Consider the following 501,021-nt stretch of genomic DNA (forward strand, 5'->3'; position numbering starts at 1 on the left):
CGCTTGGAATTTCGACAAGATCACCCGACTTTTGTGCGTGCAGGTTAGATCGGTGCTTATTTTTTTCAATTAATTCTTCCGATTTTTTGGGATTTATGTCTTGCATTTGTCATGAGTTGTTGCAGACCAATGGGGCGCAATCTGGCGCAATTGGCAAAAAACTTCATTTATCGAGATCTTTTTCTTATGATTGTACCATACTGACCAGATTCATATCTCAGATAGAATTTGTCGGGACGAACCCTGGCGAACCTACACCTGTATGATCAAATTATTTCGATCCTCTTAACTCTTCCCTTGGAACCTCCCAAGTGCGAGTCTTTTTTTCATCAGTGTACCTTTCCATTCTCCTCTATGTCCTTGTCGTCGCCGGAAAGTTCGACATTCACCACCTTCGAGTCTTCCCCTTCCCCAAATTCCTCAGCTACATCAGTGTCTAACGAGGAGGAACTTATACCACACATGCACTCTACAACAATCGTCGCAGAGGGCTCAGGCAGTGTATACGACTATGCTCAACTTGAACAGCAGCCTAACTTATTTTCGGGAACCGATGTCTGGAACTCAACTGGATCCAAGAAAACTTCGCTAAGCTCGCAGCTTCCACTTTCTATCTACATTCCACAAAACGCTGTTGCTGGTCAATCAACCACTCGACACGTTCAAGGGTCACACCCTATCCTCAGCCCTGACGACGAGGAATGGGCAAGGTCGCAAAACGCAACCCTCTCCACCACAGCAAGTATTTCAAGTCCTTTAGCGAATGCTGTCGACTGTAGGCAAGAGTATCCCGACTATTTCTCCGTGAGTACCAATTTCATACGATGACAGTTCGTTTTCAAATATTCATTACTAGAACAATCAGGACATGCATCAACAACCCGCGCAACACGCCCTCTCACATTCCCAGTCATTACCGCAAATGCATCCGTCGCGGTATCCAAACCAACCACTACGAAATTCTCTGTATCAATCTCCGTATAGTTCCAGCGCCGTACATTCTCCGTACCACTCTCCTCAACAGCACCCAGTGAATTCTGTGTATGCTCATCGCTCGTATACTGCCATTTCGTCCGCTCCTAGCGAGATCTCATCTACTGATTCCCCTTTACTCTCTCCATCCTTGCTCTCTCCATTCATTCCAAATGAACAGTACAGCTGCAATGGAAATATACAGCACTCAGGCTCGTCTTACGGTTCCTTCGGTCAGTCGATGAACATACTCACCCAGTACTCCTACACCACCGATGCACCCGAAGGAACCGGGCGCCTTCAATCCCGAGCTGTTCAGGGTGCCCTCTTCGATGATACCAAAAGGCATACTTCACCTTTCCAATACGAATACAGTATGCAGTACAAGCAAACAGCAGTTAGTCGTGTTGTATCTTTGGAAGAGCAGGAACAAGCGTGTGATCCGCGATTTGTGAGTGGCCATGAGGTTGGCGGGATGGAGGTTCAAGATGCAGACGTGAAGCCTTCGCAGGAGGAGGAGGCAGACGCCGATTCCGACATGAGCGGAAGAGATTTTACTGAAATGAAGAGGCACTCGCATCACGAAAGGTCATTGGCCGGCCGTTCGTCTCTCGGATTGACGTACCCTTCATCCTTCCCAAACACCGACTCTCACATTAGTTCCCAACACGACCGCCATTTAGACTCCTACCATAGGGGCAGCCAAGGTGGCCAAGACCTGTATTCCGAGGAAGAAGAGGACGGGGAAGTTGAGAGCGATGAATACGATTACGACGATCCAAGTGATGGCGAATATGTTTTCCGAGACCGGTCTCGCGCAGCTCAACCGATTCCTCCTCGCCAACTTGGGCATACAGCATCTTTCAGTACTGCGAGCGACAAAATGGGACTTGATAACATGCAAGGTGGAGCTACTGGAGATACAACAGCATCAGGGCGTAGGAGAGCTGCTACTGAGTCTGCTGGAAGTTCTGGTGCGAATTCTTACAGCTCGTTCTCGTCTAGTAATCATGCATCTGGGTCTTCTGCGTACGATTGGAATAATCATCCCAACCCGCCTTATGGCGTGAACCCTAACGCTACATCGTCGGTTGGTATGCGTACTCGTGCAGGTACGACGGTTGGTTATTCCACACTGGCCAATCGTTATTCACCTTACCCTCATGGCTCTAATTATGACGAATATCCTATGCACCATGGATCTTCTAGGTCCCGCAGGACTTCTTACTCTTCTGAGGCGTCTTCAGCGGGTCCTTTGCTTAGTGCAAACTCTCCTCCCACTTCTGGTATTCCTTTGTCACCCAGCATTTCGTCGAGTTCATCTATGTCAGCCGATACTGCGATGGGGACACCTCATGTGGGGTCGCCAAACTATAGCGGACCGGGAGGACGCAGGAAATCCAATTCACTTCCTGTGCCTATACCAATCCCGAACCTGACGAAGAAGTCTCGCGGGCGGAGAGTCCCAACCGCTTCAACTCTCGATAACAGTACACGTAAGAGCGTCGATTTGGATTACTCGTCCTCGGGTGGTCGAGGCGGGAAGGGTGTCCGAGTTCATACGTGCAAGGTCCCAGGGTGTGGAAAGTGTTTTGCTCGAGGCGAGCATTTGAAGAGACACGTCCGTAGCATACACACGTATGACAAACGTGAGTTGCTTATTGAAGCGCGTCAGATCTCAACCCACTGATTGACATCTTCGTTTTTCTTAGCACACAAATGTCCTTACCCTGGGTGTGGCAAAGATTTCAGTCGACATGATAACCTGGGTCAACACATGCGAGTTCACAAAGATTACCGCTCACCACGGTAAAGCGCCAAAAACGCCGCAGGACACTTGTCATCATATTATACGTAGTTCAGCCCAGTTTCAGCCTATTTCGCTTACCCGTAAAGCGGGAATCTCGTTCGGATGGATGCTGGATGGATGTCTCTAACTCTGCCTCTCTATTTTTCACATTTAACCCTCCTTCCCCGTTCGCTTTACCGCATTATTCTATATTGTTATGATGTCTCGGGAATTTCTTTAGTTATTGCTCCTCTCACTTCTGTTAAACCATCCACGTACGGACTCGATTCCATCCTGGTAGATATTGATTCTCCCACTATCTCTCTCTGCTTCCTTAAGCACACCTCCCACTACTCTTGCGCTCTATGATCAATTCCCACCGACGATTTTCCATTTCCGCCGGCTATTGCATCCTTACGAGGCTACGTCTCATTTCGCACCACTATATGCTTCTATACGTTCTTTCATTCAGAGTCAGCCATGCCCTTGGGACTTCAATTCCAGACGTGGAAGAGCTGGTCACAGATGCCAGGTATATCGGCATTATACTACCACACCCACACACCGTCCACACAGCTTTCAAATCGTATCATACACTTATTACCGCACACTACATAGTTCTACAATTACAAGATGTATATATATACCAATATCGTACATACAGACCTGCATATTGCCTGCATAGCACCAAAGCTTTTTTATCGGGAATCTGCATTTCGGCTCAACGGCTCAACGGCCCGTAACATTCGGTATAATATTTACACGCGTCCATTCGACGCTCTTTTTTTTTCACCTTACGACGTTCGAATGAGTGTTTCAGCTCAGAGCTTAGAAGATGCTGCTAACATAGCCACCGAATTCATTTACAGTCGGTCATCAATCAACGTCAACACCGACCTTTCACAATTTCTCATATTTTGATCTCAGGTCTTGACAATATACCTAATGAAATTAAGCATATTTTGGAAGAGATAACGCACAAAGATTCTCGGACCCAAGGTTAGGTTCTGGAACTCATAAGAATTACACTCAACGTTCTCTATAGAATTGCAACATCAAATAGACTCAGACAGTGCTCGATGGATTCGTTACTCGCTTCGCGGAGCCAGTGCCGGTGCAGGTTCCTCCCCTTCTTCGTTACTTTCTCCTTCGAAACCTATAGGACATCTTCCTGCAAAAATCAAGCAAGCTTACGCTGAAATTGAACAGCTCTCTACTGAAAAACTTGCTCTTGCAGAGCGCGTTGTCGATCTTATAACCCGGACTTATACGCGCCTGGGCGTAGATCTCAATCGTTCCCGTGTTCTTCAAGGGGAACTTCCGACAGATACTACTCGAAGCAGGAGCGTGTCTGCTGCTCCGTCACTGATCGGAAATGTACCAGCTGCTTATCATGCAACTGTCATTACTGACGGCCTGAAGCAGGCTCTGAATTCAAGTTGGGCGGCGGAAAATCGCCCAGCTGTAGTAAATACGCCTGCGTCCGCTCCACTTCCGAAAAGTATGTGATTCTACCTCTCTTTCCCCAGATCCTATCAATATTTGTACTATCAATAGAGCGTAAGGTTACTTCTTCTCCTTCGATTAAACTGCCCCCTAGTCGTTCGATATCGCCTGCGACTCCTGCGACAAAATCAGCATCTCACACGCGCTCACGTCTTTCAAGACAAACGTATCCCCCACCGCGCCACAACAAAATTGAGGAACCTGAGGAAGATGAAGATGATGAACCTGAGGCTGAGGGAGATGACGAAGATGACGACCACAAATTATATTGCTTCTGCCAAAAACCTAGCGCTGGAGATGTATGTATTTTCTATTGGTCAATTCTTCGTAAAATGTTCATAATTATTGCAGATGATTGCATGCGACAACAACTCCGGATGTCCTTATGAATGGGTATATTTCTTGCTCTCACTGAATGCATCTGCAAAGATCAATCAATTGTTACAGTTCCATCTTGAATGTGTTGGTATAACAGAACCTCCTCCGGACACAGCGAAGTGGTATTGTCCACACTGCATTGACAAAGTGACGGCTAGGAAGGGGAGGAAGAAAAGTGCAAGTTGATGATGTCACACAGATCATGACCGTCCTTCAATGCAACCTTGGATATTTTTTTCTTGTTATCTTGCCACCAGTAACTTAATAGAGCCAACTGCACCAAATCGGAACGAGAGGTCTGATGATATAATTTCGATGGTGGAACGTACGCTCGAGCCAGGTATCTGGCTGGCCTCTCATCACTTATGTAGTTGTTTGAGTTTGGAAGATAAGGTTTCCGATAAGTCATACGGACGAGGCACAGATGCTTGTAATTATGAAGCTACAAGTAAAGACAAGTACCAGTATAGTACCTCATAGTACATGACTTGCTGGAAATTTGGAAACGTGATAGAAAAGCACAGAAACTTATTAATTCATGGTCTATGAACAATGATGATAAATTTCCGGCCCCGGCGAACTAGTGCCATTGTAGACGCCACAAGCAGTGAGAAAGAGAGAGCCTGTATTGATTTGACCGCCGCAGGCCACCAATTCGGAGCCAAGAGCAGGGAAAACTATGTACCAAGTACACACAAGTGAAGCAGACTGCTAGCTAGAGTCCACAGATGTATAATTATGCTAAAATATCCCTTAAATACTTAACAACAATAATAATGCCAGCTTGCGCTACATAGTGACTAGCGCTACGAAATCCAGGCATTTGGAAAGTCCCTTAACGCGTCAGAGTCTAGAGAGCACGATTGTGTTTTTTAATCCGAGGATGCATGTGCATGATCATCCACATCCCGTGGACTTAACGTTGATGAAGACGGCAGAACCTGGATCTAAGGGAAAATTACTTGTTTCGTCACAGAGAAACTTCAGGAATTAGGATTGACCTACTAAGCAGGTCGTTTATGCCAAAAAGCCGAGGAAGTCGCAAGGAAGTCGTCAAAGCCTAAGGAACAAATGACGGACAGCTTTTTGACGGCTTGCCACTTGGTTTTTTAGATAAAAATATGTTGTACTGTATTTGAAGAGAATCTAGGTATGGGAATCGAGAGAGAAAGTTGGACTTCAATAATCAATACAATCATTCGACCATGGACCACATAGAGCATGGGTCCATGGTTTTTTCTAGTGACCGTGCTTGGCCCCGCTCCCTCCCACCCTTATTATGAAAACCAGTAATTAGACGACTAGGAAATGGATGGTCTTCATTCGATGTCAGATCAGCACCAGGGTTATCTGTTTGTTGGCACCATGTAGATTCCATGGTAAGCCACTCAGACTTACCTGGGATGGTTACGTTGAATGCCGCACGCTACTGCCAGTGCACGCCGGTGCAAATGAAACCTGACCTGCATGATTCGTGTCTACACTGCCGGCTTCGGATCTAGAAACAGAGTCACCTCACATTCTGCAAAGAAAAAACGCTCAGATCAAAGAAGAAAGGGATTAGATCGCGACGGAAGATCCTGCCTATATCGGAAATTTCATCATGCAGAGTACTGTGAGGTACTGACGCGTAGTGAATGTCTGATAGTCAAAGCCTGCCTAGATATTCAAGATTATCTTTGACTTATACAGGCCTTACTTTGGGTGCGGTAAAAGGAATAATCAATAATTATAACATTTGGTTTGACCGAGGTGCATGGATTCAACGTTATAGCTGACGGTTGTCCCTGCGCGGCGGGTAGTGGAATTTTGGTGACACGCAGAATGGTTGAAGATTACTGGCTCACTCTGGTTCGTCCGACTCGAAGTCCGTCTGTGGAGTAGGGCCTCATGTACATTGTATGTAGCCTGTGAAAACTTGAGGCGACAGCGAACAGTTGCGCTTCTCCACATGATGGCACGACAATGAAAATGATGATCTGCAGATGTTGACGCCATCTAGTGATGAAAGATTTAGTATTCAAGGCGCACCCTGCCTGCCCTGCGCAATGTTGGAGAGAAAGGAAACTGGATGGGACCAACTGGGACCCATCGCCCCGCAGCATGTATCTATATTCAGCAGGAGAGCCACAAGAACATGATACGTATATTCAAAATGTACATAGCTTGACTCCGAAATACTACCTAGAGTACATATGTAGTTAATTCCTACTGAGATTGTACAAATAACTGTCTTACGTACAATAAAATTAACCCCTCCCAAGACCGCACAAAGCCAATGCAGCTTTGAGCATATCCTCCTCAATGCCCGGGTAAACATTTTTCGCAGGGTCTACGTCATGGGCAACTTCCTGTTTTCTTCTTTCTCTGTTTTCCTCCCGGGTGTCTGATACGGCAGACAGTGTGCTCACATTGGAGTCTGATCTCGAAAGAACAGGCTTCTGAAAAGCGATCGTGATATCTTCTTCGTCATCCTCTGCAAGGCTATCACCTGATTTTGCTGCCAACCGCCTTCTGGCACATGCCCATTCCAAAGTTCGCGTCTGTGTAAGTTTTCCAAATTCGACGTAATCCTTCCCAGATGGACTTGTCATTGGGAACGGTGGTGAGGAAGGCATAGCTTCCCAAATGGGTCGCGCGGGGTCACGTTGACGAGTAGGAGTACGCGGGGTAGATTGTGGGAGCTCGGAGCGGGAAGCAATCCGGTCGAGAGACGGACGTGCAGTCAACGTTTGCCCCGTCGTCAGCACAAAGCTATACGGTGCTGACGACGGCGAGGAGTGACGAGGACACCGGACGGAGGAGTTCGGAGTGGAGCCTTTGCGTTCCATCTGCCGTTTGTTTTGGAACCAGACGGTCACTGATTTTATTTCCCTGCAAGAAACACGCGTAAATCGTTCCGTGCAGCTCACAGAACGTGACAAGAGCACGTACATGCTACCAGCTCTTGCTACAGTCTCACGCTCCTGCCTGGATGGATGGGAATTATGGTGAAAAAGATTCTCGAGCATCATGAGCTGAACGTTGCTAAAACGTTTTCTAGTACGTCGAGTACCAGTCACGCTCTCAGCATCGTGAGATGACTCAATACTAGTCATGGAAGAAGATCGGGAGAAAGAGTTAGAAGGCACATTTCGCATAATCGCAAAAGATAGAAAACAGGAAATGAGGAAGTAAAGTGTAAATTAGAAAACCTTGCGTTTTGATTCCGTTGAAACCAATAGGGTTAGGGGTTACGCGGTCGCGCTTATCACGTGCGTGGTGTTTCTTACGTTGCTTGCTTACTGCCATTAGTAATAGTTGTACGAGAGACTCCTTACGAGATGGCATTAAAAAAGCTAATAACTCAATCTCAGTCTATCGCTGTGTGTCCTGCCTTACCACTGCAAGCACAAATATGCTCTGACCGTTGGATCTGTCCCATGAGAGTACTTCCAGAATCCCAGCATACAACCGTAACCGTAATGTTCGGTAGATATTTCTTTTAACTCACTCACGCATGATAATAATCAGCAGGTTTACCTTCTAGGTCTCATTAGGTCTCATTGCTACGTTAGCCATATCTTCGACCGGAGCTCCCTTTCACTTCCGACCTTGTGCAACAGCCTGGATGTTCACCGGACGTTCATAATTTCCTGGGCAGGGGACAGTTATTCAAATAATGAAAAGAACACACGAAGCTTCTCCAGTTACTCCAAATGATTGCATTACTCGTAATGAATATCCTTTCGCACGTAGTGCTATCTGACTTTGTGGGTAGTCCTCATTCCTTGTGTTGAACCTAGCATGATTGAATTGTTTAGCTTCTGTGCTGGTATCACGCGGACAGAATCAGTGCCACTTTACCCCTTCCTTGACTATAAACGCCCCGTGAATAAGCCGACATTTCTTTTAAATCTGGACTCCTCGTTCCTAGGTGTATTCACTGTCGTCCGTGAAACAACTTGGGGCCAGAACTTGACCGTACGTGCGCAATACATGTATCCAAGTTTTGTGCCTTGACCTAAACTTCTAGATATGTTTTATCGATGTCAATTTCAGTCGTGTCTGCACATTTAAATCTGCCCTGCTCAGGAAGCATTGCTTTCTCTAGCCGTCTCTTTTTCCACTGGTTTGATCTTGTCTCTTACAAGATCCATGACTCCTCTACAATCAATTGGGCTTTTTCTGGTGGGCTGTGTCGCTGCTTGGGCCACTTTGTTCAAGCTTCCGGGAAGTTCTGCTCCTTTGGAGAATGCGGTAGTTTTAGGTACCGGAGAGCAGCAGTGGGACATCAACGTCCCACCATCCGAAAACATTACCGGGCATCTCATATTTCAAAGTGTGAGCTCACTACTACAGCATTGGCCTAATACGCGCTATCGAAATGGTCTGTCCATGACCCGTCCTTCAAACTTTGAGTTTATTTTATGTGTTTTTAAGACGCTCTTTTAATTGCAGGTCACACAATCGTACCAGGATGGGTACCCATAGGGACCATCCTCTACCACGGGCGGTCAGATCCGAACTATCCTAAAGGAGCAGAGTGGACTGCGACCGACCCAGAGCACTCGTTCCAGTTCTGCAAGCGCCCGTGCTGGCATCTGACCGTCGTCACCACTCGGCCATTGAAAGTCTTGTATTTCGACGGAAGTAGTGCGGTAAAGATGCATGGAGGGTCAATGGATAGTCAAGATATATTGCTTTGGGGAGGGAGGAAAGCGGAGATGGTGTTCAGTGAGGAGGAGCGGTTAAACCAACTCTGTAAGTGGGGAAGGGAGTTCGAAATGGATGGCTTCGTGAGGTACGGTGTTTATCCCAATTTCAAGAAAGGGTTCGTTCTTAAGCGATTACAACATAGGATGGAAATGAACTTGTATGTTTGTCCCGGAGCTTTTCTTGGTCTACTGTAACCGGTTCTCTCCTTATCTCAGTGAAGTGATGCTCTGCGATTTTGAATCTGGCGTCGAAACAGTTTCCTTTATCCATCTCGCAAATAGCTCTCCTTCGGATCCCAAACCTCCGTCGACAAACAACGAAGCGCTGTCAGACGGAGTGGAAATTGAGACTGACTCCGAAATGGACGTGTGGAGTGGTGGCGGTCTCAACCCTGCGGTTACCATTAGGAATTTTGAGCTCATGCATTCGAGCTCCCAGTATAACCAATATCCGGGAGACACCCGCATTAAACTTGACCTCACTCGACTGGTCAGTTTCTATGATCCGGAACTAGCGCCGTCGTTGATACGAATGCGGAATAGTTACAATGACAGCAGATGGTTGTACGATTTAGCCACAATCGCACCAGCGGACGTCTCCACCCTCCATCAGAAACTCCGTGCGGCATTAGAAGTCCAAGATAATTTGACGAGGGTCACCAGCGGCGTGGATTGGCAAACATTATTTCGGGTCGTTATCAACCGCTTCGGGTCGCGCTTACAGAATTTGCGTTACGTTGTTATAGGCTCTGCTCGTCACTCGGGGTCAACGATCTTGGACGATGAGGATCGGGTCCTGAAAGCCTTTGCACAGATCAATGTCATGCTCACTCCGTACGTCCATTACGACCTTAAACCGAATGTAGCTGCAGATCTCCGAGTCGCGGAACGTGTGGATCATATAACCTTAGCTTGGGCTTCACCCGCATATGAACTGTGCAGTACCATTCATACATCGTACATTGCAAAGAGTCTTTCAGGAAGAATGACACATTCGGAGAGGCTACTGTTGGGCGCAGTGCAAGATACAACCAAGGAGATTTGTAGAGTTTTAGTGAAGATGTGGGCTACCGGAGTAGAGGCTGGTTTGGATGCAAAGTATTGGGTGCGTCGACCAGGGCGGCAGGAAAAACGGGATCACCATGATGACAGGTTCAGTGCCCTGGCGAGACAGTGGTCCGTAGAGATAGAGCATTTGATGGACTGGCTCGACTGGCATGCGTGGGTGAGCTGTAGTCCAGCTTGTAGTGATGAGGTAAGTTGTGGTCCACATTAAATCAGTCCAATGGATGCTAAATCGTGGCTCGGGTAGGAAATGTGTTACATGCCGACTTGGCCTTTTTTCGGTGGTCCACCTCCCGGTCCTGCTATGAGTCCAGAATCAGGCACTTCTTTTGAGACGAATCCAGAAAGTAGCTCGGACAAGAGCAATGAGTGGGCAAGACCTATGCCAAAGTGTATTAGGAAAATAGCACCTTATTCATTCTAATATCTCGCGTTGAACGTGTGCCTCTCGCAGGTTCGCAATGCAACTAACGGGGCCTGGACATGACGCGGACGTCGGGCTTCTAAATGTTCAGAGAGGCTACTATTCTTCTGTTCGCTTGCTTTTTGCTGATTCCAGCGTTAACGCTGCTCATCGTCACACGTATGAGCTGCCAATGTCACTGAGCATAATAAATTCGTCCTTTTCTTGATTCTATCACCACCATTCGTGTTTTCTCCATCCGTTTGACATTCACCATGAAGTTTTCCCTCAGTTTTATTCTTTTGCTTTCGGCTGTAAAGACCTATGGATGGGGTATGAAAGGACATGAGGCAGTAGGGTATGCGGCTTCCGATGTACTACGCTATTCCTGAAAAGTCTATTGTTAATTCTTCTTACAGATTCATTAGGGTAGCGCTAAATTGGTTTGGAGGTGTTAATAACATGTTATTAACATTGGGCCCTCCAAACTGCAATTTAACATGAGTTAATAACATGATTTTAACATTCACACGAGTTTGTTATTAACAAGTTAAAACCCTCAATATTAACATGTTATCAACATATGTGAATGTTAAACTACCTTTTGCAATTCAAATAGCCTCCCAGTTGATATTTTCAGTCCCTAGCACACTCAAAACAGCAGCTTGTGCTGCTGGCTGTACCTCTGGCTCAAGAGAGGAGAAGCGGATCACCTCAGTGTGGCAGAAGGATAGATTGGCCTCATTTTTGACAAGCACTATCCCTTCCAGCTTGAATGAATTTGAGAAGAATTTTGGACTGCCTTTGTTAAATGACATTGTCATCCTCTGAGTCTGAATCAATGGCATTGCACAGGTCCACAAATTCATCACTGGACTTCAAAGAGGTCAAGGCAAGATGGGACATGTCACGGAAGCCAACTAAATTGTTTGGCCCACTGGTACATTACTGACTAGGTGCTAATATAATTCTAACATGGTCTAACATGGTATTTTTGGGATGATGTTAATAACCTGTTATTAACCTGTTATTAACCATGTTAATTAACATATGTTAGGAACTTTTGAAGTTTAGCGCTACCCTAAGATTCATCGCCATGAAGGTATGACCTCGCGTTTTTCATGAATCTTATCCCAGTGCCTTATCCGGGCCTTATCTCATGGTATAGTTTCTCGCACCTGAAGCATCTTCATTCGTCGAAACCTCTCTAAGTGGTCCCCAATATCATTCTTCTCTTGGACTTGCCGCTCCCGTTAGTCGTGTCCTGTTGCAATTTACCCGTTTTCTCAGTATACTTCGTGTATAGTGGGCTGACGAAGTCAGAAGGCAGAAAGGATACGCGTGGTATATGTCGCGTCATTACGGTTTCAGCTCAGAACTTTTGCTCAACTTTTACTCCCTCAGGTCTGCTCCGCTTCATTTCGTAGACGCCGAAGGTATGTGACGGCACCTTCCCCCTGCCGCGACTTCTTGGGTAAACATATGATGTTCAGACCAGCCGCCTACCGAGTGTTCTGTCAATCAGAAGCGCGATTGTGCCGGCAATGGATGGATTCGTGAGTCCTAGGATGCTGTATTGTTGTTCCTGTCTGCTCATTGTGGCGTTGTAGTGACTGCGATTGCCAACTACACTTCCCGTGTGGTTGACACCAGCTTGTCTGATTCTGACCGGCAGGAGGCTCTGAAATTTATTGGTGTGACCCTCCATCATTGTTGTGATTTCATACTGACTGATAGTCCTTCCTAGACCACGTAGGATCTTCATAAGTTACTCTTCATGTCAGCAAAACTCATGTGAAAACCTCCCTAGTTCATAGGCGATATCGGACAACCTCTTCACGTAGAAGGAATCGAGCGGGGCGGAAACGGTATTCATGTGCAATGCGCAGGGAAAAATAATAATTTACATTCTGTTCGTCTTTCTCATTATCTTATATCTGAGGCTTACCTGACACGTAGGTGTGGGGTCAGTTAATATTTCCAGCTCTGAGATCAAAAATGCCCACGTGCTTGAATCTGTTTTCTTTGCAGACGATGGAATTATAAACAAGTTACTCGATGATAAATACGACGGCTCTGTGATTCAATGGGTCAATAGTTTGACTGAACGCATTCAGGTCCGTGAAATCCCTTCCACCTTGAGCACGGTCCCAAGAATAATCGATTTCTATACGGGTGAATATCAAACTTCTGCTAGCAACTGGATTGTCTGCGAGCCTGGATCAAACTTCCATTGGGAGTCCGTCGACGCGCAGACTGTCCTCGAGCCGTCTTTGGACGACACTCTGAACTGCCCCCTCGTTTGGGCAAAGGAGTCCAATGCTTATGACTGTGTACGTCTCGATGCAAAACTTGTTCGTTCTCCTTTACTTATACTTATATATATATGCAGTCGTTTGTATGGACCTACGACTCCTATGAAGACCTCTGCTCTGATGACAACGATTATTACTCTGGTGCTGTTCCTATCATCGAATTGCAGATTGCCAAACAGGGTTATCCGTTGGCGGCTTGGTTGAACGTTCTTTTCGATGGAAAGACGAATTTGCCTTGATGTGCATCAAGGTGATATTTTCGTTGAAAATTTGCTCATGATCATGCTGTGTGTACAGTATAGCCTAACTAAGTTACCCAATCCCGTACCAGTTTTTCGTTTGCATTTTTTGTGAAACATTATGATTGTCAGTTAATAATGAAGCTTGAAGATTCAAACTATTTTAGATATCCTGGCTTAACTGCTTGTCCTGTTCAAGTTCGAACAGTTGCGCATGCGATTCTGCAGACAGTTCCTTCGTTCGAATACGTCCTTTCCTCTCGCAATTATTGTGCTTGAGATGGGCAATTTTTCATATACTACATCCTATCCTATCCTGCGAGACTGTACATATCCAACATGCACATACTTCTACAAGTTATTACTTCGAGTACAATAATAAAAATAGCGTGTGATACATATACAATGGAGCTCAGATTATGCAAGAGGTCGACGGAGAAAAGGAGAAAGATAAGAAATTCAAAATCCCAACTGCTCGACGAAACTCTGCCACGATGCGTCCAAAACTGGTGTTCCAGGCAATAGTTGTGCATTGGCCGGCGGATGCCCAAGGGTTGAGAATGTGCCTGTCGAGAATGAAGGTGACACCATAGAATGTCCAAACACATTAGCCCCTCCTCCCATGGTAGACAGGTCACCCATGTGAAGGCTCGTGTCCTCTCCTCCCATTGACATATAATCAAAAGCCATGCCAGACATTCCAGAGTAATGAGAAGAAGAGCTTGTTGCTATATCTTGGTTCTGTGATCCAGCTAGAGCCGTAGGATACCTCAGGCTTGCATTTCCAAGCTGAGACATGTCGTGGCCCCCTTGTTGCCCCAGAGAAAGCCCAAACGGCTGTTCGGTCTCTGTCCGATTGGCAGTAGGTGGATCTAAGAAATGAAGCTCAAATCCTCCGAAGTTCATATCAACATCCATCTCAATATTTCGAATGTCTTGGACAATGGTTGGGTGGAGATTCTGAACGGGGGCTGGCTGTTGTAGATGCTGCTGGGAGGAAGAGGCCAGACTTTCTCCATGAGCCCAAGATATAGACGTGGGGAGCGAAGCCTGACTCTCCGGGCTAGGATGAGCATCAGAACCAGTATCTGATGAACCGGGCGGAGATGCAGGTTTTTCCACTGGCGTTGAGGGCTTTGAGCTTTTACAAGACGAAATTAGATGTGTTCGTCCACCTAATCGGTCAAGCTCGAAGGTCGACAATGGGATGCCTTGTGCCTCTTTCAAGTCAGCCGTGCTGGTGAACGAAACGGCGCATGGTGGTGAACGAGTACTCGGCGAGTGATCTGATCCTGATTGTATAGAGGATGATTCAGCAGGACTACCACTATTATTACTTGTCCCATCTGGAGAAGCTGCGGTATCAATCACCTCCCGCGCTTTACGACGGAGATTCCGCATGGTATCCTGGTTTATTGTCAGAGAACACAATCAATACGAACAACGAAGACGTACTAAGATATTAGCAGCACTACGTGATGTCGGTGCTGCTTCCTCAAAGAGAGATGTCATCCCGTCCAGTTCTTCCACCGAAGACTTCGTCATTTTGGAATTTGGTGCTCGGGTGACTAGGATGCACATCACAATCTGTCATACGAGTAATGAACGACGCAATGGGATTAACTAAACGAACGAACCGCTGAGCTTAGCACCTGACTCCATGCCAGATGGTATCGCGCAAGGAGATGCGGGATGTGCATCCAGGCAATCTGCATCGCCTTACTGAGCCGCCACGCACTACGGTATGTCGCAATCACCGAGGCGACATATTTATGCGTTGTGAGGTCATCGGGAGAATCTTGCAGTGCTTGTGCAAAGTATGCACGATGGAGGTGCATTAGCACTAAGGCAGTATGAGTAGATACATGAGTATAAAGCTCTACACTTACTGTTCTCTTTATAACACATAACAATTAGCCTTTGCAGATATAAGTCTTGTCTAGTCTCCAAAACACCGCATTTCACTCTCAGATTGACAGGAATAGGAAAATCTCGAATTTTTCGATCAAAATCAATGATGTTGCTGTATGCAGGTCGACTGGAGCCGAAGGTCTCTTCCATAATGGCGTGTACGAAGGCGGTGAATTGCCAGCTCCAGTAGTGAACTGCGGAGCAGGTTATTTAGATGAAGTCGAAAATGAGCGTTATTGACACTTGCATCCTGGCTCGCGTTCTCCATCTGCACTGACAAACTCCTCTGTATCTTTTGGCAGCGGACAGTCAACGTAAGCCCGAGATAACGATGGAGGGCGACCATAATAGAAGCTCTGGTGAAAGACATCGCAAGTAAAAACGTGAACAGTAAAAGGCGGATAGAAGAACAACTCACCGACCATGTATCTGCAGTGAAGACAGTCCAGAAGAGACGATATTGCATCTGCTGAATTTCTTGCGGAAGGCTCCATCGAGAACTGTTGAGGTCTAACCAGGGTGAAAATCTTGGTATTCAACAGGAATGTAAATTCCTGGATCACTCACGAAATCCAATCTGGCAATGTATCTTATAAATGGGACAAGTAGTATAATACATGGAAAGAATGCTCACACTAGTACCCATCCTCACAACATGTCCAATATATGCCCAACCAGCAGTAGAGCCCATAGCTTCCCAGTCACTAAATTCGAGGAACTGTGCTATATGAAGCTACAGCCAGTACGGAGAGTAATAAATAAGGGGGAACATAAGAAATAAGGACACATACACACCATGCACCAGATGCTTTTGAACGTTGTATGACTAAACGGCGAATTAAAACTCAATGCAGCTTTTGATAAATAAAAATATTCTTGTGCTTGTACGGAGCAAGAGGGTAAACTGGGGTCGAAAAGAGAAGCTATAGCGAATATAATGAAGATTAGAGAGAGGGAGTGGTAGCATCTAACTGTATCAAATGAGCTATACCGAGAAAGAACGGACATGAATTCAGTAAATGAAGGCGAAGATAGAATTGACGCACTCTGAACGATAGATGCTGGCTAAAATTTCATCAAAAAGTTGGGTTCGAGGTAGCGGTGTATACCTGAGAAGCAGAAGAATCAAAATTGGTACTTCAAGCCACCCGCAGATATTCTTACTTACATGTATTTCCCATATTCTAGATAGACCTCACATAACCGTATCGCCTCCGAAAGTGGCGGAAGTAAGCCGAATACTTCTTGACCAAGTTCGTATGTGTCCCGCTCAGATGTAATTGAGCTACTATAATTAGGTTCGCTGTCGTCACGACAAAAATGAGCGCCGTTGATGATCTTTTGAGACAGACGGGTGCAAGATATGGGAATGGATGATTTTTGCGGTTTCGCAAGAGCACGAATGAGGTACTACGGGCAAATCAATAGATGTACAAAAAGAAGAATGAAAAGACTTACTTCTGAGCGAGCAGTTTGACCGAGAAATTGGGTCTCGCCATTTTCGCGGATAGAGAGAGTGCCTATATTGCAATGTAATGTCCCTTCAAGTGGACATTCAAAACGAGGGACTACTAACCAAATGCGTCAATTAGATTTTCATCTTCTGGATTCTTAGTTGAGGTCGAATCGTTCTGAGAAGGGGACGGATGAATGCCACTGGCTATTGAAGTGTCTGCTATTTGATGGTCGGGTTTGTTTTTCGGATACACAGTATGTGGAGACTTGAGTTGCAACAGTTCGGATCGAAGTAAAGGGTGCTCCTCTTCTGATAGCTGAGCTTGTGCACCACGAAGGGCGCTTTCGAGCTCGCGAATTCTTGAGCATAGCTGTTCAATACGGTCATGGAGTTGCTCTGTATTTGCAAGGACCAATCTGGTTGTATATATGAGCCACTATTTTAAGGAAAGACGAACAACATCAGGCACCTATTACCCTTTCCCGCCGTCAAGGAGCCTGAACGAATTCCAATCAAATGAGTACTCTTCCAGGTCGACTGCATAAGTGATTCATGGCTTACCATCAGGGCAGATTGCAGCTGATAACCCGCGTTAGTTCAGATAAACAGGCAAGTGGAGGAGGTTGCTTACCGCATCCTCTGGAAACACATTTTCCACATGGTACTTGTCGATCACATCTCAGCTGTATATCTACCATTAGTACCTGTAGATTATGGAGCTTGGAGTTTATTGACCTTGAGACGTCTACATTCAGCGCAGGAGGTTGCGCTATTATTTGTTTTAGAAAGTGATTTCGGAGACTAAATTTGGATACAGACGTTCTCCCAGGCCGTCGTTTTGTTGTACTCTTTTTTGCATCCGTCTGTTTCTCCTTCACGCTTGCACCCATATTCGATGAAAGATTTGAAGACCGGTGGATATTCGAACGCTCAGAGTGCTGATGTTCGACGCTGAGTAAGACTGATCATAGCAAAACCCGTTGGGATTTGTTTGGCAAAAGCTTTAATTGCCGTGTTGCCGTGATGCCGATCAGTGACTCTATCAGCTAATTCGTTCCCTAATTCTACTGAAAGAGCCCATTTCCGTGCTCAAATCTCTTCTTGAGACTTGGAGGTCATCGGACATCGGAATGTCGTACTCATCTATAGGTACAGCAAATCTAAGCGCGAATCAAGCTCACGGTGCTGATGGGCGACACGGCAACACGGCGACTAAATAAAGTTGCGATAGAAAGCGCTGCGCCCGTTCAGCCGACGGCAGCGTGTGCCGTTTATGTACATATGTAAGTAGGCCAATTCTCTCCTGTTACTTCGGAAAGTTGAAACCGTTCAATTAACTATATATACAGCAAACTACACCTTTAACAGCTTTACCACCACCTCACTTTCGCTATTTTGTTCTCTACGGGCTATCTCTACCAGTATACGCTCACTTAATTCAGACTGTCGTTTGAAACGACCAACCACTTCTCAACTTGTTTTACAGTAAAGGAATCGAACTGACGGTATGGCCGACAGCCTCGACTGCTTCTCACTATGTTTTTGCTGCTTTTGTTTCTGTAAGCTTTTTTCATTGTACAAGCAAGAAATCGATGCTCACTATTTTGGCCATCTTAACTTTTCTATCCTTCCCCGATCACCTTTATTCACAATTTACTCGGAACTATCTTGCAGCAATATGCGGCCAGAGCGAAACATCTTCTTGTAGATGGCGTGAGTCGTACTTTCCACTATCGCCTTTTCAACTTGGTAGACGGTGTAAATCACTACGGTTACCAACTTTGAATCTGAGGTCTTCCGTTGGGCATCAGACAGTGAATTAACTCTATTCCTCATCTAGTCTGTCCTTGCTGCCATTCACACAGAAGCAAATTTGATGACGATCCTGCTATGAACGACCCGGAGCTCGATGCTATCGTGGAAAGGCAGCTGTACGAACAACGTGCGGCTTGGGATGCTGCTAATCGTCAATCAAAGGGGCAACATCATCCATACGTGCCTCAGGTCCCCGCTCCAGCTGCTTTGCCTTCGGCCGAGAAGGCGATAGCACGGGAGCCGAGAGGCACGATGCAACTGCCGACTTCCTCATACTTATCTGCCAGCCAATTGAACGCGTCAATGGCCATACCTGAACCCATGCACGTGCAGCCCGGCAGCGGGCCTACTATGAGTGAAAAGACTCATTTGGACATCGAAGAAAGGAGGAGTTGAAGATTTGTGGATACTCAGCCCGCGCTGGGGATTCGTTCCGAACTCGAGGTTAAATCTGAACGTAGTGTTCTGGTATACTGTGCAGTCACCTTGCTTGGCTCGCCATCTTTAATTGATGCCCTTTTCGTTCCGTATCGCTAATATGCCACCCCACTCTTCCTGGCCTGGGTTTGTTTGGCATCTTTGTTTGCTTACTGCTAGTCAGTAGTGTGTAAGCACTGACGAGAGTCCATCAGCCACCTGCATCTCCTTGTTTTATGTTTGTGATTCAGGTAAGGTCATTGCCTTGGTACGAGGCACTTTCCCACTGGGCTTCACCTTTTCATCATTTCATGGTATATAGGCGATGATCTACTTACTCATTGGTTTTCCTTGAATATAAGAAGTCGAACAACTGATTGAATCTCGCTGTACTGTTGGCACACCTAGACATTCAAGCCCATGCTTCTAGCATTTATATACATACTTATCGCGAAATGTCGCTGTCTAATGAAGACAACATGTACAGATTTCCTGCTCATGTTTCTCTCTTCACAGAGAATGTGATTAACGGTAACCTTGCTGGTCAATTGCATCCTTTTGAACTGAATCCTTGTCTTTCTAGCTAGTATGAATCACTTGATCATTCCATGCTCGATACAGAGTTGATAGGTTGATTATCTGCTACCGAGCACTGGTAATTCTTCCATTCTTCAATTGACCTCAGGCTCCGAATCACCCACATCTTTCCAAGTGCTTCATCAAACTTCCGCTACAGCTTTTCGCTATCCTATCGAGTGTCGAGCAGGGCTCTCAGTTGGGCTAACTCGCACAGCCCTAACCTTTAAGTGTACTAGTGGAAGCCACAGACGTGAAGGATTCAGATCCTTTTCCAAACATCCTTTAGGTGTAATGGAAACCGCTGACATGGCGTGTCTAGACCCTGTTCTGAACTTCTTAATGCCCACCGGATGCTCACATTCGTGAGTGCATCTGATATACACCTTGGCCTGCCTTGGTAGTTAGAGGGTGAGAAGATCACTCTGTTATGATGTCCACGGTCTATACATACAGACGTTTGGACTGCCACTGACTGTTCTCATCATCATCATCTTTCCTCTAAACCACCATCACTTGGGGTGGACAGAGCCCAACGCCCTGGAGGTAATCCGCCTTTGAACTTGTCTGTGATCACTGTGGATCCCCCCCGCTCTTTTAACGTTTCCATTTTCGTCCTGTTTCTCATTTTGAGCAGGTCTCTCATCCTCCCGCCTCACAATCTCTTGGACTCAAAATCTTGAATTCACTTTCCGCTTCCTTTGTTCGAAACGCGTCTGCTTTGAATCGTCGCACGGCATGCTAACTCCGGATCTGTTGAGGGCCATCATTGCTTCGCTGGAGGGCTCAGAGATCGCTAGGATTGTAAACATTGCATGCCTTGCATTGTCAGGTGAGTTTGAACTCTTCGAAATTACACCAGCAGTCGTTCTTACATCTGTGTTTGATAGTCTATGAGGTGCGCAGTCTGCTCTGCTGGTCTGCCAAGCAAGGTTGTCGCTGATACTGCCCTGGAAGTGGTTAATTACGCTTGATCAAGAGGTATTTGCTTACCGTCAGATTGATGTGGAATGTTCTATTGACATTGGTCGTCAACTAGATAGAGTATTTCTGGACCGGAAAATGGACGATATCACGAATCTTATTCTTTTTGGTACGTAAGGCAGTCATTCCTCACGAAGGACGTGCTGATCATTTCGCTAGAATCGATACATCCCTCCTTTTTTGGTTATGTTCGCACCTCCACAATCTAGCACATCCGTCTAGGATAGCTGATTTCTTTCTAATTTCCTTATAACCAGGCTCGGGCTCATTGGTCAGTGTCCCAGCTTATAACATTTAAGTCGTAGACGATCTCATGTCTTGCAGAGTTCTCCATTCCAAATCCTTCAAATGAAGTGAGGCCGTCGATATCATCAACTGTATCAAGATTGCTGATACGCTCTGTCCCTTTTCCACGTCCATTCGCTATTCAAGTTGTACGTGGCACTTCCTGCTTCGACCTACGTTCCAATCACTCAATGTCGAAAATAGCTGCATCTCGGCTATCCGGTTCTCATTCGTCTCATCAATCCTCGCCTTGGGTACCATCCAAGGTTCGTATGATTATTTCCTACTTTTATTCCTGCTTGCCTCATCGAAATCTCATTTCAGCGATGCTCATTCTCCGTATATGGTACCTTTTCCCTCACAATAAGTTCATCCAATACGGGATGGTCATCCTGTGGGTCTTTTCAGTGGCAATTTCCCTGGCTTACACCAGCGTAGCTGCAATGGGTTTGAGGCTACTGAACACATCCCTTTTCATGCAAGGTGCTCCCGGGTGTCGCGTTGCCAGACCGGTAAAATTTTGGAGAATGTTCATGCCGTCGTTGGGTTTACATGTGAGTTCCACCTACGAGAACCGAAGAAGTGTTTAACCCGATCTGTGTAGACAATTCTATACATCATGACGGCTGTAAGAGCCTTGCGCAATCGTAGAATATTGAAGGACGCCCCGGTTTTGAAGCGTCTTCTCCGAGAGTACGTGTGTTACTACATCCTTTGCAGTTAGCGGTTTACCCGATATGGCACACATCAGCGGAGGACTTTTCTTTTTTGTAGTATTCGGTGAGGGTAGTCAACATTGTCAGGTCGCATTCGACTCTAAAATCTCTTTCAAAAAGTGTCTATCGGGTTCACAGCTATTGGTTCATTTCTGGAGAATGTTCCTCAGGTGCGCCTACGCTGAATGATACTAATCAATAATGTGCATTGACGTTGTCGGGATAGATTAACATACCGGTGATCTTTTCAAAGTATGTTTACCTTCCTTCAACTATCGCACTCATAATCCTTACGACGATCCCACGACTGGTACAAAGTTACTTGCTCGCAGTTACATCCATCGCGATGTCCCGAATTATGTTTAGCATCCATTCTCTGGCCTCTCATCTCGGTTCTGAGACCGGCTGGCTCTTGAGCAATGTCGAATTACGGAGAACCAACTGGAGGAAGGGTGCTACAGAAGGAGAACTCATTGTCGAGTGCAATAGTTATGATGACTACGACGATCGAGAATCCAACCTGCAGATTAACAACGGCTCCCTTCGTTCGTACAGAGCGTTGAAGGTGTCGAGGGTTGGTGTGTTCAATGATGACACGATGTGGCTTTAGTCAAACCCACACAATTTTCTAATGGATGGAATACTTCGAATGGAATATTGGGGAATGCTTTGTGCAATGAAGTCAAAAAACTTCGTCCATGATTTGTTTCTTTGTTATCTGTTGTACAGTATGTATTTTGTTAATAATAGATGTTCGTCTTGCTGGTCGGGAACGCTTCACTTTATACTAAAATTTTTCTTGGAAGGTTGTTCGCGTTGAAAAGCGCTAATATATAAGAACATACATGCAAATATAGTTACTCGTAAAGGCGAGGGTCACTGTGACTTCATTGAATAACTGTGGAAATTCGGAATTCAGGATAGAGGACATCTCCTGTATAGGTTCAGCATTTTGTCCGTGCATTCCAATGCCATTTGTCACTTCCATTGAGATACTTTACTCCCCAGCCGTCAATGTCATCCTCCCAACTCCGCCACATCCATCCTATATTCATGCTCTTGAAGTAGTCTTCACAAAAAGAGTCAAGTAAATTCCAGTAACCTTCGGAAGACGGCACTGAAGCAACGATATCCGGCGAGTTGGGCGCGAACTCGTCTTCGTTTGTCGGCCATCCAGTCTGAAATTGTTGAGAAACGTTGTAAAGGAAGGAGATACGTTCATGTTTATTTCTTACCTGAGTCACCAGAATCGGTCTTCCATTGGCAATACTCTGGAAATATTCAATGTCTTGTATAAAATCATTCCAACTGGAGCTCGCATTTCCACCAGTAGTTGCGTCAAAAGCGAAATACGGAAAATTGTTAACCATGAAGAAATCGACTGCATCTGCCACAGGTGTGATGTTTCCAGAACTCTGCCATCCGTACGCTAGATCCGATATTGAAAGCGGGATGTCGAGTCCTGCAATGCTGAGATTGCGACGAACTTGGTTGATGTATGATGCTAACGCTGCAGGTGAGCCGGCATCATCGTCATACAGTGGTTCATCGCCTATCTAAGAATAAAGAACGGATGATTCATGAAAGACAGTCCAGCCTACCAATGGCGATAGCGAGAACAGGTTCTGGATTGTTGATGACTGCCTACAGAAATGGGTCAATTTACTTCAGTTCGATGGCGATGTTGAGATGATTCACCTGTGTAACAGCTTCGATCCGTGGAACACTTTTAATCAGAAAAGTGTCGTTGGGACCATAAGACTGCCCTACTGCATGGATCGGAAGGGTCCAAGCCAGCGGGATGATACTGATTTCTGCATTTCCAGCAGCGGTAATAACATCTGAGCATAACGAGACCATAACGTCTACATTGATAGGAATGTGAGGGTTTTCAATGCGCACCATCGTAGTAACCAACATCAGCGCCGGTTCCACAAAACTCGAAGGTAATGACCACTCTAGCTCCGTGTGCCTTCATCTCGTTGAAATCTTGAGTCATTTCGTACGTGGATCGACATGACTGCATGCGGTCGACATTTAGGTAAGGTTAGCGTCGCTTCAGTCGTATATACCACTTAAGAGCACTCACCTCAATGTCATATACGAACCCTTCCCACGCATACATGCTCTCAATTTTCTCCAACCTGCTCAAGCCGGTACTATAGGAAGAATCAAGGGTATCACTTGCAAAGACAGCCCATCCATAAGCAATAGCTAGGGCTAGGATGTTGACCAGGACCATCGTCAAAGCCAACAGGGAACTCCGGGAAAATAATGACAATTGCGAGCATCATAAGGTACTCTGAGCTTCTGACCGAAGCCACATGATGCTGTAGTTGCATGTGCGGGACTAGCTAGCTAGTAGTTCGAAGAAGAGGGGAAACCCGTTAAAGGCACTGGCAATCAAAGGCAGTAGATGATGAGATTTCTGGGGCGCAACATCCAGGGATCAAGAAGCCTTGAGAGATATCAAAATAGCTGTATGAACTGGGGATCATCGGACTTGATGGTGTATGACTGAAAATCATGTACTTCGTAGACCAAGGGAGAGTATACTTCAAAGGATCCGGACCCGGGAAGGACATAACTCGGCCCGAAGTCAAATCACGACCACGTGAGCGTAACATGAAAATTCGTGTAATATTCAGCGTTCAACTCAGACCCCCATGTCATTACACCACCATCTCGCCATGTCAGAGAATATTCCTGTAGCCTACAATATACCACCAGCTTACAAAGCTCTCTACGCCCCCATCCTTCCCACCTTCAGAGTCAGACTCGCACGTCAACTTCCTCACGAAACGAACCTCATCAAGACAGCAATCTTACATGGAATGCTCAAACCAGAAGATGCTCCTACTCGGCTTGACTCTCTAATAGATGCCTTGATGGACGAATCTCAAGTCCCCAAAGACACGAATGATGAGTATCTTCAATACCTTCTCGGCCGTTCCAAGAAGAAGATTGACAAGGAAAAGCAAAAAATTGACAAGGGAAAAGGATTACTCAGGGGATGGGTCGAAGAGGATCAAGGTATTAGAGATTCGGATATCTGGGAGGATTTGCTGCAGGTATGTCAAAGCGATGTCATATTCCATTCCATCATTGTACTGACTCGCCTAAACAAAGGTAGTCAACCTGACATTAAAAGGCGACGACTTTGGTGACATCCTCTTTGGCGAGATTACGCCTGAGCTCCGCGCGAAAGCTCCCTGGCTGCCCTCGAAATCGAGTCAAATTCTTCCGACTGCATTAGCGCTTCCGAAGCAATGGAAAGATGTAGAGAAAGATGAAGAACCTGGCAAGCGGTGGGTAGCTCAGTATATCTTGGGACCTTTGAATGAGGCTCTGGAGCCTGTATGGAATGATATGGAGTTAGTGTTAGAAGATATCCTTCTGTTTTGGACTAGTCAACTCATGCATCACTTTCTCGTTCAGACTGGCTCCTCCACACCCTAGGCCTCCTGTCTTACCGATCATAACTCAACGTCAACGGCTTTCCCTCGTGCTGCAGAACCGATTGAACCAGTGAAACCGATAGAATTTAGAATGTTGTATTTGAAAGCTCGAGAAATCTATATACAGTATAGTGTTAAGTAGTGTTTGAATATAGTACGCACTTTCTTCTTGTGTTCCCTGGGCCCTTCACTTCAAGCTTCGACCGAACCACTATGTATAGTCTCGCATCAGGTCAGAATTCATAATGAGTGAAGAGACTTCGTCCACTCATCATCGTCCGTATCGATTTTCCCACACCGGCTCACCAATCAATTATTTAAACAAGGTCAACACGAGGGTGACCCACCAAAATTTGCACCAAGTATGGCTGATGTTCCTCCTCGGCGTGCTATTGCTCTTGACAGACGGTCTTTGCCACTAAGCAGAGGAGATCCGTCGCGAAAAGATGATAGGACAGGTAGAGCCGACAAAGACTCGTCTAAATGGGGGGAACGACGCAGATGGACGCCATCACCTTCCAGGAATTTTAGTAGAGAGCGAGGAAGACCGAGAAGATCGTCAAAGTCACCCCCGGGACTAGCATACACAGAAACCTATTACCGGTCTCCTTCAAGGCGCAGGTTTTCTCCTCCTCCGCCGAACCTCAGGTTTTCTCCTTTTCCTCGAAACTATGGACGTAGATCCCGTTCATGGTCGCCTCGCCGGTTTGAACGAAGGCCGACTCCGATTTCACCAATTCGTTCTCCGCATCCCAGACACACAAATGCATATTCTCCTTCCCCTCCTAGACATACACCCGAACGCAACCGATGCCGGTCTCGATCACGGGAATTGCGATATCGTTCTCGCACTCCTTTACGCAGCCAGGATTGTACTGGTATTGTTGGTAGACCTCTACCGGCAGAAAGAAGGTCGTGTAACAATCTGGTTTCGCAGATGGATAAAGGAGCTCCAAGTTCGGTCCGAGAACCTCGTTCAACTCCGGTACTCAAAGAACCCAAAATGGCTTTTTCAAGGAGCACACCAACATCCGTGCTTCCCTCTGCACAACCTGTTACTGAAAAGGATAGCAAATTAAAGTTACTTGTTCCGGAAGAGGCCTCACCCAGAGTGTCATCTGAAGGTGCCTCACGAGATGCGCCCAGCGCTCCGCTAAATCGTATACTTACGCAGGAATCTGCCGGACAGCTCCATTCACAAGAAACAAATGTAGCCCTTTCCGAAACATATGCACCTTTACCTTTACCTCTCCCGAGCTCTCAACCCGAACATCTACCTCATCCCAATGAACCTGATGAAACTCCAGGGTCTTTCGAACAACAACTACTCAAACTAGCTGATCAGGAACTCATTATTACCAATCTCATACGGGACGAGCAGGCGATGATGGCTCGATCCAGAACTTTATACGACGAGTACATTACCGCGCACCAACGTACCCACCAGCTAATCATAGACCACCTCAAGGCTGCCATGGAAGCCCGTCGCGCGCTGCGCGAGTACGAAAAAGCTAACACCGAGTTGAAGCATTTGCAACAACGACGGCAAGCTTTGCATAGACATCAGGAGCTTGCTAGGTTGGGCATGCTCGTCATGGATCCATGAGCAAGGGGGAATGGATTCAATGGAATCGCCACGCCGGATCGAGTGCTTGCTTCTGACTGTGTTCCATTTGCGCTCATACCGACCGCTTCAAATAGTATCTACTCATCCTTGTTATCGACATATATGTAACCAATCTTTCATGTACCAAAAAATACTGAAATACAGATAATTATACATAGTACAAGAGTGCGATAATCAAAACAATCAAACAGGTACGGGAGGACGCTTTCTTTGTTGCCTTCAATATTGTTTTCACATTTACAGGCCCTTTCCCGTCGGCTGAACAATCCTGCCACCCGCCCCAAACGACTTTCCACCTCCGTGGACATTATAATCCCTTGTAGGCATCGTTTCCTCCGTCTTCCTACTACTAGGATAACTCTCCGTTCCTCCTCCTACGTTAGAGCCATGCCCGTATTTCTGGTCTTTTCTTAGGTGCGGAATCTCCTCCCTATGCTCTTGATTCTCCTCATTCTGCGAATGACTCGTAGGCCGAGGGTAATCGTCAAAAGGGACTGGAGACGGTTCCGAGGCGGCGGCCTTGGTGCGGGATGGTTCAAAGTTGTTTACTGCAGAAGAATTCCTTTCATCTGATTCTTCACTGAAAAGAATTAATTGTATGAGTTGCAACAACAAACGATGGCCATGAAGTCTGATGATGCTCACGAAGTGGCTTGCGCACGATGGGTATGCGGTTTGGAGTTTATTGATAGACGTCTTCCTCCGACTTTGACTGAGAGCGAATTGAGCGGAAATAAGTAATGTGTCTGTGTGGAAACCCCGTAATACTCACCCGCAGGAGGATGTTGGGCTAATGCTGAAATTTCCGTCATTATCTGCTCTTCACAACTTTGGGTAAATGCAGGTACGGTTCAGTTCAGAGTCTCGTTTCATCATACGGCTCCGTTTATATACTCGATTTAAGACATAGATTGGGGTCTGCACATGTCCAGTCCCAGTCTAGTCTCATGACGAGTCAAGCTAAATATGTAGGTGAAGAAAAGAGCGGATCTCATTTGCAGTCACAACTTGCATGGCAACAGCGGCCACATCTATTCTTTCAAGTACATGCATTATATAGCTTGCCACCGATGAAGAATATTCCTAGAATCTCCACTTCCTGGTATGGAATCTTACATCCTCGGTTTCTCCATCCAGACTCTCAGCAACCTCTCGCAGATTTCCCTAATCTGCGGCAATGGCCTACACTCATTGATCGCATCTCTTACCTCATCTGGGAGGTCATAATCCGTCAATAACAGCAGGTTCCAAATGGGATGCAAAGGATCAGAGCAGAGAACAGTCAGCTCATAGCAACTGGACGGATGTGTTTTTCTTTGACGATAATCCGCTTCTAGCTTCACAATGAGGTCCGAGATAACCTGCGGGTGCTGCCCAGTAACGATAGCGTAGTGCAGATCATCAGGGAGGTAGTAGTTTGCCACTCGGAGGAGATTCCAAATCCTGTGGTCAGGCCGAAACTTGGGAGGCAGTAGCCTCGGTTGGGGGATGATGTTAGCCTCCTCAGAATCGGATGAGACAATATCACCAGCGGAGTTTTGACCTCGACGACCCGGACCCAATGATGGTAGAGAGAATGCAGGAGGGAGATGATTCGGGTCGTTGTAGTATCGATCTGCAAATGTCATCTGCATGAACTGAGTCATGGGCGGGAGCGTAACTTGACGAGGATGGACGCTGATCCGTTGTTGGTGTAGAGGAGGAAGGGTCAAAGGGATGTGTTTCGGTGGTCCTTTGAGTTCCGATTCAGGATTGTGTCTGTGAGACGATCGTGATTCGTTAATCTGGAATACGTTTGATAGGAATGCATTGACGAACCTGCCATCGTAAAGATATTTGGGCGGCTTATCAACATCTTTCTTCATTGTTGGTTTTCACTTTGGGAGATCGACAGCTGGGAAAAAATTCAGCCTTTGAGCTGGGAAGGGCAATTTGTAGAGACGACGGACCGAGAACGTTGGAAAGCTGAGTAGACTCATTGGGACCAGGTGTCAGTGTATTTATACAGCAGACAAAAAAAACAAGACCATGGAAATAATGGGTTTTGCTTCATGGTCAAATGCTTTGGTCGGACGATATATTGGTTCGAATTGACCCCAAGAATGTGGTTGATTTTCGGTTACGCATCAGTCATTGAAAGGGGAGTGGATATCAGGTCAAAGTTCGTAGACCCATTCATAAGTCTGGTCAAAGCTTAGCGACAAAGAGTGAACTCAAAGACAAACAATAGGCCAGCGATCTAAAAACTGGGCGGTGAATTGAAATAGTACATCGCTGGTACAACAGTTACATGAATGCAAAAATCCTTTCTGCTATTCTTCACGACATTGATTTGCAAGCTCAAAATCAGGGTCTGAGAGCTTCAGGGTACGGGATTCTTGCCATTTTTGCCGCAGACTTCAATAACACATTGAAATCAGTCCCGTCTCCCTGGACAAATCAGTCATTAAACTAAGTCATGTTTGGTTAATAAGTTGAGACTCACAATGAAGCTAGTAGGGAAGCCGACGTCGAAAGGAATGACACTCTCGAGCTCCTTGACATGCTTGTCTGAGAGAGAAATACTCAACGCCTCGAGGTTTTCTACGAGATTTTCGACCTTGCGTCCACCAATGATGGGGAAGACGTAGGGAGTCTTCTGCATGACATAGGCGATTGCAACTGACAAAAAAAATCGTCAATTAACCACTGATTGTCTACTTCAGCCTTCGAACGTACCAGCAGAGATACTCTTTGCTCCAATTTCTTTCGCCACCTTTACCAACGCATGACTCATCTTGACCTCTTTCTCGGTTCGTTCCCAGCTACCAGTGAGCATGCGCCCATTTTCACCAGTAGCACGTCGGCGTTCCTCTTCTTCATCCGTGCGCAGTTTTCCTCGGGCGAGAACACTCCAGGGTGCGAGTGCCATGCCTGTGCGGGGCCGAATTAGTTTGGAGATTTCGAATAAAGAGAGAAACGTACCCATTGAACGCGCCATCGGGATGATATCTCGTTCAAACGAACGGTCCATGATGTTCCATTGGCCTTGGTAAACCACAAAGGGAGTCTTTCCATGGTCAGATGCATATTGATTCGCTTGTGAGACGACCCAAGCGGGAGCATCAGAAATACCCTGATATAACCAAACAAAGCAAGGTCAATCCAAAGGAGCCACAGATTTATAGGGATCAAAGGAAAGCAATGTAACGCACCAGGTAGATCACTTTTCCTGAAGCAACTAGGTTATGCAAACTGTCCATGACTTCCTGGACACTAGTATCGAAGTCCCACCAGTGCAGGTAGAGGATGTCGATGTAGTCGGTGCGTAGCTTCTTTAAGCTTGCCTCGACGCTGACATGCAACGATTTCGCATTGTTTCCGGTGAAGTTGACTCGTTGTTTGACCTTAGGGTCGCCATGTTTGAAGTTGGACGTATACTGTCGATGTGCAAGCAGTTAAGTAGGAGGGTCGGGAACCAACGCGGTTTACTCCGCACCTTGGTAGCAATAACCAGTTGATCTCGAATTTGACGCTTTTCCACCCATTCTCCGATGAATTGCTCCGAAGTTTCGTCCTGGCTGCATCGGTAGTGGAAATATAAGCCACACGCGAGAAGAGGAAGAGATAAACTATACGTAACTAGTTGTTAGCGGTGTCGATGAAGTTTCCGCCCATGTCAAAATACGCATCAAGTAGCTTGAAGCTGGATTCCTTGTCCATTGAGCCCATGAGCTAACAAATGCGTCAGGTCATCAAAATAGTAAAAATGACGATACCAGATAGCTCACCGAGTTCCATTGATCTCCAATGCTCATTGCACCAAGGCATATCGGTGACACTCTCACTCCTACAATTCCAGCATTCAGACGATGCAGGGAGATAAATTCGCTCAGATGAATCGCACCTGCACGAGGAGAAAGGACACGGTAGACACCGAGCTTGGTAGGAGGGTCAGGAGCTGGCTGCCAGATAGACATTATCGACTGTTCTGTCAAAAGGTTTGTTTTAGAGGAAAGAGTCTTGAAAGAATCTTACTTACCAGAATGCGTTGTGAGTTACTCTTATAGAAAATCGTGCTCGCAGAATCCAACTTCTATGTCAAGTTCCATCGAGTACTCTCCCGTCGAACATCCGAATCAAAGAGACAAATCGTAATCCGGATTATATGAACAGTAGAGGCCGATGTGGACGCATTATTTGACGATCCCCCCAGGTTTGAGGATAAGGCTGAATAAGGGCTCCGAGTTGTTTCTTGCTATATGAATAAGGATTCATGGGAGAGAAATTGAGAGAAAGAGAAAAAGGCAAGTCCGTCAATGGCCGGCGTCGTGTAAGATAATTTAGCGCCGTAAGCTTGTATATTTTTCTTCACCGTCGAACTGCCGCAGCTGAACCTTCTACCTGACAATACAATGCCCACAAATTCATGTTCAGATTTAGTATCTATATCATTTTCATTATACCTGGCTGAGCTCATAAAATCACCCCATCGAAAAGCGAACTGATCAATTTCTGCTTTTCCCGCAGACTCGTACTCACAAATTTTCGTAAATCCGACTCCGATCCGACTCGAACACCGATCACTTCTCAGTTGAACTCTGGCTTGCGAGAAATGGCGTCGGTGAAGAATCAACTCAAGGAGCGTCGGTGTAAGATTTACGTCCAGAGACTCTGGAGTCTTTCAAACTCGTTTCGGAATTACTAGGGAGCCACGCGTTTTTTATCATTGATCTTTTCATCCCTACCTTGAAACCACACCAGAAAGGTAAGGGAGTTACTGCAGGTATTCACTGTTCGTTCCCTTTCATCAAAGGGAGCCAAATCACGTTCGCCAACCATGCTAGTTCCTCAACCACTAATCTACCGGTCACCGGTTTACCATTACTTCTAATGAGAGCAGACGTGCGTTTTCGTGCTTTCAGATAATCTACGGATCCATTTATCATCCCTGGCAGTTCTTGTTTCGCCATTCCACATGGATTCCAGTGTCAAGTATCGAAGCCACTCCCGAATTGGAGAAAGAATATCTCGAAACCTACTTTAGTGCTCTTTTACCATTTATCTTCCGGCTCTTCTTCGATAAGTATCTGTCCCTTGTATCCTCGTGCCTCAGAGTGCATCGTGCGCTATCTGCCTAGAAGCCGTGTAATTCACAAATCTGAAGGTACGTCATTCTCAGCAATCAGTTCAAGCAAAACACGTAGTATAAGATGAACTACTTTGGTCAGAACTCTCAGAATTTGCCAGCAAATCCTTCGCAATATGAGGTTGACAGTGACTTTGGCAGCTTGTTCGATCTTGGCTGCTCGTAGTGTTCGGGGATGGGGCGCAATTGGACATGAGACTGTTGGGTACTAGGCTCAGTCCAACCTTTTTTCTCTTGCGTTCCGAGTTGACGTTTTGTTTTCCCCTCTTTTTTCAGATACGTCGCTATGAAGGTACATAGGATATGTTCTTGCGTGAATGTAATTTCTCATGGCCATCTTCAGTTTCTTAGCCCAAAGGCATTAAGCTTTGTCCAGTCATCGCTGGGATCGGAGTACTCAGAATCTCTAGGTCCCGCTGCTCCGGTATCTATCTTCGAAGCCTAGTATTGTGTCATTTTTATTTACTCAAGTCGTATTATTATAGTGGGCAGACGATGTTCGTTTTGAGGCTGCATTCTCATGGTGCATGCCATCTCTGTTATTCATTTACAGAAGGCACCGCTGACATCGGATTCCTTTTCCGCAGGTCTGCTCCTTTCCACTTCGTTGATGCTGAAGGTATGTAACTCTACCATTACTATGGAACACTCAAAAACAGAGGTGTATGTTCATTCTAACAGACAATCCCCCGACATCGTGCTCTGTTGAGCAAATGAGGGACTGCAGTAGCGGTACCTGTATCTGTATGTTCGAAGATATTTGCTTCACAAAAAACTAATTGAGTCATGTAGTGTCTGCTATTGCAAATTATACCGCTCGTGTTGTCGATACTAGTCTTAGTACAGAACAACGTCAAGAGGCGTTGAAATTTATTGGTGAGAATCAACTTTATCAACTTGGTGCACTGTTTTTACCTGACGTTGGATTGCAGATCATGTACGCTGAAGTATTTACGGGTTAGAAATAATATACTCATTTTGGCATAGTTCATTGGTGATATTGGTCAACCACTGCACGTTGAAGCCGTTGAGGTTGGGGGCAATGATATCAACGCTGTCTGTAACGGAGAAAGGACTAATTTACATGCGGTAGACTCTATTCAATTCTGATGTCTACTTCATTTCTGAACTTCATAAAATAGGTTTGGGGTCAGTTTGCGCACGCTTGCAATGTCGACCAGTTTGAAAGTGTATAATAGATTCTGGTATCATCAACATCTTCCTCAAGGCTCAATACTCCAACTCTGCCATTGTCTGGGCTAATGCTCTGGCTCAGAGAATTCAGGTTAGTCAGCTTCTAGGTTTACTTGAATATTTTGGTTGATGGGGATGAATATCGTACTTACAGACTGGTGAATTCAAATCTCTCACATCAACTTGGCTATCTTGCTCCTCCACCACGGAACCTGTGAATAATCGACGCCGAAGTATCGAAGACGATATCAACGGCCTTGTCAGCGATGCTACAATTACACCGCTCGAATGTCCCCTCGTCTGGGCACGGGAGTCGAATGCTTATGACTGTGTATGCTGACTACCTTTCTTCATCCTACTGTTCCCCTCTAATAATGTCATTAACAGTCGTTTGTGTTCAGCTACACAGGATTTTCCGATCCTTGTACATCCTCGTATGCGACCGGAGCTCAGCCCATTATCGAGGAGCAGATTGCCAAGCAAGGATATCGTCTAGCGGCCTGGTTGAATGTCTTATTCGATGGCAGTACTGGCCTTTGAGTCGCGGGACAATTTTTGAACCCCATTATATAATATCCCAATGGCAATGGTGGATCGTTATATTGCGAGTAATAGTACTGAAGCTGTTGCACTATCTACATCCGATTGTTGCCGAGGCTGCGCCCACTGCATGACCGCTCAATATTCAAGTCAGAGAAGAATAGATCCCAGGGATTGACCAACCGGCTGATCAATTGAAGTGTGCGTATTTGAAAACAATTGTCAGGCCCATTCTACAACTGCACCTTCAGTAGCTACACCCATTCCGAAATCACTCGTTACACCCGCTTCGATATTCCCATTCTACGCTCCGCCTCATCAGCGGCCTCTTTCTTTTCCGGGGCCATCTTCCAGAGTCGATATGCACGCTAAGATTACGAGCATCCAATTTTTCCGCTTCCAGCTGATGCGTCCGAGGAAGAGGATAAACAGACCAGGGCACGTACTTTTCGCTAAGCCATAGTATAATTTAGGATTAAGGCTACTTGGGCCACCCATATGAACGAGATTCTGGCATGCAAAGGACACCGTTCCATTCACTGTCAGGTTATTTCTATTTTTCAGTCATTTCACTAGGCTTCTTGGCCTTCAAGGACTTTTGAATAGTATTATATGTCATTTATATCTATATGAAAGTCAACCCCTGTCATCAAGCTGACAATATAGATTATAGTAGAAGTACAAGATAAAAGTGCACATAGCGTCCATATAATGCACTCGAAAAATTGTGTACACATTATGTATGTACCTACGTACATACGTACCGATATATCACAAAGTTCATCGGCGTTCCTCTCCTGGAATGCTGTATGTGCTATACCGAGACCTGAGGGTAAAAGGAAAAGACACTAAAAAGCACCAAGGGGCACAGCAGAGAGCAGCAATAAAAACATATAACAGAAGTACAACGAGCAGAATTAGATACAGGCTGATGATGGTACAAAAGAAGATGGAGGTGTGTCCTACCGAGACGTCTAATTGATGCGAGAGGGTCAAGCGGCAGGAGGAAATATAGCATAAGTCAGATGTAAAAGATTTTTAAAAAAAATTGGGTAGATGGGCGAAGACGAAGCTCAAGTGAAATGGAGTAGGGCGATCGTGAAGCACAAACAATTGTTGCCCTTTTGGTTTGATATTTGGAAATTTCTTTGGGATGCAAATGGTCATAAAGTTCATGCGTGTATGAGAAGAGAACGTGTGTATCCAAGATCTGGGAACGACCCAGCTTTTGTTTTGCTTTTTTGTTTTTGAAATTATCGACTACAATGAATCAACACTTTCGAGCCATGCAAGAAGGATTGGAGGTGCTCACGTCTTCCTTCACATCACCTGCAACCTATTACGATTACGATTGGGAGTATGAGGCGAAGACTCAGAGACTGCAGGTGAACCGCTTCCTGTTCCAGCAAAACACCATTGCTGAACGAATGCACGGTATAGCGGGTCTGCATCAAGAGGTTTGTCTACTCCTACAGACGGGGAAGAGATACCGACACCAGATCCACGGCCTGTATTATCGAAAAATCCTGTCTGATCCTCGCCAATAGTATCGTCATTAGAAAGCCAGGCCGCTCTCACGTCATTAGGTACAGGCGTGAGGTCGAGTTTAGATTCGAGGCTTCCTCCCATGTTCAGTTGTGACAACGTCGATTCACCCGGAAAAAGCTCATCAATCATCTCGGCGTATTCTCCATCAGTCGACACAGAGCTCGAGGAGCTGCTTCGTTCAAGCAGTGGAACATCCATCAGAGAATCAATGGAATCAGTGCGAGAGATGCTGGATGCACTAGCCTCTGAAGGGAAACGCTCGCGTTCAGATTGACGTATTGGTGGCGCGAACGACGAAGACCCAGAGATAGGCACGGCGTTTGTAGAAAGTCGAACTGGAGGAGCCGCAGGTGGTAATACTGATAACACCTTCACTGTGGCAGACGCTGGCAAATTTCGATTTTCTCCGGCGTTGACATTCCGGTTTGTGCCGGGACTTGATTGACGCAACCTGGAAGCCTCCGAAACGAAATCCAACAGTGTAGGAGGCAATGAACCCGAGGAGTCGACTGAACCTGAAACAGACGAACTCGCCTTCGAAAACGACGAGGTTTGTGAGTCTGAACTCGATGTATTTCTCCAAGGCCAAAACAACCCTCCAAGGCCACTGAGTGAACCGAGTCCAGTGGGTCTAGGTGCACGTTCTTTGATTTCTTTGATTATCTCATGGGAGCCAGAAGTTTGCTGTTCGCTTTCATCTGGGGTAGAATCGATTTTTCCCGCTCTGCTTTCATTTGCTGGCGGGAGTGGAGAAGTTATACGAAGCGCTCCAAACAACTCCTTCACGTCAGCTTGGTTTTGGGATCTGGTTTCGACTGTGGGGACCGATGCCATGTCGATAGCAGAGACAGGCATAGAATCAGCGGCGAAATCGAGGTTCGAAATCGGTACATCGGAAGAGATAGGACTAAGCTCTGATATTCTTTCTTTTTCCGTATTTGGAGCAGGCACAGGAGCAGGAGCCGGCGAAGGTGGTAGTACTTCGAGGAGAACAGGTGCAGGTTTTGACACTAAAAGATAAGACTCATCAGCATCCAGATAGCAAGTAAATACCAAGGGGTAGTCCAACTAAATAAATGAACACACACCATTAATAATCTCCACTTCCTTAAACCCGATTCTCCAATTCTTCCCTCCACAATTATCCCACCACTCTCCACCAGCATTACCAACAGCGAACCTTGCAACGAACTCAACGATTCTTCCAGGCCCCACAGCAGGTGGGAGGTTGATCCTAAACGCAAAACGATCCCATTCGGAAGAATTTTCCTCCTCGAGTGGATAGTTCGCAAAAACGATAAGGTCTCCGAGCGTGCGAGGAACTGCAAGCCCGGCTGTGCTAGGATTAGATGCGGCTGCGGCGGCAGCGAGGGACATAATCCGAGATCTCCCACACGATCCCACCCATTTCCCTCGAACCTCATTAACCGTCGACCAATCATCTGTCGTGAACCGGACGGAGACGTGTTTCTCGAAAGCTACATTTCGCACGAGGAAGGTCCCTTCGAGAGATAGTACAGAGTCCGTGGAAATGGTACCTTGCGAAGAGGCCGAGGAAGAAGAAGAAGAAGAATCCAGATGGACCTCTTCCAAGAAAACGTTGGTCGAACCGGACAAAGCATCTCGTACTGACTCGGGTCGAGGAATGGGAGAGGGTACGTCGAGTTCGATCTTTGTCACCTTCTTCGCAGTCCCTTTCTCTACTTCTTCTTCCCTTCTCGCGAACCTAGGTCCAGTCCCGGTGTTTCGTATATGATGAATACGTCCTCCCGAACTAGAAGAGCTACTGCTGCTCTCACCAGCGTCGTCTTCATTATTACCTGCTACTCCTCCAGCACTGCGCATACGGCCTAGTCTGGGTAGACGCGGAAACGGATATGCCCCAGGAGCAGTAGCAGATTCAGTTGACGCCGCCTTGACTGAAGAAAACCCATTCGACCTGGACAAGGGAGCAGCAGCATCCCACAGACCCCGACCACCACCCCAATACCCAGCATTATACCCATACCCATACTCCCTATCAGTCTCAGTCTCAGTCTCAGTCTCCTCTCCACCGCTCTTCACATCGTTCCCGCTCCCTTCAGCACCTTCACCTCCATTCGAAAGAGTCTCCAAACCATGATTAAGATTATTGGCAATCTGATCCCGTTCCTTACGAGTCACCAAGAGACTTGACGGCCGCGCTTCCTTCCTGAACACACGAACCCGTTCAAGGTCAGATGGGAGGGAAGGAAAATGCACACTACGGGGTGAAAGAAGGGCATCAGGAGACATTAACTCGGAGAGACCAGGAGACGGAGGTGGCTCGGTCATAGGAGATAAGGGACCTGTCCAAGTTGATTCCAGAGCCGCCTCTATCCCTTGCCCGGGTGTCATAGGAGGAGAGGGAGCAGATTGTGCTCGGACATGCCCGCTAAAAGAAGGTGGCACCGATAATACATTTGCACTTGGGCCATTACTAACAAAGTTCGTGAACGATGCGAACGAGGGAGCAGCTGTTCCAGGGATCGTCGGACTCGTCACTGGGGAGGTCACAGCAGAGCTCGCCGTGGAATGAACTGGGGAATTTCTGACAGAGTTAACTGGAGAAACCGACGGAGAATTCGCAGCAGAACCCATTGGTGAACTTAACAAGGAAGATATACGAGAGCCTTTCAAAGAACTTCGCAGAGGCTTTCCATTCGAAAGAAGAATGACTGCTGGTGACAGTGCGCGGTTGATGGCAGCGGAAGAGGTCGTGTTCGGTGCTGTCTCGACCAATTCAGGCGAAGACGATGTACGCGTCGGCACTGATGACCTCGTCATCGCAACGCTCGCTGGATTAGGTATAGCCATGGGACCCATACGCACTGGGGAATCCGCCGAAGACTTCGGAAATGGTATACCTTCGGAAAACGACGGCAGAACCTGAACCTTCAATTTGAGCGGTGGAAGATTGCGGTCGGAATGATCGTCATTTCCATCGTCATCTTCGCTGCTGCTGCTCCCACGTCTGTCGCCGATGCGGAATTTGGACGTGTTAACACTACTGAGGGTGGGAGTGGAGGCACTAGAATGTCTTCGGGGTAGAGATCCAAGACCACCCCACGCGCCACGGATACCATTGTTGTTTCCGTTTCCACTGATGCTCTGTTCGTTGGTAAACCTCGCAGAATTTCTCCCAGATGAAGGAGGTGTGTCAATAACAGACGAATATGATGTTTGCAAGCTGGACCCGGACCCGTAGTGAGCCTGGCTCGAGTACGAACGTCTGTGTCCCGGACGACCAAGTGAATGGGTGGAAGGATTATTATTTTGGTTTTGGTATGAACGAGAATGATGAGAGCGAGAGGGTGAAGACGAACGAGGTGGCGATACCGGCTGTGAATACGGCATTGGAGCCTAGACGTTCGGTCGACTTTAAATCTGTGATATCCAAAATCCTACGGATAGGTATCTGTCAATGCAGAACAACGCAGTCAGGCATTGTCATCGCTTACCTGGAGAACCTCAGGAAAGAAAGAAAACTGCAATTGTATATGTATTGTCCTCAACGGGCCTCTCAGATGAGTCTTGGTATGACGGTGGTGTGACCTTGATGAATCTCAAACCAAATCGTTATCCACGACCTAAACTAATATAGACCAATGTCAGAGCGCAGTATCTACACTGGAGATTGTGCCGACGCACCCTGATGTTGTTCTGGGGAAGGTCGGCTTGTTCAAAAATGTCTAAGGACCTCGGAAGAAAAAGCTGTTGAACTCTCGAATGACTGCGAAGCCAGACAATCAATAATCTGCAAGAAATTGCATGAATGAAAACGATTGAATGTGAGAGTTGATAATAAAGGGCAATCCCGACTTGAAAGGAAGGTGAAGAGATAGAGGGATAGGAAAAAAGAGGGGAAAAAACGCGTGTGGGCACAACAAATAAACAAACAGCGTGTAGATATAGATAACAGCACGACGTGTTTAGCAAAAGCCCACCAAAACTCACCCTTGCAGTATTGATAACGACTCGGCTCCCAGGTCTGATGAGAAATTGAGATTCCCGAGGCTGGTTTGTACAAACTGTGGTCGAGAAGTTGTACAGAAGAAGCTGATACGATATTGATTGGTTCAAAGAAAGGCTGAATGAACTCGGACCGACAAAAGGAACCCAATAAATGGTAAATAGTTTAGCTCTAGAATACCGAAAAGAAAACTGACAGTGGCTCAATAAAAAACACTGCTGTAACGCAAAAGAAACTCACTGATAGTCAACAGAACCCCAAAACTAGTTCAAGGCGCTGACTGCCGGGACACTTGGTATCTGCTTTGTCAAAACAAAAGGAAAAACAAGGTCAGAAGAAAAATTTCTCCGCCATGAGCCAAGAAACGAATCAAGTTTTGCTAATGGGGAAAATCTAGTCCGTGTGTGAGAAAAACGCGTCTTTGATTACGTCATTGGCGCGTCATAATCTTTCAGCCCCTGTGCTGTGCTCCACAACACTTCGCTTTTCTCAGTTCTCAAGGTTCTTTCTTTTATGCCCCGCGCGACTACTCTGCTTCCCAATTCACTGCTCGACTTTCCAATGCAAAAGATGCCTGCCGGTTGGTTTTGGGGGGTTTAGTAATTGTCATTCGTGTTGAAGACTGCGCTGATATCTGCCAAAAGCTTGATTTTCCGAGCTACGCTGCTGATAGCCATATAATCTTCTGATTCAGAGTCTATTCAGGTTCACAACCGGTAACTTGCGCGCTAAAAATATAGGTAATATTACAGAGTTAAATCATTCATCGACTGTCATTGGCTGGTTTGATAAACAGCGGTAACAGACAGCAACGGAGACAGGAGCAACAGCTAACGTAGAGCTCGGGTTTCGGAAATGAAAGGATTTCTCATCGCAAGAGTCATACTGTGCCAATGATTTCGTGCTTAAAAGCACCTACCCCCACGATGAGTGAAGTAGTGTTTTGCTATGTTCAAACGTGCGCTGTGACACACAGCTATACAGACAAATGTGCAGCGCATACTTATCCAAAGGCTGAGATTGATACAATGATAGTGAGGGAAGCACGGTGATAAGCTCAAGTACATATTCCACTCGGAAATGAAACAACAAGGCACCAACAACACCGACCCGCTAACGAAAAAAAAACGGGTGAGGTGACGCAGGGTGACGCGAAGATCAATTCCTGTCTTCAATCTGCTTCATTCATTTGTTGAATCCGTAGGATGCGGACACATAAGGACACATAAACGTTTACATGGATGGATAGCGCGCAATGTTCGCGATTACCTTGCGAATTATTCCGCCTTGATCTGAATCAGCTGCCTAAGAGTTACGTCAACTGTATCAAACATACTCTAACTTCTAGTCGATGCCATCGTTGGATAATATATCCCTCCCTCCGTACGCATATAACATAACTTCAAAACCCAAGAGAGATAAGATTTAATTTTAATTACACAGGTCATTGTAAATTAACAACAGGACTCCGGACTACTACCTGGGTCTTCTCTAGTAAACCCGTTCAGAAAGCGATAAGAAAAAGCGCTGCAAAGACATATGCATGAGGGGACAGCGGGAGGACATCTGACTCGGAGGATTTGATCGGAAGTTCTCGGGAAAGGCCTTAGAAGGCCTTGAAGAGTCGAAAAGTACACTGGCCTCCGACTCTGTCGCTCTGTCAGAATCTTAAAAAGTACTTTAGGCAAGAGGTTACGCTTGGTAACGGCGAGGGATTCAAATAACATTCAAGTTGACCGTGAAGGCTATCTATTTTTCTTCGAGGGCGCTGGTTCAAATCCTACCAGCGTCGCACCAAAGGATTATTATCATTATTATTTCTCATATATTCGATTGAACCTGACTGAACGCGTTTTTTTGCTAAATGTTCCTGATCCTGATCCTTCTGATTGTCTAAGTTTGCATATATACACACACCATAGGGATCACTGATAGAGGAATTCGGCATTGATTCGGAGGGTAGCTTTAACTTGAAGCACATCTATCGCATACACATCTATCTGATACTATCTTAGTCTATGTATGTACGAGGCTAGGCTAGACAAAGACCAGGGGCGGACCTCCAAAATAGGTTTCCACAGATTTCCACCTGTTTTCATCTGTTTCCAGCCCCGCGCTCCAGACCCCAGACTCCAGACTTCAGACTCCAGAACTGCCAGTGCCATGGTGGAATTGCGTGGAATTGCGATTGGATTGCCAGGATTGGAATTTGGTGAGCTATTCGAGTCTCGAGTCTCGGGAGGAGGAGAAGGAGGGCGGACTTTTAAATATTCATAGGCTATGTGGAACAGAGAAGATGACTCGATGAGCCTGTTGGACAGGCGGCCAGACTGAGATGACTTGGGAAAAATAGAAGGATACCTAGTCTACTGTATGCATTCATATGTACATACCGCGAGCCATGCCATATTCCAGGTCGGATTCGAATAGCATGAGTCTAGGTGATGAACAGAAATCACTGAGGAAGACCAGAGACTTGAGAAGAGGAGGAGGGCGGACCTTCAAATATTCATATTTACACTCAGGCTGGCACTAGAAAAATAGAAGGGTTCTTTACTCTACATTCATATACATGCCATGCCATACCTCAGGTTGGATTCGAATGGTGGACCTCCAGGTAAATCGTGATGAACAGAAATCTTGAAGGAAGACCAGAGACTAAAGAATGGGATTGCGTGGAATTGCAATTGATTTCTTGAGCCATTCGAGAGGGAGGAGGAGGGCGGACCTTCAAATATTCATATGCACTGGAAAAATAGAAGGGTACTCTACTCTATATTCATAGATGCCATTAGTCTCCATTAGTACCTCAGGTCGGATTTGAATGGTGGACCTCCAGGCGATTCGTGATGAACAGAAATCAAGGAAGACCAGAGACCAAATAAGGGCTATATGTCAGAAGGTTATACATAAGTGTCGGTCGGAGACAATACGAAGACACAGGATTGTACGTAGAACAGTCACTGAAATTTTCTCTTTCAAGTCCCGACCTCAAAACTGGTCAGAAGCGCTAGCCGAGTCAGAAGCCGAGCGACTTGGAAGGTTGGTATTTGCTAGCTAAAATAATCTCGGTACCTGCTAATGAATTAATGGTTCCGAGGTGAGTGTTACTCATGTTTATCTGAATGAGAAAGTCGAGAAAATTACTAATACCTAGCTTGGTAGAAGCTATCACGAAAATATAACTCAGGCTTTTATAGACTTTTATGTCCTCCTATGTGAGTCGCGGCAGTGGGTGGCTTTCTGTAAGGATTATTGGACAGTCAGTAGAGAGGCATCCGGTCCTAATCCGGACTCCCTATGTAGATGGTTCTGCGCAGCGTATCAACTCTCCATCTGTCGCATCAGACCGGCTCGAGAATTATTTACCCAGATTATTGGGCCAAGACTTATGGGAACTTGGAGGTCATTCAGTCATTTTATTCGTCTGGTACTAGAGGGTACTAGCTGTACCTGCTCAGTAGTAAATTGTAAACATACTGTTTACTACGGACATGCATATAGTCACATCTGTGACACATCACACTATGTATATATACAGTACTACCCTCTTAGATAGCTCTCTCTCGCTTACTTCCATCTATTCAGATAGAGTACTCTCCTGTATCCGATATCTCTCTCATCTTTCCTCGCTCTCTCTCAATCATAGCCGATTCCTAGTATTTGGATCCTCTGTGAGTTCCGACCAGTGTTACCTGCGAGAGCAGGTTTCCATCAGTGCTTAAGTGCCGGTAACTACATAGACGGAACAAAAAAGGGGCATTCAGGTCTTCCGATCAAGCAAACCTTAGCGGGCCGTTCCTGAATAGGGTTCCAATCTCTTTCGTTCCCCGCGTTGTCCTCCCCAAATCCTCATTAAATTTGATGAATGAGCAGTTCAACAATCACTGTGACTGTCCTGATCTCCAATCACGACCAGGAAAGCTTCATTATGCAAGTCTGTATAAGTAGTCTGTGTCGCAACCCCCCCTTTAGTCTCCTTTCTGTTAAAGTTCCGACGGCCGATGTGAGTTAGAAATCGTACACAGGAGATCGTATGAGTATAGGGAGTATTTGATATCCTGTCCATACGAGGTACACACGGAACAAAATATTCGTCATCACCAGGACGCCAGGAGGCGCGATTTAAAACTGTGCACCCTGAATCGACTTTGACCGCTTCCCCCTTCACTCCTTACACCCATTCGCATTCCCGTCATGGTGGTGTCCGCAAGAGTGGATTATGCCGCTGCGTCTATCATGTTTCCTTCCAAAGGGATGCAAGCACTGAGTTTCCTGATTTACATTTTGGGTAAGCTTGATTTCCTCCCCCCCCATGTTCCGTGGTTGTAATTATGCTTTTTCACCGTAGGGGTATCGATCCTCTCACATTGCTTATCGCGCCGTTTGGCTGCGGAAGAATGGACATCTTGGAACTCAATTAAGGAGATGACCTGGGCGCGAGTCTGCATTCTACTCATTTTCCTCGACTCGTGGTTGTTCCTCTTCGCTAGTGAGTAATCAGGAGTAATCGCGTCCAACCATTATACACATTAATAAATTCATTTAAAGGCGGTATCCTCACATTCGGGGTGGGCTTGGAGAGTAAAGAGATCGTTTGCGAATTAGCCATCTATCTGTGTATCATCTTCTATGCGACGTCGAAACTCCTTATCTACTCTTTTTTGGGTTAGTGGGGTAAAATTTCTTGAAGCTGGGGATCACTACTGATTTTTTCGTTACTAGTCGAAAAAGTGTACCTTGTCTGGAGTCCGACAGTTTCCAGCCCCCAGAGATTGAAGTCTCCTATCTACTTGGGCTGTGTCGCCATGATTACGGTATACGCAGGAGTTATTGCCACGATGTTTGCAGGTTAGTTGGTTTCTTTGTTATTCTTAACATCCAACTCTCATCGGATGACAGGCAAGATCTTTTTCCTAAGAGAGTCCGATGGAGTCTGCATCATTGGTCTTCAACAATATTCCTCGCTCGCATTGGTGGTATATGATTTGTACGTTGACCTTACCGTTTAATACTACCTACTCATGACGATCACTATTCAGAATTATCAATATCGTTTTGACCCTCCTGTTCCTCTGGCCCGTGTTCAAGGTCAATTTGGTGAACCCTCGTCTCAAATCGGTGGCCACACGCACTATGTTGGCTTCAGCTGTCGCGCTCACGACGTCCACTGTAAGTTACCGTCGTTTATTGACGTTCAATTGAATTCCTTAGGCTGACACTTCCATAGGTCAACATGCTAGTTCTAGCACTGGTAAATACGGTCTCTTAGATGAAGTGATTGCCATTTTTACGCGTTCTACAGCTCAAAGGACATGAAAATGGATGGATCTGCTTAGGATCCTGTGGTGCCGACGTAAGCTGTATAACCTACCATCCGTTGACTCTCTAAACACACGATTTCTAGGTCATTTTCAATGCTCTAGCTATTTTCTGGGTAACAAAACGAAGGAGTCAAACCTATAATTACCCCAGCTCCATCGGACCAGGTGTCAACGCCGTTCGTGAAAGTAGACGTCCTCCAGAGGTCAAGATGCATGGCGAAACCCCGAATGATTTTGTGGTCAGTTCAGGGTCTCCACCGACACCTTGGCAAACTCCTACTTTCAACGTCGATGCCCACCAGACACCCACTGTCATCGGCCCAGCTCCCACTTCTCCAACGTCTCGCAAGCCCAAGTATAGTCTTGCGTTCACGGCTCCCAGAGAATCGCGTTTCGAGGACATTGAGATGCGTAACCAGAAGCCTTCATTGTTTCGGTCCATGACGGGAATGTTCCGCAACGAGCGCCATCCTTCAGAACACGCACTTCAGGTACTTAAATTCGTTGTATCAAATTCTGATCATTTGACTCATGAGTTTTTAAACAGGTTACAGTCACCACGATGATTACCGACGATGTTGAAGCTGGAAACGAGGTTAAACTTTCGTCTAATGAAGAATCCGAATCCCATGTTGACAGAAAATGAGATCGGATCCTTTGACGAGTTCCAGTTCTTCGACTTACGACGTTGCCACCAACTTGACGAGGTATATATTTGCTATCTATAACTATTGATTCTTTCTTTGTATACAGTCCGTTCCTTTCCGACCTGTTGTCTCAAAAGCCTGTTTGCACAATTCCCAGCAATAACTTCAACCATACTGTCTATGTAGCGGTAAAACCAAAGTGCGAAAACAATGTATGTAGGTAGATAAAAGCGAATCAAATTGAAGGTGTTTACATTGTGTACATGCCCATACATGCCCAAGATACGAGGAGAGATATAAGTTATAGAAATCTAGGTGAAATAAATGTTACAACAGCAGATTGTATACTGCAAGATGAGTATACACAAAGGTATACAAAATTACAGAATGAGAAGATGATGTCCAAATGTAGGAGACGATAGAGATATGATATGTATATGTTACTGCATGAAAATCAGCAGCGACATCAGTTACGCCCAACCCCACATACGAGGAGGGGTATTTTTTGGAAAACAAGAGAATGAGGGTGATAAAGAATAAACGAGGAATAAAAATGGCCGCTACTACCAACTAATCGACGTACTCGGATGCACACATGGGCTTACCCTCCAATCTCCAAGCCAAGATTGCCTTTGTGAATAACAGGAGGATGTTCGTCCCGTTTCCAATTTTGATCAGGAAGCCCAGACGAAGGCATCCCAGCAAAGCACCATTGCTGCACGAACCAATTATATAACGATTCCGAGTTCGCCTCAGCGGGAGGGTTAGAGATGCTCGACGGAGATGCAGATTTGGAATTGGGCGGAGATGCAGCAGAAGAAGGCGTTAGATCTGGTGGGGTCGTAACTATGGATAAATGGCCTCGAGGTGAGGGATGCGTGGGGGGTTGTGACCTGGCAGAAATGTTGGATCGTGTGTCTGGCATTGACGATGATCTCTGCAAGGCGCCAATTATTTCTTTCTCTTCGCTTTGACTAGGAGCGGTCGAGGATGTGGGAGCCCCAGGAGCAACATAATTTGATAAACTGAATCTTCTTAGTCTCTGAGCAGTTGCTTGCGCGATGGCTTCCGTTCGTGCCGGGGAAGGCGGATTGGCAATTGGAACAAGGGGAGCAGATGAGGGAGCAGTCGAGATAGAGTTCGTTAACGAAGTGGGTGATGACGCAGTAGCTTCAGTCAACGAAATCGCCGGAGGAGAAACGGTCGGAGAAGAGAGAACAGAATTTTGTGACAGTACGGCAGCGAACGCTATATTTGTCATTAAGAAAGGAAAAACCCACATAACTTCATTGAACGCACCTGCAGAAAGATCGGCTGGATTTTGAACATCTGGATCTGTATTGAGAAGCCGGAACTTCACCCGCCAATTCCGTCCTCCGCAGTTGTCCCAATGTTCTCCTCCAGGTACAGTGTACCTTCCGACAAAATAAATAACCTTGGAAGGAAGCGATGCCAAAGTATAGTCAGAGAGATTGATGCAAAACGTAAACCGATCCCAGGAATCGGTATCCCTCAATGACGAACGCTGAGTTAAAAACGGAGAAGAGAAGTTGGCAGCCCAATTAGCTTTGATTTCACTGACTGTGCTCCAATCGTCTACCGTAAACCTAACGGCAACATCCTTCTGATAATTTATATTGCGCACAATGAAGGCGCCCTGTAGGTGGAGCTTATCATCGGGTACAGATGCAGATAGCGAGATAGACTCTAAAAGGATATTGGTAAAGGGCGAAGGAGGAATGGAAGATGGGTCAGGAATTGGATATCCAGTCATATCTAACTCCAACTTTGTCGAACCCTTCCGGTACTCCGAGGCCCCGACTGCTGGCGTAGGAGGCCAAATAGAGCTGTTCGAGGATAGAGGAGAATTAGCCATCTTTGGAGAGGGAAAAGATCCATTAGAAGGTCGGGCCGTATTTCCTCGATATGCATATCCCCAGTCACTACCACGATCTGTCTCTGTCTCGGTTTCCGTTTCTTCCCCTTGGGCTCGCACGGTGAGCAAGGATGCGGGCTTCGCGGATTTATGAAAGATGCGCACACGCTCGAGATGTGTGGACAATGAAGGAAAATGCACAGTTTTTGGAGTAGTCGGCGAAACCGTTCCAGAGCCAGGGGCAGATGGATTAGATACTGAACTATTTGAAGATGAAGATGAATGATCGCCAACTAATTCGTGTCCCGGAGTAGTAGGCGCGGAACTTGCCCGCTGATGACTCGAGTGGATGCGGTGTGCATGATGAATCGCATGAACATGCGGGTGAAGATTAGACGCTGAAGAAGAAGATTTCAACGAGCTTTTTAGAGGCCGTCCGTTAGATATGTGTGGTGAGGATGTTGAACGTGTCGGCGATGGCCGTAAAGGAAGAGTGAAGGCAGTGCCGTCCTGTGGTGAATATTTGTAAGGCGAGTAAATAGGATTCGAAGCCGAGATGGGTAATTGGGGGGTGTTTGAATCGTTAGGGGAGAGGAGGAGACTTCCGGTTTCAGATATTGGGGAATTTAGTCCAAGAGGACTGAGAAGGCCACTTGGGACACGAGTTGGTGAAGGAAGTGGAGAACCGAGTACTGGAGAAGAAAGAGGCGAAGAGCGAGGGAATGGTACACCATTAAAAGATGGCGATCCAAGACGGTTGACCCGTAACTTTAAAGGAGGGATGGCATATGACCTATCGTCATCATGGTCGTCATGGTCGTTATCGCCGACGTTAGTTTTACGCGGTTGATTGAGGTTAGAAGGAGACTCTTTGCCGCGATATTCGTCGTCGTCGTCGTCGTCGTCAGATGAATCGCTCGAGGACACTTCGGGACTTGACTTGAAGTGAAATCGTTTTGCTGTTGCGCTGGTGGCACGCGGATTACCAATTAAACTAGGTCCTGAACTTCGTCGAGGTAAGCTGCCGAGGGGGGTAAACGCTCCTGGACCGATTTCGTTCGAAAATTTATACGAAGGCGCGGGATGAGAGGACAAGGACCTCGTATGGGTCGGAGGTGAAGTAACAGACAGGGAGGTAGGCGGTGGTGTTGGGACAGAGTAAGGCATTCAGACTAAGGTAAATGGTTAAAGAAAGCAAAGCAAAGTTGGAAGGATATAAAACGTACAAGGACCTTTATATATATAGACTACTTCCTTCGAACTGGACCGTAGATATTATTGTTCCCCACAAGAATAGTACCCGGCCAGTTGCGATGATGGAAAAAGGAGTGGGGGAGAAGGAGGTGGAGGAAGGAAGGAAGTAAAAAGACGTGAGACAGACCAGACCAGATCGTTTGTCTATTTATTGTGGTTTTGCAAAAATGAAATTTCCAAAGCCGTCGGACTTCAAAAGTCTGTGATGAAGGTTGATTCCTGTTGTTTCGGGGCCAGGCTCTATTTAAAACATAGCCTCTGATAGATATAGGCTTAATTGATTCACCGGTGCGAAAGTCCTGGAAGATGGCTCAAGCGGAAGAAAGATTAGGGAAGATCTCCACATTTTTTTTTTCAATTGGTGTGCATACCGAGATAAGAGATAAGGCCGACTCAACTGCATCTAGCCTCTATAAGTGACATCCCAGACTGCATCTAGAAACTTCGTCGTTGGAAGTCGGGGGTCGCTTTGAAGCGCCACCTCCAAATCGGAAGAATGAGGATAATTTGTGGAGTCAAACGTCAGTTGGGTGCTGGTTGACGAATCCTGAATTCTCTTCGACAGCTTCCATTGCATCTAGTGAATATAGGTATGAGCTCTCAATTTTGGTACTCACACCACTTATCTTTGTATGAAGTCAGGAACTAACCTCATGAGATTGTGAGAATCAACGTCGAAGAACTTGTTAAGAACTTGGCAAGGCCCTTTACCGCCTTCCATCTTCGAAAGACTTCCATCTTCCATCTTTCATCTGCCAATCCCTTCGTTACCGAGCGTGGGTACGAACGTTCTAATTGCAAAATCAGTATTACCCAAATTGCCGAACCGCGGTAAAAATAAATTTGCAGTATTGTTGAGTATCCCATAACATACACAGCCATCTGAATCAAGAGGCGAAGTCTTGTCTACTCCAAAGGCGCATTGGCAAAATGGCTAGAGATGATAAGAAGAACGGTGAAGAAAGTTCACTGCTCCACAGTACATCGAGCTTATTAGCCCTCAGGAGCCCTCTCTACGATACTTTGACAGTGTGCGCGGCGGGTTTTGAGTGCGTCCACGGAGGTGAGGAAATCTTTCATTAGCATCCAATCTTCCATGGATAAAATGCATCCTTTCGCCCATCAGTTGTGTAGTCCTTAATCTGGAAGGGTGATAAAAACACAAAGATGCTTTCAGATGGTATCATCAAGGCGACTTCTTCGCAGAACGATTGTGTGCATCGCAAGGGTCACTTGGTCTGCGCGGGATGCCCATGTCAATATTGAATATATCATAGACTTTTAAGCTTCACGAAATGGCGCAGAGGGAGTTGGACACAATATAAAGATTGATATTCGTGTATAAACTGTGCGTGTCTGTTAGTGGAGTTTCGAGCTCATAGTGACGTACCTCTTGGCTTAACAGAAATCCGCTAGAAAACAGTCCCGTTACTGAACGAAATATTGTTCGACACGTCTACAGCATTTTAAAGCCCCCGACTTTCGAAAACAGAAAAGGAAAAGATGGAATTATAGAGGAAGAGGAACGTGTGTGTCGGCGTGAATGCGTGAGAAATCCGGTAGCGGCCACTCGAGCTTCTTCGACTTCGGTTCTGAACTTCACCTCACTTCGATACACCATCTTACACCATCCAGCTAGGCCATTACCATCTAAAACGTGTTTGGAGATACTGAATTTGTAGTATAATAATAACGCGGTGCGCTTCGTGGTGGTGTTCTTCGTCAAGTTATCTTAGGCTAGCAGAAAAGCAAACTTACACGAATTCACTACATATCTATCGCTGCACATTCAACATATAATATACATCACACCAGTGCAACAACAAAAACCCACAAATCGATGACAGCCATGACATATCCGTAAACCATGACCGCATCACAAATTGACACACGCCTTTTGCAACAAACACAATGTCCTTACCCAAATTTCGAGTCGCTTTGAGAGGAGAAGCCCTTTTAGCTCATCCTCGCTTCAATAAAGGCACTGCATTTACTGCATCGGAGCGAAAGGCGTTTGGACTCACAGGAAAACTGCCTTATCGCATCAACTCACTCGATGAACAATGTCAACGAGCCTATGATCAGCTTCAATCTCAAACCACCGATATAGGGAAGAATTCTTTTCTGCAAAGTATGAAGGATCAGAATTGGGTCTTGTTCTATTCGCTATTAACGAGGCATTTGAGGGAGTTGATTCCCATTATCTATACCCCTACGGAGGTGTGTCGTTCGTAAATGTGGAGCCTGTTGTTCGATCTGACTTTTTTGCTGCTTTGCTAGGCTGAAGCAATCGCCAACTACTCCCATCTTTTCCGCCGAAGCGAGGGCCTCTACTTGACGTTCGCTAATCGTGACTCCATGGAAGAAGATTTCCTTGAGGCAACAAAAGGCAAGAGTATCGACTTATTCGTTTCTTCCGACGCAGAGGCGATCCTTGGGATTGGAGACCAGGGTGTTGGAGTGCGTTACCTACTTGCGAGTTTACTTTGATATGTCGTTCTGATGGTTGTGACTTTAACAGGGGATTGGTGTATGTCTCACGTCCAATGAGCTACCATCAAACTAAATCCGCTTCCTATAATAGATATCGGCTGCCAAATCTGTCATCTATTCGTATGTAGATGCCCTTTCATTCGAAAATATCTTATACGACCCGTTTGTGAACGTAGGCTTATCGGTGGAATCGACCCGTCTAAAGCGATTGCCGTTACCCTCGATGTCGGCACTAATAATGAAAGCCTTCTCAACGACCCCTTATACGTGGTATGACCACCTCCCTTCTTCGCATTCGACTAAATATCAATTGTTTCCGGAAGGGATGGCCCCACGAACGGATCCGTGGCAAGGAATACGATGATTTTGTCGACAAGTACGCGTTCCCAAAATCCATCCTTCTTTATCAACTTAGCACCTCTCTTCTTTCCAGATTTGTCCAGTTAGTCCGCAAGTACTTCCCGCACAGTCTTCTCCATTTTGAAGACTACGGTGTAACCAACGCGCAACGACTTTTGCAACGTTACCGAGATACGCATGCAGTATTCAACGACGACATGTCAGTTTCCTACTTCCCCTGTTCATATATGTCTTTTTTTGACCTCACCGTAGTCAAGGAACTGGTGCAGTCACTCTCTCCACGCTAATGGCTGCCATCGGCGTCACAAAATCCAAGCTCTGCGACCAACGTATCATCATATACGGTGCAGGCTCTGCAGGCCTAGGAATCGCTAAACAACTCCGAGACGCCATGGTCTCCATAAACAACATTCCCGTCGAGGAAGCCAACGCACACTTTTGGCTTATTGACAAACACGGATTGATCAGAGAGTCTCTACCAGATGTTCGCGATGACCTCAAGGAATATGTGCGGAAAGACGCTGAGTGGGAAGAGTTTCAGTCAAATGGTGATATAAAGTTACTGGACGTGGTAAAAAAAGTCAAACCGACAGTGATGATTGGTACCTCCACCCATGCTGGTGGTTTCACTAAAGAGGTCGTTGAGGCCATGGCGGCAGGATGTGACAGACCTATTATATTCCCTTTGTCGAATCCTAGTAGACTCGTGGAGGTGGACCCGAGAGATGCGAATGATTGGACGAAAGGGAAAGCGCTGTTGGCAACAGGAAGTCCATTCCCCCCTGCAAAGATGCCTAACGGGAAAGATTATATGTAGGTCTCTTCCGTCCTTCATTTAAAAACGATCTGACCCGCCGCTCGTTCCTCCTTCTCAGAATTGCTGAATGCAACAGTGCGTCCTTCGAGTCTTCACATTACTACTATAACCTAATGCACTAGTTTACAGACGCTCTCATCTATCCTGGTTTAGGCTTCGGCTCCATGATCAGCCAATCTCGTATCATGACGGACACTATGATCATCGCTGGGGCACGTCGGCTCGCGTCGTTGTCCCCCGCTCTCAAAGACCCCGATGACGCCCTGCTGCCTGATTTTGGCGACGCGCCTTCGGTCAACTTTGAAGTCGCTGTGGCGGTTGCTGAACAAGCCATCGAGGAAGGTAGTGCGGGGGTGGATTGGAAGAAGGAGGAAGTGAGGGAGAAGGCGAAGGAGAGGCTTTGGCAGCCTATTTACGGGGAGTATGTGTATGATGAGAACGGAGATAAGTGAGGAGGGAAAGGAACGATATTGACACATAAATACTTGTACTTTTACATGTAGGTCTATAGATGTTAACATGGGAAGGAAGATTCCTGGTATCTTTACATCATGCGCACGTACAGGACTCCTATAATCATTCCGTTATCCTTATCTATCGCTCTATCGCTCCCACTATCAACATGTCGTACTCCATCTTCTGCGTCGGACACCCATTAATTGACATGCAAGTTCGGGAAGCAGAAGATCTTCTAGCTAAATATAACTTGAATGCCAACGACGCTGTTCTTGCTGGCGTTGAACACGAGTCGATGTGAGCAACCTCGTGTGCTTGACTCACTACGACCGTGTTAATCGATAAATGGACAAAATGTCAGCTACGACGAGCTGGTACGAGAGCGTCAGGTCGTTTATGTGGCAGGCGGAGCGGCGCAGAATACAGCTAGAGGCGCAGCGGTGAGTGTGTAAGTAGATGTGGCAGATAGCAGAGCTAATTAAACTCTTTGCCACCAGTATATTCTTCCTCCGAATTCGGTGGCATTCGCTGGATGTGTCGGTGACGATAATTTAGCTGAACAGCTCAGAGCAGTGAACAGACATGATGGAGTATTAGACGTTTATCAAGTTAAGAAAGGGCAGAAAACGGGAGCGTGTGCTGTCTTGATAAGTAATGGGCACCATAGGTGTGGGGATCCCATAAAGTTTTCTGATAATTTCAAAACCGAATAACCTGAGTCAAGGTCTCTGGTCACTACTCGGCGCTCGTCGAATGATCTTGATGAAGAACACTTCTGGTCGCCGACCGTGGCGCCTTTGATCAACTCGGCCAAAGTCATTTATCTCGAAGGTTTTCTTCTCACATACAGACCAGAGGTTTCGATAAGTTTAGGCAAGAAGGTGTCTGAGGCTGGGAAGGTATGTTATACAAGATCATTGTCTATAGAGAATGGGCGTACCCATCGGTAACTTCTCTAGATCCTTGTGCTCAATCTATCTGCACCATATATACCTCGGTCATACAATGCTCAAATCCAAGAAATCGCGCCATATTGTGATATCATCATCTCCAATGAAGCAGAAGCGGAAGCATGGGCAGCCTCCAACGACCATCCAGATCCCACCAATATGCCGGCGGTCGCGAAAGCTATTGCATTACTCCCCAAAGCCAACGCTACTCCGCCCAGAATCGTAATCATTACCCACGGCGCCCACTCTACGACACTAGTATCTGCAGATACCCCTGATTCTCCGAAGACATATCCTGTGCATCCATTGAAGGAAGAAGAGATCGTAGATACGAATGCAGCTGGAGATGCGTTTTCCGGTGGATTTTTGGGTGCGTATGTGTCGGAGAAAAGTATAGATGTGTGTATAGAAACTGGCCATAGACTTGCTGCGATGTGCATTGGGCAGGTGGGTCCTTATTGCCTTTATGTAACACTGAGGAGGTAATCAGATTTTTTCAGGAGGGCCCGCAGTTCAAGTGGCCAAAGGTGAAGATTTTGTAGAGGAAAGCGATGAGAGATAGCAATGTTTCTAGTCGCTGAGAGCATCATTCCAGGTTGACTCGTCACTAGGGTGAAAGGTAGTACAAATCGAGTGACGCGTGGCAAATACTTTGGGAACCAGGGTTGTCTACAATTATTCCTTGTAATAAATGTTGTGTAAGTATAGCAATGTATGAACTGCGGTTGACGGAGGGGATCGAATATAGTGCAGGGTCACAATGTCACGAAATTGCACGTGTACATGTGACAAACGCGTTTGCTTGATTTTCTCCGCTCATTCAAATTTTCTACTTACATACATACATCTACAAGATGCCCAAGACCCGCAACGAAAGCTCCGGTCCACGAGGACCCTCGAAGAAACGCAAGGTTGACTCTGAAATCGATAAGCCCAAGAAGGCGAGCTCGCGTTTGAAGCAAACCGAAAGTTTTGTAGCGAGGACGACTCAGTCAAAGGCCAAACTATCGATGCTACCAACCCTGAACTTGGATATTCTTTTTGAAGTGCGTTGCGCCTCTGTTTATTTGTCTAGACTCTATGGCGCTAATCTTTTATCCGACTATGTAGATTTTCAGCCACCTTTTACCGATCGACCTCATCCATCTGGCACGAACGACCAAGGACTTTCGGCGTCTTTGTGAGTAGTACGCCTTCATCTGGACTTTATCACTGTGCTGAATGAGCTCTACCGATAGTGATGCAGAGAAACACTACCACAATCTGGAAGTCGGCGTTCGCTCAAATTCAAGAACTGCCCCAATGTCCTTCAGATATGTCCTACCCGGCATGGGCTCACTTGGCATTCGAACAAGTTTGCCATGTACGTGTCTCTTTCAAATGCATTTCAATCATGACCTTCACTTCGGTTTATCTAGAACTGCTTCACAACAAATATTCGCAATATCAGCTGGATTCTACGAACGCGTCTTTGTAACCGGTGTGCTAAGTCCTGGTATGCATTAATTTTGAAATCTTTCTTTTCGCTTTGTTCTAACGTGAATTCCTCGTAGCCTTGAGAACGTCGACAAGTTTGATGCTGAGAAAAACGAAGTTGATAAGGACATTTTGGAATGTGTACCGTTCGACGATGATTACTGTGGAAGTTAGTTTTTTCTAATTGAGGTCCCTCCACATCTTTTCTGATCACAGATTTTAGTGGAATGTTGTCTTAAATCCGATCGAAAGCGGTTTGTTGAGGAACTCGAAGCGCACAAACACGATCGAAAGGATTTCGTTGAGCAGAAGATGACAGAAATTCCAGTGAGGATTGACGTACGAGTTTTGCTTGGGAATCCGTCGTTTCGTGTGCTGACGAAACCAATGCACTTTAGCACGCTATTGATTGCGAAGACTGGTCGGAATCCTTGGCTAACGGCAGAGCGAACGAGTTGCAGCAAATAAGAACAGATAGGCGCAACGCGTGAGTTTCATTGCTTGATAATTCGTGATAGGGCTTGAGAAATTGACACAATACACTTCAGAATCTCAGCAAAACTCTTCGAGATGGGGTACGATAAAGAGCTTGATTTCTTGACAGCTGAAAGACTGGAGGATGTAGAACACTCGGACTACATCCCTTTCCACAAGCATCCCCTTGTTAAACAGCCAAAACCATTCAAAGATAAAAGTACGAGTCAGTGATCACCGAATTTTCTGATACTGACACTTACTCGTAGATTGGGACTCTATGAAGGATACTCTTAAGGACTACATGGAGATTGTCAGGGCTTACATCAAAAAGAAGGAACGCAAAGATTTGATTTGGAAGCGGAGAGAATACGCAGCCCTTGCGTGGTTCGACTACCGCATAGTTGAATGTGACCCAGGAACCTTCCTCCCAAACCAGATCGATATTTGGCTTTGGTCCCCGGTCAAGGATATTATCGAACAACCGTCCGAGATCGAGGTCACCAAAGACTCCTTCGAATATGCATTCAGGGGCCTACCTGCATTCACCAACGCCTGGCAAACAGACAAACTGGAACAACTTATTCGTGTTGCTAACAACAATCTCAAATGGCTGTCGTTTCCCGAAGCTAACGACCTAGAGCGCGCTACCTGCGTTTTTTCATGTTCGAATGACTTTCAGCATAACTTAATGGGATGCTACCAGGAAGACGAGTCATGCATTATGTGGTTTCCTGAATTTATTTATCATCGGTGTAACTCTTTGTCGCGCAGGCGTTGGGGGGATAAGGACGAGACGATAACAGATTTAGATTCGTGCCAATCGCTATCGGCCGAATCGGAAGCACCAGGGTTCCGACGTAGGCAATGGTCCACCCGATGGCTGTTTTTTGACGACAAGGCTTCCCGGACTGTTAAAAACATCCTGACCGCCTGCAGGATGCCCCTGTCGACAAAGGTTCAGCACCTCGATAGAGAGGACCCCAGACTGGTTTGCTTGAAGTGTAGCTTTGGAGCGAAGTGCGACGGGGAACGGTTGTTTTCTGTCATGACATGGCGAACTGCGGTGAGACGGCCCTCGAGGAAGGCAAACACCGCATTTCTGACTCTGAGTTTCAACATAGGTTCAGCACAATCTGAAGAAACACTTCGGGGATGGCCAGACGACCTTCCAGCGCATATCAAGTCTTGATGTTCTTGAGGTGAAGCGGCTAGAAGCTGCAGAACCAGCTAGGCGAATCTCAGCGCTCCCCAATCACCCGCAACAACCAATTGACAGGCCGTGGAGGTGTACTTTGTGCAGAGATCGATCAGTAGAGAAAGGGGCGCTCACCCTCGTTGAGATGAAAAAGCATTATACCAGATGGTGTGTATTTTATCCGCGTACGGTTGGCTGCCCCGAAGTTGAAGCTTTTCATTTAGTCACGGTGGAATGAAGGTCACGATAGAGGAGGGTGCAGATTATTATCGGTCCTACGACCGTGCACCTTCTCAGCCTTATCAAGTGCGAATGAAGCCGAGGGATCCAGACGTCGATCCTCAACCTGGTCCAATGTACATAGCTGCAATCTAGTAACCTACTTCTTGAAATATTAAGCGCCAGAGGTTAGGCGCTGTAGTAAATACTCGTACACAAATTACTCTTGCATCCACCACCATCAACAACCTGCTACCTTACGACTAAGATCAAACTACGATGTCTGTTCCCGCGGCACCACCCGACGCGATGGCAAATCCCATGATCCCTCCAGAGATGACCGCTATACAGGCGGCACCAGCGGCTCCAATAGAACCGGAGATCGTCTCGGAAACGCTCTATATCCAAAATCTGAATGAAAAAATCAAAATCGATGGTTAGATACTTCAGAAAGCTGTTTTACTGTTAGCTCTTTCTCATCTCCGTTTACAGTGATTAAGGCCTCGCTGCGTGGTCTTTTCAAGACCTATGGTGAAGTTTTGGACGTTGTTGCGCACGGTAACTTGCGCATGCGAGGTCAGGCGTTTGTATCTTTTTCGGATGCGGAAGTTGCGAAAAAAGCTATGAAGGAAGTCAGAGGGTTCCCATTATACTCAAAACCTATGGTGTGTGTCCCTCAATTCCATGGTGAAAACTATTAATTAATTCATATCCAGCAAATATCGTTCGCTCGTACAAGATCTGACGCCGTGGTCAAAAAGCTAGATAATGAGCACTTTGACGAGCATAAGGCACAAAGAACTGAGCATAAGCGTATGCCTTCATGATGACGAGCCCATCGTTCTATGCTGAAAGAACGATTAGGAAAAACACGGTACTCCAACCCATTGAAACAGAAATTCAAAGCTAAGCGGCTGGCTTCAGAAAGTGTGTCTGATATTAATTAGTCTCGGTCTTTTCTAAATTCATACTTCAGTGGACGGAGCAACCAGTGCTCCAGCGCCGAAACGTCCAAACGTTCAAATGCCGGACGAATATCTCCCTCCCAACAAGATTCTCTTTCTACAAAATCTCCCGGAATCGGTCACGAAGGACCAATTACTTGGGCTTTTCAACCAGTGCGTTATCTCATTCTTATCTTACCGACTGAAAATATAACGTATCCCAGGTATCCAAATCTACACGAAGTTCGTCTTATTCCAACGAAGAAGGACATCGCGTTCGTGGAATATACAGACGAGGCCAGCTCCACTGTGGCGAAGGATGCTTTGCACAACTACAAACTCGATGGAGAAAACAAGATCAAGGTATGTCATTTTCAATCAACTAGACAGGCCACTGACTTGTTTTTCATTCAGATCACTTTCGCAAGAAAGTGATTCTCGCCAGTTGTTCATATCCATCTTTCTGCATGTGTATCTGTATATTCATACTATTCATTGTGCTTGTACGTTGTCAATCAATTCTTCGTGACTTTTCCAATACTGCATCATCGATGGTCTTGTCATTGTCACCCTTCCTTGTGCTATATTGTCGGAATACATGCCAGGTGAGTCTTATTGTATCTCACCTGGGGATAATATTTAATATATGGCATGTGCGAAATAGTTTTCCGAACATTGCTTGGTCACTGAGTGGTATGAAAAAAAGTTCCAGAAGTTTGGAACGTAAATCGTATAACTCAAGAATTGCGTAGTTTCTTGTGTCAAAGCTGCTCTCCAGGTTTCAACACAAAAACTTCAAGTTCAGTCTCAGAAGCACTTTTTACATCGTCGTCACTCTTGCCTTCTTCCACTTTTGCTTCCCGTTGCCTTCTCGCTACGTCTCGAAGACTCTCCCATCTCTCGTTCCACCGTGCTTTTGGTCTCAATACCACTGTGTGAAATTCTTCCGATTGGGTACTTCCTTCGGTTTCGAACGGATTTTCGGGACCGGCCGTACTTGTAATGTTGCGTCTCAGCCCACAGACATCGATTTGGAAGTTCGAGCCCACATCCCAGGCAGCTTCCTCAACATCAAGAGCAGCAAGTGCCTGCGCTGGTGTAGATGCAAAGAGGGTCAACCTAGAGAGAGATGGAAATTTGTTTGTATTCATCTCAGCATCCAACAGCCCCGCGCTGGCTTCAACCGAGTTACGTGTTTCTTCTGTTGTCGATGGCTCTCTGAGCTCTGTATTCTCTTCTGCTCCTTCCTCGGGTATATATTCTGGGAATTGGTCATCGAGGATCTCGCTTGGTAAGGTTGAAGTGGAGTCGTTGCACACGACTGTCAATTCTTTCAACCGAGGACATGTGAGATTCGGCGAGACCGGGATAAATGTGGTAGATTCGGAACCAGTGAAGATTGTGTTGATTACCGGAGTGGGTTTGCTGGACATCCCCCACGGAAGGGCGTTTGAAGGTGGACACGCGTAAAACATCGTGTCAAGACAAGGGAAGAACAAGGGTGAATGCGGACCTGGACCCGTGAGCGATAGATACGCTAAGGGGTCCTTGATGTTCTCGATGGCTTGGAAACCAATTTCAAGCTCATACAAATCATTTCCAACACCTCGCAAAATCCTTGCAATGACTTCCAGCAACTTCCGCTCCAAACCTGTCTTGTAACAAAATTGCGATGTCGAAAGCGGTGATAATGCGGATGACGATCCGGTGGCGTACGAACCTTCAGATAGAAGTGAGATTGGATCCTGGGGAAGCTCGTCGGCGACTAGAGTCAAGTAGCGTACGCGACTGCGCGTTTGGAAGTTTGAGAGGATGCGTTCGAATGCAAGCATCTCGCGCCAGCCGTAAATCACTACGGCTCTATGTCGTACTGGGGCGGAAGCCGCGCGAACATACTTGCAGACAAGAGACAGGGCGATTCCAGTATAGAATGCAGTGTAGTACGATGGTCCGGCGGTACATTCCTTTGTCGAGTTTGGAGTGCAGGCCAACGTGAAGATGTGTGTATGAAGCTCGAGAGGTAAGGTGAAGAAAGCATGCTCACTGCCGGTCATGGCGTTGTATTCTTGCAGAGACGATTTCGTGAGAACTTCCTGAACAAAATTTTCTGCGTACTCGAAGCTGAATGCGTAGTTTTCGAGTCAGAGATTGTGCAGGTCCTCTTATACTGGGGTGTCCCTGTGTTCTAGTAGTTTTCTAGACGGCGGCTTTTATGGTTCTAGAAGTGCTCGAAACAGTTCTCCTTTGGGCTGTTCGAGTCTCCGAAACACGTACCTAGCCTCACGGTAGCTCAAGGGTCGTCATCGAATCTGATTATCATGAGAGAAAGTTGAACGCTGCTGGCCATGACAGGTACATATATTTGGATGAGATACAGAGCAGCCTGCATCTTCTTTTCCAAAGGTCAGATGGTAGATGTGTCCGGAGAGTTATTCTACCAGCTTCTTGCGTGGATTTCCCTTCAATTCCCCGGTCAGGTGAACGATGATTTAGAAGGTTAAAATTCAGAATAACCTACATCTAAGGGCTGATCCTAGCTGCCCTAGTTTCCTATATGCTCGCCGCACAATCCGAGCTCTTATCCCGCTCTTATCTGAAGGTTCAGTTGTTCAGATGCCGTTTTAGCTTCAAAGTATCAGACAAGAACTTGCTATCAGGAACAAAATTTAGCTTTCGAGGGGCAAAAGTACATAATAGCATGACGCAGAATAGTAAGAAAACAGAAGTTGTAACGAGCAGATGATTACTCTCCTCCGTACAACGACGACAAGCATTCCGGTGAGGTCTGATTCCCGAGCAGCCAGTGAACCATGTATCTTCTGCGATGCACGGAAGATTGAAATACATATGGCCTAATAGTACAGGGTAGTGATGCAGACTTCTCACAAATTAAAAGGCATCTTCAAATTTCAGGGAGCATGCAGAGCACTTGAAGGGGCATGCTCCGATTCTCCCAGCAAATCTCGAGCATTACATTCTATCTGGCGGTTAATGAAATCAGTGGCTACGATTTACAGCCGTTGATAAAGGCGAATAGATAAGAAGGTATTAAGTACCTACCGTGTATCGGAATAGTTGTTGGATTATCTCTGTTGTTCGTACTTGTGTGTAGGACAACAAGGCTGAAAGGGCGGGGTCCACTTGTAGTGTAGCGGTGATGATACCAATTACGAAGTGTGACCTATCGGAGGATTAATTTGAATAACGAGGGGCATCATAAAACTCACGTAGTAAGGACAGAATTAGAGTATCCTGTGTATACATAGTAAAAACTCTTTGATTATTTTCGCAAAGAAGTAGGACATACATCTAGAAATAGAGAAGTAAACCCCCAGGTAGACGAAGTTACTTGGCGTGGTCAACCCACTACGCTGACCGTCAGGATAACATAAAACGCAGGCGGTGGGACACGATTATACTTACGCACACAGCTGTGACAATGACCACCGCGCTGGAAGGAATTTCGGAAAATGGGCGAGCTCATTTCTGCATGGAGCTTCCAAGTGGTCAAAAAGATACTCATCGTGTGCATTGTGGGTCCTCATGATCCCCTAGATCGCGTGGTATGAAGAGGAAAGAGGAAAGGAAGATCAGGGAAGATCAGTTCAGAAAAAAGAAGGCGAGAAAGCTGAGCAGTGCTTTGGATTTAAGCATGTACATCGGCCCACAGATATTCATTACCATGCTTGCCAGCAGAACCCAAAATACAAAGAAGCCTATTTACTGCATCGGCATGCAAAGGTTGCACATTTTGCAATTTGCAATTCCAGGCATGCAAATACAAAGAAAAAGTAGAATACTTGTCATTAAGCCTGAGCCCAGTATTGCAATGGAATACGATATTTGGACATCTCTGGAAGGGATGTAGCCCACAACGGGTTGAATTGTCCTGTTGGACATGCTTTTATGGCAAAAGCAATGTGCAGTGCAAGTTCTATTGCAGTATGTTGTGAACGAAGGTGCGCAGGGAGGGTAGTGCTAAATGCAGTCCAGAATGATTGTTCGATCTCTTGAGAATTGGGACGTAGAGAGAAAGAGTTGGTGGGGGGATCTAAAATACACATCAACCAAAATATGGCTTCAGTATCATACCCCAGTGGTCTTATATCAATGTATTCCCAGTCAACGATTCCGGAAACTGTGTCATTCTGAATGATGATGTTGGTGGAACTGATATCGCCGTTAGATATGGTCAATGGAAGGTGCTTTAGCTCAGCGTCGGTACGGAGACTATGAAGAAGTGATGCAAACAAAGGTTTTAGATCTGAGAAAGACTTCACATCCGTCTGCGCTTGAATTGCGCGTTGGAGTTGTTCTTCTAGAAGGTTGAGCCCTTGGGCTTTCTCCCCGCCTTGCGAGCTAATCAGCCCAGCAAGTTCTGCCTCTGGGATAAGCGCTTTGGCTAAAATTGTCCCCAATGACCGAGCGATGGATGGCATGCTATCAGTCGCGTGGCTACCTAAAAATCGCATGTATGAGTCAAAGCTTCTCCCCGGGACTCGGGACATCGAGTAAAAGAGTAGCTGCCGATTTGGACCATCATCAGTGGACATCAAAAAAGAGCCTGAAGGAACGAGAGAGCCAAAGGTTGAACGGGCTGTATCCAAGTTAGACAGAAGTAAAGGCCGGTCGGATGGTCGAACTTGCACGACGATCGATGTCTGGTCACCTAATTGCACCGAATAAGTTGTACTAGAGAAGCCTTGTGTTTCGAATGGCTCGATAGATAATACCGTGGTATGCGCATGGGCCTGATTGACTGCACTACGCACGAGAAATTCGTAGTTGCCTTTGGCTCGCCTCGCAGCCATGGCGGTTGTGTTCAAGATTGCTTTGAAAGTCCGCCCGGATGTGACCCATTCTGAGCGCCCACAGGCCTATCTGGCCGACACTATGCACACCATTCGGCACTTCACCTTGCTTGGTTAGGTTTCTAAACTCTTGTCGTCTTTTTTTTAATTATTACGAATTCTGTCCAGCGAAATTTTTTTCTTTTTCCGGTTTGAAAGCACCACTGACAAAGGCTTCGAAGCCTTTCTACATAGCCAATGCCAAGGGTTAGCGAACGTAAGAGGAATCATGATAGGGAAACAATTTGTCACTCATCGTGAGTTTTGGGCGGGTCAGATGCGGGTATGTATATGGGCGGTGAGTTCGATCATGCGTATGAGGACAGGATATTGTATAAGGTATATGCAGTTTCCGATTCTACAACACCGTAGATACATACTGCATTCTGTTATGTATTCTTTGGCATCTCTCGAACACTTTGCAGCCAATCCTTGACTTCCGATCCCCAACCGCCCAATCGTCTCATCTTCTGCTCTTCCGGTGCCTTCGAACCTATTCCTAAGCCCCATATCTTCATGAGTGCCGAGTGCCGCTCAATAACAACACGATGCTGGTGGAGACACCACCATAGGATACCGGATTTGGAGAAGAATGCATCGCGCACGGATTCGGGGCATCCCGGACTACATGACGACTCCAATCCGACGAGACGGAGGACGGTTCGCAAGAGGAGGCGGGGAAAGTAGAGCAGAAGGGGAGGGTCAAGCCCTGAAGTGTGTGTGCAGGACATTCTCAGAGCAAAGAAGTGAAATACACTCGACTTACAGATAATATCAGTGGCATGTTCCTGTGCAACGGCAGCTCCCTTCCGAGCATATTCACCTTCAATTACCCAGCCATTTGACTTATTTGTTTGCATAAAAGCCACTATTTTGTCACGGAATACATCATAGGGTGTAGTTTTCCATCCGGGTTGCCAGTATAGCTCATCTAACGAGAGATATGGAATGTTAAGGATAGATGCCACTTGGCGACTGAGTGTGCTCTATTCAACCCAACGTTAAGCGCTTCGTGTTTGGTATCCGAAGTTATAGAGGCGCAATATAATCATAAAGCAGAAAATAGTAGCGTCACCTTTCCAGATCCTACACCAACAAAATGAGTTTTTAAATACAGTAATGAAAGAGCTATATGCTCATACCACTATTACCCAATACCCTTATCCTATAACTTCCTTGACCGTCTCCAAGCAGAGGAGGAATATCACGAAGCTGGGACGCTGCTACCCTTATGACCATGTTGCGTGGTCGTTGTACCAGTTGAAGTGAGGTACCGGTTACAGCCTCGGGTTACAGTAATCAATTTGAATTACATCAATTTACAATCACGACCTCAGAAACGTAAATGTACAAGTATCGTCGCAACAGAACGAGCACATACATGCAGAACATTGATCACAACCTGGAAAACCGAGTGAAAAATTGAAACACAAGCAGTAAAATAATTACATAGTATATACATACTCTAAGATCAACGCAACGCAATGAAACCATTAAAATTATCAATAATGAGCAGGAGTTTCGCGTACTGGTACATACGGGCTCGAATATGAAGACGGAGGAAGGGGATACATCGCCGGGTCAATGGTGCCCGTGTAATCGACATTGGAATATGGATACGTTGATACCGCGGGAAGAGGCACATGCGTACCGCTAGTACCAGTGTTCAAAACATACGGGCTGGGTGCATAGAGAGGAGGTTGATACGCGCTAGTATATGGACTAGGAGATTGCAATGTGTTGACATACGGGCTGTAGAGGTTTGCCGTGCCCGGCCAAGGTGAACCGGAAGTGGGTTCCCCTGAGACAAAGGGCAAAACATAAGATGACGATGAAGGTTCAGGTGAGAGGGAGTATGAGGGTTGCTGAGGAGACAAAGGAAGGTTCGGTGCGGATACGCTGTGTGGGCTGTATAAAGAGACGTGTCCACTGAGTGTCGCAGGTGAAGCATGGAGGTACGGCGAATTAGCTGTGTATGGGGACTGGATGCTGGGAAGAAGGGAATTTGCAGGCAAGGGTGTCGCGCGAGGAGAGTTTGATGGACTATTGTGTAGTCCCAGGGCAGTGAGCCTGGCTTTGAGGCTGAGAATGAGGTTGTCGTCGATGTCGCTTTCGTCCGAGTCGTTGTCATTGTCGTCATCCCGTTCCGGGTCATAGATATCGAACGGTGAAACCCCGGATCCCCCTGGAACATATCGATGAATTTCACCTCGGGAATTGGCTACAGGACCACTCCATGGCGATGCACGCTGGGACGTCTTGCGTGAAATCGATACCTTCTTCGAGTCATGTCTGTCAACTTGAGGAAGTCTAAATCGGGTCAGTTCTGTTGTCCTGATATTGATACGCCAATGGGAAGTCATTTACCCATGCCACGATGATTTCTTGTCGTCCATCAGAACGATTAATATCTCATCCTCGCCCGAATTCTTGTGTTTATCATGGTCACGTCCTGAGTTGGAACCGGATAAACTCTCCGTTGAGCTCGTCGGTGATTTTGAGGAATCCCGTTCGCGTTTCTCACTGGACGACGTTCGATGATGATCACCTCTTTGCCTGCGGTCAAGTTCGTGCTCTCCATGCCTGTGATGATGGGACTTCGAGTCAGAGTCACTAGAACAATCATTGTAAATGTCACATTTGGTTCATGTACACGGAACAGAACAGACACACTCACATATAGCTTTGTTTCAGACTCGTGTTAGACTGGACTGTTGAAAGGAATAATTTAGATGATCGATCGATTTAGATTGGGAACGTACACATACCATCATCGGTTTCTTCTTCCACGGCTGTGAGCACTTGCTTGAGAGGAGATTTGTCTGAATGAACTGTCAGATACGGCGATAAACACAGCATATTACCGATTAGGCGAACCTTTTGTTGGCTTGCTGCTGCTGCCCGCGGCTAGAGACGAACGCCGAGAATCTGGTTAAATGTGCCCAGGTTGGTATAAGAAGATGTATCGGATGATATAACAAACCTTGCCCAGAGGAGGAAGAACTGTGATAGTGTAAACATAAGTGAAACGTGGAAATAAATTAAGTTGTTGAATAACTCACGCATCCGGGTTGACAACGACTAATGGGACTAATGCAAAATGGTAAGGATATCGCAGAGTTGACTGAACGTGACCAAAATACTTACGTCGATCTCCTAGGTACGGCAGGGATACTGCGCTACCGTTGCTGTTGATTCTACCGTACGGAGGTCGTGGAGGTGCTAACGGATCTATTTAGTGACGATTAGTTCAATTTCATCCATTGCGGTGTATATTTGCGAACGGTACGTACCGTTCTCGTTTGAAGACGTGGTAGTTAATACCGCAGGCGCTGATTCAACTTGAATTACTGTAGGCCTCGTGGGTTCTACTGCCGCATTGACATTGTCGTCTACATTTGAGATGTCAGGAAGCGCTGAAGATGTACCAAACGTAGATGCTTTGGGTGTAGGAGGCTCTATATCAAAAGTGGACACCTTCGGTGTAGAAGGCTCTACAGAAATGAGGCCGCTGTACAATCGTGATCGTCAACACAAAAATCCCCAGAGGGTGTTATTTGATAGATTGACTGACGATAATCTTTTGACTTTCTTGCCGTATTCATCGAATGACTTGGCAAGGCTCTTGAATTCTCCGTCGAGAATATCAGTCCGTCGGCCGGTACCTAATTCACAACACCCATTCAGACCTGAACATCGATTGAGATGGATTGAGCTGAACCTTTCAACCGATGTGCTTTCTGCAAGAACCGCAACGTCAGATCAATGACTCCTGAGGATCTCAAACTAGCTACGCACTGGTGTTTTACCCTTCCAAGTCATGTAGTAATCTACGACCTTCCTTCCTGCTCGTATTCCGGGGTAGGCGAGAACGATTGGGCGTGATTCGAAATGTCGAGCGCCCCTTCTTTTGCTCGAGTCATGGGACAAGGAAGAAGCACGGTCATCCTCTCTGAACAGGTAAAATGAGCCAAAGAGAACGAGCTCGAGAACAAGAAGCTCACCGCAAAGTCTTCTCATAAACCCTCGTGGCTTCGGATCCGGTAATCACTTTGAACTTTGGTAGTCCGTCTTGGTCCAAATCCTTGGGCAGTCCGCCTTGTTTCGCGATCTGCTTGAGCAAGTCGGCGTTTATGTGCCTTGAGGAACGGACGCTTTGACGAGCGATGCGCTCGATGATTTCTTGTGACAATCTCGGAGCGTCGACAGAGTGAGAAGAATGGCGCCTAGACCTTCGTCTAGAAATCGAAGACGTCTCGGATTTGATATCAGGATCCCCACTAACTTCTCCGGCCTTTTCCTTGCTACTTTTTCGTCTCTGGACCGAAGAAGCCTGGACGTCTTGGACGTTGTGTTGAAAAGTCTGGTCCTCGCTTGTATACGACGGTGGTGAAGACGAAGACATAAATCAAGGACAATTAACTATGGGAAGAGCTTGAAACTGCAGTACTTTTCTAGTGCTTAAATATGACAGCCTCAGTCCTGTGTGTTGTCGGAAGCCGGAAGCGACGGAACAAACTGAAGAAAGAATAAAAGAACCGCTTCGAGACAAGTTGGGAAACGTGCTAACCTCGAGGTGAGTGAAAAACGGTTTCAGGATGGTCGGGGAAAGTGACAAAGGAAGAGCATAATCAAAATCTACGCCACATTTACTATTAGCACACTGTCTCCTCGGATTACGTCAAGTTGCTCCTCATATCGACCTCATACCGGCCGAGTCCGTTTCTCAATACTCAAAGCCATAGAAATCGATAGAATTAGGGAAAATCGTACAACCGACACGTCGATAAATGTTCACATCTGATTTCGATGCTCTTTGATTTATATCCTTGGAGTGAGACGCGTCTGAGCGCGTGTAAGACCAAAGGTTCAAACATAGGCCAGACATCGAGAAAAAAATACAAGTATTCAAGTAGAGTACTTCTGGATCCGAGTCTGATGGATGTAGAAAATCAATGGAAGAGCTAAATGAGGATAATAATCAATGTGGGCGTTGATAGATACAAGATCCGCTTCATAGGATCCACGACGGAAAGAACGAGGCTTAGGCGCTTGAGGGAAAAAGAAAGAAAAGACATAGGTTCGACAGTTCCAGCAAGTAACAGACCGTCTGAAATGAGGTCGAGCCAGTACAGATAATAGATCATGATAGATAATCGACACCGCATCGCTAGGAGTAGGGATGACCGAGGAGCAATAGGATATTTTATTCACGATACATACTTGCAGTACACTCGCATGTCGCTACTTCACAAAACAGAGAAATTGAACATCACGCAAAATTGCTTTTCTTCAGAAAGGACACTCACTAATCGACATCATCATCACCTCTCAAAAAGCGATCGCCGCAGCGTCCCATCATCCATCTGTCTTACGCCACTACATGAAGAAAACCCACTGGTATATTTCTGCCTCTGAAGAAGGCCGGGATGAGTAAGGAAGCGCAATACACCATCACCTTCATAGAAAGTATTGCGTTCTCCGTCCAGGTTTTCCCTACGGTCACGATGCAGAGGACGAATAATAAATACAGAACCCAGCTGGGTGTAGGAGTAGATGGACTGGATTCTAGAACATTTCTTTGAGGTTGAAGATCGCACCGAAGAGACGGAGTTACTTGGCGATGAACGACCAAAAGTTGCTATACACATCCAAATCTTCTCTACATCCAAAAGCAGATTTTCCGTACGAGTAGGTACCGATGCGGCATGTGAGCGGGTTCCGACTGCTCAAGAACAGATGCGCTTACCAGGTGCTTGCCAATTAACCCTCGCCCCAACTGAGTGGAACTTCAAGCAGGGCGACCCAAATTCCTGCCAGTGTCCAAAGTTGATTCGCCAGTCAATCCAGTCTTCATTCTTGACAAAGAGAGTGCCATTTGATGTATAATGTGGTACATCGATATACCTGAATTCGCAAAGGGACAAAGAGCCCTTGGTAGGGGTGTAAGCGTTACTACGGAACACGGAGTCAACAGCACCATTTACATAACCACGTGCTTTCCAATACACTTGATCAACGACGTCCACACTGTCCATGAAGATATCGATGGCGAACCATCTGTCAGTGTGCGGCTGATTCTACTATGAACTAGAGCGTCGTCTTCGCCGTCTGTATTGACAACCTCATGTGGAGAAAATCACTTCATTACAACTCAGGAATCTCTAGGAATCTCTTCATCATCCTCGATATAACACCACTCATAAGACTCTACTTGGAACATTTTGACTCCTCGTTATCACCCATTCCAATCTTGACAACACAAAATTGCATCTATCCATACAAAATTGTCACCGCGAAGACCCGGTCATGATACATACTGCTTTGGAACAGCGCCTTACGTTGTACAAAAACCAAGAAAACTCGAGCTCATCACACACTGGCAGTGTATCGGCTCTTACGCTGATTACAGGAGAAAATCACTGCCTTTTCATCAAAGTATGGTTGTCCATCTAGCATTCTGTTATGTCGAATCTCGTTCTTCTGCAAATGATTCGACTTTCAATCGAAACCAGCACTCTTCTAATTCAGACACCTCTACGTGAACTCCCAATTATACCATTCCTATCTATCTGTTCTCAACACTACACATTGTCATATACGGGTTGCTCCAACGAAACATCGTCGATGTATCTATCATGATGTTCTTGTTCCAAGAGAATATTGGTATCAGCATCTGGACCATTAAAGATTGACTTTTATGTGGAAGGAGGTCATTGGTCATTCAAAGCATATTTTTGAGGTTGGTGTTGAACTCACAGTACGGCCTAAGCAATTTTTGAAAGTAACTCATATGATTCAGGTATCACCAACTATCTCTAAATGCCGAAGGACTGAAGGAGTAAAATTCTATAGATGCACCTAATACATCAGAAGAGGATGGCATCACTACGTTTGTACCAAATTTCCTGCCGTTCCAACTAATAGATGTTCACATTTGCACCTGGTACCCCAAGTATAGTCTCAATTAGTGCTCCTGGAGTTTGGCTCCTGGTGAAGCGTATTGTTTGCCAGTGGCTCCTATATCCCCAGGTATTAGTTCCGCCATTAGCCGCAAGAGTAATCCAATTTTCATTTCCCCCATTACTCCAGTCTTGGCCACTTGCAGTGATACTGACATAGATATTTGAGGAGGTATTGTTGGTTACCTTGATATTGCTCATTCTGATACTGGAAGAGATAGGAAGGTTTATCAGTGGGTATGCTGCATTGTAGCAGATGCTTACTTGCAGATTGTCAATTGAAGATGAAATATGGTTTGGAATTTGTAACCTGTGATTGGATGTACTAGATCTTAAATGTGAGCAGTAGCACAGTGATTCAATCATGACCTGAACGGTGAAAGTACATACAGTGCAGACAAAACAAAGGTTGGTGATAGGAACAAGAGCCTCGAAATGCACTGGTAATCACAGTAAGAAAACAAGAAGTGGATGGGGAAGGCAGTCATACTTCAGCGTTTAAATAGCAGAACCATGAATATAGTAGGTTTGTGGGACTGAGGTGATATAAATTGTTACTCTGCTCTCAAAAAAGTCCTTGACAAACAACATGCTTGCAAGTGCTCCACAGGAAGGATGCATGTCTTACAATTCAACTTGGAGCCTTCCACTTACATCGAACTGAACGGACATTAAAAGGCGCCGATGGGCAGTAAGTTGAACATACTAATACTATTTTGAGGTGAGCACTTTGTGCGTTGCTCAAGGAAACTTGGTTATAATGGGAGCTCATACGAAGATTTACCTAGCTCCAATTGAAAGAATTATCTGGCCATTGGCTTTTTAGGCGTAAATTTTTTCAAAAATATAGACTCACTGGGTCTTGTGCAGAGATCTTAACTGACTTATCTGTTGAACGCGGCTATGCTGTTCACATGCCACTATTATGATCATGTGTTATAATATGTCATATGTAGTCATATCTAGTTATTTACTATATGCGGATTCCTCAGTACTTCCTTATGTAATACTGTCATACAGTTATGTATATAAACAGGCCATATCCTGTACTGGAATCCAACTCGCTTCTCTCTTACTTTTATTGCCTCACTGAGACACTAAGCTCTACTACCAGGTATGGTACTGGAGAGTGTTCCCACTACGCACTCCTTGCCTGCTCAACAGGTTATGGGCCCCGGATGAACGCTTTGCTGAGCTCTAAGCTCGCAGCGCTCTCTGGTCTACTGTTGTCATTGACGCATCTATTTGATTGCTGTCTCTGACACAGACCTTTACCTGGAACGTCGCCTCTGGTGCTGAAGTCAATATCGCACTTAACAGTGCTGATTATGACATCACCCAAGAGTGCTTGACACTGTAGATGACAGCTTGCTAGACATATGTCGCAGCTTGTCACTACTGGCAATAACATTCATGACATTTTGTTTCCATCTGTTGTCATTGAGCGTTTATGAATTGCATGCTGACATTTTCTGTTGATTTTATCCAGATCGCAATGTCCTCTGCACTGTTTACCGCTGTTACCACCACCCTCAAAGGTGATAACTACGACACCTGGGCCTCCGAAATGGAAGCCTTCCTTCAGGCTACAGGGCTTGAATCAGCAATTACGACTGACCAACCCAGTGAACCATCTCCACTTGTTGCTGCAAACGCCGCCAGTGTTGAAGCCTGGAAGAACTATGAGGTTGTTTTCAAAGCCTGGAAGGAGATCGACACCAAGGCTATTGGTAACATTCGCCTCCGTATCTCTCCCTCCATCCGCATCCTTGCCAAGGAATACAGCGACACAGCTAAGAAGCTTTGGAACTATCTAGCCAAGACTTACAATGTCAAGAGTCTGGGCGCAGTCTTTAATGACTTTGCTGCCGCTATGGCTATTAAAATTCCATACAAGCAAAATCCGCTGTCCTCTATGATGGAGATTGGCATGTACTTCACCCGTATGGATGAAGCTGGCATTGGTCTTGCTGACCACCTCGAAGCTTTGATTCTTTTATCTAAGCTCCCATCACGTTACTCTGTCGTTATCCAAACCATGTCTCAGCTTGAAACTGCAGAGCTCAAGAAATTGACCTTTGCTAAAGTTCGTATCGCAGTTATGAACGCTTTCAGCGGAGACACCATTGGCAACTCCCAACCGCAGAACGCGAACAAGTTTTCGAACGTTCATCGCAAGGGAAACGATCCCAAGTTCTCCCAACAGCAGCATGGTAACGGTAGTAACCAGCAGCAGAAGGGACAGAATGGGAACGATGACAACAAGAAGAAGCGTAAGCGTGGCAGTGGAAAGAACAAGAAGGCTAAGAAGAATGCAAACGCTGCCCAAGCTGATGCAGACTCTATGGACTTCAGTCCGATTGGCAGTACTGTTGACTTTGGTCCGGTACGTACTGATCTTACTCCTTCTGTTCAAGATGTGCGCAAGCACTCCATCCATCCTCCTTACAACCCTCCTCCTAATGCTACGTCCCTTCATCTTCATAAGAAGACAAGGATGGCCATCAAACGTGCCCGTGATATTGGCGTCCGTGCGACTGCCGAAGTCATTCGCACCCTTGAGCCAGCTGGGCATATTTCGGAGTTGGACAGTGATGATGAACTTGATCCTCCAACAAAGCGCACTCGTGCAATGTCTCCTGTGGATGATGTTGAGAATGGCAGTAAGGCTCCTACGCCGCCTCCTCCATCTCCTCCTATGGACTTTGAGGTCCCAGGAACTGCCTCTTTCGACCCTGATGAGTTGATGAACTTCGACTTGGATCGTGAAATTTTGGCAATCACTGGATTCATGGACACCATGGGGTCAGTACCCTCCTCTGATCTTGACCATATGGGATATACTAACACACCTTCATCGGTTGCAGTGGCGAAGACATGCAAGTCAGCCTTTGAGCCTGATCTCTTGTCCCGTTTGTATAATTACCGTATCGATGCCAAGTATATATCCAATGAACATTTTTGTGTACATGACGTTAACGAGCTTGCCTCGTTTTTGTGTGAAAGAGAAAGGAAGGAATCTAATGGGCACTCCAACCAACCAATCTAATACACAATATGCGAGTTCACTGCTATCAAATTTATTTAATAGCAAGGGGTAGCGTTGGCAAAGGTTCCGCAAAGCTTTGAGAGCTAAGTACGAAGCTTTGATCAATCAATTTGAATCTCGAAGGATTCGATATATTCCTTTGATCAAGGTAGATTCAGCACAATTTGTGCTTTGGTTTGTATTGATTTGGGTATATCAAGAATTGGGGTTTTGAATCAAAGTAAATTAAAACCGAAACACACAGACCCCTACAGAGGGCTAGAACTATGGGCTGGCACAACCACACAGCGTGATTTGCCCTTAAGACCAACGACTGATCCTAAGTTCGAAGAATACCCAACAACTGGATAGACTTCTCGCAGTCACAAGGAGCAGAACACGACGTTCCTATACTCACAAGTGCCGGGCCCGAATGGCTGCTAGCGAAGAGGTTTCAGTCTGGCGGGAGTGTGTCTTTCCTTTTTACGGATTAGCACTGCAACGTCGTCCCAAAATCACTTGTATTCCAGATACATCGGATCGCTATTTATACATACAGAATATAGAGTCGCATAGTACAATTAATTTAATACAATAAACGTTCGGAACCGCAAGGAAACTTCTACACTCAGTCAGATACCATTTAATTTGAATCTACATGTCCTTATTTGGTCCATATTGGTTCCAAGATTCTAGTATACCTCCAAACATAGGTAGGTACTTCAATATTCATTTAATTTAATTGTTTTTAGAGAATGACTCGAATGGTGTTCAACTGTCATTGCGGTTCAACACTTACTTCGATCGTTTGTCATCTCGTCCGGAGGCAAATCAGCTCTCCTCGATTCTAATCCTATCAATCTGATTCATCTGGATTAAACTAATTGCTTCTCTCTTTCAATAGACACCCATTGTGCCTATACTCAATCAAGGGAGTTACACATAGTATTCATTTAATTGCATTCTTCAATATTTTCTACGTCAGGACTCTTTGACATTCATTTGATATGTCTTCGGAGCCTCGCAGTACTTCGATCGTTCTTCTAGTCATTTTCCTCAACCATGCAACTTGATTGGTCTATTAGACTAAATCGCAGTCCTTTAGATTAATGCATGATCTTGTTCTAGAAGGAGTATTTGATAATTCCTGAGTTCTAGAAAGTCATTTCGAGTCAATCCTCGGTTCATGGTCACTTGAGTAAGTTCTTCCAAACTCCTGCCAGTGTAAGGTCCAATAAGAATACCCTTGGTATGTCATACGTGAATGGTCATCCTTCGGATGTAGTCCGAGTCTGGTATAATCCTGCTTGACAAACAGGTAGACTGCTATCCGTAGGTAGTATCGGGGATGGGTAAACTAACCAACTTGTGGTAGTATGGGTATATGGTCCCTTCAACTTATTAGACTGATTCAGTATTGACTTTGACTGTCAATCTGGGTCTCAATTACAGTCCTCTCGATACAAATCTATACGTGAAAATGTCACAATTCACAGCATAGATGTCTAGCCAAAATTTAGGCGTGTCAACGTTTCATACTCTGTGTGCAAGAAGTGTAAGGGTAAACAGAGAAATCAACCTAAATGGTGGATGAACGACTCTGGTTGTTCTGAACACACTACCTTTGACTTGAGTGACTTCATTGAGTATGAAGACCTTGAGGAAAAAGTGCTCATAGCAACTGCAACCACAACTGCCTACATTACTGGCGTTGGGACTGTCTTGATAAATTTCAAGGATGTTAGAGGTCGCATGCATTCGGCACGAATCGCTCCAGTATTCTATATGAAGGAGTTGAGTCATCGCCTTATAGCACAAGGACGCTTCCTACAAGATGGCAAAACTGTTCGCGGCAACGCAGACAAAGTTGACTTCTGGGACAAAGACGGTTTATTCCTGTCATTTGAACCACGAACTCACAGCGATACAATCTACATTCTCAAAGATTATTCGCCACAGCCTATGGCTGTAAACCTAGTGATCCACTCAGTGGATTACACTACCATGCATCGTCGCATGGGTCATCCATCGCGCGAAGCACTCACTCAACTGAGGAAACATGCAGAAGGTGTTCCCACCTTTAGCATTCCCCATGAGGAAGATCTGTGTGAAGGTTGTGCCAAAGGAAAGATGACTTTACGTCCTTTTCCGCCAACTAATCGTCGGGCATCACGTCCCTTCGAGATTATTCACTCAGACCTCAAAGAATGGCCTACCATTTCGTACCACAAGTACAAGTATACGATCTTCTTCATAGATGACTATACTTCGCATGGGTTCTACTGCCACTTAAAAAAGAAGAGCGGAGCTCTTCCGGTGATAAAGCAATTCATTGCCACAGTCAAAAATCTATACGAGACTAACGTCAAGGAATGGATGTCTGATGGTGGCGGAGAATTTAGATCCAATGCACTTGATGAGTTCTTTAAGAACGAAGGTATCAAAGCACAATGGTCATCTCCTCATATCCACCAGCAGAATGGAAGAGCCGAAAGGTTTATCCGGACTATTATTGAGAAAAGTGAACCACAGCGCTTTCAAGCCTGTATTCCTGATTCCTGGTGGGAATTCTCTGTTGCACACGCTGTGCATGTGTATAACCGCACTCCTATGCGTCGTCACAAATGGAAGACACCATATCAGATTTTGTACAACAAAGTTCCGCGCATAGATCACTTGCGTGTCTTTGGCTGTGGCGCGTATGTCTATCTTCATGAAGAAATACGGACAAACAAACAATCGCCTAGGTCAGAACTAATGACATATCTCGGAGTTTCTGACGGTGGACACGGAAATATCTACATGCGGTCGAACAATGCCATGTTCACTGCTACGCACGCTGTGTTTGACGAGAAATTATTTCCTCGTTGTAAATCCTCAGAGCGTCATCGCTCTACGCGACTACCAGATCGCAACCCAGATCCTAAAGATCCTATTCCTCCACCTGGTGATGATGATGTTCCCATCTTTCATCAACCTACCACTCCCCAAATGAGACAGGATCCGGAGCAAGACGTTGCACCGCCTGTGCCAGCTGAACAGCCAGCACGAGATCCTAGTCCGCTGCCACAACCCCGGAATGAACAACCTCCTGCTCAAGAACAGTTGAGACGTTCAGGTCGTGTGCGGAGACCACCTACTCGTCTTACCGGTGATCCTAGAAGCAGCACTAAGCTTCCTACGGAACAACAGGTAGAGAGACCAAAGAGGGATATTCAGAGACGCGCACCACAGCCAGGTAGCTCCTCGGCTGAGCAAGAACGTCCTGAGCCAGAACAGGTTCCCGGACCTAGTACTGAGCATCCTACTCCTGAAAATGGAGAACAACCCTCTGTCACTCCCGGTGACGAAGCTAATACCCTGATCAGACTATGTCGGGAAGGGGGAGCTGAATTAATATATTTTCTCATGGCTAAGGCCGTTCCCTTTGAGGGGGAGCTGAAAAGCTCTGAGAACGTCCGTGAATGGACTTACAAGGACATTACTCGCCTACCTAAGGCTGAGCGTGAGGAATGGCTTAAGGCCTGCCAAGAAGAGCTTGAAGCGCTCAAACGGCGTGGTACTTTTGAACTCATGGATCGTCCAGCAGACCGAAAGGTCATTAAGAACCGCTGGGTCTTCGACATCAAATCTGATGGTCGTAAGAAGGCACGCCTTGTTGTCAAAGGGTTCTCACAAATTGAAGGTCTTGATTATGACCAAGTCTTCTCTCCTGTAGTACGGTTTGAGACTGTTAGACTGTTGCTCGCCTTGACTGCGCTGAACAACTGGTATCTCACTGGACTCGATGTTCGAAATGCCTATCTATATGGCGTCTTACATGAGACTATCTACATGGAACAGCCTGAAGGTTTTCAAATCAAAGGCAAAGAGGATAAAGTCCTCTTACTGCGCAAAGCTCTGTATGGACTGAAACAAGCAGGTCTTGTCTGGTGGCGAACACTGGACTCATACATGAAAACACTCGGCTTCAAACGCCTGAGCTCTGATGCAGGTATTTTTATCCGACGAGGAAAAGATGGCTCTCTAGTCATCGCCATCATCTACGTTGATGACGCACTCTTCGCTGGACCTGACAAGAAACTCGTAGATTCCCTTAAAGGGAAATTCATGTCACACTGGGAATGCAGAGATCTTGGTGAAGCCAAAGAATTCCTTCGCATGCGGATTAATCGTCATGGCAAAAAGATCTATATTGATCAATGCGCCTACCTTGACAAAGTCCTTAAGCGTTGCGGTATGGAAAATGCTAAAATGGCTGATACACCACTTCCTGCAGGGTTCCAACCTGAACCCACCATAGGCCAATCAAATTCTGCTCTTCGTAGCAAGTTTCAAATGGTTATTGGTTCCCTTCTCTACCTTATGTTGGGTACACGTCCCGACATCTCCTTTGCTGTTACCAAGCTTGCACAACATGCAGCTAACCCATCTCAAGAGCACCTTAACAAGGCACTCTATATTTGCCGCTACCTCCTAGGTACTAGATCATATGCACTTTGCTATGATGGTGAATCGGGTATCGGTCTCAGCGCTTGGACTGATTCGGATTGGGCTTCCGATCCCTATACACGCCGGTCACAGACTGGATTTTTCATGAAGCTTGCCAATGGCATCTTCTCTTGGACCAGCCATGCGCAGAAGACAATTGCTCACTCGTCTACAGAGGCTGAGTATATGGCATTGTCTGATTGCAGCCGTCAAGTGGTTTGGATCCGTAATCTACTTGAAGAACTAGGCTATAAACTTGACGCTATTCCTATTGCTGGAGACAATCAAGGATCCATTTTCATGGCATCAAATCCTGTCACTAGCAAGCACTCGAAACACATTGACATCCGGTATCATTATATCCGTGAAGTTGTCGAACGTGGCCTTGTGCAAGTATTCTTCGTAGATGGCAGTAACAACCCTGCAGATCTTTTCACAAAGAATCTTGGGCGTATCAAATTTGAGCTGTTCCGCTCAATGCTTGGACTTGAGTTCTACTCGTCCACCAATCCTTAGGCTGTCTGCCCTGCCTGACGCCTACCGCTATTGCTTTGAGCAAAGTACTTTACTGTGCTGCTCAGCAAGGGGGTGTGTTGAACGCGGCTATGCTGTTCACATGCCACTATTATGATCATGTGTTATAATATGTCATATGTAGTCATATCTAGTTATTTACTATATGCGGATTCCTCAGTACTTCCTTATGTAATACTGTCATACAGTTATGTATATAAACAGGCCATATCCTGTACTGGAATCCAACTCGCTTCTCTCTTACTTTTATTGCCTCACTGAGACACTAAGCTCTACTACCAGGTATGGTACTGGAGAGTGTTCCCACTACGCACTCCTTGCCTGCTCAACATTATCTATAAGACTTCTCTTAGTACTACTACCTGGCACTGTGATCATTGCATTGCAGTAAATTTGAAGCTCTCTTCTCCAGCTTCATACATGAGCTCAGCCCCTGACTTTTCACCCAAATCAGTATATGATGTGCTGTCGGATACTACTTAGCTCCACCATCTCCACCCGGTTACAAGCTAATCCGACATGAATTTCAAGAGTCCTTGATGGAAAGCATGCATTTTGCAGGAAGCCACATGTACCGGCCTTAATTTTGTGCGATGCGAGCATAGCGCATGAACTCTATCTCCCAAACATGGAACAGAAAAAACAAGGTTTATATGATGAACTAAACATATATATCGACTATTCCCCAAATCTGTTTTACTTACGCCTCTACTGTGAAAATTCAACGGTAAAGCTACGGTCTACCTTTGTTTTTCTATTTTTTGAATCTGCATCTGGTAGTAAGACATCCAAGCTCTCTCCTGCTCAGCATAAACTGAACACTTTACTAGTTTTTGTGTCCAAATGATCATCCAAGTTGTGTCGATCAAGGATCCAAACAATAAGTATCTTTCTTGTAGGCCAAAAGATGGGAGTTTAGGGTTCGACCTGATAGATCTTGACCCCTCGTGCAAGTTCTTTATGGTCCCATGGGGTGCTGGAAGAACTTGTTTAAAAGGCCCTAATGGGAATTTCATTGACCTTCAAGAGAATATGTTCAGATGTGATGGCATCTACACAGGAGTCGGTTTCACCGTCTCCGACACGGCTCTTGTCACGAAGCGGCAGAGGCGGAGTGACTAGCGGAGCAGGGAAGCGGAGTGACTAAGCAAGGTGATGAGGCGGAGCGACTAAGCAAGGCGGTGAGGCGGAGCGACTGGTCCCAGATAATGACAGAGATATATTGAGTATCGTAGTCATAGGTAACAATAAGTAAGCACATACCTGGTCCCAGATAATGACAGAGAGGTCAAGATGAGGGACCAGGCTGTGAGGGGCTGGCTTTATATACATAATCCGATCTGCGAGAAATGACGATGTAATACTGTACAGTTTAGGAACAAGGAAGGTGGCGGAAGCCAGTAGAAGGAGAAGGGTAACAGGTGGATCAGTAATCGATGATGGGGATCAGGTGGGTCAGTAATCGATGGGATTTGACAGTGATGTAATCGTACAAGTAAGGGCGTCGAGACGGTGAGAAAAGGAAAATGATAGGGGCTACATACTTCATGACATTACCCCCCTTCTTACGACCATTGCCCTCGATGGTCAAGCTTTTGCTGCTGTGGGGTGCTTCTTGTGGAAGGCACGAACAATTTTTGGAGCTCGGCTCAGGTTGGGCGCTGGTTCCCAGGAGTTATGCCCTGCGTCGTATCCCTTCCACTTTACCAGGTATTCCAACCTCTTCCACCGGACCCGACTATCCAGGATTTCCTCTACTTCATACTCCGGTTCGTCTTCATCCTCTAGGTAGACCGGCTCTGGTGGTGGTGGTATTTCTCCATTGACAGTGTTACCTTTCCAGGGGTAGAGTTTGTCAACATGGAACACAGGATGAATGCGGTCAAGGGAGATAGGGAGGTCAAGGCGGTAGTCCAGGGGTCCAATCTTCTCCAAGATTCGGTAGGGTCCGAGCTGTCGATCTCCTAGCTTCTCGCTGGACAGTTGGAGGTTGATGTCTTCCGCACTGAGCCAGACAAAATCTCCGACTTTGAACTGGTGGGCTTTCCGTTTTCCTCGTTCGTATCCCTCTTTCTGCTGCTTCTTTCCTAAGTGCAAGGCGGCCCCTGCGTCCTGTCGGGCTTCTCGGAGTATCCGTATGCGGTCATCTACAGCTGGAATCCCACTGCGTTGTCCAACTGGGATGTTGAACAAGGGGAGATATCCGTAGGTTAGCTCAAATGGGGACATGCCTAATGCAGAATGGGTTCGTGAGTTGATTACGAATTCAGCCATTGGAAGGTGCTCTGCCCAGTCATCCTGCCGGCGACCTACATAGAGTCGAATGTATTTTTCTACTTCTTGGTTGGCGCGTTCAGTTTGACCATTAGACTGCGGGCGATACCCGGAAGTAAGATCTGATTTTATTCCCAGTCTGGCAAGTAGGGATCGCATGAGTTTGGCTGCAAACTGAGGCCCACGGTCAGACTTGAAGTGAAGAGGGAGCCCATGAAGACGGAAGATTTCTTTGTAGTAGATGTCAGCAACCCCTTCTGCAGTGATGGAGCTGGTACATGGGAGGGCATGAATTTGTTTCCCATAGAGGTCTGTGCAGACTAGGACTGCGTCGTATCCTTGGGAGTTAGGTAGTTGCGTTATCAGGTCCACCCCTACCTCTTCCCATAGACCCAAGGGTACGTCTAATGGTTGAGTTACAGCTCGTGGGTGTCTTTGGATTTTTTTGCGTGCGCACGTCTCGCATCCCTCTACGTACTTCTCCACAAAGGAGCGCAGTGTTGGCCACCAGAAATGGGTGCTAACTAGATCGAGTGTTCCGTGGAGCCCAGGGTGTCCAGCAGTGGGATGGTCATGACATTGACGTAGTACTTCGGTGCGCAGATCATTGTCTGCTGGCACGTACACTCGTCCTCGGTAGTAGACCAGACCGTTGTCCTCCTCCCATTCGGCGATTCCATTGGCCAAGCGCTGTAGTCCGTGCTCTTTGACCGTTTTGAGACCTTCCAATACCTGTGCTTCCCGCTGTGAGGCCTTCCGGATGCGATCCTCTAAGGGGTTCCGTAGGATAGAAGCTGCAATTTTGGTGAAATGGTTGGGCTTAAGGACTGTCTGCTGTCGATTATCCTCATTGTCTAGTACCTGGTGCGCTGCCATACGGGAAAGAGCATCAGCCTGAGTGTTTATTCTACCAGGGCGGTGGATCATGTGGAAGTCAAACCGTGAAAGGTATAGAGCCCAGCGAGCTTGGCGGCGGGTGAGGTCTTGAGCTGTGCGCCAAAATTCGAGGTTAGAGTGATCCGTGATGATGTCAAATGGCTGGGGTAGTCCCTCCAGGAAGTTCCTCCAGTCCTTCAACGCTTCTATGATGGCTAGCATTTCCCGGTCGTAGATCTCATAGTTTCGTTCTGCTGGTTGCATAGAGGCTGATCTGAAGGCGACGGGGTGCCATTGGCCATCATCTTGCTTCTGCATGAGGGCACCGCCGGTAGCAAAGCCTGAAGCGTCTACCTCGATTCGGGTTGGTCTGTCCGGTGTCCATAGGGCTAGGATGGGTGCAGAGATGAAGGCCTCTCGGAGAGTATCAAATGCTTGTTGCTGGGTGTCCATCCAGGTAAAGGATATATCTTTCCGAGTGAGGTCGTTCAGGGGCCTGGCTATCCTTGCAAAGTTCCGGATAAAGCGTCGGTAGAAGTTAGCAAATCCAAGGAACCCTCGTAGCTCTCGAAGATTAGTGGGGGCTGGCCAGTCGCGAACTGCAGCTACCTTTACCGGGTCCATCCTCACCTCCCCTTCTGATATAATGAGGCCTAGATATTCAATCTGTTGTTGTTCGAATTCACACTTCTCCGGTCGTAGGTATAGATCATGCTTCTCCAACCGGATTAGTACTTCCCGTACCACTCGTCGATGCTCCTGAAGATCACTGCTAAAGATGAGGATATCGTCTAGGTAAACCGCTACCTTTCCAGCTGCAATGAGGTCTGCAAATATGGCATTCATAAGTGCTTGAAACGTTGCAGGGGAGTTGGTGAGACCAAAGAACATAACCTTAGGCTCGAACAGCCCTCGTGTGGTTGCAAAGGCCCCTTTCCATTCATGGCCTTTCTTGATTCTGACATTGTTATAGCCCCAGCGTACATCAAACTTGGTGAAATATCGAGCCCCTTGAAGCCGACTAATTATGTCAGCCACCAATGGGAGGGGGTAGCGGTTCTTCACTGTGTACTCATTCAGTTTCCGGTAATCCTGTACAAAACGGAGTTTCCCATCCTTCTTCTTCACAAAGAAGACTGGGGACGAGATGGGTGATTTGGAGGGAACAATGTAGCCTTTCCGCAGATTCTCTTCCAAGAAGCGATCCAACTCCTCCTGCTCATTTAGGGACATGGGGTAAATCTTGGTGCGCATGGTCGCCGGTGCTCCAGGTATGAGATCGATTGCATGGTCCCAAGGTTGGTGGGCAGGTAATCGTTCGGAGGCAGATTCTGAGAAAACCTTTTTGAAATCACGGTACTGCTCAGGGACCATTTCTTCAAAGGTTTTAACGGGTTTGTCTCGGTTGGCTTCCTCTGCTAGCTGCTGGGAGTAAGTGAATCCTGCAGCGCACCAGACTTCCTCAGTCTGTTCCTCTAGGATTCCTGCTTTTACCCATGCCCGGCGAGTTTTATGATTGGCTCGGATTCGGTGTATTGGCGGTTCTTCCACCATTGCTGATTTGCTCTCTTCAAGGGTCGCTTCCAGTGGTACCTCAATCTGAGTGGGTTCGGTGGGAGGTTCCGGGTTCGGGAGTTCAGGGATTGGGCTTTCTGTGTTAGCGGCGGCTCGGTGAGAGTATGAGATCTCCTCGTCTGGGACTTCTTCTATAGTTACTCGAGGGGGTTTTACTGAAAGTCGTCCTTTCTCCCAATCGATCTCCGGATTTACCTTCCGTAGCCAGGGGAGTCCAAGGATGACGTCTTCGCCTCCTAGGTTGGTGATCAGAAAGTCCATCCACCGCTCTTGATTATCCACTGTGAGTGCTAGGCGTGCAAAATGGGTTATCCGTCCCGCTCGGTTAGGTGTTCCATCAATATTAAAGACGTCGATTGGTTTATGAAGGGGTGCACATCTTACATGGTTCCGGGTGGCAAAGTCTTGGTTCAAAAACAGGGCAGTAGCTCCACAGTCTACCATGGCTGCAGTTGTTATACTATGATTCCTTCCTCTTAGTCTCGCATGAATTCGGAAATGTGGGGAAGTGGAGTTTAATTCCCGGATCGACGATATTGTACATGATGGGTGCGAGTCATACGAAGAAGTAGCGAACATAACAAACTGATTACGGGGTACTCTCGGTGCAGCCGAGGCGGGTACCCTCTTTAAAAACCCTGTTGAAAGCCAGAGGACGAGGAAGACATAGCGTTAGCACGATCGAGTAATTCCCTTATTTGACCAATCTGGTTAGAAAAGTCCTGGTTAGGGGGGCTCGGAGTAGCAGGTACGGTTGCAGGGGCGGATGTTGGGGTCGAGGAAGCAATCTGGACGGATTCATTTGGGAATAGGGAGAATGGTGTGGGTCCCGTAGCGGATATCTGCTGGCGTCGAGGTTGCTGGCGTCGGCCTCGGTCTCGTCCGAGTCCCATGAACTTGTCTTGGCAGACTGCTTCCAGATGTCCTCGGCGTCCACAGTAACGGCAGGTAGTTTCTCGGTGTGGGCAGTTTTGCTTGACATGACCTTGGGCTCCACAGCCGAAGCATCGTCCTCGCATGCGAGCTAGGAATGCCTCCCTAGTATTCCCATTACTAGTGTGGGTTGCATCAATGTCCATAGCGTGGGGGTCAGCAGGGGTAGTGTGAGCAGCATGTGTGGGAGTGTGTCCAGAGTTCCGGCCAGTCATGGTGGGATCATGCATGTAGACGTCCACTGATATGGCTCGTTTGATTGCCTCCTTCAGAGTCGGAGCAAGTCCTTGGGCGATGTTTACAATGATGAGATTTTGTCTGATCTCCGGAAGTAGGGCAGTGAAGAAGCGTTCTCGTAAATCAATGTCAGACATTCCAGTCCGATCCCCAATATCCTTGAACTTCTGAGCAAATTCCGCGACTGTCTGACCTTTACTTTGCTTGAGATTTTTGATCTCGCTGCGAGCTTCCATACCTGGGTCTACTGACTCAAAGCGTTGACCAAACTCTTTCAGGAACTCCTCCCAATTTCCTCCAAAGGGGGGATGTTCCGCATTGAAATGTAGCAAATGCGGGGTTGCCCAGTCACCTGCACTTTCAGTGAAGAACCCTAGGGCTGACTTGATAAGCTTTGCCTGACTCTTGGTGAGATCAGGTTGTTCCGATGCCCAGTTCTGGAACTGAGCCATGAAGCGACGCGCTTCAGCGCTATCTTTTCCCTTGAATACCTCGGGTTTGTTCATGCTGGACTTGGAGGATGAGCGTTCCTCCATGGCTGTAGCAAGATTGGCTACTTGTTTAATCAGCTGAGTCATGAGATCTTCTGCAGAGGCGGGTGGGGCTGGTGTGGCAGGCGGAATAGGAGTCGACATGATAGGAGTAGGCAATCGGGGTTGGGGAATTGGCAAGAAGGTGATATTGCTCACAGTGAGTGGCTCTCGGATTGAGTTCGAAAGGGCGTTGGGGCAAGGTTGAGACTGGCAATCGCGCCAAGTATCGTCGTTGTTATGGGCGTGAGCTTGGTCTCTGGGGTCAAGTGCGTGCGGGAGTGCGGAGCAGTCTATACTGGCAACAGGTGTTTCAGAGTCGGGCGGAACTGGGGAAGACGTGGTGTCTATAGACCCTGCAAGGACAACCTTATCGGTAGGCTGTCAGTGCAGTAATGGATCTTGACCTAATGTCACGAAGCGGCAGAGGCGGAGTGACTAGCGGAGCAGGGAAGCGGAGTGACTAAGCAAGGTGATGAGGCGGAGCGACTAAGCAAGGCGGTGAGGCGGAGCGACTGGTCCCAGATAATGACAGAGATATATTGAGTATCGTAGTCATAGGTAACAATAAGTAAGCACATACCTGGTCCCAGATAATGACAGAGAGGTCAAGATGAGGGACCAGGCTGTGAGGGGCTGGCTTTATATACATAATCCGATCTGCGAGAAATGACGATGTAATACTGTACAGTTGTAAGACCTGGGTCAAAATAGGTCTTAGGGTAGGTTTTGGTATGTGGAGGTTTATGTTGTAGCGTGCTAGGAGCAGGCTGGAGCTCGAAGGGAGCTACGAGAACCGCGACCGAGGACGGGAATGACCTAGTAGTGGTTGGAACGACGAGATGGTGACCCTTGAGGGGTTCCTAGGAGGTCCAGGGAGGTCCCTAATGCGTAGGGAGGTTCGGGACGAGTGCGGGACCGTAAGATATTGCGTAGTAGGAGTTGTACTCGCTAGAACGTCAATATAGAGTCGAGTAGGTAGTTTATGCAACGGGGTCTCGAGGGTGTAAGCTCCCGAGAAGGGATATGCCAGGGAGGGTAGGTCCCTGGGGGCTAGGTTGGAGGATGGTCGTCCTCGAGTGTGGGAGGTGGTAACGGAGAAGCAGTACGTAGTTCGACGTGAGGGGTAGCTTCGACGTTACCTAGATCGAGGTCCCGAAGCTTACGAAGTAGCTAGGGAGCTCTGGGAGGTTTGGGGAAGAGTAGCTCACCAAGCGGGTAGGCGTTGGGGAGCTTTAGTAATGTTCGAGGGAGCTCGGGGACTCACTCGGAAGGCTTAGACTTGAAGTAAAAGCGTATATTCGATCGTACCGACGATCAGAGAGACAATAGACAGAAGTAGAGAGAAACAGAGGTAGAGAAATAGAGAGGAAAGAGAAATCCGTATGGTTAGCAGGTACAAAGGGACAGGGACTGGACCTATGCAAAAGGGTGTGTGTTCAAAATATACCAAGCTGGCGCTTGGAGACGTTACGGAGCTACTTAAATAGGTATGGGAAGTGAACAAGGGAACATCGGAACCTAGGGACATGAGGCAGTAGTCGAAGGAGACAGGTGATCGAGATTTGTACTTAATGGGGCTGGTGCTAAGGAGTTTCGTACGCGTGTCGGGAGGTTGTCAGGATAGTCTTGGGGAGGTGCGTATTACCCGTGGTCCTGTCTTGGGGAGGTGCGTAGTATCCGTGGTCCTGTCTTGGGGAGGTCGGATGTCTTGGGGAGGTGTAAGGAAGCATGTGGGATGGTGCTGGGACTGGTTGGTTGTGGTCAGGGCATGACATTACCCCCCTTCTAACCCCTTCGCGCCCTCGCGAGGGTTCGTCGCGTTTCCTGTAAGGTCACCTGACATTCACGTGGTACCCGAAAATTTTCTTGTTGAAGTCCGTCAGGTACCTGCTTTTCCCACTTCTTCCACCACGCCAGTTCTACGAGTTAAACTCCTTCAACTGTGATGTCTGCTCCCCTTCGTCGCTCCAGCTCCCGCACTCGCTCCCCTCAATTACCTATCCTTACTACTATTGGAGAGGTACCTTCCCCTGATCTTGAGTCTGATGGGGAGGCCGAACAGGACCAGCTGGCCTTCACCATCGAATTTCCGTCTCGTCCACAGTTGCAGTTGTTCGAGACGGTTTTTAACACTGGTAAGCCGCTATCGGGTTACTGTCAAGACGATCCTTTGTGGCCTCTCTTGGCGGAGGTAGCTTCCCCTTGCTCTAACTGTTCCAAATCTCCGGCTAAGTGCAAGGTTCTGCCAAATTCCCCTCGATGTACGAACTGCTCCGTGAAGAAGACTTGTAGTTTGGGCAAGATCCTTCGTTATCGGTACTTCGCTCGTCGCTGCAACCAGGATCTCGCATATAGTCGTAGGTTCTTGGAACTACACGGGACTCCTGCACACCAATCGACTTGGGGTATTCCTATGGTTACATGGCGTCAATATGACGCTGCCCTTCATGAACGTACTTCTTCGACCTCTACCCTCCTCGAGTTGAACATGCTTGACGATCAGGACGCTGCTGACGTCGACCAGCAGGAGTTGCGGGACTTCCTCGCTTTGCAACAGGAGGAGGCAGCCGTCGCTGCTAAGCGTAAGCGCGACCTTTCCCCTTTGCCTGTGGCTGGTCCCTCCAGCAAAAAGGTTCGGTCGAATGCTTCTAAAAAGCGTCCCCGTCGTAGGTCCCCTGTGCAGGAGACGGCTGAGGAGTCTCCTCGTCGCGTTCGACTGGTGGTCCCTCCAGTCCGTTCGCTGCCAGTTACCACTTCTACTCCCCTCCCTCCTCGCGCCTTTCCCTCCTCAATGGAGGTACCCGATGCTGATCTGTCGGTGCAGGGTCACAGCAATCTGGTTCGCTTGGCGGCTGTTGCTGGGGCTCAGTCCGGTTTGGTTCAGCAACCTGCCGTTTCTTCCTCTATAAAGGGTACAGGACAGGACCTACTTTCTTCCAATATGCCTCCTGTTCCTCGTCCCACCTTAGTACCTCGCGCCCTTGCTACTCATCCTTATCGTGCTGAAAATCAGCGCCTCGCTGCTCGGGTTCGATTGCTGGAGTCCCAATTATCTGACTCTCAGCGGGAGAATTCCTCCCTCACTTCTGCTCTTCGGGATACTTCCCATGCTCTCGAATCTCGGCAGCGGGAGGTAGAGCAGCTACGATCTTCTAGTCGTGAGGTACGCGAGCAACAAGTGGAGTACCGTCGTGTGTTGGACCAATTCCGTGCTTTGGATGAGGCCCTACCTGGACCTCCTGATCGAGTGCGTATTCTGTTTTCCCTCTAATTCTTTCCTTCTCGTTTAATTCTCCATTCAGAGTCTCTTGGAACGTTTTCAGAAGTTACAGGGGGGTCTTGAAGACGCCATTAGAGAGCGGAAGGTCGCCGAGGAAAAGTTGTCCACTTCTACTCGTAGGAACTCGCATTTGACGACCAGCCTGCTGTATCAACAAGGTGTTGTTGACGAGTCCAATGCTTTGGCGACACGTCAACGTCGTCTAGTAGAGGAGTTGCAAGAGGAGGTCCACCGCGCCCGCGGTCGTGCCGCATTTGTCGAACAAATGATCAAGGAGTACCCTGATGAGGGTTACTACGAAGTCGTCTTGCCCCCTCTCTCACAACTTGAAGGGGACCTTCATAAGGCTCGTGAAGACCTCCGTCGTGTCGCCACCTTCGCTCATCGTTTGTACCGCTCCGAACCTGCCACGGTTCTTCATCACCACTATCGTTATCTTGGGGCGATTATTGAAGCCGTGGTGGCCTTCCTTCGTCGCGGTCTCGACTCTGACGATCTCGACACTGTCGTTCACAACTTCCAGTTGGGTCTGGATTACATGCAGGCGGCTCGAGGTGTCCACGGTGACATGTACATGCGGTCCTTAAGCAGTATTCAATGGTTTTTTAACAATGCTGTCGATGAAGATGAGGGTCTTTATCGTATGGTCCTGGAGCATTCCCGATTCGACAACGACGGTCCCTTCCTGACGGCTGCTCAACACGCGGGTTTCGCTCCTCCTCCCGATAGCTCTTTGGAGCCCCCTCTTCACCGACGAATGTTCGCACTGTCGACGGCTCTTCCTCATAGTGATGGCGCTGGAAGGTGGGACGACATTGTTCCTGCCCTTCCCAGTATTGACCAGCTGACTGCTGACTGGGAGCAGTTGATGTTACAATACATCCATCATATCACCGATACCCCGTTGCCTGTTCCTGATCCTCCAGTCCCCATGTCGTCAATGGGGCCAGTTCCCGAGTCGTCAGGCGAGGCAAACGTCGAGCAGTCCCTCGAGGCGCCCATTGTCCAGGTGTCTTCTCCCTCTGCGGGTTCCCATCCCCCAGTCCCTCTGTTCCTGTCGGAGCAGGAGTCGCCGACCTCCCCTTCTCCTCCTCCTTGTTCCCCAGTTCCTCCCCTCCTTTTTGGGTCCGTCGCCAGCCTATCCATCGATCTAACTGGTGATGATGACGAGCTGTATGAGACGGAGGAGTCTTATGCCGGAAGGATTGCTGTGGCGAGGGAAGGTACCGAGTTGGCGGTGGGTCAGGGAATCGTCAAGGAGGAGTCATTGTAGCATTCATTTTGTAGTTTTATTGTCCTCTGTTAAATATTTTGCTTGCCTGTTCTTTTCTTTTTTGTTGAATAATCAAAACCTTCGTCGTATTGTGTGAAATGTGAAAACCAATGAGATTAAAATCGTCGTGCATTCAGGTCTCGTGAGCCCTCCAATGCAGTTGTCGTTAGAAAATCGTGAATATGGGGTTGTGGTCCCCGTCGTGTCCTCATTGTTGTCGTTCCCCCCTCTACTCCCTTCTACCTTCCCGATCCCTCCTCCTCGTCTTCCCGTGCTTCCCGTTCCAACGAGGCCCATTGCAGACGCGATGGCTGGCGTTTCCTCGGGTGGTGTTTGTGCCAGCTACGTAGGAGCTCGATCGAGCCCACCATACCTTCCCATCCTACCCAGGAGTTGAACTCATCATTATACCCTTCCCATTTTACGAGGTATTCCACTTCCTCCGGTCGTCCCTTCTTGGGTTTAGAGTCAAGGATGTCCTCGACGAAATGCTCCGTCTTCCCTTTTATGAAGATTGGGGGGGGCGGGGAGGTCTGGCGTTTGAATTTGTCATGGAAGTGGGGTTTCAGCCTGTCGACATGGAACACATTGTGAATCTTGTGGAGGTCTCCAGGGAGGTCCAGTCGGTAGGCATGACTTCCTACTTTCGACAAAACTGTATAGGGACCTGTCCACTTGTGGTCTAGCTTCTTCATGGGTCGTCTAGTCCTGACGTTCTCCATATTTAGCCAGACTTGATCACCCTCCTTCCAGTCCGGGGCCTCCTGGCGTTTTTGGTTCGCGTACTTCGCATAGACCTTGTTAGCTACCTCGATGCGTTCCTGGAGGTACGCATGTAGCTCCTTGAGGTTGGACGCATACTCATTGACCTCCGCTTCCTGCACCTGTTCCAGCGTAATGGACAACTTTGGATGATAACCCTTGTTGGCGAAGAATGGTGAGACACCTGTAGTCGTGTTTGGGGTATTGTTGTATACGAATTCGGCCATTGGTAGGAGGAGGTCCCAGTCGTCTTGGTCGTAGGAGCAATAGATTCGAAGGTACGCTTCCACGGATTGGTTTACTCGTTCCGTTTGTCCATCTGTCTGTGGGTGATACGCAGTTGATAGTCGAGACTCGATTCCTAATGCTCTACAGAGCTCCCTCCAGAATTGGGACACAAAGAGGGAGCCCCGGTCTGAAGTTATGTCGGAGGGCATCCCATGCTTTGAGAAGACGTATGTGATGAATAGATTGGCAAAGTCCTCCGCCTTATCCGTCGTATGACAAGGAACATATATGGCTTGTTTGGTGAGTCGGCAAACTACTACGAGGATGGCGTCGTATTTCTCTGGTCCCGCAGTGGCTGGGAGCTGGGTGATGTGATCTAGGGAGATTGAGGACCAAGGTCGTTGACCAATTGGTAACGGACGGAGGTTCCCGTAAGGTTTGGAGCGACTGGCTTTGGCTCTCAGACACGAGTGGCAGCTCCGCACGTAGTAGTTCACGTCTTTGGACAGTCCTTTCCAGAAGAACAGCTGGTTTACGAGCTTCTTGGTGCGTTTCTCCCCCGGATGTCCCCTTAGTTTGTGGTCGTGGTACGACTGTAGGACCTCCCTTCGTAGAGTCCCAACGTCTGGGACGTATATACGACCTCCCCTCTTTATCAGCTCATCCTCCCAAACGAAAGATTCCTCCTCGTTGCGTGCAATCCTTTTTAGTGCTTCAATTATAGTCGTGTCCTTTGGAGCTTCCCTTACTCGATTCACTAGGAGGTCCTCGTTCATAAGGATGGTAGCGTTCAGTCGTTCTGGAGGTATGAGTACCCTTTCCCTCCCTGCTAAGACCTGGTCCCTTGAAGCTCCCTTCTTTGGGTACACGTCTGATCTGCGGGTGAGCGCGTCCGGCTTGGCTCCCAACCTCCCTGGGCGATAGTTGATGACAAAATCGTATCCTGAAAGGAGCTCTGCCCACCGGGCTTGTCGTGCTGTTAACTGCTTCGTAGTGGTGAAGTACTGCAGATTGTTATGATCTGAGTATACTTGGATCTGGTGTCGGGATCCTTCGCAGTACGCCCTCCATTGTTTGAAGCAGTCCACGATAGCTAGGAGCTCCTTATCGTATATGTCGTAGTTTAGTTCCGCAGAGATCATTGACCGTGCATGGAAGGCGATAGGATGTATCTCCCCCGTTTCGGGATCCAGTTGTGATAGGATCCCTGCTATCGCCAAGTCGGAGGCATCGCATTCGAGGACTACCGGTAGGTCCGGGTTATAATGTCCCAGAACCGGGGCTTCGGAGAATGCTGACTTCAGAAGTTCGAAGGCACTACTACACTGTGGTGTCCAGTTCCACACTGAATCTTTTCGGAGGAGCTTCGTGAACACCTTGGTGATTCCCGAGTAGTTGTCTATGAACCTCCTATAGAAGTTTGCGAATCCGAGGAACGCTTGGAGTTCCTTCACCGTCCTTGGTTTTGGCCAGTCTATTACGGCCTTCACTTTCTCTGGGTCCATGGACACTCCCAATGGTGATATGATCACCCCCAAATACTCGACGGTGTCGACATGGAACGCACATTTTTCCGGCTTGGCGTGGAGGTGATTTGCCCGTAACCGTTCCAGGACCTTCCTGACGTGCTCCACATGGGACTCCTCGTCATCTGAGTAGATCAGTATGTCGTCCAGATAGATCACCACACAGACGTCCACCATATCGTGAAAGATCTCGTTCATGAAGAATTGAAACGCAGAGGGGGCATTCGTGAGCCCAAAGGGCATTACCAGGTACTCGAATGACCCATACCGAGTTCGGAATGCGGTCTTCCACTCGTGTCCCTGGGCTACCCTGACGTTATTGTATCCTGCGCGGAGGTCAATCTTTGTGAAGATCTTCGCCTTCCGTAGTTGATCCACTAAGGTGCCTATCAGGGGTAGAGGGTACCTATTCTTCTTTGTAATTTTGTTCAGGGCTCGATAGTCGACGCAGAGTCGTAGAGTACCATCCTTTTTCTTGGCAAACAAGACAGGAGCTCCCGCAGGGGAGCTGGAGGATCGTATGAACCCCTTGCCTAACATCTCATCGATGTACTCCTTGAGGGATTTCAACTCCTTCTCGGACATGTTGTAGAGCTTCCCTATGGGAGGTATCGCATCCCCTTCTGTCTCAATTTTGATATCGTAGGGTCGGTGAGGGGGTAGCGTTCTTGCTTCTCCAGGTGAGAACACGTCCAAGTAGTCCTGGTATTGGACGGGAATGGATTTCTTTAATTCCTCCGTCTCCTGACGCTTCGATTCTTCTTTGTCGAGCTCCTTGACGACCCCTCCTTGTTCCGAACTAGGGTCCCCACTCTCAGGATCCTTTGGTTGCTGCACTCCCTCCGTGGCACTGCTATCACTCGCCCGGAGCATTTCTTCAGTAGGGGACTCCTCCTTCGTAGGCGATATATGAAGGAAGTACGCTGGGGTTCCCTCCCTCAGTAGACGATCCATCCCAGCAGCTCCTATTAAGCTGATGGGCTTCCCTTGTATGGTTGGGTCCGATTTTCGTTCCACCACGTGGGTACCCGCTATGAGCTGCTTTCTCCGGAAGTTGTTGCGTCTTATTGAACCCTTGGGAGTCAGACCAGACCTTGAAGGAATCTTGGGTATGTTCAGGCTTTCGATGTCTAAGGTAGGGAGGTCGGGATAAGGTCCATGCTCCCTCCTTTTCTTCCTCCACCGGACTTTTTGCTTAGCTCCCGGCCAGGAGGAGGACCGTTCCGTGCCCCTACTCTTCCACTTTTGATATGCCTCCTCTGAATCCTTCGTTGGTTTCGGGGTTACTCTCTCTATAGCGGATCGCCCAGCCTCGAGGATTTCCTCCACCTCTTCTTCCGTACTTTCGCTCGCGAATGCTAGCCATTCGTTGATCCCCATAAGGATTGGGTCGTCTGGCCCTAGATCTTTGTCCGAGGGGAATAACTTGTGTGGGCCTGGTTGACTTGCTTCGTACTCTTCGTCCTTTACTTCCTCTAGTTTCACCCTCGTCCTTGGAGCTCTAAGGGGAGCTTCTGGAGGTTGTTGAGAAGCTTCTGGAGGTGGTTGTGGAGCTTCAGGAGGTCGTTGAGGAGCTTCAGGAGGTGATTGGAGAGTTCCTGCGTGTATTTCTTCGCTATTTACCCCCCTCCCTAGCTCCTCAGTACCTCCCTTGGCACCTGGTTGGACAATTTCCGACGCAAGGGCTGCTGAGATTCGAACGTTTCGGTCCTGGAACGTCAGACAAAGTTCCTTCCAGTCAATTACTGGGTTGTGCGTGCGTAGCCACGGCAATCCCAGCACAATTGGAGCCGTGGGGTGTAATCGAGTTACTAGGAACTCCACCTTGTGAATTGTTCCATCCGCAAAACTGATCTGGTCAGTGTAGGTCTGAGTTATCAATCCTGCGGAGGTAGGTTTCCCGTCGAACAGCTCCAAAGGGATACTGTCTGTTAGGTCAACCAAATTTTCTGGGTGTCGCATAGCGACAGTTTTGTCTATGAAGCATCTAGTTGCTCCACTATCCACTAGTGTGGCATATTCTTTGTCTTCATCGAGGTCGGAGAACGGAAAGCGTGTAAGGATGATGAAGGAATTGTAGGATCGGGATGTGAGACGAGCTGGCTGGCTCCCCGCGAGTGCAGCTCTTATTGTGGTAGGCGAAGGTGTTGCGGGGCTTCGCAGTTCGCCCTGATCTACCTCGAAGCCCCCTGCCCATTTCCCACTTCATCCGACAGTTCTTGTTCACCTCCCTTTGGTGAGTCTAAGATGTGGACGTTCCATAGATCGTCCATTCCTTCCCGTTCTTCCACCACGATCCCGGCGCGAATCCGTTCTAAAGGACGAGTTGAATCGTCCTTACGACCTCCCCCTTGGTTGGCCGTCCCTCTTCCTCGAGTTGAATCGGCCTTGGAAGCTCTTTCTGAGCTTCCTTGATCCTCCACTGGACGTTCTAACGATTCTGGGTTAGGGCAGTCCTTTGCCCAGTGTTCCTTTCGTCCACAACGCATGCAGAGCTCCTGCCTTCGTCTCCTCCACTTCTCCGCTCTTTCCTCAGGAGTCCATTTCCTCCCAGTGTCGGTAACTCCTGCTCGGAGGACCGCTTCAGTCCATTCTCCTCCATCCCTGCAGTGACAGCAGTCCTCGTCCTCCTCTCGGTTATCTCTATTGTAACTTTCTCCTTCCCCCCAAGCTGCAGACGCCCTTTGTCGTCCCTCTTTCCAGTTGGACCTGTTTGGGAACCTCCCTGTCGCTGCTGGTTTCGGATTGGAGGTCCAGACATCAGCTGGATCTCGTTCCCGACGCAAGGGGGACTTGTAAGGAGCTTCCGGTGCTAACTCCAATCCGGGGAAACGACTCAGCCATCCTTGCAGTGCTTTTTCACCGTGGAGGTTCCTCAAACTCTCCGCTTGCGCACGTACAGCCCCGTCCAACTTCGTGAACACTCGGGTCCACTCGTCGTAGGATCGAGGTTCCTCCCTTCCGGTAACAACCTGTAGAGGCAACCAAGGAGCTACCCCTTTCTTGAGGTATGTTACTAGAGCCTCGTCGTTAAATCCGGTCAGGGGAGCGTATTCGTTGAAGCGAATGAAGAAGTTGGCGAAGCTTTCCTCCGGCATCTGCTTCATCCAGGCCAATCTCCTCCTTGCCTCGTCCGCCTCGTCAATGGGTCCGAATTTGGAGCCGAATTCTCGTTTGAACTCTGTCCAGTCTTCGAGGCAGGTGTACTCCCCCCTCAGTCGTTGCCGATTCAACGTGTCGAAGTGGGAGAGTGCTGCACCAGTGAGATGACTAGCTGCGGAAGCGCACTTGTCCTTTTCCCGAGCATAAATGGTAGGACGCACTCCAAACATCCTTTCCAAACTGAGGACCCACGTCTTCCATGCAGACCGGTCGTCACCTGCGAAGCTTTCGATCTTACCGACGTCGAGCTTCGACTCAATGGTAATCCGATTTTTTTCTTCGTTGCTCTCCCACGTACTTCGTCCCTCGTTGGGAGGTCTAGGAGCTGCCTTACGATGCCAACCTTGTCTTGGATCGTAGTACCAGGGTTGGTCCGGGTCATAGCGTGTTGGAGGTACGTCAGGAGCTCCAGTGGGGAGCTCTCCTCTGTCTTCCTCTCTCCTTCCACCATTCCTACTCGATTGGTTCTGTTCCCCCTCGTTGGAACCTTCCGAATTACTATCACCCGGTCCCCCGGAAGGTGGTGGAGGAGGAGGAGGCGGAGGTGGTGCCCCTCCCCCGCTCCTTCCTCCCTGTTCTCTTTGACCCTGTCCCCCTTGACTCGGAGGTCGTTCTCGATCTCTCGATTGACTAGAAAAATGTGGGGGAGGTACTCTAGTAGGGGGGTTAAAACCGCCTTTGCCTTCTCCCTCATTTTCCAACGCGTACGCTCCTCCTTCTGGCCTCCCATACTCCCCTAGTTCAGCTCTTTGCACTCGGGCTCCCCACTCGTGAATACGTCGTCGGTCCACACTCGGAGTATCCGGGATCTGTCCTGCTTGTTCTACCTGGGGGTTTCCACCCCTAGCTCCTGTAGGAGTGTTTCGGTTAAAGGATATTGGTTCCGTAGCTTGCCAGCTCCTTGGCTGGGGAACTACAGGAGAAGGACCCCCCCTCGTATATTCTCTCATTACCCTAGGTGCTCGCCCGGATAATCCCGCCGTGTTTCCTGTTTTGGAAAGGGGTCCTCCAGTCGGTACTTCCCCCTCTGTGAATCCTTTCTTTACCTCACGGAGTTGTTCCTGGAGCGTCTCAATGACCCGAGCCTGTTGTTGGATCATTGCTACCGATTCCTGAGAGCGTGCCGACTCGAAAGCCATGCCAGGTCGGTTCATCTGAGCTCCCGTTACAAAGGGAGTTCCAAAAGGAGCTCCCTGCGGGGGTACCGCCTCTTCGTGAACTGCCAACGTTCTTCGTTGGTTCGGACCCCTTTGACTTTCCGTTCCCACTGCCTGAGATTGCATCGATACCGACCCTTGATACGGAATGACTGATGGATTGCTCAGTCTTGGAGGAACGTGTACAGGGTTGGGAGCCAGCCGAGCTGTCAGATCTTGTCCGGAGATCCGGGATGAATGTTGTGCGCCATCCATCCTCACCTCACCAAACTGGTATCGCTGCGTCGAGACTGGGGTTAAAGGTTTCGTTTGCAGGTTAACTCTGGGGGGAGGAGTCGCATTTTGAGCCAAGGCATGTACAGTGGGGGAGGTCCCGGAGCGTAGCTGGGGGCTCCTCGTGGCCGTGTTACCGGGGTTAAGGAGTTCCGGAACCTCGGTATTCCTGGGCGATGAATGTTTCTGTGCCAGGAAACGACCATCAGATCCATGGAGCTGCCCTTTCTGGTCAAATTGCTCCGGAGGGAACTCCCCTACGCTTTCGAGTTCGCATTGAACCATATACGAGGTTCCCCGATTATCCGCGACCAGTCTGCGACGGAATTCCAAAGCTCTTTCTAGATTCGATCCAGAAAGTTCCTCCGACAGCATCAGAGTGTCTGATTCCGCTAGTAGCGTCCGATGTCGGGTCTCCTGCGAACACAACATCGCTTCAGACTCCTCACTCCTCACCAGAAGCTGGTGCATATGCCTCATGGGCGTGTACGTGTATACCGTCTGTCCGTTACGGACCCGGACGGGACTATCCTGATCAGGCATTGACTCCACTGGGGCCAGGAGGTGAGCCGTGGTGTACCTCCTGCGTCTACGATTTTTTGCAGCGATTGCGTTAGCATCCTCGTTACTTTCCTCATCGATTTTAGCTGCTGCTTCCGCTAGGTTTGCGTTCCGAAGTATTTGGATCGCCTGGTAGTTCGGTATGTTCACCCTCGAAGGGGGAGGTTCAAACCGTACGGCTCCTGATCTGTAGTTAGAGGCTCGGTACAATATACGTAGCCCTGCTTCGCCACAGAATTCCTTCTCCCTTCCATGGGTATGAGGGAGGAGGGGAAGTATTCCCCTCGAGTTTCGGAACGATCGTCCGTAACGTGCCTCTGCCTCTAACAGTTCCAACATCCTCTCTGGGTCCAACAGGACGTTGTACAGCCAGAGAAAATCTGATCGATTCGCGGGGGTCATCAGCCACTGCTGGGCCTTCTCTGGGAGGTCTATCTCCAATTGAGTTCCCACTGTTAGGAACTGTACTCGTAGGTCTGAGAATTCGAGACCGTCTCCCAATACTTCGATCCCCATTGACTCCAATACCTCCCTTAGGACCATAGCTACATCTTCCGGGATACACTCCTGAATTCGAATGACGTCTTCCAGACGCAATGTCATTTCGGACAAGGGTTGTACGGGGAAGTTGGTCCTGCTATGGTGTATTGCGTGCGTACGCTCCCAGTTGGGCGTATTCATAGCTGGGCTCTTCAGGAGACTGGAGAGTGAACTTCCTCGTCTCGGGGGAGGAAGGTTCAGGGACTGTACTGGAGGTGTTGGTAACCTCCGGGATGACGTTCGAGATTGTTCGGATACGGCAGGGGATACCCTCCTCTCTGGAAGTTTCTCCTGTTGTCGTACTGTGAGAGGGTCAGTACTCCCCCCTTGTACCCTTTCGATAGCGGCTACTTGACCGCTGACTCTTCCACCCGCGTTCGAAGCTGACTCCATGTCTAGCTGCGGTATCGGTCCAGGGGGAGGTCCTCTCGTTCCCCAGGTAGGGGAGTATGCGAAACCTCCCATGGGACTACTGGCAGGTTGGGCGTAACCCATGGAGGTAAACCTCCGTTGTGGTGGTCCCATCCCAGGTTCCACTGGAGGGGGCCCCTGAACCTCCGGTTGACGTCCCTCTGGGGTCCGGATGTTGCTGGCGGTTTCATCCCCGAACGACTGTTCTGGGATGGACATCAGGTGTTGACCAGCTGCCACCGTGATGACAGTGGAGCTAGCAGCCGGGTTTGATTTTTGAGCTTGTGTCGTGTTTCCACGAGATAAGGCGCTCTTTTGTTTCTTTGATTCGGTCTTGGAAATAGAAGGTCGTTCCGTTGACGTCGCCGACATTTCGTCGCGACGAGTCCGTTCGGTGACGGGAGAGCTTGGTATAATGTAAGACCTGGGTCAAAATAGGTCTTAGGGTAGGTTTTGGTATGTGGAGGTTTATGTTGTAGCGTGCTAGGAGCAGGCTGGAGCTCGAAGGGAGCTACGAGAACCGCGACCGAGGACGGGAATGACCTAGTAGTGGTTGGAACGACGAGATGGTGACCCTTGAGGGGTTCCTAGGAGGTCCAGGGAGGTCCCTAATGCGTAGGGAGGTTCGGGACGAGTGCGGGACCGTAAGATATTGCGTAGTAGGAGTTGTACTCGCTAGAACGTCAATATAGAGTCGAGTAGGTAGTTTATGCAACGGGGTCTCGAGGGTGTAAGCTCCCGAGAAGGGATATGCCAGGGAGGGTAGGTCCCTGGGGGCTAGGTTGGAGGATGGTCGTCCTCGAGTGTGGGAGGTGGTAACGGAGAAGCAGTACGTAGTTCGACGTGAGGGGTAGCTTCGACGTTACCTAGATCGAGGTCCCGAAGCTTACGAAGTAGCTAGGGAGCTCTGGGAGGTTTGGGGAAGAGTAGCTCACCAAGCGGGTAGGCGTTGGGGAGCTTTAGTAATGTTCGAGGGAGCTCGGGGACTCACTCGGAAGGCTTAGACTTGAAGTAAAAGCGTATATTCGATCGTACCGACGATCAGAGAGACAATAGACAGAAGTAGAGAGAAACAGAGGTAGAGAAATAGAGAGGAAAGAGAAATCCGTATGGTTAGCAGGTACAAAGGGACAGGGACTGGACCTATGCAAAAGGGTGTGTGTTCAAAATATACCAAGCTGGCGCTTGGAGACGTTACGGAGCTACTTAAATAGGTATGGGAAGTGAACAAGGGAACATCGGAACCTAGGGACATGAGGCAGTAGTCGAAGGAGACAGGTGATCGAGATTTGTACTTAATGGGGCTGGTGCTAAGGAGTTTCGTACGCGTGTCGGGAGGTTGTCAGGATAGTCTTGGGGAGGTGCGTATTACCCGTGGTCCTGTCTTGGGGAGGTGCGTAGTACCCGTGGTCCTGTCTTGGGGAGGTCGGATGTCTTGGGGAGGTGTAAGGAAGCATGTGGGATGGTGCTGGGACTGGTTGGTTGTGGTCAGGGCATGACAACGTCGTTGTCCGTCCCCGCTATCATTTATGATAATGTGTCGATCGAGGACAACTACAGGCCAGGAAGGAATTACTTGGCTCTGAAAAATTACGGTGGAACCATTGATATTATCTTCTCTATTCCTTACTCCATGGATGGGGAAAGGAACGGAACTATGGAGTTGATTTTAAATCACATGAGGGAAGCTACTGGAGGCATCGTCGACATCAGTCTGAACAACCGATTGCTCTTTCCGAGATATTCCAATACCACAACCAAATTCGAGGCCCAGAATCTGGGTTCGTTGCACCTATCTTCATTGACAGGAGAGAACACGTTATCCATCTCACTGTCACTGGGAGAACAAGGGAATTACTATTTCTCTGATGCTGCTTTGGTTTTCAAAGATAACAATGGATACGTGAAACAGGAGAATTCTGTATATGCTGTCGGACTCTCTTCTGGTTCATCCTATAATGGTGGGAGCCTGGAGGATAGTCTCAGGAAGGGGAATCCATACCTCTCCATAGAGGGGGGTGCTTCTTGGTCCAAGATCATTTTCACAGTCAGGGAAGAGCTGTTAGGAATAGGAAATTGTATAATGAAGATTCAACACAGAAGGGAGTCTGGAACAACCATCGATGTCTTCCTTAATGGAAATCAGATTGAGGCAGGATATGACGATATACCAATCGGTTCATTTGGTACCTCCAGCTTCTATGTTCACAGTAGTGATTTAGAGAAGAGCAATGAGCTGGTCATCAAGCCAAACAATGGGAAGTACTACATTTCTGATGTTAATCTTGATGTGGTTTCACTCCTCCCAGACATTACTCAAAAAAACTTTGAAACCTATATCAAGGATTGGGTTCTCCACCACAGAAAAAACATAGGACAACTTAACAAGATTCCTCGAGAAGATCTTGCAGCCTGGAAGTTTGTTCATGAAGCACCTTACTGGTTCTTCATCCCATTTCTTCCCTGCTCACCAGAAGAGATCAGTGTGCTCTTTGACTACTACAACATGATGTTTGTTTCTGTGGCCTTCGAAATCAGGGATTTCAACAACAAGGCTAGGGACTTCCACAAGGAGCTTATAAGCACTGATCTCCCGAGAAAGAATGCTCTCAGGCATGCTTATTGGACAGCTATGTTGTCCAGGCGATTCGGCTTGTACTTTGCCTTGGATCTCTCGACAGCCCATGAAGAAGCCCATGTTGATTTGACTATCGAGGGTCCCTACGATCATGTCACCGACAAAATCAACAATGCCGTAGGCTCTCTTTTGGGATCGAGGACGTCTCGGTCTCAGGATCTCCAAGTTGTCATAGACGCAGCTTGGGCAAGCGGAGAGCTGGCGTATGCGAAGGACTTTAGAGAAACTTCAGCAGGACAGACGGCCAATGTGTCTTGGCAGAAACCGTTAGACATGATGGCGAAGAAGTACAATGTGAAACCAAAGTTCAGCCAGACAGAGAAGGACACCCTGGAGAAAATGAGAGTAAACGTTCCGAATGTTCCCGTCATCCACTAGGCACGCAGTCACTTGTCATTGCGGAATGCTAGAAAGCCTTCCTAAGCGTCGAATTGGAGTATATTCTGTCAACATACATACTGTTTCTTAAAATCTGCTGCTCGAAATGAAAGCTTTTATAGGGAATCAACAGTACGCACTGTACTGCTATAACCTAAGACGAATGAACAGAAAAATTGAACATCGAGCAGAACTTCTTTCAAGAAGAAGACCCACATCATTACATCCTTCCGCTACTCCCAACTGCACTCGCCACAGCACCCATCATCCATCTATTCAGCAGCACTAGATGCAAAATATTGTCATCCACCGAAAACAGTCTTCCATTCTCTATTGTCCCCAACGGTAAACCCGATATCCACGTCAAGGCATCAAGGATAGGCCAAAGTTCTGGCATATTTCGGACTCTGAATAGAATGGCGAGGGCGACGACGATCAAGGAAGCTGATAGTGTAGTATACGCCATGACCCTCGTAGGAAACATTGCATCCTCCGTCCACGTCTTCTCTCTGATGTACTGTAAGACCAACATCAATACAATGAAAGCGCTCGTCCCAACGCAGAGAGCGATTGAGGTATACACAACCCAGCTGGGGGTAGGAGTAAATGGACTGAAACCTAGAGCATCCCGTGTTTGAGATTGGAAAATCGCACCAAGAAGAGCGGCGGTGAGTCCAAGAATATTCAACAGAAACCCTTGGCGGAGTAACCCTTCCTTCGGTGATGAACGATCAAAAGTTGCTATACACATCCAATCTGTCTTCATATCCGGAACACGCAGTTTGAGCCCAGGTTGGCTTGAAGAGTCAGATTTTCCGAAATAGATACTATGCCAGTCGTGCAATTTTCCAGCATATAGCGAGTTTGCTAGGATGACACTAGTCCATACGCCTGCGCTTGTACCGACACTGAGGAAATAGCATATGATCATTTGTCCAATAAGTCCTGCAACAAGGAATGGCATGGCAGTACCACGAGAGATCCCACCGGCACCAGTAACAGTGGATTCAAATGCCGGTGTGTTGGCGACCGACTCCAACTGCGCAAGAACCGACTCCACACGCGTCAAGTATGCATGATCGGCAGACACTTTCCAGTTCGCTCTCGTCTCAGGGAGGTTAATAAAAGTCATTCGACCATTGTCTAAAACCGCACCTCCCAGTAGCGCGACCCATAGCGTTTGTCCAAAGTTGATTCTCGCAATATGGCCAGTCATATCACAATTATTGCGAGGAACATGCCGTCTGATATGCTGTGCTACCGCGTAATAGGAGTGAGCGAGTTCCCGAAGGGAAGCAGACACTTTCGAACGCTCTGGTGCGTAAGCGTGAAAATCGATAGAACAAATGGGCACGTCAAGATCAATAGCGTCAAGGTCGAGGAAAAAGTGTTCTGTTTGTGGATCCATGATTTCCCGGGCTCGAGCGCGGAGAGAACTTTGTCCATGTGGACGACGAACCATCTGTGCAGCTACGACTACTAGAGCGTCCTCTTCGCTGTCTACATTGACAACGGAATGGAATGGCATCCCATATGTAGAGAAAATATGTTCTTTGCGGCGTACTTCAACCACCCAGTGTTGAATTGCATGGTATTCGATAGCGGCGAATAGAAGGAAATCCCATGCGAGAGGAATCGATAGCGATGGAAGTTTAATATCAGGTGTGGATATAAGAGGTTTGGCGTTGGGACGAAATGCCACTTGGCTAGTGGGATAAATCAAGCCCTCCGGCGAGAGTTTCCAGATTTTGGTATCGAGTTTCAACTCCCGAACAGCCTCTGCTCTGATATCCCATGATACACACTGTAAAAGACTCAGAGCCTTTTGCAAAGCCTCTGCGCGCGCAGAAGCAGTAACATTTTCTGCCCGAATCCAGAAATTGGAAACTCCATTAGCAGAGCGTACACCTGGCACAAAATGACACGCATTTGATGCCCAGGTAACCCGTTGCATCAGGGGGATAGAAATTTTTGGTAAGCCGGAAAACAAGAAGATGCCAGAAGATGGCTCGATTTCCCATAATCGATCAGGGGAGGTTCCCAGCGCTGCATACAGGATACTGGCTAGGAGAAGTAGGCCCGAAGGCCAAGAGACAACATCGTTCACGGGTGCTTGGGCAAGAACTGTTTCAGCAGAGCTGAGAAACAACATGCCCATCGATGTGTAGACGATGAAAGAGAACGGCTTTGAGAAAGACCCGAGACCTTTCAGCTTTTACATAAATGAGGACCCCGGAAGCTCCTGCCAAACCCCACCCGCCCAGGCGGCCTCAAGTACGCTACGATTTTGGCCCCAAGCAGGCCTCAAGTACACTAATTCGGATAAGGAATGTCACGTGAAATCGTAAAAATTGCTCTGAAAATACCGAATTTTCTTCCCCAAGCCTGGAATCATCTTTCTGTCCATTTTTTTTGACTATTATCGCTGCATCCGGAGCTCTTCTGAGCTTCTTTACCCAAACTCTGGTGCCAGAGCTCCACCTACGTCCATTGGGCCACCAAGTCAGCCAATAGATACCCAAAGTACGCTATCTCGGACAGGGATTGAGCCTTCTGAGGCCTAAAGTACGCTAATTTCGGCCAAGGAAAATGGCAAAATTGGGTCCTAAAGTACGCTAATTCGGATGGGGTCTGGTAGGAGCTTCCGGGGTCCTCATAAATGACATGAAGATCCTTTGCTTTGCATGAGGATAAAACTCACACGGAAAATTCTTTATCATCTTCTCTCGTCGTAATCCTCGTTAAGGTAACGCAGAAGCTAAGGTTGAGTCGAGTGTGCGGAGCAAGCGAGTTGCGACCAACGAGTCCGCAAAGGTTTGAGCAACCGCAATATGTGCATTATAAACTAGTGCAGATTTTTGTCACTTATCCTGTCGCCTGCGCCAGTTGCTGCTGTCCGCGCTCATCGTTCGTGATCATTGAATGATCCAAGCCACATTGAATCTGTTGAAGCCTACACAGAATATAATCAACAAGCACGGGATTCTAGGGAATTCAAATGCCTGATTGAAGTGCTTGAGGCCGAGCTGGTCCTGCCGGAGTACTCGTAGGGTGACCGAATGAGCATTATATGGACCTTACAATGTTCCTATCCATAAAGGTTGTACTGTAATCATTGAGATCGAATTTCCCTAGCAGAAACGTATGATTGAAAATGGAAAATAAAGGAGCGCACTCATTAGCGCCCATGCATATTCGCCGCAACTCAGATGAAGATATAATGAATGATGATGATTGTGTATACGCGGCGAAAAAAGGTAAGATGACAGATATTATTATGGGTATCCGAGTCGTATCCGATGCATGTAGAAACGAAAGATAATTGTAGGTGAGGGATGTTCGTAAACTCAGGTTGAAAGTTAGACAGAATCAACAATCGAAGTCGGTCGAGCACTCGGGCAGTAGATACAAGGTCATCAAATCTGGAGACGAGAGCGCGCATAAGTACCAAAGACGACGATAAATGGTCAACGATCAGGTCATACCAGACTGAGCTCCAATGTCCAGACTCTACGGGCCCATAGCTTGATAATCCTACCCTCATCATTGCCAGAAGGCGGTAGCTCAATATCAAGACCATCCCACCAGCATTTCCGCTGCAGAGTGAAATGATTTTAAGTTATGTGTAAGATTACATCCAGGCAAACCAATGATACACACCGCGGGCTTCCTCCAGAACAAGAGAAGTTTTTGAGCGGTAGCCATTTGCTGATAGTCTACCTCAACGGCCTTCTCACCTCCAGGGTGATGCGTGATCCCAGTTTTCAGAAGGACTAGTGCTATTGAGGATATGCAACACCGTGAAGGTTCCAACGCTCTGAATCCCCATTCATCTTCGCGGTCGAACCCACTGTAAGAATATAACAATTACGGGAATCCCGGTCAGATCACTTCTTCAAATTTCCGATGAAATAATATAAAGCCCACCTCATGCAAAGCATATCAATCAAATGCTGCTCCGCCACATTATTCTCCTTGTTCACATTCCTCTGCAACGCCGTAAAGATACTCTTCTTCTCCATTAGATAATCTCCGCATCTCCGTTTAATATTAGCCAACGCCTCTCCCGCAAGTCCGTTCTGGTCAATCTTCACTGAGCCATCTTTTGGCGGAATCGAAAAGTACTCGAGCTCTTCGCGGAGAACGATGATTGCTTGTTTTGAAATCAGAGGGTTCTGCGACGGTGGTGGGTTGGAAAAGTCGTTTGGAGAGGCGTCGAGTAGGTGTTGTTGAGCCGCGAACAGGCCTGGGAAGGTGTCGGTGCCATAGAAGGTTTCTGAGGCAGTGCGGAAGAAGGAGAGAACGAATTGAAAGCAGTCTGGGTCAAACTGACAGGAAAAAAGATGTCTTCAGAGGTCAGCGGTCGCGGTCTTTACTTTGTACTCGGAGGCAACATACATCCACAGCATAGACATCCTCCTCGTCTTCATCACCTCCATCCAGGGCAGCACTCTGACGGCTCAGAACGAGTCCATTCGGGAACAAACAAAGCAAAACCGATTCGGGCAGGTTCATAATGGTCTCTCGATCGACTTCATAACGTTTTCCACGAAGGTCAAGCAACAGCCTCGTTAAAAGCTGTGGTTGATGAAGATTAACATGAGCTGGCGTCTGTGAAACCTGTGTGATTGGTGAAGAACTAGTCGCCATTGTCTGCAGAGGAGAGGAGAAAGCGCGTCTAACAAGAGTTGCACGAACCCTGATGAGTGTGTGAAAGTTACAATGATCGATTTTGGAAGCTTCAAGGTAAAGTCATGGCTTTACATTTTCCATGTACTTAAACTGAACTCGGTACATTTCATAGTGGCATTACAATATACGGTAATGTGAATTGAGACGGGAAGGAAGGGCGCCAGGTATCATAATTGTGAAGCATGCTTGAGAGCCAAAAAAGAGTTATCCAAAATCAAAAAAGAGTGTCTCTGAAAAGAATATGCCCCAACCCAAGGATACTCTCTGAAAAGTACGCTGATAAGAAGGGAAAACAAAATGATCATAACATAAATCAAGAATGTCAAAAAATAAGTCTATTGTCCGCAAAACTTGACACAAATTGAGGAAAACTAGATAACTCGACGTGGGTACTTGCATGCGAAGAAGGAAGAGACGAGAAAGATTGTCAAAGCTAGTCCGAAACTCATGTCATTAATTGAAACCTGTCGAACCACTATAATTTGGTTGAGGCGGCGCGGCACCTGGAGGTAGACTGAAGGCGGTCGAGTTCCTTGAATATCTATTCTGCGACTGCGGACGTCGACCCGACGGCCTCGCTACTCGCCGCACACCTTCCGGTCCAGGTACTGGTCCGCCATCCGTAAGCCGCACTCCAGCAGCTCGTCCACCTGGCCTACCGGGTGCATAGCCAGGAGAAACCATTTCCTCAGGTTCAGCAGTGTAGCCATGATCCGAAGAAACTGGTGATGCCGTTGAGAATGGATTGGATACGTCGCTGAAGCCCGTAGGACTTCTCAAGTTGTTCCGGGGTTGTGGTGATTCCATTGGACGAGCAACAGGAGAAGAGTAGCGTGACGGAGGTGCAATGCCTGAAGGTGGCGCATCATAATCGGTGTAATGTTGTTGGTCAGACTGAGATTGGAAGCTCGGGACCAAGCGAAGATTGGAGCTTGAAGTATTATCGTTGTATTGGTGATCTTCGCTGGACCGTGGACCTACAACAGATGAAGACGAAGAAGAAGCCATGGGTTGAGGTTGAGGTTGTCGATTGACTGATAAAGGCGCCGGGAGCATAAGAAGCGCATTGCTGTCATGACGTTGACGTGGAGAGGCATAAGACGCCGTTTCGATCGTACTCGAATCAAATCCGTTGTTCGAAGGTGGATGGAAAGTGTCCGAATCGGTAACCAAGGAGTAGCGGTTACTGTCGGCCCTATAACATGTCAGTACATCAAAACCCGAGTGAGTCGCAGTAAAAGCATACTTCTTCTCGTAGGAATTCGAATCCCTCGATTGAGTGCCACTCTTCCACCGACGCTCACGTTCAAACTCGGCCCATTTCTTCATCACGATATGTGTTGAATCAAACTCTCCCTCTTTATCACCATGATTACCACCCTTGTCGCCGGAAACCATACGAGTTTGACCCCATGAAAAGTCATCAAAGTGCCAGAAAGCATAAGCGGGGAGGAGACCGTTCCAGAGGGGCAATGTGAGGAGATACACCACCATCCATCCTACATACGCAACCTTGCGCGAAGTGACAACGATGAGAAGACCCGGAAGACCAAGAATGATGGCCAACAGAATTAGAGGTATGGTGGTGTTGGGGTGATTTGGGACGATAGACTCAATGATAAGGTACAATGTGAAACTGATAGCAGCCGGTAGCACCAGTGTACCAGCCAGATCCATACCAACGATGAACTGCATGGAGAAACAGAAAGTACCACACAGATCCCGAACCAATATCAATTCTGCCAAGTTGTGAACGGTCGAATTGATCCATCGACGACGCTGTGAAAGGAGCACGCGGAAAGTATCAGGGACGACAGTTTTACAAACGGCTTGAGGACAAAAAATGTTCTTCCGCTTGGGGAATGTTTTGAGCAACAAGGTGGTCAAATATCGATCCTCTCCGAGCAGTAGGAGGTTCTTTTTGTGCAGGGTATCCACGACGTTTTCGGAATAGTGCTCAACGATATCAGGATTGGCGAGAACAGGAACCCAATATCCAGAGTCGCCCTTGGGTGCTTTAATCCTATACATACTGAAACAACCGGGCAAACAAGTTACGCCTCCAAACATTGACTCGAAAGCCTTTGTCATGTGGTGGGAAATGTAGTATTCGAATACTTGACATGAAAATGAGCAATGAGTGTAGAGAGCAGCAGCGAGACAAACAAACCTTGCATCATAGTAACCCAAGTTTCTGCTTTGTTCGCAATCTTCGTTTCGCCACAAAGGCCCATAATTTCTTCATCGTGCACCATGCAGCTGACCATCCTTGTTAACGAGTCAGGGAAAACCTTGGTATCGGCATCGACACACAGGACGAGCTCATATCGATCTGGACTAACTCCCGTCACTCGCCATATCGAGTTGAAGAACTCGTACTCGAAAGTCGTCATCCGCTCGTCAAACATGACTTTCTGCAGGAATGCCATAAGAACAATTTGACTGTCACGTTTTCCTCTATTTCCGGGCTTTGCGTCGTTCGCCTCGAGGGGATTACCACACTTGGCAACGAGAACAATGGGGACACGCTGTTGCTTTGACCTCTCGGTAGTAGCATCGTCATACTTGTAGAATCCAGCATAGACCTTAGCCATATTATGCCTCTTATGACCGTCTGCGATGGCAACGTACGAATGCGCTTCAACTTCATGCGAAGGGATTATAAGGTCCGTCATCATCGTTAAACAGATATCCGGAGTAGTCATGTCATTCCCTGCACCCTTGACCATACCATCGGCGATGACTAATATGAACTTGTGGCTGTTTGGGTAGTCGGTCGTCGCCAGAGAGTCCAACGTGGTTCTGAGACCTTCTACAGACTCTGAATAAGCTGTGACAAGTGCTATGGTATGCGCGAGGGGGAAGTTGAAAGGCTCATAGTCAGGAGGGGGTTGTGGCACGACGTTGTTGAGAGGAAAGGGACATGGGCTATCGACAAAGCTACCTCGAGCGAAGCCATCATTGATAGATGAGAAACTCTTAGATTGCCTGTACCCGGGTGAATCAGGAGGGGTACCCTTCTTGTGTAATGAAGGAGCATAAACTGAGTTCTTCCAGCCTTTGGTTGAGGAAGAATCAAGCATCCCGTAAGCAGTCGACGGTCTGCCACTCTTCAGCAGATTATCAGACGGAGTGAACCGTGAAGTACTAGGCAAGAAAGACTTCCTAGCTTTGCCGAGTTTCATACCATTCTTAGTAACATTCGGCCGGTATTCACTGGGTGCTGGTCGGTAAATATCGTTCGTCCAGTTCTCGATCTGCTCTGAACGCTGCATTCGTTGTTCGTAGGTCTCTCTCGGGAAATTTCCAATTCGCCAGGAGTAAAACCACGAAAATAATAAGGCCATTCCGAAACGAATTGCCACGACACCGATGATGAAAATGAGGGAAAGATATAGGACCACATCGGAGGCCAAACAGCCAATACTCGTGCTGTCTACAAAACCAACTGTGATGATATCTTGGAGGCATGCACCGATGTTCCTTTGATTAGAACGGTAGAAGAGCATCGTAAGATCGTTTCCGTTATAAAGGCCGTCTGTGTTATGTCTTAAGTCGTCGAAAATAGAGGGATAGTCGACTTCGCTTGCGCTGAGCCAGTTCAGCAGTTCGAGATCCAGTACTTTGCTAGAAAGATGCGTATGAGTAGAGTGATTTTATTCTGTTATTCTGTTCATATAGACATACTCTTCATATACAGCCAAGCTCCGGTTACTTTGGTGCACATCGTCCCAGCTCAGCCAAACCTGACCTTGGGGAGACATATTGCTCAAATCGGTGCGAGCAGTTGACGAGGCGTGGCAGTTGGTGGAAGAGTCATAGCCGGTTGTGTTAGGATTCGACGTACCATATTGACTTCTGACATTACAAGGAAAATACCAGTCGAGATCGTTTCCGCTCCCTGTTATCAATGAATTGGAAGCTTTAGTAATGAGACCGAGGCACTTTTGATTGACGTTTTGGAACAAGAACGATGCGTCATTGCCCCCGAGGCCCCAATTTCCGGTAATCAGAGGATTAGTGCTGCCGTTAAATGTCGATCCGGCAGCAGGATGTTTGAAGTTGGAAAAATCATAGTCGTAACCATTGATGACCACGGATGAAGTTCCGATGCGATCATCACCTATGGCGCCACCATGAAAGCGATTGGCAGGAGTACCACAGACCACTTCAGTGAACCCAAAAGTGATGAAACCGACCATAGCCATGAGGGAGAGAATGATGCTGATGAGCCCCATTTTCTCTCGCCATGCACGTTGTTGTTCAGGAGTACGCATACCTAAAAAAGCATGAGCTAAACGGAGAAAACAGCGCAACACAATACTCACCGCACGCTCTCAGCATAAAAGGAGGAACCAAGACGGTGAGGAGATAGCAATACAACATCCAAGGGCCTTTGGGTCCAGGAGCATAATTCCCTAGACAGCTTCGATTCTTGGATTCAGATGAATCAGGAATCGGGGCCTGAGTAGAGGAGGAAGTTTGTTTGCGTCTAAGCGTATTCCCTCTCTTGAACAGAGCAAGACCGGACTCGGCGACATCTTCCTCTCTAGCGAGAATGGATTTTCCTCGCCTGAGGCCTTGAGGATAATTTCCGGTAGCTGCGATGACCATCAATGAGTGTTATTAGCCGAAGGAGATGTCCAAATACACACTTGAAGGCTGGACTCCGACACGAGCGCCTTCTTCTTCTGCCTGTGCGACGTGGGTTCGGTAATACCATTGCCGATGGCCAGGCTCAATCTTTTCACGATCAGGTCTGACCAAGCTCTTCTTTCTCCCTACTCTGGCAGGGTCAAGTCCACCGTACTCCACATCTTCATTCCCAGGTGAAAGCTGATTCTGATATAAAGCTCTTTGACGCTGTGCATCGAGTTGACCATGCCGGTCTCCACGTTCTTGATTTTGAAAAGATACGCCTCGAGAGCCATCATTACCGACAGTATATGAAGGACGATTAGAGTAATCCTGGTCTGCATAAAAAGCTGGGGGCTGCTGTTGTTGAGGTTGAGGTTGACCCGGGCGTGAGGCACGAGGAGGACGGCGTTCTTGGAAGTCCATGGTAGAAGACGTCCTGCGCCAGAATTAAGACGGAGTGACGCCGTGCAACGATGAATATGGAGGAAAGAACAGTGTGAACGTAGGGCGATGACGGAGAAAAGCAAGTTCGGTGGACAAAGCCAAATGACAAACTCATCCAAATTGGGAAATTATACCAAAAACAAGTTTATTTTTTTTTCCGAGATCCTGTTATGAACTCCGTTTCAAGTTTATTTTCCCCACTCATGGGTATTCACATACATTTTTATTCTTACAACCTCTCCCAAAGAACCACTGACGCACTAGTATCTTCATTGAAAGCCGAATTCCGACTCTGACTGACTCTGATCATAGTAATTCCAAATCCTATATGGCGCGTTGTTGCGTGTTCATTAATTGGCACTACTATCATTACTTGACCACTTCAATTTACGATCTTCAAACTTGAGAGAGTGTGTGTCAATGTCGTCGTCACAGACCACCATTTCGGAGCCAAGAGCAGGGAAAACTATGTGTTGTCTCGCCGAGCTTGATCTTTGGTGATATTCTTTACCCCCGTACATACCGGTTCCGATTACACAAATTCGTTAGGCCTTCTGAGCCCTTCGTGGACAGTTAATTAAAACTGAGGCCTGGGTCTCAAGTCAGATTAGCTAGATATGTATCCACGCTACAAGAGGCTACAAGACACTCGACCCACAACACTCTTTTCCATCTATTTTCCCACCTCGGATTGATTATTGGCAAGCAAGAGGTAACTTGCAATTGACCGCAAAAGTCAAACTAGTACAGTGCGTAAATTTAGAGTGTGGTTGGACGCATAAAAAAGTCCTGATTAATATGTAGTGACTCATGGACTAAGACCGCGGCCGGAAAGCCAACATTTCTGTTACTTACCTCCTGCTACCTCCCGCGATTTCGCGACCGCACTGTTGAGCGGACTGAACGTTGACGTTGGCAGAGTTTGAACGGCATCACATCTTGAGTGAACAAAGATCCTACGTTATTTCAATAATACTACACAGTTGTAGTTTATACTTGCAATTTGCCTTATAGTGTAGTTTCGAGATATGCAAAAGTACACAGGGTAGTATGAGTAAGAGAACGTAAATACTTGATGGACGAGCAACAGAAAGACTGATTCGAATTGCCACATTTTTGTAACGCGCAAACATAAGCTCAAGGAGGTATGAAAAAATATATATGGGGTACTAGAACTACAAGATTATATTTCCTGAGACGATCTCTATGCTATGAAAAGGAGCGAAGAAAAAAGGAAGAAGAAAAAAGAAATCATCGATTGGAGGATACAGCGTTGATCATGAATGGGTATATGTACTCCAAAACATTATCCTGTCCCCTGCTCAAGAAATATGAAGGTTCAAATGATTGATTGAATTACAAATGTGTATCAAAACAAGGTAAAGACAAAAAGTCAGAAAAATGAAAATGAAAACAAAGATAAGAATTCACCCTTGTTTTGTCAATACCTAATGTTTATGCATCGTTCAGTCTCCAACTTGAGGGAGGTGCCTTGCCAGCAGGACTGCCGGCATTACGAGTGCGGACAGGATTAGCAGGTTGACTGACCGTACGAGCTCTCGGATTCGCAGCTTGTCGATGTGCTATATTTTTGTTGTTCCCTTGAGGTGGCATAGGTGGCATAGGAGGGTAGTGGCCAGAATCACGAGTGTAAGACGATAATCGTCCTCTGTTAGCTGCACCAGCATTACGGGGGGAAGGAGAAGAGGGACCGAAAGACTCTCCGTAAACACTTCTCGAAGAATTCCAGCCTCCGCTTCTTGTACCGCCGCCATATTCACTCATGGCGCCACTCCCATACATGGGAGACCTTGAAGCAGAGGACGGAAAGAGAGTCGACCCAGTAGACCATCCATTTCCACCACCCATACCATAAGGAGAGCCCATGATAGACGATGTAGAGGGCGGCATGCCATACATGCTCTGACTGCTGCTGAATCCACCAACAGTTGAACCACGCTCCCATTCTTCCGCTGCTGCAGCCATGGCCTGCTGTGCGACAGCCATTTGATACGCTTGTTTGGCGTACATCATCGCCTGCTGATGAGCAGCGAAGAAGGTAGGGTCTGTGGGAGGCGGGACCATAAATTGGGCAGGTGAAAGCATTTGGCCAGGTGCTATTTGGGGCATCGATGGCATCGGCGTCCATCCCCACATTGGATTTCCAGTCATTTGAGGTGTTAGCATACCTGGCATACCTGGCATAGGTCCATTCATCATCATCGGACTCATTCCGTTCATCCTAGCCCCAGCAGTTTGACTAACAGGCAAATCTTCCTCTTCATCATCGTCAAGAACAGGACCTGGACCGTTAATAGTGTTCCCAAGCTCAAGGAGGACAATAGATTATTCATGGTGACAGAATTCGAAAATTTAGATTAACACACCTCAATTGCAGCACGAGCTTCACTTCTCCGCCTATCCTTACGTCTCGCCTCCTCATCCTCCGGTGTTTCCTTGCTTTTGTTCTTTCCCTTGCCCTCGTTCCCAGCATCCTCATCAAACGCTATACTTCTCTTCCGCCCATGTTTTGTGGCAAAGCTCAATCCGCTCACACCACTGCCCCATTGCTCTTCCTTTGATAGCGCATTGCCCATTCCATCTCCTATATCGCTTCCATCTCGAGGAGTTATTGGTGCGCCTCTTCCACTGCTTGAATCGCCTGTGGAGCTTGCGGGACTTTGCGACGCAAACGGCTTGGACGGTGCCGGAAAAGACGAAGCCATAGGAGGTGGAAGCTGGTTGGCGCTCATTGATCGAGGAGGTGGTTTTAATGCTGTTGGTCGCTGTTTAGTGACCTGCTGTCCGCGATTATGTGATAGGCCGGAATCATGACTGCTACTTGCATTCCTGTTTGTGCCTTTCCCGCTGTTATTCGTACTACTGCTGGAACTTGAGCTACTGCTAGCAATCGAACTACCAGGTATATGCAAGGTATTGGATGAAGGAGGTTTCGCTTTTCTACTGGTCGATGACCATGTTGACGAGATGGTTTTGCTTGGACTGACGGGTACGAGGGTGGAGCTTCTAGGTCGGGCAACACCCGCTGAGGGAGGACCCCGCGCTGGATTTTGTGTGGTAGTAGTCGTCGTGGTAGTTGCAGTAGTGATATTCCCAGTTGCAGTGTCCATGATAGTTCCTGAAGTGGACGTCGTGAGGATATTAATACTAGCACCTCTTGCATGCGGAGGCCTCGAAGTAACACTGAAAGATGATGCAGGAGGTCTTGTTTTGACTACGACCGGGGTGATACGATTTGGCGACGGTGGAGGATCATAAGCAAGGCGAACGATCGAGTCTACATCCTCTTTCTCCTCTGTGTCATGGCGCCCAAATGGCATGTCTTCATCCGACTGATCCTCACCATTGACACTGACTAATTTAATCCCAGCTCCCAGTAAATCGGCAAGATCTGCCATTGCCTCTGTGCTATCTTCACTCTTTCTAACCTGTACGCTCCTTTTGACGGGGGCATCCACCGGTTTCGGAGAAGAAGCCCGCACAACAGGCTCTTTAGGGAAATACGAATCAACGCCCGCTTCACCAGAGGACTTCCGATCAATGGCGGTGGGCATTTCAAAGGTGGGTGACGGCGAGGAAGTGAATGGGATGTCAAAATCACCAGAAGAAGTCGAACGAACGTTGCTCCCATATGTTGGAGCTTTCCCTCGTCGTAGAGGACCGGAAAGTGGATTCGGCGGTGGTTGGGAGACAGTCGGGGAAGAATTGACACTCTGCGCGACCACTTTCGATAACCTCTCGCTGAGCGGATCCTTTTTTCTACCGCCTGAACTACCATCGTTACTACTGCCTACAGTCGTGCTGCTCACTGTACTCGACGTATCAGGGTCATTTCTACCCATCGGGATTCTTCTCTGCACTAGTCCGGAAGGAGCCTGTGAAGGGGATCGTGGACTCGTGGACTCGGATCGAAGTTTTGGTGGATGATTGGAAACGGGAGAAGGGGGAGGGGATACAAAACGTCTGCCTGGAGGCGAGGTGGACGTAACGGAAGAAGGCACTGGTGACATAGCCATCATTGAAGAGGCGCCCTGGGTAGTTCCAGCAGAAAGCAATGTTGCTCCGCCAGTAAATCCGTCTTGACTCTTTAGTTTCCCAGCATCAATAGAACGTCTCTTTGGTGCAGTGAGTTCATTGATATCGATTAAGGGCTTTGGCATGGCATTCGAGTTGATTCTAGCCCTCATTCCTCCTGGTCTTCCAGCGGTATGTATAGAAGCCGCATCAGATTGCGGGTTCGAACGATTGGAAGCAGAGCTACCAGGACGTTTGGGCGGGACTAAAGTTGCCAAAGGTGCATTATCGGAATCGTCAGAATCCGAGTCACTCTGGGAAATAGCTTTAGATGGCGGGCGGGTACTGATAGCCGGCTTCACTTCACGAGGGTTTGACCTTTGCGGTGCTTCGAACGACGTCAGACCTAGAAAAACTTGTACTAATAAAAAAAAACACTTACTCCCACCGCCAGTTTCCGAGGCAACTGCACCTGTAGAGGTACTTGCTGGTACTATTGGCTGGTTTCCATAAACACCCCGACCGTAGATATCCGACCGTGACCGAGGAGCAGCAATTTTCGCAGCTGCATCTGGTCTCAGACTAGAATTCAGGTTGGAATTCAAGCCAGGGAAGGCGGAAGAAACGGTTTTGTATGAACTCGAATTGTGTCCAGCCTCGGACTTGGCTTTGGATTTGACTGTGTTCTTTTTCCCAGGACGTCCTCTCATCCGTTTACTGGTGTCCGAATCTTCTTCCTCCTCATTCTCCGAGGAATCATCTTCATCTGAAGAGTATCTCATACTCCCCAGAGCAACCAAAGAGGTTCTCCTCTGGCGAACATCATTTGCCTGGTTCAAGGGAGGTGAACGATTATGGACAGAGAGATTAGGCCCTGGACTAGGTGACCTTGGACTAGGAACAGGGGAACCTGCCAAACTGCGCCGAGCCTGTGCTTCTCGAAATGCCGCGACTGAGATACGCTGTTGCGACGCGGAAGGATCATTTATTGAGCTTAAGCTGGCATTTCGTGAACGACTGCCTGTTAATGGACCTGGAGGGACAAGTGAGGTAGAAGAGGAGTTGGCAGAATCGGGAATAGTAGAGTGACTGCGAACAGGGCGAGGAAGGAGTTCAGGTAGGGGAACAGGATCACCAAGATGTCGGAACGATTTCAGATTAAATGAAGAATCTTCGAGTGCAGTAGATATGTCCTCCGCTTTCAGGGGCGAAGATTTTGATTTGGCTTTAGCCTTAGTACTACTAGGCTGAGATTTCGACGACCAGGGAAAGAGAGGTCTCTTCGGCGCCGATGTTTGACTTTCCACGACTGTCTGGTTTGGCGGAACAGGTACTGGATATTCGTTTGGTAAGGACCTCGTGGAAGAAGCACTATGTGAATCCCCGTAAGCAGAAAAAATGGCTGAGCGACTAGGTGGCGGCCCTAATTTCCGTCGGAAAGAAGCTGCGTCAGACTCCGAGGCGGCACTCGTACTGAGGCGACCAGTAAACGGAGGATGGGGTGATGATGATGTAATATCCGAATCTTCGTCTCTGCCATTGTTTGAGGAAGATGATTTCGCGGCTCTTTTCCGACCAAAAGGAAGTCGCAGTTTACTGGATGAACTAGGAGGAGAAGCGGCTATGGATGGGTAGACACTACTCTTGGTAGACTTCGATGGTGACGTGAAGGCAGAATCTGGGTGAAGTGTACTCCGTCCATTTGGACTGGAAGGCAAAAGGGAGTCCGGCTTTATGTAGTCAGCGGTGGGCGAGTTCACTGTGGACTCTGTTGCAGTAGGACTGGCCGGAGCGTACTGGCCGACATCCGTACGCGATTTGTTCCTCTTGGAAAAAAGACCTCGTAGCGGCATGAGTCGAGCTTCTGACTATTCTGAGCCAAGACCGTTTGAAAGAAAATCCGAAAAATTTGGAGTTAAGAGAGGTGAGAGTAGAACTTGGAGCACATTAAGCACGTACAAGATGTGATGCTTCCGGTACCACACTCAGAGTGAAGCTATTCGTCAAGCGATTCTCCGAGCAAGATGTGGAACGTTGCAACGTTAATGTGATCAGATGGTGATGAACAAGGAATAATGAGTGAGGTAACAAGGTAAAGAACGAAAAGGTCGATGGGTCGATGGATCGAAACGACCGGAAGCAGGGCTTGAGCACGTGGCAAAAAACGTTTTAGTAAATGACTTCACCTAAACCCTCATACTGGCTGTCCAGTGTCGTCCCGTATATTGTCAGTTGTATGCACTGTATCCAGGTAACTCATGCGGTGTTTCTCAAGCTGTATTGAAGATCTCCACTTGATCTCCCCCACTTGAAAATACCAATACCCGGTCACAGACTATGTGCAGTTGAGTGCATCCTGAATCTTGAAGCTTGATCATGTACCTAACGAACCCTTTCTCTTATGTGTATTCAGCCTAAGCATGACGCCGCAGCGCAGGCTGCCATCCTCTGCCATCATGCCTTGATCATGCCATCCTTGACCCCGAAAGTACAAGTTTCTCGCGAGAAACCGCACAAGTAGCGACATCCAACACATATCTTCGAAACCAGTCCAATTGAATGTACTTCCCTTCTTCCTTCCCAAGGTAACGAGCACAGTCGAAATATGTCCAAAGTCCGCAGTTCACTGATTCGCCTCCGATTCATGGCCGAATCGTGAACACGATGGTATACATATACATATGCACTTACATGTGCTCAGATGATGGTGGGATAGGGTGAGATGTCCTCGAACCATGATATACTATTCTGAATTGTGAAGTTGACACCTCAACGATGTACCATGATTTGGAAAGTCACAGAAACTGGCACAGAACTCACAGTAAGGATGCATTTTAACAAAACTTTTACCTCACTGCAACCCCGCATTGCAACTTGAAAAAATGCATAGCGCCCTGTCCGATGTCTCATATGGGACAGCCGGAACGTCCTCTTCCTTCTCTTCGAAAGTCCTGCTCCTATGCTGCTAGGGACGCAGACGCACGAATCTATAGTTGGCAAAGAGTCCTTGATATAGTTCAAGTATCACCCTTTCGAAAGCGTTGGACATAGTCTCGCCATGCCAGAATTCGTGATGATGATGAACGGTGACAGTAACGGGCCGGAGTTGTGCGATCACATGTCTCTTATGTGTTTCCCGATTCGCAACCATATACGGCCGCATATCCAGCTCCTACCTTGATACATATGGCATCTTTACCTCTGGACGCTCCTACGGACGTGCCTTCGATCCATACGGCGATGGCGACGATCTTCGTGCATATCTGAACCCCTTCTTTGATCAATAAACAGGCTGAAGCTGCTTTCCTCAAGCACTTGGCCTCTGTTGACGCGAGCAAAGGCCCTGTCACTAAGGAAATTATCAAGTTCCATCTCGTTCCTGACATGAAGACGCGTTTTCACAAATTCGTCAAGGGATACGGCTGCACGTGGGTCGCGTCTTGTACCTTTTTGACTATCAATTAACATTTCCTCCTCACTACTTCGCGCAAATTGACGCGTGAAGAGCAAGACAAAATCAACAAGACGCGTAAATCTGTCTGTTCGCTATTTCTGCTTTATCCTATCTCGTACTGACCGCGATATCAATATCTAGCTTATGCTTTTTACCTCTGTCACTATCACCTCAGAACCCCAGAAGGCTTATGTAGACAAACAGGCTAGTAAGAAGGGCGGCCCGTCTACTAGCGCTTCTTCAACATCCACGTCCAACGTCTCACGACCTCTCTCTCCACAAAGTCCTATAACACTCTGAAGCGCACCGCCAATCAGGCGCTGGATGATTCAGGACCTTCCAAGCCTTCGAAGAAGACCAAGGCTTGAGACAGGTCTAAGCCACAGGACCCATTTCCTAATTTTCTTGTCAAATTTCTTTTCCTATAATCATAAACTATGTTTCTTGTTTTGTCTTTGCAAATAGTTTGACCGTATATTGCTGGTACATAATGCTTACGAACTGGAAAAGGGCCTCGTTCCGAGGCACTCACCTTCCTTGCTCAAGGCTATCTTATTTGGGACTGGAAGAGTCAATACATGATGAGATCATATATTTCTCAAGTCAAGAGTCTCGGAATTATTTCTCAAATCTTACTGGGTCTACTTACATAGCACTACTCATCTTCAGTAAAGTGTGCTAGGCTGCTATTTGGCATAATACAAATCTCCTCATTGAGCCTGAGATGGTAATTGGGTTGTTGAGAGGCCAAAAGCTGAAGCAGGTTATAGTGCACTTTTATTGTGGGAAAGTCACTGATTTGTTTGTACATATGTACAAAAGACACCAGAAACTGCTTCAATTGTCGGTGGCAGATAGACCTTGACAAGCAAGGTGATTCTTGCATATTGGTATCGTTTACAGCTATAATTGTGGTTTACTGTACTGTAGGTATATAATGAGAAATGAGTCTTCATGACCTGTGATATGTAGTTGTTACAGAAAAGGGTTTATGTGTACACCAACTTCACTCGATAATACTGGATTGTGAAGAGATTCTATCTGGAGCCAATCTGAAATGAACCTTTCGTTTTCAGTATCAGCGGTTGGCAGTGTCCAAATAATAGAAGATATGCAGTCTGGGGTTTCTTGAATCGCGCAAGAGGCCAAATATTGGTCTATAGCTTCAACAGTCCCAGTTCGATCAACCCACGAAAACCCGGCCAGGCTCAATCCATCTCGAAACCTACATAGATCATAATTGGTTTTATTGTCACCAACAACAGAAGGATGACACTCACCGTTCTAAAGCCCATGTTCGCTGGGCCGCACTGAGATCATTCACATCCGCATCTTCGAGCAAGAACCACGACCATTTTTTCAGGTCGTCAAAATTCATATGAGTCAGACGTGTAAGTGTAGGAACTTCTTCAAGTGATTCTGCGACTTCCAGAGCTGCTTGCGATGTCATACTTCGGACTCTCAGATATAACAAATCGAAACGACTGGATGGTCTACTCGACCCAGTGACGGGATCGACTTCTGTTAGACGTATAAGTTCTCGACGCCGCTTGAGTTCGTTGAAGACAAGCAGTACGAGAGAGCCCCACGCGTGGATAAGTGGATATGCACAAAATCGCATCTTCTGATACGTATCTTCATCGACTGTATCTCGAAGCCTGTGCATCTGTCCCACACCAGAAGCGACAGCGGAGTGGAGTAGGTCTAGGTTTTTGAGTTGGTCGCATAATTTGATCTCATTGAGGGAATGCCGACGAGCAAACGCTGATGTATATAACGATATCATCCTTAAGTAGTGTCGCTGAAATTCCATGATATCTTGACTCACCTCCTGTGAGCGTTTCGGAAATTTCTCGGGCTAAATGTATGACATGGATGCACACTATGGAAATAATTGTTTGTCAATTGGAAGGAGCAAGATAATTAAACGCACTAGGACGCAAGACAGCATAGATTGGCGTTGCCACAACCGAGTCAATAGACAGTACATTCAGGATCTGCTCCAATGAAGTTCTGTCTTCTCCGCACAACAAAAGTTCATCGTTATATGTACTGCGCCAAATTGGTTATTTAATTTGATGGAGCTTAGAACGTAGGCCTGGATCACACACAAAGGAATGGATTTTCCCGTAGTAGCTGCGCAAAGAGCTAGACCCATCTAGGAAACAACGTCAGTTCATAAGCAAATGGCAAGTAAAAACTACAGACAAGAAGGGCACTGTAGACAATAGTATTAGCCCCTACAAGTCCATCGTCGTGAATCGTATCTTCATGAATGGCATCTTCACTCAGTTCACGAAGGTGATGTATGTAAGCAGTAGAATAGATATTTGCCCCTTTCTCTGAGTCTTCTGAACTTGTTGTAAGCAAAACATTCAAGAGATGGGTTGAGAAGGACTCGCTGTATTCCAAAAACTCCAGCAGTGCCAGTGAAACAGCATTTGAAACACATATGTTATGCATCACACCTTCATACTGTGCTGACCGAACCGCTTCTGCTTTCAACTTCTCACAGATGTTCTCTCTACGTCGGCCAACCTCACGACAGTCCAGATATCGTGTTCTCAAAGGTGCAAGCATTGATATTTTAGGCAGATCATAACCTTCAAGGTTGACAAGGTGTGAACTCGTTGATATACGAGAACTGGTAGCGATGATGCACTGAGCTAGGACGCGATCCAGCGGCAACAGGGCGTGCAAGTTCCAAGAGCAATTGTTCAGTGAAGTTTCGAGATCGTTGAGTGGTAACAGTGGATAGTAGAACTGAGGTAGTAAGCGAAAATCTAGGCTCAAAATAGCTCAGTCTACATAATTTTTGTCTATGGTATTCTCACCTTGAAATAGTTCTCTTACTAGCGAAGGCGGAAGATCCAAACCTGGCGTTGCCATGTTAAGAGATATTATAGGATTTGAGTCCTTCGTAGATGTCCACTTCCATCTTTCAAGAGAATTAGATGACTGGTGGTTTGCTTTATTTGGAGAGCCGAATCCTTCTGCGGATTCGGAGGAGTTTCCTGGAGTGGTTACAACTCGTTCTTGTTCAAGCTGGGCTCTCGTTCTACGCTTTCGCCTGGTAGCAGGTGTTGTTACACATCTGAAGGAGATCCTAACTTCTGTATGGAGCTAAGAGAAAGGCACGACGCGAAACTCACACTACCCCTTTTTCTATACAACGAGGACAAGATGCACCCTGTTGAGGGTGACAAAGGACTCGTTTTGCTTTGCAGTAGTCACAGGCTGGAAGTTTTTTGTATTTCTTGAGCGAAGGCTTGTCGACCATCTTAAATTCGTAGTGAGAAAGTACTGCGCAGATAGATAAATAGACAGAGTAGTGTTTGAAGTGCCAAGCTGTTGAAAGCCCTGTTACTCAAGTCCACGTGCAAACGATATTCAATAATTTCAATTTCGCACTCGAGACTCGATTCACGAATGTGCGTCATGTAAACACTTCGATCTTCTCGACCCACATTGAAATAATTCTCAATTATGGTATTTCTGTCTTTCTATCGACTGCCTGAGGGGATATACTGCAGACATAAGTTTCGTCTTCCAATATGCTTTCCTTAGGATAAAATAAAAGAATGTAATTGCGTTATCTATTATCCTCTATTATCCTAGAATTCAGCAAGATGCTCATCAATAATTTCCACCAATCCGGCGGAGCGGTTTGCCCAAGAAAATCCGGCAATTTTCATCGCGTCGCGATAACTATATGGCAGTCCCAGAGAATCAGAAACAGTAGTTGTGACCAGCATTAGAGCAAGACGACAAACCATTGCAACGCCCTCAAACGATCACTTCGGTTGATTACCACTGTTCCAATTTCCCCCAATAGCAAATTAGCCCATTTTTCCAGTTCTTCAAAATGCAAATGGGTTACTCGGGAGATACAAGGCACGTCTTTCAACGCCTCAGAGATTCCTACTGCAACTCTCAAAGCCATTTGCCTCACGCGCGAAAAGTGAAGCCTGAGCCATTCCCTAGCATCGTAGTCTGTAGCGCTAGGAACTGCTGAATGAACCGTGAAGCTGAAATTGAAGTCGCGAAGGCTATTGTTGACACGGTGCAGGAGAAGTTCATAGAGGTTGAGAACTAAACAACCCCAGCTGATGTGCAGTGCATATGCACATGAGCGTATGAAATGTGACTCGGTGGGATCATCGACCACCCATAAAGCTCTGTCTCTTTCAGCAAGTAGTATTGAGTGCATGAGGTCAAGGGAGGCACAGTGGCTTGCAAGAAAGACCTCATCGAGGGGTTGGCGTCGAGCATATACTAAATTTGAGTCTGTCACTGTGCCGGACTGGTCATTCCGCAACAAAAATTACCTCCTGTCAACCTCTCCGAGCTTTCTCGAGCCAAACGAATAGTGTGAGAAGCAACTGAAATGTCAATGGAAATGGAAATGCGATGGGAGTTTTCGAGAGAGATCACTCACAGGCATTCATTGAGAGAAAAAGTTGCTTATTGCTGACATTCGACGAGAACTCCTGCAGCAACTGCTCCAAAGTTGTTGTACACGGACCACTTATCAAAAGCTCGTCCTGGAGTGAGCTATAATATGTCAGGTGGACCTCGGTCGAAAGTGAATTAAACGAGCTCACAAGGGAATTGACCTTCTACCAGTAATCGCGTAAACAGCGTCATGCATCTACGATAACAATAAACTGGAACATGTAGTGATGAACGCAGTCGCAGACCCACCATATACGCCCTATACAAAACAGAAGTTTCAGGACTATCAGCAGCACCACCAGGAATAGCACTGTCATTGGTCTCAGCGAGACGGCGGAGGTGGCTGTTGTACGCAGATGCATATGTAGACACTCCCTCGCCCGAAAATCCTTGGTAGATAAGTATCGGTGTCCGACTAAGTCCAGGAAAACGGCGTACGACATTCCAAAAAGTCCAGCAGCCAACAACACGCAGCAGTTTCTCTGGAAACGTGGGCAGTGATGCCCTGCTGGTGTGCTAACGATAGCGCTTCCGCCCATAGTTGATAACATACAGGCTTTCTACGCACGCCATATTCACGCAAATCGGGGACTACGAGTTCTTTCAGGGGAGCTTTTGATAAGGCGATACTTGTGACTTCGGGTCCGCAACCACCTGGACCTATAATAGCCGCGTTTGTAGAGAAAAACGAAGCAAGGGTTATGATGATTTGCACAAGTACTCTGAGTTGCGGAGGAAGAGATGCCAAACTCCATGATGCTAGTCGAAGAGAAGATTCTAGTTCGTCGAGAGGAATTATAGGATGGAGGGATTGGGGCAATATACGGAAGACTATTTGGGGAGGGTTGTGATTATCCTGTAACGAGAGAACGACGTGGATGGCGCGCACTTTGAATCAGCTCTGCGACTAACTCTGCTGAGAGGTTAACACTGGGCGGAATAGGATGTGGTGCCCCAAGATGTCTTGCTGGTCCTTCATTCGATTGAGTTGAAGATGTTTCTAATCCAGAGGTGCGCAACGTTAAATCAGCTTTCTTATTGGCTTTCTTCATACGTTCTTCCTGCATTTCAGCCTTTGTTCTCCGTCTTCGACGCGCTGCCGGTGCAGTAGTTGTGCATCTGATATATACCGTTCAACTGACATTGCTACTGCATTGCAAAGAAGACTCACGGTACGCTTTTCTCTACACAGCGAGGACAAGGCCCTTCTGATTGTGCATGACAAATAACTCGCCGCGCTTTGCAGTAATCGCATGCTGGCGGTTTCTTGCGTTTTGTCTGCTCATTTTCTGTCATTACTTGGAAGATAGTACAGTGGTTGCATGAAGAGAGTTTAGTTAGAGCGGTCAGAAAAGTAAGTGGTGGCTCGAAGTAGGTGTATCGTGATCGCTATTAAAAAAACTGCAAAGTTATGGCCGGAAGGTCTCCACGAGAGGGAAAAACATATTGAAGATCGGTATACAATGCAGTATGAGAGCCAAAAATAGTGATTGCAGATTCTGAGTTTATACCAGAAGAACAAATTAGTATAATATACGAGTGGGACACAGAGCAGCTTCGATGCGAGATAGAAAGATAGATGAGGGAAAGTAAAAAAACAAAATTATTTAACAAATACAGATTACTATCGTCCAGGGACCCGGAAAGAGGGTATAATGAAGGAAAGGAATAGGACCCGCTCTAAACGTTGAATGTAGATGAAGCAGATGTACGAGAATGTTACCGTAGACAGACTGGCAAAGTATACGACACAACATGAATTGGAACTCGGGGAAGACCAGGACCTCGACAAACAGAAGAAATTATCCAGCATTTGCCTGCGGTAGACGAGGTAACGGCCTTGCCGTCCTAGGTCTTGCACCACCAGGCCGTGACGCTGATGGTGTTGGAGGAGTCGGAGTTGACGAAAAAGGATGAGATATCTGTGTCACGCAAACCGAAACGTTAACAAGGATATGAGACTTAAGAGCAGTATATGAGCCTACAGGGGACGATAGTGCACTATCATATGCTGGGGCGGCGAAATCCGTCGAGAGCTGCCTCAATGCTCCAGTGTGTTGTTTTACTATGATCAAATCTGGAGGGATAGAAGAAAGGGAAATTGTGTGAGAGTTAGAACGGGAGTGGGAGCCAGAGTGGGAATTGGAATGGGTGTATGAGTGTGAATGTGAAACTGAGTGTTGCAGTTCATAGCTGGGAGGTGCATCTTGTAACCCTTCAAAATCTAGGTCCGTGGGCTCTGCAAGCTCGCCTGACTTGAGCTTCGACACAACATCGAGGAATAACTCTTTCCGAAGTTCATGAAGCTCCTTTTTACGATCCAACACAGTTTGTTCTGCATTTTGAACAGCAGCTTTAGCATCTGCAGTACGATCCGCGCATGCCCTTCGCTCAGATAATAACTACATGCAACAGCGTCAACAGATCGAGAGGAAACAGATTTGAAGAATTCGCACCTGTGAATATGTATTGCCGAGTTCCGCTGCTGCCGCCTTCAACACCTCTGCATAGAATATCTGTACAGCTCTTAAAGATGATCAAATCTATCACCCACCATGGAACTCTGTGTCATTCTCTTTACGGGTTGGCATCCTAGAACAGATAGATGTTTTGAACAAGCGTTGATATCAATGCAAGGCAAAACTCACTCTCTTGCTATACTCGGATATTCGAGCGTGCGTACATGTGTCGAAAATTGTTGAGCTTCTCGTACGAATCCTTGTGCTTTAAGTGCCAAGGAATGTGCTAGTCGTAGTGATGCGGTTTCCTTTGCCTCGGCCGTGCTATGTTACAAAAAGGTCAAGTATTGGGTACCGAACAACATTTCGGTTACATACCGTCCTCCTGCAAGCATAGCTACTTGACAACAGTTGCAAAGTTAATGAAAAGAGAACAAGCAGTTCGATACTTACAGGCAGTGGCCCAGTATATTGCGTCTTTCAATTTTGCCTGGCATTCTCTGAAGGTCCTCTCCGATCGAGAGAGAATCTCGAGTGCTTCGTTCTCCGAGTTGTATCCCGCCTTCGCACGTTCAACGACTGAATAGCTTGCTTGAACCAATTGTTCAAGCTCATCTTCCTTGGGAAAGCCTGAGGAGCGCGATCAACTAGGGAACGGATATCCAAAATCTGGGTACCTGCCTGGCGTTGGCCCATTGAAGATCAAGGTATATAGCGCATCTATCTTGGCCTTGATTGTGTCGTATTCTTGCATTTTATTCAAGAAATCTGTTTTCTAATCAAAAAAGAAATGAGAACTACAGTATGAAATGTGACTGGTGACTGACCGATGCTTGTGCCTTGGTTAAAGCTTGTTCAAGCGAAGCTCGTCTGTCTCTTTCTTTGGTTTCTTCTGCCATAGCCTCCGCAAATAATCTGAATGAAGGAATCAGTCTTGCTCCAAGCAGAACATATCCATCAGCACGAACCTCTTATTTCTTTCCTCGCGCTCTCTGTCCTTTTCCTTCTCTTTCCGTGAACGGAAGACTTGCGAGAACTTCAAGCCGCCCGAAATGATGCCTGGGTCAGCATTCCTCCTCTGACTCCTCGTATTCTCAAATAACCTTGCAACATTTGCCTCGCATTCCTCCAGCTCAGCTTGTAAATCATCCACCAATCTGGTTTGCTCCTTCAGCGATTCTGGTACGCTCTCGAGTTGTACTAGCGAATTGAGAAGTTCAGTGTGTCTAGAAGAATGTTCAGCGATAGCTTGTTGAAGGAATGTTGAAGACATGAAGGTACATGAAGAAGAGCCTGCTACAGAAACCAAAAACGGCGACTGATTATGGGCCGATGTTAGCGGCAACTCCGGTGCCTTATGATGGCAGGAAAAAGTTGAACTTCATTCAATGACAACAGTTAAACTTGGACAATTCGAAGCTCATTTAACATCCTTCATTCTTGCCAGCAGCCAAGGTCTCTCCTGCAGGCGACTGCGGTGGGAACGTTCTCTTTGATAAAATACAAGTTTCCCGTTAGAAGAGCCGTATTCGCCGTCCGGGAAAACGATGAAAGCCCCTGGCGGGGCGCCCGAAATCATCGAACTTCGGTGTTTATAGCACTCAACGTGATTGTTTCAACATAGTTTTAATAACCGGCAGTCGGAAGGTACACACTGAGGATAAATATGATCTCTGCAACGAAATGGAGCGAAAACTTGAGGATCAAAGCAACGTGAATAGCGCGAAATAGCGCTGTGTGTAACCATGTCACCACATGGTACCAACGTGGTACTATGGTTCACAGGGTACTTCCGCATTTTCGAAAATCTCATATTTTGAACGTTTTAGGTCGATAAATGCTCTCAGACTTTTTATGTAGTACTTTCTAGGTTCTCTATAAACATACTGTACTATATGAAATAGATTGTATTTAGGGGATGCATATGTACAAGACCAAAATACTGTAATATACAAGCGTGACTTTAGATTGAAGCCTCAGGAACCGTACAAAGAGCTGGTAGATAACTGTAAAAATGACATGGGCATTAAGTAGAGGTTCTCATTAGCTAGCATAGCAAATTTAAAAGCAATCCAATATGTTGTAGAGATTCGACAAGCAGATAAAGTGAAGAGGGTATGCGACGTGACAATATTTGATTCCAGCTTCATGCCGTAGCCTCGGCAAACCTCTGACACTCTCCAAAAGCTTGATCAACACAAGTACTTTGTATGACTTATTCCGCCTTATCTTCGGAGACGGCCGGACTAGTTGACAAATATAGGCAAGCGGCTATATTTGGGCTATATACAGATAGACGGACACAGAAGTCCACCTGGCTTACGTCAGGTGGCCATGGACCGGCCTCTCATCAGAGCTGTGCGGCAGGCACTCTGATATTGGCTTAATGGGGAGGGTGCCCCCCAGATCCATCACCCACACCAAAAACACCTACACATATGCCGTGGTCCCCGATGCTATGCCGATGTTGCAAATCGGATCGGGTAACCATGTGGACGGCACCACATGGCATACTCCACCCCGTGAATAGGGAGTCATGATCTATCATTGCAAAGTAGAACCGGCGGGTTAGGGCAGCGGTTAAGCCCTCTGATGAGCCCCTTCGCAAGGGCGAAACCCGCACAAAGTCCCTACCTTTCGGGTTCGAACCCCAAAGCTGCCTATCTGCCTCAACCCAGCATCAAATGGCCAAGTGTGCCAGAGTGCCGAGCAGCGGCATTGATGTGACTCAGTGTGACCCAAGATGCGGAAGTACCCTGTTTTTCCTCGGTCATGGTCCGACGCTCTGTTTATGCCTTATCTGCTTTAACATGTAAGACAAAAGACAAGCTTAACATGATTCTAAATAAGACTGTCTACTCAGCTTTTTATTTACTCAAAAATTTAAGATGTTATTCGCAATATTCAAGAAATCGGAAGTACCCTGTGAACCATAGTAGTACCAGGGTAGGACGCAGTTTAGACGATCAAATTATTGTGTTGAGCCGAGCCGCAACGCTAAATAAGTAAGATAAAAGTCTTGAACCTGTCTTGAACGAAGCCAGAATCAAACATGCAAGGGTGTCTGCTGATTCCTCTGATAAATTTGAGTAATCTTGGATGAGGGTAATGATTATTGGCACAAGAAAGAGCACACCGATGAAGAGATGATTAATTGTTATGAAGGATCGTTGACCTATGAGAGCCTATGAGATGGGATGACATTTTAAATTGAGAAGGCTTATTACATCCTCCTAACCGGGATGGCCAATGTTATCCGATTCCGCGAAAGATGACGGACGGGATTAGGATGGAACACACTTAAATTCAATAAGTACCTGGATGAAGAGAACGAAATAGCAATCGTTAGCTAGAATAATGGTTTGTCACAGACTCACACACCCGGAGAGCATGGCCAATCACAGACACATCTTCATCTCTGGATCCGTCCCAATAAAAATACTGAAGACCAAAAACCGGAGACGCACAATGTGTGATTAATTGGTACTGTCCCTCTATATTTAAGAGCGAACTCCGACATGGTCGCCCAATCACCAAGCTGTATTTTGCAGTAATGCAGATTTTACGTCGTCGAAACCTTTACACGCAGTGCGCGCATTGCTCTGAACCTTCGATGATAACGCAAATTCTTTGGCAAGGCAGGAAAAATGGTATTCCAGGCTTTGGATTGAAGGAGGACAGTGGGTCGGGTCACTGTATGAGGTGCGAACGTGGGAACTGACGGCGAAGCGTCCAGGAAGTCAAGTGTCTTGTCCGAGTCGCTTCGCTTCCTCGCTTCAACCTGTACAGAACCATATCAGTTTTTTCTGTAATTCTTGAACGACGCGATCCTCATTCACTGATCTAGAGTGCGATGGCGCATAGAGTTTTGTGGTGAACCATAATGGAGACTATCAGGCGGAGATGCGAACGTAGTACGGCTAAAAAAAAACTCTTTACACCTTTTATCAGCTCAATCTTTCGGTAGACTGGCCATCTTCTGGCTTTCCTGATCATCATTGCGATTGCATTGCGAGGGGGATATTTATCTCTCGTTTACGCACGTTTAGCGATGGCGCTTTGTTGCTTCGTAATTCGTGACGATTTACAATCAATTGTCAATATTCTGGATGGGGCAACGTTCCAACTACCAATCCATTTGCGCACCTGGTGCTATTCCTGTTTTGTTTCGCAGAGGAGGCATACCGCATTCGTCATTGGTTTAAGATGACTCTACATAGACACTGCAATGAATCACCCCTTATCATCCTTTTTCGGTTCCTGTGGGGCGGTCAGTGCTTATCTTATCTCAATTGGCCGTTGACTTATACGCCCATTCCTACTATCAAGCTATTTCTACTACTACCACCACCATCACTACTGCTCGTTCACAAACATCATGGCCCTTTCTTCCGCTATCAAGTCATTGACCCAGGCTGCTTTTCCTAAGAGACAAGCTACCCCTGCTCTTGCTACCCAGGTCACAGCTACACTCGACGCTGTCGACAGTGACCGGGAAGTCGATCCTACCAGTGACGCTGCCCTATCACTTTCCTCGTCGTTTCCCTCATTCGCTAGTTTCAAAGACCAGCGCGCCTTCGAACACGAACGCCAATGTGCCAAACGTACAGAAGAATATGCTAGGTCACAGGAAGCGAAGGCTTCCAAAGGTCTGTCTAAGTGGCGTCCTGCATCACCTGTGCATCAGAGGAGGACTACCAACGCGAGGAAGGTTAGACCTGTAGGCCTCGGCGGTTCGGAAGATGAAGTGAACACGCTAAATGTGTTGGAACGAGTCAGAAGCGCAGGCACAAGGCAGGAGTCGAGCCCTATTCAGAATTCTGAGGTGAAACTCGCAGACTTAATCAAGCCAGTCTCTGTACGCAAAGCTCGGAAGAACAAGGGTATGTATTATTCTGTTGTTAGTCTTCTTTTGTTCTCACTCTGTCATCTTTTACAGAAGCTGACTTTGAATTGATTCCTGCGGTGCGGCCCGTTATTGTTCTCGACGAGCTCGCTTTCATGCACGACGCGCCTGCTCCCCGCGATTTGGAGCAAGAATGGCAACATGTCTATCACAGCGATGGTGATGAATCCGACGCGTCACTCTCTATATCCACTCCTAGCTACGCTAATGTCGTTCTTGGCGGCCTGAACTGAACGCAGTTCCACGGTTCGGACCCCCTACTTGGTCGTGGTCTACTTTATTTTCTTATACTCATCTAACAAATCATACATCAATACCTTCGGATTACCCATTCATGTCTTCATTCCATGTCCTTTTATCCATGCTGTTGACGAACTATATTAGTGTTCTCTTACTATCTTTGCTATGTTGACCATGCGTACTTTCGTATCTTACTCCGAGGTTTTTTCCGTCCACGTATGGCCACTTTACAACCCGTTAATGATTTTTTGTAATTGTAAGGCTTGTACAGTAGATCTTTTAGAATAACAATTTACAATGGTGAGTAAAGCTGTTAGTGAGCGCTGGTTTCGTTGCGAAGGGGAAGGTAGGTCGTCAATTTTCTCGACAAGGCAAGTTACATGATCATGGTCAACGATTGTGATTATCGTCGATTATGTATGTATCTACGGTATGACATACTGTATTTCTACCCAGACATCTATAAGTTCGATGTAGACAACAGCGCCTCAGCAAGGCACCCATCCAATCTTAAATAACAAGTATCCGCGTTCATCTGCGCGTCCTACACCCTTCAACTTACCCAATTCAGACTTCTCTAAAATAGCCAGCTGCCAATCATCTGCTTGATCGCCAGCCGTCAAGGACGAAGACGCATCCGGGAATATATCCTCGACCGTATGAAACATTCCCTCGTGTCTACCACTAATGCGGAGCGCCATCATAAGCCAGAAAACACCTCCCGTACCGGTTGAGCTATTAGAGGGAGTGGGACGCAAGAGCAAACGCTCCACACAGGCTTTGATCCACTGAGCATGGTCGGGATGGTAGATAACGTCGGCACCGAGAATGAGATCGAACGGTTCATTCATTGGAGCAGAATATTGAGGACGTTCCCAATCCAACTGATGGACAGAGATCGGAGGAGGAGCAGAAGAAGGAAAATTAGTGGCAATGTTGGCGCAGAGGTTGAGGAGGACTTCGGGATGATAGTCGGTCGCAAAAATGGAAGCAGAAGCATGTAGGGATGAGAGCAACTTGCGAGCAATGATGCTCAACAGTCCTGTACCCGCGCCGAGTTCGAGGATGCGCAAAGGAGAACCGCTGGTGTTCGTAAAGCTTGATAACGAAAACCTTGCAGGATCTGCACAAATCCTTTCGGATAACACAACCGAGCTAGCCCAACTCTGCAGCCCGACACAGGTATGGTCTTCGTTCGAAAGGGGTGCATCGTTCAATTCGACTTTGACAAAAGTACCACCCTGAGTGGGGAATTGGAAGAAACGTGTGACGGAACAGTCTTCTTCTTCTTCCTGATCAACACCCAACAGTACTGAGAGGAGTCTGGACGCTGTTTCTACTGCTTCTGCCCGTCTATCTGCCTCTATCTCCTCGAGATCATCTGCAGAGGCCCATGCATCAGATCGAGCGATGAAGGCGGTGAGCCATTTGATTACGAACGCGCGCTCGAGAGGATCGGCTCGGAGAATCTCCAAGTCATCATCGTCGCAAGAACCTGCAACGACAATGTCGTCCACCTCGTAGTCACAGTCTTCTTCTTCTGCAGAGGCATAACCGGAGTCGGGAACGGAATTATCGTGGATGAGCTGGCGGTGTTTTCGAATGGGTAAAACAAGTTTTGAGGGCAAAGTCGGGGGCGGAGGAGCGTACAACTGTTGTATATTATGGAGCGGTTCACATATTGCAACAGATGAAAGAACAAGAAGTTTTGGAAGTGGTGGAAGACTGGCAGAAGGTGCACAGACACATGTATTGAACGATTGTTTTAAGGCCGAGTACATCGTGATTGAAATCTTCTATGGTTCCTCTATGTTGATTCTATAGTCTATCAGTAGCTCTAGTAGGAGACTGGTCGCACAGGGTGGAATTAGTTCCTCTAATCCCACCCTGTTAAGACCCGAATACAGGCATTTTCGTGGTGGTGGTGGTTAGAAGAAAGTCGGAATCACCGGACCGCTTGATAGCACTTCCTCGACCACCATCTATCCATCTATCTATCTGAGTTTCACATTGTATTGTATAATGGGATCCCGTTGTCAACTATAGTGTGATGGGCATAGCAAGAACTGTCCAGTATCTCGGAATCCCCTCACAGCCATTATGATTCATTGTGCATTAAAAGCTTGCCCTTCAACACCCATATTTTTGTATCAACATGTCCCTCTGTATATCACCAGCGCCAGTCGACTCAGACATTGTGCGTTCAGTGCTAGGACCTACCTTTGCGGGGTGCATGGTTGCTGTAGGGTGCGGGCTTAATTACCATGTTTAGCCTAACCCGACGAATTTCGCCTTCAGACTTTCAGCGGTTTTAGGGTTTCAGGTCTTTTTATACTTTCGCATATTTCCTTCCGACGCATTACGGTACAAGGTTTTGGTTCGTAGCCTTCCTATTATCTACGAGGCTGGGCTAACCTGATTCAACGGTCCCTTATGCCAGGTTGGATGGATTTGGTATGCGCAGAAAGTAAAGCATTGGCAAACACGCTTACAATGTCTCATAGGGTTCTTGATGTTGTGCATACTGTTCTGCTCTGTACTACGATGTGGCGGTATCTCATTGTCAACTTTGGTAATATGGCTGCTGTGAACGAACTTTTCCCGTACGTTCTTTATGTATGGTTTATGATATTCACGGCAACTGACTAGCTCAACCAACTGATAGGACTACTGCAGTACGTTATATCTGAGATCTTGGGAGAATTATTCTTACTGAGATGCTTCCCGAGGTTGAAATCTCAATAACCGCTATCACCACTCTGACTGTCAATGGGTAATATACTCCTTTTCTCTTCGAGCTCCTTCTTTGACGTATTATGTATGCAGTTTTTACAGTTGGAGGATCTACAAAAGTAGAGCATAAGGCTCCAAGCTCCAAATGCATATACTAACCAAAATTTCACAGTGAGCAAGCATAACTGGTGGCTGATTGGGCCTATTGTACGTAAGGTTTATTCTGTTGATTTCATCCACTCATGCCCGTGGGACACATTATAGGCTTTTCTTTCTGTTTCTCAAGTTGGTATGTCTACATATAATGTAACTCTCTTCCTGATTTGTTGTCAATGCTCATGTTATTCAGGGCTTTCATTGAGTAAGTCAATATTTTATGCAGTTTGCTCTGGAGTCTCATGGAGCTCTAATCTACCCATCTAAATGCAGCTTCAACAGTCGGATTGTAGGTCTCCTTATATGAGCACACATGCAACAAGCATGCTGATAAATACTCTAGTATTTCTGCAGGCGAAATAAGTGATATTCCACATAGAATCGGGGTAAGTGCAACCTCACCAACCCAAACATGTAGAGTCAAGTAAATGTTTTATGAATAAATTAGAATGTGTTCATAGCCAGTTTGGTTGTATCTGCAACCTCTGATGTTCTCATCTCCGTGGCACGCTACTATTATCTACGGAATCTTAAACAGGGACACTGGCCGTGCGTAGATTTTCTGTCTACATCGATTCGAATTTTGTTGAACGTTCAATAGGACTCAAGAAATCGTGGAAATCATGGATGCAACACTGGTGTTTACAATTAATGATGGGTTTCTATCATGGCAAGCCCTTCCAGTAAATTTAGAAAGGTTTTGATTGACCTCTGATATATTTTCACATTCAGTGTTGTTGCAATTGCTACAGTAGTATGTGTACGTCTTCTTCATCTGAATCTCTTCCAATTGTCTTCAACATCAATCTACCTCATACAGGACTTGGCAATGCACAACAATAATATTTACCTAGGCATCTATTTTACTATTTCCAAGTGTATGTCCAAGAACTCGAAAGGTGAAATACTCATTGTTTCTAAATTTCCAGCAGTTTATTCAAATTCCGTACTTGCCACGTACGTATAGATGTTTTGAATGTTCATATTATATGTGATCATTAACTCATCATGATATAATAGTCTTAATCTTCGCAATTGGTATCGACATCGATATGCCCATCCAGTTGGGCTCTCATTGATGCGCCCACTAACTATTGATGGGCAGACAGTACACCATAGTGGGCGTTCACCGCCACCCAATCATAGTAGTTCTCCAAGCAAACATGCTTATCCTAATAAGATCAATGACACGGTATGCAGTTTTTACTTTCATGTTTAGCTTTAAGGCCACACTGAAAGGATAAAACACCATCCCACAGGTAGTCGAAGTACACACGCAGCGTCAAGTCGAGTATGACATCTCCAATCTAATCACAAATGACGCCCAGGCGAATACAGAGAATTAGAGAATAGAGAAGCGCGTGATCATTGTGATTATCTAGGAGAAAAAAATACCAAAGATGTACTCTGTTTGCCTCATATAATCCACTATTCTCAACACCATCCGAGTCATGCTGGACATTTAGCATTCAAACATTCAGACTCAATCCGACATATGTCCTGTCATTTTACAGACATCGACTTGTCTCCCGATATATATAGTACCGTTCTCGGGTGGTGCATTTTTCCGGAGGTGAGTTCAAGCAGTTTTGGCGGAAATGGTAATAATACCCTTCCAGAGCTCCAAAGACAGATCCCGCAACTCCAGATAGAATCAGGGTAACTTGCAATAAACAGGATGCAAATGCAAATGCTCCACATAAGCTTTGATCCATCGTGGCATGCGTGGTTGTAATGACAGGGAAGGTCAGCGTCGGGGATGCAGAACCCTGGAATAGGTGGGACGTCCCCAATCCAACTGGTAGACAGGGATTGCGAGGGAGTGGAAAGGGAAAGTTGGTGACAAAACTGGCACACAGATTGAGCGGGATGTCAAAAGAATAGCTTGTAGCGAATGCGGAAGCAGAGATATGCGACAATTTCCACTTGACGTTCAACTTCGACGGCGGTACCACCCTGAGCTGCGGGATTGAAGGAACGTGGGACGAAAAATTCTTCTTGTTTTTCCTGATCAACACTCATGCATCCATCTCCTTGAGGTGGCCCAAATATCGGATCGAGTGATGAAGGCGGTGAGCCATTTAATTACAGATGCGCGCTCAAGAGGACTCAAGAGGATCGGTTCGAATACTCCCCAAGTCGTCATTGATCATCGCAAGACCCTGCAACGAAAACGTCTTCCTCCTCATACGTAGTCACCATTGTCTTCCTCAACGGAGGCGTAACCTCATCATGCATGAGCTGAGGGTGTTTTGAGAAGAGTGAAACGAGTTTAACTTCAAGAGCTGCGGTGATTGCCGGGGAACAAGCGTACAAGCGGTGGTGACGAAGTGCAAAAAATCCGGTCACCGGATCCGGACCAACTCTCGATTTCTAAGGCAAAAAATCAACAGATAACTGTGGAGACGCGAAGACAATTTGGGCCAACCAGAACATACGATCCCTGCTTCGTCAACTTTTTTTTTACTTCCCACTGCCAGCGGAGACCTGTGGAGGCACTGAATCTCACTGAATTGTTTGAACGGCGACTTTCAATCTCTTTCAATGTCTCCCATGATCTTCCATGTCTGCTACCATCTCCAACGTAAACAAAATTCCTATGCATGACTCATCAACCTGGATATATGTGGGTCAGTACTGGTCAAGTGGGTCAGAACTAATACACAGGCTACTGGTATGTTCGGCAAATTTTACTCACATACTTGTCTCAGGCTGGGGAAAATGTCGCCGCACTTTCACAAGAACCAATGGAGGGCACCACTGCAATTGTTCTGATCATGATCATCTGCATTAACTTACATGAATCTACTTCACTCTCCATCTCCAACATCCTTGCTTTATCAAAACCTGATACTTCTCCTCGATACGTCGGTGATTAGTATTCTTGCATTGGTACCAAGTGCTAAGCCCAGTCATTGATCTCATGATGACATCGAACAGTCCTGGTGCATACGGCCCTCACAGCCTTGACCATCAACGCTTCTTAAAAATTAAAATCCAGCCAAATAGACCTCTGAACTCTTCGCTACTATCCTTCAGTATCTTTCCCTAGGTCATGTCACTCGATATACGTTCAACTTTAGGAGCCACCTTCGCTGGATGCATGGTCGCTGTAGGGTGAGGTTGAACATTCTTCGATCACTGCATCAATGACTTACTAGCGCTTCTCCGTCTAACGCTAATCGCGAATCGTCTATTTGCAGACTTTCATCGGTGTTGGGCTTTCAGACTTTTCTGTATTTTCGCATTTTTGCCTCAGATTCACTGCGTTACAAAATCCTCGTTCGTCCTCTCATTATCTGATCGGAAAATTGACTGAGTTAGGGTTGTCCGCACTAGGTCGGATGGTTGTGGTATGTACAGCATGTGATCCGATACTGAAAGCGCCAATTTTCTCTGCTAGGGTCACCGACGCCGTACACACTATTCTCGTCTGTACCACGGTATGGCAGTATCTCATCGTCAATTTCGAAAATTCGGGCGTTGTGACAAAGATTTTTCCGTATGTGACATCTCGTTGGTACATTATCTGAACTTTAGCTTACTGTTAACATGATGGAAAAACAGAACTGTTGCGGTATATTTGCACTGACTCTCTGATGAAACTTTGGTTGAAATTTGGATGCTTCAGATTACAGTTGCAATGACGGCCGTCATTACTCTGAGTGTGAACAGGTACATATCCAATGCTGTAAATTTGTCTTCATATATCTCCCTGAACATCCTCTGATAAATCTAGTTTTTATGGATGGAGGATACACAAAAGTAAAGTCTTCTCTAGTACCCAAAGCACTTTCGCTCAATGAAAATTCCTAGTGAGCAAGCACAACTGGTGGCTAACTGGTCCCATCGTATGTCAGATTTATTCAGTATGGGTTACCCATGACATGAACATATTCTAGGCATTTTTGTCTGTTGCTCGAGTTGGTGTGTCCGTATCTCTCTTTCATCTCTCACCCTGCGTTGCTCACCTTACATAAATCTCATTGTATTCTGTCTAGGGCTTGCATTCAGTGAGTTGATACATCAATAAAAGAGCATTCATGACTCAGGTTTGGTTTTCTGAACTTGAAAAATAGCCACTACTGCTGAAATGTAAGCTTGGCCTTCCACCATTATTTCCAAATTTGTTTATTTCTCGATAGGATGATCACGAAGACATTTCCTGAGTTTGCCACAAAATTCAGAGTTAGTAGGAAACTCTCCACAGCATAGATATCAAAAAATTGAAGCTTATGCATTGATTCGAACCAGATCTTGTTCACATCTGGATTATTTGTGTCTGCCGTGACAGATGTTGTTGTCTCTGTGGCCCGCTACTACTATCTTCGTAATCTCAAGCAAGGTTACCTGCCGTGCGTTATTTGTCCAATTCACTTCCAGTGAAAACCCGCTAAGTTTGTGGCAGGACTCAAGAAGTCGTGGACGCCGTTGTGGTGTTCACAATCAATGATGGATTTCTGACTTGGTGGGGTCGCTTTCATAGTTCTTGCTATTTAAGCACTAACTTCAAATTTCTGTTCAGTGCTGTCGTGATCGCGTCAATTGCATGTGTATGCCTATAACTCGTACCCATCTAGTATCCGCGGCCCCTCAAATTTTTTCCATTTTTTTCTTGCTTAGTGGCTAGGAATGCCGCATAATTTCGTTTACTTGGGCATATATTTTACCATATCTAAGTGTGAGTCCTTTCAATGCTTTGCAGTTCGGACATTGGACTAATGTTGGACCAATGTTTGCAGTCTACTCAAACTCTGTGCTCGCAACGTGGGTTTACAGATACATATATGGGTATGCATTCTGATCTGACAATCTTTCGCAATAGCCTCAATCTCCGTAACTGGTATCGTCATCAATATACCTGGAATCGCCCACTCGGGCTCTCGATGATACGTGCAACAACTAGCGATGGGAGTAGAGTCCATGCTCATGAGCGTGCAAATACGATGTTGGCAAGTTCCGGTGGCTCCCCTAACAAGCATGCACACGCTAGGAGCATCGATGATGGGGTGCGTCTCTTCAGCTTGAGCTACCCTTCTCTGAAACATCAATTGATTTCAATAGCGAGTCGAAGTATATGTGGAGCATCAAGTAGAGTACAACGTCGGAGAACTCATTCCCGAGGATCTGGATGCCCTCGAAACCCACTCACATAAATCAGGAGAGATCCCATCCACCACGGGACTCAGGCTCTGACTTAAAGTACGGATCTTTTATCCAATCTTCTGCTTTCTTTGAGAGCCCATCATCACAAGTGCATCAAATTATGACTTCTTCAAATGATTAGTTTCAGTCTTAGTACACATTATGATGTAGCTTCATCTATGAACAGACCACCAGGTCAAATTTCAATTGATTCTGGGTTCAGACTGAATGTGTTTCCTTCATGTAGATGTATGAGTCTGGCAAATTCTCATCGGAAGAGGTCAAGGTGATTCGAACTGCGGGTTTCAATTATGTACAATTAGTGAAGGATGAAGGTGATTGGGACCTACTTCGACTAGATGATCATGATGCATACTTGGACATACTACTGAGGCAGTTGTGAGGCAGTTGGAACCAGCAGACAGAGACTGGGTCATCTGTTCTCATCGAATCGGGGTGGATGACTGGTACTGACCATCTTTATGGTATGTACGGTATATATAGTAGTTTTTTCCTCAAAATGATACCTATGGCTCTTGCAAACAATCATGCGTTCTTCGTTCTCCCTCCCGAACTTCACGCACACATCTTCATGTTGGCATGTAGTCCATCCTCGGCAACAGGATGTACCACTGCCTCTCATTATATCGCCTTTTTTACTGGAAACGCCCTTTCTTTAGTTTCCAAGTACTTCAATTTCACCTCTGCTCCCGCCCGACATCGAACCGTCGTCCTATACGGATGGCGGCAAATCTACGCCTTTGATCATATCCTGTCCAAGCAGAGGGTCGGTGCATGTGCTCATAGTCACACATGCTACTTGACACTCATTGCAGATGACTTGCCAAAGGATCCAGCTTTGCTTTTGCCTGAGGGTTCACTCTCACAAAGGGGTTTGGATAAGACAAGGGTAGAGCTGCTACTGCTAAATGTTGTCGCGACTATCCTAAAAACGGTCGACAATGATCTATATGAGCTAGAAATTGGATTCCAAGCCATTGAACACGTCAGAAACCCTCTGACGTATCTTTCGCTCAAGGGTCTGCTGTTCTTCCCCCGCCTGGAAATGATTTTTTTTACTTCCTTGTTTGGATCTGCGTGTCCAATCAGTGACGAGACTGTTTCGTCGACGCTAGCATATCTTTCATGTCCTCACATGAAGGAATTGACAATCAGTTGTAGTTCGGACTCACCTTTAAAAACTGAGGTTCCTCTTAGTCTCGATTTTGGTAGCCAGACACTTCAGGTCCATAGGATACAAGACTTAGAAATGACTGTTATCGATAATATTTCGCCCTCACAAGTGTTAGCATCCGAGAATTTCGAAGAAACACAATACACCCCCTACCCGAAATACTTTCCTTCCCTCACGAAACTGACCATCCTTGCGTCTACGCCCGCACAAGCCCTGGCAGCTCTCAATGCCAATGAATCTACATGGGATGTTGGCTGTGTCTTTGAAATTTATGGTGACAGCCTGTCTCAAGACTTGTCATTAAAAAGCCAAATGACGACTCACGTATGGCCACTGCGTGCGCGGAACCTCCGTACTGTTGTACTGATACCGAAGACGCGTTGGAATGAGAAATGGGAGAGTCTACGGGATGTCGCAAAGAGGCAACGGGAGACGAACAAAGCTGCCTGTTCCAAGCTAGATCTGTTCGTGTTGAGACCAGGAGAAAAACTCGAATGATTGACCAGTATTCGATATTCACGATTAGCTATTCAAGTACGACAATCTCATTGATTCCCACTGTTGATACAACTGAACGTTAGCTTATTAATCTGGAATCATTGTAATCCCAAATCATACCTGAGAGCAAACTGAAAGAGCGATCATAGCTGATCATAGGCGCCTTGATATTGTCCCAGGGTCGAATCAGACGCTGACTCTCTCATCTGAGCTGATATACGATCTAAGTCTAAACCGTGCTACCTACCTAATTCTCGATGGCTCAACAGACTGGAAATGAATGGCAAAGATGCTTCATCGGTGGCCACGTCGCGGCGCAATATCGACTCTATCTATCTGTCGAATGGATATGTGTACGTGTCTTTGTTTCGATTGGCCAATCTTACGGCTAATAAGCTCTAACAAACTGGCTTAGAGCTGCTGAGGGTTATGAGTATATTAGAAACGCCACTGGCAGCTCTCTCGATCTTGTATCATCAAGATCAGATATTTATCCTTGACCCCTGGGTTTGAGGTCTGAATCACCAACAGCCTTCGGAACAGGTATAGGTCGCGATTCAGATAGACAGTCGCAAGGCATTTCTGAACCAAAATATCCGACATCGCTTAGACACGCGCTGCCTCATAAAATTATCCTTGACCATCATTTTTCCGAATCTCCCAGCACCCACCTCATTTTCAAACTCACAATGCCCATTGACGTAGTTTCAACGGTTGGAGCTTCTTTTGCTGGATGTCTGGTGGCAGTAGGGTTGAACCTTCTACTTCTTATTCTCAAGTCAAAAATTCATCAACACTTGTTTTGACAGACTTTCAGCGGTCCTAGGCTTCCAGGTCTTTTTATATTATCGCATTTTTCCTTCCGATACCCTATCATACAAGATTCTGGTTCGTGGCCTCTCTACTTTTTCAGGATTTCAGCCAATCAGTCAATTGTTCAGGTTGGGTGGATATGGTGTGTACAATATGCGGTCACATTGTACTAGAGTAGATAAACTGACCCATACTCTCGAGGGCTACTGACGCCGTACACACTGTTCTATTATGTGCTACAATGTGGCAGTACCTCATTTTCAGCTTTGAGAAATTAGAAATCATGGTGGAAGTTCTCCCGTAAGCTTTGAACATTGTATCCTGGAATGTTCACGAGGCCCAACTGACTGCTTACAGGACAGTTGCAGTATGTATAGCTATTTTAACTCCCGGTAATCTAATTTCTGATTTGAATGTCTTCAGGTAACAGTTGCAATGACCGCCACTGCTGCTCTGAGTGTCAACGGGTACGTACTGTTTATCTCTTTCAAACATCCTTTCGACCTAGTAACATCTTCCCGTCCTAGTTTCTATGGATGGAGAATACATAAAAGTAGAGCCCAGTGTCGAATGAGTAACATTTTCTTACCATTAGTGTTCTAGTGAGCAAACAAAACTGGTGGTTGACTGGGCCCATTGTACGTTACGTCTAACTTTCCGAAGTATCTCATCAGGTCTTGACCATTTCATAGGCTTTCCTTTCTGTTGCTCAAGTGGGTATGTGATTTGTGCTCAAGTAACCGCTGATGTTACTGACAACTGTTCTCAGGGCTTGCGTTCAGTAAGATTTTTGCGAATGATCTGAATCTTGAGACCTATCACCTATCTCTGACATGTTTCTATTTCAACACAGCTAATGCTGCTGTACTGTACGTCTTACACTTTTTAGAAGAGTCATGCATGGTACTCACTTAGTGTTCGCTCCTTCCAGAATGAACACAAAGACGTTTTTCGATATTGCAAAAAAGTTTCAAGTAAGTTGGTTCAAAAATGATCCACCATGTCAATGAAGTGAACAATCTAGCCCAAAGATTATATTTGTAACCAATCTATTTGTGTCGGCAGTCACGGATATTATCATCGCTGTGGCTCGCTACTCACTGAGGGCGCAGCAAAATTTCCCACCCGTGAAAAAAGGGGGGAAATTTTTCGTAAAAAAAGCTGTTTATTGATTCGAAATATTACCCATTATTTGTCCGTAAAGCTATGAATATCCCAACTGATATTTGTCAGTTAATTTTGACCGAAAAAGGATTCCTTTTGCCTTTGATAATAGTATATATTTGCTTTGGCCATAAATAACCTTTGTCGCTCGATATAGATAATCTTTCACACTAGAGATAGATAATCTTTCGTGCCTAGATTAAAATGTCCTTTCACTACCGTCTTTTCTTTCTTTTTACGGTCGCGAAAGTGAATGCCCGGTTTTCCGGAAGCGCTGAGGTTTGATTTGTAAGCACACCAATCCAGAGTGGCCCGAAATAATGTAAATTGACTGGGTCACATTGACCATCAATGCACTGGACCAAGTATCAACTTGTAGATACTGTAGTTGCAGATGCATAAGTAGGGACATCTCACTTTCAAATAGAGTACATTTGAGCGCTTATGTACAAAAAACCGGGCATTCACTTTCGCGACCGTAAAAAGAAAGAAAAGACGGTAGTGAAAGGACATTTTAATCTAGGCGCGAAAGATTATCTATCTCTAGTGTGAAAGATTATCTATATCGAGCGACAAAGGTTATTTATGGCCAAAGCAAATATATACTATTATCAAAGGCAAAAGGAATCCTTTTTCGGTCAAAATTAACTGACAAATATCAGTTGGGATATTCATAGCTTTACGGACAAATAATGGGTAATATTTCGAATCAATAAACAGCTTTTTTTACGAAAAATTTCCCCCCCTTTTTTCACGGGTGGGAAATTTTGCTGCGCCCTCAGTGACTACTACTTACGGGATATCAAACGTCAAGGATACTTACCGTGCGTGGTTTTATCGATATACTTTAGTATCGATGCCTACATATCCTCCACGGGTCCTTCGGTCCTTTAAACAGTACCCAAGAAATTGTCGATGGCATTGTGGTATTCACCATCAACGATGGAGTAATGACCTGGTGAGTTTTCCCAAATTGAGATTCGCTGTACTACCAGTATTGAACCATCTCTAGTGCTGTTGCAATTGCTGCAGTTGTCTGTGTACGTTTAACTGTGCTCGCAATCTGCACTGAACTCCAGTTGTACTCATGACAAGCTGGCATTGGTAGTGTCTGGCGATGCCTAATAACTTCGTTTTCCTGGGCCTCTTTGTTATTAATTCCAAATGTATGTCTTCTCACACAGCTCACCAGCTTGACTTCCATTCCATTGATTCGCCTTAATCGCAGTTTACTCCAATTCCGTGCTCGCTACGTACGTTGTCGGCTACGGCATAATTTCTGTACTCATCACGATTTCAGTCTCAACCTTCGCAATTGGTATCGGCATCGATACGCTGCGGGACATCGCCCAGTTTTGATGATGCCTAGAGCAACGAGCGATGCATACAAGGTCCACGGTGAGACTGAGCAACGTTCAATCTCGATGCTACCCAACTTCGGCGGTTCTACTCGCAGGAGTTCAATTTATATTGATCATATCGGAGACGAGGTACGTGAATCTTTCTTTGTTGGGTGTTGTAGTTATATTGATAATAACCCGATAGAACGGTGTAGAGATGTACATGGAGCGTCAAGTCGATCTGGATACGCCTGAAAGTCATACTACCATGACGAAGCAAACGGTGGAGTTGTTTACGCCACGGAACCCTGATCTCCAACAGTAGTCACTACACCCCGCACCACCGACATCTGGTCCATCTTCATCTCTCTGAAGCACGTTCTTCCTGTTGTCTTTTCTGCTGTGTATCGGATCAAGAATCCTCAATTCATCGAGGGGAATTGAGAAGGCATACACTGCCCTCAGAATAAATACTATTATGTCTACCTTACTCTACATACACGGTCCTCAGTTACAGTCTGTTACAGATATGAAAACATATAACATCCGACGCGATAGATACTACTATGATACCTCAACGTAATAACACACAGTGCCCACTGACATCATTCAGAAATCTGTCGATTCTGCTTGTTCAAAAAGTGAAAAGCATTCAACGTCGACTGTACTTCCGACCAGCCAGCCCCTGGCCCATCTGCCCATTTGAGTCCAGGAAAGATCTGATACAGGTGCAACGCAACAACAGCAGGGCTCTTCACCTCATCATACAAGATGCATCTGAAATTCCTCAGCGCATGCATGGAAAGCGTTGGCGGCGGAGGCGGAGGTGGTTTGAGATCAACAACAACAAAGTTCACCCGAACGGGAAACTCGAGACTCTTCAACCGCGGGCAATGCTCCGCAAAGTGCCTCAAGGACTCGATAGGCGGTATTCCCTCGCCCCATGTCTCGGAAGTGAGCGAGAGTGTCTCGATGCGCGGCCAGGCGGCTGCCATTTCTGCAGCTCGTTGGTCGGTCAAGAATAAGGGTAACTCGTAGCCAAGTTTTTGAAGTTGAGGTAAGCGAAGGATCGGGGAGAATAGTAACCAAAGGAATTGTGCGTCGAATAGGTTCAAATCTATCTCACTGATAGATGACATCTCTAAGACGGTGAGGGAGGAGAATCGGTCAAGGCATCGGGTCAGGTCAGGCATTCCAGTCCTATTCTCCTCCCATACGGAATGCAGATTACAAGTCAACCGCAACTCGTCCAAAGTTGTAGTAGACATCAATTTCAAGATCTTGTGTATTTCACCGGGGGGACCTGCAATGCGCAAGGTTTTTACAGAGGAAAATCCGCTTGTGATACCAGAAACGTCGAAGGAGACGTTTTCCGGTAGAGTAAGGTTGAGGTAGGAGAGGTTTTGTAAAGATGCGATACCGTTGAGGAAATCCGAGTCGTAACGAGACATCTGAACGATCCTGAGGTTTCTTAGGTCGTGGAAGCAAGATATGGACGCAGCGAAACCTGAATATGGTGCATCGGATTCGAGATATAGGGTTTGGATACCGGGGGACTTCCATGCCAGTATGGATAGTGAAGGACCGAAATCTAACCCTTCATCTCCGTCTCCTATTGTCTGCGCGTGAGGGAGGAAAGCCGGCAAGGAAGCTGTGGATATTGTTCTCGATAGAAAGAACATCAAGGAATTTGAAGTAGATATCGAAGCAGCAGGATGGAACTCTTTCAGCGCGGGGAAGATTGGTTGCATTTGTCCAAGACGCGCATACACCGAAGTGTGTATACTCGATTCTTCCTCTTCTAACAGTATTCTCTGGTCGAATATGTGCACTCTGGACGTATAAAATCGTAATCTATCCCAGGATTTAGGTGCGATTTGCTTAACAAGCATCTACTCATTCTATATATCAGTAAGTCGTGTAAGTAAGAACCGCATTTAAGAGCTCACCTTTTTTCCTCCTATGATACTGGTTTCGGGGAGTACCGAAAGCAATGGTTCAACTGAGCTCAGTGTACGCCACAAGACATTCAGAGCCGGCTCCAGGAATGCCTTTGACGCTAACCCAAAGGATAAGAGACCTTGACGAGCAGCAAGGTGGTCCCTTGTGCGTAATTGCTGGTCAAGTGCCATGTACGTTTCGAATTGTAGTTCTTCGCATATCAGGGTGATAATATCAGTGTCCAGCACTTGTATTGGTTCGGGTTTGGGTATCGAAAATTCGGAGAAAGAGCTCGATTTGGAGCTCAAGCTCGATGAGGAGGCGAACTTGAACATGAAGTTTTGGGCAAGATTGGCTCAGGGATAATCATGAGGGATATTATTTTCAAGTATGGAGAGGGCCGAGAGGCCGACGCTCTGTTCAATGTTTCAACGGCGAACGCGGTGTTGTGCCTTTTTACTGATCCGGAAACACTGCCACTGTTGGCATCAGGTTGGCACGACAAAAATAAACACCTGGCTCCCGGCGTCGGGCGTCGACGACGACATTGGCAAGGGCAGATAAACTTGCTTTTACTCCCTGGACAACGACAAGTTGGCGCCTTTGCAATATTATATTACTCCTCGATGTCTAATAGGGTAAGATTTCTATTAGAAACTATATGTGGCATGCTCCAACGCTTTTGATTCTTTCAAGGCATTGAGCTAAAGTGCCGGTCATGGCTTTTCTCCATTACCGATCTACGTCGGAGGATCCTCTCCCGGTCAATTATAAAAGCAACTTGAATATCAGCTACAGCTACATCTTTCTCTATCACGATGAACACAACATCAACGACAACAACGAATACAACCCTGTGTTTTCCTCGACATTTGTCGTCCTCTGCACCATCTTCAAGTTCATCGAAATCCTTGATCGTCAGCAGTGTCATTCCAACATCCAAAGAGCTTCAAAAAGGCTCTATACTGCTCAAGATAGATAAATTCGGCTGGAGCGCGAATAATGTCACGTATCAAGCTTTAGGCGAGCATCCACACTTCAGGTGAGCATACGCACACGTTTAACAACTTCTTCCAGACGTCTTTTGACGCGTCATTTGCATTAGATATTACGATTTTCACCTTGCACCAGTGTCCTCGTCAGCCTCAGTATCACCTCAATCGCACGGGGTCGTTCCAGTATGGGGATTTGGTACTGTTGTTGCCTCGGCGCATTCTCAAGTAGCCATAGGCGAGCGGCTGTATGGGTATTTTGCCCCTGCGAAATATCTAGTGCTACCTATCGACGAAAGGGACGTGAACAAGTACTCGATGTATGTCCCGAGACCTCACCTGCCTGCTGGTCCGTGTTATTTTCTCGTTTCTTGCATGTGGGAAGGACTCAATAAATGGGTTATGGTCACAGATCGCAGGGTCTACAACCAGATCCAACGATGTTCCACTGATCTTTTATACTCTCGAGAGACGGAAGATCTCACGATGCTCTACCGACCACTGTTTTGGACTTCGTATTGGTGCGAAGACTGGTTAGCGAGTAGCGGGTACCGAGGTGGCTGCGAATATATCCTGATTTCGAGCGCCAGTAGCAAGACGGCATTCTGCTTTGCGTACTCCGTTCGGAAGAGGATCGAGAGGGGACTTCTGAAGGAGTCTACCTCCAACGTCAGAATCATCGGCCTAACATCGAAAGGCAATCTGCACTTCACGGAGAAACTCGGATTATATCATGAGGTGTACGATTACGACTCTTTTCTTTCCGCAAAACCGTTCCACACCAAAGATAAATCCAAACCTCAACCTAGATGGATATATATTGACGTTGCAGGGAACCAAACGCTCAACTCCAAGATCTACACACATTTCGCAAGTCCGTATTCTGTTTCGAAGCTGGTAGCCGCCGTGTCCCTGGGTATGACTAATTTAGCTCCCGGAGAGGCAAAGGCAGACACTATCGAATGGACCGCGAATCTGGAAAATACTTCAGAAAACGGTGGGGGTACTAAACCCATCTCTTCGTCCCCTTCTTTGGGCTTCTGGCCACGCACAGAACAGTTCTTCTTACCCGAATGGCTAGCAATTCGTCGGTTACAACTTACTCCGACCCAGATGTTTGACGCTCAAAAGGAAGCTTGGGGTGCTCTGATGCAGGATTGTCCCTCTTGGGTGAAGTTGGAGTACGTTTATGGCGGAGAACAGGTTCAGAAGGCCTACGAGGCGATGGCAAGCAGTTCTCGAGGACTGGGTCCGGATAAGGGTTGGATTTGGAGTATGTGGGATACAGAGGCGGAGCACGGGGTGATTAAAGCAAAATTGTAATTCCTTGGTACGACAGAGTACAGTAAGAGGAAGTATTTTGACGATTCCGAGTCAAGCCAAGAAGTATTTGCGGCGCAGATGATACACATTAAGAATATAATAACCACGAGTATGTACGAAGTCATAAGCGTTCTGTGCAGCCCTATTCGAGCGAGTCCCGCAGTTGTTATCTATATGAGCGGGTGGAACACAAAAAGCATTCTGCAAAACCAAAAAATTTAACAAGCCACGTTCATGAGCGACAACACAGCAACATTTACCAATCACCATCTTCAGTCTTTTCCACTCTCCTCTCTACGCAGGGATCAACAAATCTCCCCAGCTCCTAACAGCCAGAATGCCACCAACGAATAATCCTAGCCCCGTCACCATACTAATGTTTCCCGGGAGTTTTTCCGGCGCAAAGACTTCTTCCCTGAGGAACCGTGAAAACGCCGACTCATTCGGGTCTGTGAGTTGACCTCGTCGACCTGGTTGGGATTTCGACAAGAATGTGGGTGCAGGAGCGGTTGAGGGTGAGGTAGCTGCGCGACGAGCCATTTCGAGTTTTTTGACAAATAAGAACTGGTGTGTGGTTTTACAGAGCCGGAATTGCCGGAATTGCAGTCTCCACGTGATCTTGGTATTTGGATTCGATGGTGGTGACAAACAACGCGTATTTCCCCTCTGGCTCGTCGTACATACTTATCTTACACTTTATCATGCGATGTCGGTGTCAACACCAACCCTAATCCCAAGACCCCAGCTCTTCCCTCGTCTCTTACCCACCCCTCCGCATCCGCCTCAAACATATCCATTGCCAAAAAGCCACTCTTTCCCCGCGAATTCGGCGTCGTTATGGACTTCGGGAGGACAATCAAATGCTGGGGGAGACTTAACCAGTAGCTCGGGAAGAAGTTCGGTGGGAATACATGGTCATTTGAATGCTAAACGCAACTTGCAACGCGAGATGGACGATCTGAGTGAGGAGGAGAATGAGTTGGATGAATTGGTGAGTTTTTCGTTTGAATTTGCGCTGTTGTTGGGCTCCGAACTATATTTCTGCTGTGCGCTCTAAACTGACTCAATTAATATGATCTCTTTATAGAGCCTTGCAATACACCAACGAGGATTCTCATTTCTAGTGCCGATTGGGAAGACGCTCACAGTCTTAGAGGAGAAGAACGATGTACGTTTCATCACCCTCTGATTATATCGTCAGACATTTTCAATTCCGTGTTGCAGGCCGATGAAGATGAATCGGAAGACTCCGTCTCAGCAGCCTCAGCGTCTGGTGGTCCTCCTTCCGTTCTCGAGGACGATGGAGATGGAGAGAATGATTTAGACGCTAGTATGGAAGACATGGACGACAGCATGAACAACGAGGATGATGAAGATGATGAGGATAACGATGGAATGGATGATGAAGAGGATTTGGATGACGGGTAGTTATGGGATAGTGTGGATTACATAGGTATGGTTTCTCAACCCTTAATCCTGATACCTGTTAACGTCGAGTTTAGTTGTGAATTTCTCTTGTGCTGATCTGATTACTCGAGTTCAATGTATGAGGTTCAAGTGAAGACCGATTGCGAAACTGTTCATATCTGCCCCACAAAAGACTTTGTCAAGCTCTACATAGAATTCGGTGCATTCCGAGGTAACTCACGTGTATATCATCCCAATTGCCTCGTTGTGTCAGTCAGGTCAAGGATCTTGTTGTCTGTACATAGCCGCTGCGCGCTATGGACCCTCCTAACCCGAAGCCTCAGAAAGAAATGTCCATCGCGACTCCGATGTTCGAAAATGCCAAAGATTTCATGATAATGAACAGCGTCTTCAACAGCGTTGGCCGCGATCTGATATACAATATCAGCCATGCCGATCAATTCAAAGGTGCACAAATTATTTGAGGATTAATAGCCGTTCATTAGCTTTATGACATCTTTTGTTAGGCCTTTATCGACTGTACAAGTCGGCATCCACGTCTGCTATGTATAATTCAGAAACCCAATATCCACCTGCTAGGTGTCATGGAGGCACTCGTGAAGCGGTCCTCAGCAGACTGTCACAATGGATCGCTAATCCCAAACAGGAGTCACAGATATGCTGGCTATACGGCGGCGCTGGAGTCGGAAAGTCGTCCGTCGCTCAAACAGTAGCAGAACGATTTGCGCATGAAGGGAAATTGGCAGCTACCTTTTTCTTCTGGCGAGACGACCCTGCGCGTAATAGCATTCGGCGCTTAATTCCTAGTCTCGTTTTCCAATTAACCAATGCCATTCCGAGGCTACGCACAGCGATAAACGCTGTGGTTGAATCCAACATCATGATTCTAGATGCTCCTCTCGAAGAACAGTTCCGTGAACTGATCTTGCAGCCCTTTCAAGGCCTAAATAATTCCGAAGAGAGTTCTCCACTTCTGGTCATCCTAGATGGTCTGGATGAATGCATAGATGGTCGCAGCCAAGAACGCGTTCTCCTTTCTATTGCTAGGGGACTGGTATCTGGCGGGATACCTCTTATCTTTTTGGTGACTAGTCGACCAGAACCCCGGATCAAAAACGTTTTTGAAACACTTGCACACATCTGTACCCGGGTTGCGCTTGAAGATTCTGACGAAGATATTCGAAAATATCTCTCGGATGGGTTCGCGCAGATATATTCTCGTCGTTCGACTACTATGTATCAAGTTCATCAACCTTGGCCCACTTCGAAACAGTTAGATGAACTAGTCTACAAAGCATCAGGCCAATTCATCTTTGCCTCCACAGTGCTTCAGTTTGTGGATGACGATTACTCCCTTCCCTCTGAACGTCTGCGTATTGTTTTGGGTTTGACAGACCCTGAAGATGTACATAATATAGTGGGAGTACCGCTTTTTGATGAGCCAGAATATGCATCTTCCGATCGGCCATTTGGCGAATTGGATAAATTATACCAGGGTATACTGTCCGCCAATCCAAATTCCGAACAGCTTGTACGAATTATTGGAAGCATCGTAGTCTTTCATGACATCATGACGCCCACAACAAAGATGCTCGAGGAATTACTCGCCTTGCAACCAGGCGCAGTCTCCGCCACTCTTTCAGGAATGCATTCGCTACTAAAGACCACTCCTGACTTGACCCATGTAGCGCCTCATCTCCTCCCAATTGAATTCGCACATAAATCATTTTCCGACTTTTCACTCGATCCGAACCGCGCTGATAGATTTTTCATTGATCGTTCAGCCCATCACAACTACCTGGCGCGCCGTTGTTTGAAACTCATGCGGGAGAAAAGTCTCTCACCATCCTTTGCTGGAAGGATGCAAGCCTGGGGGTTGCGCCCGCTGGTCAGGCTTAAACCTTTCACATATGCTCTTGGTCAAGAATTGGTATATCACTGCAACTGGGCATATCATTGTACCTCTGCTATAACGACTCCAGAGTTGATGCATGAGCTACGGGCAACAGACATCTATGCTTATGCTAATCGTTTAGTTTTTCTCGGGCCACATCTCTACCATTCAGCTTGGAAATCGATTACGCAAGTGGGAACTTTCATTGGCGAAGTGAATCGTGTTAAACGTTGGGCTGAGGTGAGCACAAGCTCTCAATGTTTCCCTCATATCTTTCTACGATCTCATCATGAGATAGAATAAACAAAATCCTCCAAAAGATCTTGTTCAACGTTTTCATAAGTTTTCTCTCGGATTCTATGTCTCTGTTGTGGGAACCTGTCATGATTGGAACATGCAACTCGCTACCTTGGGGAACTTGTTGGCATTCAACGCTATAATTCCTGACGTTGACCTGGGGTTCGACCTCTACAATAGCGAGAAAGTCTTCTGCCAGATCATCGGCTGCGATGAATCACAACTTGCTGACTTGAGACACATTTGTCCGCTAAGGATTTCAGCTGAATCAGAATCATCTCCGCATTCAAGTGCCAACTACTCCAATGGTTTTGCATCCCCTGGTACACAAAGTATTCATACAGTATTTGTCGATTTGACCAACTGTCATGCCACACTTGCAGTGCGCTGCATGGAAACCCTTATAAACGACAACGATAACTTTCTATATGCCGAGAGATACTGGTGCAAGCATCTCGCTCGAGCGTGTCCGCGCCATGATCTTATGGTATCTCTGGAAGAGTACATACGCAACGGCCGATTGGACAACGATCTAGAGTCAGTAAATGAAGTATTCAAATGGTTGAAGGTGATTAAATCTGAATTTTTTGCTGACCACAGCTGGTAATTGAAAAGGTACCATGAACAGGAGCTTCCTGCAGGGGAACATTCTTCGACCTCAAGGATGCTACTGACCACCTTGGGTAACATTCTTCGTCCTGCGTCGCTAGAGATCCAGGGATCGCAATCTAAATCAAGCTCGGATTCAGATGTCGAGTCGAGCGAGGACGTATTTTTTGACTGTGACGCATATGAATAAACCGTTATTTGCGGTTTATGTGCTCCAGATGTGTTCCGTATTCTTAGGCCAATTTCTATCTTTGTCATAAACCGTTACGATGTAGTTTACAGGTCCGAATGACAAGGGCTGACTGATTCGGGGTGGAAGGGATTTGACATCGTTCCTCGTGTAGCATCAACGTACATGCTGTATTTGCTTTCGAGTCTTATCTGTACAGAAATAAGGCCCCTAGCAGCTATTTCCAGCGACGCAACTCTGAGGTTAGATTGACACGTAATTGCACCGGGTGGAGATGAAGCGGTTCAAGCTACTATGCCTTCCTAATTGAGCTCGCTCTCTCTGTAATTATGATCATGATTATCTTCGTTTTTCTGGTCAACCGTATTCCTGTCATCAGGAGCGTCATAGCGGCATATTTTCGGTGCCTCGACGGTCCCGCATCACCAGCGGCAAGTTTTCGGGTCGTCAAATGCTCCTCGTATGTAGGGCAAAAACCTAAAATTGGTGAGATAGCTCTGCTACTTGTATCGATCGTGATCATTCTCAAGGAACAACGCGTATACATCCTCTTATAGAAACATCTAACATCATGCGACAAGTCTGGAACTAGTGACTAAGGGAAGGTACTACGAACAATACGTTATTTATTGATCATGCATCTGCTGGCAAGGTTTGACGGCGGAGAACTCGGAAAACCTACTTATAGCTCAGGATAAAGAATGGTCAGATACTATTCTACATTTACAGATCTTCACCCTTCAAATATTCCTGCACTACCTCTACACATCTCCACCCAACATGCAGGTATGCGCAAATCGAGGTTGTAGACCGCCGTTTCGAAAAACTCATCATTGAACTCTCAGAATAGTTATAACCACATCGAGGCTTCGGAGCCGTCTGGAAGAAAACTGAGGAACGTAATGGCGCGAGCTTTGGGCAGTAAAGTAAGTGTTTCCTGCTCGTCATTGGAAGATCATGTCAACTCACTTGGGTGACTCGTAGAAGCAATCAACATACAGTGCCGAGGCTGAAGTTGCATTAATTGCACGTATATCGCCTACAAACCTTCAGTCGGAGTGCAATACTCTGGTATGTTCGTGTTGGCTTCTCGTTAAGGTACCAAGGATTGATTTTGTTCCAGGTCGATTTTGATATGAGTCAAGACGATGAAGACGACACAATCACTCTATGGGTAAGTTAAGGTTCAACTTTTTTGAAAAGATTTTCGGAAGATTTGAACGATTATTTCACCGATCAGGGGGGGAATGATTATCTGTCAAGCAGGGCACCATTGGAAGGTGGTCGTAGTGCAACTAATAGTCGACCCTCTCAGGCATTACGGACCCGAAAGGACAAAGGGCCCAGAATAATGGTTGACCGGAGCCAAATGCTGGATCCGGAAGATAGAACCTGGGATGCCCCTCGATACAAGCTCAGCTCAAAGCTCGGTTTCTCGTTCAGGAAAAATTCCCAGCCAACCAACAGCGCTAATAATAGTCAGCGAAGAGCCCGTTTCCCCGAGGTGTGTTGAGAATGTTGCATACTATACATAGCCAACTGACCAGACTCCCCCAGGCTGAAGTTTTGGACCCCGACGATTCGAGCTGGATGTGAATAGCTTAGCAGGAAGAAGCAAAGTCAGCCACCCCACTTCTGTGTACATATTTTATTTCGTCATTTAAGTGCCAGAGAAAATATTTCCTATTCATTGCATTATTACTGTCAGGTTTGGATATACATTCTACATAGAGTGTGATAAGTACCTTGAGATTGGATGGAGAATAAATGACAGCTGAACACGGTATCGAAGGAACGTTTGCCTGCCTTCGCAGTGAGAAATATCGAGAAGAGCCGTTTTGGCAGTCAGCCAAATCGTTCCCTTGCGAGCTTCTGAAACATGGCCATAGTAGCATCTTCCTTCTCCTTAAACGCGGACGCCCGTTCCCTAATCGTAGTCACTTTCTCTTCATTCTTTTGTTGGTATCGCTGACGAGCGGCGTCCCTTCGAGCAATTCTAAGATGACGTTAAGTGGAGATTCGAGGCTCGAGGACTGAATTCTCTGGGAATCGAGACTCACTGCTGTTTGAAGCTATCTCCACCGCCCATGAGCGTGGATTCATCCACTTCAAGTCCTTCATCCCCTCTGTCTCTGAACGCTCGGTCACTTTCCCTCTTGACCCTCTTTTTCTCCAACATTCCCTCACGGCCACCCTCTTTCGGCCCAACCATATCCTCAATCCGGTCCTTATCTTCCTTACGATCACGTTTTCGCTTCAGCCGGCGGTCATCTTCTTTGGACTCTGCAGCGTATTCCCGCGCGAGCTGCATATCTGAAGACGAAGGTAGGGTAGGTCCTTGAACGCGACTACTTTTGGATGGTCCTTCTAGGGATTCATCAAAATCACGATTCAAAGTTGCCGCGCTGACAGAGGCGCGTGCTCTTTTCAGGGCCTCATCGTCAGTACGCGACACTTTGGAGGCAAATGACCATTTGTATCCAGTTTGAGCTCGTGAAGGAATTGTGGAACTATCTATGCCAGCGTAAAGTGATTCTGATGGAAGATATATCTTTCGTACCGACAGGAATACAATAAGAGATATTTGCCACTCACTGGGAAGCTTGCCTCTATTCCAGTACTGTGCAGAGAAGTATAATTGTCACGCGTTAATAGCTTGGGAGTACCATATGTACAAAGTTCGGTACCTTGACGAACTTTTGGAAGTAGCTAGTTTGTAAAATGAACATTCAAATTTCACAGCTATATTCAGATTCAATGAGAATGCTCACCTTCTCGCCTTCTCACCGGAGAGTTCATCGAAATACTGTGCTTTCTTTCGATGAGGACGCCATCCTTGTATGGAAAAAGCCCTAACCGCACCTTTCCTTTCTCATCCTTCAGCCAAACCCTGAATTCATCGCTCTTCTGGAAGTAATCAGCCTTACTTATCGGTTTTGCGTTGTTCGGTAGTTGTATATCTTCCTCTGAGCGCTCTCGAGAACGCGACCGAGATCGAGAAGGCATTTTACATGAGAGAACTTCGAAACGATTACCCAGTTACTATTAGTCATCCGCTATTATCATTATACATCACGTGCATGTAGTGCTTGATGATTATGAGTTATATTAATGAGTGAATCCTCATACGCGAATTTTTAACGACAGGCAAGGACAGGCATTATTTAGTGGCAGAGCCCAAGATTTTCGTGTGCGAATTGTTGAACGGTATCACTCTTGAAGCTTTGAGTCTGAGTTGTGAAGGACGCGTAGGGGACCATAAGAAACAAAGGGATAGATAAAACAGCAGCATACACTCCCAACATTGTACGGATTCACCAGGAAGACAAGGAACGTGTCGGCGGGACCAGCTCTCGGCAACGAATACGCATAAGGACACCACAGAGCCAGTCCTGGACACTCAGAAGATTGTCGAAGCGCAACTAGCCTCAACAATTCCATCATGGTCCGCACGTTTTTGAAAAAAAAACCGACACTGAACTAGGTCCACCTCATCTAGTTACCCCATATCTCATGTCTGATCCAACAGCAAACAAAAAGCTCCTGTGGGGTCGACTTTGGAAACGTCCTCCGGCAATCCAGTTGAGTATTCAAATCACATCGGTTTCGCAGGTAACTGGGTCAATAACACCCCATAGCGTTTTTTCAAAGTGACACGATGTCTTGAGAATTTGTCGTCAGGAGAAAAGCGAGCTTGTTGAAGTTGGGCTTTAGAAATGCTACCAGAAAGGATCCCGGAGATGTGGGATACGCGAATACTTACCAGGATGAGCAGATTTAGTGATTTTGCCTGAGTCTGTTATTTTCTAGAGGAAGAGTTCGCATTAGTAATTGAATTAGGAGAAAGACATATGAGCGCGCACTTTGAGCGTGTATATTCTATTGCCCGACTCATCGAGGACGTACATCAAATGCATGGTGACAATGGCGCGGCGAACAAGTCCAACCCCCACGGCGCAAGAGCAAATTTCTGACAGCAGCTAAGGTTAGGGCTTCAAATTTCCACGTGATATGTCAAAGCTTGAGATATCCGAATCGTCATCGATTTCAGTTCCGAATCCAGCCGCAACCACTTTGCGTTCTACACTATCAAGATGGTCAAAGTCATTGAATCACAGCAAGAGTTTATGGAAATTGTAAATATATAACCTGCCTCCATCTAATTGTCATGAACTGAACTCACAATGTCTGGCATTGCCCATTGAAGATCAACGGCGATACGCCTGTAATCATCGACTTTTGGGCAACATGGTGTGGGCCTTGTAAACAGATATCACCCGTATTCGAGAAACTTTCTACGAAGCCCGACTTTGCTGGTGTCAAGTTCTTCAAAGTCGACACCGATGCACAGGAGGCTATTGCACAGGAAGTCGGCATTACTGCTGTACGTGTTTATTTTTGCATTCGTCTGTGATCAAGCTCGACCTGACTATTCACTGTTTGTCTATCCTTTCTAGATGCCCACCTTCATGGTCTTCCGCAATGGTGAGAAGATCGAAGAAACTAAAGGCGCACTTCCAGCTAATCTCACGGTAGATACCCGTCTCTTAATTGAAAGCTTTGAGCGTCATGTATTAATCGCTCTTCATTTAGAAACTTGTCGAGAAAGCTGCTAGCTTAGCCCCCGCCGCATAGAACGACTGCATGTAGTGGAGTAATTGATGAAAACAATCTGTATCCCCTCGAGAATGTAGAATTGTATTTCATCATCATGTTTGTAGAATCACTCTCCATAAATCAATCATCGTGGAAGAAACGACAATATACATTATCCGTGACCTTTTATTGTACAACATTGTGGATCTACTTCCCCCTCTACGCATAAGCTTCGACGTCCTCCTTCGTGGGACCAGAAGGGTCATCCGAAGCAGCGAGGTTACACTGATGGAAAGCACGGACCTGCTCCTTTGTGAACGCACCTACAACAGAGTGGAGAACTCCACGGTTATGAAAAAGGACAAGATCGTTCTCGCGCCAATCGTGTGGATACACAAGCTAATAGAATACTTGAGAGACAAGCAGCCAATAGGTGTATAAATGCTTACTTTTGGAGCGATAGCTGGTCGCTGCATCTTGTATAACAAATCCCGAACCTCCTTCAGATCAGTGATATGAGCTCCATCGGGATACAAGGCGCCGTCCCGACTCGCTCCCGCAGGCAGAGGGTCGACGATAAGCTCCGCAGCACCACAAGGATGAACTTGGAAGTGCAAATTGCCCGTTACAGGGTTCTTCCACACAACGGGAAGCACCTTCCGACGCTCCTCCTCCCATGGAGGAAGTTCATCCAATGGCAGCTCCAAACCCTCACTCTCGATGCCCAGTCCAGTGGACATGGCATGTGCAGGAGCCATCCACACATACGGGTGTGGCGCATATCGTACTCGGCTTCGTACAGCGAGACTCTTCAGGTCTTTAGGTAGGATATCGAACATGGTTTTCCCGCTAACAAATGCTGTAGTCCCCAAAGGCACGTCGAGTTCGTCACCAGTTCCATCGTCGTATCGACATGTCTGGTGGTTGCCTTTAGGGACATTGATGCCATAGAGAGTAGTGACTTTGGGCGGCGATAAATCGTATAAAGCAGCGTCGATGTGCCATCTGTAGAACCGAGTAATGCCCTTGGCTTCGTCTTCGGGAGTGACTCGGGTCTTATGGAAAGTACTGTGCGAAGGGTGTTTCAACATGGCTTCGGCGAGACCTTCGTGATTGTAAACGGTCCCATTTCCGATAAGTTGGACTTGTGGAACACGAGGAATGGTCTTCAAATCAGGATGCAGAATGGATTTCTTCGTGCCTTCGGTCTTGTTGTTTCCATGGCCATAGTTTTCCGACTGAGGATCGAAAGCCTATCGATAGATGTTAAACAAAGTTCTTATCGAGCCAGTGTGATTAATTATCTCATCACGACGCACCTTAGTGAGAGCATACTGTTGCTCTGGCGTGAGCTTCACATCGCGAAACAACAGCGCGTCGTGCTGTATAGTACACAGTCAAGAATATGGTAATCCATATGTCAGTGCGTGAATACCTTGTATAAAGCATCCTTGATTTGTTCAAACAACTCTGGGCTTAACGAGCCAGGATCTACGCCCCTAACTTCTCTTCCAAAGTCTATGAATTTTGATGCGTCTGCTGAAGCTGGCAAAGGTAGAGGAACGAATTCGACGGCCATTAGAATTCAGAGTATATGAGGTGATAGTGAAGGAAAGAAAGAAAGGGAAGAGCTCCAGCCGTCATGAGGCATTTACATATCTGTTCATACGATATCGGAGCTTGGCTCATACGTCCAGGTCCTGACATAATAATATGTATCAGTTCTGGACCGAGCAAAAAAGTCAATTGATTGTAATTAATACCGTATGTAAATACTGGATCGGTTTGGAATCCTTAGACAAGACAATACATACAGTAGATGACCAGCATATCTATCAACATCGCACACACTTCTAGACATCCAACTCAGGAAGATGGACAGCTGCCAACCACGCCAGAACAACCTCCACTCGTGGACCATGCAGGGGAATATTGAGTGGCATTGGAGAGTCTTGACCTCCTTTCCGCTTTCCTTTGGTCTTCTCCTTCTTCTTCTCCGCCGCCGCCGCTTCTGCACGCTCCCGTTGCCTAGCAATCACCGGAGCAAGAAGGATACGCAGACTGTCAAGAGCATCAGCGGCATCAGGTCTTGGAGAAACGTTTGAGGAGATTGTCGACGAAGCAAAAGTGTCCACTGAGGCCGAACTTGCAGTAGCAGTTGAAGCACTTGCGCTACAGCCGGGTTCAGAGGTAGAAGACCCGCCTTCACCGACGTCAGTGGCTGAGGACTCAGTACCAAGTACATCGTCATAAAGGTCTGTGGTCGTGGTAGTAGGACTCGAGGAGCCTGAGGTTGAAGCCGGACTATATATTGATGCAGCCCGACTGACGGGAAGCGATGAAGGAGGGGTCGTTGCGTTCCTTCCACGAAGTACCAGAGCATACTCATCTTCAAAGTGGCCCTTCTTCCAGCCGCCTGCCAGTCGTTCTAGGACTTCCACGAACTCTGCTTGAGCCATGGACCGGGGCGGTAAAAATACAGGATATCCTTCGAGTCCATCCACCAGAGAAGCAGTTCTGATGAAAGTAGGAAGAATTCGAGAAAAGTCTCCTAGCATAAGGAGCGCAAGCAGAATCGTGTAGTGAGACTCCACAACGAGTGGATGATAGGTCGTAAACATCGTAACAGGAGGAGGGATGTGGGTGGAATAGCCCGTGTAAGGAGAAGAAGAGCCAGAAGAAGTGGAGTAGTTACCTGGTCTAGTAGACTCTGATAACGTGAAAGCATACTGCGTCTGTTCCTTCAAATCCTCCCGCCCCGTACCACCTTTCCCTTTCTCATGACTGGGATCAGCCTCCAGCGTATCGAAATGGCTTAGAAAGCGTTCATGATCCCGTATACCTTTCTTAATGTACGACGTGATTTGTTCGCGAAACCCATCCGCTGCTAAGGCCTTTCGATAGGCTTTCAATTTCGGTCCGTCAGATGATCCTAAAGGACCTCCCGGGTTTCCGATCTCGACGCCACCATATAAGCTATCCTGTAAATAGCACAGACGCAACTCGGAGGTATCGAAGGCGTAGTGGTTAGGTGGGTTATTTTTGAAATAATGTTTGGATTTGAAAGTCACTTCTTTGGGTCTTGCGTTTTCGTCGAGGCCCTCGACGTCCAAAACAGTGAGTTCGATTAAGTGAACGGCTTTTTGTAGATATGCTGAGCCGCGCAGAAATAGGAGTTGAGGTTCAATGGGGTCAGGAGCGTCAGGGAGTGCAGAAGGGTGAAGCGGCGGTGGGAGGTCGCCAACATCACCCATCGCACTATCCCCTTCGCCACTGGCCTCCTCATCTCCATCTTCAGCGGCTGCACTAGTTCCATTGGGAGGAGCTTGCCCATTTGTTCGCCTTCTTCCACCGCCAGTATTCCTACCTTTCTTCTTCTTACCACTTGCACCTGCACCCCGACCACCTTTCTCCCGCATGTTGCCCTTCCCACCTGGGTTGTCGAAGTCTTTGTGATCGTGCCTCAGCATTTTAGCTCTACGGACTGCTCGCGCCTCCTTCAATGCATGTGTAAAGTCTTTGATTGCCTGAGTATATTCATCTCGGAAACAGTGAACGACGCCTCTGGTGCGGAAGAATTCGAGCCGCTGGGGATTTGCCGCAATTAATTCGTCTAGAATTTGTGTTGTTGTAGATTCGGCTAATTGCCTGATACAGTGATGTCAGAGAGGCGTACTAGCCTGAGGAACAGTACCAACCGGGAAGGTATCTTTTCATGGAAAAAGTGAACATATTTTGCATCAGCGTCATTTGGATCTGAAAATGGGATTTAGTATGTGGCGAAAGACACATGAACTACCGCACATCACGTACCAACTTTCAATACTTTCTCCGCGACGTCGTCAAAAACACTACCGCCCTGCATCACCATCACACTAGACGCAATCTCGTCTGCCTTGTACGCCTGTGCCAACTTCTGAACTGCAAGTGCTCTTAGTCTGTGAATTCTCATCGCACTCATCGCGACGTTTCTGCCACCATTTCCACCCAAAGGGTTGATTCCAAGTGTTTGGGCAGCGGCCCACGTACTTCCATTCAATGCATAACCGCTCATACCACCAAATACACCGGGGGAAGATAACTCTGCTGCAGAAAGTCCGGACGAGGCACGTACAGATAGTTCCGCGGCTTCGTCAATCAAACGACGGATTGAAGCTACATTTTTTAACACTCCAGGGTCTATAGGAGGGGGAGGAGCGGTACCTGGTTTAAGCAACGGTAAAGGAGATGGTGGTGGAAGCTGCGTTGTGGTAGTTAACATATAGTGTTCATGGTCAATGAATCGGCCTCCTCCGGGAGAGTCAAGCTCGGATCTGAGGCTTTCGAAGCCTCGGTCACGCAGCTTTAGATTTGTGGTACCGGTGATTGGAATCCTGGAACTACTGAATGGTTGAGGAATTGGTTCCGGAACTGTAAGAGTTGCTGGATCCAGATTTAATGCAAATAGGGACTCGAGCAATTCCACAGGCAATTGAAGCCATGGTCCCTGGTTAATCCGTGTAAGTAGATAAAACTTTGAGCAAGAAATTAAGCAGACGCACATGATACGAGCTGATATACTTCCAGTGTTTATTCCTACTGATGCACAGCACTGATGGACGCCCCTCTGCTTCTCCAGACTCAGCGGCCTTTTTGGCGGCTGTATCTTTCGCTTTGGCTGCTGCGGATTTCTTTGGCTTCTTCTTCTTCTTCTTCTGAGCAACAGAATCCGTGTGATCCGCTTCTGGCTCAAGTATTGGTTCGTTTTCGAGGGGACAGCAATTTTTAACAACAGAAGATGGCACTGGAACAGCTGCGGCTTTAGGGAGAGACGCCATGAGGGATTTGTGAAAAATCAAGATTGTATACTATATAGCAAGGATATAGCCGCAATAAACGGAATTGATTGAACTGGAAGTGTCAGAGAAATTATCTTCGCCGTTTTACGTTATAGACTCTCCTTGATGATTTCTCTCGCGGGTCAAAGCGTCATTTCTCAACTGCCGATTTGACCTGTCAAAGAGTTAACCAGTTCATAGAGCATGTCAGTGGCAACACATTGCAGCACATTGTTTCCTAATATCATATTCTCAGTTACCCTAATTTGCTACACGTGTTCGGCAATATGCATAGAACTCCTAGTGACAAGATCCGCAGGCATCTGCTGAACTCTGTCCTGAAAAGGCGGACACACTCTTGCCATCTTTAGTACCTGGTACATCCATGCTAGGATTTTTGTCAAAGAACGACTGAGGTTTGATAGCAATGTTCAAATGCTCGACAGGCATCCTAAATGAATGAAATCTCAATATCAATCATATGTAGAACAGGAAACCAATATGGAACATACACAGGCCAATCTTCCGGTCGTGGAATATGAGTGGTGCCTACAGTCAAAAACACCAACAGATCTTCGTCCTTTACAGGAAGCTTTCCAGCGACCCACGAACCGACCGAATCTTCCGGTTGGGCCCTTGTTTGTGGAACGTACTTCCCGGCTGGCCACATACGGCCTCCCTTCGGACCTTCAACGTCCTTGACAACCCAGATAGGATACTGGGTGAATCCAGCACGACGAAGAGCCCAACTGTCTGACCTCGCCATGATAGGTGTAATACCACCCTTCATCGAAATCGAGTACCCAACATCCTTCCCACTAGCATAGTGCTTTCTAGCTGAATTTGTTATTCTCCACCGTCTCTCCTTGGCGAAATCATACTCTCTTCCACCTTCTTTCTCTAGAACGGTCTCCGTCGTAGTGAACGCATTTCCGGCAAAGTTAAAGTCCTCTCCAGTAGCCGATTTTTCACCTCCGATAGGAATGACATCTTGTTCCACGACACTGTTTTTGATGCCATCCACCATGGGATCAATTCGGAAAGAGAACATGTGCTGATGATAATGCGCGTTGACGCCAGGTGCGACAGTCGTACCGAATGAATTTGGTTCGCCTTGTTGTTGGGCATAGACTTGCAGGATCCCCGTAAGGCGAGCCTCAATCTCGATCGAACCATCCTGATAAAAGAGATAGTTCCAAATGTACTCTGAATCGAAACCATCAGTCATCAAATAATATTAACGATCACTACTCACCGTAGTTAGCTAACGTACAGACCATGCTGACCACCAACCTCCTTCGCCTAGTGGTCTGAGTTCTTCCTCCAGGACGATAGTCGGTGTGTTTCCAGAGAACTCCGTTGTCCTCTTCATGGATGCAAATCACGTTCTTTATCACGATTGCAGCTCCAGAATGCGAAACATAAGCACCAGGCTAAACGATAATTGATGTTCAGCGTGCAGTGCATTACGATGTAGCATGGGCATACGAGATAGTGTATCTGACCAACGCAATCACACCCAAGCGACAATTCGTTAGCCATAGTCCCCATACCATATTCGCCACTAAGGAACCTTATTCAGAACATGATCGAACGAAATAAACGCTTCCGAACGCTCACGAATCAAAAGCGAATTTACGGGGATGAGGATACTCCGGTGCACCATAAGGAACAACCATCTCAGCGAGGGAAAGACGGTAGATAATGGGTCGAATTTCACCGTGGTCGTTGTACGTGATTGTCGAGAGGACTATACCCTCTCGGTGACTGAAAGCTACACAGATCAACATCAGCAATCAAGGTTTTTGTTCTAGGACACAATATGCTCGCCGATGTGCATTTTCCAGTTCTGCCATTCAAGCTCATTTCCGTTCATGCTAAAGCTCACACCCTCGGGTTGTAGGATGTGCAACGGCTTGATATCCTCTCTCGGCTTGAACTGCTTCTTTTCTTTAGCTTCAATACCAGCCGGACCAAGCACTTCCTCTGTCTTTGCCATGAGATCGGGAAGGAAATCGAACGCCTTCTTAGGAGGAGGGATGCGTTCACGATTCGAAATCTTAAAAGACTCCTCGGCACTCGAGAGAGGTGGGATTTCCGTCTTGGGCACTGAGAGTACGGGTCCATTGGCAGTGGATTTATAGTGTGGTGGGAAGTCGATCTGGAGAACCTCTTCGGTGTTGGCATCTATTACTACGACAAAGTCCTGTGACGGGTTCTCAACGATTATAGAGGGGAGATAAGAGGAAGAGATACCATAGGGTGTGCGTAGAGATTGTCATGTTCTGAAAACCGAGCAAAGAGCAGCGCTTGCTGAATTCTCCGCGCCTGAGGAAAACGGTCGTCATATCCGATCGACCAACCGTCGCAGTAGATTTGTTCGGGAAGTACACCTGGTAAGCACGGAGTAAGCATGAAGCGGAATTTTGAACAAAGCCATAGTCAATACATACCAACAGCCTTAGCGAGATCCTGTACATTCTGATCTGCCTTGACAATCTTTTCACATCGGATAAGTTCTTCGACTGAAATTTGAGGCTGGACACCATCTGGAAGTTTATCGAATGTGTCCACAACCCATTTTCCTTCCGAGTGAAGGGACAATATGACATTGTAGGAAAAACCGTTGACAACATCAAGGAACTGAAGCAGTCGAGGTCAGTCAATGGTTACAAGGGCATAGTGATACTCACATCGACCTCAGCCCTCCTAACGATCTGCGCAGGGGGTTCAGGTGCTGTTTCGGGAACCAGAGGGATACCAAGATAAGCTAAGACGGCTTTCTTCGGGGGAGGAAGCAGGTACGTGGTTATGAACTTGACAGCTTTGATCGAGTCGAGTTCTGAGTTGGATGTGATATAGTGGCGAACGGTAAAAGTGATAGCTGCAATCTGGTATAGGTATAGATGTAAGTAGCGGTAGCATTCAGATTCTGGAAAAAAAGTTACTTCATCAGCAGTCAAAGGATCCAACGGATGTTGAAATCCAGTTGGGACAACATGAGGCCTCTCCTGTGCTGTGGTAGCTGTTGCAGGTACTGAGACGGTACTCGACATGACGAAAGACACCAAGTAAATCTATTGAGGACGTTAGATGTAAGACAAGCTCGAAAATCATATATACTGACCTCGAATCGATAACGATCGGAGGGAGCAGGAGATAGATAACAGTCGTTGTGCCGTCAGATGAGGGCGGGAAGGAAAAGAAGAATTGGAAGCATGTGAGTGCCCTCCAGATTGCAGCCGCGGCAGGCTCCGATACTTCAATCAACGATACCAACTCCCGACCTGGTGTCCCGACTGTTAGCACACCAGGTAACGGTGTTCCGAATCCCGAATTCCGAATTCTGATAGTGTCAACCACGTAGCAAATAAAATGTCGAAATTGAAATTTGACTGGAAATTTGGATGTAATGCGAACCGCGTGCATGAATTTGCATGCACTCTCGATTTCTTGAACTTGTTTGCTCATAGGTTAATCAAACAGGGAATACAGAAAGTGTAAAAAGAGGATCTATGCTGTTCGTGACCACATAATTTCTGATTCGGCGGACATACCAATAGGCATGACGAATTCAACCTGACTCCGAGTTTTGGGCTTTCATAGTCACAGTCATTAGAAATTGAAGGGAGTGTTTATATGGAGGAGTAGGTTCGTGGTTAATGTTAAATAAGCTATAGTCAATGAAAGTTTAAGTATCTGACGAGTGTGCGGGGAGTTTTCGTGACACACCAGGACACAGCATCTCTTCTAAATTCACTCTCCACCTGAATAATTCTCATCCCATGCAGATTTGTTGGTAGTCCTGGAAATAATAGGCCTATAATCAGAATTCGGAAAATGCGAGTCATGGTAAAACTTGAGCTTCACTGCTGTCGAACAACTGGCAAATTCAATAATTCTGGAGGACCATGTGACCTAGATGTGTGAGCAATCCACGTCGTGCTTGGCGTTGTATATTTTTAGCACATTGTGTGCCTGGAGTACCACGGTGGTGAAGCAGCGGTGTTTCTGCTACGACCAGGTTACAACCTGTACAGTGTAAACTTAGCTACCCCGCATTCCTTTGTCTCTGGAGGAAAACTCGGAAGAAATCTTTGATTGATTGTCATTCTTCTTCTGCCAGACCTGCAGTAGTAGACGATTTTTCCTCTATTCATGATGAACTATTCCACAGTCATGTCTAAGCGCAACTCTTTGACTGGTAGTTCTTCCTCCATTTTGTGGGTAAGATTCTATCTCGAGAGCTGGCACGTGGACCCAGTTTCTCATATAGTTCATCCTTTTATTCTCATGCAATCCTGTACTTGCACGAGCTGATCCTATGTGCCTTGCCTGTGCGACTCTTTCCAATGCCAAATTTCTGCCAAGCTTTACCAACTTTCCGAAGCCACTTTCATGCCCATTTTGGTCACAATGAAGTTAGATTTCTGTCGGTTCTTTCAATTCATTCCGCCCGGGACTTGGTCGCTGTTCTCCTTCAAACCACTGTCGATATCTCACCTCTGGCTCATCAACATACTGGTGAAAGTCTTGGCCTAACAATCATCCAGGGGTAGCATTCTGTGCATGACAGGCGTTGTGCCCAATCCGAGTCTTTTGCTTATTGGCCGCTATGAAACGCAGTATGGATAACTTATCCAGCTCACGAAATGCCTCACGCGACGGGCTTCTTGAGCTATCTCGTCTTGCCTCTATTCAAGCTCACTGCTATTGGTGCATCCTTTACCTAGTGTTCCAACCCAAAAGCACGAGTATAAAAGCTGAATAGGTTGACACTCTAAAGCTCAGCACGTCTAGCCTGCTACTCCAATCCAAGATGAAGCTCCTCGTTTCTACTGTCTCTGCTGCTCTCCTAGCTCTTCCGGTATTCTCAAAGACCCTACCCATTACACTCGACATTGTGAATGCCCAGGGCGCACCTGATGGCTTCAGCCGAAGTAAATTTCAATATTTTCAAATGCTCTTTTTTGGTGATGCTCATCCGCTCTCAAGGCATGGTCACCGCAAATGGAACGTATCCCGGTCCTTTGATCACTGCAACCAAGGGTGATACTCTCGTTGTCACAATCAACAACAAGCTCGTACGTGCAAGCCCGACTCTAATATAATACAATGACACTAATCTTTTCGTGCTTTTGCAGGATGACGATACGATGCGTCGCAGTACTTCTCTGGTTATTACTAGTTGTCTTATAATCTCTTTATGGTGCTGATTTTCTGGGAACAGGACTTTGATGGAATATTCGTCAATACCCCAAACTCGTTCGATGAAGGAAGCTCCTTTGTGACAACTTGCCCTGTCGCACCTGATGCAAGCTATACATATACTATCCCTCTGGTAGACGGCCAAGCTGGAACATTCTGGTACCACAGGTGAAACTGATAGTCCTTCAAGCGTTCGATATCCTTGCGACTGATTTGACGACTTGACAGTCAACTAAGCGTACAATATGTTGATGTATGCGCTGAAATTCTGTAAATTTGTAACTGGGATTGATCTTTGCGTTTAACTTAGGGTCTACGCGGAGCACTTATTGTATATGGCGCGTATCGACGGCCCTTGTTTTGTTGGATAAAATCTCAATATTTCTTTGCAGACCCCGAGGATCCTCTTAAGCATCTATACGATGTTGATGACGAAAATACCGTCGGTATTCTTATTTGGCCTCGTCCATTTGGATCCCTAATTTGCCCATTAGATTTGGCAAGTTGGTGACTGGTGGCACAACACCACCCTCCCTCTGCTCGCTGGCTACGTTGCGACTGGTATTGTCCCAGTCTCCGACAGCGGAACATTCAACGGTGTTGGAAGATACAACGGCGGACCCGATGTCCCATTCCACGTCGTCAACGTCGTTCAAGGCACTCGATACCGATTCCGAATCATCAACACATCTGCGAGGAATGTATTCACAATTTCAATCGACAGTCACAACATGACTGTATGTATACTATCTTTTTAACCGCACCAATTGCTTACTCAAAACCTGCAGATCATTGAAACTGATGGTACCCCCACTCAACCCATGACCGTGAATTCTATCGATATGCTTGCTGGTCAACGCCACTCCATTGTCGTTGAAGCTAACCAGCCCGTAGCCAACTACTGGATCAACGCTCCTTACGTTGGCGGTGATCCGACCAGGAACTTGAACCGTGCGTGACTTCCTTATATCCTAGATTCAGCATTAGAATTCCGCTGCTGCAGAAAACGCCACTCTCTCCCGTGCTATCTTACGATACAAAGGTGCGCCTGCGGAAGATCCTTCTGCCCCGATGTCACTTGGCCCTGCTGGTGCCGCGTTGAATGCACTTGTGGAAGCCAATCTTCGTGTAAGCTTGCGATTCATCAAAGCAATATCTGTCTAATACTAAGGTTCAACACAAAGCCTTTGGTCGCTTCTCCTGCTCCTGAGGCCGACATAAATATCACCCTCAATCTCGTGGTTGTCAGTACACAATCATCATTGTATCACCTGATAAAGGTTATATTGACAATCACAATCAGACTGCTGGGAAAGCTCAATGGAACGTCAACAATGTCAGCTACCTCGCACCGGAAGTCCCTACCCTCGTCAAGATCCTTGAAGGCGCCAACAGTGCTGACGACTTCAACGTCACTGAAAACACCTTCGTTCTCCCTGCCAACAAGATTGTACAGGTCATTTTCCCGCCTAGCATTGACGACGAGGCGCATCGTGAGTTCTCTAGAGCCCTGAGTCTTAATGTGATCTCATTGACCTGTATTCTTTGTTAGCCTTCCACTTGCACGGTGTACGTCTCAGAGATTCTCGGCCTTCCTCATACTAATTTACTGCCTTTTGCACAGAACAACTTCTGGCTTATCAAGTCCAACAGTTCTGAAGAGATTAACACCCAAAATCCCATTAAACGTGATGTGAGTAGATCTTTCCTCCTGTAAGTGTAAGTAGTCGCTAATACGATACTTATCTTTTGAAGGTTGCTGGTGTCGGGTCTACGGGCACCATCATGCGATTCTCAACTGCTAATCCGGGTTAATCGATTTCTTCTTCGTGCACCGAAATTGTATTAAACTTGTTATCAAAAATAGGTCCCTGGTTCTTCCACTGCCACATTTTCTGGCATTTCCAAGCCGGGCTTGCGACTGTAATGGCGTCGGGTCTTGAAGAGACGCGCAAGGAAGTTAACCCAACAAAAGCTTGGGATGCGTTGTGTCCTGCGTACGACGCTCTTCCTGCTGACTTACAATAAATAGTCCTATTTGCCGCATGTAAATTTTACTTGGTGAAGATTGGGTTTTGGGTGTTTGGATGTTTGGGTCATACTTCCTGTTTCCTGACCATCTATATCTATGGTATTAAGATAAGAAAATTGTATTATAACTGCACTTCTAACGAATGAATGCGTTTACTACAAGTCCGAATAATAGTGAAGTCCAGTGCGCTCATCATAAAGAACCTGTAGACTGACTACCGTACTTATTGCTTTCAACTAGCGGTACTGAAGCAGGTGCATACCGACTTGCGGCATTTGCGTCATCCTGGTTAATGAACCGAGTGGGCCAGAAAAAGCAGTACGTCGTCATAACAATCCACAAAGGGAGAGCATCAAGCAAGAAAAAGTACCCTTCATGCGTTGCCAAGTAGCCGTTGTATCTGTAAATTGAATGAGTCAGCGCGCGGATTGACTGGTGTTATGCTGTTAGCGCTCACCCTCCAGCGAATTCAGCAATGCGAAAGGCCGATCGGGTCTAGGAGAAGCTTAATTATTTCGTTGGAGAAGAAACGTTAAACATACCAAAATGCCTGTGCATGTGAAACACATAGTGAAGTACAAAATTTTCCAGTTGGTAGTTGTAGACGTCTTAAAGGGGCCGGCAACTGATAGCACTGAAGATTGTACATCCCAAGCCTTTGGATACTTGGTGAGCCTTTCAAACAGAGCAGAATCAATATACCATTCGAATATTTGACGGAAAATCGGAACGTACACTCTGAATCCAAATGTGACCAAGAGAATAGTAAAGAGACCGAAGGAGACGAGTTGTAGGACCAGCCCTACCATTGAAACCTAATGGGACTTTAGTTGGAAATAGTGGAGATGATAAATTTGAAATGTACTTACTGTCGTTCCAATTGTTGCCATCTTTGCCGAAGCCGACATTCCTCCACCGAATGCTTGGACCCAAAAAGTGATAACATCGCTCCAGACAAAGATCTTAGTGATACGACGAGATGGAATCAACAAGCAGTCGTCCGCAATGTCGCGTCCCAAACTATTGGCTAATCGGGATAGAAGTATATAATCCGTGGCGAGAAAGGCACATGGCTGTATAAGTGTGCATTAATTTGAGTGAAACGTGAAGATGAGTGTACGATAGTACCGAAAGCAGAACAAGCTGTTCAAAAAATTCAAGTTGTCAGCAGTGCGTCAAAGCAGAATAAATAATATTCTGTACCATGTCTTCCAAGATGTAAAGTGCCAAAGAATACGGTGAATGGGAAACGGCAATTCGTAAAACCAACCCGATTGTCATACCTTTCAAATGGAAAGTCAGTCGAACTAGAGCTTAGCTGAGTGGGAAAAGAAACTGACATGTCATTCCAATCGTCAAGGTCAACATGTAGCGTTGGCCGACGCGGAAAAAATCTATGTATACGTAGTGGTAAGGCATATAGGCTCGATTTCGACCTGAACATTCAAAGCACTCACGGATCCAATGCAAGAGGCCGGAAACTCCGTACATGGCTGCCCCAATAACGGCGGGCCACACTTTCATTACAAAACCAGCACTGTTTTTCGTCAACCATAATATTAGTATTTTCGTCGAAGGAGTCAACTCCATGGACATACACTGGTCGCTCTGTGGTTGTGTCCCGTGTCTCAATGTCGTGAATACTCCGCTGACAGGCAAAATTATTAAGTGGGTTGAAAGGGCATACTCACGGTGAATGAGCCTACGGAATTTAGATTGGGGCTCTCAGAGCTCGCAACTACAAGGGCGACGCCATACAACATAGCTGATAGAAGGGAGATGCGGTTGAACATCGACATTATGAAAAAATGATGAAGGGGGAGAATTGGATTTTAGGCAAAGAAAATCTCAGTCGGTCGAAATATAATGCGTATATATCTATCTATCTATCTAATGAGCGAAAAGGAGCGAGGTTCTTGGATTAACATTGAACGCAGCATCATCCGAATAGCGAGGTGATTTGATCGAGATTTGGTTTGAATGTTGCCTCCGCATTGTAGGTTCTGGAATGAGGATAGAAATTCAAGGAGGCAGTGCTCAAGATCAAAATCCTGACATAATTTCGTCTTGGAAGCCATATTGATCGTTCGACGTTTCGTTCGCCATCATCTTAGGTAGGTCTTAGGATCCCGTCTCAGGATGCGTCTCAGACTATACCCATTACTGACCGGTACTGACCATGGTATCAAGGAATTAGACGTATTTCCCATTGTGGAGTCGATGGAGCAGCATCTTCAGTGTGGGTGGGTCAAGACTAAAGGCTGCCACTGAATGGTCAGGTACAGTCTCTACGTTAACAGCTTTTCTGCTTTTTGGGTAATATCCCAATACTGGAACTGTTGTGTCTCCTGTGCCCGGTGTAAAAAGCTGTCGAATCAATTAGGAGAACGATCAAGTTTACGCTCATCGTTGGAAATCCGCAGCTACGTCTGAAGAACCCAGAGGAACGTTGCACAGGATTTTGATCTTGCGCGTGTAGTACAGAGGTGTACAGCCCCTTATTTACCTTATTCCACCACGGATAGTAGGAATGCGTACGCGATGTTCAAACCACCTCGCTAACTTGCAGATCGCTGCGTCCATACGTTTCTCCAAAGACCTCGCTCTTTTTCTGCCATTATATTTTATTGAAAACTGGGATGCCTTTTACTACTAAACACCAATTCCCTCAATCGTCACTTGACATCAGAGAGATGTTCTGCAAGCAGGTTTCCCTTGTATTGGCGATGTTTTACGGTGCCGCACTTGTCGTCGCGAGCTCTGAGGGCTCAAATCTGAACTCTGTAAGTTCATCTATCGCTGCTCTTTCAGGAAACTCAATATTTTCCATGTGTGTAGCGGAGTATCAGCGACATCGAGACACGGGACTCGACCCGACCAATGTAAGTCCATGAACTTTGAGTTTTTGAGAATACATGGCCGACAAACTCGAAACAGTGCCGGTTTCATAATGAAAGTATGGCCTGCAGTTATTGGAGCAGCCTTGTATGGAATTTCTGGCCTCCTGCATTGGATCCGTGAGTGCTTCGATTTCCCAAGTCAAAATTGAGCTTAGTGTTTTGCCTTCATTCAACATAGATTTCTTTCGGGTTGGCCAGCGCTACATGTTGACTTTGACGATTGGAATGACATGTCAGTTCTTTTCGCCGACTTTGTACTACTCTAGTTGACTTTGAACCGAAAGTAATGACAATTGGGTTGGCTCTACGAATTGGTGTCTCCCATTCACCGTATTCTCTGACACTCTACATCGTGGAAGACCTGGTACATAATGTCATTTAATCTCTTCTCTAACGCGCTGCTCACAACCTCTTCTTGAATAGCTCGTCCTGCTTTCGGTACGATCGTGCATTCGTCTTTACGTTGCAGTCGCATTAAATCACAAATAGCCTTGCGCCTTCCTTGCCACAGATTATATACTTCTATCTCGATTGGCCAACAGTCTAGGACGCGACATTGCCGACGACTGTTTGTTAATACCTTCTCGTCGTATCACCAAAATATTCGTGTGGAGCGACGTTATCACCTTTTGGGTCCAGGCCTCTGGTGGAGGAATGTCAGCATCTGAAAGTCTGTCCTCGGCCGGAACGACAGTAAGCTGATTCCAAATTTATCATCTGTACTTTGTTTGGAACCCTAGTACCAATAGGTTGCAATGGTGGGACTAGTCCTACAACTCGTCTCTTTCGCCCTCTTTACTTGTCTATTGATCTCGTTCGGGTTCAGAGTGTACGTTCCAATGTTTTCCTTTGGGGTCTTAGAATGACGCACTGATTCTGCCCCCCTCATAAGACGCACAAAATATCCCGACGCTTGGGATGTACAATCTTCAGTGCTGTCAGTTGCTGGTCCCTTCAAGACGTCCACGACTACCAACTGGAAAATTCTGTACTACACCATGTGTCTCACATGCACAGGGATTTTGGTATGCTCAACGTTCCTTATACAAGCAAATAAGTAATACTTTTCCAGACCCGATGCGCCTTTCGTATTGCTGAATTTGCTGGCGGGTAAGCACTGACAGCAGTACCAGCCAATCCCGAGCTCACTCGTTTAATCTCCAGATACAATGGCTACTTGGCAACGCATGAAGGGTACTTTTTCTTGCTTGATACCCTGCCTTTGTGGATTGCTATGTCTCTCTACTGTTTCTTCTGGCCCTCCCGGTTCATCAATCAGGATGAAAAAAACGTCCAAGTCCGTGGTTCACCCTTTTCGTTGGTCGAAGCCAATAGAAACAATGATAATTATACGAGCTAGATACCTGCATAAAGGCTTTTTCTTTGTCGTTCTTTCTACTACTTTCCTTACTTCGTGACTTTTTTGAAATTGTGGACTCTATTGAGGACCACTTTTCGCCGTGGACTTTCGTTACTTACCTAGTACTTGCAAAAATACGAATCTACGTCCGACGTTTGTCAAGGAATCATCATATCGGCCGACAATTTCTCCCCAAACCTTCACAATGAGAATAGTGGGGGATCCATACATAAAGGCAATAGAAAAAATCAAAAAAAATAAAAATGAAAAAAGTATGGAAAGGAAACGATGTAATGTACTTGCTCTCTTTCTCTATCAATAGCACACTTTACGACAAAAACTGGATCGCAAGCAAAGAATGCGCACAGATAGCGGATACTATTGATAGATCTACAGGATGAATTTACAAAACATCAGATAACAGAGCAACAGTGATTAAGACTGTATGTAGAACGGCCGTAATGTAACCTCGGCCCTCAACCAGCACCCCATTCATGCAGTAACCGTCTGAGCATCGTTTGGCATCCGGAGTGATATCTCCTCAACTCTCTTTGCTACATCTTCTGCAGTTGGAGCCGTAGTTGTCAGTGATTCTACAGCAGTGGCCGGTGTTGAAGAAGTTGATTCTTTCTCCTCCTCCTCCTCCTCCCCGGTCTCTTTCCTTGGCTCCGAAGTAAGCTCATCCTCAAGTTCTTCACCATCGATCTCAGGTACTACCTCGTTTACACGGGTGCCGTCCGGAGCGATACCACAGGTTCTACATTATTCAACAATGGATAGATCAGTTGGGTAAAAAAGGTCACAACTAGGTATCCATTCGGAATGCCAACTCACTCGATTATTTGTTGCCAATAATGTTCATGCTCAAACTCGTACTCGTATTCGCCGCCGAATTCTGCTTCCAGTTGGGATGCTGGTATTAATTCGAGCAAGTTTGGATTGAATCGCATCTATGAGGGTGAGATGGATGAATAGTTCGATATAAAACGGAGCAGAATAGTTCCTTACTTTATCTCTGGTTACGGGGTCTAGGAAAGGAGATATACCCTTGTAGAAAAAATTCAAAAGCAGCGGAAGATTGGTAACGATTGCTCGACCAAGAGTCTCAACATAATGGTGCTGTAGGATTGTAAGAACCTATTGAGGATAAGTAAATCGGAAATTCAGGTCAAACTGGGTAACACAAACTTTGCTAGCAACCGAGATCGGAGGATTTGTTCGAAGGGTTGTGGTCTTATAGTCAACAATGATCACAAGAGATTCTTGCCCGGGAGGCATGAGGTCCTTGGCTCGCTCTCTAGTTGAAAAGATAGATAGTATGTTAAATTCGATAGCAATCAAGGAATAATTGCACTAACAGACACCACACTAAATGTTTTAGCTGTCTCGGACTCGTTTCCGTGTTCTGCCTTCCAGGACGCATGTAGATGATAGGCCGTCCGTTATTGTCAAAGCCATTGATGACACTGGTAATTTAATTTATGAAAAGTGGTTCAGCGCGTAGTACGACGCAAAAGCGGACAATTTCAATACGTACATCTTTCCGGATTCATCTTCAATCTTCACCTCGTCCGGAGTTATTAATTCTGGTTTGAATTCTCTTCGCCATTCCATTGTGTTTTTGATTCTTTTCTTTGCGTCATTTAAATGCCATTTTGAGGCTCTTGAATACCGAGGAATAGTGTCCGGCTTGTTCAACCATCTTCGTTCCCATTTGGCATAAGGATCCGAAGGGGCTAGAGATATTGACAATGCGTACTGTTATGGAAAGAAGTGAGTGTCTAACTCATGAGACGTTATGAGTTGCGGTACCTCTTTCACTTGCTTCATCATTTCGTTCTGCTTCTCATCATACTCGTGAATTGGTCCGATATCTGTTCCCGGCGCTGGCTTTGTGTGAATTTTCGTTGTTGTCTGGCTGAGAGTATCTTCTGAATGCGGCGATGCCGATCCCTTTATTACCTTAGAGCTTTTGGTGGAGAAGGTACTCTTTGTCGTGCCTGCAGTATTCGGCGGAGTTTCGTTGTTTTCTTTCTTGCTGTAACCAAAGAAACTCGACATGTTCCACACAAAAGCAGCCAGATATATTCAGCTAGGGGTAGCGAAGCTCTTTCGATAAAGCGCTCTCTAAAGACTAAGAAGCAAAAGTCTGAAAAGGACGACAGTGAAGGTTATTAACGAGTTCTTCGGTTCTGATGGTTAAACTTTAGTCAGCATCGGCGCTTGTTCACTAACAACATCTTGCCTTCAATCATCCGGGGCTCGATATGGACAATGAGTTTAAGCCTGCACTCATTATCGTGGATCTCCAAGAAGACTTTTGTCCACCTGCAAGTTTATTCATGCTTGCGCCATTCTTCAGGGTATCCTCTTATCGATTCGTAGAACGGCGCTCTAGCGGTGGCTGAAGGGCGGTCAATTGCACCCATAATCAACGATCTCCTTCGACTTCCTTTCGTCAAGAAGATAGCGACAAAAGACTTTCATCCACCAGACCATGTTTCATTTGCCTCCAATCATCCCGAACCACATAACAAACCTTTCACATCCTTCGTAACTATACCTAATCCCAATAATCCAAATGAAACTCACACCAGCCGATTGTGGCCCATACACTGTGTTCAGGGAACACCTGGTGCTGAACTAATACCTGAATTGGATACTTCCCTAGTCGACTTGGTAATAGAAAAGGGCCAAGATTCACGAGTGGAGATGTACTCTGCTTTTGAAGCACCGTTTCGGCACCCTATTGTCAAAGAAGCCAGTAGCAAACTGGCTCAGAGCTTGAGAGAGGCTGGTGTGACAGACGTATTCGTAGTCGGGTTAGCGATGGATTATTGTGTTCAAAGTACAGCGATAGACGCTGTCGCCGAGGGCTTCAAGACCTATGTTATCAGCGAGGCCACCAAAGCTGTTGATCCAACCGAACAGGGTTGGAAGAAGACCGAAAAAGAATGTGATAAGGCCGGGGTGAAATTCATAGCACTTGCTGGGGAGGAGCTTGCAAAGGTGAGATCGATGCAGGATGTATGAGGCGATGTAAGTAAGTACTAGACTACATTATAATGCATTCCTTCTTTTCCTTTTTCCCTCTACGTTGTTTGTAATCTTCTTTCTCCTGTTGCTTCTGTACTTCCTCTAACCGACGACGCTCCTTCTCGCGAGCATACCATTCACGTTCTCTCCGGGCACCTTCCTGTTCCTCAGCCTGAAGCTGTTGTGCCAACGCTAGACTAGGTAAGGATTAGTTGTTTCAATTGAAGAAAGGTAAATGGAGCCAGACATACTCCGCTGGATCTGATGGATAAAATTCTCCCTGCTCCATCTCCGCAGCTCTTAGTGCCTCCTCGGCTGTCTGTCCAGCAAAGTCCCCACCGGCAGGACTCGATTTGATGAACGAAGAATCAACAAAAGTCGACATGCTTCCCTGCACGTCTTCTATTCGTTCCCAGACGATTGACGGCTCGTTTAGAAAGATGTAGTCAGTAACCAGATTATATAATGAGGTGTCTTCCGGGGTATCGCGCTTGTATAAAACTGAAAGATGAAGGTTGCGGAAGAGCGCCATAAGAGCTCCGGGCTTGGTTGTAGAGGCTAGGTGAAAGAGACCATGATAGGTGAGCTGGGATTGTGTGCTGTCAAGAAAGCGACGTATGGAAGTAGCTATAGCACAGCTTAGGGAGCATTCGCAAATGGGGCAGCGCCATACACACCGTTTTCAATCTTCGCCCTCTCTTCATCTGAGTACACTGGTGATTTACTCGACTCGGCCTGTGGAATATCTGAATCATCCACGACAAACCGACCTTTCGTGACGTGATCTGCTTCTGCTATTAACATGACTGCACTGTCGTAGTCTTCTGTATGAGAAATGGCTTCCGCTTCTGGACTTTCTGGGTCGACAAGCCATCCGTGAATTAGGTCGATTCCGACTTGTTCAAAAAGTTTGAGTTCGCCACCAGTACCGTTTGGTCGAAAAGACTTGGCACCAGTGAATAGTGGATTTAAGTCCATACCCTCTTCATTCTAGAGCATCAGCCGCGTACGCAGGACCGGAGATCTTACTAACTTTGCGTACAGGGCATAATTTCAAGGGCGGCAGATATGTCCACGTCAGGACAGGTTATTAAGAGGTGTTCAGCTATTAATTGGGAAAGGAACTCGTATGACACAGTTTTCCGTTCAGGAGGCAGAATCTCTAAGGCGCCACGTAATATGAGGATATTGCCTGATTCCACGCGCGTCGTCAGCTGCGCGGTCTCTGAAAGGAAAGCCACGCACATATAGCAATGAATGAACACGGCCTATGATCAAAATTTAGCTAATTACCCAAATCAAAACGGAAATAAGAAACGGACCCATTGAAATTCTGCGTGATTATCTTGGTCGTCCTCCTCTTGTCGCCTTCTCCGAATTCTATCGTCTTGAGATACCAGACATCAGATACAGAGTTCTGGTAGTTGTCCACGGAAGCCTGAATTTGTTGTTGAGAAATTGTGTGTACGTTAGTTTCTTGCTGTGAGACAGGCTGGGATTGGGCGGTCATTGGATACAATGAGAGGCGTAATCCAGGACAATGCAAGAGTAGATAATGAAGACGAATATAATTATAAAAGGAGAAAAGGAATTGGGATGAGTGAAACTGCGCAACTTAGTGACTAGGAACCGGCCGGCATCTTACCTGGGTTTACTGACACTTAACTTGGTAAGATCTCATTCATTTTGGTCCACTGTTCCTACCTAATCTTTGAAACTGTGAAAGCAAGCTGTAACGCATCAATGATCCGGAGGAACCCTACACTAATTCCCATGAACGATAACGACGTTCAGGATATTCGGGACATCGTCAATAAAGGCAAGGTCGATCCTGAAGGAAACGAGGTCTTGGCAGCGAAGATGAAAAAACTGGCGGACAATCCAAACTTCACCAACGAGGACCAGAAAATGCTTGACAGTATGAGGATGTGGAAGGAAAGAGAAGATCATGAACGAACTGTCCTACCTGGTATGTTGCCGTTCTCTCCATCGCAGTGGCATGGAACTCATGCAAAACGAACAGCGGAAACGTCGGGCTCGGGCTCTGCGATGCGATTTTCATCTTAGATGAAACTGTATATTTTCGTGCTATTCCGAACTAAAAGAAGTTTTGAAACTTGATGTGGCACAGAATCGGAATTCGCAAAGCAGTCAAGCGACGTGCCCTAGTTTGACAATGACTAGAGTTTATCTAGCTAAGCTTTCATACCTTTGACCGTCAATTAAGATTTTACAGTCGATTGGATCCCTGAAAAGCTCGCACATTGGGTCGAATCGTCGTATGTATTCCCCATCTACTCCCGCACCATATACAACCTTCCCCTGTACGCCACTTACAGCGCGTCAGTCATGGTTAAGCAATTATTTATAATGCAGACAACTCTCGCTCTTTATTCTCCCTTCAAGTCATGCCTATATTTTCCTCTGCCAGCGACATCCAGTTCTACTACGCCGACAGCGGTGTACCTAGCATATCTGACTACACAACGTACTTTATCGTCCATGGTCATTCTTATCATGCAGGTCAGCAGTCCTTTACTGCCAATGCAAAATCTTATCGTTTGCTCGTAGGCATATTTCAAAGACTGCTTCCTGTTGCACGTCAACACTCCCACCGAATAATCGCAATCAATCGTCGCGAATACCCAAATTCTACTCCTTACACCTCAGCCGAGCTAAGTATCTTTGCTCAGGGGTCGAACGAAGAACGTTCTCGTCTACTACTCGGTGAAGGGACACACTTAGCCCTTCTTTTGGATGGACTCGTGCAGTCACTTTCCCTACCGCCTAACATAGTAATAATTGGTTGGTCGTTGGGGACTATATTCACCCTGTCTATGTTGGCCAGTATCACATCTCTCTCGCCATCTGTACAGGCAAGACTGAGAGGTTCCGTGAAAAAGATGATCATGTGGGGTCAGTGCTGCCTATCTTTCCTTAACTCATTCAAAGTAGTTGAAGTTTCGAAAAGAACCTCCTGCCCACTGTTTAGGCGTAAAGCTTCCACCGGCATATATCCCTTTGTTGGACGAGAACTTGGCACCTGATGTGAGACCTCTTGTATTCAGGAAGTGGGTTGCTTTGCACTTTCATCATGGGGACCTGTCACTTCGACATGACATGTCGCAAATTGACCAGGGAAATGACAATACCAGAAGGACAAGCCCATTTGATGCAACTTCCCCCGAAGAGCTGGCTACACTCACCGACTTGCGACCTGGAGCTCGATGCGATAACTATCTTATAGCGCCTACATTCATGGATGTCGAACGCAGTATCGTCTACAAGGCACTGTTCGATTCCACAACGCGTTCGACTTGGTCTGGTATGGATGTCTGGCATCTGGTTGGGGATAAGGCAACACATACCGTGCATATGGCAACTTGGTACTTAAAAGACCAGGTGGAGCTCGCTGGAACTCCCCATCCTGCTATTATATTTGCCGAAAATCCAGGAGCCAGTCATTTCGTACGTTTTGCAAAATCTCAACTGAGCTGCAACTCATTCATGTTGATTCTGCAGTATATGTGGGAGGACCCCGAAGGGGCCATGAAAAAACTAGAAGCACTCACTCGTCCGTTGACTTGTGATCCATAGCCGGAAATAATTACTCTCTTTGAAATGTTTGTTCTACACTTATCTCGTTTCCTGTCTCTGCGTGTTACGATAGATTTCATGCGGGAAAAGGTGCTTGAATTCCTGAAGACGTATACCAGAACTTGCGCCGGTCAAGATAATATGTTTCCGCCGTCAATCAGGCTTTAGGACATGAGGTTGGTGGCAATGGGGATAGCCAAATAATAATGAGAAAAGAGCCCTGCCCTCAAATATTCGAACGACGTTGGTACTTGAGCGAAAGAGGTACTGTGTGCAAAAAGGTGTCCGTACGCAGCCTTCACATATTTGGACAAAGTCCGGGGCAGGAAGTTCGTTTAATTAAACGGCCTAAAGGCCCCATCCGAAGGCGAGCGAGTATCCAAATGCAAAACGTTGTGGAGTGTTTATTAGTCGATTTTGCGAAACTTCGCGACGGATCCGATCGCTGCGTAAATATTTTCCGATATGCGATGAGTTTCTCCGATAACTCACTTGGAATATAAGTTTAAAAGGATAACGAACTTCATCATTCAACTGATTCCCATCCTAACTCATCTCTGAAGAATAATGTCTCCCACTCAACAAGCAATCGTGGTACGTTCGCTGCGCATAGGAAGTCTGAAACTTTGTCTTGAAATATTTTGATCTCAGGTAACCGGAGCCTCAGGATATGTTGGGTCCTACATCACATACCAGTTATTAGAAGACGGGTATAAGGTCAAAGGGTTAATAAGCCTTCTTCTCAATGGACGAACGACTAATTTCTCGATAGCGTCGCACGTGGAGAGAAAGTTTCGTTTTTGCAGAATGCGTTTGCGCGATATCCAGCATTTGAGGCAGTCGAGATTACAGATATTGCGTCTGGAGATTTCAGTTTTATGAAAGGTAGTAGGAATGATTCCCAAATAACTACATACAGATCGACTGACTTCAGGACAGGGATGGACGCAGTCATACATTGTGCCGCGCCGATGATATCTGATAAAGTTGACCAGGAGGCAGCGCTAAAGGTAATCCGGTCGGTCCAATTGCCAAACCATAAACTGACGTCTCAAACTTTCAAGGGGGCTATATGTGGCTCTTTGCACGTTTTGGAGCAAGCAAAAGACGCTGGGATACAGAAAGTTGTTGTAACTGGTTCCTTGGCTTCATTCCCAAGGTTCGGTCCTTATGGGCCAAATGGTAAGCCCAAAACGGAGCAAGAGCTCCATAAAAGCTTACTATTGAGAAATAGATTACTTCGCTGTCACTATTGAGGAAGCTAAGAGCTCGGGCAATCCCGGCGTGATTTACTCTGCAGAAAAAAAGTTTGCGGAAATCGCGGTTTTGGAATTCGCTGACAAGCACCCTGAAATGGACGTTACGATTAGTACGTTGCAGAATGCGAATGATATCTAAAAAGCTTCAGCTCACGAAATCCTAGTATGTCCTACATTTGTCGTCGGTCCAGTGGCCCCAGGCTTTGAGCATTTAGTCCCTACGGTCAACTTCCGTGCATTCAGCTCAACATTCTACCTTTATTCTTTGCTCAACGGGCCAAATCCACGTTTTCCAATGGCGGATAGTTTCATTGACATTCGAGACGTAGCTCGAGCTCACATACTTGCATTGAACAGCCAACCTAGCTCCGTTGTCGGCCGGAAGCGCTTTGCATTGAAGAATCCAAATCAGAGCGATTTTAGCCAAGCTATCGAGTTGCTCGCCGCAGAGCGTCCACTCTTGAAGGATCGTTTGTCCCCACTGCTTTCCGCTCCCAAATGGCCTGAAAGGAAGGCTGAGCCAATCGATTACGCCAGAATGGAAAGCGACCTAGGGCTCAAGCGGAAATCTTTGACGTCGTGGAAGGACACCGTACTGGACGGAATAGACAGCTTTATGGTAGTCGAGAATTCCTGGAAGGCGAAGGGCCTGGAGATAACTGCCCCCGTGGAAATGGTTTAATATGTAGAATAATTATAACGGACTAGTGATCAGTGATGACTCGTGACCGTTATGCCGTGGGAACTCCTCTACAGCTATAAAAGGAGCTATTTTTTCCTCTTCTTTCTTTACGAGATAATGCCACGCTGCTCGATGTTAGAACTCTCGACCGTCGATGACAGTGCCAGAGACTCATCTAGAGTCGCTGATATCTCAAGACCAACCAACAGTTTAGGAAGTGTCGTTTTGACAATCAGAGAAAACGGCATGTCGAAAATTTCGCTGATACATTACTTTTCCACTACACCTCGTATCATTTGTATTTTATCGTATTCTCAAATCAACTGCATGATACTATCTATTTATCTATCTATCTATCTAGTCTTACTCTCTCAGTCTCGCCGCGATCTATACCCATTGCTTGTAGACTCCAACTAGTTGCCTGAGTGAGCCCAGAGTGAGCCCATTCCAATATTTATTTTAAATCAGCTCAGTAACTAGAGACGGCACAGGGACAGTACTAACCTTCATGGGGATCTTTCTGTCCACAAGCTTCGGATGCCACAGGCAGGCCCTGTTCACTGAAAACTGCAAAGGACCCTAATGTAGCGTTAGAGGTACATCAAGCACACCGCACAAACTTTACTTGACATATTGCGTTGCCTAGCATTCAAGCCTATCATCCGCAGTACAATCTCAGAGCATGACTTTCGCAGCCGCACAAGCTCACAGGAGTTAATTGGCCATTCTGGTACGGTATAAAGACTTGCGCTTTTACAGGATTTTGTAACCATCCACCTCCAAGCCATACACCCAGCATCGAAATATTCATCAGATTCTAAAGCCATGTACGCTGTGAGTACACATTCATCTCATGAGTGGTCATCGTGCACTCACGCACCAATAGACCGAAACCATCACTCTCGTCAACAGTGCTTGTGGCTCAGAAGGCTGCAGCTGCTCGTCCACGTAAGCTCTGCTCTTGTCAAGTATGAACGTATGCTGACAATGAATCCTTATTAGTTGTGGATGCCAGCCTAACGCATGCAACTGCAAGAACTGAAGCACAACGATGGTGACTATCATCACACTCGTTCCGCACGGTGACAAACTTATCGAACAGTTGCAGGCACTAGCCCATTTATCACTTCCATGACCAATACACGTCGTCGAGGCCGAGTCTTTCATGTAGTTTTCAATGTAGTCTTCATCCCAGGAGCAATCTTGTTTTTCTTCAACCACTCAATATAAATTTACTGAACGTGATATGAACGACATGAAACCCAAGATAATTATGAAGATATGTATCCGCGTAAGATGAATGGCAAAGCAGTGAAAGCAAGTATATGTATATGTGAAGATAGCCTGGTGCAACCTGTAGGCTTGAGTAGTAAGGATAGCACGAATTGAAGATGTATGAGCCAAAGAATATTTGGTTTTAATATTAGAAATGTACTAAAAGCAATGTAGAAGAGATGCATGATATCGTGAATGAGTGTAGACATGGAAGAGATGGGGCAAGGGAAAGGAACTTGTGCGCAAAGTCAGATGGTTGCTCTTATCAGGCTTACAATCCCTTATAAGACTATAGATCACAAGTTCGTTCAGCCAATGAAGCGATCGACAGTAGACATAACCGACCTTGAGTGCTTTCTGGGACACCATTCTTTTCTGAATGTAATGCAGCATTCTTTTCAAGTCTGGCATCAAGAACATCGGGATAACGACTAGCATGACCGGTATAGCAATCTCCCAGAAACTGGTGAAATACATTACATTGAGCACGAGACGACGGAGAACTTGAAAACACATACAGGACATCGCTGTTTTCTTGTACGGACCACATAGCTTCGAAGTTCATACCCTGCGTAGATGTTATTATTACGATTTAGAAGCAGAACGAGACGACATACGAAATAACCAGTTAATAACGTCAACGGGAGGAAGACAATGGTGGCAAGAGTTAATCGTCGCCTGCACGAGGGGTCATTATCCAATATATCTATATCATCCGTATCAAGAAGATAACACCTACATGACTTCGTTCATTTCATACGATGACATCTAGAAATGGCAGAAGATGAAAACCAATGCAGTAAGGTAAAAAGGTGGGCGTACATTGAACGTATAGTTGATCAAGTTCTCCGTGATACCCGCAAACATTTCAATGCTGGTGAGGATGTACTCCATATGATCGTACACGTCGGCCTGAAGAGAATTAAAGACCAGAGATAAACATGAAACTGAGAGAGAGAGCTTACGAGGTAAATTTTTGACTTGTGGCTCATAAAACCAACGACTTTAGTATCTTTGTTGCCTGCGACGCTTGGATCCACTAACGCTGCAGCACGGTCGAGATCGTACCGCCTTAAGCCATAGACGACTGTCTTGATCGGCTCGAGCGTCCTTTTGTGCAGAATGAGATCTCCGGACAAGATGTGTACTAGGAAGAAACATTCATTGGATCAGCACAGGTAGGGAATGATACGACTAAATGAACTAAGAAGACACACAGTTGCGCACAGTCGTGACTTCGGGTTTAAGAAGGACCTGTCTCTCGAATTTCTTGATCTTAAGGTGATACTCGTCGATGACTTCCAAAGCTTTGTCGACGACTGAGAAAGAGGGGTAAGAAGATCAGGATACGAGCTATTAAGTCCAAAACGACAAAACCAGAACCCACTCAGATCAAGCAGACTCTGCACCAGTAAAGAGGGATCAGCAGATGTACGGAGCATCGTATCTCGTTGTTGAAGACGGCGAGTGATGGGTTGGGTAAGGCTAAGGTCGGAATTTGGATGCATCGAGATAACCGTGCCTACAGTGCATAAGAGGGTGAGTTGAGATTATGGATGCATCAGAGTAAACTTACCATCACGGAATAAGAAAATATGCATCGGTGAAACATCAACAGTAACCCGCGCGCCTTTCTTCAGGGCTGCAATACTGACTTCTTCCTCACGCCGTTGCTGCCGGGTCTCCGTCTACCAATGAGATTGGATATCAGGGCCAGATCATATCGATACAGGAGGAACTCACATTTTGGGTCAACGAAAACAACGAGGGGGCCTTCTTCAGAGATCCCTCCTCCAAATCCTTCTCCCTTTTCTTAATTCCCCCTCGTTGTCGGAGGGTCGACGATTTGCGTGATCCGAAGGGACTGCCGAACCATGCTTTGTCGTTTTTCTCCAACATTTCGTACCCTTCGCCATCTTCGAAAGGCAACGGTGATGATGAGCGTGGTGCATCCGTCAAAGTCGAGCCTAAAGCGGCAGAATCAACTGTTTTAGGTTCTGCATCAGGATCACCGAGTTCGTGACAGAGAATGCGAAGGAAAAGATGTTTGTTGTAGTAGTCTGCCTTTGAACGAGTCTGGCTACGCGTGTGGAAGACGTCCTCGAGAGCCAATGGGTGGATATCTGCATAAAATATTTAGTCATCATACAACCCAGGTAAAAGTAGACGGCACACCGTATTTCAAGGAGACAGCTTTGATAACATCCCAGCTCAACCCACCGATATTGATCCATCTGACCTTTGCCCAACTCTGGCGCGCGCTGGCATTCTTGTCGCCCAACATATTGACGAGCTCCTTGTTCGTCATACGACCGTAACTGATACTGGTGGACGAGTAGTCAATGAGCTCGATAACGCAATCCTGTTTGATTCCTCCATATTGAAGGTCTGCTGTTGCTCGACGAGGATCAACACCAGGCTCGGCCCCAATGTTGTTGTTCTGCAACAACGTGGTGCTCCGGCGCATGGCCATTACTTTTCGCACAGACGACCTGAATCGGTCTCGAGGGCCTAGCTCTGGACGGGTAGCCATTGGAAAAGAGGTAGTCGATGGTCCTGTGGCATCCTTCTTGCGAATTGAACTTGCTGAATGCGCAGAAATTTCTGTAGATTCCTTTGGTGCAGAGCTGAATGAAGGTTCTGCCAAAAGTTGGTCGCGAGGAATGGAATAGGTGGGTGAGGTTGGGGAAATGCCTCCTCCAGAGACCTCTTCGTCGAGGTCAGGGGTCAACGAGCGACCATCCGAGTCGCTGAAACTATTTTCTCGAGGCATTAGTTACCAGAAACAGCAAGCAGTGAATGACAATGGCGTTAAATGGTAGTGAAGGTTATTATTCTAGCTGCCGTGTCCTAGATGGTGTCTACCATGTAGTGTCTACGATATGTAAGAAGAGGAAACGTTCAGGGATATCGTACACAATATTATTATTGATGGAAACTGACAGCAAATATTTTCACTGGCTGATAATTTAGTAGCTGATTGGTTGCGCCTCGAGGCACTACTGAATTTATTCTTGAATACGATCGTTGTATTTACTTTTTTGTCTCGATGAATACCCCGTCCGGGCCAACCTTTCCAATGCATGGCTGCTTGGCAGTGCAAATCCCAACCCCTGAATAACTACAAGTGAATGTCTCATCCTGTGCAGCTCTAGATGTGCCTTTCCATTCATTTTGGAAAAAGATGCTGTCGAAACTATGGATACCCCACTTAGCAGCAAGCGCCTCTTCCATCCGTTCCATGATTGCGTTCGGCAAAGGGGTGCTCCCAAGCTTTGAGCTTGAGCCATAAATGTACGGTCGAGCCAATTTTGGACCTCCGAAAGTACCGGTGATCGTGACTTGCATTATTCTCGCTCGCCTTTCTAAATGGGACGTCGACCCAGGGTCCATATGGGGTTCAACGGAGGCAGCTTCAAAAGTAGTGGTCTATACACATCATTAGTAGTAGTGCTCATTTCATGAAATTAGGGACACACGTTCAAAGGTGCGGCATGCACAGCGGTAAGAAGAACTGCGAGGAGATAGATGGGGTCCACGAACATGTCGACGGATTGTCGGATAGTGAGTCGAGTGTATGATAACGTTGGCTAATGATAGAACAAGAACGCTGGATAGAACAACGATACGCGTAGTAGAGGGGACGGGCAGGAGGACTTTTTTTTTACAGCGGACGAAATGGAACAACTGGCCAGCAGTTTCTGGAAGATCGCCTCATTCATCGCTCTGGCTTTTATACGTCCATTTATAGTCAGTGATAAGCCTTGATAAGCCCCTCCAACCTCTCGGATGGCTGTGGACAAACCACGCGTTTACGCGCAACGCATGGTTGGTTCAGTCGGCAAACCTGCTTCGTTGCTATAAGTTCCCTGAGGGTTCCTTCTGTATGTTTCGTTAAAATTCGGCTGTGAAGTCTTGTAAATCAGTTCAATGTGTTCAAAATACCTCTCCTATATATATTACAGGAGCTCGGAGCATCACACAGTGCTACGAGGCAGTACGATGCCCTTCTTGATGGTGAAGAAATTCGTGCTTACACTTATCATCATGATGTTGCCAAGTAAATGTAGCGCGGCTACACGGCAGAGATTGGTTGCGAAGACCCCAGCAGACTGCAGACTCCAGCTGAGTTATTTCTGCACATCAAGAATGAATGGCCCTGGATCGATCACCACCAGTAGTAGCCAATACTGACGAGTGCTGGGTATCCTTTGGGCTGGATTTGTAGCAAAGCCATATAAGCTAGCAGTCCAGCGTCATTGAAGGCTGGTAGACTTGTAACCTGAAAATCATTTTGAATGGACAGTTCACTGCTGCGATTGCGGACAAGTCATGATAATCAGACATTCAGACTTGAAGAATTTATGCCGGCCGGCATTATTATCGATTTCCTCTCTTTTACCCAACCTTTGCCGCCATCTTCACTGATCCACCACTGATCCTTCGCAATGTCGTCGTACTCACTTTTCTGTATTGGGAATCCTCTGCTTGACATGCAGGTGACTAGTGGGGAGGAGCTCTTGAAAAAGTACGAGCTCAAGGCAAACGATGCCATCCTTGCGGAGGAAAAGCACGCCCCGATGTATGATTATCTTATAGCACGATTTTTCACCATCCTGATGATGTCCCAAGATATGAAGAGGTCGTCAAAAACTACCAAGTGACTTATGTTGCTGGAGGCGCGTCTCAGAACGCTGCCCGTGGTGCTGCAGTCAGTTTTTTCTTCACCTTAAATCAACATCGCTGAAATTTCACGGTTTCTGGTCCTAAAGTATGTCTTGCCGCCACATTCTGTCGTTTACACAGGATGTGTCGGCGACGATGAACTTGCCGAGCAGCTCAAAGCCGCCAACAAACGTGAGGGTTTACAGGACATGTACTATGTGAAAAAGGGCGAGCAGACGGGTGCTTGCGCCGTTGTCATTACTGGCCATAATCGGTATGGCCTTCCATTGGAATTTGTTTCTATATCACTTCCTAGGCTCAATCCCATCTTTCTCAAGGTCTCTCGTTACGACTCTCCGTGCTGCTGAGAAATTCGACAAGGCTCATTTGTCCTCGCCTGAGATTTCCGCTGTTCTTGAAAGCGCGAAGGCTTACTACATGGAAGGCTTTTTCCTCACCCACGGTCTAGAATCTGCCCTTGAATTAAGTCAGAAGGCATCCAAAGACGCAAAGGTGCGTGTGTGCCGATTGCTTTTGACTCACATTAATGTCCAGATTGATCCCAGGTTTTCGCAATTAACCTATCGGCACCTTTTATCCCACAATTCTTTGGCGCACAATTGCAGCAAATCATCCCTTTCACTGATATCGTTATCGCTAACGAATCCGAAGCCGAAGCATGGGCCACAGCTAATGGACACGCTACACCCACCGATTTGGCCGCCGTCGCCAAAGCTATCGCGATTCAGCCAAAGTCCAATGCTTCTCGTCCTCGCATCGTCGTCTTGACTCATGGTGCAGAGTCCACTGTCGTTGTCACGTCCGATGCCCCCGACGCACCCAAGATTTACTCTGTGCACGCATTGAAGTATGAGGATATCATCGATACGAATGGTGCGGGAGACGCGTTCGCAGGTGGATTCCTGGGTGCTTTCGTATCCGGTAAGAGTTTGGATGAGTGCGTCGAGGCTGGGCACAAGATGGGTGCAATGTGTGTTCAGCAGGTAAAATTTTTTTTCTGGACCCGCATGGCGCTGGTGACTGACCTGCTGAGTTTTAGGTCGGTCCTCAATTCAAGTGGCCCAAGATCGACATTTTGTAGATAATAAAGGATGAAAATGCTACTCCTGCTTTCATGGTGTTCTTTCCGATGTATTACTCACTCACATAAAACGTTCAACCTGTAGCTATATCTTCAGCCACTTTCAACAGTGGTTAACATACATACCGCATATCATCGCAATGTACTTCATATACTTGGCTATCCATACTTATCCATACATCGTTTCAGCAGATCAACGCGCAAAACATGAAACTTAAGTTGAGCGCTCGAGCGTCCGTTTCAGTGTGACTGCGCGGTCCTGCAAATAATAGCAACCTTCTGCAAACAGTCGGAAACTCGGAGCTTCCTGGAGTACTATCTCTCGACGTTTCGTACAATCTCGTTTACATACCGCTGTGAGGCTGAGGCATGCCAAATCACTGAATTCTTCTGATAAGAACAAGGGAAATGTCTCATTGTACTTTGTACTTTACACAATGTGATTATGATGCTCCGTATTCCATACAACTAGAACATGACGGAGATTCGAACTTGTCCGCTTCATCACTACATGCTTTATATCGATTAAGGACGAAGAGCTTTGGCATATGGTATCCTTTGCGTTTTAGCTGAAAATTTCAATAAAAACATGGGCTCTGATCCATCACCCTGTTGAGTAGGAAGCAAAGAGAAAGAATATCAGCAATATGGAGAGAGGATCAAACAGTTAGACTTACGATAAAGTCCGATGGGAAGCCAACATCGAATGGCAATACACTCTCGAGTTCCTTGATATGCTCGTCACTCAGAGAAATATCCAACGCTTCGAGGTTGGCAACGAGGTTCTCGACTTTTCGACCGCCGATGATAGGGAAAACGTATGGGGTTTTCTGCATGACATACGCGATGGCGACTAGAGCAATTTCCGATTAAAAAATATAGGTGAGGGCTAAAACGATTGAAAGACAGTTACCTGCAGTGATACTCTTCGCGCCAACGTCCTTGGCAACTTTCTCCAAAGCGCGAGACATCTTCACCTCGTTCTCGTTTCTCTCCCATCCGGCACCCATGTCACGTCCTTTTTCACCTGTCGCCTTACGTTGTTCTTCTTCAGCATCTGTGCGAAGTTTTCCGCTTCCGATGACTCCCCATGGGGCAAGAGCCATTCCTTGAGCACGAGCCATGGGGATAATATCCCGCTCAAAGGAACGGTCAAGTATGCTCCATTTGCCCTGTAAGCATGAACGCGGTGGATGATGAGTGTTCAGCGTTCGAAAAGAAATGGAGGGAGGGAAAGACGAACCTGGTAGACGACAAAAGGTGTCTTTCCGTGGTCTTTGGCATATTGATTGGCTTGCGAGACGATCCAAGCTGGGGTGTCAGAGACGCCCTATGATCGAATTCGAGATATGAGTTTATTGGTATTGAGACCATTGATTAAATGAAGTGCGTACCAAGTAAATTACTTTGCCAGATGCAACGAGATTGTGCAAGCTATCCATAACCTCCTCGATCGAGGTATCAAAGTCCCACCAGTGCAAATACAAGATATCGATGTAGCTCGTACGCAGTTTCTTCAAGCTAGCTTCAACACTGAGATGCAGAGATTTAGCATTGTTGCCAGTGTAGTTGACTCGCTGTTGAATGTTTTTGTCGGCAAGTTTGTAGTTTGTAGTGTACTAGATTGGGTATAATCAGAAAGTGGCGCATATAGTCATAGATGAAGGCGTACTTTGGTAGCGAGAACCAATTGATCACGGATCTGACGCTTTTCCATCCACTCTCCGATGAAGAGCTCTGAGGATTCATTTTGACTATCATTGACGATTGAGGTATAAGCTATGTGCAGGAGGATCAGAACGGGAAAGGACGCAACTAGTTGTTCGCGGTGTCGATGAAGTTTCCACCCATATCAAAATACGCGTCAAGCAGCTTGAAGCTGGCTTCTTTGTTCATCGAGCCCATGATCTGCGAAATGATCAGATAATGATTCATAAATTCAAAGAATATTTATTTACATCGTTCCACTGGTCTCCGATGCTCACTGAGATGAGGGACTGGTGTCAGCATATATTCTACACAAAATCGCAGACTCGATACTCACTTGCTCCAAGGCATATAGGACTGACCCTCACACCTGCGCGCGAGGAAAGAGTCCTGTAAACACCGAGCTTGGTAGGAGGATCAGGAGCTGGCTGCCAGATAGACATTGCGATTGTGCTTGTTCAGATACAACTGGAAGTGATAAAAGTGGGGAATAAAGGAAGACACTTTATCTGTGAAGATCTGAGGAACCTTTATATACGGGTTCTCGTGAAACTGGTCATTGTGATCGATTGCTGGGATTGAAGTATGAATAAGTTTTTTGTCATTGAATATTACTATGGCTGCCTCAGGAGTCAGGACGCGTTTGACTCTCCTCCGTTCTCCATCCGAGGCCAATTGATTCGGTCACGGTCAATGCTAATAGTTGTCAACGCGTCTTTGGCTATGAGATATAGCCATACCTACAGGAGAGTACCGGGCAATTATTAGCTTACTATGCAGAGAGAATCGCCGACACTGTCGGTTTTACACCAAGTTTTTCTTTACACAACCATATCGCCGATGTTTGTTCGTGTGGACAGTGGGCGCCTATTCCTTTCAATACCGAATTACGTCATTAGCCTATCTGGGCTTATCATCTCTCCCACTATCATTGATTCAATTTCCAGCAGGCTCCGGCTTACCGCTGCCCATTTACTCACAAATTCATCCGTTATGTCAAAGAAATCTCCTCGCTGGCAGTCCGCGATAAATAGTGCTTTAGAAAAGTACGAAAAATCTGTGGGTACGTTCGGTACAAGTATCACTTTCTTCGGTTCTTCTTTAATTTCACCGTGAAACTTACAAATTTATTCCAGTGATTCAACTCGCTTCTATAGATGCAACATCTCCCATACCACATGTTCGATCGCATATATTTCGTTCATTCCTTGATCCCAGATCGAACCCAGCTCTTCCTCTTATTCTCACTACAACCGACGTTCGTAGCCCAAAGACTGCTCAGATCATCGCCAATCCTCACGTGAACATTGCCTGGTGGATTGAAGGAACCCAAGAACAATTTCGCATCTCAGGCGTAGGCAGTATCATTCCTTCTCCCCAAGACCCTCTATACAAACAGTTTATCTACTCCACGACATCTTCTGCCATCTCATCGCCCAACACCGGTATGGCAGCTCTCAGTCGAGAGAACTTTGACTGGGAAGCGAAACGCAAAGAGGTTTTCAAAACCATGAGTGCGCATATGAAAGCAAGTTGGTGTCGACCTACGCCAGGTTCCCCTTTGATTGGTGGTCAGGAAGAAGCCAAGACGTGGCCGGAGAGGGTAGATGAGCCAAAGGACAGTGATGAATCAGACGAGTCCGAGGAGGAGAAGAAAAATCGGAAGAATTGGGATGTTGCTTTGCGGAACTTTGCACTCATATTGGTTGATCCAACGGAAGTGGATTATGTCGAATTGGGGGTGTTTCCAAATCGGCGTACGCTGTTTAATAAGTCTACGCAAGGTCTTTGGAAAGAGCAAGAACTTGTTCCTTGATTACCTCGATATAGACACTCAACTACTTGTCGCCTCAACTTTTCTGTACATGTAACGCTACACTGTATTACATGAGTTTTGTATTTTCTATTTGGCGCAAATAGGATTGCTGATGGCTTTGATGACATGAAGAAAATATCACTTCCAGTCACGGTATTTAGCAATAGTCAGAGCAATCGAAGGAATGATAAAATGTGGAGGCTTGGGACGAAACGAGAAATACGAGAGGTTAAAATGAGATTTCAAACTTGCAATAATTCCAGAAATAATGATAGAAATGTGTCCGACAGAGCATACTACGTAAAAGGAAGGGAGGATCATTTTGATGGAACAACAAAGGTGGGTAGAAACCACCAAGAAAAGTGATGATAGTACAGATATACATCCAAAGGACCAAGCGAAAATGCAACGATGATTTAGCGGGCGGAGAGCAATGCGAAAATAAAAAATAAAAAAATATACAGCCTGAGCGGTTTTAGGAGGGTGCTGGGGAAAGAGATTCATGCGAGGGCGTAGGACGTACATCGTCGGACAACGAGTCCGAACCGTCATAGAGTGCAACCCAGCCGACCTGCGTCAGAAGTTCCGCTTTACATACTGAGTGAGCACGATCATATAAGTCAAAGGTGGTAGAGCAAGTCACACCTGGATCCAACATCGGCTCTCCATTCTCAGTCATGATGGGTTCCAAAGGTTCAGGGCGTATCAGACGTGAGCCGTACCCATGCTCGCGCATAATATGACTGCCCTTAGACGCTGAAGGAGACCCGCTACTTGCTACTGAGGAAGACGAACTTGACGTCGACGTCGACGAAAACAGACTAGATTCTCCTCCACTCATATCAGCTTCATCGGACATACTCCACGTTCGGGCATGCTTCATTAAAGGGTTATGGAAGTAACCTTCTTGGCTGCATGGAGGTTCTGAAGAACTTGATCTGGTTACTTGAGTAGTATCGGCGTCCACGAGTAAGGGCTCTAATAGCTGCACTGGAGGCGGCAGTGGCGGAATTGATGCTAGGATCGAAGCAGATTTATATGAGAGCAAAAAGGGAGAAGCTGGTTCTTCAGCATCATTTTGGTGTGAATGGGAGCTAGAGGTTGATGGTGAAGATGAAGTGCCTGAGTGAGTATTCGCAGTGTCTGTCTCTGAATGAGTAGAGGTTCGTCTGTAGTCAGAGAAAAGACGCACCAGCATTGTCGTGCCGATAGAACGGCGGAGGAACATACATGTAGGCTGTTTGACTGAAGGGATGTGGAGGATTTCCATGAGGCCATCTTGGAAGAGAAATTCAGTGTTGTCCCGGATAAAGACGAGCGCATGGTTCATACTCAGTCCCAAATACAGTGCGAGGGGGTGAAGCATAAGCTGCAAGTCGAAACATAATTGAGGATGACTGATTTCATCACGGATAAATACGTACAGCCGGTAGTGGTAGACTCTCGATAATAGCTTGAATGTCCAGTAGCAGGCCCAGTAGCGCTAGGGGTCCCTTGTATCGTCTCAGGTACCACCGCGTCTCTTCCATTCTCTTTGGATGTAGAAATAACTGCGCCACCGTTCGGTGGATGTTCACCTGAATCCTCTGTTTCCATTGGATCGCACACAGAGCCATTGTGCCTTTAGATTAGTTTAGTAGTGCGATTCAGACCTTCTACGAAAGAACGCACCTTGACTTCTGGTGCCTCCTTAAAGCGTCGGTCTATATAATTGTTACAAAATGGATTGCTGTGTATCAACAACACATTGCTTACTCTTGTGAAGTTGGCTTCACATTGAGGACAGGCACTGTGAAATACCGTATATATAACGAATCGTACGGCACGACTTGATATTACAACTCACAATCCGGCTATGGAGTGCAACTTTGTGGTCCTTTGGTGCCTTTTCAGATCCGCCTCTCTTGCGAACTGCTTGTTACACCCATTCATTTCACAAGGCCATACCCCATTGTTTTGGTTTTTTGCCTTGGCTGCGACTTTCTTTTTGGTAGTTGTCGTTTCCTTTCTGGCACTCGACTGCGAACATATCCAAAGAGCGATCAATATCCGACGTTGTTAATTAGAGGAATACATGGACTTACCTCGCCTTCTGCGTTCAATCTCGCCATCGTAAATGAGAGGAAGCGAGCCTCAAGGATACTTGTATGATGACCGCAAAGGTCGACAAGTTATGAGTTCAGAATTGAATGTGGAATTCGCTCCGGGCGCTTCCCGACGAAGACGATGTTCTAGGCCCTGGTCTTCGACTTCTGGTTTGAACTCATGGATTACAGAGAAGCAGAGTATGTATACAAATTATTGTAGATAAGTATCGACGATTAGTTACAGTGACAGTGTCCCTCGCGTACTAGTAGCTGAGTTTGAATCTCAAGCAAAATTGCAACCGATAATCCGAACTGAAAGTAGAGGATAACCACTTGAACAGACTTAATGAAGAGTGAGCAAAAAGGATACTCACTGGTACCATCGCCTTCTCCAACACCACACAGCATCTCCGTAGGGTGAAAAACAAAGGAGGTGGCACGCGGAATGTATGGCGAAGGGTTAATCTTGATTGGAGCGGTAATGAGCCCAGAAGCCACATTATATTGCGATAAAGGCTCGTTATGCCCAGGCGCTAATGATTGGAAACAAAGCCGTTGGGAGCGATATCTGTTATTAGTTATAGCCGAGGATCTACAAGAATTGTGAGCGCGAGTCCCTTTGAGCACCAACTAGCAAAAAGTTCGGACCCAGCAACGACCTCTGCAGTAGCATGAACATCAAAGGCGGAAAGACCAACGTCTTGCATAAGGTTCCACGTCGTCACAGCCTGGTCGCTTCGGCCACGTAGGTCCCATAACTTAACTTCACCCTCCACGCTGCAAAAGGAGTCAGTGGTCGGTTACAATTCGCACACAGAGGACACACCTAGCAGACAGGAACTGGTAAATCATAGTAGGATGAGGCTTGACGTTTTGAACCCATGCATTGTGACCCCGATGTGTCTGTACGATGGCCTCATCCTCTTCAAAGCGACGATCGAATACCTTGATCCAACCATCTCCGAATCCTGCAACGAAAATTTGCGAAGAACCAGGATCTGATGCAATGGAAGTCACAGGAGCATCAGATGCGGTATCCATATCCTGAGAAGCTCAATTAGCAAGTAAGATCAGAAATTCTAAGCAGGATATCCACCAATCCCTGTATCTCAGTTTGAGCGTCCCAGGTCTTGATCGCCTTCGAATCTCCGCCTACTAACAAGATACCCGCAGACTGCTTCCAGTCCATGACAACACCAGAACCGTGACGCATGGGCACAATTTCGTTTAACCCTCTGAACGAGCTGACCATTTGAACTGGACCAGGATCTAGCAGAGGATCGTAATTGCGATACAGGCGAACCACACCATCAGCTACGACGAAGATTCAGTCAGTACATTGAGCGTTCGAAGTCAAACGAAACATACCTGAGCCTGTGGTGATGATTCCACCTACGTTTTGGTTAATGATATGGAGAGACGTTATGCTGGTTCCTTTGGGATTACCGTTCCGGAACGATCGTAAGCGCTTATTACGAGTCCAGTCCCAAACACTGAATCCTACGTTAGTGACCAAAAAAAATACAAACAGTCGATAACTGACGTTATGATATCAGTATCGTTTGACGCTACCAGGTGCTGGTCATAGGAATGAAAAGCCAGATTGAGTGGATGGGGTAGTCCATGGAAATGTGCGACTGTCCTATCCCAACGACGATCCGCTACAAGAGATCTCAACACCAATATCAAATGAAAAAAGAGATAGCGTACAAGCAACCTCCGCCTGTGACCGAGTCTCGTTATCGACTTGTTCATTGCGCTGCTGCCTCCAAATCTGATAGTTGTATTGGATACTTCCAGGTTCGTCTGCCTCCGCTTGCTGAAAGAAATTGTCAGGGAGACACAAAACGTAAGTGGTAATAAGACTTTACCCTCATCTGAGGCTCGGTAAAGTACTCTGAGCACCAATCGAAAAACGTGCTCTTTAAAGGCAAAACATCACGAATACCCATACCCGTCCCCAGGCCCAAAATGACGCTGCTGCCCGCAGAATCGACAGAGAATGTACTATTACTCGGACTTGGCACTGTACCGTACCCATTATTGTGATACTGCTGAGTATAACCATTCATCCCTCTTTTTAGCCTCTTTCGCGCACGCAGACGCTCCATGTCTTCCTCCATCAAAGCCTCCATGACATCTGAGGGACGGAAATCATGCACCTGTTGCGTGAATTCTTGCAAGGACGGAGAACGTGAAGATGAGGATGGATATGGTGAATACACTGCGTCACTTTGAGTAGGAGTGACAGGTCTGGAATACGGCGAAGCATATTGTGCTACGTTAAATGTTGGCGAGGGAGGTCGTGAAGCCTCCATCTGCTCTAGCGCGTCACCATTGAGATGATGTGAAGTGCCGTTGAGGTGAAAGTTGTACACGGATGGTGTGGGCGATGCAGTCCGTGTGTCTTCCATAGGAGGGAAGTTAATCCCTCCAGCTAAATTCTTTAGAGCGTTAGCGATTGACGACGTTCGCTTTACGGTACTAGTGACAGTATTGGATATTGTGCTCGTCATGGTGTCCGCGCGTGACAGACTCGGCCGGACAGGAGGAGCATCGCTTCGGATAGAGCTGGCACTAGGGGAGGGGGGTGCAATAACAGGGTGAGCAGGATAAGAGAGTGACGGAGATGATTGTTGAGAACCAGAACTTATACGAGATCGTGCGTCACGATTTTCGGGTCGGGAATCTGGGTGATTTGGGTTGATGTAGTTGATGGGTGCTAGTGGAGGGCTCCCTAGACTTGCCTCATCGAGTTTGGTGAAAGGGGACTCCAATAACAAGGCCATTATATAATCCACCACTGTCTGTGCTTGTGTTGCAACTTCGTTGTAAGGGTCTACAGAGAGGTCCAACAGCACAACGAATATGGTGTAGAACGACGAAAGCAGAACTCGAGATTCCTCGCGTAAACCAGCGTCTGGTATGGAGTCAAGCCATTCTCGGACGGCTTGCTCAGATACCTCATCCGCATTGGCAGAAACGTAAGGATAAACTGTAGCATGCCGACGCTTCCTTTCTTCCTCCCAATAAATCCAGGCACACACCACAAAATACCCCCGCCATTCCTTTACAAGACAACTTACTAGGACCACTAGCTCTTTCCGACACATGGGACTGGCATCCTCCCGGACGACGAGGGTTGCACCCGTGACTACAGCAACTTCCATCCGAAAATGTGTTCGTTCGTCACGATCATACATTCCGCCAGAACCTCCACCTCCTTTAGTCCCCTCAGTCTCCACCTTGGAACCGCTAGAACCCATGAAGGTGCCCAGGGCGTAGAGCGCAGCGCATCTTACTTCTGCTGAATCATCGGACATCAGATTGACCAGCTTATCCTGTGTTCCTCTTGTGACACCGAGCATCTTCCCTTGTTCAGAACCACACCACATCTGAGCTATGCAGAGACAGCTCCACTGCCTCAGAAGAAAGTCTGCCTCGTCAAGCAAATTGAAGCAAGCATCAAAAACATTTTCCTCCCAACATGCTTGTTGACCTTTTGAAAAGTCACGAGCAAGCGATGCGAGAATAAAGGTGCACATCGCGAGATGTTCAGAGGTATTTGGTAATGTCTGCACGACGTCGCGTCCAGATGTAGACGGATGCATGGTGAGGATTTTGGAAAAGTATTTATACCCTTGCGCGTTGTTGTATAGGTCAACCTGTATGCTTGGGTCTACAGCTAAAATACGTGCCCATATAAATATCAGTACAGGTCTCAAATCAGGCCCGGGAGCTTGCAAAAGCTTGGAAATATACGGGAAGATTCCCACTGTAAGGACGAGATTGACAGCCCATGGGCCAAGGTCGACAAACTGAGAAAGCAGGATAAGAGCTCTCAGTCGATGTGGCTGAGAGAGAAGGACTTGGAGAACAATTGGAAGTTGTGTAGGGGGCTTTCGGGGCACAAGGTGGGGAGTAGAACTCCAGGAAGCAGCGAGATTGGGAGAAAGAGGTGTAGTTTGTGCGGCTGTCAGAGCGACTTCATACTCGGTGCCAGAAGGGAGTGCCAGAGGGCCCCTACGAGTAAGTGCGGAACCCCCCCTTGATATCCACACTTCGAACGCAGTCAACTGGTCGGCAAAAAAGCTATTAGGGATATATTGGTACGGAGGAGACTTTTGGCCGTCATAATTCTGCTGGGCTTCATTAGCAGCGAGTAAATCGGGAAGTTGTCTGATGCAAGAATCCAGGGCAAGATCCCATGTAGCCCATAACGGATGAGTATTTGTAGAGGGTAAAGGAGGAGATGTGTGAGGAGTACAGTTGTAGCCTTTCATCAGCCGTTCTGCAAGGAGAAAGTTTCGGAATAGTGAGGCGATGAGCAAGTCGCTTCTGTATAACCGAGCGAACATTTCTGGGGTAAAGGTGGTCCATGCGATGGTGTCTGTAATGGCAGTGAAGATCCAATTAAGTTCTCCCAGAGGTGTGCGGCGATCCTTCAAGTTGCCAGGCATGTGAGCGGCTCCGTCGATATTGAGATCGATTTTATTCGTCAACATATGATGCCGAATCGCAATGTCAATGGGGGAGGTTAAACATGAAGTAAACATATCAGCTGGAAGGTCAGGACATGTAGGTAGAGTTTCATGAGCTTCACAAGCTGCAAGTTGTAGGCTCTGCGCGAAAGGAAGCATCCCTTCAGGAAACTGTCCGCCATGTTTACGTTTGATATCTTCATCTCGCCTTTTAGCGAATTCGTTGAAGTTATGTAAAAGATGGCCAGCCGCAGAACAATCCCAGATGTACACTCCCGGAGAGCCCAGCCAGTTTTGTATTTCCTGCAATGAGACCGGCAAGTACTGAGTGTAGGTCCGATTGAAACACCACAGCTCTCCGCTTGAAGTAGGCTTGGGCACCCCATGTCCATTGTAATGAAAAAGGACAGCGTCATCTTTGGCCTGCTTTCGTAGCTGCTGGCAAGCCTTGCGCAAGTCTTCAAATGACGGATCCAAGATCGGCTTGTACTGGATTTTCTGACTGAGGTTTTCGAATTGAGATTTCAAATTGGCACCGATGTGCTCGAGTGCTTTGATTGATGGCATAGAGCGTGGATCGACCCAGCATTCGAGCACCGCGCACGGAGATGTCTTCACGACATCTGGAGGGTCGACATCGATATTCAAGCAGAGAACCAAAGCGGCATTTGCGGTTTTCAATTTTGTTGGAAGTGAGGATGTGTGACGCCATGATATGGGTTTCGCTGACCATGGAGGAGCAGGAGTAGGATTGCCGCAAGATGAGTGTCGTTTGGCAGACCAATAGGAGATTGGAGGAGCCGAATCCAGTGAACCTTCGAGTGCAGCTGCGCTACGGGCTACGTCTTCTGTTGCATTTGGACTGTGAGATCTGCCATTCATATGACCTCGCTCAGAACGAGTACGAGAACGGGAGCCAAATTCCCTTTCTGTATCTGTGTCCGATGAACGACCTCTGTGCCATGGGCCAGCGCCTGGTGGCAAGACATTCAAGCAAGATATCATCAGAAATTATTTCGCTGAGAGAGAGCTCATAGTACCTGTAGCAAACTTGGGGCCGGTCCTTATATTATGATGGTGCTGCTCGTACATTCCATGGGCCGTTGGCGGGAGAGTTGAACAAACTAGGCTTCTGGATTCGGAAGCACGTGTGTGCAACGATGGCGTCAACATATTTTCCGCATTCCTGAACTTGCATTTAATCTTCTCTCATCTTTTCCTTCGCTATGGCTCCTTCAAAAAAGTCTGGAGAGTCTAAGACTAGGTCTTCTACCTCTTCTGCAAATATCTCTCTCAAGAGAGTCAAAGGAGAAAATTTTTACCGGAATGCAAAGCAAGCATCTCGCCTTAAAATGCTCAATGGGGGCAAGCCCGTCCGGGATAAAGACGGAAAGATCATCCAAGCTGCTGCTTTCCAGAAGGGTGAAGATGAGACTAAACCTGGCAGAGTGCAGCCTGACCGAAGGTGGTTCGGTTAGTACTGCTTCGACATCTCGCAAGTTGCTTCTGAATTTCTCATTCAGGCAACACCAGAGTCATCTCCCAAACTGCTCTTGATCACTTTCGTACGAGTCTTGCAACAAAGAAAGATGATCCTTATTCTGTGCTTCTGCGGCGAAACAAACTTCCTATGGCTCTGCTAGATGACGCTGCTAATCCTCATACTCAGAAGGTATTTCGAACTGGAATTACCCGAAGAAATATATTCTGACGAAATCATAGCGCTCTCACATCGTGGAAACAGAACCATTCTCTGATACATTTGGTCCCAAGGCTCAACGTAAACGGGCAAGGGTAGACGCTGCTGACTTTGAGGAACTCAGCAAACTTGGCGCAACAGCGTTTGAGGACGCAGATGAGGCTGCTACAGCTACTGGGAATGTCATAGGTGTGTGTGTTTTGTTATATCTAAGATCGTGGTCGTCATTAACGATTTTAGAACCACTGGCGTCCTCCATTGTCGAGCCTCAGACCCATGCTGATTACAATGAACCTATCTACGCCAAAGGAACGTCTAGACGCATTTATGGCGAACTATACAAAGTCATAGATTCTTCTGATGTTATCCTACACATTCTGGATGCCAGAGATCCCATGGGTACTCTCTGTGAATCCGTACTAGAATACATCAAGAAAGAAAAGGCACACAAACAAGTAGTACTCGTCATCAACAAGTGCGATCTGGTGCCGAATTGGGTTACAGTCAGTATCAGTAATTGGATCTATGTTCCGTGCTCAGGTAGCTGATCGTGAACTCTAGGCAAGATACATTCAACATTTGACACCACGTTACCCTACTATCGCGTTCCATGCATCGCCAAATCATTCCTTTGGGAAAGGTTCACTCATACAGCTGCTTAGACAGTTTTCACAGCTGCATTCCGATAAGAAACAAATTTCTGTTGGATTCGTGGGATACCCAAATGTTGGAAAAAGTAGTGTGATCAACACACTGAAAAGTGGCAAAGTTTGCCGAGTTGCCCCAGTTCCTGGAGAGACAAAGGTTTGTACGATGATATACACAATTGTCAATGTAATCTGAATCTCGTCCCTCATCAAGGTCTGGCAATACATTACGTTAACGCGCCGAATATACCTTATCGATTGTCCCGGCATCGTTCCAACCTCTGCGCACGATTCGCAGACATCTACCGTGCTCAAAGGGGTTGTACGTGTCGAAGCACTAGCCACGCCTTCCGAACACATTCCCGCCCTCATGGAACGCGTAAAACCTCTTTATATCTCACGAACATACGGCGTTCCCCTCCCCAATCCCGAGGACCCAACTCAAAGTTGGGAGCCCGAAGTCCTACTTGATAAGCTTGCACGGATGAAAGGGCGTCTACTGAAACACGGAGAACCCGACATGGACTCCGTCGCGAAGATCATCCTTAGTGATTGGGTCCGTGGACGGATACCTTTCTTCGTTCCACCACCTGAGCGTCCGGAGGCCCTGAACAAGGCAGAGGAAAAAGCAAAGAAAATTAAGGCAAAGAATGATACTAAAGGCAAAAGTAAGGTTGTTGATGAGACAGGGGAGGCAGAGGAGAATCGTCCCGGAGTTAAGCAGAACCTTGGGTCCATCATGCAGAAGAATAAGTTCTTGGCGGAAGATATCCAACCTCTTGAGGAGGAATTTGCTGGAGTGAGCGTGGACGATGAGGAGAAAGAGAGTGAGGATGACTCAGGGGATGAGGCAGGAGGTGTTGACGATGGAGAAGAGGAGGACCTTACCTGGAACGATGTGTTCGAAGGAATACATCATGATGAAACGCCTGAGGGGGCACAAGGTAGGCAGATTGTTTGTTTTTGCTTCTATTGCACTGTAAACTCAACTATGTCTACAGGTTCTACCTCTGGGAATGACGCAGAAGAGGATGAGGAAGGGGAGGAGGCAGCACCGGGTAAAGAACCGCGTATGCGCACCAACAAGGTTCATAACCAATCAGTTTTTTTTCAAGACTCAAGTTGGTCTGACTGACTCTTCACACGCAGCGCAAAGCCACGAACTTTTATTCGACCGCCAACGTGAAAAACAAAAATCGAGGTAAGGCCGCACATATGAAGAATTTACCCACTGGCAAAAAACAGAGACGGAGATAAGCTGTGGTTGACATGTACTTGGTGTCTATGCATATGGCTTGGACTGAGCAAGTTCTTTTCTTCGTTGCGGGACGAGTAAACATATACCATAGATTGCTGTTAGTCAGTGGTAGTGGCTAAGGCCTTCATCCCGAAACAGAGCTAGACCTTCAAGCTGCTAGTTTCTCGGTGCTTGCTTACCCCTGTGCTACTCCGTATCGGACTGTAACAATCTCTCACGCCGGGAATCTTCCCTTCACCAAGTGAAAACATATGCCTGTAGAGATTCATCTGAACTCTAAGATTTGAGGCCTTGAGGCCCCAATCGAAACTGCCACTAGATTACATCGAGACCCAGGGTGAGGCTGGATTCCAGGATTCGATTCGGTGTTGATAGAGCGTGGGAAATATAGCCGAGCCTTTAAGCAAGCGCAAATCGATTTCTTCCTCCCGAACCACCATTTTTTCGCTCCAGAATGTCTATCACTAAAATCCACGCTCGTCAGGTATAACCAGCCTTTCAATCAACACGTTCTTTGAGCACTGACGCTGCCGATGATCGTCGATAGATCTTTGACTCTCGCGGTAACCCTACTGTTGAGGTCGATCTGCACACCGCAAAAGGTGCGTTCGCGTTATTCTTTGTTTTTTTTGTCGATTGACTGTCGATATAGGCCGCTTCCGCGCCGCAGTGCCCTCTGGTGCATCAACCGGTATTCATGAAGCAGTTGAACTTCGCGACGGAGACAAATCTTCATATGTCGGTAAAGGTACGCGTTTTTACTACTTGGAATCTACTTTCCGGTATCTACCACACTTTTACAGGTGTCCTCAAAGCCGTCGCAAACGTGAACGACACCATCGCGCCCGAATTGATCAAGGCCGGTTTGTCCGTCACCTCGCAAAAAGAAATAGACGACTTCCTGATCAAGCTCGATGGCACTCCGAACAAGGGCAAGCTCGGCGCCAACGCCATCCTTGGTGTATCGATTGCCGTCGCTGAGGCTGCTGCTGCTGAGAAGGGAGTTCCTCTATACCAGCACCTCGCTGAGCTTGCGGGCGTCAAGCCCCCTTACGTCCTTCCTTGCCCTGCTTTCAATGTGATCAACGGTGGATCGCATGCAGGAAACAAGCTCGCTTTTCAGGAGTTCATGCTCCTTCCTACTGGCGCTACTTCCTTCAGCGAAGCCATGAAGATCGGTACTGAAACGTATCACACCCTGAAGAAAGTCATCAGCGCAAAATACGGCATCGATGGTACGTTGTCATTGACATCATATTTACGCCTCAAATTCGCTGACTGGTGATACAATATTGTAGCTGTAAATGTTGGCGACGAAGGAGGATTCGCTCCCAACGTTTCCGGTGCCGATGAATCCCTCGAACTTTTGTCCGAGGCCATCAAAAAGGCTGGGTACGAGGGCAAGGTCAAAATTGCTCTTGATGTCGCTTCATCTGAGTTCTACAAGGAGGGTAAATACGATCTAGATTTCAAGAACCCCAACTCCGACCCGACCAAATGGATCTCTGGCGTCGAACTCGCTGACCTCTATCTCGGCTACGTTAAGAAGTACCCTATCATCTCTATTGAGGACCCCTTCGACCAGGATGATTGGGAAGCGTGGACCCACTTCACCAAGAACAGCGGCATTCAAATTGTCGGTGATGACTTGACTGTAACAAACCCCCTGCGTATTAAGACTGCCATTGAGAAGAAGGCTTGCAACGGTCTTCTGCTCAAGGTTAACCAAATCGGCACAGTCTCCGAGTCCATCCAGGCGTATGTCCATCCTCTTAATCCAGGGTACCTACTCACTCTGACACATTCATTATAGTGCCCAGCTCTCCCAATCTGATGGCTGGGGTGTCATGGTTTCTCACCGTAGCGGAGAAACTGAGAACACTTTCATTGCTGACCTTGTCGTAGCTCTGGGTGTTGGCCAAATCAAGACGGGGGCACCTGCACGAAGTGAGCGTGTTGCCAAATACAATGCTCTGCTCCGGATCGAGTGCGTTCTTTCTAATTATCTTGATATTCTGCCGAACTTATCTTGTTGATCTCTCTAGGGAGGAGACTGCTGGCTCTGGTGCATTCTTTGCTGGCGACAAGGGGCTCTCGGCTGGTCATAATGCACCTGCCTTACTCAAGAAGTGAACTGCCAATTCAAACAAGTTATTGATATCAAAACAAAGGACTGTTGTACCATTCACTGATCATATATAATACCTGCTGTAACTGATCACAATAGATTTCATTCTTTGCTATAAACACCTAAGTGCATCAAACCGGCGGCTTCTTTCTTGACAAATGATTTTGTTGAAAACTTGGGTGTCGATATCGGTACCACATTACATTCTTTCAATTTGGTTTTCATATCAAGGTATCAATTTTTAAGAGCACAATGGGATTATGTATAGCCCAGATATATTAGGCAATCCCAGCCTCCACATCCTTCTTAAAACTCTCAACAATTGGAATCATACCGCCTTTATCAAGCGTGAACCCCAAACTCAACGCATACGTGTTGTCAAACCTCTGCGGCCACGAATCCACCAATCTCTTCGTGGTCGGATCATCCTCAAACTTGATTAATTTCAACGCGTCCTCCCCACCTACTTGCCGCAATGCGTCGATCTCGTCGCGGATAGTGGCCGTGAACCCAGGTGCGCATACAACTCGACTGTGCCTCGGAAAGGCAGAGCTTGAAATATGTTTAGCGTGGATTAAGTTGCGAACGACGGTTTGGGGGCTAGAAAGCCAGACGGGAAGGTCAAGTTCTGGAGAAGATATGTTGGTTCCCATAGGACATGTAGCTTCAATGCCTTTCAGCGGTTCACGAATGATTCCTAGGTTAGAGGGGACAAAAAATGTTGATATTTTTTCTTGAATACTTGTTAATGAATGACTCTTACCTGACAAGAATGAAGAAGCCGCAGCTGCTGGAGGGCCTGGCCGAACAACGATGGTGGGAAGCCGAAGTATACGTCCATCCACCAGTCCTCGTCTTGAAAATTCATTAATGAAGAGTTCCGACGACAATTTGGCCAGTCCGTATGCACCTTCGGGGGTGGCGATGGTTTCTGGTGTTATGATATCAGGCTACATGGAACAGGTTTTGGCTGAGTTGATGGTTAAAGTCAGGAAGAAAACCTACTAGTGGACCTCCATATACCGCACAAGAAGACGTGAATACGAATTTAATGAGCCGTCCTAGCTGTGCTCCGTATCGACGTGCGCATTGTAACAAGTCTCGTACGGAGTCAGCGTTCACCTACACGGTACGGATGGGCGCCAGCAGAAAAGCTTTCAAGGGAGATGTTGTGCACACCTTCAACCCGAGATCAAAGTTATCCTCTGATCCCCGAGACATGATTCCATGCATGCAATACACTGTATCCGGAATACCAAACGGTGTATTGAAGAGTGCGTCAATTTCTTTAGGATCTGTCAGATCGGCTTTGATGGTCGATACGTGCTCGGAATCGGTGGTACCACGTCCGGAGGGAATTTTAGGCTGAATAACATCGGTGAGGATCAAGCGGATATTTGGAGTCTGAGGGTCTTCGAGGAGTGCGCGGGCTACCTGTCAATATGAGATCAAAAAAGTGATGAACGAAGAAGCGACAAGGGGGCAGTACCAAGCTAGCGAGGAAACCTCCAGCGCCGGTGACGAGGACTACGTTCGTAATTGTCATTATGGTTGGAAGGAAGGAAAGGTTTCAGGCCGTGTAATTGTACCGGTAATTATCGATCCCGAAACACCTGATCATCGCGAATCATGGCAATCACCAAGTTGCATGTTACCATCAAAGTGCTATTGGCAGGGGTACTCTATGGCCACTGGATACTGTACTTCCTTCATCTTTTTCATCAAGATTTTCCAAGGTTGTTGGGAGCGGATGGGCTTATACTGGCAGAACGGGGAAGGGTCTTCTGACGATGATGTTGCAACATATCACTATTCATAGGCCATTCTTTAACTATCTAGGTCGCATGATCCGTGTGGGATCTGAGCTCGTTGTCGGGGTTGGGGTAAATTTGAAGACTAATACAGAAGGTGAGAGAGATTATGACAATATATTTGAACCCACGACAATAGACCACGATGTACTACTGGCTAGGTCATAAGCGTACCTATTTCATGAGGGTCAGAAATGTTGACTTCGAAAAAACCTGTAGGATGGAGACCCATTGGGTAAATATACGAGGCTGACACAACTGTCAGTCTTGACATCGGGAAGTTCTAAGAGAGCATACCTCGGGAAACTTCCTCCTAATCTGCTCGTGGAATTTACGAGCGAATTTCAAGTGGGTTGGATCAGTATGCATGTAACACACTGCAAATGAAGTATTGATATATTTTCCTTTTTTCAGCCGTCTTGAATCAGAACGCACCATGGAGATCCATTCCCTTTGTTCAACAAATTCGTCATGAGCCTTGCTATGTTTGTATTCTTGGCCAGGAATGAAGTTATCCAATGACCTTTCGTCCGAGGTGAAACCCATTGGCAGCGGTGGCGCATCTTCATAGCCTTCGAGAGAAAAAGAGTGAGGAACTGAACGCATCTTCATGTCAGGAGACACTCGTGCAAGATATGGTCCAAATCATAGCAGAAAGTGTGAGGCAGAAGTACAGCCCGCAGCAGCTGGCTATAAGTGGCGGGTAAATAAGTAAAAATTATTTCGGAAGTGTATTTGACGGTTGGAATCAGTTTAGAATGCCTCAAAGCCCCATAACTTGAAGCAAATAATTGTTCTTTGTGCGCGCGGCTTCCGAGACCAATGAGGATCGACTGCTGACTATCTTGTCACTTGTGTCACGTCTCTCTTGGTTTTAAATCCTATCATTTTGAGCATCTTTAGATTCTTTACCTGATTTTCATCGCTCCCGGCCTAATACTAGTACATAGTATCCTGACATTCAGAATTGATGGCATATGAGGGCATATGCCAATCCATGCCTCAGGAAAGAACCCGCATCATGGTCGTTGCGGTGGCAGAAAGCAGTGTGTTGAGGGAAATAATTTACAATGAGGGTAAGTAGTCGGAATCCAGATGGGCGGGTGAGCGGGAAAGACGGAGCGAAAGACGTAGTGATCTTGATCTCCTCGGCAATTTTAAGTTCTCCCACATGCGCACCATCTACATGTGGAGTTTCTTCTCAATGCGGTCGTGATGGTGTTCATTAAACCAGCTTGCTTCTTGATGTGAGTCCTCATACCAAGACGCTGCAACCCGGAGGTACACATAATTATAAAGTGGTCCTCGTTTCTGAGTCGTCGACCCCAATCTTATTTCTTCTAGATTTTTCCCGGGCTTGCATTATGGCTGTAACGACTGTGAAGGCTGAGCTGGGAGGAACCGTTATAGATTGCTTAGTATACGGTAAGTCGACCAAGTGCTTGCCCAGTCGTCAAATTAATCCACAATCATAGGACTCTTTCTTTCTATCTTCGCTCGCGCTATGCAAGTTCTGCTCAATCGAAAAATCTACGACCGGACCTCTCTCTTCCTCATGTCCACGACCGTTGCCTTGTTCTGTCTGATCACCTCTGTATGAATAGACGACTTGTGAAATACACTTACCCCTTCTAATAACCCGTAGCACCTGGCTTTGGACGTCGATCGTGCATTCCGTGCATTCACCAGCAACATTGGAACCCCGAACTATCCGAAGGACTACTTCAATATCCTTTCCGGCGCTGAAGCACTGGCGAAAAACTCGGCCTATGTGACCATTACGCTCATTGCCGACGCATTTTTGGTATTCATAGCTAGTCTCCTTTAACGTTCGTGCTAAATGATACGTATCGATCAATAGACATTTCGTTGCTGGGCTGCATTCGGGCAAAATTATCTAGTGATCATCATCCCATCCGCTTTGTATATCGGAAACCTTGGTCAGTATTAGTCTTTGTTCATAGCTGTTCATAGGTTATCCAACCACTGTCTGAACTTTGGGTATTCTAGCAACTGCATGTTGGGCACTCGTAACATTCAAAGAGGCTGAAGATCCAACCACTGGTGTGGTCATCGTGGCCGAGGTAAGTCAGTTTAGCCCATTTGTTTGTCTTCTCTCTCAAAATTTCCAGGTCATTTCCAGAGTCAAGTACATGTACATCACAACCCTCTGCCTCAATTTATACTGCAGTTGTACGTGTTAGACTAACGACTTCGAAATCTATGTTAATATACACGTTCTGCACAGTGGCCATCGCGACTCGAATATGGCTCGTTCAGAGGCAATCTACCGGTACTAGCGGGCACCTTCTGAGAAACACTATGACCATTATCACTGAATCAGGTAGGTAGGATTTCTTTAGAATCCCCAGTGCGACTCTGATTGTGTCATGAGCAACAGCTGCACTGTATTCAGTGTTCTTGATTATCCTCATCACAAGTGCCGCTCTCGAAAATCCGCTCATGTATGCCGTTCTCAACCCGGTGCGTTTTAACGATCACTCTATTCGAACTGTCTTCTAACACTTGTTGTGCCATAGATGCCAAGCATCATTGTAAGTTTATGTTCTTGTGCATTTCTTGATTGTCCCGCTGACTGTGTTCTGGGAATCGATAGGGCTTTGTGGTAAGCACCCTTCATGCTATGCTATTTACATCCATTCAATTTCCCATTTCCAGTTCTCATCCATTATAGTCCGCGTAGGCTCAGGACGTTCGTTCTCCACACAAAAGCCTACTCACAGCATTGGTGTTGATCACAACGGAGGTCTCCAAACGCGTTCACTCATTGAATCAGCCATGCGATTCGGTCGCCCCAGACGGGCGTATCACGGGGAGGAAAGCACTTTTGGCCTGGACACCACCACTGCAGGTGGAGACAGAACCACTTCGATTTTTCCAACAACCAGTGTTCATTTTTCTCCGGATTTTTCTCGTCAAACTCCTACGACCGCTGAGCTTTCGAGTTCCTCGGGTTCGAATTCGATACCGCATCGAAAGGATGAGGAAAAATTGGATGACTGAGCGTCCTATTGCTGCTAACTCAGTCGCTATATATACAATATATGTATCATACATCTCATACCTTAATCGATAAATGATAAAATGCAGGAGGAGGTTGTACTCTCGAAGATGAATTTCTACCTGTCTTCGACATTGATGGATACTAAGAAAAAACTTTCCAAAATTGATATGTTCTATGCCACTGGCTAGCGCCGGACTGACGCATCTCATACACAGCTTGTTACTTGACACGAAGCTTATCCAATAATTTCTGCAACTTGAAGTTCCCTCCCAACGTCTTCATTTCCTCGTCTATCCTCGTTTGCAACGTGCGCAACACCGCTAACGTATACTCAAACGACTTGGTTTCCTTCTCCATGTACGATAGAGCCTGTCTCTTCAATGTAGGAGATTTAGGGCGTTGTTTAATGATATCTGTGACAAATGATGAGACTCGGTGGAAGCCACTTCCTGAAGACTTACCTAGAAGCTGTGTGTTTGATGTATCAGCGCGTATGGCATGAACCAAGGGGAAGGAGAATTTTCCCTCGGTGAGATCTTCTGCGAAGCCTTTCGTATCGCTATACTAAATGGATTCAAGTCATCAGTTTCGAGTTACCGGCCAACTGATGAAAATGAAGTCGCAAGGAACAACCAGTGGCAGGAATGACCGGAACGAAAAAAAAAATATAAAAACGACAATCACGAATTTCAAGGTTAACAGAACCCTGTTGATTCAAGAAGGGAATTTGGTACTCACGCTGGCGTCTTGAAGATTACTGTAATCGTCGCGGATCTGGTACATCACCCCAATCAAATCTATGAGGGGGATATAATTTCTGGTGACGGCGAGTTGAAGATCAGTTTGATAGGATCAATGAATTGTGAAACAACATATACACGTACACATCTTTTTGTTTCGTTGCGCAAGCCATCATCAATCTTATTAGAATCCTGAAAAGACTGGCTGTTTCTGGAGACAAGATGTCAATGCAACGTGAGAAGAAGGAGATTGTATCAGATCCGTGTTCAACAACAGACTGATGTACGAGCAACATAAAAAGTGCAATAAAGGGAAAACGTACTGTTCTTGATCATCTCGATATATTCATCTTCAGTGGGACATTTTACATGATCCCGCCACAGGATATCCATTCCTTGGCCTCGATGAGCATTCAGAAGCTCCTCTGCACAGAAATGAAATGATCAGCAGGAGGAACAATGATCTACTCCGACAAGCTGTGTAACCTGTTATGATCTCCTCTGGGGTCGAACCAGCTTTGATCGAAGTATCATCTTTCATAATGCCACGGAGCTCTAAAGCATCCTTGTATACCTTGATAACGATATACGATGCTGCGTTGACGGTTTGCGGTACACCGTAAACCTTATTGGCAACTGTCATCGTATCAAGTGAATGCTAGTCCCCATATATAGATCGCCGAAACGCGGGAAACGCGATAAAGTTTGCTCACCTGGCTGTCCTCGACGAAGCTCAGAGCCATCTTCGATATCATCGAACCTGTAACGAATGATGAACCAAAAACAATCACTCCGTCACACAAATCAGGTCACTCCCTCAACCGATCAGGCAGGGTGGGGAAGTATTCTTCAGTGATACTCACAGTAAAGAGTCATTTTGCAGTGCTTGAGCAATTTTGACGATGAGCTCCAGCTGTGTGGATTCAACGTCGAGCCAATCATTAAGAGCATTAGCCAGATATCGCAGGGTTTCTTTACTGGGTGCGGAAGTCAGGTAGGTGTATGGGGCAAGGATAGCCTAATAATGGTACGAAAAACGCGTCGACATTCCGATCGCGACGCGAAATGCATTGATTTAGTGAGCTACGATTCGAATATAGTGTCGATCACAGCTTACCGACTCGTTTTCCTCGGTCCATAGGGAAGCATTTAGCGTCCCGGAAATAAGTCTGGAGTGATCTGCCATCTCATGAGGGAGTAGAGCGTAAAGGTTGTTCGGTCTGATTGGCGCTGAGAATTCGAGCGCTTCAGTACATTCTACACTGATATATGTTCAACGTTCAACATTCAGTAGGCATTTAACGAGTGCAAGAAATGTATTCAACTACTACAACAACAGAGGATACGAGATAGAAGAGTAAGTAGAGATAAAGATACGGTTGAGAAGTTCGCAGTTGAATGACGATGTCATCCATACTTTTATATATATCTGTAGCCTGAGCTTCTCGAAGAGATAAGAAGGAACAACTTTCTAAGTGCCTAGGCTTTGACTTTCTTCGTCTGGGCTCCTTCACTGTCATCATCATGTTCGCGGAGATCGCCAATCGAGCGCTTTTTTCCATTGGTTGTACTTGTAGTGGATGCGGGGGCGCTGAAAGTTCCGTCTGCGTCCTCGTCCTCGTCCTCATCGCCTTCATGATAGTCTTCCCCCTCGTCTTCGTCTTCGTCCTCTTCTGCATTAACCTCGGGGATGCCATTAGTGACACCGGACTAACGACGAAGAGATTGACATGGCGTGATTGGTTCATGAATCAGACCATGGAATCATACTATAAAAGGAAAAAAAAGACGAACGTTCCCCAGTAAGAGGGCGGTCAAACTTGATTTGTTGGGAGGTGCTCCGTGGCCCTCGTCGTCTTCTTCTTCGTCTTCAGAGCCATCTTGGTACTCCTATGACGGCGAATGTCAGAATTGAGAGCATTTTCTACCGTAAGAATGAAAGAAAAAGCAATGCGAGTCTAGCAGCAACGACTGCTTTCACAGAGCCAATTTGAGGAGGTCAGTACTAACCTCCTGGTCAAAATCATCATACGTATCGCTTTCTTCGCCTTCATCATCATCGTATGCTACGACTGGTTTGGAGGCGACAGCTCTAGCTGTTATCGTAGGAGAAGGGTTGTTCCCGCTTGTTGCTTTCTCAACATCAGCGGTCTCTTTGGAAGACATTGGGATAAACGGGATGACTGATAATTTTCCGGATAGGTTTACGAGTGAGATGAGACTGAGAAGAGAGCTAAAGAGAGAAAGCTATACGTTCGACGTCAAATGTTTATACCTTGATTGTCGCTTGCCAGTGTTTCCAGATTCGTATTTCAATGAAGGTACGAGGGAGGATGCTCGAGGATGAGTCAGAGAGGCACTAAGTGCCAGAGTTGCAGTGAAGGCAGGTAAAAGTGGGGGGATGTGAGGATATATACCCTCCTAGACGCGGATGGGAAGTTGCAGGTCATTTTGTGTCCGGAGAAGGTTCGGAGCGGGTGTCTCCGCACATGTCATGTGATCGTGTTACGTACAAGCAAACCAAATCCGGAAATTCCGACCCGTTGGCACTCCCTCTCGTTGCATACCCGCTCCCCTACCTCAATCACCCATCACGATTATCTCAGAACAGTAGGGAAGAGCAGATATTACTTTTCCGCAATGGCACAAAGAATCGTTGCGTGCCTTGGTCCTCAAAAGTTGCTGCATAGATGATAGAGGGAACTACCGGGATGATACTCATCAGTGCATCAGCACTCAATGATTTAACATGAAACGATCATCAATCAGTGGACTGCTGGGGTGGCGAAAAAGTATATAAGGGACTCTGCCCCCGGATGTGGTCGTTCCAAACCTACAAAATTTCCTTGCTGGTCGAGGAAGCCAGTGCATTGAGCTTGTCGACACATCTTTAACGACCGCCAGATTCTCGGTGCAAATTAGCCTCAGCCCTGTAAGTTATCTCACATTCGAGAAAAACTTCCTGACCTCCATTCTCGCATGCGCATTCTCCAGCATTACCTCATTGCGAAATAGACAGCTGCGACAATGCGTCTGAACTTCGTCTGTCTTGTTCTTGTTCTTGCCTCTGCTGCATACGCGGGCCCAATTTCGAATGGTTTAGTAAGTGGTTTCCCAAAATCATCTTGAGTCCGGCTTTGGCCAATCTTTCTATGTATAGTGCGCCTGGTTTCGCTCAAAATCGATGCCATACTCTTTTGCAGCCCATTCAGGCCACCTAGACAGCGGGAATGCAAACTACCAGGTACTGCTAGCAAAAGACAAGATTGCCAAAGAGCTTGTTCAAAAGCTCTTCAAAATCGGCGCTCATGTTGATACTTTCACGGAGCAATCCTTCATTGGTGCGACAACGGACATAACACAAGGGTTCGATTTTGAGGTCGGCCAAAACGTAATCCGAAAGCAAGATTCCGGTCCATATTACGGACGGGTGAAAGCAAACATCAATTTTGTGGGAGACAAAATGGTAATAGATGAGAATTCCATTGGGGGTTACCTGAAAGCAGCTGGAGGCAAATTTATATTTCAAGTCGGTAGTGGAAAGGCTACACAGGAAGTTGTTTTACGTTGCTCTTGACCAAAGTGAGTTGCTGCTTCTTTTCGAGGTGAGACCTAGTTATTAATGGTTACATACCAGCTCGGCTGGAATACATATCCGTATATCTCTCGTTTTCAAGTTGATCTTGTTGAATGATACAAATATCTTCCTCCATCATGCATCATGATTGGGCGAGTTGAGTGTTTACCGGTCATCAACAAATTTGGCCGCTCGAGTCTTTTTTCAAACCCTACAAGCTGGCAAGTCGTCTATTGAGTTTTGGCAGATATTTCCCTTCTGCCATGGAACAGGTTATACACAACTCCAGAATCGACACTATTCATGGCTACGACTAGCCGCCAACGGGCTTGAAGTTTGTCACATCCAAGATTTATCGCCTCCTCACTGGTTTCCGCATCCCGTCAGACTGTTCCGTGGCCGAGTCCGTTGCATACCGAGGCCTAAGAAGATTTACGATCAGATAAATCGTATAACAAGATATCCGCCGATCTGTTCGTAGAAACAAGTATATGCCCTCGTGCATTCTTACAGATTGTCCTATTCGGTATTGCCGTTTCTGCGTTCCTTACTCTGCATTTTGTGATGACTTGAGACTTGTTACTGAAAATCCGAATTTTCTTGTTGCTACTTTAGGTCCCTAACTTCTGTGATATCTTTTGTACAAATCTCTTTGTATTGTATAGTATGCAGGGAACAGTCTGGGGACAACCGAGGTTATCTCAGGCATTTAGGACATCATCGATCATCGACATCCTTCATCGACATCTTGTTGTGTTTCAACGGTATATTTGTCCTGAGTCACCGTTACGCGGTAAGTTCCGGATAAATTTCTGCTCACCAAAGTCTCAGCCCACCGGATGGAGGTGCGGGATGCCTCAGTGCTACAAGAAAAAGTTACAATTACATTGAATCCAAAAAATATTCACCGAACACTCACCGAACTGACTCGAGTGAGCCTCATATAGTAAAATAGACCATCCAAGGCATCTCCTGTCGATAGACTCTGTACAATTTCGATGTCGTCGTATGAATGGGACTAAATAAAGATTATCATTCCATACATCCGATTTGGGGGGCGTAGGAAAGTTCAGAACATTATTATCCCTAAAGTCACCGTCCAATATCTTTGCCTTTCACACCCACATTTCTTTTCTAATCATTCAAGTTTCTCAGTCTACACTCTTTTTTATCTCAACTTCAATTTGCTCAAGTAAATTGCTCGTGTGAGTCATGTTCCGTTGAACGCCTCGAGGCATCGGCGATCCCAGTTGGCTGACCCATTCCTCGTGGCTTTCCAGAAACAACGTCTCTTTCTCTACCAGACCGTCATATATCCTGCTTCACAAATATACCGGCAAGATAGCTCAAGTTCATGCCAAGTACTATCTTAGCCCGTCAATCAGGAAGCAGCAGTAGCCCGTTGCAGAAAGCTAACACACCTTTCGGCCGTCTTTCGACTGGCTCTCCAGGAGCATTGAACGCAGTTGCACCTCGTCGCACCTCTTCTCTGAAGAAAGTTAATAGTGGAAAGGGAAGAGGAAAAGGGAGGTCCAGTGGCTCAACATTGACTTTTGAAGAACCAGAGTCTACAGTTTTCATCGATCGAGAGATGCTCAAGAATCATCATATGGATACTGCACCGTCCCGGAGGGGTCCTGTGCGGATTGACCAGGATGGTCCATGGAGTGTCAGCATAGCAGAAAGTCCTCACGACTCTAGGTCGTATAGTCTTTACATAAAGAGTCAGTGGCGTGTTCTCGACTTTCTTCTTATTTCTTACATCTTCTCCAGCACCTACACACAATCTTACCCTCACCAGAACGGTCATGGAGATTGTCGAACTTGATCACAAGCTTCGCGACTCCATCGTTTCTACCTCCAAACTCCCTACTCTGCCTTTGGACCCAGCTTCGATTCCTGCTGTACCCAAACGCAAATCTGCGTTTCTAAACACTCTTTCTCGTTTAGCTTCACCGACATCTGCCAAGTCTGGTACTCGGCGGCCAGTCGTTAACGGCAATGTTTCTTCGACAACACCCTCCGGACTACCCACCCCAGCCGCGTCGCCATCTATTGAACAAAACGATCCCTTTGTTTCATTCACGGCCTCTAGTGCGTTGCTCAATGCTGCACTTCCCACTCCATCTGCCACCAGTACCGCCCTCGCTGCCTATTTCACTACGTTGTCCAACCTACAGCCAGTCCGCCAGGCCAGGGCCTGGAAACGCTTCGTCCGTGTAAGAACTGACGATCTTGAAAGTACCCGAGTCGAAAGGGCGATTAAGAGAGTCAGATCAGACTTAGCTGCGCATGTTGGTGGGACGAGAGATAAAACGGAGAGAGGCGGGAAGATGAACAAACTCATCGAAAGTCTAACCCTGGATTCCAAAACTGCCGAAAAGCGGGAGGAACTTGGTCACAATGAAGAGGAAAAGGCATTGCCAACGGAAAACCACGAGGTCAATGCCGAGGAAGAATCGGACGAGCTTAATAACGAGGAAGGTGGAGGGAAGGAATTACCTGACGTACCTGAAGCTAAACCCGAATCTGGATCCGGGTCCTCAGCTGAAGCTAGCAACAACCAAATTCTGACTTCGCCCGCTCCAGAGGATGCCGAACCTACCTCTCCAACTACCACAACCGAGCCAACATCTCCTACCGCCGCCACTTCCACCGCCGTCATAGACCTTAGCTCAACTCCTCGTGCTAGTGAAGAAGAGCCGCGCGCTCCAGTCACTTCTGCTCCCACTCCAGAACCTCCCTCTACTGCTACTAGTCGCGTGCCCCGCTCTCAATCGGCAGACCCTGACCGTCGAATATCGCGCGCCTATCACTCTTCAGTCCACGAAGGCAATCTTTCTTCTTCTCAGACCGAAACCGGCGACGAATCATCCAGCATCTCTACCGCTGCTCGGAGCATGAGCAAATCCGCGCGTAAGAAACGCAAGGAAATCAATTCTTCTGCTGCTGCTTCTCTAAGTGGAAGCCAGAAAGAGCTCACTAAGAAAAAGTCCCAACGAAAAGTGGTCGTGGATGATTTCGAAATGCTACGGGTCCTGGGTAAAGGCTGCGCTGGAAAAGTGTTGCTGGTGAGACACAAGGCCACCGCCGATTTATATGCGATGAAGGCAATCACCAAGAGGCATGTGCTAGCGCATCAAGAACTGCAGCATACCTTGACGGAACAGGCAGTTTTGAAGAGGATGGCTGCAGTTGATGGGAATGGGCAGCCTAATCCAAATGGAGTGGTGAAGGACCCATTCGTGGTGAAGTTATGGTGGAGTTTCCATGATAAGGAGAATCTTTTCCTGGTGATGGTAAGTTCGTTGATCTTTTGTATCTTCTTCGTTGCACTTATTCCTTTTTTCCAGGACTTCCACCCTGGTGGTGATTTAGCGACACAGTTGGCAAGATGGGGTCGTCTAGGCCGAGATCGTGCACGATTCTACGCTGCCGAAATCGTCGAGGGTGTTGAGGGCCTACATGCAGCTGGTGTAATCTACCGTGATTTGAAACCCGAAAATATCCTCATCGGTGCCGATGGTCACATCGTTCTCACCGATTTCGGTCTCTCAAAAGAGTTTCCCAGACGAAGAGATGCTGTCACTGCTCCGGCAACGCCGTCTGGCAAAGATTTTGTCGGCGCGCAACCCCCGTGGATGAAAGATACCGGCTCCGAGATTGGGAATGGTGTGCCAGTAGTAGACACAACCACCACCTTTTGTGGCACGGCAGAGTATCTCGCACCGGAAGTGATTCAAGCACTGCCATATAGCTATGAGATTGACTGGTGGAGCTTTGGGACGATGTTGTATGAGATGTTAACTGGAATAGTGAGTTTATTCTCTTTATCCTACATTCCCTTCTTCTTCGTCTATATCTAACATTCACTGCAGACACCGTTCTGGGCCAACAACCATTCGGACATGTATGTCCGGGTACTACAGGACGAATTACAGTTCCCAGATGAGAGATCTATGGATCAGGATACAAAGAGTCTGATTCGAGGAGTAAGTTCAGATAATAGTCAAACGTCGGTTGCTAACTGTCTATAGCTCCTTCAACGGAATCCCGCCCTCAGAATATGCGAGCCCCGAATAAAACGGCATCCATATTTTTCCATGATGTCAGCTGAACTGTCACTTCGCTCTTTCCTTTTCTACTTTCTGACAACCTACTTTGCAGAGACTGGTCTCATGTGTATTATAAACGCTACATCCGTAAGGAGCATCCTGGCTTTTGTACAGCGGATCCTAATCTCATAAATTCTCAGCTCCGTATATTCCACCCATCGATCCCTCGAACGCGAGCGATACCCAGAACTTCGATGACACTTTTCTAGATATGGAACCTGTTCTTGACGACTTCAATGACAACGAGAACGAGAATACCGATACTGATCTAGAGCATGAAAATACTGACACTGATCGCACAGACGGAGAGGAGACTAACACCACTCCCTCCCAATCCCGAAGCTCTTCCCTACATCCAATATCAAGGCAGAATGAGCAAGAGAATGATTCGGTTGATGTTTTTGATGGTTATTCATTCAAGGGCAGACATTCTGTCCTCATAGATGATGAGCAGGAGGATGGAGAAATATCCGAAGAGGAAGAGACTGACGAAGACGAGGACGAGGACGAGGATATCGCCAGTGGCTTGCTTGGCGATCTTGCACCTCCACTTTTGGGCGAGGCTACCACGGAGATACCCGAGGAAGAAGAAGAGGAGTCACCTGAGCCTAAAACACCCGAAGCTCGTCCTGTATCTCTTCCTGTCGACGAAGAGGGTGTCCCGCCGACTGCCACTCCTTCACGCGAACCTTCGAATGCATCTTTATCCGAGGTTCCGGCAGCCATCGTTGAGGCTAAGCCACGCAGAAGCAAGGAAGTGCCGGCAGAACCAGCACCTCCTCCTTCTCCACCCGCGGACAAACTCAAGCCTGCTCTCCCACCCAAAACACAGCCTCCGAAAGCCAGTCGTCCTGCTCGTCGCAAAGAGCGCTCAGGTGTGCACGCATTGGACCGTTATTTGTCCGACGGACCCGACGAAGCAGAGGCCACTTCGCGCGACGAGGATGACGATGAAGATTGGGACTTTATCGAAGCAGATGGTGGAGAAGATCGCAATGGAGCAAAAGGCGCCAGTTTGTTCGCCCGAGGGGTCGTCGATAGGTACCGCTTGGCTGTGTTCAGGAAAGCTTCGACTCCGAGTCGCAGTGGTACTATGTCCCGATCCGTATCTGGGCTATCGAAGACCTCAGATCTAGATGCAACTGCATCTCCAGAAGAGTCTCCTAGCCCCTCCATTCGTAGAGGTAGAAATCAAGGTCTTACATTCAGAAAGACTCCTCGACAGTTCCTCAGGCCTCGGTCCCCTCCGCCGTCGTCTTTCTCTTCAAAGTCTGCCAAAACGCTAAATCATTCCAATTCTGCTACAATGAGCTCATCATCGTCCAGTGGAGGGTTGTTCACACCTGCGCCCTCAGTTGGTGGGAGCACAGTACCGGTGTCGTCCCACTCATTAAAGTCGAAAGAGTCTGCAGCTTCAGTCGGTGCTCAAAGTTACTCTTCGGATACGTCTGCGACCGGCGATACACCGGCAGATCAAGTTGTGGAAGAGCCCGAGAAATATAAGAACAAGAAGCTCAAGAAATACAAAGAGAATGCGGAGAAAGTGTTTTCTATCTTCTCAAACTCACCTCGCCCCTCGAATCCTTCGTAAACGCAATAGACTGTGCGTGAAACGTGTTTCATCCGTAATAGTAATATGTCTTTCGCTTTCTTGCCATTATCCACCGCTCTGCTTTCTCCAGTCTTTGTTACGGAAATTCCTCAGAATAAAAAATGATCCTGTGTATGCATTCCTCTTTTCTTCCCTAAATTTTTATACCTTATGCACTTTCCAAATGGACTAGTCTCGTCTGCCCAATCTATAAACCGGTCGACATACCCACGTTCCCTTTTGAGTGATCCTCTCTTTCTCTTTGTGTTTCTCTTCAAGCTTTCAGGTCTCATGACAATATTAACTTCTAATGGAGATTGAAGAAGGCTTTGACTGCATTCACTGTGGTACTACTATCCACTCACACGTACTAAGCATTAATCCTTGACTAATAAAAGATATTCCTGCTCGACATTCTCTCTGCCGGAAGGTTGAGCTATATCAGTTCCATCTTAAAGCTTAAAGAGTTTGTTGCCTGTACGATAATAACTGGTTGACCTGTCCCAAAGTCGACATGGCATACAACAGTACTTCTCGAGCAGATTCTTCCACAGCGCACGTCACGGTTCCCGACTGATTTCTTGTCGTCCTTCGTCTCTCTTTCTAGGTACTTCCTGGTCGAAACATAACAAAAAAGGACTAAGTAATCATCGAGTGCTGGAGCCTCTAACTAGTTGACATCATTCGGAAGAGGAAGAGCAAATTCTTTGCCCAGCAAGTTTTTTTATCCTCCTTGGCATGACCGGTTCATTGGCATTCTGTGGCATATTTGCGATATTATTATGGAAGGAAGACTGTATCAATCAGATATGGAGAGAAACCTAGTCAAACAAGGTGATTGTGCAACAATTCCTTCACAACTCTTCATGAGTAACATTGAATTCTTCCCGATCAGAGTTCCTACAAGAACGGCAAAATCAGTATGGGTTTGCATGATCCCATGAATTGAAGACCAATCACCACCACCACTCTCGAGGCGTCTCTTTATTTAGCTCCTCTCCAATCTTCCACTCACCACCCCCTCCAAAAATATGCTCCTTGAAATTCAATATCGCTCTATCGAGCGGAAACACCCCGTCCCGTCCATATTTCACCCAATCACTTTGAACAGGCCAACTGAGATGAACATTGATATCTTGCATCGAGTCCAATCTGTGGAGGTCCTCATTATAGGCGACGCCGGACGTACCGCGAAACCCGGAATTCTCAAGCATGGGGGAAAAGCCCGGTTGGACTATCACAGTGAGGTCTTTTGGGAACGGCCTAGAACGATGTTGAGTAGTTTGCCACCGGTACCGCAATAAAAAAGGAAACATACCTGCACTTTTCTTCGTACGATACTCCCAAAAACTTACCCTTTATTTTTTTCCAGAGGGGACGTAACCACTCTTCTCCTAGTGAAACTCCCCTTATCAAAACTTCCACCATGCCCCGGAATCCCGCAGCATTGACATGACAAGGATTAAATTCATGGGGTAGGAGACGTTGATCAGTTAGTCGGAAATGAGAAAGATTCTCGAACTGGTCGCGATACGAAGACAGCGAACGCCTTTCGCAATCACAAGTGTCTTGGTTACCCATAATATGTAAATGAGTGACAGTGTCTAGCTGGGGAAACCCCTGCATCCTTCTCATCTGCCCATCCTCCAAATCATCGGGCACTTTCCGGCCGGCGTTGGCAGTATTACAAGTCCGCGCTAATGGTTTCCAAACACCACTAGCTTTCACTGTCAGATCCCTCAATCGTGGAAAATCACGATTGAAGAGGCGCAACTCCTTTGCAGCTTCCGGATTAAGTGGTCTTCTGCGGTTGTATCTGGGACAATTCTCAATGTACAGAAGATACGAAAATGTCTCCAGGGAAGTATGGGTGCGATTGAGGATCCGGTCCAGGACTGCTGGATGATCCCTCAGCGAACGCTTCCGTTTCCTCGACAGCTTCGTATTATGAGCGACCGCATCAGCTTCTTCATCCGGAATGTCCAAATCATCTTCGGGACCACCAAAAGCGGCCCAAACCGAATCTGTGAACACTGGTCGGCGAGGATAATATTTAGACGTGTTCAAGAATCCGTAATTGTTCTCAATATCCCAGACGCTAGAATCAGAAAGCAGGAGTTGCTTAACCACGATTTCTGGGTTTTCCTCTAGGTATTGCGCGAATTCAGTGGCCTGGATGAGTCCCGCCACTACGAATGCACCCGGAGGAAGAAAGTCAGTACTTTCGGGAGATAGACTCGATTTGAAGGGTTCTTCCGTGGCCATTGCATCACGGAAGTGATGAAATCCCAGGAGAGTGAGGTATATGGGTAGATGGAATGGTAACATTGATGAAGGTTTCTTTACGATTGCACCATTATAAGGCTACTACAGAAAGCTGTGAAGATGGAAGATGCGAATATAAAGGAGTACGCGTGAAAATATGTATTGGTCAACAGACATCAATTCATTGCCTGGCATATAACTACAAGCTGTAGATAGATAGATAGATAGATTGATACTCAGCTCCGTCCCTAGAGACGGGGTCCCGCATCGGAACAGCCGGTTACAGTACATGAACAATAGCGAGCTCAGTCTGCACAGAGGGAAGGGTAGACTACTGCTGATGTACTGCATACGAGTAAGAGTAATGTACGAGAAAGAGCGAGTGCGAGAGATTGAGAGTGCAAGAGATGTGAGAGTGCGAGAGAAATAGATGAGTAAGAGTAAATTAACGAGTACGAGCGACAAGAAGAGATACAAAAAGGTACGAGTGATGAAGATACAACGGCGCAAGAGAGTACGAAAGGAGGAATTGAAGGTATCGGAAGAAAGTCGTGTTGAGAGTGAAGTTGAACACAAGGAAGAAGAAAGAGGAAGAATGTCATTGCCTTGACAAGAAAGAGAGGAAAGGGTAGATGATGATCGATGATTGTCTAACCTTCGTCTTCCTCGCTCTCCTCTTCACAGGCTATGTGAAGTTGGCATAGTGAATTCCAACATACGACAGTAGCGTAGATGAAACGTGCTGTGCGAGTGATAAATGTGTTGTTGAAGATGAAGAGTTTGAGGTAGTGAAGAGCCTCGGCATTAGAAAATTGTTGGCTTCGAGGAAGGGGGATGAATGGCGATATGTCGAAGAGGAAGGTGGTTCGTAAGTCAGTGATGGTCTCGTCAGCTACACATTGAAGGAGGATATGCTGGGGAGATTCTGGATGAAATGGTGATTGGCATGACCGACATCCCTTTGTGTCTTGTTCTGCCTCGGATATGGGGTCCGTTCTTGCCGGAGAAGCGCGGAATATGAGAGGGACCATGTCACCACACAGCAATCTGGTGAGAGTCCACTGATGATCATGATTTCGGATTAGTATGAGGTAGTGGCGCAGCGTTCGAGTGACGTATTTGGCTGGTCCTTCTTTCTGTGGTTCCCGGCGGCTGTGTAACAATGCTAAGCGATGGCTGTTGTCAACTTCTGACTGGAGGTGGGCGTTCCGCTCGTGAGAGATAGATTTGATTAGTTGGAGGACGGATTGCTCCGAGAGCTAAGCCAGTGGGGGAAGGGAGAGTGTTGAGGATGGAAGGTGGGTGATGGCCCAATCGAGGTCCGAGAGCCAACATTTCTTGGCCTGAGTTCAAAGATTGTTGTTTTCCTGGAGTGCGAGATAGGCGTAATGGTCAGGTGGGAGTTTCAGAAGGTAAATGAGATATCGGAGAGCAAGAATGACTCGACGAACGCAGATGGGCATGATGCCAGTCTCAGTGAAGAGAGGAGCGACCATAGAGCGACGAGAGAGACCTAGCATCTACCGGAGGAAGAGAAGCTGCACCTGTTCAAGCATGGACAGCAGGTGTTTGTCGGTGTCGATCACAATTTCACAGCCATTGATGAGGTGACAGTCAATGAGTGCCGAGTAGAGTTGCTTTGCAATCAACGGGTCGAGACGACAGTGTCCAATGATGAGGTCGCAGCCGGCGATGCTGCCAGCAGCAGTGATTGCAGAGTCGCACTTCACCGTATAATGCGCAGCAAATAGATGTCGGTGTGTGAATTGGAGGTGGAGTCCGACATAGCATACAGAATCTCGGTAGGATAGTGCTTCGCCAGCAGGGTATAAGGTGGGCAGGGGTGAGGGTAGGCGGCCAAAGACCATAACCCAGGATTTCCCAGCGCTGATGGAGAGGTTATTTGCATGGCAGTAAGTTTCGAAGGCTTTTAGATGGGACTGCAAGCCATGTGATGAGCGTGAGATCAGGGCAATGTCATCAGCGTGTTCAAGATGAGATATGACAATGCTGAGTAGGTCGAGGTCGTTGGGGTCATGGATGAGATTGAAAGTGGACAAGAAGATGTTCCAGAGAGTTGGAGAGGAGGGGTTGCCCATCAAAACCCCACACATAGCTCGGAAACGATCAGAGATGTCACCATCATGGGCGATGATATAGGTCATCTGGTTGTAAAGGGAGCATAACCAGTCAAAGTATTTGCCTGTCAAATTGTAGTCAGCCAGCTTGTTCCATAAGCTGCTTTGGTTCGTTGAGGGAAAAGCATTTGAGATGTCTACAAAAGCCACGTAAAGAGTGTCATCCTGAGATTTAGCCTTTTCAATGAGGGTGCGGAGATGAGCGCATTGTTGTTTGTACGGTATCCCGCCCTAAATCCGTTCTGTGAGGCAGGTAGAATCTTAGCCTCTTCCAGTGCCTGGCTCAGCTTGAGGTGTAGTAGGAGTGAGGCGAATTTGAGGATACAGCTTTCCAAGGCAATCGCTCGGTAGTTGTTTGGGTCAGTTGCGTCCTTTCCTGGCTTAGGTACTGCCACAATCAGTGATGTGAGCCACGATGTAGGACATTCATTGTGCGTGAATGCGCGGTCAAAGAAGGAGGCCAACCGGTCGTTATCAATGTCCATGATAGTCGAATATGTGACAAGATCAACACCAGCCGAGTTTGAATGGGTGGTGCATTTAAGATAGCTCTTGATAGTGCCAATGTCGTCCTCGGATATTGAAGAGTTAAATGAGGGGATTGGTGAAGAAGGTGATGGGTTCGGGATAGCTTTAGCTCTGGAGCTTTCATGTTGGGGGATAGGGGATCAATGGAGGTAGTACGAGGATCGGGAGGGTTCATGCGAGGAATGAAACAGCTCGTTAGTTGCTCCAGTGTAACCTTAGGTAGGGGCTTGTCAGGATTGCGTAAGGATTTGTAAAACTTCCAGAAGGCAGCACCACCCGTGTCAGCAGCGAGCCGCAGGCGCGATAAGTTTGCATCCTCCATCTTCCGTCGGTGAGAGCGACCGCGATGGTCAACTGTAGAAGAGGTAGCAGGGATGCAGCGAGCCATAGGTGGTAGAGACTTTGGCAATGTTCGTATGTGATTGATGGATAAATGTAGTGTGCAATTAATTGAACAAAAGGCAATTCCGCCCGCAGCAGCCAGGCAAATGAAGATTTCTGGGGCAACAATTCAGAGAACTGGATTTACCAGGATTTACTGCTTACACATACGACACATGCGTTGAGCATGGACAAACCGGATAGCAATACCATGGCATTCTCATATTACTTCATGAACACAAGTGGGTTGTCTAATTTTTTATTCCTCCAATCAAAATACGGCTGATGATAAAGTAAAGATATAAAGAGCATAGCAATAAGTCTATGCAAGCGACATAACCCAGATGGTATAACCGTTGGCCTGGAGGAAAGCCACGTAAATCTATAACGTCTATCACATCCGACACCCTCACTCCCGAATTCAAAAAGCAGTTTAACCAGATCCTGGAAGAGAGAAAGACATGCCATAAGAAATGGGTGAAGAGGCCAAAGGCATAAGATAGACATACCACCAGAGTAGACCTTGCCGAACATGAGTTCCTGAGCCTTGTCGTAGAGCGAAAGGACACCAGCACCAGCGACAGCACCTAGACAGACAGTGAGACACACAATACAGCAACAAACCAAAAAAAGAACGTACGAAGGATGTTGGCACCAGCACCCTTGAACAATGAAGCAGTACCCTCCTTAGCAACAATCTGTCTTCCAGCGTCGAACATGGACGCGTATTTCTGACCAGTACCGGAGGTCATCATCATACGACGACGAATAGTGTCAAGAGGGTAGGAAGCAAGTCCAGCAGCGTTGGTGACAACCCATCCAAGAGCGAAAGCGGCGAGGAAAGAACCTTCGAAAGGACCGACGAGAACAACAGGCTCTGCGCAGAGGTGATTAAAAGGAAAACATGGCACGAAGTAAACAGGGGCATACTAAGAGAGTCGAAGAGACCAAAGTAAAGACCACGGTAGACAACGATACCGACGACTGAAGGAACGAATCCACGGTAGAGACCTGCAACACCATCAGAAGCAATGGTTTTGCGGTAAACATCCACCAGGCCGTTGAATTGACGTTCCCCTCCACCCTTGGCGGATTTTGCGTCGTTGGCGAGACGAGTACGGGCGTAGTCGAGGGAGTACACGAAAAGAAGGGATGAAGCACCAGCACCGGCACCGGAAGCAATGTTTCCAGCAAACCACTTCCAGTAACCCTCGTTCTTCTTGAAACCGAAGAGCGATTTGAAGTAGTCCTCTGCGAAAACGTCACGTCAATCACATGAAAACGCGGAAAGTTGATTCGAAACGCACTGAAAGCAAAGTTCAAGGCTTGGGTTGGGAAGTACCGAATGACATTGGCAGTGTTACCTCTCCATAGAGAAAGAACACCCTCGTCGGCGCTGGTACGTTTGAAGGCGTCGGAGATACCCTTATATGGGTGGGAGAGACGACCTTGCTTGATCTACAGAAGAAACTTAAGTCCAAAACTTGATCGGAAGTTGCCAGCAGAACGCACCATCTCATCCTGGTTCTGAATCAAGAGCTTTATACGCTCAATGGGAGCCGCAGCAGTCTTCGAGACAGCCTTTAAAGCAAATGTTCAACATACTAAACGTGAATAAAACGAGGAAAAACTCACAGCAGACACACCACCCATCATGAAGTCGACTATGAAAAATTTTCAACAAAATAGCTCATTGCCAATAAGCAAGCAAAAACTCACTGGCAAAATCCTGAGGAGTCTTTCCCTTCTTGACTGCAGCCATTTTTGAGGGAGAAAAGGAAGAATAAAAAGTGAGAGGGGAGTTTTGGGAAGGTGAACCGTAGAGGTAAAGAAACAAGTGTGTTGGCAAAAAAAATTCGCTTCTTATAGCCTCGCGATCAAAAATTCGGAAGACGCGGAACAATCCGGGTCAGTCTATGTCACGGCCCGGTCTTTGTTGTCGTCCGACGTCGTGTGCATCAACGACAAATCAACGAGGTACTAATGTTGCTGTGATATGCTGTGATATTGCTACCAGCGCAGAACTCTCTCAAAAAAGCATTAGCCTCATCAGATTTCAAATTATTTTCCTAATAGTGAAATGCCCTTTAGCCTCAACGGAAAGGCTCGAAAACATTTTTCAATATCTATGAAATTTGAACGTATGGCTCCCTACAGGCTCTTCAAAAAAGAACGATGTTCCTTCTGTATATCACCGATGATTCAACGATGGCCATTACACAAGCTTGGTCGATACGGTTAGGCCGAACAAACAAAACCGTACAAGAGCCATGTGCCTTCCCTCCCCGTTTCCACTATTATCTGTGTTATTTTTTAATTGTGGGTTCGACCGAGAAGATAAATGGGACTTTAGAGCGTTGGAACCTTCACGGTGTTGCATGTCCTCGGTGCTTTCGAAAACTGGGACCACAAATCATCTGCAATTGGCTACCGCTCGCAAACGTCTCTTGTTCCGGAGGAAGCCCGCGGTGCGTATCATTGGTTTGCTCGGATGTAATCTCACACATAAGTGAAATCATTTTACTAATACTGGTGGGACAGTTTCGAAATGGAATTCCGCCTTCTGGCGAAGATGAGGGTTCAAGTTATGGGCACGTAGAGTCTGGTCATTCTGGCCTGATTGTTGTCATCTGCGGTTCTTATTCGCGCTTCCGTCTGCAGATTTGATGACTTTGCATCTACTGCCTGACCAACCTCGATTGCGGATTGTGTGTAACCTTCAGCCCGAGCCTACGAATATCTTCTTTCATTACGCCTATTTATCTCTCGTTTATTCACGCATCGGATACCCATAATAATATCTGCTATCTTACATTTTTTAGTCGCGCAAACACGGTAGGAAGACTCGGTGGCCTCAGTCATGGGCGCTAATAAGTTGACCTCTTCTTTACTTTCGCTGCTTCAACTCGGCCTCAGCACTTCAATTATGCAAGGAATCAGGTATATTTGAATATCTTGGAATCCCGTTCTTGGGTTATATTTTGTGGAGGCTATCATTCATTGACCACAAACGATGAGCGCGGATAGCAATCTACAGCAACTAGTGCTGCATAAGGATATGGAAATCTGAAAGCCGACCAATCTAACGATCATTTTGCAGTTGCAAACCTTGGCAGACCTGTTGGTCGCGACTCAACTTGAACTTTTGCGTTACCTCAATGAGGGCTTCGATGAGAGTAAATGGCGGAGATTTTTCCTTGTGAGTCTTGTCCTCATCCAAAGGATCTCATTGTCACTTATGTAAATCTGAAAGGTCTTGTCTTTCTTCAAGTCGTTCTCTTTCATCGTCTACACACCGATGGGCATGTCATATCTCAGCTTTGCTCGAACAGTACTTGCTCAAGTACTCGTGAACGACGTGGTCTCTTGGCCCTTGGGTCTATTTCTCTTAGCCAGTATCCTGTACGCAGCGCTAGGAACCTCCCCTGACCGATTATGGGAAATAGATCTATCCTCTGGGATCTTCCGGGCAGGGAGTTTGCAAAAAGCTCTGAGTCTTTTATACTGTGTATTATGGGATATCAGAACGGAGACTGTTCGAGAATTGGAACTCGATACTGGGACCTGGGGGCTCTCACCGGAGCTCGGTCTATCTCACTAGTCAACTGGCATTCCTCCCAACGCCAAACCTCTTACATCTACCGCTATTGATTTCTCTTGGGAGATACTTCTATTCGCCGCTACGAATACCACTCAAAGTTCAACACCGGGTGGTTTACGCCATGAAAGACACATTTTCTCTGCGGCAGTGTTTGGTGAGATCTTTCAGTCTCAAACACGGGATTCTCTAGGATTCAGTCCATTCATTCCTACCCCCATCTAGGTCGTGTATACATAAGTAGCTCTATGCGTCGGGACAAGCGCTTTCACTATGCTGATGCTGGTCTTACAGTACGTCGCAAAACGGAGGATGTGATGTTTCCTACGAGGGTCATAATGTATACCACGCTATCAACTTGCTTAATTGTCGCTGCCCTTGCCATTTTCTTTAGAGTCAGAATTATGCAAGAGCTTTGGCCTATCCTTGATGCGTTGATGTGGATACCGGGTTTACCGTTGGGGACAATAGAGAACGGAAGAATACATGAATGGTAGATGATGGGTGGTGTGGCGAGTACTACTGGGAGTACCAGAAGGAGGCAATGATGAGTGTTCAATTTCTCTGTTCACTCCTTGCAAGCTATAGCAGTACCACGCAGTGTGTAAGTTTTTAGTCGAAGAAGAGGATACACACTGAGCGTTACTCGGTGTGCAATCCTATAATCGCTTTCATTTCGAGCAGCGGATTTCAAGAAACAGTATGTATGTTCACAGAATATACTCTAACTCGACGCAGGAAGGCTTTCTAGCATCCCGCAATAGCAAGTTACAGTATGAATGACTAGTGGATGACGGGAACATTTGGAACATTTACTCTCATTTTCTCCAGGGTGTCCTTCTCTGTCTGGCTAAACTTTGGTTTCACATTGTACTTCTTTGCCATCACGTCTAATGGTTTCTGCCAATACACATTGGCCGTCTGTCCTCCCGAAGTTTCTCTGAAGTCCTTCGCATATCCTAGCTCTCCGCTTGCCCAAGCTGCGTCTATGACACCTTGGAGATCCTTAGACCGAGGTGTCCTCGATCCCAACAGAGAGCCTACGGCATTATTGATTTTGTCGGTGACATGATCGTAGGGACCCTCGATAGTCAAATCAACATGGGCCTCTTCGTGGGCTGTCGAGAGATCCAAGGCAAAGTACAAGCCAAATCGTCTGGACAACATAGCTGTCCAATAAGCATGCCTGAGAGCATTCTTCCTCGGGAGATCAGTGCTTATAAGCTCCCTGTGGAAGTCCCTAGCCTTGTTGTTGAAATCCCTGATCTCGAAGGCCACAGAAACAAACATCATATTGTAGTAGTCAAAGAGAACACCGATCTCTTCTGGTGAGCAGGGAAGAAATGGGATGAAGAACCAGTAAGGTGCTTCATGAACAAATTTCCAAGCTGGAAGATCTTCTCGAGGGATCTTGTTAAGCTCTCCTATGTTTCTTCTGTGATGGAGAACCCAATCTTTGATATAAGTCTCAAAGTTTTTTTGAGTAACATCTGGGAGGAGTGAAACTACATCAAGGTTGATATCAGAGATGTAGTACTTCCCATTCTTTGGTCTGATGACCAACTCATTGCTCTTCTTCAAATCACTACTGTGGATATAGAAACTGGAGGTGCCAAATGAGTCAGTTGGTATGGTGTCATAGCCTGCCTCAATCTTATTTCCATTGAGGAATATGTCGATGGAGGTTCCAGACTCTCTTCTGTGTTGGATCTTCATTACACAGTTGCCTATTCCTAATAGCTCTTCCCTGACTGTGAAGGTGACCCTTGACCAAGAAGTGCTCCCTTCTATAGAAAGGTATGGATTCCCTTTCCTGAGACTATCCTCCAGGCTCCCACCATTATAGGACGAACCAGAAGAGAGTCCAATGGCATATACAGAATTCTCTTGTTTCACATATCCTTTGCTATCTTTGAAAACCAGAGCAGCATCAGAGAAGTAGTAATTCCCTAGATAGCCCTCAGCCAGGGAGATGGATAATGTGTTCTCTCCTGTCAATGAAGATAGTACCAATGAGCCCAAATTCTGTGCTTCGAATCTGGTCGTGGTGTGGGAATATCTCGGAAATAATGGTTGGTTGTTCAGATTGATGTCGATGATTCCTCCAGAAGCGTCCCTCATGTGATTTACAATCAACTCCACAGTTCCGTTCCTTTCCCCATCCATGGAGTAAGGAATAGAGAAGATAATATCAATAGTTCCGCTGTAATTCTTCAGAGCCAAGTAATTCCTTCCTGGCCTGTAGCGGTCCTCGACTGATACGTCGCTGTTGTAAGTAATGGCGGGGACAGACAACGACGTGCTGACATGGAAACTTTCGAATGATGTTGACTTTATGACCAAATGGGTAGCGGTATTGTTGGCCGTGATGGTATTGTTTTCAACAACATTACTGAGGTATTTTCCGCTATCCAGTTGGAAAGTGGTGTCAGAGACAATGAAGCCCGCTCCAGTGTAGATGCCATCACATCGGAATCTAATCCCGTGAAGGTCGACAAACCTCCCATTAGGGCCTTTCAAACAGGTCCTTCCAGCACCCCATGGAACCATGAAGAACTTGCATGAGGGATCAAGATCTAGTAGGTCAAACCCCAAGCTCCCGTCATTGGGCCTACATGAAAGGTACTTGTTGTTTGGACCCTTGATTGACACGGTTTGGATTATCATTATGTGTGGAGAGACTAGTCAAAATATTCAGTGTATGCACTAAGCCAATTGGATGTCTTCAAGATGTCTTACCTGGATATGAATTTTGAAAAATGAGAGAGCAAAGTGGGGCGTACTATTGAAGCTTTGAATATGTAGCTGATGAATGGTACTAGTCGATATATACTCCTTTTACCTATTCCTAGACCAGGCTTAGAGACAGAAATAAGTGCAACGTGCATGAGCACCGATGTTGTCTCTCAAGCTTTTGAAATTAAAATGTCAACCTGTTGTCAAGTAATAGAAGATGAGAGCTAAAGATCTTGTTACCTCTTACAATGCCCGAGGACAGAGCTACTACCAATATCTTGAGATTCCTTGTACTTGACACATAAATAGCATCCGCTCCCTTGCCTCCAACTCGTGGCCTACCATAAGTTATAATACAACTCCTTCTTTCTCTGAACACCCTAGGGTGACACAGAGAATAACTACTTTCCCCGAGAACCTTCATTCAAATTTCTGTAGTTATTAGTAGCACATGTCACGGTGCACAATATGCTCTGAAATTAGGTATGGGGATAAGTATTGTCCATCAAGGATGCCACTTTTCAAAAGTGGGGTGATATGATACTTTGACTTCTCGAAAAGCTTCATTCAAGTTCCGATACTTATTAGTAGCACATGTGCACAGTGTATCAGCAAAACGTGTATGGAGTGGAGGCAGTCAGGGCCTCCTGCCAGTGCTTGCTGGTACTAACAAGTGCCGAAGAAATAGTCAAGTGTCGAGGACTTTCAAGAATATTGTCTGTCAAGGATGACAGTTATGAAAAGCGGAGTAATAATTGCATTGGACATGTGTCCTTCTCTGTCGACTTCACTATTTTCCCCGAAGCCTGAGGATTTCATTCAAATATACTTATTAGTAGCGCATAGGCACAATGTACTGCGAAGTAGTTGGCGTATATTCAAGTTGTCTGTCAAGAATGCCGCTTCAGAAGTGGGGTGATGATTGTGTCTTACTGTTGAACGTTGAACTATTGAACATTGAACATGTGTCCTTCTCAGTCCTTCTGCATTGATACTTTGACTTCCTGTGAGCATACTGTTATCGAAAAACTTTCTTGAAAGCCAGTTGAACGTGCATCCTTACCTGCACTTACACTGTCGTACTAAAATTCATCATACAATGGGTCCGGGTTTTGCTATTTAAACATCGAAGTATATCTGTGTTCCCCCAAGGGTCTGTCTCTTATTTCTAGTGCTGCTGCTCTCATTGTATGCATTCTCGCACTTCAGGTTATGATTAAATTCAAACATTTGCTCACATTTGATCAGGTTCTAGGACTTCATACATTGCATCCTGACTCCATTGTCTACAAATTCTGAATTAACCAACTACTGGTAAGCATATTTGATCCTACAATGTGATGTACACATTGATAAAAATGCCCGATCTTGATTAGAAAGAAATGAGCACTCTCAGAGTAACAAACAATACCGCCCAGGATATCTATGTCAGTGTCACTGCAACTGGTGGAGACTTCGACAAAGGTGGGAATGAGAACTGGTTCACTCTCAAGGCTAATGGAGGGAGTGATACCTGGGGATCCCGAACTCAGTGGCAAGTGATACGCTTCACTAGAAGTCAAACCCCAGGTGCATTAGTTGAGACTATCCTTGGGGTTCCTGGTTCAACCGTGAACATATATTAGTCAGGATGGTAGGAAGTTTGGTATAAATGTAGTGATGCTTCCCTCTCATAAAGTGTTAGGTGTATCTGCACCTCGATAAATGATGATGAACTGGCAATAGCAGTTGATAAGATTACTTGATCAGATAGGCTGCAGCTGTAGCAGAAGGGTCAAACTTACTATTACTCATGGCGAATTGGAGATCTCTCAAGAGCGACCTACGAACAAATAAATGCGGATATTGGAGCAGATCGAGGACTAACATTTACTGACCGGCACCTGGTGAATACCAGCCAAATGTTATCTAGAATAGTATCTGCCTCGGTAAAGCCAGGGAGTCTTTCTTGCCTGGTTCCCTCTGAGTAGCAGACCGTCTACTGCTTACGGGATGCTCGATTTCTCCTCGACCAAAGGCTGTAAGAACTCAGTTTATATTCCTTCGTTACGCAAAAAGGGTACATTTCAAGACTCACCCGAGTACAGGCAATCTAAAAGTTTCTCATCTGTCAAATGATGGATTCGCTCGAGGTAGCTTCGTCTACAGCTCATGTCCTTCCCTCTCAACAACGTCGTGCCTTTGAACTTCCCCCCCTCCTGCACACCATAGCACTTGTCGCAGCTTATTCAGGGTCTGTAGAAGGTCTCAGAACCACATTGGATTCTCTGACGATGACCGACAAGCCAAACAGCCACACTTTCATGTTGGTCATGGCCGAAGGTATGGTCAAGGATGCAGGGAATGACATGATAACTCCGGATGCCTATCTGACGATGTTTGACGAGCGGATAACGACTTTCAAGCACAAGTTCTTCAATTCGAACATGATATGGCGAGCGACGGGAGTCAGTCCAAATCGATATGAGTTCGTCCTATGCCGATGTTTTCCCTGACTCGTTGACAAGAATGGTCAGTTGCATGGTAAAAGATGAAGAAATTATCGGCCTTTGTGGCGAACTTAACGAAAATTACGAACAAAGCACATTTTGTGTCCTCAAGCTATTCATAAAACTATCGTTCCCTGATACTTTCCGCGTGATCCTTTCTCAGCATCGTCGACTCTCGACCGTTCACAACCTAGCATGATTAATATTGGTTCGAGATCTATGTGGTACTTTCTGTTTCTCCATGCAGGTCGTCGACGGTCGTTGGTTTGGATTTGGCTGGTACGCTAGTGCTACCGGCTGCTATCCATTTCACATTGTACCTCATCGACATCATTGAGTCTATAATCCCAAATCACACGAACACCACGATACCTTCTAATTCTGCTGGCCATCATTCTTGGTCTACTAGGTCTTCTCATCGCCGTCACTTCGCGCAAGGTTGCGTATGTAAGTAGGATGTCTATCTCCTCGCATTGCCCCTCTGGAATGGTCTTCTTGAGTCTTCCTGCTTATGCGTTCTAGAACTTTGATTTCTTTTCATGAGGTCAAACTCGTACGGTTTTCGGCGACAAGGGTGGTAATCATGATCGTGGTGATAAAGAGAGAGTTTGATTCAATACATATCGTGATGAAAAATGTTTAATGGGCCGAATTTGAAACGTTGGTGGAAGAGTGGTACTCAATCGAGAATTCTTGTATGACTATATGGGTCCGGTATTCTATCTACAATTACATACTCAAAAACCTTGCGAGTCGTATGATTCTGAAGTGCTGCTTGGATGAGCGCCTAAGTGCCTATTTCCTCTTAATCAATGACCACCATCCGCTGAACAAGACGCAATGTCAGCTTCAAGCAGCAAACCCCGTACTTATAACGAGAAGTACATGGGAAGAAATGGATTCACAGAAAAGCCCACCACAAAGGCTCAGAAACTAGAAGTACATCAACATGCTCTCGATATCATCCGCCACTGCGGGGTACGACTACCAAGGCAAGTGCCCATTCTCATTCTCATTCTTCGGCCCCCTTCGTTCTTATTCCAACCTGTATCATCAAATATTTCCTCTGTGAGTAGCGTCGAAACAATAATGAACACTGATTGGACCAAACCCGCACCGGAGACATCGGCGAGTGTGCAGAAAGAGATTGACGAACTCCGGAAGAGGCATGGTGCTCTCCTTTCGAGACTATATGACTTGAATGCCTCAGCGTATCTTGATGATGTGGAAGATCGGTATCGAAGCCGCAATGAAGTGCTAGACGAGGATCCTAGAGAGTGGATGAAAAGAGAGTACAAGGATAACCCTAAAGCGTTAGACGTGAACTATAGCCAAGCCGAGGTCGATGTGATGATCCAGACATCGAATGCGCAAAAGGTATGTGCTGGATATGTCGTGCCAGGAATTCAAGAAAATCTCACCCTCGTCCCGGCAAATAGGAACTATACGCAAAAACTTTCCCGTACCCATTCTCCCCGACCGCGCCTACACCTGCCCACCTACCGTCCATCTCCCGACACAACTACGACTATTGCAAACAGCTCATCGACCTCCAACGGAAGCTTCTTAGTGTCAAGAAGGAAGAAGAAATCAAACTACAGCGTGAGCACGAGCGACTTCAGCAAGAAATGTACAACCGACAGCGCCGGGAGGAGGAAGCTCGGCGGCAAGCGCAGATTGAGAAGGACAGGCTCGAGAAAAAGTTTCCAACGACCGTCGAGGAATTTTATTCGAAGCCAATGGACTTTCGGAATCTTATTGCGAGGTTCTTGGATGCGGGGCCGTTGCAGGATAAACAACTCAGAGCGAATAACTGGACGCAAGAAGAAGTAGCGCCGCTGAAGAAGATTTACAATAAAGATGTATGGTGCTTGCTTGGTCGACTTGAGTCTCGTTCGCTCGTGCTGACATGTGTGGTGATTTCTAGGACAAGTTTCGTGGACAAATAATCGGAATGGTTATGACCATACCAAAGTCAATTAGCAGTGATCCTCGCCGAAAGCTCCCTTGAATATCAACAAAAATAAACCATTTCATTCTGGCAATATTATAATTGAATCCTTGTATTCATTCTACTCCTTTTTTTCAATCTCAGGTGAGTACACAGGCTCTATGTTACAAGAAGAGTGTTTGATTCGTGTGTTGTTTCTACAGTGTATATTACAGGTACATTATCGCATTAAATTCCCGATGTATATGAATCCAAGTAGATGAAATCATCAAATCAAGAGGTAACTTGTCCACGAAAATGACGGTGATGAGACTACTTGTTCAAGCCGAGAGTATCCTTGGTCTTGTCGAGTAGAGATTGCTGCAGGAAGTATCAGGATCAAGGAGCCATCACAAATAGAATAACTCACGTCGTTCTCATTCGAGTTGCTGCTGAACGTGTCACCAACCTTCTGCGTGGTGGATTTCTCGCTCTGGAAAAAGGATTAGCATAGGAATGCTCCAGCCTAAATGAAAGCCCTCGTACCTGGGGTTGAACAGTCGATGCTGCGGAGTCTGCCTTTCCCTTTACGGTGTCTTTAGCTTGCGTGGTACCACTCTTTTGGGAGTCAGGCTATAAATGTCGAAGTTAGAGCTTTCTGGTGTATATTTCCTGAACCGAAGAAGCAGTTACCACAATTGCAGCCTTGGTCTTGTCCTATAATAAACATCAGCACCGTCCATCGAACACGGGTAAGAACAGCAACTAACACCAAAAGATTCACGGGCTTTGTCAGACATGGTGTTCAAAAGAATTTACAGTAGTAGGAGTTGAAAGTGGGAATGTGTTTGTGTGGGTTGGTTAATGAAAAATTTAGAGCAAAGGACGTGTAGTTTATATATCTTTTCAAATCCACCCATTGGAATCGCGTTTGGCCTCTGACGCAGGTTCTGACGCGTCAAAGTGGTCACTGTGACGTTCACGTGCGGAGCTTGCAGGGAGCTTGGCGCGATTCGTCACAGTACATCGCCTCAACATGTCATATTGTGCCTGTCCATGCGGGTCTCCAGTACATTTTCTGAATTCTCTCGTTCAACTTGAAGTGAGCAGTTGGAATCTCTGGCTCTGACGCGTTCAATATTTTGAAGATATCATTGCTGCAAGTCGTAGCTCATGTATACTTACTACTTACTACAATCACCATCCAATCATGCGAATGTCATCAAGACAGGCGTTGGCATACCAGGTCTCTGCATGTTGAGCATCATTTGTCCTGTCATCCATCCTTGAGTGCGCTTTACACCTTCCCTAGTCAAGAGATTACGGTCCACATCCTTCACACGATCACTTGCCCTGCAATACGCGTCCAACTTGTGCGCGTACAGAAGCACCTTGTCGACATCGTGTAGAAAACAGTATATGTTGACTAACTGGTGTAAAGTCCTTCTGTATTCATCTGCTCTTTGAAGATTCTCCTCTTCTAGCTCTCGGAGCCTTGTGAGAGCAGGTTGAAACCATGCGTCGTCGCCAGGTTTAAACCCGCCGATAGGAGGAGTCAGAACGATGGGTTTCCTGAACCGTGCGCGACGCTCGTCAGAAATCTTGGATAGAGCTGGGTCACTGCAGGAAGGGCTGCAAGCGCATGATGAGATACCATAGGGAGCGAGACTCTGAGCTCGTTGGGCGGCAGAGTCAAGAACGGGGCAGTATTCGACTGTGATCTCTGCTCCGGCCGGGATATCGCGAACTGCACAGACGCGGATAGTAAACGTGTCGGTGTGCCAGTGGAAGATAGCGTTGGGGCAGCAGCTGTAGAACAAAAGTTGTATGTTAGTATAGGGTGCGTTGTCTCGAACAGCAAGATTTCACTTACCAATGATTGAGACGTGAAAATTCATTGCAGGTAGCGGAATATTGACCCAATTTACCGGTCGAACCTGACGAGTGACCAAAAAGACGCTGAATGTAGGGCGAAGAACATCTAGACGGCTTTTTAAAAGAACAAACCTTTGTCTCTCAATTTGTTAACATCGATTCCGGCTGCATTTGTCCTCGTTCGCCTGTAATGAACAACAATTTTTTCGAGCATCGCTAATTAGAGTGAATGCAAGGAAGTATTGAATGCGTACCCAATGTATTCACCGCTTCCGTCGTGGCTATGACTATTAAACAAATCCATAAACGCCTTTTGATTTTCGAGTGGCATCCGATCGAACGATTTCTTCACCCTCTTATCCATTTCGTGCAACGTGATCTGCCTTATTTGCTCGAGACTGTACTTTTGCAATTTTCGAATAAAGGCTTTATCGCGTAAGAACTCTGTGTTACTGTTCGGAGTCACGATAAGCGGTCTCTCGTCCATGATAAGCTCTCCAGCACGGATCATCCGCGTGGCGAAAACACCTAGTCCTTTATCACCAGCATCGGCAATGCGGTAGGGTTTTCCTCCCAAAGGTTGTAGAGGTAAAGAAGGGAACCCCGGTGTGTTTTCGATAACGCGTTTAACGTCACCGGAGACGCAACACTCTGTCCATCCTCCAGGATAATCCGCGAGAGTAGCACCTTTCTCCACTGGAGGCAAGGTGACGAAAAAGAATGCATCCGGATCGTTCGGATCAACAGGCTTGCTGTTGAAAGCCACTTTACTAGGGTCGTACCCTTTAGGAAGGCCTGCATCCGCAAATCAGAGGGTTGAGCGACTTGTGTAAGTTTGAGGACAACACGATTACTTACCGGCTTCATCAACAACACCATAACTAAAGTTTCTGGGTTCTGCGATTTCGTCAAGGTCACTGTACTTCACCAAGTTGGAGACTTGGGGTTGATTGGGAGAAAGGGCGGTTGGTTTCTGGGTGCTGTCCGACTTGGTACTCTTGTTATCGTTATCATCTTTGCCAAGTTGCTGCTTTGCTTTGGCGGTGGTGAGGAAACCTCGCTTCATGCTGGTGGTAAAACCTCTGAAAACTTTTGTGGGTCCCAGATCCTTCCACTGGTACATAGCATTCTTTTTTTAAATGAAACGCTAAACTAGGTATAAGCTTCTTTTGCCATTGTATCAGCGCAAATCAGTGCTGTAAAAGGAAAATCATTTTGACATGGCAACAAACGCCTTTGAAGTCTAGTTACTGCCATTTGCAGAACTTAGGGCGCCGTACACAAGGCTTCTCTTGGAGACAAAGGGAAACAAAGGACTTTTCAAAGAGACACCTCACACGCAAGACTAGGGCGGAAATCTAATGTCTATCTCAAATTCAACATTTTCCCTCTCTTCTGTCATATTTGGTGCACTGAAAGGGAATTGACCATCGTCAAATCGGAGAATAGAATAAAACTTACCGGATCCCCACTATCGGTTGAGGTAGGGTCAGGTGCCGAGGAAGATGTCGATGAACTTGCATCATGTTTCTCCGCATCCTCTGTTATGTGCTTCTTCCCCCAGTATCCAAGACCTATGGCTAAAGCTCCAACGGCAATTGCCCCAGCGCCGATTGCCATATTTTGGTTTATCCGCCGCTCCAGTGAGGACTGGACATTCGATTTCATGGGAGAGGTAGGACCTTCCGGTATAAAATGAGCTACAGACTAAGGTGCGGTGGAGAAATGGTCACCTTCATTACTCAATGCTGACGACCGCTCTTCAAGTGAGTTATCGTCGACGACGAAACCTCGGGCTTCGACAACGTCCGAGTCGAGTTCTCTGACGGATGCTTTACTGTTGTAAGTGTTTCCACTTGAAGAGTACGAGGTAGGAACAGCGTTCGCCGCGAATGTGAACGCAAGGGCGACGAACGGAATAAGAGTGCTGTAAGTTCGCATGGTCGATGGAATGTTCGAGTAGTACTAGAAATCGGATTAAGAAGGTTGACAGCACGAGCGAGTGTATGTGTTTGCCGGACCAGCCGGAAGACGACAAAAAGTGCGAGCGGGTGTTGGGTGAGAGCAGAAAGGATCTAACCACCAGGGATCAGACAAGTGAGGATGGGAGTATATATGTGATGTTCAACGAGATGGATGCATATCAGGATGATAACCATTGTGCAGAAGCGATTTAGCAGGATTTAGCCCTGAGATGGGTTCGGTTGACCCATCGGCTCCCGTCGGGCTATCAACTGTTATCGAAGGCTAAGGATAGGATAAAGTATCGACGAGAATTAGCAATGAGGATACTCTACATAGAACACATATTCACCTCATGACGCTCATCGAACTGCTCCCAGGGCCTCCCAGCACCAAGGGATGCTTCGAACAGCTTTGAACCTGGAGGGTGCCACATGATTAATGATTGCTCAATGCTGGACCTGCGCTGTCCTGCAGCTTCGGACAGCTTCCTACTTACATACACAGGGCTTCAAGTTCCTGGGGATGATAGAAATCTGGCGTCGGGACAGGGCCCATGGACGCTTCGAACAGATTCGAACCCGAAGAGTGCCACGGAAGATCGCAGGTCCTGCGCTACCCCCGCGACTTCCTGTGGATGATCATTACCTTGCTTGCAAGGTCTATTAGGGTCTATTTCACCTTGCTTGCAAGGTCTATTCCACCCCGGAATTGTACAGTTTTGATGTGCAGGCACATTTTGTGTCTGTCTGCCCCGCTTTGTATTTGCTTGTTTCGGCCTGCTTTTCACCCACTGCCCACGTCTGTACATACACCAAATATGTCATTCCCTTTGACGACTTATGTACTTAGATACCGAATATTCTATCTCTTCGATAATACTCTTTGATAATATATACACCACTGTCCCCTACAAACTCTGCCTTTTGCCTACATCCAATCTCCATTAACTCTTCCCACTAGGTGATCTATTCTCATCTGCAAAACATGGATGTTCGCCAGAGCAAGGATATTGGCTGGAGAGCGCTGTCCAGCACTGAAAGCACTCCCAGCAGTATTGATCAACTGCTGGGGGTGCTTTCCCAGCTGGACAGCGCTGTCAGCTGCTTTCCAGCTATTAGCCGAAAATCCAGGTTTTACAGATGCCTCTTGTCGGTTTGGAATGAATCATTTTCAAATGTTACTCACACAGTGTTCTTGTTTCTTGATACTTTGTTGGTCCTCTGGGGGCATCAATGAACACCATCATTAATCCAACACATCTATACCACAACACTCCTACACACACCTCCATGCTCTTCACCTCTTCTAACATGTTTTGACCTTCCTTCAGTTCAACAACAATCTGCCACTGCAGACAGAGCTGTCCTTTGTATGATGCCTCAAAATTCCATCATGTCTGTTGTATGTTCTTCTTAGTACCTCATACCTTTATGTCTCAACTAACTCACTGTTTGCACCTGTTCAAACCTTCCTCTCAATGCCACTAAGAACAAATCTCTTCTCCAAGTAATGTCAGGTTCCATATCTTTCCCAACTCCTGTGCCTACTCTTGTTCCAAAGATAGTGTTATGCCTCTCATTATTGTTGTATTCTCATCCTATAAGTGTTTCTGGACCCCCTCCTGAATGGTCTGTTTCCATATGTCAGCTTTTGTCCTTGATTCTCTCAACCATAACTTACAAACACTCCCAGTCCCTTGATGTCCACCCACCCCACGTGGTGCATCAATGAACATTATGAATAACACCACTCATCTTTCATACATTTGCCCCACACAGTCCTTCATCTTCTCAATCTCTGCTTGCAATTGATGCTTTTTACCCACTTCCACTTGCAAATTCCATTGAATCCACAATACCCCACTGCTTGTTGTAAAGTAGTTCCACACTACCTTCTCCATTTCATCAGCAACTTCCTCCAAATTCAACCACACACTTACTGTCTCAACTTTTGTGTACTTCCACTGAAGAGCAGCCAAAAAAAGTACTGCACTCTCGCCATCTTTTGCATGTGGGCTGTCCAGGTCTCCCATTCTAATATATTTTGTTTCTGAAATTGACGCAGGAGCCAATGTCCTCGTATCTTCACATTCTTGTTTGTGTAATGTATTTCACCACCACCATTGCCCATCCCAACATGGACCATATGAAAAGCAACTGTACCTTCATCGCACTGCTCCTGTTGTGTATTGCTGTCCAGTTCCATGGAATATGGCCTGTCCAATCCTGGTACAATATATTCTGTCTCTGCATTTGATGCTGCAGCCATTTCACCACCACCATTTCCCACGCCGACATGGAGCATATGAGGGGCAACTGTACCTTCACCGCAATGCTCCTGTGGTGTTTTTTTGCTGTCCAATTCGACACAAAAATTATGAAAATATCCCTATACGCCATCCATTGGCTCTACTGCCATGTCCATTGTTGTACTTTCAATGAAAGCATTTAGCTGCCCATGTACCTTTACATGGAGCATTATGTTCAATGTTTGTGTTTGTGTCAAAGGAGACTTACTCTTATTCATGGCATTATAGGCTAGGATATTGGACTTGGTGCGACAGAGTTTGCATCATCTGCAAAATCTCAGGTTGATCTACATACTGCACATTGATGCTTATGATTTAGATGTTGAACAGGCATTCAATGGCTTACATGACATTTGCCCGTCTTTGCGTGAAATTCAGTTCCATGATCAGAAATGGGTATTTGGCAGTGGAAGTTGGACCAAAACATACTTGTAGCATAATAGGTATAAATGTCAGCTAGTAAAATGAAGTGGTGTTGAGAACATGACCCAAGCAAGGTGTGGTCCACGGCAGTGGAGCCTAGTCTACCCTATTCTACCCCGGAATTGAACATTTTTGATGTGCAGGCACACTTTGAACTTGTTTTGTTTTGAAGCTTCCACAACAACTCGCCCATTGTCCATCTACATTAGGGTACCGTAACTAATTCTCAAACTATTACTTACATTTGTTTCTAACATTGAAGTTCTGAATCCATTAGTTACACGCGTAAGTAACAGTAACTAATTAGTGTAAGAAACAGTGTAACTAATATGATGTTACTATTTGTAACTTGAAGAATTCAAGTAACTAAGTGTAACTTATATTCCAAGGCTTTCCCAGTTGACTGGCACATCCCTTTGGTTCACCTCTTCACTGATCAGTAGTTGAGAAGAACCGGAGGCCATGGCTGACTCTGGGGTATCACAGAGAGTCTGCAACTCATCTGATGATATCATTGCCAGCAAAGCAGGAGATGCGAGGTTGATCTCATTTTCATCAACAATGATGCACGAAGCAGACAGAATGACTCGCTTTTTACAGCCTCGCTTCTTGGGCATCTGAGCCTCCTTCTCTCCTTCGGACTGTCCTTCTTCATCCTCTTCATTATCCTCGCTGTCATCAGAATTGTCACCAAGATTACATGTGGGATAAGGCTCGAACTGAAGCTTCTTCAAGTAAGTCTTGTCGAGGTTGGAAAACTTAACCACAGGATGTTTTCAAGGTGTTTCTTAGTGACATTCGTTACACTGAAAATCCTACACCCTCAACATGACATGTAAGTAAAATGTTAGTAACATGAATTAGTTACATTTGTAACTTGAATTTGAATAAGTTACGGAACCCTAAGATTCTACATGGCATTCAAAACATATGGAGGCCCTGTACCCACTCGCGGCGTGCCCTGTGCGCGCCGTGTTTTAGATCTACAATATTTACCAAGCAAGGTGTGGTCCACGACAGTGGAGCCTAGTGATATTTGCCGTCGGCGAATAAGGAATGCGAAATTGTGAATCTCCCTGGACACTCCCTGACACTCCCTGGACTCACCAGGAAAGACGGTTCTTAAAGCTTTCTCAGTATACATTCATCGATATCGGGCTTAACAGCGACGTATAACAGCGCCCAAAAATAAGTAGCAGATTATGGATGCACACACTTGCACACAGTGTCAGACATTATGATGTTTGGATAAGAGATCTAGCTATAGTAGCTAGAGATAAGTCTGCAAGAAATCATCGGCCCAGGTCTGCTTATAAAGTACGGGCTTTCGCCGCTTTGGCCGAAACGACGCACCATAGCTGGTCCGTGCGCTCTACTTCATATAACCTTGGACACAACATGCCCGACGACGGGCTAAGAAAACGCAAAACGGGCTCAAAGCCTGAGAAGGAGCCTCCGCAGAATGCCACTGTCAGCTCATCTCTTTCTTCCTTCGACCGTTTTTTGACCGTGATCCACGTATACAGGCCGACGAATCGGAATTTGACATAGACAGTGCTGCTTTACTGCAATATCTCAAAATTCTTTGGATACCTCTTCTTCTATGCTTTGGATTGTTCGTATACATTGTAAGCTTGCTTAAGCACTGGTTTGATTGAGTACTCACTAGCCGTTTAGAATCCTTCCACACTTTCGGATATAGCCAGCTTCTGGATTGAGTCGGACGACTGGCAAACTTCACCAGGATCGAGCACTAAAAGCTTTGTGGGACTCGGTGCAGATATAGAGAAAAGAGATGCGGTTGTAGAAGCTTTCAAAGTGCGCGTTCTGACGGGCCTTTTTGGACCGAAAGATATCTAATTTCCAAATCTAGCATGCGTGGCGCTCCTATGGTGTGTAAATTCCTTCAGACTTGTCGATGCACTTTTATACCTTTGAATTTGACATAGAAAGAGATGCAATGGGAGACGACGAGTATCATCCGATTAGCCACAAAGGCTCAAACTTGACTCAAGCCGGAGGCATTGGTTACACTGTTATCGACTCCATTGATACCATGTTGATCATGGGCCTTGAAGATGATTATGCCAGAGCGAGGAAATGGGTGGATACCAGACTATCATTTGACAGAGATGCAGAGTTCAATACTTTCGAAGTGAATTGAGAGTCTTTACTTCTAAATCGTATTCTAACAGCACACACAGACTACCATTCGTGTTCTTGGGGGTCTTCTCTCAGCTTACGAGCTGACTGACCACGATAAACTCTACCTGGACCGCGCAATTGAACTCGCAGACCGCATCTTGCCTGTTTTTGATACCCCTTCCGGGCTCCCGCTGCCCAACATTAATCTTGGTAAACGCGAAGGCGTTTCTGATCCATACCTCCCTCTACTCGTCAGCACCGCCGAAGTTGCTACGCTACAACTCGAATTCAGGTATCTCAGCTATCTGACAGACGAAGACATTTATTGGGAAAAAGTCGAATCTGTACGTTTTTAGTGGTTGGATTACTGTTTTGACAAACTGACGAGAACACGTAGGTTATGAGAACTATCAAGGAGAATCAAATGCCACACGGACTTGCTTCGATTTACATGCAGTATGATTTTTTCCTTGTTCGTTTACATTTTATTCGCTCATAGAAAATCAGTGTAGAGACAGGACAGTTTGTTCCTTCTGCTATTCGACTAGGGTCGCGCGGAGATTCGTACTATGAATATCTATTGTCAGTCTCATGCATTTCCTATATCCTGACCTTATTCATGTTTTCCCAGAAAGCAATACCTACAAACTGTAAGTTTTTCTGTATCTAAACCTCGAGCAACTTCTGACTATTATAATGGTCCTATCAGAACCAGACGGAAGATGTTTACCGACAGGTTAGTCGGAATAGTACCTCATGCGAAACAGAGGGAATTACTGTATTTTCACAGATGTACGATAACGCAATGTCCGCTGTCCACGAAAACCTCATCACGAAAAGTCCATACACGAGGATGACCTATACCTCAGAGCTCATTCCAGAGCGAAACTCTGGTGGACAACTGTTTGTATTCTCTCTATATTGGACCCGCGGATTTTAACTTTTTTCCTTAAAGCTCCTGGCGACTTACTCCAAAGCAAGACCACTTGGCGTGCTTCTTCGGGGGATCCCTCATGCTTGGTGCAACTATCACTGGCGCATCGACTCTTCCTGTGTCTATCCCACCTCGTCAGTCGGAATTCATGGATCACGGAAAGAGGGACTGGAAGGATGGGGTCGAGCTGATTAAGACTTGCGTGGATACACATGACACTCTGACGTATGTTTATCTCCTTGCTCAAAGGCTGACGAGGAATGTTCAATGAATTTGCAGCGGGCTTTCTCCTGAGATTGCACACTTTCGTATACCTTCAGATGGAATGATTGACGTATTGTCCAAATCTGGCGTTCCTGCTGATTGGTACATCAAAGGTGCAAGGTGGGTAACGGATTTCTAGACGACGTACAGACTTTAAGAACTCACTGTTTACACCGTAGCCCAGGTGCAGAAGCCCCATACGATGCCAGATACATGTTACGGTGTGTTTATTCCGTGCCCCGTTTATTTCTATGGGGTTATTTCTGAACATCACTGAACATCGCCGATGGGAACAGCCCAGAAACTGTCGAATCCTTATTTTTGGCTTTCCGTCTCACAGGAGATATTCGCTACCGTGACTGGGGCTGGGATATCTTCCAATCAATTGAGAAGCATTGCAAAGTTGAAACTGGTGGGTATGCGACTATCATGAATGTGGACGAAGTACCATCAAGGAAAGAGGATAAAATGGAGACGTTCCTCATGGTGAGATATGTGCTTCTTTGATTGTGACGTATACTCACGATTTTGCCTGTCACTTATTAGAGCGAGACGCTGAAGTACCTGTTCTTGCTATTTGAGGATGCGAGCGTGCTATCTTTGGACAGTTAGTATCATTCCAATGCTAGTCTATTCAATCAATGCTAACCGTCTTCCTTGGCAGAATATGTATTCAACACAGAGGTTCGTCCTCTTTGTTACACCTATGCCTCTCATCATACTAACACAACCTTCGTAGGCGCACCCTTTACCAATATTTTCCCCACACGTTCGGACAGGCTTTTCTTAATAGTACAATGTATGTGGTTCAGGTATCTAAATGCTGCATGTATGCTATCGTATCTATTCGACCATTCCTATTCTTCCTTCCCAGTGATTTCCCTTCTGGCAGCAGCAGCTATATCAGATAAGAATGCATTCGCATAAGGAGCCACTAGTATAGACACGAATATCGTCGGCAAAAGCACCCATAGGAAAGGTACAATTGAAGCCGGTATCAAACCAAAGTATAATGGTTCTAGAATGACCATGAAGGGTACTGGACGGACTTCAGTTACACCAGACAGAGGAGAAATGATGCCAGCGTCGACAACGCGGATACGGGCGAACTTGACACGCGTCCGGGCTGGTGGAGATATTGGTTTCCCTGCGAAGCGTGAAGCAGTTGTCTCTGGGTTGAAAATATTCATGCCGAAATCCGCAGGAGACTGTTATAATAAGAATTTAGGCTATATCTTTGTGACATTAGTATCAGAGACGCACTGAACCAGGCCATGATATTCGCAAAGTATACTTCGTATACGACTTCCAATCAGGATGATCCAAATCAAGCTTTATCCAAATTTCGTTCGAACAGTTGGGCGCTTTCGAGAGCAGCTCCTGCGGCGACGAGCAGACGACATTCATGCGCGTGCCAAATGGCGCAGGTTGAACATTGAAGGATTTTTCATTAGCTCCAGGGCTCAAGACATGCCTAGAAATTAAAATGTCAGCCAAGATATGTTTTGGCGAGACAGTAGGTGGCGCACCAGTTATGATCGTCAGATATGTGCACATCTATTTGATCTGAAGCTTCGAAGTTCACGATTTCTGTGTTGGCAAGGGCAAAAGACGCGAAACAAAGAAGGAAGAATAATTGTCGGTGGAAGAACAGCATCAAAATGCCGGCGGCAGACTTAAGCGCTTGCTTTCCTTTCCGCATTCCACACTATTCCACAGCGCGCAACGATTCCTTATTCATTTATCAAGATCTGCACACAGCATCTGAGTCGAGTCTAGTAGCGCCCGCCTCATGGCTGTAACGTATTTGTGTACGATTGCCGACATTCTTCACCTTCTCCCCTCAAGCTGGACAGCTTGCTTGGTACATACTTCTTCCAAAGAAGATCAGTTTACCTCAGACTAGTCCTTATAAACTAGCTTTGATAACCCACTCATTTATTGTGTCCCCATCCCCCCACTGATTTTGGACTCGTCATGTTCCTTCTCCTCGCCCTTTTCACGACGGTTTGGAGCACTTCACTGTGGTGGCATGTCAGATGTGAAGATCCGAGTCTCAACGTTCCTGCTTGTAGCTCGCAGTTTGATTACCAATGGGTAAGTGCCGACCAAATCTCTCATAGTTTGATTCGTCGATATGTCACTATAGTCGGTCAACTCCAAAGGGCAGAGTCCTTGCCAAGTCTCAGGCTATCTGGGTTCTGTATGTTTTGGTGGTGGTGAGTGTGCTACCTTCTCTGATATTTCTCGATAATTTATACGCCATCGTTGGGAAGCATTCAGCATACCGGCCGTCACACCCGGAGAATATTACTCTCTTGGCTCAGAGTTGCAGAATAATTGTACCTGCTCGACTGTATATTATAGTGCCCTGAGTGCCTGCGCGAGCTGTCAAGGAGTGAGCTATACAACGCAAGTCATTGTCAAAGTTGCATGTTTTCCCGCAAGGAACTTATCGACATTCCTCGACTAGATGGGCGGATTTTTCAACAAATTGCTCGACGGTCTTCCTCAGCGTGTATGACATAAACATTATGTCTCCCGAGCACACAATATAACGCTACTTGGATCTCACAGATATCCAGAAACAATTCCATCTGGTACGGCTGTCCCACATTGGGCATACCAGGCCATAACCGTACGTCTTTTTTTTAAGTCACATATACTGATGATGTCAGATCATCCATTTATAATACCCACAGGGCTCCGCTACATTTAACACCACCCTTGCTCAAGAAGCAGGAGGCAAGTTGGTCTATTTTTTCTTCTTTCAATCATATTTATCCAATTTAGATCTTCCCGAATCATCAACGGCTGCGACTTCTACCAGTTTAACCTCACCTTCAACAGCAATAATTTCCAGTACTCCCATAGCCACACCAAGCACCGCTTCATCCGACGACGCGCACAAGATCAATGCTGGCGCGATCGCTGGCGGCGTAGTCGGAGGACTGGCCTTCATTTGCATTGTAATCCTTGCATTTATATTCGGACATCCATGCCGCCGACGAAAGCCAGACGGATCTCGACCAGTGTCTCCCTTAGACGTTGATAATGATATGTCTTTGGCCATGCCTACACCATTTATGCTTCATCACACTAATACACCTTTGAAGCCATACGTGCGTTTCTATTATCATCTTCACAACGTATGCTTATGTATATCATCGCAGAACCCATCTGATCCGGAGACTTATTTCTCGGAAAATGCACGACCTGATTCACGAAATATACGCGAGCATTATCTGTCATGGTCTGGCACATCTGCGAGGTACTCTGGAATGGCAGAAATATAATGACCGGTCACGGTGTGTAGGATAGCCTGTTCATTCCCATACCTGTCAGTGTCTATGAGGGTGAGCTAGGAGGTCTAGGTGTCGGGAATGTAGAACATCACGATCAATTGCTTTGCGCTTCCAAAAGACTTCAAACGTCCTTGTATAGTATATGGTGCCTCACGATCATTATACTTAGACGCAAGTCGATCCAAGTTCAGAGCAAGTCGAGTTGGACCGTGGCCTGTTGCTCATTTCTCGAATTCAAATTGGTACATCTTAGAATTATTTCTTGTTCGCTATAGTATTAAATTACTACGACTCTACGAGATTACATTGAATATATATTTGCAGGTACACGAACATATCTGAACAGATCTGAACCTATTGGTTTTATAGACGCTGACTTTCTCTCTACTACGTTCATATTGTCTTCCCTCCAAGAGATTATATCGAGAGCAAAAATGACTGATCTCATTCGTTTCGTGACTTTGAATCCATGCAATAGCAGGTTGGGCACGGTGGGCCAAGGTAAACACAAATTAATGCACGTTCACGTTGAATGAACGCAATTTTCTCGCAATAACCGAAAGTCATGCGGGCTGCTCCCGAGCTTACATTGTATTCATTCGACCAAATGGTAATTCCCGAATCCTCGTCGATCGGACTTACTTCACAAACCTGTCTGAATGTACCTTGTCACGATCAAGAGCACGAGTATGAAGGGGCGAGGAGCTCACGAGGACCCCGGTCCTTACCTCAAGTACTTAAAACCATCTGGCGAGCGAGAGTTTTCACGACTGATCCTACCACCATGGTCCCTCAGGAAATATTCGACTTGTGCATTGACTGGCTCGAAGCATCCCAATGTTTTCTATCGCTGAAGACTTGCACCTTGGTCTGCAGCTCTTGGCTCCCTCGAGCTCGGTACCATATTTTTCGTCGTTTATCTATCGACTTTCGTTTTCGTTTTCGCGAATCACTGCCAGAGTTGATCTGCCAACTTCGAGCTGATATATTCGCGAAGCCTTCCATTGTATCTTATGTGCGGGTGATGTCTCTCCAACTTCAATACTCCTTGGACCACCAGGCAGGTCCTGAGAGTCCGTACGAGTGCCTGTCGGATATCCCATTCACCAATCTGGAGCAGCTTCATATCAACTTTGCCTACTCGCTTCTCACAGAAGATTATCCCTGGCGACTATCTCGTCTTATTCATCTCCTTCAAAACAATCCTCACTTGGAAAATCTATCCTTGCGGAATTTCGCCATCGATGCACAATCGATGCATACACTCCTTCTTAATCTGGCTACGTATTCACCGCACATCAAGACACTCGTCTTGGACGATATACGTAGCTTCAGGTGGTCCAAATCAGAAAGTGATTGGTCGCTTCCCCGACTCATCCCATTGGAGAGGTTATTGGTTTTTGAGGGACCAGGCTTTGATCTGATGGGTTTCATCTTTCGTCATGGTTTCTTCGATTGGAACACGCTAAAAACACTTGCACTTGTTGGAAGCCTCAACGAAGATGGGGTCAAAGCTCTGGTAGACTCGGGGTGTGGTCAAGTTACTTCTTTTCTAACGCTTGATCTCAGAAATTTGCGTGAGTATCCGGGTCTGGCTTTAACTTGTTACAACCACTAATATTAACCCCAATAGGCTCTGAAACCTTGTTAGAGACAGTCTTGGGTAATTTTCCCCAGCTTCGTCAGCTACAACTTCTTCCACCGGCTGTTGATAGCCACGGAATACTCTCACATACCCTCGAGCAGTTGGGGCGCCAGGCAAGCTTCAGCCGTCTAATGAGCCTGTACATATCGAATCCTATATTGGTCTTTCCACTGGATACACAACTAGTGGAGTTGACAAAAGCAATGCCGTCTTTGCGACATGTCAGTTTCAATTTTGGCAGCTGGCTTCAGGAGAATGCTATCGATTCGGAGGATATGAAGAATCGTCTGCCTCTAACGAGCAGGACAGGTGTTCTAGATTTCAAGTCAAATGAAATACATATATCGGCGTCCCAGGATACACCATACAATAGTGTACAATAGCAATAATGTGCATGTGTGCTGGAGACTGTCTTCACTGCTTCAAAACGAGAACTTCTCTTACTTTGTCAGTCGTCTCGGGCCCAACGTAACACCGAATTATCTAGGGATACAGCATGCATACTCCTCATGTGTATAAGAATACTAAAGAACCGGCATCACCAGCGGCGTGGGACCGGTCGGCGTGGGTGTCAAAGGGTCCTTCCCAGATATGAGCACGGGCAATGTCCTCTGAACATCAGCAATCAGCGGAGCACCAGAGGCTGGTGGATGAGGATTCTGCGTTCCGGGAGGCGTGATGTACTTATTGCCAGATTTTGCTTCCACAGCACGAGAGAGAGATGATTGGTTTGTCGAAGTTGAAGGTGTAGTTGTAGATGCCGCTTGTCCAGGCGCTCCCACAACTTCAGCATCTGCTGTAGAAGGTTCGGCTTCGTCGTGCAACTTTCCCTCTCGTGCCTCAATGGCACGGACGATCTCCTTGAAATCTTCTTCGCCAGTCCATCCACCAGCAATGCCAACCACTTCATCAAACGAACGCGATTTCACGATACTCTCCCTAACCCGCTTCTCGTCCGCCTTCCCATTTGGTTTCGTGTGTGAACTCTTGAATTGGGATAAACAGAATTTGGTCAAACTCCAATTATTGTCGAGATACTTGGACAAGCGGAGATACGCGGGAACGAGAGTTTCATGGATATCAGTGAGAGGAGTATTTGAGAAACAAGAAGGATTGCATTCAGCTGCTCGTGCAATCATCACAGAGTGTGCGCCTGTCGCTTCTCGAACGCGTTTTGCGTCCTCTGCACCAAGACAGTCTCCATTTTCGATAACGGCAACGTCCTTCCCCATTCCTTTGACGAACTCGACAATTTCCTTTAATCGTTCGATCATTGCTCTGTCCCTGTCCCTCATGTTTCTCGTCCGACAATGAACAGTCAAAGCGCTAACCCCAGTGTTTATTATTCGTTCAACGAGCTTTAGCGTGTCTTCTTGTGATGGTAAAAGACGAATTTTAGCCGTCACTGTGATTTCTGGTGGCATTGCTTCTCGGAGAGCGGTGAGGATGGAGCAGAGAAGGTCCGGATTAGTGAGCAAAGCTGCACCCATTCCTCCATGCGTAGAAAACGGTTTTGGGCATCCACAGTTAAGATCGAAACCAGATACATCCTGCATCACTGTCTTTGCAGCCTGTACAGCTAACTCAGGGTCTGCAGATCCAATTTGATAGATCAAGTAAGGCTTTTCGATAGGATGAGTTGTCCAGATAGCTCGGGATTTGCCATTATATGAAACGACGCCGGTAACCGCTGAAATTAGAGTTGAGCCTATGACAATAGCGACCATGAAAACTCACTTACGGTCAACAACTCGTTCGGAATGCAGAATCGCCTTGTCTATAGTTTCCGGAGCCCATACGAGGGACGCTCCGTGCTTTAAAGCGAACAACCGAGAAGGAACTAGTGGTTTACAGCAATTGAGAATCAGAAAGGATCACTGGATATTACACATACGAGCACCAGAACGAACCATAGGAGCGAGAACCACTCCATTCTTGAAGCTTTCCAATGTCAGTTGTTCCATCTTCGCTCTTTTGGCACTACGGGGAGGAGGAGATTCAGAGTGCACACGTCTGGACATAGTTTGTAGGAAATCAAAAAAGATTCTACGGCGAGATATGGCACATGAAATGTGCATAAGTTAGAAGGACAAGGTGATGAGTCAAAATTGCAAAGCGCGACAGTTGTTTGGCACATCCTTGTGATCTAAATAAAAATTCTGCAGCAGAAACGCGTCGCGTCTCGACTTCCTTATTCGCCACCATTATGCCAGACAATCGAAAGCCTGTCCCTCCAAATCCTCCAAGATGGCAACCAAATCCTGACCCATCCACCATTGAAATCCCAGGCCTCGATACGGCCGCTTCACCGCAGGACCAAATAGAACAGATCGAGCAATTGATTACTCTAAAGCTCCAGGTATCAGATTCGTGCCTTTTGCTCGAAATTACGCGTTGAAGATTCGATAGAACATTGATCAAAATTTCGCTAAAATCCATCATATCTTGTCTACCAGGATTCTTCCAGCTGTGAAAAGGTATTCGGTAGGAACTGAACCTGTGAGAGAAGCGGCGAAAGTGAGTGATGAATTCTTACCATCAGATACCTATAACCGGTGTGGATAGTTCTGGGTGTCTTTCTATGAGCAAGCTGCTCAAATTCGTATCCCAACTTACGAAGATTATGAGACTGTACATGAAGAGGGATCGTCGCAGCAGAAAGAATCCGAGCCATCGGAACCTAGTCCATCACAGGCTGCAACAAGTTCGATTTTATACGATGAGCAGGATGACAGTGGTCACAATCTAGCTTCCGCCGAGAGTTCCTTCGCTCCAGGTCAAGCAGCCTTCTCTTCGACACCTGCTGCCAATCGACTCGCGCATGCTGAATCCGATGATTCGTCCTGGTCTGCATCTTTAGAATCTCCGCTCGTCAGACTTGACAGAGAACTCAGAACCTTCTCCCAAGACGCCAACGAGACTGAGTCTAGCATCGTATCTAGTACGCCTACGCCTACGAAACCACCTTATGCACTCCGAGAACAGGAACGTAGCCAGCGTTCAATAAATAAAGGGAAATCTCGAGAGCAGTCAGAACCTCTTTTACGAAACCTCCTCCGTCAGAACATCCACAGTTCTGTCAATGCATCCGCTGTATCTGCTGAACCCGGGCCTTCTGTGTCTCCTCTCAGACCTAAAGGCAAAACACCTATTCTCAAGGATCTTAACCCATTCCTACCTCCAGGCTCGAATCCCTCAAAATGGAATGGTCTAGTTGATCTTCGCGATGCATCTGTAATGACACCGCAGCGTTCCAGACGATTCAGAGATCCACGTTCATCTCGAAAATCTCCTACTCCTGTAAAGGCGCCCGATTACGATTCGGACGACGATTCCTTCGATGGACTCCCACCTGGTATGTCACCACCAGTAATGATATCCCCTGCTCGACCAATGAGATCAAACGCGTCGATAAAACTTGGACAAACTCCCAGAAAGGACGCTGCTGCGCGCATCACAAAGGACATTGTCGCTGATGTTCAAGGTCATCTTGGAAAAAGCGGAAAACCTGGTCGAGGTCTTTTTCCGGATTCGAGTATGAGCACCATATCTTCGCCACCTTCGATGTCGAGGTATAACAACAGCACAAGTAGCGGAATGGTAACTCATGAAAGCTTGGAGAGTTTGATGAGACAGGTTGGGTTGAAGGACCCTATTCCAGGAAAATTACCTAGGCAGGATTCACGACAATACGAGTACTCAAGTGCCAACGAGTCTGATTCACCTCTGCAACTCCCGACGTCTGAGCCTAAGCCAGATCTCACTCAGATGGCTTCTAACCATCTCTACAACACCAACTTTGGCTTTCCAGCTCAGCAATTTAGCACGAACGATGATGAATTCTTGATGCCTCCGCCGCAACAATACCAGCACGATCCCTACTACGACGACGACGACGATGATGACGACGATATCGTCAACAATACTGCTCATCCATCCGCAGCTTTCCTCATGGCATCACAAAACAGGCATCCGATGGGCGATGACTCCTTTGACGACGACGACGACTCGATGGTTGATGGTGATGGTGATGGGTTTGGCCAAGACGCTCTTCTAACTGGCGAAGGCGATCCGAACATGATGATTCCTGTTCACCCCTTTGCAAGAGGCGTATCTATCGAGGACGACTCGTTTGACGATTCATTCGACAATGATCTAATGCAAGGTAATCCTATGTCAGAGGAGACATTGTTCGGTGTGCTTCCGGTACATAGGGAGCAACGTCTAGGGGGGGAGGGGCCTGGAGTTGGGGCTCTGATGATGCACGGGGGTGATTTGCTCGATACGGCACAGTTGACGGAAGAGCTTGCGAGGGCGGCAGACAGTCCGACACCAGCTGCATGGAATCGCCGATGATTTTTGAGATTGAGACGATAAACCTGCGGAACGTATGTACATATATATACATCAACCAGTATAGTATTCAAAAGTCCATATCATCTCTGTCGCTGCCACCAGTGTCTTTTCGTCCGTGTATCCTCTTCCAAGACTTTATTCTCTCTGATAACTTTCAAGAAAACACTCTCTAGACTGGCTTTCTCCACTGTATGCTCGGAAAAGTCCCTGCTACTTGAAAGAACATGGAAAAGCTGTGCTAACGATGTCCCATCTGCGGTCTGACTCGAACCATCATTTTGTGGACTTTGAATAGGCACTTCAAATCGTGTCGCGACGTCATCTGCTAAACGGGCACCAGGAATTTTTGACATTAATAGTTGGGCTTTTTCTACTTCTTCCCGGTTTCGGGTAGTGAAGTGGACTTCGTAGGTTGCATAGCGGGAAGAAAGGGATTCTGTCGTACCAACAGCTAGAGATGATGTTGGCAAGCGTGATACTATGTAACTGAGAAACCATTGCTCACCTAACATACGTCTGGCAAGGATTCCGACTTTAGTAGCAAGAGCTGATGCTTCTTCCATGGAGTCTGGGTATATTGGTGAGAAAAGTGAATTATACGGAAGAATGGTAATTGCGCACGAGTAGTTATGATCACTGATTTCCCGACGGCTACGTTCCTCAATGTCTTCCACATCTCTCGCTTCATTTTGGCGTCTATTCCAGTAGAGAATTCGTCGATGAGGACAACAGCAGGGTTTCCTGCGCAGCAGATATATTCGTCTAGATATTTCTCTGTATAAAAAGGCGAGTGTCTCACCGATCAATGCTATTGCCAACGAAAGTTTCCTCTGATTTCCACCGGAAAGTTTGCTCGCCAAACGATCAGCGTAAATCACGAGACCAGTGGCCTTGAGCAATACGGCTATGTCATTGGCTAAAACAGCACCTCTCGTTACACCCTTCAATTGTCCGTATATGAGCAGATGCTCTCGCACGGTCATTTGTGAATCGATAGCAGTAAATTGGGGGCAGACTCCTAGAGAGAATCGTGCTCTCTTGGGATTTCGGACGACACTAGCATCTGCGATGAAAATGTCCCCAGCGTCAGGAAGGATATCGCCCCCTACATAGCACATATGTGTTAATGACATTGTCAGCCAGAAATGATAAGGTAAGTACACTCACGAATCATATTGAACGTAGTAGTTTTCCCTGCACCATTCGGACCCAACAAAGCAAATATGGTGTCACGGGACACTCCAAGGCTGACGTTGTCCACAACTTTGTTTTTGCCAAACGTCTTCGAGACGTTCAAAACTCGTAGTAAATCATCCGAAGCCGAAGCATCCTTTGCCTCTTTCAACACGTCTTCTCCTGTATTCGGTGCCTCGACTTGCTTGCCTGATCCCCGGAAGAATCGCAACCATCCTTGAGTAGGTCGAAGAGACCCAGATGAATCGTACCAGACCAATATCGCCATAAGCACGAAGCAGTAGATGATAAGATATAGTATTGGTCCACCAAAGCGCAGAATGTCCCCAATTTGGGAAGTTGTGAAGTTATCTCCAAGACATAAAAGGGAGAACAGATTGACGGAAACGAAGGCGGCCCGAAGCTGTATCATTTGTTATGAGCAAGCAGATAGACAAAATTAGAGCAATACTTACAGTACTAGCAACAGGTGAGAGCACAGATAAGGTGAAATGTATGATAGTTATGATCGTGTTGGCGCTCGAAGTTTTGGCGTACGTCAAGGTGAGAAGATATCCAGCGAGATATAACTTGAAGTAGAAAGTGAGACGCTTCAAAAAAGTACACCAAGCATTTGTTTACTCACAACGAACATTATGACTTGGTAGCCGGCTACTGCCGCGAAAGCTGCTAATGGAGACGATACAAGCAGTGACATGGAGTATGCGAATAAGGTGCTGGCAATCCCATATAATACAAGGACGACCCACTATCGAGGAAGCGTCAATGGACTATAGCTAACAATTGGAAACAGATACTCACGAACAAGCCCAGCCCATGGAATTGATTGGATACAGCAGCAAAAATGATGATCGTGACGGTCGCAGAGATGATTGAGAATATCCAATCGAACATGAGATGTCCTAACCAAAGGCCAACAGTGTTAGATAACCCATTCGAGAATTGCATTGCCTGAACACCGGATCGCCGTTCTTTCGATACATAGATGGCAAAAAAGGCTGGATACACAGCCTGTAAGACAGATATCAGAATGAGTTCATATGAAATGTGGATATACTTACCATGGCTGCACCGAAAAACGCTACCCACTTCAAAGCAAACAGTGTTCCGGCTGCGACGGGGGGAAAATCTTCATAGTTTGCAAGTATTAGTGTCGGAGTGTCTGAGCTTTGACCTGAACTGTTCAAAGCCCTGTTATACAGAATGTTCGAGGCCAGGTTCAACATTGCAGGACCAGTAAGACCTGGCGCAGTTGCTTCCCAAGCTATCAAGGCTGCGTCCGAATCAACGTCTATGGACACACCGCCTAGGGATAAATTCCGGAAGTTCTGTTTGATATCGTCAACAAAGGTAGAGTTGTCCGGTACATCCCTAATTCGGAAAATAGTGGTTGTATTACCAAGAGTAGATGTGATCCCAGCTGGGGAATCGAGAACTCGAGAGGAGTCATCCAGGGAGAACGGATCGATAGACGATTCAGGTAGGTACAGGGGAATGTTGGTCGACGCAGCGAAAGTTTTAACGCAAGACGGTGACCTTCCGCGGATGAAGACCAAAGGGATAGTGGATGCTGCGACTGCTACCAACACTGCTAAGGCAAGTGCCAACCAGCTACGTCGGGCAATGAGTACTCGTTTATGGAAGATAGTCAACGCTTGCCGGAGTGGCGATATGGCACGACCACTGGTAAGCTTCAACGGAGCTGCGAATGAATCAGGTTGAACAGATTCCAATTCCGACGATACTTCACTAGCAGTGTTCTTCTCTGCCTCTCCAGAAATAATTGCTTTATTTGCTTCGTCTTTATGCATCAGGTCCAGGAATATATCTTCTATTGAAGTGCCAAGAACGTCATAAGAAGCTATCTTGAACGCATCTCTATTTTCGTTCAACATCGCCAATACACTCTCGACGACTACAGGGTCCTTGGACTTGAGGTGATATGATACTTGTCGAGGAGAAATAATGGAGAGTGACACATTTTCGGCATATCTGCGAATTTCCTGTAGAACCTCTCCTGATGCACCCAATCCCGAAGCAATCGGATTCTTTTCTGGCAGCATTTGAACGTCAAACGTTACTTGAACGGTGTAGCCTTCACCAAGATCATGTTTCAATGCTACCGGTGATCCACGAGCAGCCAGCCTTCCAGGTGCTGCAAGGATTGCGATGTGGTCGCCTAGAAGATCAGCTTCATCTAGAAACTAGCGACCGGATCATTAGGATTTGAAGTATCTAAAAAAAAGGAATAGCTCACATGGGTCGTGAAAACAATAGTCCGACTTTCCCTAAACGAAGTGAGAGTTCTCCATAAAGCTCGTCTTGACAGGGGATCGACACCCGAGGTACACTACACAGAAGTTCAGTACGAACGTGAGTAAGGAGGCCCGAGATCACGGTACCTCGTCAACGAGTACAACTGAGAAATGTACTATATCAGCATACAGGTCCGCGAGAGAATTCCGCGAGACATACTATTCGATCCCCCTACCAAACCTAGAATAGAGAAAGTTGAGTTTCGAGACGAAAGCTCGATGAAATAAGGCATACCGATAGCCAATTGCAGCTTCCTCTTCTGCCCTCCAGAAAGTGTATTCGCATTCGCATGAATCTTCGCGCCAAGATCACAATCTTTGAGGAGTTGATCGATGTCTTCATCGCCATCAGAGTACTTGGACCATTTGATTGCTTTCCAACTACAAGTGTGTTGTCAATATCAGCGAGAAGGTATACCTTTCTTTAGAACAGGACGCACACTCTCAGTGTCTGATAACAGCTAAGCTCTGGGAAGAGCACATTCTTTTGCGGAACAATTCCCATGGTTCCAGGCGGAGGCTTATCCGTCCAAACGCCATCGCCACCAGTGTTGAAACGAATGGAACCAGATGTCCGACCAGTCAAATTAGCTAGTACAGACAGTGTAGTGGATTTTCCTGCTCCATTAGAACCGAGAAGTACGAAGATGCCATATTTCGGGATTGTAAGCGTAAGATCTGCTACAGCGGTAACAAGGCCTTTCTTTGAGCGAAATAACGAAGTGTTGAATGTCTTGTTAAGGTTCTCGATGGAGATTGCCACATCTGATGGAAGGCGAGTCGTCGGTTCATTGGGGCTGTAATTTCGTCTGAATATCCGTGAGAACAATGTTCTTCGGTTGACTGGAGGGTTCCGAGCGTCATAAAGCCTATTTTCGAGTAAGACAGCGAGATAGGGCCACAGGAAGACGTCAATCTAAGAGTACATTAGTGAAACTGACTCGTTTTGGGATACCATCTCTTACAATTGCAGCAATCAACAACGGGAGCATCGCCAACCCCGAATCAGGATCACCCTTCAGCACGTTTGTGGCGAGCTGATGATTCTCCCATCCACATATTGCCCTGATTGCAAAAATATACCACCCGGGAGGGAAAATGATGGAAAAGATGAAAGCGGCTCCAGTGCTGGCACGAGAGAAGACCAGAGCGAGGAGGGCAAATACGATAGAAATAAATGTAGAAGCCACTGCCGCAAGCTGAGGACTCTTCCCAAATGGGGCGGCAACAAAGAAAGAGTAGCTTGCTAATATGAGTCCCAGGAGGATGTGAACGACAAAGATGAGACCGCCAGAGGTCTTGGTAAAGATACGGAAGTGCCAGATCAGGGAGACGATGGTCCATGCGGGGAGGTAAACCAAGCCAATGCTCGCGTACCAGGAGAGGACCTTGGCAGAGTCAAGGAGCCCCATTGCTTTCATGTGAGAGGTGACGAGATTAGCTCGTTCAGCAGTTACTGCACCTGGCAGTTGGTAGGCGATGCCGATATAACATATGAATCTATGGAAATGATTTAATCTTGTGAAAGATTGAGGGATGCAAGAGCTCACAAAGCCAATACCAGAAGCGTTCTCAAGCCACGTATGTAACTTAGACGTATATCAGTGCTTTGCTCTTCGTTTGTCTCTTGCGAAAACGGCCATTCCAGTGGAGTTGGTAATTGCACCCCAGTCTGTAACTCAACGATAGCCTAGTTTTTTTCTCAGTCAAAAATAGACTTCAAGACAGATCACCACATGCCTGATCTATAGCCCACTGCAAAGGAAGAATTCTCTCTTCAAAATCACTCGTATGCTTGACAACGTCTATATGCACCAGTCCCCCATCTGCTAGGATAGTATAGTTGATAGGCCCAGTGCCTGGCGAAGGGATATCATAGAATGCAACTGCTGCAAAACATTCCGAGAAAAGATTGAAGTTTTGAGGGCACTGTGACGGAATTTCGCTGGGACTTGCGACCTTGCGGATCGCATTTCGCTGTGCGTCGTTAAAGTCGCTGGAGATATGAGAGATGATAGCTGTGGGCGTTACTCCGCTCGTCGATGAGCTATTGGTTCCATCGGCCCACACAAGCGATATCGAGCCATCGAATCGATCTTGAAGCCGGTACACAGGAATTGGATTGCCAATGCCATACTAAAACCCGTTAGCATTCGATGTCAACTTCATCAAGCTGCCGTGAGCTCACGTTGTTAGGCTTGAACAAGAACAACTGGGCAACTGCAAGAAAAATTCCGTAGGCAACTGGGAGAACGAAGCATCTAATGATGTTAAGCTGTTGAAGGTTAGCCTGGAAATTTGAACAAGAGGTATGGACGCACGAAAGAATGCTTAGATAAAACTATCCAATTCTTCCAGAAAAGAGCCCTAAACTGGCGCCAAAAGGGCATTGTCAACTGTCAAGAGAGGATTTTTTGGCGTGAGCTGCGCATGAAACAGAGAAGAAAAGCCCGAGGACGACATGAGAATTGACAGCCTCAAGAAGAACTAAATGATAACGGCAAGGAGCGGCACTTCACTCGGTGACGGTCACTCGACACCGATTGACCTGCCCTCAACGACCATCATCCAACAGTTGGTTGACACCCGAGTTACACAGATCAATCGCTTCTACCACAACTGTTGCCATACAACTGCCAGCGGATACAGCTTTTCACTTTACACTTATGTATGCTGGGGTGATCTCTGCGTCTCTTTACTGTCCCTTTGATGGCCAGGTTTCAGCCTCGAGAACAACACACTGTGGGGATGAGCCAATGTCTTCGCGGTGAAAATCTAGAGAAAATGCAAGGATTTTTACCAAAATTCATCAAAAATCCTGGGCACGAATTTTAAAACTTTTCGTGTGGCGATTATTGTGAAGCTATCGTGAATTTGGCGGGGGGCCGTGCTTATTTTAAATTATCTTTTCATAATTTTACCATAACCTCAGCTCAATTCCTTCAAAATATCTGCTGCCATATTTTTGTACATAACCTCGAGATAAAACCCACATTTTCGCCTCGAGGAAATCGGCTCATCCCCACAGTGACAGCAAGAAAGGGTCAACAAAATTGAAGAGCGGCGTACTTTGAAGGACATGGCAAAAGATATATCCTGATGTACCATCCTTCGATCGCGTATCTCGGAGGGGGACACGGCAAGTAAGTTTTGAAGAATTCAAACAAAACAACACACTTCCTTAGTATGAAGGCCGGAATTTTCTGAATCAGATGTAGTTTAACAATCGATGTGGAGTACTAATATCCATTAAATTACATAAGATTCCTTTGAGATGCGATACTCTTATCGTTAAGTGAACTAATTGTCGTTCAAGAGTTCCTAAGAGGTACCAGCCAGATAAAATTGCCAGTGAGCGCCAAAGAAAAAGAAAAGAGTCAGGAAGGATGGATAATGTCTATGTACTTTTTTAAAAAAAAGTGTCGTGTCTTTATAATAATTATGGATAGGTGAAATAACTAACTTCTAGAAGACGTGGAGATGGGTGCAATTGCAGTAAATAGATGATAGATAAACGTTTGGATAGGTCATAGACGATAAGAAGCAGTGGAGACGTAAAGAGAACATTGTCCTCTATAAACAATGATAATGTACACTACATACACTAATACCCATTAAGCAGATCAGGTCTGAAGCAAGTAGGTGTAAGTAAAGTCTAAATGGGGACTAAATTAAAGCGATAGCCTTAGGCAGCCATAAGGGTTTGAGCAGTCGTCGTTGTTGATTTATCCATAGTGACACCAGGTGGAGCTTGTATAACGCGAGGAGGGATAGGGCTAGCATTAATAGTTTTCGCCTGAACCCCGGTGGAGGCTGAAGGAGGTGGTTGTATTGAAGGAAAAGATGTAACACCGATAGACGTGTCAATGTCTATTTCCTTCGAAGTTGTTTCCGATAGCAGTTCTGCGCCATCGACTTGCATCGCTGCCTCCTTCGTAGGCTCGGTCTGCGCATTATCCATATCGACATCGTCTACCACAGGAGTAGGAATAGACTTGGCAGGGATAACCTGTGGTCGTGAATCAACATCGGTCGCTTCATGTATACCGGGGATATTCCTATCACTAGGATCTCCAACGGCACTAGCAGGCAATCTCAGCGGTGCAAGCGTTATTGGGGGAGAACCAGGTCTGGACGTAGGCCTTGAGGGACCCCGACTTGTGAATCCAAACCCGAACCCGCCGCTGAGGATGGGAGGACTTCCTGGCCGAAGCGGGGGCGAATGGAGCGGAGAGGTATGCCGAGAATGCCCAGAGTGACTTGAGGGATGGGAACCAAGAGAGAGTTTACCAAGCACAGATGGGGAAGGAGATGTTACACTGGGTTTACTGGAGAAGGAACTACTAGAATGATGCGAGTTTGACGAAGAATGGAAGGCAGTTGCAGGGGGAGGATGAATTGGAGTCATTCCAAATGCCATTCTGACGGAGTGGGCTAGATGACTATGATGTTGAGACGGATGTGATTGATGTCTAAAAAAGAAACATTTGTCATCGTTACGCTGGATGAAATGTGTAAGCTTACCCATGATTATTGTAGGCAGCAGCACTTATGCTATTTCCAATAGGTGAAGCAGCTCTGGAGCTATCTCTGCTTCTTAATTCAGTTGAAGGCCGTGGATATGCGAGAGTTGGTCCGCCGTTCGTTCGATCCCGCTCTCTGTAATCCCGTACGTACTCTCGTTCCTTCGGTTCGTTCAAGCTGACTGCATCACGGTCCCATTCATGTAAAAGCGCCCCATGATGTCCGCGGGGGTCACGGTATGGGTGCCGACCATGGTTACTACTTCCACCTCCCCCTAACGACGAGAGTTCGTTATAACTCTTGTTCCGGGGACCCGTTGCACGATGTGAGGTAGGAGGGGAACTGGAAGGAGATAGAGCGACGACTTCGTCTCTGACACTAGAAATGGCGCTGGGCGGCATCAAAATGGGGCTTGGAGCTCTTGATGGATCGGTGGAATGCAGGTTCAATCCCCTCATGGGTCCGAGGAAGGGGGAACCACTGGGCGTGTAGGCAGGCGTATTAGTATTCGCCGCCATTGGACCCGATAGAAGATGAGATCCATGTTGTGCGTTGGAACCATGTATGTTCCCGTGGCTCGGATGTGTAATGTTCGATTGACCAAACTCAGCAACGTTTGAACGATATCTTTTTGGCGAGTGAGGCGCAGATAACGGTTCATGTTGAATCATCCTCTCTGCACTAACGACGTCCTGGTAGCTCTTTCTTCGCTTCATCTGTACCACGTCTCCGCCATCTTCGGAATCAGAAGACAACGGTGAATGTCTCTCGGATTCACGGTGAGCGTAGACATTATCTTGTGACTTTACGCGATTGAAACCGGAAAGACGCTTCTGAGATTGTAATTGGGAAGGGTGAGAGGCAGCCCTGAAATCGGGTGGCAGGGATGCGATAGACGCAGACGCCTTGAGCGTAGAGACGGAGGACGACGTGAATGGATAGTCACGATCTTGGCCTTCTGGAGCAATATACCACGCAGGTCCTGAAAGCCTTCTTTTGGATTTGATGTCCCGTGCATGTTGCGGTTCCCGGACGAGAGACTCTTTATCATCAAATTCGCGATTCAAATCATCATCCTCTGACGGATCGCCCCTCTCATTGCTCATGCCAAAATAACCTCTCTCCCCGTGCTTCTCCCAGGGCGTACCAACCGGACTGGTCGTAGCGCTCTTGCTCAAGCGAAACCCCGCGGCACCAGAATAAGGGTAGGGAGAAGTCGAGGTGGAGGTAGAGGTGGATGGAGACACAGTATAAGGAAAGGACGAAGAAGATTCAAAAGAAGACAATGAGCTGTGAGAGGAAGAGTGTGATGGAGGTTGAGGGTTAGTATACATCGAGTGAGGATGCGACGCAGAATGTAAAGAATGAGCAGAATAGGAGTCAAGGTATGGATGGTTGTGACGAAGGTGATGTTGGTCTCTGGGACGCGTGTGGTGAGAACCGCCACCATAATGTGCAGAACGAACACCGTGGAAGTCATAATATTCCTCATATCTATCCCGTTCACGTTCTCTTCGTTCCCATTCGCGTTCTTGATACTGTTGTCTTGTCTCCAGTTCCGCACGGCGGAGGGCCTCGGCGTGCCTGGCTTCGTATTCAGCTCTTCGGAGGGCTTCCTGCCGCTCAAGTGTATACAATTCATCCATAGCAACGGATGAAAGCGTGGTAAATGGGGTTTGAGGCTGTGATAGGGGAGCGTGGGGTAACGATAAGGAGTCTGGGGACAAAGAGGATGTAGACGTGGTCGGGACCGATGTTGACGTCTGGCTGCGCCGCGAGTGGGTCAGATCATATGAACCTATAGATGTAGGACGTGCATATGACGATGATTCATCCTGTACATAAAGAATAAAGAAGGAGTTATGAATTTCCGGAGAGACATGCGATAAGGAGCTCCGACGTACCTCATCATCACTATTAACTCTGCTCCTCGCCTTTTTCTTGATCCTGCCTGCGGCGACGATCTGTCTAACATCGCCGCCAGACATTTGATCATTGTAATCGGAGGGCGTGGAAGAGCCGGAACTATCCTTACTGGCCGCAGCAGCAGCAGCAGTAGACTTGACGGCCTTAGACTTTCCTCCACCTTTGACTACATTGGAAGAGTGGTCGTTATTGTGAATCCTGGAATGCCTTGTGAGCTCGTCCGAGCGAGAGAATTTCTTCTCGCAACCAGGAAAATTGCAGACAAAGGGTTTTTCTCCTGTATGGGTACGGATATGACGAGTCTATACGAAGCCACAGAAAGAAATCATGTCGTTAACCATAAATAATGAACTAACAGAAAGTCAATCGTACCTGGTGCTCAAGCCTGGAGAATGCGCGACCACAGAGAGGATAAGGACATTTGTACGGTCTTGGAATAGTCTTTTCAGCGGGGGTACTGCCGCACATCGCCAAAAGCGACGAGAGAGTTGGGGAAATTCACGACGCAGTTGATGAAGGTTAAGAAGTGAAAAAGTAAAAAAGGACCAAAGGACCAAAGGAGGTTTGGGTTTGTGATCGCCGAATTCGTTCCGGAGCAGGCAACAGCCCCTGCGTATGGGGTAATAGATCTAGAGCAAATTTCCCACGTGTAAAAAGTACATCTGTGAAATGCGCTCTTCACTGTGTGTGCCCCAAATAAATTTGGTCTTGCTTCTTTTGACCGAAGATCGTTGTGTACTTGAAACCGTGGCTTTCTGAAATCTTGGACTGGAGGTCTATTAAGGTCTAGCAAACCAATTTTTCTGAATTCAGGAACGGAAGATCGGTACCCCGCAGTATCTATCTACACTTCCCCGCATAACCATTTACTCGATTTCCGGTCCGGATTGCGTTATCAGATGTTTTCTCCCCCGTTACATACGTATGTCGAAGTTTATTCTTCAAGGCCTTCCGAGTCTCTCCGAATCTTAGCTTTCGACTTCGTTAAACTTTGAATGTTCGGCTATTACCAGGCAGCGACGCACAATGCAGCGGGTGGGCATAGCATAGCCTACATGGGCCTCCGTGTGTCATGCATGCAACTCGCGAGCATCGCCATTTGAATACAGCAAATTACACGCATGCCTATGTACATACGCGACGAGAATGGGGACCTGTCTGGACAATCGCTGGAAAAGGTTTGATATGGGGTCTGATGGTCCTATCTATTATGAGCACGTCAACTTGTGGTCGGGCCTTGTAAAAATGTTTTTGTAAACGTCTTATTCGGAAGTTGTTCCCTTGATATTACATCCAAAGCACAGAGCAGAATCTCCAGCTTTGATTATTACCCAGACTTACTTTTTGGGAAAGATGTACATAGCCGAACCAACGCAACATCCCGCTATCCCATTCAACGATCAGTGAAACGGACCCCACCCTATTCCAGAATATGTACCTCTTGACAATTTCGAGTCGATCCACCCAGGCAAAGGCTTTCGGACAGCTCGGGGCCACGATGCAGCTTACAAAGTTGCTATCACAGCGGTGCCAAGTGTGCCTCGAGGTTCTTCACAAGTTCGAGATTACGGAACCGAACACGCATCCGCTAAGCATTCTGCAGGTTTGAGTCGTCATGGGAGAACTGAGAACTTCCCCACCTCATCAGAAAAGGCCCCATGGGCAGCAGTATTCATAAATCATTCAATGCAGCTGTGATTAGCATTGCTCCGAGGTTAGAACGAAATGACTGCAACGGATGACACGCGTGAACTGACCACAAATACCGACGCATAGGATTTTACGCCTACTCCGCCAATGAGTTCGATCGATCCTAGGTGCCCGACGCGAGGATTTTCATCCAATCGAACTGAAATTAAGGGGAACTGCAAGAGTCATCCAACAAGATCAGTAAACTGATACTAGTAAGACCCATAGTGAAATCAAACCGAACAGGACGTGTGGAGAGGGCAGGGTTCAGGATGATGTCTTGTAAAACTTTGAGAGAGATCCCTGGTTCACTCCTGTTCACTCCTGGAACACCGGGTGGTTGAGGAGAACAAGTCAAGCGCTTAAATTAAGCGCTTGTCTAGCACTTCTCATGGAACCACGATCGGCAGAGCAATTCATCTCAGCCAACAAACATCACTTCGACTCCGAGCACGTTAGCCAAAAGCACGATGAACAGCCCTTGCACGCTGAAATGGCCAAAAGGTCAAAAAACCAACCGTATTCAATTCCATACCAATAATTACGACGCGTTTCTCCAAACAGAATTGGGAAAGCTTTACTAAAGGCATATCCATTTGATGATGAGAATACGACAGTGCTAGACTTTGCATGTGGAACAGGCCTGGATCTTTATTGTTTGATGAGAAAGGTGCTCAGTACTCATGATGTTTGGACCAGGCCTGAATTCCCGTGTTCTCGCCCCGTATGTTAAATCTATCGTTGGGGTCGACATCAGTCAGGAAATGGTCGACAGGTACAACAAGCGTGTAGAGAACCAGGGAATTCCCCGCGAGGAAATGCGCGCGATCTGCATTCCAGAGCAATTGCAGACCCACGCAAATGACCTTCGACTTGCGAAACTGCTTGGAGATATAGAATTCGATGTTGCTATAGTAAGATTTCTCTTCCTGCCCCTCCCTCGGCATCGTGTTCAAAATATATTCTAGTGCTGCATGTCTTATCACCACTTTCCCTCCATCTCTTCCATTACACGCACGCTCTCGTCACTTCTAAAACCTGGCGGACATCTATATATTGCGGATGTCGAATCTATCCCAATACAATCAACACCTCATGGACCCAGTAATAATAGTAAACAATCAGCAAGTGACCTCGAGGCCATCTTTCCGGATAGTGCTTGCGATGCAGGCGTTGTCATGCACAAATACGGATTTTCAAAACTGGAAATGAAGGATGTTTTTGTACAGGCAGGATTGGCTGACATAGACGCGGCTTCGGAAACGGGACATATTGGTAGTAGGTTCACTTATAGCATTGCGACTCGTGCCTTCAAGAAAGGGAAAGCAGTAAATATATTTCTCGCAAGGGGTGTGAAACCACAGAAACCAAAACCCTGAATTCAAAGTGGATAAATTCCATTCACAATACATGTGTTTCTTCACTGGATTCTGTAAACCTTGACTTCATGCCACGCATTGCGTCAACACCTCCTGAACATACTCAGCCATGATGGAGTGTGTCACTGCAGATGGGTTTCTAGACAGTCAAAGATGGGATGAGTGATGCTACAGAGGTAAGTTCTGTTGGAATGGCAATTACCCTGGAATCCAATAAAATGTATGTTCGGGGTCGTCACATTCCCCAGTCATTGACATGTCATTCGAAAGACATGCACCAGCATTGGTATATCCAAAGGCTTCGTATCTGCGCAAGTTAGGATCCCTATACTTACTCTGAAGTTAAAAGGTGACTAACCCCGGACTACCATTTAAGACTCCATCCCAAAGCGTTTTGAAATCAACAAATGCGAAACTAAAATCGTAATCCAGATCGTTAGATATCTCGTACAACTGCGTGAACAAGGACGTCTTGTATGCATCTCCGGCGTCAGATTCCGTTCCACGCCCATAGTTGTCTACTATTAAGAAATTTTTAGCGAACACGGGGTTCGAACTGAGCTCAAGGATGGAATAGATGATGTCGGAGGCGATAGTTGTGAGGCTTGTTGGTCCCTGGTATATTTCTAAGTGAAACATTAGAGAGGTAGGTCAGTTTGAATTCAGGGAAATTGCGAAAAAGTCCTACCGTTCCTTAATTCGTAGTCACTGAACGAGATAGTTAATTACATCGACTAGGACACTGTGACATGGAATGACTTACCCCATGCCCATGAAGATCACATATAATGTGTCGTCTACGACCGATGAAGGCCGCACCCCGATATAGTTTTGGACTATTTGTGCAATAAATCTGGGCGATGTAGTAGTCACCAAGGTCAAGAGCTCACCCTGCGTCATATAATCCGGTATACCCGTGAAATCGATGTCCAAATACATATTGTGGTCCACGACGGATCCATTCACCTATGCAAAATATTGATGAATTTGAATATGCTTCTTTACAGACGAACCCCCCGAAAAAACTCACTGCCCAATCCTGCAACGAAGCATTCGCCGCAGCAGCCAGATTCTCAACCCATAGTGCACCGTTCGTGATTCGACCCCCAGCATTGGGGTTTGGAGGAGATAAAACAGGTTGCACAAGGGCAGACCCATTGAACGTGCTTCCAGATGTATACGAATCCTAGATGAGTTATGTTTAGCATTCACAGTCGAAGATCTTGAAAGAGGCATACATACACCAAATGCCACAATCGTGTTGTAGCTGGTCAAAGGCTTCAGGCCATTGTTGACGTCTGCAGGAGGTCCTGAGAGACTCCCGCAATTGGGGGATACGGCCAAGTGAACATCTGTAGTAGCTTGTCGTCGGGAGACGGCGGCTGTTGCAGAAGCCCAAAGATGAGTGATTACGAATAGGGTAATGGCAAAGCAGACCATCGCAGTAGACTTGTCTTTGTGGCTCAAACCCTCGCCAGTAGCACCATTTATAGCTTCATAACTCGCTGAAGAACCACGAAGGTATTCAATCGTGCAAGGGGGCCAAAATGACACCCAAGTACCTTCCTAGTACCAGTCTAGTTCTCTATCGGATTATCCGTGGCCGCTAATTTACCGTTTCGATTCATTTCACGCATAAATTTGGGGCCAAAATCGTCATCATAAGATATCTATGGTGCGTACCGGCGTGGTTAGTTGTGATCTTTAGACGACCGTAAGACGCATGTGTTTGTCGTTGAGTGAAAACGTAGAACTTTAATCATGAGCTGTATGGCCTGAACGACGACGACGAATAATCTGGATTCAGGGAGCTGGTAGGCTGGCTGGCCGTAGAAAATATCTTTCTGTATCGGATGTGACTTCGCAAGGGGTTGTAATCCATCCCCGAAGTAATGGCAAAATATGCATGCACTTGTTTGTATTCGCCTATCGAATATGATACGAAAATAACTCTTACGACGGAACTTGCATTGAAGGTGGTGGTATCAGCTGTCTCTTGATAGTTCCTAAGGTACTGCAAGTCCAAAATCAAGAGAATCTTTGCATCAACCTCGGGTTATCGCAGATATCCAGCAGTTTCTGCACAAGATAGAGATGTTTTAGGTAAATTACTCACGAATGGAAGAACAATCATGCCAATGGCCGTGTAGAAAGCACTTGAAATTGGACCTGTCCGAGTCTCGAGTGTACCATACAAGTTCGAGACTAGAGGACCAGCACAATCTTTACTCCCTGGTTGTAATAAGTAACCCCATTTCGCGATGATCAACACATAAAAACTGGGTAGCTATATAATGACTTGTCAGTGAACGTCATTGACAGCTTTCAAGTTATTCTTCGATGCGTAAAGAAGCCACACACGAGTATTGGGTTTGGCATGCGCAATTGGAACAAAGTGAAAAAAAGGGAGGAAAGGGGGGCAGCTTTGAACCGAATTTCCATCGGAAACCAAAATCAATCCTGTACATATGTACTCATAGTTTATATTATAATTGTACCATCAGCGAGGCATTGGATGTCGAAGTTAGACTGTAGAGCGTAGAAGAATTAGAGAGGTTGCCCTTGCCCAGAATCTTTCGAAGGGCCGACATATTGGACAGGGCAGTGTACATACTAGCAAGCGTAATTCACCGAGTTATCGCAAGGAGAAGGATACAATGTATCGAATAAGTCTTAAGGCCGGTCATGTCCATCTTCAAAAAGTTTTGGAGGTTTTGCTGACGAAGGGCAAGGGCAGATGTTTGTTTACGGGCCGTCACGAAGCTGTTGCCAAGCTCGCTCAAAATCTTGTTTTCTTACAACGACTATCAGGCAATGACAAGTCGGTTTGAGGGCCAACCTCTTCCTTCCATCCGAGAGGCTACTCAACGTATACAGTTCACGTATGCTTGACGCCGTTAGTGCTTATCACGTCTGTCTCGACACTGAGTACTGAACGACGAGCTACAAATCAAAACCTGGAACTGGATGGAATTCGTGCGCGTGTCCTCCGATATCTCATCCTTGAAGCTTCTTCTATTCCTACTCCTGCCAAGATCGTCAAAGTAATTCACTCCTGTATGGTATCGTATGAGAAATCATGCAAACTGGGGCAATCCTTCATGGATTATTTCATTCTCGCTTGCAGGTTGTTTGTGTATGTAAAGTGCCCCTCTTATAATTCAAACTAAAGATCCTGCACATCTAGTTCGCAAATTCCAAGGTCAGACACCTCGTACCTCCTCCCAGTCCAGCCGCCCTTCCTTCGATAAAGACAATGAGAAGGTGAAGTCCGAGATAGAACAAGAACAAGCCCACGCAAGCTGGGTCACTACAAAACAAGCCGTCAGTGTCATTGCACTTATTCGAATATTGAATACCGAATATTTACACTTTGTGCTGGTCTTAGGCTTTAAGACGGGACAGCTATCGATGTATGGTGAAGAGTGTCATTGATTTCAATGCATTCACACTTTTTTGATACGGTGGTTCAGCACGAAGCGGGTGGTGGCTTTACGCATTGCGCCCATATTGTGCCGGACATTTCATATTTTTCTCCCGGCGATGGTAACGAGGTTCGTCACTGAAATCCAGTTCTGTTGCATTTGCGCTCACTTGAAAATTCCATGCTCTAGAAAGAGCATCGGTCCCTTGAAGTGTTGGTTTGAAGCTTCAATACGCATTTGCACACGGTCTGGAGTCTGCCGCAGCAAGTAACATTCAGGTCCTCTGACCCCGATAATCTTCCTCTCCCTTCTCCTGAACTTCTCGCACTCCATGCAGCCTGTGCGAAGGTTGCAAATTTATCTGGTGCAGCTGAACATGTTGACAATCTCAACCTGACAATCTCAGCCGAGAGACCGAAAGCTCAACTGTATTGGTCACTGATGGTGGATCAAGTGAACTGCTCAACTATGCAATAAAGCAGAGGATGCGTCTCATTCATATAGCTATCGCTTTAGTATCTCTACCTCTTCCTTCCCTTCCCTTCCCTTCCCTTCCCTTACGAATCCATCCTTCCATATGATGATTTTATAAAGAATTGCGTTCGTTCGACTCTTGCTCCTCTTCATTGCACAATGACTAGTAGGCCTACCAGAAAATTACAAAAGCTGTACGATAGACGACCCCACCGACAAAATTTTTCCTTCGGATGGATTTGGCTGGGTGTATGCTTACGTCCACGGGGGCAGCGAGTGGAAGATTAGCATGTCTAATGACATCGTGTAGTCTCAACGGGACTGGGACAAACAGTCTTCACGTTCAAAGTGGACGTAGGACGGGTACGTCCTCCTAACTCTCACTTCTAATCGAGCTTTTGACCGTTCACAGAATCAATTGCTCACATACCAGAGTGTATCGATACGGCCGCAGCTTTATATCGTCAGGCCAGCACTACAGAGGGTGGCAACTACTTGAAGGTACGCTTCACTTAGTGCATAACTTACGACCGACTTACGGGTAGTTTCATAGGAGGGAATTCGCGAATTCTTAGCTCTGATTCGTTGAATGTACCAAAATGTGCAATTTTATGGTGATCTTTCGATGACCGTATGACGCATGTGTTTGCCATTGAGCGAATGCATCACGAGCTGAACCCCGACGAATATAGGGAGTAAGTAGAATAGCTGGCCGTAGAACATATCTGTATCGGATGTGATTTCGCAGGAGTTGAGATCGATCCCCGAAGTAATGGCAAAATATACACGCGCTTGTTTGTATTCGCTATCGAACATGATACGAAAATAGGTCTTTCTTACGACGGAACTTGCATTGAAGTCAGCTGTCTCTTGATAGTTCCTAGCGTACTGGAAGTGAAAAATAAAGAAGGAGGGTCTTTATATCAAGGGACGGTTCTCGTTGAATTTGGAGGACTGACGATGGGCAAGGCAATCGAGATGTTCGTTGCCGGGCCGTGAAGTTGTTGGTTGAGTCTCGCTCGATAGTCAACGTTCAACTGTGGTCATGAGCAAGTCTTCAGCTTCTTTTGGGATGAAGCGCCAGGCATTGCCGCCGGCAATCTTGTTTCCTCTTCAAACTTGACGAAGCGCTAGGCTTTTCTCTTACCATTGCGTTCTTTTACAACAAAAAAAAAAACATCAGAAACTTCGAACGAGCATGCTTGAGGGTCATGGTTTTGCTCCTGAAGCGGCCCGCCGTTTTCTTTCGGTGCACGAGGACAGAAAAGATTGGTTCCTCACAAACTCTCCATCCTACAGCTCAAGCCCACCTGATTCTCGGAAGAATCATATCCTCATCAGTTTGTGAATTATGGACCATATGGATTTCATTATCCAGGATACGTGAGGTATATAAGAATTTAAGCGTTTTCAAAATTTTCAGTAGTCGCTCTCGAATTCGTATCGGACCACGTACGTCTTTTTCATTGTCAATGTTTTCCGCCTATCACTGATAAAATTCGCTTTGCAGAATGCCATCGACATTCCAACTCACATGTTGGCTGCTACTTCTTGCGCACTCCACTTTTGGGCAGAGCAACACTCTCGGTTTGAGTGATGGATTCCTTTCATTCAACACATCAACCTTTGCTGTCCAATTGGTCAAAGATTCTCAAACTTTGTACTCTCTGACGACCGTTGACGGAGGTTTCAACTTCATACCTTCTGACATGATGGCAGATCGCGCGAACAACGGGAACTACCATCTTGGGGATATCACCTTTCGCGCTCGAACTGTTGGATCAACTGCTTGGACCACCGGGGATACCTCTACGAGTCGTGTTAAACTTACGGCTTCGTCCGTATCGGGTAACACACGGGCAGCTGCCAATTTAGCCCCTACTCTACCTCGAGGTTCCCTGCTGAACATTACGCGTCGATGGGTTGTCGATGATAACGTACTCCAACTTCTTTTCGACGTCACCAACTCGCAGACTTCGGCGGTCGAAATTGGTTCATTGGGCGCACCTTTGGAGTTCAACAACGTGAGTAGAGGAAAACATATATGTATTGCTTTGATGGAAATACTCCGACAGATCTTCACGGACCGTACTGCAGCTCAAACAAATACCTTATGCAGTCTTTTCGATCCTTATATCGGGCAAGATGCGGGGTAAGGTTTTGATATTCTCAAAGCAGTATTGACGCTTACACGCTCGTTTCAGATACGTTCAAGTGACCCCACTTCTAGGAACCCTTCCTCCACTTGTAGTTCTTCCTGTAGGCCAATCGCCACTCGAAGGCTGGCGGTTCCTTCCTGAATCTACCGTCCTCACACCGTTCTATCAATCTCAAACCTTCGAAGGGTTGTATGAATGGGATTTCCACACCTTAGCGTATGCAGAGGACGAATGGGCTTCTACAACTCCCTGGAACGCTCCGACGTCTTTCGTGTTGCAGCCAGGCCAGACCCGAACTTACGGTCTTCAATTCCGAGTCGCACCGTCGATTCGAGAAATTGAATCGACAGTTGCATCTACTGGTCAACCCGTAGCCGTGACTATTCCTGGAACCATTCTTCCTGCTGATCAAATCGGGAAAGTCTTCCTAAATACGAACACCACTGTCGCAAATATCACTGTCAGTCCAGCTGGCGCATTGACCTGGGCTACTAACACTGATGCTCTAACGGCTGGCTGGCTTGGATACACTATCACCCCCCACACCTGGGGACGATCTCGTCTTTCCGTGACTTATTCAGACGGGAGGTTACAAACGATTCACTATTATGTCACTAAAGGTGCAACTGCGGCTCTCGACGATCTCGGTACTTTCCTTACTACGTCGCAGTGGTACACCAACACGTCGGACCCATTTCATCGTGCGCCGTCAGTCATTAGCTACGATCGTTCAGTTAATGCACAAGTGACCAACGATCCTAGGTAAGATGTCGCGTATTATTCCTTTTCTAAATCGGCAATCGATGCGATTTTCTCAGAGTTTGGATCGGTGGACTGGGAGATGAAGCAGGCTCTGGATCTTGGTTGGCTGCTGCCATGAAACAATTTGTACAACCCGATGCAGCTGAAGTCGCTAAATTGGAGCAGTTTGTCAACCAGACATTATGGGGAACTATACAGAACAGGAATAACGGTATGCTTTCACATTTTTCATCTCTAATTCCCATGTTAACACTACAATTTTTGTTTCGCAGCGACCGTTAAAATGGTAAGTGGGATCAAGAAAGATTTCATGTTCTGCTATCTCAATTTCATTTTATAGTCGGTATTCTTCTACCAACCTAATTTAGTTCCAAATTACGTGTATCCGTCGAACGAAGATTGGACTGTTTGGTGGTCCTGGAATCAAGCCTCTGCTTGGGCAACCGGAAGAGGATACGACTATGTACACGTCACAGCCGCATACTGGGCAATGTACCGCGTTGCTCGCAACTATCCCAGTCTCGTTTCAGTACACGATTGGCAATGGTATCTCAATCAAGCCGTCCTCACTGTCGCAACATTGACCGACGGACAGGTCGGGTATGCTGACGATGGGCTGATGGGGGAGACTGTCATCCACTATTTGCTGAATGATCTTCAGAGGGAGGGATTGACTGCGAACGCTACATTGGTTCAGAGTAAAATGAAATCTCGGTGGCAGATTTGGTCTACTGAAAGATATCCGTACGCGATTCTATTCAAGATTACCAACATTGCATTCTGCTTACTATGTCCAGATTCGGGTCTGAAATGGCTTGGGATTCTACCGGACAAGAAGGTGTCTACATATGGTCAACATTCTTTAATGATAGCGTCACCGCTCTCAACGCCCTCAACTCCATTATCGCATACCAGCCTGTGGTCGCACATTGGGGGTACAACGGCAATGCCCGTCGCTACTGGTGCGTCCTAGTAGGGTCATAGTCATATTTTTATAACAAAACCTGCAGGGACAATATCTACGGAGGAAAGCTTATGCGTATTGAGCGACAGATTCATCATTATGGTAGTGGCTTGAATGCGCTTCCCTTGATAGAATCATTTGAAGCCAATCCTACGGACTACTACCTTCTCCGAGCTGGATTCGGCGGTCTCAGCGGGCCTCTATCCAATATCGACGAAGAAGGATTCGCATCAGCCTCATTCCACTCCTTTGCAGATACCCTGGCCTGGGATGCTTACTCCGGAGATTATGGACCCAACTTCTCTGGTCATTCCATGGGCATGGGCACCTTCATCATCAACCACCCAGACTTTGGTTGGCAAGCATTCGGCGGTAACATAGTTGCTACATCCCCTGCTGTCCAAGTCCAGATCAAGGACTCCGTTCGCCGAAGAGTCTTCATTGCGCCTTTGGGTGCCCTGCTCTCTCTTGATTCCGGTGCCTTCTCTACGATCAGCTACAATCCAACTGCGAAGACGGTCACTGTGACGATTACACCGGTGGCAGATGGTACCACTGGTGCTGCCAGTGCTCCAGTGGGGAGATTAGTAATTGCTCAATCAGCGCCTGTTGCTGGTGTAGGACTTTTGAAGCCAACGAGTTCTTTGGCCACGGATGCGGGTGCATTTGTAATTCCCTTCACAAACGGTGTCGGCACGGTAACCCTTTCATAAACGAATCTGAAATAACAAAGTACAAGTATTTTCAAAAAAACAATTGATGGTCCGCATAAGTTACAAAGTACATCTTGCCATAGGCTGCTTTAAGGACAATAAAATTGCTGTGTTGAACCAAATGTATCGACGATTCAAATGTCAAATGAATTCATTGCGCTCCTTGGGCACTTGGCGACAACATTGTTGATGGGTTCAAGTCTCCTTATGGTTGGACAGCAACTTTGTACCTATTACTGAATACCTATTTGAACAAGGACACACCCCGCGTTTTTGTCTTTAAACAATGTGCATTATATTCTTTCTATGCTGCTTCTGTTCAGACAACGTTCATTTTATCCGCTAGCTCTATGTATAAAAAGTTCATACTTTGCTACCTCCCCTACACCGCTCAGTTGTTTTGCCACTCCCAGTATGTCCCTCACCGTCAAGTATTCCAAGTCTCTCGGTTGCTGAAATAAATTACAGACTGTTATGCTCACCATACAGAACCTCCCTGTCGAGCTGCTGACAAAAATTTTTCGCTCTAGTTGGCTGGAATCAGACTTCTCTGTGACTCTCAACAGTGTCAGAGGATTAGTTACTCAGACCAAAGAGATATCTGGTACATGCTCGACATGGCGCGCAATCGTATGCTCTGATCCGGTCTTTTGGTCTTCATTCGACTTGGACCTCTCATGTATGACAAGTGTTGAGCAGGCCATTCTTCTCAATTTGTTCCTTTCCCGCTCCGGTACCGCGGCAGGATTACGCCTGAATATTATCTATGCGTCTCCTAAATACCCCAACTCAAGTGAACTAGAGGGCGCACAACTCGCAGTGCTCGATCTCCTACTCGACCAGTCCAGTAGATGGCGAGATGTTCGTCTCGACATTGCACCCGAGGTGTTTGCTCATGTGGTCTCCCGACTGACTTTGCGTCCAAAACCTACTTATGGTTACTTTCCGAACCTTGAATTTCTGGATACCCAAGACCAAGAGAGCACTGCTGACGATTACGAAGAACCGGGCTCCAACGACAGCCTGTTCCACATCTTTCATCGCTGTCCTGCGTTGAAGCGCTTGTGTGCTCACGATGCATGGGCGGGAGATCCAATTGACTATTCCCACTTGACGAGCTTGGATCTTATCAGTTATCGGGGAAAGTCTCTTTCGTCACTTCTCTCGCGGTGCCCACACCTCCGACAATTTTCGATTGCATACTGTATCATACCGGATATAGGACATGAAGAGATTGGTCCATGGTCGGAGATCAACCCGTTTTATCACCTGAATCTCGTTTCGTTATCTCTTCCAATATATCACCAGTTCGGATGTGAGATATGGGAAGACGTGCGGTTCCCGTCTTTGCACACACTCAAGATCGACCAAGTTGAGCGGTCAGGGAACGAAATTCCAGAGCTTCTTGCGATGCTGAGAAAGTCAGGATGCTCCTTGCGGACGTTGGAACTGGGGGACATATCCTCGAATGTCTTTGAGAAACTCCTCTCAAATGCGCCCCACCTCCAATCTTTAACCTTGATGCCCCATTATACTACCTCCAACTTGCATATTCATCCGATGAAGTTTAAACCTTTGTTCGGAAAAGATTTTCGAGTTCCAGCCCCCATGCTTTCGTCCCTAACGCTGCAATTCAGGAATGCCAGTTTTACCACCATCGTTAAAATGGCTATGCATGTTCGTGATCTAGTAATCTCTCGACGTAAAAATCCGGAGACAACCTATGTCATTATCAAGGTCGAACTCATAAATAGAGGTCAAACTGAAATAATTGCAACGGTGGCTTCCTTTTATAAAGTCATTGTGTCTGTTTCAATTGTCTCTTCCTGGGATTGCTTTACTCTTGAACTAGACTTAGGAAAGGAAGACAAGAGAAGAGATACAATTAGAGACTGATTGGAGAAAGTGATAACTTGTTTTAACATTGTATTTGTGGTAGATGTGACAGTGAAACAATGCATCGTGAGTATAGAATTACATTCAAGAGTCATCCTTTTCTTTCTCGTTGCGTATTTCATGAGCTATGGCTTTTTCGTGTGCGCGCTGACCAAGAGTCGGGGTCCACGAGGTAGAATTCCAGGGCTTGACCCCAGATCTATACATCTCATCGACCTCCTCCAGAGTCAGACCTTTCGTTTCCGGAATAAAGAAAAACACGTAGATAAAGGCGACGACTAACATCCCGCAGAAAATGAGGAGGATGAGAGGGCCAATACTACAAGAATGAATGATAATAATCAGCAAGTTTCGTGGAAATTATGTCGTTCGACTCACTCCGCGGCGATCTTCGGTGCAAAGAAACTCAACAAGAAGTTCCAGACCCAGTTTGTTGCACTTCCAAGAGCGATGGCTTTTGGTCGAATACGCAGAGGGAAGGATTCACCGAGATAGACCCATCTGTTCAGGACGAAAGGTGTGAGTATAAAGATACGACCAATCCAAAGGGGAAGGCGTACGGAGTGGGTCCCCAGAACATGGAGAAACCGAACACATGCAGCACGGCAAATGCAATGAGCACATCTCCTCCTTGCTTATTGCGGGGAGTCAAATCGTTGAGGGGCGTATTTGCTGGGGCGAGCGTGAAGTGACCACTGAGTCCAGCCTAATGTGCCCGTAAATTGATTTGAGTTATGAGAGTTATAGGATATGCACTAACGATAAGGGCGCAAACAGCCTGCCATGCAGCGCCTATGAGCAGTAAGCGACGACGGCCGACCCTCTCGATAGCCCACTAATATGAAACTTCTGTGAATAAGATGTGAGAAGGCGAAGTCAAGCAACAGCTTACCAGTGCGGGAACTGTTCCTGCAACTGATACTGCACCGAGGATCACTTGAATCACATATGGAGACAGCTGCGTTCCAGCAGATTGGAAGAATGTATCACCATAGTAGTCTAAGAAAAGACAATAAATTACTGTCCATCTAAGCGTGACATTGATACTCACAGTAGAAATTTTGACCATTGAGCTGCTGTAGGAATTGAAGCATCATTCCATTCACGACTCGCTTCCACAATCCGTTCACGGGAGAGAAACACTCCAGCCACGTCGCCTTGCCGCCTTCATTCTCGGCACTGATAGCATATTGCAATTCATCAACAAGCTCGTCAACTAGGGGATCGTCAAGCGGGACACCGTTAAGTTGGGAGATGACCACGCAGGCTTCTTCCCGTTTTCCAATGCCGAGAAGATGTCGTCTAGTATCAAAATTAAGTATCCGTAGTGGAAGACGCTCTAATGCGACGTACGGTGATTCCGGGAGGAAGAAGATCCCAGAGAGAAGGATAGCACCCCAGACTAACTGAAGGCCCACCGGTATACGCCAAGAAGCAGCGCCTCCAAGCGCATGGGTACCAAGATCGAAAACATAACTCAAGAAGATACTAGTATAAGGATTAATGGAGGTTCGTTTATTTGAGCTGTCTTGAACATACCCCGTAATGATCTGGACCTGGTACAGCACGAGGAGCGTTCCTCTGAGAGCTTTGGGAGCAGTTTCTCCATTATAGAGTCTGGAACAAATTGATCTACAGCGTCAGATGAGACGCTCATGAGAATGAGTCCGGTTCACGCACGGCACAACAGCTAGTTGAATAAGACTATTATTAGCTTTCCTGGTCCAGATAACTGTAGAAAAGTCGACATACCGGACATCGCCCCAACCCCAAGACCAGCGATAAAACGACCGATTGTGATTTGCACTATGGAATCAATGGTGGCTGTTTGAATGGCGACGCCGATGGTGAAGATGGCTGCCCATATGAGGATAGTAGGTCGACGGCCGAAACGATCAGCTGTGAAAGCTTGTCCCAGGGCGCCACTACAATTATCTGAGCATTTACCCGTCGATCATACGGGATTCGAGGGGCTTACACGAAGGTACTAGGAGGTTATCAGGATATCAGAATCACCAATCCAGCTTTTTTAAAGTTATGACGTACCCAGCGGACAAAAGGGAGGTAATTATCGATTGACGAGAACTGGAAAGCGTAAATGATCCATCAGGATTCTCTTGACCGAATCGCTGTACGAAATCGGGCATGACCAGAAGTCCCTGGAAAACTGGTCAACAATATAGTTAATGTCACGAAAAACAGAAAACGTACTGATATGACACCAATATCATATCCGAAGAGAAAGCCTAAAGGGCATTGATCTCTCAGTATTCAACAAGATACTCATTATGGGGGATTATCTCACCGCCTGTGAACGCGACGACATTAGCTTAAGAAGTAGGACGAAAAATATTGAGTAAAATTCACCAAACGCGACGAAAAATGCGAGGACAATCGCCCTTCTGTTCGTTGGAACCGCCGCCATGGCTAGTTCAATTTCTCTTTGTCCCGAAAACGAAGGAGTGTTCTTGGGAAGAAGAATTGAGAACCACGAATGACGTGAGAAGTATCATAGTTGGGCTTTTAAAGGATTGCGAAGGGAGGCCGATTATTCATTCAATGCATCAACTCAGAAGCTGCAGGTGATGAAGAGTGGATTCCTGTAATCAATAGGCGGCCCGGGAAATATGAGAAGGAGTCGCTATGAGTATGATGCGACTGGGGAAAGAATACTATCAGATGTTACCTGGTGTTTAGTATGTTCAGGAACATTAAGGTGGAGAAGCTCGGAAGCCTCGCAGAATTTAGTAGAGAATTCTCAGCGGACCGGGCATTGATAAAAGAACACGATCCAGTTGCGATCCAGGCGAAATTGGAACAAGAATTGCGATTTCACACCAGAAGGAGAAAAAATTCCGCTCGACGGAATTACCAAAATTCAGTGTAACTGATATATCATGTGACCGGCGATATACCCGATATAGTTTATCCGCGGTCACATGATATATCAGTTACGCTGAATTGTTACGATTCCGTCGAGCGGAATTTTTTCTCTTTCCGGTGTGTTTTCCAGGATTCTCCCGTTAGTCGTTCGACAGGTCCGCTCGAAAGATAACTGGTGCAGTCCTGTCGCTTTCTATGTGAGTTGACCGATAACCACGTACAATGAAGCAAGCAGGCAGCAGAGGTAATTCTGATGGAGGTAGGTGTGAATGTGCGGGAAGAAAGGGAGCACATGGTTGTGCGCACCGTGTTTCCCGTTACTCCGCATTGGAAAGTGATTCCCCATACACTGTCTATATGGATTTTCATATTCCCCTCCTACGCTACAACGATCCTATCTAGCACAGCTTCTGCAACCTTCTACCATTCAGAACGAACCTACCTAAGTCAAAGCTGGTTATATCAAATCTAATTGATGAACAAAAATGACAGTGCATTTTCCGCATCGATCTTTCCCATACAGGCGCCTCAGTGTTGCCGCAGATTCAATGCTTGTGCAAGTCAGCGTGAAGCTTCGACAAAAGGTTGACTGTTTGGGAGCATGTCCGGGGCGGTAAGCCGGTTTTCTTCTGTCGCCGGCAGCGGTGACACTGACAGTGAGAAATTAAGCAATTGCGAGAACGATAAGGTGGTCCTGATTCATCGTGTTCATTCCTCTCAACAATGCCATTGTTAACGCTTATCAACCAAGCTAACCGACGGGCCTCCTATGTCAATGTCTGGACTGCGGTGTCGTCATGCTCTTATATAGGTCCAACGATTCCACACTGTTTTCGTTTATGACTCTGTCCTCTCTCACAGCTTTCTTCTTCGTTCTCGTATCCTGTTGTTTGGCAATCTCTCGTTTTCTGGGGCTTTTGTCCATACACCTTTGGCCATTGTGCATCGTCGTATCACCATTCAGGATATCCATTGGCAGCTTGCGACACTTGGCTGTTGGAGAAACACAGATTTCTTTCCACATTCCTCATCGAAAACGCCGAACATGGGCTTCTATATCGATGAAAAAGATCAATTATCGATCGGACGCTAGCCAACACTTTACTATTGCAGAGCTTGTACTCACATTCGTCTTTCCATTCTCCATTCTTGACGACACGATAGCTCGCCCCGCACCAATTTCATTATCGCTTCATGATTTCTGCTTGCGAATTCCCTCTTCGAAAAACACTCCATCGTGGATCGTGGCCTTGCGGCGGAACATTCTCTACACCATCCTGAATGAAGAGACTCAGCGGCTTGACGAGTTTCGGATGAAGACAATCTTCAGCACGTTGAAGTTGCGACAGCGTAACGCGGATGAAGGAGATAGTTTGGAGGACATCAAGGACGAGTCGCGGATCACTCATCACAGCTCTCAATGGCACATTTATAATCATACCACCTTTCGGCTTTACCGATTCGGCCGGCTTGCTGCTCAACTTCGTCGAATTTGGGAAGATGATACTGGTACCTTCACTCTAGTTGCGGAGGATAGTCATTGGGTCCATCAATCTCATTCCCAGGAGAATGATTTCCAGCCGCGTCGATTTAACCGTCTTTTTGTCAATACGTGCTCTACAATCTCTTTCATTATGCGAATCCCCACTACGCTCTACACGCTCTACAAATTTCCCTCATCCATCTACTGCCTCTCCTACCTCGTGGACATCCACATATCTCAGACAGACATTACATTCGATTCTTTTCATATTTCCGATGCGGAGCCTCTCCGTCATGGTGCTGAGCTTTTGCGTCATAATTTCGAGGATGGTATTGCGATAGGGACTGCATTACTGTCAAATCATTGGGTTTTAAATCTAATATCGGCCGCTATAATTTCATAGAGACCAATGCCACGCTATGTACACAATCAGGCTGTCTTTACAACTTACTCAACGACTACTGTTAATCCTGCTAATATCAAGATCCATCAGGCTCAGTCGTAGGCTCTGCAATGTGAAACATCCTCCCCTACTAGAAAACATTAATCTATGTCAGTATGTAACTTAGGGGATCGCAGGAGCTTCGACGATAGGATGCAACTGACTGAATGCACTGCCATGCAATGCCGATTTTAAATGTGTAATCTTTGAGTGGATACCATCGTACGAGTAGCGAGAAAAAAAAGTCGAAGTATTTGTACTGTCAGTGATATATGACTCTTCAAGCTTCATGACAGCCAGGGCTGTTTAGGAGTTCGGTCAGCGCTGTCAGCCTTGAGCTTGAGCTCAAGTACTAGCTTTGGTAGCCTGGAGTCCATCGGAATTCAAGTTGCAGAGTATAGAAATTGTTCAGGCTCTGCATCACCAGGACAGTCAAAACGCCATCCGAGCTAATCCGAGCCATTCGTTCTCATCGGGCGCCTGCCCATGACCAATATGTACCTGAAGTATTTATGCAGAAAGCCATCGTCCTCTAATCACACGAAGCGATAGTAGTCTTCATGAAAAATTACTTTCTGTTGCATCCACATCGAATGATCACCGTGACACGAGACGGTCAAAGCTGGTTTTCTTGAAGGGCCTGAATTTGAGTACCATTATGAAATTAGGTTAGTTTTTAAAGACTTCAAATCTCAGCTCCATATCCCAGGAGTTTCCGGAATCACGACATAGCATACATAGCCATACTCGCACTGACAGACGTACCACGATACCAGAGCCAGCTGCCAGCCTGAGATTCATTCAATAGGGAAATGTGTATAGCGAACTGCATTCCCAGAAATCGCCACAGCAATGTTAAACAGCGAATCCAAGGAATACTCGAAAGTCGAAAGTTGACAGCAAGACCAACCATGATGCTCATGGCCACGACGAAGAGATGTTGTGAATCATGTTGTTTGAACGCGTTCGTTTCCCTGGTAGCTTATCCGTCAGCGATGCCGCATCGCATCTTGTGCACACATACCTGTGCTGGTTCCTCTTGAAAGTAGTAAGATTTTATTTCCTTGCCAATTGGTGGTGATCAAGAGCGGAACTCTTTGCACTTAGACTAAGTACCACGGTACAGCGCCGATGGAAAAAATGAATGGCACGTCGGAGGAGGATCTGAGCATGAGATGATTCCAGCATTTCAAACAGAGATGAGATGATAGCGAGCAGGTCTTGAAGGGTCACTTTAAGCTCAGAGAACATTCAACGCTGTAAGGTGCATCGACCTGCGTCGACTCGTTTCAGCTTCTAAGGCACCGTTGCAACTTTGGGCGGGATGTAGGAATCGGATCAGAGGAAATATTGGGGCACGTGTCTTTCTTCATGTAAGTATAAACGCGACCGTGGAAGCTTTTTACTTCTTACTCTCATCTCCCTAATCGTCCCTTGGCCCTTCCCCCGCTTCCTTTACATTACGCTTGCCTCGAAGGTTCGACGCAATCAGCAACGCTAATGGTCAAAAGCCGGAGCGAGGATCTTGGCCGTCGTCGATCGCTCTCTGACTTTGACCCACTTGCTGCTGCTCTTCTCCCCCCGTCAAACGAGACCCCCGAAGAGAAGGAGCTACGCATAAGAGCAGAGAATGAAGCTAAAAAGATCAGTGATGGTATCGATGAAATGCTTAGGCAGGAACGGATAGAACGCAAGAAGACGCGCGCGGAGGTCCATGTCCTTCTACTTGGGCAATCAGAATCTGGGAAGAGTACAACCTTAAAACGTCAGTCTATCTTAATTCTGTGCTTTGAGGGATCATACTAGCTGCTGTGTGGCATTGTATGGGTGAGTGGGAACCGTATCTTTGAAAATCAGTGAACTAACCTCTAGTTAGAGTTCCTTTCCTTGTCGTCCTGTTTCCAATTGTGGTGACAATTAACTCACTGATTTCTCCCATTCTCAACAGAATTCCAATTGCTTCATACCCCCTCCGCTTTCCACGCAGAGCGTATCGCTTGGAGAGCTGTAATTTATTTAAATTTAGTGAGATCAGTCAGACGGTATGTATTTCTCATTCTAATACCCTGCATACGTTTGTAACTTTGTTCCCAGAATTCTTGATGCATTGTCACCGGAAGCAGACGTCGACGATCACGACGAGGACTCCAACGAAACAGCCAGCATCATTATTTCCTCCAATGGTCGTCCACCCTCTGCTTTATCAGCCACGAGGGTGCCAATGTACGATATGTACAAACAACGCCTGGAACCTCTTATAGAGTTGGAGGCGAAATTGACCCGTCTTCTCACTGCTCCGGACGAAGAAGAACCAACTCGTCTGTCACTTTCCTGGCAACACAGTGATGTTAATGGTTTTGCGACTACGTCTAACGGTCGACCAGCTCCTACAATCATGATACCTCAGAGCAGTTTATCATCACATTCACAATCACTCCCTGTTTCTCCAACCTCCCATCCATCTCCAACGCGTTCTAACGGTAACTCGGGTTCCTGGAAGAGTAAAGAGGTTGCGGTTCACACTTCAATGAATTGGAGGAAGGCCTTTGCTCTCGGAGGTAAATCCAAGAGTCCGAAGAGTGCGCATTCCGGCGAAATTGAAGGCTGGTGGGAAGATCCTGACGATCCCGTTCACGCTTTAAATGCTTGTGCCCCTGCTATCCAAGAACTTTGGAAGGACCACTACGTACGTCAACGACTACAAGAAAAGGGTATCAGATTAGAAGAAAGCGCGGGATTGTGTGCCTCTCTCTTCTTGGCCTTGCGGCGCTACTAACATTCTATACCTACATAGTTATCTCAACGAGATTCCTCGTATTACGGCTAAAAAATACATCCCAACAAATGGTACGTCCGAACCACGGAGTCATGATATTCATACTGACATGTGTGATAGATGACGTACTGAAAGCGAGACTCAAGACAGTGGGCGTAGTCGAACACTCCTTCATTATTCCTTCGGGAGCAAATCGTGGCGTACAGTGGAAAATTTACGACGTTGGAGGTGCTCGGAATCAACGTCATGCCTGGGCGCCGTATTTTTCAGATGGTGAGATTCCTGTTTCCGTACCTATCCGCGAGGTCCAACTACATAATTTGACAACCTTTATTTTTCCAAAAGTGAACGCTATCATATTTTTAGCACCGATATCGGCTTTTGATCAGGTATTGACTGAAGTAAGCAGTATATTGCAGGAGCAACCAAGTCTTTCTTTTTTACACTGTTCTCTAATACAATCGTAATTTTTCTCAGGACCACCGTGTTAACAGACTAGAGGACTCTTTTCTCCTTTGGAAAGGCGTAATATCAAACAAACTACTGGCAAATGTGAACGTCGTACTCTTTTTAAACAAATGTGACCTTCTACAGGTATGTATATAACTACCACAAACGTAAAGTTTGACACGCTATGATTTTGTCTTTAGGCTAAGCTCAGTGCCGGAGTACGGTTGAATGACCATATGGTATCATATGGAGACAGGCCCAATGATTATGATTCTGTGTCGAAGTGTACGTGAAGCTCATATCTCGTCATAAGTTTTGATATGGACATGCCCTTCGTGAAGATTTCCGCAACAGATTTGGTGCAATACACCAGGCAGCAACACCCAACAAAGAGCGGGAGTTGTACAGTAAGCTTTGCGCTCACTCTTTATTCAATGACCACAATTCATGATCTCCTCTAGTTCACTTAACCGCTGTCACGGATACCAGACGTACAGGAACCATAATTGCAGACGGTGTGTTCATCTTCTTAAATACTGTTAGCAGAACTCATGATTGTGTTTGCAGTACGGGACATTATCATCAGGGGCAATTTACGAACCCTCAAATTGGTATAGAATACCTTCGATTACGACCTTTTCCTTTCGCAGGTCTTATTTGCATTGGACTACTTCACTTATACACTAAGTATTATTACTTTCGTGCTTTAACTTATACAACGATATCTTCTGCTAATTCCTGATGTTTTTGCTCTATTCGGATGCTGTCTGTATCAATGCCGGTGTATACCCATTTCCGTTTTGCTTTCCTTGTGTAATAAACAAACCTTCCCTTCAACTTTCCCGATGTTTCTACTACATACTAGCATGCTTTCGTGTACAAAATACACCATTGTCCGGATAATGACCTCCTTGACAACTACTAAACGACACGTGGGTATGTTCTCGCGACGCGTTACTTATGATCAGGACGACCATTTCTTTAACCACCAGAACTAATCCTTGGATTTCGACCAACCATACGAGACGATTCGTCCCTCGCAGAATGTCCACTCATCCATCCCTGACTATTGTTTCAACCTCTGGTAAGCTAATGCTTTGAGTTGATAGGATTGCATATCTCAGAATATCGATTAGATGCACCCGGTGCGATTGGACCTTACTCTCAGGCGATCAAGGCCGGAGATTTGCTCTTCGTGTCTGGCTGCATCCCCATAGATCCTAAGTCTGGTGAAATTGTCGAAGGCATCGAGGAGCAGACAGCTCAAGCTTTGAAAAACCTGATTGCTGTCGTTAATGCTGGTGGATCAGAGCTGGGAAAAGTAGTGAAAACCACAGTACGTGCTCTCGTACAGACTCTCCGAGAGGTGCTAAATGTTACCACATGATAGGTCTTCTTGAAAAACATGAATGATTTTGTCACAGTGAACGGAATTTATGCGGCCGCGTTTGGTTCACATAAACCTGCGAGATCTGCAGTCGAGGTTGCTCGCCTTCCGAAGGATGTTTTGGTCGAGGTCGAGTGCATTGCAAGGTGTGTTTCCTCGAAGTCACTGCATAATAATGAATATAGTCTAATGCGTCTTTCTGCTTCGAGTAGCTTGAAATAAACCGGGCTTGACTGAGTTACAAAATGAGTCGATTAGTACTATGCCTGCCACGTACAATATCCAAGGCGTTCAAAAATGAAATCAATCAGGACACTCATGAAGCCTTGGGCCCCGTTGTTCCTAATTGGAACCATGCCGGTACCTCCTCCTCCTCCTCCTCCTTGAGGTTTGACGGGGGTTAATATTTATCTGAATTTGCGCACTTCCTACATCGCATGAATCGGAATTATCGACTTGACGACCATTGGACGACGATGACTTCCCGTATTTAAGGATTATTGGAGTCCATTTTTTCAGATCTTTTCTAACGTCCTCGAGCACGTCCGATTAACGGATTCTGATCAAAACTCGAGCAGAACCGTCTATCAGGGAGTGCTAAGGAGGCTCTCTGAGCCTCCCTATGTGGGTGGTTCTGCATTCGCTTACTAAGCTAAGCGAGCAGCGTACGTCTGTCGCATCAGACCGGCTGAAGCTGGCTCAAGAATTGTTTACTCAGATTGAGTATTCCACCCGCAGGCCCTCAAGTATCTAAATCTCGTGCTCGTTTGCTTCGTCCAAGTTTAGACTGAACCAGAAATGACCGTTTCATTATAATTTAGAACATGGATTGAAAAATCCAGTCCGAAAATCGACCGAGCAGATTTGTGGATCTTTCCCATACGTGGCATATTTTGTGCCACGAGGTACCAAAACTAACCTTAGGATTACCAGGCATACATATCACACAACTTGTTTCTCGCAGAATGTCCACTCATCCATCCTTGACTTCCATTTCTACCAGCGGTGAGCTAATAATCTGGGTGCGATTTGGATGACATATCTCAGAATATCGATTAGATGCATCCGGTGCGATTGGACCTTACTCTCAAGCGATCAAGGCCGGAGATTTGCTCTTCGTGTCTGGCTGTATCCCCATGGATCCTAAGACTGGTGAAATTGTCAAAGGTATCGAGGCGCAGACAACGCAAACTTTGAAGAACCTGATTGCCGTCGTTAATGCTGGTGGATCAGAGCTCGGAAAAGTAGTGAAAACTACAGTACGTATTGAGCGCTCTTGTGATACTATCGGATCTACTGAGAGGCGCTCGATGCTACCAACAGGTCTTCCTGAAAAACATGAACGATTTTGTCACAGTAAACGGGATTTACGCGGCCGCTTTTGGTTCACACAAACCTGCGAGATCTACAGTTGAGGTTGCCCGTCTTCCGAGGGATGTTTTGGTCGATATTGAGTGCATTGCAAGGTGTGTTCGTTTGAAACGACTCACAGTGAGTCTCATCTGATGCGTCTTTTTGCTATGAGTAGCTTGAAATGAAGTGTGCTTGACTAAGTTGCAAAATGATTCAATGTAGTATGCGTACGAGGGTTTACAGACTCACTTGAATTCAAGTTTGCATCACATCGCATGAATAGCCACACTAATAATACCCGGACTGTGCGGTGTTCAGATCTTGGACCAAGCCGTTCAATATTCCTTTCTTCCTTCCAGCATAAATCTGATGAAGCTATTGGCACTGCATTCGGTATACCATATCAATCTCCGAGTCTTACATTCACAAAAATCGATAGCGTAAGACGCTCACTCGCCATCTGGGCTCACTAGCATTATTTGAAGTTTGCACATGCCTCATAGATAGCACCCGAGTCTCCCCGCCCAAGTCAATCTGCATTATATACTATATCTCGTTCCCATCTTTCTCGTTCTCATCTTGTTTTTTGTTTGCTTTCCCTCCCTCGACTTTTTCCTGCCTCTATCTTCTATCACATCGCTGGCCGAGTCACAATTCTTTGCCGGTCAAACAACAAAATAGTACGTCGCTTGATTCGCCGCCTCTCGTGTAATGGTAATGACATTAGAATGACCCGTTTTTCAATTTTTGTGCTCGCCAAATCCCGCTAGCCTTTATTAGCTTTATTCGTCGTCTAGCATGCGCTTCAACTATTTCTTTGGAGTTCTTGGAGTTGCATCTGCTGTATGTGCTGCCCCGTCTCCGACTCGTGTAAGTTCAAATTCATTGCATCCTGTATATGTTTCTAATTAAGGACGTCTATCCAGCCAGATTCTCACACTGCTCGAGAACTTTTGAACGACTTGAGCGCACTGAGTACAACAGCAACAGCTTGGACTCCCGATTACACCACAGTCAAAAATTTTCCTCGCGAGGAGAAGCTCCAAATCGAAGTATTCTATGATTCCAATATAGATGAAGAGCATACATTAAAAAATCTGGATGAGAAAGTGAAAACAACCATTCAAGCTCTCGAAGCGGAGTCTAGGCTGTCGAAATATTCTCAAGTCGAATATAAGTTCAAAGGCAATCCACATTTTGGAGACAGACGATGCGGCTTCGTTTATCGTTTCGTGGGGGAAAAGAATTATTATCATGCACGTATACCGCTTGGACATATAAAGAAAGGAAAAAAAGACCAAGAAAGAGTTGTGCGTGTTTTGGTTGAGCGACCAGGCTGGGCGAAGCCTGAATGTGAGTGACATTTCGGAATTCTGCTTCATATTTCTGATGCATGAATATTAGGATGCTCCTGATGCTTGGGCTATGAATTCATCAAAAAAGTTGTTTAGTAGTCATAACTGTCTTAAAATTCCCCAATCTCCACAGTTCTGTTTTGCATTGTACTTCTTTCCAATGTCCCCATATCTTTGGGGGGGCAAAACCTGGCGAAGCCAGAGACAGATCTTACTGATCATGAGTCAAGCGTCAAATCAATGCACCACGTGGTTCTAACACCGTTCTTTTTTCCGTCAAGCTTCAGAAAATTCGAAGAACAATTGACGGTAGAAAGAAGGTTCAGCTTCGGTTTCGAGGATCCTTTTAGCCTGAAGAATATCTCATATTTCCCTTTGTTTCGTCCTTGTGGTCGAGGAGAGACGTGGTACCGGACGGCAATCATAGTTGTACGTCTCTTCCAAGAGCTTCTTTGACTTTCTTTGGAGTGATAGCAGTAATACGCTTCCTCAAAGCGCCACTATTAGGCGCTTTGTCTTGGTCTTGTGGCCTGTGTTTGCCTCGTTGCTCCGCAGTACACCTTCCTGCAGACAAAGCAACTGTGTTTCTAAACTTTGCCTCTACCACCATGAACATTCTACCCACCCAGATTCTTCCTGAGGCTCTTTTTTTGAGCTCTCGTATGACCTCCTTAGCAGCAGTGGAAGCAGCTTTGACTCAATTCGAAGCTCTTGTAAACGTCAATCATCAGCGACTAGGTATTCTCATCGCAGAGCTTTTACAAACTCAACAAAGTGCTTTGCCACTTGTCATCTCCTGTAGGTTCCCTGCAGTTTCAGACTTCTTGAGTTGACGTACCTCAGGTGTCCACGATGATGCTTTCAATCTTCTTCGAGCCCACATCTCCGACCTCTTTCAAGAACCAAAACTGTTTGGTGAATCTGTAGCACTTGAGTTGCTCCTGAATTTATCACATTTCTTGTATTTTCATGACATGCCACCTTCCATTCTGCAATCGCAGGATCTGATCAGGACCTATTATCCAACCGTTCAAAATGCTCCGGTTGTGCTGAAGTCACTTTCCATAGCAGAGTTCTCTGAAGAAAGTTCGATCCCTGAGGACGAGCAAGTCAGTTCCTTCGGTATCCGCGTTCGTCGTAAGCAAAAAGGCCAAAAACACACCCGAACAAAATCCAAAGCATTAGATCCGAAACCGTTCAAAAGTCTCGGCCTCGAAGTACCTTCGACTCGATTCGACGCGGAAAAGCTGACTCTCCAAGTCCTCAAAACATTGGAGAACATTTTCAATGTATGTCTCTTGACTTCAATTCCAAGTCAATCCTACTAAAGTCCACTCACCAGTTTTATCTGGACCTTGTTCGTGACACCAACATAGGGACTGCGATTAAAACAAGCTTCATCTCCCAGACTGCGGTTGATCCGACTACGTACCAAAACCTAACGTCAAGTGCCCGTCAGGAAGATCAAGCTCCTACAGAGGATGTTACTCAGCTAGCTTTTCCTAAAGTACAACCAATGAAATCGTGAGTTGTGCACGCCACAACTCAATTTGCCTCACACTCTCTTTAGAGCCCTTCATTTCGACAGCATCGATGGATTCGGAGAATGGTCTATCTTTATAAGCCAAAATGCTGATACTGAGTTGCGAATTAGACACAGAAGGGACAAGACTTCCTTTGATATCATAGTTAAAAAGATCAAGTACGTCCAGACATCCATAATCCATGCCTCGGTTCTAAATTCTGTTTTCTGTACTGAAGGGAACTTTCTAACGGGCATTTTTCTGCTGATAATCAGAAGCGGCTCAGCGGTCCTAACTCTGAGGTACCGGTTTTTGAAGCAAAAATGACTTCGGACCTCCGTTTGATCGTATGTCTAGTCAGCTTGGTTCCTTTTAATCGTTCTTACATGTACATGACCTCAGTATCAAATTGACATTGTCGTCAATGATGATGAGGTTCGAATGGGTTGCTATCTTGCTTCAATTTGTTCTTACCATATCGAATGGCATCATCCTCAGAGAGAACGACAAGGTAATTTGTGAAACATATTCCTTTGTCACGGCACGACCTAAGCAATCATTGTTCTTTCAGCTATCAAGATATTCGGTATATACACCCACGCGCAAATGGACAATCGGATGTGGGAATCAATCAGCAGGCAACTCGATCGAAAAGGGAAGGAGTATAGGGACCGGTATGTGTGTATCAATTCACCGTTGTACGCCTGTTCTGATTTTTTGTGCACATAAGATGTGCTATACGCATCAAAGCTGAACACGCTGCTGACAGAACCTTTGTTCCTGCTTTTTTTCCACCATTACCTGAGACAGAGGAAGATGAACCCTTTAATTGGTTAGCGGATGAAAACCCGGTGAGTTTGTGCCTCGTAGCTCTGCGCTTGATCTATCCGGTTGCTAATAATGTTGAGTGTTTATAGGTACATTCACGCTTTCTGTAAGGTTTTGTTGTACCGTATGCGGATCAATAACAGCTGAGGAATCACTTCAAAGGATGGATAAATATGTCGTCTTCTCGCAGGTTAGTCGCGTTCGGATTAATAAATACTATGACATAAGATTTCTGATCTATTCACACTGTAGCCTTTGCTTAACAGTGAGTCCTTATGCAACGCGATCCAACTATTATTAACATTACGTCCAGCTATGTTGGCCGATTTGGATGCCACTTTTCCTCATCTAGTATCGTGAGTGCATCAATGTTCAAATCCCCATTGCATGCTTATTGAGGTTTCATAGTGCGAAAGAAAAGCAAATCATCGAACATCCACAGTCATGTTATGTTATTGGACGGAGCGGGACTGGGTGCGCTACCGGGACGCCTTTCCCAGCGGTGCAGGACTGACTGCGTTATCACTTAGCAAAACAACAACTTTACTATTCAAAATGCTTCTAGTCGAAAGAACTCATCAAATGACAGGTGCCGATGCTCCCAAGCCACGCCAAATCTTCGTCACGCAATCCCGAATTCTGGCGAAGAAAGTAGAACAGTATTTTGTGACTCTTGGTCGTTCTTTGATTGCCAGCTCCCAATCACTGAGTAACTTGTGTGAAATTCGTGCTAGTCAGAGAGGCAATGTGCTAGATGACGAGGACGACATGATTCATGTAGATGATATTGTTGATTGGAGTGGTGATCTCCCCTCGAAATTCAGTGATCTTCGTGACGAGCACTTTCCTCTGTTCACGACGTTCAATGGTGTTTGTATATTTTCTCGACTGTGGTTTGATCAAAACTCATATTACTTAGCTTTGTGCCATGTTAGAAGCCGATATCGCCAATGCTGAGTCTAAAACCAAGAAACATCCTAAAGCTAGTATCCCTCTCAATGCGTCGGAGCGGGGTAGCCTTGCCGTGACATATGAAGTATTCTTGCGGGATTATTGGCCTCACTTTTCGCAGTCTATTGCGGGAAAGCTAGGTGAATTATTAGCATAATTGCCTGAATATGTGCCAAAGACTGACTTTCCTCCTAAGACCCTTCCCTTGTCTTCAGCGAATTGATAGGTAAATCTTATAGACATTCCTGGCTGCTCATCATTGAAGTATGGGCATGTCATAGGTGTTATAAAGGCATCAGAGGAAACACTCGAAGGCACCAAACACTTTCTGGATCGCGCTGCCTATCATAATCTTAGCACACGAAGCCAGTCAACCTTTGCGGAAAATCGGGAAGACCTTTACGAGCTCTTCATGGCATATCTTGCGAAAAAGAAAAGGTTGGGAGATGTCGATGGCGCAGATAGGTTTGTTTTCTACACAATGAGCTACCGACATAGGTTCAGTTCTATTTAGGGCCCACAAAATTCTAGACTTCTTCAAACTTCAAGGAATACCGGGGCAAAAGCTCGATCACCTGTAAAGTCAACTCTACTTGGTGACACATATCGACTCTAAATGTCCTCTCTCGATTCATTCCTTTTAGATATGTGGACGAAGTCCAAGATAACCTGCTAATCGACACGCTTAGTATATATCTTTCTTACATTGTCCACGCTAATATCTGATAGTGCCCCGTAGTTCTACGCTTGCTATGCCATGATGAGAATGGGTTGTTCTGGGCAGGCGATACAGCACAGACGATATCCGTGGGAAGCTCTTTCAGGTTCAATTCGCTGAAAGCTTTTCAATGGAGACTTGAGGTAAATTATGGATGCTTTCCATCTTCCACCATTTCAAATCACTCCCAAAGGAAAACCGCCGGTCAACTTCATCAAACTCGCAAGCAGCTATTGAGCCGCAGACATTCCAATTATCAGTTAATTATCGCTCCCATTCTGGAATCGTCGATTGCGCGCACTCTATCATTGAGCTTATAACACGTTTTTGGAAAGATTCAATTGATAGACTTGCGCCTGAAAAGGGAGTCGTCGCCGGACTGAAGCCGTTGTTTTTTGTTGGGTGGGACGAGGATACTGCAGGCCTTGACCATTTCGTCTTTGGGGATTCGGGAAACCGAATTGAATTTGGTGCACAACAATGTGAATATATCTCAAGTTAAAATTCTGTGTTTATCGTCTTATTGCTATTTAGGTATCCTGGTTCGAAATGAAGCTGCTCGAGATCGCCTCAAACTGAAATTAGGCGACGGTGTTGGTCTCATCATGTAAGGATGGCCATTTGGTTTTACTATCTGAAATCACGTCGAAATCATATATAGGACGATCTATGACAGCAAGGGTTTGGAATTCAACGACGTTGGTCCTATTCCTTGATCCTCGTTTTTTCGCTGATACCTATATTGTGAAGGTTCTACTCTACGACTTTTTTGGTGATTCACCTGCCAAGCTAGCGCAGTGGAGGCTCATCCTAAGTGCTCTCAACGATCGTTCGGTAGTGACTGCTCCTGAATTTGAGAGAAACAAGCAGCGTTATGCTAGTATTTGCACTGAAGTATGTCTGTCGCGAGCTTCACGTTACTTTGATTAATTACTGCCCAGCTTAAATTTCTCTATGTTGCGATCACAAGGGCCCGGGAGAATGTTTGGATCGTCGATTCTTCGGAGAGTAGCGAACCCATGAGGGTAGGCCGCCGACATGACCTGCCACCACTTCCTCACATTTGCTCTAGATGTACTGGACCGAACGAGACCTAGTTAGGAATATTGAACCTGGGACAAATGCTCCTAAACTTGCCACCTCCTCCTCGCCCGAGGATTGGGCACGACAAGGTGATCTTCTTTTTGAAAGGAAAAAATGGGCCGAAGCCAAACACTGCTTTGAGCGCGCTCTTCAGCCTAAGAAGGTTGCAATTGCCGAAGCTTATCGTCTTCGAGAAAAGGCTGAACGATCAAGTTTAGACAAGTCTAATGCCAAGTTACGGAACGCCCAATTCCATGAAGCTGCAGAAGCATTCTATCAATGCTCTCGATCTGCCAGGCGTAAAAGAATTTCAGATTTTGTCAGATTATCAGGGACTTGCTACGAGAAGGCCGGTGAATTTTTACTTGCAGCTAGAAATTACAATCTCGCTCGCCGGTTCAACGACTCCGTTCGATGCTACAGAAAAGCGGACCGGTACGACGAGGCAGTCAAGATTGTTCAAACGGAGACAGATGTAGAACCATCCCTTGTTGCTGATACTATTCGTGTTGCAAAGATGTTCTACTTCAATCAAGTGCAATCATTGCCCTCCTGTCTCGACCGCGACAAAAAGCTTCAGTGAGTTTGTTAATATATTCGTCCGAGTCGACAATCAACGTTCTGCAGGCAGGCGGGCTCCTTGTTCGATACAGTGGACGCTCAACTGGAATATCTTGAAGATAGAGACATGGATATAGCACGAGCCGTTTTGCTTGTTGCTCATGGCAGAACTCGCGAGGCTGCGGAGCTCCACTTGGCAGAAGGAAGAACTTTGGAAGCGATTGACTATTTCCTCCAAGATACTGACATCGATCATGAAAACTCTGCACGCAGAGCTACTGAGTGTATCCTGGATGGACTGTGGCGCAAATTAACATTCTCCGTGCCTCCAGACCAAATGACCGAAGATTTTGATTTTGTCAAGCTCTTTCAACTTGCCAAGAAAATTAACCAGTCATCATTAACACCAAATTCTCGCGACGAGGTGAGTATTGATAGGTTTCTCGTTCTAAAAACCTGTCTAATCCTTGTTAGTTGGCTATGTTTCAGGCTATTGTTAACAAGGATCAAAATACGCTTCGAAAACTTGGAATTATTTTTCTCAAAGCAAATAGTCTTCCCTCTGCACTCCTCTGCCTTGATCATTATTATAATCCTCCTTTACCTTTTGATAATCTTACAGTTTACCAGATGGCAGACGAGTTGGATCTCTTTCGCCGATATGCTCAACTTCTACTCGATCTCTTTACCAATCCTAGGCCGGCAGATCAGCTTGGATTGTGCAAACTGTTTGGAGTTCTCAAACTTTCGGACAGCCATATTCTCCTCTCTAGCGGAAGCTTCCTTCATAGGAACTATCCTAATGTCTCATCTGGTCACGATTTACAGCTGGACATGATGACTTTTATGCGTTATTTTCGATCACGTGTTTCCAATCGACTCCGCGAACTCGTCTTTGAACAGAACAGTATATGCAGAGGTTGTAGCACATTCACACCTTGCCTAACATATGCAGTCTTCGAGTATTGTCACCGGCAAACATCTTGTCACAATGCGCATCTCTCAGCAGCATCCTTCTCCAGCACCTTTTACAATACAAGGCTAAGAATTCATCTGCAACAAGTTTTGATTGTGCGGATTCTTCATCAAGTATATCAATACAGCTCTATTGCAATGGTCACCCAACGCAGGTTAGTCCGATGCATTTCCAATATGCCGTTACTCATTTCAAGACTGCAGTTTCTGGTTAAGTCGTCTCTATGACGCGTTGTTCCCGTCTAGTCATATAATCGGGACATTGGCAATAGCCCAATTCGAATCTATCGTGGAATACCCAGAAGCCCTGCAGACGTTACAGCAATGGATCCACAGTTTCATCTACTCACGCCCTTATCTTCCGGTAAATACTTTTCTATCTGACCTCACCCGTATCGGCACGCTTGCAATGGTTTTCGATAAACCGCATGCATTATCGACATCGCTACTCCGTCGAGGAAACTATACTCGCCTTCATCCCCCTCCGCTATTCCTTCGACGAGGTGGTGGTCATATTGTTTACGAACTGATTGGTTTCATTGAGGATCATCCTCAACCGAATCCGCAGTGTTTGGACGCCGCGGTTCTCACTCTGTGGTAAGCTCTGTTGCTTATACCTTGCGGTATATCCTAAAATTGTGTATATCATCTGCAGGCATATAATGGCAAATTCAGTTCCTATTGAGATTGGTCTTCTTTGTGACATATTGGAGAGACTTTGTCGGTCGTTGGTTTTGGCTAGCAGCTCTTCCCGGGACCTCAAACTCCACAACGTCACTCTACCACGCAGTTGGTTGATGAAACCTATTTGTGTTGAGGAAGAGAGAAGGAAACACTTTTCCCAGCTTCCCAATCTAATCATACCTATTGGGGACCTTCTTGCTCAGGTCTACACTGGCCGCTTTGCAGGTGCGGACAATATCATTGTTTCAGCTGCTCGCTCTCCTGAAATACCACTTTGCAGACCATCTAATGTATGAGAATCGAAACCTCACTTCGAATGTTCCGATCAGAGTTCGCACAATTTTCATATCCAGAATGTGAGTTACGTATTGCATTAGAGCTATCCTTGTTGACCTTTTGTTTTAGTTGCAGGGCAATATCTCTTCGTGGGTGTCAAAGTTTTTTAAATCCCTTATCTTACTTTTGACCTTCGTATCAGTTGGCTATAATTTCGGGGACAACGATTTTAGGTTGAGGATCTTAAACGAGATAACTTCACTTCGAACAGTGCGGCAAGCTGAAACACCGTTTCCATTTACATATCGATTGTATGTCAGCTATCAACTCCTTCACTGTGTTTTGCTTGAATATGCTCTAGCTACGTTGAAGCACGCCAATGGAGCGACATTGCACATGCAGTGCGGCACTCCACGAGAGGTTCGACAATGGACGAGATGATCAATGTCGTACACAAAGACAGATATAACAACACCCGATTTGCTCCATCTGGAGTTCGTATCGTAGTGTATGACAAGATTGAGTCTCTTCCTCAGCTGCTTGTTGAGGGAGTTCCGCCTGCAGCACCCTCCATCAATGACAATGCTCCGCGGGATGTTAGACTTAGAGCAACTGCAGCTCCATTCGAGTCGTCTCTCACGCAATTTACATCGGCGACAGTGCAAGCTGAGGCCACACCAGGACAAGGTGATTCCGATGATGTAACAATGGATCTAAATACAGAGCCGATCGAGCAAGTGGAGGATGTGGCTCAACAGACAATTCCTTCCTCAATAGATAATACACTCGACAATCCACTTGTTCAGGAACCCGAGATCCTTGAAGCGACAGAGGATGAGCATCAGAACGCTACGATTATTCAACAAGCATATAGACGGTATTCAACTCGAAAAGCGAAGGAAAGGACACAGCTTTCGGTATCTCGAGACAAATGGTTTGATGAATATTTGAAGATGAAAGGGGTTCCAGATGGTCGATATCGCAAGATGATGCTTGGACCTCTACCACATATCTTGGTCTTTATTGACCTTCTCCACATTGGCACCCAGGAATTGAAGAACAGCACGAAAAAGCGTCTTCGTTTACCCCTAAAATCAGAAGAGGCAGATTCATTAGACAAGCAGCTTACCCGAACGAAGTATGTATTTTTGTCCGACAATCGTCCACTGCAAAGTTTCTAATAATGTTTCCCCTGTAAAGTAATGTTATCAAGAAGAGTTTGAAGTGGAAGAAAACACTGGAGCCGCAATCAGATTTCCATTCCTGCCGCGATTGCCTCCAGCTCAGGGCTTTTGTCAAGGAGATAGAGGAATTGATTCAAAATGAGTTACCTGAACTGCCTATCAAGATGTCCCTCGATACAAGGTCAGAATTCGACTTGGGATATAAAGGTATTGCTCAAGAACCAGTTCCGCGTAAGGCTGTACCATCGAAGCCTCCGAAACCCGAGCTTAACACGGAGGATGTGCTCTGATCGACTGTGATCGATTTTCTGGTAGTTTATCTATATGACTAGGCTCCACTATTGTGTTCCACACCTCCTTGGTGGTGGCTGTATGTACTGGAACTGTAGATTAAAAATGCGGCGCGCATAGACGCCTCCATATGCTAAGTGAGGGATGTGAGTCGGGAATCTCGGAACAAAACAGGTTCAAAGTGTGGCATCAAAAAAATTGTCGAATTACATACGGGTAGAATAGACCTTGCAAGGTGACGAAACTTTTCAAGCTTCAAACTCCATTTCATTCTAAGGCTGGAGACTGGTCTTTGGCAACAAGACATTGAAACTCACAAACGATGAAGATGCTTGAATTGTCCGTCTGCGAATTGAGAAGTTACTCTTAGTATGCATAGCCTATGCGTCTATGTAAGGAGTTCCTACATAGATCGAGCTTGACCTGCGATGTCCGTCGCACGCGAAAGGCATCAAAATCTGGACAAATAAAAGCGCAAGAAATTGATTTCTTGAAAATCGGTTTGCGCAGAATCTTCTAAGCATGGTTTAGATGTGGTGCTCGCTTGGAAATTCTGGTTTTGAATGGTTATTTATACGCTCGCAATTTTGGAGAATCCGCGGAGGAACTGTTTACATTTGTTAGATCTACAAGTTTATCTCAGCGTCTTCGACCAACGCAGGATCCAGTGACCGGCAGTGACCACGAACATTGGTCCTTGAGGCGTCCTCGTTTAAGAGTCGTTGAAGAGTCTCCTTGCATTGGGATGTGAGCTCTGTGATACCGCATTCCACCATGATGAGCACTGAATTCAGTTACTATTCACAGTACCCAAGGACACTTTCTCGAAGATTGGCTTCAGCTTCCTTTGGCTTTTGGTCTCGGACAAGATCAAACAACTCAAACAAGAGCTCTACTTCCATCAATCTGGTCCGTGACCAGTCTCACGAGCGCGTCAAAATGGATTCCTCTTTACAACCTCCAACAACTAATGGTCATTCAGAAACCCCACCAGCTGAACCCACAGCTCCCTTCTTCGATCCAGAAATATTTCGCTCGTATCTCCTAGCACTTCTGCCACCAGTAATCGGTGCTCGGCCATCAGACCTTGAGAGAATTTTTGACACCGATTTTGACGAGCGCGTTTCGCGATTTTCCGGAGAAGGAGGCGATGTATTATATGTCGTGAAAGCCAAGGATGAGGTTGAAGGTAACCAGGTTTTTTATTGCACTACATTGTTTACTGAATAATTGACAGATGATTCCGAACAGACGTTCCATTACCAGCTCACTCAACATCTAACATATCACCCCTCACACGTCCTTACCCTCGCCCTCATCAAGCGTGGTGCCACTCTCGATCCCACAACTCCGCTAGCAACCCAGCTTCACTTTCTCAACCTATTCGGAGGCGAGGAAACTCCGTACGAAAGCTTACATGCTGTGGTGAGCTGCGGTGTCAAGCCCTGGTTTGATGCCTTCGTTGGCGCAAGAGGCGGCGGAAAGGATGGTGGAGATACGAAGATGGGGATTCCCATGACGAAGAAAAAGTTTGCGGAGCTGGAACTATCGCTTCTGCACTTGCAGCAAAATGTTGAAATACCGGAGACACATCTTACTATCCATCCGATTATCCAACGGGCGGTTGAACAGGTGTGTTGTTGAGTTGAACTTATTTTTTCATTCTAACGTTTAGTCACAGGCGCAAGCAGCAGGGACCCGGCCAAACTTATCGTATATACCTACCAAGACTCTAAACGATAGTACATTCCTCAACTCTCTCCACGCACAAGTCAATTCGTGGATCAAATCTATCCAAGCCGTCACTAAACTCACTCGAGATGTCGCTTCAGGGACAGCCTCGCAGGAGATCAACTTTTGGCTCAGTTTAGAACGAGCCCTCGAAGGTATCGAGGCTCAACTCCGGAGCGACGAAGTAACTATGGTCATGGACTGCCTACGGAATGCCAAACGATTCCATGCAACTGTCAGTTTCATTGCCGATACAGGTCTGAAAGATGCCACGGATCTTGTACATAAGTACAATCAACTCATGAAAGACTTCCCTCTCAATGAACTCCTCTCCGCTACCGACCTCGACAAGATCCAGGAATCATTAATATTGATATTTAGTCATATCAACCGAAAACTCCGACTTTCGCCGTACCCGATTCGACGTGCGCTTCCTCTAGTGGAAGCCATTTCACGAGACTTTAACGACCAATTACTCCGTATCCTCACCTCCCATCGACTTCCTTATACCCCTTACGACACCTTCGACCGTCTTCTCTCCCAGACCACGAGCATTTTCCGAACATGGGATGATCAAATCAAAGAATTCTACAATGTCGCTCGAGATGTGACGAGGAAACGTTCAGAACGATTTATACCCATCAAAGTAGTCCCGGCCCATGCCAAACTCCAAGAACGAACCCGCTATCTTCGAGATTGGAGAAAACAGCACGAGCAGCTAGCAATAATGACTGGTCCGACCAAGGGTCTTGGTTCGGTAGGGATGGAAGTCGGTGGAATGGATATGGAGGAGGAAGTCAAAGAGGCATATGAAGTCGTTAAGCGGATAGATGTGTTGGATGTTTCTGTGGAGGGTACGGAGATTTGGGTCGCAGCGGAAAACGCATACAACGAGCGGGTGTCGAGAGTCGAAAACCAGATTATTGCACGGTTAAGGGATCGGCTGGGCACTGCAAGAAACGCGAACGAGATGTTCAGGGTGTTCTCAAAGTTCAATGCGTTATTTGTCAGGCCGAAGGCAAGTACCTATGACTGAGAGTTTTTTCTTTGAATGAATTTTGCACAGATCCGTGGGGCTATCCAAGAATACCAGACACAATTGATCGACTCTGTCAAGGAAGATATCAAACATCTACATGACAAAGTATGGTCATTCCTACAGCTACATTCTCTTCATCTTGATCCTCATATTGCTCCAGTTCAAAACTCAATACCGCTACTCTGAAGCTTACCATATGTCGCAAATGCGGGACTTACCCCCCATCGCAGGCGCCATAATCTGGGCCCGCCAAATCGAACGCCAACTCCTCACTTACATGAAACGTGTTGAAGATGTCCTCGGAAAAGGCTGGGAACTTTATGCCGAAGGCCAAAAACTCCAATCTGAATCCAGCGCTTTCCGCAAAAAACTGGACACCCGTCCCGTTTACGAAGCATGGCTGCATGACATCAACCGCCGAAACATGGGCGTAGATGGACGACTATTCGAGATCGTGCGCTTACGTGGAGGTGGATTCCAACTTGCAGTGAACTTCGACCCGCAGATTATCACCTTGTTCAAGGAAGTGAGGAATTTGCTGTGGTTGGGCTTTCAAGTCCCGCATGCGATTACGAACATGGCGAAGGATGCGAAGAGGGTGTATCCGCATGCGGTTAGCTTGATGGAGACTGTAAGGACCTATGGGCAGACGTTGGATTTGGTAGAGAATAATAGGGGGATTGAGTGGTTAGTAGCGGAGTATAGGAATGAAAGCCAGAGGATGATTTCAAAAGGTAAGTGAAGTGATGCACAATTGACGAGGCTTATCCATACGCCTGTTAGGTGTTAACATTCGATGGGATCATTTCGTCAATCAATACGATACCGGAAGGTTTGTTTCTAGTGCGGACGGGAGAGATAACCGCCACATTCAGTTCGTTCGGGAATTTGCCAGTGTAGTATCTGTACTACAGGTGCGTTGTGTTATCCTGTTCTGAATCATTCTCTCAAGCCCCCGATATTTCTGAATATAGGACAAAACAAACAGTGTCATTGATTTGTATAAAGACATCCTCCGAGCGGTAGATGACCTCGCTACTTGTTCATACACGTCAGAGGCGTTTTCAGAACTTCTAGGAAAGATTCAGGCTGCCGTGCGTTGTTCTGCTCCTTTTCCTGTGGTATCTGTATTGACTGATGAGTTGTAGATTGACAGACTGAACTTGGAAGGTTACGCTAACCTTGATCACTGGGTAGCTGAATTGGACAAACGAATAGAGGTCATTTTACTTCAGCGGCTAACGCAAATCATCCAAGCATGGTGTACCGAGTTTGATCGAACAGACGATGAATCAAGGAGAGATACTGTACGAGAGAACAAGCGGAGAGGCGATAAGCGAATGAAAGAGGAGAAGGTGTGTTGTGTTCCTTTGGGTAGTATGTCTCACCGAGCTCCTGTTCAGTTCATGGAATCACATATGACAATCAAGCCTTTCGTCCATGAAATACGGATACAGAATCAGGTCATATTCTTGGACCCACCAATAGAGCATGCGAGAGCGGCTTGGATCAAACAGCTACACGACTGGATCGGTATTTTGTTTTCTGTTATTCCTTGGATACAGTTCTCTGACCTTTTACGTAAGGTGTGGTGTGTCGACTACGGCGTATTCAAAGCTCCCGGTATGAGATTGGGCTACAGATGCAAGGAGCTATCACCACTGAGACTACATATACCTCACTGGTGCATTCATATCTTTTCTCTATCTTGCCGTAACTGAAGCACCTTTCATCTCCCAGCTCACCCATTTCTCTGATGACACCCTCCGACGACCTTTCGCACTCATTGAGACCAAAGTCCAACAACTTCGCGAATACGTCGCGAAATGGTTTCAATTTCAATCATTATGGGATCTCGAAGCCGAATACGTCTTCAACCGTCTCGGTGACTCGCTCGCTCACTGGCAACAGTTACTCACCGAAATCAAGAAAGCCAGGGCGACCTTTGATACGTCTGAAACGCAGAAGTCTTTCGGTGTTTGCGCCATCGACTATGAGCAGGTTCAAGCACGGGTGAATGCCAAGTACGACGCGTGGCAGAGAGATATTCTTAGTCGGTTTGGGGTAAAACTGGGTAATGCAATGAAGGAGATGCATGCGAGTATCCTGAAAGCTAGGAATGATCTCGAGCACCAGTCCATCGAAGGGTTGGTTGGTGGATCTAGACGGTTTTGAAGTTCTGCCTGCCTTTTCTTTTCTTATACCTTGAATACATTCTTTTTTCATCTACTATATACCGCTGTAAGTTCCTTCAACGTTTTGTGCATTCCGATCTTCACTCTCATTATGTTTATGTTGTCGCAATCTTCTGCTCTTTGTCTTATGCATGCACTATAGTGGATTTTTACAATAATGAATTAATCGACATTACGAGATCTATCCAGAAAGATGGGGATCCGACAAGGGTAGTCGTCTTTATGTACAGACGAAGGGCGGGGCGGAGCGTAACGTGCATCGCTATACTGTTACAATGAATATGGCAACTGTCTTGACCATGATATGATATAAACTCTGAGTCACTCTTCTACCTCAAGGCCTTCACTTTTGGTTGGGATTCTGTTCGTCCAGCGTCTCGATTTATTAACGAGGCATTCACCCTGTGGAAGCATTTCACAAAGCAGGATTTAGATGGTGAGGAGGAGGAGGATGTAACTAGTGACGAGGAGGCCTGAGGGGGCGACCAATGTCGTATCTGGGCAGTTATTGATCTGTTGTACTAGGTTGTACTATTACTCTCACTCTACACTCTCATCTTTGTACCACATACCTCTGCCTTGTTGACCTGGCGGTAGTCTACCTTCTCCTTGCGGGTCAAGCTCGCTGCCGCCAGTGCCTCGAGACCGGCTGTTCCGCTTTTGGGACCACATCTTCGGATGGCGCCGCCGTGTATATATCTATCTATCTAAGCTGTATATAATGTGATATCATTTGCATAAAGATTCTCAGAGAATATAACCAGCTCCATGTCTGAGGCATTCAACTTACCCAGGATACCTTCAGCGGAGCCCTCGGTGTCCTATATCGACTTTGCTTCAACACCACTTGCTAAGTGGTATTCTGGCTCTTATGCACTCATCGTGGACAATCTCTTCTCTCACGATGAGTGCAAGAATCTTATTGCCCTAGCAGAATCTACCGAAACTGACGACGGGAAAGGCTGGCAGCCCGCAAAACTAAATATCGGTCCTCTACCCACCGACCAGATTCTGGATACCCGTTACAGATACAACGATAGAATCCTCCGATTTGACCATGATGTTGCGAGCCAAATTTATGATAGGGTGTTGCCACTCGTAGAAAAGGATATTGGTACGATAACAAATGGAAGTAGGTGGGGTAGGATTGTGAGTGGAGGAAACAGTGAACAGGTGCAAGGGACATGGAATCTGGTCGGGTTGGTTTTTCATCTCTATCCACAAGCTTTCTTCAGTTGAGCTACTTTATTCAGCCTTAACGAACGCCTCAGCTTCTTGCGTTATGGACCAGGTCATTTTTTCAAAGGTCACTTGGACGGTCGACTGGACCTTCCAGATGGACGAAAGTCTCGAGTCACCATTCAAATCTATCTCAATGGCTCAGATACAGGCATCCTTGAAGGTGGTGCCACACGTTTCTGCGGTCCAGGATATTGGAATCCAAAGGATTTGGGCGGCGACGTTCAATTTCAGCCCAAGATTCTGGATGTAGAGCCAAAAACAGGAAGGGCTCTGATATTTCAACAAAGGGGACTATACCATAGTGGTGAAACTGTGCATCGAGGGCTCAAGTACACTGTGCGAACAGATTTTATGTTCGAGCAGATACATACATGAAATCGTTCGCATAACTAATAATACACGACTCTGCTTGTAAATACCCTAAACGCGACTGTACATCGGTGTTATATTCATGCACGCGAACGGAAGTTCAGTTTACAGCTCAGGCCTACGGGAAACATTCCCTACAAGAAGATTTATGAGGCTGCGTCAACTAACACGATGGTGGTCACTCACGAAGAGCTCCATCATTTCCATCGACTCATCGTTTGTCTCTGGGAAAGGAAGAACGTCGAAATTGCGGAGGAGAGCAGCGAGAACAGTTTTGATAGCACCACGAGCCAGATGCTGCCCGATACAGATCCTAGTTCCCAGTCCGTAAGGTGCCCAGGCTTGAAGCATGGCGTCCTGGGGTTGGTCCGAGTCAAGCCATCGGAAGACATCAAATTCCTCAGGATCCTTGAATATCCCTCTATTTCTGTGCATTGACCATGACTGCGTACCAATGACGGTGCCTGCTGGAAGCTGGTAACCCAGCAGATCAAGAGGCCCACCTTTAGGTGCAAGACGTTCGAGGAAAGTAGGGATTGGACCGTGAAGCCGCAATCCTTCTTTGAAAAGCGCATCTAGAATTGGAAGATTGTGCAAAGTCTTCCAATCGGGAATCACTCCTGCATCAGGCATAGCACTATCAAGTTCGGCTTGGATCTTCTGCTTGACGCTGAGAGGTTGGCTTGCGAAGCGCCATAGAATGTAGGCAACTGCGACGGCACTAGCATCCACTCCTGCTAATCTGAAATTCAATCTGAGTATTAAAACAGTACGACGATGTATAATCAGCTGCCTTACAAGTGTGTCATTGACTCAGAAGTCATATCTTCGAATGACAATCGGTCCGCGGGCGCGCAAGTGGCGTTGTGAGCAAAGAATCGTTCAATCAGGGTAGGTTTATCACGCTCGTCCATACGTCCTGCATCTTTCTCCTTCTGCTGCTCCCGGACAAATTCAGCCATTGTCTACATAAAGTTCTAGCGATCAGCGGGTCAGCAGAGGTATGATAAAAAGTATGCTCACGTTGAAAAGCGTATCGCCGCTCGAACAAAATGTTTGCCACCTTTTGTTCGGGAATCTTCGCACAACGCCGAATAACCAATCTGGCACAATTCCTTGCTGGTATATGGTTGAGGAATAGACATGTCAAAGAAGGTAGTCAGAACTTACAATCAGGATGAGCCGTCCGTAGTCTTCAATAGCGGACATGATGATATCGTGGCTATGTTCCGACCAAGCTTCGAGCGCACCCTGGTCATGGCCAAAGGTGCTTTTTAGGATTAAATCGATCATCACAAGATGGATGCCAGGAAATATATCGAGAGGTCGATCCTTTGCTTCCAAAACTTTCTGAATTGGATGGAATACTAAGCAAAGTTGCGACATAGAAGTTTCATACGATTACCTGAACTAGGAGCTCTGCTGACGCTTTCATATCGGGGTGAAGCAAGGCAATGTTTCCGGGTGAGTAATGCGAGGAAAAGATCCGCCTATATTTCGCATGGACACTATGTTCAATTATAGCGACACTATGAGACTAGTCAGTAATCTGTCCACGTATAAGTCGAAATTTTTTGAAAGCATACGAGTGAAGATGGCCATTCCTAGCTTGGTAACCAAGCCCTCTACGAAAAATCAAAAGATTTGATTAAAGTTCGCCCGTGGGGCGGAACCTCGTTAGAGGGCTTGGAATATCTGAGTTTAAATTGGCGGGAACTGCGTTATCATTTGTAGAATCTTCTAGAATGCTTATTAATAGCCTTTTTTGGTAACTTACTTTCGGAGATATTCCATTCGGGGGAACGGCCACGTGATTACGCTGTAATGAGGTATTCGCACGTAAACTTCGGGCTATGAATCCGGTCAAGCGGTTTAACGAACGAAGAGAATTCTGAGTTGTCCGAGTATCTACTACTACTTTAAGTACAACTGTTCTTATCTATAGAATAACCAATTGACTACGGCGAAGTAATGTCCGGAGTCTTCTATCTAAAATATACACTGAGGATAAGTAATACGGAACCAGATAAGATACTACGGCAAGTAATCTGTGAACAGTAATGAGTCCGAAATCACTCCGGCTGACGAGAACCGGCTGATACAACACAACCCCCTCGTTAAACCTTTTTGCTCCTGCAAAACAGTCATATCGGCTCAGAGGAAGCTGGTGATAAATATATGAGAACTGAACAATCAGAAAGTAGGGATTTCGGAATATAAGTACAAGTCCGTTGAAATTGTTCGGGGATCAGCTTCTATGTTGATTGATGCCGAGTGCCGGTGATTACTAACGACACGTCAGCTGTTTGTTGATTTCTTTCCGCTGTTGCTCCTCAATCTTCTTCGTTCCTTCGCATCTCGTCGTTGTAAGTCAGCAGAGGCATACCAAAGGGTTGGATCAGAGGGTAGGGAGGAGGAGGAGGAATGAGAGTTGAGGTTGTAAGGCCGGAGCCGGAGGCCATTGTAGAGATGTCGTAGGACATATCCATTCCTGGTCATTAATTGGTAAGTATTTTTGTCCGTTGTATCGCGAATAATGAAAGGTCCATCCCAACGAGGATGAATCTTTGACTGACGTTCATTCTTTCGCAGAACCAAGTCTCCAATACCAAGTCCTCTTTCTGTATACCCATCTTCTCGCCTCGCCGCTTCTTCTTCAAGTCGTGCCAATGCTTGTGAGTTGGATTCCTTTCGGAATCGTTCCAAGTTTTTGACATGTTCAAGGCGTTTTTCTTGGAGGACTTGAATTTCGGTATCGGATGGGGGAACTCGCACAGTATCGAAGACTGTATCCTGAGGGAGTCGAGGTTCAAATCCATACATCATGTAAGCTGGAGAAGCTCCCGTACTAGGATTTCTGTGAGCTCGATAAGCAAGCAGTACATCAGGTACGTACTCATCCCATTGATCCTGTCGGTCAGGAGCACAGAAACGCGCTAACATTTGAACCAAGGTGTCATTGAATTTTTCAAGTCGTCCATTTGTTTGAGGGTGATATGGGGTAGTGTGTAGGTGTTTAATAGTCATTCGTTGAAGTAAGTTCTGGAATGCATATGACATGAATTCCTCACCGTTATCTGTTAGTACTGCCTTGGATTTGCCAAACATTGCGATAATGGACCGAAAGAGGTGAATTACAGCGTCAGCGGAACGTTGAACCAGAGGCTTGGCAAAGGTATAGTTTGTTCCCAACTCCATCGCTGTAAGTATATATTGATTTCCTCGTTTCGTCTTAGGTAACGGTCCTATAAAATCGAAGGCATATACGTCTCCTGCGCTGGTACGGGGTAACGGAAACAAGGGCTGTGATGGGGTTATGTCTCGTTTGGTGAATTGGCATTCATTGCAAGTACGTACAATATGTTCCACCATTTCTGAACCATAGGGGATCCAAACTCGACTTCGCAGTGCCTCAAGTACCGAATTCATACCAAGATGACCCAAGTCGATGTGGAGTGACTTGACAACCATTAGTGCTTCAGTGACCGAGGTCGGTACCAGTACGATTTGTGAATCTTCGTTATTGTTGGTGCTGATATCCTTGAATAGTTTTTGTCCATGTACTGAATATCTTTCTGTGTCTCCCGATACTTTCCCAGCGAGTAAGTCCTTCCGATATTTTTCCAAAGTATTGAAAATAGCTGAACGATCGTTTGGGTCCATATCAAGAGGGAAGCTGTAAAGTGGTTCGTAATCTTTATCGGGCACATCGGCATGACCTTCGCGTCGGGATAGGGCATCGGCAGCGATTTGAGATGTTCCAGGACGGTACAAGATCTTTACATCGAAGTGGGCAACATCATCATGGAACCGAGCAAGACGGCGACCGAGGTGCTTTTGCGTTAGGAAGTATTTTAATGATTCATGGTCAGTACGTACCAGCACTGGTGAACCTTCTGTGTATGCACGCCATTTCTTCAAGGCATGTACTACCGCTAGCATTTCTCGTTCCTGGGCTGAATATTTCTGTTCCGTAGGTGTCATCTTCCGAGATTCATATGCTATTGGCCGTAAGTCTTTTTCTTTGAACTCGAAACGACTTTCGGACTTACTATCATCCCTCCCTTTGTCAAGATCCTTGAATGGTGTGAGAGACTGTTGAAGAACAGCACCGAGGCAATTTCCCGATGCATCAGAGTCAATAACAAACACATGCCAAGGTGTTGGGTGAATTAAGATGTGAGTGTTAGTAAGTGCCCGTTTGAGATGTTTGAAGGCCGCGTCGCAATCGGTTGACCAGTTTATAGCAGATCCCTTTTTCGGAGAACCAGCAAGTAGATTAGTCAATGGTAAAGCAGTTTTTGCGAAACCACGTACAAAACGTCGATAATATCCAGCAAGGTTTAGGAAGCCACGAAGTTCAGTTATGTTTGACGGAGTAGGCCATTCAAGAACTGCACGAACCTTATCTGGGTTAACCTGTATACCATTTCCAGATACAATATGGCCTAGATACAGAAGTTCGTCTTCTGCCCATGTACACTTATCGAGGTTCAGCACAAGTTTTTCCTTATCCAAAGCTGTAAGTACCTGTTCCACATGATGTCCATGGTCCTCTTGATTCCTGGAGTAGATGACAATGTCATCAAGATAAACCATAACAAAGATGTCGATAAATTCGCGGAGAATATCGTTCATCATATGTTGAAATGTTGCAGGAGCATTGGTAAGTCCAAATGGCATGACTCGAAATTGGTAGTGACCATACCTGCAGGTGAAAGCTGTTTTCGGTTTCGCATCTTCGGAAAGTCGTACTTGCCAATAACCCGATTTCAGGTCTAAGGTTGTAAAGATAGTTGCATCGTGGAGGTTGACATAGCATTCATCAATGCGAGGTAAGGGGTAAGCATTTTTCCGAGTCAGATTATTAAGTGCTCGTAGATCAACACAAGGGCGCAACGTACCATCCTTCTTAGGGATAAGCAGAATTGGAGCTGACCATGGAGAATCGGAAGGCTCAATTACACCGTCCGCTTCTGCATTATCGAGAAATTTCTTGATTTCTTCATTCTCGCGGGGGGAATGTGGTCGACCGCGCACTTGGACAGGTTGTGCAGGGCCTGTATCGATTTCGTGTACCCATTTTCGAGCAGGTGGGTACCCAACCTTCTTCCGGAACAAACCCGGAAATTTATTAAGTGCAAAGTCTTTAAGTTTCTTACCAAATGTGGTTCTTGACTTCACCTCAGACTTACGTTCTTCTTGCTTCTCTTCAATTGTGTTATGCAGGTCCAAGTTCGAATTGGTAAGAGCGGGCGTAGAGGATATGGGAGATTTGATGGAAAGGGCTTGCATGGATTCCTGTTCGTCGATTACGGCTTCGATTGAGGCAACATCCTCGTCTTCGGTGTAAGTAAATTCTTCTGCAGGAAGAGGAGTATATCCAGCTGATCTACTTTCCGTATGGTATAACTCCCGTTTCTTTAGACCCGAAATTTGCTTAGGTTTGATGCGAACTGCCACACCAGTATTGGGAGCTACAATGGTCATGGAGTTGTCATCCCAGTTAAAAATGACATTGTGACTGGCGAGGAAACTTCGACCGAGAAGGAAGTCATGTCGAAATCCACTATCTGCCTCCAAGATGTACGCGCAAATTTCTTCTTTGATAGGTCCTATCCAGATCCAGAAACGACAGAAAGATTTCGTGACTGTATGGCCAGCACCGGCAATTGTCCGAGGTTCCACAAGATCAAAGATTTTTGCACGTACAAGTTCGGCACTCTTTCGAGTGATATAGTTCCAGTGAGCACCCGTGTCGCTTATACCAAAGGCCCTGAGAATAGCTTCATGTTTCCAAGGCTTATTAGGCAATCGAGGACCATAGAGCATTGCGAGATAGACAGGTAAGCCTATGTTCTGATCGTCGTCGAATGAGAAAGTGAAAACTTCATTCTGTGCAGGCTTTGAAATCAAGGGTTTCGACTCGGGCTTACAAGCTTGAAGGAATGAATCGACTTCCTGCAACGATGCCTTAGCTGGAGTTGCAGATTTCTCTGCAGTCCGTCGGATAAGCAGGGGCAGTTGGTAGGGATGAGTTTTCCTTGCAGCGCGATGAATTCCAGGTCGGAGGGGAAGTGATTCTCCCATAAAAAACATTGATTGGGGGGTTCGTCGGATCGGGCCTTGACTGTTGCCATTAAATCGCTCTTTCCGTCGATCCGGAAGCCGGCAGTCCTTGGAATAGTGACCAGGTTTGTTACAATTATAGCAACGGAACTTAAACTTATCATTCTTTGGCGCCATAGGACGAAGCGAGAATGTATCCAAGTCCATTGGAGTAGGATCGTTCGAGGACACATGAGATCTCGCAGGGGTTAATGTTGCTGATGAAGGATGATTCGAAGAGTTGGAAGTATGTGATGGATGATTACGGCGAGGGTCTGATGTTCGACCAGAGATACGATGATGACGCTCCCAAATACGAGCAGCCTCATACACCTCAGCCATAGAGGCTGGTTGGCTGTTTGCAATATGGAAGCAGAGATCATAGGGAATGGAACGAAAGAAGTTGAATTTCCGATCACCAAAGGTCATTTCGGTGGGTGGAAGCTGCATTTCTAACTTCTGGAATTGAGTGATAAAGTCGGATACGTTGTTCTTGTAGTTACACTTCACAAGCTTTGTTCGAATGTCATCCGTCCTTGACGGATTGTCGAATTGAGCTAAGAGGTCCTTCTCGAGCTTATCCCAGGTAAGTGGTTTGTCTCCGTTTTCCTGTTTCTTCGCCAAGTACCAGGTTAAGGCAGCATCACGGAAGCACCCACTAATGATTACGCCCCAGTCATCCAGTGAGATGTGGGTTGCTTGCAGAAGATCCTTCGCAATCGATGTAAAAGCACGGGCATTATCCTCAGGTCGGCCCCGAAAGATTGGTAATTCCGTACGAAGAGGTGCTCGAGCTGTCGCAGGGTGCACTTGCGGAGGAGGAACTGGTTGAACAGGAGGAGATGGATTGTGAGATAAGGCCTCACGGAATGATGCTGACAGCTGTTCCATAGAGATATGTCCCTGTTGGAGTTCAGCAACTCGGTTCTCAGATTCGGTGAGACGATGAGCAAGTCCTGTGAAGATAGGGGTGATAACTTCGAACATTTCTGGAGGGAGTACCGCTCGAAGCTGTTCTATAACTTCAGCCATCCTGACTGAGTAAGACGTGATAGTCCGGGAGTTTGGTCAAATTGAATTCGAAGTCGACTAGTTAATAGGTTTGTTCTCTATACAGAGAACAGTGAGCTCCTGTGTCCGTGAAAGATCTTTGAGTAAAACTTACAGTCGAGATCCCAGTCTCGAAGACGCGTAGAAAGAGTCCCGCACTTTCGAAAGTGAGGTATTCGCACGTAAACTTCGGGCTATGAATCCGGTCAAGCGGTTTAACGAACGAAGAGAATTCTGAGTTGTCCGAGTATCTACTACTACTTTAAGTACAACTGTTCTTATCTATAGAATAACCAATTGACTACGGCGAAGTAATGTCCGGAGTCTTCTATCTAAAATATACACTGAGGATAAGTAATACGGAACCAGATAAGATACTACGGCAAGTAATCTGTGAACAGTAATGAGTCCGAAATCACTCCGGCTGACGAGAACCGGCTGATACAACAGTAAACGAACGACGTTGCTTATTTTTGATCTCTTGCTAAAATACCTCCATGTTCTTGCATCCTCTACCCTAATGGTGTCTAATATTGCACTTACAGTCTTTACTCCTGAACTCTCTGTTCCAGAACTCTCTTTTTGGTTTGCCTACCAGACAGATTCAGCTGTCAAATCCTGGCTTAATTCTGCCTCCTTCTCGCAACTTAACTACCTTTTAAAACAGTTTCCACACATCTATCCGAGCCTTCCCCTCATTTTTCTTGATACTTTGGATGCAGGAGCTCATGCACAGTGCCTCCGATACATTTTTATGTGCTGGAAAGTGACAAACTGCAAACAAATTCCACATGAACTCCAGTTGAAGATTGCTCTTGCTGGTTCAAAGGGTAATGATGCTTTTGTTGTAGCTGGTACTGGCAGTGGTAAAACACTAGCTTCAGTCCTAAACCAACTACTTGTGGAATCAGATGAAGTCACTGTGATGCTCTCTCCATTGAAGAGGTTACAGCTATCTCATGTAGGTTGTAACTTCAATATACATAATATCTATTCTGCGCTTAAATTATTCAAGGTTGAAAGCATTCAAGCTCTGTATTCCATTGAAACAGTTGCTATTAATGAAGATACCACTAATGACAATATATTCTGGGAGGTAAGTCATTTTTTGGTGAGTTTCACAATCCTGTTATACCAATTTTTGTTCTTATAGGAGAAGGTTCATGATTTCCTGAACAAGCAACCAGGATCTGCACGACTATTTTTGGTAACACCTGAGCAGTGTTGGCGGAATTCTGCAGGTCATTTAACTAGATGGGGACATATGATTCGTCAACATCAGTTCAAGAAGCGTGTACGCTACCTGATTATTGATGAATCACATTCGATCCCTACCCAAGGCATTGCACAGTATGGACTTCCTGCATTCCGCCCTGCTTATGGGCGCCTTGATGAGCTACGTGTTCTCCTTGGTCCACATATAGTGTCTGTGGCACTTACTGCAACTGCTCCACCTCATATGTGTAAAGTCATTTGTGCAAAAGCACTCCGTCCTAATCATACTTCCATAATCACATCATCCAATCGGGCCAACACTATTTATGCCACTCATACAGTCATTGGTAGCATTGACAACCTCGAAAACTACAAATGTTTCATTCAGCAGCCTTTCGATCTTTCACTTCAGCCTCGTATTCTCATATTTCGAGAGCATATGGCTGCAACAGTTGACCTTGCTCAATATCTCACAAGCTGTCTTCCTCCTGAGTATCACCATCTTGGCATTATCAAGCATTACCATAGTGGGATGTCACCTACCTATCTCAAAGAGACTCATTATGAGTTTGCTAGAGCAGGTGGATCATGTCGTATCCTTGTAGCAACTTCTGCTGAGTCAACAGTTAGTTATTCTTTTTATTATTGTCCTTATAACTTATGCTAAACTCATTGGACAAGGGGATTGATCATAGGGGAATAAATATAGTCTGTGTTGCAGGCTTGTCAAAGACTACTGCTCTGTTATTACAGGAATATGGCCGTGTCATGAGGCAGCTTGGATGTTTTGGTCTTGCTGTTTTATTCTCAGAACAGTGGGTGCTTGATCTAGATCCTGAAGACTTCACTACCTGGGATTGTGAGGATCTTGACCGTCCCTGTGGCTATTTGAAACAGAATGCATCTGCCAAAGATCGTGCTCCCTTTTCACTTGTTGTTCTGGTTCAAACATCCATGTGTTTACGATTATTTTTTGCCACTTATCTTGGTGATGCATCTCCTGAAGGTAAGTTCTATATTCTCAAACTTTTACTTATACTTATTTCTAGTAGCATGTAACTATTCTGGTCCATTCTGTTGTGACCGACATCCTGGCAGTGGATTCACCTTACAGGCTTTTCTTCCTGGTCCACTGCTTACTGTTTCCGAGTCTGATGTTCCTTCAGCCGAAACTTCAGAAAAGCGAAAACACAAATCGGTTCGACCCTTGGCACAACGCAAAGCTCTCTATAGGACACTTCAGGAATGGCTGGAGAATGCTCATTGCAATGATCGATTATCAGCAATACGTCCCCGCTATTACATTCTGTCAGATGCAAATATCAAAACTCTTGCTAATGCAAAGGTTGGTGAACTCCAGTGTCACTCTGATGTCACCAATCGGATTGCGCAAACAGCAGAATGGGGTGTTAAATGGGCCACCAGCATTTCTCAAGTTATTGTGGACTTCGATAGTGCTATATTAGCCTCTCAGCACAGTGCTGCAAAGCGTGCTCACAAAAAGGCAAAAATTGGGGAGTCTTCATATCCTTCTGCTGAATTCATTGTTGACAGTGATGTTGATGATGATATAATGGAAGCATTTCTCCAAGATGAAAAGAGTAGTCGAAAAACCCAAGCTGATCTTCGCCGGGTTTTGCAAATCAAAACAAATTTTATTTAATTCTTCTAGTATATATTACATATGGTACTAAAAAGTTAGTTATCAAAACCTTCATCTAATTCATTATTGAATTCCATTACTGGCAGCATATCTTTTTCTTCCTCAAATGGCATACCTTCAATGAATGCCTTTATACGTTTATTGAATGTAGAAAGTGAAGAGGAAGCCAGCTGAGCATGTCCTTTAGCATGAAGGTCAGTTAATGGTTTGCAATTCAGATTTCCTTCACGATCAGGATTGATAGTTAGGATATCATACTCTGCTGCATGTTCCACTATTCTCCATACAAGCATTGTTGTATTTATTTTCTTTGATGTTTTGTTCTTGTATGATGTTTCCAAACTCCTTCCCACTTGATCTTTCAAAATCTGAATCTCCTTCAAACATGCAGACAGATGCCCAAATTTTTCCCAATCAGAATGTATTCCTTTGGCTGTAGCCAGTCTCTTGATTTCCTTGATTAAGTGTTCAATATTTGTATCAATTCCCATAAAATGACCATCTATTCCAGAAACATTGATAAGCATGTTGTCACGCATAATATTGGCAAATGCAGGAGTCCACATATTTTTGACTCGGTGTATCCAATGTAGTATTTCAGTAGAGTAGTTATTTGATCCAGCCCCTCTAAATATCCGGAGCATATCAGGAAACAAATCTTCAATCCGACCAAAATCTCCTGCCGATGTTGCCTGCACAATTTCTCGTACATATAGGAGATCACGGATAAGGAGTTGTACATTGCGCAACACTGGGTCAAATTCAGGTGAAACACTATCAGAGTCATTACTATCCTCACTGCCCTCATCCATTTCTTGCAATGGCTCCTCCATTGGACTTGCATATGCCTGAAGAATTCTTGCTGCAATTTTTAATAAACATTCTGGAGATGGTTGGGAAGTTGCAAATTGTGTCAAATTTGGAAACCCACACTGTTTTTGCCAAGCATGCAGCAGCAAGCCATCAAGAATCTGATCAAAAGCAGATAAAAGTGTGTAATAATCAGGTTTATCACCATCTAAACGTTTTTTTTCTAGCTTCACAAAGAAGTTTCTCAAACTCCCAATTTGCTGAACTTCACCTCTATATGTGTGTAGCACTACCCATACAAGATTCATAAGAAAATGTAGTATTCCCATTCCATTTTGATAGATCTCTCTCCTTGTCCATGGATTAGTGTCTAGTCGCCGTACATGCACACAACCTCGAGTTCGAACTAGAGTAAGCAAGTCTGCATACAAAGGCTTAGCATACAGGGCTAGTTTTGAATTGTCACCATCTTCTTGCTTCAATTGATTCAAATGAATATCATCCTGTACAAGCAAATTCCCATTGACTGAAGCCTCCTCATGTTGATTCAACCGGAGTGGATAAAAATCAGTTTTCAAACCACGTGGAAGAGGCCTTCTTTCCTTGTGTTGAAGGGTAGAGCTCCTTTTATATTTATCATTGTTGAAGCCCTCAATATACTTGGTAAGTGGCTCTATGATATTAATGCAGGCTTGATGCATATATGATTCAAGCTGATCTTCAGTAGGTGCAATATCTGCCTCCATGAGATTTGAAGAAGCTTTGAGCTTATCAGTCATTGGTTTCAATAGCATATCTTCCCAAGCAGCATTGTGCAACTTATATATCACTGGAAGTGTACCAGATTGCACTCTAGAGGGTGCATCTGGCCTTTGCTCAACAAATCCGGATGTTGACAAGTTCACATTATCCCAAGCATCTGCAGTAGGATATTCATTGGCAACTAGGATTGCTGTTTGTATTGATGTATTCCCTACATGTTCCCAGGTTTTCCCAATAGTTGTATATGATGGTGTCAAACTTGCACGGTGCATAACCTCTAAGAGAGACTTTGAAGCTCCAGTGGCCCATGCATACATGCCTAGACCTAGCTGAATTTTTGCACAAGCTTGTGAACGTGTATGTGCAACTTGAGCTGTAATTAATTGTCTGCTCTAAAATATAGTTATGGATTATTACAGTATAAAGAAGCAAAGGTTAATAGACCTACCATATTCCTCTGGTGAGATTTCAGTCCACCTGAATCCTGACTCTCCTTGGTTTCTGAGGCTGATCTCAAGATATGGGACCATACAGGTAAATGTGTCATTAACAATGGTTCCACTATTCTCTCCAAGCTCCAAGACTGCATATAGTTTGCTGAAACACTCTGAGAGTACATCTGCAAATGTGGCTTAACAGCTTCAAACTCTCTAGACACACATGCAGCACTATACTCTATAGCTGGTGTATGCATCCAACTTTTAAGAATGTTTTGGCCTCTAGGATCAGCCCATAAACTATCTAATAATTGATGCAAGTGCTTGTGGTTTCCATCTTCAAACAGCTTCTGTTTGTAGAAATCAAATTCCTGATACTTGGAATTGTAAAGGTTTGAAATAAACTCTGTTGGGGATAAATGTGCATCACGCAGAGAATGTAAGACAAGCTTGACTTTGTCTACCATTGAACGTTTTGGCCTGCGTTGTCTTGTGTCAAGATCAACAGTGTGATCATACTCGATACCTGACATTGTATCTGATCCATCAAATGCCTTGAAGCTGGATGCTTCCATAGAGGAGATTGTTGAAATATCTACAAGCACATAGCAATTGAGCAATGAGGAAGGAAATATACCATTCTGATAAGTACTTGAATACCTTGTATTGAAACAGCTTGGAAATCATCATGATCACTGATTTCCTCATTTATGAGAGCTGAAAACAGAGCAATATATCAATATTCATGCAATAAAACAAAACTTTGACTGGAAACAGATACCATTGACAGAGTGATTATGAATATTATCTGGAATTTCAGGTATTGTTGCTGAGGAGGATGTAATATGAGTGGTGGGAAGTTCACCAGGCCAAGCAATGCGGGGAGTGTACTGAGAAACTCTGGTGGCTGGTGTGTTAGCATTGAGATCAAATGTGTGGACATTTTCATCCCATTCATGTTGCTGAGGGTGCCGCCGTTGACTCGATGTTGATTGCTGTGTGGTTGTTTCCAATATTGGATCAGCAGATAATGAAGAATCTACAAATACTCTGAAGCTTCCTGAGCCTGGAAGAGTCCTCGCATATCCTCTGCGCCGTAATCCACTCATTGAACGAACGAAGAGTTGATTGTAGAAGAATAATGGCGATTTAATCGATGAATATATGTACTCGATATAGCACATGGCTATTCCCCAAATGGAATATCCCCGAAAGTCAGTTTCCAAAAAAGGCTATTAATAAGCATTCTCGAACATTCTAAGAATGATAACGCAGTTCCTGCCAATTTAAACTCAGATATTCCGGTCCCTCTATCGAGGTTTCGCCCTCATAGAGGGGCGGTTTCCGGTCTAGGCCATTCCTATATGAAAAGTAAAGGTCAGTCGTATATCATGCATCATGGTTTTAAAAGAACAGACGTACATATGGACCATGTCATACAGGGGACCCTTATCCAGCTTGAGAGCATTATATACCAGTCTGGTAGTTTGTTGCTCGTGATCTTTGTCGAGGAACGCGATAGTTGTCGGTGCAATCCTGACCACTGGTCCATAAGCCTTGAACAAATCGTCTATAGCTCGAACCTTTCGACATCGTAAAGTATGGACCAGGATCCATATTTCCGAGACAGCAGCATACCAAGGCCCAGGGATCGAGCTCAGAGGTGAGAAATACACATGGTAAATTCCCCGGAGAATGAGTAGAAAAAGAGGTACGATGATTGTTGAAGCTAGGATCGTAGGCACGGTAGCTGGGACCGCAATGGGCAGAAAGCTGCTCATGGTAGACAAGCCAGCTGACGTTTTACTATGTAAAAAAACTGCGTGAAAAACATCTTTTAACGGGTCCTTCTTGAATGCTTCGCGGCGGTCAGTGCAGTTGTCAAAGTCGATTGAATTCCAACGGTTCGGTTTTTGCCGAACGGCCGCAACGGCCGTACATACACTTCAACTATACTTCATCCACAATACATAGTAGTTACGGGCGGTGGATTCCCTTTATTTAGGATGAAACCGGTGGACGCGAAAGTTTCTGCCACTGGGCTACGACGACCTCAGCTATGGACATTCTATTCAGCCTGCTATCTCGTTTTTCTTTTCAAGCTTGGGCGGTCGTCGGTCTCGCTACATTTGCCTTGTTAAGCTTATCAAAAGCTTTCAGTAAAGGCCACTTAGGAAAACTACCCCCAGGTCCGCGTGGATGGCCTATCATAGGGAACGTTTTCGACATCCCAGACGAGTATCCATGGAAGGTTTATAGACGGTGGGGTCAAGAATTTGGTAGGTTCATCATTTCAACAGAATATCGTCAATTTAACAAGTGATCAGATTCAGAAATCATTACCTTGAAACTTCCTGGGCCCCCTCTACTTGTCTTGAACTCTGCCAAAGCCGCTGACGAACTTCTGATCAAGCGGTCTGCAATATATTCGGATAGGTGATCGCTCGGTTCTTATCTGAATTTTGATTCTGGGACGCTTATCTTGAATATAGGCCCAGGCTTGTTATGCTCAATGAGCTGTAGGTGGTTGAAAGTGATGAATCAATCTGGAGCTAAACAATATTTGTTATGATCATTCCAGTATTCGTGCCGACTGGAATATAGCGCTGATGCCCTACGGAGAGCGCTTCAAGGGTTCGCATCCCTATTGTGGCATAACGAAATAAATAAATAGTCAACGTTCATTCTTTTAGCTGCTCGCAAATTATTCAACAAACACATCGATATCCCTTACTGTCGCCCTCAAGCTGTTGTTGCTGTTCGTAAATGCCTCAAAGATCTTCTCGCTGCCACCAAACATCACGACCCAATCATTCGACTGTGAGTGGACGGTTTGTTTAGTATATATAGTTCAACGTGCGGTAGCTGACCTTCCTAGTATGACTGGACGATTCATCCTTGCCTCGGGATATGGTATCGACGTTGATTCTGCCAATGACCCATACATCGAAATTTCAGAGACTTTCATCAAGTCCATATCCCATGCTACGCAGCGTGGGGCGTTCCTCGGTAACTCAATTTTAGTAACGATTTTTAAGAGAGATTGATTGTTGGATAGTGGACGTGTTCCCCATTCTCAAATATTGGCCAAGCTCTTTTCCTGGAGCGGGATTCAAACATTTCGCTGCGAGACTCAGAAAATTAGCAGACGATGCCCGAACACTTCCATTCAAATTTACCCAGGATGAACTGGTGAGTCTTAGTCTGCTACTGTCACTGACTTTGCATTGTTTACGTTGGGGAGTTTGTCAGGCGAAAGGGACCGCAAAACGATCGTTCGCGGCGCGTTTCCTGGAGACTATGCGTGAAGACACACCTAGCAGTGAGATCAACGATGTAGAAGCTATAATCGGGAATATGTACATCGGTATGTTAGTATCTAATTGGATTATAAAGTGCTAATCATCGATCCACATTACAGCCGGCGCAGATACCGTACGTCAAGCGCACTCTCTTGATCGTTTCTATCCAAGAAACTTATCACTGATTAATTTAGACTGTTTTGGCAATGCGAACTTTTGTACTCGCCATGGCCCTTAACCCGACAATTCAGAAAAAGGCCCAACAAATAGTAGATGCCGCTCTAGGTGGCCGACTTCCAGATTTCAACGACTTTGGAAAGATCCCGTATATTGATGCTATAGTCAATGAAACCCTCCGCTGGAAACCCCCTCTCCCGATTTCCATCCCTCATGGTGCCACGGAAGACGATCATTACAATGGCTTCTATATCCCCAAAGGTTCCATTGTCGTTGCCAATATTTGTGCTATTCTCCAAGACGAGGAAGTGTATGGTCCAAATACAGATTTATTCAACCCGGAACGTTTCTTGAATGAGGCCGGAGAGTTCAACAAAAATCTGAGTACTGAAGCTGCATTTGGATATGGACGAAGGCAATGTCCGGGAAAAGGTACATAATGCATTCTTCATGATTCTCGTCTGTTGGTTGAAATTTCTTGGAAATCAGTCATGGCAAAAGAATTAATGTGGATGGCGATAACCTCAATCCTAGCTACGTTTGACATACATTCAGCCATAGACGAGCATGGTCAACCTTTGAAGCCTAATGTTGATTACGGACCAATAGGAAATCTCAAGTACGGTCTTTTTTGCTTGTCTTGAGTCTTATTTTCCATTGACGACTTTGTTATAATCACAAGCTATCCGCCACACTTTGAGTGTTCATTTGTGCCTCGCTCGAGCCGAACTCGTACATGGATAGAAGATTTCACAGAGGGAGACTTGTAAATAGGTTTATGTAGATACAATTGAAATCATAGCTTTTCCATGAGCCTACGGTGACGAACGAGTAAAACCAAAGAGTATATTGAACCTACCGATCTCGACGGCAACAGCACTCGACTTCTCTTCCCCAGCTTAAGGCTTACATGATCTTTCACGAGCACATCCCGGTTCTGAAGGTCGGATCCGTTCAGGACCCACTAGCCCTCCGCATCGAAGTTACCAACTTGAATAAAGGTTAGTCACTGCATTCCGATTGCTATATGGACTCGGAGTAAAAACGTGCAATCAGTCGGAGTGCTACGCATCGTTGTAGATATCGATCCCCCTTGGACTCCGTTACAATTTAAGCTACCAATTATCCCTGATAATCCATGTGTACTATAGCATGGGCCCCGGTTGTTCCTCAATGGGACCGTACCGGTCATCCTTTCCTTTCAATATTTTGAATGCAGACTCCGATTGACTCAAAGATCAACCTGAGTTGCAGTGCCACAGCGCTGATTAAGAACAAGCGGTGAAAACACCGTGTGGTAATTTGCTCGTTCCTGTGTATTCGCGAATCCCCAGGTAGTATAGACTACTATAGAGTAGGACAGACGGCCGCTACGGCCGCCAAGAATCAAGACCTAAAGCAACCAAAACGGGTGCCAATCCGGGCAAGGCATTCATCGCGGTATGTCAACAACTCGATTACATGCACATTAGTCTTCTGTATATCAAGCGTGAAACAAGAAGCAGAGCTGCTATTTTTCCTTTGCGATTGATACGATATGGTTGCGCTCAGTGCAGGTAAATCCCTTGATGTAGCAGCTGTAGAGAAGGTACTACATTTTTTCCGCTTCGTCTCCCGGTTTTTTTTTGTGCCCACCCCCTGACGACGATCATCGATAATAGTGCAGGAATGCGGTTCTGGAAACCATGCGGGTCTTGGAAATCGACCCGTTGACCATTGTTCCCTTCGAACAGACACCAACTTTCAAACCGTTCGTCGCAGAGTGTGTTGAAGCTGCTCGCCAACGCGGGTACCTCGTCGATGAACTCGCTTTCCAAGAAAAGCATGTTCATATCGGAGCAGCAGTCGGGCATTACACATACCTTCACCATAGAGGCACCAAGAGCCACGACATCGCCGTACTTTCCTCATTGCTAATGGCTTTCTACTACTGCATTGACGACTACTGCTTCAAAGCTCGGTCCCTCGCGGAGTACGGGGCCCGCGTTGCTTCAGGACGACCCCAGCTTGAAAAAGGACTAGACGATCTGGTATCGTTGAGCGCAGAGATTTCCGAAATGTACGATCCTATTACAGGCGACCTGCTTCGCATTTCTACCCAAGCATATGTCATGGGCAACCATTTAGAACGAGAAATGTGTGGTACCCGTTCACAGGTCAGTGACATACTGAATCCTGTGTTACGCTTGTGGAACTTACCATCCCATCGTTTTCAATAGTGGGAAGTAAACAAAGACGCACCATTTTTCCCTACGCTCATGAAAACCATTACATCTGCTGCCACATCGCTTTTCCTGTTATCTTTTCCTTGCGACGTACCAGGAATCGATTATATCCAGGCACTCCCCGACGGAATTTGGGTTCATGATATCACAGCGTAAGTCCACGGGTTGCCTAAGTTTCTCAATTATGGCCGACGTACTTACAACTCCTGTTGCAACAGAGACGTCATGTCATACTACAAAGAGGCTATCGAAGGCGAGTTCAATCGAGTAGAGCAGGCCGCCCAGTTGCATGGCTTATCAGGACCAGACATGCTTGGGGTGTTCGTTAAGCAGATGACACAAAGTCACGAAAGGGTTTCTCGCGTCCTCTCAACTTCTGACCCGTCAGGAAAACTCTTGTCGTGTTATATGAGCACCATTGTGGGCTTCATAATTTTCCAAGCGTTGCATCCTCGGTATAAAATGACGGACTTGTTGGGAGTGTCGACCTCGCCATCATTTGCATTTGGATTGCGAGCAAACTCAGCGAAGTCAAAACCACAGTTAATCACGCACCTTGCATCTGTTCCGGGGCGAAACCGAATATCAATCAATCATTTCATTTATCTATTTTTCATTATCTTATCGTCTTATCTTTCTGTGATCTGGTATCCAACTCTTCTTTCAAACATCCTTGTAAAATAGGTTTAGATAAATTTCTCTGTATGCCCAAGGACATTTTCAATTACAACTGCCAAGCCTAGTAGGTTAAGGCATTATGTCGTGATATAACGGGAAGAACCAGCTTCTGTTACAACAAGTCCTTGACTTCGAAGTATTTTCCAGAAAGGGGTTGCTTCATACCTCAATCAACAGAAGTTTATGCTTCTACATTCATAATATAAATACTCCTGACCTACATCGAAAGATAGCTGAAATCACAGTAGAATAACTATACAACACACGCATTAGCAAATTAATCGTAACGCAAGCATAAATAGTGGTCCTGTCCATAGGTGTCATTTAATAATCCTCTTCTTCTTCTTTAACCCCTCCAAACCCATTAACAGCCCACTTGCCTAACCTATGGTCATCAGTCCCGTCTATACTCGGGCGAGGTCTAAAGCTCTCCCTGTGTGCTCGCGAAGCCTTCTTCTCAGCTGCTCTGCTGCCGCTCGTATGGCGGGTGTCTGCGGTATAACCGGTCAATGTCGATGAAGCACTTCTAATACCCTTGGGGAATAACCCGTTCCCACTGTTTCCTCCACTGTAGGTGAAGACACCACTAGTAGGTACTCTCCCATGTCCGAGGGCATGATGTTGTGTTCCGGGTTTTGGCATCGGCATTGCTATTGGTCGCGGTAGCGACGTAGATGAGTGGAGTGAGGAAGGCAAACGACTCGATCGACTTCCAGGTATTTTCGCTGGCGATACATCCCTGGGCTTCTGTGATAACGAAGATGCTAGCGTGTTTCCACCCCTATGGGCACCGAGCGGCGCTCTCTGCCCACTACGAGAGGCTGAATCGTCTCCATATTTCATACGTTTATTTGGTGCTGAGTTGGCACCACCCGGAGCGGGACGTACAGCGGGAGTGACAGTACCTTTTGGCATGTAGCTGTGTCCAGCATGGTTGACGGGAGTAGTTGCACGCGGTGGCACCGAGCCTGCTCGCGGTGGTCGACGTTTGTTCTCTTGGTCGGCGGCGCTGACCAGTTCTTGTAGTATTCGAAGGATACTCTCACCGTGAATAAGAAACGTCCGACCCGTTTCTTGTTCCCACATAGGTATAGAAGCAAGTAGATCTTGCTCAAGCTAGGTTCATGAAGAAGGATAAGTCTTGAACACCGGAGAGATCAAAACACTTACCCTAGGCTTCTCCTTGCTGACTCTCTTTCTCATCTTCTCTTCTCGCAATAGTCTTCCCGGATCTCTAGCTCCTCTGCCAAGGAGTCGGGTCTGATCACTCGCTGCAACCGCAAGCTCCTTCTCCTCTTCGCAAATGTCGAAATACTTCTTGATGCTTGCCAAAAAAGGGGCCTTGATTCGTTTCTCTTCCTTCAGTTTACGAACTTCCTCTTCGTGTATCAAAAGAAGTTCTTCTGTATGTTCATCTACACAAGGAATCTCAAATTTCGGCCCAAGGGAAGGTATATATTCGTAGCACGTACCATCTACGAAAGGGCCAAATGCGCCTCGTTCCTCCTCACCTGTCATGAGTTCGTCCCAAAGATTTTGAATTTCCTCTCTGGCACTCCCGATAAACGCACCCATCCTCTCTCTCTTCAACTCTAACATCCTTTCGAGCTCTTCTTCATATGCTTGCACACATTCTTCTGTGCTCCCTCTATTCACATCGACGAACGCATCCATGTCTTCTTTGGCAACACCTAGTCTCCACCAAAGACCCTCCAATTGATCGTACATTGCTTGAATATGAGCCTCCCTACGGCGTTTCGTATCTTCCAGCGAGCTGCATAGAGCAGCTGCCCACGCAAGTAGAGAAGGTGTCGGATCCACAGAATTTAGACCTAATGGGGTCGACGAAGTAGGCAACACGGAACGACCTTCAGCATTTGCTTCTTCGACGCGAGCAACGAAGATAGCAAATATACGTTGATAAGCAACGTCTGATTGCTGTTCTTCGTCATCCGATAGTAAAAGTGGTGAATATGATTTCGAATGTCGAGGTGGGGGAGTGGGCGTTGAGATAGACACAGTAAACGGATCGGAAGGTGGATGGAGTTGCGAAGAGGATGCATAGAGAGAAGATGGAACAGAGTCAAGGTCCTCTAAGCTAGGGGAACAGATTCCTAGTTCGTTATACAGAAAGTCGATCTGCATAAATATTTCTGAAAGGTGATTTAGACGTTTGGTCTAGAGAAAAAATCAGTCACAGGAAGCTGTTCAAAGGTATTATAAACGTACAACTTCGGCTTTGCCTCTAGCAAGCTCTTTCTCGAGCTTAGAGAACCTTTCCGGAGTCACATCTCGGTGTACATTGGTGTCCGGACCTCCTTCAAACGCAGGAGTGGGATCAAGTATGTCTTGGGAATAAAAGTCAGAGCTGAGCGAACGAGCCATAGCATTCAGCCGGTGAGTAATATTTGTGAGCTGTTCGAGCTTTGTGTGGTAGAGCTGGAGGTCATTGAAGTTAGTTTTCTCTATCAACATATACAGACTACATCTGCTGCACTCACTTGTCGCAACTTCTCTTGATGTTCTCCGATCATCTCGAATCTCTTTGGAAGTTGTTGCACTTTCCTCAATTCTCCTATACTGCTCCCTGTCGCCTTCGTATTTCCTCCCAGTGCCTTTGCGTATTTCAGGCACTCGACTTCTGCCTCATTACAATTCTCTAACCATCGTTCAACCTCTTTGCGCCGCGAGTCGATCTGAGTTTCAACTCCTTCCATCAATGTACTCTGCAGTTTCTTCAAATCATCTTCCAGCGCTGTAGGTGGAAGCCCCAATTGAGCATGTAAAGTGGGTAGAAGTTCGGTCTGGGTTTGTAGGTGGGTATGGAGATTGTTGAGTAAGGCGGTGAGCAAAGATGTGGATGACATCTTCCCCAGAGCTGCAGAGGTGTCGTTATAATCGTTTAGGTGTCGTCGAAGATAGCGGAAAATAAACTCAAACGTTTGAGCTCAACAGTCTGATACAAAGTCAACAGGATACAACTTGAACCGAGTGGCACGCGATTCGTTACCATCATGTGATCGTCGAGTGTGATGAGTCACATTCTGCTTCTTACACGCGCTTGACCTCGTCAAAATTAATGCTGGTTCAGAATGGTCCTTTGCTCAAAATTCTATGAATACAGCAAGCAGATATGATATGTTCTTTTGTATCTATGTTAACTTTTTTGGATCACCAAATGTTCTAGAATTTGTACACCTGGAATAAGAGCCAAATTTGAACAAATGAAATATAAGGAAGCTGTGGAATTCAAGTACCTGGTCTTCAGTGTATCCGAGCTCTTTCAGGATCCCGCCCAATTCTCCTTGTTTCATACCCGCCTTCTTTCCAGCTACAGCGGCAACCTGGCCGGGAGGGCCTTCATACTCCAAGATAAGCTTTATTAATTCAAAGAATGCGTAGATACATACCGCAAACAAAGACTTTGACCCTCTCATTCAAGCTTGCGGGAGCGACATGCTGTTGAAGCACCTCTTTCGAGATATATCCCGATGGCCCAGTCCATCCCGCTGGAGGCTTATCTAACATATATACCAGATTGAACTTGGTCGGATATTTTTTCTGGAGTGCTTCCAGCTCAGATTTGAGGAGGATATCAACTTCCGTGACGTTGGAAAACAGCAGGGTGAATTTAGTGCGGTTGGATGCATTGGATAGGGCGTGGGTAACAATTTGGTAGAGGGGCGTGCTATCCGAATCCGTGAGATAAAACAGTTAGCCTTATGACAGAGGCTTACATTCCACTCCCACCGCCAATAAGTGCGACTTCCTCAAATTCATTCACTAAGGGAAAACGGCATTAGCTTCTAGTTCGCGGGAAATTAACTCACTCTACCTTTGTAGGGGAATTTTGGAATCGGACCTTTGATGGCGAGTGTGTCGCCCTCCTTTCATCAGTGTAAACAGACACAAATTACACAGAAAAACGGTCAGACCTTCAATCCGTGGATATGTTTGGAGGCATTCCCGTTATCATACTTCTTGATGAGCAGTGTGAGTTCACCTTGCTTCTCTGGAGGCGATATTGGCGTGTAAGGGCGGATTATAGGTTTGCCTTTCTCATCTTTAAGCGCTTCTGGGTCAGATGATTTGACGACAAGACATGAGGCAACTGGGAGCAATGAAGCCTCATTATTAGGTAGCTCAAAGATGAACCTAGCAAGATATGAAAAAATGGCAGCAAGGTGGACGCGAATTTGGACATACTCGGATGTATTGTGGTTGTATGGAACGATTTTCTTAAGTTTGAAGTCTTTGAAGTTTTCTGGGTCAAGAGGACTCTTCTCTTGCGTAATGACAGATTTCCCAGTCGAATTAAGATAAAAGTAACTTCCTAAACCTGCCACACCGGCACCCATGAGATATAGAGGCAGATTGCTGGGCTTTTTTGAAGTAGTTTCTGTGGCATAGCTGCGGCGAGTGGCACGAAGCAGCTGAGAGCGACCCTATATATTGGATGGTATTATTTAGTTAGCGAGAACGGAAGAAAGATGAAGGAAAACATACAACATGACGCGCTGAAGCAGCGAAAGACAACATGACAGTTCAGCAGAAAGGTACAACAGATTACAATTATCCATAACGTAAACTGTACAAATTGGGCGATGACGTTTATCATAAGCTCCAAACTGATGGACGCTTTTTGAAAAGATCGTTTATTCTTTTGAACTCCAACCACAATCACTGCTGACTGCTTTCAGTTGACTTTGCAAAAAGATCTTCTGCTGTAGTTGCCATCGTCAAATTTTCCTGCCAAATCGTATCATCGGGCTCGAGTCTTTGATCCAAACAATAATAAACCCCCGCCGTCTAGGCCGCCGCCGCTTCAATCGCCCTCTTTTCTCCTAATCACAACGACTAAGATCAACGAACACAAATGTCCTTCGTAAAGCTCTCAATTTTTGGTACCTCTTTTGAGGTGAGTCACGTCGCTTTACATGGAAGAAGACGATGCTGACGGATTATTCTTCAGGTTACGACTCGATACCTCGATCTACAACCTGTAGGAATGGGTGTGTATCTTTTCGGAACGATTTTCGTTTGGATTCTGATTGTTGTACTTACAAAGGTGCTTTCGGTCTCGTATGGTGCGTTTCTGTCGATGTTACAATCTCAAAATGTTCGACTCAAAGAGCAACTTTCGACTAGTTCTGCCAAAGATCAACTGACTGGATCCTCTGTGGCGATCAAAAAAATCATGAAACCGTTCAGCACCCCAGTGCTGAGCAAACGAACATACCGAGAGTTGAAATTGTTGAAGCATATACAACACGAAAATGTGCGTTTGCGGACATTTAATCTTCGATTAAAAAAACTTATGCTCCTACCTTCCTCCAACAGATCATTAGTCTTAGCGACGTTTTCATTTCGCCTCTAGAAGATTTGTACGGATGACCTTACTTGTGTAAATGGTCTCCTTTTTGACCTTATCGGCAGATACTTCGTCACGGAACTCCTGGGTACCGATTTACATCGATTGCTCACTTCGCGTCCGTTGGAGAAGCAATTCATCCAGTATTTCCTTTATCAAATCTTGGTACGTTGATCTGAAGATCGTCAGTTTGCATCGCACCTTCTTACACAAGCTCGACTTTAGCGAGGACTGAAATATGTGCACTCAGCGGGTGTCGTCCATCGTGACTTGGTACGTCGAATGCTAAGATCTTCTCTCCAGACCTCTTAAAACTTGCACGTTATAGAAACCCAGCAACATTCTCGTCAACGAGAATTGTGATTTGAAGGCATTACGATCTCACTCTGCTGAGAGTCATTGACTGATACAACCTTTCAGATTTGCGATTTTGGTCTTGCTCGAATACAAGATCCCCAAATGACTGGCTATGTATCAACACGTTACTATCGAGCACCGGAAATCATGCTCACCTGGCAGAAGTACGACGTCGCCGTGGATATATGGAGCACAGGATGTATTTTCGCTGAGATGTTGGAAGGAAAGCCTCTCTTTCCCGGAAAAGACCGTGCGTCTCACGCCTTCATATACTGTCGCTCATGCTCACTATCTGCTTCTATTGTAGACGTGGACCAGTTTTCTATCATCACCCAACTCCTCGGTACGCCTCCGGATGATGTCATCGAGACAATTGCTAGCGAAAATGTGCGTTTTTCTTGATATTCATCACATCGACCGTTGTTCACATCTGTCAACATAGACCCTCCGATTTGTACAGAGCTTGCCTAAGCGGGAACGAGTTCCATTCAGCCAGAAATTAAGGACGAACGATCCTCATGGTAAGTTTAGTGTCTAGAACGCCTATCGTTGCCGACTGACATTTATTTTTGCAGCACTTGACTTGCTCGAAAAGATGTTGGTTTTTGATCCTCGCAAACGGATAGATGCTACTCAATCGCTCGCACATGAGTATGTTGCACCCTATCACGACCCCACCGATGAGCCAGAGGCTGCGGAGAAGTTCGATTGGAGTTTCAACGATGCCGATTTGCCTGTTGATACGTGGAAGGTCATGATGTACAGTGAAATCTTAGGTGGGTTTATCAAGCGGAAGACTGTTCGCCACTCATTTGACGTCCCTTTTCAAAGACTTCCACCAAACTGGCGAGGCGGCTACTTCCTCCGTAGGCCTAACCGAAGGACCACTAGCAGGCGCAGACACGGTCGAGGCAGCACAAGTTCCCCAGCCTGTTGCTCCTTCCGCCGCCTAAATCCTGCCCCTTGCGACTGCGACATCATGATTAATCTTCTTCTGTGATTTTATCTTTGGTCCTCACCCAATTGCATCGGAACCGGCTCTTAGACAGCGTTTCCTGTTGTTCTTGTTGCCTGCTATGATCAGTCGTTCCACTCCTCATTCCAGTTCTTGTTCCACAGTTCAGTAATACACGGACTTCGAAACTCAAACATGCACACTTGTTTCTTTCTCCTCGACAAAACAATGCCTCTTATCTCATTAACGTTATCAAATCTCTCAATTCGATGTGTATTGCTATTCTCAGGCGTGCGTCCTTCTCGGCGTCCGCTAGTATCTGTTTCTTCCATCGTCAATGACTATTCTAACATACCTTTCTTCACATACTCCTCTATCTGTGCGTAACAGTGAATAGCAAAGTAAAAAAATCAGAACAAATTTCTATGTAAGGTTAGGCGTTGACTGAACAGTGGACATACACATTGTGATTGCACGTTGCTTGAGTAAAATGAGGGTCCGTGCGCGCACCGCGCGCTACCATGACATTGATTACTATTAGGTGACTGAGCTAGCTGCAGGGTCCCATCTCAACTTTTTTCTCTACCACAATTATCCACAAACATGCTTCATACATATTTCCATTAGGTTCACTCGCTTTCGCACTCTTAGTCGCAAACACGTCATTCGCAAGCTGTTGGTTTTCATTGGGTCTATCTGTGGCGGTTTCTTGTGGATTCCCTGACCTCTGATTCCGTATTTTTATTCTGACGAACGAGCTGCTCGGATCTCAAGAGGAACCCCTCGAACACGGATGGATCTTGAACATATCGTGGGCCGAGATTTTCAAAGTTCCACAGTGTGTTTTTACCTTGGATATAAGATCCTTCCGGTTACGAACAACTCGAGCTTGAACATTGGTTATTCCTCTGAAGAAATTGGACACCATAGATAAGGCCAGCTAGTACGTACGGCGATATCTATCAATGAAGATTAACCGAACTCTAGTATTTTTTCAGGTTGTTTTGGTTTAGTTGAACTCAAGAATTGCCGATTGCGTCCTATCGTGTCGTGCGTGTATATACATGACTTAACTGGGGTTCAAGAAGATTCTGAAGTTGACGGCCCCTAAAACCGGTTACTCGAGATGATGAAATGTAACGAAGTGTCGATCGGATCTAGTTAAACTTACCCCTGCTTTATATCGACCACTTTTTTATTTTAGACGTTTGATAATTTAGTTATCCTCTTTCCACCCGCAACTCATGGCCTCTCTGTTATCTTGGATTTTCTCTAGAGCAAGCGCAACGAGCCTCGCTGTTCACGACAATGAACCTTCTATCCTCTACAACCAGATTATTCGCGAAGGGAGCGAACATCACTTCGCAGGCCGTCTAGCTGAATTACTCACAAACAGTGGAAACGCCTGGCCCCCAAAAGCTACTCATGCGGAGACTTGGCCTTCCCCGTTACGAAAATACAACATCGTCTATCAGAGGATTGCTCCTTTCCTCCCTGTCCGCGAATCGTCTCTGGACGACGCTGAAAATCGCCGACTCATTGACAAGACCCGCGCGTTAATCAGAGCGCTCCTCGAGGAAGAAATTCCAATTCCCGCTGTATGTGAGACGTTGGAGGAATGCTCGAGGTATGACAATGACACTATGCCCATGAGTGGTTGGCTAGGATTCTACTCTTGTTTAGCATCATTGAGGCATGCTTATCGGTACGTCCACGAGTAGTTCTGAATATCGCCCTGCTAATTTTATGCAGATGGGGCGTATTACCTGTTGTACGTGAAGCACAGAATGAGAAATCACTTCAGTTCCCTCGCGAGCTCGATATACCTTGGCCGTATATCCAACGTCGAGTAGGAATCACTTCGCCTGGTGGCAGTCTATCCTCAAACTCTTACTACAACCTCGATGCCCGACGTGAGATAGTGTATAGTATAACCTCGGGCATGGGTGAAGAACACAACAGAACGGAACTTTGGAACGGACTCTTATTCGTCGAAGTGGAAGATAAAGTATTTCATTCCGTTTTCAACCGCCATAACGCTGCCGACTTACCGACGATTACTCTATGTAGGCTCTTCCAATGTATCGACACATATCCCAAGCCGCGCATTTTCTTGAAATTGAAGATTACCCGTCTACCATATCCACATTGGAGATTGCAAACGAGGAACTCAAAGTGGCGTTCAAACATTTTTACGACAACATGAATGATTACAACCTCGTGCCCTCCCTTTGGCTTCCATACTGTCAAGGGTTTCAAGGGTGGACCTTGGAAGGGATCAATGGAGTATCTGGTGGTCAGAATATTTTGATACGAACCCTTGACAGTTTTCTTGGTATTCGGCCATGGCCAACTGAGGAAGAAGAAGCCCTGCATCTACCATTAGCGCAACGAAATTGGCTCAATTGCCTACGGAATTTCGACATCCGCGCTGTAGCACAGAAAAAAGGAAATGAAGAGGTTATCAAACAACTGGATCATATGGTTACTCAACTTCGAGTAAGATTGACTCTTTCCTCTTACTACTGCATCACTAATCATTACCCCCATAAGCTATGGCGGATGGGGCATATGCGTCGGATGCAGCGATATCAAGTGCATCGACCGGAACGAAACAAAATGACCGCAGGCAAATCTCTTGTTCAAGACGACTCAGTTCAAACTTCGGACGAGAGCGTCATGGTCAACCATCTTAAGCAGATGCTTTCGGTGCGTCTGAAAGAGACAAAATGAGGCATTTGCTTTCCCCGTGTCTCCAAACATTGTCAGCGGATCGTCCACACTTAGATCTTCAACCTACCTCGAATTGTAAACACCTACTACTAGACATCATTCCTTATTTACCTTGATCTTGTGTCGCACGTACATACCAAAAATCGCAACGATCTTTCTCCAAATTCTTTTCTGAAAGGCAATGGGAATGGAACGTGTTTAAGCTAGCCAAAGGCGGCAAATATAAGCATTACATAAGCAGACAGGCCGCTTTTGCGAGCTGCTTAAGCCAATATATATATATAACTATCTATCTGTCCCTTTCTTGGAAATGTCGATCTTCATTTCATGGTACGCCACAAAAATGAAGGGCAAACTCGTAACATGTGTACCCTATGGCTTCAACTTGGTGTGCTCCAGGTGTGCTTTACTAACTAGAGAACAGTATAATCCCGGGCCGGCCATACATTGACGTGTCACCATCTACCACAACTTGATCAAGTACTTTAACATCAACCCTCATCTCCCGACACGTTCTTTTCTTCAACCTCGTCAAAATGGTGTGATTACTCCTCCAATAATGATTTAATTACTCATGATAGATTCCGTTTACAGCCCAGCGAATATGAAATGAGGAAAAGGAGCGAAAAGTTCGTTCAGGATGCGCGAGAGGGCAAAAAGCCAACACATATGTCGCGGCAAGAGAAACTTGCTAAACGGAGTCCGATAGGCTCGTGGGCATTAGGTGTTGTCTTATTTGTTGTACTAGGAGGAGGTACGTTTTCGGTGGATTACAGTTTGAATGCATATTGACTGGTAGTGGTGAATGGGTGACAGTGTTATTCGAATTGGCACGACTAGTATTCCTATAGTCGCCTCCACCTAGGAAGGGTCTTTGGATTTATCTTTTGTTCTCGGTCATTCCCCTTCTGTTATACCTACCTACACAGAGCGGAAAACTATTTGCGACTGGCATTGTACTACCACGTTTACCTTGCTTCCTAATTTATCTGCTTCCGAACTTCGATGTACCGACGTCCAAACGGCAAAACACGATGAAAAGAACTAACATTAAAGCAGGACGGATACAATTTCAGTCATCTGCACCTGAAGCGCTGACACTTGAGTTTGATTTAGAACCACTAGCGCCTGGCTCATTCGTAGCCTCAACACCTTCCATAGCATCGTCCTCCAACTCCTTTACGTCGATTTTGACTTGTTCTCCAGCCCATACACGCATAGTGGGCTGCCACACCATGACGACGTTGTCCTCCGACGCGCTGGCAGCTGTCCAGTTCTCCATTTCTTCTGGTGCCCAGCAAAAGTCGGTTGGTCGAGCGGTGTGTCCTACGCACACATTGGGGATTAGAGGGATGAGTAAAAAGGAGAAAACATCACACACCTCCGTGAACGAAAAGCAATTCCGGTGGTCCATCCTCTTGATCATCTGGTGTTTGTTCCTGTCCGATGAGCGACAAATCCCAAATGTTTATCCGGCGGTCACTCGATGCGGAGGCAAAGATGGTAGGATTGTGTGGTGACCAGGCAAGGTGGAGAACCTCGTCCGTATGTGATTCAAAAGAGTGCAGTTTTCTGTTGGGAGACCTCAGGTCGTGCAGTATTGCGGTCTGGACAAAGTCGTTTATGTCAGTATATGACTCGCGGCAGAGATTTACAGAGAACGAATCGACCTTGTCTGCGCTTCCTGTGACTAGAAGGTCTTCGCTTGCAGGACTGAATGCAACTGCAAGAATTTCTCGGTCATGGGCTTGCACCTTTGTCACTGGGCCTCCAGGAGATCTTGTATCCCAGCTTTGATAGAAACTCCATTAGTGTCTATGTCTGACAGTCTAAATAAATATTCAGCAGCGTACAGCATGAGCATCTTGTCGTCTCCAACACTTGCAAAAAAATAATCCTTCTTCGAGTGCCAATCAACATCACCCACAACCGAAGTATGTCCTATGAAGGTGTTTGTTGGTTGAATGGTTGAATTCTCTTTGCTGTAAGCTTGACAATCCCTGTGGCGGGTATTTCAGTGAGAAGAAAGAGAAGGCTACACACGGACGGACCAATGGCAAACAGTCATGTCTTCCGACGCGCCCAGTATGTGTCCAGCCTTGTTAGGGTTCCAAGCCAAGCCATAACTTGCAAATGTGTCAATATTGAACGCGAAAAACAACCATTATACAGGAAAAGAGGCGTACCCTTCTTTGCTTTGCCCAATCAATCTAATATTAGGCTTAGACCCACCACCCTGATCCGGCTCGCTGGGGTGCTTTGTTCTATCGAACACAAGCACCTCTCCAGATACCGCCTTGGTTGCGAGTAACTCGATATTTTGAGGCATGTATCGCGCACGATTGACTTCGCCAGGATGGGCAATTTTCTGGGTAATTTGAATCCGTGGCGAAGGCGGAATGGTATGCCCGCCTAGTTCTCCACGTTCTCCATCGTAGTTTTCCCGGTCAAGTTTATCGGAGTGAGGTGTGTTATCGCGGTTCGGAATAGAGACAGTGGCGATTTGAAGATAGTCTTGGGCTTGCCCGGAAGTGTGTGTACCGAGTAGAAGACGGTGGACGGTATAGTTTTTGCCGGGAGGTCTGGGAATATGTTTCAGTAGAGCAAAGTACACCTTTGTTCAGGGAAAACGAGCTGTACGTTTCTTTGTCCGGGAACCACTGACAGGTTAAACTTGGCCAGTCCAACGCATGAGTGATCACAAGATCGTAAAGGTATGGAGCATTTTTCTTCCTGTTACCGGAGTTGCAGGGTGAATTCGATGACGAAAAACGCGTACGAACCAAACTTTGTATTCCTAGAGATCAGTTGAAAATGAACAGCGCTTCAACCGCGTTTTGAATATTGAAGCGGTACCTCATTTATCAGCTTATTCTCCTCCTCAGCAGCGTAGTCGTCTTCGACTTCTTCAACTTGTGGCTTCATGTAATTCAAGATGGTGGTACGATGGAAAGGCGCGACAGACGCGACCAACGGTTCTCACGATTAGCGCATGACAGTAAAACTTCGGCCATTCATTTTGAGACTGTACTGTATACTGTATATAAGTATTCTACACCCAGCCTCATAAATAATGCAGTCTGTGAGCATAAGCGTAGGTGACAATCCGAAAGGCCGAATAGAATATGACAGGTCGTCGGAGTCTAATTTTCTTTTGCATGAGAGGTCCAATCATCTCTAGAGCCACAACGAAGGAAATGGGAGTGTGTATATTATGTTGCCTTTTCCCATTTAGCAATGAGTTTCTCTAGGTCGAATCGAGGGTCTTCTGGATCTGTGATAACTGAATGAAGGTAGAATATGAGGTCAAGAGAGCAGGGAGAAGGTATCAAGTACTCGCCGTCATCCGAAGGCCTCTCGGGAGCTTGCTTCTTTTTCCATGCCTCCTTCGCCTCAGCAATTAGGTGTTCTCTGTCGTGAGCGGCGTGCTGCACTTTATTCTCGTTGTGTGCTGCTTGTAATGTCCGGCGATGATAAAAACCATAGAGAACACCAGCGAAGAGAGCAGAGTAGCGGGCGACCTGCAAGAAGTGAATGATACGCCCAGTTCAATACCAGTTGGCGACCTATAGAGGCACAAAACAGCTCACGTTTACAGTCGGTGAAACCATGGCCGCAAGAAATCGTGAATTCAGCGGCGCGGTGATGATGGGGAGGATAGACCTCTAAAAGAAGACTATGGAGTTCGAGACATGCATTAGGTGATAAATGCTTTGCGCGACAGTGTACAGGAGTTACTTGCCAGACTTTACTGAGAAAAGTTATTAGTTAGTTGGAGGGAGGTTGTCCTGGGTCCGGAGAAATTCGGGCCTCGGCTACTTCCACATTCGGCTCTCGGAAGCCTTCGGCCCCCTCAGATCTCGGACGGCTCACAGGCTGGGCTCACATTTCGTTCGAAATTTTAGCTGCTCTAAGGTTTGAGTTGGTGCTGGCGCACCTCCATAATCGTGAGACACACGGCTTAACCATATTTTTTGTATCCCAATTACACCCTCTATGCGGTTACTATTGCTTGTAATACCTACTTTTATACCAAGTACCACTAGGTACCACTGTCAGTCATGAGGGGACACAGAAGGAATTCTGAGCATCTTTATGATATAGTCCGAGTAATGATTGAGGGAATGTCGACTGAGGTATGAGAGAAGATCCAGAACATACAAGTCAGAGTTCTTGCAGATTTTTTGACTGGTCGGATGACGCGATAAGGACCCAGTTTGTGGTGATTGAGTTTGTGGGATTGAAGAGGTTATGTTTTCAACCTCGTACAGTTATCAGTTTTTATTGATTATTTACTTTTACTTTGGTTTCGGTTCAACACCTTGTAGTCAGGCTGTAATTTGTTAGAACAGCTTTGATAATATATGTACAACTGCTCCGTAACAGTATTGTCGATAGTGAAACCTCAATCAGGTGAGTGTCCCTCAACGCCTCAAGCAAGGTTTGTGTCCCCGACGGGGGCGACTAGTGAAAGATTAGGCAGCTTTGGGGTTCGAACCCGAAAGGTAGGGACTTTGTGCGGGTTTCGCCCTTGCGAAGGGGCTCATCAGAGGGCTTAACCGCTGCCCTAACCCGCCGGTTCTACTTTGCAATGATAGATCATGACTCCCTATTCACGGGGTGGAGTATGCCATGTGGTGCCGTCCACATGGTTACCCGATCCGATTTGCAACATCGGCATAGCATCGGGGACCACGGCATATGTGTAGGTGTTTTTGGTGTGGGTGATGGATCTGGGGGGCACCCTCCCCATTAAGCCAATATCAGAGTGCCTGCCGCACAGCTCTGATGAGAGGCCGGTCCATGGCCAGCTGACGTAAGCCAGGTGGACTTCTGTGTCCGTCTATCTGTATATAGCCCAAATATAGCCGCCTGCCTATATTTGTCAACTAGTCCGGCCGTCTCCGAAGATAAGGCGGAATAAGTCATACAAAGTCTAGAAGTTGTATGCGAAACCCGGCATGAAACCCGGCATGCATAGAAGTGGTTGAAAACACATGATATACACGTGCACGACGCGATCAGGCTTTGTGCCAATTTGCGTTGCAGCGTTTTGGATTGTTTCATGACATCTCCTTCTCGCTCAACAACTCACCGACTACTCTACCGCGGCTCTCTGTCTCTTCCTGACTCGGACCTGTCGCTAGATGGTCTCACATTTTCCGCCAAGATCAATGCTGAACACAACTTGCTCGAAAATCCTTTGGCTTTGGCTTTGGAAAGTATGCGTGGAAGGCCAACATTACGATTTATGGGCGTCACAAGCTTGAAAGAGATACACATGGATGACAGTGGTGACATTGCACTGTGAGTTTCCCGGCATTCAGATAAACACTCGTGAATCATTTGAACCTCAGTGATATCCACCCTGACGCTGTACTTTCACGAATCTACTTTGAAAACATGTTCTGTTTACCGTCGACATCCGATGATACGTTGGGCATTAGGATAGCGCTAGGAGATAGTGGTGGTGCGTTCCTCTACATCTCGAACACAAGGATGATTTACTCTCGTCACAGCTGATCCAGATACAACCCAAATCATTGTCTTTCCCAAATCAATACTAGGCGAATATGATTCAGCAGGATCACTCCGTGTATTATCAGTCGCTCGAATTACTCCCATGCCTGTAATCAAATCACGGCTTCCACGACCTGATGATCCTACACCGCGTAAACCGCCATCAGCGCCTTTTGGGAAAGCTCTCGACCTACGTAGAGTCGCGAGCTTCAATGCCTCCAGTGACTTGGCCCGGAAGCGACAGAAAGTAGAAGGATCTATCGCTAACCTTGGTAGCGACGTCCGTCTGGCGCACAAACTCACACCAGAAGGAACGTTCAAAATACCTCCCCTACCCGATAAAAACGCCAAGCTCAATGGTAGTAAAGCGAAGGAGAAGGACAAAGGAAAGGGGAAGGCTACGACTTTAGACGATGTTTTCGGGTCTGAGAGTTTAGTGGAGGGTAGTTCTGGTGGTGCTAAGCGAAAAGCTGAGAACAAGGGAAAGAGGAAGCGGGAAAATGAAGGTGGTACGATTGATGAGACACTGCAGGAAACGGAAAACAAAAATGTACGCGTTTCTATCTTCCGTCAACCCAATTATGCTTATTTTTCATCAGCGTATCAAACGATCTGTTGTTCATCATCTGGCTAAGTGTCTTATACCGAAAACACATCCGGAGTTCAGGGATATCTACCACTACGCCTATCATGGATCCGCCTTTGCTCTGGTGCGTTTAATGCTCCACCGGATCAGCGTCATATTGACCTGTCGCTCAGCGTTCCGATATGAAAACGCGTCCAATCGAAGAGAATTTGATGGAACGTCTAGTGTTGAATCACCTAGGAATGTACACAAGGCAAGTGCCACAAGTGTCCTATCCTGACGAACCTGGCCACAATTTACGACCATAATTTGACGCATAATCACGAGTACTTCTCTCGATCACCCTATCCGCTTCGACTGGCCTTCATACCCTTCCCACTTCGGTAGCTCGTCGTTGAAGTCCAACATCCTTGTCGCATAAAACATATGCGCCGTCGGCTTGATCAAATCCCAATTTCTAATCTTTCCTTCTTCATCTCGCTCGAGTTGTCCCGCCCACACACTATATTTGAACTTGGTGGTTGAATAAGACGCTACACAAGCACCGCAGCCTTTACATCGGAATCGATTCTGTTGCGCGAAAGACATGAATAACAACAATGACGGAAATGAACATGAGGATGTCGAATACCTTCCAAGGTTTAGTGGCTACAGAGTATACGTCGAAAGCAGCTTCGTGTGGCTCGGCGTGTGTCCAGTTAAATGCAGCGGCAGGAAAATGGATGGTAGCGACGCACGGGGAGGCTATAATAGGCATTGGGAAACTTCAGCAAAGTTTGGGGAGATGGCGTACCTGCGAGTCGCTGACAGAGCGTACAATGGCAATATGCGCTCAAAATCGGCTTTCCTTTTGCTACATAAGTTACATCACCACAGTAACAACTCCCTTTGAATTCTACCTCGCTCTCCGCCGTCAGTGACATGCTCGTAAGGGTATATCCGTCGTTGAATAAGGGTGGAAAGCTTGGTAGGTACAGCAACAGTACTACTCGTACCGAAGAATCACGATACGGGTTCACGGGACGCCGTCTACGCTGATTATTTGAATAGAATGTGTGCGAAAAACACAACTAAACGGCTCGCCAAAGGCTTCTCAAAGCGAAATATAATAACCACCATATAAACCTGAAATGAATGCAGTTTTGCACAATCTAGCACAAAGAAATATGAATCCCAACTGTCCGTACAACATAATGAGAGTGAGTCTCGAACAACACCATATAGAAAGCAAGACCTTTTCTGTCTGAACACTAATAATGATACCAATCCTGTTTAATTTATAGGAACGAGCTGTGCGTTGCACGAACTCAGCTCTGGCCAGCGAAATCATTCGCGGAGCGTGGCCAGCTGTTCCCGATATTCACCAGGTACATATTCTTCAAACAACAACAAAGAGGTGGACGTTCGAGGATCTGAATCTGGGGTATAATCTTCTGATTGTGGACGGCCTGCGTTTTCGAAGGGAAGAGCTTTGAATTCGACCTAAAATGTGGACGTACGATTCGACGATCGGAAATTTGAGCAAAAAAAGACAATTACACACCAGAGCCCAATTACACGGTCTATTATCCGAAGCAAGCGAATGTAGTCCTTCGTTCCACCCACTGCCTTGTAGTAAGTCACAGTAAACGTCCAAGAAAGCTTCCTCGATAATCTGTTCGGGTCCAAGAACAGGTTCGGTGTCCCAACTGAAGGTAGGTGCGCCGTTCTGGATTATACACATCAAAAGATTTGTGAGCAAGGTTCATGATTAGCGTTCGGCTTACCTTGGCCTTTTTCCTGAGCTTCTTGCTCTCAGAGGGCGTTAAAGGCGGGGAGGTTTTTGGAGAGCTAGGGGAGCTGAGAGGGGTAAGAGAGGTACTCAGGTTTAGCTGAGGTGGTACAGAGAGCTGCAGGGCGGTGTTCAACGGTTGGTCTGAACGTGAAAATCCAGACGAGGTAAAAGAAGACCAATCGAGGGTTTCGCGTTTGATTGAACGTGCCTAGAAGAAAAACAATTTAACTCGAGCCAACGTTTCGGAAACTAATACATACCGCTCTGGCACTCTCTGTGAGATCAAACTGCAACTTCTTTGCCGTCGTCTCATCCCCTCCGAATCCCGCACACTCAAACGTACCCCACTTCTCATCTGTCAAAGACTTATAATCTCTTTCTCCTGTGCCTATTCTTCCACTCAGGCCACCACTTGAACTTCCGCTGGAGGAAAAAAAGTCGCCTTGGGAGTCGGAAGCAAAGGAAAATACAGTTCTGGTTGTAAGTGCAGAAAGCGGTGGGGAATTTAAATCAATCGGAGGAGTCAGTGTTTGTTTGTGGCTTGTTTCGGGACTTGCGTTCGGCAGATTCAACCGCTTCCTATACGCGTCCGAGTACTTTGGCGGTAATCTGAATGTATCGTAACCATAGCTTTGTGGAGATATTCTGAGCCATTCATAGGAAGCAGCAAAGCCATCATTTGGGTTCGACGAGGGTGTGGCAGTCCCTGATGTGTGCTGATCACCCCAGGACGCAGAAGTCCTCACCAAATCCTTTTGATACACTTTCACGTTTCTTCTGGCGCTCGTGACACGCACCGTCCTGGCGCCTTTGCGGGGACGATGTCGTCGCTCAGGGGAGGAAACGGGGGAGAGTCGGTAATTAGAAATAGTATCAAGCATGGCTGGATATCCTTTGATCCATTCTTTCAGACGAGGAGGCACTCCAAGCGCGGATGCAGTACCTCCGGTGAGGATGTTTGAGTAACTCCCGGTGGCGTCTGGCGTGTTCTGCCAGCGGATAAAAGCTAATAGGATATGCTCCATGGCATTGACGGAGCGAAGATACAATGTGTACGTGTGGTTGAATGGCAACCCAGAAGGACCAAGACCAAAGATGAGTGGACCAAAAAGTGGAGAAAGGGTAGGAGGAGTGTGTCCTGACGTGGAACTGTGAGCTGTAAGCCGTGCCAAAAGCGAAAGTACTGTCAAAAGGATGAGTCTGAGGGGAGTTTGCAGAGTGGGAAGAAAGGCCCGAAAGTGTTCTGGAGGATATCCGAGGGCTGTACCAAGATTAATATCGACAATTTTAACTACAGAGAAAAACGCTGACCTTGTTCCTGCTCTGCCCATTGAATGTAATGTTCCCAATTAAGCATTCCCCTAGTTTCGACACCATTGATGAGCCTGGTTATTCTCGCAAGTCCCCAACGAAGACACATCCCAAGTTCATGCATATTCGCAAACTTGGCTTCTTCTCTCCATTTTTTCTCTGCCACGTCCTTTTCTCTGCCGACCAGCACGACACATGTACCGAGAAAAGATTTGACTAGTCGTTTGACGGCACTAGCATTGATATCGAGTGCCAAAGTTGTGAAAATGAAGGGCGTATCGAGGCCACCACGCGAACAGAGCTCTTCACAGGCAATATCGACCAGTCGATTGACCTGCTCTAAGCCGAGGACGACGTGCTTTTCAAAGGAAAGATAACCATAGTCTTGGTCACTGTCAGAGCTCCAGAACGGTCGTTCAAGGGTAAGAGGCAGAAATCTCTCTTCTGGCTGCTGCAGTTCGCCATCGAACAGTGATCCTTCATCAGAAGGTATCCTTGATAGTTGTTGTTCCTTGGCCGCTTTTTTCTTCTCCTTTCTGGACAAAGTCCGAACACTGCTCGGAGAGGCGTCACTGGATACGGTGTTCTGATCTACAGAGTTGTTGTTGGTATCTGAGCTGCGAGAACGAGAGAAGAAGCCCATGGCCGTTGAGAATCAATCCCAGAATTCAGCACGACAAGTCATCAAATACTTGCTTCGCGCACGTAAAGTGGATCAATCTTCGACCAAATTGGAACTGGAATAAGCTGCCAAACCTGCAATTACGCAACTCAAAAAAGGTCAAAGCGAGTGGTCCCACCAGGCCGTTACATACTGTACATAGGCAATAACTTGGTTCGTGGTTAAATTTCACGAGCGATACTGATACATTACGGTAAATAAAATACAGCTGCATAGTTAACATGAGTGGGTGGTAGGTATCAAAGTGACGCGTCCAAATAGACGAAGGTATATCGTATTCACTATCCAAAAAAAGATGAAGCGTCCGGACCACGATCTCATCGTCCATCAAACATATCATCCATAATCCCCTTTTCTATCGCATCCCAATCTATGCTGCCGTTACTTGCATATACGCTTTCGTACGTCGTGATGCTGACGCTGCTGAAGAACGGTACCAGATCCCGAATACTATCAATCTGACGAATAGAAGTCAACATTGGTCGACGCATCGGCCGATGCGGAGTGAATGTCGGGACATTTGGCGCGGGACTGGTTCCTCCATTGGTTGTTGTTGAAGTCTGTTCGTATATTGGGAGTTCATCAGACCAAGTTTACATCATAGCAACACACTTGGGGTACTTACTCTAGGAAGACTTGCAGCAATCTCCGCGAGTTGGTCCATCATCGCCTCAGGGGACCATTCGTTCGGTCGATATATCGCATCGACAGTATCCGTCACAAACATCCACTGGTGTCTATACATTTCAATGAACACAACAATTAATGAACCGAGATCGACGGATTTGACGACTTACATCTGGAATTCCGCCGTTTGTATTGCAATCAGTAGATCGAGGCATTTACAAGCAGCCAAAACGAGTGGAAGATCTTCAGATCCATCTGACGGAAGGTTCAGCATGACTTGTTCAAAGATGCGGTACTGACCAAGAAAGTCAGTATCCAAACGCCACGTAGATCCAGAGATAAGGCTTACAAGTTCAGTTAACAGCACAGGCCAGAAACTGGTCAAGTTATGCGGCGAGAGTCTGCAGAGGAGGACCCGGATACAAAGATACACCTCACTCTGGACTATAGGAGCTGTTACGTTGCGCAAAACGTCAACAAGCTTCTCTTGTATAGAGGGTAAAACGGTTAAATAATGGTTCTTGTCACCCGCCATCAACACGAAAGATAATCTTCGAAGATTCAATGATCGAACAAGCATCTCGTACTCGCGATTTGTAAAGATATTCGCCGAGGGTGCGGTGGAGATTTTATCTTCAAAAAATGCTGTGATGAGCACCATTATGAAAGAGCCTACCATCACTTACTCAGCAACTCAGGAAAAGAAGTTTTGTCAGTATCGAAGACGGTCTTGACTATAGGCTTCCAGGACTCCGCAGCGCCTGGTGCTCCATTAAAGACTTTGTTATCATTCAGAAGCTCTGTCACAGGCGATTTCCATGTTTTGAATGCAGAAGGAATCTTCGACATCTCATAAATGATAGTCACGACAATTTGATCGACCTCCAGAGGTTTCGTCTTTCCCTTCAGCGCTGGACTGACGATATAATAAACAATATTAGCGCATGCACTGGAAACCTTGTCGTTGTCCATTAGTATGCCCCGCATGAGCGGTAACGCGACTGTGGCAATGAACTCATTGATCTGGATGGCGACCTCGTTCGTTGCACCAGGTCTGGGTGTGTCAGGTGCAAATGAGGTTGTACTTGCGTTCATTTTCTCATCTACTTTCGTATCTGAAACATGTTGTCAGTTGTGCTCAAAATGAATGTTACTACAGTGTGTACCTCGAGAGACAGGAGCAGGGGAGTCTCTTCCGTTACTTGATAGAGCTTCATTGGCGGAACGACGAATCCATGAACTAGAACCATAAGTCCGTCCAACATAGCCGACAGATGAATCAAGCAATTTGGTGAAGATGTCCTAAATGACAGTTGGTTGATATTCACCAAAAGTAGACTGCGGCCCATACCTGTAGTTCTTTGCGTATACGTTTGTCCTCCATCGCTGTTGTCTGTGTTATTTTCTCAGCCAGCACAGTCGCACATCTAGCAGTGTGAAACAGATCACCCATTTGGCTTAATACTTAATATATACCCACTTACCGGAGAGTAGGGAAGGTCTGTGGTTTGAAGTCCCGGGTACTACCAGCTATCTCCTTGGCGAGTTGTAAGAACCTTCCCCATACCTGTATTGCAAGAGGTCCTTCCAATCGTTTGAGATATAGCTCAAGATACTTGAACAATACCCCATCAGTCCTTCAGGAGAACAGATTCATCAGCATCGAAGCCAACTGTGGTTTTGAAAAAAGTGACTCACAAGTCAAGATTTATGGACTGCTTTCGTTTCTCAGAAGATGACATACGTAAGGATATGCTTTCGCAAATCATATGCACAACGTTCTGCGCACTTGACACAAGCACGTCAACGAGTTCGAAAGGTGCGTTGGCAGACACTGGGTATTCCTACATCAAAAACAGGGTTGAACTAGTATGAAACCGACAAGATGAATAGACTCACAAACATATCTCGGTTCCAGCAGTCCACTATAGACTCAAAGACTTCCACTGATTGAACACGGAATATATGTTCGAGTACTCGGCGACAGCGCGTCCGTGTACGGTTGTATATGAGGGCCAATGATTCATCTCGTGATGTGGTTTCTTCCGGCTCTGTCCATTCCAGTGTACCCCATATGAGGTACAAGACACGAACACCTTCGTTCAATGCATGATACGCGAATGATCGAACCTTGGAACGGGGTTATAAAGAAAGAAATGATGAACTGGATGAGTTTCTTACCGTTAACTGATCATCGCTCGACTGCTGAGTAGTATCCGAACTGAAAACATTTGACACATAACCTAGAAGGCCACTACCCTCTACGGCCTTTTCCGCATTAATCGACGCATCATCCTCCATCAGGTTTACTTCTGAAGTGTAGGTCAAGCTCAGCAAGATTAATCGTTCCAGACCATTGAGCAGCATAGTAAACTCCGCATCAGACGTGGAAGAATGTATGTCGGACGAAAATTCCTCTTCCCTTTTCGATGCCTTCAGGAGGTCCTTTAAGGACATTAGGAGCTTTCTACCCACGCATTCGTTGAGGGGTGCGACGACCGCTTGTAACATAGGTTGAAATTGTGGTATAGCCATTAACACAAAGTCCAACCAGTGTTGAAGAACCGATTGATTCGTTGGAGTTATGATTCCATCGACGAGGGTCTGTGTCAGTAACGGATTCATTGAATATCCGCGAGCGTGCTCATCAACATCTCCACTAGTCAGAGACTCCTCCGGGCGCTGATTTCCCACCGTTATTCGCCTAGCGGGTTCATCCGTAGCGATGGAGGCAGATATAACCGAATGAAGGAGATGGAGGAGTTTATTTTGGAGAGCTGGTCGATCTGTGTGGATGCAAAAGTAGAGTTTGCCGATGACGGCTGCTTCGACGACGTCAATTGAAACGCCGCTGATTTCTCCGCGGGCGATGATGGCTTGGAGGAGATCTACAACAGTTGATTGTATGACAAGATTTTGAGGATGCATGGTGGGTGCCCAGGATGCCTTTGGTTCGGCTTGAAGGTAACTGCACGAGATGCTTCGTCAATCTGGTACGGGACAAGGACCGGGAAGCTCACTGCAATAGAAGCTCAACTAAGACCTCTAGATAGCTGACATCGGGGTCTGGGAAACCAGCTGGTAACGTTAACAAGTAAGCCAAAGCACCTCACTAGCAGAATATACGCAGCAATGACGCACCTGCTTCCACTCTAGTCACAAGCCCAGAATGATGAGATCGTTTGATTCCAGACATCCGTGCAGTCTTCACAAAGCCCTGCCCGCCAATCCGTATTACGGATGCCAGCATATCGAGAAGGTGATTGATGTACCGTTGGTCGAACGGACGTTCATATGTGAACCCGGGAATCTCTTTACCCTTCACTTTCATGGTCGATGTTGACCGGCGGATCGAAGGGTCCATGAGTTCGAACAGAATAGGATCGAGTACGCTGAAAATCGCTAATCCATGGAGAGCACGATCCCGGATGAGTGATAAGGGCGTACCGAAGATATGATTTCAAACTACATCTCATCCAGGTCTCGCCAATTCGTCGAAGGTTCGGTTCCTCGTTCTTCAAGGTGTCCAGTACGATCATCATCGGGACCTTGAACCGGAAGCCAGGAAGCATATTATCCTCTAAGAATAACGATTGATCACATTTCCGCTATGGCCACAGTTAATACATAACTCACCAGTAAGCCTCCAAAGTACACCAAAAGCCTCATAGGACTCTTGGACGTTCCTCGACTCCGATGAATTCATAGCTTGGGCCAAGATGCTCTCGACGTGGGATCTAGTTGTAGCGGCGTCGAGACTCCAGATGAGATTGACAGCACGAACATGATATACTGCATAGTCCGGTCGAAGATACGATAACAAACAATTAATCATTTTGGACATAGTGGATCGATCGTCGACGGAAAAGTTGGGTGTGAGATCAGATGTTTGCTGGAGGAGGACGATCAGAGAGATCGTTTTGTCTACGACGGTGAAGTTGGTCTTCTGAAGAAATAAGAATCAAAAGATTAAACACTTTCGTCAGAGGAGCAAGAACACCTCGGCTTACTTCTTGCAGACTATCCAAAACCACAGACAGCCACCTCTTAGGCTCCCAAAACAACTTGATAGACGAACTGAGTCTACTGACCAAGCGGTCGATCAACGTCAGCGACGACGAGAAAATCTCACGTAGCTGCGCAAAATCGGCAGTACCAGTCCCCGTTGCTTTCGTCAAAGTCTGACTGAAAACCATACTCATAGTGATTAAGCTCTCGAATGCAGAGCAAAAAGGTACTGTGTACGTTCCGGAGGGGACAGGAGGATCAAGGAGTGGTTTGATGTCGTAGAAAATGCATGCAAAGATGTAAGGTCGTTCGGTATCGCTGGCTGTTTGTAGGTCGGACTTGACTTCGGGGCGTGATAGTAATGTGATGTGTGGTATGTGGAACAGTATTGCTTCGAGGAGGATCAAGCTCGCTTTCATGGAGGGAGATGAGGCTTTCGAAGGTTCTCGTTGGACTTGAATCTATGGTGTAAATGATATTGATTGAATGACGTCAACGTCTAGCAAAGACAGAATTACCTCAAGAAGATCCACAATAGCAGCGAAAATAAGTGGAAAATGTATGGTTTGAACTTCTTCATCTTGGGAGAATGTATTGAGTATGAAAATGATCATGTCGATAGCCTGTACGCAGAAGCTTTCAGCAAGGAGTCATACATTAATATATGGAACCCACCTCAAATTGTTGATCGCCACTAACAATTTCTTGGAATACAACACTCAGAAGTCGTCTCCAAATGATATGCGGTTCCACAGCTTCGTACAGAGTATTGGCAGTCATAGATATATCTTCCTGTCCTCTTGATGTACCATTCACCAGAACCTTAACAGCCTTGAACGAATCATAAATCAACACCTCCGACAGTGCAGCTCCAATCTCCCACTTGTCCAGCAATGAGATGAAGATCTTGAACGGCCTAGACTCTGAGTACTCCCCAGAAGGCGAAAGCATATCCTCCTTTAGCGTACTCCGAAGCAATTCCAGCGAGTTATCCTTCAAGTACTCGATCTGCTGCTCGCTTTTATCGCCTGGTCCCAGCAACCAAGAATATAACCGCCGATTTAGTGACAAATCACGTCGAAGTACAACACTAATAGCTGCGCGCATCAAAATTGACCTGTCTTCTGCTTGCGCCCGTTTGACAGCACTACTATCGACGCGCATAGATTGTAGAAGTAGATCCAGCGCACTCCTCCGAACAAGCAAGTTTTCATCTTCTAAAGCAGCCGCAAACGCACGAATCATCAGACCTATATCAGAACCCACAATGGAAGTGATGTCTTCCAACCCATGAAGTTGTGGTAGTCTCCGGGAAAGAAGGTTCAATGCAGTTCCTCGGGCGGAGGGAGTTGTCAACATGACGAGCCAAATGTTTTGGAAGAAGAAGGAGGGAGAGACTGTTCCGGATAGTCGATCTAGTAGACTGATGACCTTTTCAAAGAATTCTCCTGTCTCCTCCTCTAGACCTGGTAATAGTGCGAGAATGAATGATTTCATGACGGGTCGAAGTCCAGCTTGCAGGGGAAGATAGTGTGTGTCGTAGAGATTGAGTAGAGTCGGCTGCAGATAATCAGTGCAAGTCAAGCTCATATTATTCGAGCGACGTACCTTTACCGATGTTGCAGCGTACTCGAAAAAGGGAAACAGGCCCGAGGACCATATTGGTAAATCACGCTTCAAACCTTCCGACTGTTGAAGCATCAGATATTGAGATGACTCTCTAAGCTCCAACTTACTCCGAGGACGGCTAAGATATGAGAATATACATCTAACGCTCTCTGGTGAACTCCAGTTGGTAAAGCGGGGTTTAGACATTGCGAGAGCCGTTTGGCAACTATCAACTTGCGTGGGATCTCCTTAAATTGCATGTATGCTTGAAACGTCTACTCCAGCATCGAAATCAGCATGTAGCATCTCCTATGAACAATTTGACACGTACCTTTAGCAATTGCTTGAGAAACGCTATACAGTCCGCCCATTCATGGACATTATCAAACGAATTCAAACACTTCTCGACTTGTTGAGTGTACTTCTTGTATTTAGGATCTGAAGCAAAAGTCTGCTGGGCCACTACTGCTTGCGCGACGACACCATTAGGATTTGCCATTCAACGTCCAAGATCGCGACGGAAAGAAGTTGATGGGTGGGAAACTTACCACGTTCACTAATTCGGGATGCTTTCTTCGAACGGACTATTTCATGCATAACAGTCAGGCAGGGAAGTTCTCAAGTAGACTAAGGAAAAGATCTGGTGGTCGACCAGTGACTACGTGGACTTACCGCAGTCACTTATCAATCTGAATGATCAGCTTTCCAGCTGCACAGCAAAGAAATTAATACAGAGTATATATACGATACCATTAGATACATCCTAGTTTAATTTGCACACGACAAGATTGGCCTCAGGTCCTAAGAGTCTAGGGGTCCCATCATATCCGAATCTCCGGCCTCCGAAGATGGACCTATCGGAATCGGCACCTGCGAGATTCGCATTTTGGAAGGTGCATGAACACTGATACTACCTCCCATTCCAGCTTCCGGAGCCTGTGACTCTGACCTTGACGGAGCAGCGGAAGTGGACAAGGATGATCCCTTCCCTTTGCCCTTTCCCCTCACAGCGACTGGTGCCGATACCGAAGACATCTTCAAAGGCCCAACATGCGAAGGCGAATCACCGATGGACTTCCTCAGCTCTGGATGCGCCTCCGCCTGACTGGCAAACGCCGAATCCTTCTCGCCTACCCAACCTTGAGCAAACCACCTTCCACCTCCGATACCACGGATTTCGCGTTTCGCGACGCGCCAATGTCGGACTTTAGTACCACTTCGATCAAGAATGATGTTGGGTGCGAAGCCTGAACCGACTTTGGGTGGAGGAAGGACAGGGAATGGTTTTGTTGGGAGAGGGTAAACGGGAATCGGAACGCCTTCTAAATTCATCTCTTCTGTTACAGAATTTTGGACGGCGGGAGGTATGGGTGCTAGTGGTTCGGGATCTGGTGTCTCCTCTACATCGTCGAAGTGTCCGGCTACCGGGGAAGAGGCCGCTGTCCCAGTCATTCCTGAAGGGTGTCCAATGAGTTACCAATAGATGTAAAGAATGTCATGGATAACTACCTTCGGATAATATACCTGTATCTTCAGGCATAGGCGGAGGTAGAAGCTTGATTTTCGTTGTTCTGATATTCATTGAATCCTTCCGTCAATCTTATCACAAAAGAAGACATACTTTATGGTAGCAGGGGGAGCAGAAGCAGACGTCGAAGCCACCGCCGCACTAGACGTCTTGGTCTGCTGCTTCTTCTGAGTAGATGCCTTCTTCGCCGGTGCCTTTTTCTTTCCGCTAATCTTTAACGACAGCGGCTGGTCAGGGCCTAGCATTGTAATCTGCCCTCCTTCAGAAGAAGGTAATCCTGCATCGTGTGATTCCGAATTATTCAAATTGGAAGGGTTGGCCTCAAACCATAACAATGTAGGCGCAAGATTCGGCGCACCGGGTTGCTGCATGACTTTCTCTTTCAATCTTCCCTCTTCCGGTGGGCGTTTATCATTTTTCCTGGGTTTTCTCTTTGGAGGTGCTTTTTTCTTTGGAGGTGACCCCGATGAAGACTCGACAGCTGGACGAGGCGGTGGAGGAAGATCTGAGGGTCGAATGGGGTCGTCATCATCAATGAGCTGATCCTCCTGATCGTCCTCTTCGTCCTCTTCGTCGTCGTCACCAAGGATAGACCGTTGAACCTGCGGCTGTTGTTGGCGTGCCGGCGGAGCGGTCGAAGGAGTACTGGGCTTGCTAATCAACAGCTTTATTCGCCTGGTGGTATTGACTTTAGGAGGTGGTGGAGTGGCTTCTTCACGGAGGGTAGAGATTTGAGGAGCATCCATGTCAATATCTTCGTCCATGGCGACGTCAAAGTAGTAAGTGATCCACGAATAGATGTTTTTAGCGCTAGCGCTCCTGGGAAATTTCCTTTCTTCTACTAATACTATCCCAGACTTGCTTCAGCCATTCGCCGAAGCATCACTGATTCCCTGATATCACTCATAGACTTTCTTGTTACAGACAATGTCATCGAAAAAGCGGCTCAAAAACAGGAAATCAACCCAGTCAAGACCTTTGCAGTGGCTTCATTGCAATTCTAGAACCTACCCTAGTAAACTACAAGAGCCAATGCCGACTTGACTCTGTAGGGGCCCATCCAACTTGATTCCATCAAATTTCCAAGCGTAGTCGGGTATGTAGCTCAGGCTTCAAGCTTCAAGGCCCTTAAATCCATGGCGTACCTGTTTGGTGAATCCACCACTAGACCTCCCAAATAAACTTCTGCCACCCTCCTGCATGACCCTGTTTCCCAAGCCTCCTTAAAAACAATTCACAAAACATCCCCAAGAGCAGCATACATCTGGGGCAGAAAAAGCGGCGGTGAGTCCCAGGAAACCCGGCTCTTAACGAGTGATGAGTCTTGACTCTTGACCAAGGTTATACATTTCGGATTCGTAATGTTGCACCATTCAGCGTGATGAAATGGCTTTTGCGGAAACGAATTCCCCTTAAAAGACGAAGAAATTCGGTGATCTGCTCAGCAAGCTTTACAGTCATGACTTTCGTCATCTCAGACCAGACAAATCGTAAACCGGGGTTTCTGATCTAAGCCTTTTCACGGTACGTGTGAATCTCGAGATGGGAGGAGGTTGCATGGTTCATACAATCATATGGGCTTGCAGCAACATATCGGCGCCTATGCCATTACTACGGACTCAAAGTAAATGGAAAACAAGATAGCTAAATGGCGCAAATCCGGAACGTTGAAATGTTTTTCCGCATTTTTCATTAGGCTCCAAGAAAGGCACCGACACTAATCAGATTATCAAGCGAACCCATCGTTATGTGAGATGAACAACTGCCAAGAAAGGATAGTCCGGGGCAGACGGAAAAAAGGTCTAAGCGGTTGGAGAACATGAACCAAAAGGTTAGAGTGGTGAGTTCATGCGCAGTCGAGCGACAAAACAGAAACGCCGCGTTGGCCCGGGTAAATAGACTTCCTTTATTAGAGTACAGTCCACAGATGCTTCAACATATGTCGAATTGGACACAGGTTCGTTCTTGTCTGGCTGGTTGAGCACGGGGTTCCCTCTAAAAGCAGGAACTTGATCTACAAAATCTCGGACTACTTACATGAACGGAAGCTTTTTCCGTCTTTCCGACCTTCGGATTTGCCTCCGTTCTAATAGCAGGAGGAGTTTCCATCTGAATACGTGTTATATAACACGGGGCTTGCATGCCCATCCTCCTCGGTCTTACAGAATGCCTCATTGATTTGCGCTCACAGTTTATCAAATTTCATCCCTGGTGGGCGACGCTCCAACACAGTGCAACACTGAATAAAATGTTTCCCGTCTCCAGGTATTACATACAGCTCACAGAAACGTTCCTCATTGTTCTTCAATGTCTACAGCCACTGCCAGCCGACCCTCAAACTAAAGCTTCGGTAGTCTCCACTATACCTATCCAGATTGAGCGGAGATCAGCCCAGCTAAGTAATTAACAACTTATCCGTGATAATGTTTGCGCCGGATACTACATCCTTATCGTGACCACCTCAGTGTGTAACCTAGACACATTACTACACAGCCAAAAAATTTGATCACTTCCATCTTCAAACGCCTTCCCACCCACATGTAGATGCATACAAGGAAGAAAACTCTGGAAATAATGGTAAGACCCAGTGGATGGGATTGGAACTTGTACAAGGTCATAATCTCTAATTGTGGCTATACGCATATAGCTAATCCAATACCTACTCCGTATTCTATGATCTCAGTGATAAGTAGTCCGTCAAGTCCGTCTAGAACAGTTAATCAGATCAATGAGCCAAGTTCAGTGGGTACTACTACCCGATATACCCCCCTCCAATTCTAGATAGACATAAAGCTATCTCCGTCCTGGCCGGTCGAAGTAGTCCAACGGATATCGCTATTCACGCTGCATTTATGTTTTGCAAGGGTCTTTTCGGAGGCAAAGAATTTTCGGCATCTATCGCAAACCCATTGACATTTCAAACCGTGTTGTGCGACTTCGTGACGCATACGATCATGTTTCCGCGAAAATACTTCCGGGCATGGATCAAAAGTACAAGGGAAGGATGATTTTGTGGGAACCCCACGGCGACTCAAATGGTTAGGATGAGAGCTAGACCGTCGCGATCTGGAATGAGCACGATGCCGTGGTGCTAGTGATGAGGACGACGCCGCTTGTCTGTGTGCTTCGGAGGGATGATGGGGAGTACATCCGTAAACAGCTTCCGGCGAGGAAATGCTTCCTAGATCATCCATAGATATTTCCGACAAATTTGAAGCTGGAGAGGTAGTGCCGCTCGGAGTGGTTGGAAGTGAGACGGATGATGTTGAGCTTGTACGATGTTTGGGGAATGACATGGCAAAAGGGTCTGTCCAATATTGAAAATTATTTACCATCGCATCAACGCTGTCTTCGTAGTCAGGAAAAGCTGGGATATAACACTGGTTCGTTCTCCGATGAGATATTGAGCTGGGAGATGGAGCAAGAGACACATCTGGTCCGGGAGTGCCTTGTGGAAGTGGTGATGTGTGAAGTTGTCCAAACAATGGATTCAGGTTCGACATTTCTCCCGCCCATTGCGAGAATGAAGAGCCCAATGTCTCTTGAAAATCTGATCCTGGTAAGGAATTCAATGGCTCATCCGTGCGATCTAATCGTGTCTTCAGCTACGCATGTACTATCATGAGTATTGACCATACCTTGATTTCTAGAAGTAGACGTCGAGACCACAGGACTAACGTAGACGGTTAATGTGTTAATCCCATTACACAGACTACTCTCAAAGTGGAAGAGCACATTGGGGTCAAAACCGTCTTCGACTACAGGTGCGGGTGAGGGCTCGAATTTCATCATAGTGTTCCCTTCCGAGGTCACGCTTGCTACAAGCTTCAATCTAGCGAATTCTCGGAAGGGCATCGAGAGAGACATGAGTATCTTGGCCGTTTACGGGTTTGGAAGATAACTTTATATCGTATGTAGCTATCCTAAGTTGTCTATGTGGTAATAGTATGTATGTTTTAATATGTTCAGGCGTAATCACGCCCGGTCGCTCCTCCCAGAAAGGATACGTAGACTTGGCACATCATATATTATCAAGAATTCCTTTCAAGGAACATTTGGGTTTGTGTGGAAAGCTTTTCTCCTGCTAGGGCATACCCCTAGATATCTAACACTTGAACATAGCTAAACGTGCAATTTTTTATCGAGGAAAAATTATCAGTTTAACCTGGCTGTACGTAGAACTTCGAGAATCAAGGATGATCTCACTCGTGGCTTTGCATCCAGCGGATCGAGATTTTAGCCTTTCGCATCTATTCATTTTACCGACTAGTTAGGAATTGAAATGAAGTTGGAGACCGATATCCCTGATTATATATATTTGTGATCCCAGACAAGACACCCTCCCCCCTCCCATATTTGGTTGCTAGCCATAGGATTGAAGTTCGGACAAAAGACCGCCGTAGGCGGAAGCCAGCATGAAAATTTCCCGATATCCCCAGGATATCCCTTTCTTTTCGTTTCTTTGTTTCGCTTTCCTCCTTGTCGTAAGTCCAGTATAAAATTCCCTCATCATCTTGCATCACTCATCTGCATTCTGCCCTACCCTGCTGCTTAGTGCTGATCAATGATCATGAGGCTCCTGTCAAACCTTTTGAACCCTCGCCTACCCTCGCAACAGGGCACTAACAGTAAGTTAGTACTTGTTAGGTTTGGTAGAATTCCCTTATTATCCTCGCATTATCTGCATTTCACCATGCGACGGGATGAATATGTTGTAACATGGATAAGCGGAACGAAGTTATACAGTAGAGCCAAATTGGTGGGGAGGGGAATTGAAATGGAATGATGAGGATTGTCAACAATATTGCGATGATAGAGATGGATAACGATTGCAATTTGTAGCGCAATGAAGATGGAAAAGATGGTGACGGTGAATGGCGGCTCAGTGACAATGCTGGGGAGAGAGAGCATCTGCCGACTCTACAAAAATCGAGGATTATTATTCTCACTGGGAGCTGGAGCGCGCTTCCGTCTGCTTCCGTTTACGAGTAAAAAGACCAACATATTAGGGATCCTGTTTCAACAACGGTGAAATGGTCGATTTGAATTTTGAGTGCAATTGCTGGGGCGTCAATATCAATTTCCATGTCTTCGAGATCGATTTTTTTTCTTTGGTCTGACAGTCTTCGAAATCAGTGCTCTCATTCTCTTGAGCAGCACGATGAATGATGCTAGCCTTAGTCCTTTTGCTTGTCTACGAGCATCACACTCCATCGCCTGAATCCTTCCGTCCCTTGAAATGACCATGCGAGCCAATTTATGGAGTCGCTTCGATGCATCCTTACTGTTTTCGTTTTAGGAGCTGTTCAGTCCGAGTTCAGATGCTAGATGATGCTTGTTCAGACCAGAGCGCTAGCACCCAATAGTTACTAGGATGTCAACTGCGTGCCCACATTTCTGTCATGTGAATGAGAGTGAACGATAGCAAGTTGAACGAAGCAGAATTTGTCTCATCAGATCATTCTGACTAAGCAGTGTCACGGTAATCAGAATCACTGCCTCTTTCGTCTTCTCTCCTCAAATGCTTCTCAATCAAATTTAGTGACGGAGGAAAGGGCGTCTGGTCCATGAGGAAGTCGGATGGGATAAGCAATGCTAGGTGCAAAGGAGTCTGTTTCAGAAAAAAATATCTGGACGCAAAGGGTCGATTCCAGAACTTTTCAAGCGTTCTTGGATGGCTGACGCCTTTGTGCACTTGGTCAAAACCAAACTCTGAGATCAGCCAACTCTTGCCCGAATTGAATTGCTCACTAGCCATCGCCGGCGCACATGAAGATATTTGTGACTGCCGGAATGGTTTGAGCGCCGGCTGTGACTGGCACGAGCGGCACGGTCCCATTGAGGAATAGCCGAGGAATAGCCAGGGTCCACGCTACCATGGTACCGCCTCTGATGTGTGCCATGGATGTACAAAACCAACAACATTGTGATAGAAGAACAAAGCTGAACAAAACCCTCTGACACGAAAAGGGGACATTGGCACCAAGGCCTCACCTGGCCTCACTCGATTCGAAAGTAGATCACAGTCCGGACTCGTTGAAGTCCATGAACAGAGGATTTTTTGTCTTTCCGTCCTAGTGGCTTGCAGGAGCAGTTTATATGCTTTTATACGCCTGCTCCACTTGAAGCTGTGCTATACGTATGCATGAAGACCCCAAAAGAGTGTCCGGTCCAAGGCCAATATCATTAATGCTTCCTGTATATGATGCCGACACCATTCGCGCTCGCGGCTTATCAAACTCTATTACGGGTGGGCGACGCTTCAACACTGGATGAAACGTCTTACAGCTATTACATACAGTTTCCACACTCCAATCACTGCCAACCCTATACTACAATTCCTCAACTAAAGAAATAGCTCCACTATGGCTATCCAGATTGAGTGGGGATCGATTCCAGGAAGGTCAACCTTATCCATGATGCTGTTTGTGCCGGGTGTTACAAGGTACCATAGTATCGTGAGCTCCGAATTGGACTATGATGCTCCATTGCTTGGATATTTCCGGTGTTTGAAGATCACCTGCATGTAAGTACATACCGTGCGCATAATTGGCATGTATGTAAAAACAATATTGATAACACTTGAATACTAGCTGAATATCAAGGTCATGGCTATTGATAGTGACTATGTATATGCATACAACCACCTTTCAATATTGTACAAATGTCTGTAAGTAACCTCCTACGAACTCTATTTATGGTGTCTATAACTCGAGTGTCTAGTGATATAACGTCTATCGCAAGTCCATGAATAGTTAATTTAATTTAATAAATCGTCAAGCTCACTCCTGAGTGCTACACGATATCATCGTTCCTAGATCGGGACAGTGCCAACTCCGTCTTGACCTGAATTGGATTGAGCCGGAGTGGTCCAGCGTACGTCGCTGTTTACGCTACATCTATGTTTTGCCAGGGTTTTTTCAGAGGCAAAGAATTTTCGACATCTATTGCAAACCCATTGGCATTTCAAACCGTGTTGTGCGACTTCGTGACGCATACGATCGTGTTTCCGCGAAAACACTTCTGGACATGGTTCGAAAGTACAAGGAAAGGATGATTTTGAGGGAACTCCACGACTCAAGTGGTCGGGATAAGAACCCGACCGTCGTGATCTGGAATGAGGTCGATGTCGCGGTGCTAGTGATGAAGACGATGTCGTTTGTCTGGGTACCTCCGAGTCGGAGAGATGATGGGGGGAACATTGATGAACAGCTTCTGGCGAAGAAACACTGGCTAGATCATCTGTAGATGATTCCGAAAAATTAGAAGCCGGAGAAGTAGTGCCACTCGGAGAGGTTGGAAGTGAGGACATCGAGCTCGGATAATTGGGGAACGGCATGGCAAAAATGGTAGGGTCTGTCCAATATTGTAAATTATTCCTCAACGCGTCAACGCTGTCTCCGTAGTCCTGGAGAAACGGACTATAGCACTTATTTATTTCAGGATGGGATATTAAGTTGGGAGGAGCATGAGACACATCTGGTGAGTCTCGTTGAAGTGAAGATGTTTGGAACTGGGGAAACAAGGGGTTCAAGCTCGACATCTCTCCTGCCCATTGCTTGAATGAAGAGTCCGGTGTCTCCAGAAATTCTGATCCTGGTAAGGAAGTCAATGGCTCCCCCGAGCGATCTAAATATCGCGTGCTTAGCTTCGAGTACGCGTATATCAAAGATCAACCTTACCATCATTCGTAGAGGTAGGCGTCGGGCCTACAGGGCTGACGTAAACGGTTAATGTGTTAATTCCGTTACAGAAACTACTTTGGAAGTGGAAGAGCACATTGGATCCGACGTTATCTTCGACCAAGGGTGCCGGTAGAGGCTCGAATTTCATCGTAGTGTTGCCTTCCGAATTCACGCTTGCCACAAGCTTCAACCTGGCAAATTCGCGGAAGGGCATCGAGAGGGACATATTTTGACCAGTACGTCTCTCGTGGGTTTTGAAGACACATCTATATATATCTACTTTATCTACATACTATATACTCACCATCCCACGCCTAATCACTCCCAAAAATATGTAGACTGGGCGGTACAGTGTTACATATTATGTATCAATTCCTTTCAAAGAGCATTCGAATATAACCAGAGTACAACACACATTTCTATTGCCGGTGTATGGGAGGACCCCCGACAACCCCCGATTAAATCCCCGCTCTTTAATTTTCAAGGCGATCTTTACAGACGATAAAACCCATTTCGGTTTTGTCCTACAGATCCAAGTTTTTGATCATAAGTATACTGCGGATCAGGTCTCAGGCCTCGAAGGGGTTGTAGTATGGGGAAATACAAGCGGGCCTTAGGTAGAAATCGGGATACAAGTCAGGGTCTTGAATCAGGGAAGGACCTGGAAGGACGGAAGATACTTAAGGAAGGTCAAATTTATTACACGGCCGGCTGGCCAAACAAAGGCGCCATTTGGACAACATAAGATCAAAGATCAGCGACACTACTACAGTACGACCCGAAAAACAACGTCACTGGTCCATCGCGAGAAGCTGTTACAGGTTGTTACAGCATTCAGGATTTATCATCAACTTGTATAGTTTATCGGTAGCTCTATGCTTCACCATGCCGCTGAACGAAGGTACGTTTCAAAGGGGCTCTTGAAAGCGTAAAAATACTGTTTGTAATTTTCCGCGACCTAATTCACCGTGGCTAGCAAAATTTCCAAGCAGAAATGACTACATATATGTATACGGTCTGTGTGCCTAAAAGGTCGGAACAGATGGAGGGCTTATCTGCGAGACTGTAGTACTGTAGTACTGTTACAGAAACCTTTCAATTATCCTGGAACTTGTTTAAATCTTAGATTTTCAACATTCTGCCAGTGTTTTATTTGTTGGCTATCTCCCAGTGTGGTCTAGTACTTAACGTGCCCATTCCTCGAGCAGCTTCCCTATAGTTTATTGTGTCCGACCATGTAGGAATGTGGTCTACTGAATAACTGACAGCGTGATTGCTGCCCCGAACGCACAATCATTACAACTGCGGTCGGTTGTGTATGTGTTCACTTCATACCTTCCAACAAATTCATGGAAAGTCACCTACGTGTATAGTACGCACTCGACGTTCATCCTCAATCCTCAACCAATCAATGAACCAACGTTGGCGCGGTCGTCGATATCGATAATCAGGAACATGGATCACGGATCACGGCCCACGGGCCTAAATCAATTTTATACTTGAATTACATATTGAATTTCGAATCGATTGCTTCAGTTCGATTCCAGTACGAATATAATGTTCACGGATTATTTCGTTGAAATGCTAGATATCACATACATGCTGCGATAACTGACTAGGAATTATCTGCTTTGATGATATCGGCCACACGCTCGGCGATCATATATGCAGCAGCTTGGGGATGACCTGCGGGTGCGAAAGGCTGATTCATCCACAGTCAGATTAAATATCATCTCGTAAAACCACCTGAAGGTACACTCACCATGATCGACGCGTCGATAATCCTCAGTCCCACGACTCCTTTCACATGGAAATCGGGGTCGACAACACCCCATTCTGCTCCCTCAGGAGACATAGAGCAGCTACCAGTAGCATGGAAACTTATGCTGGTGGATGCTCGAATATAAGCATCCATTGTTGTTGTGCTAACGTTAGGATATTCATTGACGACAGCGGCAAGAAGTGGAGATACTGGCTCGGCGAGGAACTCTTGCCAGGCAGGAGTAGATACAAATGCCAGTGCACTAAGAACGGCTTGCCGCATAACTTGAATATCCTGCGGTGCACTGTAGAAGCTGTAATCAATCAAAGGAGGGCCCGATGGATTGATGGGGTCGAGGGTAATAGAGCCACCTAAAAATACCACGTATTTAAATGTCGTGCTGGAAAAGGATGCGCAGGACTTACGGGAGTAGGGGACAAGGTTGACAGAATCCAATATGAACTGTGCGTTTGCAAAATTAACTTCGGCATCAAAGGCATTCTTTAAAAGATCATTGGAAATTTTGCTGAAGAACCAGCGCGGACGAGCTTACCACAGTAGGTAACAATTCAATATGAGGAGAAGCGGGCCCAGGTGCTAGTTCGCCATATTGTTCAACTAGAGCCTCTACGTCGGGATCTGACGTGTTCATTCGGGTAAATCCCACAGTATTGCTGATGGCTAAAACCATACGTCCAGTACGTGTGTTATTCCATTGCGTGAGGGCTTGTTCGTATGCTGCCTCGGCCTCTACGGTAGTAACAGGGTTGGTAGTGTTCCATAAATTCGAGATCGCGGGCTGTTCAGTCAAGTTTTTTCCGACGCTAGGTAAGTTGTTGACGACAGGGATGTTCATGGCGGAAAGCTCCGTAGCATTTCCGATTCCAGAATTAAGAAGGATGTGAGGATCATTAAAAACACCGGCGGCAAGCAGAACCTCGACCCGTGCTGTGGCATTCATCAAGAGGCCTGCCGATAATCCGATATTCGTGAGCTAGACAATGTTACATTGTAAATATACTTACCATTGTTGGTGAAGGTGACAGTGTCGATACGACTCCCATTCGAGGCAATAACTCGTGCAACCAGACTGTTTAATGCAATGTCGAGATTTGTTCTATTGAGATATTTATCAAGGTAAGCTGTTGCAGCGCTACTCCGTGTCCCATTGCCTATTGTTGTCTGCGTCCACCCTAAGTCGTGATATCAGTGTTAAATTTCGTCACTGAATTTGAGTCACCATACCGAAGCCGAGAGGCTTTCCATTGTCATAGTCTTCAATGAACGGGAATTGCTCATCCAGCCTTCCCATGACGAGTTGGTCCAACGATTGACTGTATCCTCCAACCGTAACCTTTAATGGCCCCTGAGTTCCGTGTAAACTTGGGTCATACTGGCCAGAAGTATTATGATTGTCTGCCGGAGAAACAAAGCTTTCACTCTGGTGAGAAGGTAAGGATCAGGTATTGAACATTGAATGATCAGAAAAGCACCGACTTTTTCGAAATAACTTTGTAACTCGTCCCACAACCACCCTTGATCACCGGTGATATTGGCCCAACGGTCATAATCTGCTGACGACCCGCGAGTGTACCACATTCCATCTGTGAGTTTGATCAATAACAAGGCACTCAAAAGAAACAGAGAGTCGGACTTATTGAGCTCGATCCTCCAAGGACATGTCCTCGAGGTGCAGGAATCGTGTTATTCAGTAAATTGATTTGACTGGAAAGCACCAGACAATGTACACATGAGAGAAAGATTGCATTATTTTTTTTCGTCAAACATACGGCACCGACGTGTAATTCCAGTTATAAACCGTCCCGGGTCCCGTGAAGCTTTGTAGGCCTGGTACTTCCAGGTAATATGCCCCTTGGTGACTGGTTTAAAGTGAATGAGAGATGGACGAATCATTGAAGGAATGAAAGCACATACGATCCACCTGCTTCAAGTAGCAGAACTGACGTGTTACTGTTTTCTGTCAGACGACTTGCTACTACGCTCCCTGTGAGTCCACCTAAATTTGGCCATTGTAAGAACTTGAACATGTAGTTTGGAAGGCGTCAAATGTAAGCCTGACCTCCGACAATAACATAGTCGTAGTTATTCAGAGAAGGAATGATACTTGGATCCTCATAAATCCGCCCATTGCATAATGAGGCCGACGCGGTCAAAATGCCCAGTAACACGAATACAGGCGACATGAAGGCTGAAGCAGTGAAGGCAATCCAAAGCACACAAAGTATAAGTACTGTGCTTGTCGAACAATTGCAACGGATGGGACACCGCCATCATTCGGGTCAAGACTGCAGTAACGCTGTTACGGCCGCCCATTCGGTACTGTCCATTGCGACGATGGGTCCGACGACGCCCAGTGTGACTGCATGCAAAATGTTTTGAATTATTGACGCTCACTGAAATCTCGTGCTCACATTGACTTTTGCGGCCGTAACGGCCGTAGTCAATACCTTGTCAATGACGGTCATATAATCCCTTCTCTATTCGGCATCGGCATCTTTGTCGTCTAAACGTAACTTCGTTTCTAATCGATCGCAATGAGGAAGTCCTCGAAGCGAGCCTCATATATCGGGAGGTCAAGAGTATCTTCTTTTGCGTTCTCCCATATTCCATACCAATGTCTTTTCCTCTTCGCAAAATCGGTGACACAAAGGTTTCTGCCATTGGCTTTGGGGCCATGGGTCTTTCTGGATTCTACGGTGAAGCGGTAACCTCTGACGAGGAAAGGTTCAAGGTCTCAGTTGTCCCAATATGTGAGAGGTTCTAAAGCTAATCTTTATCCAAGGTTCTCGACGCAGCTTTTGAAAAAGGATGCACCCTCTGGGACACAGCGGACATCTATAATGTTTGTGATTCAAAAAATCGGTCCCATCGTCTGACCAGATGTCCGAATTTCATGTGCTATAGGATAACGAAGCGCTTATTGGAAAGTGGTTGAAACGTACCGGTAATCGCGATAAGGTCTTCATCGCGACGAAAGTCGGCTACTACCACAAGCCCGAAGTTCGTCTCGTCAACGGGGACGCCGATTATATTGTTGAGGCTGCAAATAAGTCTTTGAAAGCACTTGATATATCCACTATAGACTTATTATACCTTCACGTACGTTTGTTTCTTACTAGGAAGAAACTATTCATTTCATGTGACTGACCGTTCTACTCGAATAGCGTGCAGATGTGACTGTACCCATTGAAGTATGACCATCTTTAACTGTACATAGCCCCGAAACTGACAGATTTGTAGGTTACAGTGGGTGCGATGGCGCAACTCGTCAAGTGCGTGTTTTTAGTAATTTGCCTACCCAGACTCAGGCTCTAATCTACAATGGGCTTTCAGGGAAGGCAAAGTCAAGTACATTGGGCTCTCAGAAGTTTCAGTCGCCACAATCCGAAGAGCACATGCGGTGCATCCCATTTCTGCCGTTCAAGTGGAATATTCTCCATTCAACTTGGAGATCGAAGATGAAAAGATCGGTGTTCTTAAAGTCTGCAGGGAACTCGGTATCACTATCGTCGCATACTCCCCTCTAGGACGTGGCATTCTGACGGGCCAGGTGGTAGGTACCAGATATTCTCTCCGCGCTCCTCGCAACTGATACTTTTCTCATTTCCTTTCAGAAATCCGCTGCCGACTTTCCAGAAGGAGACTTCCGCAAAATCTTCCCCAAATATAGCCAGGAAAATTTCCCAAACATCTTGAAACTTGCTGACGGACTGAAGGAGATTGGAAAGAAGCACGGTGCCACTGGGGGTCAAGTTGCATTGGCTTGGCTTTTGGCACAGGGTGACGATATCATCCCGATTCCGGGCACAAAGAAGGTTCGAGAAATCCCGTTTATTTTCGCCAGCTCAAATGGAAGAGGTGTTTTCGCTTAGGTCAAATATCTCGAAGAAAACCTCGGGGCTGTAAACGTCAAGCTTTCGGACGAAGATCTCAAACTCGTACGCGAATACATCGAGAAATCGGACGCTACCAAGGGAGCTAGATACCCAGAATGGGGTATGCACCTTGCGTATGCCGATACTCCGGAGCTTCGTGAGTACTATCTTCTATAGTAGCAGTATCCATTAAATGTTTTATAGCCAAATGATTATCTGCAGAGACGACCATCTCCACTGGTCAAACTCCTGCAGCAGACAACGCAAATGACACGGAAATGAGACCAAAGAAGAATCTTCGTCAAATTTTTTGCAATTGTACAATAGCATGATAACATGAACCTTGTTTGTATAGTCGCTAGTCACTGATTCATTCAAAATTTTCTGAAATACCCTCTAAACTTTGACTAGCAAATGCCCAAAACTGCTACTCAATTAAAACCACCTGTCGAAAGCGATGGAGGTAAAGCATCAGCTCCGTTTCCACAACCTAGGCTGTCATCGTCCGACAGAGTGAGCTCTATCACCACGTCTGTTTTAAACAAGTCCCACTCAAGATAGCAGTTTGATTTGTACTGCTCTCCGTTGATCATGACATTCTGATGGAAAGCTTTGCTCAAATGCAAACCCTACACAAAAAAACAGGATATAAAAATAGGCTCACCGCGATATAGACCGTGCCAACGCCATCCGCGGGATTACCGGCCCAATTGTTAGCTTTGATGGTTGTGGTAGTGTTGAAAAGAGGGTTCGAAAACGATATTGAGGGGAAGAACGGGGAAGAAAGTAGATACTGGGTTGTTGCCGGAACGGGATACAACCCTGCTAAAAGGAACACCGCGTAGCTTCCCATTGCACCTATTTGAACATAAACATACTACAAATGATGAAAGAGATAGAAATTAACCTGAATCATCGTTCCCTGGCAGCCCAGAAACACTAGTGTTGTAAGATTCGGATATGACTTGTCTAGTTTGTTTCGTAGTCAAGCCTGGACGATTAGCATAATGGTACATGAATGGAATTTGCTGGGATGGCTCGTCAGTGGGGTCGAAGTAGCTTTGGTTGAAGATGATGTTCAGCCTTTCAATAAAACTCTCATTCCCTCCTTGCAGCGTTATGAGTTGAGCAGTGTCGTGTGGAACAAACTAGGATGCGAAATTTCAACCTCGGGAAAGAGAAGTTTGCAACGATAAGGACAAACTTGGGAGTACTGAAAACATGCGAAGATCAGTGAGGCACAAGAAATATCGAAAAAATCACACTCACCACCATCGGAGAGGATTCATAGAAACCATCGTGGTTGTTGCCGTCTAAATAGCAAGTTGAATGTGTGGGATCGTTCACACTACAATGTCGAGGATCGGTATACGTATCGAAAGCTCCGGTACTGGATTTTTGCTATGGATGGTTCGTTCAATTTGGCAGCTATTCGAAATGACCACCGACAAACCTGCATCATACCGATCACACCAGGGAATCCCGGAAGAGTGACGTTTGGATTCCACATATTGAATGCACCATTCGATCTTTTCGCAAACTATGTGTGTGTGATAGTCGGTGACGATGTTGTCCCAACAAAGCTAACAAACCTTTGCAGCGTCGGCATCATTGCCAATCAACTTTGCTACCTGCGATATCGCGAAATCTCCGAACGCGTACTGTCAAAGGCCAAGAAGATGAAAACAAGCCAGTGTCGGTTGCTCTGATGTAACTTACCTCCAGCGTCCTCGAAACCTGTCTGGTATTGGTACCCCCAAAATCTGAATCAAACTCGTCCGGAACATAATCTGAAGTGGAATCGTCCATCGTTTAAGCGAAGGAAAAATCGGAATGAACTCACTGAGATTATCCCATGCAACAGCCTGACGACCTTGTAAATCCCAGTCTCCAGGCTCGTTTTGGGAATCCGTAAGAAGAGAAGAATACAAGTCCGAAATGGAAATGTTCAGAGCGGCGGCATGGTCATTATATCTGGAAGACCAATTAGATCTAGGCTCGGACAGGTTAAGAAAGCGGGAGACATACTTAACGAAGAATTCTCCAAGAATGGGATCCGCGTCTACAAGACATGAACAAGCGTTGGGTAAATAATGACTGTTCTAGTTGACGCCGCTTACTACTTCCCCCTTGCACCCACTGCTGAATCGTGGCGCCACGACATTCCGGAAGCCAACCTATGATGCTTTAGCTCGAAAGATTAACTACCAGTAAAATGCCGACCTTCAAACCTCCAAATATCTATCATTGCTCTGGTAATAAGAGCAAACCTTTCCGGATCATGGAGAGAGAACAAGGGATACAAGGTGCGGAAAGTGTCCCAATTACAGTAGTAGGAATCATAGTAAGGCTCTGATGATTGCCATCTCGGATTCTCTCCTGAATCTATGGGCAAAATAGTGAGCGAGAGTAGAATCTATTAAATATTGCGTTTGCGTACAATCAGCTGGTACGATATGCGTCCTATATAACTACAAAAATCTGTTCAGCACAAGGGTAAGAACAAGACGTCAGATTGTGATTTTACGTACTGATGAATAGAATAGTTGAATTTTCTCTTCTTCAACACCAGCGGGATCTACTTGAACTCTGCCCAGGAGTTCATTCCATTGCGCCAATGCATCAGAGTGTACACGCTCAAAGTCCCAGTCCGAAATTTCTTCCTCCGCGTTCGAGCATGCCTGTGCACTGGATATAAAGGAAACACCAACGCGAACCAGAATTGAGGTTGTTCCATTCGTTGCAGGCTGGAATGTTAGTAGGGCTCCAGAAGAGCCACTGTAGATACCACTCAAATTCGTTTTGTTCTGTGTCACTGTATTGAATGACCATGAACCGTATTCGGACGGGCTGCCGATTTCGTAGTTTTCTCCCTTAAAATCTACACAGGTAAAAAGGTGGTAAGCTCCAGGTCCAAAGCTACCCTCGAACCAAGCGTCGCCTGTTACACGAGCGGTGGTAGGATCGATGAGCAATGTGACATCATAACCGCTTTGCAGACCATCGTCTGTCAGATCCACGACTATCCGCGGCTCGGCGGAGCTGGACGGGAATGTATACCGATGCAGAGCTGTGCGTCGTGTAGTTGTGAGCTCCGCACGGATGTCAGTAGACAGATTGGAAGCAAAGTATCCAGGTGAAGCGGCATCATCGGGGGAACCTCCAGAAGATATGAATACTCCGCGTTGAATGGCGATGTTTGTGTGACCCCACTTACCATCTGATAATAATTTCCTCGGAACGGCTCTACTGGTAGGAGAAGTGGGACATTCGGTAAAGGAAGGGCAGGATGCAAATGGCCAGATCTTGAAATTAGAAAGGGACGCTGACTATCTCCAATGTTATGATTTCACTTAAGAAAAAACTTGGGTCAGAACGTACACCACCTGTTCCAGAATCATGCAACTGCGAAAAGCCGATGGCGTCGTACTGGGGATCTGCGTCATATCCCGCTTGCTAAGGTTGGGGATGAGTTTGTCGGCCATTGAGCTTTGATAAGTAACATACGTTTCCTGGAGAGTTAGTATCTAATCCTGCCTTGACCATGCCGTGAGGAAGAGTCGCACCTGTACATAACGCAGCACATCAGTACCGCATCTAGATATGTACTTATGGTCAAGTTCATACCAGGGAAGACATGTCCTCCATTTGTTGTGCCAATGAAAGGCAACACATAATCGGCAGGATTGGGTATAAGTGGATCTGCGGTACACAAAAGAACAGTCGAAGACAGCAGAGCAAGAACACCCGAAAGCTGCATCTCCTGAGATCGTCGCCTACAAGGATGTAATTAAGATAATCAGCAAAGTCAGAAACGTTCATAACTTGCGAGGTTCACTTTGATCGATATTCGGATGCTTGAAGGGGGGATGCAAAGCGTTCAGGGCATTTATAACCGTACCGTGTAGAGCTGCACACATTCAGAAGCAAAGTATGGTGAAATAATGGGGAATCTCGAAGGCTTAGCCGATTATGGACCGCTTCCTACAGGAAGACAACTCCTTTCAGGTTTATGAATGAGTAAATCAAGGCCCAAATTTAAGGCAAGACCGCCTCGAATACTGGTCTTGGCAGTCAACGTGACTGATAGCAGGGGATTGTAAGGGCATTCCGGAAGTTCCATGAATACAGCAAGTAATCCTGAGGCAAGGAACAAGCAATGACAAGCATGGCTTCGTGCCTTGCCAGCGCGGTCCTCATTATACTTCAAGGACACTGGACAGACTGCACATGAATAATCGGTGTAATTTTTCCGAACGTATTCAAGGAATCAGTCCCGATATTCAACTTAGGAGAAACGCTAAGCCATGAACTTGTCAATCATATGAATGATGTACAAACGTAGGATAGACATACTGGCAAAGCCAGTCGGGTGGTAGTGCACATTCCGGTTCTCTTGGAAAGTCCCAATTTCAAAAGAGGTAGTCGACTGAAGAGTCATTCCGTCATGAGCGCGCAGACAATATATCGGAAGGTTGAATGTATAGTAGAATAGGTTTTGAACCTTCAGATTTAACAAATATACTGTAATAGACTCGAGATACAGGGATATTCATGATCATCTAATGACTATGGTGGAGTCAATATCATTAGCCTCGATACGCAATAGCACTCACAGTGGCAAAAATGATTGAAGAAGAATGTTGCGGCGACAGACGGATGAACCAAATAATCTAGAATACCCAATTGAGATGACCCAAAGCCATTTGAGGGCGCTGAGCCAGATTTGACGACAACTCGCCCAATGCCCATGGCATAAAGAAAAAGTGGAAGACCAAAGTTCAGAGCGAGGATTGCGTTAAGACGTGGATGGTTCAAATGAGAGGACAAGGAACGCTAAAACGGTCCGAGTCAAAGCTGATTATCTCATTCCTCCTCGAGCTCAGCTCGGTTATGATCCTACCCGGCCGGATCCGAGTCCGAACTAGAGTCCTAAATCAACAGCTCTGATTGCACCATCTCCCATCTATCATGACTGCAGCTACTGCGGCTTCTACCTCTACAGCCACCTCTAACGAAACAGTGCGAAACGGGTCCTGCCTATGTGGCGCAGTACGTTTTACAATCAAAGGAGACCCATTCCACTACCTCGTCTGTCATTGTAAAAACTGTCAAAAAGCGAGCGGGTCTGCATTCATGACGAATGTCTGGTTCAAGAATGAGGTGTGTGTTATTCCTCTTCAACATAACGTTGTTTCTTATTCATCTCGTTAGGCTTTCACGCTGAATGCGGGCCAGGACGCGCTCAAGTTCTTCCAAGACACTGATACTAATACTGGCAAGCCTCTAAGCAGATATTTTTGCTCCAATTGCGGCTCGAATGTATTTTTCCGCATGTCTCCGGACCTTCCGAGGAGTGACATTTACATCGTGCAAGGTCCGGCAATTGAAGGGAGTGAAATCTGGGGTGAGCCCATTCCAATTAGATTGGCGGTACAAATGCAAACAAAGTGATTTTCCTCATTTCTCAGCTCCACGTAAAGAGTCGTTCTTGGCCAACAAACTGCCTTGGGTCAAACACCTTGAGACGAAACCGAAAGAGAAGAAAAGTAAACTGTAGATAGTATTGATTTGCATGGTATTCTGCATGGTTACCTGTTAAGAGAGAACCTGGATTCCGTTCGACACATACACTGTAATATACACATCTCATTTCGGATTGAGACGCGACGAGAAGCTGTCGGTACATAAACTGCTTGTAAAAGCGACTGTTGCTCTTTAAACGCCAGTAAACTCTGCGAGGTATTCTAATTAAGGAGGAGAGTTAGCATGGTCAGGAGAACGGTACCAGAAAAAAACCCACCCCGTGTAATTTCAAAAGCAGCAAATGTACTCGCAGCAGCAGGTATACTACGGTATGTCCAGGTCAGAAATTATAAAAGATATGAAAATGAAAAGGGCCTACCTTCGTATTACTGGAGAATGACGTCGACATGGTCAATTCCAACAGGAGTATACAAAGTTTCAACTCGGTGACTTACAAGAAGGCGTCAATCCACTGAAAAGTCCTTTTCTAGATATCAGACGAACAGGTTGTGTCAGATTGCCAGTAGTAACAAATCAAGATGAGTGTACTTACAATCCGGATTCCGCTAAGACGGTCTTGGCTTCATGAGCGATATACTGCACCGGAGTGCCTATGGGCGGCGTTTGTCGAAGCTGGACGCGAGATTTTATGACATCTGATGAGGGAGAGAGCAGGAATCAATAAAGAGTAATCCCGGTACAGCAGACCGCCAAGCGATGCGCACCTAATGGATAGCAAGATAACCAATACGCGATCTACTTCAAGTTCAACCATTGTGTTGCTCTCAAAATCACCCAATGCAACTCACCCCGCCAGTGGACCCACTAGCCAACAACGCCCAGACAGGTAATTCGGAGCCGTATATTGATGCGAATTTGCGCTTGGAAAACTCGTATGCTAGAGAGGCGATGAGTCGCGCTCAATCCATATCCGAATTCGAGTGTGCTACGTACCAGTGTAGAATCTGTTGGATAGTCAAGAGAGGTAAAGTGGAGGTAGAAAGAACCATACCCTGCATAAGCTGGTATTTCTCGAGCCATAGTCACCTAATGATAAAGGAGCCGAGTGAGCTTTTTGAGTACCATGTTTAGAGTGGAGACTCGCCCAATAGCCACGCATAACTCCTTTTCTAAATCCCCACTGACTCCACATTTCCCTAGCTACTGCACTCAACCGTTTATCTTGCGCACCACCGTACTGTCCCTGCATACGGACCTTGAACATTTCCACTGGAACAGAAGGTAGATATGAGGAAAACGATAGCATTCCAAAGTGTATGCGTACCCGGACTAGCAAGAATAGTATTCGCTGCTCCGGCCATGGCGCCAGCCAGAGAAGTTTCTGGTAGCGATAGCTGTGGATAGGGTGATACGATCCTTTTTGAAACGCCGTAAGCCGCGAAGAGTAACGAGTTGACGCCTGCTATACCGAGAAGGGGACTGGCCATTCCTGCGATATCACGACGTGTTACGGGACTCCAGCGTAGTTTGAGTACGTCGATTTACCTTTATATAACGCGAAGAATCCTTCCTTTCTAACGGTTTGAGCTATTATATCCATTGGTCCTTTCTAAAACAAGTAAGCAGGATATCTTAGAGATACCTGATGTCGATATTGCTCACAAACATGCCTTCTGAATTGAGGGTCAGAGCCAAATGGTATTAAATTAAATTTGAGGAAACTACTTACTAGGAGCGATCTGTGCTCGAGTCTTGACTGTATCCAAAGGATGCCCCACGAGAACCTGAGCTGCTCCTCCGACGCTACCAGCAATCAACTCATTCAGTGTCGCCTTCCAACTCGATTTCGTGGCCATCCTGGATATAAGGGAAAAGAAACGACGTGAATTGAGCCATCAGAAACCAAGTAACAGACGCGAGAATGACGCGAAATCATCTTGACTCAGAGAACGTGATCATCCTGGTCCGTGCGCAGCTGAGAAACTATATAAACCAGGTCAAATTTTCTGAGCAACTCATACTTACCTTGATGGCACAAGCCCCTTCATGTACCCGGGTTTGTGGGCCGTGGAGACACTTCATAGCACGGCGACCTTGTCCATACAAAGGGTTTCTGCGGCTTGTATAGGCTCAGGCTTATGCACCGTCTCAATATTTTCCTGTCCTGCATCGGCCACTCTGGCTGGGCAGGCTCTTTTTTTTTTGGCCTCTCGGCAGCTCTAACCCTAACCATAACAATGCCTAAAATGTATAATCGCTATCATTATCAGTCTACTATCATTTGTTCTGGACAAAGTTCGAACATTCCAGCCTACTCAACTTTAACGCTGTTCATCTTTTAGTGTGCTGTCAACGCTGGTAATGCGCCCCCGAAACGGTTCAGCCGCTTTGTTGCCTGAAGACATTGGCAGGGCTTTAGTGTATACAGTATGTTCAGTTCGTGCATTCATGTCCGCCATTAGTGCTAGCTAGCACCGAACAACTTAAGCATGTCATTACCCGTATGCAGAGTATTGATCATGTATGTCTGATTTAGCAAGCCATCTCAGCCTCAAGTTGATCTTGTACGTGGATTCAAGTCACTTTATCAAGCTCATCACAAATTTTCCCGGCATTTTCCACAACTTTTCTCAAAATGCAATGTCGGAGATCTATGTAATAAGGAATAAGAACCGTACTGTAGGTAAGGCCTCAATGAGAATGAGTCAGGATATGGGTTGAAGATTTGAACAACGACTCGGAGGGACTTGGGGCTGAATGATCCTTCATGTATCTCTACATACCTCATTCCCATCAAGCTAATATATATCTCCAACCCCAGGCTTCATCATAGTACATTTCTTGTCACTTAGTATTTTGGAAATTGATTACATCCATTTGTTTGTTCTGCCATTCCACATGAGATAGCTTTGAATGGAGTTACTCCTGGACCGCATATCTGTCAATCGGATGAATGTGGGGCAGATCCTACCATACACTTGTGGTCATCTTGGAATCGGAGTTTGAGGTTCATGCGCGAACAATGTCATAGCTCTAGAGTGTTGATGCGTTGAATATTTGGGACCTAAGAATAAATGGAAATACGAGAAGACGAAGCTAGCTAATCCTTCATCATAGATCATGTAGAAAAGTATGTATCTCGGCTATACCTGGCTACTCCTTATGTCCTTTTTTATGGAGCGGTTAGTACCATCACTCAGATACACATCGTCGCCCCCTCTGGCCGTTTATATGCAAGGGCCTGCCGAGCTATGAACTGGAAGTCTGGAAGATAGTAGAACTCAATCACCACAGTGATATCGTCGTCTGAGGCCGTACTGTGCCGCGCATTTCAGTTCAAAAAGTTTCGAGGACCTCGGTCCCAGATACATCCTCATTTGTACTGCTTGGATCGATTGAAGAGTGCCAACCGTGATTTATGTTCATGATCCCCAATTAATCACAATGGGAATAATAATTGATTTGAGACGGAGAAGAGAAATATTCAAAGTTCAAATGTCCCGCCGCAAAGATGCATTGAGGGGAAAATATCAACAAAGATAGTGGGCCGCCTAGGCTCACTGCTAATCCTGGGTATCACGGTCCATTCAAGTACAGATACAGTGGAAAAATCCAAGCAGGTAGAGCCTTTCATCCACGCGGTAATGGGTCATTGAGAGTGGAACCCACCTACCACCGCCGGTGTTACAATACAGTTTACCCATACTTTGGCTGAAGTTGAATGTCGCGACCAGATTCATGAATCCGTACTCCATTTGCTTGAAATGACTCGGACGTTCAACACTCCCACCTGTTGCAGCGTTCAGTTGAAGGTTATACCACACGTGCCCAACAAGGCGAAATATTAAAATGCGTGTAAATTGGAGTCTTGCGAAACGGTTGCCCATGCAGCGTTGCATACTTCGAGACCTGGTCCATCATATTTAAGGCTGAGGTATTTCCTTTTGATTCCCATGAACCTAAGGATCGCTGTCTCACATTCTAAAAAAAACACATACACAACGATCAAAAGAACACAAAAAAGGTGAAATCGACATCCATTGAAGGAACTAATTTGGAAAACCTCGAAACGAGTTGCGGAATCAGTCCACGGTGAACTATTTATGTTGCCACCGATGTGATGAGAAAATTCTGGGTCCTGCCATCTTGTTTAACATGTATTGAAGTAGCCCCACATTACAGACACCGGGCTAGTGTGAGTTCAATGCGGGGCAGAAGTAGGTTATGACTTGCGAATAAGCCCATAGATGACATGTTCATAAGAGCAAACTTACTCGTTAAGGTATTTTTGAACATAGATTGAATTACCGAGAGGCTCAGTCGCTGAGGCAATAGGACGATACTACAAGCTTCAATCAGTGTGCCGGTTTGCGGTTACCTGGGACGGGAAAGCCAGTAACGAGGTAACGTACCAGCAACATACAAACGCTGAAAATTTTGCAGCACTTCCTGAAGGAAAAAGATTTTTTGACAGATCCTCTATTATGGTTTAAAGGAATTAGGTATGAGCGCTTCCTGGTAAGTACAGACCGAAATAGAAAGCGCCACGTATGAACGGGTATTGTTGAGCATGATAAAAAGGGTTGAAGCTATTCATCCATCTCGCTTTATACCAGAAGTTTGAATAAGATATAGCCTATATGGCCGAGTGCACCGTGGAGGAATAGCGTTCTAAGTTCAGGCCGTGGATGCCTCTCCTCAAAAGCGTTAGAAGAGATTTGCGTCGCCGGAAGTTAGGTAAGTCCTAAATTCTGAGACTATCATATATACCACTCTCACGACATATTCATAGTTCCGCAGTGTTGACGGCCATATAGACTGGTATTCACCTACGACGATGATGTCGGGGACCGACTATCCAATGAAAGCAATAAAACTGTGTCGTAAACAATAGGAAGATCTTAGCAAGAGTTCGGAAAGTGCAAGAATATAGATGGTGTCGATTTTTTTTTTGAGTGACTTCAATGAGCTTCAATGCTGGATTGAGATAAGGCGGATTAACCCCCTTTTCTAGGACGATTGAAGGTATACACGGCTTCGGGATCGATAAATGCTAGGCACTGTAGAAGGTGGACTATTCTCTTGGAAAACTGGCCAACGTACGATCTAAGGTGACGCATTCGGGGGCGTCGTGACATGAAGCCATTCCAATTGGTGGACTCTGCTTTGTAGTTGCCTGTTATCGACTCGAGCCAATCATGGGTTCGTGGCCATATGGTATGGGCGACGTTAGGAAAGCAAATAAATCAAACATGTTGCAAGGATACGGGATGAGCATTGCCAGGCGACCCGCGACTCGGAATATAAATGTATTGATGGCAGATGATTGCGAGGTGGAAGTGAACCTTGGGTGCCTTGAGGCGTTGGAGCATTGGAAATGACAAAAAGACCACCAGGGGCTCCGGGTACTAACGGCGCAGTGCATCCAAGGAAAACGACCTGTATCCGACACAATCGTCCTTTTAATCGATAGCCAGAGCGAAGATTGTGAGATAAAGCAGTCAATCAGATGTATTCCGGCATCCGCCTTGTATAGTTCACCGACAAGTGTGCGTCCAGTGAACACCAAAAGAAGTAGTGTCCATTCGACTTTAGGCCATCCGAAATTTGATTTCTCTTCGCGAAAGCATACAGCTGTCAGTTCTCAAAGCATAGGATGATAGCAAGGAAAAACAGTACCCAACCACCCATCCATGATCGCACTTTGGCATGGTGATCACAATCATGATCCCCTATTTAAGTCGTGATTTACGTGAAATCCTCAAGGTAAATGCCCCAGGAAATTAAAAAGCAAGGTGAGGTTGTTGCAGAAAAAGGTGTTGTGTAATTAGCCGGACTGAAAGAAGGTTTCTTTCAATTTGTATGGATGCCCAATTCTTCTGAGAGCCAAATAAAGATAGAAGAAGGAAATTGAGGCTGGGTGAACGGAGACAAGGGTGTTTGAGCTGGCTATAGCAAGAGTTTTGCGGCGGAAACGGAGCATTCCGTGGCCTGGTGTGCTGTACATATCTGTACACAACGGCCACGTACAATGGAGTCCGTTCTGTACGCCCATGTTGTCGCACCTTTCTTACCTTCGTTTATTTCTCGTAAACTTACACGTCGAGGCGATACCTATAGTATTAGCTCCGGTTTCAGTAGACAATCTACCGAAACCTATCTTCCGGTACAGATCCTGTATAGCCGTAATATTATACTGACACAGAGAATGACTTGCTGTATATGTCGAAAACTGTTTGTGTTTCTTTGAAACTGCTGGAAATGAAGAGAGCAAAGAGTCAACTTGTCACGCCGAGGAATCCAAGGAAGAGAACGGGAAGGAAAGACCCGAGATAATGGGTTTCCCACGATCACTGCAAAAAGGCGGCGACTTTTCTTTGTTTCGAGAGTAAATCTCAAATCGGGTGCGCATATACAAAATGAGTCTTGTCAACGCAATACGCATACCCTATAAATACGGCTCACAGTTTATGAACATGACCCCGCCTTGTCCCGGTGAAGCTCAGCGGTTGAGCTTTCAGCTTCTTCATCCACTACCACCATGGGTTTCTTTCGTTTCTTTGATTTGTCCCAGGTACGCCTCCTCGTAGTTGTCGCTTTGCCCTCTCGCTTAACGTTAGCATTGAAGCCTCAGCTCAACTCCGAATTTGATATTTCCTTTGATTTAACGATTCCACAAACGCCACTATCAAAACCTACTCTTTCTATCACTGAACAATGCAAGCCCTCACGAATTCCTCTTGAACTCATCATGATGATCATGGAGGCCGCGTACGACGAGGAAGACATTGAATCAAACAAAAGCTTGCTCAGGTCGCTGGCGCTTGTATGCAGAGATTGGTCATTGTCTGCTCAAATGCTACTCTTTCGTCACATCTCTCTCGATTCCGAATCACACTATCGCTCATTCGCATTCGCGACTGATAGGTCCTCAGAGCGAGGTCGCGTACTTGGGAATGCTGTTTACAGTATGCGTGCATCTTTGGATCCTAATCAACCTGGTCATCTTTCCCAGCTAAACTTCGCCGAGGCCGTTACCCGCTGCCAAAATCTGCACGAGTTGAGTATCGGCTTGTACGGATGTGTACCTCCTGGGGATGACGTCGTAGGTTCCCCCGATACCTTGCGTATGCGGCGACCTGCACCTTCATTTGACGAGGATGCCATCGCTCTTCTTAGAACCGGGCCAAGCATTACCACCCTTCGTTTCAGCAATTGGTCAGAGAACCGCCAGTCTATTACGCAGTTGCTCAGTGTATGGACCTCGTTGAAATCTCTCGTTATCAGTGGCACTCCGCCTGAGCTTCCTTCTCCAATATCTGCACCTTTTCCTTGTGCTCTTGGGAAACTCCGAATGAACTTCCAAACTTCGCCATCCGTCGATTTCTTGCGTTGGCTTTTACACAATTCCGGCGATACCCTCCGTGCTCTCGAATTCGAACGGGAACCTTCCACAGCCGTCCTTCACCATCTCATCCACTCACATCATCACACGCTTACCTCCCTTTCCCTGCCGTCCTGTTCTCGTGCCACAGCACGTGTATTGGACAAGTGCACGAGCCTGCGCAATATTTTTGTGGAAGATGCGATTTCTTTTCCTGTGGCGTTGAAGAAACTTTCGCCTCGTGTTGAGCACATAGGGTTTGGTTTGAACAAGGAGACCTCGATGCAGACTGTCTTAGAGGCGGTGAAAACAAATGAATTCCTCCAGTTTGTGACTGTCAACCTCCGGAATGGAGGTAAGGTTCATCGACAGCTACCTTCTCTCAAGATGACATGCGCTCTTCGTGGAATTCGTTTGAGAATCACTGATGACGTTCGAGTCTCCCGCGGCATCGTTGTACGTTAATTTCTATCCCTCATGGCCGTCCAAGCTTTGGCATTGACATCTGGACTTTTTCTCTCTAATCAGCGAGGCGAATACATGCCGTAGAGGATTGCACGATTCTTGAACACGCTCTTTTCCTATAACGATTTAGTCATGTCCGTCATGCATCCGCGACCTAGCCGCTAGAAAATTTCTACTGTATCATAATTCCCGCCACAACCAGTCATCGCCCCGTCTTCCAGAGAGGCTGTCGTTGATGACTTTTACAATCATGACATCGACACGTTTCTCACTGTTGTATCATACACATTGGACTTACCATCACTGTTTTCGAACTTTTGCCCTTTCCATCTCATTTCATATATCGACCCTCATCCATCCCCTGACTCTTCTAGTTTCATCTCAGCCTGTACAAATCTTGATTAAACTATCGCATTACTATTGCCTAAGTATTCATATACATTTCTCATTATTTATCCTAGTACCTCTTGCCGAGACATACCTATCTCCCATGGATTGTTCGACTTTCTATCCTCTATGTACATCCAGTTATTTTGTGACTTGATGAATAAACCAGCGTTGATCAATCATCAAATGTTGACAACGTTGAAGGCGAAGTCCGAAGCACGGCCAAATCCTAGCCAAAGATTTGCACTGCCCCAGTATTAAGCGCCCACCAACGATCTTGTTGCTTTCCTGTCATTTCCTGGTCAACTATGTCTTCCCTGTCGTCTGTCGTCTCGGATCTTGTTCGAGCATCTATGGGCTCCTCTGTTGCTCCAACAGTCACTGATGAAGAACTCGACAAACATGTTCGGGAGCTCTTGATTCGGGACGCGAAGAAAAGAGCTGAGCGTTATGGCCAGCAAGGCATTCGAGCCTATCTCGCCAGTGGGCTGTACGTCCTTTCGTTTCCATCACTTTCTGGACAAGCTTTAACGTCGGCATCATTCAGGTCAGATAGCAATGCCCCCAAAGCAAACAAACGATTTCTGTCTTCTGTCATTCGAAGTACAGATGAACATAACAAGACTATACTTAGAGCTCAGGCTCTTTCCGCGGAAGAAATAAAGCGAGAAAGGAGGGAACAGGAAATGAAAGAACGGCGTGCTCGGGCAGAAGAGGCGGTAAGGGCCGAAAAGCTAAGACGTTCAGGTTCCAGCGCAAGTCGTCGAAGGGCTGGTGATTCTGAAGCATGGGATAGGTGGGATGGAACTACCTCGGATAGAAAGAGGAAGAGACGGAACTGGGAAACATGGACTGGCGAGGAAGATGAAGAGGAACGCCACAGAAGCCGCAGGAGAACAAGCCATCGTTCTAGGTCCAGGTCGCTAAACAATAACAAGGAGAGCCATAGTCATCGACGTTCTTCCAGACGATCACGCTCACGCGATGATCGTGCAAGCTCGTCAAAAATACAAAAACGTCGCAGTCGGTCTCCTCGCAATTCACATCACAAGAGCAGTGGCGAGACCCATTCTTCTAGACGGAACAAAAAAGAAAGTTATCGCCGTGACTCCCGTTCTGTCAGCCCATCGTCCTCGCGTGAGTCTGACAGAGAGGATTATAGTCATCGCCAGAGCAAGCACAAAAAAGACACCAAGGATGAGAGCAAACCGAAAAGGCGGTACGCACTTTCATCTTCGGATGAAGAAGATGCACCTAGGAGACGGAGTCGTTCTCTTACAGTCCAATCTGATCTTGGCAGTGCTTATGCATACTCTTCTAGCAGCCGATACCACTCTCCCGAACCACCAGTCCCATCCTCTAGCAGCACCACCCTCAATCGTGAATCTGAGCTACGTAAAAAACTACAGTCGAAATATCCTGCACAAGATACATCCCACTCGCGCGAAGAAGAGCGGGTGAAGGAGGAGAGCGCTACAACTGGGTCATCTCAAAGGAATTCACGCAGTCGACATTCACGTTCGCCCGACCCTAAACCTAAGCGTCGAAAAGCCTCTCGCTCCTCTCGCTCATCGCAAATGTCTATTTCACGTTCTCCAACTCCAGGACCAGAACAACCTGGTCCTGCTCTCCCTTCCAAAATGGACAAGTACTTTGATGAGAGTTACGACCCTCGGCTAGACGTCGCCCCTCTATCAGCAGCGCCAAAAGTTCCGGCAACTGGCCTTATTGATTCTGCCGAGTTTGAAGGATGGGATACTATGCTTGATTTGATACGTATAAGGAGGGAAGACAAGGCTGAGAAGAAGAGATTAGAACGGATGGGGCTGAGCAAGGACGAAGTCAGAAAAACTATGTTTGGAGATCCCAATGCAGTAGGAACTGCCAGTGGCGGTAGTGTGAGCGACAGATGGGCTGGCGAGGGAGTTAGCGCAATGAACATTCAGTACAATAAACGGGGCTCAGTTCGTGAATGGGACATGGGCAAAGAAAGTTTCTAGACTTAGAGCTTAGATGCTTGACGCCGCGATACCATCCTACTATCGTACACTATTTATCGGGACTTTGCACTACCAAACCTGCTATTGCTAGCGGATCTGTCACTATAGATGTAATTTTGTACTTGAATTGCAGCCTAAGATTGAAAGTATGTGTAGTATTTTCAAGCATAATCTGAATCGTCGTAGGGAAATAATGTACAGTGGACTTTCAAGAATGTTCCACGATCCGGCGCACTACTAATGTTTCCTCGGCAGATAATTGATCCACTACGCTCGAGAAATGGTTTGTATTGCGAGCGGCGCATTCCCGAAGGAAAGATACGAGATGCCCCTGGATCGGTAGTTAGTACAGACGAAAGAATCTTAAACCCAAGCTAATCCATACCTGCATATCTATCTGTGAGATGGGATCACCTTTCAAGTCTTCATCATCACTATCATCTAGGATATCGTCATTATCGAAAGCCATCCCCTTGGGTCCAATGAGTTCGGACAGGAACTCGAATTCGCTATCCTTTGTGACGTCTCCGGCATCGGCCCAATTATCATCCTATGTAATAATGTATTATTTGACTGTGTGTTCAAGTATGGGGAGGTTGCTTACACCATCATCAGAATCTACATCGTCAGCAAAGTCTTGCGTGTTACCCATCGTAGCGGGCTCTCCCCCAGATTGGACCTCATGGAGTAGGATTTTGATGGCTTTGACAGGGAATGAGACAGAGGTGAATTCAATCGGAGCTATCAAAAAGAGAGAGAAATGCAACAGCAGTTAGTGAGATCCTGTCCAGTCGATAATCAAAAGTGAATAGCACTAAGCCGTGCGTACTGGTCCTAGTTCGTGAGCGTGTCATAATGACTAGCACAAAAACGAAGGAGATATGATTCAGATAACAGAATGCACGGAAAGAAACGTATCCCGGACGCTCACCATTTGTGGTTTCTGACTTGAGAATGATATCCCCCTTGACCATCAAAGCTTGTAAGCTAGGCCTTTCGGATGCAAAGAGGGCCGTCAATGCCATAGTACTACTACGTGATGGCCAGAACCCTTGAAAGGTCTCTGCATTTTCACACCATGTTTGAATGAGCACATCAAGCCCAGTACGGCCTTGGATGTTCATCTCTTCAAGCAATGCAAGTACCGTATCACGTTGGTTATTTATCAAGAATGCAAAAGGTACCACAAGACTCTGGACGACAGTAATTCTATCAACGCAGGGTCAATTTATAGCATAAGACGAGTAGTACTTACCTGCACAAATGTGGCAGTCTTTGCGGTCAACATACGTGTGACCATAGCGTGCAGAAGCTCCGGCAAGACGGGAAGGACCGACTCTCCAGCCCGGCGGAGAAGGTGTATGATGAGCTCTCCGATTGTCAGTCCCGCAGACTCGTCCTCAGCCTGTAAGATCCTGGCAACCAATCGTAAAACATGCTCAAGTCCACTCTGGCCCGATGCATCTCTCCACGCTAACAATTGACCACAGTCCTTGCGGACAATCAAAGTCAAGCAAGTGATACCGTTCTACAAACAGTTGATCAGTAAATAGCATGTATTGTTCAAGCTACAAACCTGGAGCACATCTCTATCCTCGACATCACTCAAACATTTGAAGAGACTCGGTGCCAAATGGGGGAAAAAACCTTCACCCAAGCCGTTGGTTGAAGCTTTGACCAAGCTGCTGACAAGTTCAATAGCCGAACCAGCAACATAAGATTGGTCGGCGGTCGCCACGGAAATTGAATTACACAGAAGCGGTAAAGCCTGTTTGACTACAGTTGCGTAAATGCCTGGAACATCCGACGCTGCAAGGGAGTTTATGATGTCTGGGAAAATGGACAGGAAAATAGGATCTGCATAAAGAGGGGCACTATGAAACTTAGATCAAGTCCCTCAATGTAGAACCGTACCTTTGTTGTTTTTCGTCCAGACATCAATGACTGCAACCACGAGCGAGTTAGCCAGCTCTTGTGTCATCCATTTGCCTTTGTCGACCTCGAGCACGACGGATAGAGTCTCCAAAACGAGTGATAATGTGTCCTCAGAAGTGACTGCAAGAAAAGGTCCAAGGTCTTTAGCTATTCGTGGAATGAACGGCGAAAGGGCATTGTCATCTGAGCCGACACAGAAACTGAGAAAAGGAGACTGTTAATATATATGATCCGGAGCAAGGTGCGCATGCGCATACTTTTGAACAGCTTTCACAGCGGACACCTTGATAGGAATACTGGCATCATTTGCCTCGATCACATGTATTGCGGCGTCAAGATATTGGCCCGCGAGTTGCACCGGAAGTAATTTGGCGTACTGGCTTGCGAATACAAATCCTCTTCCCTGCAGGAAAGGGAATTCTATAATCGCAGTGAGTAATTTTTTGTGACCATTTAGCAACAATTAGCTCACTAGATTGACCAAGAATTGTAGGGATCACATTGGTGAGTAACGATTCGATATCAATGGGTCTATTTCGACCAGATTCCTGTTCATCATCAATGCATTCTTGAATGGTCTCGGCTTGTGAACCAACAGCAGTCAAAGCAGCCTCTAGGGGCCTCCACCTAGATTCCATGAGTTTTTCCGGCGGTATAAGTCGAAACACAGTGAAGAACAAACCAATCTTTTTTTCCGGAGGTGCGAGTCTGGTCAGAGGTAAGAACAACTTTCTGGATAACATTGTGGCAAGTTGCCGTCGTCTGGGCAGGGGTTCTGTCAAGCAGGCACTAAAGTAACAAGCTGTGTCATCCGGCAATTTCTCAAGAGAAACGACCTACTGTGAGCAAATCTAATCCTGCAACACGGACACTATAAGGCGCCAAGTCGTCGTCTTCTTGAGCGACAAAAGCGTTCGCGTTGTTCGCCCAGTTTTCTTCCTAAACGCAACTTAGAACGGAGCATACTGATAGTTATTATGTGGAATCATACGTCATCGTCAGTCATTTGAATATAGCTGAAGATTGCGGAGATTAAAGAAACAGCATTGTCGCCAGTAAACCATTCCTTAACTCTACCAGCACGAACAACAGAGCTTACGAAGTCCATGATAGAAGTGATGAGTTGAGGGAGCTCGATAGTCTCATCCTCAGAAGAGGAAGGCACACTCTCAGTCGAAGCTAAATAATATCGGTCAAATGTTGTGTATAGAGTGTTGAGATGAACGAGAGAGGCGGGCACGAGTTCCGGTAGGTAAGGAGCAATAGACCGAGGGAACGAAGTGTGAATAGTGTCTAGAGCCTAAAAATCAAATCAGGTGCGAGGATAATCATAAACAAACAGCAGTTCTACACACTTTGAAAATCTGTATCCTGACTGCCAGGCCTTCCCAGTTACTGCCTTCAGCAACGTCTTTCGAGGGATCCATATTGAGTAAGACTTTGAAAGCTTCCAGCCAAACAGGGAGAACAGTGGATATGGCTTCCTTAACCGGCTGAGGATGTTGTTCTTTGACCATAAACAGTGAAATCACGCATTGTCGGAAGACAGATACCGTTCTTGAGCGAGTAAGAGGTGTCTGTGTCTGAGAGCTACATTAGTTTGATGGTTTTTCTCGTGTACAGCCGCAGTACCTCGGTGGATCCAAGAATGGATAGAAGGACAGGTAGGAGGTCACGAAGGACAGGGAGAATCTGATCCTCCGTTAAATCGGACTTGATGAATTCGGTAAAAACTTGCATAGCTCCATGCACTGATTCCGGAGAGTTGGAAGAAAGGAGACTGATGAGCGATGTGAGGAGATCTGGATACTCGTCCGGCCAGTCGCAGTTCGCGATAGAGGAAAGGGTATGCGCCTGATATCTCATGAGTAAAAAGAAAGCAGATCTTGATTGTATAAACTCACAGAGAGAGATCGTATCTTTCGAGCGGGGTCTGACAATCCATGGAAAACTGCTTGTCGGATTTGATTCTTGATCTTCATGAGACGCGATATGAGCTGAGAGGCATATACACGAGAAGCAGAGATACCTCTGTTGAAGGCGCAGATCCTTTGAATGATTGAAAGTAAGGCGACCATCGTTCTCGAACAAATTTTCGTAAGACAATGCTCGCAGAGTGCTAGGATAGATGAAGACATCAAGACGCGTCATCCGGGATATAGATGCTAGTAACTCATCTGCCGCAGGTTTATGTTTGCGTCCTGAGCGGATACAAGTTGCGATAAGGCGAGACCGGTCTCTATCACATGGACTATTAGTAGTGTAAAAGCGACGTCTGCTGTGAACAACTCACCTGGAATTGCCATAAACTCCGCTAGTTTCAGTTCTGCAGCCATTCTGACATTAGGATTTGTGTCTAAAGTGCCTGCGAGGCATTCGGCAACGTTTGAAGGGGAAGGCATCGCGAAGGCAGAAAAGAGAACGCGGAGGAACCAAATAAACAAAACGCGACAGTGCCGTGATGATATATTTGATTGGCTCAGAACGTGGGTAGCCTCCACTCTCTTTGCCCTCTTTTCCTTTCATCTGCACATCCAGATTCGACCCACATATCGCATACACCTTACCTGTTTATCAAGATGACGGCGGTTACTTGTTTCCCAATGAAGTCTCAGCCAGCTAAGAATCGGAAAGACCGCCCAGTTTCATTCAGCTTCATTTTCATGTAATACAGCATACAAGGAATTTATCAATACTGAACATTTCAAGTCTGCTCAGGGATAAACTCGAGCTCAAACTCAAACAGGTAGCAAGACATCGATGATCTCGCCTTTTACGACCCGAACTCGCCACGGGCCTCCTGTTCGAACAAGTCTCATTTGCATAACTATATTATGATAATTACTCCTTTTTTCTAAACATCAAATCTCTATGCTTCTATTCACAACTTTCCACATGAAGGATGTCTTTCTCCGTTGTGTGGGTTTTATCAGTTTAACGATCACAACAACTATGCAGATATGGACATTTTCAACAACCAAACCTTTAACCAACCCTGCATATTCCATCAACTCCTTCTGGCAATACACCGCACTCTTTGTACAAGTCGTTCTTCAACTCCAGTGGCTTTTGCGTACCCGCCCGCATCAGGACGTTGAATTGGTGAAGCAGGATGCAGGAGTACCATTAAAATCTTCAGCACCGACGATGGAGGTTTATCACCCGAATCAAGTCTGGATCCTCTCAAATTACATCCCGTATTATCTTTTCAATAACGCTTGCCTATGTGAGTTTTGCGCGCCATCTCGCTGATTTCGCTGAATCGCTCCATTCAGGTGTTTGGGCGATATCTTATCCCAATCATGTTTCATTGGCACAATTGTCCCTCTTTGCTGCAATTATTTTACAGCTCCGCGTTATTCTTTCCATGTTTGGTAATGCAAACCGAAGGCCGACCACTACAGCACCTGGTATGGCCATCTTAGTCTCGAAGATATCTTTGGGCATGTCTGTCATGTTGTTCTGGAGAACATGGAGTCTTGTCGATGTTGGTTCTCCATTTGTTATGCCCGACAAAATACTGATGTTGCGTCAAGTACCCTGCGATCTCGCCCACGTTTGAACAGCAGGTGCATTCTGGCATTGTACTTGTGCTTTTGGTACGTGCATCTAATACAACATGCGGAATATTCAAGTAAAGGTTTTATCATTAGACCACGGCTTCCGGTCCCGATCCTACTACCGGCTTAACTTGCATATACGTTCTACTTTCTCTTTACTTTGGCGACTACCAGAACCACGTTTGGCACAGCTTCTTCCTCGTCGAAATCGTCATTTTATCCGTTCTTCTCGTCATAGATTCTGTTATAAACAGATCAGTTTCAAATACGGACCCGCAAGTTATCCACAATCCTCAGTTGTTAGAAACAAATTTGCAAGTCCCTTTTCACGACACCGAAGAGCGTTTAACACTTTTTTCATTGCCTGAGACAGCCAATCCAAGTTCAGACGGAATTCCTCTGTTGCCGCTGCACACAGAACACATTACATTAGAGTCTGAACAGGGACATTTTTCTTCCCGCTCCTCTATTAGTTTGTAGCTTGATATTCGTTGTCCTGAAATACTGGAGTCTCTTTATGCTAATGTGGGCATGGGATTCAATTTGCATTTACCTATGTATACCATTTCTATCTCTTCCGGATGTTCTTGCATGTTTCTTACATGCACAATGTAAACTCGAATTTTCCATTGAAGTTTGCTTCGAAATCTTTACCCCCGTTATACTTGTCGCTCAATCGTAAAAGTAAGGGCATTTGGATTTATGTCAGTAGAAAGGTTCGAATTGATGGATATTACATCTCGTGTTGGAGTGGATGGCATAAATTATCTATTAAGTATGACTAGGAATGTCCAGATAGATTAAATAGTGTCCAAACAGTTTACTGGGAACCCTTGATGATATCCGACGCCCGCTCAGCCAAACAGTAAGTGGGTAGTTGAGTAGCACCCCCAGGAACGAAGGGCTTCAGAAAAAACAGTCAGTAAGGATAACCTGAAAACCTGTTGACTTACGTATACTGAGGCATCAACGACCCGTAAGCCATTCAACCCCTTAACACGCAGATCAGGATCGACAACGCCCCAGTCTGCGCCGTACGGAGACATTGAAGATGTAGCAACCAAGTGGGCACCGTTTTGAACGCCATTACGCATTAACTCATCCATGGCGGTGAAGTCCCCAGTTCCAACAGCTGAGATGACTTCGGCTAATCCATTTACAGGTGTTCCAAGGTAGCTTGTCCATGGTTCAGAAGAAAGAAAATTGAAACCAGTCAAGAGCGCCTGGCGCATCACCAAAACATCGTATTCTGAAGCAAAGTAATTGGGGTCGATCAATGGGGGCCCCAAGGGGTCTGAGGCATTCAGAGTTATACTTCCACCTAGAATATCGCGTGAATGCACCGCGCGAAAGTGAAGAAAGAAGGGCTTACGGGACAACGGGGACAAGACACCATATAGCATACTGAAGTATGTGCTGTTGGAAGTGCTGATATACCCGTCCTAGGATGAAAATGAGACCATGATCACATAGAAAATTCTCGAAGATAGCTTACGATGAACAACATCTCGAAATCGGCATCATTAGATCCAGCAACAGATTCGCTGTATTGTTGGTATATGCTTTGCACGGTTGGGTCTGAGTCGTTCATGCGCAACATTCCTGATAAATTGATAACTCCGTTCGCCATCCGTCCAGTCCTGGTCGCATTCCATTCAGAGAATGCTTCTGCCCGCGCGGTTTCGTTGTTGAGAAGCGGATCAAAGGTATCATTCGAGTTGACCTCCCAGCTAACATACATCACAGTCGTGTCTGACATGTTCTGTCCAACTGACGGAAGGTGGTGAATCGGTGTTATGTTCATAGACGACAAGGTGGCGTTATCACCGATTCCAGAACTCAAGAGGATATAAGGTGTGTTGATGGAACCCGCTGACATGATGACCTCCTGAGAAGCTTGAACTTCTAGGTTGGTTGCTTCGAAGATTCTTTATTAGTATATTTACAATGCTTAAATTAGATGGGTCTTACTGTTTCCTACGGCGTGGAACTCTACCGTGTCGATCTGGCTTCCGTTGGAAGCAAGAACGCGAGTAACGAAAGCGTTGACGACGACGTCAAGATTGGGGCGCGCAAGGTAATTATCGGCCAAGTAGGCGGTAGCAGCAGTGGTTCTGGTACCGTTGTGGATAGTGGAGACTTGCCATCCTACAATGGGGAAGACCACGAAGAGGATCATGTGTTAAACGTACAACCAAAAAATCCACCGGTCCCTTACCGAAACCTATTTCATTCCCAGAGTTTGAGTCTTGATTGTACGGAAAAGTGTCATTATTTAAAGTTTCAAGGACGAGAGAATCAAGGGTCTGAGAATATCCTGGCAAGCTAACGCCTAATGGTCCAGAAAATCCGTGGACTGACGGGTCGAACTGGCCAGTGATGTTGTGACCGTCAGAGGGTGGACCGAACGTTTCCAGCTACATAGAAATGTCAATTAAGAGACGGAAGTGCACGCCCTTGATATACGTTACCTTCTCGTAGTAAGTAAGCATACTCTCCCAAGCCCACCCAGAATCTCCACTCATATTGGCAAGTTTATCGAAGTCAGATGTTGCTGCACGATCATAAACCAACCCGTCTGAAAAATGTACATGAGTGCAAATAAGATATGGGAGGTATACAATGTTACGCACTGATAGCGCTTGATCCACCCAAGATATGACCTCGAGGGTAAGCGATACTCCGGTTGTTGGCCGACGATTGGCTAGTAAAAAGTATATTAATAAAGGAGCGCATAGAGAGTTCTTTGGGATACTAACGGCACTGTGGTATAGTTCCACTGGTAGGTCGAAGGAATTCCGAGCCAAAAATAAAACGGGACTTCAGTCTCGATTACTCCTTTGTGGCTACAGGAAAATCAGACAAGATATGACGCGCAGGGAAGACAAACACACAATGGCCCGGCTTCGAGAAGGAGCACAGAGACATTGCTATTCTCTGTGAGCTAAGAAAAAAAAAGTCGGGGTCGGCGCGTTGAAGATAACGATTCATGGAAAGTTTATCTTCCTACCCGATTGGCGACGACACTTCCAGCCACACCCCCTGGAACTTGATGTCAGACAACCAACGACCAACTGGAGATTGAGTGAACTGACCTCCGACGATGACATAGTCGTGCTTTGTACTAAGAGGGAGCGCGTCGAAGGTCGCATCGTAGACGACAGCGGCGCAAAGAGGCGCAAGAACCGTTAAAAAAGCTACAGAGGTCTTCTTCAACATGACTACAGCTAGACAGGGTTTCCCCTGGGCTGTTTATAAGGAATTTCCGGGCTTGATCTGCATGGCGATGTCGGTAGCGCAACATCTCTGTAACAGAACGGGAACCGAAGTTCAATATTCCAGGTTCATGAAACGGCGGCAAGCGCGTCTAGTGACCGTGTGATCTGCGGGATTGTGGCCAAAAATGGTTTTCTCTCCACCTTCTATGTTCACCTCTACGTCCGGATACTTCGCTTCTTATTTTACGCTCCGCATTCGTGCTTGACGCCTTGAGCCGACTGACTCAGAGATGTCCAGTCGTCTACAGCCTTCGCTTGTGCTTGTTTCTGCAATGTTATTTATCTCTGCGGCCGGACGGCCGTAACGCCCTGCGGCAATGACCCATTTAACTTTGACGGTCGTACTACCTCCTATGTACATGTTTGGAAATCTATAAACATGCAAGACGGCGACATTCACTCGGCTACTCATCGCACGCATACTCTCTATCCCGGAATCGATGACCCGCTTACCTACTTTCTCTCAAGTCCTTGAGAATGATGCATCAATCAGATTAGTGGCTGGGATTTCGCTCCTTACTGTCGCAGTCTCCCTACTTCTCAGTCGTACGCTTGGAGCTAGACGGCGCGGCTCTCTTCCTCCAGGACCACCCGGCTACCCAATCGTCGGAAATCTGTTCGATATCCCCACTGATGATAAATGGAAAGTTTATGCTCAAATGGCGCGCGACTTAGGTGCGTCGACAATGATTGTGCAATCCACACAACTCATTGAATTTTCGCTTTAGGCTCTGATATCATAAGCCTTCGTCTTCCAATTGGACCGTCATTGATCATTCTGAATTCTGCTGCATGTGCAGATGCGCTGTTTGTCAAACGTTCTGCGATATATTCGGATCGGTGCGTCCGTAATGTAGCAAAACGGCGAGTCACTTACTTTGATAATAGGCCCAGGATGGTGGTGCTACAAGAGCTTGTACAGGCAGGATGGAACTTGGCAATCATGCCCTACGGTGAAACATTCAAAGGTGCGGACTCTTCGACCTATTCTAAGCAATACTCCTAATCGACTTTTGCTCCTACTTAGCTGCACGCAAAGTATGGCATAAGCACATTGACGTACCATTTTGCCGACCGCATGCAGTGATGGCTGTAAACAGACTGCTTCAAGAGCTGTTACCATGCAAGAAAGACCATGACAAACTCATTCGCCTGTGAGTCAGCCGTAATATCGATGTTTCGTATTACGTAGACCGATTTTCTGGACTAGTGCAACAGGACGATTCATTCTGTCTTCTGGATATGGAATACAGGCTGAAAACTCCGAAGATCCATTTGTTTCGCTTTCCGAACGTTGGATCAAGACTATATCTCATGCCACTCAACGCGGAGGTTTCCTAGGTTAGTAATAATCATGAGTTGTTTGAAGTTGGTAACAACGCGTCTTTTTGTAGTGGATTCTTTCCCCATCCTCAAGATAGTGCCGAGTTGGTTTCCTGGAGCCGGGTTCCAGAAAAAAGCACAGGACATGAAAAAGCTCACAGAGGAAGTGCGTACAGTTGCTTTCAAGCATGTACAGAAACAAGTGGTAGGAGAATTTGTCATTTCTGAAAACTGGGTCATCGACCTTTCAAATAGGCCGATGGAACCGCCATTCGCTCTTATGCTTCGCGTTACCTTGAATCGAGTAAAGAGGAACAGACCCCAGAAGAAACCGATGCGGTATGCTCTATCATTGGGAACATGTATCTCGGTATGCGATTTTTTCATAAGTATCACCCCCAGTACAATGCTTAAACCTCACCCCTAGCTGGAGCGGACACAGTGAGACGATCCGTATTACCCGCTATAACCTCTTGGTTGACAACTTCCATAGACAGAACTCACGTTACGAAGCTTCATTCTAGCCATGGCTCTTCATCCCGAAATTCAGAAGAAAGGCCAAGAAGCTGTAGACAAAGCACTTGGTGGCACACGAATGCCGACATTGTCAGATTTCGGTACAATTCCATACGTAGACGCTATCATTAACGAAACATTACGATGGAAGCCAGCAGTCACCGTCACTATCCCTCACGGAGCGCTTCAGGACGACGTGTACGGTGACTATTTTATTCCCAAAGGCAGTATCGTCATCGCCAACATCGCTGCTATCCTTTCGGACGAGAAGGCATATGGTGCTAGGACAGATGAGTTTCGCCCAGAACGTTTTATGATGCCGGATGGGTTGTTGAATAAGAGTATGAACTCGAATCCTGCGTTTGGATATGGGAGGAGACAATGTACTGGTATGGGTGCGTGTCTTTCTTTACTGCGTAATTGCACAGAGTTGTTGATGCAAGTGTACATTCTACAGCTATGTCTAGAGAGTTGACTTGGATGACCGTGGCGTCGGTTCTTTGTTCCATCGATGTCGGTCGAGCCGTCGGTGCGGATGGCAAATTACTAAATCCAGCAACTGTTGAATACCTACCATCTGGGAGTTTGAAGTATGTTGAGTCGTTCACATACATTCCTGCATGACTGATCATTCTTGAATAGCTATCCCCCACCATTTGATTGTACTTTCACACCAAGATCGGAGACTGCAAGACATTGGATAGAAGAAGCTTCGAACCATGTTCATTATTAGGATTTATAGAGACGACATGTTGTACACGGGCTTCAGGGGCACGAAAATCAAAAAGAATCAGCCTTAGAAAAGTCACCTACATTAAATGAAGGAATATCAGTGATTCATCCAGGATTCATCAGTGTTTTTCCTTCTCGACCCGAGCCTCTTCCCGAATAATCTGCTCCAAATCGGGTACATCGCTATGTTTCTTCCCCTCAATAAGCTCATCGATTTCCTCCAATGTTTTACCCTTCGTTTCGATCCAATAATACAAAATCACAATGAGCATTACGATGTCCCATGCTCCATTTATCATGTACGTCTTCCATCCGATAATGAAAAGCGCGATGGGCATCGTCAGTATGATGAGTAGACTGAGTGTTGTATCATGATTATTGGCGGTAATAGATGAGAAAGGATATCGACAACATACCCAGCGCCGTTGAGGAAGAATTGGAATACACCCATGCCATTGGCACGAATAGGGTAGTTGAGCACTTCAGGAGGGTAAAGAAACAAGACTGGTGTCCATCCAAAGCTGTATGCGCCTTGGGACAAGAAGATCATTGCGACAGTACCGTACACTCCAGATGTGTTATTGGAATTTCCGAATACTAAATCCGACCAAAACAAGAACGAGTTAGATAAACTTCAATGCCTTTGTGAATTGCGATTTTTGAAACCAACCTTTTGTCAGAGCGCCTACCAGGAACAAGAATATGGTCAAAAGAACTGTGCTAATGACTGTGGTCATTTTACGGCCCCAACTGTCTATATAGTAAGTTCCCAGTACGGAGCAGATCAGACAGAACGCGTTGAGGATGATGTTCTGCGATACTATTTCAAAGGAAATTTCAACTGCAGTGATATATTCAACGTACAATTTGAAGTTGTCTCGTCGTGTTCGTTATTCCAGCATTAGTCAACATAGAACCGAGGTAGTACGCAGCAATAACGTTTCCTGAAGTGGATACGTAAATATGATCATTATATCGCGAATATTGATAAATATACCTGCTACTGAGCTAAACACAGCAACGGATATCGCTAGCAACACTCGCTTCCGGGCAGTCCTTGTTTTGAAAATCTGGGTAACAGACAAGGTCTCCCCCGCATTCTTTTCATACTCGAATGTATCTTCGATCTCCTTGAGCTGAGACAAAACGACAGTGCTTGCTAGATCACCATTAGAGTAGGTCTGGGCAAGTACTTGGTGAGCCTCTTCGCGACGTCCCTGGAACAATAGCCATCTGGGAGATTTGGGGATGAAGGGGATAATGACGATGCACAGAATGCTGAATACACCCTGGATAAGAGAAGGGATACGCCATGCCCAGGTAGATTCCATGAACGAAGTGCCATAGGTTACTCCTGCCGCGATAAGACCCCCTGCGAGACTATCAAGAAGAGTCTACTGACAAGATAAGTTGTTGGCAGCTCACCCACGTAGTACCACCCACGTAGTACAAATCGTTGAATAGACCTAGCCCCCAGCCGCGCCAATGAAGAGGAAGCGTTTCTGCTAAATAAGCAGGGCCAGAAAGACCCGATGCATTGATCCCGAAACCAAGAACTATCCTTGCAATGACGAACATAGTAATGTTTTGAGCAGCGGTTTGTAGTGCCACGGCGATCAAAGAGAGGATTGCAGCCCAAAACAAGGCTGGCCGGCGCCCAATTACATCTGTTACCTTGCCCCAAGTGACTCCTGCGATACACCCTCCGATCCATAGCGAAGCTGTGTTCAAACCGGTGGTCGCGGGAGTTAGGTGGAAGTAGTCAATATAGGATGGGAGGATATTGAGGCCATTACTGTAAGCAGGTTCGTTGCTCACAGTCAGAAAGTAACTCAGAATGTTGTGGAGATGGAAGAGACTCGCATCATTGAGCCATCGTAGCCATAAGTCTATGAGATACATCATTTTCAGGACATGAGAGGATTAAATAAAGACCACTCGCCATAGAAGTGATACTTGAACACAGGACCAACAACACCGAGATCAAGAGAGATGACCTGGGGATCCACAGCGGGATCCAAGCACCAGCCAGTCTGTTGTATCCGTACATGGATGAGTGCACCAATGATTGTGTCAAGAAACCATTGGAGGATAACAAATTAATAGTTCCTCAAAGCCACTGTATGGCCGAAAATTAGGTATCAATGTACTAGTACTATGTAGCACGGAGCATAGGACTGATAGAATGGGAATAAGAAATTTGAAAATTTTGAACGCGCTTTACATAACGGTGGCGTAGGGTCCGGGCAATCTTATCTTATCCGATCACTCGTGGATTTCCCATGCTCGTCACATCGTCTCGTTACTCACTCACAGCCCATCCGCGCACATCAGCCCAAACTTCAGCTCTCCCTTTCTCGAACGAGAGCAGATGAAGTTTAACAGCGGCCTGTCTTAATGCCTACTATATTCGGCTTGAGCAAGCTGGCGATGTATGATGGCCAGGATGCTGGATGGGCTCCTCTCAACGAGTCTCTTAAACTCTCAATGCTAAAGTTCGATGTCAGGATTGGTTCCAGTAAGCTAGGCCTGGGTTAAACAGTGGAGTTCTATGACCTTGTAGGTATGATCCGGGTAGTAGCAGGGTAATGGTCAGTTAGACTTTGGTTAGGAGCGGAAGACCCGTGCTTATTGAGAGTACAGCATGCCCTAGACTGTGTAATTCACTTAATGGACTACTCCTTCTCAACCTCTTGAGCTCCATACTCATACTGAACCTCTCCTCCCCGTATAATTTTCTCCAAATCCGGTACCTCGCTGTGTTTCTTCCCCTCGATCAGTTCATCAATCTCCTCCAACGTCTTTCCCTTGGTCTCGATCCAGTAATACAAAATCGCGATCAGCATTACAATATCCCATGCTCCGTTTATCATGTACGTCTTCCATCCGATGCTGGCCTGTGCGACGGGCATGGTGAACACTATGAGCAAGCTACATTATAGAACAACAGTGAGCTGAATGGACGACGATGAACGCCAAAGGTATTTGACAACGTACGCGGCACCATTGAGGAAGAATTGAAACACGCCCATGCCGTTGGCACGAATAGGGTAGTTCAGTACTTCCGGGGGGTAGAGATAGAGGACTGGTGTCCATCCGATGCTGTACGCGCCTTGGAATAAAAAGATCACCGCCACAGTACCATACACGCCAGAAGTATTGCTCGAATTTCCAAATACTAAATCGAACCAGGAATAAGTTCGGTAAGTTTCGTCAACTTCACTGAATACGATATTTAAACAAACCTTTTGTTAAAGCACCAACCAGGAACAAGAAGATGGTTAAGAGCATTGTGCTGAGGGCTGCAATCGTTTTGCGGCCCCATCTATCAATGAAGTACGTCCCGAATACGGAGCAGACCAGGCAGAACGCGTTAAGGATGATGTTCTACACAATGAGGTCCATTTATTTCAGTAACGATGGGGAATTAATCATTTCCGCGTACAATTTGGAGTTGTTTTGTTGTGCTGCTTATACCAGCATTCGTTAACATCGTCCCGAGATAGTACGAGGCAATGACGTTTCCTGCAATGAATAGATGAGTAGGGTTTTTCTGCCGAAGACTGGCACTTTGCAACCAAAAGAAGTGTTGTACATACCTGCGATGGTGCTAAACACAGCAGCCGAGACCGCTAACAACACTCGTTTCCGGGCAGTCCTCGTTCGAAAGATCTGGGTTACAGACAGAGTCTCCCCAGCATTCTTTTCATACTCGAACGTATCCTCAATCTCTTTGAGCTGAACCAGAACAATGTGGCTTGTCAAATCACCATCAGAGTAAGTTTGGGCAAGCACATTGTGAGCTTCTCCACGACGGCCGTGGAATAATAGCCATCTGGGAGATTCGGGGACGAAGGGAATGATGACGATGCATAGAATGCTGAAAACACCCTGGATGACAGAAGGTATACGCCATGCCCAGGTGGAATCAATGAACGAGGTGCGGTAGGTAATTCCCGCCGCGATAAGACCGCCTGCAAGACTATCAATAACGGACCACCTCAACGAAAACGATTTGATACAACTCACCCACGTAATAGAAGTCGTTGAATATGCCCAGTCCCCACCCACGCCAATGAAGTGGAAGTGTTTCCGCCAGATATGCGGGACCAGTAAGACCCGACGCAGAGGTTCCAAAGCCCAAAATGATCCTCGCAATGACGAACATGGCAATGTTCTGAGCAGCCGTCTGCAGTACCACGGCGATTAGAGTGAGGACTGCGGCCCAAAACAATGCGGGCCTGCGTCCAATTAAATCAGTCACTTTGCCCCAAGTGACTCCTGCGATGCACCCTCCGATCCAGAGCGAAGCAGTATTCAAACCAGTGGTTGCGGGAGTTAGATGGAAGTAATTGAGATATGACGGGAGGATATTGAGGCCGTTCCTATAAGCGCATTCGTTGTACGCCAATCAGAAAGCGCTCTGAATTTTGGGGGAGAAGAGGAAAGGCTCACATCATTGCCAAGCCATCGTAACCAAAAGTCTAGTGATAGATAAGCACCAGTGAGACAGATAATGCAGGAAAAGATATGCACCGTAGATGTAATACTCGAGCACAATACTAATAAAATCGAGATCGAGAGGGACGAGCTGGGAAGCCAGAGCGGGATCCAAGCACCAACTAGCTTGCTGTACCCATACATGAGTCAACTGACAAAGGCTGAGCTGGATTCATTGGGAGACGTCAAACATTATAGCTTATCGAAGTTCCTTGCCATATGATCAGGCAATATGAAAACTCATATCTCCCACCGACAGACTCTCAAGTGATGTGATCCATTCAGTCGAGCGGGAAGTTCAATCTGGCTCATGTTAGGTTCAACTAACTTCATTCTGAAACTAAATCAGGCTTATCACCCGCGAGATTCAACGAATTACAGGCTTCCAGTGACATCGAAATTAGATAAGAAAGTCGAATCTCGCGTCTAGGGAGAAGGTGGCGGGGGCGGCGGAAGGGATACTCGGGGGTAACGCTCGTACGATTCGTGTTCATCCTCATCGAGCGCTCTCACTCTCCCATGAAAGCTACGCGGACCAAGATCATCCACAAAAGCTACCGAACCAAGACATCCCGAGCCGCATTGACCACTGGGCCAATCGTCTTCCACTTTGCAGTGAATGACTTGCCGCTGTGCAAGAGAATTGCCGGGGAAAGAATTTCGGAAATCAAAAATTCGTTCCCCATGACGCTCTGGAGAAAAAGCCGCCGTCCTGGCCAGTCCACGTTTGACTATGTCAGTTACTTCTTGCTGAAAGGCGGGATTCGAGTTATGAGCAGATGTTGTAGCATCAGCAAATGTGATCCAGACTTTTCCAGTCGACGGTGTCGCAGGGTCGCCCGCCGGTTGCTCCGTAGGCGGTCTTGCAGGCGATCCTGTTCGGGGTGGCGTTGGGGCTCCCCCCGGTGGTAATGCTGGTCCTGAAGGTACCAGATTGGCGTTGAATCCCTGATCTGCTAGGGGTTTGGCTCTGCGAGGTGACAGTTGTGATTCATCGTCGGAGCGTGATCCCACAGCGTTATTCACCTGAATCCTCAGGTCGTCAGAGAATCGAAAGGAATCATTGAGGCGATACGACGTCTCACTCACAGAAACGGGCATCGCACACAGGAGATTGAACAAGCCAAAAACTATGACCACAGTATGGATGGAAACGAGAAGCATTCTTCTGGGCGTTTGATTCGAATAAGAATATGGATGGAAGATCGGTGAAGCGATAGTAAATGCTTGAGACTCAATAAAAGAGTTGGGATTTGTTCCTTTGCCAGCAAAGAGAATCACCAACTGGATAGGTGGAAAGAAGCGACTTGGAGATCAGCTCTTATATGTCGTTGTTCCTATTTATATCATGCTCCGTTGTTGCAGCGCCTTCGACCAAGGACCAAATTTGAAATCGAGTCCATGCGTAGCCCACAAGACTGGAGAGTAGAATTTGGGCTCAGAACAGAAAGGACCGGACAGGAAAGGGATTTTTGAGCATGAACATGAGCTTTCGTACCGAAAGGTGAATCCCGGTTGCAACATTTTGCCCGTCAGTTACCTAAGTAGACGTGTTTACAGGGCAGGATCTCTAGGATATCGCGGGTAGTACTATGAGAATGCAATGCATTCAGGCTTGTAATTAATGTTGTCGAGGGTTTTGTGCTTTCCATGCTGCCTCGTGTACGGTTTTGTAGTAACTGGCCTTCAAGTTGGAGCCAATTGAGCACAGGCCCGAAACGGAGAGACCACAAATCCACATATGTGCAATCGGAAGGAACAGAACTAGGTCGATGAAGCACCGCCTGTAGCGCTCCGGATGTTTGTTCCGTGGGTTTCTCGGTTTTAGGAAATATCTGATAACAGGGTTGTGGTACGAGATACTACGCCGTCGTGGCATTCGTATGAGATTTTTTGACCTGCAGGCACACTTTGAGCTTGTTTTGTTTCAAAGATTCCACAGCTCACCATCCCACCTAGCATATGGAGACCCTGTAGCCACTCGCGGCGCCGCATTTCTAACCTACAATTCAAGGATCAAGCAAGGTGTAGTCCACGACAGTAGAGCCTAGTGTATAAGAGAAACCGACTCCAGACGGAAGCTGGATGCCCCGGCTCAAGCGCTTGATTGAGAATTCCCAAACCCTTTTATGAGATTGTTGCTGGATTGTCGCTGGTCGGCTTGCGAGGAGAATTGCGAGTCAAACACTACGTTTGTCGGATGTTCTCCCGTCGACGCTTGGGCTCGTTCGAGCGATCACGCCATAGTACATGAGTGCCTTTGGGAACGGGTACTTGCGCGTGTTATGCGAAACGCTCCCGTGTAACCCTGTGTAACCTTGCCCGTCCATGAAGGCCGCCGAACTTAGACACTGAGGATTGCGGCAACTTGCTAACCATTCGTCGACGTCTTCCACTGTGAAACGAATTGGTTTGTGCGGTATATACCGGAGAGTTTGTTTTGGATGATAAGCAGGGTAGCACAGTCTTTGCCATCTTTCATTGGTCCTGATGAATTCGAAAGGGCCATCCTGAGAGGGTGCCGAGATAGGGCCAAGGAAAAGGCTGGTATAGGGAAAGGAAAGGAAAGGAAAGAATCAAGACACAATGCATCAATATACATATATCTGGACAAGTTAACAAGATGATATTAATTTATGCCACTCTGTCAATTTTTGGCGCGGTTGACTCTGAGCCTTGAAGCTTGAAGCTCGAGGTGGTTGAGACATTTTGGTCCAGTGCACCACATGCTACCACATGCCGAGTCCTGAAACAATTGTACAATAGATTACAATCCCCTCTCAGCAGCTCTCGGAGTTACCAGGCAATACTGTATAGTTTTCGAACCTGAAATGTTCAAGAAACGTTGTAATCTACGGTTGTACTGTAGAACTCGCCCATGATCCTCTTCTGTGCATCGCGACCCTTTTCTTTCTGAAATCGTGTAAATTCGCAAATGAGACGATCACCACACTCGATAAAGACAATGTATGACGAACCTCGGAGTCCCCAATAGCGCGAACAACGAGATATTTTCTTCCGGTCAGTATCTCTTCATTAGGCTCTCCAAAGGACGGCAAGTCCTTTGCAGCTTCGTAGTAAGCATGCGATCCAGTAACTGATCCGCCAGCTTCCTGAACAATGACCATGCCAGCGCAAACGTCCCAAGGCCAGCATCCGATTTCCCTACGAGTCAAAGAAAAGGAAAGGTAGAAAAATGAATGCTTTAGAGATAGATCACATAGCAGCATAAGCAAAATCAATCACCAGTAGATATCTAATCCACCCTGAGCGACCGTAGCAAAATTCATTGCAGAACTGCCCAGAGAACGAAGAGAATGAGCCATGCGCCCTCCCTCTACACCGTTATCAGGGTCACCAGCGAGCTTGTGGAAAGATTCGGAGCGCTTAGTCAGAGGGTCGATCGTACGATCGTTGCCCCATTCCACGGCTAGAAGCAGGACACGATGATGATTGAGACTTAGATTGAGGATATGAGCGAAGGGATTTCGACAAGTGCTCACCGATAAGAGCATGGTTAAGAGTAGCTAGAGGCTTAGGATTCTTGGCCAGGGGAAGTTTCATAGGTGGACCTCCCTGTCGGGAGAGAAAGGAACCTTGGCCTTTGATTCCAGTATACTTTATCGATAGCCGTTTCAATGAGTGAATGAAGGCAGTATTTTAGAACGCGCTTACAAGGAGATCCAGGAAAGGGTTGTAAATGACTCCGAGGACAGGTACTTTCTTGTATATTAGCCCGAGAGAAATGCAGACCCATGGAAAGCCATGGACAAAATTGGTCGTTCCGTCTGGCAAAAAATAGAGTTAGCAACGATCAGCATACGAGAAGTAGATATAACATACCGATTGGATCCACACAGTAAGTAGGATCATCGGTCAGAGGTGATCGAGAGCCCGCAGCGTAGGATTCTTCCCCGATACTATGTATACAGTAATATCCTAAGGAGAAGTCACAATGAGCAAAGCAATTTGGACTCACAACTTGAACTCAGGATAAGTAGTAAATATCTCCTTCTTGACCAGCTCTTCGACACGGACGTCGTATTCAGTAACCAGATCCACGGAATTCTTCTTTTCATCAACGTTCGATCCAGCCAGCTGAATCGCTTCTGATCCCTCCATGATTAATTCGCCTGCTTTGCGAGCAAGGGTGACGGTGAAAGCAAGGATCTGTTTGAGATCATCGGCTGAGAGCTCGGTTGCGGTCATTTTGGTGATGATGGTTGGAAGGCAAAATCGGAATATGAGGCCAAGATCATCGATAACTTATTGAAGCACACGTTCGCCATCACAAATAGCTAGTCGCCGGATTGGGAAGAAAGCAAAGAATATAGAACAGATAAGCATAGATATTCGTACAGGGATGGAATTCAAAGGTAAACGAAGGGGTGGTCACTGAACAAGAAGCTGAACTTGAAGTGACTAAGTTCTTGAATGTAGTGAAAGTTGAAAGTCACACGGTCGTTTGTACGCGCGTCGACGTACGCAAGCTTTAATTAACTTCTTCATTCTCATCATTCTCACCTTCCACTACCACCAATATGTTTTTAACGCGTTCAGAATATGGTAGGACAATTGCTCGTCTAGAATTCCTGGGAACGTCCTCAATTGTATATCTTAGACCGTGGTGTCAACACTTTTTCTCCGGAAGGACGGTTGTTCCAAGGTGCGCCGCATATGCGCACTTTCTAGCTAATGATCTGACCTCTTGCTCAGTCGAATATGCTATTGAAGCTATCAAGGTGCTCAGAAAGCACACTTATTCGATCTCATACACTCATACTTGCTGCATAGTTGGGCTCAACAACAGTTGGTGTCCGAACAGACGAAGGCGTTGTTCTCGGTGTCGAAAAACGTGTCCAATCACCACTTATCGAGTCAAGCTCCATCGAAAAGATCATGGAAATTGACGCTCACCTTGGTTGTGCAATGTCTGGCCTAACGGCCGACGCACGGACGATGATCGACCATGCTCGAGTGACCGCACAAAACCACTCATTCACGTACGACGAGAAGATCAAAGTGGAGAGCGTTACTCAGGCAGTTTGTGATCTGGCGCTGCGGTTTGGAGAGAGTGTACACGATGAGGATGCTATGATGAGTAGACCGTTTGGCGTGGCGCTGCTGATTGCTGGGATCGATGAACTGGGCCCACAATTGTACGTTTGGCCATTTCATAGAGGGTATTATTTATTCATACCCCTCTTAGATACCACACAGATCCTTCTGGCACTTTTGTTCGCTATCAGGCAAAAGCGATCGGATCCGGGTCAGAAGCAGCCCAGGCAGAGCTCCAGGATAAGTGGCACTCGGTACGTTCTTTCTTTATAGTCTTTAACATATGATCCTAAAAGTGTCTGCCGTAGAAAATGACTCTGCGAGAAGCTCAATTACTAACTCTACGTATACTGAAACAAGTGATGGAAGAAAAACTCGATCGTCACAATGTACAACTGGCTCAAGTGCGTTACTTGTCCATTACTGGCATTTGATCATCGTCTAATTACACCACAGGTCACGAAAGCAAATGGTTTTGAGATCTTAGATGAAGTGAGTCTGACCGCGGTTATTGATCAAATGTAAAATACGACTGCGAAATTACTACGATTTGTCGAAAATCCTCTCAGTCATTCCATGTGCAACTTTTGGGAACCAATTGCTTTTCAGAAACTGGACGCTTAACTTGTGCCTTCATCTCTATTTACTTCCGCATCGTCCCTGTCGGCGAGCTTCATAGCGGTTTCTTTTGTGTTCGGAAATTGGTGACAGTGTTTGCTTATGAACTATGTGCAGAATGGCAATGTACAGTATAGAATCCGTTTTTGGAGACTCAGTTGTGAACTTGTGATTCCGAACAGACCCCTTCAATTGCGGGGACATTATTTGAGGTTGAACGTTGGTTGAACGTAGAAGAAGACTAGACAACATTATCTTTCTATTATTATAAGTAAATCAATACGAAGATGCCAAACGAAAACAAGAATCTAATGCGCGGGTGTAGTCGATTCCGACAAGCCGAATGGTAAATGGATACAGATGTGCGTATTGTCTATGTAGCATGTTGATAACCTGATATAGCGTACGTCGTGAACTTTGCATGGGAGCATAGTAAGTTAAGGATATAGCATGAACTTCATATGGGCATTGCCTGCGGGCGAATGTTACCGCTTGGCGTACCGGAGGAAACGTGAAGCAATAATTGTCACTATAACATTGAAAACTAAGAGAAAATGAAGTCAGTGATTGTTAAGGTTCGAATATCAATGCAACTCACCAAAGAACGCGAAGATAATAAACACATCTCTCCACCGATTGTCGTAACTGATGTTCAATGGAGTGTAGAATTGGTCACCATATTGATATTGGCAATACTGGCAAGAAGAGGTCGCATTGCGGTTATTGAGATAACCCCCGAACGCATTCACAAAATCGTCGGCCCACTCGCCACAAGTCTGGCCAGAGGGTGGGTCAAAAACATTGAACTCGTCACTCTTACAAGTGATGACAAGGCCACTGATGAAGAAATGAGTAATGATTGACTTATGAAGGTGAAATAAGAACACACTGTAATTCAGTGGAGAGCATAGCGGCAAGCGTACGAGTGTACGGAACCAGTTGATAGAGCCAACTCCGCCAGAACGAGTTCATTGTTGGATAAGGAATGGTCACACCACAGAAAGTGGTGAGGACTAGACCAATAAAAGGATTGAACAACACTGCAACTTGGACACTTGGCGAGATCGCTGCAATGAGTTGTCCGAGCGATACACCGAACTACAAAGGGATTGGATGAGGGCGGAAGCTCCAAAACAAAATTAAGGCCACATACCAGCATCATGCATATTATGACCCAAAGTTGGAAGCCCGTACCATTCAGACCAGCAGAACCTTGTCCGAAACCAATCGGATAGACTATCGAAGAAAAATGTCAGTCAAGCGACTCGAACGAGAGATGCATGGTCGTACCCATCAGAACCCAGTAAACTATCGCGCAAAGAACGTTGTAAGGAATTTCACCAAGAAGTTGACCTATAGCGAAAGCATATGGCGAATAGATACGACTCGAGGATTCTGCGTAATACGCGTTACAACACATTGCGTCCTCAAACAATGCCAACAACTAACCTCTAATGAAGGTACGTCTGTTCATAATGAACATGGGTTCGATCTGAGACATGACGATGGCGGGGAGAACAGCAACCCAAAAGCTAATAGGAACTGATAAGACAAATGAAGATGGAAGAAGACGGAAGCGTACATAGCAAAGACTCGGAATTGCAAGTCTCGCAGCCCATTCCCAAGTTGCAGGAACGAGAGAGAGATCCAGAGGGATATGAAGCTGCAAACAAAGAGCCGAGTGAAGATATAGTCAGGAGATCGCCAAAGAGCCCGGTTATTTCTGCTGACGACAAGCTTGAGTTGATACAAGAAGGAAGTAGCATCTGAAAGGATTATTATTATTATTAGCAGTTTCTATCGAACTCATGAGATAGCGCTACTTACAGGTGCTCATCGCTTTGCGATCAGGTTCGGGTCTGGCCAAGCCTCGTTTTTTGATTGCCTCGATTTCTTCTTGGACCTTAGCACATTCAGGCGAATCCAGCCAAACATCCTTCCAATCACGATCACCAACGCGAGGAGAAACACCAGCGCCGATCGCTTCAAGCATATACTCAGCCGGGTTCATATTTGAAGGACAAACAGCGCCATGGCTAGCAAAGTACTCTCGAATTATGTGGGAATCGGAGCCGATATCGCCAAAGTACACGGTTTCGCCCCCACGTTCCAGGAGGAGCAAACGGTCGAAACTTTCGAAGAGAAGAGACGAAGGTTGGTGGATAGTACACAGAATGGCCTGACCCTGGTCGGCGAGTTTTCGCAGGAAACGAACCAGATTCCAAGCGCTTTGAGCGTCAAGACCAGAGGTAGGCTCGTCGAGGAACAGTAATAACTCTGGTTTGCTGGCAAGCTCGACACCGATGGTCAATCTTTTCCTTGCTTCGACCCCAAGGCAGTAAACTACCGCTTCTGAGAGATCTTGCAATTCGAGCAACTCGATGATTTCCTCGACATAGGCATTCTTCTCTTCAATGGACACTTCTGCTGGTTGACGAAGATAGGCAGAGAATCGCATTGCTTCGCGAACAGTCGCTGTTCCTTCGTGAACATCCATCTGTTCAGCTGCCAGACAGGTTGAGGAACAGGAGTCAACAAAGATATATTCAGATCCTTACCGTAAGCAGTGCCTCGAGCAAAGTCAGAAGTCAAAGGACGCCCATCAACGAGAACATCACCAGCAATGACACCAATGTTCTTGCGCTGGGCCAAAACATCAAGACAGGTGGTTTTACCTGCACCACTAGCACCCATCAGGGCGGTCAAAGTCCCCGGTTTGACATATCCGTAAACATCGTGTAGCAAGCGCCTGGTGCCGCCGGGAACAGGAACAGTATAGTTGAGTCTTTCCCAGGTGAACGTTTTCCTGTACGGACGTTCCGCGATCCTGAAGTAATGATGAGCAAGGAAAATGTGACGATAGAAAGATAATACATTTTTGAGTTTTCGACCTTCTCAGCCTCATGCAAAAGCTTCTCATCAGCATGAGCGTTCTCAAGGCGAGCAGCCCTCTTTGCGCGTTGAGCTTCATTGAGCTTCTTGGTCTCCGAATCTTCCTTGGCAAAGATTTTGAATCCAACATTGACAACGTATTGCTAGATGCATAGCTGCATCAGTCATTGGGTACCATTTTAGAGAGGAATTAATAGTTTACCGGGAAGAATTCCAAAGCAATGACCTGAGTGAGCTGGAAAAAGAAGAACATGCCCACTAGAACCAAAAAACAACGTCGCCAAAGATCGGTGGTGTCGAGATCGTAACCCGCGAAGATGTATTGGTGGCCAGTGACCGCAGTGGACCCGGAGGATGCACCGAAAAGCGTACAGATCTGGTTGGGACCAAGTCCATCAGGATACTTGGTTACATCACCGCCATTGCGGGGAACGATGTAAGCTCCATCACACGTCAACTAGTGAGCATCTTCGGTAAGTATGTTGCGGTCGTAAAAAGTAGGAAAGCACTCACATCGATGCGTCTGAACTCATTTTCCATGATTCCTTGCCAGGCTATTTGCAATATTAGTAAAGTGACTGCTGGTTCCTCCGATGAATACATAAATCATACCATAAGCAATCGGGTTCAAGTAGTATATCCAGAACAACCAGCGCTTCATGCTGTTGACGGGTAGGATATATCCAGTGTACTCGATGCTGGGACACATATTACTACGCTGAATACACGATAGAAGGGATCAACTTACAAGTTAGGAATGAAGAAGGTCGCCAGACGGAATGCAGAATCAAAGTTTGTGCACAATTGACCGAAAGTACGGAAGAATCCTTGCATCGTCAAAAATGCAATGTAATTGAAGATGTGGAAGGTGAAGAATCCACCAGCCGATCGATTGAGATTTGACATGAAGTAGACGCAGATGTTGAATAATAGTACTCGAGCAGCGGAGAAAGGCATATCGGCCAACGTGTTGGCGATAGCAATGGCTGAAGGCCGGTACATGCTGTAACTAGTCTGTTTGCGAAGGATCGGACGACCAACCATCTGTGTGGGCATTTCCATGAATGCGTCGAGACATGTTGTCAAAAGTGCGGCGAAAAGGAGACTGTTTGAAGTACGTTAGATTTTTGAGAAATTTCCTCAAAAATAAAGCTTACCCTCCACGAGTGAAGGCACCGGCAGAGGTAGTCGGCAACGCGAAGAAGGCCCCTCCAAGGACAATAGCGAGAACCTTAATGAGGAAGAATGAGTGGCCGTCACGAACGCGTTGGAAAATATGACTTACAGTACTAAGCGTGAAACTAGTATACAACTGGAACCTATCCTGCAGTCTTTGCTGGAATTGACGAACAACCAAAGCGCGAACCTGAGCAGTGAATCCGAGAGTGTAGGGACTCTTCTTGGACACACCCTTCTTCTTGTCAGCAGCAACAGAAGCGCGGAATGCTTCCTGATCAGCTTTATCGGTGGCCATAGTCAGTTTGTACTTTTCGAGAGCAACTTTGTTGTCTTGAGAGTATTTTGAACGCAAGAAAGCGCCTTCTAAAGCGGCAGGAGAAGAAGGGACATTGGCAGCGGACCGACCAGGAGCAAATTGGCGTTCATTGATGTCAGTGCATCCAGTGAGGTAATCGGCGGTGCTTTGACGAGGAAGAGCCTTGTATCCCAGGCCTTCGAAATATGCACGCGCTTCAGAGGGAGGACCATAGTACACTTGCCGGCCGTCACTGAGTACCATCACCTTGTCGAATAAGTCGTAGATACCCTCTCCAGCTTGATATCTGAGCGGAAATTAATTTGCCAAGCCGTAATAAGCGGCGGGAAGAACTTACAGAGTGACAAAAGTCGTTTGACCGAGCACATCAGTCATTACCCGCAAGCTTTTCACAAAATCGAGAGCAGTTGATGCGTCCAAACCACGAGTGGAATTGTCCCAAGACTGAACACGAGCACGAGTAGTCATCATCTCTGCGATAGAAACACGTTTACGCTCTCCTCCAGAAACACCCCGAACGAACTCATCGCCAACGAGCGTACGGCGGGTGTGGGATATGTTAAGCATGCGTAACAGGGTGTTCAAAACCTCCTGATCAAACTCCTTGCGAGAGACACCTGGCAGACGACCCTTAGGACCGGGAGTTTTGGTGGACAATGCAAACTTTAAAGTTTGTTCGACAGTAAGAGTTGCAATGTGCCGATCATCTAATCGATTAACACCAAATAAGATTACCTTTAAATTTGCGGCATTGACGGAAACATTTACCTTCTTCGTTGAACACTACTTCACCCTTGTAATATTTGGCCATTTCTGCTGCGTCCATACCGGCGTAGAGAACTTGCCCACTAACGTTGGCGTATTCTTCGCGTTGATTGGCAATGACTTTCAGGAAGGAAGTGCATCCGGCACCAGGACATCCGAGAACGAGACACATTTCACCGGGTTTAAGTACACCGGAAGATCTGTGTCGTATTGTGAGTATGATCTATGTAGACCAGATGTGAAACGTACTTGTGAAGAATTGACTTTGTTGGCAAATTTTTCTTGGGAAGCAGAGGGGTAATAAAACTCCAGATCAAGGTGATGGGACTGAGAACGAAACCAAGCAGGGCATCTGAGTGATTGTAAGTCGCAAAAATCAAGCAGCAGAAATAAAAAACAATTCACTGGCAAAGGTCCTGATGAAGAACTGGATACTCTGAATTAAATAAATTCATCATGGGGATGCGTTTATAACATACTTTGCTGTCATCACCTCCGATAACATCTACCTGTAAATCTTCCCAAGTGACACCGACGCGCTGGATACTTATTGAGCGGAATAAAGTCATGAGGCGCTTCAAACGAACCTTGTGGTGGATTCCAGCTTGTTGATTGGCATCATTCGACGAAGAAAGGTATTCCCGGAGATCAAAGTTATCCTCTTCTTCAGCGCCTTTTTCCACATCTTTACCTTGAGCTGTCTCTACACTGGCGGTGGTGGTTGATGATTTTTTGATGCTGAGTTGACGGGATAGCTCGTTAAACTGACGCTCGGCAGAAGATACATCGACGTGGTGGGCGTTTTCGCGGCTAAGCTGAGATTCGACGTCATCGACTCTTTGCTCTTCGTACAAGGTGCGTACATCTGGCGTGTCAGCCATTGATGTAGAGAAAAACAAAGAACGAAAGCAAGCACGAATAACCGGTTCGGACAACCGCACTTTATAAACATTTGCTGTAAGGAAATTTGTCAGACGGAAATATCTAGAAAAGAAAGCATTCGGAGCCGATTTGAATTAAAGCTCCGCTTGTCGACTGCCTCCTTGGTCTTCCTCACTCGATGGCTGTAACGAAACTCGACTATTTAGACTCAAGATGAAGGTAGTGCGAGGTCACTGCCTCTCAAGGTGCTCGAGTTTTGGCCATTGTGAGCGGAAAAAGCTTTCAGAGCGGAACTTTCCCCGATTATCTCGGGATTTGTGCTTACAGATTAGCTGAATTTGAGTCAAAGAGAGTTGCCGCCGGTTGCGGCCTGGTACATTCATTCAATGAGGATCTAACCAATGCCCTCCATACTACATAGTCCACCGGCCGTGGCTGAGCGCCAGAGTGAAGAGGATACTATGTACTACATACATCTTCGAAAACCATTCAACGAATTGGCCAACCATGATATGTATAGTCCTGCAGCTGTAAGTACATGTGGGCCTTTTGAGATGCTCGATTAGTGGACTTGAGCGGAACTGGAGTGGAAAACCCGTGGCACTTGGATTGTAGTTTCCCACCAATTGATTAGTAATGCGTTCTTTCTCATCGCAGGCAGCGACGACGGATGCAACCATTTAGGAAAGCCATGAGGGCCGTCAATCCACTATTCTTGTTCTATCTCTTTTCAATTGTATTTGCACATGGAGAGCATAGAGGAGAAGGGCCTAAACCAGGCGAAACCATTCAAGAATATGCTAAGAGACATGTAAGTAGTTACGTTTCTTCCTCGCTGTGACCTGCTCAATTTTCATTTCCTAGATGTCGAGGGAGCACCACATGTACATACCTATGCTAATGCACTGTGCCTTTACTCAAAGTCCATTTTCACAGCGACGAGTTCGATCTTCCAAGTTTCCACCAACTGCATGATCTCAATAGGTCTGTACACTTGCCAAATATGAAACTATCACCTTACGCACCGTGACTGTAGAGACTCGTACTGGGATAAGGACGAAATTGAAGCAATATATGGCGTCCATCACATATACTCGCAAAAGCAATCGAAGGTGCGTGTTCCTCGACGTTCAGGAATAGGCTCTACCCATACGCTTTACCATCAGGATGATGTTGAACATCAGAAGAAGGCTGATCATATCTCCGGGGAGGTTCTACGGCTTCTTGACGTTAACAAGGACGGTAAAGTGTCCATAGAAGAGTTTGAAACAGTCGGCTTGAACGGTTTGCCAAACTTCGATCATATGGGCGCTGAGGGACATCATTACGATGTGGAGAGCGGTGAGTAGCTTCAAACTATCTTGTCTACCTCATGTTCTATATTATCCCCCCGTTATTCAGAATTTTTTCTGCACCACGAAGGTCAGTCACGTCGAGAATCTAGATTCGGCATCTTCGACCTAACGTTCTCTCAGAGGAATTCCATTCAACACCCGAAACCCAAACTGATGAGTCCTACAACCATCCGGAGGACATTGAACATTTCGCCATGCATGAGGCGATTGAGCATAAAGAAGCTGAGAAGGAAGCTGTCTATCAGGGTATCACTGTCGAAGAAGCTCTGGCTGCCCATGAACAAGCTGAGAAGTTATATGAGGAGAAGATGGCTGCTGCTCAGGAAGAGGTTATTCAACAGCAACAACAGGAACAGTTTATCGGTGTCGATCATCCACATGCTGATCAGGTTCAACAAGACTCTGCAGAGGAACCCCCAAATCCAAAAGTAACCCGTGTAACTCCTCCGGAAAAGCAAGACCCTGCAGTGAAGTTCCGAGACGCTAAAGCACAGGCAGAAGCGAAGGGTGCTTGGGGCGATGGGAGTGATGGGTATTCACCCCCCATCGACCCAGGTGACAAAATGAGGTTCGATGCTTGTCGTGTTTCAAAAGGTTGAATTTGCTAATGTGCGTCTGGTTCATGCTCGCATAGGAAAAATCTACCGTACAAGGTAGGCTATCTGACATTTATTCTCTCCATCCCGTTTCAAAAAATGCTAAAGAAAGCGAAATGTAGTTCAAATTCCGCCGGAATTGGGGAGATTTCTGATCGTTTGAAGTTGGTGGATATGGTCATGGATATCAGGGATATGCACGGTGTTTATTGGGCCGTTTTTACCAGTGCGCAATTTCTGGAAACCTGGGATATCGGTGTATGCCCTTTTGGTTCGATTATCTTTAATTCTTTCCCTTTCGATGTTCTCTTCCTACTTGTATGCTTTTTTCTGAGTTGTCGGCTTTGGAATTCAATTATTGCCTTCATCGGTGGTGAATCAAACATTGCAAAACTTTAACCACTCTCGTCGGCGTCGACAGACTTCGATTTGGTATTGCATCTTTCGCTTCCGAAAGGGAAAGCGAGGGGAAGGATCAAGGAATGTGCGTTGCTAGTCGACGTCGTGCAAGTCTCGATAGTCATGCAGTTATTGAGTTCGCCTCGCTTTCCATTGAAAAACTAAACTTCATTTGTATCTCCTTATAAATGTCAACCTTCGGACTGCCAATGGCCGATTAGTCAAATAGCTCAAGTTCACATTCTTTACCGGCAAACAGAAAGACCAATGAGGAATCACCCAGTCGTAATGATTCAAATTTCCAAACTGGGTGCGTTCCACTTCACTGACGCCTGGTGCCCAGGGCATGAAGCAGTGGAGGGCAACGAGAAGACCGACGAATCAGCGAATGAAACTGGTAAACTCTGTGCGCCCATATCCCCATACCTTTACTCATACCAAATGACGAGCCAAAGCTTTACGAGGCAAGCCCGCACTCCCCAGTGGATGGCCCGACGACGTGTCAAGATCGTTCTGATTGCATTCTCAGAACTCAAAAGTCTTCAAATGACTGAAACGGACTTCACAAACCTCCCCCCCCCACATTCCCATTTGACTTCCCGTCTGCTGTAACCCTCTCGTTATGCATGACAAATAAAACGTGAAATTTCACTGATACCTTTCAGGCTAAATACGCAGTGTTGGTTTCGAAAGAAGGTCGATTGATGAGAGAATGTATCTTCCGATGCAGCTATCTCAGATTCAGGGACCGGCACAGGTGAGTGGTTTGTATCTCCCCTTCAATGAACGTCTGAAGCTGATTTTCCCCGAGGAATATGGGCCACCGAATTCGCGAAACGCGTTCCTGCCCCTGTGACTATAGACTGCGGTTAATATTTCTTCAGAACTCTTCCCTCAGCATGATATTCAGAGATACCTCAGCAGCACATTGACCAGAAAGCAGAGTCGTGTCGCAATTTCCGAATTTCATTGTGTTTTCAATTTTGAAACCCTGGGGACATAGGCAGCTCTGTGAGATGCGCAGGAGTCATTGGCAACCTTCCATAGGTAAACCCCCTAATCCAGAGTATTGCCCTCGAACTCTTTGAGAAACGAGAACAGGTCTCACTCAGCAGGTGAAGGAAGACGACGATGTCGTTCGACCTGAACTCTCTTGAACTATTCGAGGCTCCACCAACAAAAGCATGATTTAATAAAATTTAATGCCGGACGCATTGGCAGAACTTCCATCTTTGCTTGAGAAGCTATGGTCTGAAGACATTCGAAAAGAAGCTAGGCCTTCACCCATCGGCCCTACACTTGGAGAGGAAGGATTGGACGGTTTCTATCAAACCCTATCAAACCCTGGTCGTATACTGCAGATTCCACGTGTGAACAAACGCGTGCCATGTGAGAATCAGGTGACTGGCGTTGATCTCGAAAAGGAAAGTGTTGAGGCTCTAGTCCACCATGACATGGAATAATATTCAACTTTTCTATATAGGATACAAGGTCTCTACCATGCCCTTATTTGATACAAGGATATCCTAACTCTGAAGCTCGATATAACTGTGACGTTAGACTCGAGAAATGTTCAACGTTGCTCCCTCACTCTCCTTCCAAGATGCCTGGCAGCACTCTCGAACTTACTCGATACATCCCTCCTTTCTTAAAAAGTTTTCTTCATCACACAACCCCTTGCTACATCCAAAAACTACCGGTGGATTTATGGATTGATGAAATCTTCATTCATTTGACTATAGAAGACGTGATCTGTCTGCGACGGGTGAGTTCTTCACTTGCCATTCGACGGCCTACTACATATGCTTATCCTTTATCCTCAAGGTCAATAAGACTCTATTTCTCATTACTCATGAACCAATCATTTGGAAACGCTTTCTCGTTCGCCTATCCATCCCTATACCGCCTTTGCGTCCCAGCCTTCGTTGGTCTTTAGATTTGACTAGTTTCCAGATCGAACAGCTGGTAGCAAAAGCGATTTGCGCAGATGATAATTGGCGTAGGCTGAGTCCCAAGCTCTCTTACACTAGGGTTGTCTTTGCATTCTACGAAGTGCTCGAGATGAAGCTGTTGCCTGGAGGCCAGTACATGGTCGCGTCTGTCAAAGATACTGCTAGCCGCAGATTTTATATCTGCATCTTCTGTCTTGATCATCCTGATCCGAACTTCCCTCCATTGGCACGACTACCTCTTCCCACAAAAGCCTTCAATATAGAAGCCCGATTCCTCCCTTGGCACGAAGGTAGACCGGGTATAATGATTATGTATTCTCAAAGGACACCCGAGGACGGCCATTTACGCGGGTGAGTCGTTTGTCGCGCACCTTATCTGACAAATATTGTTAATCTAGCTGTCCATAGTTACGATCTTTCGGAACTGAGTGCACGGCCTGAAGTCGACCCTCCGTACCCACTACGTCACGATTGTTTGTGCACTTTCGTAGACATGGAGGCATTGGAGCTACTATCGGATCCGTCCATTACTAGAAAGTCACAGGCGTTCCGTGACAGAGCTGCAGCTCTTCCTCAACCTTTCCAATATGTGATACACTTCGTATCTAACGCTCCCATAGAGCAACCCTCTCTCTTTGAATCAGACGGCAGACCTTTCGCGGCTGTGGTTCAAAGACCGAATGAAATCGTGATTATGGATCTGCTCACAAATCAACTCAGTAGCATTAAATGTCCAAGAATTCCTGTTTTCGACAATGCGGTCAGTACATATATATATATATATTCCTGTGGAAGCACCCAACTCATTTGTGGTAACCGACAGGAACACAAAATTCGTGCTATACGAGTTTTGCCAAAACAAAACCAGGTGTTGGTAATTCGTACTCTTAGACTCCGAAAAATTGACCAACACCAAGATCAACATACTATGGAGCTTCACACCTTACCTAACGCTGGTGTGCTTGGGGTCGTATCTCTACCAGACGACTACGCTTTGATCACAAATAGGAACGCTACGTCAATTCATATATCGGATAACTACGAACCTCTCATAGGTCCCGACCATCCTTTCAAGCACGACCCGAAGGCCCGTCCTCCCCCACTATCTATCTATGTGTGCGGCGAAGAGCTCGAGGGGATGGAACATTTCAACATCGATCCAGTGTTGTCCCACGATGGTTACTGGTTCTACGACTTGGATTGGTACGTGGAGCAGGCGACAGTGAAGGATCCCAAATATGGCGTTCGAATAATACCTGGTGTGCATCGTGCATTGGTATATACAGTGCCTTGTGACGATCGCAGCGATATGCCCAAAATCAAGTCTCTGGGTCGGTATTTCAATACCGAATATCAGCTCGCCGACTACCCTTATGGGCATCCTCCACAGGGTGACTTATCAGTAGTGCGCCAGCGTTATCTCAGGCCTGAACACGAGCATGTCCCGTTTAGACTTAACTCAACTGCGTTCCAGCACATTGCCGAAACCGGTTGTTCTGCAATAACATGGGACGAAAGTACAGGAAGAGTTTGTATTGCTACGCAGAAGAACCTGAAATTTTTGATCATGGATGTAAAGAAGACGGTAGCTCCCGACGACCGTTTTGCTCAGTGGCGTAGGTTTCAGACTATGCTGAATAGCGAACTCTGAGTGTGGAATCGTATATTAGGAACAATATATGTATATATTTTACGCTAAATATTACAATTTAAGTTCTCTATTGAGGATCGCTAAGTAGAGTGAAATAGGGGGAAGTATGCTCTGATCAAGATAAGTTGTTCTATTCTGCCGAATTCAAGTATAGTGTATAGAACTTGAATATCCATGAGTGAGTCGGGGAGAAGGGTTGTTGATTCATAAGATTAGTCGGGGGTTGGAGGGAGCTGCTCATATAACCGTCAAATACATGTATATAAAAGTCCAGGAATAACAAGGGAAGGGGGGTATCGTATTACTGATTAGATGTAATGGTTACAAAAAATGTCCAAGAAAATAGTACCAAATTTGATTACCAATGGCCGAGATGGACTTTCGCTCGATCAAACCCAATCTCCAACCAACGCTCGACTCCTTCTATCGGTTGATCATGATATTTGTCAAGACCTACAAAGCCAACTTTATGATAAACTTTGCATGCAGGGATATTGTTATGAGCCACATAGAGGGCCACAGCCTGCTTTCCAGAGTAGAGAAGATGTTTGCAGACTTGGCGTACTAATCGCTGGGCGCATCCTAAACCACGGTGAGCCGGAGAGGTCATCACCTTTGTGATTGTGGCCGTGGTTTGGGTATTGCGGGTGTACGCAACAAGGCAAGCAATCTCCGGTCGAGTCGAGCCCTCGCGTTGGGCTTCGTGCACCCAGACCTGCTCTTTGCGAATTAGCATCAGAGCTTCTTTCAAAGCACCCGCTTCATTCAACACAAATGGCTCTGATTCTGCTGCGAACCCATAGCACAGGGCAGCGACTGCATCAAGATCAGAGATGCGCGCAGGTCGAAGATTGTACCGTACCCCTCCCTGCGTACATGTAGCCTGCCGATTTCTGAACGATCCTCTTGTACAAAATGAGAGCATGGCGGCGTAATATGGTGTTTCGTAGTGCGCTACGCCAGTGAACTCTGTCCAAATTTCGGCAAAAAGCTGAGTTATGGGCTCCGGGGCAAATATGCTATAAACACGGTCACTCCGTATGCCTGCACGAGTCATAGCCAGGATTAGATTTTCTATGCGGGGGCCAAGGAACTGATCGGTCAATCGGGAGAACGGAACTGCAGCAACGATGAAGATTGGATATTTGCCCATGTCGCTTTCTGAACACGAAAGAACGAGGTCTAGAGTTCGATTTTCCTCGTCGTCAATAGACGAACAAGTGAACCAAAGCTCCTCGTTTTCGACTATATCTCCAGCAAGTTCCCTCGATATTGCCCTCTCTATGTTTGGTAACACCACATTTGTCTGAGTCGGAATCCGTCGAAGAACTTCGACGACCCAGGGAGGTATGGCGCTGGCGGCATCGTACGTGTTAATCTCGAGATCTGAAGCGTCTGAGCGTATTATTGGAGAGACTGTGGTTGAAGGCATGGTAAACAGTTAAGTATGGAAACGAGTCCTTTGGCCTATGGTCAATACTTATATACTGCTCCATACCTTTTTAAAGATGTGAAAGAATAGTTAATGGAATCCTGTGGTCACTGCAGACACCTTTCTAAATGAAGTATCCTAAATGGGAGCACGATAACTAGGAGACTGTATGAGATCAAACACGTTTTTGGGGAAAGAAGATGTCCTACGTTTTAGCAAGGTCCTAATTGGGAGCAAGAAGCTCGGAGTCATCGAGGTTTAGCATTCTGCAGTTGTTAGAACCAGGTGGAAAGCTGTATTTGGCTGTCAAATGCGTCAATTCGAGTCAGAGTCAATTGCAAGTATACATAGACGCTTTACCCAGGCTTTACTAAGTTATATGCAACAAACCTCAGGTATTAGCTTGAACTTATTTGTGTATACGGTACCGTCGAGAGTCAGGAATCTCTCCGGTAGTGTAGAGAAAAAGCTTGCAGGAAGAATAGATTCAGTTACTATTAGAGGGATCTTTTCTTGTCCGTGGAGTTTCATGAAAGCGCTCGAGCGAGCGCTTATGGTTAGCAATTGGTGTACATTATACAGGTGACAGGTTATAGTACTTGCTGTAGGTAAATGGTGATAGACAAAGCAATACAATGTTAGCACGGTTGTTGTTCGTCAATAGTCAAGAACATGCGAAGGCAGAGGACGAAGTAAGAACAAAGTGAATAAAGTAGCAAGAAACGAGAGTAGGAAGGATGAACGCAAGTCGAAAACCATCCGCCGTTTAGAATTACAGTGGAAAGCCAGGAAATGAGTCGAGATACGTAAGGTGACATTGTCTTCACAACTTACTAAATGAATTCAGTAAGTAGATTAATGATGATGGTAGGATGTGGGTGGGCCCTTTCCACCCTCCCGCTCTTCACGTTCCCGTTCTTTCTTGTCCTTGTCCTTCTTTCCAAAGCCAAACATCTGTCCGGAGATGCTCAACTTACGACTGGCGCGCTTGAAGGCAGCACTGCCACCGCCCGTTCCTGTACTGGAAGAGCTATGATTAACGCCAGCAAAGGAGTGTAAACCTGGGGCCGGTATAAGAGGACTCCCCGAGCTCGGCGGTAGCAACGAATTGTCAGAACTACCTCTCATCTTTCCCTTCTCCAAGGTAGGCAAGTTGTAGCCATCAGGCATGATTGTTGGAGACGGTATTGGGGGTATTGGTGGAACAGGTGACGATGATCCAGACATGCTCAAAGGATTTCCAGGTGCTGTCGAAGGTCTTGGAGGGTTATCGTTGTGATGTTTGCGCGCCTTGTCCCGAATGCGAGGTAGGCTGGTAAGAGACTTTTTACGGTCTGGGGATTTAAGAGGAATCTCTGGTACGAGCGAAGATTTTCGAGGAGGAAGGCCGTGATTGAGGATGTACGAAGGGGTAGCAGGTATTGATGAGGGAAGGTGGGTGGCAGGCGAGGTTGAACCGTTTGAAGAGGAAGCAGAACCGGGAGACGGGTCGTGACGGTCAGAGTTCCAATTCGAAGGTTTCACGGTAAGACCTTCGGCTGAGGATTTGGGTCGAGAAGGTCGAGAAGGTGGGAGGGTGTAAGAACTAGCAGGACTCGGCTCGGATGGCCGCCGAATCCTGGCATCTCTGGTTGAATGTTGATTGAGCCAGCTAGACGAAGTATTAGAAGACGAGGTAGAGGTAGTCTGCGCTGTTGCCGCATCGTCTGTTCTAGGATGAAAGCTTTCAAATTCTCTCTTGTCCGTAGCTTTTATACTTTTTCGCTTTCCAAACCAGCCTGATCTCTTCTCTGTTAGTTCCTTTCTTTCAGAGGAAGTATGAGATGAATACGATGATGGTGGAGGCACCGGGGAGGGCGTGCGATTTGGGACAGTTGAGGAGTCATCCTGAGTCAGCGGGGAAGAGTCGACAACTGTTCGAATAGTATCTGGGCTTGATGATGGTTTGGCGGACGGTACTCGACGAATTGACGGGAATAAACCTTTACTTCCGCGTCCATTGGCTGGACTAGAAACTAGCGCAGGAGAAGCCGGGCTCTGAGGGGGTACCCCGTTTGACCCTGCAACTTTTAACTCAAGAGCGGGTCGAGATAGGTTACCTATTGGCGCTAGCAACGGCGAGTTTTGAGCTGGGGTAACGGGGTACGGTGGGTCACTCAGGTCCGAAGAGTCACCTTCGTCAGCGAGACCCGGTGGAAGAGTCGGATTTGTTAGAGAAGGCGACGGCGGGATCGAAGCCGTTGTCTGAATGGGCAGGGGAGGGGCTCGAAGACCAAGGCTTGTGCGGTCAATGTCTGCGGCCTCGTAATAGAGGACATAAGCGGATCCAGCATTAGAATCGCCGTAGTACTTCGGAATATCCTTTTCTGGTATAGGATAGACGTTGTCGTCGTCGAAAACAAACCAAGCACCCAATGTCTTGATGATGGATATATAATGGCCATGATGAGGGCCGCTATGGTGGTAATGTAAGGCTATGGCAAGAGATCAGGCAGTTGACGACAGTTCGCTTACTTTCCAAGATGAACGACAATCGCAAATAAATTGTAAAGTTTGTCCGCATCTTCGGCGTCGTCTACAGTGTTGAAAAGGCGTAATTGGAGGGGGAAAGCAACTCTATAGGAAAGTTTGATGTATTTCTTCGAATCCTCTTGATACTTGAATCGTTTCAGATGTAAAGCAAGAACATTAGGCAGCTTCTTGATTTTCATGCTGCGGGAGGGGAATTTCAAGATGGATAGATGCTGGGAGAAAATGCCAAGCTTACCGCTTCTCGGCCTCTTGGAGATCGCAACAAGCGTCACAAAAGAACTTGTTCCTCTGGCACAACATCTCACTGGCACTGAACTGCCTTAGGCAGGCAGTGACGCTGGAGTTCTGTTCGATGTCTATCGAGAGGTCAATGAAAGATTCATCGCGCGAAGAAACCTAGATTAGTATGAGGATTGAGAAGGTAAGCAGATACAAGGACGCGTTGCATACAGTCTCGCAGGTTAGACACCTTGTTTCGCTTGTAAGCGTGCCCTCGAACAGCTTGTGAACCAATGTGGAGTCTGGTAATGGATCTGAGTTCGCACTATTCATCGTAGAAGGCACTTTTGATCCTAATGTTGTTATTGAATTGGACACTGAAGAAAAGAGATAGTTGAATAGAGAACTTCCACATGCAAATGCGATCAAACTCACAATCGTCTGCTGATCCTGACCCATGCTGCGAAACCTTCCGGTCTTCTTCTATTTCCTCTACTATTTTGTTGAGTAGATAGTTGAAAAACTCGTGAGCATCCTGATGCATGGTTGAGCGAAACAGCTCGTTTACGCGGCGCAATTGTTCGATGAAGGCTGAAGGAGCGACAGTGCCCTTGTCGGAGGGATGTGTTGATATGTGTAGGAAGAGAGAGCGGAGTGCGGAGAAAAGGGAGGCTGGATTGGGAGGTATGGGTATGGCGGCTTGAGCGGACGCGCCATCGCTTATTGTACCTGACGTTGAAGCCTTTCGTTCGGGCTTGCGTCTGACGGGTACAAGGGGTGAGGGATTGTGATTTTCCGAAGGACTTCCACCTGCAGGTGGCGGAGAGTCGGGAGACTGCAGGAGCAGATCCCGGAAAGGCGCACAAAAATACAGTGCTTGAAGGACTGAATTGGCATAACTGACAAGACATAAGCATGTGGGACAAGGTATTGTAAATTCCTGATCGTACCAAGTATTGCCGAACTAAATCACAAAAGGATTCGATGAGTGAGATTTCTAAAAAGGATAGCCTACAACATACATTCTCTAGGCCAAATTGTCTGGTATCCGCTGAAGATTCGATAGGAAGAGGCGCAGGATTGACTACGACAGTTGCTGGTTGGTTCTGCTGGTTTCCAAAAATCCATTTTGACTTGGCCATAATACGAGGCCGTCTTGAGCTTCAGTGTCAGCCAGCCAGGGCCTGTCGTTACCGCTGATAGATCAACAAGGTGAGTGTCGGTAACTGAGTTCTATTCCAAGTTCCAGTCAAGGCACAAAATCGTTTTGGGCTACACGTGATCAAATTCCATCCGTTGCGTGCCGCAGAATGAATTGTTGTGCCTTTTGAGGTGCTTCCTTCCAATTGCAAGTAATGATGCATCAAACACCTTCGCCAAGTCTCCATTTGAGTCTCTTCCAGGTCATCTCCCCTTGCTCCAGGCAGTTATGTGACCTCACAACTGGGAATGAACCATCCAGGAACGTGGCAGAACGTAGCGGCATCCGAATGCGCCGGAGGACGGGAGAGCTCCTCCCGCCTTCAATGTCATTAAGTTTACACTTTCGGCTTGGTTCGTGAAAGCACATGAATCGATAAGCTACAGTAAAACATCAGGGAATATCAGGGCGACTACTAATCGGATCCATATGGTATTACAAATTAGTTGTAATTCAGCGAGCTTAATGCTGCATAATGGTGGAAGATGCTGACGCACATACAACGCACTAAGCGGCAATAATTCTCCTTACATTCACTGAATCACCCACTTGAATGATCCCACTCCCTAGTGGAACCCCGTTACAGCCAACACATGGCTTCATTTTGTTTTGAGGGTCCAATCCAATCCGGAATTTCATTAATACCTTGTACGGTACGGCTTTATCTCGTACACCGGTGTCTGGGCAAACATTAGGCAGCTGCAGAGAATGTAAGTAAACCATATCACGATGGACGTAAGGATAATGGCAACAGTATACGGAGTGTGTAAGATCGACGTACCAGGCACCGAGCGCACTTGCTTACGAGGAGAATCCCAGGTTGTTTCTCTCCTGTTATTTCGGAATCATCATCTGAGCCAATGCTGATCTCTTCGAAATTATCTTCCGCAAAAGGACCGGCACCCCGAAGAACTATATTAGGTCGGAACCTACGAACGAGTGCAAGAGGTCGTCAGCTGCCAAAAATACTGCATACAAACATAGCAGATTGAAAGCACAGGGTAACGCGTTTTTGGCTCAAGCAAAGAGATGTTTGTTTCAACACTGTTCGGTAAGAGGCCCGGTTCTGTATGACAACGGGTGCCAGAAAGAACTCTTCGGAATCGGGAAACGGAGACCGGATGGGAGGTGGGGGCAAAATTAAATCATATGACCGACCGACCTTTCAATGACGAACTCCTGCTTAGACCACTGATCCGCAATACCCTGCATCCCAACTCGCGAGCGGATCTCTTCATGCAATACATCGATGCTCTCTTCAGAGAGAACAAGGAGCGGATACCCGTCTTGATACAAAGTTGTAGCCTTAAGACCTGGGAAGGAATCAGTTGGATCACAAGGCCGAGGTTTGTTCCCCTTCACAGTCAGATGAACAGAACGTCCAAAATATTCGGAGAGAATCGTGGACGGGGAGCGTCCACTCGAGTTTTGATTTTCACAGATGAACCCGTCAACTTCGTGTCCCCACAGTGCGATATTACTTAACCTATAATAGGAGACGAAAATCAGCTTGTCATTTCAGAGTTATGCAGAGGAGATACAGTTTCAAACCTTTCCCATCTCTCTTCGACCGGGTACAGAGGCACAGCGAATGATTCGCAACCTGAATTCTCCGGGAAGGAAATTTTTAGTACACCACCATGAGGTGATCTGTCGTCCGTTTCAATACGTGGAGTGATTAGAACCATCTAAGTATTAAATATGAGTGGGAAAGAACACTTGTCCATGACAGTAGACGACGCCTGACTATACATCTGATATGACTTACCTTGGCTACTTCCCGAGCAGTAATTACTTTGTGAGAATTGGCTTCAATGATGCAAAACCTCCTGTCGTGCTTAACGACAAGTGAGATTTTTGTAATCGAATTCTGACAGTGAACCCAACCTCTAAGCCTTCAGGTGAGTAACGACATGATTGAAGTGAGGTTCCACGACAGCTCTTGATAAAAGAGAGGGATTGAACGCTATCAGTTAAGTATCGTGTCGGATCTGATAATCGTGTTGGGCGCATCTAGGGCGGCTACTTACTTTGATAGGATGCACGAGGATTTTCGATACTTGGATGTCCTTGTGCATGCGAATTGTTTCTTCCAATACGACCATTGCTGAGAGACTGTCAGAGAATCGGGCTTCCTGTAGGCAAAGATAACGGTGAGAGATTATCAGGACGGTTTAGCGAGGGACTCCGACATGACGTGCATCGTGTACTTGCTCTCACATTATTTACAGAATTGATAGCGTCCGTATTTTCCCGTCTCAGCACGCGGTGCCGGTTCTTGAAAGCCAGAGCCGCAGTAAGAATAACGACGCATGCAGCTAGCCACCTGGTAAATGCTATTTTAGCCACATTGTATGTTCAAATATATGAATCGCTTTCGGTGAACCCCATAACGAGACACGAAAATCATTCAAGTTCCATACATTTGGACGACGAAGGAATGTAGACAGGGAAGATGGAAGCCTTGAGAAAGGAGGAATATGACTGAGTCTGCGGAAAGCGGGTCCGACTCGGGAGTTGACTCCGTACGCCGTCCGGGTGTTCTGGACCAGAAGGAAACTTCGCAGTAGTTCAGAGTAAGGGTGGTTGTCGTAAACGTGCTCTACGAGATAAAATAAACAGGCACTGCTTGATTGGTCGTCTTCGGGTGCTAAAACTACAGTTGGTGATTTTAAGTACTTCATCTCTCTTTGGCTCTCCTTCCCGCTTGAGGCGTGGCCCGATATTCAAATTACAGAAAACCCATCAAGCTGTCCTCATCACCAGATGGACTCCACTGTCTGTACTGATTATGTCGCTGATCTGCCCGACTTCCAAAGCGTAAGCAGCCTCTTCGAAAGGTTTTTGCATCTGTCCACGTCCGAAGTAACCCAAATCGCCACCTTTCTCGTGAGAGGAGCAGTCGGAGTGAACCGCCGCGAGCTGCGCAAACTTTTCAGCAGAGCCTCCAATTTCGCTTTGATAGCCTGTTAGAACGTCGATAGCCTCGTCCTTCGAGCGGGTGATATTGGCCTGCGAAAGTTTTAGGAAGACCAATGACGATTAAATTGGTGTTTGAATTGGACACACCTCCTTCCAGCTCGATGGCCTTCGACTTCCATTGTGCTTCACTAGAAGATGGCTTGCGCGGACCTGACCAGCAGGGACTTTGGGACGAGAGAGTAGGTCAGCCCCTGGAAGCTGTTTGGCCTCTTCTTCTGTCATTCCAGCAGGAAGATCCCAAGTAGACTCTTTTGTTTCCGTGTTGAAGAAGTAGAGGACTCCCCTAGAGTTCGAAAGTCGAATTTCCCACTAGCAGATGCATGAGCAGAAGGTGATATAGCGGTAAAAAGAAGCATACAGTCATTCTTGAAAGTAGTACGAGTACAAGTTAGTACAGATGAATCTTTGGTTACATAAGCGCTCGGGGGTTTCTCCATGGCGGCGATTGAAGACGGCAAGCATTGCTCGAGTTCTCATCTTTCGCCATTCACATAACACTGAGTACCTAGTGCAGGGTATTGACACCCATTTATTGTAAGGACGCGCCTTTCTGGAGGTGTGTTGAAGTTCACACTCGGGTAACATAGGTGTCCCGCGTATACGAAGTAATACGAACGACTCGCCCGATAGTAGATGTCCTTCGTACTGTGCGGAACTCTTCGCATTTTAGCCTGCTCCACTGACCATAAAAATAGCTGGCTGATCTAGCAATGGGCCAACTCTTATGGTCTATCCATTTACAACCTAACTGGTGGCAATCCGATCAGAATCAGTCTATCCACCAAAGCTGGGCAGAAGATGCAATCACAAGGGATTGGAATGTCACAACATCTTCATCTATAGCTTTCAGAGAAACAGGTGCTTGACGTGTTTTTATCGAGCTTGCGCATATTGTTTACTGAGTTTGTGGTGTTAGATATCCTATGTTCTAGATGAACTCCGTGGGTATGCTCTTCTCAGAGACGAAACTCACATTGGTATGAACAGGTATGAACTTTCTTCCTTTGAGTTCAGAAATTTGTTGCCTAGATTTAAATCAGCCAGGTATGTCTGACTGTACCCTCAACTCCATGACCTTGTCTGCTTTGAATGAAGTGTTTAAAGTGCTCAAAACAAATAAAACATTTGCTCAGGATACATTGATAGTGATCGTCGTAGACCCTACTCGACATCAAGCCTCAACTTCATGAATCCGTATATCAGTTGCTACAACGCGCTCTGAACATCTCAGAATACAACACAAGATATGCTTGTTTTCAGGTGTAACCTGACAGAGTTAAGTATGATTTTGTAGATCTTGGGACAAGTAGAATTTGTGGTAACTCCATGGCACGTCGAGGGCATGAAAAATGAGGGTATCGTCGCTTGTGGACTTCTCTTCACTGCGGTGGTGAGAAATATGTTCTCCGAATGATTCCTGGAATGTCGAATATCTTTATCAGGAGAACATTGAAAGCTGCGGCGTTCAAGTTCGTAAGGCTATTTCCTATCCTCGAGGGTTTGATTCCGATGACACCGAGGCCACACTACGTACCTGGGGGGTCGGGGCTGAAAGGTGGTGATCGGTGATCAGTACATTAGCTCGATTCCTATTCGAGAAGGACTAGCGGTAGTCTTTCCCAACATATGACAACACAAACTAGCACCCATCACCGTCCTCAGTTTCCTTCTCGTCGATCTGGATGCCTTACCTGTTATTTCTACTGCGAACGTTGCTCCGCAACAAAGAGCGTGGATGTGGAAAGCATTGGATAGTCGTCTGGCTGTCGAGATTGTTGAGAAGATTCTGGAAATGGTGGATGGGCTCATGGATGAACAAGAGAGCCAAGGTCATTAGGAAAATCTGAAGACCGAGCGAGAGTCGTTTTGGCTGTTCAATCAATTCTGTATCCCGTTTGTCGTATGGAAAGGCTTGGAACTGATGAAGTCTCGAAACAAACAGTAAGTGGTATAGCGGCAACTGTAATGTCGGCTTGAAACGAACTTAGGTTCAGCATTATGCGCCATTGTTTTGGTTTGAATTTGCGACGCTTGTTGCCCATCTTATCTTTGCTGCTCAGCTCGCAGCCTAATATTTAAGCATATTTCAGCTGCCGTGAGACGACGTTGAAGTAGAGAAAAAAGACAGGACCTGGATAACTTGAAACGATGTGAAAAGTTACATATGTAACCATATTTAGTGCCTCTTGATAGCTCTTGATGTAAAAATTTTGATTCTCGGACTGCCGTTTTGTTTTCCTAACTTTCTATATATTGGCACTGGTTGTCTGATAATCATTCTGTTTCTCTGTCCTTCTGCTGCAACTATTGATTGGCCGACTCTTGAAGACTCTTGATTGTTTCCCTCGACCACTGACTGATATTGGTCGGCACACTCTTTGGGCATATCTTACTCCTCCTTATTACTACTGACCATAGGATGTCTGAACGTCCAAGACCTCTCACAAACCTCGACGATACGCGAGACCTTTCATCTTCTAGCTCACCTCTTGCTTCAGCATCAGCTTACGAGCACCAGTCGTTAACACCACGTACACCGCGTTTTCGGGCTGGATTCGGCGGATATGAGGAAGCTGAACTAGGGGGAAGAAACAGACAACACGACGACGATGATGATGAGGAGGTTCAATCTTCAGCAGCTCCGCTTCTGCGTTCAAGTGTTGATAACGACAACAACGATGGCTTGTGGCAGAAGGATGTACAATCGTTCCTGGGGCTCGATAAAGTCAGTCCCGACATGATAGCAGAGCGGTTACCGGTGGTAGCTGGATGTTTAATCGCGGGGTTGCTATTGTTTTTTGCGCTTGTTGCGTTTCGTAGCCCAGGAACGTTGGAATACTATATTGGGGCCACTGTTCCATCGGAAGCCAATTCCACCACAAGTCCGACCTCGGTTTCTCCTGTAGACCCTTCCCTTCTCATTTCTTACGCCAATTACACCTCATTCCCGCTCCTTCCTACTGAATATGTCTCGGAATGTTACAAGATTCATCCAGAAGGACGGATGAAACCAATGAAATACTGGGGAGAAGACGGCGTACCAACGAAGGATGTTGCTCACCATGAGCCACCAGAGGGCACTTGTTCGAGCACGATAACATATATGCTGGATGGAAGGATTGGTCTTGCAAGTGATTTGGCATTGATAGCACAAATAGCGGCGCTTGCCAGAGAGGTGAGTGTGTATTAACTGGGCATATGTTCATGTTCACCGACTCGACGTGTCCAGAGAAACCGTACGTTCCTCGTCGATGATACGTACTGGAACCGTGGCAAGTCCGTGGCTCTTAGTTCTCATTTTTTCTCGTTCCCTGACAACTGTTTAGGTGGACGGACCACTTCCAAGATGTTCGCCTCACTCAACCGGGACCTGAACCTGGGTGTCTACCTCCACCGTCGGAAGAGCTGGTCGCGTGTCCAAGACAGGTCAAGTAAGTCTTGTCTCCAGCCTCTCTTTGTAATTCATGCATGCAATCCTACACCTTTGTCATATTCGAATATTCTTTCGAACTCCTGTCTAACGTCTCTTCCCAGGCACTGGGTAGTGAACTCCCATACTGCCAAATTCCACCTAAGTCATGGATTTGAAGATCAATACGAGGATGCGTAAGTGGCCTTTATACTTATCCCATCTCCAAAATCCGACGTTTCGGATTGTAGTTACGCACGGAACCTCAACCGACTCAAACCTATCTTCCTCCGCGCCTCTGAGTCACTCACACAAACTATCCGCCCGAGTGAAAAGAATGCTGAGTTAATTGCGGAGACTAGGAAGGAACTTGGCACTAAAATTTCGAGCAACTACATAGGCGTTCACATCCGTCGCGGAGACCACAAAGCTAAATTTACCAAGGGTCCTGAGGGATACGTACCTATCGAGAATTTCGTCAATGAAGTGAAGGGAATCAAGGAGCGGTTTTTCGCAGAGGGCGATACAACGATGGTTTATGTCGCCTCAGATGATCCGTATGCTATCGAGTCGTTTGAGAAACTAATCTCCGAATCGTTATCACCGTCTCGCGGTTCTGTCCAAACGTTCTCACTCCATGCCAGTTCCTCTCCTTCCCTTCGAGCGCTCGCTAGTCCGAAAGCTTACGTTCAGGCCGAGTTCAGTGCGCTGCACGAGGACAAAGTGATGTTGACGAGAGGCGTCATAGTCGATATGGCGCTAGTTAGTGGGCTTTGGATGGAAGACGGGGATGATAATGGAAAGATGAAGCCAGATGCGGTCGTTTGTACGATTGGGTAAGTGATTCATCCCACATTTGACGCTAATATCAATTGATATCCCTCCCTTCCTCTTCCTGTTCTCCTTGTTTCATGCAGATCTTCAATATGCCTACTCTCTGCTCTCCCGCTTTCTTGGTCCCCCGCTTTCGGCGATATGGACCCCAAGGGACTCGGGTATCCTGTTCGGGACAAGCAGCGCTGGTTAGATGTTGATCAGAAGGGTGTTATTGTTCCTGCGTGGAAGGGCTTTCAGATGTTTTGAGCGGGTTATGCGGAAGATGAACGAGGCGAGGGGTCTGATGAAATTCCTGAACTCACTATCTCTATATATATGTGAATTCTTATCTTTTGGAATATACACGCATAGTTGGTTAAACCCTCCCTCCAATAATATGTACTTAAGCGCCCAAAGGTCCCACCTTTCTTTCGTCTCCCATCTTGGCCTCATGAGCCACAATGCGATCCTCTATGCAACTAAGCCCCTGCTAGCCATTTGGACCCGATTGCTGCCTAAAATTATCTTTGGACGTTCCAGCTCAATGGTGGTACTCGCTATTGGGGCTACTACTTTAGCTGGTGGCCTTGGGGTCAGCATTTATTCAGCCTACCTGGACCTTCGGTACATGTGGATTGAGCATAAGCTTGCTCGCACTGCAGAGCTTCTTGCAAAAGTAGAAGCAATACGTGCTGCCGCCGATCGGAGGTACGAGTTTTTGGAAAAGCTCACTAGTCGGAGTAGACAGATGACGGTAGAAATTGAGCGTTTGCAAACTAAAAGGATGGAATTAGTGAGGGTTTTAGATTTCAACCAGTTGCCTACGGCGTGCGCGGTTACAGATGACGAGAACCCAGCGTTTGAAGGATACGATGTGGTGCTGCAAAAGAAAGAAACCACGGGGAAAATTCTAGAGTTGGTGGCATTGGAAAGGCATTGGAATGCGGAAATGGAATGGTGGCATAAAGAAGCAGAGCCGGAATTCAAGAGAAGGATGGCCGCTCAGGTGCGCAAAGTGCAATATTTCGTACTTGTCTAACGTTCTTACATTCATATAGTCCTCTATGCAGCATCGAACTATCTCCGAAAAGTGTTAATAGAATCTCTAGTTTAGGTTGTCGACGGAACATATGCATTCATTCACTTAACAATCTTAATTATACCCAAAGCCAATATAGTCTTCTTCATCTTGCAAGAGCATCATGATCAAACACCTCCGCTGTACACAAGAAACGCGTTACTTCTGAATTTGATGTAACACTGGAGCCCCGTCTTCTATTTCCTCCAACGAAGATGCATAATTGGATGATCAAGTACGTGGGCTTGTTTGATCAGGGTTTAGGTATATTTGTGCATCAAGCAGCAGGTCGTTGGAATGTCGTAGACAAGGTGGTGTATCCACTGTGCATGGTTGGCCTATATTCCAATTCGCTCTATTCCAATATGGATTTGGTCATGATTTTTATAGGCAAAATCGAATAAAATCGCGACTTCAATGTCGACACAATTGGTCAAAATGTATCGAAAATGCTGATACAATGATCCCATAAGCCCTCATTGGACTGAAAAAAATCCTCAAATTTTTAACGAATCTGAAGCACTTATACAATATCCTTTTAGGGTCTTTGAGGTCCGAATTCCCAATGGTCCCTAAACATACATACTGCGCGTTAGCTGCTAATATGGCGAAGACATACCAAGGCACCTTGGACAACCGGCTCACCGAAATGCTCATCACGCGATCAACCCCATTGAAGATACACATTATAATTAATGTTTGTGTGGAAAGTATTCTCAACTCGTTCGTGGTGAGAATGATCATTCACAGTCGAACTGTTCATATCGCGCCCAACATTGCTGAATTGGCTATTTTGTACAACAAGGCGAGATTCGGGGGAACTAGAGGAAGACCGTGCCGTCCAGGGGTTGGTTCCAAGTGGTAACGACGGACTTGGACTCATCAACGTCGTGGGCAGCAGGGGGGAGGAATGCGGTAGTACCATTTCTGAGCTGGGGGAATCCTCCTTGTATAATTTTGGAGGGGAGTTGGAGGGGATTTGAGTCTTCGTGAATAAATGGTCGGCAACATGGTAAATTCATAATTACCGCTCGCTCCATACCTCTCAACGGGATGTTCAAGTTTTCTGGAGGCTCCACTGGGATGTTGCTGGTTAATTCGCAACCTCCGCACTACCCTTGTTATGAATCCCTGCGGTTTCTGTAACTTTGAAGAGATTTTTTCAACAGAATTACAGCCTGTGTGAGAGTCTCAAGTTATCAAATGAATTCTTGAATAGAGAGGTGCTTCACCTTGGTCTTCATCACACGCACTCTCTCTATCTTTCGAAACAGGAATGTCGAATTGATGATACCTTCAAGGACAAATCGTTATATACTTACGAATGGAATAATGGAAAGTCAATGGTAAAAAAGGGAATAAAACAAAAAGACAATAAAACAGGCGCAACAGGTCTGTAAAACGCAAGAACAACAGGCAATGTTTACAACATCAATTGTGTTCCGGACGCAGCATAACTTGCCTTAGGTCGAAAACTGATCTGGATACTTCTGGATAGTTGTCTCGTGGATTTGTGAGAATTGAAATATTACCTAGTTGGGCTTATTTATTTAATAACTTCAAGAAAGAAAGATAGATCGATAGATTCACAGCTTCACCCGTAGGTATGGTCCCAGGACGCAACAGCCGGTCTCGATGCTCTAACAGCACTGAGCTCAAGAGTAGGTAGACTGCCATCGAGTCATCGAGGCAAAGTTATACAGATGATTGAAGAAAAATGTGAGGGGATGTTTTCAAGTATGCAGATAAACTATTTGACCACTGGATCTCGCAGGACTTCGTAATTATCAGATTCAAGTCTGCCAATGGCCGCTATTAGCAGATCATCAGATCTCAAACCATGATGGAACATCCTTACACAGTTTCGAGGATCCTCGAGGGATTTATTATTGTCAATAGTGCGCCAACTGAGATGATACACTGACTAGCAGATTTGAGTTCGAAGAGACAAGGTGACGACCCTCGTGTTAGACGATGCCTTCTCCCGCCCTTGCTACAGCTGCAAGGTCCGAAGAGCTGTGACAATAAGATACATGTTTTGATTTCAGATGTGTTATACATAGATGAAGATGTCATGGGGAAGAGAGGCGTTTAGTAAGAATGCAGAAATTTTAGAAACTGATGTAAAATTGGTACTTGGATGTTCCAAATTGGTGATAGCAAAGGTCAATTGGACCCCATGCCAGGTCTACTTACCACTGACGTAGGGCCGACATACCTGGTCTGTTAATCCCGAATCCAAATTCCATGCAATTGTGCAGAACGAAAGCCGGAATAGATGATTCGTATAACTTGCTGCCTCGCATCCAACAGTATACTGTATCACTCCGAACATTGATGAAGGAATGTCAAGTGCATATTAATATTAGTATTCGGCGGATGAGTAATGAACGTCAATGAACGCCCAATTCGGTCTGCGCGCCTTTAACGCCTTAGTACTATAGTCTTACTTACTTGCAGTTAATGAAGAGTTCATAAAAGAAGAAAAAGAACGCCCAGTTCGGAGTTTCCTTCAGAAGCAGAACAAGTTCAACTTGAACTGGGCGGGTAGCTGAGGCGGCCCCGAATATGAATGTGAATGGAGAAGAAAATCTCTGGCTATGGTGGAGAGGGGACTTCATGGTCGGTCAAAAACCCGTGCGTTGCCCGTTCGCGTCGCTCACGTTCTCGAATATGATTGGCGGCAAGTCACGTTGTTTACCCCGCACGATCCCGGAAAAGCTTATCCGGGGTAATTTAAAATCTCTGAATACGATGCCATGTAAGTATGCTAGTTCACATTAGCTTGTCCTTCCAACAACCAGCAGCCACCATCATGCACGAGTCTTTTACATCGACCTTGCTCTCAACTGTCCTGCATAATCCTTTTGTCTCCCTCGGCATTGTCATCGTCGGCGTCCTCTTCACACACATTCTCTTACCTTACCTTCTGGATCCTTACTCTCTCAGACGGCTTTCTATCCCTGGACCACCCGCTGCCGCACTCTCTGACTTATGGCTTGGCTATCACAGTGCTAACGGACATCGTTCCGAAGTCGTTCATGCTTTACATGAAAAATACGGTCGAATTGTCCGAATTGCGCCGAACCACGTCTCTATCGCCTCTCCTGATGCTCTTCAAACGATATATGCACACGGAAACGGTGCTTTGAAATCAAACTTTTACGATGCTTTTGTTAGTATCCAACGAGGACTGTTTAATACTCGGGACAGAGCAGAACATTCACGAAAGCGCAAGCTCGTTTCGCATATCTTTTCACAAAAAAGTGTGTTGGAATTCGAGCCGTATATCAGGGTTTATGTAAAGGAACTCTCAGAGCAGTGGTCGCGACTGTACGAGCTCGCGCTCAAGGGTGAACGAGGAGATGAAGGTCAAGGCGAAGGCGGAGGCTGGTATGGACGAGATGGTCGGCTATGGATGGACGTTCTCCCCTGGTGCAACTACCTCGCATTTGATATAATTGGTGACCTAGCGTTCGGTGCACCATTCGGTATGATTAAATCTTGCAAAGATACAGCTCAGATACCTGCTTCTGGACCCTCTGCAGATCTCACCGACTCTAAGAGTCAGGTGCAGGTCAAGGAAATTCCGGCGGTGAAGATATTAAACGGCAGAGGAGAATATTCGATGTCAATGGGTGTTCTACCTCCGGCGTATCGCCCAATTGCGAAGAAGTTACCTTGGTTCGCAGCTGGAGCAGCAGACGTCAAAGCTCTTGCAGGTGCATTCTTTTCGGATTACCTTCCTCACTTCTCATGCTCATTACATATTATCTATAGGAATTGCAATCATGGCTGTGCGTAAACGTCTCGCAGCCCAAGACGCCGGTACTCTTTCAGTTCGCAAAACTGACCTCCTCGAGAAACTCCAGCGCGGAAAGGATGAAGACGGGAAATACATGGGTAAAGAGGAACTTACCGCCGAAGCGCTTACCCTCCTTATTGCCGGTTCTGATACCACGTCCAATTCGACCTGTGCCATCCTCTACTACCTCGCCCGTACGCCTTCCACTCAAGCCAGACTTCACGCGGAGCTGGATAAAGCTGTACCGGACATCGAATCGCTGCCGCTGACGGTGGATGATGTCAAGGCAGATAAACTACCTTACCTCGATGCGTGTATCAACGAAGGTCTTCGTATCCATTCTACCAGTGCCCTGGGTCTACCTCGTTTAGTACCCAAAGGGGGCATGACAGTCGAAGGAGTAACATTCCCCGAAGGGACCGTTCTTTCTGTACCTTCGTACACGATTCACCGCGATACCGAAGTATGGGGAGACGACACTGAGGATTTCCGTCCAGAACGATGGCTAGGCCTGGACGGGGATCGGAAGGAGTTGATTAATAAGACATTCAACCCGTTTTCGGTTGGACCGAGAGCGTGTGTAGGGCGGAATTTAGCGTTTTTGGAGTTGCAGGTTATTGTGGGGAGTTTGGTGAGGAGTTGGGAGTTTGTGTTGGAGCATGGGTTGGAGCAGGAGGTGAGATTTTGCTTGCTTTTCATATGTTTTGTGTTTTCTTGTTTTCGTGTTCCGCTCCTTCCTTCATTTTTACTTGTACCTACATCCGCTTCCATCTTGTTTTCCTTCGATGACACTCAATACGCTATTTCCCACAGCTCCATACATCCGAAGGATTCCTCCGCAAGCCACTTGGATGTCGAGTTGGTATTCGGAGGAGGGATTAGCAAAGAGAAGCATAGGCTACTTGTACGAAATGACGGTGGAGTGCAAACTGACTCGAATTACCTTCGTCCGATCTTGCGTGTGTAAAATCTTGTGGAATGTGTACTACTGCTATCTGTGTATATAGATACAATGTATTATCTCCCCTCAGAATAAAATGTAGACGATTGCGCGCCTTGCGCATGCGTTATTATTGCAGTTGGACGGTGGACCTAAAGGCGCAGACCGATCCCGTGACGGAGGGCACTTTCTCTCTGAGTCTCATCGTTCATGGCCAAAGACACCATAGAATTGATATACGGACGTTTACTTGATAGTCTTGCCACCTCCAACGTCTTTCAAAATACCGATGCCCTGATTTCTCTTGTTCAAAGCGCCCTCTCTGATGCCTCCTCTAACACTACCTCCAATCCCGACAACCGACGTATGAAATGGGAATATCTCATCAAGAGAGACGTATTTCAGCATGCGACCCTGGAAGGAAAGGCATTGGCCTCATCTAGTAATGAAGATGCAGAGAAATATTATGCGAAATTGCAAGATTGGCTGGATTTGGCGTTGGTTTTCACAGAACTAGGAGCGACGGAGGCTTCCTACGCGTTTAGCGTCGTCCAGGACTTGCTAGAGACACAGACAATACCTTCTTGCATGAAGATCTTTGATTGGATAGAAAGAAGGTCGAGGGACAGGGTGTCGACGATTATCAACACTACCACCAGTTCCGTAACTGCAACGTCCTCTAGCTTGTCCTCCGCAGATCTAGGCTCTGGGCGTCTCACATCTGGGATGCAGCCTCAAAAAGGAAAAGCTCTTGTTCTCTTACGAATGTTGAACGACCTTCTGCGGCGTCTCAGCAAAGCTGGCGGTGAAACGATAGGATTTTCCGGCCGGATTTTGACTTATCTAAGTCAGGTCTTTCCATTGGGAGAGAGGAGTGGTGTGAATTTGCGAGGTGAATATGGGCCGACGTGGGAGATGCCGGTGAGAGATTCGGAGGAGAAGGAGACCACGGAGAATGCAGAAAACGATGGTATGCATTGTACAAACACTATTTACTTTTACACTAATCTTTCCGCAGATTTTTACAGTACATTCTGGTCTATACAGCTTCCCTTCTCGAAACCTTCGGTTTTTGCTACACCCAATCCTCCTATAACTTTTGCACAATTCCAAGACGCCGTCGATAGAGTTCTCCCAGTCATCAAGGAAGCTACGGCGAAGGAGAGAGCGATGATGGGTGCTGGAAGGAGTGCTTCCACGATGGGACCCGCGACGTTGAAGCGGAAACGTGGGCAGGGTGAGGAAACGGTGGTCACAGGAAACGTAAATAAAAAAGCGATGGAGTATTTCTTTGCAAAGTTCTTGACGAGTCCTGAGCTATTAGACCAGGAGGTAAGCCCCTCCTTGCACCTTTTTCTACGTATAGTTCTCGGTCGACTGTCCCTCTACCTTGACTTTATCCTCTCTTCTGTTCCAAGATACGAAATTGACGATCCGTTGTCCACGCAGCTCGCAGACACCCACTTCCGTCGCCAAATACTTTTCCAACTCCTCATCCTCCTGGATCACCTTCTTACACATACCAAAACCGAGAAAGCCAAATGGATAACGACCAAAAATCGGAGTCTTCATATGCCCATTCCGGAGTGGAGCTTGGACGATGCGTTAAACTATACAGGTCCCGTTGATGTTAATGCGACGATTGTAACAGGACCCAGTGCAACTTCTGGTCTAGATGCAATGAAAGGTACTGGCACGTCAACCTCAGTGACGACCACTGCTGTCACTGGCACAAAGATAACCGAAAAGAACGCGAAAAATACCCCTGCGAAACCGTCAAATTCTAAACCTTCCTCTTTATCTGCTCCTACTGCTCTCCCTACCGCATCCGCGACTTCAACTTCTGTGCCCGCCTCTATCCCACTACCTAGTACGAACACAACCAATATCACAACCACCCCGTCCTCCAATGCACAACACGTAGATAAACCAGAACGCATGGATCCCATAAAGTGGACGCACCTCACTATTTCAAGGACGATCGAAGAACTAAGGCAAACTCAACCTCCTCCCCTCTCATCTGCAGGCGTATCCGGCCCTGCTTCCTCTACTGCAGGAGTGACTGCCATAAATGGTCTCACAGGCCGGGAATTCGCCTCTACCGTCCAGTCCCTGCTCGAACGCGAAAAGGGTTGGATCCGGTGGAAAAACGAATTATGTGACGGAACAGTGTTTGAGAAGGGCGTGTGGGAGCCTTCGGACGAGCTACTCGACTCTCTGAATTCGGTTGAGGGAGGGAAGGACGAGGAAGGTATGAAGTTGGATGATGAAAATAAAGCGGCTGGGGATGCTGAGGGGAAGGAAGGAAGAAGGAAGAAGCCGAAGACGAAGACGATGTATGAAGCTAGTCGTGGATTGCGGGCCAAGATGCGTGGACCGTTTTATAGCACGGAGGAGAACCAGAGGGACTGGCAGTGGGACCTTGGGACGGAGGCGTTGACGGAAATTTGGACTATGGGGTATCGAGGGCTGGAGGACTTGGAGAGAGGGTTTAGGTGGGTGTTTCGTCCCTTTGTTTCCATTTCCAGTATTATTTATTGGTCATACGACGTACGATATTTCACAATGCTGACTATCTTCCTTCAAACAGCCCTGGGACACCACACGACTTTCTTCACGAACTTCACCTCCAAGAGCAAAGGATTGAGCTGCGAACCAAAACCCTCCGGGCGCATCAGGAACGACGGCTGCAAATGGAGCGCGCAGCGAGGGAGAAAATAGAGAAAGCGGAGAGGGAAGCAAAAGAGAAGGAAGCACAAGCGATGCATGAGAAGGGAGACGTGGATATGACGGATGTAAAGAAAGAGTGTAATGACGTGGAAATGAAATCTCCAGAGAACGGTTTGTTGCCCTCTGTGAAGACGGAGCTTCTGCCGCAACCGATTCCGGTCCACGTTTCTTCAATACACCCTTCGCTACCTCCAAAACCCGGATCGAGGGCTGTATCTCCTCTAAAACCTGCGACTCCAGTGCCCAACGCACTGCCAACGTCAGCCCCAGTTGTGTCTACCATAACCATGCCAAAGACGACGGCAGTTGCATCAACTCCAGCACCAACAGTGCTGGCTTTACCACAAGATGAACAGATTCGTAAGGCTGAGGAGGTAAGTTTCGAATTTTCATGAAGTTCTATCTTATATTCCATCGGCGTACTGACATCATTCTTTATCTCTTATCTAGAACAAAACCCGCATAACATGGCTTGCTCTTCGTTCCGCTCGTGATTCCGCCCAAGGCCATCTCGTGCATTTTAGTAAAATTGGGGCAGGGGATGTGAGGATGCTTTGTGAGGAGATTGATAAGGCAGAGCGGGAGAGGGAGGAGAAGGAGAAGGCGGAAAAGGACGAGAAGGAAGGTTCAATGTCTGTTGATCAACCGGATGTTGACAAGGATTTGGAGACCGACGAAAAGGTGGAGAAGGAGGGAGAATTGGATCCTCCTGGACTTGGGTTTTCAGGCCCTCAGGTCCAAGAGCTCGATACAGAGAGTGATGTTAAGATGGAATAGATGAAAGAGGCTTATGTCTAACATGATCTCAGAGCTATTTGATTCTACAGAATATAACTTCACCAGAAAAAACATTTACAGGCTCACCTTTGGGGGACATTACACCTTGCTTGTGTTACTTCTCACTTGCCTAACAATGTTCTTTAATTAGTTAAACCTTGTTATACATCATGAAAATTGCAGTGTTCAGTTCACACACAGATAATAAATGAATGCTTGTTTCAGTAGCCAGTAAGCAAAGATTGTACCTGGGCAGGAAGATGTGGGATAGAAACGGCAAGCAGAAAAGCTTAGGGACAATGCAATATGCTGCGATATGGTGAGGGAATTTGTTGTGGGGCTGGTAAAGTGCAGGGTTGGAGTCGGAGTTTGTTAGATGAAGGGAAAGTAAAAGGGCTGCATCCGGATCCCTTTTCCCCTATAAGGCATAAATATGACCCTGTTCCGCCGTCGGAACGGACAAAGACAGCTTTAAAAAAGATTTTGCACGGGCGCTCGAGATTATGGATTTTCAATGACCATTGCAAGCAAGCAAGGTAATTATTAGACGGTACATTCTTTCTAACATCCTGAGCAGAACTTGACTAGGGAGGCATAGGAGCTCATAGTAGTAGGAGGCTAGCAGCTAAGCGAGCAGCGTATCAACTGTCGGTCTGATCGCATCAGAATGGCTCACAAAGGCCTGCAAAAGCTTACGGCCCCAGTACGGCCCTACGGGAAGGTTATCCAGTTTGACCGTCGCTAGCCGTTGCCCTATAAGTAGTCCTATTTGTTTGAAGTTTCTTTTGTTTCCCACTTCGACATCGTTTCGGTGAGATTTTTTCGTCTTTTGTCATCACTCAAACTCACTCAAATCTCTCAAGCTTTACAGCTCAGTTTTACACGTACGTTCTGGGGGTAGAATTGCTGGTCAAGTCTATCATATCTATTCACGCCGGTTCGGTGAGTACCTGTGCATGCCATAGATCTTTCGCCATCCTACCTCCCCCTGTTAGCTATCGTCCCAGTTTTACCAAGCGTTCTCACTGCACACCATCTGACTACTACCTCTTAGTTCTCAGTCCAGCCTTTCAAACAATTCTTTCTCGCTCCTGTTATTTAACAATGGTCATCACGTTTCCGCTATCTTTATCGCGTCCTCTCTCTGGAATCATCCTATTTCTGCATATCCTTGGTGCATCGGCTGCTCCTCTGGCATCCAACAATGCCTTTGTGAATACCACAGCGCATTTAGAACAACGTGACAGTAGGTTTTACTTCTTTCCATACACCGCCTAATGTCTAATGCATTCTATGCTGGAATGTAGATTATCATTGGGACAATGTTGCAGTCACATTTCTTCCTTACAATCGCGAATTGAGTTACAAGGATAACTGGGCCATTAAGTTTGGCGAACGCATGAGTAGGTTCCATGCCGAAGAAGTGGTTGCCAATGGAGTTGTGACTTTTCAAATCAAAGAAGTTCTGAAAACATTCCCTGTTGGTGGTAGTGTTGGTCGGGTTAATTTGGTGAATCGAGACGGAAAAAACTCGGCGTTCGCGAAGATTAACGCAATCGAACCTACTGGGAAAGCTCAGTTCCTTTATGAGGCGATGAAAATGTTGAAGAACGATTACAATCTTGTTCAAAATGAGAGGGAGCTTGCGTACTGGAACGGCATCAAGGAAAAAATGGATGCCTTTACGGCCACAGCGCAGAAGAAAGCCAAGGCTCAAGCAATGGCTCAGAGTGCATTGGCATTGATGCCGCAATAGTGTTGTGGATAGCTGGTTGGCAATGCTTAGTCTCGATTAGAATATACATATTTATTGTTTTGGCGTTGAACAGGTGTGAGAATGCTTGTTGATTGAGACTGTGTGTGCTAGGCAGGAGATTGGAGTGGTACATTGATTTGTTGTTGAACGAAGAGGACGCCAATCTGACGCTAATCATGTTCCGCAAGAAAAAAATTAGGACAGAGATTATAGTAATTGTAAAGTGTTATATGTAATATTGAACAGTGTCGGATATGGATCGCCAAAGCGATTGCATTGACTGGCAAATCGTATGAACAGCAAGGCGCGTTGGCGGTCCAAAATCCCTTTTTTGTGGCGCATTCGGCTGTTCTTCCAGAACGTACTGAGTTTTCGACATCAAGATACATTTGCTTCCGCAAAAGATGTCTAGACTCACTTGATCTCGAGTTCTTAATCCTTGTTTCCTGCGCTCTCCTTGCCCTCATCTTTGGAGGCCGCCCTTTCAGCTTCTCCTTCACCGCTACTCTGATCACCAGCGTCTTCTAAAACAGCGAGCAACGTATCCAGGTTGTTTAATATCCCATCCAACTTATCCTCCACCCCATTTAGCACGCCATTCGCACCATCAATTTGCTTGAACAAGGCAGCTAGGTCTGATTCGCTCATGTCTTTGTTATCGTCTGCGTTTGAATCCATATGGGTTTCTGTTAGGACGGAAACGATATGGGAGATGTCTGGGTGCATGGATGAAAGTTGCCCAGAAACATTCTGAGTATTGTTATTGATGATAGTGGAGGTACCATTCAGTTTATCATTAGACATCAAAGGAGGAGGGCCTGAACTATGAACAAGTTCCTTTATATAGTCAACGGGAACAAGTCAACGTCTCTCCGGTGCGAACTGCCCTAACCCTAATTGCTTTGCCTATTATGCAACGATTTCGATTCTCCTGTTCCCATATAAACTCTCATTCACTGCTGCTTGGTTAATCGAAACATCCTGAATGACTATCTTGTCTCATTCGGGCAACATTTTCTACGCTCCAATTACAAGCCTCTCGGTGCACGAAATATTCTGCTCGGTACCACTTTATCGGTATAGGAAATATCAATCATACTCAGAATGCGATTGTCTTCTGTGTCCCATCTGATTCCTTCACTAGTTGATGACCTACTATAGAGGGGTCGCATATGTACTGCTTCACGTTAAGCAGTACGTATCTGTGCGAGAACTCTAGTTTTCGATTCGATTTTTTGAATAATTTGTACGCTCGAAAACTGCAGTCCCATCCTCCGCCGTATTCCTCGATGCGATCAGTATCATCCTTGGGATAGCCTGCGTTCTCTACAGCTACAACCGGCTAGCCTAGTCTCGCCATGGAGCGCCATGGCCAGCCCTAGCTGGTCCTGCTCGAGAGTCTGGATTGTTTTAAACATGGATCATGAGTCATATACCCTTCCACAGCTTCTTCATATAAGGCCAAGACCCAATCTATTGAAATAAAAGCAACGCCGACATGTGGTGGGTATGAACCCCCCAGTCCCGCGATTCCAGTATGTCAGTCAGTGCACGAATCCGGTCTCATGCAGCTGCCAGTCTTCACTCAGACTTACAACGCGCTCTCGATGAATATGACGCTTTCAAGCGTGCTAGAACCCTTAGTCAAAGCTTCAAACGGGAGCCACTGCAGTGGCTCGGGGCAACGGAAGCTCAGCGTATGATGGTCACTTTACAAGCAGTGAGACCATCCTTCATTATATGAACGAAACCGGTATTGAAAAGATGACTTACTAAGAAACTCTCTTTTCAAGGAATTAGACTCGAACAAGGGCAGCGAAACACACCGCAGAGCATGCTTTAGTCTTATTTGTTTCCTGGTCAAAAAGCTTCGTGCTTTACCTCTTTCAATATTGGTTATCCAGAATGTTGAACGAATTGGTCAGAATCCGGTCGCAGGTGGTGGGTTTGCGGTGAGTATTATTCCTGTCGCCGCTCAAATATTTTCATTGAAATGTGCTTCCAGGATGTATGGCGCGGAACTATGAATGGAAAAGCTGTGTGTTTGAAGGTCCTCCGCCTCGTTACTGAACAGGATGAAGGGGCTCGCGCCACGGTCCGCAAGGTTCTTTGCTTCACGCAATCAATCTCGCTGTTGAGGGTCGGTACTCATGTTCCTATACAGCGATTCTGCCGCGAGGCTTTGGTATGGCGACAACTCAAGCATCCTCATATTCTTCCTTTATTGGGCGTAAACATGGAATTATTCCTTCCTTCGTTTTGTCTCATATCTCCGTGGATGGAGAATAAAGATATCATCACATATCTAAGAAAGAATCCTGATCATGATTTATATCGCGCTGTAAGAAACATTTCAGGTCGAAATTTCTCTTTTCGTAGAAGGCTGAAATATGGCTGTTTAGCTGATTGATATCGCAGCAGGGATGTGTTATTTGCATTCAAGAGACCCACCAATTGTTCATGGTGATATTCGTGGGGTACGATCTTTTCGCAATCCCATTTGCGATAACAACTCACGTTGCGTCAAGGCCAATATTCTTGTTACAAACGATGGTCGTTGCTGTCTCGCGGATTTCGGTTTGGCCTTAGTTACTTCCGAATCTGTTACTCAAGTATGGTCCATCACATCATCGGGAACTACCAAGGGTGCGTTACGTTGGATGGCTCCAGAATATCTCGAGTCCGATGGATTAGCACCAACTCCAATCCACTCTTCAAGAGATGTATATGCATTTGGCTGTACAGTGGTTGAAGTAAGCAAATCGGATAATTGACAATGGGCACTTATTTATTGCGTCTAATACTTGTATCACAGATTATAACTCGAAACATACCTTTTCATAACTGCAAGACCGAGTATACGGTATTCTGTAGTCTTATGAAAGGTGAACGACCGGGTCGGCCTATATCAAATGAATGGTGTACAGATAATCTCTGGGAGCTTGTGTCTCGCTGCTGGGCACAGGATGCTCGGGAACGGCCTTCCTCAAATGAAATTTCCAATGTGCTGTACAGAGAATTAGAATCAAAACATCGACGAGAACGGGAAGATGTACAGAGGAAAGTCCAGCACCTGGTTAAACGAATTCAGAGGAAGAAGAAGGGATCTGGAAAATATGTAGGAAATGGAAGCTATGGGAGAGATTCAGCGAAAATTAAATTACTTGGTGGGTTAGTGCATTGGAGGATACATCCAAGGAAAAAGGAATTGTAGAATAAGTAGGCGGTTCCGGAATTAATATCAGCATGTTGCAGGAGCAGGACAGCAAATTCTAAAAAACAGATTCAAAGCTTGAAAATGAGAATCGAGAAAAGGTTTACAGAAGCTTGTATTTTTTTGAAGTACTTTCCCTTATAGTATCGGAGCTATCGAAGGTATATTCAAGTCATTGGTTATCGAAGGTATCGAAAGTCCCGATTATTGAAGGAGGTATTATAGTTCCTGGATACTTGCTACTTGGTGTGTAACTCATCAGAATTTAACTTGTAGAATTCTATCATCATCGATCAAACATCTCCCCCTCCACTATTTTGATCCACAACTTACACATATCCTGCAGGATTACCTTTCTGCCAATTCCATAGGTCTCTGCACATTGTCTCGAGATCGTGTGGGGCGTCAAAGCCGAGTTCGGTGCGTGCCAGGGAAGGGTCAGCGATTAGGGCGGGGACGTCGCCGCGACTGTTTTGTAAGTGAACAAGAAATAAATAGTCAGCAAAACTATTCTGACAGTGCGGATTAAATTGGCGAAGGAGATGGAATAGACACAAAGTTAGTAAACAACTCACCGCCTGCCAACAACCTCTGTCTGATACTCGAATCCGGTGGCTTTCCTCATGGCTTCAACGATTTGCAATACGGACATCCCTTTTCCTTTTCCGAGGTTGTACGCTTTGAATTTGCCTTTGCCTGCTCTTACACTAGCGAAAACTTTTTCGTTGAGAGTAGACCCTTCTTGGAGCGCTTGGAGGGCTAGGACGTGACCACCAGCGAGATCGAGGACGTGGAGGTAGTCGCGGACACAGGTACCATCGACGGTGGGATAGTCGTTGCCGAATACCTGGCGAGGTAACGAACGAATGGACGAGCCAGTAAAGACGTAGCATGAGAAAGGGAGAACGATGAAGAGCAGTTGAAGCATACCTTCAATACAGGATCTTTGACTCTCCCAACAGCCATATGCGCTAACAGCGGCAACAGATTACCTGGTCGTCCACGGGGATCTTCACCTATTCTACCAGAAGGGTGTGCGCCGGCCGGATTGAAGTATCGGAGGGATATCGCTTGGAATGGCGTTTTCGTAGAGCCTATCCTCGCCGTCGTTAGGTGGAACAAATAACCAACAAAATGACCAGGTGACACGTACCATCCGCCACCGCATTACCACTACTCTCACACAAATCCTCCACCACCATCTCACACATAACTTTCGTCCTGCCATACGGCGAATCTGCTTCCCTTCTCGTTCTTTCCGGAATCGGGACCTCCGGTGGTGTACCATAGACCGTGGCACTACTTGAGTAAACGAGTCGGGTACAGTCGAATTCAAGCATGATGGAGAGAAGGGAGATCGTTGCGGATACGTTGTTCTGGTAATAGGTGAGGGGAATGGAAGTAGATTCACCAACAGCTTTGTATGCCGCGATATGTACTACGCCCCAGATACCACCTTTCCCGTTCTCAGAAGAGTAATATTTCCCGAATATCTCCCGTACAGCAGAGTGATTGGTGAGATCGCAGTCGTGCGCATCAATGATTGTCGAATCAATATCTCTTTGCGAAAGTTGAGTATCCGGCCCTAATGACGCTTTGTGCTCTTCCAAAGCGAGTTCTGAGACGCGCGCGAGAGAGGCTGGGAGAGAATTATGGTGATTGTCGATGGATATTACTTTGTATTGACGCGTTTTGAGGAGGGTGTAGACGACGTGGGAGCCTACGAGTAGCAGTTCAAGCAAGTATTTTGCAAGGGTGAGCATAAACTCATACCAATATACCCAGCCCCTCCAGTGACTAGGACGTTCTATCACGGAAACAAGCCTCAACATCTGATTGTCATAAACCAAATGAACATATAGAACTGACTTTCAAAGGTTCTTCTTGTCCGCTTCGGCTTGCATTCGTAGTAGCATCCGACATCGTTTCTGGTCTTCTCTTCTTCCTTTCACCCAAACACAGAAACCGCGATGTCGAACTACCCAGAGCGAAATTTACGATATGCGCAGACCGGTGGAATCTCTCCCTTGTAACTTTAGGCCTTCTGTAAAGGAGCGATTGGTGAACGCTGCGTGTACTGGATTATGCGCGACGTGGAAGCAAGGAAAGGGAAAAACGTTTTCCTATCGCTTAACCGTTTCCTTTTGATTCGAATCGATAAGATCGCTTATGCTTCTCCCGCTTCAGGCATTTTCCGGGCCGTCTATTTGTCCGTTCAAATAAATCACGTTGCAAATTGAGACTGTAGCGTATATAAAAAGCAAAGCTACTCATGTGTTTTTTCTTCTGGCTCTCATCATGTCTGTTGAAATGCCAGTGCAAGAAATGGAAATTTCAGATTCAAGGGTAAGCAATTCATCTTGCTGAATTTATTGACTGAGAGAATATCTGCTCTTTCAAATAGAGATTTTGCTTATGCTTACAACTTGTTTGCTAGCCGGCTCCATGAGCCGGCTGGTACGAGTTCAGTTCCAAGGCAATCCTCCTAAGGATCTGCAAGCACATAAATTGCAGTTGTTGCACAGAGGCAGAGTGCTTGTAAAAGAACAAAGCATGAACGATGCAAGTGTTTTTCTACATAAACACTCAATACTTGATATAAGCAAATTGGAGAGAGTAAATTAAATGTAGAAGGACCAAAGTGTTGAGCAGGCAAGGAGTGCGTAGTGGGAACACTCTCCAGTACCATACCTGGTAGTAGAGCTTAGTGTCTCAGTGAGGCAATAAAAGTAAGAGAGAAGCAAGTTGGATTCCAGTACAGGATATGGCCTGTTTATATACATAACTGTATGACAGTATTACATAAGGAAGTACTGAGGAATCCGCATATAGTAAATAACTAGATATGACTACATATGACATATTATAACACATGATCATAATAGTGGCATGTGAACAGCATAGCCGCGTTCAACACACCCCCTTGCTGAGCAGCACAGTAAAGTACTTTGCTCAAAGCAATAGCGGTAGGCGTCAGACAGGACAGATAGCCTAAGGATTGGTGGACGAGTAGAACTCAAGTCCAAGCATTGAGCGGAATAGCTCAAATTTGATACGCCCAAGATTCTTTGTGAAAAGATCTGCAGGGTTGTTACTGCCATCTACGAAGAATACTTGCACAAGGCCACATTCGACAACTTCACGGATATAATGATACCGGATGTCAATGTGTTTCGAGTGCTTGCTAGTGACAGGATTTGATGCCATGAAAATGGATCCTTGATTGTCTCCAGCAATAGGAATAGCGTCAAGCTTATAGCCTAGTTCTTCAAGTAGATTACGGATCCAAACCACTTGACGGCTGCAATCAGACAATGCCATATACTCAGCCTCTGTAGACGAGTGAGCAATTGTCTTCTGCGCATGGCTGGTCCAAGAGAAGATGCCATTGGCAAGCTTCATAAAAAATCCAGTCTGTGACCGGCGTGTATAGGGATTGGAAGCCCAATCCGAATCAGTCCAAGCGCTGAGACCGATACCCGATTCACCATCATAGCAAAGTGCATATGATCTAGTACCTAGGAGGTAGCGGCAAATATAGAGTGCCTTGTTAAGGTGCTCTTGAGATGGGTTAGCTGCATGTTGTGCAAGCTTGGTAACAGCAAAGGAGATGTCGGGACGTGTACCCAACATAAGGTAGAGAAGGGAACCAATAACCATTTGAAACTTGCTACGAAGAGCAGAATTCGATTGGCCTATGGTGGGTTCAGGTTGGAACCCTGCAGGAAGTGGTGTATCAGCCATTTTAGCATTTTCCATACCGCAACGCTTAAGGACTTTGTCAAGGTAGGCGCATTGATCAATATAGATCTTTTTGCCATGACGATTAATCCGCATGCGAAGGAATTCTTTGGCTTCACCAAGATCTCTGCATTCCCAATGTGACATGAATTTCCCTTTAAGGGAATCTACGAGTTTCTTGTCAGGTCCAGCGAAGAGTGCGTCATCAACGTAGATGATGGCGATGACTAGAGAGCCATCTTTTCCTCGTCGGATAAAAATACCTGCATCAGAGCTCAGGCGTTTGAAGCCGAGTGTTTTCATGTATGAGTCCAGTGTTCGCCACCAGACAAGACCTGCTTGTTTCAGTCCATACAGAGCTTTGCGCAGTAAGAGGACTTTATCCTCTTTGCCTTTGATTCGAAAACCTTCAGGCTGTTCCATGTAGATAGTCTCATGTAAGACGCCATATAGATAGGCATTTCGAACATCGAGTCCAGTGAGATACCAGTTGTTCAGCGCAGTCAAGGCGAGCAACAGTCTAACAGTCTCAAACCGTACTACAGGAGAGAAGACTTGGTCATAATCAAGACCTTCAATTTGTGAGAACCCTTTGACAACAAGGCGTGCCTTCTTACGACCATCAGATTTGATGTCGAAGACCCAGCGGTTCTTAATGACCTTTCGGTCTGCTGGACGATCCATGAGTTCAAAAGTACCACGCCGTTTGAGCGCTTCAAGCTCTTCTTGGCAGGCCTTAAGCCATTCCTCACGCTCAGCCTTAGGTAGGCGAGTAATGTCCTTGTAAGTCCATTCACGGACGTTCTCAGAGCTTTTCAGCTCCCCCTCAAAGGGAACGGCCTTAGCCATGAGAAAATATATTAATTCAGCTCCCCCTTCCCGACATAGTCTGATCAGGGTATTAGCTTCGTCACCGGGAGTGACAGAGGGTTGTTCTCCATTTTCAGGAGTAGGATGCTCAGTACTAGGTCCGGGAACCTGTTCTGGCTCAGGATGTTCTTGCTCAGCCGAGGAGCTACCTGGCTGTGGTGCGCGTCTCTGAATATCCCTCTTTGGTCTCTCTACCTGTTGTTCCGTAGGAAGCTTAGTGCTGCTTCTAGGATCACCGGTAAGACGAGTAGGTGGTCTCCGCACACGACCTGAACGTCTCAACTGTTCTTGAGCAGGAGGTTGTTCATTCCGGGGTTGTGGCGGCGGACTAGGATCTCGTGCTGGCTGTTCAGCTGGCACAGGCGGTGCAACGTCTTGCTCCAGATCCTGTCTCATTTGGGGAGTGGTAGGTTGATGAAAGATGGGAACATCATCATCACCAGGTGGGTGGAGGAATAGGATCTTTAGGATCTGGGTTGCGATCTGGTAGTCGCGTAGAGCGATGACGCTCTGAGGATTTACAACGAGGAAATAATTGCTCGTCAAACACAGCGTGCATAGCAGTGAACATGGCATTGTTCGACCGCATGTAGATATTTCCGTGTCCACCGTCAGAATCTCCGAGATATGTCATTAGTTCTGACCTAGGCGATTGTTTGTTTGTCTGTATTTCTTCATGAAGATAGACATACGCGCCACAGCCAAAGACACGCAAGTGATCTATGCGCGGAACTTTGTTGTACAAAATCTCATATGGTGTCTTCCATTTGTGACGACGCATAGGAGTGCGGTTATACACATGCACAGCGTGTGCAACAGAGAATTCCCACCAGGAATCAGGAATACAGGCTTGAAAGCGCTGTGGTTCACTTTTCTCAATAATAGTCCGGATAAACCTTTCGGCTCTTCCATTCTGCTGGTGGATATGAGGAGATGACCATTGTGCTTTAATACCTTCGTTCTTAAAGAACTCATCAAGTGCATTGGATCTAAATTCTCCGCCACCATCAGACATCCATTCCTTGACGTTAGTCTCGTATAGATTTTTGACTGTGGCAATGAATTGCTTTATCACCGGAAGAGCTCCGCTCTTCTTTTTTAAGTGGCAGTAGAACCCATGCGAAGTATAGTCATCTATGAAGAAGATCGTATACTTGTACTTGTGGTACGAAATGGTAGGCCATTCTTTGAGGTCTGAGTGAATAATCTCGAAGGGACGTGATGCCCGACGATTAGTTGGCGGAAATGGACGTAAAGTCATCTTTCCTTTGGCACAACCTTCACATAGATCTTCCTCATGGGGAATGCTAAAGGTGGGAACACCTTCTGCATGTTTCCTCAGTTGAGTGAGTGCTTCGCGCGATGGATGACCCATGCGACGATGCATGGTAGTGTAGTCCACTGAGTGGATCACTAGGTTTACAGCCATAGGCTGTGGCGAATAATCTTTGAGAATGTAGATTGTATCGTTGTGAGTTCATGGTTCAAATGACAGGAATAAACCGTCTTTGTCCCAGAAGTCAACTTTGTCTGCGTTGCCGCGAACAGTTTTGCCATCTTGTAGGAAGCGTCCTTGTGCTATAAGGCGATGACTCAACTCCTTCATATAGAATACTGGAGCGATTCGTGCCGAATGCATGCGACCTCTAACATCCTTGAAATTTATCAAGACAGTCCCAACGCCAGTAATGTAGGCAGTTGTGGTTGCAGTTGCTATGAGCACTTTTTCCTCAAGGTCTTCATACTCAATGAAGTCACTCAAGTCAAAGGTAGTGTGTTCAGAACAACCAGAGTCGTTCATCCACCATTTAGGTTGATTTCTCTGTTTACCCTTACACTTCTTGCACACAGAGTATGAAACGTCATGTACACAAAAATGTTCATTGGATATATACTTGGCATCGATACGGTAATTATACAAACGGGACAAGAGATCAGGCTCAAAGGCCGACTTGCATGTCTTCGCCACTGCAACCGATGAAGGTGCGTTAGTATATCCCATATGGTCAAGATCAGAGGAGGGTACTGACCCCATGGTGTCCATGAATCCAGTGATTGCCAAAATTTCACGATCCAAGTCGAAGTTCATCAACTCATCAGGGTCGAAAGAGGCAGTTCCTGGGACATCAAAGTCCATAGGAGGAGATGGAGGAGGCGGCGTAGGAGCCTTACTGCCATTCTCAACATCATCCACAGGAGACATTGCACGAGTGCGCTTTGTTGGAGGATCAAGTTCATCATCACTGTCCAACTCCGAAATATGCCCAGCTGGCTCAAGGGTGCGAATGACTTCGGCAGTCGCACGGACGCCAATGTCACGGGCACGTTTGATGGCCATCCTTGTCTTCTTATGAAGATGAAGGGACGTAGCATTAGGAGGAGGGTTGTAAGGAGGATGGATGGAGTGCTTGCGCACATCTTGAACAGAAGGAGTAAGATCAGTACGTACCGGACCAAAGTCAACAGTACTGCCAATCGGACTGAAGTCCATAGAGTCTGCATCAGCTTGGGCAGCGTTTGCATTCTTCTTAGCCTTCTTGTTCTTTCCACTGCCACGCTTACGCTTCTTCTTGTTGTCATCGTTCCCATTCTGTCCCTTCTGCTGCTGGTTACTACCGTTACCATGCTGCTGTTGGGAGAACTTGGGATCGTTTCCCTTGCGATGAACGTTCGAAAACTTGTTCGCGTTCTGCGGTTGGGAGTTGCCAATGGTGTCTCCGCTGAAAGCGTTCATAACTGCGATACGAACTTTAGCAAAGGTCAATTTCTTGAGCTCTGCAGTTTCAAGCTGAGACATGGTTTGGATAACGACAGAGTAACGTGATGGGAGCTTAGATAAAAGAATCAAAGCTTCGAGGTGGTCAGCAAGACCAATGCCAGCTTCATCCATACGGGTGAAGTACATGCCAATCTCCATCATAGAGGACAGCGGATTTTGCTTGTATGGAATTTTAATAGCCATAGCGGCAGCAAAGTCATTAAAGACTGCGCCCAGACTCTTAACATTGTAAGTCTTGGCTAGATAGTTCCAAAGCTTCTTAGCTGTGTCGCTGTATTCCTTGGCAAGGATGCGGATGGAGGGAGAGATACGGAGGCGAATGTTACCAATAGCCTTGGTGTCGATCTCCTTCCAGGCTTTGAAAACAACCTCATAGTTCTTCCAGGCTTCAACACTGGCGGCGTTTGCAGCAACAAGTGGAGATGGTTCACTGGGTTGGTCAGTCGTAATTGCTGATTCAAGCCCTGTAGCCTGAAGGAAGGCTTCCATTTCGGAGGCCCAGGTGTCGTAGTTATCACCTTTAAGAGTGGTGGTAACAGCGGTGAACAGTGCAGAGGACATTGTAATCTGGATAAAATCAACAGAAATGTCAGCACTTAATTCATAAACGCTCAAGACAACAGATGAAAATAAAATGGCATGAATGTTATTGCCAGTAGTGACAAGCTGCGACATATGTCTAGCAAGCTGTCATCTACAGTGTCAAGCACTCTTGGGCGATGTCATAATCAGCACTGTTAAGTGCGATATTGACTTCAGCACCAGAGGCGACATTCCAGGTAAAGGTCTGTGTCAGAGACAGCAATCAAATAGATGCGTCAATGACAACAGTAGACCAGAGAGCGCTGCGAGCTTAGAGCTCAGCAAAGCGTTCATCCGGGGCCCATAACCTGTTGAGCAGGCAAGGAGTGCGTAGTGGGAACACTCTCCAGTACCATACCTGGTAGTAGAGCTTAGTGTCTCAGTGAGGCAATAAAAGTAAGAGAGAAGCAAGTTGGATTCCAGTACAGGATATGGCCTGTTTATATACATAACTGTATGACAGTATTACATAAGGAAGTACTGAGGAATCCGCATATAGTAAATAACTAGATATGACTACATATGACATATTATAACACATGATCATAATAGTGGCATGTGAACAGCATAGCCGCGTTCAACACAAAGGTGCACTTTGTACCCAAGCAGACAGAGCATGGTAGTATTGAAGTAGGTCCATTGGCACCCAATTGAAAAAGGACATTGGATTTATAGGAAAGCATGGTATAGGGGAAGCAGTTTCTTGGTTCAGGCATATAGAAGTGGAAGAAGCCCAGAGGGCAGGGAGATGACTGTCAACTAAAACAGAGTCACACTGTCAACTCAAGTGGCAGTTAGTTGACTTCAAGGGACACTGTGAAACCCAGATAGGTTGATTAGGAACCTAATATGAGCTGTATATCAGTGCCAACCTAAATTAGGTTATTTTTCCAAAGGATAGGTTGGTCATGGTCAACCTATAACCTGCTGCAAATTTACAGAATACTCGGAAAATGCGGATAGGTTGATGTACAGGTTGATTACTTAGGTTGATGGGACAACGGAAGACCGGTAAAGATTGCCGGAGTCACATGTCTATTGTTGAACGTTGCCACGTCGCATCCCAAAAACTCATCATGATCTTGTTCCGTTTCCCAACATTCCTCAAGATCCTCAATCTCTTATTCTAGTCTGTGGCTGCAAATGGGGCTCTAGTTCTGGAGTATCAATTCAACATTCCTCAACATCTCTGCAAGCCTGTCGAATTCAAACCATATCTATGAATTCGAAGATGTTGATAACAATATCAATACGGAAAGCTACAAAAAGAATATTGACCTCAACCTCAATGACTATCAAGAAAGAACATTCCTCAAGCAACTACCTGGTCTAGGAGGGTCAGCAAGGCTTGCTGGAAGGAGTAAGTGGTTGTTCAGGGATGGTGTATGAGGATATGGCAAGCTATGGTGAGTTTTTATTGTATAACACCTATTGCTTTTACTTATCTATCTCTCGCAGTGGTACATATTGAGTGACACACAACGATACACTGCCCTGATCAATGGGTACAGTGTTGGTCAACTTTTCTTTTCGACACACCATTATAATTACTGCGCGCATGTGATAACTTTACTTAAACCATTCAGTATTATATCTTTTTGATTGAATGTATCTTCCATCTAAGGGTTCCAGAGTGATTATAAGTATTAAGAGCTCCTTGTAACCAGTAAGCTGCTGATATTCAACGTATGTGCAAAGATCAACCTAATTCCAGCTGGGTTTAATTGACAAAATTGAAAATAAATCATAGGTTGATTTTGCTGAAAATAGGTTGCAAATGAACCTATAGCTAATGGTCAAAGGATAGGTTGAGATACAACCTAAATAGGATGCAATTCAGCTCCCGCCAGGCTGCTATACAACTTATATTAGGTTGTGGAAGATCTGATTATCAACCTATCGGGGTTTCTCAGAGGGAAAATAATGAAAATAATTTAGGATTAATAAAAAAACCATAAAAACCATATAAAAGAGAAAGGAGAAGACAAATTATCAGGTAAACGTACTGTTACGATCACTTCTTTTTCATCTTATCTTTCTCCTTATCCCTTGTCTTATCTTTTATCTTTTGTCTTATCTTCTATCTCCCTTATCCTATATCTTGTCTTATCTTGTCACCTGACCTATTATTCATTCTTACTGATACAACATGCGCTTTTCATTTACTTATATTAAACACAGCAGTCTCACAACACATATACAGCATGACGATCGAGCTTTCATTACTTACACATTGCTTTACTTATGTCCTACTCATGTTTACCACTAACCCAGTGTTAAGATCATGTACACCGCGTAACCGTTAACGAGCTTGCCTCGTTTTTGTGTGAAAGAGAAAGGAAGGAATCTAATGGGCACTCCAACCAACCAATCTAATACACAATATGCGAGTTCACTGCTATCAAATTTATTTAATAGCAAGGGGTAGCGTTGGCAAAGGTTCCGCAAAGCTTTGAGAGCTAAGTACGAAGCTTTGATCAATCAATTTGAATCGTTCTAAGGATTCGATATATTCCTTTGATCAAGGTAGATTTAGCACGATTTGTGCTTTGGTTTGTATCGATTTGGGTATATCAAGAATTGGGGGTTTGAATCAAAGTAAATTAAAACCGAAACACACAGACCCCTACAGAGGGCTAGAACTATGTGCTGGCACAACCACACAGTGTGATTTGCCCTTAAGACCAACAACTGATCCTAAGTCCGAAGAATATCCAACAACTGGATATACTTCTCGCAGTCACAAGGAGCAGAACACGACGTTCCTATACTCACAAGTGCCGGGCCCGAATGGCTGCTAGCGAAGAGGTTTCAGTCTGGCGGGAGTGTGTCTTTCCTTTTTACGGATTAGCACTGCAACGTCGTCCCAAAATCACTTGTATTCCAGATACATCGGATCGCTATTTATACATACAGAATATAGAGTCGCATAGTACAATTAATTTAATACAATCAACGTTCGGAACCGCAAGGAAACTTCTACACTCAGTCAGATACCATTTAATTTGAATCTACATGTCCTTATTTGGTCCATATTGGTTCCAAGATTCTAGTATACCTCCAAACATAGGCAGGTACTTCAATATTCATTTAATTTAATTGTTTTTTGGAGGATGACTCGAATGGTGTCCAACTGTCATTGCTGTTCAACACTTACTTCGATCATTTGTCACCTCGTCCGGAGGCAAATCAGCTCTCCTCGATTCTAATCCTATCAATCTGATTCATCTGGATTAAACTAATTGCTTCTCTCTTTTAATAGACACCCATTGTGCCTATACTCAATCAAGGGAGTTACGCATAGTATTCATTTAATTGCATTCTTCAATATTTTCTACGTCAGGACTCTTTGACATTCATTTGATATGTCTTCGGAGCCTCGCAGTCTTTCGATCGTTCTTCTAGTCATTTTACTCAACCATGCAACTTGATTGGTCTATTAGACTAAATCGCAGTCTTTTAGATTAATGCATGATCTCGTTCTAGAAGGAGTATTTGATAATTCCTGAGTTCTAGAAAGTCATTTCGAGTCAATCCTCGGTTCATGGTCACTTGAGTAAGTTCTTCCAAACTCCTGCCAGTGTAAGGTCCAATAAGAATACCCTTGGTATGTCATACGTGAATGGTCATCCTTCGGATGTAGTCCGAGTCTGGTATAATCCTGCTTGACAAACAGGTAGACTGCTATCCGTAGGTAGTATCGGGGATGGGTAAACTAACCAACTTGTGGTAGTATGGGTATATGGTCCCTTCAACTTATTAGACTGATTCAGTATTGACTTTGACTGTCAATCTGGGTCTCAATTACAGTCCTCTTGATACAAATCTATACGTGAAAATGTCACAATTCACAGCATAGACGTCTAGCCAAAATTTAGGCGTGTCATCCCCCCCAAACTAAAGAATTTGACCGTCCTCGGTCATTCGTAGTTTTGTATAGGGAAAGGATACCCAATCTGTTATTAGATTGATTCGACAAGACTATATCTCCTTTTAATGTAATTCACTGGGTTTGGATCTCTACTTCTCCGTGCTCTCCAATCAATTTGGATGCCCTCAAATGGGTTTCTAGCGCTCATCTTATCAATTTATTCACACGCCTGCTATGAATCGTAACAGTTTAGCGCTCAATTTGAATTGAATACTTTTTCGGTATTCCTATCACATTTCGAATTTTTAATTCACAATCTTTTATCATCTAGTCACAGAACGAGCTTCCATTTCACGGAGAACTGCTCTGACGTACACACTGATTCAGTGTGTACCTTTATTTGGTTCGGGGCACGGGGTTCAATAAAATTTTTCATTGAAGTCCGTTTTCCCTCTTTATTCCTTTCTTTCATCTCGTTCGTGTCAATTCAAAATGGCTTCATCCTCGAGTCAAACTCGATCTTCAGCCGCAGTCACTCTTCTCCCAAGCTCTCTAATGGAGGCCCAGGTGATACTTGCGGGTATTCAATCTAAATCGACACTTCCTTTGTTTTTCGAAAGCGCAGTTTTCCAACGCCTTCAGGCAGGAGATTATTCTCCTCCTTTACTTGATTCTCAACATTCCCCGGATTATGATGGATCTGGTTCCTTTCCGGCATTCTCATATCCTCGCCCTTTACTTCCATACTGCTTTCCTCCCAAGACTTTGCGTCCTTTGTCAGTAGCATCAGGCTTGGACCTGTTTTGTTCTGCTCAAATGGCAGTTAGACCATTACAAGCCTTGATGGACGATTGTCCTTCTCCAGAGTCACCGGAAGTTTATGATGTTTTCGAGGAGGCTGCACCATTTTTGGTGCATAACTGTAAACCCTTCCTACATCGTTTATATTAATAGTTTTCACTAGGTTTATATTCAGGACTTCTGGATCGGTCGGGCTAATTGCCCTTTATTCGCGGAACAAGTTCTATCGTCGGCAGAATCCCTTTCTCTCATCCTACCCGCTTTTCTTCGCGACGATTTGACGCAGCAATGGGGCATTCCCCTTCAACATCGCTCTTCAACTGCAGTAAGTGTTCGTTTCTATTGACTCCTCTTTTAATCTCATTTAATTTAATTTACAGGGTGTTCACAAATTCGAACGATTCCCTGCCATTCCGATTCCATTTTGTCTACGCTTTCGTGAGGGAAGCGCAATGATGCGTTCAGTTCCTTCTAAAGATCTAGATGCCTTTGCCTTGTTACGCGGTAAAGGGTCTTTGGCGGGCACTTCTAAGCGTAATCCTCTTGCACCTCCTTTGGAGATCAAGTCTTCGACCTCCATTTCTAAGGCACCTGTAGCTCCCCCTCGCTTAATCAGAAGGAATCGGGAGTTAGAGAACCTCAAGGCTGATGCTTCTTCGTTCCGTGAGTTATAATCTTAATTTGTAGATTTTTGTTTTTATTTATCCATTCTTTTGTTTTTGATTCAGTTGCCTCTCCGCGTTCCACTCGTTCAAGAGACTCGGATAACGAGCTTTTGAGCGGCTTCCCTTTAGTAGACGCCGCTCCTCGAGCTTCTTCGCCTACCAAGATTCCCGTGAGCAGGAAGGAGCCTAAATCCAAAACTGCCGTCAAGGTAGTTGAAGATTCTAAAGCCTCCGACCCTCCTACTTCTGCTTTGGTCTACAAGAGAGTTCGACTTCCCCCTCGTTCGAGGAAAATTGCTCCAGCCGCTTCTAAAGGAAAAGCGCGGCAAACCATTGTTACTGAGGCGGATTCGGCTTCCAGTGAAGTTGAATCCGAAGATGAGGATGAGGAGGAGGACTCTGCGCCCCCTCCAAAACGCCTCAAAACGACATCTTCCATTTCTGGTAAAAGTTTATTCTTCATTTACTTCGTTTTATTTTATTAATTTAATGGGATTGTAGCTTCATTGCCTCGTCGTCCAGTTAAACGGGTGACTGTTCCCAAATGAGTATCCAAGGCTGCCACAAAATCCGCTCCTGAGCGTTCCCCAGATAGTACCTTTCAACCCGTACTACTGGCGGATGCTCAAGGACGCCTACGACTTCCAGAGCAGTCGACTGGTGCCTTCACACCCTTTCCCAAATTTGCTCATGCCAGGTAAGTCGTTGTTATTCAATTTAATTCATTCTAAATGCTAGCTCTATTAATTTAATAGAATAGCGCTGCCTTAACTCGAGAAAACCCTCTCCTTACAATCAATCCTGACTTCGTCGAGCTGGGCTCCATTTTGGAGACTCAAAACGCTCGTTTCACAATGCAGGACTTAATGCAAGTTAACCGGGTAATTCGCGACGTAAGTTGTTTTCCAATTTCTTATTTTAATTTAATTGCTAATATGGCTTTATTTTATGTAGCCTTCCATTCCCAGTCAAGCTTGCGTTTCGGCGCTTGCTCGAGGGGATTTAGAAGCCAATTTGGCTCCTACTTCCATGGATACAAATGTCAAGCCTGCTCCTCACGGAGTTTGAAGTGCTTGGGATCCTTGGATGCGGAGCTGGCTATGGACGCGCTCAATGCGCTCCATAAGGCTTCAACTAGCAGTACGCATAGTAAGTTTGCTGTATTCTATTTGATTTTATTCATTTAATTTAATTCGTTTGATTCTATTTAGATCTAGCAAACTCATTACGACGAGCCACCGACTGAATGACCAATTAAAGCAGATTGGGTCCCTTTTTGACACTGCGCGGGAACTCTTCTTGCGGTCCATCTTGGACTTGCAGAATGCAGGAGAGGACCCCGTCGTTGTGTTGGAGGCACTCAAGGCCGCCGAGCCCAATCGTCGGGCAATCAATTTGAATGAGTGGACCCTCTTGGCCACTTTATTCCGTTGGCCCAGTCCATTCAACTTGAGTGGGCTGGATTTCGACAATCGTACCCCCGGTGAATGGATCGAGCTGCTTCGCAGCATCCATTCCGGGGAATCAACGGCGAGCATAGACGAACACGGCCACCTGGTCGAATCTTCTCCACCTCCCGATTCTGCTACCGAGGCTTTGGAAGGCCTCAAGGAAGTCGAGAGGGGGTCTGCAGACGAGGGTACCAGTAGCCAAGTAGGGGGATCCATTCCAATGGAATTGGATCTTCCTGCAATCGAGAGTCTGGCCGAGCCAGCTCTGTCTCCTGAATCGTAGCTGGTTCCTTTGGCGTCGGGGCGTCGTTTTCTTTTTTTTTTTGTTTTGTTTCATCTTATTTTGTCATACACGGATGGACGGGTTTTTAAACCCAAATATCTCATTTTAGCTGACCACTCGCGGTCGTATCGTCTGGGTTTCTTAACCCAAAAAATCTCATTATGGACCTTTTCAGGACCACAGGTCGCTCGAGACCATTTCACTTTAATTAGATTTATTAATCTAATATCTTTTGTATTTTCTTGTATTTCTTGTATTTCTTGTAGGTAGTTTACCTATTATTTTGTTGTGGATAGCTTATGCTATCCTGTATATATCAATTTACGAGCTCTCATGCTCATGTTTATATTAATTTGAATGAGTGAACTTAAGTCTCATTTAATTTGAATGAATTCCTATAACCATGGTTCACTCAATATCCTTTTTAACTCGATTCTTGTTTTAATTTGATTGAGTGCTTGCGAATTATTGAGCTGACTCTGAGTTCCACCTCTGAATAGGGGTTCAAAGTAAGACTCCATTCCGGATCCTGTCATGAATTTTCATGCGAGATCAGGACCGCAAGACTTTACTGTCTTCATTGTCCTGAGTGCTCAAGTCGATCTCCGTTCACCATTGATCATAACAACGTCGGGAGGTATTTTCAACTCCACTTTCAGGTTCTGAGCGCAGTTTCTTTACTCATTCCGCTTATTTTGACCTTCTGTATGATCGCTTTGATCAATTCTGGGTCACTGTGTTCGTAATACCATTCAATCTAATTGCAAAACTATTTGTCTAATTGAAATTTCGTAAATTTTCAATCAAATCGATATCCTCCTCCCCCAAACTAAAGAATTCAACTGTCCTCAGTTGTCCTAATTTGGTCAGGAGCTTGATTTCACTGTTTTGGTATAAAAGCTCAGGCCAATTGACTTTCAATATGCCATTCGTTCCAAGTCGACTTGCATTAGTCGAACTTACTCGAGCTCTCATTCCATACAAAGTTCCATCAACATCTATCATCGTTCATCCTAGCATGCCTATCCATCACAAGAAGGATCTTGACATTGCTCGAGTTGCTGAGCCCCATTTGGGTGCTTTGAAGCAGATACTTGCTTCGTACAAAGGCAAGAAGACGAACAATCCCGACAAGGCAACAATTTCTGTCCTTCGTCGGTCTACCGAGTATCTTCATGATCTCTTGGTATGTCTTCTACATTCAATTTAATTGATACGTATTAATTTAAATCGTTTATTACCAGGAAAAGCCTGTTACACTTCGTAGTCATGTTAGACAAATTTCTAACTTGACTGCTCGTCAGAGCATTATCGATACTTTGTGTCTCGGGCACAAACTATTTCCTGACATCGTCAGTGATTCTCACTTCGAGCAACATCTCAAGTTCATGGCTTTTGCCAATGATGCTCGTGTATGTATCAATTTCATTCGTGACTATTTACATTAATAGTCTTTTCAGAACACTTTCGTCAGGAATCGCCTCCTCGATTGTGCTCGTTCTGTTCATTCGGACCACGAGGCTTCTACTCGTTCCGAAAATTCTCGTTTCGTGAAGAAGTCTAAGAAGAAATCAACAAGATTTGCTTCCTCTCGTGACATCAAACGGGAACTTAGATCTGTTCGTTTCGACTCTGATGTCGAGGTAAATCTTCAGATCTAATCTCAATTAATTTGATTTATCAATTTCTTTCAGATGAACTCAGCTTCCGAGGACGAGTTGGTGTCTGGAACTGAACGCAGTTTCAAACAGAAGCCTACTCTCTCTTTTATCAAGGTGAGTTAAAATGTTATCATGTTCTGTATCCACGACTCCTTCCATGTCGTAGAATCGTCGCAGCACTCCCTATCCCACTACTGGTTCCAACAAAGGTTCCAATAAGGATGAAAAGTCTGCTGTGAACGATGTTTCTCCTCATCTCAGCAAGGTTCATTGCCACGCAGACAGTCATGTTTCATTCAACTGTATGTCGTGTCTTGCTGAAGATAAAGGTGATTCAATTTAATTCAAATCCGTTTCAAATGGATTCTTATTTCGTGTTTTTTTTAGTGACCCACAGCAAGCATATCAATCATGCTCTTGCTCAAGTCGTATCTTCCAATCTCGATACTCCGCCAGCTCCTCTTGAGTCGCAAAGTACCAAATTCATTGCTGCTACACTCAACTTTCAGGCAGCTGAATTCGAATTTAACGCAAACCTGGTCAAGACTTATGCAACTCGTGCACGTATTGCCAAGGTAATTGTGGGCGAAGCCTGCAGCATTTTGAAAAGTCGCCAAGATTCTGGTTCAGACTCCTCTGCTTCTGACGCAAGTTTCGCTACTGCTCAGAGTATTCCCACCACCGGTTCTGAGGACACCGTCGTCACTCCTACCGAGATTAATGTTCCAGTCCTTAAGACCGTCGAACCAGCTACTACTCCATTCACTCGTGGTGTTACTCCTATGATGGAAGACAAAGGACACGTCTCTGCCTAGGTCTGCAATCCATCTAATTGATATTCATTTAAATTAATACATCATCATTTAGATGCATTCGTTTAAAACCCATAAATATTATAAAAACAGTTGTTCGTGTTGACCCACTGTCTTTACATGGTTTCCTCTATTCGTATTCATTCCTTTCATGCCTACTGTCTTTACGCCATCACAGCTGTATAGTAGATGCATCATCTTACCATCGCCATTCATTTCATGATGTTAGTTTGTAACAGTATATCATCAGAGTTTTCAATCTAATTATTGATCCTCTTCCTCACTGAGTTCTTCGTCAGAGTTGGTATCTGAGAGTCTCAAATGCGGTATGGCATCGAATATGTAATCATTTTCTGGTGTCATCCAATATTCATCTTCGTCTTCTACCATTAAATCTAATTGTTCGGCAGTTAAGTCGATAAGTTCGTGAATATTGTTTGGCAATTCAATTGATTCATTTCGCGTGAAATGCGGCAATACTCTGAAGGCTCCGACCTTCTCTTTGAGTACTGTTCCATCCATTTCAGCAATGATATAAGAGCCACCCTTAGTTCGTCTGATTATGACCATAGGTCCTCTATATCTTGGATACATCTTTCTATCCAAACTCTTTTCAATTCCAGAATTCCTAACCTGGACCAATTGACCTGGTTTGAAATCCCAATCTTTAATTGTATGTCTATATTTTCGTTCGAATCTTCGTAGCTCTGCAACTTTATTTGCATCTACTCTACGTCGTACTTTCTCAATGAATGAGTTATGTTTCGACAGAGCTTGAGCACGATATCCAATTAATTCATCTCTAGTTAAGATTCTATTAGGTGGATTCACCAACCAAGTTGATTCCACTATATCAAAGGGAAGCAACGGTTCAGCTCCTGTTACCAGGAAATATGGAGAACAACCTAGACCACGTCTCGGTGTTACTCTATCCGCCCATAGTATCATTTTCAAAAAGTAGAACCATTTAGATACATCTCCACCAGTTGCTTTAATTAAAGCCTGGCGTATGTCCAAATGCGCTCTTTCAATCTTTCCATTAGCTTGAGAGTTGTAGGCGGAAATTCTTATTCCTTTAATTCCATACTTCTCTTCTAACCAAGCTAGCATGTTTTTCATTTGACCTGCATTATCAGTCACCACTTCTTCAGGACATCCCCAACGACAAATTATATCGTCAAAGAACCATTCTCCTAAAGTTCTAGCATTTTCATGTTTTACTGCTCGGGCCTCAGACCACAAAGACAGTGAATCCCTTCCATGGATGATGTATTTACATCCATTAGATGGAATCGACATTATCATTGTATCGACATGTACCTTCTGAAACAATGAAGGTGTATGCATCAAAGTAGGAGGTGCTTTCAACAGCTTCATCTGTCTATTTTGACACTCCTTACATGATCTCACATACCATTCCACATCTTTATATATGTCAGGCCACCAGAATCGTTTCTGCAAGAAATCATTTGTTGCAAAGACTCCTTTATGTCCTAAACAATCATGTGCACTATTCAACATGTGCATACGCTTTTCTTTTTCCACCACTAATTGTGGTTGATCAGGTTGATCAGTATTTCTATGGTACAACCTTCCTTGGTCGTCCACTTGAAACTTCTTAATCAATCTAATAAATTTAATCTGTTCATCTTTTGGCATTTCACCCAGGGATTCATCTGATGGGTTCGACAAGTACTTCCCAATCAAAGGAATTAATTCGTCTAATCTATTACCCTCAGAAGATCTATGTACTTCTGGGTACGGATTGTTTTGTACAAATTCTTCGTCAAAAGTAGGGAACAAATTCCTACTGAAGACTTCACATGTTGCGTTTTTGGATTCTAACATGTGGTTCCTACGAATCTCGTAGCTGCGCTCTTCATCTAGAGCTTCTTGTACATCTAATTCAATATCATCAGCTTCTTGAGCTGTTTCGTATAAGTAACCACTTCTAGGGTCAATTTGATCTTTGAAGTCATCAAATTGATACGGCTCTTCCGTTTCCCCATCTCCCATAATAAAATTAATTGGTTCCCCACCATCCTCATCAACGTAATCTTCTGGATTTACTTCTGGACGCTTTGTTTGCCATCCACCAGGTGTGATTCGTGATAATCCATCAGGACCATGGGTTGCACCTTTTACATGGATTAATGTAAAGTGATAGTTTCGTACATGCTCAATCCAACGGTTTATAGTTGCATTAGGACCACAACTAGGATTGTCTAACATGCCTTTAATATAACTTGCATCGGTTTCAACTGTTAAACGTCTACATCCATAGACATGATAATAACTAGCTTCCAATGCTAATTTTAAGCCATACAATTCTCTCTTAGATTGCGAGAATCGTGCTTCGCGTTCATTCAAAGTCATTGATCCAAAGTAATTGAAGAACTTCTTCTTTTCAGTCGGATCAATTTGATAGATATACCATCCCACAGCTTTGTAAGAGGTATCCACCGCTAAGTAAACATCCCAATCAAAATTAATTGGTCTCAAAGCTGGACAGTCTCGGATTCCATCCTTTAATTCGTCCATTGCTTTGTCACATTTTTCATTCCATTCAAATGGAACATTACTTGTCAACTTAGTCAAAGGAGCTGCTTTCTTAGCAAAGTTCGCAATGAACATTCTCAATTGACTTGCAGTCCTAAGAATGCTCGAACCTCAGTCTTATCACGACATGAAGGCCATTCTAGGACTACTTGAGCAATATGTTCTTCTGGCATACTGCCTTCATAGGTACATCTATGTCCTACGACAATTGTTTCCTCACAACAAAGAAATGCTTTGGTTCCACTGAAGGTTCCTCCTGCATATTTCATTCATTGTATTACTCTATTCATGTTTTGGAAATGTTCCCAAACAAATCGTCTAATTCCAGGATTCTTGGAATAGTTTCGTAACCTCCTTCTGGTAATTCATATCGAGTTGATGGTCCTTTTACAGGTACATCATCAATGTAAGGAATTGTTACGTGTGGTATTTCATCTCGTAGAATATATGTCACATCATCGTGAAATATAGGTACAGAATTCGTCCACCCCATAGGTAGTTTTACTAACCTATGTGGTCCATACGGCGTTTGAAACGTCGTCATGTCTCTAGACAATTGATCTAATTCTCGTTCATCATATCCAACATATAAATCTAAGGTTCCTCCACAAGATCTTCCACTGAAGGATCTTGCTAGATCTGCAGTTGCAGGAGGTACACCCGAGTGTTGGATGGTAACCTTATTCAAAGGTTCCAAACTATGTACTAATCGTAGACTCTTGCCATCTTTCTTAATGACACAGAACCATTTCGAACGATAACTAGCATTCGATGGTTCGTATATTCCTGAGTCAATTTTACTTTTAATTATTTTGCACACATCCTCGAAGATACCTGGCGGAATAGGTATATTCCTTTCAACCCACGGTTCATGTGGAATTACAGGTACTTTCACAGGTGGAAAGAATTCATTTTTAAAGGTTCCAGCTTCACTTGGTTCCCAAGCAAAACCTGCTTCCTGTTTACACATCATTTCGTGCATAAGATCTCTTTCTTGTTCCCACAAAAATCCTTCAGGATGATTCTTGTCTATAATCTCTTTCCTCTCTTCGTATATCTTCCCGTAGGAACAAACGGTTTAGGATGTTTCGACAATTCAGGTAGTTCCAATAACGGATCACCATGAATGTGTCTTTCAATTCGAAATTCATCTGGTAACGTTGCCTTTATAGGGTTAACCTTTTTATCAACTGGTTTATACTCGTAAACACTTCTTCTGTATTCCAGTTGATTGGTTTCTCGACTCCTATGGCTTCATTAACCACTTGTTTATTCGTTTCATCTATTAAATTGATAGGAGGTCTATCCTGCTGATTTAATTTAATACGTTCTTCAAGTTTATTTGTTGGAGGTTCATTCACTAAGTCTGGCTGAACATTCTCCTTCCTGTCCTTCGAGTCCTGGGCTTTCCTTTCTTTCGTTGCCTCGACTCATATCTTACTTTCTCAAAACTCGGTTGAGATCTTTGGAACAATTCAGTTCCTCTTTTGAGTATTTCATATCGAACCATTCTCTTCCTCGTTCTCTGAGAGTTTTTAGGTTTATTCCAATTATCATCTCTGATCGTGTCAGAGGTATTTTCGTTATTACATTGATTCTGTGTGGTCTCTGTGGATTCAGATTTATCGCAATTCTCCCCCAAACTAAATTTTGTAGTATAGGTTCAACAAATCGCCTCTTCTGAACTTTCTTTCGTACGGGTTTAGGCTTGATCCTTCCATTTTGAAGGAAGAACGACTTTATAGGATTTAAATTGAATTGGTCATTATTCAATTGATCGTCAAATTCGCCTAAAACACCATCTCTCCATACACAGAATACTTGTTTATCCCCAATCGTCTTTTGATTAAGGTAACAATCAATTATTTCTTCAGCTTGCTCATCTTGAGACTTCAAATGTTCCCTAGATGCAAGAACATATGCTTCAGAAAGCTCCTTCTTAGAGAACGTTTCTTGTTCACATCGTTTGTATCCATCTAATACGATGTTTTGCTTTTCATCAAAGTGGAAGCTTATAGCGTATTCATCCTCTCCTTGGTCGCTACTCAACTCATCGAGGAATGAAAATTTCCCTTTGAATCATTTTCACCTGTCGATTTTTCATTATCAGGTGTAACATTCTTTGGTTCATTATATCGTGAGGTATTAATTTGAATGTTTCGACCTTTCTGGCCACGAGGATAGGTTCCTACAGTAACCCTCTTGTGTGAGTTCGGATCGCTGATTGTTATCTCGGAATCTCCGTTTCCAAAGGTCTTAATTTCACTTTCCACCAAGACGTCAAAAGGTCTCCCTAATAACACTTGAAATGGCTGCTTTATTCTGTACGTGTAGTTGTAAGTACACCGTAACTTCACCAAATTTAAATGGAATATTTCTTGCTAAACCAAGAGTTTGGTTTAATTTTCCACTTGCATCTTGCATTCTGATCGTGAATTCTGGATCCCAAGTAATTCCTAGACCTATAGCTATCAATCGGTCTATCACAACAATCTGTGAACCTTGGTCCAATACACTTTCAATCTCTTCATCTTTATTATTGATTTCAGGAGTAACAGCACGTAATCCATTTGATTGATTCGCTACTACCACTGGATGATCACTATGGTCTTCATATGCCACACTCTGATTAGCAACTATGGCAATGTTCCTTCGTTCATCATCAATGGAAAGGTCTCGTAGAAAACTTTCCACAATGTCTTTCTGCACTATAGATCCCACAGGAATGTCATTACGACTCTCAGTCAGGACTTCAAACATATCCGCCTGATCCTGCCAAAGATCTCAATTCTAATGCATGTATCAATCATCTGTACCCTAGATGGATCGTCCAAAATTTCAGTTTCTCCATCTTCGGATAAAGTTGATACGTAGTTATTCGTTTTAGTCCTTGGACGGACTCTTCTATTGCGTATCTTGCGCATAATAATCTTTCTGATAGCAGGTGATAAAGCTGCTAATTCTTCTGTACTCAAATCAACTTTAGCATCGAATATCTTCTTTGCTATATCTTCTTCTACACCTGGTCTCGAGACTTCATTCCTAATTTTATAGGCTGGAGTATATCCATGACTATCAATTTGATTCGTCTGGTCTCTTGGTACCTTCGTAGGTGTATTAATTTGAATAGGACGATACGTCCTAGGTTGAACATGATCATATGGTCTATGTTCGCTATTAATTTGATTCGTTGGTCTTGACGAAGGAATTAATTTAATAGTATCCTCGTCATCAGATTCATTAACATCTTCAATCGTGACTGAGGCTTCTTCAAAGACCGATCTATGGACTTTGGAGCCTCAAATCTCACTGTTTTCTGATTTCCATTGGTCGTTTCAACCAATTTCCCTGGTATTAAACCTGGTTTCTTGGTATATGCACCCCATCAAATACTAATCTTTTCGTATTTTCATTAAATTGATTTCGTTTTGCTTTCTCACTTTCCTCCGGAGCTACAGCATTGGATCTTAAAGTTCTCATGGACCGATCCTGCTCCTTCATTGGAGTACTTATTTTTTTCCATTTGAACTATCTTGGTTGAACACACGGACATCATCTTCTCGGTGTGCTTCTAAATTCCCAAGTCTATCTGATAGTTCCTCTATTCTTGTCATCCAAACAGCTAGATTGACGTTAGGATTCATCTGCTGATCCATGACTTTATCATCTTCGTCATCTTCCATGTTTGCAAAATAGGATTCAGCACGATCCCATCCTAAGTCTTTCGCCATTTGTTCAATTTTCTTGTAACGAGGTACATTTGGATCGTCTCGAGGCATTCTAGCGTTGTCTCTTAATTTGTAACGCTTCGAGTCACCTCCTTCAGGCATCATCCAACCTCTTTTCGTAAATTCCAGCAAGTGTGGACATTCATTCATAAAATGATCTGTCGACTTGCACAAGAAACATGCCCACTGAGTTCCATTCGAACTTCTCGGTGTCGTATTTCTTTCAAATCTATTAGATTGATTCAAGGGACCACTCGGTGGTATCGAATTAATCATTCCTTTAGCATTTTCTTTAGCCATCTGTGCCATTACTGCTGTTAACTGTGTCATAATGTCTGCTCCTTCTTTGAAGTGCGACTGTAATGACTTCACAGCTCTAATTTCTTTCATGTTTGCCTCCATGAGGTCTTTATTCAATGCAACCATTTGCTGTTGTTCTTCCGTCAATTCCCTTGGGATCAAACTTTCTAATTTAATTCCCAGAAGATCCTTAAATTCGTCTTCTACTTTGGGTTTCAATGCTTGAAGATAGTTCCTATCTGTCTTGGGAACATCTGCAGCAAACGGTAAATTAATGTGTCCCCTACTAAATGAATTAGGGTTATTAATTGGTGGGCTCGAAGAAGCAATGGAAAGTGTTTGATAGTAGTTATCAAATGAACTCCCAATCATATACTTCTCAGCCGCATTCATTACTTCGTCAATCTTAAAAGGGTCTTCCTTTCGTCTATCTGACATAGAAGTAACTGATACATCTTTCACAACTGTTTCTAGCACGCCTCTCCTTACTTCGGGAGTCATAGGTGCCAAGAACAATCTTACTGCATCACTATTTGTGATCATTTTTGGTTCATCCATCAGCTTTTTCATTTCAGCATCGAAGAGGAGTCTGAAGATTCTCATCTTCTCCTGTTCACCTGCATCAATTGGATTAAATTGATGGACCAATTGTTCAAGCAATAATCTAGATCCTCTTTCGTCTCCTACAGATTGCGGAAACATATTCTTTAGATCCTTTTTAAATTGATCCCAATTCGGTTTTTTCACCGAATCAAAGACTCTTAATGCTTGTCTCGTTTTATAAGACGTCCATTCTAAAGCTAATCTCACTTTAGCCTCGTCAGATGTAATTCCTCCATGTTCAAATATGCTTTCAGTAGCTTCGAACCATGGTATCATTTGACTTGGATCAGTTATATCAAATAATGGTGCTGTCTTATACTTTCTTGGAAGTTTCGCACTGGCTTTATCAATCTCAGCCTTAGCTTCAGCTGACAACGCAGGCATTCCATAATTATTGGTAGTCATTTTGACTGGTTCAATTGTATTACTTGCTTGAGAGATAGTCTGATGTAACGTATCTATCAATCTAGTTGATTCAATCGACGTAGAAGATGTTGAAATTGACTCTGGAGCAATCAATTCAATTATATCTTCTTCAATATCAATCGGATTAATTTCTTTTCTCTTCCTTTTCGGATCGAGACTAGATTTCTTCAAATTCCTCGGTAAAGATGTAAGTCTTCCTCGAGATATAGATGATCCTGTTCCTCTAGAAACAGAACTTCCACGCGATTCTTCTGTCGGTATTTGAGAAGAGGATGGACGACTGGATTCGTTTGTAGGATTTAATAGGGATGTTCGAGCTGATGTGCCGAACGTAGATCTCCCAAATACAACTCCTGCTTTACGATATTCTTCCGGTGTCAATACTCCTGCTTTCTCCGAATTCTTCGAAGTACGCGGTTTTCCTGATGAACTAATGTTGACAGTTCACAGAAATGGTATCACAAAGATCAACACACTTCTACCAAATAATCGAATATAATCCAAACAAACGTTCAATTTAATTTATCAAGCTAATTGTAGCTTCAAAACCACCCCTCGCGGTGGGCTCCAGATAACGAGCTTGCCTCGTTTTTGTGTGAAAGAGAAAGGAAGGAATCTAATGGGCACTCCAACCAACCAATCTAATACACAATATGCGAGTTCACTGCTATCAAATTTATTTAATAGCAAGGGGTAGCGTTGGCAAAGGTTCCGCAAAGCTTTGAGAGCTAAGTACGAAGCTTTGATCAATCAATTTGAATCGTTCTAAGGATTCGATATATTCCTTTGATCAAGGTAGATTTAGCACGATTTGTGCTTTGGTTTGTATCGATTTGGGTATATCAAGAATTGGGGGTTTGAATCAAAGTAAATTAAAACCGAAACACACAGACCCCTACAGAGGGCTAGAACTATGTGCTGGCACAACCACACAGTGTGATTTGCCCTTAAGACCAACAACTGATCCTAAGTCCGAAGAATATCCAACAACTGGATATACTTCTCGCAGTCACAAGGAGCAGAACACGACGTTCCTATACTCACAAGTGCCGGGCCCGAATGGCTGCTAGCGAAGAGGTTTCAGTCTGGCGGGAGTGTGTCTTTCCTTTTTACGGATTAGCACTGCAACGTCGTCCCAAAATCACTTGTATTCCAGATACATCGGATCGCTATTTATACATACAGAATATAGAGTCGCATAGTACAATTAATTTAATACAATCAACGTTCGGAACCGCAAGGAAACTTCTACACTCAGTCAGATACCATTTAATTTGAATCTACATGTCCTTATTTGGTCCATATTGGTTCCAAGATTCTAGTATACCTCCAAACATAGGCAGGTACTTCAATATTCATTTAATTTAATTGTTTTTTGGAGGATGACTCGAATGGTGTCCAACTGTCATTGCTGTTCAACACTTACTTCGATCATTTGTCACCTCGTCCGGAGGCAAATCAGCTCTCCTCGATTCTAATCCTATCAATCTGATTCATCTGGATTAAACTAATTGCTTCTCTCTTTTAATAGACACCCATTGTGCCTATACTCAATCAAGGGAGTTACGCATAGTATTCATTTAATTGCATTCTTCAATATTTTCTACGTCAGGACTCTTTGACATTCATTTGATATGTCTTCGGAGCCTCGCAGTCTTTCGATCGTTCTTCTAGTCATTTTACTCAACCATGCAACTTGATTGGTCTATTAGACTAAATCGCAGTCTTTTAGATTAATGCATGATCTCGTTCTAGAAGGAGTATTTGATAATTCCTGAGTTCTAGAAAGTCATTTCGAGTCAATCCTCGGTTCATGGTCACTTGAGTAAGTTCTTCCAAACTCCTGCCAGTGTAAGGTCCAATAAGAATACCCTTGGTATGTCATACGTGAATGGTCATCCTTCGGATGTAGTCCGAGTCTGGTATAATCCTGCTTGACAAACAGGTAGACTGCTATCCGTAGGTAGTATCGGGGATGGGTAAACTAACCAACTTGTGGTAGTATGGGTATATGGTCCCTTCAACTTATTAGACTGATTCAGTATTGACTTTGACTGTCAATCTGGGTCTCAATTACAGTCCTCTTGATACAAATCTATACGTGAAAATGTCACAATTCACAGCATAGACGTCTAGCCAAAATTTAGGCGTGTCACCGTGCCAGAGGCCACAGGTGTCTAAGAGCAGAAGGTCGAATGGGACAGTAGTGAAGTTATTAACAACACCGCCATTACGCCGCTAGTCCCCGGAGATCGAGAGTATAGAAGAGAGGAGCCAGTAGCAGCCAAGTCGGAGTGGCGGTAACGCTGGTGACGAGGAGCGAACCAAAGAACGTATAAGTCCTAAGATTATAGTAGAGAGTACTTCAAGGCAATGAGCCTGAAGACTTAGGGAAGAGCTAAGTTGGAAAGGGAATCTAAGTCGATAATTAAACTGAGGAACTACAGTAGCGTACAGGCAGTATTTATATCTACAGATCGGCGCATCGGTGCGGAGCGCTAGACTAACTACTAGGAGCTATACGTGTAGTACTGTCATATGCATGCAATTCACCTCATACGCTTCCCGGCCTGGCCCAGAGCGGCCGGACTTTGGAATAATTACCTTGTGACTTATTTATTATTCCGAGCTTTCATCGAGGTCTTATGACTACTGTATTTGGGATGTATATAAGCTAGAATACTTTGTACGTTGTAGTCAAGCTTGAAATCAAGTGTACCACCTTATCCCACTCTTTAATACCTTTGCTTCCGAGCTGTTCCAGACTCCCAGATCACAGGACCCCCACTAGGCTGCTCATCTTGACATTATATCCTTGCCATTATATTCCCGGGGACACCAACAGTGTGTGAAGGGTGTTGCTAATAGCTTCACCGATGTCCCACTCCCAGTGTGTACTACAGGCCAATACTCAGTTCCGGACCTCAGAATTATCCCGGGCCATTCCCGGGCCAGATCCGGCCTCAGAACCTCTATAGCTAGTGACCTGTAGGCACGGTCTTGTCAAGTACCTGCAGGGTAGAGTAAAAGACAATAAGGAGAGACTAGAATAAAAGGGTATGTGTAGCGAGAAAGAACAATAAGAATGAGATTACAATAAAAGGTAGATCTTTGGAATACCGAGTGGCGGAATGGGGCCCCGAGGCATGGACTTGACACCCAGGGCGTTGGGCATTACTAGGGTGGAGGGTTGTTTACTAGTATATAGGCTGTAGCTACTTGCTGTATTTCTTTAGCTTTGATCTCATCTATTCTACCTGGTTTAGTCCAGAACTTTGCTTACTGCCTTTATTGCTCTGCTACCTGAGGTTTTCTTGAGTGTGACACCTGGTGACACCCATTACTAGAACCAGTCGCTGACACATACGAAGGAGAAATAGGAAGTAAGTTTGATGAGAAAGAGCACTTGTCATCAAGAGGCAAGTTAAATCCAAATCAACTCTCTTACTCTGCCATCAATCAAAAGGAAAGGCTGGTGGTGGCCCATGGACTGCAAGAGTGAATTTCTACAAATCAGGCCCCCGGAAGCTCCCCCAGAACCCTGTCCAAAATTGCATATTTTAGAGGCCAAAATCTGCCATTTCCTTGTCCAAATATAGCGTAGATTGAAGCTCAATGGGTCAGTCCTTGTCCGGTATAGCATAGTTTAGAAGCACCAAAAGCAAAAATCAAAATTATATTTTTTAAGTACTTTACACTGCCATTTTTGGAAATTTCGGGGAATTTTTTATATTTCATGTGATTAACCTTGTCCGTTATAGCATATTTTAGGCCGAAAACATTGCGTAGTTTACAGTGTTTGCCTGGACAGGGTTCTGGTAGAGCTTCCGGGGGCCTTACAAATCGTAGGATAGGAAGGTGAAACGTGGCTCAGGCTAGTAAATTATAAAAGGGAAAAAGTTCTCACCCTTAAGCGGTCACAGTGGCTGTGCAAATTTTTTTTTGAGCGTACAGAACGAATTCCATAAATGGAACTCGTAACTTTTGAACTATCCACATTTCAATTACAATCCACATTCCAATTATAGCACACCAGATAATTGTAATGAAAAACAATTAATGAACTTTTTACAGAAGATTTGAAATCAAAGAGAAGAGTTGAAACCTATTTATGGTGTTCAGCCTTGTTCAGCTTGACACTGTTAACGTAGTATTAAACTCAGTTGATGTAAAAGCAACTGAGTATTGTTTAGGTACCTGTTAACGTAGTATTAAACTAGCGGGTACCATCAGTAAGTGCGAGTATTCTAGCATGTTATTGAGCTCACCTCAGTTGATGTAAAAGCAACTGAGGGAGCTCGAGTACTGTCCGTCTGCGTGATCCATCTACAACTGTACAGTATGTAGTAATCATGATCTGCGTATATGGATTGGGAACGATGTCTGGAAATGGTAAGGTTGAGGCCAAAGCTGTACGTACAGAGTTTGTCCCAACACCCCCCCTACTCCGTACGATCGAGTCCGAGTTGAGAAACCAGTTTGGAGTGTATAACGCCGCTCAGTGGCTTGGTGAATATGTCGGCTATGTTGTCCCCTGACCGGATACGTTGGATGGTAATCTCACCGCTTGAGACTTTCTCCCGAACATAGTGATGTCTCATTTCGATATGTTTGACCAAAGCATGCCGCTTGGAATTTTCGGTCAGGCAAACGGATCCGAAGTTGTCACCCAATAAGTTGATGGGCCCATCCTAAGCAAGGTCGACCTCCGCCATGAACGACGCTAGCCATACCGCCTGCTGGGTGGCCCGGGACAAACCGATGTACTCTGACTCCATTGTGGACAAGGCCACCGTGGCTTGCCTCTTCAAGCTCCATGAGACCGGTGCACCCGCCATGAAGAAGACATATCCCGAGGTAGAGCAGTAGGTGTCCCGGCACCCCGCATGATCGGAATCAACATACGCGTAGGTTTTCAATCCAGCACCCTGCGGTGGGTTGAGAGTCCCTGGTGCTCGGTATGTGATGGAGTAGTCAATGGTGCGGAGGATGTATCCCACTACCCACTCGATACATTCCCAGTGCTGGCGGCCGGGGTTGAGTCGATACCTGGCTAATAGGCCCGCCGCAAACGCTAAGTCTAGCCGCGTACATACCTGGCCCCACATGATGCATCCGACGATGGAACGGTATGGTTTGTCTTTCATGAACGCGAGTTCGTCGTCGGGGAGTGGGGAAGGAGAATCAGTGAGCTTAACACCTGGTGGCAGAGGGGTGTATCGGTGTCATACATTCCCGAGATTGAATGTAGTTAGCATGCGGAGGAAATAGGTCTTCTGGGACAGGTTGATTGACTTTGTCTCCGGGTCCTGCTGTATAGTCATACCCAGTAGTACCTCGGATTTTACTTCGTTCGCTTCCCAACGTCTACCCAGGTCTGCGACTGCCTTATCCCTCCCTGTCCCGTTGAGGATCCCCCACACACATCGTCTCCGTATGTGCTAGTGATGGTATACTCGTTGTCAACGCGTCAGTATCGAATGCACGGATCGGCCCTCGATGCTGTATAGCCGTCCGCGACGTATCCAGCTGCGAGGGCTTCCTGCCAGTCGTGGCTACCCTGCATTGTCCCATAAATCGACTTCTTTAGTTTGCAGATGAGGTGTTCGGAGCCTGGTTTTACGAATCCCTCGGGCTGCTTCATGTAGATGTCGTGAGTTATTGGACTATTCAGAAAGGCCGCAGTGAAGTCAACTTGGAAGATTGATAGCTTCAGGGTGGCTACTATTGCCAGTACTAGTCGGACCGACTCCATGCGTGTGACACCTCCGTAAGTCTTGTCGTAGTCCTGACCTTGGATCTGCGTGTACCCTTGTGCGATGTAGCGTGCTTTGCGTTTCAGGAGGTTTCCCTCTGCGTCGAACTTGATAGCGTATGTCCATCGTCCTCTGGTTAGGTTCGCGTCGGGTGGTAGTGGTACTAGTTCCCAGCATTGCTTTGCCAGCAGCGTCTGGTATTCCTTCTCCATGGGCGGTAGCCAAAGATCGGGTCTCTTCATGGCTTGCTTGAAGGACTGAGGTACCCATAACTCTCCTGACGTGGCTGCGAACGAAAACGGGCTCTGCACGACGAGTGCAAATGTTCCGTTGATTGGTTGTTCGGTGGACCACTGCTCACCCCTGCTCCTCGCTTCGTCTTCCCTCCCTTCGTACTCTGCGCTCTCCAGGTACCTACGCAAAGGTACGTGTCCACGTTCACTGTGTCGCGTTGGCTCTGGAGGGACGGGTGTTCATTGTGGGTGAGTCGCAAGTGGTAGCTCGTCTTCGGTAGTTGTCGTTGGTGGGAGGTTTCTCTCGGCTGGGTTGTCCGGGTCATTGGTATTGATTCCCGGACCTGTGTCAGGTCCGGTATCGCGGTTGTCAGGTGTTGTGGGTGTCGTGTCTTCCACGCTGTCCTCCCCTTCGTCCTCTATCCTCCTTTTTCTCATTCTGTGTGGCTCGCCTTACTCAAATGTAACATCGTGGGATTCTTCTATCCGTTTGGTCTCCGGTATCCATACACGGTAGCCCCGCCTACCCATATACCCAAGTAACTGGCCTTTCACTGCCTGCCTACCTAGCTTCCCATCAGTCCTTCTCCGTGTTAGTGTTGCCCAACATTCACAACCGAAGGGCCGCAGGTGTGCGACGTCCTGACGTTTCATGGTCCAAGCCTCGACGGGTACTATGTCTGGGAACCTGGCCGAGGGGACGAAGTTGTCGATATAGATGAAGGTGGAGGCTGCCTCTCCCCAGAAGGAGTATGGTAGCTTAGCATCCTCGAGCAGGGTGCGGGTTCCTTCCATTATGGTCCTGAACGCCCGTTCGGCCACTCCATTCCCTGCAGAGGAGTCGTGTGGGACCTTTTCTATAATGATTCCATTCTCGGCACAGTACTTGTCCACTTCCCCATTGTTCAGTTCCCCGCCTCCGTCTATTCGAATTCTCTTCAACTTCTTGCCCGTCTGTGTTTCCGCCATAACTTGGTACTGTAAGACCTGGGTCAAAATGGGTCTTAGGGTAGGTTTGGTATATAAAGTTTTATGTTGTAGTGTGCTAGGAGCAGGCTGGAGCTCGAAGGGAGCTACGAGAACCGCGACCGAGGACGGGAATGACCTAGTAGTGCCTGGAACGACGAGATGATGACCCTTGAGGGGGTTCCTAGGAGGTCCAGGGAGGTCCCTAAGGCGTAGGGAGGTTAAGGAAGAGTGCGGGACCGTACGGTATTGCGTAGTAGGAGTTGTACTCGCTAGAACGTCAATATAGGATCGAGTAGGTCGTATATGCAACTGGGTCTCGAGAGTGTAAGCTCCCGAGAAGGGATATGTCAGGGAGGGTAGGTCCCTGGGGGCTGAGCTTGAGGATGGACGTCCTCGAGTGTGGGAGGTGGTAACGGAGAAGCAATACGTAGTCCGACGTGAGGGGTAGCTTCGACGTTACCTAGATCGAGGTCCCGAAGCTTACGAAGTAGCTACGGAGCTCTGGGAGATTTGGGGAAGGGTAGCTCACCAAGGTGGGTAGGCGTTGGGGAGCTTTAGTAATGTTCGAGGGAGCTCGGGGACTCACTCGGAAGGCTTAGACTTGAAGTGAAAGCGTATATTTGATCGTATAGATGACCAGAGAGACAATAGACAGAAGTAGAGAGAAACGGAGGTAGAGAAACAGAGAGTAAAGAGAAATCCGTATGGTTAGCAGGTACAAAGGGACAGGGACTGGACCTATGCAAAAGGGTGTGTGTTCAAAATATACCAAGGTGGGGCTTGGGGACGTGTCAGAGCTACTTAAATAGGTACGGGAAGTGGACAAGGGAACATCAGGGGATCTAGTGAACATGAGGCGGTAATCGAGATTGATACTTAATGGGGTTGCTATAGGGGGTCCTGTATGCGCGCCGGGGAATGTACGTGTGTCGGTGAAGAACGTTTGGGTAGGTATATGGTGGTACTTGTGTGGGAAGGTGCAGGATGGAGGTGCATGATGGTACTTGGGGAGGTGACTTGGGAGGTGTAGGGGAAGTGCAGGAGGTGTATAGAGTGTGTGACAACGTGTGGCGGGTACTGGGGCTGGTCTGGTTTTAGGCAGGGCATGACAGGTACTCATGTAGTGCCTTCACCCCGGTTTCTTTCCTCTTGTTGTTGAGGAAGTGTGGAACCCGGAACGATGATTTACCGTCTGTGTACAGCATCAGGTAGCTTGCTCCACCTCTGGTTTGCGTCCTCGCGGGTCCAAATAGGTCTACATGCACCCGTTCCAGAATCTCCGTCTTGTGGGTCAGTACTTCGTCGAATGGTCGTTTAGTCGCCTTTCCATACAGGCAGTCCTCGCACATGCCCAGCACTTCTCCCTTGGTGATATTCAGCCCGTCGACTAGGCGGCGATTCGCCATTCGTATTATGCGCCGGATCGCTACGTGCCCTAATCTCCTGTGCCAGGTTAGTATGTCTACTGGCCTGTCGCGGGAGCGCGAGTAGTTTACGGTCGTCTTCCCAGATTCCAGCACCTCTATCTCGTACATCTTACTCCGCCCGTGCCCTTCCATTATCGTGTGACCATCTGAGGACTTCACGGTCATAATCCCTCTTCCCCATTCTCCTCGCATTCCACGGCCATCTAGCGTGGTTAGGGAGATGAGATTGTGTCCGAACGATGGGGTATGCTTCACCCCTCGTAGCTGGATCACTCTTTCTTCGTCGCCGACTCGCGTTACGAATTGGACTGTGCCCACACCCATGATCTGGAATCTTCCTGCTTCCCCCAATACTGCGCTATTTCCACCTTGTCCCAGTACTTCGGAATACTCAACGAAGTTGGTCTTATTGACCCAGCAGTGCTCTGACACTCCGGAGTCAAGAAATGTTTTTATTGCGGGCAGTGGGGGTGAGTACAGGGATGTGCGACCGCTGCATATTGTGCAGTCTTTAGGCGCAACTATAGAAAAGCTATGTACGTCCTCCGTTCCATTCCCAGTCTCCTCGCGCTGATTCCCTCCCTTTAGAACGGTATGAGTTTGCCTGTTCATTGGGTCAGCGTCTGGGACTGGGTTCTGGTCGTTTTTGGACATACCCTGCTCGCTGCTCGTTTTGACCGACATTACATAGGTCGCCATGGGAGATGTGAAGCCTGTTTCATCGGTCGTCGCCATCGCGTTCGCGTTGGTGTCCGGTTTGGGCTTGGTGTTCTGTCTCGGTCCCTGGCCTTCCATACCTCCACCTTTCGCCCAGCACTTCTTGGCGATGTGCCCGGCTTTGTTGCAGTTGTGACATATTGTCGAGGATCTACCACCTGTTCGGGACTGATCGCGAGGTTGGCTGTTCGGCGTCTGCGAGTGTGCGTGAGCGGCCATAAGTGCTTTTACTCTCTTTGTGTCTCTTTCTTCCTCTTTGCGCTCTTCCTCTCTCTGGTACCAGAGCGTCTGGAGATACGTGAATGCTTCCGCGCTCGTAGTTCCGGGGACAGTTCTCACATCCTGTCTCCAGTCGGGAGGCATCGAAAAGATCGTGATGCGGCGGAATTGTGCATCCGTTGAGGTTCCCCCAAGGTCGTGTACCTTTTTGAGGAGGTTCCGCATTTTCCTTTCGTGTGCTTCCATCGTATCGGTCAATGGGTCGAATACTTCGTGGCGAAGGCTGGTTTCTGCCAAATGGATCCTCTGCTCATCGCGCTTCTCGAACCTTTTGATTAGGCTCTGCCAGATTTCGGAGGCTCTTTTTGTCTCGTCTATGCCCAGACCTATGGGGTCAGCGATGTTTGATACTATCGCCCCTGCGACTAGTCTATCGCGCAACACCCATTCCTCTAGGCACGGTGTAACGCTATACGCTGGGGTTGGGGCTGTCTGGTAAATCGGCCTCGGGTAGTTTTCTGTAGTCGGAGTTGGCTTCGGTATCGTCCCGTCCATATATCCAGTCAGTCCTCGAGCCTGCACTGCAAACGATATTTCACGCTTGAAGGGTCTCCAGTTTTCCTCACCGACGAGCTGTTTCTCGTCCGGTAACCTAGGTATATTTACCATACTTGCTGTCGACATCTCTGTTGATGTTTTCTGATGTTGAGTTCTTTTTGCTGCGAATAATCTTTTTCAACTAATCAGAGAACGAGTCTCATAATCTGTTAACGTAGTATTAAACTCAGTTGATGTAAAAGCAACTGAGTATTGTTTAGGTACCTGTTAACGTAGTATTAAACTAGCGGGTACCATCAGTAAGTGCGAGTATTCTAGTATGTTATTGAGCTCACCTCAGTTGATGTAAAAGCAACTGAGGGAGCTCGAGTACTGTCCGTCTGCGTGATCCATCTACAACTGTACAGTATGTAGTAATCATGATCTGCGTATACGGATTGGGAACGATGTCTGGAAATGGTAAGGTTGAGGCCAAAGCTGTACGTACGGAGTTTGTCCCAACAGACACAGACAAGGACTGCATAGAGGGCACAAGCATAAAATTATTCAAGAAATATCAGATTGGATCAACACCAATGATTTGATTATGTGCCATACTTTTTTATTTTGTGGGGCAGCTAGAACAGGAAAATCCAGTCAGCCACTCCATGGGAAAAAACCTTCATTGAAGAATTGGGTGTATTTGTTCTGCTTCAACTGCACCTATGCCAAAGAGCAAACACCTAGCAATGATCCATGCACCATTGCACATGATTTAGGTGTTAGGTTTTCAGAAATTCGAGGAGCTTTAGCTGAAGCAATTAAAAATGAACAATACATTGCAAATAGCAATATTCTTCAGCATGTTCCAAATAGTTCAGTTCACTCTTACTCTGGATACCCCCGGAGTACCGTCCAGTTCTCCTGTTTCCCCCTATGGAACATATCATTTGTACTCAAGGGCCTTATACTCTTGATCCTAACCATTTTACTCATGGAAATAAATGGGTAGATTGTTATTGTGGTGAAGATGCAAGTTAATAAAGACCCTGATAGCCCGGTTGTATTCATGCCCTAATTCCAGGATGGAGAAGAATCACAAGTCATGACAGTCCAACAAATAGAGGTACTACCTCATATGTAGATAGATTTAGCTATGATATGTTTTCAGAAGTCATGCTCTCGACTCATGGTATATAAACTTCTCATTAAGTTCTCGTAGACTCACGACGACGTCCAGAAAGCCCTGTGGCTTCCTGTTTGACTCGCCGTAGTATCGACACTTCTTCGTCGTCGAGGATCTTTACCGTCCCTTCCCGAAGTCATTCCAGAACGAAAGCCCCCGTATCCATATCTTCTACTCCCTCGCATAACTTGAAACGTCGCGTGGTTCTCTTTTTTCCCAACAGAGTCCCGAATTTTCCACCTCGCGAGGAGTCCGGACACAGTATGTGGTCGCAAGTCTCCACTGCAACAGCTAACATCTCCAGGTGTTTACAAAGCATCTATAGCGACGATGCGGAACTCTGTTCCACCACCTGGATCCTTGGTATCTTCGAGGATCTCGCAAGTGAGGATATGATCGCCGGGAGAGAGGGATTCAGCGACTGTTTGAGGGCTGGGGGAGGAAGATAGGAGATGATAAGACGATAAAGATGGAAAAGGAGGAGATAGTTTTCGATGAGTATAAGATTTCGAAAGGCGGAAAGAGTGAAACTCACTGTGCGACGTTTCTGTGGAGGAAGGCCAAAGGAGAGAAACGAACGAAGGAAAGGTCAGTAACAAGTAACAGAATGCTTCGCATAAACACTCACATATTTTCAACCGGCCACCACCCATCCAACCTCTCCCCCTTCTCCCTGTCCCCGTCAATCCAACACCAAACACTCCCCAATCCATAGCTCTCGCTCTTAAGGTACGTCACCCTCACCCTTCCCAGACTGCTCGTCTTTACTGCAAACGATACTTTCACACCAGGTTTTCGGCCAGTCAACCACACTTTTCCTGGGTTGCCTGGATGACTCCACAAGGCGAAAGCATCCGAGGGATCCGGCACTTGTGACATATCAGACGCGTCGTGCCCTTCAGAGGATACAGGCTGAGGAAGGGGCATCAGAGGGTGTTTCGCATTGGGTGCGGAGATTTGACAGAATGGTCGAGCGGGAAGGAGCTTCGTTGTGTGATCGAATTTCTGGAAAAGAGATTCACGGGGGATGTATTCGGAGACGTCGATGCCTTCGTTAGGATTTGGTAAACTGAGAGTACCGGGCGTTGGGGAGTCGGGATCGAGGCGGTCATCGGGGTATGGGGACCAATCGAAACCTCCGACGAATGAACCGGCGGGGGCGTGTTGCTGTTGTTGTTCTTCCCGCCACGCCTCACATGCAACGCGGGAGGTGAAAGATATTAGGAGGTCTGCTAGCATACGGTGTCCGGTTATACCCAAGTGTCGTAAATCAATGGATCCATCGTCGTTGTGGTAGTACCAGTAATCCTCAACAGAGGTATCGGAGGGGTTAAGCTCCGTAGAACGTAGGATATGTGGAAGAAGGACATTCCGGACGCTAAAAATGTGAGTTTGGAAGGGGGACATAAGGAAAGCAAAATGATGTACCTGACGATAGGTGTATCGTAATATTGCGCGACGGCGGTATGCAAATCACCACCCATGGTGATAGTGGGGAACATCAAAGCCATGATCTGCGTGCATATATTATTTCAGCTGAAGCCCAATCGTTGTGTAGGTTCGTGGAACACAGAACCATGAACGCACCTGGAGGTTAACAATCGCAGGCCTATTCGGTAACGCGAAGACCGCCCGAATCAAATTCTCGTACCCCATCGCGAGCTTCTCCAACCTCATATCATTAATCGCCAACTCAATAATCACCAGATCCACATCTTCTGTGATATGTTCCAGAAAACACGTCTCCATATAGTCGCTAACAGTGGCCCCAACAGACCCATTGATCAGCTCCACTTCAACATTCTCAGAACCAAAAGTCTCTCGAATGTATTGAGCGTAGAGGTATGACCAGTTTAAACGATGGTCGGGGAGACCATGGCCTGCAGAGACCGAACCCCCAATTATACCGATTTTGATTTTCTGTCCAGAGCGAAGTTTACGGAGAACGCGTTTGAGTCGTGCATTAGGACCGTCGTAGGCACGTGAGCGTGCAAGATTGAAAGAACTACGCATGTGGAATATTTGAATTGATTGATTAAAACGAAACGATAGAGAAACTCACCCATATCGTTTACAAATCTCATCAGTACTAGTACAATACCCACAATACTGAGGCTCGGGTTCCTCGATCACTTCCTCTAGTGCTACCGGTGTCGGTGTCGGTGTAGTAATGTGTGTCAAAGTCATTGTGACTGTCATCGTGGATGTCAATTGTACTGTCTCCCCAACCGCTGCTGCTGCCTCTAGCTCGCTTCCGCCCTTGGTCCCGGTTGCCGATCCCTGAGCGCTCCCACTACTCTTCCCGTTCCCGATGACATTACAATAGAACGGGGAAGAATATCCGTCGAAGAATTCCCCATCCTTATAGAAAACCACAAACATCTTCGAAAGGAAGACGATTGAAAGTAGAACGACGGCGGTGAGGGAGTAGAATTGAAAGGAGTGTCGAAAAGAGGGTAATCGAAACATAGGAGTAATAAGATAGTGAAGGGTTTGATGAAAGGATAGGAACTATGATTTATCTGATTGGCTGGGTGTAGAATGAGGACGTGAGCAGAAGGAGACCTGATAATGAGCCTGGAGGATGACTAGGGAGGGTCAGGAAGGCGGAAGGAATTCAGGAGGAAAAAAACTAACGGGTGGAACTTTTTATAAGATTTCCCCGAAACACGCGGTCTTAATGCGCGTACGCACGGATTTTGATTTTGATTGGAGCACCTCGGAACCCCAATGTCATTGTCAAAATTAACAGCGGGCGCGGATTGCTTTTTTGAACCTCTTGCGGAGAGAGGCCAGGGCCCGGTAAGCCTAGATTAAGAGAGGTTAGGAGGCCCGCAGTGATTTTTATTCGATCGTCTGAGCTAGATAAGATAACAAATGAGGGGGCTTTTACATAATGGCAAGTTGTAAAGCGAGCTCACCTCAGCTCAAAAGCAGGCGAATGCCTTCCCAACTCCCTACCAACCTTTTCCGAAATTTCTTCACTAGTAATTCGAACGATAGTCAAGTTCTGTGTATTTCCTCAAAGAATGCCATAAAAGTAATGGATACTCCGACTGGTAGTATATAGTATGGTACAGGCAGTAAACAGGAAGTCTAAAAGGAATCATAGAATTCACCGAGTTTCAACCAATGACCATGTCAATTTCCCCACCAAGTCTTCTTCTTTACCTGTAAGTCGGTGGATTTCTCTAAAGGCGACAGAAAAGCACACGATATCAGCGATAAAGGTCAATAGTCAACGATGGAAAAGATTGATGAAAAAAAGAAGCCTGACTATACGGAAGCGAAGGAGACCAGTAGAACGCCACCACTCACGTTTGCCTTGCTGAGCAATCTTCTTCTGTCCCGGCGCTTGAGCATCTGCGACATAAAAATCATTGGAAGACGTCGCAGCCGCATGATATCGCTTTCTCCCAACCGAGAAGTGGAAGGAACAGCCAACGAAATGATTCGTGTCGGGATTGTTGATAAATTCTACTTGAGCATTCGCAGTATCCGGAACATGTTGGAGGATTTCTTTAACCCACTCATCATACACCGTATTGGTATGCCTCTTGTCATGGTTGTAATCGAAAGCGACGTTGATAACTCCCGTCTCAGTATCCTCGCGGCGGGTTGGAGTTGTGGATATAGCAACACCCCAGGAACCTATGGAAGATTGTATATCCTGAGAGGTTCTCGATCTTGCAACAAGGTCTTCTTGGAAGACGGTGTCGCTTCGCTACGATTAGAGATGTAAGCAAGAATGTAAAAGGATTGTTGTCAACGAATGAAATCTTCACTCACAATGCGACTAGTGAACGGCGCCGCACATACAACGGAGACGACTCCCAGAACTCCAAAGAAATGGCTGAAGCGAATATGCATGTTGGATAACGAGGTGAAGGCGAGTTGAATTTGGCAAATGGAGACTGGAACAGAGATGATCAGCCTCTAGCAGGTGTGAAGCGTTAAGATTCTGTTACAACTAACCTTTCCTGATTGACCTTGAATGAAATATGAACAGGCGAAGACTACTTCGAAGACTGCAGGCTGAAGAGGAACGTTTTTTTTTGACCAGCAAATGGACTCGACCAGCGAGTTGATGGAAGAAAGGAAAGAAGAAAAGAGGACAGCTCAGGGATAACTGGTAAATAGATCATTCGCCTGTTCTGCGCTTGTTGCTTTCCAAAGGCATTGAGGGGTTACCGCAGGGGGAGACACATGCTGAAATTCGAGAGATCCCAAAAACCGTTGGGGTGTGTTTGGCATTACCTTCTCGTGCCGCACAGCCGCACGGCCGAGACATGCCGTAGCATGCTAGTTATCTGATCTATCGTGTCCTCACCAGGTTCTCACTGCATCCGATTTCAATACGGCCTTGATGCATGTATAGCATAGATATGCGATGATGCTTCGTGGCTTCCATCTGCTCTTACTCTTGATGCTCTGTATCTTTCTGTGTTTTGCAACTATGCCCCCCTCCAGATATAGAGCTCGGAGATCATTTCATCCAAAGTTCATTTACATATTTGAAATAGGAAACCTGCAATTTACTGCAATAACTGTGGCACTCCAATGAGAGTATCAGACATTCTGCACAAATTCGCAATAGTGAATCAAGCACACATAATAGGATCCGGCATCGTTCGGCTAAGCGGCTGTACGGCACTAGAAGGCAATGCCAAACAAACCCCAACGGTTTTTGGGATCTCTCGAATTTCAGCATGTGTCTCCCCCTGGGTTACCGTCGGTCGGGGCACTCAAGCGCCGTCTCAACCTTCGCCAACTTGCCATAGCACAAATTCGAAGACAAAAATGGATTCCATTAATATTTCATCGCTGGTGGTGGAAGCAAAAGGAGTAGTAAAGTCTAGACCTTGGGAACGCGTTGCGCATGCCTTTTCCCGACGGTGTGAAGATTCGCCGTGAAGTCGGGTAGATACCCGAATTCATCAATTATTTCTCCTCTTCTCAGAATCTTACATTCGCGATTCGCTCTCGTCGGCTTCCTTTAGACCTTCTTAACGACCTCTACATCTCCACACCTCCACACACTCAGAGGGACTCCGAACATGGGTCGAATCCCTTCCTCACGCTCTTTCCACTACTTTCTGATAGCCCTAATAATTCTTACCATAACTCTCTACTTCAAATTCTTCTTCTACACCGACGCAGAAGGAAACTCGACATTTTCCTTTGGCTCTCCGACACCATATTGCAACAACGTCCAGCAGGCGCCAGAAATTGTAGGGGAAGCTGTGAAATTTCCGGAGGTGACGCCAACCACAAAGACGATAACTGTTACCACAACCGCCACAGCGACGCTGACACCGATTCCTACATTGGCACCAGTATTAGCTGATGCTCCGAATAAGAATCTCGAACCTGCGTACTGTAATTACTGCACGTCTACGGATGAACTTTGTAAACGATATGGGTGAGTCTCAATATATATTTTCGCGCGAGCTACCAAATACTTCTCATCCCTCACAGCTCCTTCAACCTTGCCCGCTCTCGCGCCTACGAAGGCCCCAACGCCCGTCTTAAACGCGTTATTCGGAAATTACGCTCTGGACAGAAGATCAAAATCGGTATCATCGGCGGTTCCGTCTCAAAGGGGCATGGTTTGACAGACCGTCGACATAACTGGTCTCATATTTACGCTGAATACATACGGGAAACGTTTGCTAAATCTACCTCATCCGATGCCGCCAATGTCGAGGTAGAGCTGATCAATGGCTCTGTCGGTGCGACGGTCAGTGAGTATATGGAGACGTGTTTTAGTGAACATATACCGAAGGATGTGGATCTGGTGATTATTGAGTTGGCGATCAATGACCAGCGGTTGGATGTGTTGGCGAAGGGGTATGAAAATCTTATTAGAGCAATTTTTGCGCTGCCACTTAGGCCTGCGATTATTAATGTTCAGGTATGTCGGTCGTTTACTCGTGTTCACTCTGCTGAATTGCCCATTTCTGTCTGGAAGGTCATGGCACTTATGTTCGCGACTATTACGATGGGTGGTGACCTTCACACCGCTATAGCTGAATACTACGATACTCCTGTTATTAGGTACGTTGCGTCCGGAGCTCCTTTCCTTTCCTTCGAACTCATCTTCTCCGCCAACCTCCAGCATCCGTAATGTTATACTTCCTCACATCCTACGATCCACTCAACTCGACTCCTCCGATACCTCTGTCGAAGATTACTGGTTCGAGCACGATTCTAATGGAATCGACCTCCGTCATCTCGGTCTACACGGCCACCGCATGCTTGGCGACCTCCTTAGCTCCTTCACCTCCCGCGTTGCATGCGAAGCATGGCGCGAAGAACAAATCCAACAGAGTAGTTCCCACAACGAAGATCCTACCAACGACGTCGTCGGAGGCTGGGACTGGGCTCCTTACGAAAGCGACCGCTATAACGGTCTTACGCCAAGCCTACCTAACCCCAACGAAGGCGAATCCGTCTCTGAATATATCCCTCGTCAATCCCTATTTCAAAAATACGACCACACCACCATCCTCCGACCCGCTACACCATTTTGTCGGACGACCAACACCCTTGCGGGGACAGCGTATTATTCACCGTATGCTCATTTGCTCGAGCCCCTGCCGGCGCCGTTGTCGACTGAAGGACCGGATGCTTTTGCAATGTGGAGTCATCCGCAGAATCCGGGGAAGGTGTGGTTGACTGCGAAGAAGCCGGGGGTTAAGGCGGCATTCAATGTACAGACCAGTGCGCTGGGGAGGGTGAGGGTAACATATTTGAGGAGTGGGAGTTATGGACTGGGGAGTGTCTGGTGCTGGCTTGATGATAATCGAGAAAAAGGGAAAAGGTTAGATGGGTATTGGACTTTGAAGGATATGTTAGTCGTTTTCAAGATGATTTGCTGTTACAGGAATACTAACCTCTTTTTGCTTCACAGCCATGTTGCAAAGTATGTCCATCTCTTCCTTTGTGAATTCACCAAAGTTAATGTTGTTTTTTTTCAATCTAGCACACATGCAATTGTTGAGGATGCTACACCTGGTGAACACATCCTACACTGTGAGATCATGAAAGAAACCAAAGATCCTGGAGGTGGAACTGAATTTAGGATAGTTGCTGTGGATGCTTTGTAGATCAAAAAATTATGATTTTTCCTGGAGACAATCGGTCGGTTTTTAGACTTTCTCTGACCGCTGCAGATGAAACTGGAAGAGTAGAAAGATGTCAAAGATGCACAGGTCTGCATGGAGCTGATCCCTTTTCTTGGAGAGAATGTGACAAAGCTTAGCCTCAAAGGGTGCATTGAAGAAAAAATGGACAAGGATCGAGTCAATTACTACAGGCCCGCTATCTCAAATTCCAGCGGTAAAAGCTCTTCGAGTTTTTGAGGGAAGTAACGCTTTAGAAGATTAGGCGCCCTTGTGACAAACTACTACAAATAATTCATCCTTGCCTTTGCCCTTCATGGCAGTAAATCAGGGGCTCTGTCTCATGCAGACGATATCAGACAATCAATCTTTTGCTCGTGTTGCCTTCTGGTCTTTGACAGTGCACTAGTGAATTTCTGTGATGGGCCGAACCCCTCCCACACGCCTTATTCATTACTTTCTGATCCTCAGCGTTGGCCTGCTTTCGATCCTCCTCTACCTCACATTCTTTCTCTATTACGCCGACGCGGAGGGAAGATCGACTATCTCGCTTGGCTCACCATGGGCCTTGTGCAGCTCTAGCGATCAGGATGCTGTACCGGAGTTGACGCCAACAACTACAACGATGACTGTAACAGTTACACCGACACCGAAATCATTCGAGCCTGAGCCTGCGTATTGTAACTACTGCACCTCCACTGATGAGCTTTGCAAACGATACGGGTGAGTCTTATTCACGGCGCAGTCGGATCGCCTAATTCTCTCGTTTCAGCTCCTTCAATCTCGCCCGTTCTCGCGCCTACGAAGGTTCCAATGCTCGTCTCAAACGCGTTATTCGCAAGTTGCGTTCTGGGCAAAAGATCAAAATTGGTATCGTCGGTGGTTCCGTGTCAAAAGGTCATGGGCTGAAAGATCGTCGTGATAACTGGTCCTACATCTACGCTGAATATATCCGCGAGACGTTCGCTCAAGCCACTTCTTCTAACGCTTCCAATGTCGAAGTTGAACTTATCAACGGATCAGTTTCCGGGACAATCACCCAATATATGGAGACCTGTTACCGAGAGCATATTCCGGAGGACGTCGATTTAGTGATCATCGAGCTCGCTATCAATGATCAGCGGTTGGAGTATCTAGCGAAGGGATATGAAAATCTCATCCGGTCAATATTTGCGTTACCCCAAAGGCCTGCGGTGATCAGTGTTCAAGTAGGTCGTGCTTGTTTTTCCCTCCGGTCGTTCTCACCTCAGTTTCGTAGGTTATGGCGCTTATGTTCCAAACTATAACGATGGGGGGAGATCTTCACACTGCCGTAGCCGAGTACTACGACACACCCATCATCAGGTATGCTGCAATGAAAATATCTTCAGCTCGTGTTTCGAGCTTACTCTCGATTTCAGCATCCGTAATGTTCTTCTTCCACATATTCTACGCTCTACCCAGCTCAACCATTCTGATGATTCCCTCGAACATTATTGGTTCGGGCATGATATAGTTGGCGGCCTCGACCTTCGTCACGTTGGCAAAAACGGTCACCGTATGTTGGCTGACCTCCTTGCTTCTTTTACCTCCCGAGTTGCATGCGAAGGCTGGCGCGAAGAGCACCTCACTGGTACATATAGCGAGGACTCCAACGTGGTCGGAGGCTGGGATTGGGATCCCTACGACAGTGATCACACCAAAGGACTTCTCTCAAGCCTTCCCAATCCAAACGACGGTGAAGACGTATCCGAATACATACCTCGTCAATTACTCTTTGGAAAGTACGACCACACCACCGTTCTTCAACCCGCTACTCCTTTCTGCCGTACAACAAATACGCTCGTAGGTATGGCGGCATTTTCGACTTACGCACACCTCCTCGAGACTTTGCCCCCGCCGTTCTCGAGTGAAGGTCCTGATGCATTCAAATTGTGGAGTCATCAATCGAACCCTGGGAAGGTGTGGTTGACTGGGCGGAAACCAGGTGTCAGGGCAGCGTTCAAAATCCAGACGAGTACATTGGGGCGAGTGAGGGTAACGTATTTGAGAAGCGGAAGCTGGGGACTGGGGAGTGCGCTGTGTTGGCTTGATGATGATAGAGAGAAGGGTCAGAGGTTGGATGGATATTGGATTTATACGAATGCGTGAGTGGAGCTTTGTGATTTTGCCGTGATACTGAATTTTTTCCGTTCTACCTTTTTCCTTCAATAGCCATGTTGCAAAGTATGTTACTTGCGCTTCCGAATGATGTCTATCATGAACCATTCTGATTTTTACTTTCCTTTTTGTCATCTCCCTCCCCTCTCCTTTTCATCTCACGTAGCACGCATGTTGTTATAGAGAATGCCACACCTGGCGAACACATCCTTTACTGCGAAATCCTGGAAGAGACGAAAGATCCTGGGGGAGCCACGGAATTTAGAATTGCGGCGGTGGATGCTCTGTAAACCGAAGTAAGTGTACGTTGAAAACTAACGGGATCTTTCATCTGTCAGTGTCAGCCTGACCTTGTTTTAAGTTTCGGTATACTCGATGCCGTGTGGTAGACAAATATTAGATATTATTGAATGACTTTTGCAAAGTATGTAGCTTCTTTGAATTTTGCGGTTTCGATCTTCTCGGGAGTGCAGGCTTCGTTTTGAATAACGGGTAGTCATACTGTGTCAAACTTGCCAACGTAGCAGCTCATATGTACACTGTATGTCTATGTCTACAGAATTTTCACCGACGTTGCGATTTGTGGACGGATCAGGAACGTCATTGGAGAATGTCGATGTAGTCTGAGGGGAATTCCAACCTACTATACCTTGAACTTCTGGCTGCGTTCGAGGTTCTTGCAGGTTACTTTTCACAACCAGGTTTACATGCATCGGTGAGAGCATGTGAGGTCGTTCAAGTCCAAGTTGCCGATACCGAGTCCTCCATCTGTAACAGGTAAGCATCACATTGAATAAACGGCTAGCCTTCCTGTCAAATTCTGAGTGTAATCAGTTCGCGCTCTACAAAAAGTCTGGAGGTCAGTTATAAGCCCTGATCGGAGACAGTCGTATTCGGTTGTTCGCGGTGCGGAGTCACTTTGTTTCGTTGTTTTGGGAAGATAAGATGCATCTAGAAGTGCGCACTGATGATTATTTGTTGGTCCTCTGAGATACACCAAAAGAGAATCTACACGAGGAAAGCAGATAGAAGCTTCAAATTTTTAAATCGTGAGAAATAACAAGGATAACAATTTAATTATCATCTTCCAAATCCTCCCTTACGCCCCTGTCTTTTTTCCGACGTCAATCAGGGGATCTGTCTTGTCTCAAGGATGGTAAATAAACAACCACCTGTTTATAGTTTGAGTTCCCGGAATCTCGCGCCTCTTTCCCGACCAGTCCAACAAGGGATTCCACATTATGAGTCGCTTACCTACCTCCCGCCCTGCACTATATTTCTTAATCGTTGGCGTTGTACTGCTCTCGACCATCCTCTACCTCACATTCTTTGTCTTTATCTACTCCGACTCCGAAGGAAACTCGACTTTTTCGTTCGGTTCTCCATTAAACTTTTGCTCATCCAATGATAATGATCAGCAAGCTTTGGCGAAATTGACCTCGACCACTACCACAACTGTAACTATCACAGCGAGACCGACAGCAAGGCCAACGGAAATAGCGACATCGAAGCCTGTCGAAGTAGCGAAGAATCCCGAGCCCGCATACTGCAATTATTGCACGTCTACTGACGAGGTTTGCAAAAGATATGGGCGAGTTTGACTTCCCTTTTTGAGAAAATCTGAGTTAATCACTTCCGTTCACCCAGCTCCTTCAATCTTGCTCGTTCACGCGCCTACGAAGGCCCCAATACACGTCTCAAACGCGTTATCCGAAAACTACAGTCTGGAAAGAAAATCAAAATCGGTATCATCGGCGGCTCCGTTTCTAAAGGTCACGGATTACGAGACCACCGTCTCAACTGGTCCTACCTTTATGCTGAATCTATTCGCGAGACTTTTGCCAAATCAACTTCCGCTGATGCTGCCAATATTGAAGTTGAACTCATTAACGGCTCAGTTGGAGCGACAATCAGCCAATATATGGAGACGTGTTTCCGAGAACACATTCCGGAAGACGTGGACTTGGTCATTATAGAGCTGGCGATTAACGACCAGCGATTGGAGTATTTGGCCAAAGGATACGAGAATCTTATACGAGCAATCTTCGCCCTACCTAACCATCCTGCCATTATAAACGTTCAGGTAAGGTCTTTTTGTTTTTCTACTCGCGCTTCTCACTTTCTTTTCGTAGGTCCTGGCTCTCATGTTCCCAACGATAACAATGGGAGGCGACCTTCATACTGCCGTAGCTCAGTACTACGATACTCCCATCATCAGGTATATTCAAACGACATCTACCTCCGAACATTCCAAGCTCACCCTTTTCCTGTTACAGTCTTCGTAACGTTATTCTTCCGCACATCTTACGTTCTACTCAACTAAACTCTTCCGATAACTCTCTTGAAGAATACTGGTTCAATGTTGATGCAAATGGCGTCGACCTTCGTCACATCAGCTTCCACGGCCATCGTATGATTGGTGATCTTCTCAAATCGTTCACTTCTCGCGTCGCATGCGAAGGCTGGCGAGAAGAACAATCCCAACAAATTGGTTCAAACGGAAAGACTTCAGATGTCGTCGGAGGTAGGGATTGGACTCCTTACGATGATGATCGTCTTGAAGGGTTGACGTTAAGCCTTCCTAATCCTAATGAGGGCGAGGCTGTTTCTGAGTATATTCCCCGTCTATCCTTGTTCCAAAAGTTCGACCACACCACCGTTCTTCAGCCCGCTATACCGTTTTGCCGTACAACTACAACTCTCACAAGTACCGGCCAACTCTCTTCGCCTTACGCACACCAACTAGAGCCCCTGGCTCCGCCGCTGTCAACCGAGGGTCCCGACGCGTTCGCGATGTGGAACCATCCACAGAATCCTGGCAAGGTGTGGTTGACTGGACGAAAACCGGGTGTCAAAGTAGCGTTCAAAGTTCAGACTAGTGCGTTAGGAAGGATAAGGGTGACGTATTTGAGGAGCGGAAGTTATGGCTTAGGAAGCGTGTGGTGTTGGGTCGATGACAACAGGAACAAGGGCAAAAGACTAGATGGATATTGGGAATACAAAGACATGTTAGTGAATTTGCCTTTTTTGCCTGATATATATATTGATCGTTTGCATGTCCGTCCGTTGGCCATACGTTGCCGAACAGTCATGTAGCAAAGTGCGTTCTTCTCCTCTATATTGCCAGTTCATTGATGCTCACGATTTTTTCCTGTTTCTCGTTCAGCTCGCACGTCGTCACTGAAGACGCCACACCAGGTGAACATATCCTGCATTGCGAAATCATGAAGGAGACGAAAGATCCCGGAGGCGGAACAGAATTCAGGATTGTCGCTGTGGATGCGCTGTAGTTCGGGTCCACGGAGGGGTGTCAAAGTGGAATTTTACCTCTAGATTTGTGGAAACGTCTATGTAGTACGTGTTTTGTAAGTGTATAGTGGATATTCCTCGCGGGACTATATACAATATAGCATATATTTGTTGTAATTTACAGTTAAAAAAATAAGATCATAGACTCAATAAAACAAGAACCCGATTCATGTGCTGCTTTCCTTGTACCGGAAAGGCATGCCAATATTCTCGATTTCTATACGAGGACTCCAATACCAATGCTGTCGAATTTCTCGAAGTTCTGGATCATTCTCAAGTTCGTTGGTATTGATGACATTGCCGTGCCTAAGACAAAAGATTAATTTCGTGAGCAGACAAACCAGGAAGATAGATTGGCATGTACTGGTTTTTCAAATGATCCACGATAGCTTTGCGTGCGTGAGCCTTGTGACAGTACGCACAACATATAGGCAGGAATGCGGGGCTCCTAATAGGCGATTCGCAGGCGAGGATTTTTTCATCGAATGCCGTGCTAGTGATAGTGAAACAATGGCCTATATCATGAGCCAGCTAAGATACGAAAGCTTCAGCAAACCACAATGGTCAATTTAATATTGCATACCGGAAGTGGCCATCGCATGAAAAGCCGGCTACCTTTTGAGGCACCTTGAGGGTTCCATTGGCAACTCAGGCATTCGAAAAGCGCGTTAACACTGAACATGTCTGGAAATTTCGTAATGGTGGTATCAAGGGAACATGCCTTGACGATTGTTTTCGCCATTTTCGAACGGGCGTCGCTGAAAACGATTCGTCTGGACGACCATGGGCATTCATAGTAAAGTGGTAGATCCGCGAGACTCTTCTTATTGATGCAGCACTCGTGGTGGAACATTTGAGGATAGTACAATGTAGTAGGTGAATAGCAACCTGTACATTCGAACATCGTTGTGGCAAGATATAGGTCATCGGCTGTAGCTGCCGGACGAGATATCTGCATGATATCCACAAGTTCCTGTATTTTGGCGGGTCTCCATTCCTCAATCATTTTCGGCAAAAGTATCAAGAGTTTTGAGCGAAGCAAATTTTCGGACAGTCCATTTTCGTCTTGAAACATGTCCTGGATCACGCCTTCAAAACCATCATATGCGAGGACATCGCCCAAGCTCGGAAAAGGTTCACGGAGATCCGATTCCAAGCGAAGTTCACTGAATACTTTATGAAGGCGATCAAAACGAGAAGACCCGGATAACAGACAGCTTCGCTCTTCTGCAGTGCGTTCTCTCTTGTGTCCCGACAGTAATTTTACCAGTTCATGTTTTATGCTATTCCAGCCTACAGTGAACATTCATTACAAAGATTTGACAAGATGAATTCATATTTTCCGTACCATGAGCAGTAAGTTTCTTCGATTGCTTGACCAGCTTGTGTTTGCTGAAGTTATCTCGGGAAGAAGGCCCACTCAAGATTTTCTCGGCTTCTTCGCGCCAGCCGATTTCGCCGAGCCGAATGAGGATCCTGGTGTATGTGATTTATGTAAAACCCCACGCTTGGAAATCAATCGACTTACGATTCCTTTCTTTCACTGCGGATAGCGCTTAGTTCATCTGCACGGTTGCCTAATCTCTCTTTGAGCCACTGTTCACAAAGGCGACCATGCTGAAAGATGATCTGAGTTGTATTGTTGTGATGTAGAACGAAGAATTTCGCACCTCCCGCACCATTTTACGCTCACACTCCTTGCGGACAATCCATGCTTTGCGATCTTCCTCGGTCTGGAGTGCTTCATATTCAGTTTTGAATCGTTCCATGATTTCACGGCTGCCGAAGTGCCCATAATGATGACCTGAAAACAGATAGTATGGTCAATACTAGCATCATGCATAGGAGAGTTGACAACCTTTCTTGAGAGAGATTATCTCTATCGGAAGGATGCCCCCTAATATCCAATCGCGAGGCTGACCTTTCGTATAATCAGGGTCTTGAGGTGAAGGAAAACTATAGAGTTCGTAGAACGCAAATTGAAGGGGAGAATACAGGTAACGTACGTGGCTAGAACGCACTTCTTGCACGCCCTCATGCGAAAATTCCACAGTACATTGTCACAGTGTCCTGGATACCTACATATCTTTGGAGAATTCTGAGTTTGATTAGATTCGCAGGAGTATAAACACTCACATGGCAATAAGGCTCAAATAGAAGATGTGCGTATTGGGGTTCATTCAGATCGCTCGGGAGAGGCGGCAGACCTTCCACGTTTCTGCGTGCAGCGCGCCAGATGCCCTCTGAGGATTTACTCATCAAGATATCACGAAGCTCTCTGGATGTACGTGCAAGATGCAGAAGATCGCCTGGATCAAGATGTCCGAATATCTGGAACACATGTGACAGAATCAGAGTGGCACAAGACACAGCGCAGAAGATCTTATGTACCTCAAAAATCACATCCATTGGAACGTCCTTTGTCACTCTCTCCAGCAGGCCTAATTTCCCTCGAACTTTCTTGAATTGCTCCGGCATGTTCTGCTTCTTGGTTCTTGCAGCAGCACGACCCTCATCTTTGCTAGAAGATTCTACTTTGGACTTTAAATTAGCTGCTTTCTTCGATCTCTTCCTTTTTCTTCTTATAGGAGCCACTCCACCATCGGAGTCTTCAGCATAATCTTCGCTGTCTTCTGCGTCTCTGGTGACACGTTTGCGGGGTACAGTGACTTCACCAAGGTCGTGCGACTGAACTGGCGCAAGTTCCTTTTCCTGAATTCGCAGGGAGCGTCGAACCATTGATGATCGTAGTAGAAAGAAAGGGTAAATTCCAAATTTAAGTTAGGGTCAAACTACCGTGTGCAGTGGCTCACATCGCGTGATTTACACGTGGATATAAAAATGAGTCACGGCAAGCCCGGCCGCAAGTGTATATTCTATTCACTGCGGGGATGAGCCGATTTCCTCGAGGCGAAAATGTGGGTTTTATCTCGAGGTTATGTACAAAAATATGGCAGCAGATATTTTGAAGGAATTGAGCTGAGGTTATGGTAAAATTATGAAAAGATAATTTAAAATAAGCACGGCCCCCCGCCAAATTCACGATAGCTTCACAATAATCGCCACACGAAAAGTTTTAAAATTCGTGCCCAGGATTTTTGATGAATTTTGGTAAAAATCCTTGCATTTTCTCTACATTTTCACCGCGAAGACATTGGCTCATCCCCACAGTGATTACTATTTTACATAAAAAGCAGTCGCGTTCCTCTAAGATTTATTCTATGTACAGGCATACTAAGAAGGGCCTAAGCAACGTATTCCCAAGTGACCCCTGTCAGGCGACCGACTGATAAGGGTGCCAATTCGCTGAAAGCGGTCGAGCTGAGGTCCAGATCATATTCACCCGCGCATCCAACGCAACGGTCTACGATTTCAACTGTGACACTATGTCCACCATCTGTGAGTACAGGTGAGCAACGTGTGAGAGGGGTAATTCAGGATATATACGATAATGTAAGGACGTACAGGAGGCGGTGACTTTCTTCCCGCAGATAGGGTTACTATAACCGAATCGATAATGAGAAATCAGGGCAAAGTACACTGGAAATTTTCCTACGTGTTAGGGTTGGCGGTTGCGCCTCTATAGAAGTGAGAATAAGTATCAGGATGTAGAAAACGTGCGTTCTTGACGAAAACATCTTACGGGTAAGAATCGAAGGCTATGTGTCCGATAGCTGCGACCAATTGAGCTGAAGTGTTGACTAAGCCGCCTGCAAAGCAAATTCTCAGTGTAAGAGCGGATGGAGGATGTATTGTGAGGAGAGCACGTACAAGCTCCGAGTCCGGGAGTGTAGTAGGTAACTAAGATGAATTCATCAAAGGTTATTATTCAATTGAGAAGAGAGCATAAGTCTGTACTCACCGTCACCGGTGTAAGTGGTCCTGGGGAGTAAGGGTATCGCTTCAGAGAGAGCAGTGAAGGTGAGAGCGGTGAAGAGGAGAGGTTTGATGAACATATTGTCGATGGATGATGGGGGAGATGAGCGAGGGGAGTAAAACGAGCGAAGGAGAGGGACAGATAATGAAGAATGGTCGACTGGGTGAGTTAGCGAGGAGAGTAAGGGCAAAGTTACTCTCGGTTCCGAAAGGATTAAACGAAGGAAAGACGCGAACAAGTCAGTGAAAACAAGTTAGTGTGAAGCTTTGCAGATCGATACTCCAGTCTTTTATAGTAGCTCTCAGTGACAGCCGGCGGTTGACGTGCACTCGACCACTGAGACAGTAGAACTGGATTTCATAGGTATCCAGAAAGAAAGGACGGAAGAAGGAAATCAGCTGGTTACGATAGATGCATATGCGTAAGTTGAACAAGGAACTGGCAGTAGTAACGGGTACCAGGTTGGTACCCGTCGTGATCCAGCATCAATGAATTATAGGGGAGGGAAGATCTTGAAGTCCGTCCGTGATAGGAGCATAATACGTACGGCCGTGGTTGAAGGAAGTTGGCATAGAATCCGAGCCCGACGCACAAGTCATGTAATCAGCTGGAACCGACACTTACCGTATGATGTTTCTCTTGTTCTTCAAAATGTTGAATCCACACGGAAAGGATCAAACGTGCTCAAATCCCATGTAAACCCATGTAAAGTACTTCGAGGAGTAGAAGCATCTGAATATGTGAGCCATAAGTTTGATGACAGAATCAACTACTTCAAGCACGGAAAAATCGGAAGGTGACATATCCTGTAGTATGATGGCAACGACCCGGCAGCGACATACAACAACATACAACAGGCATGACCGGATGTTACACAGTCCCAACTCAAGCTCGGATGATGAACGCGTTCAGAGTTGGTGGAAAAGAAGCACTTGTTTCTTGCTCCCATATTTTCTATCTGATATCTTCAACAGTTTGAGCTCAATGCGGGATAAGTGCGGTCGATACACAGTACAAAAATTAGAGATCCTGGAAGTCGATTTCACTGTCAGAGGCTTTGGAGAGAAAGTTTGACGGAAGCCGACGGACCATTGTCTTCTTCCTTGATTCCCTCACCGTGGACTCGTCGACGAACGCTTACGGTCACCCGGGAGCATGAATAAGCGAAATTAGCTGGGACGAGGTGGTGGAGGTGTTAGTTGGTTTGTCTCTGATTCCGGAGACTCACAGAGTTGCCGATTCATCCACGGATTATCTTCGCTGGCCTGCCGCTAAGTTATAAATTGCTTGAGCGCTTGGGCAAGCGCACAAGACGGCGTTAGCGCCTGTAACTTCCTTGACTACCATCGCCGGTCTCATCGGTCGTCTCCCAATGATTTCAACGATGCTCCGGTATAGACCACTCAGCGACGTTCATCTTTCAATGTCGCTTTTATGTCTTCCTCATTCATTTACTTTTCTCAGCTGGTTCTTCATGCTAATTAGTATCTGTGACCCACAGATGCTTATGCCGTCTTGGACTTGCTTCAGCTCAAAATTCAAACCAATCTCTGCCGCATCCAAATACTCCAACCGTTATAATGATTTAGTACATGGTACCAATCCAATTTCGTCCTCTAGGATGCCACCACTCATGTTCGAAGGTTTGCTCCATCCGAGTTCGATGAAAATGAACCACCAGATCCGTCTTTGAACATAAACGACGCAGTAATTGCGCATTCTTACCGAAACAAATACCACAATAGAATCTCGAGAAAGCTCTTGGATTTCTTTGATGAACCACGTACCGAGGTTCTGGTCGCACGCCGAGTGAAACAATTTGTGTCAATTGATTCACCAAATCTTGCGATGTATGTGGGAATCAAAATCCTAAGATCCTTTCCTTGTTTTTTTTCAATTCTTTCGATATTTCTTGCTTGATTTGTCTCATTCTTTCAATGCAAACCCAGACTTATGCACCAAGCCCCCAGCGCGAAACATAGAACACATGCAAGAGGAATTATGTTTAGCTTGCATTGAATTTCGCAGTGAAAATTGTGCTGGCTGTGACCAGTGGGTTTAGTAATTTTTATCTCAGTGCAAGTCCTAGTCCGCGCAATTCCCCACACTTTGGGAGACATATCTTGGCATACCCCTCAAACGTTCCTCCATATACATATGTAACAAGATATCACCCCCTTTCCGGTCATGTTCGGGGTATAACAACGTCGATTCAAGGATAATCTTACAGAATCTTACCCTAACTAGTAACTTGGTCTCTAATAAACTGTTAGATCGGCTTCGGACTCACCTTTTGCCAGAAAGTTCCTTGTCTTCAACTCAGATGGACTCATGAAGTTGATGATTCACCCCAAGTTTTGCACTACAATTGCGTCTTTGTAGTTGGAGACAACACAGATTGTCAAATATGTCATTCATAAAGTCTCGATACACAGCGACGCAACAAGAGAAAGCAGGTGGTGAATGAAGACACAAGGAATAAGAACTGTACTGTAGGTAAGGCCCTAATGAAGAGGAGTCAGGACATGGGTTCAAGATTTGGGCGACGACTCGGAGGAAATCGGGATTGATAATATGATCCTTGAAGTATCCGCTCTCATTTGGCTGCCGCCCTCTCGTTATCCTCATGTCCCTATAAATAGAAGGCCATTGCGAATAAGCATTCCCCTTCAAGTCAGGCAATACCGGGTTTCCCTCCTTGCCATACTCTAGTTGCATACTGATCATTGTCAGAGAGAAATAGTTGAGTTCGTCCTCAATGACCAAGTCACTGGCTGCCCTCCCTTCACCCAGATGTTCCAATGCCTTCTTTGTTTCTAAAAGCAGTTGATCAATATCAGTGAACCTCTCCACTACAAGCTGTTTGATTGGTGCCTTGTTGAAAGTGGCCACAAATTCAGCTCAGCCCAACTTAAGTTCTCTTGTCCCTCTACTTTCATCTGTCAACACTTACCAACTTACCCATCTTCTCCTTCCTTAGTGCCCTCCTCCATGTACTGGCATAATATAAGATGTAACACTACTAAACCTTGGATCCTTCCATAAGTATCAGGGTCAAATACTGTGAATGTCATTTCTCCAGGTAATATTCTTGGTTTTTTTTACAAGCTGATGCTGACCAAAGTGGCTCAATATGAGGAGGTAGTTGATCTGGTGCCTCTCCCATATCACAAGATCATGGTTGTAACACAGTTCTGCCACTACTAGTACTTGTGGTTGGAGTAATAGAATGCAATTAGGTGTTAATCAGGTGGTGTTATGGCGGTGGGTGTGATTTTTTTCTGCATTGGTCTCACCTATTTATGGATACACAGCTTGTTTCAATAGTGACACTACTAAGCAATTTTGTTATCCCAAAATATGATTATCATGAATTTCTTCTTTTCTACAAAACAGAGTTCCATTACTGTTATATAAGTTGACTGGAGGATCTGGAACTATTCACTCAAGGTATGGACAATGGTATTATTGGCTGTATGTAGCCCAAAGAAAATCATTTGATTACTTAAAGGTGCTACTGTGTCCGTGCCTACTTCATTTCCGCACTATTCGTTGAATCATACGCCACCAATACAAAGTGAGTGTCAAGTCTATTGTAAGTACTTGCTCGGTTCAAACCACAGCTCATTAAATACTTGGGTAAATTTGATTCCCACCAGTATATATAGGGTCTTCTTCTATTGTTCTGTTCCGACCTTCCCAACATTACCTCCATGGCTTCACAGCAGCAGTCAGGTCCTCTCTCAGATGCAGACATATATGCTCTACAAGAGTGGATTGCTGAGACTGCTGTTGGTTTCTGTCTCTATGGGATATATGCGACGTTCTCTTTTATTGCAATTTATTTCCTTTTGTCAGCCTTCATACATTGTCATGATTTATTTCAGTCTACTGATAGCAACTGACACTGACCAGGACTCGCCATGGCGGTGATGCCACTAAAAAAGCCCGACTGGTGCTTTTGACTGTCATCATATTCATGTTCATAAATTCTACATCTCTTGTCATTCTTGACCTAGAATACATTCTTGTCCAAATTCCACTAGGATCCTTCAATCCTCCAGATATCCAAAAAACCACAAAAATACTGGGGAACATCAAAATTTCAGGTAATTTCCTTGAAAGACTCAATGTAAGTAGTATTTGTTTGCACTTTCACTTACATTTTCTCATGTCTGTTCAAGTTTTTGATTAATGATGGTATTGTTGTCTGGCGTGCATGGATATTGTTTCCCCGCAATTGGCATATAAAACTACTTCTAGGCTTTTGCTTACTTGCTTGTGGAGGTAAAATGGCTTAATCCTCATCTCTATTCATTACTTACCCTATTCTCAATGTTAGTTTGCAATGTTTTCGATGCTGCAAGCGGGGCCGTCAATGTATTGAAGAATTATCAAGCTGTTGGTGCCGGAACAAAAGAATTCTTGGTGTTGACTTTGCCATTGCTGGTTACAAATATAGTTGCCACTTTCTTAATTGGTTACTGTCATGCCCTGACCACAACCAACCAGTCCCAGCACCATCCCACATGCTTCCTTACACCTCCCCAAGACATCCGACCTCCCCAAGACAGGACCACGGGTACTACGCACCTCCCCAAGACAGGACCACGGGTAATACGCACCTCCCCAAGACTATCCTGACAACCTCCCGACACGCGTACGAAACTCCTTAGCACCAGCCCCATTAAGTACAAATCTCGATCACCTGTCTCCTTCGACTACTGCCTCATGTCCCTAGGTTCCGATGTTCCCTTGTTCACTTCCCATACCTATTTAAGTAGCTCCGTAACGTCTCCAAGCGGCAGCTTGGTATATTTTGAACACACACCCTTTTGCATAGGTCCAGTCCCTGTCCCTTTGTACCTGCTAACCATACGGATTTCTCTTTACTCTCTGTTTCTCTACCTCTGTTTCTCTCTACTTCTGTCTATTGTCTCTCTGATCGTCTGTACGATCGAATATACGCTTTTACTTCAAGTCTAAGCCTTCCGAGTGAGTCCCCGAGCTCCCTCGAACATTACTAAAGCTCCCCAACGCCTACCCGCTTGGTGAGCTACTCTTCCCCAAACCTCCCAGAGCTCCCTAGCTACTTCGTAAGCTTCGGGACCTCGATCTAGGTAACGTCGAAGCTACCCCTCACGTCGAACTACGTATTGCTTCTCCGTTACCACCTCCCACACTCGAGGACGACCATCCTCCAACCTAGTCCCCAGGGACCTACCCTCCCTGGCATATCCCTTCTCGGGAGCTTACACCCTCGAGACCCCGTTGCATAAACTACCTACTCGACTCTATATTGACGTTCTAGCGAGTACAACTCCTACTACGCAATATCTTACGGTCCCGCACTCTTCCCGAACCTCCCTACGCATTAGGGACCTCCCTGGACCTCCTAGGAACCCCTCAAGGGTCACCATCTCGTCGTTCCAACCACTACTAGGTCCTTCCCGTCCTCGGTCGCGGTTCTCGTAGCTCCCTTCGAGCTCCAGCCTGCTCCTAGCACGCTACAACATAAACCCCCACATACCAAAACCTACCCTAAGACCTATTTTGACCCAGGTCTTACATTATACCAAGCTCTCCCGTCACCGAACGGACTCGTCGCGACGAAATGTCGGCGACGTCAACGGAACGACCTTCTAGTTCCAAGACCGAATCAAAGAAACAAAAGAGCGCCTTATCTCGTGGAAACACGACACAAGCTCAGAAATCGAACCAGGCTGCTAGCTCCACTGTCATCACGGTGGCAGCTGGTCAACGCCTGATGTCCATCCCAGAACAGTCGTTCGGGGATGAAACCGCCAGCAACATCCGGACCCCAGAGGGACGTCAACCGGAGGTTCAGGGGCCCCCTCCAGTGGAACCTGGGATGGGACCACCACAACGGAGGTTTACCTCCATGGGTTACGCCCAACCTGCCAGTAGTCCCATGGGAGGTTTCGCATACTCCCCTACCTGGGGAACGAGAGGACCTCCCCCTGGACCGATACCGCAGCTAGACATGGAGTCAGCTTCGAACGCGGGTGGAAGAGTCAGCGGCCAAGTAGCCGCTATCGAAAGGATACAAGGGGGGAGTACTGACCCTCTCACAGTACGACAACAGGAGAAACTTCCAGAGAGGAGGGTATCCCCTGCAGTATCCGAACAATCTCGGACGTCATCCCGGAGGTTACCAACACCTCCAGTACAGTCCCTTAACCTTCCTCCTCCGAGACGAGGAAGTTCACTCGCCAGTCTCCTGAAGAGCCCAGCTATGAATACGCCCAACTGGGAGCGTACGCACGCAATACACCATAGCAGGACCAACTTCCCCGTACAACCCTTGTCCGAAATGACATTGCGTCTGGAAGACGTCATTCGAATTCAGGAGTGTATCCCGGAAGATGTAGCTATGGTCCTAAGGGAGGTATTGGAGTCAATGGGGATCGAAGTATTGGGAGACGGTCTCGAATTCTCAGACCTACGAGTACAGTTCCTAACAGTGGGAACTCAATTGGAGATAGACCTCCCAGAGAAGGCCCAGCAGTGGCTGATGACCCCCGCGAATCGATCAGATTTTCTCTGGCTGTACAACGTCCTGTTGGACCCAGAGAGGATGTTGGAACTGTTAGAGGCAGAGGCACGTTACGGACGATCGTTCCGAAACTCGAGGGGAATACTTCCCCTCCTCCCTCATACCCATGGAAGGGAGAAGGAATTCTGTGGCGAAGCAGGGCTACGTATATTGTACCGAGCCTCTAACTACAGATCAGGAGCTGTACGGTTTGAACCTCCCCCTTCGAGGGTGAACATACCGAACTACCAGGCGATCCAAATACTTCGGAACGCAAACCTAGCGGAAGCAGCAGCTAAAATCGATGAGGAAAGTAACGAGGATGCTAACGCAATCGCTGCAAAAAATCGTAGACGCAGGAGGTACACCACGGCTCACCTCCTGGCCCCAGTGGAGTCAATGCCTGATCAGGATAGTCCCGTCCGGGTCCGTAACGGACAGACGGTATACACGTACACGCCCATGAGGCATATGCACCAGCTTCTGGTGAGGAGTGAGGAGTCTGAAGCGATGTTGTGTTCGCAGGAGACCCGACATCGGACGCTACTAGCGGAATCAGACACTCTGATGCTGTCGGAGGAACTTTCTGGATCGAATCTAGAAAGAGCTTTGGAATTCCGTCGCAGACTGGTCGCGGATAATCGGGGAACCTCGTATATGGTTCAATGCGAACTCGAAAGCGTAGGGGAGTTCCCTCCGGAGCAATTTGACCAGAAAGGGCAGCTCCATGGATCTGATGGTCGTTTCCTGGCGCAGAAACATTCATCGCCCAGGAATACCGAGGTTCCTGAACTCCTTAACCCCGGTAACACGGCCACGAGGAGCCCCCAGTTACGCTCTGGGACCTCCCCCACTGTACATGCCTTGGCTCAACATGCGACTCCTCCCCCCAGAGTTAACCTGCAAACGAAACCTTTAACCCCAGTCTCGACGCAGCGATACCAGTTTGGTGAGGTGAGGATGGATGGCGCACAACATTCATCCCGGATCTCCGGACAAGATCTGACAGCTCGGTTGGCTCCCAACCCTGTACACGTTCCTCCAAGACTGAGCAATCCATCAGTCATTCCGTATCAAGGGTCGGTATCGATGCAATCTCAGGCAGTGGGAACGGAAAGTCAAAGGGGTCCGAACCAACGAAGAACGTTGGCAGTTCACGAAGAGGCGGTACCCCCGCAGGGAGCTCCTTTTGGAACTCCCTTTGTAACGGGAGCTCAGATGAACCGACCTGGCATGGCTTTCGAGTCGGCACGCTCTCAGGAATCGGTAGCAATGATCCAACAACAGGCTCGGGTCATTGAGACGCTCCAGGAACAACTCCGTGAGGTAAAGAAAGGATTCACAGCGGGGGAAGTACCGACTGGAGGACCCCTTTCCAAAACAGGAAACACGGCGGGATTATCCGGGCGAGCACCTAGGGTAATGAGAGAATATACGAGGGGGGGTCCTTCTCCTGTAGTTCCCCAGCCAAGGAGCTGGCAAGCTACGGAACCAATATCCTTTAACCGAAACACTCCTACAGGAGCTAGGGGTGGAAACCCCAGGTAGAACAAGCAGGACAGATCCCGGATACTCCGAGTGTGGACCGACGACGTATTCACGAGTGGGGAGCCCGAGTGCAAAGAGCTGAACTAGGGGAGTATGGGAGGCCAGAAGGAGGAGCGTACGCGTTGGAAAATGAGGGAGAAGGCAAAGGCGGTTTTAAACCCCCTACTAGAGTACCTCCCCCACATTTTTCTAGTCAATCGAGAGATCGAGAACGACCTCCGAGTCAAGGGGGACAGGGTCAAAGAGAACAGGGAGGAAGGAGCGGGGGAGGGGCACCACCTCCGCCTCCTCCTCCTCCACCACCTTCCGGGGGACCGGGTGATAGTAATTCGGAAGGTTCCAACGAGGGGAACAGAACCAATCGAGTAGGAATGGTGGAAGGAGAGAGGAAGACAGAGGAGAGCTCCCCACTGGAGCTCCTGACGTACCTCCAACACGCTATGACCCGGACCAACCCTGGTACTACGATCCAAGACAAGGTTGGCATCGTAAGGCAGCTCCTAGACCTCCCAACGAGGGACGAAGTACGTGGGAGAGCAACGAAGAAAAAAATCGGATTACCATTGAGTCGAAGCTCGACGTCGGTAAGATCGAAAGCTTCGCAGGTGACGACCGGTCTGCATGA

The 501,021-nt window shown here is 46.2% G+C and overlaps 170 protein-coding genes across 170 annotated transcripts; 82 read left to right on the forward strand and 88 right to left on the reverse strand.

Moving 5' to 3' along the window:
• Nucleotides 1-2,314: 2,314 nt before the first annotated feature.
• Nucleotides 2,315-2,785, forward strand: C8R40DRAFT_1047618 (uncharacterized protein; the record flags this gene model as incomplete). The annotated part of the gene is made up of 3 exons (XM_046224453.1): nt 2,315-2,462; nt 2,511-2,621; nt 2,685-2,785. The coding sequence occupies 3 exons, from the start codon at nt 2,315-2,317 to the stop codon at nt 2,783-2,785; spliced, it is 360 nt and encodes a 119-aa protein (XP_046085439.1).
• A 663-nt stretch (nt 2,786-3,448) lies between these two features.
• C8R40DRAFT_1108316 (uncharacterized protein) lies at nt 3,449-4,736 on the forward strand. Its single transcript, XM_046228253.1, has 4 exons — nt 3,449-3,629; nt 3,689-3,760; nt 3,807-4,262; nt 4,319-4,736. Exons 1-4 carry the CDS (start codon nt 3,569-3,571, stop codon nt 4,654-4,656), a joined length of 927 nt encoding a protein of 308 aa, XP_046085440.1. The 5' UTR covers nt 3,449-3,568; the 3' UTR covers nt 4,657-4,736.
• A 2,158-nt stretch (nt 4,737-6,894) lies between these two features.
• On the reverse strand, nt 6,895-7,743 carry C8R40DRAFT_1070150 (uncharacterized protein; the record flags this gene model as incomplete). Its single annotated transcript, XM_046226199.1, has 2 exons — nt 6,895-7,519; nt 7,580-7,743. 2 exons carry the CDS (start codon nt 7,741-7,743, stop codon nt 6,895-6,897), a joined length of 789 nt encoding a protein of 262 aa, XP_046085441.1.
• Nucleotides 7,744-8,577: 834 nt separating this feature from the next.
• C8R40DRAFT_310360 (uncharacterized protein) lies at nt 8,578-10,900 on the forward strand. Its single transcript, XM_046234666.1, has 6 exons — nt 8,578-8,608; nt 8,661-9,014; nt 9,086-9,428; nt 9,486-9,500; nt 9,559-10,597; nt 10,655-10,900. Exons 2-6 carry the CDS (start codon nt 8,783-8,785, stop codon nt 10,829-10,831), a joined length of 1,806 nt encoding a protein of 601 aa, XP_046085442.1. The 5' UTR covers nt 8,578-8,608; nt 8,661-8,782; the 3' UTR covers nt 10,832-10,900.
• A 914-nt stretch (nt 10,901-11,814) lies between these two features.
• C8R40DRAFT_310516 (nuclease Le3) lies at nt 11,815-13,471 on the forward strand. Its single transcript, XM_046234668.1, has 11 exons — nt 11,815-11,912; nt 11,979-12,062; nt 12,117-12,154; nt 12,215-12,246; nt 12,304-12,366; nt 12,421-12,504; nt 12,558-12,562; nt 12,621-12,722; nt 12,770-12,776; nt 12,842-13,143; nt 13,203-13,471. Exons 1-11 carry the CDS (start codon nt 11,907-11,909, stop codon nt 13,362-13,364), a joined length of 885 nt encoding a protein of 294 aa, XP_046085443.1. The 5' UTR covers nt 11,815-11,906; the 3' UTR covers nt 13,365-13,471.
• Nucleotides 13,472-13,541: 70 nt separating this feature from the next.
• C8R40DRAFT_310408 (fungal-specific transcription factor domain-containing protein) lies at nt 13,542-17,764 on the reverse strand. Its single transcript, XM_046234667.1, has 18 exons — nt 17,551-17,764; nt 17,467-17,500; nt 17,363-17,414; nt 17,293-17,310; nt 17,201-17,228; nt 16,852-17,147; nt 16,734-16,795; nt 16,444-16,685; nt 16,322-16,384; nt 16,071-16,260; nt 15,910-16,008; nt 15,843-15,852; nt 15,694-15,785; nt 15,523-15,631; nt 15,254-15,469; nt 15,002-15,207; nt 14,820-14,951; nt 13,542-14,771 (listed from the first exon to the last, which is right to left on the reverse strand). Exons 1-18 carry the CDS (start codon nt 17,619-17,621, stop codon nt 13,824-13,826), a joined length of 2,868 nt encoding a protein of 955 aa, XP_046085444.1. The 5' UTR covers nt 17,622-17,764; the 3' UTR covers nt 13,542-13,823.
• A 2,513-nt stretch (nt 17,765-20,277) lies between these two features.
• On the forward strand, nt 20,278-22,134 carry C8R40DRAFT_1171462 (uncharacterized protein; the record flags this gene model as incomplete). Its single annotated transcript, XM_046231704.1, has 13 exons — nt 20,278-20,371; nt 20,430-20,437; nt 20,497-20,520; nt 20,579-20,632; nt 20,683-20,711; nt 20,781-20,794; nt 20,848-21,074; nt 21,133-21,154; nt 21,217-21,362; nt 21,413-21,501; nt 21,560-21,588; nt 21,645-21,694; nt 21,751-22,134. The coding sequence occupies 13 exons, from the start codon at nt 20,278-20,280 to the stop codon at nt 22,132-22,134; spliced, it is 1,170 nt and encodes a 389-aa protein (XP_046085445.1).
• Nucleotides 22,135-22,331: 197 nt separating this feature from the next.
• Nucleotides 22,332-24,074, reverse strand: C8R40DRAFT_1108410 (glycoside hydrolase superfamily). Its single transcript, XM_046228254.1, has 6 exons — nt 23,614-24,074; nt 23,427-23,544; nt 23,223-23,365; nt 23,126-23,168; nt 22,760-23,076; nt 22,332-22,702 (listed from the first exon to the last, which is right to left on the reverse strand). Exons 1-6 carry the CDS (start codon nt 23,764-23,766, stop codon nt 22,469-22,471), a joined length of 1,008 nt encoding a protein of 335 aa, XP_046085446.1. The 5' UTR covers nt 23,767-24,074; the 3' UTR covers nt 22,332-22,468.
• Nucleotides 24,075-24,176: 102 nt separating this feature from the next.
• C8R40DRAFT_1237814 (uncharacterized protein) lies at nt 24,177-25,110 on the forward strand. Its single transcript, XM_046233445.1, has 3 exons — nt 24,177-24,595; nt 24,654-24,898; nt 24,963-25,110. Exons 1-3 carry the CDS (start codon nt 24,191-24,193, stop codon nt 25,054-25,056), a joined length of 744 nt encoding a protein of 247 aa, XP_046085447.1. The 5' UTR covers nt 24,177-24,190; the 3' UTR covers nt 25,057-25,110.
• C8R40DRAFT_1108415 (uncharacterized protein) lies at nt 25,111-26,755 on the forward strand. Its single transcript, XM_046228255.1, has one exon. It carries the CDS (start codon nt 25,347-25,349, stop codon nt 26,586-26,588), a length of 1,242 nt encoding a protein of 413 aa, XP_046085448.1. The 5' UTR covers nt 25,111-25,346; the 3' UTR covers nt 26,589-26,755.
• Nucleotide 26,756: 1 nt separating this feature from the next.
• C8R40DRAFT_1108416 (uncharacterized protein) lies at nt 26,757-27,460 on the reverse strand. The gene is made up of 3 exons (XM_046228256.1): nt 27,382-27,460; nt 27,255-27,321; nt 26,757-27,189 (listed from the first exon to the last, which is right to left on the reverse strand). The coding sequence occupies exons 1-3, from the start codon at nt 27,419-27,421 to the stop codon at nt 26,847-26,849; spliced, it is 450 nt and encodes a 149-aa protein (XP_046085449.1). The 5' UTR covers nt 27,422-27,460; the 3' UTR covers nt 26,757-26,846.
• On the reverse strand, nt 27,461-28,937 carry C8R40DRAFT_1108422 (uncharacterized protein). Its single transcript, XM_046228257.1, has 2 exons — nt 28,900-28,937; nt 27,461-28,848 (listed from the first exon to the last, which is right to left on the reverse strand). Exon 2 carries the CDS (start codon nt 28,472-28,474, stop codon nt 27,722-27,724), a length of 753 nt encoding a protein of 250 aa, XP_046085450.1. The 5' UTR covers nt 28,475-28,848; nt 28,900-28,937; the 3' UTR covers nt 27,461-27,721.
• Nucleotides 28,829-30,930, reverse strand: C8R40DRAFT_1108424 (NADP-dependent oxidoreductase domain-containing protein). Its single transcript, XM_046228258.1, has 10 exons — nt 30,631-30,930; nt 30,496-30,579; nt 30,380-30,438; nt 30,232-30,323; nt 30,088-30,169; nt 29,804-30,028; nt 29,574-29,724; nt 29,328-29,522; nt 29,095-29,270; nt 28,829-29,039 (listed from the first exon to the last, which is right to left on the reverse strand). Exons 2-10 carry the CDS (start codon nt 30,566-30,568, stop codon nt 28,956-28,958), a joined length of 1,137 nt encoding a protein of 378 aa, XP_046085451.1. The 5' UTR covers nt 30,569-30,579; nt 30,631-30,930; the 3' UTR covers nt 28,829-28,955.
• Nucleotides 30,931-31,853: 923 nt separating this feature from the next.
• C8R40DRAFT_1047485 (nuclease Le1) lies at nt 31,854-33,471 on the forward strand (the record flags this gene model as incomplete). The annotated part of the gene is made up of 12 exons (XM_046224443.1): nt 31,854-31,942; nt 32,014-32,029; nt 32,081-32,161; nt 32,223-32,260; nt 32,325-32,356; nt 32,419-32,481; nt 32,530-32,613; nt 32,670-32,674; nt 32,725-32,826; nt 32,927-33,022; nt 33,086-33,262; nt 33,319-33,471. 12 exons carry the CDS (start codon nt 31,854-31,856, stop codon nt 33,469-33,471), a joined length of 936 nt encoding a protein of 311 aa, XP_046085452.1.
• Nucleotides 33,472-34,024: 553 nt separating this feature from the next.
• On the reverse strand, nt 34,025-38,394 carry C8R40DRAFT_1070162 (uncharacterized protein; the record flags this gene model as incomplete). Its single annotated transcript, XM_046226200.1, has 4 exons — nt 34,025-34,066; nt 34,236-34,319; nt 34,801-36,029; nt 36,108-38,394. The coding sequence occupies 4 exons, from the start codon at nt 38,392-38,394 to the stop codon at nt 34,025-34,027; spliced, it is 3,642 nt and encodes a 1,213-aa protein (XP_046085453.1).
• A 4,813-nt stretch (nt 38,395-43,207) lies between these two features.
• On the forward strand, nt 43,208-44,980 carry C8R40DRAFT_1070163 (uncharacterized protein; the record flags this gene model as incomplete). The annotated part of the gene is made up of 10 exons (XM_046226201.1): nt 43,208-43,301; nt 43,362-43,502; nt 43,562-43,678; nt 43,736-43,861; nt 43,913-44,000; nt 44,053-44,182; nt 44,241-44,264; nt 44,316-44,366; nt 44,418-44,825; nt 44,882-44,980. The coding sequence occupies 10 exons, from the start codon at nt 43,208-43,210 to the stop codon at nt 44,978-44,980; spliced, it is 1,278 nt and encodes a 425-aa protein (XP_046085454.1).
• A 439-nt stretch (nt 44,981-45,419) lies between these two features.
• On the reverse strand, nt 45,420-48,465 carry C8R40DRAFT_311892 (putative phosphatase regulatory subunit-domain-containing protein). The gene is made up of 3 exons (XM_046234670.1): nt 48,084-48,465; nt 46,281-48,029; nt 45,420-46,229 (listed from the first exon to the last, which is right to left on the reverse strand). The coding sequence occupies exons 2-3, from the start codon at nt 48,022-48,024 to the stop codon at nt 45,583-45,585; spliced, it is 2,391 nt and encodes a 796-aa protein (XP_046085455.1). The 5' UTR covers nt 48,025-48,029; nt 48,084-48,465; the 3' UTR covers nt 45,420-45,582.
• A 1,557-nt stretch (nt 48,466-50,022) lies between these two features.
• C8R40DRAFT_1161181 (uncharacterized protein) lies at nt 50,023-52,233 on the forward strand (the record flags this gene model as incomplete). The annotated part of the gene is made up of 9 exons (XM_046230093.1): nt 50,023-50,331; nt 50,392-50,571; nt 50,696-50,724; nt 50,781-50,874; nt 50,928-50,980; nt 51,038-51,163; nt 51,217-51,777; nt 51,840-51,856; nt 51,911-52,233. 9 exons carry the CDS (start codon nt 50,023-50,025, stop codon nt 52,231-52,233), a joined length of 1,692 nt encoding a protein of 563 aa, XP_046085456.1.
• Nucleotides 52,234-52,350: 117 nt separating this feature from the next.
• C8R40DRAFT_1108521 (adenosine kinase) lies at nt 52,351-53,975 on the forward strand. The gene is made up of 6 exons (XM_046228259.1): nt 52,351-52,534; nt 52,599-52,677; nt 52,735-52,904; nt 52,962-53,136; nt 53,197-53,634; nt 53,688-53,975. Exons 1-6 carry the CDS (start codon nt 52,404-52,406, stop codon nt 53,727-53,729), a joined length of 1,035 nt encoding a protein of 344 aa, XP_046085457.1. The 5' UTR covers nt 52,351-52,403; the 3' UTR covers nt 53,730-53,975.
• A 22-nt stretch (nt 53,976-53,997) lies between these two features.
• On the forward strand, nt 53,998-56,769 carry C8R40DRAFT_1108522 (uncharacterized protein). The gene is made up of 11 exons (XM_046228260.1): nt 53,998-54,233; nt 54,298-54,367; nt 54,426-54,550; nt 54,606-54,682; nt 54,741-54,832; nt 54,887-55,002; nt 55,062-55,150; nt 55,212-55,357; nt 55,407-56,203; nt 56,262-56,503; nt 56,560-56,769. Exons 1-11 carry the CDS (start codon nt 54,042-54,044, stop codon nt 56,708-56,710), a joined length of 2,097 nt encoding a protein of 698 aa, XP_046085458.1. The 5' UTR covers nt 53,998-54,041; the 3' UTR covers nt 56,711-56,769.
• A 64-nt stretch (nt 56,770-56,833) lies between these two features.
• Nucleotides 56,834-57,933, forward strand: C8R40DRAFT_1047219 (uncharacterized protein; the record flags this gene model as incomplete). Its single annotated transcript, XM_046224429.1, has 6 exons — nt 56,834-56,990; nt 57,047-57,219; nt 57,271-57,367; nt 57,419-57,481; nt 57,531-57,672; nt 57,723-57,933. The coding sequence occupies 6 exons, from the start codon at nt 56,834-56,836 to the stop codon at nt 57,931-57,933; spliced, it is 843 nt and encodes a 280-aa protein (XP_046085459.1).
• A 326-nt stretch (nt 57,934-58,259) lies between these two features.
• On the reverse strand, nt 58,260-59,552 carry C8R40DRAFT_1171474 (uncharacterized protein; the record flags this gene model as incomplete). Its single annotated transcript, XM_046231705.1, has 1 exon — nt 58,260-59,552. One exon carries the CDS (start codon nt 59,550-59,552, stop codon nt 58,260-58,262), a length of 1,293 nt encoding a protein of 430 aa, XP_046085460.1.
• Nucleotides 59,553-61,304: 1,752 nt separating this feature from the next.
• Nucleotides 61,305-62,309, reverse strand: C8R40DRAFT_1070168 (uncharacterized protein; the record flags this gene model as incomplete). The annotated part of the gene is made up of 1 exon (XM_046226202.1): nt 61,305-62,309. One exon carries the CDS (start codon nt 62,307-62,309, stop codon nt 61,305-61,307), a length of 1,005 nt encoding a protein of 334 aa, XP_046085461.1.
• A 353-nt stretch (nt 62,310-62,662) lies between these two features.
• On the reverse strand, nt 62,663-63,750 carry C8R40DRAFT_1108547 (AAA domain-containing protein). Its single transcript, XM_046228261.1, has 5 exons — nt 63,730-63,750; nt 63,491-63,680; nt 63,424-63,434; nt 63,115-63,334; nt 62,663-63,057 (listed from the first exon to the last, which is right to left on the reverse strand). Exons 2-5 carry the CDS (start codon nt 63,585-63,587, stop codon nt 62,738-62,740), a joined length of 648 nt encoding a protein of 215 aa, XP_046085462.1. The 5' UTR covers nt 63,588-63,680; nt 63,730-63,750; the 3' UTR covers nt 62,663-62,737.
• C8R40DRAFT_311293 (uncharacterized protein) lies at nt 63,681-64,870 on the reverse strand. The gene is made up of 4 exons (XM_046234669.1): nt 64,716-64,870; nt 64,098-64,658; nt 63,813-64,028; nt 63,681-63,750 (listed from the first exon to the last, which is right to left on the reverse strand). Exons 1-3 carry the CDS (start codon nt 64,742-64,744, stop codon nt 63,851-63,853), a joined length of 768 nt encoding a protein of 255 aa, XP_046085463.1. The 5' UTR covers nt 64,745-64,870; the 3' UTR covers nt 63,681-63,750; nt 63,813-63,850.
• Nucleotides 64,627-66,974, reverse strand: C8R40DRAFT_311993 (uncharacterized protein). Its single transcript, XM_046234671.1, has 13 exons — nt 66,919-66,974; nt 66,353-66,866; nt 66,147-66,300; nt 66,070-66,088; nt 65,923-66,013; nt 65,642-65,859; nt 65,496-65,579; nt 65,411-65,438; nt 65,332-65,351; nt 65,226-65,276; nt 65,117-65,170; nt 65,026-65,059; nt 64,627-64,961 (listed from the first exon to the last, which is right to left on the reverse strand). The coding sequence occupies exons 2-13, from the start codon at nt 66,751-66,753 to the stop codon at nt 64,712-64,714; spliced, it is 1,404 nt and encodes a 467-aa protein (XP_046085464.1). The 5' UTR covers nt 66,754-66,866; nt 66,919-66,974; the 3' UTR covers nt 64,627-64,711.
• A 534-nt stretch (nt 66,975-67,508) lies between these two features.
• Nucleotides 67,509-68,599, reverse strand: C8R40DRAFT_312164 (uncharacterized protein). Its single transcript, XM_046234672.1, has 3 exons — nt 68,098-68,599; nt 67,658-68,010; nt 67,509-67,592 (listed from the first exon to the last, which is right to left on the reverse strand). The coding sequence occupies exons 1-2, from the start codon at nt 68,384-68,386 to the stop codon at nt 67,673-67,675; spliced, it is 627 nt and encodes a 208-aa protein (XP_046085465.1). The 5' UTR covers nt 68,387-68,599; the 3' UTR covers nt 67,509-67,592; nt 67,658-67,672.
• Nucleotides 68,600-98,468: 29,869 nt separating this feature from the next.
• C8R40DRAFT_1008954 (uncharacterized protein) lies at nt 98,469-99,503 on the forward strand (the record flags this gene model as incomplete). Its single annotated transcript, XM_046222831.1, has 1 exon — nt 98,469-99,503. A coding segment is annotated over one exon (1,035 nt), but the record flags the coding sequence as incomplete, so codon positions are not given.
• Nucleotides 99,504-99,985: 482 nt separating this feature from the next.
• Nucleotides 99,986-102,230, reverse strand: C8R40DRAFT_1108571 (uncharacterized protein). Its single transcript, XM_046228262.1, has one exon. It carries the CDS (start codon nt 102,136-102,138, stop codon nt 100,201-100,203), a length of 1,938 nt encoding a protein of 645 aa, XP_046085467.1. The 5' UTR covers nt 102,139-102,230; the 3' UTR covers nt 99,986-100,200.
• Nucleotides 102,231-103,459: 1,229 nt separating this feature from the next.
• Nucleotides 103,460-104,630, reverse strand: C8R40DRAFT_1047204 (uncharacterized protein; the record flags this gene model as incomplete). The annotated part of the gene is made up of 4 exons (XM_046224426.1): nt 103,460-103,576; nt 103,641-103,830; nt 103,908-104,308; nt 104,379-104,630. 4 exons carry the CDS (start codon nt 104,628-104,630, stop codon nt 103,460-103,462), a joined length of 960 nt encoding a protein of 319 aa, XP_046085468.1.
• Nucleotides 104,631-105,125: 495 nt separating this feature from the next.
• On the reverse strand, nt 105,126-109,733 carry C8R40DRAFT_1047367 (glycosyltransferase family 2 protein; the record flags this gene model as incomplete). The annotated part of the gene is made up of 6 exons (XM_046224437.1): nt 105,126-105,867; nt 105,919-106,789; nt 106,843-108,299; nt 108,360-108,951; nt 109,001-109,273; nt 109,328-109,733. The coding sequence occupies 6 exons, from the start codon at nt 109,731-109,733 to the stop codon at nt 105,126-105,128; spliced, it is 4,341 nt and encodes a 1,446-aa protein (XP_046085469.1).
• Nucleotides 109,734-111,209: 1,476 nt separating this feature from the next.
• C8R40DRAFT_1171486 (uncharacterized protein) lies at nt 111,210-115,642 on the reverse strand (the record flags this gene model as incomplete). The annotated part of the gene is made up of 3 exons (XM_046231706.1): nt 111,210-112,082; nt 112,142-114,177; nt 114,232-115,642. 3 exons carry the CDS (start codon nt 115,640-115,642, stop codon nt 111,210-111,212), a joined length of 4,320 nt encoding a protein of 1,439 aa, XP_046085470.1.
• A 2,679-nt stretch (nt 115,643-118,321) lies between these two features.
• On the reverse strand, nt 118,322-123,186 carry C8R40DRAFT_1265722 (uncharacterized protein; the record flags this gene model as incomplete). Its single annotated transcript, XM_046233920.1, has 19 exons — nt 122,870-123,186; nt 122,588-122,817; nt 122,137-122,529; nt 121,948-122,087; nt 121,848-121,894; nt 121,682-121,797; nt 121,572-121,625; nt 121,017-121,518; nt 120,894-120,951; nt 120,772-120,805; nt 120,396-120,546; nt 120,078-120,337; nt 119,452-120,026; nt 119,355-119,401; nt 119,177-119,295; nt 119,072-119,125; nt 118,524-119,007; nt 118,436-118,468; nt 118,322-118,400 (listed from the first exon to the last, which is right to left on the reverse strand). Exons 1-19 carry the CDS (start codon nt 122,992-122,994, stop codon nt 118,322-118,324), a joined length of 3,501 nt encoding a protein of 1,166 aa, XP_046085471.1. The 5' UTR covers nt 122,995-123,186.
• C8R40DRAFT_1108639 (uncharacterized protein) lies at nt 123,187-125,449 on the reverse strand. Its single transcript, XM_046228263.1, has 10 exons — nt 125,126-125,449; nt 124,985-125,072; nt 124,839-124,932; nt 124,611-124,787; nt 124,536-124,554; nt 124,347-124,481; nt 124,253-124,290; nt 124,155-124,201; nt 123,684-124,100; nt 123,187-123,620 (listed from the first exon to the last, which is right to left on the reverse strand). Exons 1-10 carry the CDS (start codon nt 125,428-125,430, stop codon nt 123,501-123,503), a joined length of 1,440 nt encoding a protein of 479 aa, XP_046085472.1. The 5' UTR covers nt 125,431-125,449; the 3' UTR covers nt 123,187-123,500.
• A 3,086-nt stretch (nt 125,450-128,535) lies between these two features.
• On the forward strand, nt 128,536-129,296 carry C8R40DRAFT_1171490 (uncharacterized protein; the record flags this gene model as incomplete). Its single annotated transcript, XM_046231707.1, has 2 exons — nt 128,536-129,040; nt 129,097-129,296. The coding sequence occupies 2 exons, from the start codon at nt 128,536-128,538 to the stop codon at nt 129,294-129,296; spliced, it is 705 nt and encodes a 234-aa protein (XP_046085473.1).
• Nucleotides 129,297-129,791: 495 nt separating this feature from the next.
• On the reverse strand, nt 129,792-131,084 carry C8R40DRAFT_1161200 (putative methyltransferase-domain-containing protein; the record flags this gene model as incomplete). The annotated part of the gene is made up of 1 exon (XM_046230097.1): nt 129,792-131,084. One exon carries the CDS (start codon nt 131,082-131,084, stop codon nt 129,792-129,794), a length of 1,293 nt encoding a protein of 430 aa, XP_046085474.1.
• Nucleotides 131,085-131,263: 179 nt separating this feature from the next.
• C8R40DRAFT_1108660 (uncharacterized protein) lies at nt 131,264-133,635 on the forward strand. The gene is made up of 19 exons (XM_046228264.1): nt 131,264-131,550; nt 131,602-131,680; nt 131,744-131,757; nt 131,808-131,906; nt 131,969-131,978; nt 132,033-132,076; nt 132,130-132,155; nt 132,209-132,243; nt 132,301-132,325; nt 132,386-132,397; nt 132,466-132,481; nt 132,536-132,578; nt 132,641-132,741; nt 132,794-132,862; nt 132,925-132,952; nt 133,013-133,070; nt 133,125-133,149; nt 133,213-133,384; nt 133,452-133,635. The coding sequence occupies exons 1-19, from the start codon at nt 131,459-131,461 to the stop codon at nt 133,536-133,538; spliced, it is 1,035 nt and encodes a 344-aa protein (XP_046085475.1). The 5' UTR covers nt 131,264-131,458; the 3' UTR covers nt 133,539-133,635.
• Nucleotides 133,636-133,674: 39 nt separating this feature from the next.
• On the reverse strand, nt 133,675-134,058 carry C8R40DRAFT_1108661 (uncharacterized protein; the record flags this gene model as incomplete). The annotated part of the gene is made up of 2 exons (XM_046228265.1): nt 133,812-134,058; nt 133,675-133,765 (listed from the first exon to the last, which is right to left on the reverse strand). Exons 1-2 carry the CDS (start codon nt 133,905-133,907, stop codon nt 133,676-133,678), a joined length of 186 nt encoding a protein of 61 aa, XP_046085476.1. The 5' UTR covers nt 133,908-134,058.
• Nucleotides 134,059-134,755: 697 nt separating this feature from the next.
• C8R40DRAFT_1171493 (uncharacterized protein) lies at nt 134,756-137,388 on the forward strand (the record flags this gene model as incomplete). The annotated part of the gene is made up of 13 exons (XM_046231708.1): nt 134,756-134,866; nt 134,904-135,063; nt 136,009-136,043; nt 136,095-136,119; nt 136,194-136,205; nt 136,272-136,287; nt 136,338-136,380; nt 136,447-136,547; nt 136,601-136,660; nt 136,718-136,745; nt 136,823-136,959; nt 137,018-137,201; nt 137,257-137,388. 13 exons carry the CDS (start codon nt 134,756-134,758, stop codon nt 137,386-137,388), a joined length of 1,044 nt encoding a protein of 347 aa, XP_046085477.1.
• Nucleotides 137,389-137,866: 478 nt separating this feature from the next.
• Nucleotides 137,867-139,030, forward strand: C8R40DRAFT_1171494 (uncharacterized protein; the record flags this gene model as incomplete). Its single annotated transcript, XM_046231709.1, has 1 exon — nt 137,867-139,030. One exon carries the CDS (start codon nt 137,867-137,869, stop codon nt 139,028-139,030), a length of 1,164 nt encoding a protein of 387 aa, XP_046085478.1.
• Nucleotides 139,031-140,084: 1,054 nt separating this feature from the next.
• Nucleotides 140,085-142,672, forward strand: C8R40DRAFT_1171495 (uncharacterized protein; the record flags this gene model as incomplete). Its single annotated transcript, XM_046231710.1, has 11 exons — nt 140,085-140,143; nt 140,201-140,210; nt 140,267-140,310; nt 140,439-140,481; nt 140,536-140,560; nt 140,613-140,712; nt 140,775-140,817; nt 142,116-142,173; nt 142,236-142,260; nt 142,308-142,497; nt 142,553-142,672. 11 exons carry the CDS (start codon nt 140,085-140,087, stop codon nt 142,670-142,672), a joined length of 717 nt encoding a protein of 238 aa, XP_046085479.1.
• A 280-nt stretch (nt 142,673-142,952) lies between these two features.
• C8R40DRAFT_1171496 (uncharacterized protein) lies at nt 142,953-144,479 on the reverse strand (the record flags this gene model as incomplete). Its single annotated transcript, XM_046231711.1, has 2 exons — nt 142,953-144,239; nt 144,297-144,479. 2 exons carry the CDS (start codon nt 144,477-144,479, stop codon nt 142,953-142,955), a joined length of 1,470 nt encoding a protein of 489 aa, XP_046085480.1.
• A 256-nt stretch (nt 144,480-144,735) lies between these two features.
• C8R40DRAFT_313234 (uncharacterized protein) lies at nt 144,736-146,629 on the forward strand. Its single transcript, XM_046234674.1, has 4 exons — nt 144,736-144,926; nt 144,985-145,330; nt 145,394-145,629; nt 145,693-146,629. Exons 2-4 carry the CDS (start codon nt 145,107-145,109, stop codon nt 146,601-146,603), a joined length of 1,371 nt encoding a protein of 456 aa, XP_046085481.1. The 5' UTR covers nt 144,736-144,926; nt 144,985-145,106; the 3' UTR covers nt 146,604-146,629.
• Nucleotides 146,630-146,720: 91 nt separating this feature from the next.
• On the reverse strand, nt 146,721-147,183 carry C8R40DRAFT_313302 (uncharacterized protein). Its single transcript, XM_046234675.1, has 2 exons — nt 146,864-147,183; nt 146,721-146,804 (listed from the first exon to the last, which is right to left on the reverse strand). Exon 1 carries the CDS (start codon nt 147,141-147,143, stop codon nt 146,898-146,900), a length of 246 nt encoding a protein of 81 aa, XP_046085482.1. The 5' UTR covers nt 147,144-147,183; the 3' UTR covers nt 146,721-146,804; nt 146,864-146,897.
• Nucleotides 147,184-147,309: 126 nt separating this feature from the next.
• On the forward strand, nt 147,310-148,031 carry C8R40DRAFT_1171499 (uncharacterized protein; the record flags this gene model as incomplete). The annotated part of the gene is made up of 3 exons (XM_046231712.1): nt 147,310-147,594; nt 147,691-147,771; nt 147,828-148,031. 3 exons carry the CDS (start codon nt 147,310-147,312, stop codon nt 148,029-148,031), a joined length of 570 nt encoding a protein of 189 aa, XP_046085483.1.
• Nucleotides 148,032-148,177: 146 nt separating this feature from the next.
• C8R40DRAFT_313624 (uncharacterized protein) lies at nt 148,178-151,080 on the forward strand. The gene is made up of 4 exons (XM_046234676.1): nt 148,178-148,478; nt 148,538-150,165; nt 150,224-150,790; nt 150,838-151,080. Exons 1-4 carry the CDS (start codon nt 148,328-148,330, stop codon nt 150,844-150,846), a joined length of 2,355 nt encoding a protein of 784 aa, XP_046085484.1. The 5' UTR covers nt 148,178-148,327; the 3' UTR covers nt 150,847-151,080.
• A 235-nt stretch (nt 151,081-151,315) lies between these two features.
• C8R40DRAFT_313127 (uncharacterized protein) lies at nt 151,316-152,703 on the forward strand. The gene is made up of 7 exons (XM_046234673.1): nt 151,316-151,507; nt 151,579-151,803; nt 151,867-151,947; nt 152,006-152,092; nt 152,145-152,195; nt 152,262-152,525; nt 152,579-152,703. The coding sequence occupies exons 2-7, from the start codon at nt 151,723-151,725 to the stop codon at nt 152,615-152,617; spliced, it is 603 nt and encodes a 200-aa protein (XP_046085485.1). The 5' UTR covers nt 151,316-151,507; nt 151,579-151,722; the 3' UTR covers nt 152,618-152,703.
• Nucleotides 152,704-152,866: 163 nt separating this feature from the next.
• C8R40DRAFT_1161191 (uncharacterized protein) lies at nt 152,867-154,027 on the reverse strand (the record flags this gene model as incomplete). Its single annotated transcript, XM_046230094.1, has 6 exons — nt 152,867-153,017; nt 153,082-153,556; nt 153,617-153,641; nt 153,709-153,730; nt 153,793-153,827; nt 153,884-154,027. The coding sequence occupies 6 exons, from the start codon at nt 154,025-154,027 to the stop codon at nt 152,867-152,869; spliced, it is 852 nt and encodes a 283-aa protein (XP_046085486.1).
• Nucleotides 154,028-154,616: 589 nt separating this feature from the next.
• Nucleotides 154,617-154,938, reverse strand: C8R40DRAFT_1047281 (Nop10 family nucleolar RNA-binding protein; the record flags this gene model as incomplete). Its single annotated transcript, XM_046224433.1, has 3 exons — nt 154,617-154,714; nt 154,785-154,827; nt 154,885-154,938. The coding sequence occupies 3 exons, from the start codon at nt 154,936-154,938 to the stop codon at nt 154,617-154,619; spliced, it is 195 nt and encodes a 64-aa protein (XP_046085487.1).
• A 108-nt stretch (nt 154,939-155,046) lies between these two features.
• Nucleotides 155,047-155,786, forward strand: C8R40DRAFT_1108685 (putative thioredoxin). Its single transcript, XM_046228266.1, has 4 exons — nt 155,047-155,157; nt 155,229-155,405; nt 155,479-155,553; nt 155,615-155,786. Exons 1-4 carry the CDS (start codon nt 155,116-155,118, stop codon nt 155,654-155,656), a joined length of 336 nt encoding a protein of 111 aa, XP_046085488.1. The 5' UTR covers nt 155,047-155,115; the 3' UTR covers nt 155,657-155,786.
• C8R40DRAFT_1108687 (uncharacterized protein) lies at nt 155,787-157,312 on the reverse strand. The gene is made up of 4 exons (XM_046228267.1): nt 157,053-157,312; nt 156,937-156,999; nt 156,067-156,870; nt 155,787-156,016 (listed from the first exon to the last, which is right to left on the reverse strand). The coding sequence occupies exons 1-4, from the start codon at nt 157,194-157,196 to the stop codon at nt 155,837-155,839; spliced, it is 1,191 nt and encodes a 396-aa protein (XP_046085489.1). The 5' UTR covers nt 157,197-157,312; the 3' UTR covers nt 155,787-155,836.
• Nucleotides 157,313-157,470: 158 nt separating this feature from the next.
• C8R40DRAFT_1171504 (uncharacterized protein) lies at nt 157,471-160,434 on the reverse strand (the record flags this gene model as incomplete). Its single annotated transcript, XM_046231713.1, has 4 exons — nt 157,471-159,265; nt 159,316-159,373; nt 159,431-160,103; nt 160,159-160,434. The coding sequence occupies 4 exons, from the start codon at nt 160,432-160,434 to the stop codon at nt 157,471-157,473; spliced, it is 2,802 nt and encodes a 933-aa protein (XP_046085490.1).
• A 300-nt stretch (nt 160,435-160,734) lies between these two features.
• On the reverse strand, nt 160,735-163,490 carry C8R40DRAFT_1161195 (copper amine oxidase; the record flags this gene model as incomplete). The annotated part of the gene is made up of 11 exons (XM_046230095.1): nt 160,735-160,885; nt 160,947-161,640; nt 161,690-161,867; nt 161,923-161,998; nt 162,055-162,208; nt 162,265-162,376; nt 162,416-162,640; nt 162,691-162,827; nt 162,888-163,077; nt 163,128-163,325; nt 163,383-163,490. The coding sequence occupies 11 exons, from the start codon at nt 163,488-163,490 to the stop codon at nt 160,735-160,737; spliced, it is 2,223 nt and encodes a 740-aa protein (XP_046085491.1).
• A 1,633-nt stretch (nt 163,491-165,123) lies between these two features.
• On the forward strand, nt 165,124-168,074 carry C8R40DRAFT_313984 (Cupredoxin). Its single transcript, XM_046234678.1, has 16 exons — nt 165,124-165,374; nt 165,430-165,518; nt 165,579-165,611; nt 165,665-165,810; nt 165,871-165,895; nt 165,953-165,980; nt 166,035-166,084; nt 166,137-166,379; nt 166,431-166,593; nt 166,646-166,770; nt 166,827-166,886; nt 166,946-167,135; nt 167,195-167,211; nt 167,267-167,335; nt 167,398-167,452; nt 167,510-168,074. The coding sequence occupies exons 1-16, from the start codon at nt 165,254-165,256 to the stop codon at nt 167,668-167,670; spliced, it is 1,575 nt and encodes a 524-aa protein (XP_046085492.1). The 5' UTR covers nt 165,124-165,253; the 3' UTR covers nt 167,671-168,074.
• C8R40DRAFT_1108707 (RTA1 like protein-domain-containing protein) lies at nt 167,801-169,925 on the reverse strand. The gene is made up of 12 exons (XM_046228268.1): nt 169,866-169,925; nt 169,381-169,789; nt 169,273-169,322; nt 169,132-169,211; nt 169,015-169,068; nt 168,878-168,957; nt 168,803-168,817; nt 168,544-168,747; nt 168,410-168,489; nt 168,217-168,349; nt 168,132-168,169; nt 167,801-168,074 (listed from the first exon to the last, which is right to left on the reverse strand). The coding sequence occupies exons 2-12, from the start codon at nt 169,471-169,473 to the stop codon at nt 167,867-167,869; spliced, it is 1,035 nt and encodes a 344-aa protein (XP_046085493.1). The 5' UTR covers nt 169,474-169,789; nt 169,866-169,925; the 3' UTR covers nt 167,801-167,866.
• Nucleotides 169,926-170,071: 146 nt separating this feature from the next.
• C8R40DRAFT_313908 (RTA1 like protein-domain-containing protein) lies at nt 170,072-171,990 on the forward strand. The gene is made up of 11 exons (XM_046234677.1): nt 170,072-170,457; nt 170,513-170,556; nt 170,612-170,691; nt 170,753-170,806; nt 170,859-170,938; nt 170,998-171,012; nt 171,064-171,267; nt 171,324-171,403; nt 171,467-171,599; nt 171,647-171,684; nt 171,739-171,990. Exons 1-11 carry the CDS (start codon nt 170,314-170,316, stop codon nt 171,932-171,934), a joined length of 1,068 nt encoding a protein of 355 aa, XP_046085494.1. The 5' UTR covers nt 170,072-170,313; the 3' UTR covers nt 171,935-171,990.
• A 300-nt stretch (nt 171,991-172,290) lies between these two features.
• Nucleotides 172,291-174,150, reverse strand: C8R40DRAFT_1148379 (CRAL-TRIO domain-containing protein). The gene is made up of 7 exons (XM_046229525.1): nt 173,747-174,150; nt 173,472-173,692; nt 173,293-173,400; nt 173,123-173,231; nt 172,943-173,071; nt 172,769-172,884; nt 172,291-172,691 (listed from the first exon to the last, which is right to left on the reverse strand). The coding sequence occupies exons 1-7, from the start codon at nt 173,993-173,995 to the stop codon at nt 172,427-172,429; spliced, it is 1,197 nt and encodes a 398-aa protein (XP_046085495.1). The 5' UTR covers nt 173,996-174,150; the 3' UTR covers nt 172,291-172,426.
• A 51-nt stretch (nt 174,151-174,201) lies between these two features.
• Nucleotides 174,202-174,967, forward strand: C8R40DRAFT_1161198 (nicotinamidase; the record flags this gene model as incomplete). The annotated part of the gene is made up of 2 exons (XM_046230096.1): nt 174,202-174,297; nt 174,320-174,967. The coding sequence occupies 2 exons, from the start codon at nt 174,202-174,204 to the stop codon at nt 174,965-174,967; spliced, it is 744 nt and encodes a 247-aa protein (XP_046085496.1).
• A 22-nt stretch (nt 174,968-174,989) lies between these two features.
• C8R40DRAFT_1161203 (uncharacterized protein) lies at nt 174,990-176,480 on the reverse strand (the record flags this gene model as incomplete). The annotated part of the gene is made up of 7 exons (XM_046230098.1): nt 174,990-175,167; nt 175,222-175,597; nt 175,648-175,953; nt 176,004-176,162; nt 176,216-176,238; nt 176,293-176,387; nt 176,439-176,480. 7 exons carry the CDS (start codon nt 176,478-176,480, stop codon nt 174,990-174,992), a joined length of 1,179 nt encoding a protein of 392 aa, XP_046085497.1.
• A 120-nt stretch (nt 176,481-176,600) lies between these two features.
• On the forward strand, nt 176,601-177,208 carry C8R40DRAFT_314374 (uncharacterized protein). Its single transcript, XM_046234681.1, has 3 exons — nt 176,601-176,639; nt 176,701-176,939; nt 176,994-177,208. The coding sequence occupies exons 2-3, from the start codon at nt 176,714-176,716 to the stop codon at nt 177,035-177,037; spliced, it is 270 nt and encodes an 89-aa protein (XP_046085498.1). The 5' UTR covers nt 176,601-176,639; nt 176,701-176,713; the 3' UTR covers nt 177,038-177,208.
• A 170-nt stretch (nt 177,209-177,378) lies between these two features.
• On the forward strand, nt 177,379-178,567 carry C8R40DRAFT_1171513 (uncharacterized protein; the record flags this gene model as incomplete). The annotated part of the gene is made up of 3 exons (XM_046231714.1): nt 177,379-177,886; nt 177,942-178,438; nt 178,493-178,567. The coding sequence occupies 3 exons, from the start codon at nt 177,379-177,381 to the stop codon at nt 178,565-178,567; spliced, it is 1,080 nt and encodes a 359-aa protein (XP_046085499.1).
• Nucleotides 178,568-179,134: 567 nt separating this feature from the next.
• C8R40DRAFT_1070194 (uncharacterized protein) lies at nt 179,135-180,508 on the forward strand (the record flags this gene model as incomplete). The annotated part of the gene is made up of 7 exons (XM_046226203.1): nt 179,135-179,161; nt 179,219-179,292; nt 179,340-179,452; nt 179,507-179,577; nt 179,632-179,749; nt 179,802-179,936; nt 179,991-180,508. 7 exons carry the CDS (start codon nt 179,135-179,137, stop codon nt 180,506-180,508), a joined length of 1,056 nt encoding a protein of 351 aa, XP_046085500.1.
• A 1,247-nt stretch (nt 180,509-181,755) lies between these two features.
• Nucleotides 181,756-184,739, reverse strand: C8R40DRAFT_1108742 (uncharacterized protein). Its single transcript, XM_046228269.1, has 12 exons — nt 183,959-184,739; nt 183,527-183,906; nt 183,360-183,471; nt 183,171-183,305; nt 183,001-183,102; nt 182,749-182,930; nt 182,606-182,695; nt 182,523-182,551; nt 182,401-182,461; nt 182,302-182,351; nt 182,129-182,246; nt 181,756-182,072 (listed from the first exon to the last, which is right to left on the reverse strand). The coding sequence occupies exons 1-12, from the start codon at nt 184,554-184,556 to the stop codon at nt 182,055-182,057; spliced, it is 1,875 nt and encodes a 624-aa protein (XP_046085501.1). The 5' UTR covers nt 184,557-184,739; the 3' UTR covers nt 181,756-182,054.
• C8R40DRAFT_314107 (uncharacterized protein) lies at nt 184,738-185,659 on the reverse strand. Its single transcript, XM_046234680.1, has 2 exons — nt 185,263-185,659; nt 184,738-185,212 (listed from the first exon to the last, which is right to left on the reverse strand). The coding sequence occupies exons 1-2, from the start codon at nt 185,326-185,328 to the stop codon at nt 184,817-184,819; spliced, it is 462 nt and encodes a 153-aa protein (XP_046085502.1). The 5' UTR covers nt 185,329-185,659; the 3' UTR covers nt 184,738-184,816.
• A 572-nt stretch (nt 185,660-186,231) lies between these two features.
• C8R40DRAFT_1161205 (Ribokinase-like protein) lies at nt 186,232-187,550 on the forward strand (the record flags this gene model as incomplete). The annotated part of the gene is made up of 6 exons (XM_046230099.1): nt 186,232-186,365; nt 186,416-186,494; nt 186,556-186,722; nt 186,787-186,961; nt 187,015-187,452; nt 187,509-187,550. 6 exons carry the CDS (start codon nt 186,232-186,234, stop codon nt 187,548-187,550), a joined length of 1,035 nt encoding a protein of 344 aa, XP_046085503.1.
• Nucleotides 187,551-187,855: 305 nt separating this feature from the next.
• On the reverse strand, nt 187,856-189,756 carry C8R40DRAFT_1108749 (Aldo/keto reductase). The gene is made up of 9 exons (XM_046228270.1): nt 189,595-189,756; nt 189,509-189,534; nt 189,367-189,458; nt 189,223-189,304; nt 188,945-189,169; nt 188,794-188,880; nt 188,464-188,722; nt 188,228-188,403; nt 187,856-188,159 (listed from the first exon to the last, which is right to left on the reverse strand). Exons 1-9 carry the CDS (start codon nt 189,698-189,700, stop codon nt 188,076-188,078), a joined length of 1,137 nt encoding a protein of 378 aa, XP_046085504.1. The 5' UTR covers nt 189,701-189,756; the 3' UTR covers nt 187,856-188,075.
• Nucleotides 189,757-190,163: 407 nt separating this feature from the next.
• C8R40DRAFT_1108753 (uncharacterized protein) lies at nt 190,164-191,191 on the forward strand. Its single transcript, XM_046228271.1, has 2 exons — nt 190,164-190,320; nt 190,394-191,191. The coding sequence occupies exons 1-2, from the start codon at nt 190,251-190,253 to the stop codon at nt 191,071-191,073; spliced, it is 750 nt and encodes a 249-aa protein (XP_046085505.1). The 5' UTR covers nt 190,164-190,250; the 3' UTR covers nt 191,074-191,191.
• A 2-nt stretch (nt 191,192-191,193) lies between these two features.
• Nucleotides 191,194-193,286, reverse strand: C8R40DRAFT_1237854 (uncharacterized protein). The gene is made up of 9 exons (XM_046233446.1): nt 193,158-193,286; nt 192,920-193,092; nt 192,829-192,862; nt 192,745-192,776; nt 192,498-192,694; nt 192,406-192,442; nt 192,266-192,351; nt 191,719-192,216; nt 191,194-191,661 (listed from the first exon to the last, which is right to left on the reverse strand). The coding sequence occupies exons 1-9, from the start codon at nt 193,182-193,184 to the stop codon at nt 191,549-191,551; spliced, it is 1,197 nt and encodes a 398-aa protein (XP_046085506.1). The 5' UTR covers nt 193,185-193,286; the 3' UTR covers nt 191,194-191,548.
• On the reverse strand, nt 193,287-198,771 carry C8R40DRAFT_1108757 (uncharacterized protein). Its single transcript, XM_046228272.1, has 10 exons — nt 198,682-198,771; nt 195,032-198,615; nt 194,871-194,979; nt 194,704-194,821; nt 194,529-194,653; nt 194,257-194,474; nt 193,987-194,204; nt 193,809-193,937; nt 193,535-193,752; nt 193,287-193,472 (listed from the first exon to the last, which is right to left on the reverse strand). Exons 1-10 carry the CDS (start codon nt 198,731-198,733, stop codon nt 193,444-193,446), a joined length of 4,800 nt encoding a protein of 1,599 aa, XP_046085507.1. The 5' UTR covers nt 198,734-198,771; the 3' UTR covers nt 193,287-193,443.
• Nucleotides 198,772-201,432, forward strand: C8R40DRAFT_1108762 (NUC091 domain-containing protein). Its single transcript, XM_046228273.1, has 8 exons — nt 198,772-199,114; nt 199,165-199,313; nt 199,364-199,529; nt 199,581-199,843; nt 199,902-200,144; nt 200,202-200,931; nt 200,989-201,074; nt 201,137-201,432. The coding sequence occupies exons 1-8, from the start codon at nt 198,868-198,870 to the stop codon at nt 201,242-201,244; spliced, it is 1,992 nt and encodes a 663-aa protein (XP_046085508.1). The 5' UTR covers nt 198,772-198,867; the 3' UTR covers nt 201,245-201,432.
• Nucleotides 201,433-201,699: 267 nt separating this feature from the next.
• On the forward strand, nt 201,700-203,378 carry C8R40DRAFT_1070202 (Enolase, C-terminal TIM barrel domain-containing protein; the record flags this gene model as incomplete). Its single annotated transcript, XM_046226204.1, has 7 exons — nt 201,700-201,729; nt 201,793-201,847; nt 201,898-201,993; nt 202,049-202,480; nt 202,544-203,003; nt 203,059-203,232; nt 203,291-203,378. The coding sequence occupies 7 exons, from the start codon at nt 201,700-201,702 to the stop codon at nt 203,376-203,378; spliced, it is 1,335 nt and encodes a 444-aa protein (XP_046085509.1).
• A 273-nt stretch (nt 203,379-203,651) lies between these two features.
• On the reverse strand, nt 203,652-204,919 carry C8R40DRAFT_1161211 (uncharacterized protein; the record flags this gene model as incomplete). The annotated part of the gene is made up of 5 exons (XM_046230100.1): nt 203,652-204,070; nt 204,137-204,323; nt 204,379-204,495; nt 204,553-204,807; nt 204,863-204,919. 5 exons carry the CDS (start codon nt 204,917-204,919, stop codon nt 203,652-203,654), a joined length of 1,035 nt encoding a protein of 344 aa, XP_046085510.1.
• A 422-nt stretch (nt 204,920-205,341) lies between these two features.
• On the reverse strand, nt 205,342-205,790 carry C8R40DRAFT_1047439 (uncharacterized protein; the record flags this gene model as incomplete). The annotated part of the gene is made up of 2 exons (XM_046224441.1): nt 205,342-205,433; nt 205,457-205,790. The coding sequence occupies 2 exons, from the start codon at nt 205,788-205,790 to the stop codon at nt 205,342-205,344; spliced, it is 426 nt and encodes a 141-aa protein (XP_046085511.1).
• A 758-nt stretch (nt 205,791-206,548) lies between these two features.
• C8R40DRAFT_1171525 (uncharacterized protein) lies at nt 206,549-208,208 on the forward strand (the record flags this gene model as incomplete). Its single annotated transcript, XM_046231715.1, has 11 exons — nt 206,549-206,609; nt 206,660-206,778; nt 206,830-206,988; nt 207,046-207,124; nt 207,195-207,268; nt 207,317-207,377; nt 207,433-207,528; nt 207,586-207,668; nt 207,725-207,739; nt 207,802-207,810; nt 207,864-208,208. 11 exons carry the CDS (start codon nt 206,549-206,551, stop codon nt 208,206-208,208), a joined length of 1,101 nt encoding a protein of 366 aa, XP_046085512.1.
• A 111-nt stretch (nt 208,209-208,319) lies between these two features.
• C8R40DRAFT_1108787 (isoprenoid synthase domain-containing protein) lies at nt 208,320-210,245 on the reverse strand. Its single transcript, XM_046228274.1, has 9 exons — nt 210,067-210,245; nt 209,813-209,967; nt 209,663-209,709; nt 209,436-209,585; nt 209,273-209,374; nt 209,094-209,160; nt 208,948-209,026; nt 208,671-208,773; nt 208,320-208,622 (listed from the first exon to the last, which is right to left on the reverse strand). The coding sequence occupies exons 1-9, from the start codon at nt 210,133-210,135 to the stop codon at nt 208,429-208,431; spliced, it is 966 nt and encodes a 321-aa protein (XP_046085513.1). The 5' UTR covers nt 210,136-210,245; the 3' UTR covers nt 208,320-208,428.
• Nucleotides 210,246-210,428: 183 nt separating this feature from the next.
• Nucleotides 210,429-211,115, reverse strand: C8R40DRAFT_1171527 (uncharacterized protein; the record flags this gene model as incomplete). Its single annotated transcript, XM_046231716.1, has 3 exons — nt 210,429-210,659; nt 210,744-210,839; nt 210,960-211,115. The coding sequence occupies 3 exons, from the start codon at nt 211,113-211,115 to the stop codon at nt 210,429-210,431; spliced, it is 483 nt and encodes a 160-aa protein (XP_046085514.1).
• Nucleotides 211,116-211,777: 662 nt separating this feature from the next.
• Nucleotides 211,778-212,887, forward strand: C8R40DRAFT_314640 (uncharacterized protein). Its single transcript, XM_046234682.1, has 4 exons — nt 211,778-211,881; nt 211,944-212,051; nt 212,110-212,531; nt 212,587-212,887. The coding sequence occupies exons 2-3, from the start codon at nt 211,977-211,979 to the stop codon at nt 212,524-212,526; spliced, it is 492 nt and encodes a 163-aa protein (XP_046085515.1). The 5' UTR covers nt 211,778-211,881; nt 211,944-211,976; the 3' UTR covers nt 212,527-212,531; nt 212,587-212,887.
• Nucleotides 212,888-214,135: 1,248 nt separating this feature from the next.
• C8R40DRAFT_1047471 (uncharacterized protein) lies at nt 214,136-218,232 on the forward strand (the record flags this gene model as incomplete). The annotated part of the gene is made up of 8 exons (XM_046224442.1): nt 214,136-214,250; nt 214,300-214,923; nt 215,074-215,825; nt 215,880-216,341; nt 216,405-216,518; nt 216,564-216,634; nt 216,694-216,728; nt 216,782-218,232. The coding sequence occupies 8 exons, from the start codon at nt 214,136-214,138 to the stop codon at nt 218,230-218,232; spliced, it is 3,624 nt and encodes a 1,207-aa protein (XP_046085516.1).
• Nucleotides 218,233-218,659: 427 nt separating this feature from the next.
• C8R40DRAFT_314662 (uncharacterized protein) lies at nt 218,660-220,853 on the reverse strand. The gene is made up of 3 exons (XM_046234683.1): nt 219,551-220,853; nt 219,193-219,495; nt 218,660-219,132 (listed from the first exon to the last, which is right to left on the reverse strand). The coding sequence occupies exons 1-3, from the start codon at nt 220,558-220,560 to the stop codon at nt 219,087-219,089; spliced, it is 1,359 nt and encodes a 452-aa protein (XP_046085517.1). The 5' UTR covers nt 220,561-220,853; the 3' UTR covers nt 218,660-219,086.
• A 2,927-nt stretch (nt 220,854-223,780) lies between these two features.
• On the reverse strand, nt 223,781-225,454 carry C8R40DRAFT_1108826 (eukaryotic ADP/ATP carrier). Its single transcript, XM_046228275.1, has 8 exons — nt 225,264-225,454; nt 225,180-225,208; nt 225,057-225,125; nt 224,852-225,002; nt 224,475-224,795; nt 224,185-224,421; nt 224,054-224,131; nt 223,781-223,988 (listed from the first exon to the last, which is right to left on the reverse strand). The coding sequence occupies exons 1-8, from the start codon at nt 225,304-225,306 to the stop codon at nt 223,978-223,980; spliced, it is 939 nt and encodes a 312-aa protein (XP_046085518.1). The 5' UTR covers nt 225,307-225,454; the 3' UTR covers nt 223,781-223,977.
• Nucleotides 225,455-225,900: 446 nt separating this feature from the next.
• C8R40DRAFT_1108828 (uncharacterized protein) lies at nt 225,901-226,424 on the forward strand. The gene is made up of 2 exons (XM_046228276.1): nt 225,901-226,012; nt 226,086-226,424. The coding sequence occupies exons 1-2, from the start codon at nt 225,923-225,925 to the stop codon at nt 226,209-226,211; spliced, it is 216 nt and encodes a 71-aa protein (XP_046085519.1). The 5' UTR covers nt 225,901-225,922; the 3' UTR covers nt 226,212-226,424.
• A 418-nt stretch (nt 226,425-226,842) lies between these two features.
• Nucleotides 226,843-227,367, forward strand: C8R40DRAFT_1237865 (uncharacterized protein; the record flags this gene model as incomplete). Its single annotated transcript, XM_046233447.1, has 2 exons — nt 226,843-227,079; nt 227,146-227,367. 2 exons carry the CDS (start codon nt 226,843-226,845, stop codon nt 227,365-227,367), a joined length of 459 nt encoding a protein of 152 aa, XP_046085520.1.
• Nucleotides 227,368-227,892: 525 nt separating this feature from the next.
• On the reverse strand, nt 227,893-230,126 carry C8R40DRAFT_1108839 (uncharacterized protein). The gene is made up of 2 exons (XM_046228277.1): nt 229,882-230,126; nt 227,893-229,823 (listed from the first exon to the last, which is right to left on the reverse strand). Exon 2 carries the CDS (start codon nt 229,807-229,809, stop codon nt 227,926-227,928), a length of 1,884 nt encoding a protein of 627 aa, XP_046085521.1. The 5' UTR covers nt 229,810-229,823; nt 229,882-230,126; the 3' UTR covers nt 227,893-227,925.
• A 657-nt stretch (nt 230,127-230,783) lies between these two features.
• On the forward strand, nt 230,784-231,669 carry C8R40DRAFT_1108852 (uncharacterized protein). Its single transcript, XM_046228278.1, has 3 exons — nt 230,784-231,066; nt 231,127-231,192; nt 231,255-231,669. The coding sequence occupies exon 3, from the start codon at nt 231,261-231,263 to the stop codon at nt 231,501-231,503; it is 243 nt and encodes an 80-aa protein (XP_046085522.1). The 5' UTR covers nt 230,784-231,066; nt 231,127-231,192; nt 231,255-231,260; the 3' UTR covers nt 231,504-231,669.
• A 474-nt stretch (nt 231,670-232,143) lies between these two features.
• On the forward strand, nt 232,144-232,773 carry C8R40DRAFT_1108855 (uncharacterized protein). The gene has a single exon (XM_046228279.1). It carries the CDS (start codon nt 232,342-232,344, stop codon nt 232,564-232,566), a length of 225 nt encoding a protein of 74 aa, XP_046085523.1. The 5' UTR covers nt 232,144-232,341; the 3' UTR covers nt 232,567-232,773.
• A 434-nt stretch (nt 232,774-233,207) lies between these two features.
• Nucleotides 233,208-234,378, forward strand: C8R40DRAFT_1171536 (uncharacterized protein; the record flags this gene model as incomplete). Its single annotated transcript, XM_046231717.1, has 3 exons — nt 233,208-233,744; nt 233,807-234,229; nt 234,295-234,378. 3 exons carry the CDS (start codon nt 233,208-233,210, stop codon nt 234,376-234,378), a joined length of 1,044 nt encoding a protein of 347 aa, XP_046085524.1.
• A 227-nt stretch (nt 234,379-234,605) lies between these two features.
• C8R40DRAFT_317838 (heat shock protein 9/12-domain-containing protein) lies at nt 234,606-235,207 on the reverse strand. The gene is made up of 5 exons (XM_046234685.1): nt 235,068-235,207; nt 234,991-235,014; nt 234,844-234,930; nt 234,728-234,790; nt 234,606-234,678 (listed from the first exon to the last, which is right to left on the reverse strand). The coding sequence occupies exons 1-5, from the start codon at nt 235,095-235,097 to the stop codon at nt 234,631-234,633; spliced, it is 252 nt and encodes an 83-aa protein (XP_046085525.1). The 5' UTR covers nt 235,098-235,207; the 3' UTR covers nt 234,606-234,630.
• A 298-nt stretch (nt 235,208-235,505) lies between these two features.
• On the reverse strand, nt 235,506-238,113 carry C8R40DRAFT_1171538 (uncharacterized protein; the record flags this gene model as incomplete). Its single annotated transcript, XM_046231718.1, has 7 exons — nt 235,506-236,106; nt 236,171-236,234; nt 236,305-236,357; nt 236,427-236,967; nt 237,031-237,301; nt 237,634-237,854; nt 237,906-238,113. 7 exons carry the CDS (start codon nt 238,111-238,113, stop codon nt 235,506-235,508), a joined length of 1,959 nt encoding a protein of 652 aa, XP_046085526.1.
• A 4,153-nt stretch (nt 238,114-242,266) lies between these two features.
• C8R40DRAFT_1171540 (glycoside hydrolase) lies at nt 242,267-245,001 on the forward strand (the record flags this gene model as incomplete). The annotated part of the gene is made up of 18 exons (XM_046231719.1): nt 242,267-242,338; nt 242,395-242,496; nt 242,546-242,686; nt 242,742-242,760; nt 242,818-243,023; nt 243,073-243,357; nt 243,411-243,469; nt 243,521-243,595; nt 243,645-243,663; nt 243,723-243,749; nt 243,804-243,916; nt 243,969-244,172; nt 244,227-244,331; nt 244,391-244,426; nt 244,508-244,697; nt 244,758-244,818; nt 244,876-244,895; nt 244,951-245,001. 18 exons carry the CDS (start codon nt 242,267-242,269, stop codon nt 244,999-245,001), a joined length of 1,785 nt encoding a protein of 594 aa, XP_046085527.1.
• A 67-nt stretch (nt 245,002-245,068) lies between these two features.
• Nucleotides 245,069-245,868, reverse strand: C8R40DRAFT_1047414 (uncharacterized protein; the record flags this gene model as incomplete). The annotated part of the gene is made up of 3 exons (XM_046224440.1): nt 245,069-245,419; nt 245,475-245,685; nt 245,741-245,868. 3 exons carry the CDS (start codon nt 245,866-245,868, stop codon nt 245,069-245,071), a joined length of 690 nt encoding a protein of 229 aa, XP_046085528.1.
• A 20-nt stretch (nt 245,869-245,888) lies between these two features.
• C8R40DRAFT_318082 (uncharacterized protein) lies at nt 245,889-247,878 on the forward strand. Its single transcript, XM_046234686.1, has 8 exons — nt 245,889-246,308; nt 246,361-246,430; nt 246,488-246,623; nt 246,685-246,729; nt 246,789-246,849; nt 246,914-246,956; nt 247,005-247,333; nt 247,385-247,878. Exons 1-8 carry the CDS (start codon nt 246,189-246,191, stop codon nt 247,505-247,507), a joined length of 927 nt encoding a protein of 308 aa, XP_046085529.1. The 5' UTR covers nt 245,889-246,188; the 3' UTR covers nt 247,508-247,878.
• Nucleotide 247,879: 1 nt separating this feature from the next.
• On the forward strand, nt 247,880-249,615 carry C8R40DRAFT_318083 (uncharacterized protein). Its single transcript, XM_046234687.1, has 2 exons — nt 247,880-249,093; nt 249,150-249,615. Exons 1-2 carry the CDS (start codon nt 248,082-248,084, stop codon nt 249,542-249,544), a joined length of 1,407 nt encoding a protein of 468 aa, XP_046085530.1. The 5' UTR covers nt 247,880-248,081; the 3' UTR covers nt 249,545-249,615.
• A 70-nt stretch (nt 249,616-249,685) lies between these two features.
• Nucleotides 249,686-251,182, reverse strand: C8R40DRAFT_1047217 (uncharacterized protein; the record flags this gene model as incomplete). Its single annotated transcript, XM_046224428.1, has 4 exons — nt 249,686-249,844; nt 249,944-250,851; nt 250,903-251,001; nt 251,056-251,182. The coding sequence occupies 4 exons, from the start codon at nt 251,180-251,182 to the stop codon at nt 249,686-249,688; spliced, it is 1,293 nt and encodes a 430-aa protein (XP_046085531.1).
• Nucleotides 251,183-251,633: 451 nt separating this feature from the next.
• On the forward strand, nt 251,634-252,125 carry C8R40DRAFT_1019726 (uncharacterized protein; the record flags this gene model as incomplete). The annotated part of the gene is made up of 2 exons (XM_046222982.1): nt 251,634-251,678; nt 251,727-252,125. Coding segments are annotated over 2 exons (444 nt in total), but the record flags the coding sequence as incomplete, so codon positions are not given.
• A 1,472-nt stretch (nt 252,126-253,597) lies between these two features.
• C8R40DRAFT_1161217 (uncharacterized protein) lies at nt 253,598-259,416 on the reverse strand (the record flags this gene model as incomplete). The annotated part of the gene is made up of 18 exons (XM_046230101.1): nt 253,598-254,022; nt 254,139-254,258; nt 254,317-254,622; nt 254,685-255,114; nt 255,167-255,280; nt 255,337-255,459; nt 255,513-255,722; nt 255,773-256,915; nt 256,969-257,061; nt 257,114-257,130; nt 257,187-257,207; nt 257,262-257,407; nt 257,467-257,942; nt 257,992-258,526; nt 258,577-258,716; nt 258,767-259,162; nt 259,215-259,301; nt 259,348-259,416. The coding sequence occupies 18 exons, from the start codon at nt 259,414-259,416 to the stop codon at nt 253,598-253,600; spliced, it is 4,851 nt and encodes a 1,616-aa protein (XP_046085533.1).
• An 855-nt stretch (nt 259,417-260,271) lies between these two features.
• Nucleotides 260,272-264,016, reverse strand: C8R40DRAFT_318477 (uncharacterized protein). The gene is made up of 3 exons (XM_046234688.1): nt 263,455-264,016; nt 261,551-263,385; nt 260,272-261,498 (listed from the first exon to the last, which is right to left on the reverse strand). The coding sequence occupies exons 1-3, from the start codon at nt 263,536-263,538 to the stop codon at nt 260,712-260,714; spliced, it is 2,706 nt and encodes a 901-aa protein (XP_046085534.1). The 5' UTR covers nt 263,539-264,016; the 3' UTR covers nt 260,272-260,711.
• C8R40DRAFT_1047599 (uncharacterized protein) lies at nt 263,668-263,944 on the reverse strand (the record flags this gene model as incomplete). Its single annotated transcript, XM_046224451.1, has 2 exons — nt 263,668-263,778; nt 263,849-263,944. Coding segments are annotated over 2 exons (207 nt in total), but the record flags the coding sequence as incomplete, so codon positions are not given.
• A 1,540-nt stretch (nt 264,017-265,556) lies between the features above and the next one.
• C8R40DRAFT_1047193 (S-adenosyl-L-methionine-dependent methyltransferase) lies at nt 265,557-266,544 on the forward strand (the record flags this gene model as incomplete). Its single annotated transcript, XM_046224425.1, has 5 exons — nt 265,557-265,669; nt 265,730-265,821; nt 265,865-266,079; nt 266,134-266,278; nt 266,336-266,544. The coding sequence occupies 5 exons, from the start codon at nt 265,557-265,559 to the stop codon at nt 266,542-266,544; spliced, it is 774 nt and encodes a 257-aa protein (XP_046085536.1).
• A 33-nt stretch (nt 266,545-266,577) lies between these two features.
• On the reverse strand, nt 266,578-268,143 carry C8R40DRAFT_318567 (uncharacterized protein). The gene is made up of 8 exons (XM_046234689.1): nt 267,787-268,143; nt 267,575-267,730; nt 267,435-267,510; nt 267,308-267,380; nt 267,233-267,252; nt 266,903-267,170; nt 266,747-266,851; nt 266,578-266,683 (listed from the first exon to the last, which is right to left on the reverse strand). Exons 1-8 carry the CDS (start codon nt 267,982-267,984, stop codon nt 266,611-266,613), a joined length of 969 nt encoding a protein of 322 aa, XP_046085537.1. The 5' UTR covers nt 267,985-268,143; the 3' UTR covers nt 266,578-266,610.
• A 429-nt stretch (nt 268,144-268,572) lies between these two features.
• Nucleotides 268,573-271,096, reverse strand: C8R40DRAFT_1265762 (uncharacterized protein; the record flags this gene model as incomplete). Its single annotated transcript, XM_046233921.1, has 13 exons — nt 268,573-268,623; nt 268,661-268,831; nt 269,043-269,157; nt 269,364-269,404; nt 269,502-269,599; nt 269,763-269,854; nt 269,917-269,949; nt 270,139-270,307; nt 270,363-270,435; nt 270,495-270,615; nt 270,703-270,736; nt 270,870-270,918; nt 270,983-271,096. The coding sequence occupies 13 exons, from the start codon at nt 271,094-271,096 to the stop codon at nt 268,573-268,575; spliced, it is 1,161 nt and encodes a 386-aa protein (XP_046085538.1).
• An 858-nt stretch (nt 271,097-271,954) lies between these two features.
• On the forward strand, nt 271,955-275,250 carry C8R40DRAFT_1194962 (uncharacterized protein; the record flags this gene model as incomplete). The annotated part of the gene is made up of 8 exons (XM_046233074.1): nt 271,955-272,467; nt 272,519-272,595; nt 272,648-273,364; nt 273,421-273,575; nt 273,637-273,641; nt 273,705-274,108; nt 274,162-274,326; nt 274,375-275,250. The coding sequence occupies 8 exons, from the start codon at nt 271,955-271,957 to the stop codon at nt 275,039-275,041; spliced, it is 2,703 nt and encodes a 900-aa protein (XP_046085539.1). The 3' UTR covers nt 275,042-275,250.
• C8R40DRAFT_319077 (uncharacterized protein) lies at nt 275,251-276,979 on the forward strand. Its single transcript, XM_046234690.1, has 2 exons — nt 275,251-275,453; nt 275,510-276,979. Exon 2 carries the CDS (start codon nt 275,516-275,518, stop codon nt 276,935-276,937), a length of 1,422 nt encoding a protein of 473 aa, XP_046085540.1. The 5' UTR covers nt 275,251-275,453; nt 275,510-275,515; the 3' UTR covers nt 276,938-276,979.
• On the reverse strand, nt 276,980-279,459 carry C8R40DRAFT_319133 (general substrate transporter). The gene is made up of 14 exons (XM_046234691.1): nt 279,305-279,459; nt 279,149-279,183; nt 278,984-279,096; nt 278,916-278,924; nt 278,690-278,862; nt 278,618-278,627; nt 278,477-278,554; nt 278,291-278,425; nt 277,989-278,239; nt 277,830-277,936; nt 277,698-277,772; nt 277,498-277,643; nt 277,316-277,438; nt 276,980-277,256 (listed from the first exon to the last, which is right to left on the reverse strand). Exons 1-14 carry the CDS (start codon nt 279,360-279,362, stop codon nt 277,022-277,024), a joined length of 1,548 nt encoding a protein of 515 aa, XP_046085541.1. The 5' UTR covers nt 279,363-279,459; the 3' UTR covers nt 276,980-277,021.
• Nucleotides 279,460-280,659: 1,200 nt separating this feature from the next.
• Nucleotides 280,660-281,706, forward strand: C8R40DRAFT_1070226 (uncharacterized protein; the record flags this gene model as incomplete). The annotated part of the gene is made up of 1 exon (XM_046226205.1): nt 280,660-281,706. One exon carries the CDS (start codon nt 280,660-280,662, stop codon nt 281,704-281,706), a length of 1,047 nt encoding a protein of 348 aa, XP_046085542.1.
• Nucleotides 281,707-283,128: 1,422 nt separating this feature from the next.
• On the forward strand, nt 283,129-285,911 carry C8R40DRAFT_319208 (guanine nucleotide binding protein, alpha subunit). The gene is made up of 11 exons (XM_046234692.1): nt 283,129-283,510; nt 283,694-283,787; nt 283,840-284,484; nt 284,540-284,592; nt 284,642-284,794; nt 284,867-284,922; nt 284,999-285,115; nt 285,172-285,256; nt 285,313-285,378; nt 285,433-285,486; nt 285,539-285,911. The coding sequence occupies exons 1-11, from the start codon at nt 283,246-283,248 to the stop codon at nt 285,586-285,588; spliced, it is 1,638 nt and encodes a 545-aa protein (XP_046085543.1). The 5' UTR covers nt 283,129-283,245; the 3' UTR covers nt 285,589-285,911.
• Nucleotides 285,775-288,046, forward strand: C8R40DRAFT_319221 (Endoribonuclease L-PSP/chorismate mutase-like protein). Its single transcript, XM_046234693.1, has 5 exons — nt 285,775-285,907; nt 285,964-286,055; nt 286,108-286,307; nt 287,682-287,824; nt 287,887-288,046. The coding sequence occupies exons 2-5, from the start codon at nt 286,016-286,018 to the stop codon at nt 287,894-287,896; spliced, it is 393 nt and encodes a 130-aa protein (XP_046085544.1). The 5' UTR covers nt 285,775-285,907; nt 285,964-286,015; the 3' UTR covers nt 287,897-288,046.
• A 1,197-nt stretch (nt 288,047-289,243) lies between these two features.
• Nucleotides 289,244-298,296, forward strand: C8R40DRAFT_1108966 (uncharacterized protein). Its single transcript, XM_046228280.1, has 37 exons — nt 289,244-289,495; nt 289,544-289,864; nt 289,910-290,355; nt 290,409-290,590; nt 290,637-290,768; nt 290,828-290,936; nt 290,992-291,024; nt 291,088-291,100; nt 291,161-291,263; nt 291,320-291,440; nt 291,507-291,523; nt 291,580-291,607; nt 291,670-291,682; nt 291,731-291,773; nt 291,826-291,891; nt 291,948-292,287; nt 292,337-292,508; nt 292,565-292,594; nt 292,650-292,833; nt 292,883-292,945; nt 293,013-293,056; nt 293,108-293,229; nt 293,280-293,568; nt 293,621-293,693; nt 293,748-293,784; nt 293,837-293,980; nt 294,028-294,111; nt 294,159-294,748; nt 294,797-295,154; nt 295,205-295,860; nt 295,910-296,302; nt 296,361-296,614; nt 296,670-296,745; nt 296,795-296,814; nt 296,868-296,976; nt 297,027-297,803; nt 297,866-298,296. The coding sequence occupies exons 2-37, from the start codon at nt 289,675-289,677 to the stop codon at nt 298,137-298,139; spliced, it is 6,585 nt and encodes a 2,194-aa protein (XP_046085545.1). The 5' UTR covers nt 289,244-289,495; nt 289,544-289,674; the 3' UTR covers nt 298,140-298,296.
• Nucleotides 298,297-298,706: 410 nt separating this feature from the next.
• On the forward strand, nt 298,707-303,252 carry C8R40DRAFT_1237882 (dynein heavy chain). Its single transcript, XM_046233448.1, has 12 exons — nt 298,707-298,887; nt 298,948-299,329; nt 299,378-299,772; nt 299,822-300,889; nt 300,938-301,015; nt 301,071-301,644; nt 301,694-301,824; nt 301,885-302,004; nt 302,059-302,265; nt 302,314-302,443; nt 302,497-302,594; nt 302,651-303,252. Exons 2-12 carry the CDS (start codon nt 299,080-299,082, stop codon nt 303,083-303,085), a joined length of 3,486 nt encoding a protein of 1,161 aa, XP_046085546.1. The 5' UTR covers nt 298,707-298,887; nt 298,948-299,079; the 3' UTR covers nt 303,086-303,252.
• A 621-nt stretch (nt 303,253-303,873) lies between these two features.
• C8R40DRAFT_1047652 (uncharacterized protein) lies at nt 303,874-304,722 on the forward strand (the record flags this gene model as incomplete). Its single annotated transcript, XM_046224456.1, has 2 exons — nt 303,874-304,304; nt 304,359-304,722. 2 exons carry the CDS (start codon nt 303,874-303,876, stop codon nt 304,720-304,722), a joined length of 795 nt encoding a protein of 264 aa, XP_046085547.1.
• A 74-nt stretch (nt 304,723-304,796) lies between these two features.
• On the reverse strand, nt 304,797-306,250 carry C8R40DRAFT_1047247 (cytochrome P450; the record flags this gene model as incomplete). Its single annotated transcript, XM_046224432.1, has 6 exons — nt 304,797-304,850; nt 304,903-305,458; nt 305,515-305,681; nt 305,740-305,835; nt 305,887-306,066; nt 306,116-306,250. Coding segments are annotated over 6 exons (1,188 nt in total), but the record flags the coding sequence as incomplete, so codon positions are not given.
• A 6,112-nt stretch (nt 306,251-312,362) lies between these two features.
• C8R40DRAFT_1195058 (P-loop containing nucleoside triphosphate hydrolase protein) lies at nt 312,363-314,752 on the forward strand (the record flags this gene model as incomplete). The annotated part of the gene is made up of 5 exons (XM_046233075.1): nt 312,363-312,835; nt 312,890-312,970; nt 313,028-313,714; nt 313,771-314,095; nt 314,142-314,752. Exons 1-5 carry the CDS (start codon nt 312,395-312,397, stop codon nt 314,750-314,752), a joined length of 2,145 nt encoding a protein of 714 aa, XP_046085549.1. The 5' UTR covers nt 312,363-312,394.
• Nucleotides 314,753-314,787: 35 nt separating this feature from the next.
• C8R40DRAFT_1047593 (uncharacterized protein) lies at nt 314,788-315,318 on the reverse strand (the record flags this gene model as incomplete). Its single annotated transcript, XM_046224450.1, has 1 exon — nt 314,788-315,318. The coding sequence occupies one exon, from the start codon at nt 315,316-315,318 to the stop codon at nt 314,788-314,790; it is 531 nt and encodes a 176-aa protein (XP_046085550.1).
• On the reverse strand, nt 315,298-317,775 carry C8R40DRAFT_1252614 (uncharacterized protein; the record flags this gene model as incomplete). The annotated part of the gene is made up of 5 exons (XM_046233719.1): nt 317,543-317,775; nt 317,422-317,478; nt 316,769-317,356; nt 316,029-316,697; nt 315,298-315,932 (listed from the first exon to the last, which is right to left on the reverse strand). Coding segments are annotated over exons 3-5 (1,872 nt in total), but the record flags the coding sequence as incomplete, so codon positions are not given.
• A 243-nt stretch (nt 317,776-318,018) lies between these two features.
• C8R40DRAFT_1171561 (uncharacterized protein) lies at nt 318,019-318,542 on the reverse strand (the record flags this gene model as incomplete). Its single annotated transcript, XM_046231720.1, has 2 exons — nt 318,019-318,121; nt 318,184-318,542. 2 exons carry the CDS (start codon nt 318,540-318,542, stop codon nt 318,019-318,021), a joined length of 462 nt encoding a protein of 153 aa, XP_046085552.1.
• Nucleotides 318,543-318,820: 278 nt separating this feature from the next.
• Nucleotides 318,821-320,884, forward strand: C8R40DRAFT_1047497 (cytochrome P450; the record flags this gene model as incomplete). The annotated part of the gene is made up of 11 exons (XM_046224445.1): nt 318,821-319,040; nt 319,089-319,197; nt 319,254-319,280; nt 319,343-319,395; nt 319,455-319,581; nt 319,640-319,770; nt 319,820-319,953; nt 320,014-320,128; nt 320,183-320,196; nt 320,258-320,672; nt 320,730-320,884. The coding sequence occupies 11 exons, from the start codon at nt 318,821-318,823 to the stop codon at nt 320,882-320,884; spliced, it is 1,500 nt and encodes a 499-aa protein (XP_046085553.1).
• Nucleotides 320,885-321,363: 479 nt separating this feature from the next.
• On the forward strand, nt 321,364-323,206 carry C8R40DRAFT_321756 (uncharacterized protein). The gene is made up of 5 exons (XM_046234696.1): nt 321,364-321,680; nt 321,743-321,828; nt 321,902-322,396; nt 322,460-322,617; nt 322,684-323,206. The coding sequence occupies exons 2-5, from the start codon at nt 321,778-321,780 to the stop codon at nt 323,147-323,149; spliced, it is 1,170 nt and encodes a 389-aa protein (XP_046085554.1). The 5' UTR covers nt 321,364-321,680; nt 321,743-321,777; the 3' UTR covers nt 323,150-323,206.
• A 101-nt stretch (nt 323,207-323,307) lies between these two features.
• On the reverse strand, nt 323,308-326,222 carry C8R40DRAFT_1109030 (microtubule associated protein-domain-containing protein). Its single transcript, XM_046228281.1, has 5 exons — nt 325,645-326,222; nt 325,373-325,582; nt 324,616-325,321; nt 324,314-324,558; nt 323,308-324,259 (listed from the first exon to the last, which is right to left on the reverse strand). The coding sequence occupies exons 1-5, from the start codon at nt 326,008-326,010 to the stop codon at nt 323,468-323,470; spliced, it is 2,319 nt and encodes a 772-aa protein (XP_046085555.1). The 5' UTR covers nt 326,011-326,222; the 3' UTR covers nt 323,308-323,467.
• Nucleotides 326,223-327,697, reverse strand: C8R40DRAFT_1109032 (cytochrome-b5 reductase). The gene is made up of 8 exons (XM_046228282.1): nt 327,650-327,697; nt 327,350-327,588; nt 327,079-327,298; nt 326,979-327,030; nt 326,881-326,926; nt 326,554-326,831; nt 326,401-326,501; nt 326,223-326,341 (listed from the first exon to the last, which is right to left on the reverse strand). The coding sequence occupies exons 1-8, from the start codon at nt 327,680-327,682 to the stop codon at nt 326,327-326,329; spliced, it is 984 nt and encodes a 327-aa protein (XP_046085556.1). The 5' UTR covers nt 327,683-327,697; the 3' UTR covers nt 326,223-326,326.
• A 193-nt stretch (nt 327,698-327,890) lies between these two features.
• Nucleotides 327,891-329,888, forward strand: C8R40DRAFT_321976 (kinase-like domain-containing protein). Its single transcript, XM_046234697.1, has 13 exons — nt 327,891-328,061; nt 328,116-328,155; nt 328,212-328,230; nt 328,292-328,421; nt 328,484-328,527; nt 328,580-328,679; nt 328,740-328,787; nt 328,843-328,884; nt 328,935-329,121; nt 329,179-329,258; nt 329,314-329,392; nt 329,447-329,647; nt 329,703-329,888. The coding sequence occupies exons 1-13, from the start codon at nt 328,020-328,022 to the stop codon at nt 329,822-329,824; spliced, it is 1,134 nt and encodes a 377-aa protein (XP_046085557.1). The 5' UTR covers nt 327,891-328,019; the 3' UTR covers nt 329,825-329,888.
• A 1,182-nt stretch (nt 329,889-331,070) lies between these two features.
• C8R40DRAFT_1047620 (uncharacterized protein) lies at nt 331,071-332,559 on the forward strand (the record flags this gene model as incomplete). The annotated part of the gene is made up of 4 exons (XM_046224454.1): nt 331,071-331,531; nt 331,579-331,834; nt 331,897-332,325; nt 332,380-332,559. The coding sequence occupies 4 exons, from the start codon at nt 331,071-331,073 to the stop codon at nt 332,557-332,559; spliced, it is 1,326 nt and encodes a 441-aa protein (XP_046085558.1).
• A 1,072-nt stretch (nt 332,560-333,631) lies between these two features.
• On the reverse strand, nt 333,632-335,484 carry C8R40DRAFT_1161229 (histone acetyltransferase type B subunit 2; the record flags this gene model as incomplete). The annotated part of the gene is made up of 8 exons (XM_046230102.1): nt 333,632-333,885; nt 333,941-334,166; nt 334,230-334,350; nt 334,413-334,559; nt 334,611-334,685; nt 334,746-335,141; nt 335,200-335,288; nt 335,416-335,484. The coding sequence occupies 8 exons, from the start codon at nt 335,482-335,484 to the stop codon at nt 333,632-333,634; spliced, it is 1,377 nt and encodes a 458-aa protein (XP_046085559.1).
• A 68-nt stretch (nt 335,485-335,552) lies between these two features.
• Nucleotides 335,553-336,340, reverse strand: C8R40DRAFT_1109052 (ATP synthase E chain-domain-containing protein). The gene is made up of 4 exons (XM_046228283.1): nt 336,302-336,340; nt 336,150-336,235; nt 335,900-336,080; nt 335,553-335,842 (listed from the first exon to the last, which is right to left on the reverse strand). Exons 2-4 carry the CDS (start codon nt 336,168-336,170, stop codon nt 335,772-335,774), a joined length of 273 nt encoding a protein of 90 aa, XP_046085560.1. The 5' UTR covers nt 336,171-336,235; nt 336,302-336,340; the 3' UTR covers nt 335,553-335,771.
• A 1,234-nt stretch (nt 336,341-337,574) lies between these two features.
• Nucleotides 337,575-339,105, forward strand: C8R40DRAFT_322461 (uncharacterized protein). The gene is made up of 4 exons (XM_046234699.1): nt 337,575-337,866; nt 337,917-338,029; nt 338,079-338,629; nt 338,679-339,105. Exons 1-4 carry the CDS (start codon nt 337,625-337,627, stop codon nt 338,943-338,945), a joined length of 1,173 nt encoding a protein of 390 aa, XP_046085561.1. The 5' UTR covers nt 337,575-337,624; the 3' UTR covers nt 338,946-339,105.
• On the reverse strand, nt 339,005-339,588 carry C8R40DRAFT_1047406 (Mss4-like protein; the record flags this gene model as incomplete). Its single annotated transcript, XM_046224439.1, has 3 exons — nt 339,005-339,235; nt 339,297-339,409; nt 339,459-339,588. 3 exons carry the CDS (start codon nt 339,586-339,588, stop codon nt 339,005-339,007), a joined length of 474 nt encoding a protein of 157 aa, XP_046085562.1.
• Nucleotides 339,589-339,873: 285 nt separating this feature from the next.
• Nucleotides 339,874-342,597, reverse strand: C8R40DRAFT_322366 (uncharacterized protein). Its single transcript, XM_046234698.1, has 4 exons — nt 341,751-342,597; nt 340,700-341,700; nt 340,432-340,647; nt 339,874-340,373 (listed from the first exon to the last, which is right to left on the reverse strand). Exons 1-4 carry the CDS (start codon nt 342,391-342,393, stop codon nt 340,044-340,046), a joined length of 2,190 nt encoding a protein of 729 aa, XP_046085563.1. The 5' UTR covers nt 342,394-342,597; the 3' UTR covers nt 339,874-340,043.
• A 152-nt stretch (nt 342,598-342,749) lies between these two features.
• On the reverse strand, nt 342,750-349,174 carry C8R40DRAFT_1171570 (Dopey, N-terminal-domain-containing protein; the record flags this gene model as incomplete). Its single annotated transcript, XM_046231721.1, has 21 exons — nt 342,750-342,992; nt 343,058-343,169; nt 343,230-343,354; nt 343,409-343,704; nt 343,746-344,174; nt 344,226-344,361; nt 344,411-344,486; nt 344,544-344,696; nt 344,758-344,903; nt 344,959-345,189; nt 345,241-346,027; nt 346,080-346,137; nt 346,201-346,451; nt 346,507-346,639; nt 346,696-347,005; nt 347,070-347,528; nt 347,586-347,690; nt 347,743-348,627; nt 348,676-348,756; nt 348,804-348,950; nt 349,007-349,174. The coding sequence occupies 21 exons, from the start codon at nt 349,172-349,174 to the stop codon at nt 342,750-342,752; spliced, it is 5,331 nt and encodes a 1,776-aa protein (XP_046085564.1).
• A 302-nt stretch (nt 349,175-349,476) lies between these two features.
• C8R40DRAFT_1171571 (uncharacterized protein) lies at nt 349,477-350,967 on the reverse strand (the record flags this gene model as incomplete). The annotated part of the gene is made up of 3 exons (XM_046231722.1): nt 349,477-350,129; nt 350,185-350,246; nt 350,297-350,967. 3 exons carry the CDS (start codon nt 350,965-350,967, stop codon nt 349,477-349,479), a joined length of 1,386 nt encoding a protein of 461 aa, XP_046085565.1.
• Nucleotides 350,968-352,980: 2,013 nt separating this feature from the next.
• C8R40DRAFT_1171572 (uncharacterized protein) lies at nt 352,981-354,058 on the reverse strand (the record flags this gene model as incomplete). The annotated part of the gene is made up of 2 exons (XM_046231723.1): nt 352,981-353,792; nt 353,842-354,058. The coding sequence occupies 2 exons, from the start codon at nt 354,056-354,058 to the stop codon at nt 352,981-352,983; spliced, it is 1,029 nt and encodes a 342-aa protein (XP_046085566.1).
• Nucleotides 354,059-357,017: 2,959 nt separating this feature from the next.
• On the reverse strand, nt 357,018-358,102 carry C8R40DRAFT_1171573 (uncharacterized protein; the record flags this gene model as incomplete). The annotated part of the gene is made up of 2 exons (XM_046231724.1): nt 357,018-357,832; nt 357,886-358,102. 2 exons carry the CDS (start codon nt 358,100-358,102, stop codon nt 357,018-357,020), a joined length of 1,032 nt encoding a protein of 343 aa, XP_046085567.1.
• Nucleotides 358,103-359,503: 1,401 nt separating this feature from the next.
• On the reverse strand, nt 359,504-361,854 carry C8R40DRAFT_1171574 (alcohol oxidase; the record flags this gene model as incomplete). Its single annotated transcript, XM_046231725.1, has 11 exons — nt 359,504-359,590; nt 359,651-360,021; nt 360,076-360,151; nt 360,204-360,619; nt 360,676-360,843; nt 360,896-361,091; nt 361,148-361,254; nt 361,305-361,375; nt 361,441-361,530; nt 361,586-361,667; nt 361,731-361,854. 11 exons carry the CDS (start codon nt 361,852-361,854, stop codon nt 359,504-359,506), a joined length of 1,788 nt encoding a protein of 595 aa, XP_046085568.1.
• A 184-nt stretch (nt 361,855-362,038) lies between these two features.
• On the forward strand, nt 362,039-363,886 carry C8R40DRAFT_1109096 (NADP-dependent oxidoreductase domain-containing protein). Its single transcript, XM_046228284.1, has 9 exons — nt 362,039-362,402; nt 362,454-362,513; nt 362,576-362,770; nt 362,836-362,862; nt 362,912-362,943; nt 363,005-363,224; nt 363,286-363,486; nt 363,544-363,703; nt 363,751-363,886. Exons 1-9 carry the CDS (start codon nt 362,286-362,288, stop codon nt 363,756-363,758), a joined length of 1,020 nt encoding a protein of 339 aa, XP_046085569.1. The 5' UTR covers nt 362,039-362,285; the 3' UTR covers nt 363,759-363,886.
• Nucleotides 363,887-363,977: 91 nt separating this feature from the next.
• C8R40DRAFT_1047239 (glycoside hydrolase family 92 protein) lies at nt 363,978-367,306 on the reverse strand (the record flags this gene model as incomplete). The annotated part of the gene is made up of 17 exons (XM_046224431.1): nt 363,978-364,145; nt 364,211-364,404; nt 364,454-364,694; nt 364,810-364,947; nt 365,000-365,086; nt 365,139-365,207; nt 365,266-365,336; nt 365,390-365,520; nt 365,575-365,608; nt 365,667-365,723; nt 365,770-365,931; nt 365,987-366,017; nt 366,078-366,706; nt 366,764-366,875; nt 366,928-367,002; nt 367,054-367,112; nt 367,174-367,306. The coding sequence occupies 17 exons, from the start codon at nt 367,304-367,306 to the stop codon at nt 363,978-363,980; spliced, it is 2,391 nt and encodes a 796-aa protein (XP_046085570.1).
• Nucleotides 367,307-368,404: 1,098 nt separating this feature from the next.
• C8R40DRAFT_322923 (Mss4-like protein) lies at nt 368,405-369,211 on the forward strand. The gene is made up of 3 exons (XM_046234702.1): nt 368,405-368,709; nt 368,761-368,953; nt 369,018-369,211. Exons 1-3 carry the CDS (start codon nt 368,518-368,520, stop codon nt 369,104-369,106), a joined length of 474 nt encoding a protein of 157 aa, XP_046085571.1. The 5' UTR covers nt 368,405-368,517; the 3' UTR covers nt 369,107-369,211.
• On the reverse strand, nt 369,210-371,047 carry C8R40DRAFT_322855 (mitochondrial carrier domain-containing protein). The gene is made up of 14 exons (XM_046234701.1): nt 370,763-371,047; nt 370,696-370,706; nt 370,579-370,642; nt 370,358-370,522; nt 370,178-370,302; nt 370,085-370,119; nt 370,027-370,037; nt 369,882-369,970; nt 369,798-369,828; nt 369,626-369,728; nt 369,528-369,559; nt 369,452-369,461; nt 369,350-369,396; nt 369,210-369,293 (listed from the first exon to the last, which is right to left on the reverse strand). The coding sequence occupies exons 1-14, from the start codon at nt 370,887-370,889 to the stop codon at nt 369,265-369,267; spliced, it is 879 nt and encodes a 292-aa protein (XP_046085572.1). The 5' UTR covers nt 370,890-371,047; the 3' UTR covers nt 369,210-369,264.
• Nucleotides 371,048-371,049: 2 nt separating this feature from the next.
• C8R40DRAFT_323229 (uncharacterized protein) lies at nt 371,050-371,674 on the forward strand. Its single transcript, XM_046234703.1, has 3 exons — nt 371,050-371,281; nt 371,376-371,554; nt 371,613-371,674. The coding sequence occupies exons 1-2, from the start codon at nt 371,172-371,174 to the stop codon at nt 371,503-371,505; spliced, it is 240 nt and encodes a 79-aa protein (XP_046085573.1). The 5' UTR covers nt 371,050-371,171; the 3' UTR covers nt 371,506-371,554; nt 371,613-371,674.
• Nucleotides 371,675-375,360: 3,686 nt separating this feature from the next.
• C8R40DRAFT_323308 (uncharacterized protein) lies at nt 375,361-377,230 on the forward strand. The gene is made up of 2 exons (XM_046234704.1): nt 375,361-375,607; nt 375,662-377,230. The coding sequence occupies exons 1-2, from the start codon at nt 375,575-375,577 to the stop codon at nt 376,880-376,882; spliced, it is 1,254 nt and encodes a 417-aa protein (XP_046085574.1). The 5' UTR covers nt 375,361-375,574; the 3' UTR covers nt 376,883-377,230.
• Nucleotides 377,230-379,373, forward strand: C8R40DRAFT_323340 (uncharacterized protein). The gene has a single exon (XM_046234705.1). It carries the CDS (start codon nt 377,578-377,580, stop codon nt 379,267-379,269), a length of 1,692 nt encoding a protein of 563 aa, XP_046085575.1. The 5' UTR covers nt 377,230-377,577; the 3' UTR covers nt 379,270-379,373.
• Nucleotides 379,374-379,419: 46 nt separating this feature from the next.
• Nucleotides 379,420-383,685, reverse strand: C8R40DRAFT_1109128 (ARM repeat-containing protein). Its single transcript, XM_046228285.1, has 19 exons — nt 383,498-383,685; nt 383,382-383,443; nt 383,234-383,320; nt 383,109-383,180; nt 382,837-383,058; nt 382,560-382,787; nt 382,196-382,504; nt 382,045-382,143; nt 381,887-381,993; nt 381,677-381,831; nt 381,462-381,624; nt 381,184-381,404; nt 380,846-381,126; nt 380,525-380,797; nt 380,201-380,462; nt 380,099-380,128; nt 379,874-380,010; nt 379,655-379,819; nt 379,420-379,600 (listed from the first exon to the last, which is right to left on the reverse strand). The coding sequence occupies exons 1-19, from the start codon at nt 383,604-383,606 to the stop codon at nt 379,478-379,480; spliced, it is 3,105 nt and encodes a 1,034-aa protein (XP_046085576.1). The 5' UTR covers nt 383,607-383,685; the 3' UTR covers nt 379,420-379,477.
• A 471-nt stretch (nt 383,686-384,156) lies between these two features.
• On the forward strand, nt 384,157-385,244 carry C8R40DRAFT_1171582 (uncharacterized protein; the record flags this gene model as incomplete). The annotated part of the gene is made up of 4 exons (XM_046231726.1): nt 384,157-384,430; nt 384,480-384,691; nt 384,741-384,803; nt 384,858-385,244. 4 exons carry the CDS (start codon nt 384,157-384,159, stop codon nt 385,242-385,244), a joined length of 936 nt encoding a protein of 311 aa, XP_046085577.1.
• A 340-nt stretch (nt 385,245-385,584) lies between these two features.
• On the reverse strand, nt 385,585-387,983 carry C8R40DRAFT_1171583 (uncharacterized protein; the record flags this gene model as incomplete). The annotated part of the gene is made up of 12 exons (XM_046231727.1): nt 385,585-385,668; nt 385,718-386,085; nt 386,137-386,206; nt 386,260-386,681; nt 386,736-386,912; nt 386,983-387,181; nt 387,236-387,342; nt 387,398-387,468; nt 387,524-387,610; nt 387,659-387,708; nt 387,775-387,806; nt 387,860-387,983. 12 exons carry the CDS (start codon nt 387,981-387,983, stop codon nt 385,585-385,587), a joined length of 1,791 nt encoding a protein of 596 aa, XP_046085578.1.
• Nucleotides 387,984-388,482: 499 nt separating this feature from the next.
• C8R40DRAFT_1171584 (cytochrome P450) lies at nt 388,483-390,614 on the forward strand (the record flags this gene model as incomplete). Its single annotated transcript, XM_046231728.1, has 11 exons — nt 388,483-388,717; nt 388,771-388,882; nt 388,931-389,010; nt 389,070-389,196; nt 389,253-389,383; nt 389,437-389,531; nt 389,621-389,735; nt 389,793-389,806; nt 389,859-390,276; nt 390,339-390,471; nt 390,524-390,614. The coding sequence occupies 11 exons, from the start codon at nt 388,483-388,485 to the stop codon at nt 390,612-390,614; spliced, it is 1,551 nt and encodes a 516-aa protein (XP_046085579.1).
• Nucleotides 390,615-390,732: 118 nt separating this feature from the next.
• C8R40DRAFT_1070254 (MFS sugar transporter-like protein) lies at nt 390,733-392,663 on the reverse strand (the record flags this gene model as incomplete). Its single annotated transcript, XM_046226206.1, has 7 exons — nt 390,733-390,970; nt 391,030-391,210; nt 391,284-391,425; nt 391,478-391,557; nt 391,611-392,007; nt 392,039-392,408; nt 392,611-392,663. The coding sequence occupies 7 exons, from the start codon at nt 392,661-392,663 to the stop codon at nt 390,733-390,735; spliced, it is 1,461 nt and encodes a 486-aa protein (XP_046085580.1).
• A 478-nt stretch (nt 392,664-393,141) lies between these two features.
• C8R40DRAFT_323702 (MFS sugar transporter-like protein) lies at nt 393,142-395,398 on the reverse strand. Its single transcript, XM_046234708.1, has 8 exons — nt 395,150-395,398; nt 395,069-395,097; nt 394,643-394,998; nt 394,213-394,587; nt 394,059-394,138; nt 393,859-394,000; nt 393,611-393,791; nt 393,142-393,544 (listed from the first exon to the last, which is right to left on the reverse strand). Exons 1-8 carry the CDS (start codon nt 395,255-395,257, stop codon nt 393,289-393,291), a joined length of 1,527 nt encoding a protein of 508 aa, XP_046085581.1. The 5' UTR covers nt 395,258-395,398; the 3' UTR covers nt 393,142-393,288.
• Nucleotides 395,399-396,505, reverse strand: C8R40DRAFT_323701 (uncharacterized protein). Its single transcript, XM_046234707.1, has 2 exons — nt 396,203-396,505; nt 395,399-396,139 (listed from the first exon to the last, which is right to left on the reverse strand). Exons 1-2 carry the CDS (start codon nt 396,275-396,277, stop codon nt 395,540-395,542), a joined length of 675 nt encoding a protein of 224 aa, XP_046085582.1. The 5' UTR covers nt 396,278-396,505; the 3' UTR covers nt 395,399-395,539.
• Nucleotides 396,506-397,948: 1,443 nt separating this feature from the next.
• On the reverse strand, nt 397,949-399,322 carry C8R40DRAFT_1047205 (uncharacterized protein; the record flags this gene model as incomplete). The annotated part of the gene is made up of 7 exons (XM_046224427.1): nt 397,949-398,026; nt 398,092-398,278; nt 398,360-398,543; nt 398,617-398,731; nt 398,789-398,901; nt 398,957-399,033; nt 399,093-399,322. The coding sequence occupies 7 exons, from the start codon at nt 399,320-399,322 to the stop codon at nt 397,949-397,951; spliced, it is 984 nt and encodes a 327-aa protein (XP_046085583.1).
• Nucleotides 399,323-399,654: 332 nt separating this feature from the next.
• On the forward strand, nt 399,655-400,696 carry C8R40DRAFT_1047627 (proteasome subunit alpha type 5; the record flags this gene model as incomplete). The annotated part of the gene is made up of 7 exons (XM_046224455.1): nt 399,655-399,679; nt 399,735-399,779; nt 399,830-399,855; nt 399,908-400,272; nt 400,323-400,425; nt 400,480-400,575; nt 400,628-400,696. The coding sequence occupies 7 exons, from the start codon at nt 399,655-399,657 to the stop codon at nt 400,694-400,696; spliced, it is 729 nt and encodes a 242-aa protein (XP_046085584.1).
• Nucleotides 400,697-401,274: 578 nt separating this feature from the next.
• On the reverse strand, nt 401,275-406,822 carry C8R40DRAFT_1047603 (ABC-2 type transporter-domain-containing protein; the record flags this gene model as incomplete). The annotated part of the gene is made up of 22 exons (XM_046224452.1): nt 401,275-401,333; nt 401,388-401,626; nt 401,679-401,887; nt 401,943-402,025; nt 402,080-402,184; nt 402,239-402,321; nt 402,372-402,555; nt 402,617-403,294; nt 403,348-403,616; nt 403,664-403,824; nt 403,884-404,138; nt 404,195-404,235; nt 404,294-404,379; nt 404,430-404,786; nt 404,839-404,912; nt 404,967-405,462; nt 405,514-405,883; nt 405,945-406,141; nt 406,191-406,293; nt 406,347-406,368; nt 406,421-406,480; nt 406,529-406,822. 22 exons carry the CDS (start codon nt 406,820-406,822, stop codon nt 401,275-401,277), a joined length of 4,425 nt encoding a protein of 1,474 aa, XP_046085585.1.
• Nucleotides 406,823-407,465: 643 nt separating this feature from the next.
• Nucleotides 407,466-409,248, forward strand: C8R40DRAFT_1109157 (uncharacterized protein). Its single transcript, XM_046228286.1, has 9 exons — nt 407,466-407,634; nt 407,688-407,707; nt 407,760-407,807; nt 407,860-407,935; nt 407,990-408,164; nt 408,225-408,245; nt 408,299-408,746; nt 408,813-408,831; nt 408,897-409,248. Exons 1-9 carry the CDS (start codon nt 407,494-407,496, stop codon nt 408,927-408,929), a joined length of 981 nt encoding a protein of 326 aa, XP_046085586.1. The 5' UTR covers nt 407,466-407,493; the 3' UTR covers nt 408,930-409,248.
• Nucleotides 409,249-410,610: 1,362 nt separating this feature from the next.
• C8R40DRAFT_1109160 (uncharacterized protein) lies at nt 410,611-412,860 on the forward strand. Its single transcript, XM_046228287.1, has 4 exons — nt 410,611-410,938; nt 410,998-411,476; nt 411,534-411,885; nt 411,949-412,860. Exons 1-4 carry the CDS (start codon nt 410,777-410,779, stop codon nt 412,774-412,776), a joined length of 1,821 nt encoding a protein of 606 aa, XP_046085587.1. The 5' UTR covers nt 410,611-410,776; the 3' UTR covers nt 412,777-412,860.
• C8R40DRAFT_1109161 (acyl-CoA N-acyltransferase) lies at nt 412,842-414,512 on the reverse strand. The gene is made up of 3 exons (XM_046228288.1): nt 414,418-414,512; nt 414,285-414,365; nt 412,842-414,216 (listed from the first exon to the last, which is right to left on the reverse strand). Exon 3 carries the CDS (start codon nt 414,206-414,208, stop codon nt 413,135-413,137), a length of 1,074 nt encoding a protein of 357 aa, XP_046085588.1. The 5' UTR covers nt 414,209-414,216; nt 414,285-414,365; nt 414,418-414,512; the 3' UTR covers nt 412,842-413,134.
• A 227-nt stretch (nt 414,513-414,739) lies between these two features.
• Nucleotides 414,740-418,250, reverse strand: C8R40DRAFT_1148531 (uncharacterized protein). The gene is made up of 7 exons (XM_046229526.1): nt 417,982-418,250; nt 417,910-417,923; nt 417,395-417,858; nt 417,191-417,336; nt 416,976-417,136; nt 416,723-416,920; nt 414,740-416,663 (listed from the first exon to the last, which is right to left on the reverse strand). The coding sequence occupies exons 1-7, from the start codon at nt 418,099-418,101 to the stop codon at nt 415,064-415,066; spliced, it is 2,703 nt and encodes a 900-aa protein (XP_046085589.1). The 5' UTR covers nt 418,102-418,250; the 3' UTR covers nt 414,740-415,063.
• Nucleotides 418,251-418,515: 265 nt separating this feature from the next.
• Nucleotides 418,516-420,642, reverse strand: C8R40DRAFT_1109172 (uncharacterized protein). The gene is made up of 8 exons (XM_046228289.1): nt 420,547-420,642; nt 420,191-420,486; nt 420,048-420,101; nt 419,929-419,997; nt 419,712-419,848; nt 419,323-419,646; nt 418,942-419,089; nt 418,516-418,859 (listed from the first exon to the last, which is right to left on the reverse strand). The coding sequence occupies exons 2-8, from the start codon at nt 420,263-420,265 to the stop codon at nt 418,668-418,670; spliced, it is 999 nt and encodes a 332-aa protein (XP_046085590.1). The 5' UTR covers nt 420,266-420,486; nt 420,547-420,642; the 3' UTR covers nt 418,516-418,667.
• Nucleotides 420,643-421,588, reverse strand: C8R40DRAFT_1252684 (rotamase-domain-containing protein). Its single transcript, XM_046233720.1, has 3 exons — nt 421,501-421,588; nt 421,230-421,451; nt 420,643-421,172 (listed from the first exon to the last, which is right to left on the reverse strand). The coding sequence occupies exons 1-3, from the start codon at nt 421,504-421,506 to the stop codon at nt 420,906-420,908; spliced, it is 495 nt and encodes a 164-aa protein (XP_046085591.1). The 5' UTR covers nt 421,507-421,588; the 3' UTR covers nt 420,643-420,905.
• Nucleotides 421,589-421,608: 20 nt separating this feature from the next.
• C8R40DRAFT_1237916 (uncharacterized protein) lies at nt 421,609-422,979 on the forward strand (the record flags this gene model as incomplete). Its single annotated transcript, XM_046233449.1, has 5 exons — nt 421,609-421,789; nt 421,838-422,000; nt 422,075-422,119; nt 422,172-422,186; nt 422,786-422,979. Exons 2-5 carry the CDS (start codon nt 421,853-421,855, stop codon nt 422,977-422,979), a joined length of 402 nt encoding a protein of 133 aa, XP_046085592.1. The 5' UTR covers nt 421,609-421,789; nt 421,838-421,852.
• A 346-nt stretch (nt 422,980-423,325) lies between these two features.
• On the forward strand, nt 423,326-425,778 carry C8R40DRAFT_1109193 (uncharacterized protein). Its single transcript, XM_046228290.1, has 6 exons — nt 423,326-424,317; nt 424,372-424,418; nt 424,469-424,573; nt 424,677-424,748; nt 424,803-425,387; nt 425,469-425,778. The coding sequence occupies exons 1-6, from the start codon at nt 423,562-423,564 to the stop codon at nt 425,632-425,634; spliced, it is 1,731 nt and encodes a 576-aa protein (XP_046085593.1). The 5' UTR covers nt 423,326-423,561; the 3' UTR covers nt 425,635-425,778.
• Nucleotides 425,779-425,818: 40 nt separating this feature from the next.
• On the forward strand, nt 425,819-426,464 carry C8R40DRAFT_1171596 (uncharacterized protein; the record flags this gene model as incomplete). The annotated part of the gene is made up of 2 exons (XM_046231729.1): nt 425,819-426,373; nt 426,426-426,464. The coding sequence occupies 2 exons, from the start codon at nt 425,819-425,821 to the stop codon at nt 426,462-426,464; spliced, it is 594 nt and encodes a 197-aa protein (XP_046085594.1).
• Nucleotides 426,465-429,102: 2,638 nt separating this feature from the next.
• On the forward strand, nt 429,103-431,328 carry C8R40DRAFT_1109208 (cytochrome P450 monooxygenase pc-bph). Its single transcript, XM_046228291.1, has 3 exons — nt 429,103-430,167; nt 430,226-430,926; nt 431,064-431,328. The coding sequence occupies exons 1-3, from the start codon at nt 429,213-429,215 to the stop codon at nt 431,130-431,132; spliced, it is 1,725 nt and encodes a 574-aa protein (XP_046085595.1). The 5' UTR covers nt 429,103-429,212; the 3' UTR covers nt 431,133-431,328.
• A 33-nt stretch (nt 431,329-431,361) lies between these two features.
• Nucleotides 431,362-435,094, forward strand: C8R40DRAFT_1109217 (THO complex subunit 1 transcription elongation factor-domain-containing protein). The gene is made up of 6 exons (XM_046228292.1): nt 431,362-432,160; nt 432,209-432,522; nt 432,640-433,685; nt 433,781-434,294; nt 434,371-434,826; nt 434,896-435,094. Exons 1-5 carry the CDS (start codon nt 431,401-431,403, stop codon nt 434,695-434,697), a joined length of 2,961 nt encoding a protein of 986 aa, XP_046085596.1. The 5' UTR covers nt 431,362-431,400; the 3' UTR covers nt 434,698-434,826; nt 434,896-435,094.
• Nucleotides 435,095-435,801: 707 nt separating this feature from the next.
• On the forward strand, nt 435,802-436,453 carry C8R40DRAFT_1171599 (uncharacterized protein; the record flags this gene model as incomplete). The annotated part of the gene is made up of 2 exons (XM_046231730.1): nt 435,802-435,943; nt 436,005-436,453. 2 exons carry the CDS (start codon nt 435,802-435,804, stop codon nt 436,451-436,453), a joined length of 591 nt encoding a protein of 196 aa, XP_046085597.1.
• A 398-nt stretch (nt 436,454-436,851) lies between these two features.
• On the reverse strand, nt 436,852-437,624 carry C8R40DRAFT_324696 (uncharacterized protein). The gene has a single exon (XM_046234709.1). It carries the CDS (start codon nt 437,255-437,257, stop codon nt 436,886-436,888), a length of 372 nt encoding a protein of 123 aa, XP_046085598.1. The 5' UTR covers nt 437,258-437,624; the 3' UTR covers nt 436,852-436,885.
• Nucleotides 437,625-438,345: 721 nt separating this feature from the next.
• C8R40DRAFT_1047362 (kinase-like domain-containing protein) lies at nt 438,346-439,667 on the forward strand (the record flags this gene model as incomplete). The annotated part of the gene is made up of 6 exons (XM_046224436.1): nt 438,346-438,405; nt 438,459-438,548; nt 438,618-438,794; nt 438,856-438,930; nt 438,982-439,206; nt 439,269-439,667. Coding segments are annotated over 6 exons (1,026 nt in total), but the record flags the coding sequence as incomplete, so codon positions are not given.
• A 329-nt stretch (nt 439,668-439,996) lies between these two features.
• Nucleotides 439,997-441,590, reverse strand: C8R40DRAFT_1171602 (UDP-glucose 4-epimerase; the record flags this gene model as incomplete). The annotated part of the gene is made up of 6 exons (XM_046231731.1): nt 439,997-440,135; nt 440,243-440,514; nt 440,598-440,761; nt 440,821-441,387; nt 441,441-441,474; nt 441,537-441,590. The coding sequence occupies 6 exons, from the start codon at nt 441,588-441,590 to the stop codon at nt 439,997-439,999; spliced, it is 1,230 nt and encodes a 409-aa protein (XP_046085600.1).
• Nucleotides 441,591-476,151: 34,561 nt separating this feature from the next.
• C8R40DRAFT_1047545 (uncharacterized protein) lies at nt 476,152-478,030 on the reverse strand (the record flags this gene model as incomplete). Its single annotated transcript, XM_046224447.1, has 5 exons — nt 476,152-476,275; nt 476,472-477,221; nt 477,272-477,357; nt 477,431-477,848; nt 477,906-478,030. 5 exons carry the CDS (start codon nt 478,028-478,030, stop codon nt 476,152-476,154), a joined length of 1,503 nt encoding a protein of 500 aa, XP_046085601.1.
• An 811-nt stretch (nt 478,031-478,841) lies between these two features.
• Nucleotides 478,842-479,868, reverse strand: C8R40DRAFT_325359 (uncharacterized protein). The gene is made up of 4 exons (XM_046234710.1): nt 479,819-479,868; nt 479,633-479,757; nt 479,162-479,567; nt 478,842-479,034 (listed from the first exon to the last, which is right to left on the reverse strand). Exons 2-4 carry the CDS (start codon nt 479,711-479,713, stop codon nt 478,985-478,987), a joined length of 537 nt encoding a protein of 178 aa, XP_046085602.1. The 5' UTR covers nt 479,714-479,757; nt 479,819-479,868; the 3' UTR covers nt 478,842-478,984.
• Nucleotides 479,869-480,900: 1,032 nt separating this feature from the next.
• C8R40DRAFT_1047572 (uncharacterized protein) lies at nt 480,901-482,952 on the forward strand (the record flags this gene model as incomplete). The annotated part of the gene is made up of 6 exons (XM_046224449.1): nt 480,901-481,265; nt 481,322-481,757; nt 481,815-481,900; nt 481,962-482,696; nt 482,757-482,768; nt 482,829-482,952. 6 exons carry the CDS (start codon nt 480,901-480,903, stop codon nt 482,950-482,952), a joined length of 1,758 nt encoding a protein of 585 aa, XP_046085603.1.
• A 715-nt stretch (nt 482,953-483,667) lies between these two features.
• C8R40DRAFT_1109282 (uncharacterized protein) lies at nt 483,668-485,684 on the forward strand. Its single transcript, XM_046228293.1, has 5 exons — nt 483,668-484,175; nt 484,226-484,311; nt 484,368-485,093; nt 485,161-485,172; nt 485,273-485,684. The coding sequence occupies exons 1-5, from the start codon at nt 484,014-484,016 to the stop codon at nt 485,394-485,396; spliced, it is 1,110 nt and encodes a 369-aa protein (XP_046085604.1). The 5' UTR covers nt 483,668-484,013; the 3' UTR covers nt 485,397-485,684.
• Nucleotides 485,685-486,168: 484 nt separating this feature from the next.
• On the forward strand, nt 486,169-488,541 carry C8R40DRAFT_1252708 (uncharacterized protein). Its single transcript, XM_046233721.1, has 6 exons — nt 486,169-486,697; nt 486,754-487,189; nt 487,239-487,324; nt 487,383-488,114; nt 488,195-488,206; nt 488,273-488,541. Exons 1-6 carry the CDS (start codon nt 486,348-486,350, stop codon nt 488,394-488,396), a joined length of 1,740 nt encoding a protein of 579 aa, XP_046085605.1. The 5' UTR covers nt 486,169-486,347; the 3' UTR covers nt 488,397-488,541.
• Nucleotides 488,542-488,679: 138 nt separating this feature from the next.
• On the reverse strand, nt 488,680-491,326 carry C8R40DRAFT_1109288 (uncharacterized protein). Its single transcript, XM_046228294.1, has 9 exons — nt 490,807-491,326; nt 490,552-490,746; nt 490,422-490,501; nt 490,274-490,371; nt 490,086-490,219; nt 489,944-490,032; nt 489,764-489,891; nt 488,999-489,708; nt 488,680-488,946 (listed from the first exon to the last, which is right to left on the reverse strand). Exons 1-9 carry the CDS (start codon nt 491,152-491,154, stop codon nt 488,722-488,724), a joined length of 2,007 nt encoding a protein of 668 aa, XP_046085606.1. The 5' UTR covers nt 491,155-491,326; the 3' UTR covers nt 488,680-488,721.
• A 184-nt stretch (nt 491,327-491,510) lies between these two features.
• C8R40DRAFT_325625 (RlpA-like double-psi beta-barrel-protein domain-containing protein-containing protein) lies at nt 491,511-492,656 on the reverse strand. Its single transcript, XM_046234711.1, has 6 exons — nt 492,278-492,656; nt 492,187-492,216; nt 492,059-492,125; nt 491,972-491,995; nt 491,881-491,915; nt 491,511-491,812 (listed from the first exon to the last, which is right to left on the reverse strand). Exons 1-6 carry the CDS (start codon nt 492,369-492,371, stop codon nt 491,661-491,663), a joined length of 402 nt encoding a protein of 133 aa, XP_046085607.1. The 5' UTR covers nt 492,372-492,656; the 3' UTR covers nt 491,511-491,660.
• Nucleotides 492,657-496,005: 3,349 nt separating this feature from the next.
• C8R40DRAFT_1237929 (uncharacterized protein) lies at nt 496,006-497,163 on the forward strand (the record flags this gene model as incomplete). Its single annotated transcript, XM_046233450.1, has 4 exons — nt 496,006-496,145; nt 496,208-496,424; nt 496,477-496,579; nt 496,635-497,163. The coding sequence occupies 4 exons, from the start codon at nt 496,006-496,008 to the stop codon at nt 496,934-496,936; spliced, it is 762 nt and encodes a 253-aa protein (XP_046085608.1). The 3' UTR covers nt 496,937-497,163.
• Nucleotides 497,164-501,021: the final 3,858 nt, after the last annotated feature.

The sequence above is a fragment of the Lentinula edodes genome, assembly GCF_021015755.1.
Source record: "Lentinula edodes strain Le(Bin) 0899 ss11 chromosome Unknown C8R40scaffold_21, whole genome shotgun sequence".
Classification (NCBI taxonomy): domain Eukaryota; kingdom Fungi; phylum Basidiomycota; class Agaricomycetes; order Agaricales; family Omphalotaceae; genus Lentinula; species Lentinula edodes.

Bases quoted from the DNA above. Each gene is read 5' to 3' on its own strand.
- C8R40DRAFT_1109193 (XM_046228290.1), top strand. From the start codon at position 423,562: ATGTCTGAACGTCCAAGACCTCTCACAAACCTCGACGATACGCGAGAC. The intron at 424,574-424,676 runs GTAAGTCTTGTC...GTCTCTTCCCAG, and splicing joins GCGTGTCCAAGACAGGTCAA to GCACTGGGTAGTGAACTCCC. The intron at 424,749-424,802 runs GTAAGTGGCCTT...TTCGGATTGTAG, and splicing joins GAAGATCAATACGAGGATGC to TTACGCACGGAACCTCAACC.
- C8R40DRAFT_1108966 (XM_046228280.1), top strand. From the start codon at position 289,675: ATGAACATTCTACCCACCCAGATTCTTCCTGAGGCTCTTTTTTTGAGC. The intron at 292,946-293,012 runs GTAAAGTCAACT...CATTCCTTTTAG, and splicing joins GGGCAAAAGCTCGATCACCT to ATATGTGGACGAAGTCCAAG. The intron at 296,615-296,669 runs GTGCGGACAATA...ACCACTTTGCAG, and splicing joins CTACACTGGCCGCTTTGCAG to ACCATCTAATGTATGAGAAT.
- C8R40DRAFT_1108660 (XM_046228264.1), top strand. From the start codon at position 131,459: ATGTCCCTCTGTATATCACCAGCGCCAGTCGACTCAGACATTGTGCGT. The intron at 132,863-132,924 runs GCAAGCCCTTCC...TTTCACATTCAG, and splicing joins AATGATGGGTTTCTATCATG to TGTTGTTGCAATTGCTACAG. The intron at 132,953-133,012 runs GTACGTCTTCTT...TACCTCATACAG, and splicing joins CAATTGCTACAGTAGTATGT to GACTTGGCAATGCACAACAA.
- C8R40DRAFT_318082 (XM_046234686.1), top strand. From the start codon at position 246,189: ATGTTCCTTCTCCTCGCCCTTTTCACGACGGTTTGGAGCACTTCACTG. The intron at 246,431-246,487 runs GTGAGTGTGCTA...ATCGTTGGGAAG, and splicing joins TTCTGTATGTTTTGGTGGTG to CATTCAGCATACCGGCCGTC. The intron at 246,957-247,004 runs GCAAGTTGGTCT...TATCCAATTTAG, and splicing joins CCTTGCTCAAGAAGCAGGAG to ATCTTCCCGAATCATCAACG.
- C8R40DRAFT_1252708 (XM_046233721.1), top strand. From the start codon at position 486,348: ATGAGTCGCTTACCTACCTCCCGCCCTGCACTATATTTCTTAATCGTT. The intron at 486,698-486,753 runs GCGAGTTTGACT...CCGTTCACCCAG, and splicing joins GAGGTTTGCAAAAGATATGG to CTCCTTCAATCTTGCTCGTT. The intron at 487,325-487,382 runs GTATATTCAAAC...TTCCTGTTACAG, and splicing joins TACGATACTCCCATCATCAG to TCTTCGTAACGTTATTCTTC.
- C8R40DRAFT_1109282 (XM_046228293.1), top strand. From the start codon at position 484,014: ATGGAGACCTGTTACCGAGAGCATATTCCGGAGGACGTCGATTTAGTG. The intron at 484,176-484,225 runs GTAGGTCGTGCT...TCAGTTTCGTAG, and splicing joins CTGCGGTGATCAGTGTTCAA to GTTATGGCGCTTATGTTCCA. The intron at 484,312-484,367 runs GTATGCTGCAAT...TCTCGATTTCAG, and splicing joins TACGACACACCCATCATCAG to CATCCGTAATGTTCTTCTTC.
- C8R40DRAFT_317838 (XM_046234685.1), bottom strand. From the start codon at position 235,097: ATGTCTGACAAAGCCCGTGAATCTTTTGGT. The intron at 234,931-234,990 runs GTAACTGCTTCT...CGACATTTATAG, and splicing joins AGACCAAGGCTGCAATTGTG to CCTGACTCCCAAAAGAGTGG. The intron at 234,791-234,843 runs GTACGAGGGCTT...TCCTTTTTCCAG, and splicing joins CATCGACTGTTCAACCCCAG to AGCGAGAAATCCACCACGCA.
- C8R40DRAFT_1108742 (XM_046228269.1), bottom strand. From the start codon at position 184,556: ATGCCTCGAGAAAATAGTTTCAGCGACTCGGATGGTCGCTCGTTGACC. The intron at 182,931-183,000 runs GTGTGTCTTCTT...GTTTCTTCCTAG, and splicing joins AGTCACGACTGTGCGCAACT to TACACATCTTGTCCGGAGAT. The intron at 182,247-182,301 runs GTATGTGTTTTC...GTATTTCACCAG, and splicing joins CAAGAAAACAGCGATGTCCT to TTTCTGGGAGATTGCTATAC.
- C8R40DRAFT_325359 (XM_046234710.1), bottom strand. From the start codon at position 479,713: ATGCATATTCGCTTCAGCCATTTCTTTGGAGTTCTGGGAGTCGTCTCC. The intron at 479,568-479,632 runs GTGAGTGAAGAT...CTCTAATCGTAG, and splicing joins CGCCGTTCACTAGTCGCATT to CGAAGCGACACCGTCTTCCA. The intron at 479,035-479,161 runs GTGAGTGGTGGC...TGTCGCCTTTAG, and splicing joins GATTGCTCAGCAAGGCAAAC to AGAAATCCACCGACTTACAG.
- C8R40DRAFT_311892 (XM_046234670.1), bottom strand. From the start codon at position 48,024: ATGCCTTACTCTGTCCCAACACCACCGCCTACCTCCCTGTCTGTTACT. The intron at 46,230-46,280 runs GTGCGTTCAATG...TGACAAATATAG, and splicing joins TCCAGCCGATCTTTCTGCAG to CGTTCGCTGCCGTACTGTCA.
- C8R40DRAFT_1109030 (XM_046228281.1), bottom strand. From the start codon at position 326,010: ATGTCATCCACATCTTTGCTCACCGCCTTACTCAACAATCTCCATACC. The intron at 325,322-325,372 runs GTACGTTTATAA...TTTTTTCTCTAG, and splicing joins CTAGAGGCAAAGCCGAAGTT to ACCAAACGTCTAAATCACCT. The intron at 324,260-324,313 runs GTAAGTGTTTTG...TCATGAACCTAG, and splicing joins TCAGCAAGGAGAAGCCTAGG to CTTGAGCAAGATCTACTTGC.
- C8R40DRAFT_1252684 (XM_046233720.1), bottom strand. The intron at 421,173-421,229 runs GTGTGTCCAATT...AAACTTTCGCAG, and splicing joins GGCCATCGAGCTGGAAGGAG to GCCAATATCACCCGCTCGAA.
- C8R40DRAFT_323701 (XM_046234707.1), bottom strand. From the start codon at position 396,277: ATGCTTCTCGTTTCCATCCATACTGTGGTCATAGTTTTTGGCTTGTTC. The intron at 396,140-396,202 runs GTGAGTGAGACG...CTGAGGATTCAG, and splicing joins TGTGTGCGATGCCCGTTTCT to GTGAATAACGCTGTGGGATC.
- C8R40DRAFT_1109157 (XM_046228286.1), top strand. From the start codon at position 407,494: ATGCAACCATTTAGGAAAGCCATGAGGGCCGTCAATCCACTATTCTTG. The intron at 407,708-407,759 runs GTACATACCTAT...CCATTTTCACAG, and splicing joins ATGTCGAGGGAGCACCACAT to CGACGAGTTCGATCTTCCAA. The intron at 407,936-407,989 runs GTGCGTGTTCCT...CTTTACCATCAG, and splicing joins ACTCGCAAAAGCAATCGAAG to GATGATGTTGAACATCAGAA.
- C8R40DRAFT_1108424 (XM_046228258.1), bottom strand. From the start codon at position 30,568: ATGTCTATCTGGCAGCCAGCTCCTGACCCTCCTACCAAGCTCGGTGTC. The intron at 30,170-30,231 runs GTTACGTATAGT...CTACCGATGCAG, and splicing joins ATCGACACCGCTAACAACTA to CCAGGACGAAACTTCGGAGC. The intron at 29,271-29,327 runs GTACGTTCGAAG...TTTTTTTGTCAG, and splicing joins AGCAAAGAGTATCTCTGCTG to TTGCAATCGCCTATGTCATG.
- C8R40DRAFT_313908 (XM_046234677.1), top strand. From the start codon at position 170,314: ATGCCTTTTACTACTAAACACCAATTCCCTCAATCGTCACTTGACATC. The intron at 170,458-170,512 runs GTAAGTTCATCT...CCATGTGTGTAG, and splicing joins AGGGCTCAAATCTGAACTCT to CGGAGTATCAGCGACATCGA. The intron at 170,692-170,752 runs GTGAGTGCTTCG...CATTCAACATAG, and splicing joins TGGCCTCCTGCATTGGATCC to ATTTCTTTCGGGTTGGCCAG.
- C8R40DRAFT_1109032 (XM_046228282.1), bottom strand. From the start codon at position 327,682: ATGTTGTCTTTCGCTGCTTCAGCGCGTCATGTT. The intron at 326,832-326,880 runs GTAAGCCTCTGT...GGATTCGGATAG, and splicing joins ATTGGCGGTGGGAGTGGAAT to CACGCCCCTCTACCAAATTG. The intron at 326,502-326,553 runs GTATGTATCTAC...TGGAGTATGAAG, and splicing joins GGTCAAAGTCTTTGTTTGCG to GCCCTCCCGGCCAGGTTGCC.
- C8R40DRAFT_321976 (XM_046234697.1), top strand. From the start codon at position 328,020: ATGTCCTTCGTAAAGCTCTCAATTTTTGGTACCTCTTTTGAG. The intron at 328,528-328,579 runs GTACGGATGACC...CCTTATCGGCAG, and splicing joins ATTTCGCCTCTAGAAGATTT to ATACTTCGTCACGGAACTCC. The intron at 328,788-328,842 runs GTACGTCGAATG...TGCACGTTATAG, and splicing joins GTGTCGTCCATCGTGACTTG to AAACCCAGCAACATTCTCGT.
- C8R40DRAFT_314662 (XM_046234683.1), bottom strand. From the start codon at position 220,560: ATGTTACCATTCCATCTACCCATATACCTCACTCTCCTGGGATTTCAT. The intron at 219,496-219,550 runs GTATGTTTCCTT...ACATCGTTCTAG, and splicing joins TCGTACGAAGAAAAGTGCAG to GCCGTTCCCAAAAGACCTCA. The intron at 219,133-219,192 runs GTGATTGGTCTT...CCGTTCTTGTAG, and splicing joins ACGCCTCGAGAGTGGTGGTG to GAACTCTGATCGGGAAGAAT.
- C8R40DRAFT_1109172 (XM_046228289.1), bottom strand. From the start codon at position 420,265: ATGGTCGTATTGGAAGAAACAATTCGCATGCACAAGGACATCCAAGTA. The intron at 420,102-420,190 runs GTAAGTAGCCGC...TCTTTTATCAAG, and splicing joins TCCTCGTGCATCCTATCAAA to AGCTGTCGTGGAACCTCACT. The intron at 419,647-419,711 runs GTTTGAAACTGT...CTCCTATTATAG, and splicing joins GTCGAAGAGAGATGGGAAAG to GTTAAGTAATATCGCACTGT.
- C8R40DRAFT_1108839 (XM_046228277.1), bottom strand. From the start codon at position 229,809: ATGATAATCCAAACCGTGTCAATCAAGGGTCCAAACAACAAGTACCTT.
- C8R40DRAFT_311993 (XM_046234671.1), bottom strand. From the start codon at position 66,753: ATGTCTTCGTCTTCACCACCGTCGTATACAAGCGAGGACCAGACTTTT. The intron at 66,301-66,352 runs GTGAGCTTCTTG...TTACCTGTTCAG, and splicing joins GTTTATGAGAAGACTTTGCG to AGAGGATGACCGTGCTTCTT. The intron at 65,580-65,641 runs GTACGTACCGTT...GTCACTAAATAG, and splicing joins CACGTCTTCAAACGAGAACG to ATCCGTTAGCACCTCCACGA.
- C8R40DRAFT_323340 (XM_046234705.1), top strand. From the start codon at position 377,578: ATGTCTTCCCTGTCGTCTGTCGTCTCGGATCTTGTTCGAGCATCTATG.
- C8R40DRAFT_1108852 (XM_046228278.1), top strand. From the start codon at position 231,261: ATGAGCACTCTCAGAGTAACAAACAATACCGCCCAGGATATCTATGTC.
- C8R40DRAFT_313234 (XM_046234674.1), top strand. From the start codon at position 145,107: ATGAACACAACATCAACGACAACAACGAATACAACCCTGTGTTTTCCT. The intron at 145,331-145,393 runs GTGAGCATACGC...CATTTGCATTAG, and splicing joins GGCGAGCATCCACACTTCAG to ATATTACGATTTTCACCTTG. The intron at 145,630-145,692 runs GTCCGTGTTATT...TTATGGTCACAG, and splicing joins GAGACCTCACCTGCCTGCTG to ATCGCAGGGTCTACAACCAG.
- C8R40DRAFT_1109217 (XM_046228292.1), top strand. From the start codon at position 431,401: ATGGCCAAAGACACCATAGAATTGATATACGGACGTTTACTTGATAGT. The intron at 432,523-432,639 runs GTAAGCCCCTCC...TTGTCCACGCAG, and splicing joins CTGAGCTATTAGACCAGGAG to CTCGCAGACACCCACTTCCG. The intron at 434,295-434,370 runs GTAAGTTTCGAA...TCTCTTATCTAG, and splicing joins AGATTCGTAAGGCTGAGGAG to AACAAAACCCGCATAACATG.
- C8R40DRAFT_1148379 (XM_046229525.1), bottom strand. From the start codon at position 173,995: ATGTCGAGTTTCTTTGGTTACAGCAAGAAAGAAAACAACGAAACTCCG. The intron at 173,232-173,292 runs GTTAGTGCAATT...CTTTTCAACTAG, and splicing joins AAACATTTAGTGTGGTGTCT to AGAGCGAGCCAAGGACCTCA. The intron at 172,692-172,768 runs GTGAGTTGGCAT...TGAATAATGTAG, and splicing joins TATTGGCAACAAATAATCGA to AACCTGTGGTATCGCTCCGG.
- C8R40DRAFT_313624 (XM_046234676.1), top strand. From the start codon at position 148,328: ATGGACCCTCCTAACCCGAAGCCTCAGAAAGAAATGTCCATCGCGACT. The intron at 148,479-148,537 runs GTGCACAAATTA...ATCTTTTGTTAG, and splicing joins CCATGCCGATCAATTCAAAG to GCCTTTATCGACTGTACAAG. The intron at 150,166-150,223 runs GTGAGCACAAGC...ATCATGAGATAG, and splicing joins GTGTTAAACGTTGGGCTGAG to AATAAACAAAATCCTCCAAA.
- C8R40DRAFT_1108826 (XM_046228275.1), bottom strand. From the start codon at position 225,306: ATGGCTGCAGTCAAGAAGGGAAAGACTCCTCAGGATTTTGCCA. The intron at 225,126-225,179 runs GTGAGTTTTTCC...TTTGCTTTAAAG, and splicing joins TGATGGGTGGTGTGTCTGCT to GCTGTCTCGAAGACTGCTGC. The intron at 225,003-225,056 runs GTGCGTTCTGCT...TTTCTTCTGTAG, and splicing joins TTCAGAACCAGGATGAGATG to ATCAAGCAAGGTCGTCTCTC.
- C8R40DRAFT_1108753 (XM_046228271.1), top strand. From the start codon at position 190,251: ATGTCAAAGAAATCTCCTCGCTGGCAGTCCGCGATAAATAGTGCTTTA. The intron at 190,321-190,393 runs GTACGTTCGGTA...AATTTATTCCAG, and splicing joins AAAGTACGAAAAATCTGTGG to TGATTCAACTCGCTTCTATA.
- C8R40DRAFT_318083 (XM_046234687.1), top strand. From the start codon at position 248,082: ATGCGGGCTGCTCCCGAGCTTACATTGTATTCATTCGACCAAATGGTA. The intron at 249,094-249,149 runs GTGAGTATCCGG...TAACCCCAATAG, and splicing joins GCTTGATCTCAGAAATTTGC to GCTCTGAAACCTTGTTAGAG.
- C8R40DRAFT_313302 (XM_046234675.1), bottom strand. From the start codon at position 147,143: ATGGCTCGTCGCGCAGCTACCTCACCCTCAACCGCTCCTGCACCCACA.
- C8R40DRAFT_1108547 (XM_046228261.1), bottom strand. From the start codon at position 63,587: ATGGTCATAAGGGTAGCAGCGTCCCAGCTTCGTGATATTCCTCCTCTG. The intron at 63,058-63,114 runs GTAAGTCGAGTG...CACACACTTCAG, and splicing joins ACATGCCACTGATATTATCT to GGCTTGACCCTCCCCTTCTG.
- C8R40DRAFT_310408 (XM_046234667.1), bottom strand. From the start codon at position 17,621: ATGGGTGCAAGCGTGAAGGAGAAACAGACGGATGCAAAAAAGAGTACA. The intron at 17,148-17,200 runs GTGCCTGATGTT...ATATACAACCAG, and splicing joins ACGGCGGGAAAGGGTAATAG to ATTGGTCCTTGCAAATACAG. The intron at 14,772-14,819 runs GTACGTCTTCGT...ACAATAAACCAG, and splicing joins GTAGTGCTGCTAATATCTTA to GATACCATGCGGAATCTCCG.
- C8R40DRAFT_1108787 (XM_046228274.1), bottom strand. From the start codon at position 210,135: ATGGCAGATCACTCCAGACTTATTTCCGGGACGCTAAATGCTTCCCTA. The intron at 209,968-210,066 runs GTAAGCTGTGAT...TACCATTATTAG, and splicing joins GGACCGAGGAAAACGAGTCG to GCTATCCTTGCCCCATACAC. The intron at 208,623-208,670 runs GTAAGTCTTCAG...CATTTGTCACAG, and splicing joins ATCAAACACACAGCTTCTAG to ATATCATTAAACAACGCCCT.
- C8R40DRAFT_319221 (XM_046234693.1), top strand. From the start codon at position 286,016: ATGTCCACTCATCCATCCCTGACTATTGTTTCAACCTCTG. The intron at 286,056-286,107 runs GTAAGCTAATGC...AATATCGATTAG, and splicing joins GACTATTGTTTCAACCTCTG to ATGCACCCGGTGCGATTGGA. The intron at 286,308-287,681 runs GTACGTGCTCTC...TGCTACCAACAG, and splicing joins GAAAAGTAGTGAAAACCACA to GTCTTCCTGAAAAACATGAA.
- C8R40DRAFT_312164 (XM_046234672.1), bottom strand. From the start codon at position 68,386: ATGGACAGTGTGGACGTCGTTGATCAAGTGTATTGGAAAGCACGTGGT. The intron at 68,011-68,097 runs GTAAGCGCATCT...TTTTGGATGTAG, and splicing joins GGTTAATTGGCAAGCACCTG to AGAAGATTTGGATGTGTATA.
- C8R40DRAFT_322923 (XM_046234702.1), top strand. From the start codon at position 368,518: ATGACTGCAGCTACTGCGGCTTCTACCTCTACAGCCACCTCTAACGAA. The intron at 368,710-368,760 runs GTGTGTGTTATT...TCATCTCGTTAG, and splicing joins ATGTCTGGTTCAAGAATGAG to GCTTTCACGCTGAATGCGGG. The intron at 368,954-369,017 runs GTGAGCCCATTC...CTCATTTCTCAG, and splicing joins TGAAGGGAGTGAAATCTGGG to CTCCACGTAAAGAGTCGTTC.
- C8R40DRAFT_1108687 (XM_046228267.1), bottom strand. From the start codon at position 157,196: ATGGCCGTCGAATTCGTTCCTCTACCTTTGCCAGCTTCAGCAGACGCA. The intron at 157,000-157,052 runs GTATTCACGCAC...TGTACTATACAG, and splicing joins TCAAGGATGCTTTATACAAG to CACGACGCGCTGTTGTTTCG. The intron at 156,017-156,066 runs GTAAGCATTTAT...GTATTCTATTAG, and splicing joins GACCAGCTATCGCTCCAAAA to CTTGTGTATCCACACGATTG.
- C8R40DRAFT_1109288 (XM_046228294.1), bottom strand. From the start codon at position 491,154: ATGGTTCGACGCTCCCTGCGAATTCAGGAAAAGGAACTTGCGCCAGTT. The intron at 489,709-489,763 runs GTACGGAAAATA...TGTTCACTGTAG, and splicing joins GAAGAAACTTACTGCTCATG to GCTGGAATAGCATAAAACAT. The intron at 488,947-488,998 runs GTATGCAATATT...TTCGTATCTTAG, and splicing joins TCATGCGATGGCCACTTCCG to CTGGCTCATGATATAGGCCA.
- C8R40DRAFT_1109160 (XM_046228287.1), top strand. From the start codon at position 410,777: ATGCCTGGCAGCACTCTCGAACTTACTCGATACATCCCTCCTTTCTTA. The intron at 411,477-411,533 runs GTGAGTCGTTTG...AGCTGTCCATAG, and splicing joins GAGGACGGCCATTTACGCGG to TTACGATCTTTCGGAACTGA. The intron at 411,886-411,948 runs GTCAGTACATAT...GGTAACCGACAG, and splicing joins TTCCTGTTTTCGACAATGCG to GAACACAAAATTCGTGCTAT.
- C8R40DRAFT_1109161 (XM_046228288.1), bottom strand. From the start codon at position 414,208: ATGCCTTCAACCACAGTCTCTCCAATAATACGCTCAGACGCTTCAGAT.
- C8R40DRAFT_1108422 (XM_046228257.1), bottom strand. From the start codon at position 28,474: ATGAAGAAAGATGTTGATAAGCCGCCCAAATATCTTTACGATGGCAGG.
- C8R40DRAFT_323702 (XM_046234708.1), bottom strand. From the start codon at position 395,257: ATGTATGGGTACAGCAAGCTAGTTGGTGCTTGGATCCCGCTCTGGCTT. The intron at 395,098-395,149 runs GTGCATATCTTT...ATCTATCACTAG, and splicing joins GCTCGAGTATTACATCTACG to ACTTTTGGTTACGATGGCTT. The intron at 394,139-394,212 runs GTATGTACAACA...TATTCATTGCAG, and splicing joins TGTGTTTAGCACCATCGCAG to GAAACGTCATTGCCTCGTAC.
- C8R40DRAFT_1237882 (XM_046233448.1), top strand. From the start codon at position 299,080: ATGGATTCCTCTTTACAACCTCCAACAACTAATGGTCATTCAGAAACC. The intron at 299,773-299,821 runs GTGTGTTGTTGA...GTTTAGTCACAG, and splicing joins TCCAACGGGCGGTTGAACAG to GCGCAAGCAGCAGGGACCCG. The intron at 302,444-302,496 runs GTATTTTGTTTT...CTTTTACGTAAG, and splicing joins ACAGCTACACGACTGGATCG to GTGTGGTGTGTCGACTACGG.
- C8R40DRAFT_310516 (XM_046234668.1), top strand. The intron at 12,155-12,214 runs GTATATGTCGCG...TTACTCCCTCAG, and splicing joins AGGCAGAAAGGATACGCGTG to GTCTGCTCCGCTTCATTTCG. The intron at 12,367-12,420 runs GTGAGTCCTAGG...GTGGCGTTGTAG, and splicing joins TGCCGGCAATGGATGGATTC to TGACTGCGATTGCCAACTAC.
- C8R40DRAFT_311293 (XM_046234669.1), bottom strand. From the start codon at position 64,744: ATGGACGACAAGAAATCATCGTGGCATGG. The intron at 64,659-64,715 runs GTAAATGACTTC...GACCCGATTTAG, and splicing joins AAGAAATCATCGTGGCATGG to ACTTCCTCAAGTTGACAGAC. The intron at 64,029-64,097 runs GTATGTCAACAC...CTATGCACCCAG, and splicing joins ACGGCAAACCTCTACAGCCC to CCCGTATGTTTTGAACACTG.
- C8R40DRAFT_319077 (XM_046234690.1), top strand. From the start codon at position 275,516: ATGCTCACCATACAGAACCTCCCTGTCGAGCTGCTGACAAAAATTTTT.
- C8R40DRAFT_1109208 (XM_046228291.1), top strand. From the start codon at position 429,213: ATGCTAGTTCACATTAGCTTGTCCTTCCAACAACCAGCAGCCACCATC. The intron at 430,168-430,225 runs GTGCATTCTTTT...TATTATCTATAG, and splicing joins AGACGTCAAAGCTCTTGCAG to GAATTGCAATCATGGCTGTG. The intron at 430,927-431,063 runs GTGAGATTTTGC...TATTTCCCACAG, and splicing joins AGCATGGGTTGGAGCAGGAG to CTCCATACATCCGAAGGATT.
- C8R40DRAFT_322461 (XM_046234699.1), top strand. From the start codon at position 337,625: ATGACATCTCCTTCTCGCTCAACAACTCACCGACTACTCTACCGCGGC. The intron at 337,867-337,916 runs GTGAGTTTCCCG...TTTGAACCTCAG, and splicing joins GACAGTGGTGACATTGCACT to TGATATCCACCCTGACGCTG. The intron at 338,630-338,678 runs GTACGCGTTTCT...ATTTTTCATCAG, and splicing joins AGGAAACGGAAAACAAAAAT to CGTATCAAACGATCTGTTGT.
- C8R40DRAFT_313127 (XM_046234673.1), top strand. From the start codon at position 151,723: ATGGTCAGATACTATTCTACATTTACAGATCTTCACCCTTCAAATATT. The intron at 151,804-151,866 runs GCAGGTATGCGC...TTGAACTCTCAG, and splicing joins TACACATCTCCACCCAACAT to AATAGTTATAACCACATCGA. The intron at 152,526-152,578 runs GTGTGTTGAGAA...AGACTCCCCCAG, and splicing joins GAAGAGCCCGTTTCCCCGAG to GCTGAAGTTTTGGACCCCGA.
- C8R40DRAFT_321756 (XM_046234696.1), top strand. From the start codon at position 321,778: ATGGTTGCGCTCAGTGCAGGTAAATCCCTTGATGTAGCAGCTGTAGAG. The intron at 321,829-321,901 runs GTACTACATTTT...CATCGATAATAG, and splicing joins ATGTAGCAGCTGTAGAGAAG to TGCAGGAATGCGGTTCTGGA. The intron at 322,397-322,459 runs GTCAGTGACATA...CGTTTTCAATAG, and splicing joins TGTGTGGTACCCGTTCACAG to TGGGAAGTAAACAAAGACGC.
- C8R40DRAFT_1109128 (XM_046228285.1), bottom strand. From the start codon at position 383,606: ATGCCTTCCCCTTCAAACGTTGCCGAATGCCTCGCAGGCACTTTAGAC. The intron at 383,321-383,381 runs ATGAGTTACTAG...CTATCCTAGCAC, and splicing joins CAAACATAAACCTGCGGCAG to TCTGCGAGCATTGTCTTACG. The intron at 380,129-380,200 runs GTGAGCGTCCGG...TTTTTGTGCTAG, and splicing joins CAAGTCAGAAACCACAAATG to TCATTATGACACGCTCACGA.
- C8R40DRAFT_319208 (XM_046234692.1), top strand. From the start codon at position 283,246: ATGGTCAAAAGCCGGAGCGAGGATCTTGGCCGTCGTCGATCGCTCTCT. The intron at 283,511-283,693 runs GTCAGTCTATCT...CATTCTCAACAG, and splicing joins GAAGAGTACAACCTTAAAAC to AATTCCAATTGCTTCATACC. The intron at 284,923-284,998 runs GTAAGCAGTATA...AATTTTTCTCAG, and splicing joins TTGATCAGGTATTGACTGAA to GACCACCGTGTTAACAGACT.
- C8R40DRAFT_319133 (XM_046234691.1), bottom strand. From the start codon at position 279,362: ATGGCGGCGGTTCCAACGAACAGAAGGGCGATTGTCCTCGCATTTTTC. The intron at 279,184-279,304 runs GTGAATTTTACT...AATGCCCTTTAG, and splicing joins CGCATTTTTCGTCGCGTTTG to GCTTTCTCTTCGGATATGAT. The intron at 277,644-277,697 runs GTTAGTGCATAT...CGGGCACATTAG, and splicing joins AGGCTGTTTGCGCCCTTATC to GCTGGACTCAGTGGTCACTT.
- C8R40DRAFT_322366 (XM_046234698.1), bottom strand. From the start codon at position 342,393: ATGGGCTTCTTCTCTCGTTCTCGCAGCTCAGATACCAACAACAACTCT. The intron at 341,701-341,750 runs GTCAGCGTTTTT...ATCTTGGTACAG, and splicing joins ATGGGCAGAGCAGGAACAAG to CCCTCGGATATCCTCCAGAA. The intron at 340,648-340,699 runs GTATGTATTAGT...TTTTTCTTCTAG, and splicing joins TCACAGAGAGTGCCAGAGCG to GCACGTTCAATCAAACGCGA.
- C8R40DRAFT_318567 (XM_046234689.1), bottom strand. From the start codon at position 267,984: ATGGTCTGCTTTGCCATTACCCTATTCGTAATCACTCATCTTTGGGCT. The intron at 266,852-266,902 runs GTTAGTCACCTT...TAACTTGCGCAG, and splicing joins GTCTTAAATGGTAGTCCGGG to ATACGAAGCCTTTGGATATA. The intron at 266,684-266,746 runs GTAATTGCCATT...TTGACTGTCTAG, and splicing joins ACATTTTATTGGATTCCAGG to AAACCCATCTGCAGTGACAC.
- C8R40DRAFT_1108757 (XM_046228272.1), bottom strand. From the start codon at position 198,733: ATGTACGAGCAGCACCATCATAATATAAGGACCGGCCCCAAGTTTGCT. The intron at 194,654-194,703 runs GTCAGTTATCGA...CGTAGGATTCAG, and splicing joins AACGATACTGATATCATAAC to TGTTTGGGACTGGACTCGTA. The intron at 194,205-194,256 runs GTGGATATCCTG...TGAGCTTCTCAG, and splicing joins AAACTGAGATACAGGGATTG to GATATGGATACCGCATCTGA.
- C8R40DRAFT_1108571 (XM_046228262.1), bottom strand. From the start codon at position 102,138: ATGGGCATGTTGTTTCTCAGCTCTGCTGAAACAGTTCTTGCCCAAGCA.
- C8R40DRAFT_318477 (XM_046234688.1), bottom strand. From the start codon at position 263,538: ATGTCTGGCGGCGATGTTAGACAGATCGTCGCCGCAGGCAGGATCAAG. The intron at 263,386-263,454 runs GTACGTCGGAGC...CTTTATGTACAG, and splicing joins GAGTTAATAGTGATGATGAG to GATGAATCATCGTCATATGC. The intron at 261,499-261,550 runs GTAAGCTTACAC...TTTCTTTTTTAG, and splicing joins GCTGCCTACAATAATCATGG to ACATCAATCACATCCGTCTC.
- C8R40DRAFT_1108410 (XM_046228254.1), bottom strand. From the start codon at position 23,766: ATGGTCCTGGTCAACATCCTAGCCCTAGCTATTGCTTATGGATGGGCT. The intron at 23,366-23,426 runs GTGCGCATTGAA...CGTTATGCTCAG, and splicing joins TGATGTTGGTTACTACGATG to ATGTTATTACCGCTGCTGGA. The intron at 23,169-23,222 runs GTGAATCATCTC...CCATTTCTGTAG, and splicing joins GGATCGAAGCTGTTACACAG to GCAGTCATCAACAATCCAGA.
- C8R40DRAFT_1108522 (XM_046228260.1), top strand. From the start codon at position 54,042: ATGCCCAAGACCCGCAACGAAAGCTCCGGTCCACGAGGACCCTCGAAG. The intron at 54,368-54,425 runs GTGAGTAGTACG...CTCTACCGATAG, and splicing joins CAAGGACTTTCGGCGTCTTT to TGATGCAGAGAAACACTACC. The intron at 55,358-55,406 runs GTACGAGTCAGT...ACTTACTCGTAG, and splicing joins AAAACCATTCAAAGATAAAA to ATTGGGACTCTATGAAGGAT.
- C8R40DRAFT_1108749 (XM_046228270.1), bottom strand. From the start codon at position 189,700: ATGTCTATCTGGCAGCCAGCTCCTGATCCTCCTACCAAGCTCGGTGTT. The intron at 188,723-188,793 runs GTTCGTCTTTCC...TCATGCTTACAG, and splicing joins CACCTTTTGTCGTCTACCAG to GGCAAATGGAGCATACTTGA. The intron at 188,160-188,227 runs GTAAGTCTAACT...CCTACTCAACAG, and splicing joins GCTTCCCATCGGACTTTATC to GGTGATGGATCAGAGCCCAT.
- C8R40DRAFT_1237814 (XM_046233445.1), top strand. From the start codon at position 24,191: ATGTCATTACACCACCATCTCGCCATGTCAGAGAATATTCCTGTAGCC. The intron at 24,596-24,653 runs GTATGTCAAAGC...GCCTAAACAAAG, and splicing joins TCTGGGAGGATTTGCTGCAG to GTAGTCAACCTGACATTAAA. The intron at 24,899-24,962 runs GTTAGTGTTAGA...TTTCTCGTTCAG, and splicing joins CCTGTATGGAATGATATGGA to ACTGGCTCCTCCACACCCTA.
- C8R40DRAFT_1237854 (XM_046233446.1), bottom strand. From the start codon at position 193,184: ATGGCGAGATTGAACGCAGAAGGCGAG. The intron at 192,352-192,405 runs GTATGAACCATG...TTCTCTTCCAAG, and splicing joins CGCACTGTATTTGGGACTGA to ATGGCCTCATGGAAATCCTC. The intron at 191,662-191,718 runs GTGTGACTTGCT...CAGTATGTAAAG, and splicing joins AGAGCCGATGTTGGATCCAG to CGGAACTTCTGACGCAGGTC.
- C8R40DRAFT_314107 (XM_046234680.1), bottom strand. From the start codon at position 185,328: ATGTTCGTGGACCCCATCTATCTCCTCGCAGTTCTTCTTACCGCTGTG. The intron at 185,213-185,262 runs GTGTGTCCCTAA...TGATGTGTATAG, and splicing joins TGCATGCCGCACCTTTGAAC to ACCACTACTTTTGAAGCTGC.
- C8R40DRAFT_314374 (XM_046234681.1), top strand. From the start codon at position 176,714: ATGATCCGGAGGAACCCTACACTAATTCCCATGAACGATAACGACGTT. The intron at 176,940-176,993 runs GTATGTTGCCGT...CAAAACGAACAG, and splicing joins TGAACGAACTGTCCTACCTG to CGGAAACGTCGGGCTCGGGC.
- C8R40DRAFT_313984 (XM_046234678.1), top strand. From the start codon at position 165,254: ATGAAGCTCCTCGTTTCTACTGTCTCTGCTGCTCTCCTAGCTCTTCCG. The intron at 166,380-166,430 runs GTATGTATACTA...CAAAACCTGCAG, and splicing joins TCGACAGTCACAACATGACT to ATCATTGAAACTGATGGTAC. The intron at 166,771-166,826 runs GTAAGCTTGCGA...TTCAACACAAAG, and splicing joins TTGTGGAAGCCAATCTTCGT to CCTTTGGTCGCTTCTCCTGC.
- C8R40DRAFT_1108416 (XM_046228256.1), bottom strand. From the start codon at position 27,421: ATGACGGAAATTTCAGCATTAGCCCAACATCCTCCTGCGG. The intron at 27,322-27,381 runs GTGAGTATTACG...ATTCGCTCTCAG, and splicing joins AGCCCAACATCCTCCTGCGG to TCAAAGTCGGAGGAAGACGT. The intron at 27,190-27,254 runs GTGAGCATCATC...AATTCTTTTCAG, and splicing joins CATCGTGCGCAAGCCACTTC to TGAAGAATCAGATGAAAGGA.
- C8R40DRAFT_1108415 (XM_046228255.1), top strand. From the start codon at position 25,347: ATGGCTGATGTTCCTCCTCGGCGTGCTATTGCTCTTGACAGACGGTCT.
- C8R40DRAFT_325625 (XM_046234711.1), bottom strand. From the start codon at position 492,371: ATGTTCATCAAACCTCTCCTCTTCACCGCTCTCACCTTCACTGCTCTC. The intron at 492,126-492,186 runs GTACGTGCTCTC...TTTGCTTTGCAG, and splicing joins CACTCCCGGACTCGGAGCTT to GCGGCTTAGTCAACACTTCA. The intron at 491,813-491,880 runs GTACGTCCTTAC...CTGTACTCACAG, and splicing joins GAAGAAAGTCACCGCCTCCT to ATGGTGGACATAGTGTCACA.
- C8R40DRAFT_1108521 (XM_046228259.1), top strand. From the start codon at position 52,404: ATGTCGTACTCCATCTTCTGCGTCGGACACCCATTAATTGACATGCAA. The intron at 52,535-52,598 runs GTGAGCAACCTC...ACAAAATGTCAG, and splicing joins GGCGTTGAACACGAGTCGAT to CTACGACGAGCTGGTACGAG. The intron at 53,635-53,687 runs GTGGGTCCTTAT...AGATTTTTTCAG, and splicing joins CTGCGATGTGCATTGGGCAG to GAGGGCCCGCAGTTCAAGTG.
- C8R40DRAFT_1108639 (XM_046228263.1), bottom strand. From the start codon at position 125,430: ATGTCTTCAACATTCCTTCAACAAGCTATCGCTGAACATTCTTCTAGA. The intron at 124,933-124,984 runs GTCAGTCACCAG...TTTTTTGATTAG, and splicing joins TAACCAAGGCACAAGCATCG to AAAACAGATTTCTTGAATAA. The intron at 124,788-124,838 runs GCAGGTACCCAG...CGCGCTCCTCAG, and splicing joins CTTCAATGGGCCAACGCCAG to GCTTTCCCAAGGAAGATGAG.
- C8R40DRAFT_1108707 (XM_046228268.1), bottom strand. From the start codon at position 169,473: ATGTCGATGTTCAACCGCATCTCCCTTCTATCAGCTATGTTGTATGGC. The intron at 169,212-169,272 runs GTATGTCCATGG...GACGAAAAACAG, and splicing joins ACAACCACAGAGCGACCAGT to TGCTGGTTTTGTAATGAAAG. The intron at 168,170-168,216 runs GTATGTTTAACG...AGCTTCTCCTAG, and splicing joins TCACATGCACAGGCATTTTG to ACCCGATCGGCCTTTCGCAT.
- C8R40DRAFT_322855 (XM_046234701.1), bottom strand. From the start codon at position 370,889: ATGGCCACGAAATCGAGTTGGAAGGCGACACTGAATGAGTTGATTGCT. The intron at 369,829-369,881 runs GTGAGTTGCATT...AACTTGAAGTAG, and splicing joins CTAGTGGGTCCACTGGCGGG to ATCGCGTATTGGTTATCTTG. The intron at 369,294-369,349 runs GTGGGTTTTTTT...CTCCTTAATTAG, and splicing joins TGCTTTTGAAATTACACGGG to AATACCTCGCAGAGTTTACT.
- C8R40DRAFT_1108828 (XM_046228276.1), top strand. From the start codon at position 225,923: ATGTCCTCGGTGCTTTCGAAAACTGGGACCACAAATCATCTGCAATTG. The intron at 226,013-226,085 runs GTGCGTATCATT...CTGGTGGGACAG, and splicing joins TGTTCCGGAGGAAGCCCGCG to TTTCGAAATGGAATTCCGCC.
- C8R40DRAFT_314640 (XM_046234682.1), top strand. From the start codon at position 211,977: ATGCGTCTGAACTTCGTCTGTCTTGTTCTTGTTCTTGCCTCTGCTGCA. The intron at 212,052-212,109 runs GTAAGTGGTTTC...TTCTATGTATAG, and splicing joins GCCCAATTTCGAATGGTTTA to TGCGCCTGGTTTCGCTCAAA.
- C8R40DRAFT_1109052 (XM_046228283.1), bottom strand. From the start codon at position 336,170: ATGGTTTCACCGACTGTAAAC. The intron at 336,081-336,149 runs GTGAGCTGTTTT...CACTTCTTGCAG, and splicing joins TGGTTTCACCGACTGTAAAC to GTCGCCCGCTACTCTGCTCT. The intron at 335,843-335,899 runs GCGAGTACTTGA...ACCTTCATTCAG, and splicing joins CGAGAGGCCTTCGGATGACG to TTATCACAGATCCAGAAGAC.
- C8R40DRAFT_324696 (XM_046234709.1), bottom strand. From the start codon at position 437,257: ATGTCTAATGATAAACTGAATGGTACCTCCACTATCATCAATAACAAT.
- C8R40DRAFT_1108762 (XM_046228273.1), top strand. From the start codon at position 198,868: ATGGCTCCTTCAAAAAAGTCTGGAGAGTCTAAGACTAGGTCTTCTACC. The intron at 199,314-199,363 runs GTATTTCGAACT...ACGAAATCATAG, and splicing joins CTAATCCTCATACTCAGAAG to CGCTCTCACATCGTGGAAAC. The intron at 200,145-200,201 runs GTTTGTACGATG...TCCCTCATCAAG, and splicing joins CAGTTCCTGGAGAGACAAAG to GTCTGGCAATACATTACGTT.
- C8R40DRAFT_1108685 (XM_046228266.1), top strand. From the start codon at position 155,116: ATGGTCAAAGTCATTGAATCACAGCAAGAGTTTATGGAAATT. The intron at 155,406-155,478 runs GTACGTGTTTAT...TATCCTTTCTAG, and splicing joins AGGAAGTCGGCATTACTGCT to ATGCCCACCTTCATGGTCTT. The intron at 155,554-155,614 runs GTAGATACCCGT...CTCTTCATTTAG, and splicing joins CACTTCCAGCTAATCTCACG to AAACTTGTCGAGAAAGCTGC.
- C8R40DRAFT_323308 (XM_046234704.1), top strand. From the start codon at position 375,575: ATGGGTTTCTTTCGTTTCTTTGATTTGTCCCAG. The intron at 375,608-375,661 runs GTACGCCTCCTC...TTAGCATTGAAG, and splicing joins GTTTCTTTGATTTGTCCCAG to CCTCAGCTCAACTCCGAATT.
- C8R40DRAFT_1108855 (XM_046228279.1), top strand. From the start codon at position 232,342: ATGAGTTCGTCCTATGCCGATGTTTTCCCTGACTCGTTGACAAGAATG.
- C8R40DRAFT_1109096 (XM_046228284.1), top strand. From the start codon at position 362,286: ATGTCTTTTCCTCTTCGCAAAATCGGTGACACAAAGGTTTCTGCCATT. The intron at 362,514-362,575 runs GTTTGTGATTCA...CATGTGCTATAG, and splicing joins ACACAGCGGACATCTATAAT to GATAACGAAGCGCTTATTGG. The intron at 362,944-363,004 runs GTGCGTGTTTTT...ATGGGCTTTCAG, and splicing joins GCGATGGCGCAACTCGTCAA to GGAAGGCAAAGTCAAGTACA.
- C8R40DRAFT_1108316 (XM_046228253.1), top strand. From the start codon at position 3,569: ATGAGTGTTTCAGCTCAGAGCTTAGAAGATGCTGCTAACATAGCCACC. The intron at 3,630-3,688 runs GTCGGTCATCAA...TTTTGATCTCAG, and splicing joins AGCCACCGAATTCATTTACA to GTCTTGACAATATACCTAAT. The intron at 4,263-4,318 runs GTATGTGATTCT...TACTATCAATAG, and splicing joins GTCCGCTCCACTTCCGAAAA to AGCGTAAGGTTACTTCTTCT.
- C8R40DRAFT_310360 (XM_046234666.1), top strand. From the start codon at position 8,783: ATGACTCCTCTACAATCAATTGGGCTTTTTCTGGTGGGCTGTGTCGCT. The intron at 9,015-9,085 runs GTCTGTCCATGA...TTTTAATTGCAG, and splicing joins TAATACGCGCTATCGAAATG to GTCACACAATCGTACCAGGA. The intron at 10,598-10,654 runs GTAAGTTGTGGT...TGGCTCGGGTAG, and splicing joins GTCCAGCTTGTAGTGATGAG to GAAATGTGTTACATGCCGAC.
- C8R40DRAFT_1148531 (XM_046229526.1), bottom strand. From the start codon at position 418,101: ATGGCCAAGTCAAAATGGATTTTTGGAAACCAGCAGAACCAACCAGCA. The intron at 417,337-417,394 runs GTGAGTTTGATC...TCTTTTCTTCAG, and splicing joins GTCAGGATCAGCAGACGATT to TGTCCAATTCAATAACAACA. The intron at 417,137-417,190 runs GTATGCAACGCG...ATACTAATCTAG, and splicing joins GGTGTCTAACCTGCGAGACT to GTTTCTTCGCGCGATGAATC.
- C8R40DRAFT_323229 (XM_046234703.1), top strand. From the start codon at position 371,172: ATGCACCGTCTCAATATTTTCCTGTCCTGCATCGGCCACTCTGGCTGG. The intron at 371,282-371,375 runs GTATAATCGCTA...TTCATCTTTTAG, and splicing joins ACCATAACAATGCCTAAAAT to TGTGCTGTCAACGCTGGTAA.